This window comes from Diabrotica virgifera, chromosome 10 (genome assembly GCF_917563875.1).
Source record: "Diabrotica virgifera virgifera chromosome 10, PGI_DIABVI_V3a".
Classification (NCBI taxonomy): Eukaryota; Metazoa; Arthropoda; class Insecta; order Coleoptera; family Chrysomelidae; genus Diabrotica; species Diabrotica virgifera.
This window is the reverse complement of record NC_065452.1, coordinates 40,426,942-40,998,704: the sequence shown is the minus strand read 5'-3', so window position 1 is coordinate 40,998,704 and position 571,763 is coordinate 40,426,942. Positions and strand designations below refer to the sequence as shown.

General features: G+C 33.4%; 3 protein-coding genes and 3 long non-coding RNA genes across 8 annotated transcripts; 3 read left to right on the top strand and 3 right to left on the bottom strand.

Annotated features, from left to right (window-relative positions):
• Positions 1–1,085: 1,085 nt before the first annotated feature.
• Positions 1,086–4,605, bottom strand: LOC126893463 (uncharacterized). Its single transcript, XR_007701186.1, has 3 exons — positions 3,792–4,605; positions 2,903–3,060; positions 1,086–1,659 (listed from the first exon to the last, which is right to left on the bottom strand). It is a non-coding gene; the product is annotated as an uncharacterized LOC126893463 (long non-coding RNA).
• Positions 4,606–8,103: 3,498 nt separating this feature from the next.
• Positions 8,104–44,240, top strand: LOC126893326 (ankyrin-3-like). Its single transcript, XM_050663374.1, has 2 exons — positions 8,104–8,223; positions 42,791–44,240. Exon 2 carries the CDS (start codon positions 42,797–42,799, stop codon positions 44,225–44,227), a length of 1,431 nt encoding a protein of 476 aa, XP_050519331.1. The 5' UTR covers positions 8,104–8,223; positions 42,791–42,796; the 3' UTR covers positions 44,228–44,240.
• On the bottom strand, positions 12,939–16,006 carry LOC126893327 (uncharacterized). The gene is made up of 3 exons (XR_007701137.1): positions 15,788–16,006; positions 15,443–15,702; positions 12,939–13,407 (listed from the first exon to the last, which is right to left on the bottom strand). It is a non-coding gene; the product is annotated as an uncharacterized LOC126893327 (long non-coding RNA).
• Positions 44,241–85,276: 41,036 nt separating the features above from the next.
• Positions 85,277–115,529, top strand: LOC126878685 (uncharacterized). 2 transcript variants are annotated; one of them, XR_007695734.1, is made up of 3 exons: positions 85,277–85,939; positions 94,125–95,432; positions 114,407–115,529. XR_007695734.1 is itself a non-coding variant. In XM_050641545.1 (2 exons), exon 2 carries the CDS (start codon positions 94,424–94,426, stop codon positions 95,348–95,350), a length of 927 nt encoding a protein of 308 aa, XP_050497502.1. In that variant the 5' UTR covers positions 85,277–85,939; positions 94,125–94,423; the 3' UTR covers positions 95,351–95,473. The 2 variants fall into 2 exon arrangements, 1 of the variants encoding a protein (XP_050497502.1); XM_050641545.1 differs by lacking the exon at positions 114,407–115,529 and having other exon boundaries at positions 94,125–95,473.
• A 60,205-nt stretch (positions 115,530–175,734) lies between these two features.
• On the bottom strand, positions 175,735–483,011 carry LOC114335526 (RNA-binding protein 24-B-like). 2 transcript variants are annotated; one of them, XM_028285780.2, is made up of 5 exons: positions 482,337–483,011; positions 368,826–368,952; positions 345,518–345,599; positions 196,027–196,259; positions 175,735–187,671 (listed from the first exon to the last, which is right to left on the bottom strand). In XM_028285780.2, exons 1-5 carry the CDS (start codon positions 482,775–482,777, stop codon positions 187,529–187,531), a joined length of 1,026 nt encoding a protein of 341 aa, XP_028141581.1. In that variant the 5' UTR covers positions 482,778–483,011; the 3' UTR covers positions 175,735–187,528. The 2 variants fall into 2 exon arrangements, with proteins under 2 accessions (XP_028141581.1, XP_028141582.1); XM_028285781.2 differs by having other exon boundaries at positions 345,518–345,578.
• Positions 184,178–196,412, top strand: LOC114335527 (uncharacterized). Its single transcript, XR_003653277.2, has 2 exons — positions 184,178–184,305; positions 196,013–196,412. It is a non-coding gene; the product is annotated as an uncharacterized LOC114335527 (long non-coding RNA).
• Positions 483,012–571,763: the final 88,752 nt, after the last annotated feature.

The window sequence follows — 571,763 nt, the reverse complement described above, 5'->3', positions numbered from 1 at the left end:
AGTTAATGGCAAAGTCAATGTTTTCCTTGAGTTGATGCTTTTCAATTTCGCCACCAGGCGTCGCCCACTTTGCGGTTCCTCGCCAATTATAAAAAAAATATGCATTGAAATCCAGAATTCCGATTTTGAGCGTTATTAAGCGACTATAAAGACATACATATTTCTTTTTTTGTAATTACAGCTTCTATTTACCGTACACTTCTCGTCATGATACTATAAATAACAAGATAATGTATTGCGCATCTCGAACAGAAGGGAGTTGTGACGTAATTGGAGACCCAAGTTCGTAATGGTTCGTAATGATAGAATGATTTCCGATTAGTTTGAATTGCTCGCGGTTGTATAGTCCAGGCTGTATGGTCGACCCCGTTAGGTAAGTTATTCCGATTCGATTTTTTTGCACAAACTTACTAAACAAGAGTTCCTTGTAACAAATCCGCAGGGTGCCGGGAGGTGCCGAGGTCAGAAAATTGTTTAAACAAATTCAAAGCAATAATTTTTTCTATTCGTTCAATTTTTTTAGATTTTTTTGGATCATTATAATAGACCTGGATCCGCGTATCAAAAAAAAGTTGATTAGTAGCAAGCTGAAAATCTGTTAATAGCTTAACGGTGTCTAGTTGGACAAACTTTGATGCACTGGAATACTGAAACAGGGGAAGTTTTAATTGTGGAACAGTTTAAAAATTTGGAACGTCAGATTACAAAACGTCCCATGTATTTTGTCGGACAGAACATGCAATTGATTTGTTACCCTTCATGAAACTCTCATGCAAAAATCAGACTGCTATTCTATTACTAACCAACATGATTTTTGTCATTTGACATGTTCTTAAACACCCTAATAACACAAAACATTCCATGAATGTTCCTAGAATGTACACACAGGACATTGAAAACATTCCTGGAATGTCCCCAAATGCACACGAATGTCCCTGGAAAGTCCCAGGAAAGTGCTGTGTCAGCATTTTAAATATTCTTAGAATGTTCTGTTGGAACATTCCATGAATGTCTACGAATGTTCTTTGGACATTCACAGTCTATTTTTTAGACTGAATGTCTTGTTGGAACATTCCATGAATGTTCTTTGGACATTCACAGTATATTTTTAGACTGAATGTCTTGTTAAAACATTCCATGAATGTCTACGAACGTTCTTTGAACATTCACAGTATATTTTTTAGACATTCACTGAAATATATCGTCAGTAATGTGGCAATACCTCCTATGTTTTTTCATGAGGTTTGCAGGAGACGAAAAACATTTTTTAAGGTCACTTTCTGTTTTCGTACGTATTCTGACTTTTTTGTAGTAAATAGATAGTTGAATTTACTGCAAAACAAGTCAAAAAATATATGAAAACAGGAGGTGGCCGAAACAAGTTTTTAGTCTATCTTACAAATCTCTTGAAAAAAACAGATAGGAGGTATTGTCACATCACTGACGATATGTGGCCATACCAAATAATACATCCTTGATAAATATAAACATTTTTATTGCACAAAATCTTTACATACATTTTTTAATGTAATTTACTGACATTCCTAAATATTATAAAAAAATGTGTCACATTTGCTTTGTAAACCTTTCTTTTGCTTTTCGTAGCCACATATTCCGTTTCCTTTCTGGTTTTTTGTAGACCACTTCTCTCAGCTGATTCTAAAAGAAAATAAAATAAAAGGTAATTTTTCTATCCTTTACAATTAACAATCAGAAGAAATATTATTTACAGGTAATAATACGCATAAATAATAATAATAAAAAAATAAATATTAAATAATATTTAAATAAATAATAAATAATATTTAATAAATAAAATAATAATAATGAACATTTTGTATTTTGACAACGACATCCGACGTGGAAGTAGAAACCTTAATAAAATTATTTTTTCAAGTAAATTGTGGCTTATTTCCTCATTAGAATAGTTAATTACAAAAAAGCCACAAAGAAATAGATTTTTCACAAACAAATAAGTATTTAGTATTCATTATATTTATTGTTTTTATTATTTACTTTAATGACCTACTGGTACATTATTTGACAAATAATGACATTTCGAAGTCTGTTAAGTATGATATAACGCCCTTGGGCATTAAATTTAAGTAACGACTTAGATACTGTCAAGTTGACAAATATCAACCTAAGTAAAACTATGGTTACCACAATTATGTTACTACTGTTACTGGTAAATGTACTTATTTAAAAACTAATCAATTCAAAATTCATTCAAATTTTTCGCATATAAAGAATAATTTAGTCAGACATTAAACGTTGAAGGCACCACAGGTATTATAATAATAACGCTTTCGGTCAACGTATATCCCTCAGGCCCTTGTTAAAAACACCATTGACCTCAAGCGTTATTATCCTTATAATACCCTTGGTACCTTAATAACTGTAACATAAGATTATACCTTAATTCTTGTTTTCTATTTCTGATGTTTTTATTTATTTACATTGAATATTAATCTGTTTTGTTGTATAATCTACTTCGCAATAATTATGTGATATATTTGACTTAAAATGAATTCAAACATTTTTTGCAGTTGGGCAACAATGTCAACTTAGATCTCCGATGTAGATAATGAATTACAACAGTATCTATATTGTACAGACTGTATTATTAATTAGGTTATTTATTTATTTATTTATTGAAATATACATCCACCAGGTATAAACCCATAAAGGTGTACATAAGAAAACTACATACATTGACTGAACACTTGATGACAAAATATAAAATAAAATAAAGAATAACCAAAAATGTTTCTGTTGTTAATACACATACACAATAATAAACAAAGACCTTAATAAAGAAAAATAACATGGCATCAATTCGATAAGCTATTGCGTATTTCGCGTTTAAAGATGTTAAAACCAAGAAAAAAAATGCATATACCTGTGTGACATAAGCTATTGGAACAGCACAGTCTCTTAAACGAACAGATGAAAGTGAAGTTCTGTCAATATCTTTTTCTAAAAAGTGTTTTGAACATACTCCTCTATTAACAAATCTGATCTATACTTCATGTCTTCTTCGCAGGATCTTCTGGAAAGCTAAAAATACAAAATATATGCATTACTAAGCATTATTAACAAATTTTAGTTTTAAATAAAAAATATGATTAATGGACTCACAAAATATTATAAAACAGCTTAGAAATTGTTTATTAGTATAGTCGGTTCCCCAAACTCTGACACAACTGGCTAGTGATTTTAGTAGGTAATTTTTTTTGTTTTTGGCCAATTTTGCCAAAATTACAGTAATTATTAACTATTTAGTTATTATTTTTTTTTGCCAATTTTACCAAATTGGCAAAATTATTTACTAAAATCACTAGCCCGTTGTGTCTGAGACTCAGTAGTACTGAGACTGAGTTTAGCAAATCGACTATAATATTCTGTGTATTCATTAGTTGGTACTGCATATTATAGTGTGTGGTCTACCATCCTATTTATAAAGGCATACATTAGCAAAAACGCAAAAAGAATTACTTTAGTTTTACAAATCCTATTGTTATTATCTCTATTTACTATTTTAGTTAGGAATAAGCGAAGTTTGTGGCTTATTCACAATTATTATTAAAATAATAAATGGATATGACCAATAATTATTAACTTATAAAATAAAATAATAATTCTTCTGATTTATGCCTTTTATTCACTTTTGTTATATTATCTAGGTTACTTAAAAGATTTTTTATGAATAGTATTATTAGGGTATTAATAGTATTAATTTATTTTCTGAAATACAGGGCATGCCTTCGTTTACATATTTGCATACTAACCTTTTAATAGGGCTTTTCATTCACAGTCATTTGTTTGGAGCTTCTGTCATAATTGAAACGTTATTCCTGCAGATTTTTTTATCTACATTATTTGTTTCTGCTACTCCAACTGCGTTAAAAACAGGACACCATTTTATTCACTATGTTAATAATACTATTAAAGCTATTATAAAAGTATCCGGATTAAAAAAATATTCTTAAAAAGCACAAATAACAACGATCCACCCACGGCAAAGCAAGGTGGCCAAGATGAAGATGCCAAGATGGCCGAAGCGAGGTCGTTGGTTGGTCGTTTTTAGTCACGTGATGCCCTCTCAAGCGCCATGCACAAAAATATATGCACGGCGAATTTGAAAATGAACGCAAAAGAAATAAATATAAATGCCTCTCTTGGGTTTTGCATAAGTTATAAGTATTTTTTTATTAACAAAATCGCATTCCAAATTGAATATTCGCGAACAATAATTTTTATTACATTTGTATGTTTATAATATTGTATTAATTGAACTTGGGAAACTCTTTAAATTTGACATATTATTGCACTGTAGGCCTAAAGTGTCACTTAGTTTGTCTGGTATGTTATAAGTAATGTTGTATCTGTTACACGTATGTATTATTTCGCAACTTAAAATATAGGAACATTGGTAGTATGTTCACAGAATGTCTTATGGTAACATTCCAGGAATAATTTAAACAGATGTTCACCGAATGTTCCCTAAATGTCCAGGACATTCAAATATTGATAGAACTTTGGTAGTACATTCCTGGAATGTTGTGTGTTGTTAGGGCATGTGTTTAAGAGCATGTCAAATGTGTTCCACTCATTAAAAATGCCCAGTTGGTGATAAAGACTAGTCTGATTTTCTGGATGAGGGTTTAATGAAATGGTAACAAATCAATTGGAAGTTCTGTCCGACAAAACACATGGAACGTTTTCGTAATCTGACGTTCCAAATGTTTAAACTGTTCCACAATTAAAACTTTCCCTGTTCCAGTGTTCCCATACATCAAAGTTTGTCCGACTAGACACCGTTAAGCTATTAACAAATTAGCAGCTTGCTGTTAATTAACTTTTTTTTGGTAAGCGGGATCCATGTCTATAAGCAAAAAAAGTCGCTTGTGATTTTTCTCTAAAATTTATTTTTGTCGAGTTATACGCGATTCAATATTTGAAAATCGCCATTTTCAAGGCTTAATAACTCAGATAAAAATTATTACCATGAAAGTTAGAAAGTGACCAAATCAAAGTTTAAAGTCCACCCTACAAAATCCTGAAGACATTTTTGTCATTATTTTATAGTAGTGAGTCGATAATCCGAACTAATTGGTACAGGGGTAGTTCGGATTATTAAATTGTTCGGATTATCGAACATTTTATGTTCAAACTAAATACAAAGCTCATAAACATAGTACATATTATGTACATACGTTTTAGTTACAGGGAATAAAACACCTATATAATAAACAAATACAAAAGTTGTATGTATTTCTGCATAAACAAAACAAAAATCCGAGGTCATATTTTGCCCATATTGTCATATTAAATCCAAAAATGCGGTCCGCGATCATATTTTTTAAATTTATTATTTTTTGCGTTCGGATTAGCGGACGTTCGGATTAGCGGACGTTCGGATTACCAGGGTTCGGATTATCAACGCTCTACTGTATTATTAAGCTGTTATTTTTAATTATTAACAATAAGCGCTAACTGCATATATATAGACGGCCGTTAATAGTGAGTGCGAAAGAGATGCACCATTCCGGCCGTCTAATGGTGCATCTCACTTGCACTCACATTGACGGCCGCCTCACTTAGCGCTCTTGGTTAACAATTAAAAATAACAGCTGTTTTAAAATAATGACAAAATTTCTTCAGAATCCTGTAGGATGGGCTTTCAACTTTCATTCAGTCACTATTGACTTTCATAATAATAATTTTTAACAGAGTTTTAAGACTTGAAAATGGCCATTTTTGAGTTTTTCAAATTTTAAATCGAGTATAACTCAACAACAGTCAATTTTAGAGAAAAATTACAAGAGACATTTTTGGCTCATAATGACCCAAAGAATCAAAAAAAATTATACGAAGTGAAAAAATTGATTTTTTGAAGTGAAAAACTTGATTTTTTGAATTTGTTTAGGAAAATTGTTTAAACAATTTTCCGACCGCGGCACCTCCCGGCACTCTGTATATTTGTTATAAGGAACTCTTTTTAAGTGAGTTTGTGCAACAAAATCGAATCGGAATATGTTACCTAACGGGGGCGACGATACAGCTCGGACTATAAGCTAACAACAAGAATTCAAATTCCGGTCTCCAGTTACGTCATGCGATGCGCTAACTCGGACGTATTTGCGCTACGGGAAGATACTATCTTGTTATTTATAGCAATTATAGTATCATGCTTCTCGTAGTCGTAGAACCAAGGTAGAACCTAGCGTGCCCAGTCACTTTTGACCAGTGATGCGGGAGGGAGGGGATGTGAATGTGACATGAGGTGAAGTAGATGGGATCGCTTTCACGGGCTAAATGGGAAAGGCAATATGGCGGAACAACTCTTTGGCAGTATATTCTGTTCTATGTAAAGTATATAATTATAAAATTGTATTATATTATATAAATATATATATATATATATATATATATATATATATATATATATATATATATATATATAGTTAATAATTTTAATAATTAATTAACAACATATATTCCACGTATAACATAAAAAACCTGCCCGCCGCAATATTACCTTCCGCACAAGTGTCAAATCAAGTGGTCCCATCCCATTTATTAAACACGAGAGCATCTCTTATGTCATATCCCCTCCCTCCCACATCACTGCTTTTGACACACGAACATATATAACATTTGAGTATCATTTGAGGGCGCGCGACTTTTTCCCAACAGGACTCTACCTTATCGGCAGAGTCTACGAGAAGTGTACGGTAGAAATACATTTTGACATATCAACATTTGATATATATACATTTTGACATATCAACATTTGATATATCAACATTTGATATATAGTCGGTTCGCTAAACTCAGACACAACTGGCTGAATATTTTAGTCGGTAGTTTTTTGTTTTTTGCCAATTTTGCAAAAATTGGCAAAATTACTAACTATTTAGTAATATAATAACTATTTAGTAATTATTTTTTGCCAATTTTACTAATATTGGCAAAATTACCGACTAAAATATCTAGCCAGTTGCGTCTTGTGTACATATTTGCGGCCAGTTTATGTTGTAATTAACAATAATTTCGACTTAAAAAAACTATTGCAGTGTTCCTCAGTATTCATCCCTATTATACTCTACGTAATGACCTAAATTAAATGCCAAATCACACATTTTGTTAATTTAACGTTTGTATTAAACGTAGTATTTTTTATTGTTTAAGCGACTGCAAAAGTAAATAAATAAATAAAATGTAGTATATATTCTGTATATAAAATGTACATTGTTACGCAAAATATTCCGACCACCCCGTAATTTCCAGAACACAATTATTATAAAATAAATTCACCTACTTGTTTGCAGTTTTTATTTAATTAAAAATTGTTATCTGTTGGTGTAAAATAAATTGTAGTGTACCTATTAATTAAATTAAAAATAAAATTAGTAATTCTAAGATAAATTAATAATTTTTAAAACGCTGTGTGATTATCGGGGGGCCAGATTTTTTTATGAAAAAAAGGTAAAAACAAATCAGTAGTTAGCATCAAATTTTAATGAATGCATACAGATGAAACATAATTTTGAGTCGTCTTTAACTTATTAGATGTCTTATTAGACTTATTAGTGGCAAAACTTAGTGGTTACTCTGGCAAACACTCCTGTAAATGATTTTGATTTAACGTTTTAGAACTGTGAGGTCAAAAATGTTTTCCTAGAGTTATCGTCCATCTTTGAAATTTTGAGCTCCCCCTGTCGGAATCAGGCTTGCCATGTCTAGGGATTTTCCCCGAATGTAGGGATGTATTAAACTGTGCTAGCGCCAATTTTTGTTGTTATTAAATATCTTTTTGTTCAATTATTATTATTATTGTCATTATTTATTGTTCCGTGACATAAATATTCCTAAATAAACAATAAAACATTACCTAATCAATGATTAAAGTGGATTAAATAATGTAATATGACATATATTATGTAATAAATTAAATTGACAGCTGTCTTCTGTCAATTTCTTCTTTTTTAAAGGCAAAATTAATAGTACTTGGAAACTAATTTAGGGATTTCTAGAGGAAATTGAAGCTCCCGTCTAGGGATATTCTGAAATTTCATCTGGCAACCCTGGTCGGAATTTAATTTTCCGATAAAGTGCTTATAAAGCATAAAGCGTTTGTATTTGGTAATCTGGTTTATACATAATCTGTAATTATAAAAAACACGAAAAGTTTTACATCATACATAAGTTTTTAATGTAAGTACAGACCTACATTTTCATTTATCTCACGCTCTATTCTATAAGATCCCTATATTTATTATAAATAAGTAATACAATCTCACAAGGTATCTGTATCTATCTAGGAATATTCGTTAAAACCCATGATTTTTTAGGTTCTCGTTTTGGCAAATATAGTTCAATATTTAGATAAGCAATACAATAGTAACTGGATAATTTTTATTTGAATTAAGGAATTTTATTAATTATTAATATAAGTAGCAATAATAGAACAAAAAACAAGAACAATTGGACCGTACTTCTAAAGAACCTAAACTTACGTGCATAGAAATTGGCCCACTTAAAAATTTGGTCATTTCTGATGTCTCATATTTCCTAAACCGGTTGGCCGATTTAAGTGATTTTTTTAACATGTAATAGCCTGATTCTTTATCAATACCACTGTAATAATATTGTTGTTAAACAGGTAAATTTTCATTATACAGGGACAGGGTGTTTCATTGGGAAAGTAACATACGTTAACTGCAGAAAGAGGACACTTAGGCGGTCTCAAAAATACCATACTTAATGGGTCTTACTCCATTAATAACAAAGATACTGAGTGTTTTATCTATTTTGCCATTTTCTTAATTGGTTCACAACTTTTTAACCACACTGTATATTTATTTTATATTTGGCACGCAAATATCGTTTAAGGTGTACAATAAATTAAATTATTTATAATTGTAAAAAATCCAGGCCCGGATTAAAAAAAAAATTGGAAAAATATTCCAACCCAAAAACAACACCCTGTACATTAAATTTTTTTAAAATGGATTTTTCAGTTAAAAAGTGGATGAAAAACTAAATTTAGTGGTATATACTTTGAATTTTTGGCAAAATGATTTTTCTGGTCAAATTTTGAATTTAAATTCTGAAATTATGTGAATTTCGAGAGCTCTAAGTAGAAAAAAATTGAAATAAAGCTTACAACTTGTCAACCGCACTGTATATTCATTTTATATTTAACACGCGAATATTCTTTTAGGTGTCCAATCAATTAGTTTATTTACAAATAAAAAAAAACAGGTCCGGAATAAAAAATATTATATAAATGTTGCGACCCAAAAAAACACCCTGTATATTAAATTTTTTTAAAATGGATTTTGCATTTGAGAAGAGGCTCAAAAACTAAATTTAATGGTATACTTTGAATTTTCGGCAAAAAAAAATTTGGGGTAAAATTTTGAATTTAAATTCTGAAATTATGTGAATTGCGAGGCTCAAAGTAAAAAAAATTAAAATATGATTTAATTTTAATTAATACCATTATTTAATCTAAATTGGTAAAATATTAACATTTGGACACATAACAATAATTTTTGATGGTGGTAATTTTGAATAGTTATGCTGCACATTTTCTCTGTTTTGTTATAATTTTTAGATACTTTGTTGATTAAAGTGATGCACTCTTTATTATTTATTTATTATTTAAAGATGAATATTCGCCATAAACTATTTGTCACAGATAATAAAAACACTTAAATGTTTTAACATTTTACCAATTTAGATTAAATAATGGTATTAATTAAAATTAAGTTGCATTTTAATTTTTTCTACTTACTCTCGCAATTGACATAATTTCAGAATTCAAATTCAAAATTTTATCAGAAAAATCATTTTGCCGAAAATTCAACTAAAGTATACCACTAAATTTAGTGTTTCATCTTCTTTTCAAATGCAAAATCCATTTTAAAAAAATTTTATATACAGGGTGTTTTTCTGGGTCGGAACATTTTTACAATATTTTTTAATCCAGACCTGGATTTTTTATAGTTGTAAATAATTGATTGGACCTAAAAGAATATTTGCGTGTTAAATATAAAATAAATATACAGTGCGGTTAACAATTTGAAAGTTTTATTTTTTTTTTCTACTTAGAGCTCTCGCAATTCACATACATAATTTCAGAATTCAAATTCAAAATTTGACCAGAAAAATCATTTTGCCGAAAATTCAACGTATACCACTAAACTTAGTTTTTCATCCTCTTTTTAACTCAAAAATCCATTTTAAAAAATTGAATATACAGGGTGTTTTTTGGGGTCGGAATATTTTTACAATATTTTTTAATCCAGACCTGGATTTTTTATAATTGTAAATAAATTAATTGATTGGACACCTAAAAGAATATTCGCGTGTTAAATATAAAATAAATATACAGTGCGGTTAACAAGTTGTAAGTTGTATTTAATTTTTTTTTCTACTTAGAGCTCTCGCAAGTCACATAATTCAGAATTCAAATTCAAAATTTGACCAGAAAAATCATTTTGCCGAAAATTCAAAGTATACCACTAAATTTAGTTTTCATCTTCTTTTCAACTAAAAAATCCATTTTAAAAAAATTTAATGTACAGGGTGTTGTTTTTGGGTCGGAATATTTTTCTAATATTTTTTAATCCGGCCCTGGATTTTTTACATTTGTAAATAAGTTAATTTATTGTACACCTTAAAGGATATTTACATGCCAAATATAAAATAAATATACGGTGTGGTTAAAAAGTTATGAACCAAATAAGAAAATGGCAAAATTGATAAGACACCCAGTATCTCTGTTATTAATGGAGTAAGACCCATTAAGTATGGTATTTTTGAGACCGCTTAAGTGTCCTCTTTCTACAGTTAACGTATGTTACTTTCCCAATGAAACACCCTGTATACCGGCAGTGGCGTAACTAACGCCAATGCAACCGCACCGCATTGCATTAGGGCGCAGACCTTATAGTGGGCTCAAAAAACTCATATTCTGGAAAATGAGCCTACGAATAGGGGCGCACGGAGAATACTTGCATTGGGGCGCAGTCAGACTAGTTACGCCACTGTATACCGGGTGTACCAATCAAACTGTGTTTTTTTCTCAAAGTTCGCATCATCCTGTGGAATATTCTAGCATTTATAAAATACTGAAATTAAAACCCAACTATAGCCTCAGGTTTTCTTAACATTCTGTTCATTGATTGATTCGTTTATGTTGGATAATAAAAACCCAGGCAACCAAATAACGTTTACAAAACGTTGAAAAAACGTCATAATTATCACCAAACGACGTAAGTTTATCACGTTTTTTCGACGTCGAAAATCACGTGAATATGTCCCACCATAATTCACGTCATTTGTATAACGATTTAACCTTTTCACTGCGGGAATCGGACATATACGTAAAATAATTTCGTGCCCGTACAACAGGAACCGGATAAATTCGCGTAACCTTTTTCGGCATTCGCTGCGGCAACCGTATGAATCAGATATTGTTTGCCTATTGTATGTTGCCTATAGAAGAGAGTTAGGCATATTATATCAAAATTTACAATACATTTAAAATTTTTATACTTTACTGCGGGAGCCCTACAAATCCGCACCTTTTTATACAGGCACGCACTCTGGAGAATTTACTTGTAAAATCTTAGGATTTCCCTTCGCCGTATTTATATAGGATAGTGTTTATCAGCTTATTTCATTTTAGTTTAAGAATTCATTTGTATTGACTTTGAAAAAAGTACAAGAGCGTTATGACCGGTAATTTGATAAATAATCTAATAAAAATAATTAGAAATAAGATTTTTGGGTTGCATTTTCAAGAATTTGTGTTTGTAGCATTTAGCATCCAAATGATTACAAATGAGGGCCGAAAGTTGCAAAACATGTATCCGGTTTTGCCACTCCTAATAAAAGTGGGAAAAATCTTCAAAAACAAAATTACAAACAGTTGAACAAGGTCTGTTACGTCGGCAAATTATTAATTTTCCAGAATCTAACATCAACAAATGACAACAACAACAGTTACTTCTACAAAATTGCAATTACAGTCCTGAATACACTGTATTGATATACTGCGCGAACCGTATTTATTCGCCACAGTAGTACTACATCGACTGACTGCGGCAACCGGATTGATCAGCACAGGCATGAAACAGCCGTACCAGAGACCATACTACTCTTATAACTAGCCGCAGTGAAAAGGTTAAATACGTGATATGAAAAACGTACTTTTTACGTCGATTTGTCCCACCATAACTCACGTAATTTTTATCACGTTTTAAATACGTGATATGAAAAACATAGTTTTTTTAGAATCAATCTTAGGAGGCTAAAAATTAATTCAATTAAACTCAATAATACATAATTAATTACTTCATTAACAGAAACTAATCATCAAAAACAAATAAACATCTCAAATAGTTGTCAAGAAGAATTACTGTAACAAACTGTTGGTATACCTACATACAATACTCAAAATGGTCTGGACGTATGTGATACAGCAGCAAAATCCAACCTATCCATAATGAGATTATAATCTAGTGTTACGCTCTGTCTATAGGGCTTTCATCGATTGTCATTTGTTTCAAGCTTCTGTCATGTGTCCACATAATATTAATATATCTACGTCATACGTCTTTGGTTTGTATCATTGTTATATTATTATACCAATAACTTACGACGTAGATATATTATTATTATGTGACACATGACAGAAGCTCGAAACAAATGACTGTGAATGAAAAGCCCTATAACAGACGCCTTATGGTTTGTGTCAAACATGTCATGTTTTTTCCATACTAGAGGTCCAGTCATTGGACTGACCCAAAGTCAATTTTTTACTTCGAGCCCCAAAGTTGCTTATTGTTAGAATGTTTATAATATATTGCTAAATAAAAGTTTCAAAAAAAAATTACTCATACTTTAAACGATACAAATACATAGGCATATCTTTATTATTGTTATACATTGATAGTAATTAACACAATAAATACACACTTAAAAGACTAATACAAATACTGATGATGACGAAGTACATTATAATTAAAAATTAATAACCATTTTCATATCGCTGCAACACGAAGCCAAAGCCATCTTATATTTCAGTTCGTTTAGATAGCACAACAAGCACTGACCGAACAGTTTCAAAACTCATTAGTTTTTCATCAGAGAATGCATATGTTGCTATCTCCAAACCATGTACATAGCTGTAACATCTGTACATGCATTGGGTTCTTCTTCTGTCTTGCTGTGGGCATACTCAGCTGCAAATAATATTGCTGCAATATGGCTGCAGACTTCACTATTACCGGCCATACACATACAATGTGCATTTGCTATGCCATCAGAACTGGCTATCACCCACGCATCTAGTGGTTTAGCATTAGCTTTTTGGGAATGCTTAACCTAAAAAAATATTTTATCTTTGTGGGAATTCTTCAACTACAAAAATTTATTTTTATTGAGAGTATTTGCGTTCTTTACAATGATTGAGAATATTTTATTTAAAATCAGACATTCATATATGTAATATAATTTTAGAACAAACAATCATAACTTATTCACTTTTCTATCATCGCAATTACATGTCGTCGACCTAATCTGTAAACTGCGTAACTCCATTTATCAAAATTTTACAGGAGACACAAAAAACTATTTCTCTAAATATGACTAATGTGAATACTACTACATTTTAAAACATAGGATGCTAAAATGGAATATTTTATAGATACACATAATATCACTAACATTTGTATATACAGCTTTTCATCGATTGTCATTTGTTTCGAGCTTCTGTCATATGTTGTATAATTTGTGTATAATATTAATATACACGGATTATACGACATTTGACAGAAGCTCAAAACAAATGACTGTGAGTAAAAAGCCCTACTGTTTAATATGAGTATTTAATATTACTTACCACCAACTTTTTCTTGAAAATATCACTTTCTGAACAGTGAGGTAGTCGTGTGGTATGACAAACTGGGGAGTTGCATATTTTTCGTACTAAATTTGCCACAAGGGAGATACTGTGTATACGAAGATGTCATTATTTACACATCTGGTAAAAATATGCATGTGTATCCTTTTTAAATGAGAAGTAGGGACTTTTTCAAACACATGGCAGTAATAACTCATTTTCAGAGAATTATGGAGTTACACAGTTTACAAATTAGGATGACAATATGTCTGGTTTCATACAGATATACAGGGTGTCCCGAAAAGATTGGTCATAAATTATATCTCATATTCTGGGGTAAAAAATAGTTTGATTGAACCTAACTTACCTTAGTACAAATATGCTCATAAAAAAAAGTTACAATCTTTTGAAGTTACAAAATGAATATCGATTTTTTTCAATATATCGAAAACTATTAGAGATTTTTTATTGAAAATGGACATGTATAATTCTTATGGCAGGAACATCTTAAAACAAAATTATAGTAAAATTTGTCCACCCCTTAAAAATTTTATGGGGGTTTTGTTCCCTTAAACCCCCCAAACTTTTGTGTACGTTCCAATCAATTCTTTATTGTGGTACGATTAGTTAAACACAACGTTTTTAAAACTTTTTTGCCTCTTAGTATTTTTACGATAAGCCAGTTTTTATCAAGATGCGGCTTCTTTTTTAATACATTTACATAAAAATTTTAAGGGGTTTTGTTCCTTTAAACCCCCAAATGTTTGTGTACGTTCCAATGAAACTATTATTGTGGTGCCATTAGTTAAACACAGTGTTTTTAAAACTTTTTGGTTCTTAGTCTTTTTTTGATAAGTCACCTTTTATCAAGATTTCTTCCTTCTTTTTCTTTTTCAAAATATACCTAAAAATGTAAATTATAATTAAATTTTCAGATTATTAACAGGTCTATAATCATACTTAACCATATACAAATATGTGGTGGATTCGACAAATATTCAAAATATCTCGATAAACACTGGCTTATCGAAAAAGTACTGAGATGCAAAAAAGTTTTAAAAATATTGTGTTGAACTAATGGTGCCACAATAATAATTAATTGGAAAGTACACAAAATTTTGGGGGGGTTTAAGGGAACAAAACCCCCATAAAATTTTTATGGGGTGCACAAATTTCACTTTAATTTTTGTTTAAAGATGTTGCTGCCGTAATAATGCCACATGTCCATTTTTAATAAAAAAATCTCTAATAGTTTTCGATATATGAAAAAAAATCGATTTTCATTTTGTAACTTCAAAGGGCTGTAACTTTTTTTGTGTGCACTATTGTATATAGGTAAGTGAGGTTCAATCAACCTATTTTTGACCCCAGAATCTGTGTTATAATTTATGACCAATCTTTTCAGGACACCCTGTATAAACATAAATAAATCTAATATTTAAAACCAATTTATCCAAAAGGCACTAATACTGTTATCCATATATTTATTAATTGTGAATAAATAAAATAAAGGCATACCTTTCCAACAATAATATAGAAATCATTAACAATTTTTACTCCCAACTTTCAAAACAAATCCAGTTGTGAAGGCTTTTATGTGCCTGAAGGCTTTTGCATGCTTTCATCTGCTACTTAGAGTAGTAACTGTGAGACTCCACTAGAATATGTATAAATATCTATTCTATAATAGTAATTGGTGGAATGCACTTTACTCCAATTCTGATGACTGAATTGTATAATATGGATCTACCCTAATTATTTTCAGCTTCAATGAATATCTAAAACAATAAAAGAAATAATGTTATTGCTTGCAAAATTCACCATTATTGATAAATATCAGGGAAAAATGAACAGCTTGCCTACCTTTCTTTAACATCTGAAATTTCCAATAATAATTTCCTTATAATCACTTTGCGTTGTGGTAAGTTTATAAAATTCACAATGACAAACAAAAGTGTTAAAAATACACAAAAAAAACAGCAAACAAAATCCAAATGAATCTAAAATAGGCAAAATACGACGATGGATATACCATGAAATAAAAAATAAAACGATGCGATGATTCAAACTTCAAACATGAAACATAACCTTTGTTTTGTAACTTCTAATCTGACATCTGACTTTTAAAGCTCCTCAAAATTTCGTGACGTCAGACTTACTGTCTGAAATGAAAACGTTTTTTTAAACGTACTTTAACGTCATTACTCTTACGTATTTAAAATCACCTACAAAATACGTCCATATGACATAATGTTCAAACACGTGTATATATTCAACCAAACACAGACGTTTCATCGACGTTATTGACGTCACTTGGTTGCCTGGGAAAGTTATGTCGACTTTACACTACATGATTTATCATGTGATTTGTCATATGATTTTTCCCATGACGAGCCGCATGACAATGCTTATGACAAAACGAGCCGTATTAACAATGCAAAATCATATGACAAATCACACAGTGTAAACATGTAAATTTCACTCCATAACCAAATCATATGACAAATCACATGATAAATCATGTAATGTAAAGTCGACTTTAGGTACTTTAACAACTAGACATGTTCTTCATCAATACACGGTGTTTCTAAATAAGTGCGACAAACTTTAAAGAGATTTTAGACCCTCTACTTTTTGACGTACGTTAAACGTAAAACGTTATACGTGTCATGCGCAATGAGTGATAAATAAGGGATAACGTATTTGCTTAAAATAGATTTTGAAACCCTTCAGAAAATACACACACAGATTAATGTTAATTGACATTTGGCAAATGTAACCTATAAAACGGCAGTTGTGTGCTATAACTTATTTTATTGAATTATTTGCCATAATGGAAGAAAATGTATTAAGACGTTCACCAAAGACAATTTACTACTTTAGGAACACAAAACATCCATCCTAAGTTTAACAAGACAATTCAATCAAGTGTCAGATTTCTCAAGAAATGGTGTTATATTCTACCAGGGTTGCCAAGCAGATTATATTCAATTATATTATAACATATTATATTAACAAACATATTATGTTTATTACCTGATAGTTTTTTTTAAACAAATTTTGATTACAATTTTATACATCGTTACTATATTTTTTAAACGCTTTTCTTTAGTTCAATAGTTTGCGTCAAATCTTTAGAGGTTAATTTGACTGCCTTTTCTTCAATGCAAATGAATGACAATTTGCAGACATATGCATTAGCGGGAACAATACACGAATAGTCAATAAAAAAAATTGTTTATGTTTATTAATTGTTTAAATAAAAAAAAACGATTTTAATGGAAAATGCTTAAATTCTCTTGTTTTTTACAATGTAGAAACTTGAAATTTTTACGGATTGTAGCTAATGATATGAACTATACATAATTTCACTTTTTACGTTAATTGTTTACGTTATGCTTCATAAATAAACAATAAAGTTTCAAATTTTAAACGCTCATATATTTGTTTATATAAAAATCGGCGCTTATTCGTGTCAAATTTCAATACGATACGAAACAAAACTTCAACCAAAACTCGAATTCAAAAAATTCGTGTTTTTATAGTAGTCTTAGAAAAACCACCGGTAAAAACGTTTTGTGCTATAATTAACATTAGAATTCGTTTTGGCGTATTAATTAAACGCTTTTCTTTATTTCAATCGTTTGGGTCAAATCTTTGGACGTTAATTTGACTGCCTTTTCTTCAATGCAAATGACTAAAAATTTGCAGACATATGCATTCGCGGGAACAGTACACGAATAGTCAATAACATTTTTTTTATGTTTATTAATTGTTTAAATAAAAAAACGATTTTAACGAAAAATGCTTAAATTCTCTTGCTTTTTACAATGAAGAAACTTGACACTTACAGATTGTAGCTAATTATATAAACTATACATAATTTCACTTTTTACGTTAATTGTTTACGTTATGCTTCATAAATAAATTTATAGAGTTTCAAATCTTTTGCCGATTCCGACTACTTTTCATGTTTGTATATCATATGTTTTATACAGTGAGCACGTAAAGGTTGGAATAAATTCATTTTCTCCAGAATGGACGATTTTGGAAAAAAATCCCGAAACAGGTCAGTTTTTATTTTTAAATTGCGACTTTTTGGCATATGTATCATACTAGTGACGTCGCCCATCTGAGCGTAATGAGGTCATCTATAATTTCTTTAAATGAGAATAGGGGTCGTGTGATAGCTCATTTGAAAGGTAATTCAATTCTCTATTCAGTAGTATAAACATTAACATAATTATTTATAGAGGGTGTCAACAAAAAATTTTTTTTGATTAAATTTATTGACGTAAAAAGAAGAATGTATGTAATTTATTTAACTCAAAATACATTTTACTGCTATCAGAAAACAGGAAGTAATGTTTATTTGACAAATAAATATTGTTTTTTGCTTAAATTAATATTAAAGCAGCCACCCACCTTCCTCTTGACAGTTTGAACATTTAATTTAAGCGAAAAGCAATGATTATTTTTCAAATAACAAATTTTTCTGTTTTCTGAGAGCAGTAAAATATATTTTGGGCTAAATAAATTACATGCATTCTTCTTTTTAGTCAATAAATTTAATTAATAAATTTTTTTTGGACGCTTTGTATAAATAATTATGTAAACGTTTATATTACTGAATAGAGAATTAAATTACCTTTCAAATGAGCTATCACACGACCCTATTCCCATTTAAAGAAATCATCTATGACGTCATCACGCCCAGATGGGTGACGTCACTAGTATGATATATATGCTAAAAAGTCGTAACTTAAAAATAAAAGTTGACTTATTTCGGGATTTTTTCCAAAGTCGTCCATTCTCGAGAAATTGAATTTATTCCAACCTTTACGTGCTCACTGTATATATATATTTTAATAAACATGCGATATATTTTAATGTTTGAAAAGTGTAAGACTAAAAAGTAAAAAATAAAAAAATATGAAAAAAAATTTTTTAGAAAACGCTTATCTTTAGTTCCGAGTGACTAAAATTATAAATATTAAAAAATCAACTAAAAAGCAAAACGCTTCATAGAATAAACGGTTTTCGCCCCACGCTTTTCTTTAACGAATGTGTTGGATTTTTTCAATTTTTTTTATTTTTTGCTTTTTAGTTGATTTTTTAATATTTATAATTTTAGTCACTCGGAACTAAAAAAAAGCGTTTCCTAAAATTTTTTTTTTCATATTTTTTTTATTATTCTAGTTGTTTTTGGTTCAGCTCATATGACTTTTTTTTCGTTTTTTATGATTTAGATATATGACATATGGCAATCTTACAAATACGTAATCCCTTAATAACGTGAACCCTTAATAACGTGAACCTTATTTCTACCTAAATAAGGGGACACCTTATCCGCTAATAAGGTAATACGTTATTTTTCAGTTAATGCGCATAAGCAGAATAGCGTATAACGTTTAACGTTGCTGAAATAAGGGGCTTAAAAACTCTCTTTTAAGGGGTAATTCTGCATGAAAAATAATGACAATTGGCTTTATAAACGTATGTCCGCAAATATTTCGTTTCCGAAATACGGGATGTTGAATTTTTTGTTACAAACTGACGATATATTTATTGCTTTAAAACCGGTTGAGATAGGCAAATGAAATTTGGTAGGTTATAAGAGATGGTTATTGCGGATTTTTTGGCATACAATTAAGAATTTAGTATTCACCATTAGCGCGCATACGTGTATGACCGATCATATTACCCATATGCACGCTAATGGTGAATATAAAATTCTTAATTTTGTGTCTAAAAATCCGCAATAACCATCTCTTAGAACCTACCAAATTTCATTTGCATATCTCAACTGGTTTTAAAGCAATAAATAGATCGTCAGTTTGTAAGAAAAAATTCAACATCCCGTATCTTGGAAACGAAGCGTTTGCGGACATATGATTATAAAGCAAACTGTCATTATTTTTTCATGCAGAATTACCCCTTAATTAAAGTTTGTCGCACTTATTTAGAAGCACTGTGTATTGATGAAGAACATGTCTAGTTGTTAAAGTACCTAACTTTTTTATTATCCAACATAAACAAATGAATCAAAAAACAGAATGTTAAGAAAACCTGAGGCTATAGTTGGATTTAAATTTCAGTAATTTATAAATGCTAGAATATTCCACAGGATGATGCGAACTTTGAGAAAAACACAGTTTGATTGGTACACCCGGTATACAATGAAAATTTACCTGTTTAGCAACAATTTTACAGTGGTATTGTTAAAGAATCAGGATATAACATGTTCAAAAAATAACTTAAATCGGCCAACTGGTTTAGGAAATATGAGATATCAAAAATGACCAAATTTTTAAGTGGGCCGATTTCTATGCACGTAAGTTTATTATAGAAAACACACTTAACATAAGTTAAGTATCTAACATAATTTTTACAGAAACCTCAAACTTTTCCACAAGCAATAAACACAGAGGCACTAGTACAATTTTATTATGACTAAAACATATATTTTTAAATATATCAAGTAAATGATATTTAATGAACATTTTTTAGTTAATTTTTTTATGTGAATATTCTAACTACCTATGCAATAAATTAAATTTTTTGCAAATTTTTATAATTCCATAATGTTCATTGGGCATGAAATGGTGTCACCCTGATGCTTTCTATGATATTCTTATTCTTAATTTTGTCCTTTTTTGTCACTCCACTCAACCAATTAAGCATTCTCGTTTCTGTCACATTATGCACTTGTTGTTCCTCTTTTTTTTAACTGCCCAGCATTCAGTTCCCTACATCATTTATTTATTTATTATTTATGGACTTACCGAAGTCCATTAGTACATAATACAATTAAAATGTCACACAAACTAGAAAAACAATTGGAAATAAGATCTAGTACAAAATTGGTAAATACATAATAAACAATAATAAAATTACTTGCTCTCATTTAACAATTGAGAGCTAGTCCTATAATATAAAGTAATAAAATCTAAATATCTAAAACATTTTGCAATTGACAAATACAACTTATCTTAGAACAAAGACAATAACAGTAATTGACAAATCAGTCTTGAAATTAAAATATTAAGTTAAATATATAAATGTAATTGTGTGGAAAACGCAGTAATAGACGGAGAGCTAGAGCCAAAAAATCATCGTCATAAGTAATATGGAGTTTTTCCTGTGAAATGTGTCCATTGTATATTGACAATTATGACCCCTTTCAGGCTGACACCTCAGTGGATACAGGAAGTAGCAATAAGGGATGAAAGGGGAAAGTTAGTGCAGTCTTTAAAGGTTTCCACCTCCTATTTTGTTAAACCTCCATTGATTTGCATGAAAATTGGTGACTAGTTAGAGCATACCTCAAGAAATAAAACTGATTTGGTGCCAACTTGCACTTTTACCCTGGTGGTGATTACCACCCCTTCCCGCGGGTGAAAACAATTTTATTAAAAATAACCCCACAATTCAATAGAGGGACAAATTTTAAGTAAAGTTTGTTATATCATGTTATTAAAATAAATCAATACTTTTTGAGTTTTTAAAAATCAAAGATTTGTCTATTTAAGACCATGCGTGAAGTTACGGATGATAAAAAGAACATATTAATCAATTATTGTATGTTAGTAAAATATTATTTTTATATTATTTCGATATTTAATTGAATTTTTTCTATCAATATAAACTGAATATGTCCAGAAACAGGGGGTGTCCAATAATGGATACATTTGACATATTCGAATACACTTTTGCTAAATTTATAATATCGAAATAATATAAAAATAATATTTTACTAACATAAAATAATTAATTAATATGTTCTTTTTATCATCCGTAGCTTCACGCATGGTCTTAAATAGACAAATCTTTGATTTTTAATAACTCAAAAAGTATTGATTTATTTTAATAACATGATATAACAAATTTTACTTATAATTTGCCCCTCTATCGATTTGTGGGGTTATTTTTAATAAAATAGTTTTCACCCCCGAGAAGGGGTGGTATCCACTCCCAAGGTAAAAGTGCAAGTTGACACCAAATCATTTTTATTTCTTGGAGCATTCATTGGAACTTTCATGCAAATCGATGGAGGTTAAACAAAATAGGAGGTGAAAACCTTTAAAGACTACACTAACTTTCCCCTTTCATCCCTTATTGCTACTTCCTGTATCCACTGAGGTGTCAGCCTAAAAGGGGTCATAATTGTCAATATACAATGGACACATTTCACATGCCAAACTCCATATTACTTATAACGATGATTTTTAGGCTCTAGCTCTTAAACTATAAAGTCGTTCATAAAGAAATCAATATGCGGAGATAATGTGTTTGCTAATTTAATAGTTTTACAGAGATAGGAACTTGAACCATAGTTTGTACGGTTAATGGCTTCGTGGAAGGTGATCACAGAACGGGTGGTTCTTGAAGGTACAACGTAGACCAATTTTATTTAAGAGTGAGATACAGAATTTATGACCATGAATTAAGTTATATAAGAAGCAAAGATCTTTATGTTGACGACGACTCTGTAATGAGTCAAGTCGAATAACTTGCAGTAAAGACTCGTAACTTTGACAAGTGAAATACATCTTATAAGCATAATAACGTAAGAATTTACGCTGAACTTGTTCGATTTTATTAATGTGACCAATATTGAGGTGACCCAACACATGATGCATAATGTAAATGTGGTCTACCCAAAGAACAATAAAGAAGTTGTAAAGAACGACCAGTCATAAAGTCATAGCTACATCTTTTAACAAAGCCAAGCATCTTTAATGACTTAGAAACCATGCTATTAATTTGTAGGTTGAAATTCAAGTTAGTGTCAAGAATAACACCCAGATCTATAATAACTGAGTCAACTAATTGTAACCTATAGTGTCCCGTATATTTATAGTAAGAACTATTCTCAAAGTTTCTTAGTCGAGTAAAAGTTGTAGCATGTCATTTGTTTGCATTTAAGTCCATACCATTAAGTGAGCACCACTCCACAAGATTATTAAGATCTTATTGCAAATTGTAGCGATCCAAATCAGAGGTAATTATGTGAAATAATTTAAGGTCATCAGCAAATAGAAGAAATTGAGCAAAATTGAAACTTTTATTTATGTCATTTATAAATAAATTAAAAAAGATAGGTCCTAAGTGGGAGCCTTGAGGTACCCCCGATTTAACTATAATTTCATTAGAGAAATAATTCTTAATACGAACTATCTGCTTTCTATCTACCTAATAGATAATTTCGAGTCCAACTAAGCAGAGGATCAGAGAAACCTAACTGTTCGATCTTATGTAACAATAACGTATGGTTGACCCTAGCAGTAGCAAATGCCTTGGAAAAATCTGTATAAATCGTATCTACCTGTTGTTTGCTTTCCAAGGCTTCATTTAAGAAGGAGGTATAATTTAACAAGTTCATTTCAGTTGATCTCCCCATAACAAAACCATACTTTTGTTCAATTACATATTACGTTTTGTATAGTAGGCTTAATTTTGTCACATATTAAACTCTCGAATAGTTTAGGTATAGTATTAAGGATACTAATAGGTCTGTAGCTTTGAACCCTGCTTCTATCGTCATTCTTGAATATCGGTGATATAAAACTAACTCTCCAAACGGGAGGGAATTCACTCGTTTGTAATGATTTTTGAAAAATAAAGAATAAGGGACGAGCAAGATTAAAACTACAGTATTTCAGTAACTTGCATAGGCGCCCATACTAACGGGCAGGGGGGGGGGGGTGTGCGCCCCTAGCTTTTCGGGAAAGAACGAAAATTAAATTTATATTACATAAACGTATTTTGTCAAAAAATGTTTGGATAATTTTGAGAGATAAATTGGAAACAACATATTTATTAATAAAAAATTTACATATTGGGTAATTAATAGTTTAACAGAATCTGTGTCTCCGCGACAGCGGTCTATAATATGGAATGTGCATAATACACATTTCGCACAGTCACCGTATGCTATTAACCAAAAAAATATTAAAAGAGATTAGAAACGTGGGAAACATCTGTAATCGACACACAAAGTATTGAATGAATCATTTATTTATAATACTGTAAAGAAAATTATACCAGCAAGAAATCGGATCTCTCACCGATAATCACTATGAGCATGAGCCATTTGTCTTTGAGAACTGGCACTATAAAATGTAAAATCGGTGAAGTGTTTAAATTTGTTTTCTATTTAAGTTTTGTGTACATACACCGAATAGAACCATCTCCATAAGCACCATTAGGTAAGTGATTATATTTTAAAATTTAATATAAATTCATATTGAAAAATAATTTTTAAAATTTATTCAACATAGTTAGTCAAATCTTAGTTTGTAAAAGTCTGTTTTTAGTAAGTAGATTATTTTTAAAGTGTACATTATGATGAACAGAACAAATTTTATTTAAATGAAAAACAGGTGATCTTGAATGATTATGATGAATGAGTGTTCTATACAGGGTGTCCCAAAAGTAGCGGAAAGGTCGAATAATTCGCGAAATGAACATTGGATCGAAAAACTGAAAAATATGTGTTAAATATTTCTCAAAAATCTATGGAATGACACTAAACAAGTCCCCCACTCCAACCCTTGGGGCTGGAGCGGGGGGTAACTTTAAAATCTTAAATGGAAACCCCAATTTTTGTTGCAGATTTGGATTCTCCTTGTAAAAATAAGCAAATTTTATTCGAACCATTTTGTGAATTGTGGATAGATCGCGCTATAATCGGAAAAAACGATATATCGTGATACCATAGCAAAATTATAGAAACGGTCTAATATTTCGAGAAATGTACTTCCAAATGAAAAACCAAAAAACACTTGTTTAATATTTTTCAAAAACCTATCGAATGACACCAAACACGATTCTCCACTCCACACTCTGGAGGTGGGGTAGGGGTTACCTTTAAAATCTTAAATAGGAACCCCTGTTTTTTATTGCAGATTGAGTTTCCTCTTTAAAAAATCATCATCCACCCTCAAAAGTTCACTGCTGAACATAGGCTTCCTCCCCTCGTTTCCAACCCCATCTATCCTGCGCCGCTCTCATCCAGTTTTTATTTAGCTTTCTTAAGTCGTCAGTCCATCTTCTAGTAGGTGGTCGACCGACGCTTCTTTTGTCTTCTCTTAGCCTCCATTCTAATAACCTCTTTGTCCATCGCCCATCTGTCATTCTGGGTATGTGTCCTGCCTATCTCCACTTCAACCTGGCTATCCTTTCGATGCCGTCAGTCACCTTTGTTCTTCTCCTGATTTCTTCGTTTTTGATTTTGTGTTGCAGTTATTCCTAACACTGACCGCTCCATTCTTCTCTGCGTGACTCTTAGTTTGGTAGCCGAGGCATTAGGTTAAGGTAAGTGTTTCTGATCCATACGTCAAGACTGGGAGGACGCACTGATCAAATACCTTTCTCTTTGGGCATATGGGCAACTCACTTTTAAAAGTTGCTCTCAGTTTTCCAAATGCTGGTTATCCCTGCCAATCTTAATTTCATGTCCCAGGTATTTACATCTATCTACGAGTTCTATTTATTTCCCACCAATACTAATGTTCTGGTTGGGTACCAATTTTGTTATTATTTTTATTTTCGAGATGTTTATATTTAAACCTACATTTTATGTAGCCACAACGAGTTCCTGTACCATCTCTCTTGCCATACCTACATCCTCAGCTACTATGACTATATCATCGGCGAAACGTAAGTTGTTTAGTTATTCTCCATCTATTTTTATTCCCTTTATCATCCAATCCAAACTCTTGAAAGTAGCTTAAGCTGCTTGAAAGACCGTATTAAAAAGTTTAGGTGAAATTGGGTTAGTCCTTGTCTAACCCCCCGTTCTATTTTTATGCGATTACTGTTAGTATCTAATTTGACAGTGGTTGCTGCCTGTAAGTTGTTAAGCTCAACGGTGTCAAAGGCTTTGTCAAAATCGATAAAAACCAGAACTAGAGTTTTATTGTATTCCACTACTTTCTCTATTAGGGTTTTATACTTTGTAGATGGTCATTTGTTCCGTAACTTTTTCGGAATCCTGCCTGTTCTCTTGGTTGATAAGTCTCTAACTTTCTTTCCATTCTCTTAACTATTATTCGCGTAAATAACTTATAAAAATAGCTGAGGAGGCTAATCGGTCTGTAATTCTCTAAGTTAGCATTGTCTCCTGCTTTGTGTAATAGAATCATAGTAGCGTTGTTCCAGTCTGTTGGAATATTGGCGTTGTGAAGGCAGATATTGAAAAGTAGTTTAATTTTTTCAAGTAGTATATTTCCTCCAATTTTTAGTGCTCCTGATACTATTCTATCTTGCCCGGGATTCGATTATTTTGCATTTTCTTCAGAGCCTCTTCGATTTCTGATTTTGTTATATCGGGCATTAAATCTAATCCTTGATTTAATTCTCCAGTTTTTACTGTAATTGGAGGGTTGCATATTGTCATATTTTTTTATTGATTTGTATAACTCTGTGTAGAACTCTTTGACTATTGTTAATATTTCATCTCTGTTTGTAGTTTCTTCTCCAATTCTGTTTCTTAGTTTGTTGATTTCTATTTTGCCTTTTGTACGCTTCTCTTCAAAACTTTCATGTTCTTATTTTGCTCTATTGCTTGTTTTGTTTTTTCTACATTGTAGTTTCTTATGTCTTTTCTTATTGGCTTTATGATCGTCTTATTATTTGATTTAGCACTTCTTTTTTGGAACTGTTATCTCCTTTCATCTGTCGTCTTAGTACCATAAGGGTTTTAGTCAGTAGCGGCTCGTGATTTTTACAATAAGGGAGGCTATACCTAACTGTAAAATATCTAGACAAATTTGAACTAGCAAAAAAATGCGCAAAAAATGTAATTTAGGGCCCTGTTTTTTATTTACATTTCATAATATCATAATTCATAATTTCATGATATCACATCATTTTAAAAATAGTTAGTCTAATTGTAAAAGTTTCAATACCAAAGTGTGTGTCGTTTATTTGTTAACAATTCCATCTTTGTAAGTAGATGCATATCAAAATAAATACAGATTTGAAGTTTTGCAGTCCATACAGGATGAAGCTTCACATTTTTTAAGATATTCAACTGAATTTTTTTAATTCTAAACGCGGCCTACTACGAATTAAAAAACACGATAAAAAACCGATATTTTGCTTTGCGTTACAGATATCGGAAAAAGTTATTTGAACAAGTTGTTCCAAATATTAGTTTAACCCCACATACCAAATTTCATAACAAAATTCGCACTTTTAGCTTTTTCGTTATTTTGAGTCGGGACCCTAAAACTCGTTGTCCCGAGATGCACGCAACCACGCAACGGAGCCGATAAGCTACTTTGCCTCCCTTGGTATATCTCCGGGCAGCGTGTGATGGCACCGTAGATGCCACTGTCATGTCAGGAGACCGCGTCTCCTTAAACGCCTGCTGCGCTGCGCGGTGCATCAGCTACGGAGGCTGTTCCGCTTCTCGGCTCCGTTCATGTTTATGCATCTCGGGATAACCCAGGGTCCTGCCTACAATAATATTCAAAAACTGAGTTTTTACAAGTTGTATAATAGTGTTATAATAGTTGTATAATAGTGTCTAATAGTATAGAGAGGGCTTGTTGTTTTCGCGATTCACGATAAACAAACAGTGTAGCGTGTGTAAAAAATTTATGGGGAGGCTAAGCCTCCCTTGCCTCCTTTGACGAGCCGCCACTGGTTTTAGTAGGTTGACTTAGTTTCTCATCTTTTTGGTTTGTTGGACAATTTTTGGTGATTATTTATTTGTTCAATACATTAATGTCTGTTGTTGTATCTTTCAATGTATTATTAATATATTTTTAGAACTCCTGAATATTAGTTGGTTTTGACCATTTCCTCGGGTGTTTCTTATTTATCATTTTGAGTCTTTCCTTTTCGATCGATATCATTATTTTAGCTCTTACTAACCTGTGATCACTGCTTGTACTGAACTGGTTTAAAACATTTACGTCTTTAAATACTTATTTTCTGTTTGTTAAGAAATAGTCGATTTCGTTCCCTGTTTTTCCATCAGGACTTTCCCAGGTCTATCTTCTGTGTTTTTTATTTTTAAAGAAGCTGTTCATTTGATAGAGATTATTTTCCAAAAGGAAAGTTAACAGTTGTTTGCCTCTAGCTTTTCTGCCTTCGCTTCCAAAATTCCCCAATATTATTTCAGAGGGGTCTTCCTTGGTACCTATTTTGGCGTTGAAATCACCGCCTATTATTAAGAAGTGGCCAAGATTTTCCTTGATTGCACAGGATATTTGGTCGTAAAATATTTGGCCTTCTCAGTCCAACAAAACGCTAATAGAAAATGACCTGAATAATCAGCTAAAGAATTCAAAAAATGAAAACAATAAAGAAATATGGAACACGTTTAAAGATCTTACCTGGAAAGTAATGGAAAAATATACAACAACGATGCAGAGGCACAAAAAACAACAATGGATGACTGATGAAATCCTGGAATTGATGGAGCAGAGAAGAAAACTGAAAGATAACAAAACAGAATACAAAGAAAAACAGAAACTAATTAAACAAAAGATAAAGGTAGCTAAAGAAAAATGGATGGAGGATAAATGCAAGGAATTAGAAAAGTTGAATGAAAAACATGATACGTTTAATATGTTTAAAAAAGTTAGAGAAGTAGCTGGTCTTTATCATAAGAAAACTCCACATACTATAACCGATTCGTCGGGAAAAATGATAATAGACGAACAAGAAATTCGAACTACCTGGTATAATTATATAAATGAACTGTATAATGATGATAGACCCGAAGAACTGGAGGCTTTAGATGAAGGTGAAGGACCAGAAATACTGAAATCAGAAATACTACATGCTATAAAATTGGCAAAAAACAAGAAAGCCGTTGGTCCCGACAACATACCTACAGAAATGTTAAAGCTCATAAATGAGGAAAACATTGGAATACTAGTCAAACTTTTCAATGATGTTTATTCGACCGGTGATATCCCTGAAGATTGGTTAAAGTCCGAATTCATAACCCTACCAAAAAAACAACGTCCAAAAAACTGTAGTGATTATAGAATGATAAGCCTTATGAGCCACACTTTGAAAATCTTTCTACGTATCATTCACAGTAGAATCAGAGATAAATGTGAAGAAGACCAGGATGAAACACAATTTGGCTTCAGAAATGGACTGGGAACCCGGGACGCACTCTTTGCACTAAATGTGTTATTGCAGAAATGCCGAGATCAAAGGAAAGACGTCTTTGCTGTATTTATTGACTATGAGAATGCCTTTGATCGAGTACAACATCACAAATTAATTAGAATATTAAAGGATAAAGGAGTTGATAGTCAAGATGTACGAATCATAGAAAAATTATACTGGCGTCAAACAGCGACAGCTTGCATAAATGGAAAATCAACAGAAATATGCAAAATACAAAGAGGTGTCAGACAGGGTTGTATACTGTCCCCACTGTTATTCAATTTATATTCATATAGAATATTTAAGGAAGCGATGCATAATTTGGAATGGGGTGTAAAAGTTAATGGAATTCTGATAAATACAATCAGATATGCAGACGATACAGTTATTTTAAGTGATGATATAAATGGATTACAGCACCTTTTAAATGCCATTGACACAGTGGGAAGAGAGTTTGGCCTAAATATAAACTGTTCAAAAACAAAATACATGGTATTTAGCCGTTTGGCCCATCAAGATTCACGGTTATATGTTGATGGTCATATAATTCAAACAGTACCCAGTTTTAAATATCTTGGTTGCCATATTACTGGACAACTAGATCCAGATAAAGAGATAAAATGTAGAATCGAGATAGCCCGCACGACATTTTTAAAAATGAGGTCATTCTTCTGTAATGATACCTTGCAACTTCAACTTCGAAAGAGCATGAAATGCTACATTTGGTCAGTCCTCTTGTATGGTGTCGAAGCATGGACATTAAAAATATCCACCATTAACCGTTTGGAGGCCTTTGAAATGTGGCTGCACAGACGTATACTGAAAATACCATGGACGGCTATGCTGACAAATGTGGCAGTCCTTAAGAGAGCAAATGCTACCCGCGAGCTGCTTGATAATATCAAATATAGAAAGATGGCCTATTTTGGACACGTAGTAAGGGGAGACCGGTATAATATTCTTCAACTTATTATGATGGGTAAAATCGAAGGACGCTGAGGAATTGGTAGAAAGCAGGCCTCTTGGTTGAAGAATATCCGGGAGTGGACAGGAATAAAGAAAGCAGAACACCTATTTAGAATAGCTCGAGACAGAGACAGTTTCGCCATGTTAATCGCCAACGTCAAGGGGACTTGATAGGGCACGTTAAGAAGAAGTAGTCTAAATGGCCCGTAGTAGGTGCGTACACTTGAATGAACTTTAGGATATATTTGGTGCTCATTTTGATGTTTAAGTATATCACCCTTGTTGATATTTGGTTTATTGACACAATTCTGTTCGCAATTCTTTTGCGAATAAAGAAGCTGACACCTCCGACTGTCGATTCCTCTTCTCTTTTGTAGTACCACAGATGGCCTGATGGGAGTGAGATAAGATGGCCTCAAAAAATAAGTATCATTTATTCGAAACTTTTTTTGGAATTGTTGACGGATGGCGCTATAATCGGAAAATGCGATTAATTTGCGCCATCTATCACGATTCTAAAAATGTTTCGAATATATGTGACTTATTTTTCATAAGGATTCTAAATCTGCAAAAATAATGGGGGCTCCTATTTAAGATTTTAAAGTAACCCCCCACCCCACCTCCATGGTGTGGAGTGGGGGATCGTGTTTATTGTCACTCGATTTTGAAAAATATTACACATGTGTTTTTTGGTTTTCAGTTGGAAGTGTATTTCCCGAGATATTAGACCGTTTCTATAATTTACCAAGGTTATCACGATAAATCGTTTTTACCGATTACAGCGCCATCTATCCATAATTCGAAAAGATTTCTCGAATAAAAATTGCATATTTTTACGAGGGGAATTCAAATCTGCAATGAAAAACGCTGGACGGAAGGGCCGCCCGAGAACTTTATCGTACCGATCTATTATCGTTATCGTACTAGATACTGGCATTCTATAAAAATAACAAAGTTACTCGTTATTTTGATATTTTAGAAACACCTTGTATACTTGAAAATATTTTATGGTTCTACGCATCATTATTTCTCGCATTTGAGAAAATGTTCGGGGACACACTATAGATTATTGCATAAATCAATAGAATATTAGTCATACTTTCATTTCAAATTAGTCCATTTTTCTGAGAAATTAATAGTTTACAATATTTGCATTTTACTGCATGGATTGTAATGAAATTTTGGGAGTAGCCCAAAGCCCAATCTCCTAATTCAAAGTATATCCTATATACTATGGCGCTTTTATCATGGGGGCGGTTCTCACCACTTCTCGGGGATAGAACATTTTTATTTTCGAATTGCATGGAGCAAAAGGAAGAATTTTAAGAAAATTTAAAAATGCGCTCTATAATTTGATCTTATTTTTTTCACCCGTCCAACTTTTGAAAGTAGAAATTACACTATATTAAGAGGTATTGCAAAAGAAAAACAATGCATTTAAATTCTGGTGGATGAGGGGTTAAATGTATGTACTTCTCATTTTTCCTTAAAGTACATTAGTCATATATTTTTTTGCACCATATCTCGCTTAGTTTGAATGTAACCGACATTTAACGGTGCTCGTTTTAAAGGCCTTTTCAAACACTACAAAAGCATGAGCACTTTGAGCATGCACCAAAAAACAAACTCTTTTTACCTACCATATCTCTTTTTGTATTATAAATAGAAAATTTACGAAGGAACGAATCTCTTTGTTATTTATAATTAAAAATTTTTTTTATATGTATAGTGTTTTTAGTTTGATGCATAGTTTTTAAGGTATTCACAAAAAACCGTCCGAAAACGTGTCATTTTTAAATGAAAATGGCCAATTTTCAACTACGCATAACTCAAAAAGTATTGAGTTCTCAAAAAAAAGTATAGATCAGTTTTTGCTTAAAAATAGGTTCTCTAGCCACTTCCATGCTTATTTTGACCAATAAATTTTCCACCCCCTTGAAGGGGTGGGAATTGCCCCAAGATAAAAGCGCCACAATATATAGGGTAGATTTTGTTTCTTGAGCTATTCCCTACTTACTGTGAAAATATCAAGTACATCGATGTAGTAGGATGGAATTTGGAGCCAAATACCCTCATTGACTGCCCTGTAATAATGCTCTGCTATGATCGCGTGAGAGGGGACACACACAAGATTCTAGCAAAATTTCAATTTTCTGTAACTTTTCGAGTTTTTGAGTTACAGCAACGAGTTTTATGTCATTGGAAAGATAATTTTACATTCTTTCAAAACATGTAAAAATATATAGGGCGTATGTAAAAAATTAAGATTTTTTTTTCATTTCCGGTTAAACCGGAAGCCATATTGTGGGTAAAATTTATTGTGCTAATAGATAACAAAGTATGTACTATATACGTCTGCCAAATTTTAAATTTTAGTTTCTATTACAGAGGTAGTTACGGGAACTCGAATATTTTTTTAAATAAAATTCATAACTCCCCTCCTATGAGGAGTTAAGAAATCTGACTAATGTTATTCAATTTACCGATAGGATATCAAAAATATATCAAAAGATAAACAAATTCCTTGAAGTCATTTTTGAGAAAATTTAGTTCAAATTTATGTCAAATTTTGACCCCTTAAATATAGGCAACCCATAACTTTTTCTGAAAAACGATAATATTCTTGTTATAGCCCCATCTTTAGGCTATATAAATGTTTTTTCAAATTAAATTTATCTTAAACAAGTTTTTAGATTGGTAGGGAAATGTATCGGGTGGGCGGTCAGCCATGCTGGCCGCCATTTTGAATTTGGAAATGTCAAATTCCGTATTTCTATTTACCTATCGATGAGCTAACTTTAAGTTAAATTTCATTCGTTTCGGTCAAAATTTGCAAAAATGGGCCCCAAATAACCCCCCTATCTCGGCCCCCCTTTGAGAGGTTTTTTTTCGAAAGCTTAGTTTCTCTACAAAATTCTCTTAAACTTACTCATACCGAATTTCATCGAAATCGGTCCAGTAGTTTTTGCTGGGCGGTGGCGACATACGTACGTACATACTTCCGACATGTTTTTTTTATTTGCTTTTTAGACTCAGGGGGACTCAAAACGTCGAAAAAAAGTGAAATCTAAAAAAAATTTTTTTGCACGATCCTATAACTTTATTATACTCATACTGCGTATGTAGTACGATAAAGTAAAATGGATGTTTTGATTTAAAATTTTAAAGTTAACCTCCGCCCCACTTCCAGGGGTGGAGTGGGGTGGTGTTTGGCTTCATTCGATAGATTTTTGAAAAATATTGATTGCGTCTTTTTTAGTTTTTCGATCCGATGATTCTGATGTTCATTTCGACAAATATTCGACCGTTCCGCTACTTTTGGGACACCCTATATAACCAAAATATAGAATTATTTAAATTCTGCTCCTACTAAAATAAAATAATTCAAAGGCATATTTCCAAGAATAGAGAATAGACATATTTAAAATAAATCCCATGAAAGTATAAGAACGTAGGTATAGTATACAATTTTAAGGTGGATACAATTTTTTTAAATGGTTAAATTCAAATTAGTGTGAATTCCTGGCGTACAATAATGATCTCATTTTTTTTGTTAAGATGCCATGGTGCATCATCACATTTTTTGTTCTCCCATGATGCCATAATATAGAAAAAATAGTTCCTAATGTACCTCGTTATAAGCGAAACCTCGTAATATCTGTGTTCGTTATGGAGAGAGTCTACTAAACTTACGTGCATAGAAATCGGCCCACCTAAAAATTTGGTCATATTTGAAGTCTCGTATTTCCTAAACCTGTTGGCCGATTTAAGTGATTTTTTAATATGTTATAGCCTTATTTTTCAACAATATAGCTGTAATAATATTATTGCTAAACAGGTAATTATTATTATACCGGGTGTAACAATGATAGTGTGTTTTTTCCTCAAAGTTCGGAACACCCTGTGGAATATTGTAGCGTATATAAAATATTGAAATTAAAACTCAACTGTAGCTTTAGGATTTCTTAACATTTTGCTTTTTGGCTCATTCGCTTATGTTGGATAATAAAAAAGTTAGGTATTTTAACAACTAGCAACGTTCTTCATCAATACAGGGTGTTTCTAAATAAGTGCGACAAACTTTAATGGGAAATTCAGCATGAAAAATAATGACAATAAAGTAACAATTTTTCGTTTCTCGGTTTAATGTCGTGTTTTCTTACTAATCCCCTCAAGATCCTGCCAATGTTTTGTTAATATATTACATTCAAATCTATCTCTCTACCAACCCTCCCTTTAGCAAAGTGCAGAGAAAAAGTATGATATTGAATACTACTATATTCTTCCATTTTACCGGAAAGTAAGTATATATCTTAAACTTGACATACTTTTGTTACCCCTGCATATGAATGCGTGCATGTATGTGAGTGTGAGGGTTATACACCATACGTACGTACATGTGGGTATTTATGTGTACCTATGCATAAATATATGTACTTTGATATTGGCTTGATCATTAACTTTTGATTTAAACCGGACCACTTAACTAACTCTGGTTTTTTGTTGTTTGTATCATTTAAATTTTACTTTAACCGGGACCTGAAGATGCTGTGCAAAGTGTAGACAGCGAAACCGGTCGTCAGTTGTAAAATAAATTGTTTGTGAGAACGTCTCTCTTTTCTTTACTACAATAGTATGGACTCACACATGCAACCCATTCATTATTTGTATCCATTTAAGTTTTGATTTAATGAAATAAACCTTTCAATCAAAAAAGTGTTGTTTAGTTTTGTACACCCAGCAATATCCTGATGTAATGCAGACGCCAATTGAATATGATGTAAATACAAGTCATAAAGATGTCTTTCTATATAAAAAAGTTAAAATTTCACAACCTAAAGACGTCATTTATGTAACTTCGTAAGACGTCACAAAATGACCGCAATAAGAAACTAGATAATAACTCGCCTCGCCCCCAGGTAAAGTAAAGGTGCTAGGCCACTAAAAATGTTTTTTTTTCAATTTTTTTTTATTTTGTGGCTTTAGCGCTTAGCTATTTACCAGATACATTATGAGAATTAATACTATTATAATACATATTAAAACTAATACAAATTACTAGTACATATTTTATTAATATTCTAAATAATTATATAACCACTTAATACTAAAATAAAAAAGAATGTGTGTGTACTATGTACGCACGTAAGAAGATATTCTTCTATTATAGGTAATTTAAACGAAGTAAATATACTTAAAAGGTTATTTGTATTTTATTTAAAAATCAAACTAACTTTCTTATCTACCACTTTCAAAAATTTTTTATTAAAACAACCAAAAATAAAAAAAATATATGAATCACCCGGGAATTGAACCCGCAACCTTCCAATCTCAGTGCTAACGCATTTCTAACTACTCCATCGAGGCACTAGAAATAGACATGTAAGTTTCGGATATATAGCACAACACGGCACACGACATATAGTGTAAAAATGTTATGCTTACATAATATTTTATTAATCCAAAAACACAAGAATTACAATAAATAATACATTTCCTAAAACCACTAATATATTCTTTTAATGACTTATTTGCAAGGTTACAGATACATACATACCAGAACTACATACTGTCAGTGTGCGCAGGCGCGCGGTAAATGTATAATTTCACCCTCAATCGATTCGCCGCTAAAGAAGAATATCTTCAAAAAGTGTCCATCTATACTATCCAACACATTTTCACTTTTGAAATCGTAAATCTCTATTGCCATTAAAAAATAATTTGTACTGTAAACAAAAGTATAAGTATATTTCTTTTTAGCTTCATTTTTTTTAAAGACTGCAACATGAGTTTTAAATTATGACACAGTACAAAATACTTGTTTCAATATTTACATGTAAATAAAATAAAATGAATTACTTGCAAAAGTAAGGTTATATTAAGATTTAAGAATACATAACTCTCTTAAAACCAAAGTGGCATTCATATAATTTTAAAATATATATAATTTAATAAATACATATAATTTTAAAATTCCCGCTAAAAGGAAAAAAGTAAATCTGGCAACATTGTCGTAGTTTGCTGGATATTTAATCTCTCCCAATGTATATTGTTCTTCGGCGAGTATTCAAGCACAAATAACAGGAAAACGATATATTTTAGTAAATATACATACTAAACGTTTTTTAAAGTATGTACCTACTCAGAAATGCCTATCAAAAAAGCTGCAGAAAAAGTCGATATCATCAAAATTAAGCCAGTTATGATGAAAATAAGAGCATAGTTTCGAATTTTTTATGACACTTAAGAAATGATACATAATGAAATTTTAGTTTCCTTTTTAGCAAAGCTATTACTCTTTATTTTTGTTTGATAAAAAATAACTGAGATAAAAACAAAAAAAATCGATCCTTTGTAAAAAGTATATTTAAAAGACCCCAATAAGGGTTACATCACATTAACAAAACGTTTTCGGATTAACAAATAATCCATCATCAGTGTTAAAAGCCAATAGCATGCATGCGTGAGCCACCAAAATGTTACGGCTAAAAACCCTTTAAATGTTACAAGATCTTAAATGGTACTACATATTGTTAATAATAATATTGGATGTTGCAAATATTCCTGGATATTACCCAGGGCCAACAGTTTTGGTAATGTGATGTAACCCTTAATGCGGTCTTTTAAATATACCTTTTACAAAGGATCCAGTATGTTTTTATGATTTATGGTATACTTTCGAGTATATTTTCGAGATAAAAACGTTTAAAGCCTAAATTTTACTGCGAGAACCATGTAACCGGGGCCATATTTACCTTTTGTATTTTAAAAAATAAGGGATTTAGAACATTAAATTTAATACTATGTTATAGCTCTTGCAATTACCTTTAAAATAGTTGTCAGATAAACCTGATGTCATAAAAATTAGCGGAGTTATTGTTAAAAACCAATAACATTTTTTTGAAAAAAATTTTATAGTAGAGATTTTGTATGTATACAGTGTGCGGAAAAGTACAATTACTCGTTTATCGTAAGATATACGAAAAAAAAATCATTTAGGTAAGATTGGGCCGTAGATAGGATCAGAATTTTAAAAATATTTCATAATATACAGGGCCACTCGTATTGAAAAGGTGAAACAAACCTATCTTTTTTTAATGGAACACCTTATATATTATATTCTTTCATTTTTGGATTTTTCTCCATGTTCTTTTTTTCTTAAAATATAAGGTTTTGTAATGTTATACCTACCAAGTAGTTTAAAAGATAATTACGATTTTTTAATAATTTCATAGCAATATTCACACCCTGTATAACTGTAGTGATTTGACATCAAAAAATCTATTTATGTTCAATGTATTAGGTCCATCTCACCAGCCCCCTTCTTCAATTTGAGGTCAAAAAAGCTCATTCGTTTATATTGCGTTAGTACTGGATTGTATCACCCTTCATTCGTTTGTACTGCCCCCACCCTTTTAAATCTGCCTGGAGGGGCTGGTGACATGCCATCCCCCCTTTTTCGATCTGAAGGTCCGTGATGGGTATGTTCGTTTGTACTGCGTTAGTATCGGATTGTATCGTCCTTATTTTGTTTGTACTGCCCCCACCCGTCTAGATTGGCCTGGGGGGGCCAGTGACATGCTACCCTCTACTCTGCACTTTTTGCCTTCTGAATGTCGAAAATAGGCTATTTCGTTTGTACTCCGTTAGTACTGGATTGTATCACCCTTCATTCTTTTGTACTGCCTCCACCCTTTTAAATCTGCCTGGAGGGGCTGGTGACATGCCATCCCCCCTTTTTCGATATGGGGGTCCGGGATGGGTATGTTCGTTTGTACTACGTTAGTATCGGATTGTATCGCCCTTATTTTGTTTGTACCGCCCCCACCCGTCTAGATTGGCCTGGGGGGGGGCAGTGTCATGCTACCCCTCTAATCTGCACTTTTTGCCATCTGACGTAGAAAGTAGGCTATTTCGTTTGTACTGCGTTAGTACTGGATTGTATCACCCTTCATCCGTTTGTACTGCCCCACCCTTTTAAATCTGACTGGAGGGGGATCCCTTTTTTCGATCACGGGGTCCGGGATGGGTATGTTCGTTTGTACTGCATTAGTATCGGATTGTATCGCCCTTATTTTGTTTGTACCGCCCCCACCCGTCTAGATTGGCCTGGGGGCGCCAGTGACATGCTACCCTCTACTCTGCACTCTTTGCCTTCTGAACGTCGAAAATAGGCTATTTCGTTTGTACTGCGTTAGTACTGGATTGTATCACTCTTCATTCGTTTGTACTGCCTCCACCCTTTTAAATCTGTCTGGAGGGGCTGGTGACATGCCATCCCCCCTTTTCGATATGGTAGTCCGGGATGGGTATGTTCGTTTGTACTGCGTTAGTATCGGATTGTATCGTCCTTATTTTGTTTGTACTGCCCCCACCCGTCTAGATTGGCCTGGGGGGGGGCAGTGACATGCTACCCTCTACTCTGCACTTTTTGCCTTCTGAATGTCGAAAATAGGCTATTTCGTTTGTACTCCGTTAGTACTGGATTGTATCACCCTTCATTCTTTTGTACTGCCTCCACCCTTTTAAATCTGCCTGGAGGGGCTGGTGACATGCCATCCCCCCTTTTTCGATATGGGGGTCTGGGATGGGTATGTTCGTTTGTACTACGTTAGTATCGGATTGTATCGCCCTTATTTTGTTTGTACCGCCCCCACCCGTCTAGATTGGCCTGGGGGGGCCAGTGACATGCTACCCCTCTAATCTGCACTTTTTGCCATCTGACGTAGAAAGTAGGCTATTTCGTTTGTACTGCGTTAGTACTGGATTGTATCACCCTTCATTCATTTGTACTGCCCCACCCTTTTAAATCTGACTGGAGGGGGATCCCTTTTTTCGATCACGGGTTCCGGGATGGGTATGTTCGTTTGTACTGCGTTAGTATCGGATTGTATCGCCCTTATTTTGTTTGTACCGCCCCCACCCGTCTAGATTGGCCTGGGGGGGGGGCCGGTGACATGCTACCCTCTACTCTGCACTCTTTGCCTTCTAAATGTCGAAAATAGGCTATTTCGTTTGTACTGCGTTAGTACTGGATTGTATCACCCTTCACTCTTTTGTACTGCCTCCACCCTTTTAAATCTGCCTGGAGGGGCTGGTGACATGTCATCCCCCCTTTTTAGATATGGGGGTCCGGGATGGATATGTTCGTTTGTACTGCGTTAGTATCGGATTGTATCGCCCTTATTTTGTTTGTACCGCCCCCACCCGTCTAGATTGGCCTGGGGGGCCAGTGACATGCTACCCTTCTACATTTAAAACAGGGGAGGATTAATGCTAGGAGTAAGGACACAAAATTAGCCAAAACTATTATAGTAACACCGCGGGTGTAAAATTTGGTAAATTCGTCAAAAATGTAACGAATTCCATTTTGAAACTGAAAAATGCAACTCTCCATGGGGAATGGAAAGTTACACCCTCAGATGGATCTCGGAGTAGTTCTACGCTACCGATTTGAAAAATGGTACATGTATTTGTTGGAGATATTTTGAACACCATTTTTGATCAGAAATCAGAGGAGCGACCTTGCCTTTTACTACTAGGAAGAAATTTATCCATCCCCTCAATAAATTTTACAGTTTTACACGCTATCGATATGAAAATCAAAGATCTCATGCGGCGCATTCCGAAATGCACTCTTCGTTGTACAATTTCAACCTCTCTGGATAACTGATTAACTGAAACATACATACGGCAGAATTCATTGGAATCGAAAATTATTAAAAGTATTTGGAACATTAAATGAAAAATTCCCACAATCAATGTCTTTCCTACCATCTAATGCGAGAGACCAGATAACAATAATTGCCGTTGCTATGTTATGGTAATTTGTTTTCTAGAAAGGTTTGTATTGTTCATTTATGACTGCAATGAGATTCAGAATTTCCGTAAGTATTCCATTTGCAAAATAAATATAGTGTCAAGAACTTGCTTATACATTTGACGCACTGTCCGTCAACGTGTTAATTGACTCTACAGATTCAGTGCCAAAACGAGACATTTTTATAGAAAAATATTTGCAAATATATGAAATGCCAAACACCTATTAAATAAACAATGACAGTGCAATTTTCGATTTTTTTACTATGGAATTTTCGCTGTATAGACCAGGGCGGATCTGTTTTGAAGTGGATGTGAGAGGTGGCATTCCGATTTTTGCAGATAAAATTAGGTGATAACTTCAGTAATTATAATTGGCTTATGCTCCTTCTGAAATATATCCCCTCTTATTTTGTATTTATTGCTATTTTGCAAAAAGGATAATCATTTAAGATATTTTATACCAGTCGTGTCGTATATCATACAAAATTCAATTATCTTTATTTTATTTCCCTATGACTTTGTTCCAAAATGAATCGTTTTTAAGTTACAAGCAATGAAAGTTGAAAAAAATCGATGTTTTTCGAAATTTTTAAATATTTAAATTTTTTAAATAATGTTCCAAACATATTTGAGAAGGAGCATAAGTCAATTATAATTACTGAAGTTGTCACCTAATTTTATCTGCAAAAATCGGAATGCCACCTCTCACATCCACCTCAAAACAGATCCGCCCTGGTCTATACAGCGATAATTCCATAGTAGAAATCGAAAATCGCAATGTCATTGTTTATTTAATAGGTGAGTTTGGCATTTAATATACTTGCAAATATTTTTCTATAAAAATGTCTCGTTTTGGCACTGAATCTGTCGAGTCAATTAACACGTTGACGGACAGTGCGTCAAATGTATAAGCAAGTTTTTGACACTATATTTACTTTACAAATGAAATACGGAAATTCTGAATCTTATTGCAGTCATAAACGAACAATACAAACCTTTCTAGAAAACAAATTACCATAACATAGCAGCGGCAATTATTGTTATCTGGTCTCTGACATTAGATGGTAAGAAAAATATTGATTGTGGGAATTTTTCATTTAATGTTCCAAATACTTTTAATAATTTTCGATTCCAATGAATTCTGCCGTATGTATGTTTCAGTTAATCAGTTATCCAGAGAGGTTGAAATTGTACAACGAAGAGTGCATTTCGGAATGCGCCGCATAAGATCTTTGATTTTCATATCGATAGCGTCTGAAACTGTAAAATTTATTGAGGGGATGGATAAATTTCTTCCTAGTAGGAAAAGACAAGGTCGCTGCTCTGATTTCTGATTGAAATGGTGTTCAAAATATCTCTAACAAATACATGTACCATTTTTCAAATCGCTACTACTCCGAGATCCATCTGAGGGGGTAAATTTCCATTCCCCATGGAGAGTGGAGAGTGGCTTGCAAGCCTGTTTTTCAGTTTCAAAATTTAATTCGTTTCATTTTTGACGAATTTACCAAATTTTACACCCGCAGTGTTACTATGTGCAAGGTTTTTCTGATTTTGTGTCCTTACTCCTAGCACTAATCCTTCTCTGTTTTAAATGTAGAAGGGTAGGGGTAGTACAAACAAAATAAGGGCGGTACCATCCAGTACTAACGCAATACAAACGAAATAGCCTATTTTTGACATTCAGATGGCAAAGAATGCATAGTAGAGGGGTAGCATGTCTCTGGCCCCCAGGCCAATGGAGACGGGTGGGGGCGGTACAAACAAAATAAGGGCGATACAATCCGATACTAACGTAGTACAAACGAACATACCCATTCCGGACCCCCATATCGAAAAAGGGGGGATGGCATGTCACCAGCCCCTCCAGGCAGATTTAAAAGGGTGGAGGCAGTACAAACGAATGAAGGGTGATACAATCCAGTACTAACGCAGTACAAACGAAATAGCCTATTTTCGACATTCAGAAGGCAAAAAGTGCAGAGTAGAGGGTAGCATGTCACTGGCCCCCCCCAGGCCAATCTAGACGGTTGGGGGCAGTACAAACAAAATAAGGGCGATACAATCCGATACTAACGCAGTACAAACGAACATACCCATCCCGGACCCCCAGATCGAAAAAGAGGGGGATGGCATGGCACCAGCCCCTCCAGGCAGATTTAAAAGGGTGGGGGCAGTACAAACGAATGAAGGGTGATACAATCCAGTACTAACGCAATACAAACGAATGAGCTTTTTTTTGACCCTCAAATCGAAAAAGGGGGGATGGCATGTCACCAGCCTCTCCAGGGGGATTTAAAAAGGTGGGGCAGTACAAACGAATGAAGGGTGATACAATCCAGTACTAACGCAATACAAACGAATGAGCTTTTTTTGACCCTCAAATCGAAAAAGGGGGGGCTGGTGACATGGACCTCAATTTATTTTCAATATAGTCTACTATCGTTAAAAATTATTAATATAGCTAAATGTTTAATTTTAGTAGGTACACAGGGTTGGTCGAAACAGAATGAGTATTTTCTGAGCTTTCTCAAATAAAGCACCTTGTACTTTATTATTTTTTAAGCTTTCCTCTTTTAAGCTTTTAGGCTTACCGAAAGCAGGCGCGTCGATATCAAACAGCAACGTCACTTCAGAGTAAGACAATTAAATTTAATTTGTTTGTGGCTTGTCTTTTTTATTTATATTTAAATACAGTGCAAAAAAGTTTTTTTATTTGTTTGAAGCTTATTTTTATATAACGGACTTTCGGCTTTAAAGGACACCCCGTCCCCCCAATTAGTCCGTTATATTGAGGTTTTACTGTAGTTATGCAATACGGATTTGGACCATTTCTATTCGACTTGGCCACTTCTATTCGATTTTACTGACTTCTATCATCGAAATGAGTTACAGAATAGGCATGATTATTATGCTAACATGTATTTTCTGTTTCAGATTATTATGGAGAATTGGATTCCACTGGAAGTAGGTTTCGTTGATTCCGATACGGCACTACGTATAGCTGCAAAATTCAAACACCTAGAAATAGCCAAATATTTGTTGGCACACGGTGCAGATGTAAACGCAATCGAAGCTGAGAGGTGCTGGAGTCCTTTACATATCGCTACTGAAAATAATGATATTGAAATGATTCGATTATTCACAGAAGCTGGAGCAAATATGCAGTGTCGTACTCTGTATTATGGAAATATGCCAGTTCATGTTGCAGCTTACCTTGGATATAAAGAAATTATAAAATATTTTATAGAACAGGGGATATATGTAGATATTACGAATACGTTCAAAATGACGCCTCTTCAAATAGCTGCCCGTAATGGCCACTGCGAAGTTGTAGACTATTTGCTGTTAAATAATGCTAACGTGCATTTAAGAGGTGAAGAGAATAAAGGTTCAATTCATTATGCTGTTTTAGGAGGGAATGCTAAAATAGTTCATAGACTTATAGAAAAAGGAGTTGATATAAATATTTCTGATAGCAATACTGTCACTCCTTTACTTCAAGCTTGCAAACAGGGGTGTGTAGAAATTGTCCAGTTACTGTTAGAAAACGGTGCAGACGTGGATTTCCATACAAATAAAGGATATACCCTACTACATATAGCTTGTATGTATCATAGACTTGGCATGGTTAAATTTTTGCTTGAAAATGGTGCGAAAGTTAACAAAAAAACTATTGAAAAAACTACTCCATTATATTTTGCTCTCTCCGGCACTCGGAAAAATAAATGCCCATCCTGGGAGATTGCAGAATTATTAATTCTAAATGGAGCTGATTTACAACAGGCTGAATATAAAGGCAATTGTCCTTTACTGACAGTTTTAAGAAATTCGTTGTTGACTTCTTTACGCGATCTGCAATATGAGGCTAATCTGCACAAATATGAGGCTGCTGCAAAAGTAATAATCAAATACAACGTGTTAATTTACAATCCCGTCGAAACATGTCTTCCATATAAATGGTTTTGGTGTCGTGACTTTAAAGAATTAGAGCAATACTATAATGACTGCCAAAATGAAATAAAAAGTATGATGCGGGTGGTAATAAAGAATACTACTGTCTCATTGTATCAATTAATTTGTGAGTCCAATAAAGGTGACGCGTTTGTTAAATATCTACGTAACGACAATATTAAAAACGAGTTACAAAATATTGAAGATTATCTTAAAGACTTTTTGATATATCGTAATATTAAGCCATTAGTACAACTTAGGGTTAAGGAAGGCTTTAAAAAAGTGGAATTACTTAGAGACTCTGACTTAATAATGAAAAAAATTGCGCCTCAGTTACCATTCGAAATCAGATATACAATATTGGAATACCTAAACATGACTGATCTTAAAACTGTGATTAAATTAGATTTATTCAAATAAAAATGAATTTGTTTGTCTGTTTCTTTATAAAAACCTATACAGGGTGTCCCAAATGTAGCGGGGCGGTCGAATATTTCGCGAAATGAATAGCCGATTGAAAAATACGTGTTCAATATTTTTCAAAAATCTATCGAATGATACCAAACGCGGCCACTCCACTCCACCCCCTGGAGGTGGGGTGGGGGTAACTTTATATTCTTAAATAGGCATCCACATTTTCTATTGCAGATTTGGATTCCTTACGTAAAAATGAGTAACTTTTATTCGAGACATTTTTTCTAATTGTGGATAGATGCCGATATAATCGAAAAAATTGTTTATCCTGATTCCTGATACAGTAAGTACCTACCTAAATTATAGAAACGGTCTAATATCTAGAGAAATTACACTTCCAAATGTAAAACCAAAAAACACGTGTTCAATATTTTTCAAAAACCTAGCATATCTGAAAGATTTTATTTTTAAATATTTATTTGTTTGAACGAGTCCGGTTCTGGCATTGTTTAGAACAGTAGCATCGAAGTTACACTCGTAATAAATTGGCTATTTTTAGCGAAAACAAAATCATTTAATTGAAGTGATTAACACCAGTGTTTAAGTGAACAAACAGGCTTCTGATTACCAAAGTAAGTTCTGAAAATTAATAGACTATTTAATTAATTTCCATATATTGTCCATTTTTACAATAAGGATACTCCATTTATTTACATCTATATTTTATTTAATTCGAGAACAAAAACAAGTTCTGATAAGAACTGTCGCTGACAGGGCAAACGCCAAAATACAGAGGCGGCTCCAGAATTATTCGAAATAAAGCAAAGTGAGAAAGAAGCAAGGTAAGCTAGCTCTCGTACGGGTTGGGGCTGGATTGAGCAGGTCTTTAACACGAACTGTACGGGAGACGCGGAACTTGTGGAAACTCTCACTAAGAAGAAATGGAGGAATTTATAAAGGAACTGCGGGAAAAACTAGATAGAATGGAAGATAGAGGAATGAGAATAGAAGAAAAATTAGATGGGATCCAAAGTGAGCTGGAACAACTAAAAAATACGAATCAGGAACTTAAAAATGAAAATGAAGTTCTCAAACAAGAGCTGCATCAACATAAAAATAGAATAGAACAAATAGAAAGGGATATGAAGAGAAAAAACCTGATAATACACGGCATTGGAGAAACAAGCGATGAGGACACACAAATACTGGTAAAGAAAGTACAAGACATCATCAACAAAATGGAAATACCTTGCAAAGCCAACCAAGAGGTCACAGAAATTAGAAGAATAGGAGACAAAACTAGAAATTCTGAAAGATCAGTCCTGGTAGAGCTAAGAAGTGGGAATACAAGAACGGAAATTCTTAAAGCTACATGGAAATTAAAAGGCTCGAAATGGTTTGTTAACGAAGACTATCCAAAAACCATAATCGAACAACGCAAAACACTTATAAAACACATGAAAGAGGCAAGGATGAAACGATGAGTACGATATAGACCAGGTCAAAAAAACAGGTCAGAAAAATGGACAAGGCAATGATACAAAAGGATATGAGAACAAGCAAGATTAGCAAAAAGAAAGAAAGAAAGGGTAATACAAAAAAGAAAAAAAGAGAGGGAGGGGTTATAAGAATAGCGTCATGGAATATAAGAACATTACTTAGAGCAGGAAAACTGGAAGAAATTACATCAGTTCTGATACAGTATAAGGTGGAAATAGCAGCACTGCAGGAAATTAGATGGAAAGGGAAAGGACAAATAGATCAACAGAATAGTACCTTCATATACTCAGGGGAAGAAAAGCAAGGACAACATGGGGTAGGATTCATAGTAATTGGAAATATGAGAGACAAAATAATGGAAGTCAGACTAATAAACAAAAGAATAGCTTACCTAAGGATTGAAGCTAAACAGGCAAACATATCCCTACTAAATGTTTATGCACCGACAGAAAATGCGAAAGAGGAGGAAAAAGATCATTTCTACGACACTATGAAAGAAGAGCTAGAAAAAATACCAAAAGAAGATGTGATATTAATATTGGGCGATTTTAATGCACAAATAGGAAAGGAGGATTATATACAGCAAATAGCAGGCAAACATACAATACATGAGAAAACGAATGACAACGGGCACAGAATATGCAATATGGCGACAGGAAATAATATGTCTATCAGCAGTACAATGTTCAAGCATCAAAGAAAACACAAAGTCACATGGGTCTCTCCAGACCAAAAAACAGAGTCACAAATAGACCACATATTAATATCGAAAAGAAGACAATCAAGTATAATGGATGTGAGAAGCTACAGAGGTGCATGCGGAGACTCAGACCATTTCCTGGTGGTAGCAAAGCTGAGACAAAAGATGAAAGTAATGAGAAGGCAGAAAGAGAGGAACAAGAGGTGTAATATCGAAAAATTGAAGGAAGCAAAAGACATACAAAAATATGAAGATGAAATAGGTAAAAGAATTGCCGCACTGAATAAGGAAAGAGATGATGTCGAAGAAATATGGGGTGATATTAAAAAATCAATTAACCACACGGTTGAGACTATATTAGGGACGAAGCAAATTACAAGAAAGAAGGACTGGTTCAATACAGAATGTAAACAAGCAGTTGAAGAAAAAGTAAAAGCACGAAATCAGTGGATGCGGACTCACAAAAATGAACATAGAGACATGTACGAGCAAAAAAGAAAGGCAAGCAACAAAGTAATAAGAGAACAAAAGAGAAAATTCATGGAAAGTCAGTTGGAGGAAATTGAGGCGGAAAGTAAGACTCAGAACACCAAGAAATTCTACACAAAAATCAGAGAACAGAACAGAGGTTTCAAACCAAAAGTAAATGGAGTTAAAAATAAACAAGGGCAAATAGTAACACAAGATCAACCATATATGAAAGTCTGGATGGAACACTTCAAGGAGTTACTGGCAGAAAATGAAACTGAAGAGATTACAGAAATGGAGGAAGAGTGGGAAAATAATGGAATGAAGGAGCCAACACTCCAAGAAGTAACTGAAATAATTAAAAATAACAAAAACGGAAGAGCACCCGGGAAAGATAACATAAACAGCGAACTCATAAAACTAGGAGGGAAACCGTTGCATAGGGAAATACACAAACTGATAGTAAACATCTGGAAAGAAGAAAAATGCCAAACGAATGGCAAACAGGCCAAATAATAACGATACATAAAAAGGGAAACCAACAAGAATGTCAAAATTACAGGGGAATAACATTACTGAGTACAGTATATAAGGTATTGTCAACCATAGTACAAAGCAGATTACAGGAAGCAGCAGAGAATAAGATAGGTCAATATCAATGTGGATTCAGGAAAGGAAAATCCACAATAGATGCGATATACATACTAAAACAATTAATGGAGAAGGCGAACGAAGCTAACATAAACTTAGAAATACTTTTCGTAGATTTTAGACAAGCTTTTGATTCCATCAAACGAAACCAACTATTGGAAATATTAAAAACGCTACAGGTACCGCTTAAATTAAGAAAACTTATAAAAATGACGATGAGCCATACCAGAGCGAGTGTAAAAACGCAAATAGGGGAAACAGAAGAGTTCGAAACAAACAAAGGAGTGAGGCAGGGTGATGGTTTATCCACAAAACTATTCAACATGGCAATATAATATATTACCAGAAAAATGAACAAAGGTACACTCAGAAATAGAGGAGGTCAAATTGTAGCATATGCCGATGACGTTGTGATAATGGCAAAGAGAAGAGATATATTAACGCAAATGGTAGAGGAACTCATTCAAGAAGGAAAAACAGTGGGTCTGAGTATTAACGAAAACAAAACAAAAATTTTAAGATTAGGGAAAAATCCTACTAATAGAGAGGTTAAAGTGGGAAGGTACAAATTTGAAGAAGTAAGTAAATATAAGTACCTAGGAGTCATGCTGTCAAGTGATGGAACAAGAGAAAACGAAATAAAAGAGAAAACATTGGCAATAAATAGAGCATTCCAAGCCAACAAAAAAATGATAAAAAGCAAAATATTAACAAAAACTACTAAATTAAGGCTCTATGAAACGTTAATTAGACCGACATTAATGTATGGAGCAGAAGTGATGACAATGACCAAGACAGACGAAGAAAATTTGAGAAGAACTGAGAGAAAAATAATTCGGGCAATATTAGGACCAATAAAAACAGCAGAGGGTGAATACAGGAGTCGAAGAAATAACAGGTATGGAGAGCAGGAGAAGAAGCGATAATAAACATAGTGACAAAGTGGTCTCCTGCCGGAAGGAGACGAAGAGGAAGACCGAGGTCCAAATGGCTGGAAGAGGTGAAGCGAGATCTAGAGGGCATGGGTATTAGAAATGCAGAAGAAAAAGCAAGAGACAGAAGGAGCTGGAACCGGATATGTAATGCAGTTTAAGAAAGAGAAGAACGGAGGACTGATCCACCTCGAAAACATGGATCTAGAGAGCCTGTAAAGGCGGCGCTACCCCCACGGGGGTGTTTTAGCCACTATATATATATTTGTTTGAAAATGGGTTTCGCCTATTATATCAGTGCTAGTAAAAAGTCCGTACCCCCTAGTATCGTTTGAATGGTTATATTATAATACTGAAATTTGGAGGGAGGAAATAAACGGACGTAGGCTTCTTAACTAGTCATAACAGTTGACATAATAGTGACAGATGACCTTACAGAGCTACTGTGACCGATAATTTTAAATGGGACCTTATGGCAAGTGATGCTTCGTTTGAAAGGTATTCAAAATACCTATTCAATCATACTAATTTTTTTGGGTTTACTTTGATTTTGGTGAATAAATTAAATAAATATACTTAACATTGTAGTTTCGCATTTAATTAATAAAAATTTAAATGTCTACCTATGGTTTTTTTGTCAAAAAAGTTGACGTGTTTCAGTTCTCTAGTAGTTTTTACGTCAACGTCAACCTTTTTGACAAGCAACCATGGGCGGAAGTTTGAATTTTTATTAATTAAATGCGAAACTACAATTTTATGTTTATTTCATTTATTCATCAAAACGAGCTTAGACTTAAACGAAAGTAGTATGACTGAATAGATATTTTCAGTACCTTTCAAATGAGGTATCACTTGCTATGAGGTCCCATTTAAAAATATCTGTCACAGTGACGCTGTAAAGTCATCTGTCACTATTACGTCAACTTCGATCGAGTTACGATCACAGATCACCTACCTCCTCCCAAGAGAGTTAAGTGATCTGTGGTTACGATCGATTAAAGTTTCGAAAAATATTTGTTTTGCATTGTGCACTAATTTTACAATATGTTGAGTTTTAATTGTTGGATTTGAGTTTAGTAAACGTTTTTTTCTTCATGTTTTATTACGGAACAAATTTTATTTGAAATATTTTTTTGTATCTCTTTTAGTTTATGAGCCAGAGCCTTATAAACAGTTCAATTGTTTATAACAATTTTTTGACCACTCAGATAGAAATCCACCCTCGAAATTCGTAATCAGCAGCCAAAAATCCATAACAAACCGTTGAGTTTGTCCATCAGAATTGAAAAGGACACGGTGACCTCTTGGCGCCTAGACTATATATTATATAGTACTACCACTTTTACATTTGTGTGAAAGATTTTAAATTTTGTTTTATTTGGTCAAATCCTGGATTTATACATATATGTTATTAAGCATATCAGCATATTGTATAGGTGTTACGAGCTTTATTAATTCTTTCCTGCACATCATGTTCTTTACCACCTTCTTCTTCTTTAGTTCCATGACCGTTATCGATCGTTTTATATCATGTAACGATGTATATCATGGAGTAACGATGTAGTCGATTTTCCATACCACTGCTTTACATTTTTCAGCCATGATCTTCTTCTACCAGGACCACGTTTACGTTGGATCTTTCCCCGAATGATCAGGTGTAGAAGATCATAATTTTCAAGATGTCTCATAATGTTATAATAATAATAATAAGACGTTTATTGTTCTAACAAAAAAATATATATATTTACATTTGAAATGTGGCAGGAACAATGCGTTTTGGTATCAACATCTGTATTTTACAAGAAAATACAGGGCTGTTGAACGCCAACTATTTAAATAAAAAAATGTTCTTACATTGTAATAACAATTAACCTAATAACTTAACCTAAACAGAAAAAAAATCTAATTCTAAATTGACGTAGAAGGAAGAAGAAGAAAAAAAAGGAAAGGAAAAGTACAAGAAAGGAAAAGATGAAAAAGAGAAAAAAAAAAAGAAACGAGAAGAAGAAAGAAAAGAGCTGCTTACACATTTTTTACTGATAATTTAATAGTAGAGCTTTAATTTTCTTTTTGAAAGTAATAGGAGATAAATTACAATTAAAAAATTTTATATTTATTAATAAGTGATGGAGCGATATAACAAAATATTTTCTTAAAGATTTGCTTATTATGCTGGGGAATTCTAAGTAAGGTTGTAGGTCTCAAGTTTCTTCGGTGCATTTCACTACTGAAGTTTAATTTATTATACAGATACTTGGGCGTTTTTGTTTTAATTATCTTGTATGTAAAGTTTAGCGAGTGTAAAGTTCGCCTGTTGAACATGTTTAACCAACCAAGATCAAGAAGTTTATGAGAAACCCTCTGACGTCTGCGTATTCCAAAAATAAATCTAAGACAAGAACTTTGTACTTTTTGTACCCTTTTTTTATTAACAAAACTTAAAAATGGTCCATATATATGATCACGGTGATTAAAGTGAGATAGAATCAACGACTCACAAAGCATTGCTTTTGTTTTGATATTAAGAAAATGCCTGTGGGGGTATAAAGCTTTTAGCATGGAGTAAGCCTTTTTTAAACACAAATTAATGTGTTTGTTAAAATTTAATTTGGTATCCATAGTAAGTCCTAAATTTTTGGCGGATGCTTGAAAAATAATAGTGTAGTTATCTATACAAGGTACAATATTCGTTGACAGATGCTCACGTTGATTTTCAGAACAGAACAACATGGCTACCGATTTAGAGGGATTTATTTTAAGTAGATGTTTTTTAGAGCTAGTTAAAATTTCCTTAAGGTCAGAATTAATTCTTGAATTGGCTAACTGCGCCTCATGAGGAGCGAACGAATATTTTAGTTGTGTTTCGTCGCAGTATTGATGATAGTCAAAATGTTTTAAGGGCTTTATAATATTAAAAGTATAAATTTTAAAGAGCAAAGGTCCTAAGATACTTCCCTGAGGAACCCCTGACAGAACGTTACATATATTTGATCGCTTATCGTCAATTACCACAGTTTGAGTACGCAGAGTTAAATACGATGTTACTAAATTCAATGAAGCTTCATCGAAGCCTATATGTTTTAAAATTGATATTAAAATTTCATGATTGATCATATCAAAGGCTTTCGAATAGTCTAAGAGAATTAAAACTGTTGCGTACTTTCTATCATCTGCAGATACTATATTGTCAATTATATCAGAAATCGCTGTCTCACAACTATAACCTGTCCTAAATCCTGATTGCTTAGCAGGAATAATATTATTTTTTTTTCAAAAAATTGCTCATTTGTTTTTCCATAATTTTTTCGATTATTTTTGAGAACGTGGGTAGGATATATATACATCTCAGATGATTAAATTCAGTTGGATTCTTTAGGTAAAGGAATAACATTTGCTCTTTTCCAAGACGCGGGAAAGTAAAACTCAGTGATACAGCTATTAACAATATTCGTAATAAAAGGCACGATAAAGGGGCAACAAAGTTGAATTAAAGTTATATTAAGATCATCCTGTCCAAATGCTTTTGATTTTACACTTAAGATAATCTCGGCAACGTCCTCCACGGACACTGTATTAAAACGAAATGGTTCTTGAACAGGCATAGAATGATTTCTGTAGAAACTTAGAAGTTCATTACTGGGTTGTTGATTAATTGAACAAGCCGCTGTAAAATGTTGATTAAGTTTATTAACGTCTTTAAGATTATCTGGAATATGATTTTGTTTTCTGTTAAGTACATTAATCTTCCTAAGTTCATTCCACTTTTCTTTTACGCTGCAGTTTTGAAGTTTATTGTTTAAATAAATCTTTTTTTCACGTCTAATAGTAGAAGTAGTTAATTTCCTAATCTGTTTGTAGTAATTCCAGTGTTCCGGATTCCTACTACGACGATATCTATTTAGAGCTTGGTTTCGCAGTTTTTGCATAAGTCGTATATTGTCTGTAATCCAGGGGCAATATGGTTTTTGCTTATTTGTACAAGTTCTTAAGGGGGCATGCCTATCAAATATACCGAGTAATGCATTTGTAAAAAATGTTACTTTTTCATCAATATCATTAATTAAATATATGTTGTACAAGGATGCACCCTCAAGATCCCGCTGAAACTCGTTACCGAAGTATTGCAACTTGCGTCTCTTTATTATATTGACCAGTTGTGTTGTTTGGTTTAGCCGTCTCATGACCTCCTCATACCCACATCTTAAAGGCTGTCAAGTGGTTAAACAGCCTCACTTAGAGTTCACGCTTCTCTCTCCATACAGTAGAACAGGAAAGATATAGCAATATGTCATTTGGACGCGAATGCCAATATTAAGATCGTGATTGCAAAATACATTTCTCATTTTTTCACAGGTAGTTCGGGCCTGTTCTATTCGGCTTTTAATTTCTTGGGTTGGATTCCACCTCTCATTGATATTACTCCCTCGATACCTGAGTTTCTGTACGCTGTCCACTGTGGCATCGCCGACTTTTATACCGTCATCCTGTATATAATTTTGTTTGCTAACTATCATATATGTAGTTTTCTTAACATTGAGTTTTAATCTATACTCATCGTAGGTTTGTTCTATTTTGTTCATTAGATTTTGAAGGTCTTCTCCACAATTAGCAAGCACGAAGGTATCGTAAAGTTAGAAAACTGTAATATCTGGGAGATGTCATCGAGGGGCAAGCGTTATAACTTGTTGCAATTAATAATACAAGGAAGAATACAGGGTAGAAGGATTCGTGGAAGAAGGCGCATCTCCTGGTTAAACAATTTGAGAGCTTAATTTAACTGCACTTCTGCTGATATCTTTACAGCAGCAGTGTCGAAAATGAGAATTGCCATAATGGTTGCCGACCGTCTTAGAGAAAATGGCACATGAAGAAGAAGAAAAAGGTATCGTCGGCATATTTAATATTGTTCACGGTTACTCCATTCACAATAATATACATTTGGTCTTTACCACGGTTGCAGTCATTATGCTGGCCAGATATAGAAATTCTACCAGTCTCTCAATTTTCTGGTTGTTGATCACCATAGGCTGGTTATTTCTGGTGTTAAATCGCAGTTTTTAGGTTTTGTTAATGTTTATTTCTAGACAAACCTTTGATCTTTCTTGTAATCTGCTTACTTGATGTTGCATGTCTTGTTTTGTATATATTTTGAAGTTTTTTTCACAACAAATGGCCCTGAAAGCTTAGTTCTAATTAAAAGCGGAAATATGATTGTTCAGATGGATTTTTTTATTCACAATTCGAAATTGGTCCAAACTTTTATGAGGGAAACTAAAGTAAAAGTAATAAATGATGGTTTTGCTTGTTTTCGATTCAGAGGGATGCACACCCTCTGGACAGACCTTAATCGAAAAACAGCCGGACCATCAATTTAAAGGAAATCTGAAAGATAATTCAAAATCCCCATTAGGACGCGATACAGCGACATCTCTTAACAAATTGAAGAGTCTCAGATGCAGAATCCACCAAAAATGGTAAATAGTTATTTAAATCTGAGACTATTCGTGTTGAAAGTTCTTTCTGGTACATATCCTTAATCTGCGACTTTTTCAATTAATAAGACCGCAGACGACGAATATAGAAAACGAAAAGGAAACGATCACATTCCGCTTTCATTCGTCTAGAAAGGACAGAAGAGAAACTTTCAGTACTCAAATCCGAGTAAAGATAGAAAAATAATAAATTATGGTTTTGCTTGTTTTCGATTCAGAGGGATGCACACCCGCTGGACAGGCTGTTTCTACCATTGCAGGCGTCATCAGCAGCGTTCGTTAGCGTGCACTCCTCTGAATCGAAAAACAGCCGGACCATCAATTTAAAGGGAATCTGAAAGATAATTCAAAATCCCCATTAGGACGCGATACAGCGACATCTCTTAACAAATTGAAGAGTCTCAGATGCAGAATCCACCAAAACTTGTAAATGGTAAATAGTTAAATAACTATTTACCAATGGTAAATAGTTAAATAACTATTTACCATTTTTGGTGGATTTTGCACCTGAGACTCTTCAATTTGTTAAGAGGTGTCGCTGTATCGCGTCCTAATGGGGATTTTGAATTATCTTTCAGATTCCCTTTAAATTGATGGTCCGGTTGTTTTTCGATTCAGAGGAGTGCACGCTAACGAACGCTGCTGATGACGCCTGCAATGTTAGAAACAGCCTGTCCAGCGGGTGTGCATCCCTCTGAATCGAAAACAAGCAAAGCCATCACTTATTATTTTTCTATCTTTACTCGGATTTGAGTAGGTACTGAAAGTTCCTCTTCTGTCCTTTTTTCCTAGACGAATGAAAGCGGAATGTGATCGTTTCCTTTTCGTTTTCTATATTCGTCGTCTGCGGTCTTATTAATTGAAAAAGTCGCAGATTAAGGATGTACCAGAAAGAACTTTCAACACGAATAGTCTCAGATTTAAATAACTAATATTTACCATTTTTGGTTGATTCTGCATCTGAGACTCTTCAATTTGTAAAGTAAAAGTGCTTCATTGGTCTGGTAATTCACCAGACCTGAATCCAATTGAGAACTTATGGTATATTCTTAAGAAACGCTTAGTTAAAATTTAAAATGAATTGAAATAGTTAAGATGAAGTCAAGAGCTTGTGCACTAAACTACCGTGAAATGGGGTGAGATTGATCAAATTTAACTTTATTTGATTTATATTTTAAACGTTTTTGTGTATGTTCTACATTTAAACACTTCACGTGTTATATTAATATCTAAAGAGTAGTGATTTAACACTAGTTTTGTTTTAATTATTAAGAAAATGCACTTATCTCATAAAAAAAGGGTGATCAATCTTAGACCCGTGACTGGGGTGAGATTGATCATGATGATTTTATAGCATGAAACACTAGTGCTTTTAAATAGAATATGATCAATCTTAACCCTGACTAATTCGGTCAGATAATTTTTCGAATTTTTACAAAGGGGTGAGATTGATCATGCGGGGTGAGAGTGATCACACTATTTTTATTGTACTATTCTTTATTTGTACAAAAAAAAAACATATTTTAATAACTAAAAATGCAATTCAGAACAATTTATAGAAATAGAAAATTTGATTTAACATTCTTTTACATTAATTTCTCCGCGAAAATGATATTTTTGTATCCTATCAGAAATCTTCTCAAGTGTCGGATCTGGTAGTAAAGCAATTACTTCCTTGAAGGGAACAGTGGATATGTCATTTTCAATTATTTTGAAAATCTTCCTCCATCCTGCTGATTTAAGGCCTTGAACTTCGATTTCTTCTCCTTCTAAAACTCCTTTTATCTGACAGACATAGCGAATTCCGTCTTTTTCCGAGAACCAGACAAAAATCTTACTGACAGGAATTTTCCTTTCGTGATGTTTTCTAATGAAGAACAGAAATATTTAACCTCCTCTTCATCTTGGCTAATATCAACATCACTGTTGCTGTCATCTAATTCCAGGTTTTCATTTGAATCATCGTCACTGGACTCCTCTGATGGTTTAGGTGCTGTAACACTTTGACCAGGTTCAGCTGCTAACAGTTTTCCTTTACGTCTAGGTTTTTCAGAGCCGAAATTGTACCTCAAGTCTTTCAAAAAGTTAGTAAGAGAGCATCTCAGCTCGACTTGATCAATAGCGTCTTGTGGTAGCTTTTCCGAAACTCGATTGGGGTTGAATGGTGCAATACCACATGCTTCAAAACTAGAAAGTAAGTTTCTTTTTACAGCACTTTTCTCTCCGTCTGGATTTTTAGGTGGTACTTTATTCATGATTTCAAGTGTTTGCTTTAACAGCTTAGGAAATTAATTTTTCGGAATGCCAGAGGTTTTGGAATTTTGCATTTTCCATGATGTTAAAGTTTTCCTCCAGCTTTCTTGGAAGGGCCTGAAGAATGCGATATCCAACGGCTGGCAAATATTAGTAGAGTTGGCTGGTAAGCATGCAAATATTATATTATTTTCTTAAAATTTTAAATTAATTTCTGCAACGTACGTAAGGTGGGGTGAGATTGATCACTTGATCAATGTCACCCCATTCAATATTATCAGCCATCTTAAAAAAGCTGGCGTTAGCTAAAATGCTAGATACTTAAAATTATTATTACAGAACCATAAAAAATAATTTTATAGCACTAGAACTAGCGAACTTACCTCGGTTCTTTCTCTACCATCAAAAGTACACAAACTATAAAAATAGGCCAAAACTATGGTTAATTTCAAAGCAACAGAACTTCTTCCCAATGCCAATTGCAAACTAACAACGACGTGAACTGATCATAGTCAAGATCCAAGAAATGAACAGTGCCACGTACAGAAACAATTTTACATTGTTACCGGTTGTATCTACATATATGTGATATAATGACAAATGATCAATGTCACCCCGGGAGATCAATCTCACCCCATTCTACGGTAGTGGAATCAATTCCAAGACGTGTTGGATCATTTCTGCTAAAGGACATTTATTTCTTTCTAATATAAATGGCGTACTCATTATTTAATCTGTACATACTTTTTGGATATACTGCCTTTTATAATGTGAATAATGTATTTACCTGTTACACAATGATAGATAATATTAATTGGTATATATGGCACCCATCCTAAAAAAGTTAGCTCCAGTCCTAGAGCCGTGACTTTGTCTTGTTTTGCTACTAACCTAATGCCTCCTCTACATATCAGCAGACGCGTCTGCGGATGCATCTGCGGATGCATCTGACGATGTAAGAAAGTGCCTCCTCTACACATCGGCAGACGCGTCCGCGGAAACCTTTTGATCCGTTCTTGGAAAACCGACAACAACCGCATGCCTTAAAAATAAACAACAGACCACCAACAGACGACCAAATTACCCCATCTACACATCTGCGGATGCATACGGGGATGTCGTCCGCGGACGCGTCTGCTGATATGTAGAGGAGGCATAAGACTAATCAGTACGCGTTGACAATAAAGTGTACTAGCCATAACTTGTCTCAAGGCCAAGATAAACTTACAACGGTATTCGTCGCAAGAGCCTTCTGTTACTATCGATCCACATTCCACATGTGCAATCATGGCATACGTAAAATTTAGAGTAGGTTTTTTTATACAGTGCTAGTCAAAAGTCCGTACCCCCCTCGTATCTTTTGAACGGTTATACTTATAATTGTGAAATTTGGAGGGAGGAAATAAACGGACGTAGGCTTCTTAACTAGTCATAACAGTTGACGTAATAGTGACAGATGACCTTACAGAGCCACTGTGACCGATAATTTTAAATGGGACCTTATGGCAAGTGATGCCTCGTTTGAAAGGTATTCAAAATACCTATTCAGTTATACTAATTTTTTTGGGTTTACGTTGATTTTGATTTTGGTGAATAAATTAATAAATATACTTAACATTGTAGTTTCGCATTTAATTAATAAAAATTTAAATGTCTACCTATGGTTTTTTTGTCAAAAAATTTGACGTGTTTCATTTCTCTAGTAGTTTTTCCGTCAACGTCAATCTTTTGACAAGCAACCATGGGCGGAAGTTTGAATTTTTATTAATTAAATGCGAAACTACAATTTTATGTTTATTTCATTTATTCATCAAAATGAGCTTAAACTCAAACGAAATTAGTATGACTAGAAAGATATTTTCAGTGCCTTTCAAACGAGGTATCACTTGCTATAAGGTCCCACTTAAAAATATCTGTCACAGTGGCGCTGCAAAGTCATCTGTCACTATTACGTTAACTATTATGACTAGTTAAGGAGCCTACGGCCGTTTATTTTCTCCCTCCAAATCATAGGCGTAACCAGGGGTTGTTTTGGGGGTTATAACCCCCCTTTTGGATGTACTTTAACACCATTATTATTCCATATCCCCCAGAGACCTTCAAGTAGAAGTAACCCCCCCCCTTAGGATCATCCTGGTTACACCACTGCTCCAAATTTCACTATTATAAGTATAACCGTTCAAAAGATACGAGTGGGGATACGGACTTTTGACTAGCACTGTGTAGTGATGTTAACTTTCCGGGAATATTGGAAACTTATGGAAATATTGCATTTTTATTAAAATTATTATTAGGTATAAATTATACAAATCAGTAGTTAGCTTTACTTTTTGTTGTGGTATTACGACTACACAAAAAATCTGTTAAAAATTAAATGTCCAAAAATACTTTTAAAATTTATTTAACTTAATTAAAAAAAAATACTCTGAATATTTTTTATTAGTCATTATAATTAAAACTAAAAAAGATATTTTATTTAAAAAAATATTAAAATAAAAAAGATAACATACAATAAACAACTCAATATTGATTATATAGGAACTTACTTCAGGTAAAATCTGTATTCCTGTATACCTAGAAATAAAGCAGGAACTTTTTTCTTAACTAATAATATTAAAAAACACTACAAAATTCTTAGGAATTATAAAATATATAAATAAGTAAGAGTCTATTCTTATGAGCCAGAGAAATGTTCTTCACACAAGCTGGACTCTGTATTATGAATAGAATGTAATGAAGATTTTATTTATTTATTTATTTAGCGTATGGCAATTTGATAAACAACATTATCACACATATGTTATAGTCTAACATCTAATGTATTAATATATTCAATCGACGCTGGTGTTGCAGAGGCGAAGTCGAGAGGATCTCCATCATACCTTCTCCGAGGGCATTCGGCAATCATATGCTGGATGGTCTGTTTCTCGGCGCCGCAGTCGCACTCAGCAGAGGTTCTCATTTTCCATTTATAAAGGGAATCTGCGCAAACTCCATGACCCGTTCTTATCCTGTTAAGAGTTGACCATGATTTTCGGGGGAGGTCAAAACCTGGTGGAGTTTCTGTGATGCATGGTGTGTTTCTCATTATTAGGTTCGGTCTGTCGCTCTGCAGGTTCTTCCACTGGGAGTTCATTTGGAAATTGTTGGAACTCAAGTTTATTGCATCTCTAGTCGGAGGTTTTCTGGAGCGCAATCGATGTGAGTTAGCGTCGGCGACATATGTGTGTATAGGTAACTGCGGGTTGTTAAGCAGCTTTTGGAATTCTCTAAGCAGAGCATGCTGACGACGAAGGTTAGGTGGAGGTATGTGGCTCAGTAGTGGAAGCCACTCCACAGGTGTAGACTTGATCGTTCCAGATATGAGACGCATGGCGACATTGAGCTGAGTATCTATAATTTTTGTGTGAACGCTGTTCAGCCAAACAGGGGAGCAGTATTCAGCTGCGGAGTATACGAGTCCAAGGGCTGAACACCGAAGTGTACTTGCTGTTGAGCCCCATGTAGTCCCGCAAAGCTTCTGTATGATGTTGTTACGGGTTCTCAGCTTTGCTGCGGTGTTCTCAAGATGTTTCTTAAAGGAGTGTTCTGTCCAGGGTGACGCCGAGGTACTTGGGATTATAATTGTGCGTGAGCAGTTGGTTATCAATGTACACTTTAAGTTTTGCGTGGGCCATATTGTTGTTCAGGTGAAAATAGCTAACCTCGGTTTTTTTGGAGTTAGGTTTAAGTCTCCATTGTTTAAAGTACTTAACCAGGCGTTCCAGATCTTCCGTTAGGATTGCCTCGGAGTTTTGTATTAAGGAGTTTTGAGTTGCAAGTGCCCAGTCGTCTGCATATCCAAATTTTTTAGATCTGGTAGGGGGCATATCAGCTATATACATACTAAATAGCAGCGGTGCAAGTACGGAGCCCTGGGGGAGGCCGTTGTTAAGCGTTCTCTGTTTGCTCACTGTAGTTCCCATGGTTACACGAAAGTTTCTACTGCTCAGCATAGTATTTATGAGTCGGGCGGTTGCTTTGCAGGGGATTATTTTCAGGAGCTTATAGATGAGGCCATCTTTCCAAACCGTGTCATATGCAGCCGATAAATCGATGAATGCCACAGACGTCTTCAGTTTTCTTTGGTAACCTGCCTCTATGTAGGTAGTTATAGAGAGCACTTGGTCAGTGGTGCCTCGTTGAGGCCTGAATCCTGCTTGTTCAATTGGTATTTTTTGAAGTAGTTTTGGGCCGATTCTGTTCAGGACCAGTCTTTCGAGGAGCTTGTAAGCTGAACTGAGTAAAGCGATGGGGCGGTAACTCGCTGGGTTGTCTGTTGGTTTTCCAGGTTTTAGAATGGCTATGATTTTTGTTTGTTTAAAGATGTTTGGTAGGTTACCTGTTTTGAGTATATCTGTATAGAATTTAGACAACCAGGTTTTTGCAAATTTCCCACAATGGATCAGGAATTCGGGAGGTATACCATCTGTACCAGGAGCTTTGTTAGGTTTAATGTCTTTGATGGCGTTTGAGACTTCTTCTGGAGTGAACGGTGCGGAGTACTCTGTATCTGATGGACAGGCAGCTTTTAGATGTTTAAGCTCCCTTTTTATAGTAGTGGTAAACTTTTTATCACATGTTCCTCTGGAGGTGGCAACTATATGTGATGCAATTTTATTTGGGTTGAAGTCGTGGATTTGTCCTGTTGCCAGTTTGTCACTTCCGAGTTTTCTTAGGAGCGACCACGCTTTACGGCTAGATTTTTTGAAATCTAACGATTCGACTTCATTTGTTCATTTCTTCCTTCTTGCTACATTAAGGCTCAGGAGAAGTTCGTCCGCAATGTCACTTTCACCGGTTTCAAGATATTCTTCGTAGAGGTTTTGGCTTTCCTCACTCCATCCTGGTATGTATTGCTTACGATGGCCCCTGGGAATGTGTTTCTTTGCTGTAGCAATTATTGCCCCTCTAAACCTCTCATAATTTTGGTATGTTGGTGGAACCCATCGTAGGATTTTATCGAGTTCGTTGGTAAAGGCGGGCCAGTTACCTTTGTTATGAAGAGTCTCTCCGTATGTAATGAAGAGCCTATGTAAGACAAGCCTATGTAATGAAGAGTCTCTCCGTCTCGCTTAATCTTTCATTTTCTGATATGGATTTAGAGTCTTGGCTTGGTTCCAACAGATGAGTTATAGAAAGACTCTCATTACCATTTTTCCATGTTAATGATCTTTTAGGAGCTTTTCATTATGAGCTATATTATGCATTAACTTCCCTGCTCTATGTATAGTCATTCTATTTCTCCTATTATTAAGTATGAAGGAGTATGTGCTATAACTACGCTCTGTTTCTGCGTAAAAAGCTAGTAACCCCAGTATTGTAATTGCCAAACCTTTTAAAGAAGTTTTGGTGCACATTCCTTGTCACCAGTTTATACAATCTACTGATCCTGCTGAAAGCCAAATAAAATTCATTGACCAAAGGTGTGCTTTTGCACAGTACTTTGTTACTTCTGTAAAAATGTTTTCTTTTTTGTCAAACTTGTGATGATTGGTTAATATCCTGTCTATACATTGCATAGCTAATATATGCTCTTCACTCTCAAAATGACTCCCAAATCATGATTTACAATGTATGTACATTGTAAAATCCCAAATCATGATTTGCAAAGTGTATACATTGTAAATCATGATTCGGGAGAGTACTCGTCACATTCAACGTGTATTGGTTTGTTTATTTCTAGTGCATCTTTATTGTGATTTTAATATAGCTTTAGGCATTTTTAGTATAAAAGGTAGTTTTGACTCACTTGTCCTTTTCGCACAATAAGAATTGAGTCGCACGAAGATATTTTGCTGTGTTGTTTGGTATATTATTTTTATTTACACTTTGTGGCTGAGGTAGGTACATGATACGATGTCTGATATGTATCATTACAAATGGGTATTTTTTGTCCTAATGTACTGTAATGCGTATTTAATTTATTTGCAATTTCTATTTTGTCAGTTATTATTTCTTATGTTTTTAATTAAAACTCTTAATCTGTTTTTATAATCGTTGTTCTACTAAGTTATTTCTTGGATTAGCTCATACAATCTATGTAATAAACTATTCTAAATGGGAAATAAGACACAATTTAACTAAAAAAAAAATGATTTTATTAACGTTTCGACATCCGATTTGGGCGTCGAAACGTTAATAAAATCAGTTTTTTAGTTAAATTGTGGCTTATTTCCCATTTAGAATAGTTTATTACAAAAATGCCACAAGGAAATAGCTTCAGAACAACATTACAATCATTACATTACAATTATGTTTTGACGACTGTAATCTGATGTACGTAATTCTGAACTTTACACATGTATGTAATCACTTTACTACTTAAATGATACATCATAGCCCCCAATTAGTTTGTTTTTAAACCAAGAGGAATGATTCAAATTTACCGCGCTGTAATGCTTGTTTGTAATTGGTCCAACTGCAGGCAATTTTACTCCACTGTAGTCTTCTGATTCTAATTCAAATTTCGACTCAAAATAAGTCGCAATCAATATGGCGACGTTGAAATGCGACTGTGCGAGCCTTGTGGATTTTAGTTGAACTAACGAAATGATGTCATAAAATAGCGACTTATCGAAATTAATTGCGACTCCAAAAAAGTGGTTGAAATTATAATTTCGAATTTTCGAGTCGAAATTATTGTGACACGGATATGAATGAATGGTCGAAAGCGACGTTAGGTTTAGTTTAGATGTGTTTTCGTTTTTTCTTGCAAGGAAAACTAAAGCAAAACGTATTAATATGGCTGGGTTTTATGGAAATTTGCTGGTTTTGAAGGACTTAGATAGAGTAGTATTAAATTGGAAATATAATAATTGAGAATGTTCACAACGTGAATTATCAACTCAATGAAAGATATAAGGCAAAAATCTGGGAAAATTAGTATAAAACAAGGAAAATTATGTACCAGCTATTTTATTGCTGGACATGCTGGAATCAAATCATAAGATTTCATATATTAGTAATATAGCTATGCAAAGTCCGCAGAAAGTGTGCTATTTGGTTTATAAACAAATTAGCGGTCCGAAATCTTTTTTTCAATTATTGCTCTGTAACTCAGAAGATTTTAACGTGAAACCAAAAACACACCTAAAAATTCACTGTAGGTAAATAACTTTTCCCAAAATGACATTTTTTCGATAATTTGCCCAGACTATCAACAAACGTTGAGGTGGTTGCATAGCCAATAAATCCAATGAACAGGAGGACCAACCCAATTTCTGAGCAGTGTCAACATGATAGCGTTAATATCCCCAGTTAGAACCATGATATGTACTATAAATAACAAGATAATATATTGCACATCTGGAAGTCGTGACGTAAGTGGAGACCGGCAAGTTCGTAATGGTGCGTAATCATTCGTAATGTCCGATTAGTTTGAATTGTTCGCGGTTGTATTTTATATTTTATTTTTGACAGTTATTTTGACAGGAATCACGACACTAATTTTTTTTCGAATACATTGAAGTTTAATGTTATTTTGCTAATTAAATAATTTCATCACAGAATGCATACAAATCCCATTTAACTTTAACAAGAATTCAAATTCAATTTCCGGTCTCCAGTTACGTCATCATGCGCGAACTCAGACGCATTTGCGCAATATGGAAGATACTATCTCGTTATTTATAATATCATGGTTGGAACTAATATGAAAATGAATCGCTATAAATTGTGACTGTCATGGCGGAGTCGAAATTAAATTGCGACATCGAAATGAATTAGAATCAGGCCGTAGGCCCCAGTTATAAAATTATGACACTAATGACATTTATCAAATTTTGACACAATTGGCATTTCATATGATAATAAGTTATATCGGCGATTTTTTGTGTTTTCTGTGTTATTCCTTTAATCTTTAGATTTTTAGTCTGATTTTATATAAAAAGCAGTTGTTTTTAGAACTGTTTAGCGACGGACATATTAATATAATACCCGCTTTACACTAACAATAAATTGATCAAGAAATTGACGAATTTATTCAAGGCCCAATTTGACGTGTACAAAATGTATGGTTTGTGGTACAAAACACAATTTGACATCCAATTTTAACCACAGATCATCTAAAGTGTTCTATGATTTTACCGTGAAAATGAAGAAATTTTGACGAAATAAAACATGTCCTATATGTTCTATTTCCTCAAATTACTTCATTTTCTTTTTATTCACGGCAAAATTGGATGGAAAATTGTGTTTTGTACACACTGTGTCTAGGTACACGCTAACGTGTACGCAAATAAAAAAGTTAGGTACACGCGAATTAAACTTCATCAAGCCAGTGACGTCATTATTTAGCGTGCGCAGTGACTTTATATTTTGGTACACGCTATTTTGATATGTTTAGTGTTTGTTGTTTCTTTGATAGAAAATATTTTTATTAAGGGAAGGGGAAGGGAAATAAAACTATTCAGATTTTTCAAACTTAATTGTAATAAAACAATATTTTTATAGAAGTATATATCCAGGTTAGCAAAATAAATATTAGTAATATAATAATAATATATACAAAATGCTGCTAAAATAATTTTTATACGTAAGTTAATTATACCACTTTATATTGGTGTTTATTTTTGCTGTAGTGTTTATTTTTATTTATACAGGGAGTTGAACTTGTTACGATTTTCATAGAAAATTGGTTATAACTTTGTAAATACCCTGTATAGCGTAATAAACCTTTATATTTTTGTGATATGGAAGTTAAGAAGATTTCGAACATAAAATAAAATATAGGGTGTACCATTTAAAAAACATAAGTTTGGTCTGCCACTATATTATCGAACGTCCTGTAACATTCTAACTAATTTAAGTAATTTTGTAATATGAAGCTCAAAGTTTGCTAAAATTTTTGTTACTAACTTTTATTGCTATCTATTACTTATAGCGGATCTACTGAGCTTTATCACACTAATCAATCGCCCGTATATTTTATTGTATTACTTCTGCTACCCTTAATCACGAATTTTTGTCTCTTATATTTTTCATACTGTTTTAGAATGTTGTTAAACTCATTAAAAGAACTAAATAATTGTTCATACTCCATAGTTAATTAAAAAAAACACTAAACAAGTAAGAAATAAGGAAACTGTTTACAAATCAATATTAAAGTGTAAACATAACGCGATTAGACAAATTCTAACCACACTTACTCGCGATACTAAAGACCGCGTCCCACCATCAAATAATTTGATCAAACTGGTTTGAGCAAACTGAAAGTGACAGTGACGTCACATCCTGAGTGTTCATTGTGGATAATAATGAAAAATTTTAATTTTAAATAAAGTACAAACAAGTTAGACAACTCAATACAAAAAATTTGATCAAACTAGACTTATAGTGAGAGCACAGATTTTTAGAATTTCAAAAAAACTGCAATTGTGACGTCACTTTGACGTACTTCCTCAAGTACGTCAAGTTTGCTCAAACTGTTTGATCAAATTATTTGATGGTGAGACGCGGCCTTTACAGCTACTTAATACAATACCCCAACATACACGCGGCTCAAATTAGCGTGTACAAAAAAGCCCAGTCATAGTACACGTTAAATAATGACGTCGCTGACTTGATGACGTTTAAAGGCCCCGTCTCACCATCAAATAATTGACAGTTATTTGATCAAACTTGACAGTCAAACTTGACTAGTGACACAAACTATACATACTAACTGTCACTTTGTGTCACTAACTGTCAAGTTTGATCAAATAACTGTCAATTATTTGATGGTGAGACGGGGCCTTAAGCGTGTACCTAACTTTTTTATTAGCGTGTACCTAGACACAGCGTTTTGTACACGTCAAATTTGACCTTGAAGAACTTGGCCAATTGCTTCATCAATTTATTGTTGGTGTAAAGCGGGTATAATATAATATTTATGGATTACCGTTGAGGGCCGATATGATCAACCAAAAAGAAAATGTATTCGGTGATTGTTCTAGTGACTTTCTTAGGTGTGAATATGTCTTTTTAGTTTACTCCTCTTGGTTAATACCCGCTTTAATACACCAACAATAAATTGATCACCAAAGTAGCAATTTGTCGACGCGACAACGTTGTCTACCGCGTGGCAACGTTTTCTTACAACGTTGTTATTGCCTAAAAGACGACCCTATTCTGCACTGATTTGGTGGACGATTTTTGAGTTGTCTTGACGTTGCCTAGGCAACCTCCTGTTTAAGCAACATCGTTTCGTAACCGTTGCATAAGACAACTGAAGCGACTATAAAAAGCACCTGCGCGTGCAATGGTTGCTCAAGGAGTCAGACTAGTTATGTTTTTTTTTACCTATATTTTTAACACCTGTATGGTGAATGCGAAAACCAAAAAGTAAACTGTTTTGACATCGTATTGGGTATTTAAATTTATATGATATAAATACATAAAGGACTTATTACCTGATGTGCAATTTATAAACGCATCTCAGATTACCGTCAAATGTGGATATTTCACCTTTAAAAAACACACGCGCTGCTTTTTTATGACATTTTTGACAAAAAATATGCAAATTTAAAAATCAAATTTTAATATAAAAGTCAAAATTTATGTTAAAGATGTTCTGTATAAATTTAATGTATTGATGGTGCTTTTAAAGTTATCAGAAAATGCCTTCATTTTTTATATTCTGTGTTTTCATTTTCTTTACATCCCAAAAATCTCAAGTAAAACCAAAATGACGCATTAAACAATATTACCAATATTACTAAAAAATACCTAATTACCAACCTTAGACGGATAAGACAACTTAGAAGTCCAATCGCCAACCAAACCCGGCAGCGCCGACTATCAAAACCATTTTAGAACGCACCCTCTTATTGGGTGACAGAGGTCATGTGACCAGTGTCAAAAGTGTATCATTCTCATTAACAGCGTTGCCACATTTAGTAGATTTCTACTTTTTTGGTAGATTTTTGATATTTTTTAAAAAATTCTAGTAGGCAATATTTTTTATTAGATTTTTGGTATATTTCAACAGAATTTGATCCATTTTTTTCGAATCATGAGGAAACTATAATAAGTCTTTTTGAAAAATTTAAACGCAGAATGAAAGACTGCCTTATTTAGAAAAACCAAAACGTTTCTTTTGAACGAGATATTTTGGAATTAAAAGTCACTAAATTTTTTCTTTTTTTCACCCCGGTAACGTATTAAAATAAACATTATAGAAGTTTTCAGGGACTTTCGGTCCTCGGTAATAACGTAATCTTTCTTTGTGCGTTTAAATTTTTCAAAAATACTTATTAGTTTTCTAAGGATTCGCAAAAAACGAAAACATTTAAAATACATTGAACATTTTAACAGACGACATTTTGCGCCTATCCCCTTAAGTTAGCTGTTGTTTTTATTATAAAAAATCCCAAATATATCCCAAAAATATTTAAGTATATTTTAGTTTTTGATTTAGTAGATTTTAGCTAAAAAATGATAATTACCAGTTGGTGGTTTGGAATAATTAGGTTTCCAATTTTGTGGAATTGCTCTTGGGACATTTAGGACGGATGTGCATATCACTGTATTACTGTAGGTTTGTTCCAACACGACTGAGAACCGTACATGTAACGATCACCGTCCTGCGCAGTACCATGGAACGTATTATTTCGTTCCCATGGAACCCATGGAACGTTAATTATCTAGTAACGAAACGGTAATCTGACGGTTCTTGGTCGTGTTGGAACAAACCTTGTATATTTACATGGCCTAAAAAGAATCTACTGATTTTGTGAAAACAAAACTACTGAAAGAGTTAAAACTGACCTGGCAACCCTGTCTACCAAAGCAGATACAAAGATGGTTATCAAATCTCAAATCTACTGATAAAACAATGGAATGGAAACCAGCTATTAAAAAAACAAATAAACAGTTTGTTAAATAAATCGAAAATTTCTATCAAAATAAAATATATAATAATTTGTTTAGCATTATAACATTTTATAGTCGTTGCGATTGTTGAAAAAACTGAAGTGTGATATGTAGTTGTCAAAATGGTAATAAATTAGTTGCCCGTATAACTACAGGTTGTAACATCGTAATGTCAGTCGGGGTAGGGGACGTTGGCCGAAACAACTGAAAATGCTCTCGGGCAACGTTGTAGACAGTGCATTTGTTTGTACTGACAACCAATGCGTCGAAAAATTGCTACTTGGGCAATAAATTGACCAAGTTCTTCAAGGTCAAATTTGACGTGTACAAAACACTTTTACATCCAATGGACCGTGATAGTGTGACGTCAAAACGTCAAAATTTTTCCAAACACGTTGTGTCTAAGGTATACGCTAACGTGTACGCAAATAAAAAAGTTAGGTAGAATTAAACGTCATAACAAATATTTTTCTATCAAACAAACACTAACATATTAAAATAGCGTGTATCAAAATATACAGTCACTGCCCACGCTAAATAGTCACTAGCTTGATGAAGTTTAACTTTTTTATTTGCGTACATTTTAGCGTGTACCTAGACACAACGTGTTTGGAAAACTTTTTTTGACGTTTTGACGTCACGACTATCATGGTCCATTTTGCCGTGAATATTAGCGCAACACTTTGCCGCTAAATATTTAAATTTAAAGCCTCAAAAAACACACAGCTGGTTCTACCTTAGAAAAGGAAAAAAGAGAGGATGGGTAACACTCATTTAACACACACGTTCCAAAAGTGAAGCCAGTTTTTGGTTTGTTTGTCACCAAAAACATGGCGGTCACGTCAAAAATAACAATGGGTTGCCAGTGGTGGGTGTTCGTTGAAGGTTAAAATTTCATAAAAATAAAGTAAATCATCATCTAAAATTCGTAATAAAAACATATGTGTGTATTGAAACATATGTACGTAATATGAGCAACTTAATAAAACATTTACCGTACACAAATTCTTCATTTTAAATACATTTCATGTTTTTTTTTAAATATTCAATGCATAACAATACCCCAAAGATACGTCGATGATCAAAATCTCTGGTGTCGGTTTGGCTTCACTTTTGGTCATAGGATTACTCGTCCTCTCTCTTTCCTTGTCTAAAGGCTGTATGACACTATGCATTTTCTTGTATCATTTCTAATATCGTTTCTGATATGTCAAAAAAATGTATAGTGTCATACACAGATACAAGAAACGATATCAGAAACGATACAAGAATTTGTGTCAGGCACAGATTCTTGTACAATAACTGCGCCAATTTCTGCGCAAAGAGCAAAAACGTAAAACCTGCTGGTAAAACTTCTAAATGTCATAATGGCGGCTGAAAATGAGATCATATGATTTATGTCTTGATGAATTTGTGTTTTGTAGGTATTATTTATAAATATTTTATTGATACTTAATATACCGTTTGGTATGGACTACTGTTCTACTCTTAGACAAGGAAAAAAGAGAGGACGGGTAACACTCATTTAAAACACGCGTTCCAAAAGTGAAGCCAGTTTTTGGTTTGTTTGTCACCAGAAACATGGCGGTCACGTCAAAAATAACAATGGGTTGCCAGTGGTGGGTGTTCGTTGAAGGTTAAAATTTCATAAAAAATAAAGTAAATCATCATCTAAAATTCGTAATAAAAACATATGTATGTATTGAAACATATGTACGTAATATGAGCAACTTAATAAAACATTTACCGTACACAAATTCTTCATTTTAAATACATTTCATGTTTTTATTTTAAATACTCAATGCATAACAATACCCCAAAGATACGTCGATGATCAAAATCTCTGGTGTCGGTGTCAGTTTGGCTTCACTTTTGGTCATAAGATTACTCGTCCTCTCTCTTTCCTTGTCTAAGGTTCTACTAATAACCATATATTTAGAATAACTTTGGGTTTCATATTGCATAATTTTTTAATAGAGGAAAATACAATAGTTCCAATTTGGATCAAACTGAAGATAATTATAATGCAAATATTTTAGCACAAATATCAAAACAAAATAAAAAACACAAATAATCAACAGTCAACGTAAAAATTCTAGTTATTATAACATTAAAATATTTGTTTTTAAAAGTTTATAAATTTTATAAAATCCTTAAAATCAGCTGTAAACGCAGTACTACCATAACAATGTAACGTGACAGGGCGACAAACAAAATTTCGACCAATCACGTGCCGAATTTCATACAGTTTTCGATACAAGAACTTGCATAGTGTCATACAGGGCACAAATGTACGTACAAGAAATGATACAAGAAAATGTATACAAGAAACGATATCAGAAACGATATTAGAAATGATACAAGAAAATGCATAGTGTCATACAGCCTTAAGGGTTCTACGCAGGGTACCATTGCTGCGCATATTCTAAAACCGGCGAAGAAGTAACATCGCACCGTTCACGTGTAACCAAAATTCAAAGAATTTCAATCATCGGCATGATATTATAAAGTATCGTAAAGTGACTGGTTTGATGCAAGAATGAGTGCAGTTCAGGGGCTGGATTCCGTGCACTGTAGATATCTACAGTCGCCTTCTATCGATGTCACGTTTCATGAAAATATTTGAATTTTTAGCTTTAATTGAATTATTTTCTAGTTTTGCTAGGTTATACTCTAATTGATGCTGAAGTGACACTTAGTAAAACAAGAAAATATTTGAATTAAAACTAAAAATTCAAATATTTTCATGACAATTGCCATCGACAGAAAGCGACTGTAGATATCTACAGTGCACGGAATCTAGGCCCTGGGGCTCCAGGTTCATAGACAGCGAGACTAAAGGTTGATACCCAGTTTTTTTTATATCAGTTTCTTTATTATCTATATATATATATATATATATATATATATATATATATATATATATATATATATATATATATATATATATATATATATATCGAATTTTGGATGTTAGTGCAAGGAAATACCAATAGCAGATCTAAAATTTACAGTCCACAATCAAATTCATCATTGCGTTAACATTTATGGCCCTTCTAACCGTATATTTTCAACCCTCTATTTTAATTAAATAATTTTTAAATTCAAACGTGGGTATACAGTCAGAGGCAACTCGTATCAGCCATTTTTCCATTCATCGCTAGCGATCGATATATTTAGTATACGCCGGTCAGTAAAAATCATAAGTGCCCAAACTACTCAAATCGAGCATCGCACTAGTACCTATTTGTTTATATTCTAAAAATAATCTATCGTATCTGCCTATCATTAAATGTTTTTAAGATTTTTTGTAAATTAGATCATTTATATCGAATATCCATTAAAATCACATAAAATCAATTAATTTTCAATCATAGCGGTTAAATATTATAATATCAATTATCTGTCACATCTAGTGTAATATTTAACTAATTAAAATTTTAAAATCAGTCAATTTTCGATCATAGCGATTAAATATTATACAATTATCAATTATCTATCACATATCATTCATATCTAGTGTAATATTTATCGTTATTTTATCTTTAAAATATTATCTTTAAAATTATCTTTATCTTTAAAATCAATATCTTTATTATCTTTAAAATCTATTAAAATCAAATAATATCAGAATGTCTCTGAAAAAAGCCGTAAGAAAACGGGATAATTACACAAACACGATTACAGAGTGTTATGTTTTTTCTCAACAAGCCTCCACCGATGCACAAGCAAAGGAACAGTTTCATGTAAGATTTCTTGACTTGGAAAACATTTACGAAAGCTTTGTGGAGGCTCACAACGAGGTCATCATGGAAATAGACGAAAAGGAGGAGGACGAATTTAAAGCCCAGGATAAAATAAGGTCGGAAGTCCAAAAGTACTATTATTCCTGCAAAATAGCGTTCTCCAAGCTATTTCCAGATACCAGTTCTTCAAGTAATGCGGATTATGTGCGTGCTGAATCCGCCCCTATCATTTGAAAGAATTGGGAATACCTACTTTCAGAGGAGACAGAAATCTGTAGCCTACATTTTTTGAGCTCTTTAATAATCTTGTTCACAATAATCAAAACATTATATCTAACGTCAGAAAATTGCAATATTTACTATCTTACCTTGAAGGGGAGCCCTTAAAATTGCTTTCGGGTATTCAAATCACATCAGATAATTATCAAATTTGTTATGATAAATTAGTAAACAGATATCAGAACAAAAGGCTTATTGCTGATAATTCTATTGGTACTATGCTAGAAAGTAGTTTAAAAAATGATTCGCCCAAAGAATTACGATCATTGCTAGATAAATATTCAGAATCTAACGAAATATTAAATTCCCTTCAGCTCCCTGACTATTACGATTATATAAAATACTTTATCTTGGCCGAAAAATTGGATGTCAACACACGCACTGATTTTGAAATGGCACATACCTCAGTTTCCTTTCATACCTATGATTCACTCTATAAATTTCTAGAAAATAAATGTAAGGCCTTAGAATCAGTCCAACATTTACATTCTAACAAATCATCTAATTCAACAAATCAAAATTCTTCTCAAAATAATCAAAACAATTATCAGAAATCTCAAAAACAACCTTTCAAATTATGTAAATCAAACTTTTTCTGCGTTGACTAACACTAAAAATACCAAAAATCACACTATTAGCTGTTTTCAGTGCGGGGAATCGGGTCACGTGCTTTCAAAATGCAAAAAATTTCTAGATTTATTTCCAACTAATCGCTTATCATTCGTTAAACAAAAAAAGCTTTGTTTAGCGTGTCTTCATCATTCTCATACAGTGGTTTCCTGTTCATCAAAATATTCTTGTAAAACTTGTTCGTCAAAATGGCATAACTCACTTTTACATATCTCAGAAACTAATCCATCCATTTAGATGTCAAGCACAGAAAATGTGGTGCAAAATAATCAACCACACACATCTACTACTTATCACACTTTTTCTACCTTAACTGGAAAATTCTTGCTTGGTTCAGCTGTCATAGATATCAGAGATAAGTATGGTAATTTTCAACCAATAAGGGCATTATTGGACTGTTGTTCTGAAGTAAGTTATATCACTGAGAAGTGTTTGAATCGTCTAAACTTACCTTTTACCTAGATATAACTATTCCACTGAAATTGGCGGCATAAATCAAATGTCATCATCTACCTCAAAGGGACTCGTTCAGTGTCAGATTAAGCCTCAAAATCAGATCAGTCCCTTATTTAATTTTCAGGCCGTTGTTGTAGATAACATTTCGGCAAGATCGCCTTCATTTACTTATACTTGCGGTCCGTGGGAACATTTAAAACATTTAAAGTTAGCTGATCCTAATTATTTTGAATCTAAACCTATAGATGTCCTCCTTGGCTGTGAGTATTTTGTAAACTTTCTTACCGGAGGTAAACTGGAAGGTCCAGAAGGCCAACCTTCTGCCCTTGAGACAATTTTCGGCTGGGTAATCATGGTATTTAATCACAAACAAACTGTTACCTCACTAACTCCTCACCGTCACTGGCGAAGCGTCCATGTAACCATTGTTACCATTGGTAACAGTTAAAATTTGTAAATAAATATTTTATGACTACTATGAAATAATTCCATTTATATTTTTTAAAAATAGAAATATTTGTTAATAGTATCTACCTAATTCAGTAAAATAGCCAACTAGACGCACGAAAATATCAGCGAGTTTATGTAAAATCGGTTGCACGTTATTATAATACGCCCTTACCACAGTATCAAGAGGTTCCATATTTATTATACTGTGCCCTTACCGTGCGCCGCGCCGTTTACCACTTCTGTGAGTGGCAACGATAGTAGGATCTTTGACTGGATCGTCTCTGAAAATTTTGCGGGGACGATGGCTCTGAAACCGCGTATTGGTGTTACCAAATTTTAATTTGGTGACGCTAGGTAGGGCCGGTGTCTATCGGGACAGAAAATACCGACCGTAAGAATATCAGACTTAATAAATGCAATTTTAATTATTATTATAATTATAGGTAATAATTATAATTCCATTTATGAAGTCTGTTATTCTTAGGGCCGGTATTTTCTCGATTAAACTCCGGTTAGTTAACCGTACCGGCCCTTTGGATTCGATTATTGCATAATATGCATTATTAATTATTAGTTTATAACTTGTAACTGTACTTGCTTATTATACAGATAATATATCTATACCTTTTTATCCTATATAATATATCGATTTTAATTACTTGTCGAAATATATTAATTAACAACAACATTATTATAATATGACATATAATAATATTGATTATACAGTACATTGTAGTGTATAATCAATAAAATAAAAATTATTTAATATTTTAGGCTAAAAATGACAAATGAATGTACTGATTAGTATACTAATTATACAATTTGGATTTTTTATATAAGTATAAAGGTGATATAATACATATTTTACCTAAAAACAACAAATATGTTTTTAGTTTGTAGATACTTTATATAATTTCTTAAATTTTTAATTTTTTAATTTTATTTCATCTATTTTTATAATAGACCTGGATCGCGCGTACCAAAAAAAAGTTGATTAATAGCAAGCTGAAAATTCACGGTGTCTAGTCGAACAAACTTTGATGTATGGGAACACTGTATATATAAAAATATTTATAAAATACATTATATATATATATATATATATATAGATAATATATAATATATCTGGTATATATTTAATATCTGGTTTTGGTAACACTTTAGAAAAAGTCACGCGTCGCCACTGCTCACCGTCCATAGAAAATATCATTGCCAAATTCTGGGAGGTGGAAAAAATCCCTTCTTTACAAATATTATCACCTGAGGATCAACAAGCAGAATCTATTTTTAAATCGACTGTGCAGCGTCATCTTTCGACAGGTCGGTTTATGGTAGGACCTTTCAAAAATGAAATTATCCCTGATCTAGGAAATACCTATTCTCAGTCACTTCGCAGGTTTTTTCTTCTCAAAAATCGTCTTATCAAAAATCCTGATCTTTACTCATCATATTCAGAATTCATGAAAGAGTATCTAGACACAAATCATATGTCTTTGGTTTTACTTAATTCGGAAAAACCTATCTTATCATGTTACTTGCCTCATCATTGTGTCTTAAAACCAGAGAGCGTATCCACAAAATTGCGTGTTGTTTGGGACTGTTCAGCGAAAGGCCCCAAAAACATTTCTCTTAATGACACCTTATTATCAGGCCCTAAACTCCAAAAGGACATCGGTTCTTTATTGCTTACTTTTCGATTAAATCCAATAGCTTATATTACAGACATCAAAGCAATGTTCAGGCAAGTTTTAGTTAATCCTGTACATCGTCCTTTTCAAAGGATATTATGGCGCTTTTGACCCAATGATCCTATTTCAGAATATGAGCTCAATACTGTCACTTTTGGCATGACATGTTCACCTTATCTGGCCATGCGCACATTGAATGAACTGCCTTGTCAAGAACAAGAAAGCTTTCCTTTGGCATGTGAGGTCTTAAAATCATCATTTTATTATGATGACATATTCAATTGCGCATGCGTTAACGGTCCAAAAGGAACTTATTGGCTTATTAAAATCTGGGTTTTCGATAGACTCCAAGGATGTGTTATTTTAAAAATTAGATTTTTGATGAGAATGATTTTTTGTTTTATAAATAAATCTAACTACATAACAAACGATGCGTTGTATTTTTAATAGAGAAGAATATTTCTCCAATAGACAATCCAAGAAATTAGATTCTGTAAGGGTAGTTAGAGACAATTTAGGTTTTTCTTCAAGATCGAAGTCCTCAAATTGCTCCTTTTGTTTCGCTTTATTAAAATCGGGCCATTTATTTTGAGATAACCATAAGAAAGGAGGCGCATTCCACCACATTTCGTGCGAAAGCAATTGCGAAGGAGTTGCACCCCTAGATGCAATGTCTGCTGCATTCAATGCAGGTGGAATGTACCGCCAATAAGTTGAAGGTATGATTTCTTGGATGTGGTTTACTCGATTGGCCACAAACGTTTTCCAACAACTAGGTGGGGATGATAACCATTTTAAAACCACTTGAGAGTTACAGAACGTAATTATCTCGGTAACTCTTAATTGATTTGAATACGTAGATAAGATAAAATCGATAAGATCACTTAAAAGATAAGCGCCGAGGAGCTCTAATCTCGCTAAGGTTTGTGTTTTGATAGGTGCAACTCTCGATTTTACACAAGTGAGAGAGATAGATATGTGGTTTTCTTCTTCCACTCGAAAATACACAACGCATGCATATCCTCGGTTGGAAGCGTCACAAAAACCGATTAATTGACAAGATTTATTTTTTGATAATTTGATTTGTCTAGGTAGAGTGATATTAGATAATAATGGAAACTCTGAGCGAAGATTATTCCAACAATCGATAATAGCTTGGTCTGGAGTGTCATCCCAGCCAATGTTTAAAATCCAAAGCTGTTGAAGAAGAAATTTAGCTAACAAAAGTATTGGACATAAAAACCCAAAGGATCGAAAATATTTCCCATGATAGATAAGATAGAGCGTTTTGTAGGAGGCTTGTTTTTCATTTGACAATTATAAGAAAAAATGTCATTTTTGGGGTGCCATTGCAACCCTAGGACCTTGATAAAATGTGGTTCTTCTTTATCAAAGGAAAGAGGCATTTGCGGATCAGATTCTGGCAGGGTAGATAATATTTCTGAGCATTTACTAGCCCACTTTTTAAGTTCAAACCCCCCGCCTACCCCTGATGAAATGCAAAGCGCCCTTCATCTACTAATCAAACGAGTACAATTTGTTTCATTGTCAGATCTATATTCCTCTTTATCTAACAGAAAACCAATACCGAAAATCTATCGCAAGCTTTCCCCTTTTTTAGATAAAGATGGCCTCATTAGGGTAGGGGTAGATTACAAAATTCAGATCTTATATCCTTCACTGCAAAACATCCCTTACTAATTCCAAATAAAAATCGTATCACTACCCTTATCATAGAATTCACGCATAAAGAAAACTTACATCCAGGTTTTAAAACAATACACTATTTATTGTTACAGCAATTATGGGTCTTATCTGCTAGAAATGCAATTAATCGAGCATTATCGAGATGTTTGCGTTGTTTTAGAATCAACCCTAAACCTTACAACCCTCCAATAATGAGCTCTCTGCCATTTCATCGCATCAATAAACTTAAACCTTTTTCAAATGTGGCTATAGATTTTTGTGGACCTTTTGATGTTCTCCCGCATCGTTATAGGGGTTCTAAATCTTTTAAGTCGTATGTCTGTGTGTTTGTTTGCACGACAACACACTGTAGAACTTACCATGGAGTTGTCCACCGAAGGTTTCGTAGCTGCGTTTCACCGTTTTGTATCTCGTCGTGGTAGAGTGAGCGACTGTTAAAGCGATCGAGGTAGCAATTTCTTAGGGTTTCATAATCAATTACTGGAATATGCCAAGGAAGCATCAGACCAACTATCTTTCCGTTGGCATCTGGGACCTCCACTTAGCCCTCACTTCAATGGTTTAGCGGAGGCCGGCGTGAAAAGTTTTAAAAACCATTTCATAAGAGTTGTAGGAGAGCAAAAACTGACCATTATGGAGATGTCAATTCTTATGTGTCGTATCGAGGCTTAACTTATGTCCTTAACTCACGACCCCTTTCAGCGGCATCTTCCGATCCTAATGATCTTCAGCCTCTCACACCCGCACATTTTCTAACCATCGAACCTCTAAATTCAGTCATACCAGAATCTGACTTATCCGAAGTTCTCTCGAGATGGCAACTCTCGCAACAATCGCCTCTCGAGATGGCAACTTATACAACAACTTCATAACGACTTTTGGAAGAGATATTCGCCTGAATATGTACATACTCTTCAACAGAGATATAAATGGTATGATTCATGTCCAGGAAGTAAAAGTTAACGACTTAGTAGTTATTTCGAGTGACAATATCAAAAATTCCCTTAAATGGCCGTTAGGTCGTGTTTTACAATTGCATTCGGGTGAAGATGGCTGCGCTCGAGTTGCTACTGTAAAAACAGCTACAAGTAAGTACATACAGGCCCGGCCCCAGGGGTGGGCGAACTGGGCGGCTGCCCAGGGCGGCAAGTTTAGGGGCGGCAAATTTTAAAAGACACCAATTTTTGAAATTGAAGAAATAATAAATTATTTTTTTAATATTATAAAAAATCAATATTATGAACAAGAGCAGCAAAAACGCAACTGGTTGATTCGACGGGAAATCGACAACTCCGCCTTCTTCCCATATAACAATTTCATGTTCTTAGTATATTCATAGAACATACTTTTCAGAAAAAGTATATGCTGAGAATATGCGTAATTACCATTGGGAATGTGCAGAGCAGATGCTGAGTATATACTACATTACATTACTTAAACGTTCTATGTATATACTTAGAATGTACTACCGCACTTCTTTTCAGTATATACCAAGAATATCCGTTTTAGAACATTCTAAGGAGGTGCTGTAAACCTTCTATTTATATACTTAGAATGTACTACCGCACATCTTTTTAGTATATAGGAAGAATGCACTTTTTAGTATATGGGAAGAATATTCCAAGGAAGTGCTATACAGGGTGTCCCGAAAAGAATGGTCATAAATTATACCACACAGTCTGCGACCAAAAATAGTTTGATTGAACCTAACTTACCTTAGTACAAATGTGCTCATAAAAAAAGTTACAGCCCTTTGAAGTTACAAAATGAAAATCGATTTTTTTCAATATATCGAAAACTATTAGAGATTTTTTATTGAAAATGGACATGTATCATTCTTATGGCAGGAACATCTTAAAACAAAATTATAGTGAAATTTGTCCACCCCATTACAATTTTATAGGGGTTTTGTTCCCTTAAACCCCCCAAACTTTTGTGTACGTTCCAATTAATTTATTATTGTGGTACCATTAGTTAATCACAACGTTTTTAAAACTTTTTTGCCTCTTAGTATTTTTTCGATAAACCAGTTTTTATCGAGATGCGGCTTATTTTTTAATATATTTACATAACAATTTTATGGGGGTTTTGTTCTTTTAAACCCCCCAAATATTTGTGTATGTTCCAATTAAACTATTATTTCGGTACCATTAGTTAAACACAGTGTTTTTAAAACTTTTTTGCTTCTTAGTCTTTTTTTGATAAGTCACCTTTTATCGAGATGTGGCTTCTTTTTCAAAATATACCTAAAAATGTTAATTATAAATAAATTTTCAGATTATTAACAGGTCTCTATAATCGTACTTAACCATATACAAATACGTGGTGGATTCGACAAATGTTCAAAATATCTCGATAAACAGTGGCTTATCGAAAAAGTACTAAGAGGCAAAAAAGTTTTAAAAACATTGTGTTTCACTAATGGTGCCACAATAATAATTTATTTGGAACGTACACAAAAGTTTGGGGGGGTTTAAGGGAACAAGACCCCATACAATTTTTATGGGGTGCACAAATTTCACTTTAATTTTTATTTAAGATGCTGCTGCCATAAGAATGCCACATGTCCATTTTCAATAAAAAATCTCTAAGAGTTCTCGATATATGAAAAAAAATCGATTTTCATTTTGTAACTTCAAAGGGCTGTAACTTTTTTTGTGTGCACTATTGTATATAGGTAAGTGAGGTTCAATCGACCTATTTTTGTCCCCAGAATCTGTGGTATAATTTATGACCAATCTTTTCGGGACACCCTGTATATTGCTCAGAAGTATGTTTTCAGCATCACCGAATCTCATCCTAGGTTCTACTTTCTACTAAATTTACATATTATATATGAGAATGTAGTTTGTACATTCTACAATATTATTTAAAAAGTACATATGAAATATATAAATTTTTGTTAGTTATATAAATATTATATAGGTAAGTAGGTATATATATTTAGGTATATATTATATTTAGTTTATTTGCATATAAAAATAAAAATGCTGAATATACAATATACCTATAGTACCCAAATATATATTATGTAAAATATGTATGTAAATAACTAAAATTTATATGTTGTTTATATGTACCTATATACATACTTACTATTTAAGTAATATTGAAGTACCAAAATGAATTTTTTATTTGTAAGTTGACCGCAAACAAAATAAATAGGTTAATTATGCATGTTCCTATTCCTTGTAGAAATACTCGGTCTTCCTCATAACACAGCACAGACCAAAATACACATCCCGCATAGACATTGATAGTGTTGAGTGTAGATACAAATACAAATGCCAAATGCCTTGCCTAACTGTTTTTCATATTTTGTATTTTGCCTTTGTTCCCAACCCCTTACCCCTTATGCAGGTATGAAGCGGTCGTTTCCTCTTTGTTTGTGGGTTTTGGCTCAGCTTATCTGAATGTCAATTCCATGTAAAAATAAAATTCTAAAGAATACTCATGATAAACTTATTAAACCAAAATAGAAAATGCATTTCAATGATGAAAGCGAAACGAGAATTTCTCCTTTTTCGTTAATACAATTAATTTTTAAACATTTTTACCATACAATTAAAACAATTTTAATTAATGAATTCGGTAGTTCAATAGTACTGCCTACATACATATAGTTTTAAATTTTATTAATTATTCATAACGAAGTTGATAATCTGTTAGCCTATATATATATATAATATATATATATATATATATAAATATATATATATATATAATATATATATATATATATATATATAATAAATAATCAAAATCATTGGCTAATACTCGTAAAGTGAATGTGAATTTAGTTGGAAATATATAAAATGATGAAAGGGTCATCATTCCATACATTTCTGTGCAACTATATACACCGGTGTTTCGGCCTATTTGGGCTTCGTCAGTATAGTGTAGCAAGTTAAAAAAGTTGTTTGTAAACTTGTAAAAGGATTACTACAGGAGCAAGGTTATATTTGTACTCGATTATCCAACATCATTATATATATATATATATATATATATATATATATATATATATATATATATATATATATATATATATATAGGCTAACATTATTCTTCCTATCCATACACATATTCCTTTTAAGATATTTTAAAAGTACTTATAAGTATGTGTCAAGTATATACTTTTATGTAATATTCGATAAAGGTATATTCTAAGAATAAACTTTTTTGAATATTCCGAGATACTACTTACACGAATGTACTCAGTATATTCGGTACGAGGATATTCCTTAAAGTATATGCAAAGAACATGAAATTTAGAATGTTTTTTATGGTACATGCTACGCTTGTACTACGCATATACTAAAAAGAATATACTCCGACGAATGTTGGTAGTATATGCTTTGAACATGATGCGAACATCATTGTTATGTGGGTTCTTCATCGCATAAGAATAGTGGGATCAGAACTACCCCTCATCATACCTCCCTCCCAGGATTGTTTTTATGGTTCTTGTGCAGTAGCACCGACTGATAACTTATATCTGTTGACTCACGCTTTTCGTATAACTTGTTACCAAGTTTCCATAGATCATAGATGTGCTTTTAACAATTTTATTGTGTTTTTGTATTTCGTTTAATTGTATAGGCTTGTAGGTATTTTACTGTGTTTAGTTTTTAAGTCAGTTTAGATCAATTGTTGTACAGTGTAACTTCCGTACCGTTGTGTGCCAGAATACTATTAAGTGTTTAGTGTTATTAAAAATAATTGTGTGCAGAATACTATTAAGTGTTTAGTGTTATTAAAAATAATTGTGTGAGTGTAATAATGGATGATAGAAAACGTTTTTCTGGTTATCAGTATAGGAAAAAGAGAGCAGAGAAGGAGATTGGAACAAAATGGCTTAAAATTTCCCTAGGTAAATTTTTAAAATCGTTACACACTGATGCTGACAATATTGCTCAACCTAGAGAGCATACAGCTGTTACCGCTTCCTCTGAGTCTGACAACATTCACCCAGATTTAGGCCTACCATCAGTATCCACGTCAACTGCCGCCCCCTATCAGTCCATCTACAGTCATCTAGGACAATCATCAGCATCTACGTCAGCTACTGATGCCACAGGACACAATGTTAATACTGATTTTGATCCAGTAAAGTGGCCCAATAAAATTAATGATTTTGTTAGAGCAGCTTTGGTAACAAGAGGCCTCTCCGCCAAAATTATTCGTTGCAGAGGCTCAGTTGTGCCCGAAATATAATTCAGATCGTAGATTTACAACTAACTACTACAGTTACAAAACGTGCAATGGTCAAATTGTTGAGAGAAAATGGTTAATTTATTCTAAGACAAATAATTCTGTGTATTGGTTTTTCTGTAAAATATTTTCCAATGTCAAAATTAAATTTACTGAAAATGGACATAATAATTGGAAACATATGGCCGAAGCTTTGTCCAGTCACGCTAAGTCTCCAGCCCATCTACAGTCACAGCAATAGTGGGTAGAACTAGCAATTTGACAAGAATCGGACAAAACCATAGTGAAGAAACACAAAAAGTTCTAAATTCAGAAACTTGTCATTAGAAAAATGTAATAGAACGACTTATATCAATAATACAGTTTTTAGCACAACAGTGCCTTTCATTGAGGAGCGATACTGATAAACTTTTTCATCACAACAATGGTAATCTTTTAAAGCTTGTTGAGCTCTTTGGAAAATTTGACCCATTTTTGTCCCATGTTTTAGCCATTCACTCAACTTAGTCGTGAACAATGCTGCTAAAGTCTCACAGTTTGCAGTTTCTTTCTTTTCCTTAGTGGCAAAAATTTTGAACTTTTTCTGAGCATCTATTTATCGTTGGGCTATACTGAAGAATCATATTTCCAGCCTAACATTGAAATTTTTGTCCGAGAGTAGATGGGAAAGTAGAATTGATGCAATGACTACCATCAGATACCAAATTGAAGAAATTTACGATGCTCTTTTAGAAATCACTGTGATTTCTACAAAGGAAATTGACAAGCCAATTTGGCCATGAGACTGAAGATGAAAGTATGGACCTAGGTCCAGAGACACGATATTAAGTTGACTTCTTAGACTTCTACTTAAAAATTATAGACACAACCGTTATTGCATCAAGTGATAGATTTCAGCAAATTAAGAGCCATGGTGAAATTTTTGAGTGTTTTGGGTTTACCAAGGGGTGGGTTTTAAACTGAACGGCGGTCGCCGATCTTGCCCAGGGCGGCAAAATCCCTAAGGACGGGCCTGAGTACATACAAGAAACCGGTAGTTAAACTGTGTCCCTTACCTATAGCAAATTAATTTTTATTATTTTTTTCTTCTCTATTGATTTTCAGCTAAACAAATCAATAGATTTTACTTTAGAATTTTTTATTACTTTTTTTGGGTTCTTAAAACTGAGTTTAATATTTATTATTTTAAGTTACATGTTCAAAATTCAATCCGATCAATTCAATATCAAATCTTGTTAATTTAATCTTATCAATTCAATCTTTATTTCTTCAATCTCTAACTTTATTCAATATGAAATCTTATCAAATTTACATCAATTTTGTGTGTTTTGGAGGCCGGTAATGTTAGCGCAACACTTTGCCGCTAAATATTTAAATTTAAAGCTTCAAAAAACACACAGCTGGTTCTACGCAGGGTACCATTGCTGCGCATAGGCGCTAGACGTACGAGGACGGAGATATTCTAAAACCGGCGAAGAAGTAACATCGCAGCGTTAACGTGTAACCAAAATTCAAACAATTTCAATCATCGGCATGATATTATAAAGTATCGTAAAGTGGCTGGTTTGATGCAAGAATGAGTGCAGTTCTGGGGCCCCAGGTTCATAGACAGCGAGACTAAAGGTTGGTACCCAGTTTTTTTTATATCAGTTGTGTGTTTGAACCTCATTTTTTTTCTTTATTATCTATATATATCGAATTTGGATGTTAGTGCAAGGAAATACCAATGGCAGACCTAAAATTTACAGTCCACAATCAAATTCATCATTGCGTTAACAGTGAATAAAAAGAAAATTAAGGAATTTGACGAAATAGAACATGTTCTATTAAGCCGCGTACAAACCAAGTTCGCGAGCTGTTTGAGAACCTTAGCGAGCTGTTCGCGAACAGCTGTGTGGACGGCAGTTCGTAATGGGTTCGCGAACAGTTCGCTGTTCGCTCAAAGTTCGCTTGGATAGCGGTAACATCAAAGGGTTTGTTCGCGAACAACCAGTTAGTAAACAAAACGGTCTGGAAGTATTGAAGTTCGCTTAAACGAAAAAGGGGTTATGTTCGTATTTACTTTAGTTTGATGTTAAAATATTTCAACGTGGCTTGCTGCTTTTTTATTGTTGTTTACTATTATAGTTAAATAATAAGTTAATATAGTTAAGTTTAATAATTAATACTGTTAATTAATAGTAAATAGTTAATTAATAGTAAGTAGTATAATAAATAATATAGTTAATTAAGTCATATTTAATTACTGTTTATCGAAAATGGAATGGTCCGAAGACGAAATTATTACATTAATAGAGGAATACCGTAAACATTCCAATTATTTATGGGACCCCAGAAATGCAGAATACAAAAAGAAAATAATTAGAGTATCCATATAACAGCCTTGTTTTAAAATGGGTGAGGACAGTGCGAACCGCAGCGTACTGTTCTATAGAACTGTTCGCGAACCACTCTAGTTTTTGGTGTAGACGTCTTGTTCGGTTACAGTTAGCGAGCAGCTCGCAATAGTTCGCGAACAGCTCGCGAGTTGTTCGCGAACCGCAAATTTGGTTTGGACGCGCCTTTATAGGACATGTTTTATTTCGTCAAATTTTTCATTTTCACGGTAAAATCACAGAACACTTTAGATGGTCTGTGGTTAAAATTGGAAGTCAAATTGTGTTTTGTACCACAAACCATACATCTTCTACACGTCAAATTTGGCCTTGAATAAATTCGTCAATTTCTTGATCAATTTATTGTTGGTGTAAAGCGGGTATAAAAATAAACAATATAGGTCTAGCTAAGGTGGCTGTATAGTCTATAGTACTGTAGGCTGTGTAGAGTACCTTAGCCACTAGCACACTGTAGGTAGAGAGAGGAGAAGATTCTCTTTTCCTGTCTTTGTTCCTCTTATTCCAAACCTCATGGAAAAAAGCTGGTCCTTGTCAACTTGTCAGATGTATGGTCCTATCAATCATATGTCAATGTCATGCGTCATTCGTTGATAATCAAAAACACAGATATCAAAAAATCAACAATACAAAATCAAAATTACAAAAAATTTTAAATACCATTTTTATTGAGTTTGTTCCTATTTAAAAAATCTGAAACAAATTTTAACTGATATTTTTGATGCTTATATAGTAATAGGAAGGTATACTCTGTGATTCTCTTTTATTTATTTATATGTAGTCTTATTTTTTCCAAGTATATGTATGTATAACATAAACAACATAAATTGAGAATAACCCAAAGAAAAATGCAAAGAGCAATGTTGGGAATAACAAGAACAGTTATGGTACCAACTAGGTAGTGAAAGAGAGGACCAAAGTGACATGTCCTAGAAAAAATTGCACAAGCCAAATGGAGATGGGCTGGACATGTAGCATGTTTAAATGGTAATAGATGGACCAAAAGACTCATAGAATGGAGACCTAGAGAAGATAAAAGACACCGAGGTAGACCACCAAAAAGATGGATGGATGACTTGAGAAAAACAGTGGGAAATTGGATACAGATGGCACAAGATCGAGAACAATGAAAGAATATGGAAGAGACCTATATAGAACAGTGGATGCAAGAGGTTGAGGAATGATCATGGTGATGAGGAATAGATCACAAAAGCAAAATTATTAATACTGTTTCACACAAAACTCATTTGGGGACTTAGAAAGTAAAGTAAGTAAAGTTATTTATTTGTAGACAACTTCACATATAAATTTTAATCTTGTGCCTTTTTATAGCCATCATTTGAACACCTTAGGTTTTCACTCTTTTATCTCTTCTTGCTGCGCTTTTAAATTCCTTATCTTTTTCTTTATATTTGTTTTTCATCTCTTTTTTCTTTTGTGTGTCTCTTGTTAATATTTCTTTAATATCCTTTCTTTCTTCACAACAGACCACTTGCTAAGAATGAAAATACTCATTGAATGCGCTGATGATTACAGAATACTGCTATATATTGCTTTTGTGGATTTTGAAAAGGCCTTTGACAGTATTGAACACTGGGCCATACAATTCTTACTAATCAGTGGAAGGATTGACTATCAATACACATAAATGATGAAAAAGTAACAATCATAATAAAACATCCACACAAAACACCAACCCAATAAAAATAAATAGAGGAACTAGGCACGGGGACATAATATCTCCAAAAGTCTTTTCATAAGCACTAGAAGATATATTCAAAAAGCTTTAATGGCACAACAAAGGAATGAACATCAATGGACAACTGCTGAATAACCTGAGATATGCAGATAACATAGCAGTGATACAATATTGGACAAAGAAGCAAACGAGATTGGTCTAAAAATGAACTACACAAAATCTAAATATATGACAAATGTAGAAGAGGACAACTAAACCATGCAAATAGGAACAATTACAATACAGAATGTCAAGGAGTACATATACCTAGGGCAAATAATAAAACTGAGTAAAGAAAATCAAACAGCAGAAATAAAAAGAAGAATAAGACTCACATGGTGACATTTGGAAAAATGAGCTATATCCTAAAAAACCAGAAATACGCCCAATACCTCCACAAAGAAGTATAATATGATCATTGTGTTCTACCAGTACTTACATATGGACACAGACATGGAACTTCGCAGTGGCGGCTGGTCAGGGTCGGCAGTGCCGACCCACACATTTATGGACACATTATAGATTTTTGTAAATATATAAGTTAATCAGAGTTGATGATATTCGTTTCTGTGAATTAAAAAAAATATCTGTGAGATAATACAGACTAAATTTTATTCATTGTTTTTAAGAGAATTCGAGCCATCCAATACGTTAAGTGATCCCTGTGCGCTGTGCATAAGAGACTTTTCAAATTAATGATCCTATCCTAACCAGCCATACCCCTGACTGAGATTGTGTGAATTCAAGGCCCGCTTCGACAATCCGTACCCAGATTGACCATTTGCTTGTAATAAGACGCTGTGGAATATTAGCCGATAGGCAACCAATTATACATTCCCTGTATTTATTTGAATGACAAGTATGGCAGAAAAACAATCTGCCGAGCCCAGCGGTGATCTGCAAATGGCAACAAGACACGTACTTATGACCAGGGCACATATGTAAAAATATTAGTACATAACACATTAATTTGGACGTTGAGAGGTAACTCATATTTGTTTGCAGAAGTTCCTTGAAAATAACTCATATAATAATATTAATTTGAGTTATCCTCCCACTCAAAAAAGTCAGGAACATTGTTTAAATAACCAGAAATGTCAAAAAATGAAGGAACAATTCGATTTTTTTCTTCATTTTTTGATTATAATTTTAAAAGTATTCATTTTCGAGAAAAGTTGCACTGACATAAAAGTTGCGTAATTAAATTTCCTACAATATAGGATTAGCTAAAAATTTTAAAAATTGTCACCCTTGTTGCAAAATAGCAATAAATGCGAAAAAATCATAAAAAACAAGTATTTGCATTTTACGTTTTTTAACTGTTTATCCTACACTTAGGACCTTCATAATTTTACCCACAAAAACTATATCATACAATAAAACAACACTATGAATTTCATTAAGATCAGTTCAGTACATTTTGCAAGATAAATTTTGCAATCCAGCTTTCACAAAAAAATTCATTTTTTCAAAATGTTGCAGAACTGAAAATAAGGCAGACAGCAAGTTGAATTTATTTTTATGTTTAGAAGAATACTGTACCTTTCTTCTATATGTAAAAAAAAATTCAACTTGCTATCTGCTTTTTTGTACTGCAACATTTTGGGAAAATTTATTTTTTTTTGCAAAAGCTGGATTGCAAAATTTATTTTGCAAAATGTATCGAATCGATCTTAATGAAATTTACAGTATTGTTTTATTATATCATAAAGGTTTTCTGGTTAAAATATGAAGGTCGTAAGTGTATCATAAATGGTTGAAAAACGTAAAATGCGAATACTTATTTTTTATGTTTTTTCGCAATTATTGCTGTTTTGCAACAAGGATGACACTTTCTAAAATTTTTAACCAATCCTATATTGTAGGAAATTTAATTACCCAACTTTTATGTTAGTGTAACTTTTCTCGGAAGTGAATACTTTGAAAGTTAAAATCAAAAAACGAAGAAAAAAATCGAAGTTTTTCTTCATTTTTTGACATTTTGATTACTTAAACAATGTTCCGGACCTTTTTGAGTGGAAGGATAACTCAATTATTATTTCCAAAGAATTTTCAAAATATCTATTAGACAAGTTCATTAAAAATTATCCATCATTCTTTAATCAAATAAAATAAGGAAATGGATTAACAGTTTTATACGCTGATCTAAATATTTTCGGAAAGTGGGATAAGTTACAAAATATGTTTAATTTTATATACTGCAATTCATTAGGCACATATAACAAACTGTTCCCGAATTTAATAAATTATTGTGCTCAAATGTGGGCCAATTCTGCCTCAAATGAACGGAATTTCTCTTGTCTCAAAAGAGTCAAAACGTATTGTCGAAACACCATGAAACAAGAGAGAATGTCAAACTTGTCTCAAATGTTAATAGAAAAAAACTTTTAAAACCTCTCCAAAACAATAATAAATTTTAAAATGACGTTATAACCCATTTTGCTACTTCCTTCTTCGAAACAACATAGACTAGAGTTAATTTATAAACAGGTTTACAAAAAAAAAATAAAAAAAAAACAAAAACCAAAAATCTTCTATGAAATTGAAGCCTTTTAATTAGATGGCATCCCTATCTGAGGAGACAAAACCTTGCCGACCCTGTCCCTAAAGCCACGAGCCACCACTGGACCTTCGCAAAGGAAAAGATGGCCAAGACTCAAAGGGCAATGGAAAGGCAGATGCTAGGTATGGGAGCGTTCAAGTATTACGTAACGCAATTTTTGAAGATTTTTGACCCCCCTCACCCCCATGTAACGCACCGTAACGTTTTTCTGTAACCCCTCCTCCTACCTAAAAGTTACGTAACACCCAAGTGGCCATTTGAACCTAAATGGAAAACGAGATTGCGAAAAGTACCGGAAACTCAGTAAAAGAACTTTGTTATTATTTTAATCGCATTTGAGGTAATAATAAAAACTTACAATCATCATTCAGCCTTAAATCTCCACTGCTGAACATAAGCCTCCTCCCCTCGTTTCCAACCACGTCTATCCTGCGCCGCTCTCATCCAGTTTTTATTTAGCTTTCCTAAGTCATCAGTCCATCTTGTAGGCGGTCGACCGACGTTTCTCTTGTCTTCTCTTGACCTCCATTCCAATAACCTTTTTGTCCATCGCCCATCTGTCATTCTGGAAATGTGTCCTGCCCATCTCCACTTCAACCTGGCTAGCCTTTCGATGACGTCAGTCACCTTTGTTCTCCTGATTTCTTTGTTTTTGATTTTGTCTTGCAGAGTTATTCCTAACATTGACCGCTCCATTCTTCTCTGCGTTACTCTTAGTTTGGTAGCCGAGGTTTTAGTTAAGGTAAGTGTTTCTGATCCGTGCATCAAGACTGGGAGGACGCACTGATCAAATACCTTTCTCTTTAGGCATGTGGGCAACTCACTTTTAAAAGTTTCTCTCAGTTTTCCAAATGCTGCCCACCCAAGAACGATTCTTCTATTCAGTTTATGTGTCTGGTTATCCCTGCCAATCGTAATTTCATGTCCCATGACATGAAATATGTTCAAAACTTACAAAAATAATGTTTTATTATTAATTTTACATTAAATTTACATTTTCCCTACTTAGCCCCATCCTTAAATACATTTTTGGCTTCATTCTTTATTGTTCTTCTCATGCATTCTTCTATTTTATCTTTTTTAATAAAAGCTTAAAATAAAATAACATATGTATTTATTATTTCAACATTTTATTTTGCTTAATAAAAATTTTTGTATAACGAATAATATATGATGTTACCAGTAGTTTCGAAATAATAGTGAAAAATATGTGTAAAACTTTTTGTTCTTCGACGCCCTGTATCGTGAAAACGCATGCCGTTACAAAAATTATTTAGTAAGCAAACTCCAATTATTTTTTAATTTTTCACCTATCCTAGAGATCGTGTTACCTTTTTCTGAAACACCCTGTATATATATATATATATATATATATATATATATATATATATATATATATATATATATATAGGAAGGCACTTATGGAATAAAATTATTTCTGTCCTTGTTTTGAATAATTTTAAAAAACGCTGAGACCCGTAGATTTTCATATATAAAAATGTGTGCTTTTATCTTTAATTTTAATTAAACACCCTGTTTTCCCAATTTTCTAAAGTAAGTATCAATATAGTGGGTTTTGTATTTAATGCTTTTTATTTAAAAACATTTTTAAATAATTTGAAAATTTACGTATTTAAAACATTAATGAATACCTACTGCTGAAAACGATACTGCATGTTATGGACTTCAGAAAACATACATGATTTATGAGCATGTAGTTCCTTCTGCAACCTCTTAATCCCATATGTGTCTTTTCATCTTTTGTTGTGGAGAAAGGTTTAGCTAATTATTGAAAACACATGTTACAGTGCTTCACAAATTTTAATATTTTTCCACTTGAATACCATTGTCCTGTTGTCGGAACATGAGCGGAGCGTGAGGGCAGGGTTGCCAGGTCAGTTTTGATTTGTTCAGTAGTTTTGCTTTCAAAATATCAGTAGCAATCAGTAGATTTTTTAAACCATGTATAATACCCTGTGTTAACCTGTGTTAACGCCCACCTGTTAAAATCGGCCACCTTTACTAACGCCCAGTTTCTAAATAACGGCCAGTTTAAAAATTGTCCAAACCAATATTGTCAGTCAGATGTCCTACCACCTTTATATTACGCACGCGGCCAAATAATCTCATATTTTTAAAACCTTCATAATACTTTAGTTATAAAATACTAAAATACTACAAAAAAAGCTACAACTTTACTGTAAAATAAGTTTATTTTGACATTTTATTATTTATTTATTTATTTTACTTCAACTACTACTCATCTTATGTGCTTCAGTGCTTATTTCCAACAAAAATATAAATTATAGAAATTAATTATTATTCATTTCTAATTAATAAATTAAAAACAAAGTACTGCTTATCTGATATTTAATTATTAAACGCAAAGTCTAAATACCACAACTTAACAAAACACGCTCTGCAGTTATTGGAAATTGGAAACAGAATAAGTACTAAACTAAAGAAAAGCAAAAAATGACCCATTTCATTTTTACCAAAATATAAAGTACCTACCTATCTATTCATCAGATAAACCCTAAACTCATAAATAACTCCGAGGGAACAGTTCCGGATATTGGAAACATAATGTGACACATGGTCTATTCAAAACAAAACAATTCTCAACGAAAGAGTCCCTTAAAGAGTCACTTGACATCATTTTTACCCTGAAAATCCTATGTCGCTAACTTTACCATCAAATATAATTTAGGTGAAGTGAAACGAAAGAAGAATGCGTTGTTGGATGTTGGGCTTTGGGTTGTATAATATGAATGAAAAATGGTTTATATTTGAGCAATTAATTTTTTTTTAGATTTTTCGGTACATTTTATACAGTTTTCAGTAGATCGGAGTTCAAATCAGTAGATCTACTGAAAAATCAGTTGACCTAGGTCACCCTGTGTGAGGGTGCAACATAATACAATTCAGGGGTCTATGTAAAACATAAAAGAAATTATGTAGTTTTTTTATTTAAGTTAAAAAAGAATGTTACGTAACGCGCTGTTCGAACCCCCCTCCCCCCATGTAACGCGCCGTAACGTTTTACAAGACCCACCGCCCCCCAAACTGCGTTACGTAATACTTGAACGCTCCCTATCAAGCTTAGTGATAAAAAGAAAAATACATGGATCAGAAATCAGTAGAGGCTCGTGGCTTTAGGGACAGGGTCGGCAAGGTTTTGTCTCCTCAGATAGGTATGCCATCTAATTAAAAAGCTTCAATTTCATAGGAGATTTTTGATTTTTGTTTTTTATATATATTTTTTTTGTTTTTATTTTGGTTTTTCCTATAAATTTAGAACCTAAACATGTTTATAAATTAAGTCTATTTAGTCTATGTTGTTTCGAAGTAGCAAAGTGGGTTATAACGTCATTGTAAAATTTAGTATTGCTTTGGAGAGGTTTTAAAAGTTTTTTTCTATTGACATTTGAAATTTGAGACAAGTTTGACATTCTCTCGATTCATGGTGTTTCGACAATATGTTTTGACTCTTTTGAGATAAGAGAAATCCCGTTCATTTGAGGCAGAATTTGCCCACATTTGAGCACAATAATTTATTAATTTCGGGAACAGTTTGTTGTACCTAATGAATTGCAGTATATAAAATTATACATATTTTGTAACTTATCCCACCTTCCGAAAATATTTGGACTAGCATATAAACCTGTTATTCCATTTTCTTATTTTATTTGATTAAAGAATGATGGATAATTTTTAATGAACTAATAGATATTTTGAAAATTTTTTGGCGTAACTTTTAAATTTTGAATCGTCAAAGAGGTCAATGACTTATAACAGTGAGTAAATAATAGTTTTGCCTGGTGCAATAGTTTTAACTTTTGCCCGGAGGCCATACAATTCCCCATACATCAAGGTAGCGCCGTCATAAGTTTGCCTTACCAATTTATTTTTGATATCAAAAAATTTTAATATGTCATTTAAAACACCAAAAATATATTCTGTCTTATGGCTTCTACTCACGTCTGAAGACCTAAAAACCTCTCATAAATATTAGACGTAATGCGTATCGAAGAACAATTGATACTTGTGAATGACATGTTACCTCTATCAGTAGTTTCGTCTACTTCTACCAAAAGCATCAAAATGTAACTACTAATTGATTCTTTCATTCTGTGCTGTTTTATGGACGCCGCTAAATGTCTTCTAGTCAGAAAGTAAATTTGTTTACAATTCATTTTTACAATTTCATTCGTTCTCTATAATTAACTTGATGTAACGAATCTTCCGATTCATCCTGTCCCCTAAATGGTAATTCCTAACAACTTAAAAAATTACAATATCAATCATTAAACGACGTAAAACTACCTACTTACCTATTTCATAATTTTATCCCGGGCGCGCTTAGGTACGTGCCTTGCTACCGTTTGCAGATCACCGCTCGGCAGATTGGTTTCTGCCGTACTTGCCATTCAAATTAATACGGGAAATGTATAATTGGTTGCCTATCGGCTAATATTCCATAGCTTCTTATTACAAGCAAATCTTCAATCTGGGGACGGCTTGCTGAAAACACACAATCGCAATCGGGTGCATGGCTATAGGATCATTTTTGAAAAGTCTCTTACGCACAGCGCACAGGGATCACTTAACGTATGGGATCGATCGAATTCTTTTAAAAACAATGAATAAAATTTAGTCTATATTATCTCACAGATATTTTTTTTATTTCACAGAAACGAATATCAACTCTGATTAAATTAAATATTTAAAAAAATCTATAATGTGTCCATAAATGTGTGGATCGACACTGCCGACCCTGACCAGCTGCCACTGTCAGAAATAAAACCAAAGTGAAAGAGGTAAACAAACATGCAGCTACTCTCAAATGGAAATTTGCAGGACTCAACAGCAGACAAAGAGAAGGAAGATGGAATGAAGCGATAACTCACTGGAGACCTTGTGACTACAAAAGTGAAAGGGGCAGACCACAGATGAGATGGTCGGATGACCTAAAAAGATATGCAGGGACCAGATGGACAGGATTAGCACTGAACCGAGAAGAGTGGAAAAATAAGGGAAAAGTCTAAGTTCAACTTTGGACAAATGAAGGGCAATAGATAGATAGATAATATATTTTTTATTAATTTAAAATTAAAGTAAAGAACTAATTATTTTATTGTTATATTTTAGGTCAAAAATGGATAAGTGGAGAAATATATGGTGGTTTTCAGCAGGCAGTTGAAGGTTGGGCCTAGGGGCCTCAGGAGGTTGGGCCTTGGTTGACTATCTAAATGAATTATTGCAATTTGTAATTCGTTTTAAAGCACAACAACAGATATTACTGGAAATCTACATTCATCTCCTGAAGATACCCAACCAATGAACGAAAGTAACAACGTTGAGGCAGCTGATGAAGAACTGAAAAAAATTAGTTAACTACTCCGTCTTTAAAGTTCGCTGATATGACTTGAACGTCAGGATGGTTGTTGATGATTTTAGAAATTGGCAACATGGATGCAATGGAAGAAGTCAAGAAAGAGTTAAATAAACTAAATAAAAGTGATTTAATTAGAATAATAATAGGAAAAAAAGTGCCTACGGACTTAAAAACAAGTATTAAAGTGATACAATATGTGGAAAGTGAAAAAATAGGGTCCCTTGATGCAACTGATGAAATCCTTGATAATTTCATAGCTGACAATGCTGAACCGGTAAGTGAAATAACATTAAAATACGAGCTGAAAATCGCAAATATTCAAGTAGAGGCCTCCACACGCCTAATTAAAGAACTGGAAAGAACTATTAGCAACAAAGATTTAATTATTAACCTTTTACAAAATCCTGCAAATTTAGAGGTTAAACACGAATCAAATACCAATACAGGGAGCAGCGTTGCCGTACCTTCTCCGGAATATGTCGCTACGGGAAATGGCAGAAAAATCAACAGCAAGCCAGAGATACGCCAAAATAGGCAAGTTACACACCATCAGGTCTCAAGTGCATTAATGCAAGTACAGCAAAATATAAAAATGAATGATATCCAGACATTAGGTCAAAATGTTAGCCAAACTCGATCAGATGGAAAAATTGTTGGCAACAATAGCGACAACGTGGACATAGCATCAAAAGACAAGGTGTGGGTGTACGCTACCAAGTATAAAACATCTTACACTACAGAAAAAATGGAAAATTACCTACAATCTAAGTTCCCTGGGCACGAGTTCTCATGTACATTGTACAAAAACAAGATAAAAGGCTCCAATTCGTTCAGAATCTCAGCTGATGCGGAGCTTAGAGATACTCTCTTCAAGCCGCACACATGGCCTAGCGGCATAGAAGTAAGTGAATATTTTTTTCGTAGAAAACGTACCTTCCAAAAATCTCCTAAGGACAGCGGATCTACTACAAGAAGATAACATAAGTGAAATTGACATTCTCAGTAGCTGTGTGCCATTTAATGTTTTGTGTCACCTAAATGTACAAAGCTTAAATAATAAGGTAAATTTACTTGATATTTTCAATGACATGTATCAACCAGATATATTGTGTATTACTGAACATTGGGCATCCTCTGATAAACTTCTTACACTTGGATTGTATAATTATGTTTTAATTACTAGTTACTCGAGGAGTTGTCACATCCATGGAGGTGTGGCAATATACAGGGTGTAACAAAAATACAGGTCATAAATTTAATCACATATTCTGGGACCAAAAATAGTTCGATTGAACCTAACTTACCTTAGTACAAATGTGCACATAAAAATAGTTACAGCCCTTTGAAGTTATAAAATAAAAATCGATTTTTTCCAATATATCGAAAACTATTTGAGATATTTTATTGAAAATGGACATGTGAGATTCTTATGGCAGTAGTATCTTAAGAAAAAATTATAGTGAATTTTGGACACCCCATAAAAGTTTTATGGGGGTTTTGTTCCTTTAAACCCCCCAAACTTTTGTGTACGTTCCAATTTAATTATTATTGTAGTACCATTAGTTAAACACGATGTTTTAAAAACTTTTTTGGCTGAGTACTTTTTCGAAAAGTCGAGTTTTTATCGAGATATTTTGAATATTTGTCAAATCCACCACATATTTGTATATGGTTAAGTACGATTATGGAGACTTAGTAATAATATGAAAATTTATTTACGATTTACATTTTTAGGTATATTTTGAACCATATTAAAAAAGAAGCCACATCTCGATAAAAGGTGCCTTATCGTAAAAATACAAAGAGGCAAAAAAGTTTTAAAAACACTGTGTTTAACTAATGGTATCTCAGTAATAGTTTAATTGGAAAGTACACAAACATTTGGGGGGTTTAAAGGAACAAAACCCCCATAAAATTTTTATGTAAACATATTGAAAAAGAAGCCGCAACTCGATAAAAACTGCCTTATCGAAAAAATACTAAGAGCCAAAAAAGTTTTAAAAATATTGAATGTAACTAATGGTACCACAATAATAATTTAATTGGAACGTACACAAAAGTTTGGGGGGGGGGGTTTAAGGGAACAAAACCCCCATAAAATTTTTATGGGGTGCACAAATTTCACTATAATTTTTCTTTAAGATGTTCCTGCCATAAGATTGACACATGTCCATTTTCGTTAAAAAATCTCTAATAGTTTTCGATATATTTGAAAAAATCGATTTTCATTTTGTAACTTCAAAGGGCTGTAATTTTTTTTATGTGCATATTAGTACTAAAGTAAGTTAGGTTCATTCGAACTATTTTTGTTCCCAGAATATGTGATTTAATTTATGACCTGTATTTTTGTTACACCCTGTATATAAAAAATAATAGATTCAATGTATGTAAAGAAATTGACTATTTAGCACAGTTTAATGTGGAACTAAATTTTAAATGTACTGGAATCTCCTTAAATGGCAACTGTTGCATTTTAACTATATATAATGAAATTACTACATGAAATTTTAAATAACATAATTCAAAACTATGCACAGGTGGTCATTTGTGGAGATTTAAACATAGATGGTTTTATAGATTCAATTCAGGTGAAATGTTTTGCTGATCTGTTGGAATGTTTTTAACTAAAATCTCATATATCCGTGTCTACCCGTGTCGCCAAATACGGTAATATCTTAACCAAATCATCCGTTGACCATTTAATTACAAATATGGATTTTAAATCGCTGAATATTACGGTGTTTGACCCAGCTATATCTGATCACTCTGCACAGATGTTGAAATGGGATCAGGTACCCACAGCACCACCACTGCGGAGTGAGGTAATAACACATAGAGTTTTCAACCAGCTGTCTATTGCAGAATTTAAGTTTCTATTAGGAAAAATTGGACTAGGTAATTGCATTGCTGTTGACAACAAATTTGAAGTTTTTTGGGATGATCTTATGTATACATTCAATGCTTCATTTCCATTAAAAAAAGTAAAAAGAAATAATCTAGCAAATCATCTATTTAAAACGAATATTTCACCCGAACAAAAACAAGAAATAGATAACCTGAAACATGAGAATTGGCTACGTAAGAATACAAATTTAACCTTTAACTACCTGCGCATCAAGTTATAACATAACTACACGCGTGGCGTACTTTGTACGCCACAAGAAAATACACTTAAAAACAGCGGATTTGATTAATTTTTTTTTGAAAAAATACACTTAGTTGTTTGTTATAAACCTTATTCGGCATCAGTGAATACTTGGAGTTCCTTTTCAGTAAGCCAATTGGGATTTATAACAGGAATCATGGAATAACTGGATTCCATGGTAAATAAAATTACTAATAAAAAATTTTTTTAAATGTGATTTTTTACGGGAGAAAAAGTATTGTTTATAAAGATAAATATATTTTGTGCCATAATGACTAAAAAACAATTAAAAATGTACTTATATTACGACTTATAATAATATAATTCTGGGGTAAATTGTCCACCATTGGAAACAACAAATAATAAAATGTAAATTACGATCTTTCCAGAACGCCGATTATAACGAAACTAAAACCAAATTGTAAAGCACATTCCAGTGATAGGTTAGAGAGATAAACAAGGTCAAAAATTAAATTTTTAAATATATTTCCAGTAGAATTCTTATATCTGGCGTACAAAGTACGCCAGCGCGTGTAGTTAAAGGTTAATAAGTAACGAAGAGTATATAATTAAAAAGAATAATATAGATAATAAAATTATACTTGAAAAACAAACTCATTTGTCCAACTTAATAAACAACTCTCAAAATAAAACGAAAACAATTTAGAAATTTGTCAACACAAAATTAGGAAAAAACAAAAACCACGTCATTCCAGAAAAACTTGAAAATAAAGGTTGGCAATATGAAAACAAAAAAGATGCTAGTAATGGCTTTGCAGACTTTTTCACTGGCTCGGTGTTATCAATTATTGTACCAAATAACAGCAATACATGTACGATTAGCAAAAACACGCCTGTTGGCTCATTCTTTTATAGGCCAGTAATTGAAATTGATATATTGGAAATTATAAATATGTACTTTCAATGTTGTTCTGAAGCTATTTCCTTGTGGCATTTTTATAATAAACTATTTTTAATGGGAAATAAGCCACAATTTTACCAAAAATATGATTTTATTAACGTTTCGAAGCCCAAATCGGGTTTCGTTGTCAAAATACAAAATACTACTAAAATAAATAAAAATGTTGTTGCTAAGTAAAAAAAAATTCTTCTAATAATTTATTTAATCTGACTCATTTATATTGGCAATTCAATTATCGCCAATATTTATGAGTTGCGTTCCTGGGACGACTTTACTAAAAGATAGTTCATTCGATTACATGAAATCAATCCCAACTCAAGAATATCAGTCACAAAAAAATCATAGCATGTGATCTGTCTTTAAAAAGACAACCAAATGCAACGATGACAGTAAAATTCTCGCGTTAGAGATTCCATAGTAAATCACGAGGGAAAACCAGGAAAAAACCTCGTGATACTATCCCGACATCGTAAGTATTTGGTCTTACATTTAATTTACTTTCAAAAAACTAATACCAAATTCTGACTTTAATATGTTTAAATTATAAATAATATTAATACTATATAGATATATAAACATATCGAGTTAGTACAAATTTTATATTTTAGTATTACTTATTGTATATCTATATAGTATTAATATTATTTATAATTTAAACATATTAAAGTCAAAATTTGGTATTAGTTTTTTGAAAGTAAATTAAATGTAAGACCAAATACTTACGATGTCGGGATAGTATCACGAGGTTTTTTCCTGGTTTTCCCTCGTGATGTACTATGGAATCTCTAACGCGAGAATTTTACTGTCATCGTTGCATTTGGTTGTCTTTTTAAAGACAGATCACATGCTATGATTTTTTTGTGACGGATATTCTTGAGTTGGGATTGATTTCATGTAATCGAATGAACTATCTTTTAGTAAAGTCGTCCCAGGAACGCAACTCATAAATATTGGCGATAATTGAATTGCCAATATAAATGAGTCAGATTAAATAAATTATTAGAAGAATTTTTTTTTACTTAGCAACAACAATTTTATTTATTTTAGTAGTATTTTGTATTTTGACAACGAAACCCGATTTGGGCTTCGAAACGTTAATAAAATCATTTTTTTGGTAAAATTGTGGCTTATTTCCCATTAAAAATAGTTTATTATGTACTATCAAAAATAAGAGATCTACAGGGTTTGATGATGTACCACTGTTCTTGTTGAAAGAATGTTCTGATAAGATTGTCCCCGTTCTAACTGAATTAATAAACTACTCTGTATCCACAGGAACATTTCCAAATATACTAAAGAGGGCCAAGGTAGTTCCAGTTTACAAAAGAGGAGAAAAAAATCTCCTGTCCAACTACAGAGGAATAACACTTTTAAGTGTCTTGCAAAAATATTTGAAAAGGCTGTTTATGTATAACCAAATTATGTCTTATTTAAATAATGAAAATATTACTACGAGTAAACAGCATGGTTTCGGTCGGGGCATTCTTGTGAGACCGCCACTATCGAGTTTGTACAATCTATCCATGATAAAATTGACAAAAATTTATTTACATATGGTTTGTTCTTTGATTTATCGCGTGCATTTGACTGCTCAAAACCGGAGTTTTTCCGTGAAAAACTTGAGGCAGTTGGTATCAGAAATCCAATGAATTCTTGGATACTCTCATATGTTTGTAATCGTCCGTTTTACGTTGCGATAAACAATATATCTTCTGATATCTTTCACAATAGCCTAGGAACTCCTCAAGGAGGAATATTAGGTCCACTACTTTTTCTTTTATATGTTAATGACTTACCAGAGTATTTTAGAGAACAAAAAGACCTATTTATGTATGCCGATGACACCTGCGTGATAGTTTCCGCAGAAACTTTGGAGCAAGTAGTTATAAAAGTAAAATATTTAACAGGGCGATTCAAGGAGTGGTGTGATAGAAATGGATTGGTTGTAAATTTGGAAAAAACCAAGATTGTAAACTTTTCATACGGTGAGAGAAGAACGACCCAACCCGTTTTTGAACTTAAAATCAGTAACAGAGATGTGGTAGTCAACACAGCAACATATACAACATTTTTAGGCACAGTTATAGACGCTAATTTAAGTTTCGATAAACACATAGATCATTTATGTAAGCAGCTTAATAAGACGTATTTTGCGATAGCGGCATTAAAAAATGATATGCCATCAAGTACATTGATCTCTTTTTACTATGTGCAGGTATATTCCCGTATCGCGCAGAACATCATTATTTGGGGCCGAGCTTCCGAAAGTCTGCTCATCTTTCTCTTACAGAAGCGTATTATCAGACGAATTTTTGACATAAATTACCGTGACAGTTGTCGGGAAGTTTTCAGAAAGAAAAGAATTCTAACGGTACCTTCCGTGTATATACAGGGTGAGCCACGCTCAACGGGACGGAGCCTACCGGGGAAACTGCTAAAAATATTAAAAATTCCTTCCGTAGGAATACGTAGGTCAGTACTGGCTACAAATTAAAATTTGTGAAATATATACAGGGTGTCCCAACTTAGCGTAATGATATAAAGTTATACATTTTTAAATGGAACAACCTATATTTCACTTTAATTTTGAATTGTACTGAACAAAATAATGTTATTTTATTCAACATTCCCTATACCTATTTTTGACAGATTTCGATTTATTTGAGTTTTTCTGAAAATGTACTATTCGTGAAATTATTTAATTACACATTATCGCATGAATTTTAATTAACGCCTTTTTGTCAGTTAATTGTCAACTGTCCATGCTTTACATCAGAATAGTTACCATTTGAAACTAATCTACAGAGTGTTCGCAATCTGAAGTGTCAATGCTGTACAATATTTTGTATAATTACTTTCTTAACTTAAATGGAACACCCTGTATTTTACTTTAATTTTGAATTCTAATCAAAAAAATAATATTACTTTATTAAACAATCCCTATACCTATCTTTGATAATTTTCGATTTATTTGAATGTTTTTGAAAATGCACTATTCTTGAAATTAATTAATTATACTTTATTACATAAAGTTCTAACAAAATACCCTATATTTGAATGCTGTAACAATTATTATAATCAAACTATTATAAAATTTTATATTGATATCTAGTATCTTCAGATCTATTTGCATTATGTTACCTGGAACATTAAATGTCGTTAATTACATAGCTCATTATACATTATAAAGAATGCCATGAAAAAACAAAAGGTACCTAGCTGTCAAACTAATAGTCACAACTATTAACTGTATTGCTGTCAATAGGGCTTTTCATTCACAGTCATTTTTTTCGAGCTTTTGTCATGTGTCACATAATATTAATATATCTACGACATACGTTATTGTTATATACAATAATACAAACCAAAGACATATGACGTAGATATATTAATATTATGTGACACATGACAGAAGCTCGAAACAAATGACAATCGATGAAAAGCCCTATTAATAGAAATATCAGATTATTCAATTGAAGACCGAGTAAATATGATTTTAATACTGGGTCAATGTGATCAAAACAGTTTGTTAGCATCAAGAGTCTATGCTGAGAGATTTCCCTTAAAACGTCATCCTCGTAAAGAAGTATTTGAAAGAGTCTTAACAAGGTTTCGTGAAACTGGCAGTGTTGTTTATACTAAACGAAAATTGATAAATACCATAACTGAAGATGAAAATACCGAATTAGAAGTTATTCAATCAGTTATTGAAAATCCAAATACAAGTACAAGGACGATGGCCAGGGAGATTGAAGTAAGCCAAACTAGTATACGCAGAATTCTTAAAAAATATAAATATCACCCATACCATATTATATTCAAATGCATCAGCATTTGTATGGAACTGATTTTGAACGTAGGTTAGATTTTTAGAGTTTTGTTTATAGTTTCTGGACAAAAGGGAGCAGATCAACATTTTTTTGATAAAATTTTGTTCACTGATGAGTCCACTTTCCATAATAATGGACTCGTGAATCGACATAACTTTCACTATTATAATACGGAAAATCAACATGAATATAGATGTATTGATCGACAAAACCGATGGTCCCTTAATGTATATGGTGGAATAATAGGAGAACATGTGATAGGACCGTATTTTTTTAATGGCCATTTAAATGGACAAAAGTTAAGATTTCTACGAAGAGACATTTGGATACTTTTGCAAAATATCAATTTAAATATTAGAAGAACAATGTTTCTGCAGCTAGACGGTGCTCCAGCACATTACACGCGTAATGTTAGAGATTATTTAGACAGAAAATTTCCCGGAAAGTGGAAGGTAGGGGTGGGGCTGTCAATTGGCCTCCTAGATCACCTGGGTTAACATCAGTGGACTTTTTTTGGGATATATTAAAAGTTTGGTTTATCAAACTCCACCTACAACCGCGGAAGACATGAAAACGCGTATTCGTAATGCGTTTGCAACAGTTACTCCAGAAATGTTAAGAAAAGTAAAACAAAATTTTGAACACAGAGTGAGGTTATGCATTGAAGAAAATGGACACCATTTTAAACATTTAATGTAAATTAATTATTTCCAGCGTGTTTTGTTTAACTTTATGTAATAAAGTGTAATTAATTAATTTCATGAATAGTGCATTTTCAGAAAAACGCAAATAAATCGAAAATTATCGAAGATAGGTATAGGGATTGCTTAATAAAGTAATATTATTTTTTGATTAGAATTCAACATTAAAGTAAAATACAGGGTGTCCCATTTAAGTTAAGAAAGTAATTATACAAAATATTGTACAGCATTGACACTTCAGATGGCGAACACTCTGTAGATTAGTTTCAAATGGTAAATATTCTGATGTAAAGCATGGACAGTTGACAATTAAGTGACAAAAAGACGTTAATTAAAATTCATGCGATAATGTGTAATTAATTAATTTCGCGAATAGTACATTTCAGAAAAACCCAAATAAATCGAAATCGGTCAAGAATAGGTATAGGGAATGTTGAATAAAATAACATTATTTTGTTCAGTAGAATTCAAAATTAAAGTGAAATATAGGTTGTTCCATTTAAAAATATATAACTTTATATCATTACGCTAAATTGGGACACCCTGTATATATTTCACAAATTTTAATTTGTAGCCGGTACTGACCTACGTATTCCTACGGAAGGAATTTTTAATATCTTTAGCCGTTTCCCCGGTAGGCTCTGTCCCGTTGAGCGTGGCTCACCCTGTATATAAACTGTTAACTTTTATTTTCCAGAAGGTTGAACTGTTTAAGAAAAATAGCGATGTTCATTCACATTTTACGAGGAACTGTGACAAAATTTGTTTGATGAAATGTAACCATGCCGGTTTTAAAAAATCTCCTCACTATACTGGCCCTTCTCTTATAATAGACTACCGTTAAGTTTAAAAAATCAAAATAACTTAAGAAAATTCCAAAAAGAGCTGAAAGAGTTTTTGTTGAATAATGCATTTTACTCCTTGGAAGAATTTATCCAAGAGACAGCTGGGTAGTCGCGCATATGAGAGTATTGTATTATTTCTGTTTTTTTTTGTATTTTAAGTGTGCAAGTGATTTGTGTAATTTTTATACTTTATTATGTAATATTTATTATGTAATTCTATATTGACTTACCTTCATACATGTATGACACAAAAGGTGAATAAATTATTTATTTATTTATAATGATTTGCCTTTACAAGCTGATCTTGATAGTTTAAACATTGGAGTTGTAGGAATTGTCTTCATTTAAGTGTTAGTAAGTGTTGTTATATCAGTTTTACTCAAAAGGTGGACATAATTGGCAAAACATTCAATTCCATATATCACAGCTGGTCTTATGGCTATTTTATAGTTTCCTTCAGCTTCATTGGAAATTTTCTGTCACCACACACCCACTGGTTTCCTTCCACTTCATCCAACCGTAATTCTACTGCATGCATCTCCACCTGTGTTACTCTGAAATATTGATCCTAGATATTTAAAACTACACTAAAACCTCCATTAACCGAAATAATTGGGGGAAGGTCGTTTCGGATAACAAGAAGTTCGGTTAAAAATAACATTGTTTTTTCTATTCTTCTTGTATCAAATTACATGGTATTGGAGAGATATAGCTGAAAAACATTGTTGTCAAAAGAAAATAGAAGATTTGCTTAAAAAATCGTGTTTGTTTTCCTTAATTTTATTGCTTTTTTAAATTGAGTTTTTATTGACGAAATTATTAAACCTGTCAGCCATTTTGGTTAAACGATGTTTCGGTTAAAAAGGTTTGGTTAACGGAGGTTTTACTGTATTACTTTTCACAATCATTTCACAATCCAAAGATATTTCATTTGTAGTAACTCACATCTTTAAATGAACATTCCAAATACTCTGTTTTTGTCCTGCTAAGTTTTAAACCTTTTTCCTCCAGAGCTTGTCTCCACTGTTCCAGTTTTTGTTCCAAGTCTCTTTCACTATTTCCTACTAACACGACATCATCAGCATACATTAAGCACCATGGAATGTTACCCGGTAGTTTCGCTGTTATCTGGTCCAAAACTAATGAGAATAAATACGGACTATATGAAGTTTTAAGCCTTTTTCCTCGAGAGCTTTTGCTCTTTTTACTAAAGAGCCTATCTATCTCTATTGTTCCAGATATTGTTCCAAGTCCCTTTCACTATTTCCTACTAACACTACATCATGAACATATATTAAACATCAGGTAACCCTAATAACACCAAACATTCCATGTATGTTCCTAGAATGTACACACAGGACATTGAAAACATTCCTGGAATGTCCTCAAAAGCACAAGAATGTCCCCTAAGTATCCCAGGAAAGTCCTGTGTCAGCATTTTAAATATTCCTTGAATGTCTTGTTGGAACATTCCATGAATGTCTACGAATGTTCTTTGGACATTCACAGAATATTTTTTAGACATTCCCTGGATATAGTTGCTGATGTGACATAATACCTCCGATTTGTTTTTTCATGAGTTTTGTAAGAGAGACTAAAAACTTTTTTTAGTCACCTCCTGTTTTCATATCATATTTTTTGACATGTTTTGTAGTAAATTCAACTATCTACTACAAAACATGTCAAAATTTACATGTAAAAACAGGAGATGATCCTAAAAATGGTTTTTCGTCACATACAAAATTCATGAAAAAGCAGATAGGAGGTATTGTCACATCACCGACGATATACCAGAATTATATGTGGCCATACCAAATAATATATCCTTGATAAATATAAACATTTTTATTGCACAAAATGTTGTCATATATTTTTTCCATAATCATCACTACGATGATGATTCATTGTATTGAATTGTACATTACAATTACAATCTGGTCATAACTGACCAATGAGCAATTTTAATTTAACCTAAATTACTACTGTTCCTTAAAATGAAGAGCTTACCCCATAGCGTCTCTTATCTAATCTAACAAGATCGTGAACTATTCTAACATACACAGGCACACAAGCACTATGCTCTGCTTTTCACTATCACCTATCACTCAAACTACATAGTTCAAAAGGCTTTGTCTTCTTCAATCTTCTAGTTTGCCCAGTAGTATCGAGGAGCTGGATTTCCTCAATATTCTCGTACTTATGAAGTTGTTGCTCGTGACTTCCTGCCATCTTCTTGATGATTATATCCAGATTCCATTCCTAGGTCCTTATGTAGATCACTGTTTGTCACAGACCAAGGAGCATCTACAATATTTCTCAGTATTTTGTTCTGGAATCTTTGTATAATTTTTATATTACTTGGTCTAGTACACCCCCATAGTGGGCATCCAAAGTCCATACAGGTCTTATTAATATTTATTTATAAAGTAATAATCGACAATGTGGAGTTTCTTCCAACTAGCCAATACACTTTCCGCGGATTCTAAAAAAAATGCATGGTAATTTTTCTATTCTTTACAATTAAAAATCAAAAGAAATAGGTACTATTTACAGGTAATAATATGCATAAATATTTCGTTTGATAAAGAATAAAGAAAATTGGAAACGGATTTTATAATACTTACATAATTGTTGAAACAATAGAGATCCAGCCAGAACAAAACTAACAGACAGAACAGCAAAAAAAGCCACTAATTTCCATTTTCCCAATATTCTTTATCTATGCGTTTTCCATTGCATTTGCCTCTATGCATTTTCATGGCATTTTCCTTTTCTTTATCTATGCTATGCAGACATTTTTAGGTTATCTATCATGAAATGGAAATGTGATGACCACGCGACCCTACATAGATACACGCGCGGCAAATTTGAAAATGAACGCAAATTGAATAGTAAATTGCCTCTCTTAAAATGTAGGACATTGGTAGTATGCTCATAGAATGTCTTGTGGTAACATTCCACCAATAATTTAATTAGATGTTCACCGAATGTTCGTTGAATGTCCAGGACATTCAAACATTATGTTAGGGAATGTTACCCTGTAGTTTCGCTATTATCTAATCGAAAATTAATGAGACTAAGCTCCGAGCCTTGATGTAATACTATTTTCACATGAATTTTTTCAGTCTGTCTCACACCTGTCCTAACACTAGTTGTTACTCCCCCATATATGTCAAATTGTGACAAATTGATTATCATATATTTTGATTTCTTCACATATCTGTCTGTCAATTACTCTCTCCCATATTTTCATAATGTGACTAAGTAGCTTTATGACCCTATAGTTTGTTAATTGTTGAGAGTTTTCCTTGATTTTGTAAATAGGTACTAATATATTGCTTCTCCATTCATCTGGCATTTGTCCCACTTACATAATTCTATTAAATAAACTTTCATTCTGTTAAATAGCATCTGGTCCAACTGCTTTATCTTTCTTTATGTATGCATGTTTCTATATTATGCATGTTAAGTATGGAGTTCCACAAGGTTCTGTTTTGGGCCCTCTATTATTTATTATATATATTAATGACTTGCCCAATTTTATAGCTCCATGTAAAACAGTATTATTTGCAGACGACACTACTTTTATTTTTTCTGACAGAAATCGTTCTCTCTTAGAAACCACTTTACGAATGTAAATTCAAATGCTCGATCACGATTCGCAGCAAATAAACTTGACTAAATGACAACAAAACTCAAAATTTATTCATTTCATCTAATCCTTTCGATGCTCGTGTGGAAAAAAATACTGTAAAATTGTTGGGCATGACAATATTGACAACACACTGACTTGGTATAACCATATTGACCATCTCAAAGGTAAACCTTCAAGTACATACTTTATTTTTACTTAGACAACTAAAACTTGTTACAAATATTGATACCTTAAGAACAATTTACTTTTCTCTTTTCCATTATTAACCATTATTTATTAAATATAAAATAATGCCCTTGCCAACACTATGGCTATACAATGTTCTCGTGGAAGCACACAAAACTGCAGATACTTTAATTAAACAGTCTGATTTGCATAATTACAGCACAAGAGGTGCCAACAATATCAGAACAGTCAAATATCGTTTGAGTAAATCACAAAAAAACTCTATTGACTTTAACATATATAATGTCCTACCTAAGGATTTTAAAAACCTTACAATCAATAAATTTAAAGTCATTCTGAAAAAATATCTTCTGAGATTTGCTTTTTACTCTGTTAGTGAATATTTTGATTATTTTAAAGCAGTATCATGGACATGAATATTACTCACCAGTATGTTTTCCGATGTCTCATTTTGTGAATGTGCGTGAATGTATTTATTTTTCTATATATGTTATTTCTATATACACATTATCTTATATATTATATCTTAATAAATAAGCAAAATCATTGGCTAATACTCGTAAAGTGAATGTGAATTTAGTTGGAAATATATAAAATGATGAAGGGTCATCATTCCATACATTTCTGTGCAACTATATACACCGGTGTTTCGGCCTATTTGGGCTTTGTCAGTATAGTGTAGCAAGTTAAAAAAGTTGTTTGTTAACTTGTAAAAGGATTACTACAGGAGCAAGGTTACCATTTTTGGTCAGATTGTTAGAAGACCCGCAGTCGCAAGGCTACAACTAACATTGCCAAGGAGGTAAGGCTACCTGAGGAAATGAAAAGCCATAAAAACCTCAGGTAGCCTTACCTCCTTGGCAATGTTAGTTGTAGCCTTGCGACTGCGGGTCTTCTAACAATCTGACCAAAAATGGTAACCTTGCTCCTGTAGTAATCCTTTTACAAGTTAACAAACAACTTTTTTAACTTGCTACACTATACTGACGAAGCCCAAATAGGCCGAAACACCGGTGTATATAGTAGCACAGAAATGTATGGAATGATGACCCTTCATCGTTTTATATATTTCCAACTAAATTCACTTTACGAGTATTAGCCAATAATTTTGCTTATTTATTTTTATATTTGTACTCGATTATGCAACATCAGTTTATTATATCTTATATATTTTATATATCAAATCGACTTGCTACAATTCAAATTTTTTTTGTAAACGTAGTCAATAATATTTTGAATCTTTGAATCCTTATTTTTTGAAGTGCTTGCACTACTTCCCCGTTTGTTATTTTGGTGACCATTGCGGGGACTGTATTAGGTACTTTTAGGTAATTGGAATATGTTTTCCTTCCATAGCTCCCGCACAATGTGGGAGATTCCAAAGTTGTTGAAATCGGTCTGCTATTTCTTTGCAACAATTTTTTTTCGGTACAGGCATAAGTTTATGTAAACACTTCCAGATTACAACAGCAGTTTCAGTAGGGATAATTCTTCCCACTGTATTATTTCCACAAGCAAAATAAAATGATAGCGATATAAACGAGTACTCAGCAGCAGGGCCGCGTTTAGGTCAATTGACGCCCTAGGCAATTCTCTAGTAGCCGCCCTTCAGACATGACGTTCTTGTGTCATACTTGATGAGAAATTATTTTTAATTACAAAAATTGAAGAAAAATCTTCTGCGTAAAAGGTATATTTATAAAAAAAGTAAATATTATACCTTTTACGCAGAAGATTTTTCTTCAATTTTTGTTATCAATGGTATACAGCCAGCTACAGGAAATTTTTCCTTAGGGATTTTATTTTTAATTCTTGACATTTTCGGAAATGACCTTTCAGCAGACACGTTGGCAACTGGGGTGCACAAATAAATGTGCAAAGCATTTTCAAAATTAGGGAAAATATCTTTCAATCCACTTAGTGCAGTTACTGAAGGTTTTCACCTCCGATTTCGTTGAACCTCCATCGATTTTCATGAAAATTGGTGAGTAGTTAGAGGATACCTCAAGGAACAAAGGTGACATGATGCCAACTTGCGCTTTTACCGTGGTGGTGACGGCCACCCGCCACCCCGTCTCGAGGGTGAAAATTATTATTTTTTTAAATAATACGATAAATCGATAGAGAGACAAATTCTAAGCAAAATTTTTTATATGTATAAAGTTAATAATATAAATCAATACTTTTTGAGTAATTAAAGATCAAATATTTTATTTTTCGTAAAAAATCTCTTTTCCACGTGTAACTCAAAAACTACAAGCTTTTACAAAAAAGCTATTATTACCAAAATTGAAGATAATAAAAAGCTGAATACACTCCTCACTTAAAGAACTAAACTTATGTTAATTCAAAGTGAGTTATGGGTAATTGAATGTATATTTTTTTCGATGAGTACTCAAATCTAAGTATTCAAGCTTAAATAACGGGAAAACGATGCATTTTTTAAAATATACCTGCTAAGCACTTGTCAAATTACTTCGAAGTACCTATCAAAGAAGTTAATAGTATCACAATTAAGCAAGTTAATATGAAAATAAGAGAACCCTTTAGAACTTTTTAGGAAAAAGTGAAAAATAAAACATACGCCATTTTCACAAAAATTAAAATTTATAATAATTCTTAGAAGAATTTCTTTATACAGGTAAAAATATTTGATACAAAAAAAACTAAAATTTGGGTAGACATATATCACTTTTTACGTCTATTGAGTAGTTTTGGAATTATCAAAAGAAAATGAAAATTACGATAATTTTAAAAATTCTTATTTTTTAAAATTATATCTTCTTTTAAAAATATGCATTTTAAACCTGTCAACATTGTTGAAATCATTACTTATGCTAATACAGGGTGTTTCATTGGGAAACGGAAATACTTCAATGGTGAATAGAGGTCACCGAGGCCGTTCTAGGTATATTAAATTTTTTGCCCTACCGACTTTTATATCCGAGTTACAGGGTGTTTTATCGATTTTTCTCATTTCTTTCCTAAGCCATAACTTTAGAACCACCCTGTATATTTTTTTAATATTTGGTACACATATGTCTCATTTAAAACCGAAACGACCGACATACTAATCACAAGAAACATCCAGGTCCGGATTAACAAAAAATTGTAAAGTAATTGTGACCTTAAAACAACACCCTGTATATTTAAATTTTGAAAATATGTTTGCATATTTGAAAAGGGCACAAAAAACTAAGTCTAATGGTTCGCTTCGATTTTTCGGCCAGATAATTGTTTGACTTTTGTTGTTGAAGTTATGTATATTGATTTTTTTAAGAACTCAGCATTAAAAAGCAGGTATTATTAACTTTTAATTATAAATTATTTAAGTTATTAAATAAATATTCATTTTAAAATAAATCAATACTTATTTACCACATTGGAAAGACCCAATTATTAATCTCAAGAAAAATCCAGGCCCGGATTAACAAAAAAACATAAAGTAATTGTGACCTTGAAACAACACCCTGTATATTGACATATTCAAAATTTGTTTGCACATTTGAAAAGACCACAAAAATCCGAGTCTATTGGTTCACTTTGATTTTTTGTGCAAAAATTTAACTTTAATTTTTAAATTAAATATATTCAAATTTTTAAGAACCCTGAAATTAACAAGCAGGTTTTAAAGCACTTTTAATAATAAATCATTCAAGTTAATGAATAAATACTAATTTTAAAAATAATCAGTTATTATTTACTGCGTTAGAAGGACTCAATTACTAATCACAAGAAAACTCCAGGTCCGTTTTAACAACAAAATACAAAGTTATTGTGACCTTGAAAAACACCCTGTATATTGAAATTTTTAAAATACGTTTGCACACCTGAAGAGGGCACGAAAAACTAAGTTTAATGTCCCGCTTTAATTTTTTGTGCAGACCATTTAATGATATTACTGTTAAAATTATATCGAAATTTTTATTATGAGTTCCCAGAGTTCTTAAAAATTTCGACATAATTTCAAAATTAAATTCATTAAATTGTCTGGCCAAAAAATTGAAGCTAACGATTAAACTTAGTTTTTTGTGCTCTTTTCATACCTATGTGCAAAGATTTTGAAAATTTCAATATAGAGGGTGTTGTTTCAAGGTTACAATTACTTTATATTGTTTTGTTAATCCGGATCTGGATTTTTGTTGTGATTTGTAAGTGGGTCGTTCGAATGTCGTAAATAAGTATTGATTATTTTTAAAATGGGTGCTTATTCAATAACTTTAATAATTTATTGTTAAAAGTGCTTTAAAAATCTGCTTTTAATTTCACTGTTCTTAAAAGTATCGATATATTTAATTTCAAAATTAAAGTCATTAAATTTCCTTCACAAAAAATTAAAGCAAACCGATAAACTCAGATTTTTGTGGATGTTTTAAATGTGCAAACAAATTTTGAAAATTTCAATATACAGGGTGTTGTTTTAATATCACAATTACTTTATGATTTTTTGTTAATCCGGACCTGGATTTTTCTTGTGATTAATAATTGGGTCGTTCCAATGTGGTAAATAAGTATTGATTAATTTTAAAATGAGTATTTATTCAATAGCTTTATTAATTTATAATTAAAAGTTAAATAATACCTGCTTTTTAATGTCAGAGTTCTTAATAAATTAAATATAATTTCAAAATTAAAGTCATAAAATTGTCTGGCCGAAAAATTGAAGCGAACGATTAGACTTAGTTTTTTGTGCTCTTTTCAAATATCCAAACAGATTTTCAGAATTTTAATATACAGGGTGTTGTTTTAAGGTCACAATTACTTTATAATTTTTTGTTAATCCGGACCTGGATTTTTCTTGTGATTAGTATGTCGGTCGTTTGGGTTTTGGATGAGACACATGTGTACCAAATATTAAAAAAATATACAGGGTGGTTCTAAAGTTATGGCTCAGGAAAGAAATGGGCAAAATCGATAAAACACCCTGTAATTCGGTTATAAAAGTCGGTAGGGCAAAAAATTTAGTTTACCTAGAACCGCCTCGGTGATCTCTATTCACAATTAAAGTATTTCCGTTTCCCAATGAAACACCCTGTATTAGCATAAGTAATGATTTCAACAATGTTGACAGGTTTAAAATGCATATTTTTAAAAGAAGATATAATTTTAAAAAATCAGAATTTTTAAAATTATCGTAATTTTCATTTTTTTTTTTTGATAATTCCAAAACGACTCAATATACGTAAAAAGTGATATATGTCTAACCAAATTTTAGTTTTTTTTTTTATATCAAATATTTTTACCTTTTTACTATTTCTGTAGGGTAAAAAATAACCGAGCTAGAAACGTTTAAAGCTTAAATTTTGCTGCGAGAACTATGTAACCGGAGCCATTTAACCTTTTATTTTTAAAAAAGTAAGGCGTTTAAAAGATTAAATTCAACGTGGTTTAATAGCCATTAAAATTAACTTTCAAACGGTTTTTAGATATACCTGATGTCGTAAAAATTAACGGAGTTATTTAATTTTTTGGAAAAATTTTTAAAAGATAAATTTTGAAAAATATTTGGTGCATAAATTTTAATGCTATCAACTTGTTCGGGGGCTCATTTGATAGATATTTCTAAGTACTTTGACAAATTTTTAATAAGGTTACGTTATAAAATGCATCATTTTCCCGTTAGTTAAGCTTGAATACTTAGATTTGGGTACTCGCCGAAAAAAATATATATTCAACTACCTATAATTCACTTTTAGTTAATATTAAAAGGTTTTTCCAGTAAGGAGTTTATTTCATTGTTATTAGCTTTAATTTTGGTAATAATAACTTTTTTGTAAAATCTTATAGTTTTTGAGTTATTTATGAAAAAGCGGTTAAAAACATGCATTGTTCTCACGAAAAATTAAAATCTTTGATGTATCATAACTCAAAAGGTTTTGATTTATTTTAATAACTTTATGTAACAAATTTTGCTTAGAATTTGTCCCTCTATCGAATTCTGGGGATATTTTTAATAAAATGATTTTCCACCCCCAGGGTAAAAGCGCAAGTTGACACCATGTCACCTTTGTTCCTTAAGATATCCTCTAACCAATCACCAATTTTCATGCAAATCGATGGAGGTTCAACGAAATCGGAGGTAATAGCTTATATCCACTTTCAGTGACTGCACTAACTCATCTTTAAATATTAAGATATGTCAATTGGTGATTTTATTGTGGTATCCAAATGACCCTTTACGTGAATGCATTCATGTATAAATGATCTATCTTGGTCGTCTTTATTTTGTATCAGATTTTCAGCTTCCTTAATAATTTCTTCATTGCTTAATTTTGGCAAATCTGTTAATAACACGAAAACGTTGATAAATTAGTCGATAAGATTCCAGACGTCTATTCAGGTCTCTTATCAGTGTCGTTTATAATATAGAATGTGTGGATTTTCATCTCATCACTAGCTGAAAAGTTTAGTTCATCATCGACTCCCTCGTCAAATTGAATTTTTCTTTTTCTCTTTCTTATTTCTCTATATGTTTTATGTGCGCACAATTTTTTGGCTTCCTTGCGGTAAAGTAATTTGAAAGAGCTTCATACTCTTTAATGACAGAAGCCAGATCCATAATTTTTATATACAAATATTTTTGTACAGTATTTTTGCCGCCCTCTCATAATGGGCCGCCCTAGGCAACTGTCTATATTGTCTAATGGATAAAGTGGCCCTGCTGAGCAGCCAAATATCTGAAAACATAATATATTTTTAATTAATTTAAGATTAAAGTAGCGGAACTAATTGTTTTATTATTATATTCTAGGCCAAAAATGGATTAAGTGGAGAAATATACGGACTGTTTTTAGCAGACACTTGAACTAGCGGTGGCAAGTGAAGGAAACCCTACTATCTAAAGGAATCATTGCAATTTGTAATTCCTTTTTAAAAGCCGGCAACAATAGACATTACTGGAAACCTACATTCATCTCTTGAAGATACCCAAGCAATGAACGAAAGTAATAACACTGAGGCAGCTGATGTAGATCTCATAATCAGTTGTAGAGGACAAACAGACTACACAGTCAATCGCAGAGCAAATTCAATCTCCCAAGGAGAGAACCGAAAAAACAGACAATCGCTGATGACTTGAAATTCTGGATGGTTGTTGATGATTTTAGAAATTAATTGTCTTAATAGATTGGAGTTGTGGGAATTGTCTTCATTTAGGTGTTAGTAAGTATTTTATTCAAAAATTCAACAGATTTGACCCAACATTCCATACATAACAGCTGATCTTATGGCTGTTTTATAGGGTTTGTTCCAACACAACGAGAAGCGCCATGTAACGATCACGTTACTATAAAATAATATGTTCCATGCGTTCTGTGTCTGTATATCGTGCGTTCTATGGGTTATTTTGGTTACTGCGCAGGGCTGTGATCGTTACATGGACGGTTTCTCGTTGTGTTGGAACAAACCTATAGACTTTTTCCTTCAGCTTCATTGGAATTTTTCTGTCGCAACACACCACTAGCTTCATTCCGCTTCATCCAACCCTAATTCTACTGTATGCATCTCCACCTGTAATACTGATCCTAGATACTTAAATCTATTACTTTTCATAATCATTTTACAATCCAAAGATATCATTTTATTTGTAGTAACTCGCATCTTTAAATGGACATTCCAAATACTTTGTTTTTGTCCTACGAAGCTTTAAACGTTTTTGTCCAAGAGTTTTGGCCCTATTTTAAGTCCCTGTGACTATTTCCTACTAACACTACATAATCATAATGGCATCTACACTGTGGGCCGAAATAAAGGAGTACATTTTTTAGTTGAAAATAACTTTTTTTGTTTTTTGGGCGATTTAATTTTTTTTGCAGGGCTAATAGCCTAACATGCCCTCAACACGATTGCAAATTTGGAAACAAAAACAACGTACAGGGTCGGACTTATAAAAAAAATTATGTAACGGTGCATTTGAGCTCATTGCAAATAAAACCTGTCGTAGCTAAAATTGAACTGATATGCTCTTTTGGTAGATTAACTATCCAGAACACTTCAGTAAACATAAAATTTTTCAAAATTACCGGATTCGCAAAATATCATTTTTTAATTTAAATAATGTTCAGAATGCGCCTTCGCCATATAATTTAAAAAAATCCCGAATTTGTAAAATATCATTTTTTTCTTAAATTGGGAAATCTTATTCGAGTACTTTTCTAATATGTTCACCAGAACGAAACCCTCTTAACACTAAATTACATCTTTTCCGTCGTTTTTGCCTCATATTAGCAATAATTTTTGTTAAATGTCGTAAGAATTTCTCAAACGCTCAAATATGTCAATTTTACTTGGTAAGCCATGACTGCTTAGGTTGCCATGGAATTTGTTTGACATTTATAGTTAAATAAGTAAATTGGCCAGTTCATAATGCCACTTTTAAGCAAAGAGGACAGAATATTAATTAAATATTACCGTGAAAAATACATTTATGGTACAAGAAAAATTGTAAATGCATTTCCTGAGAAAAATTGGCATATTGGAACGATAGGAAAGTTCTTAAGACATCTAAGGGAAACCCATGGGTCTCTTGAACATAAAAGTGGAAGAGGAAGGAAGCAAACCTCAAGAACTGAAGAAAATATTGCTAGAGTAAGGGTTGTTTTAGGAAATATGCAACCTGGCCAATCTGTTGGAACAAGGAAAATTGCAAAAGAAACTAGGATTTCCCGCACATCAGTTCGAAGAATCATTAAAGAAGATTGCCATCTTAAGGTATTTAAAAAAGTTTACTGTCAAAGACTTAAAGAGTTTACTGCCAATGTTTTGAGTTTTTAAAAGAGTTTACTGCCAATGTAAGAGAAAAACGACTGGAAAGATGTAATTTGCTACTAAGAAGATTTCGCTCTCGTGAAGACATTAGAAAAATATGGTTTTCAGATGAAAAAATGTTTTATTTACGGCCTGCTAAAAATACCCAAAATAATAGGGTGTATTCTGACGTACAATTTAGGAGAGAAATTCCACTAGAGCATCTTTTAATTGAAAAAAGTCATTTTTCAAAAGGTGTAATGGTCTCTGTTGGGAAAATATCGTCTGATTTTTGTTGGTGCCGGGGTAAAACTTAATTCAGAAATATATCAAGAACAAATCTTACAGCACCTATTACCTGAAATTGAAGAAGTATGTGCTGATTACACTTTTCAGCATGATGGTGCTCCTTCGCACACTTCCCACAATACAAGGATATTCTTGAGTGAAAATTGCCCGGACTATATTGAGCCAAAGATGTGGCCACCTAACAGCCCAGAATTAAATCCGGTTGACTATTCTATTTGGGGAATTTTCGAACAAAATTTATATGACGGACAACAATTTGAAACCATCGAACAGCTCAAAGAAAGAATGCAGTTTGTTTGAAACAATTTTGAACCAGGTATAGTAAATGGGGCTATCAATTTATGGCGCAGACGACTTCAAGTGGTAAACAATAATGGTGACATTCATAATATTTTAGTCTAAGTTTTAAAATTATTAAACTGTTTTCATAAATGTGTTATTTGTTAAAATGTTATATTTTCCTAATTTAATAAAAAAATGATAATTTGCGAATCCGATAATTTTGAAAAAATGTCCTTTTTACTCTGAAGTGTTTTGGATTAACCTACCAAAAAAGTATATCAGTTTAATTTTAGCATAGACAGTTTTCATTTGCAACGAGCTCAAATGCACCGTTACATAATTTTTTTATAAGTCCGACCCTGTACGTTATTTTTGCTTCTAAATTTGCAGTCATGTTGAGGACATATTAGGCTATTAGCCCTGCAAAAAGAAATTTAATCAACCAAAAAATAAAAAAGTTATTTTTAACTAAAAATGTACTCCTTTATTTCGGCCCACAGTGTATACTCCTAGCGGAGTGATTGCCGCCCTCTTTGGGCTATTCCGATTCATTTGTAGCGGGCAATCAATCCGCATTAACATTTTGGTTTTACAATTGGTTGTGTGACTTGGCATCTTCTACAATACCTCTCCATTCGTTCCTATTTTTGCTTATGGTGTTTCATTCTCTAACCTAACTCCCATCTTCTTGAAGTCGCAATTATCTGGTTTTCCCTTCTCGTTTTCTGTCTTCCTCGTGGTCTGCCCGATACTGGTCTCCATTTAGTGATTTTTTTGATAACTGCTTCTGGATTTTTGATGCCTTTTGCAGATGAAAGGCAGAATACCATTCAAGACACTGAATGCCAAACAGGACCCCCGATTACCATTGAAGAAATCACGTCAGCTATTAAAACAACTAAAGATGGTAAAGCTGTAGGTCCTGACCAGCTTTATGTAGAATTCCTAAAACTTATGGATGAACAAGGAATAAAATGGATATCAACTGTATTCAACAAAAGATACGTAACTGGAAAAATACCCCAAAGCTGGTTAAAGTCGACCTTCGTAACTTTACCCAAAAAAGTAAATGCCAAAACATGTGAAGACTACAGAACAAGTAGCCTAATGAGCCACTTACTTAAAACGTTTCTGAAAGTGATACAGAGCAGAATATATAAAAAATGCGAAGAACGGGTATCATGGACGCAGTTTAGATTCCGCGATGCCTTAGGCACCCGAGAGGCTCTATTCGCTGTCCATGTGCTTATGAAAAGATGCAGGGATGTTGACTGTGACGTGTATATTTGTTTTATCGACTACAAAAAGGCATTTGCTTCAGGCCCGTGCGCAGGGGGGGGGGGGGGTTTTGGGGGTTCTAACCCCCCCATCGAGAATTTTTCCACATAATTTTCCACTAGCAATAGTCCTTATTCTACGAAAGTCAAACCGACTTGATAATAAATATTTTGTTGTCAATTTTTGTTTCGACATTCTCAACTTTCTCGATCTTGTGCACGTTTTTTTTGAATTTTCCCGCCTTTTTTACCTCCTATTATCAGTGTCATTGTGAATGCAACCATCGATAGTATCGATTATGGAGACCTGTAAGAAGGAGTGGAAACGCAAAGCATCGTTTGTGGGCTAACTGATGTTTAAATTTAGTTAATAAAAATATAATATGTAAATTAACTACAGACCGACAGTCTGACTTTTATAAAATTAATGTTAATTTTTGTGAAATATTTTGTCTCAAAAAATGCATTGTTTCGACAGAAAAACTTTCAAGATCCTCCGATTATCACTACCATTTTCAGGTTAAAATGTTAAAATAAAAACCAATAATAGGTAGATAATACACAAATTTTATTTACACCGAACGAAATAACATACATATTTTGCAGACATAGCAAATTTTGCTTGAGTAAAATATGATAAACTCATAAACATCTTGAAAGAAGCGGGAGTAGATGATAGAGACTTGACAATCATATATAATTTGTATTATAACCAAACTGCCAATATTAAAGTGGATGACCAATTGACAGAGGCAGTCTCCATAGATAGAGAAGTGAGGCAAGGATGCATCCTGTCCCCGGTGTTGTTTAATATATACTCTGAATGTATCTTCGAGCAAGCGCTGGGAGAACTACAGGAAGGCGTATTAGTCAATGGGGTGAGTCTGAACAACATTAGATATGCCGACGACGCTGTAGTTTTTGCAGACAGTCTAGATGGTTTGCAAAGAATAATGTCGCGCATATCAGATATAAGTAGAGAATACGGACTTCATCTCAATACGAAAAAAACAAAGTACATGGTAGTCAGTAAGCGCGAAATATTAAATACACAGCTTTTGGTTAACCAACAACTAATTGACAGGGTCGACAGCTACACATACCTTGGTACCAACATAAACAGCTAGTGGGACCACTCAAGTGAAATAAAACAACGCATAGGAAAAGCGAGATCAGCGTTCATAATGATGAAGTCTCTTTTCAGAAGCCACGATTTACCTCTTGCTACCAAAATCTCGTATCATCAGATGCTATGTATTTTCTACGTTATTATACGGAGTAGAGGCCTGGACACTTTCCGAGGCTTCTTTGAGAGAACTCGAGGCATTCGACATGTGTTACAGGCGTATTTTGAGAATTTCGTGGGTGGATCGTGTGACTGATGTTGAGGTTCTACGTAGAATATTCAAGGAATGCGAGATTATTAACACAATCAAAGACCGCAAACTAGAATATCTTGGTCATGTTATGAGGAATGAACAGAGATATGGCTTGTTGCAACTCATTCTTCAAGGCAAGGTATTTGGAAAGAGATGGCCAGGGAGAAGAAGAATATCTTGGCTTCAAAATCTGAGAAAGTGGTTTAATACATCGACAACCGGACTGTTCAGAATAGCAGCAAGCAAAGTTAGGATAGCCATGCTGATCGCCAACATCCGGAACGCATAGGCACCTTAAGAAGAAAAAGAAGCTTCTGGATTTCTCCTTTCTATATGTCCCATTCATCTGAGTCTCTGTGCCTTGATAAATCAGGCGATGTCTCCAACTTTCAAAAGTTCTCTTACTTCCTATTTCATCAGTTTTCTAAATTCATTATTACCTAAGAAAAGAAAAGTTAAACATAGAAAGCTTAGAAGACGAAGGGACACAAAACTTGTATAGAAACAGACTAACAGAAAAGCTAAACAGCCATAATCTAGAGACTAAAAAGGATATAGAAGAAACCTGTAATATTATTAGAAAAAGTATCCTACAAGCAGCAGAAGAAGCTTTAGGTAAAAGAAAAGTCAACAGAAATAAACGGGAATACAAAACTCCATGGTACGACGAAAGGGTGAAAGCACTAGCAAATCAAAAGAAACAAGCTTTTATTAACATACAAAAGAGTGAAGACACCGGAGGCACGAGACGACTACGTGACAATCAGGAATAGAGTAAACCAAGAAATAGATAACATCAAAAAAGAACACTGGGAGAAATTTACCAAAGATATGGAATACGACCTCTATGGATCCCAAAAAAAGGTGTGGAAGATGATAAGAGACAAAAAACAGAAATGAATGAATTTGTACGGATCGATAACATTACGGAGACACAATGGACTGATCATTTCACGAAATTATATGGAGAAGGAGAAGAAGAGAACAGAGAAATAAACATTAATGAAACCCACGAAAGAGTACTAATATCAGAAGAAGACCTACAAGAACGAATAAAAAAATTAAAAAATAGAAAAGCCCCTGGTCCTGATAAGATAAATAATGGACTGCTAAAATATGGAGGAGGAACACTACTCAAGTGGCTCCTAAAATTATTTGTCGATATAATAAATATCGGAGTAGTACCAACGGAATGGAAGGAAAGTCTCGTGCTACCGATACTCAAAAAGGGAGACTCGAAAAATCCTCCAAATTATAGGGGCATTAGTCTGATGATACAGCACATTAAAATTGTTGACGTCAGTCATAAAAAATAAAATCGAGGAAAAAAGCGAACATGACAGATGAACAACAAGGCTTCCGGAAGAACCGCAGCACAATAGATGCAATTTTTATTATCAGGCAAATAGTAGAAAAGTCTATTGAATATGGAAAACCAGCATACATGTGCTTTGTAGATTTAAAAAGTGCTTTTGACAGGGTGAGGCGAAATGATATCTTAAATTTATTACAAGCTGAACAAATAGACCACCAGATAATAAGGCTAATTAATGAAATTAACAAGAACAACAAGACCAGTGTTATGATGTCAACAGGAGAAACAGAACGCATAGAACTAAAAGGAGGAATCCGCCAAGGAGACTCGCTCAGCCCATTGTTATTCAATATGGTGATGAATCAAATAACTCACGAAGTAAGAAAACGACATGGATACCACATGGGAGCGCACAAATTTACGATACTATGTTATGCCGATGATGCAGTACTAATTGCTGATAACGAGGATGGCCTACAAAGGCAGCTCAACACTTTCAATATCACAGCAAATAAACTTAATATGAGAATATCAGTAGAAAAAACTAAATGTATAGTGATAAGTAAAGAGCCGCGTAGATGCAAGTTAGAAATAGACGGCAAAATTGTAGAACAAGTAATAAAATTCAATTACCTAGGAGTAGAGATCACTAGTGACATGAATATAAGAACAGAGACCATAACACAAGCAACAAAAGCGGCAAGAGTAAGTGGTTGCCTCCGAGAAACCATATGGAGAAACACATATCTGACCACGGAAAGCAAAATAAAAGTATACAAGACAACAGTAAGGCCTATCCTAACATATGCAGCGGAGACAAGCACCGATACAAGAAAGACGAAACAACAAATCAACAATATCGAAATGAAGGTATTAAGATCAATAGCGGGCATATCATTAAGAAACAGACAAAGCAACAGAAGTATACGAGAACGATGCAAAATTCAAAATATTAACAGGTGGATAAAAACAAGAAAGAAAAACTGGAACGAACATGTAAACCGAATGGAACCAGATAGATTAGCGAACATCTGTAAAAAACAACAAGCCGTATAGCAGAAGACCCGTTGGAAGGCCGCCGAAAAGGTGGAAAGACAATATACAGTCAACAACAACTGAAACAGAATAAGAGGCAGACAAACAGGAGTAATCCTAGTCGCGCGAAGAAGAAGAAGAATAAAGAAGATTCTTACCTAAGTTTAGTGGGCCTGCTATTTACCGAATGATTTTTCTCTCTAGGATCCTCAATCTTTCCTCATCTTTATGTATCAAGCACATTACTTCAGAACCATATGTGATTACTGGTCTGCTTTTCAATTTCTGTTTTGTCTAACTTTTCGATGCCCCTAATATCTAAAGATTGAATGTATCCATACATCATTTGATTTTCTTATCGATATATCTACTACTTGAAACTACGAATGTTTAAATATTTGTTTCTGAAAAGAACAGACCTTTTTTCATTTTAATCATCAGCCCAGCTACAAGATGTTTTAGATCTACATGCTTTACTGAAACTTGGTTCTTATCGGGTAAGAAAAATTCTCCATTCTACCAGGCTTCATTCCACTCTCTCCTATGGAACTACAGTCCTGGCGGCTCTCCTCCAGTTATCCACCCCCACCCTCAATATCGGTTCTCAATCTCTACCGTTGTGGATCTCAATATCGGTTCTCATTTCGTCTACAGGGTGATTGATTAGTGGGGTAAAGCTCAATAGATCCGCTATAGTAATAGATAACAATAAAAGTTAATAACAAAAATTGTAGCCAACTTTGAGCTTCACATTGCAAAATTAGTTGAATGTTACAGGGTGTCCGATAACACAGTGGCAGACCAAACTTGCTTTTTTAAATGGAACACCCTATCTATATTTGATTTTAAGTTCGAAATCCTGTTAACTTAGAAAATATAAAGGTTTGTTATGTTGTACACTTATACAGGGTATTTACAAAGTTATAACCAATTTTATATGAAAATCGTAACAAGTTCAACTCCCTGTATAAATAAAAATAAGCAAAACAGCAATGGTTTATTATAGCCATATTTTTCTACGTATTGTCGAAATTTTCAAGAATTATTGACATTGCTAATTTTCTTTATATCAAATACAGGGTGAGTCAAAACGCAAGTACATTATTTTCTCAGTAATGTTAAATGGAACACCCTGTATTTTATATCATTATTGAAAGGTAACATTACCTTACTTTAATTTTTATATAACATTCCCCATGTCCAAAGGCTATAGTGGGATAGGATGGTCAAAAATGCCCCCACACCGATCAGCCCCGCTACTTATGTTTTCGATAAAGGATATCAAATTATGCCCTCATGCAAATTTTTAGCTTTCCAGAGGTCCTAAAACGTCTTAAATCGAGAAAAGAAGAATTTTTAGATTTTATTTTTTTGTGAGCGCAATTTTACTTTAAAAAATCTGAAAAAATTCAAAAGGTTGTATCTTTTGAATATAAAACAACCTAATTTTTTTCAGATTTTTGTAATAAAAAATGAGCCTAGGAAAATTTTTTGAAATTTTCAAAAAAAATTTAGGTTATGATAATATGATTTGGCCAACTTTTTAATAGTATTTTTTTGAGTACTTTTTGCTGTTCTTTTAAATGGCAGAGGCAGAATTTTTAATATCTGAGCGGAAAGACCGAAAAAATCGAAAAAACCGTTTTTGGCTGTCTCGAGATGCATCTCGGGACAGCCAATTTTAGGATTTAGGATCCTGACTATAACAACTGAAAAAGAACTAAAATTGTGAATTTTGTCATAAAATTTGGTATGTGGGGTTATAATATTATTTGGAACAACTTTTCCAAATAACTTTTATCGATATCTGTAACGCAAAGCAAATCGAAACGCATATCGAAAATTCACCCGGTTTGTGGATTCGCAGTAGGCCGCGTTTAAAATTTAAAGTTCAGTTGACTATTTTAAAAATTGTGAACCATCACCCTGTATGACTGTGCAAAATTTCAAATCTGTATATATTTTTATAGCCGAAACATAGGGGTGTCTTCATCTTAAATGCGACACACTGTATCTTATCAATTTGATAATTTATTGCAACTAATATAGTCGTATTTTTTATAGATTCAAAATATACAATCAAAGTACTGACTAATTCACTAATTTTATCATAAAAAGTTCAAATTGATTGCATTGAAGTATTGAACCACTTATTAATATTAATAATTAATGTGTATTAATAATGTGTATATAATTACGTGTAATAATATAATATACATAGTGAGTTTTATGTATGGAAACCCTCAATTATCTCCGAAATGGCTTGCACGATTTTTATGGATTGTGGTGGGTTGGGGTTTTCTAATGTGGCCGATATTATAGTAATACTTACATTGTTGTCAGATCTTCCGTTTTTCTGAAAATCTAATTAACTTTGTTATTTCAAATGGAACACCCTGTATATTTTTTGCGTTTTGAAGTCCTTAAGAAATACTGATTATTTTCCATGTATTCCATATACCTAAAGGCCATAATTTCGGAGATATTGCTACATTTGTTTAAAAAACTTTTTAAACAAATTATAAAAATCAATTTTTTCGGCCTGTGTAGACATTATTATACGTTCTTTGGACCATTGGGACCATTGGGAACACAAAAGTTCTCTTGTAATTTTTCTCTTAAGTTAATCGTTTTAGAGTTATAAATAATTTAAAACTGAAAAGAAATCGAATAATGACGATTTTCAAGGTTCGAAAACAAAAATAAAAAACATTATTTTTGAAACTTCGGAGTACCCAAACCCTTCTTCCAGGGGCTCGCTATAAAATTTTTTGGCACGATTTATTCTAAAACATTGCTTTTTAATAAATGTTAATGAAGCGCATATGAGAGGACGGGCGATCGGGCTGCATTAACAACTAAAAAACAATATTTTAGAATGAAACAAGCTCAAATTACTTATTGGTAACTGATAAAATAAGGCTTTAGCTTGAATTTCTATACTTGGCAGTTTCAAAAATAATATTCTTGATTTGTGTTTTTTAACCTTGAAAATCGTAATTATTCGATTTCTTTTCAGTTTTAAATTATTTATAACTCTAAAACGATTAACTTTAGAGAAAAATTACAAGAGAACTTTTTTGTTCCCAATGGTCCAAAGAACGTAAAATAATGTCAACGCAGGCCGAAAAAATTGATTTTTATAATTTGTTTAAAAAGTTTTTTTTAAATAAATGTAGCAATAACTCCGAAATTATGGCCTTTAGGTATAGGGAATAAAACATGTAAAATAATCAGTATTTCTTAAGAACTTCAAAACGCAAAAAATATACAGTGTGTTCCATTTGAAATAACAAAGTTAATTAGTTTTTCAGAAAAACGGAAGATCTGACAACAATGTAAGTATTACCATAATATCAGCCACATTAGAAAACCCCAACCCACCACAATCCATAAAAATCGTGCAAGCCATTTAGGAGATAATTGATGGTTTCCATACATAAAACTCACTCTGTATATTATATTATAATATTACACAGAATTATATACACATTATTAATACACATTAATTATTAATATTAATAATTGGTTCAATACTTCAATGCAATCAATTTGAACTTTTTATGATAAAATTAGTGAATTAGTCAGTACTTTGATTGTATATTTTGAATCTATAAAAAATACGGCTATATTAGTTGCAATAAATTATCAAATTGATAAGATACAGTGTGTCGCATTTAAGATGAAGACACCCCTATGTTTCGGCTATAAAAATATATACAGATTTGAAATTTTGCACAGTCATACAGGGTGATGGTTCACAATTTTTAAAATAGTCAACTGAACTTTAAATTTTAAACGCGGCCTACTGCGAATCCACAAACCGGGTGAATTTTCGATATGCGATTCGATTTGCTTCGCATTACAGATATCGAGAAAAGTTATTTGGAAAAGTTGTTCCAAATATTATTATAACCCCTCATACCAAATTGTATGACAAAATTTACAATTTTAGTTCTTTTTCAGTTGTTATAGTCAGGATCCTAAATCCTAAAATTGGCTGTCCCGAGATGCATCTCGAGACAGCCAAAAACGGTTTTTTCAATTTTTTTGGTCTTTCCGTTCAGATATTAAAAATTCTGCCTTTGGCATTTAAAAGAACGGCAAAAAGTAGTCAAAAAATACTATTTAAAAGTTGGCCAAATGATATTATCATAACCTAAAAATTTTTTGAAAATTTCAAAAATTTTTCCTGGGCTCATTTTTCATTACAAAAATCTGAAAAAAATTAGGTTGTTTTGTATTCAAAAGATACAACCTTTTGAATTTTTTCAGATTTTTTGAAGTAAAATTGCGCTCACAAAAAAATAAAACCTAAAAATTCTTCTTTTCTCGATTTAAGACGTTTTAGGACCTCTGGGAAGCTAAAAATTTGCATGAGGGCATAATTTTATATCCTTTATCGAAAACATAAGTAGCGGGGCTGATCGGTGAGGGGGCATTTTGACCATCTTATCCCGCTATAGCTTTTATTAGTTTTCGAGATATTTTCATTTTCAGAGCAAATTATTTTAGGTGTCTAAATTTATCTTTATTTTAAGTAAGCCATGACTGAATTGACAAGTGACGATTACTGATTATCAATCCGGTAATCAATGCAACAATGTAGCAAATAAAGAAATAAAAATAATTTATTAGTAATACATTTTACAAAAAAAAAAAAAAACACAACCACAACACGCAACATTTTCGAAACAATTAAAAACTACTTTTTTCTGTAAATGTAACAAATAAAGAAAATTAGTAATAAATTTTACAAAAAAATACACAAACACAAAATACAACAATTTGTAAAGACAATTAAACACTACTTTTGTACGTACATGCAACAATGTAACAAATAAAGAAGAAAAAATAATTTATCAGTAATACATTTTGCAAAAAAACATGGTTGAAAAAATTAGAAGCTACTTTTAATAAAATATTTTTAATATTTAATTACATAAGGTGTTCAAAATTACCTCCTAACACATTTATGCACGCCTAAAAACGATCATTGAATGAGCTACTTACTCTACGAAGCATTTGTAAATTAACACATCGAAATACACTTTATATATACTCATCCCTTGTTGTTGGAGGTATTTTATAAACTTCATTCTTAACGTAACCCCAAAAAATCAGTCCAGTTTATTAAATTCTGGTGATTTGGGTGGCCACGCTACTGGTCCATTGAAAAATGAAAATATCTCGAAAACTAATAAATTTAGACATAGGGAATGTTATCTAAAAATTAAAGTACGGTAATGGTACTTTTCAATAGTGATATAAAATACAGGGTGTTCCTTTTAAAATTACTGAGAAAATAATGTACTTGCGTTTTGACTCACCCTGTATTTGATATAAAGAAAATTAGCAATATCAATCATTCTTGAAAATATTGACAATATGTAAAATAAGAAAAATGAAAAAACATTTTTAAGAAATGCTTTTCTCTAGTTACGAGTGACCAAAAAGCAAAAAATAAAAAAAAAATTAAAAAAATCTAACACATTCGTCAAAGAAAAGCGTGGCGCGTCTTCATCGAATAAACGGTTTTCGCCCCACGCTTTTCTTTAACGAATGTGTTAGATTTTTTTAATTTTTTTTTATTTTTTGCTTTTTGGTTGATTTTTTTTATATTTTTAATTTTGGTCACTCGTAAGTAAAGAAAAGCGTTTCTTAAAAATGTTTTTTTAATTTTTTTTATTTTTTACTTTTTAGTCTTACACTTTTCAAACATTAAAATATATCGTCATGTTTATTAAAATATGTATAAAACATGATGTACTAACATGAAAAGTAGTCGAAATCTGCAAAAAATTTGAAACTTTATTGTTTATTTATGAAGCATAACGTAAACAATTAACGTAAAATGTGAAATTATGTATAGTTCATATCATTAGCTACAATCCGTAAAAGTTTCAAGTTTTTACATTGTAAAGAACAAGAGAATTTAAGCATTTTCCATTAAAATCGTTTTTTTTATTTAAACAATTAATAAACATAAAAAAAAAATTTATTGAAAAATTCGTGTATTGATCCCGCCAATGCATATGTCTGCAAATTTTCATTCATTTGCATTGAAGAAAATTATTATTACATTAACGTCTAAAGATTTGACGCAACCTATTGAACTAAATAAAAGCGTTTAAAAAATATGGCATTAATAAACCATTGCTGTTTTGCTTATTGTTATTTATACAGGGAGTTGAACTTCTTACGACTTTATATAAAATTGGTTATAACTTTGTAAATACCCTAACAAACATTTATATTTTTGTGATGGAGAAGTTAACAGGGTTTCGAATTTAAAATGAAATATAGGGTGTTCCATTAAAAAAAAACATAAGTTTGGTCTGCCACTGTGTTATCGAACACCCTGTAACATTCTAACTAATTTTGTAATGTGAAGCTCAAAGGTGGTTAAAAGTTTTGTTATTAACTTTTATTGCTATCTATTACTATAGCGGATCTATTGAGCTTTACCCTACTAATCAATCACCCTGTGTACACCTCTTCCTTGGTCTTCCTATTGACTGATGTTACACCATAGTTCCACTACGTGTTCTACTAGGTGTTCTGTCTTTATCCATTCTTATAAGCTGACCTCCCGGCGTAATCTTTTGTATTTTTACATAACTTGCTCCACACAACATTGTAGCAGATAAGTTCCAATATCCTCCTCAATAGCTCTCTTTCTAAAGTATTGATAAGGTTTATTGTTTTTTCTGCCATGATCCATATTTATACGCCATATGTGGCTAAGACTCCATTCCCAGTCAAATGGAATAAAACCCAATAGTGTAAACAGTCGCCAGGCTCTATTGACTGCCGCTCTAAATAGCTCTGCACTACTGCATTTGAACAATTCCCTTAGGTTCTTAAGTCAGGATGTTCTTCGTCTTCCCACGTTTCGTTTTCCTCGGATTTTGTCTTGCATAATACGTTGTAATAGCGAGTATTTTTGCCCTCTCATCACATGTCCCAAGTACTCAAGTTTTCGTCTTTTGATAGTCAATATTATTTCCGGTTTATTTGCTATCCTTCTAGTTAGTTCACCCACGTTTGACATTCTTTGAATCCATGGTATTCGTAGGATTCTTCTGTAACACCAAAATTCAAAGTCAGCCAACTTATTCGGATGGGCTTGTTTTAATGTCCACGCTTCCAAACCATAAAGAAGAGTAGACAACACGTAACAGCGAAGCATCCTTAGGCGTAGTTCTAACCTTATATCCCGACAACAAAGAAACTTTTTAAGTTTAATGAATGATGCACATGCTATTTCAATACGTGTCTGAATTTCTTTGGTTTGGTCTACATTTGATGTTATCCATGTTCCTAAGTATTTGTAGTTATTATCCACATTCTCAATTACAGTATCTTCAATAGTCAATTGGATGTTTGCGTGTGCTGATTTAGTCATGATCATGTATTTAGTTTTCTTTTTATGACAAGCATTCACTAAGGCGTTGCATTACATTCTGTAAATCATTTTTATCCGTTGTTATTACTGTATCGCCTGCAAAACGTAAGTTGTTCAAAACTTCTCCATTGGTAGATATACCTTCTATTGAATCTGAGAGCGCTTCTTGAAATACCGCTTCACTGTACATAGACATTGAAGAGTAGTGGGGACAGCACTCAACCCTGACGGACTCCTCTTGTATTTTGATATCTTGGGTGTCCTGGTTGTTAACTCTTACCTTGGCAGTTTGATTCCAATATAGACTATATGACTAAATAACTAGAAGACCTTAACCATCGCAGTAACATTACCAACTTTCCATCCAGTAGCCTTACATCGGAAACAGCATGGTAGTGTTTCATATGGACATTTTTCTTTAATATTAAGATCTTTAGCCTTATTTTTACCTTTGAGCTTTTAGCCATTTAATTTTGTTTGGACCTTCAGTCATTTTCTAAGCCTTCAGCCACCTTGTACAAGACTTGCTTTAACATAGAGACAAGTCTACCTATTTATTAAATAAAATGTTTGTTTAAATTTGTGTATTATGCTTTAATCTCCCTTAAGATCGTTCTGGCTACAATTCTTAGGGATTAGCAGAACTACTTCTGAGAAGAGCTAGCCAGGGTAGCGATGTCTATGATTGTCTTTCTGGTGGTGAAGAGGAGATACTTTACGGTTGATCTCACGATCCAAAGTCTCACAATGGAAAAGACTCACGAAAATTCTACCAACCGAGAAACAGCTGCAGAAAAGAATTCAAACCCAGAATAATAGCCTCTAAAGATAGGGACGGCTCTATAATTGGTAACAAAGAACAGATACTAAACAGATGGGCGAACCATTTTGAAGAACTGCTTAGTGGCAATCATGAAGATGGCGAGATTGGGGATCCCATATTTCAAATGAATGAAGATGATCGGCAATCACTCCCCACCGAAGAAGTAATTAGAGAAGCCATCGTATCACTGAAAAATAAAGTCCCCGGTTCGGATAATCTCCATGCCGAACTTTTCAAAAACGGCGGCGACACCCTCCTGAAACACATGCATAAACTGCTAACTGCAATATGGCAACAAAAAGAAACACCCACAGACTGGAAGTTAGGTGTACTGTGTCCTCTACACAAAAAGGGAGACATGATGCTGTGTGATAATTATAGAGGCGTCACTCTACTCAATATGGCATATAACAGGGGTGGCCAAACTGGCTCTTTGAAGAATCATTTGTGGCTCTCAATAAATATGCCTGAATTACTTTTAATTTTTGTATTTCAAAATATATTAAATTAGAGAAGGAGACCCCTTATCATTGTTACTATTCAATTGGGCCTTAAAATATGTAATAACTAAAAAAATATCATCTGAGCTGACAGGGATATTTGCGAATCTAGGATTCAAAACTAGAGAGGGGTGTTTTCACAACTCGAGGAAGAAACAGGTAGTTTGGGCCTTCAAATAAATGAAGAGAGGATGAAATACATGCTACAAAAAAGTAGTAACCAAAAATCCAAGAGTTAGGCACAACATAACTATTAATGACCACAACTTCGAAGTAGTAAAAGAGTTTAATTATCTAGGGGCGATAATCACAGATGACAACCACATATGAAAAGAGGTCTTAGCAAGGATAGCTGCGTGGAATAAAGCTTTAAATTCCCTGTCATCATTATTAAGATCTAAGCTTCTAAAAATACAATATAAATTAAGACTGTACATGCCAATTATTCGCCCAGTTGTTACATATGGAAGTTAAACATGGATTCTACATCAGCGGGAAATAAATAAGCTGCTCGTATTTGAAACGAAAGTTCTTAGAATGATATTTGGCCGTCAAAGAGATGAATTGAAAGCAGAATTGGTGACTGTGTATGGTACTGAAGGCATCGTCGAACATTTATAAAAGTTAAGATAAGACGATCAGGTCATGTGGTAAGATAAGGCGAAGACAGAGTGTTAAAGACAGTGTTTCTTGAGAGACCGTAGAAGATCAGTAGGTCGTCCTGGAAAAAGATGGAAAAGATAATGGGACAGGAAAAATGAAATACATACCTTTTTTACACTTTTTAAATAATTGTTTAATTGCGGCTCGCGAAAAATTTTAAATTTTGAAAAATGGCTCGGAATATCAAGGAGATTGGCCACCCCTGGCATATAAAGTGTTGTCCAACGTATTGTACAAAAGACTCCTCCCCTACGCCGAACAAATAGTGGGAGGATATCAGTGCGGTTTTCGTCCTAATAAATCAACAATGGAAAAGATATTTACAGTGAGGCAGATCCTTGAAAAAACCCCAGAGTTCGGTGTCGACACCCACAACATATTCCTTGACTTCAAGGCCGCATACGACTCCGTTAATAAAAATAAACTTCTACTTGCTATGGTAGAATTTCGCATTCCGTTTCATCTAGTCCAATTAACTGAACTTACACTCACAGGTGCAGAGAGCATGGTAAAAATCCAAAACGATCTCTCAAGACCCTTCCGTTGCAAAAATGGACTAAGACAGGGTGATGAACTATCGATTCTCTTATTTAACCTGGCATTAGAAAAAATAATTCGAGAGTCCCAGATTACTACGAATGGTACTATCTTTAACAAATCAGTACAAATTGTCGGATACGCAGATGACACAGACATCATAGGTAGTAGGTCCACAGAATCTCTGACTGAAGCATTTCGGTCGTTAAGAGCATCTGCACACAGAATGGGACTAAATATAAATGGTCAAAAGACCAAATATTTATGTGTTGCACTAGGTCAAGCAATCCGACACCTACAAGAATAATAATTGATGACCTAGAACTGGAAGGTGTCGACACCTTCATATACTTAGGCTCGCTGCTAACTAAAGATAACAATGCCAGTGAAGAAATTAAGAGAAGAATAGTGCTCGCCAATAAGTGTTACTATGGCTTAAGAAGACAGATGGCCTCAAAAATGCCTAGAAAAATTAAACTGACTATTCAAAACACTTATCAGACCAGTGCTAACATAAATATGCTTCAGAAACTTGGTCACTTACACAAAATGACCAAGAATTGCTCAAACATTTTGAGCGAAAAATACTAAGAAGAATATATGGAGGGATAAAAGAACAAGGTTTGTGGCGCAGGCGTTACAATTTTGAGTTGTATAGAAGTTTTGGAGAACCTGGCGTTGTAAAATTCATTAAGGTAGCATGCCGCACAAGAAACGAAAGAGGAGAAAGACTGATACAATTCTGCCAAGAGACGGATATGGTTGTAATGAACACATTCTTTAAATTACATCCAAGAAGGCTTTATACATGGAAAGCACCCGGTGATACCCCAGGGAAAATCATAAGAAACCAAATTGATTTTATTAACATAAGCAAAAGGTTTAGAAATTCTGTCACCTCAACAAAAACATATCCAGGCGCCGATGTCTTCTCAGATCATAGTCTGTTAGTTGCAAATATCAACATACGACTCAAAATAATTCAAAAGAAAGTAAGACCCAAGATAGATATAAAACTACTGAAAGAAAATAGCATCCAGGAAAAAGTAAAAACAGAGATTAATAAGAATTTTGCGAAAATAGTTGAAGACGCTCCTAGTGGCGTAGAAGAACAATGGAACGAAATGAAGACATCTATCAACACACTTTCGCATGAATATCTTAAATCAAAAAGAGAAAAGAAGCAAGAATGGATGACAGATAAAATATTGCAGATGATGGAAGAGCGAAGGAAATTAAAAGGTAGAAATGACAATGAATACAAAAAGTTGCATAAGAGTATACTAAGAGAAATAAAAGGGGCAAAAGAAGCATGGCTGATGGAGAAATGTACAGAAATTGAAACACTACAACGCAAACATGACGATTTCCATATGCACAAAAAGATTAAAGAAGTACAGAACATCAGAAAACAACGCAATATAGGCATAGTCGTAGACGTCGAAGGTCAAATTTTGACTACAATTGAAGATAAATTAAGAAGATGGAAAGAATATATGCAAGAATTATTCGAAGATGCTGCACGAAGTCCGTATGAAATAGACAATCCCTATGGCCCAGAAATAACAAACGAAGAAGTAACTATGGCCATTAAGCGGATTAAATATGGGAAATCACCAGGACCTGATGAGGTGCATGGTGAAATTTTAAAGCTATTAGAGGCACAACAAATTACAGCTCTTACGAAGTTATTCAACAACATATACGAGACTGGTTACTTACCAAAAGACTGGCTACTATCAATATTCATTCCACTTCCCAAAAAAGCCAACGCTAGAAAATGTGAAGAACATAGATTAATTAGTTTGATGAGCCATGTACTTAAAGTACTCCTTACTATCATTCACTCGCGCATATACACCAAATTAGAAGAACAGCTGAGTGAAGTTCAATTTGGATTCAGATCAGGACTCGGAACGAGGGAAGCACTTTTCAGCTTGCAAGTTCTAATACAGAGAGCCAGGCATGTCAATTGCGATGTGTATGCATGTTTCATAGATTTCGAGAAGGCATTTGATAAAGTCCCACATGGAAAACTAATCGATATCCTAAAAACATCAGGACTCGATGGTAAGGATATAAGACTCGTTTCAAACTTATATCTCCAACAAAAAGCAACAGTTCGATTCGAAAATGAACTGTCCGAAATCTTCACGGTTGAAAAAGGAGTCAGACAGGGTTGCATACTGTCACCAACATTATTTAACATATACTCTGAAAACATCTTTAGAGAGGCCTTGGACGAATCAGAAGATGGTATTGCAGTAAATGGACAACTCATAAATAATATTAGATATGCAGACGATACAGTATTGCTGGCGGATAGTGCGCAGGGGCTCCAAAGGATCATGGATAATGTTGTAGAAGCATGTAACAAATACGGCCTAAAACTAAACTGTAAGAAGACAAAAATAATGATCATTAGTAAAAACACCAACATAAACGCCCAAATTACAGTAAACAATACACCTCTAGAGAGAGTACAGAAAATATGCTACCTGGGCTGCAACATTAAGGATACTTGGGATCATAGCTACGAAATAAAAACTCGTATTGAAAAAGCCAGAAGCTCTTTTAACAGTCTTAAGAAAATTCTCTGCAACTTGTCTTTAAGTATCAATATACGCATAAGAATTCTTAGATGTTACGTCTTTAGTGTCCTCCTATACGGAGTTGAAAGCTGGAGCCTGACAGAAGATGCCATAAAACGGTTAGAGGCGTTTGAAATGTGGTGCTACCGACGTATGTTGAGGGTCTCATATATACACCATACAACTAATATAACTATTATCCAGAGGCTAGGAAAAGACAAAGAAATAATTAACACCGTAAAGAACAGAAAATTGGCTTACTTCGGCCACATTATGCGTAATGAAAAATATCGACTGCTGCAGTTGATTCTACAAGGCAAGATTGAGGGCAGGAGAGGCCCTGGACGTAGACGTATATCCTGGCTGGCCAATCTTAGGAAGTGGACTGGTCTAACGTCAACTGATCTATTTCGAGCTGCCGTAAATAGAATAAGATGGGTCAATGTGGTCGCCAACATCTCTAGAAGATAGGCACTTTTAGAAGAAGAAGCATGCCTTAGATGGATAGGTCATGTAATCAGACGAGAGGAATGTTGTGTATAACGGAACCCACCTTGTGAGTCGTGACAGATGACAGATGTCGAGGATGAAAGGCAGAAAAGCGCGCTTACTTCTTAGTTTTTTAGGTTAATAACCATGTATCTCTTGTGATCTAAAATAAAGTCAATTTCATCCTAGTACGCTATTTAATTCAATACATATCATATTGGCGACGATTCGGAAAGAACACCACGTTGGTATAAGTCAATAAGTCATTGCAAATTTTGTGTTCAGGGCAGTAGTCAATATGCCAAAGTTCGACGAGTTTAATGCTGTGAAGGAATCGTTTGAAGCCTGGGAAGAGCGCTTGCAGCAGTATTTCATAGTGAACGACACTGAAAATGAAAAAAAGGTAGCAAATTTAATAACATTTATGGGTGCGAAAACGTATGATACGTTGAAAACATATTTATTCCCAGATACCCCTGCAATGAAAACATATGATCAGTTAGTAACGATACTTAAAGCCAGATATGCACCAGCTACAAGTGTAATCTATGAAAGATACAGGTTTCATAGTAGAAACCAACAAGCAGAAGAATCGCTAGAGCAGTATGTAAAAGAAGTAAAAGCACTGTCAAAGTCTTGTAAATTTGAGAAATTCCTCGATCAAGCCCTACGAGACAGGTTAGTTTGCGGTATTAGTAATACTAATATTCGGACTAAGTTACTTAGCGAAGCTGAGACCCTAACGTTTGAAGATGCTTGTAAGAAAGCCTTAAGTCAAGAAGCAGCTGAATGTCAAAGCAAGCTTGTTCAAGGGGTGGCAGCAGTATCAGTAGGCAAACTACAAATGTCTAGTAAGCAATATCGTAGTCAGTCAAAAAGTCATGTAATCAGTCAGAGTCCAGGAACCAGTCAGTGTTGAGACCATGCTTTCGATGTGGAAGACATCAACCAGAAACATGCCCAGCAGTTAATTGGGAATGTTTTTTCTGTCAAAAAGTGGGACACACACCAGTAGAGTCTGTAAAAGAAAAAAAGTTAATCAGGTACAAGTGACCGAAGAGGAAGAGAGCAGTGAATTGTTGCAATTAGGCCATATTGCAGCCCTCACAACGGGTATGGAAAAGCCCTGGAAAGTGAATGTGCACGTTGAAGGTGTGCCCTTAGTTATGGAAATCGATAGTGGTGCATGTAAGTCAGTCATCCACGTAAGTGATTTTTCAAAATATTTTAGTAAATGCAAGATGAACAGTACTAATGTTAAGTTAAGAGCAGTTACTGGCAATAACATTTCAGTTGTAGGTCAAATTTATGTAAATGTCTTGTATAAAAGCCAGTTAACCTTGTTGCCATTATTAGTTATTGAAAGCTCAAATAGGTTTTTGCCTTTGATAGGAAGGAATTGGCTAAATGTTTTCAATCCTTCTTGGAAGACAGCCTTGTTTAATCAGTTAACACTTGATTATAGTGTATCAAGCAGTGAAAATAATGGAAGTAAGAATAATTTAAGTTTAATGGGTATAAATCAGAATTTGTTAAAGTCAGACATGCAATCAAAACTAAATTATGTTGTAAATGATTGTAGTTATAATCAGCATAAAAGTCACCTTATATCAGAGTTGAAGTCACAGTATTCCAATGTATTTAAAGATGACCCCAACTCCCATATAAGAAATATTAAAGTTGAATTTAAACTAAAAGATAATGTACGTCCTATTTTTCATAGAGCATATGATATGCCATATGCCCTTAAGTCTAAGGTAGAGGAGGAGTTGAATCGGATGGTAGAGTCAGGAATTTTAACTAAAACTAGAATTAGTTCGTGGGCCAGTCCTATAGTGGTTGTTCCAAAGAGAGAGAAAACATCTTTTAGAATATGTGTAGATTTCAAGAAAACAGTAAATCAGGTTATTGAGTCAGATCACTGTGTATTACCTCTACCAGAGGACATATTTTCAGAATTGTCGGGAAATAAATTTTTTACAGTCTTAGACTTAAAGGGAGCTTATCAGCAACTAGAAGTTAGTGAAAAATCAAGAGAATTACTTACCATCAACACACATTTAGGGTTGTTTACTTTTAATCGATTAACATATGGCATTAGTTCAGCACCTGGAATTTTCCAGACAGTAGGTAATGGAAAATATTCTTGCAGGTATACCAAACACCAAATGCTATATCGATGACATATTAATTTATGGTAAATCTCTTGAAAATTGTGATAATAATGTAATTAATGTTCTTTCACGTCTAGAAGAATTTAATGTAAAAATTAATGAAGGAAAATGTAAATTTTTTGAAACAAGTGTTGAATTTTTGGGCCATAGAATTGATGAGTCAGGGGTACACCCTGCGGAAGAAAAAGTAGAGTGTATTAAGAAAGCTAAACCCCCACATAACTTAACGGAACTTAAATCATATTTAGGTCTTCTTAACTATTATTCTAAATTTCTGCCTATGCTGTCCTGTGAACTAGGTCCGTTGTACAAGTTATGTAGGTCGAATGTTTCTTTTGTATGGTCAACAGATTGTCAGAAGGTTTTTGACAGCAATAAGGTACTGCTTTTGTCAAACCAAGTACTCACCTTATATAACCCTTTACTTCCAATATATGTCACTTGTGACAGTAGTGGTTTTGGAGTAGGAGCTGTACTGAGTCACAGAGTAGATGGGGAGGATAGGCCTGTTTGTTTTGCCTCGGGAACCTTATCATCAGCAGAACAAAAGTATTCAAATATAGAGAGGGAAGCATTAGCTATAATGTTTGCTCTTCGTAAGTTTCATAAATATTTATATGGTCGGAAGTTCACCCTTGTCAGTGATCATCAGCCTTTGCAGTACATTTTTGGAGCTAACAGAGGCATTCCAGTAACAGTCGCGTCAAGAATAACTAGATGGGCCCTTACATTGTCAGCATATGATTATACCATAGAATATAAGAAGGGAAGTTCAATTTCCAATGCAGATTCCCTTTCCCGTTTACCTTGTAAGGATAGTACTAAGGTGTCTGGTGAAATATTTTCATTTAACATGTTAAGTGAAGTCCCTTTGGACTTTGAAGATGTAGCCAAAGCAACCAAGCAGGATAATTTATTGTCCAAAGTAGTTGAGTTAACCCTATCTGGTTGGCCAAACTATGTACAGGGAGATGATTTAAAACCATATTTTAAACTTAGAAATAACTTTTCGGTTGAACGAGATTGTTTGGTTTTAGGTACTAAAGTAGTAATTCCATTCTCACTCAGGGTTAGAGTACTTAATTTGTTCCATGAACAACATACAGGCATAGTAAGACTAAAAATGTTAATGCGATCCTATTGCTGGTGGCCTGGAATGAATGAAAGTATTGAGAAGTTTGTTCAATCGTGTAATGTTTGTCAGTCTACTCAGAATTTTCCTAATAGGTCAAATGGCATACCATGGGCATTAGCACCCCATAATTTTTATAGGGTAAATGTTGATTTTTTCCAGAAGCAAAATTTTACCTTCCTTATTTTAGTGGACAATAAGTCTAAATGGATAGAAGTCAGGTTAATGGAAAATGGTACAGTAGCTAGGGAGGTCATAATGGTACTAAGGGATGTTTTCGCCATTTTTGGATTACCAGTAGAGCTAGTTTCTGATAATGGGCCTCCATTCAATTCAGCAGAGTTTGTTTCCTTCTGTCAGAGTAATGGAATAAAACCAATTAAATCCCCACCATATCATCCACAATCAAATGGACTAGCAGAGAGAGGGGTCCAAACAGTAAAGAAAGCATTAGAGCGCAATTTATTTTCATGTTCAGAAAATATAACATTAACTGTTGTGAAAATTAAGTTAACTAATTTCCTCTTCACCTACCGCAATACTCCTTCTACTACAACAGGCATTTCTCCAGCCCAGTGTATGTTTAAAATCAGACCTCGAACCAGGTATGATTTATTAAGACCATCTGAAAATGGTAATTTTGTAAACTCTGATCAACCAGTTCGAAATATTAAATTGTATAATACAAATGACCAAGTATATGTCAAAAATACTCGTACACATGTATGGGACTTGGGAAATGTAGTTAAAGTTTTAAGTTATTGTACTTACCTTGTGAATGTTAATAATGTTATAAAATTTGTGCATGCTGACAGCATACGTCTAGCTAAGGGAAAACCTAGAAATGAAGTGAGTGAGAGTGCAGTGATTCAAAAAGCGCCTTTAAATGTTGATGAGAGCACATCTGCACCCACCCGCCTGCCTAATATTGATGTAAGTGATGACATGGACCTTCAGGTGGAGGAAAATAATACTGCAATTCCACATTCTAGTAATAATGACACTGTTACTAGTAGTTCACCTAGGCATAGTCAAACTGATGCGACATCTAGAAGCCCTGTTTCCCCTCTTCTAGAATCTGAGCAGATACCTTTGCCAGTGGTTACCAGATATGGGAGAGCTGTGAAACCACCCAACAAGCTTTCTTTATAGAAGGGGAGAAATGTTGTGTATAACGGAACCCACCTTGTGAGTCGTGACAGATGACAGATGTCGAGGATGAAAGGCAGAAAAGCGCGCTTACTTCTTAGTTTTTTAGGTTAATAACCATGTATCTCTTGTGATCTAAAATAAAGTCAATTTCATCCTAGTACGCTATTTAAGCCATAGTCAGAAAAGTTTTTGACCGAAGAGGGCCGATAGGACAACGAACAAGCGGAAGACCGAGACTTAGGTAGGTACCAAGACAACCTAGAAAATTATTTGAAATCTATTGGAATTAGATCATGGAGAGTAGTTGCCAGAGACAGGGGCGAATGGAGGATTGTTCTGAAGAAGGCTTTGGCCCATAGAGAGCTGTAACGCCACTGATGATGATGATTATGCTTTAATCTCCCTTAAGATCGTTCTGGTTACCATTCTTAGGGATTAGCCGAACTACTTCTGAGAAGAGCTAGCCAGGGTAGTGATGTCTATGATTGTCTTTCTGGTGGTGAAGAGGAGATACTTTAAGGTTGATCTCACAGTCCAAAGTCAATCGTGGATTTCAAAATTGTACAACCCACATGGTATAGTACCTTACAAGCCATACCGATAAATATAATAATATGCCTAATAAAGTAAAAAGGGCCAAGAGTACTACGAGAATTTATACAAAGTTATGCTGAAGTTCACCCGAACGGAAAAGTACCGCAAAGTTTTGAAATGCAAAACGGTATAAAGCAAAAAGATAGCTTTTATCCACTATTATTTATATTTAGGAGTAAGAGTGGCTTTGAAACGAATGACCATCTTCAAGTAATAAAATCCTTAATATACAGAGCTCTTATATAGTATAGTATTGTAGCTGCAGTAAGAATGTACTATGGCGAGACAAACACATTTTCCTTGGAGAGGGGTATTAATTAGGCCCGGCGCAAATTGAACCTAAGCCAGACACAACCTGCGCCGGCGGGACGGGTGACCCGTGCATTTATTTTTCTAGCGTGCCGCATATTGAACATAAGCCCACCCAACAGTTGGCTATCGACGTGGCGAATAGAGACGGGCAAAATCAGTTCGGACATATAACTGTTACTTTTGATACCGGTTCTCAGTGGTACTGAGTACAAATACTGATGTACCTATCTGATCCTTGTACTGAATTGAGTAGGCAACTTAAAATCAGTATTTCCGTATTTGTAACTAGTAACGTTTTAAAAATATCTTACACGTCCCTAGTAATCCTAGCGGTATGACTTTCGAAAACATCGAATTTGATGATAACGCGGGTGCATAAAAAGATATCTTACACTGAGTATTTTATTTCTGCACATAATACCTACATAATATAATCTCTCCCCTGCTGCTCAGTCATAAGGCTTTGGCCACACGGGCGATTTTTTACGCCGCCGTAAGAGCCGTAAAAATAAGCGCGAAAATGGGTCCCACGGTGAGAATAGTAGATGGCCAGACTGAGCTGTAAAATATCGCGTAGCAACATCGAACCGGCCCATCTTTGGCGTCGTGTCACAAACGAAGGGACGAATTCTTTTTATTGGCGACACGCTGTAATTTACATCCACGTGTGGCCACGCTTTTTACAGCGCTTACTGCCGCGTAATTTTACGGCGCCGTAAAAAATCGCCCGTGTGGCCAAAACCTAACTCATATTCCTCAAATTACTGCTCGGATCACAATCATTTACAATTACTGCAGGATCACAATCATTTACAATTACTTCAGGTCATAATTCATAATCACTCCGTTACTGATCGGTCATAAAAAATAACACTATCTGTAATAAACAAAAATGTAATATGCCGACAAGTTGAATTTGAGGATAATACGATATTTTTATCGATCACGGTTTTAAGTAACATGAATATTTTCTAATAATGTGTTTTTGTAAAGGCATAACTTTGATTATTAATTTCGTAGAACCGCTTATTTAGTCTACTAAAAGTTATCAGAATTTAATGACAAAGACAACGCAGTTTTCACTCGGGGTGTTGACTATGCTAATATTTTTATTTACATATCATAATAAATTGTACTTAGGTACCCTCCGTATTCATTTCAGATACGTCCACCTCGCAAACAAAAACAAGTAAAAATAAACATCTGGCGGTGAGTCACGCGTCCCACGGCCCAAGAAAACTGTACGCCGATGACAAACGTTCCCAAGCTAGACCTGCGAACGAATGAACTGAGAACTGATAGTAGGATGCGCAGAACTGTCTACGCAGTTCACCGGCGCAGGTTTTGTGTCTGGCTTAGGTTCAATTTCCGCCGGGCCTAAGGCAAGGAGTTTATCTAGTCTATCAAGGACACTATCTCTCCTAAACTATTCACCGCTTTGTTACAAAGTGCTATGAGGAACAATAATTATTGGCAAAATATTGGATTCAACATAAATAAGGAGTTTATGAACAACTTGAGGTTTGCAAACAACACAGTTCTTATTGCAAACCGGGAAGATCATGACCCTTCAAGACCTTCAGAGCTCTTATACTCTAGTTGGTCTTAAAATTGTCCTTGTACTGTCCAAAAACATCTCAGCAAATTGAACTTGAACAAGTGTATACCTAATTATAAATTATCTGAGACACGATATTAAATTATGAAGAAAAATTCAAACAACAGAGTTAAACAGGAGAATATAAGACTATAACTTGTGCAGCTTACGGGAAACTAAGGGGCGTCTTTAGATTAGATATTCCCATGTGCTTGAAAAAGAAGGTATTTGATCAATGTGTACTCACTCCCAGTTCTAACGCATGGAGCAGAAATATTGACATTTACCAGAAAAGTAATCAATAAATAAGTACAATTGGAACAGACCAATGAAGAGGTCAATGTTGAATATATCCTTCGGAGACAGAGTTTCAAATAAAATAGAAGAAAAACTGGTGTTACGGACGCAGTAAAAAGAATTACAATGCTAAAATGGAACTGGGAAAAAGTTTTAGAATGGAGATCTAGACATGATACTTATTGTAATCGATGACGTCCTCCAATAGGATGGTCAGACGGGATGACATTAAGAGCATCCAGCACAACTAGATGCAGGGTGCTTAAGATCTGATGCAATGGAATTATTTATAGGAGGCCTAAGTTCAGCAGTGAAAAGGACTAATGATGATATTGATATTCAGAATACTGAATCACTGACAGAATACTGAAAAACATAGAATGACGAATATAAAATCTTCAAAAATCCATAGGGTAGGTATAATAGAAACGAACCAACGTAAAACAGCTAAGGGAAACTGAAGAAATTGGAAGAGATTTGGATGAGAGACATAAAAAATTTGAAGATGGAAATAAAGAAAGAGAAAGCCATAGTGTTAATAATAAATACGTAATACAAACAAAACAAAACCAAAAGGACACATTGGTTATATGATATGTAGGAGGATAGTAGAAATATAAGATTAGATATAGATAAGAAGAAGACTTTTACAGTAGGCGTATATAATTAAAGCTAAAACAGATGAGCAAACGTTTTGTACAAACACAAATATTCTATATTAAAGATTAAACAAAAATTCTTTGAAACGACCGACCGATATACTGGTTGCCTACTTCCGGAAAAGTTGAGACGAAAACATTTTCTGTTTTAAGAATTATTAATTTTATATTTTTATTTATCTATATTATGTTTTTAATTAATAATAATAATCTTCCTTTTCATGTTTTAAAATAATAATTACAAAAACTCTTTATTGACATGCCATAACGATATACTGGTTGCCTACTCCTATAAAAGTCGAGACGAAAACATTTCTGTTTTAAGAATATTAATTTTATATTTGTATTTGTCTATATTATGCTTTTAATTAATAATAATAATATCCCTTTTATGTTTTCAATTACGTAGAAAAATATAAAATTAATTCGTTATTATTTTATAATTTCTATGTCTGTTTAAGACTCCTGGCGTCATCTATATTTCCGTTTAAAAAGACGATTATTACCATTGTTGAAAAAGACACATTCTTTTTTAAACAATGATACTACCCATTCACTAAAATTTGCCTAATAATTTAAAAATGGATATGAAAAAAACTTTAAAAAAATATAAGTAGTTACTAGAGAAACAAATGAGCATCGATGATGAACATCCGACAAAAATCACTTCCGTCCTCTACAGACCGACCAAGAAGCTATGCTAATATGGCCGGCCGTGTTACAGATTTCTCTGCGGGAGTGTGAAAATTTGGTATTTCATTTTATTTTGAATTTCAAAACAAACTGTGTTAAAAACTTCAAATTACAGACAATAAAAGACAATAAATAATGTGTGATTGTTTCTAAAAGATGCTAAATCGGGAATAAATGAGAAAACTTTGTTGGTTATGCCGGTCGAAAACTAGAAGTGTCCTGAAATGGCGTTATTGTATATCTACCTTTGATTTTAAGGTAAGTGGTTGAAATATTTGATTTTAGGGGAATATGAAATTGCATTATCACATTACTTTTTTATACTCTACTTAAATAATATTGATCTATTTGTTGATTGCGAGTTTGTTAATCTTTTTGCCGACGAAACGTTCATAGATTGTAGTGATGCCGATTGAAATGAAAACGACTCTAGAATCTGTTTATAATTATTTACCATTACTTAAATAAGTTGAAATTAAATGTATCAAAGACTAAAATTTTAATTATAACCAGTAAATATAAGTAGGTATAGGTACAGAGCCGTGTGGTACATCTACATAATATATGATGCAATGACGCCCCTTAAAATTATTGAAACTTAACTTTTATTTTTATTAAATGCAACTGCACAAAATGAAAGAAAAACTTTTATTTTATAAACAAAGCATACTTTAAATTAAATGAAATATGTATTAACCTTAAATAATATTTACAAAAATTACAATTTTATCCTTCTGAGTGTAATTTCGGCAAACTCGTCAATTAGCATAGGCGTAACAGAAACAGAGGCTCCCGTAGCATATGAAGCTTGCAGGGGGCCCCATCTTGTCGTCTAATATATGTAAAAATGTGTTATTGTTATAATATTGTACGCATACACCCGCAACGTTTTTTAAGCAGTGTAGTATTGAAAATGCAAAGTTGCCCTCAGATAGATATTATGTATTAATGAAATTTTAGATGTATTCACTGGTACACAAAAAAAGTTGTTCATCTCATAGAATAATACTATGCAATCATTTATTAATTTTTGTTCTATTTATTCTGTACCAATAACGATGAAAAATGTAAGTTGTCTTAAACAGTGCACGAATACACTATAATATTTTATTTATTTATTAGGCTCCACAGTCCTTGAAATCCTAGGGCTGAAAGGATTTAATTTTTCCTTACAATTACTATTACATATACATTTATAACACTATATCCTATACCTATACTATATGCAATATTACATTCATTTATATACAACACTTAATATTGTGTGTGGTGTGTGTGTGTGGTGTGTGTGTGTGGTGTGTGTGTGTGTGTGTGTGTGTGTGTTCATGGTGTTATTCGAAGTCATGATTGATTAATTTTGGAGACGTTGCAAGGTCGGCCTGTCGCCGGTTCAAAAACCGGTGTGGATCTTGGCCCAAAACTGCCCGTATTTATATAGGGTGAGGCAGATAACTGGCCTATTAGAAATATCTCGAGAACTGAAGGCAACAGAATCATGAAAATTGGAATAAAGGGGTTTTGAAGGATGATCTATTAAATGAAAATATTTTCATCGCTTTACAACTTCCGGTTATAGCTTCGTTTTTTTTTAAATGGGACACCCTGTATATTTTTACATTTTTGGATTCTCTTCGATGTCTTCTTTCTTAGAATATAAGGCTTTGTAATATTATACAGGGTATTTTAAAAGATAATTACGTTTTTTTATTAATTTCGTAGCAATATTCACACCCTGTACAATTGTAGTAGTTTGACATCTAAAACTCTACTTACGTTCAAATGATTTTTAATATACTCTACTATTGTTAAGAATCATTAGTATAGCTAAATTTTTAATTTTAGTATACAGGGTTGGTCGAAACTCGGAATGAGTATTTTCTGAGTTTTCTTAAATGGAACACCCTGTATTTTTGTATTGTAGTGAAATGATATTTTATAGTACTTTTTTATTTCTTAAGCATTCCCTATACCTAACTGCTTTAATTTGTGAGTTATTGGTGATTCAAGCTAAACATTAATTGCAACAAATAGTACGTAAAATTTTATTAGGTTGGCCTTGAAAATACTCAATCCCAAATAATTTTTCAGAAATAAATACATATTAATCCAGACTGGTCCTTAAAATTACCAATAATGGTTTAGCTATCGAAATACCTACTTAGTTAAGATTGTTGGTGCGATTAACAATTAAGCACAAATTAAAGCAGTTAGGTATAGGGAATGCTTAAGAAATAAAAAAGTACCATAAAATATCATCTCATTACAATACTAAAATACAGGGTGTTCCATTTAAGAGAACTCAGAAAATACTCATTCCGAGTTTCGACCAACCCTGTATACTAAAATTAAAAATTTAGCTATACTAATGATTCTTAACAATAGTAGAGTATATTAAACATCATTTGAAAGTTTTAGATGTCAAACTACTACAATTCTACAGGGTGTTAATTTTGCTACGAAATTAATAAAAAAACGTAATTATCTTTTAAAATACCCTGTATAATATTACAAAACCTCATATTTTAAGAAAGAAGACATCGAAGAGAATCCAAAAATGTAAAAATATACAGGGTGTCCCATTTAAAAAAACGAATTTATAAGCAACTTCCGGTATAACCGGAAGTTGCAAAGAGATGAAAATATTTTCATTTAATAGATCATCCTTCAAAACCCCTTTATTCCAATTTTCATGATTCTGTTGCCTTTTGTTCTCGAGATATTTCTAATAGGCCCTTTATTTGCCTCACCCTGTATTTCTTGGATATTTTATAGGTTATATTATTATTAATATAATTATACTATAATGTGGTTTTTGGTACTCACGTCAGGTTTGCAAGGTTTACATGGTGTTTTCACTATAACTATATGGAGGAACTAAGGCAAGCCGCACACCAAAGAAACATGAAACGAAAAACATGAAACATGAAACGAAAAATATGTTTCATGAAACTAAAACATTACTAAACAAATCTCAAAGACCAATGAAACGAGTGTAATTCATGCTCATGACACATTTTTATTTTCGGCGAGTTTCATAAATGGCCGGACGTATATTTGTTTAGCACTGTTTTATTTCCATGAAACGTAATTTACGTTTCATGTTTCTTTGATGTGCGGCCTGGCTAACAAAATAATTTTAAACTGTGTTTTTATCATTTAAAAACTGATAAATTTCGCAGCGGTTTACAACGTGATATCTTGCCGTTTATTATTGATTCATTATACAGTTATTTAAGTTCCTTATTATTTCTTCTTCTCCATTGACCATCTATTTTCACGCCTCCATATATTATTGCTCTATGTATTTTCCTCTCCCATCTTTCTAAAAGGTCTATTTCTGATTTTTAAAGTACCCATGTTTCACATGCATACGTAGCTGTAGGCTGTAGGTTTGATAACTGTTTTGTAGATTCTTATTTTTGTTTTTCTTGAGACACATTTATATTTCATTAATGATCGCAATGCTTCATATTTTTTGTTTCCTTTTGCTATTTTTGCTGTTATCTCCCCTTCTCCATGTCCCTTTTCAACTACTTTTACGCCCAAGTAAGTTAGTGTAAAGTTCTGATACTCTTTTAAACGCGCATGAATTTTCTCCTTCTATCTCCAATGTGAAATTGTCTTCTTTTTCTGTATCTGTTTCTCCCATTATCATGTATTTTGTCTTTTCCTTATTTATGAGAAGACCAAACATTTTTGCTTCTTTTATTATATTGCTCATTAAATTTTTTAGCTCTTTCTTGTCGTTAATAGTGTTAGATCGTCTGCGAATGCTATACATTGATGGCCATTTTTAAAAATCGTTTCCTGTGTGTTTATTTTACTTTTCCTAATTATTCCTTCCAGTCATCATCATTCTCTTTGCCTTATCCCTATGCGGGGTCGGCTTCCCTAATTGCATTTCTCCACACAATTCTATCTTGGGCCATATCAATGTTAATCCCCTTTACCAACATGTCCTGCCTTATCGTCTCCCCCCAGCCCTTCTTTGGTCTTCCTCTCCTACTCCTTCCAGGAATCTGCACTTCAGCTATTCTTCGTATTGGGTGGTTAACGTCTCGACGTTGAACATGACCAAACCATCTTAACCTATGCTCTCTCATTTTGGCATCAATTGGTGCCACACCTAGACTTCCCCTAATATACTCATTTCTAATTTTATCCTTCTTTGTCACTCCACTCATCCATCTAAGCATTCTCATTTCCGCCACATGCATTCGCTGTTCCTCTTTCTTTTTCACTGCCCAACATTCAGTTCCGTACATCATAGCTGGTCTTATGGCTGTTTTATAGAATTTTCCCTTCAGCTTCATTGGAATTTTTCTGTCACACAACACACCACTCGCTTCTTTCCACTTCATCCATCCAGCCCTAATTCTACTGCATGCATCTCCATCTATTTCTCCATTACTCTGTAATACCGATCCTAATTATTCCTTCCAGTATTACATTAAAAAGACTCGTCGATAGTGGATTAAGATTAAGACTCTTTGTCTTAATCCTTCCTTTGTTTCAGAATTATTTGATTTAAATATGTATTAAGGGGGTATTAGCACGTTGCGGTTAAAATAGGTGACAGCCAAAGGAACTAACGTTTAACAATTCGTTGAGTAGATGGCAACTTAAATAATATTTACAAAAATTACAAATTTTTTCCCTCTGACTTTAATTTTTGTCAAACTCGCCAATCAGATTGGTGTAGTATAGCAGCTAGTGAGGAATCTCTTGAAATGAGTGCTAAATTTTTGAGTTTTGTTTGTATTACGGAGCTTCATAAATGGTTTTTATATATATTTTCAAAAAACAATAATACAATACATTATAATACACTAAGCATCAAAATTAACGCTCCACCTTAAAAACGAGACATTTTTGACGTTTCATATTTCCTTAACCTGTTGTCTGATTTAAGTTATTCTTTTAGTATATTATAGATTTATTATTCAAGAATATCGGTGTAATAATATTATTACTAAACATGTAAGTGTCATTGTATACCGGGTGTAACAATGATAGTGTGTTTTTTCCTCAAAGTTTGGAACACCCTGTGGAATATTCTAGCGTATATAAAATATTTAAATTAAAACTAAACTGTAGCCTTAGGCTTTCTTAACATTTTGCTTTTTGATTCATTCACTTATGTTAGACAGTAAAAAAGTTAGGTACCTACTTTAACAACTAGCAATGGTATTCATTAATACAGGGTGTTTCTAAATAATTCCCACAAACTTTAAGGGGCAATTCTGCATGAAAAAATATTAACCGTTTGATTTATAAACATATGTTCGCAAATGCTTTGTTTCCGAGATACGGGATGTTGAATTTTTTCTTACAAACTGACGATTTATTTATTGCTCTAAAACTGGTTGAGATATGCAAAATGAAATTTGGTAGGTTTTAAGAGAGAGTTATTGTGTATTTTTTGATATACAATTCAAAATTTTATATTCACCATTGGCGTGCATACGGGTATACATATTTTACATACATCCCGTACGCACGTCAATGGTGAATATAAAATTCTTAATTGTATGTCAAAAAATGTCCAATAACTGCCTCTTAAAATCTACCAAATTTCATTTGCATATCTCAACCTATTTTAGAGCAATAAATAAATCCTCAGTTTGTAAGAAAAAATTCAACATCCCGTATCTCAGAAACGAAGCATTTGTGGACGTATGTTTATAAAGCAAACCGTCCTTATTTTCTCATGCAGAATTACCCCTTAAAGTTTGTCGCACTTATTTAGAAACACCCTGTATTGATGAATAACATGGCTAGTTGTTAAAGTACCTAACTTTTTTATTATTCCACATAAGCGATGAATTAAAAACTAAATTGTTAAAAAAGCCTAAGGCTATAGTCCAGTTTTAATATCAATATATTATATCCGCTAGAATATTCCACAGGGTGTTCCAAACTTTGAGGAAAAAACACACTTTCATTGTTACACCCGGTATACAATGACTTTTACATGTCTGGCAATAATATTATTACATCGATATTCTTGAAGAATAAAGCAATAATATACTAAAAATCACTAAAATTGGACAACATGTTTAGAAAATACGAGACATCAAACATGTCCCATTTTTAAGGTGGTGCGTTAATTTTGATGCTTAGTGTACAATACAAAAACACTTAATGTAAATTTAACTAATAACTGCTATACTTATATTTATATTATTTACAAATTTGACCCATTCCTTCTTATTTTTAGCTAGCGTCCTTGCTTCTATCCATGTTGTTACCCTTTTCTCGAATATTTTGCCTAGTGTTCTATGCCATGTTTGTCGTGGTCTACCTTTCTTCTTTCTTCTTTGCGTTTTTGTCTGCCAAATTTCTTTCACCGGTTTTGTATGATGTATTCTCTGAAGATGACCCCACCAATTGACTTGCCTTCTTTCTATAAATTCTAACATTGACTCTATTTCCAAATCTTCTCTTATTTGAGTGTTCCGTAGCCTATCTCTTTTGGTAACTCCTCGAACTCGTGTAAGGTATTTTATTTCTACTGCCTGTATTTTACCCTTTTGTCCTTCTGTTAGTACCCACGACTCACAACCAAAGGATACAGATCTATATATTGACCTGAACACATTAATTTTTGTTTTTCGTGTTATTTCTTTTTTGTTTATAATTTTATTGCTCATTTTATAGTATAGGTTCATCGTCTTTTGAATTATTAATTTCTTTTTCCTGTCTTCCGTTGTCTTCTAATTCTACTCTTAAATATTGGAATGTTCGTTCTTGTTCTATATTTACTTCTTCTATTTTTATCTTTATCTTTTCTTCTTATTCCTTTTCTCCCATGACCATAACTTTTGTTTTATTTTTATTAATTGTCATTCCATATTTTTTTAGTATTTCATTCCATATCTCTATATTTATTTATAATTGTTTCTCATTTTCGGCCAATATGACGACGTCATCGGCGAATGCTCCTTCTGAAATGTCTCTACTCTTCTTAAATTTCTATAAATCACATGCATTTTTTTCACTTTTACTTTACATTCTTTAATTATCTCATCCATGTAAATTATAAACAGTGTTGGACTTAATCCTCCTCCTTGTCTCAGACCCTCGTTGGTATTAACTGGTTTTGATGTTCTGTTTTGGCTGATGATATAATTCACATTGTTGTATCCTTATCATTTTGTTACTTATACCTCTCTTCTCTAATATTTCCCATAATTTTTCCTTGGTACCATGTCAAAGGCCTTTTCAAGATCTACGTAAGCCATATACATATTTTTTCCTCTTGCTGATATTTTTCTATTATTTGCTTGATTGTAAATATATGATCTTGGGCGCTTCTGCCTTTTCTGAAACCGGTTTGTGATTCCTCGAGTGTGCTGTCAATTTTTCCGATTATTCTTTCGTTCAGTATTTTTTCGTATATTTTCATGGCAGTGCTTGAGAGTGTTATTTCTCTGTAATTATTGCAATCTGTTCTAACACCCATTTTATAAATTGGTACTATCTGCCAGTCCATCGGTATCTGTTCTTCTCTCCAAACTGCAATAAATATTTTTAATAATAACTGTGTTGCATTTTGTCCCATTTTTTTTGTCATGCCTTGGTGCTTTTCCGTTTCTCATTTCTGCAATAGCTTCTTGCAGTTCATTTATGGTTATAGGGTCTACATTGTCATCTTCTATTATTTGGTTCGCCACATTGGTTTCTTCGTGATAGCAGTGAGTTTGTAGCATCTCTTGGAAATATTCTCTTCATCTGTTCATTATTTTATTTTCTTCTGTAAGAATTTCGTCAGTTTTATTGTTTATGTTTTCTATTTCTTGAATTTTTTTCTTTTCTCATTGATTTTAAAACTCCGTACAACAGTTTTTGATTCTCTTTACTGTTTGTTTCCATATTTTCTGCAAATTCTGTCCATTTATCCTTCTTTGCCTTTGTAACAAGTTCTTTTACTAGTCTCCTGTGTTTTTTATATTCTTCACAGTTTTCTGGTGTTTTGTTTTGTCAGTATGTTTTCCAAGCATTTTTTTCTTTTAATTTGTTGTTTTATTTCTTCATTTCACCATGCAGTTTGTTTTCTTTTATTGCCTTTTTTACTTGTTGCACATACTTCTGTCGCTGTATTTAGTATTATCTCTTTGAAGTAGTTCCATAATTAAAAAAAAACTAAGTTTTCAATCTAATAGCACATAAAACAACATCAAGAAATTGAAAATGGTTATTCATTTTTCTAGTTCCATAATTGTTCAACGTTTTGACCCTATCTATTTTCTTTAGTATTTTCTAGTGTTTGATTTATGATCATCTGGATCAGCCGGGGAGATTAATATTTTTAAACTTTGGTTTTTTCAGAACACCCTATAGCAGGGGTCACCAATTGGCGGACCGCGGTCCGTATCCGGACCGTGGGCTAGTTTTGTGCGGAGCGCGATTGAATTCAGCATATAGTGTTTGGCAAATTTGAAAATGTTTGGCTATGAAATTGTGTACTACGTTTGGCTCAACTTGTGTGCGAAGCCGCTTTATCAAGAATGAACTTTATTCAAAATCGGTACAGATCTCAGCTAACAAATGAATATCTTATAACTTCCTAATGAGAATCAGTTGCACTAAACTCACTCAAAACTTCAGACAGGTTGTACCTACATAAAAATGGCATTTTTCTCACTGATAATTTAATTTTGTAAAGAGTTTCCCCTTATTTTTAATTGTTATACGCACTTATTATAATCATTAATTTTGAATTTAAGTAAACTGGTATATAAAATTGTCACGTGCGTTTTTTATATTCATTTCCTCTCTACTATCAGTAGTAGATTTAAGTGTTGAGTACTTTTCAGCTGTGCATTTGATTGAAATAGTTTTCAGAGTTAATATAAGTTTGCAACAAACAGTTTGCATTGAAACTAATGTAGAAAAGAGAACATGTTAATTACCATTTTGTAATATGAATATTTATGTTAAATATCTCAATTTCAATAACTGGATTTAAAGCAAGGGTTATTAACATTCACAATATAAATTCTTAGCTTTTAAAATATTACTGTGTTGCTGTGTCCAAAATAAAATTTTTCTGATTCGCTTTTTTGCGGATTTCTTTTCAAATATGCCCCCTTATCAGAAGGGTGCCGGATGAAATAATTTGTTTTAAACAAATTTAAAATTGCCTTTCTGCCTTTTTTGGTAATTTTAAACAAAAGATGTCTCACGTCATATTTCAGAAAAGTTGATAGTTCTCGACTTATCAGCGACTAAAATCTAAAAAATGCAAAAATAAGCATTTTTAATACTTGAAAACTCATGTGTAAATTATTAGTTTTCAGTTGGCCAAGTACCTACCTAAATTAAAGTTTATTCATTCAATTTCAAGATTCTATCGTGCATATTTAAAAATTAAAAACAACGGTCTAAAATTTAGACTCTAAATTATTGAAATAAGCCCCGATTACTCATTAGAATCTTGAAATTGAATGTTTAAACTTCAATTTAGACACTTGACCACCGCCAAAATAATAATTTATACATGAGTTTTCACGCTTCAAAAATGCTTATTTTTTAATTTTTAAAATTTTAATTCGCTTAAAACTCGAAATCTGACAAGTTTTGGGAAAATCACAGATTTCTTTTGTTTAAGATGACCCAAAAATTCTAAAAACAGATTTTTGGGGGCCAAAAAGGTGATGTTTTGAATTTGTGAAAAAAATTGTTCAACAATTTCTGCACAAAAATTTCGTCCAGCCCCTTCTGATTTGTTTATAGGGTATATTTTTTAACAAGAAACCGCAAAGAAACCGAATCAGAACAACTAGACACAGGTAACATTATATCCGGACTCCGGAAGTGTCATAAGTTTTCGAAACGGACCCTTAGGGAAACTAATTGGTGACCCCTGCCTGCCCTATAGTATGTAGTACTAACAAATCTTCTTTTTGTTACAGGATCCAGTACCGTGTCGTTAATGTCGAGTCGTTATTATCGGTAAAGGTAGGAGTATATGTCTGGTGCGGATATGAGCTACTTACATAAATGTTTAAATATGTAATATAAAACGAAATACAAAATTACTGATATAATAATTTAAGATGATATGATATATAATAATGATATAATGACAATGATATAATACTTTAAGATCAAATACAGAAATAGTTATTAAAGGTAGGGACTCCACAGAGTAAGATATTTTGATAACTGTGAGATATAAGAGTGGATCATTGACAGTTTCTAAGTGGTCAATAAGCGTAACTAATCTGTGAGTCTTTCGAGGCCCGGGGTAAGTTGTTCAAGGCTGATCCAGGTGCTGCCAAAAAGTTGTCTAAAGGAGGAATTTTGGTACAAAGAAAGAAGTGGAAATGAAGAAGTAGGATAAACCAAGATCAACTAAGAGGATTAGAACATGGAATTGCTAAAATGCAAGAAAATTGCATAATAACAGCAGTACAAGTAAATTGGTTAGGAATCATCAAAATTATTTCTTTAAACAACTTGATGGCTCACTAATAGGAACTGTTTGGTGATGGTATGTCCGTATGTTAGAATGAGTTGGTCGCCGCCGGGATCAGAAGATATCCGGAGCGATTCATGCGACCGAGGTTTGAAAGGATGCAAAGAAGATCCAGTTTACGAGAAATGGATCCTGATGTAGACCAGCAGAATAGGATATATAGTTCGACGTAGATTTTGTTAAAGGTAAGTTTTAACAATCTTCTTTATTGCTGTTAAAGTGGATATTTTCGGTATCTCATTTAAAAATGTTTCCATTAAGTATATTCCATTTTCTTTGATGGTTTAAGGATGGATTCCATCCTTACTCCATCTGGTTTTCAGCTTGCTCCAAACTCCAAATGACTTGCCTTAGCAGTAACCCTGGGCACCAGGTACATGGGGGGTCGGTTCTGATTGCGTATTCGTATTAAGTGATTCCAAAAACCCCCGAATAACAAAATCTGGATCTTAATATATTTATTTTGACATGTTTATGCACTTTTGGATGCATTTTATGCACTTTAAAGTGTAATTATGCATTTCCACCCATTTTTGTAGAGTAGACTTTTCCTGAAGTCATCCTGAACACAATGCAAACAGTTGCAAGTCTGTAGGTGCTGTATTTAACAATCAATATTCTTTTCGTGAGAACGAGTCTTAGTTTATTTTTTAGACTTATTTGAAATTTTAAAATTGTCCTTAAAATTAAAATTTCCCACCAAAAATTATTATTTTTTTAATATTTGGAAGCTATTAAAGTTTATCGCTAGCTCTTAATGCGGCTGAGATAAAAATAAACACCTAAAAAGCCTAAATCGTAAAAAAATGTGAAAATTTTAATTTTCTCAAACACCCTGTATCTCGAAAATGGATGAAGTTACAATAATTTTTTACTAAGCAAACCCCCTCCCCCTAAGTTGATAAAAATAATTATTTTTTAGTTTTTTCTCTATCCTAGAGGCGGTGTTACCTTTTTTGAAGTACCCTGTATAAAATTGTATCTAAAAAGAGAAAAAAAAAACGATAATACGCGGTATTGGTGAAAATTCAAGGTGAAATATTGTGGAAATATACATGTTATAGGGGAGAGTTGGACAAAACGGGATACCATTCCTGTTTATTTTTATTACGGAAAAAATGTTAAAGAAAGTATCATATTATTATTTTTTATAGGTATAGCATTTATTGAAGCACACAAAAAACATATTTTTAGCTATTTTTAATTACTGGAAAATAGTAAAAAAATATTTATTAAAGTCCTGCACATCCCGTTTTAGCATACCATGGTTGGATAAAACGGGATAGGTTCACGATATATAATTTTTTGCATACAATTATCTAAAAAGTAGGTATATTTAACTAGATATAAGACGGCAGAGCAAAATTTACCTTTGAAAAAAAATATCTTCATAGTAGTCAGAAAGGACCAGGCAACACTCCTTATGGAAAAGTGGTCCCGGTCAAATTTGATGAAAGTTTGGTCAATGATACTTCTTGATGTGTAGATTAAAAATGTCCATGGCCCCTGGGTCTGAATAACTACTATTCTCGAGTTACAGCCTTCTGAAGTTATTGGAGTCGGGTGCTTGGTTTACGTTAAGTGCACTAATTTACGGTCAAGTGAACGAAAATATTTATTATTAGAAGAAGATAAACTCATGTTCTTCATACATACTTGCGTGTTGTATATGAATTTGTGGTCAAAAATAGTTGGATCGTATTTTAGTCTTCAGAAAACCTCCGAAAAGTCTACAGAAAACTAAAGAAGTGCGGTATAAAATGTGCTGCTAGATCGATATAAGCATTATGATGTTTTCATGAATGCTTCTCAGTTATGCAATACCAGCAAAACTGCAGTTCGGCTTTATCTTTAGAAAACTACTGAACAGTAGTGGATCTAGGGGGGATAGGGCTGATTCCACCGGTAGCATGTTCCAGAATTAATGAAATAACTTTATTTATCGAAAATGGACGAGATGGAGCCATCAAAACACATTTATAACCAAAGAGCGGATAGTGTGACGAAAAGACGTAAGCCCAGAGCACGGGCGCCCATATAAAAATTTTTAGGGGGGTGGCCAACGTGAAGATGTTGCACATTATATTTTGTATACTTTGAATAACCATATATAATTCAAAGCACCCGAAAAGCCAGAGAGTTTACGGCCCCCTGCCCATGGGTATGGGCGCCCATGGCCCAAAGTACGATTTAAGGACCAGATAAGATGAGTTACGGTTGTTAAGAGTACGAAATTGAAAAACCAAGGCGGAGGATAGAATGGAATGGAAGCTGATTCTCGAACAGACCGAGGTCCACCAGGGGTTCTACAGCCAATGATGATGAGCTTTTTAATACAAAATATTATGGAGAATAATTTTGTAGGGTCATTTTTATAAGAACTATAATATTCACACTTAGGTATAATCATATAGAAGAAATGGTGAATGGAGAAGGCTTCATAATCATGATTTTGCTAACTTTCCTGTTTTCGACTTAGACTACCTAAAAGACCTTACGATCGGGATATATCAAATTAAACTGGCACCATCTTACATACAAGATAAAATAATAAGAGAAAATGACGAAGAGTTTCAAATTGATGAGAATATGGATGAACCGGGATTCATAAGAGTTCGAATATTTTCTAGGTTTCGGCAAGCTACAAAACACCAAGTATTCATTTCCTATACGGTTGATGAAGATAATGATGAAATGATGAAGATGAGCCTGTAGAAGAACCGATTAACGGGTACTACTGTACCTGTCAATCTGGTGCGAGAACTGTAGGTACTTGTGCTCATATCACCAGTGTGTTATGGTTTTTAGGCTTTGCAAGACATCAACCCAATGTTAAGTATCCTGATAGGTCGTTAGTTAACACGACGTATGATGCATCTAACCGAAATCAGCAAAATGTTAACATACGAATAGTCGAAGATGATTTAAACCCGATTTTTCCATAGACAATTGTAATTAATATTTAGCATTTACAAACTACCATTTACTTTGTTTTTTTTTTATTGAAATCAAGTCCATGTTCTCTACCTGTCTTATATCTGATATGCGGCACAAGTTTCATGTCAACTAATGTATTTTTTTGTTTCAACAATTTTTTCTTTAATTCTGCTCTTTAATTATTCTCGGACATGTTACGAGTGGAATTACCCCATCCCCCCTAGATCCGCCACTGTTCAGTAGTTTTCTAAAGATAAGGCGGAACTGTAGTTTTGCTGGTATTCCATAACTGAGAAGCATTCATGAAAACATGATAATGTTTATATCGATCTAGCAGCACATTTTATACCGCACTTCTTTAGTTTTCTGAAGACTTTTCGGAGGTTTTCTGAAGACTAAAATACGATCGAACTATTTTTGACCACGAATTCATATACAACATACAAGTATATGTATGAAGAACATGAGTTTCTCTTCTTCTAATAATAAATATTTTCGTTAACTTGACCGTAAATTAGTGCACTTAACGTAAACCGAGCACTCGAATCCAATCACTTCAGAAGGCTGTAACTCGAGAATAGTAGTTATTCAGACCCAGGTGTCATGGACTTTTTTAATCTACACTTCAAGAAGTATAATTGACCAAACTTTCATCAAATTTGACCGGGACCACTTTTCCATAAGGAGTGTTGCCTAGTCCTTTAAAAATAGGCCTTTTTTATGTTTTATTGCAACATGGGAAATGATACCTTTTATTTAGGACTAGGTACGTATATCAGAACAAAAGTCACATAAAAATATGTCGTTCTTTTCTGCAGTATGAGAACACGCTTTATTGCTATTTAAAAAATTAATAGGCCAACAAATAAATAGGTGGATAGAACGGGACATAAAAAACTGTATCCCATTTTATCCAACTTATAAGTGTTCCGTTTTGTCCAACTTAGACATTTTTCAAAACAAAAATGGCTCCTGCCTAAACGTGAAAGTAAAATTAGATAGACTACACATGAGAATATTCGTTAATGAGTGCTTAATTAAATGTAATAGTCACCGGAATTATATGTTTAGATATGTAGGCAATATAATGTAGAAACCAACGCACTTAAAAGTACATAGTACCAAAAAAATAGAGTCAAACAATTCTAAACACAACAACTTTTCATCAACAGTGCAGATAGCTCTAAAATGGACCAAAAAAATAAAAAATTAATAGCAGGATGAGACCAATTTCAAATGAAAGTACACATATTAGATAACATGTGGAACATTTTTCACCAAATCTGGATGAGGAGAACATGGGTTGGGGGAGCGTTTTTAGGGGTGAAAACGGTTAATTACGATTTTCGGCAAAACGGCCCATCCTATCGAAAAAAGTTAAATCACAAAGTTGTAGGCAATAAAAAGATCTACAACTTTTGTAAATAAACATTTTTTACATAACCTCAAAATATCGGAGAAAATCGGAAAATTCGATGTTTTTTATTTTATTTTTTTTCTCACTGAAAAAAATTTTTTTTTTACCAAATATGGCGGAAACTTACCTCTTTCTGTCCCAAATACGCTGTAATTTTTCTGTATAAAAATATTTTTTTAAAACTCTTGTTTTTTATGTTTAAGGGAAAATGTAAGCATTTTTTCAATTGAAAAATCTCCCGAAATTTTTTTAGCTTTTTTAAAGAAGTTGGCATTTTTTTGTTTATTGAAACCTCTATTTCTGATGGCGTAAAAAAATGTATACGTTACTGTGGAAAATTTTGTCACAAAAGGCAAAAATCGGAAATTTATTTTCAACCTCTCACCATTTTCAGATTCTCAGACGTAATATAAGTTGCATAGCGAGCAGGAACCAACGAACCTCTGTTAAAAATTTACTACACTAATGCCGTTGTCTGTGATTTTTAATTTTGAGAATAAATTATAGTTAAAAAAATAAAAAACACGCTTTTAAAGCACTAAAAATTTAAAAATAAAATATTACTAGCTTTAATTTTAAAAGTTTTAGTGCTTTAAAAGCGTGTTTTTTATTTTTTTTTAAACTATATATTTTTTTAAAAAGTCGGCCTACTTACCTATAAACTACATTTTTTTTAAAACTTTTTTCTCATGAACCAAATTAAAAGTCGCAACAACATTTTTAACGAAAAAGTTTATTTAATCCAAAAGAAAGTAATTATTATAATTTTAATGGCCAATTTTTCATCAATTAATTAAGTTTTTGCTTCTTTGATGGCATTTCTTCATCACATTCGGTAATGCTTACAGATTCTGCAGTTTCCTCTAAATCTTCTAGACCATCATAATGTCATCATATTCATTAATATCAAAATAATGGTTTTTTGGCATTGGAGCATTTATCAGAAGTACAATTTGAACATAAATTGGTACATTTCAAACCATGCTTTCGGCACCCACATTTTTGACTATTACACCCAGTCTCACAGCTGCAGCAAATACTTTTTAGTAATATTTCTGGAATTAATTCTGCATTTGTGAATATGGGCACAATGCCACGTTCATGTTACTTCCAGCCCCAATTTGTTGCCGTCAGTTTGTTACCCATCCAAGATTGAATCTGATGGTATGCTCTGTAACAGTGTTATTCTGCTGCTCCTTCAGTTGGTGGGAGATTAGCTAGTTTAAAAGAAGTTTTTACTCTTGCTAATTGGTATTTGTTAAATCTTAATTGATTCAAACTTATATTTTCATTTCTACATTTATAAATTGATAGAATTAATTGTTAACCATTTTTGGCGATATTTTCTTTACTTTCATCTTTTTTGTAGAAAATATTGGCTAAATGTGACAAGTTTTTATTGTCTAATAATGCTTTCACTATGTTTTTCTTTCCTTTTCCTGCAAAACCCGATATTGTATCGCAACCCGAAAAACAATGCAGAAATGCAACGATATTTTTGAAGCATTCATATTTAAAACTGTACGAGGTAAAAAATTTATATTACCAGAACCTGCCTTGAGGAAATAAATGTCATACTTATGAGTATTGAATTGATTCAAAAGGACCAAAAGATCAATATCTTGACCCACAACTATAATAGTTTTATTACTATCTCTGGCAATTTCTATCGACGTCTTAATTATGTCAGCATCGGCATCTTCTTCTGATTGCTTACAATAAAAGCCTACTGACTCTAATCTTTCAAGTAATGTTTTTATTATTTTATCCTCGTTTTTTTCGTTAGATAAAAATTTTTCCTGCAAAAATGGTATTTTTGTGTGATATTGATAATTGAATTCTGGAATATGTTTTGACATTTTCCTGCGACTACGTTCTACACTTTTAGTTGAAGTAGTTGCTGATATTGTTGTGGCAGTAACTGTTTTTTCAATGTCGGGGTACCCATCAAAAACGATGTAGCTAAAAAAATAAAAAAATTTCAGGTTATTTTAGTCATACTATTTATGAAAGAAAATGATAATATTTCATTGATTCATTGAGAATAAGACACAGGTAGTATTTACCTTTTTATGTAGATTCCACAATTTCCTTTAAAATAAAAAAATTTGTCACTAAATTCTTTTCACAAAATTATGTTTAACACGTACGTTTGATTCAGTGTATGTGTCATCATGGTACACATAATGGCCGCGGCACGGCGTCTAGCTGGGCTGCACCTACTCGCTATGCAACTTACATTACGTCTGAGAATCTGAAAATGGTGAGGGGTTGAAAATAAATTTCCGATTTTTGCCTTTTGTGACAAAATTTTCCACAGTAACGTATACAGTATAAATTAAAGAAATATGGAACATAGCTTTTTAAGACACAGTGTTTGAACTGCATTTGAGATAGTGGACCAATATAAAAGTTCCAGACATTAAAACCAGAAATCATAGCAACATTAACATTGGCATGTAGAAAATATCTTTGAACTAGAACCTCCTACTTCTATCTCTCTTTTTGGGAGTTTACTAAAATAGCGAGCCCAGCCGAATGAGCCGAAAGTACATAATCGGACTTAAGGGTCCGCACCGCGCCAAGGAATAGAACCGAACCGAACCCACTACCTACATGCACAGACAAGGCGATTGCAGATACGCGGTACGAATGGGTTATTATTTTTATAAGTTTTTGGATATGTATTTAAAACATATAATTTAACCTAAAATATTTATTTTAATATTTATAGTGCTAAATATTTCATGTGTATCTATTTATGGATAATGATGATTGGCATTATACATAATATTATGTATATTGTTCTAAAGCTATTTTTGTGGCGTTTGTGTAATTTATTTTTCTAAATGGGAAATAAGCCACAATTTAACTTAAAAAAAATGATTTTGTTAACGTTTTGACCTCCACTTCGGACGTCGTTGTCAAAATACACAGTATTAATAAATTAAACAAAAATGTTGTTGCTTAGTAAAAAAAATTTCTTCTAATAATATAATTTATTCTAACTCATTCATATCGGCAATTATTAGAAGATTTTTTTTACTAAGCAACAACATTTTTGTTTAAATTATTAATATTTTGTATTTTGACAACGACGTTCGAAATAAAAGTTAACAAAATAATTTTTTAAGTTAAATTGTGGCTTATTTCGTATTTAGAATAATAAATTACATAAACGCCACAAAGAAATAGCTTCAGACAATATTTTAGGTGAAAAAATATGTTTTAAATAGGTACGTATCCATAAACTTAAACTTATAAAAATAAAATAATCTATTCGTACCGCGTATGCACAAAAAGCTAGAAGGAACTGCAAATTCTGCAATCGCCTTCTGCATGTAGTCAGGTCGCCGGTCGGTTCGGTTCTATTCCTTGGCGCAATCGCGAGGCGGACCCTTAAATAGGAACCGGTCGTATAATAATTCTTATACCTGATTCTGACCTAGAGGTGGGCTAGAAGTATTTGCAATCATGTAACTGTAACCCATCGTAATTTTTATCTGTGATTGTGATTTAACAGAGCAACAAAATAGTCGTATTTTAAACTTTTTTTCATTGTCTTAATTGTTATTAGAAAATCTAACAAGAGCATAGGCGCCAAATTTCGGGCCAATGCTTTCTCAATGCATTGATTTTTTTCGAATTTTAAGAAAATAATAAGTATTTTTGAAAAATATAAACGCGGAATGAAAGATTACATTATTATCGAGGGCCTAAAGTCCATTAGAATAAAAAAAGTGTCATTTGAATGAAATATTTGAAATTAAAAATCACACTCAATTTTCTCTTCTTTTTACCGCTGTAACTTATTAAAATACACATTATAGAAGTTTTCAGGGACGTTTAGCACTCGGTAATTATGTAATTTTTTATTCTGCTTTTAAACTTTTCAAAAATACTTACTACCTAGTTTTCTTAGGATTCGAAAGAAATAAATGCATTTAAATAGCATTGTCCCGAAATTTTGCGCCTACCCTCTTAAAAACGAAATACAAAGTAAACTTTAAATACCAGTATTTGCTACAAATACTTATTAGTTACTATTTGGTACTTTTAAATTAAAATTTCAGAATAGCAGCCTTTTAACCTTTTTATAATTAACTCGAGTTCTTCAATCAGAAATAATTAGACCAGCTTTGGAAATAACCGTTCGCAAGGCACTGATGTTCCAATGACACTAATTCGTTCTTGAGCTACTTGTGCATGATAAGGAAAAATATATTTATTTTCTCTCCGCCATTTTAACGAATATTCATTTCGCGGCAACCGATCGCATTCCCTAAATCTTTGCATTTCTATTATTGCCCTGCTTGTCGTAGTGCCTCGTGGCTGATCCTGCGATCCCATAATATCATCCGGATCTGCAGATGTTTTCTCATGTTCTAATAAAATTTGAGTCGTAAATCCTTTATCTTTTTGTTCCATTCCAAGTTTTTCTGCAATGAGAGCGATTCTATTTTCTGTGCTATTTCCGCATTTGTTGGATCCTTAAAAGGAATTAGTCGAAACCTTATTCTGCCAAGAAAAGTTGAAATCGACAGTTTATCGACAGTTTAATAAAATACTCGTACATTGTTGAACTAGTGTTTACGTACATATTTGTTATGCTTATAATAGCCTTAACAATTTCTTCTAGCTGAATAAATCTTTCCTACATATAAAATGTCGAATTACAATATGTGGAAACATCTTGCAGTAATTTGAGAGGATTCCCGTTTCATGGATTTTTTCAAAATCTAAAAGTTTAGCAGTTGCTTGTAGAACTCTTTTTAAAGTGGCTAATGGTATTTTTTATTTTGGTTAAATTTTTAATGATTTTCTTATATCACTTGTGATAACAACATCTGAGGTAGAAGTTGAAACGTCAATAAAATCATTTTTTTAAGTTAAATTGTGGCTGATTTCCTCATCCTTTAAGCCATCGTTCACAATAAAGTTTATTTATTGTGTGTGCAAAGCATCCAAAATGTTTCATTTTCACATCATTTTGTACCAGCTTTAACATTTTGTGCATTATAGGAAACAATAATGTACCTATTAAAATTTTGTTTTCTAAGTTCTCTAAGTTTGATAAGACAGCTTTATCTTATAAATGTTGCATGATGCATAATTATCATCCACATATAAAAACGTTCCATAAACTACTAAATTTTTCTATTTTTGTTTGGCACTAATGGCATGGTATGCGTTCTAATAGCAAACCCAATTTTGTAATAGTGACCTAAACAAAATAATAACACGTGTAGAATTTTACGATGGTCCACAGTGGTAACACTTTTTATTAGGAGTTTAATATACGAATATTTCGTTGCTCTGTTAAATCACAATTGAATCGGTCATTGCGAAAACAATATAAGACCATATTTTGGGTAAAATGACGACGCTTTTCAACGCCATTAAATTTACATATAAATATATACATAAACATTTAAACTTGTTTTGCCTTTCAGAAAGATTCATTTATAACCCATAATACTTATACAGAGAGCACGTAAAGGTTGGAATAAATTAATTTTCTCGAGAATGGACAATTTTGGAAAAAAATCCCGAAAGAGGTCAATTTTTATTTTTCAATTACTACTTTTTGTCATATATATCATACTAGTGACGTCACCCATCTGGGCGTGATGACGTCATTGATTATTTTTTTAAATGGGAATAGGGGTCGTGTGATAGCTAATTTGAAAGGTAATTTAATTCTCTATGCAGTAATATAAACATTTACATAATTATTTACATAGGGTGTCCAAAAGAAATTGTTTAGAATTAAATTTATTGACATAAAAAGAAGGATGAATGTAATTTATTTAGTTCAAAATACATTTTACTGTTCTCAGAAAACAGAAAAAATATTTATTTGGAAAATAATCATTCCTTTTCGCTTAAATCAAATGTTCAAACTGTTAAGAGGAAGGTGGGTGGCGGCTTTAATATTGAGTTTATGCAAAAAACAATATTTATTTGTCAAATAAACATTATTTCCTGTTTTTTCTGACAGCAGTAAAATGTATTTTAAGTTAAATATATTACACAAATTCTTCTTTTTGTCAATAAATTTAATTAAAAAAAATTTTTTTTTGGACACCCTGTATAAATAATTAGTTAATGTTTATATTACTGAATAGAGAATTGAATTACCTTGCAAATAAGCTATCACACGACCCCTATTCTCATTTAAAAAAATTATAGATGACGTCATCACGTACAGATGGGTGACGTCACTAGTATGATACATATGTCAAAAAGTCGCAATTTGAAAATAAAAATTGACCTGTTTTGGGATTTTTTACCAAAATCGTCCCTTCTTGATCAAATTAATTTATTCCAACCTTTACGTGCTCACTGTATAAAATATTGTATTATCTCGGAATATCCAACTATTAATGAAAATATTTTTACGTTTCCTTAAAAGTTTACACATTGTAACATGTATTGTTTTCACAATGACTGATTCAGTTACAGACAAAAATCACAATGAATAAAATATCACTATCGTAAATTAGCCCACCTCTAGACTCGTTCCGTTGATTTAAAACAGAATGAAATGGTAAATGTAGGCGGGCTTTTGCATTTACGTAGCTTAGTTCAGAATCCAGCAGTCGACTGAGGTATTGTACTTGTATAATATAATAATTATTTGAAAATATTTTGTTGGCCAACCGCCTAGAGCCGAAATACATGTATTGGCTATGATCCGTTTAAATATCGCTGCACCTGTATATTTTTTTACACCATCAGAAAATAGAGGTTTCAATAAACAAAAAAAATGCCAACTTCTTTAAAAAAGCTAAAAAAATTTCGGGAGATTTTTCAATTGAAAAAATCTTACATTTTCACTTAGACATAAAAAACAAGAGTTTTAAAAAATATTTTTATACAAAAAAAAATACAGCGTGTTTGGGACATAAAGAGGTAAGTTTCCACCATATTTGGTAAAAAGAAAAAAATTTTCAGTGAGAAAAAAAAATAAAATCAAAAACATCGAATTTTCCAGTTTTCTCGGATATTTTGAGGTTATGTGAAAAATGCTTATTTACAAAAGTTGTAGATCTTCTTATAGCCTACAACTTTGCGATTTAACTTTTTTCGATAGGATGTGCCGTTTTGCCGCAAATCATAATTAACCGTTTTCACCCCAAAAAGCGCTCCCCCAACCCATGTTCCCCTCATCCAGATTTGGTGAAAAATGTTCCACATGTTATCTAATATGTGTACTTTCATTTGGAATTGGTCTCATCCTGCTATTAATTTTTTATTGATTTTTTTGCTATTTGCACTGGTCTATGGCATCGAGGTAAAACGAACTGAGAATGTTAAAATGACGACTGATAACAAGTTTTCGTCGTTGTCCGATTGATAGCATCACTAGTTGGGTCTCTAGGCTAGGTGTCCCGTTTTATCCGACTATCCCGTTTTATCGAACTCTCCTCTATATTTTTTCGTCAGAAGTGTTTATTTTAGACTTATTTGAAATTTTAAAATTGTTCTTAAATTTGAAATTTCCCACCAAAAATTAATTTTTTCTAAAAATTTGAAAGCTATAACTTTTTATTTAAAGTTTTTTGCTAGCTCTTGATGCGGTTGAGATAAAAAATAAACACCTAAAAAGCTTAATTAGGCTCTAGGTGGGTCACGTGACCACCTAGGGGGCTAAAAATTCACAATGATATAATAATTTAAAAATAATGAAATATTTATTAAAGGTAGGGACTCCACAGAGTAAGATATTTTGATAACTCTGAGATATAATAGTGGATCATTGACAGTTTCTAAGTGGTCAATAAACGTAACTAACCTGTGAGTCTTTCGAGGCCGGGGTAAGTTGTTCAAGGCTGATCCAAGGATAAACCAAGATCAACGAAGAGAAGGAGAAGATGGAATGACTAAAATGCAAGAAAACTGAATAATAACAGCAGTACAAGTAAATTGGTTAGGAATCATCAAAATTCTTTCTTTAAACAACTTGATGGCTCACTAATAGGTACTGTTTGATGATGGTATGTCCGTATGTCAGAATGAGTTGGTCGTCGCCGGGATCACAAGATATCCGGTGTGATACACGTGAACGAGTTTTGAAAGGATGCAGAAAAGTCCCAGTTTACGAGTAACGGATGCTGATGCAGACCAGCAGAATAGGAGATCCAGTACTACGTTGATTTTGCTTTAAAGGTAAGTTATAACTTTTCAAATTTTTGCTGTGAAAATAGATGCTTTTGTTATCTCATTTAAAAATATTCTATAGTTCCATTATTTTCAATTTTCTTTGATATATCTACAATACAAATTAATAATTCTTGTTACAAAGCTCATGGCTTAGTTTATTATTTTTCCACTTTTTTCTGTTTGCTGTTTTATTGTACAATTTTGGATTTTAAGCCATTCTTACTCCACCTGGTTTTTAGCTTGCTTCAAATTCCAAATGACTTGCCTTAGCAGTAACCCTGGGCACAAGGTACATCGGAGGTGAGGGGTGGGTTCTGATTTCTAATTGCGTATTCGTATTCAGTGATTCCAAAAAAAAAACCCTGAATAACAAAATCTGACCCTTAATATACAGGGTGTCCCGAAAAGATTGGTCATAAATTATACCACATATTCTGGAGTCAAAAATAGTTCGATTGAACCTAACTTACCTTAGTACAAATGTGCTCATAAAAAAAGTTACAGCCCTTTGAAGTTACAAAATGAAAATCGATTGGTTTCAATATATCGAAAACTATTAGAGATTTTTTATTGAAAATGGACATGTATCATTCTTATGGCAGGAACATCTTAAAACAAAATTATAGTGAAATTTGTCCACCCCATAAAAATTTTATGGGGATTTTGTTCCCTTCAACCCCCCAAACTTTTGTGTACGTTCCAATTAATTCATTATTGTGGTACCACTAGTTAAGCACAACGTTTTTAAAACTTTTCTGATTTCTAGTATTTTTTCGATAAGCCAATTTTTATCGAGATGCGGCTTCTTTTTGAATATATTTACGTAAAAATTTTATGGGGGTTTTGTTCCTTTAAACCCCCCAAATGTTTGTGTACGTTCCAATTAAACTATTATTGTGGTACCATTAGTTAAATACAGTGTTTTTAAGGCTTTTGCCTCTTAGTCTTTATTTATAAGTCACCTTTTATCGAGATTTAGCTTCTTTTTCAAAATATACCTAAAAATGTAAATTATAAATAAATTTTCAGATTATTAACAGGTCTCTATAACCGTACTTAACCATATACAAATATGTGGTGGATTCGACAAATATTCAAAATATCTCGATAAACACTGACTTATCGAAAAAGTACTAAGAGGCAAAAATGTTTTAAAAACATTGTGTTTAACTAATGGTGCCACAATAATAATTCAATTGGAACGTACACAAAAGTTTGGGGGGGGGGGGGGGGTTTAAGGGAACAAATCCCCATAAAATTTTTATGGGGTGCACAAATTTCACTTTAAATTTTTTTTTAGGATGCTGCTGCCATAAAAATGCCACATGTCTATTTTCAATAAAAAATCTCTGACAGTTTTCGATATCTGAAAAAAATCGATTTTCATTTTATAACTTCAAAGGGCTGTAACTTTTTTTGTGTGCACTATTGTATATAGGTAAGTGAGGTTCAATCAATCTATTTTTGACCCCAGAATGTGTGGTATAGTTTATGACCAATCTTTTCGGGACACCCTGTATTTATTTTGACATACAGGGTGTTTCATTAATAATTGTCCATATAGTAACTGGAGAAACTTTAGTACAAAATACGAAGATTTAACCTAAAACACTTAAATAAAATGTGGTTCCTTACTGAGTTACAGGGTGTTTTATCTAAAAATTTAAAAATTATTTTTGCTCAGCATTTTAAAACTATTCGACGTATCCTTTTCGTACTTAGCAGAAACTGCGACTACTATACACCCTACTAAATTATGATAAACAAACGTTTCCAGCTACTACCAGAGACGTACGACAGGGGATAGTGAATGGTTGACCCTTCTCAAATTCTACGCCACTGGAGGAATTACTATTTTAGTACCATTTTTAGATTCTCCAATACTTTCTACGTAAATAATATGTTTCTCATTGGTAACGATAAAGTCATTAGTTTTCGAGATATTTGAAGTTAAATATGAAACGGCACAGATATTTTGATTAATTTATGGTATGATTCATATAATTAAAATTTAAAAATAATTTGTACCCAGTTACTTTAAAACTATTTGGCGTATTCTTATCATACTTGGCAGAAAGTGTAGGTACTGTACACCCTACTAAATTAAGATAAATAAACGTTTCTAGCTACTACCAGAGGCGTACGACAGGGGATAGTGCCTGGTTGACCCTTCCCAAATTCTACGCCACTGACGAAATTGCTATTTTAGTGTAATTTTTTGATTTTTCAATAATTTCTATGTAAATAATATACTCTTCATTCTTAACGATAAAATGATTAGTTTTCGAGATATTTGAAACTAAAAATGAAGCGACACAATACATTAATCAAAATAACCGTGTCGTTTCATTTTTAACTTCAAAGATCTTGAAAACTAATGACTTTATCGTTACGAATGAAGAGTATATTAGTTTCATAGAAAGTATTGGAGAATCCAAAAATTTAACTAAAATAGACATTCCGCCAGTGGCGTAGAATGTGAAAAGGGTCAACCATTCACTTTCCCCCCATCGTACGCCTCTGGTAATCGACAGAAACGTTTGTTTAACATAATTTAGTAGTTTGTACAGTACCTATACTTTCTACCAAGTATAAAAAGGATACATCGAATAGTTTTAAAATGCTGAGCAAAAATAATTTTTATATTTTTAGATAAAACACCCTGTAACTCAGTAGGGAACCACATTTTATTTAAGTGTTTTAGGTTAAATCTTCGTATTTTGTGCTAAGGTTTCTCCAGTTACCATATAGACAATTATTAATGAAACACCCTGTATTTATGCACTTTTCGATGCATTTTATGTACTTTAGGTCTCTAGGTGCTGTATTTAAAAATCAATTTATTTTGTGCTAAATACCCTGGTCTATACCGAGCGGGCCAGAATTATGGAATAAATTCATTCTCTCTAAAATGGACGACTTTGGATAAAAATGCCGAAACAGATCGATTTTTACATTTAAATTACAATTTTTGGCACATATTTTATACTAGTGACGTCATCCATCTGAGCGTGATGACGTAATCGATGATTTTTTTAAATGGGAATAGGGAACGTGTGGTAGCTCATTTAAAACGTAATTCAATTCTCTATTCACTAATATAAACATTAAAATAATTATTTATACAGGGTGACCAAAGAAATAATTTTTGACTTAGATTAATTGACGCAAAAAAATAATGTAGGTACCTATGTAATTTATTTAACTCAAAATATATTGTAATGCTCTCAGAAAATAGAAAAAAATGTTTATTCTACAAATAAACATTCCCTTTCGCTTAAATTAAATCTCAAACAGCCTTCCACCTGCCTCTTGACCGTTTGAACATTTAATTTAAGTGAAAATCATTATTTATTTACCAAATAAACTTTTCTTTTTCTATTTTCTGACAGCAATAGAATGTATTTTGAGTTAAATAATAATTTGATCAAAAATTATTTTTTTGGCCACCCTGTATACAGGGCGATTGATTAGTAGGGTAAAGCTCAATAGCTCCGCTATAGTAATAGATAGCAATAAAAGTTAGTAACAAAAATTTTAGCCACCTTTGAGCTTCACATTACGAAATTAGTTAGAATGTTACAGGGTTCGATAACACAGTGGCAGACCAAACTTATGTTTTTTTTAAATAAAACACCCTATATTTTATTTTAAATTCGAAATCCTGTTAACTTCTCCATCACAAAAATATAAAGGTTTGTTATGTTATACAGGGTATTTACAAAGTTATAACCAATTTTCTATGAAAATCGTAACAAGTTCAACTCCCTGTATAAATAAAAATAAGCAAAACAACAATGGTTTATTAATGCCATATTTTTTAACGTATTGTCAAAATTTTCAAGAATGGTCGATATTGCTAATTTTCTTTATATCAAATACAGGGTGAGTCAAAACGCAAGTACATTATTTTCTCAGTAATTTTAAATGGAACACACTGTATTTTATATCACTATTGAAAAGTACCATTACCGTACTTTAATTTTTAGATAACATTCCTTATGTCTAAATTTATTAGTTTTCGAGATATTTTCATTTTTCAATGGACCAGTAGCGTGGCCACCCAAATCACCAGAATTGAATAAACTGGACTGATTTTTTTTGGGTTACGTTAATAATGAAGTTTATAAAATACCTCCAACAACAAGGGATGAGATGAAAAAGAGAATACAAAGTGTATTTCGATGTGTTATTTTACAAATGCTCCGTAGAGCAAGTAGCTCATTCAATGATCGTTTTTAGGCGTACATAAATGTGTTAGGAGATAATTTTGAACACCTTATGTAATTTAATATTAAAAATATTTTATTAAAAGTAGCTTCTAATTTTTTTAAACATGTTTTTTTGCAAAATGTATTACTGATAAATTATGTTTCGTTCTTTATTTGTTACATTGTTTCATTTAAATACAAAAGTAGTGTTTAATTGTCTTCACAAAATATTCTATTTTGTGTTTGTGTGTTTTTTTGTAAAATTTATTACTAATTTTCTTTGTTTATTTGTTGCATTTACATAAAAAGATAGTTTTTAATTGTTTCAAAAATGATGCATGTAGTAATTGTGTTTTTGTTTGTAAAATGTATTACTAATAAATTATTTTTTTTCTTTATTTGCTACAGTGTTACATTGATTACCGGATTGATAATCTGTAATCTTCAATTTTCAACTCAGTCATGGCTTACTTAAAATTTAGATAAATTTAAACACCTAAAATAATTTGCTGTGAAAAATGAAAATATCTCGAAAACTAATAAATTTGGGCATAGGGAACGTTATATAAAAATTAACGTTAATGTTACTTTTTAATAATGATATAAAATACATTTCCATTTAACATTACTGAGAAAATAATGTACTTGCGTTTTGACTCACCCTGTATTTGATATAAAGAAAATTAGCAATATCAATAATTCTTAAAAATTTTGACAATAAATAAAAAAAGGAATTAATAAACTTGTTACGAACTTGTTACGATTTTCATACAAAATTGGTTATAACTTTGTAAATACCCTATATAACATTACAAACCTTTATATTTTTGTGATGGAAAAGTTAACAGGATTTCGAATATAAAATAAAATATAGGGTGTTCCATTTAAAAAAACAAAAGTTAGGTCTGCCACTGTGTTATCGAACATCCTGTAACATTCTAACTAATTTTGTAATGTGAAGCTCAAAGGTGGCTAAAATTTTTGTTATTAACTTTTATTGCTATCTATTACTACAGCGGATCTATTGAGCTTTACCCTACTAATCAATCACCCTGTATATATATATATATATATATATATATATATATATATATATATATATATATATATATATATATATATATATATGGATGTTAATGCTTATACTACTAAAAAGAGAATTGAACACACTTTCAAATGAGCTACCACACAACCCACAACCCCATTCCCATTTAAAAAAATCATCGATTACGTTATCACGCTCAGATAGATGACGTCACTAGTATGAAATACATATGTACCAAAAAATTGTAATTTGAATATAAAAATCGACCTGTTATGGGATTTTTCTCCAAAATCGTTCATTTTAAAGAAAATTAATTTAATCCATAATTTTGCCCCTCTCTGTATACAGGGTGATTCATTAAGAATGCCCAATCTCTGAGGTGTAGATTTTAGACGTCAAAATATTAAGATTTAACCCAAATCACTTCAATAAAATGTGACTCGTTACTGAGTTACAGGGTGTTTTATTTAAAAATTTATTATGCTGAATTATGGTAAAGAAACGTTTTTGGCTACCAGAGGCGTACGACAGGAGACAGTGAATGGTTACCCTTCCCAAATTCTATGCCACTGGCGAAATTGCTATTTTAGCACAATATTTAGATGCTCCAATACTTTCTAAGATAAGGATCGAGAAGGCAAGATCAGCCTTCGTCAAAATGAAAAAAATCTTTAACAGCCACGATATAAAATTGGAAATAAAAATTCGTTTACTAAAGTGCTACGTATTCTCCGTTCTTTTATATGGCGTGGAATCATGGACCTTAACTGAAGCATCACTGAAGAGACTCGAAGCATTTGAGATGTGGTGCTATAGACGCATTTTGAGGATTTCCTGGATAGACAGAGTTACCAACGAAGAAGTTCTACATAGAATGGGTAAAGAGCGCGAACTAGTCGTAACCATAAAACGTCGCAAACTGGAATACCTGGGCCATGTAATGCGCAATGAACAACGATATGACCTACTTCGGACCATACTTCAAGGTAAAGTGCATGGGAAAAGAGGTCCAGGACGAAGAAGAATATCCTGGCTGCATAACCTGCGAAAATGGTTTAACTTAACCACTACCGGACTTTTCAGGGCAGCAGTCAACAAAGTCAGAATAGCCATGTTAGTGTCCAACATCCGTAACGGATAGGCACCATAAGAAGAGAATACTTTCTAGGTAAATAATATACTCTTTATTCGTAACTATAAAGTCAATAGTTTTCGAGGTACTTGAAGTTGAAAATGAAAGGGCACAGCTATTTTGATTAATGTATTACCCTCTTTCATTTTTAACTTCAAATAGCTCGAAAACTAATGATTTTATCGTTACGAATGAAGAGTAGATTATTTGCATAGAGAATATTGGAGAATGTAAAAATTATGCTAAAATAGCAATTCTATAAGTGGTGTAGAAATTGAGAAGGGTCAACCAACCATTCGCTTTCCTATGTACGCATCTGGTAGTAGCCAGAAACCTTTATGTAACATAAATTAGTAGAGTATAGAGTACCTACACTTTTTGACAAGTATGATAAGGATATTTCAAATACTTTTAAAGTATTCTGTACACAATTTTTTTAAATTTATAAATCAAACATCCCTATTAAATAAATATTAACTATTTGTATCCAGTGCTTTTAAAAGATTTATGTGTTAAATAAACTTTTCTGGCTACTACCAGAGGGGAAAGTGAATGGTTGACCCTTCCCACATTCCACGCCATTGGTGGAATTACTATTTTAGTTCAATTTTTAGATTTTCCAATACTTTTTTGTAAACAATATACTCTTCATCCGTACCGATGAAATCATTAGTTTTCGAGATATTTGAAGTTAAAAATGAGGGGGCACAATACAATAATCAAAATACCTGTGCCGTTTCATTTTCAACTTCAAATATCTCGAATACTAATGACTTTAACGTTACGAATTAAGAGTGTATTATTTGCATAGAAATGATTGGAGAATCGAAATATTACGCTAAAATAGCAATTCCGCCAGTGGCGTAGAATTTGAGAAGGGTAAACCACTCAATGACCCCTATCGTACGTCTCTGGTAGTAGTCAGAAACGTTTATTTATCATAATTTAATAGGACGTACAGTACCTACATATTTTGATAACTACGACAAGGTTATGTCAAATGCTCTTAAAGCACTGGGCAAAATAGTTATTAAATTTTTAAATAAAACACCCTGTAACTCAGTAAAAGTGATTTGGATTACATCTTAATATTTTGAGGTCTAGAACCTACGACTCAGAGATTTGACATTCTTAATGAATCACCTTGTATAATGTCTTTGTTCTTCAGGTTTCTATTATCTACAAAGTCTTCCATGATACCCTCAGACTGTTTGTGTTTATAGAGTATAACATTTTTTCGATATTAGTAATCCTGTGTACTTGAGTATTCGTTAAAGGTTTGCTTCTGAATCAGTTTTTCTCTTCAATTATTGGTTTAATTTGTCTCAGTACCTATATGTATATCTCATCCATCATCACTGTCAAGAATTCACTGGGATAAAAGTCCAGTACTTTATTCCTATTTGTTGGCCAATAACTCAGCATATCTAATGATATTGTTCCTCATCTTTATGTTATTTTATGACCTTATCTGTACCCTTTTTTGGCTTAAGTGATCTATCAATCTTGATTTAAGTTTATTGTGTGTTCCATTGAAATTACTATCAATGATGTGTCTTTTACGCAAACTTATTAAATACTGCACACATTGTTTATTTTCAATACCAGATGGGCTATAAGTTGAAATTACTTCATCTTCTTCTTCCTTAGCTTCTCCCTTTTTCTGAGGTCGCTCTTCAATAGTCTGGTTCGTTGTACTTCCCTATTCCAAACTTTCATTCTCTATTCAAACATTATCTTTATCGATCTATAGTTCTTATAATCCTGAATGTCTGCTTTATCTTTAACTGTTTTAATTTCCATTGTTTTGACAGACACTGTTGCTGAATAAAAATGTTTGTAACGTCATCTGTTTTTAAGATACAGGCGTTGAAGAAAAAAAATTATACATTTTTTACGATTTTGTCGAAACTACTGATAACATTGTAATGAAGTTTGGTGGAATTTTAAAAGGTATTTATTGTGCATTTTTTGACATGCAATTAAGAATTTTATATTCATCATTGGCGCACATGCCGGTGCAAATTAAAATAATTTTTGAACTCCTCATTTAATTTGTGAAACCTGTCTTCCCCTTTTTCATACCACGCACTGTCATTATGTAAAAAATAAAATATCTGAACTCTTTTAAAGTATTCGCATTAAGTTTCTGTAATGAATGGATAGAAACTTGTTTCGAATACTGTGCAAGGGTTAAGATGTTCTTTTTTGCATAAAAACAGCACGTCATATGAAAAAGTAAAGATAAATTTTTTGTCACAAATTGAACGAGGGATTCAAAAATAATTTTTAATTTGGGATATCTCAGTAAAGTATTTATTATTTTTTTCTTTAGAAAATTCAGACCCTTACACGTATGCGCGCCAATGATGGATATACAATTCTTAATTGCATGTCAGAAAATGGACAATAACCACCTCTTAAAACCCATCTTATTAAAATAAATAATTCATCACAATATTGCGAGTAGTTTCGGCAGAATTGTAAAAAATGTGTAAATTTTTTTTCAACGCTCTCTATTTTCAAAACGGATGGTGTTACAAAAATGCTTTACCGTTGATTGAAATATTAATATTGGTATTAATATTTCAATCAACGGCTTTACTAAGCAAACCGCAATTATTTTTCAGCTTTTTACCTATCCTAGAGACGGTGTTACCATTTTTTGAAACACCCTCTATGTATTGTGCTCTGGTCGTAGGGAATGAAATAAGAAAAAGTAGAGTATTTTTGAAATATTTAATTAACTTGGTTATATTATGATATCTTATTCTTAGTAGAAAATATTTAAGTAAAGAATAAAGAATAACAAATAGGTTTTTACAGTAAAAACTATTGAACTAATATTTAAAAATAACTTATTATAAGAATATATTTAAATATATTGACTAAAGATAAGTACATATATTTTCTAACCTTAATGCGTTATGTGTTAAAATATTTTTCCAAAAGATATAGTCTGCAATATTTCTAACATTGAGTTAGGTATTCCGTTTTAAGAATACCATTAATCATTAAAAATCTACCATTAGAATACAATAATGGTCTTTGGTATAGACTTCACGATAATCTATATGTAGAAAGGCACATGAAAATCAAAACAGTGAAAATATAGGCCAAAAAGTATATCACTAAAGCATCCTCTATAAATATAACATCTTTTATGCCAGGAACAAATCCTTGAGAGACTAAAGCATCCTCTATAAATATAACATCTTTTATGCCAGGAACAAATCCTTGAGAGACTAACAGATGTGAGTTTGGACAGATGCAGACTCACACAGAAGATTATTATATTCTTTCACTTCTGAATCAAAAATCTCTTCCATGAAGACTGAATGAAAAATTTACATTGACTTTATGTTTTATAGTATCCGTGATATTATGTTTATGTGCATCTTACACATTTGTGACTACCAGTTCTCCAGAAAATACTGTCAACTCTTTGGTTTTGTGGTTTTACATCAAAATGGAGGCTTTTGGATTTTTATGTCGATTTATGACCACTCACAACTGCTTTAGCTACACACTCACTTCTGAAAATTTATAATCAGAGAAAAAAGTTGTAATTATGTCTGCAAGAAATTCACACGGCTTTGGCTTACTTTGGCTACACAGGCAAACCTTGTAATTAGGTTTGCAAAAGGGCCACACTTGAGAGAGAACAATATTTTATTCCAACATACACACAGAGTTTATGAATGTAGCGGTTGTCTCTATCGTCTAATAGATGAAAAATCTGTTAGGTAAGCATACTTTGTTTAATTCACAATTAAGGAAAGTTGAATTTTTTTATAGTGTTTTGAAAATATTTCAGTAAAAGTAAAACTTCTCATTGTAATTATAGACCAATTGCACTTACAGGTACAGAAAAATGTATCAAAATACAACAAACGTAGATGGAGAAACCTTTCTTACAACAGTTTTAACAGTGCGAGAAGTTGGAGGTACAATATTGGCAATTGGAACAGCCCTTTTCACTATTGGCTTCTTTTGAATCAATTCTTGCTTCGTAATACTAGGCGGTTCCTTGGTTAAGAAAAAAATAAGTTCCAGATTTGCATCGTTAGGTAAAATTTTCGCCGGAAGAACCTTTCCTAGATACATCGGCTGTTTAACAGTAGCAGTTGATAATATGCTGGGCTTAGTTATAATTTTTGTGGTTGGGTTATTTTCTTTTTATGTATGAGGGTACAGGTATTTACAGAAGCAGATTTACTGAAAGCTAATTTCGTTTTAGATGTCAATGTACCAAATTGCGTAGGTTCATCAGCTGATGCATTATCATACATCACAACAGGCATTCCTTCTATACTCTCTGGAATTAATATTTGGTCTGACAATATTATCGGCATATTGAGCTTATCCAAATCACCACCATCTTGGCTTGTTGAAGCTGTACTGATAGTTGGCTTCGCACCACCAGTAATGATCTGTGTTTTACTGACAATCTGTGATAGTCCAGCATCGACTGAAACTCTTGCAGCATTTGTCGAGATGGTGGCTCTGATGAGAAGGGTTAACTTTTTTGATAAACAAACAGTTGGTTGGAGAACTTCTTCAGATGGTATCATAATCGTTTATTGTAAAATCTTCGCCTGGCAAGAAGGTTTAGCTGTCGATCTTCTAATATGTTTGGAAGCGACTGGTGGTTGTTCCTTCTTGCTGTGCTTCTTAATATTATGTATGACGAACGTCTTTACATAATCACCATCAATGGCGGTACTATCGGAAGATGGTACAATTTTGTGTTTTCTGGGGCCGGTTTAATAATTTTGCAGACAGGATAACTGGCTTGTACTTTGATTTTTGCTTTGTCACAGTTTCAGTATCTGTTTCTTGTGGAGTACATTTTCTATTTACACCTGAAAGTCTATCAAATCACTTGGAACCATTGGACAAAATTCCCACCTCCTTGAATATGATGTTTCGTCGTCGAAAGATTATACCGAAAAAGACAACAATTCGACTGTTAGTTGCAAGTTGTTTGACTTTTAGATGTAAAAAGCGAATTTACTCGACAAGAAACAGTTACTGAAACTCTGACAAAGTAAAAATCAAAGACCAAGCCAGTTATTTTGTCTGAAAAAAATATTAAATCTGCTCTAGGAAACACAAAATTTGACCATCTTCCGTTAGTACCATCATTGATGTTGATTATGGTAAGATATTTGTGATACACAATATTAAAAAGCACAGCGAGAAAGAACAGCAACCAATGGCTTCCAAACATATGAGAAGATCGAGAGCTAACCGTTCTTGTCAGGCAAAGATTCAACAACAAACGATTATAACACCATGTGGAGTATTTCTCCAACCAATTGTTTGTGTAGGTATCAAAAAATAAATCCATTCTGATCAGAGACACAATCTCCACAGTTGCAACAAGAGTTTCAGTCATGGCTGGAAAATCACAGACCGACAGTAAAACACAGATCATTACTGAAGAAGCCAAGCAAACTACCAGTACAACTTCAAAAATTTAAGACGATAATGTTTTTGACACCTTCAATATGACGATAACATGGTCACACCAAATATTAACGCCAGAAAGTATAGAAAGCATGCCGATTGTGATTTATAATAATCCATCAGCTAATGCACGCATGCAATCAGGTGCATTAACATCTACAACGAAATTGGCCCTCACTAAATCTGCTACTCGATATACCCTTACCGTTATACGTATGAAGTCAATTACCCAACCACAAAAAAATAAAACCAAACCCAGGATACCACGAACTGTTAGTGCTAAAAAGCCGATATACCAAAGAAATATTCTTCCGACGAAAGTTTCACCTTGTGGTCCAAAACCGGGAACTTATTTTTTTCTTAGTCAGAGGTACGCCTAGTACTAGAAAGCAAGAAATGATTCTAAAAAAGACAATAGTGAAAAGGACTGTTCCAAGTTTATTAATTATGCCAACGGGAATGATACGTCATGATCTGAACTTTATTTCTAGTTCCTACTGGAAACTTAGAAACAATATTGGCAATTGGAACAGTCTTTTTTGCTATTGTATTCTTAGCAATCAGCTTCTGAGTGACCTGGCTAAGAAAAAAATAAGTTCTGGGTTTTTCACCTTGAGGTAAAATTTCAGATGAAAGAAGCTTTCCTTGCGATATCGGCTGTTTAACAGTGCCGACTTGTTGTAGTATCCTGTACATCCAGTAGCAGATTTACTGAATCTGATGTAATTTGGGATGATGAATTATTATCAATCACTTTCTATACCCTCAGGAATTAATATTTGGTCAAAAACATTATCATCTTGACTTGTTGAAGTTGTGCGCAGTAATTATCTGTGTTTTACTGACCTCTGTGATGGTCCAGCCTAGACTGAAATACTTGTGTCAACTGAGGAGATGGTGGGTCTGGTGAGAGTGGTTTCCTTTTTGGTGGATGGCTTTTACAGGTGGTGTTATAATATAGCTTTCAAGAAATTCTAGCTCATGGTTTTCTAATACGTTGTGCTTTTTCATCACTTCTTCATCATAGTTGACGGTACTATTGCAAGATGGAACAATTTTTTTGTTGTCTGGAGACGACTTAATAATTATATTTTTTAATATTTAACAATTTAATAATTTAGTAATAATTTTTCACAAAATTTCACCTCGATTTTTACTTTGTCAGAGTATACTGTGACTGTTTTTTGTGTTGACAGAGTATTAATAATAAATATTGGTAAACCCAACCACAAAGGGCAACAAGAGAAATTATTCAAATAAACAGCGACTGTCAAACTATTCAATTTTATCAGAATCCAAAATTATGAGGAATTTGCTAAAGAGTAATTTAATGCAGAAAAATGTTTCATCTGTAATCAAAAAGGTATTAAATTATAGCTCTGTACCTTCAACTTTTAGCACTGTTAAAATTGTTGTAAGAAAGGTTTCCCCATTACCATCTAAACTGTCTACTAATGTCAAATACTCAAAAATAACAAACGTAATTTCGAAAGACAAAAACCTAGTGTAGCGATGCGTCTAACTTTCTGCAATATTATTTAAATTGAGGTTTAAAAAGTGGAACACCCAGTATGATGCTGTAGTGACAAAGCCCATATGGTAACTATATCTAAATGTTTATTTGTCACAGGTCATACAGAGAAACGTTCAGTTAGTTGTCAAATTCTTGATCGTACCCTGTACCAACAACATTCTTGATAATTTATTTATTGCTGGTGTAAAAAAATTTGTATATTTTTAAATGGAGAAACTTTTTCTAGGAAGGACGAACATGCCTATAAATTGATCCTTATTTAAACATCTCTTAGAAGGCTTTTAATTATTTCAATTAGGCTCCAAATTTTTTCTTCTGGATACATTGTGTTCTCTCTTTTTCGCTTTCTCTCTACTGCCTTCCCTCCTTATGGAGTATTGCGCACTCTTGCGTTTCTAAACCAGAAATGGAAGATGGCTGATTGGATGAACCAGCTCATCCTCTTCTGTTTTATCCTCTCGAAATTTCCTCCACAAATCTTTTCCCTTTCTCTCTATTTCTTGCTCTCTATTTGACCTTTCTCCATCTCAGGCTAATTCTTTCATGATTTCTTCTTACAGTTCTTCTCCAGCTAATATCGGGTCTACCTCTTCTTCTTCTTCCGTCTGGTTGGTATTCAAGTGCCCCTCTGGTTATATTGTTTTGGTCGTTCCTTAGAGTATGTCCAATCTATTTCTGTTTCCTTCTTTTAATCGTGAATGTACTTTTCCCTTTTTTGTTCTTCTCCATTTCTGGAGCATCTTGATGCATTCCGTTCTGCGTTGTTATCTTATCAAGCTAGTCTCTAATCTTGTCGCTGCACTATGTTTTCACCGAAAATAGAGGTAGAAAATACTGTAGAAAAACTGCGAATTTAGGTAGAAAGAATAATTGAAGCAAGTGAAAGATTTGTACCATAGACAAAATAAATGAAGTAATGGCAGAATTGTCACCAAGCAGCCGATTCCTTATCATCTCTATTATTTATCATGTGCCACATATGTATCAAACAAGACATCGATGCCTAGGGTTCACAGATGAAGTAGTTATAGTATCAAGAAGAAAAATTTGAATAAGCTAGACTTATGGAGCTAGACTTATAAAGAAGTACCTTGGAAGTAGTAAAAATTTAAAATAAAAAGGAAAGAAGTAAAAATATATGAAATTCAAAAGTAGACAAACGATATCTTGCCTTAATGTTTATATTTAAACCAAATATCTACAGAAGTAAATAGATAAATATTGAGTAGTACGGGCACATAGAAAGAATGTTAAAATGCCATTACATTATACAAATAAGAAATAGAAACCTCCGAGTAACATATGGCAACATGACTGTAACGAAAAAATGATAAATTATTTTTTAGGCTTTTAGAAAAATATTTTTTAAAAACTACTTTTTGCATACAGTTGAACTTAACTTGTTTTGCATTTCCAGGCTTTGCTGGCAAATGAGTTACAATTTCTTTTCGTCAAATAATTTACAAATTGCAACTTTCCCTAATATTAGGCATATCAGGTATTCCAAGCAGACGTGGAATTATTTTAAAAGTATTTTATATTTATGAAAAATATGAAATTTTTGGTCTAATATTAATATTTTAGAATTTCGTTTCAAGGCCCGGTAAACAAAGTCGTGTTAAAATCCATGGACGGATTTTTGGTCTTATCTAACCTGACTAGAATTTTTACACTCCCACAGAGTCTTTATAAATACATATATGTTTACACTAATTTATTCGGTTCCACGACATCTCGTAAGACGACAGTTTGTAACTCGACAAATGATAACGGGCAATTCGTAACGCCGAAAATTCGTAACGCTGAAAATTCGTAACGGCGATATTTCATAAGTTCGTAACTATACATATTCGTAACGGTATAAGTAGTTTTTTTAGCAAATTTAGTATTTCTATAGTATAGTATCTATTCCTATAATAAATGTAATGGTACTTTTTTTAAGACCGCTGCTTTTTAAATATATTTCACACATATTTTTGCATATATTCTTGTTAATAATGACAACTGAGGAATTCTTTATCTAGAATGATCACTTTAAAGTAGTAAAACTAAGTGTGAAAAATAATGAAAGAAATAAAAACAAATTAATAATAATGTATATTATACTTAATATAACTAATATAATTTACATTACTAAGTAGATTATATTAATTTAAGAGATAATTTTAAAAATATATTTCTTTACGAAATACAAAATGTGTTAAAAATTATTATTCTGGTCCTGGCTCGGTAAATTGATAAACGTAATGTCAATATTTTAACTGTAATGAAAGTTGGTTTCAACGTTAACAAAAATAAAGAGAATAATTCAATTTTGACGTTACGAACTATATCGTTACGAATACGTATAGTTACGACCTGTCGCCGTTACGAAGTGTCCGTTACCGTTTGTGGAGTTACGATCTGTCGCGTTACGAGATGTTTTGTCACGAATGTATTCACATCTTTGAAGATATACAACAGCTACTTATATTAACTAAATTATTGTTAATTTTTCATTAACCATAAGATCCAAAGAATCCGAAAAGGCATTTGACGGTATTGACCTTTTAATATATGGCCGAGGCAGTGCAAACTTACAAAACCTCTATATATAAGGAATGAAAATTATTTTGATTCATTCACAGGACATATTGTGGGTTGTCTTCAGTTCAAATTCAGGATTTTATCAGGAATTGTTTACTCTACTAACATATTTGTCTCCTTAGATACACATATATATTTGTATATACTATTTTCATGAATTTTTAATTAGTTAAAGACTTTGGGTAGTACGTAAATCTATTTTTAAGAAATAATTATCTTTGGTCTTTGTCACGTATTCACGTATTCCTAAATCGTGGGCTACTAGTCCAAAAATATATAAAATTGAAGTATAAAGATTAATTTGAGGTTTAGCAATAGTTATGATAAAAGGTTATATAGGACAGATGATCTAGGATGTCACTTGGATCAGTCTTTTGACATGCAGGAATACCTTGTCGATCTGGCTCTTTCTTTGTTTATACATGTGAAGCAAATGTAATGTTAAATAGCACCAATTGAATAACTTTATCTATCTATTCTAGATATAATATTTACTTTAATTAATAGGATCAACCCGCAATTATAATTGAAAATACATTATTTTTGACTGACTAAATGTTTACAGTGAACCGATCACAAATATGTGAATTTCAAAGCTGCATATTATGACTCTTTAGCTGTTTGATGCTACTGATGATAAGAATTTATTGGCACAATTGTAGTAGTAATGTTTTAGAGACTGGCTATTTTGTCCTAGTTCAATTTATGTTGTATTTTTGTTTTTTATATTGAGATTCCTTGCATTGACGAATGCAATATAATATTATTATCATATCTGTTTTTCATATTTTGCTTTATCATGAAAATAGTATATACGTCACAATGTTATGAACCTAATTATAGTATACAGTATTTATTTTACAAAATAATGCTTCAAGTAATATCTAATCTATCGCAACTTCTCATAAATGTAACATACTTTTCACATAGACATAGTCACAAACTACATAGGACTTAAAAATTGGTTTGAATTTGAAAAGATTTTATTTTGTCAACATTAGCCAAAAACTTATAGTTGATCATGACTTGATAGGTTTTTTAAAATTTTTCTAATCAGGAAACAACTACTTTATTTGACTAAATCATTGTTAAGGTGGTGATTTGTAGTAATAATAAACCAGATATAGAATTCGGAAAAATGTAAACAAATAAGGGGGCAAAAAAATGTAAACAAAGTTTGTAATTTCACTTGTTTCCCGTGATATTTACATGAAATTTTGTGAGAGTGGTTTTTTTAGTTTAAAGTAAGATAATCTCCGGAAAATAATCATTTTTTATTTATACGATTATATTTTTAAATCATAATTAGATAAGATATCGTTTTTGTAATATAAAACAAAATAGCGCAAAGGATAGAAAACATATTAAGTTGTGAGATAAATAGAAATCAAACTAGTAGAGTAGGGAAATTTAGCGATAGAAACATATAAATTTACATTATATTGATTGTTTCCCACCTCTAGACGTACCTATCGGACGAGTTTGTCAACTAACACTGTCACAGTGACAATTTTAGTTGACATACTCCTCTGATACGTCTAAAGGTGGGAAACAATCGATATAATGTAAATTTATACGTTTCTATCGCTATAAGAGAACGCTGTAAACTCAAATTCTTATCCCTTTATTTGTTTTCCGCCGAAAAATAGCGCTCTCTACCTGTTGATTGGTACGAACACTCTATTGAATCTAGGCTGAATATAGGTAAGCAAATATTTCTTAAAATGTCTTTGAATCGCACTGAATATATCTTGTATGTTACATTTATTCATGATGATTGCATACATAAATATAGAAAGATTGTCCGTTTGAAGGATATTGTCAATCTCTACAAAAAATAACATCTGTCCTACTTTAGCAGCACAGAAGAATCGTATTTTTTGTATTGTTTACATATCTAATATAAATATAATTTTTTACGGACTACTTTAATACGACTAGAACCTATATACTGAGGACCACTGACTCGATTCTATTGTCTCTACAAAAAATACTGACCATAAACTTGAAATAACAGCATTAAAAATCAATTTTTTTTTAAATAGTTTTCTGAATCACAGCAACATGAACCCACTCACAAACAGCAGCGTAACCAGAGGAGTTTTGGGAGTTATAACCCCTCGCATTGGGATGTAATTTGAGCTCTATACGCTTAACACCCCACTCAATTCCTTACCCGCCAGAGATCGTCCAGTAGTTGTAACCCCCACCCCTTAGGATTATGCTGGTTACACCGTTGCTCACAAATACATTTACATGGTAATAATGCAGAAGCTTGTTATGGTTGTTATGGTTATGGTAAACAGGGGAATTTTGTAAGGCTGAATATGTAACAAGATTGACAAAAAGTACCATTAATAAGACAAGAATAACCGATTAAATTGATAGAAATATAGAAAATCTTGGATTTATATCTTCAATGATCTAGTAGGTCAACATCAAAATTGCATCTAGTACTGTTGTGGAGTATGTAAAACGTAAAATATCTATCCAACCTTCCCGTAAACGTTGAAATCTTCAGAATGTTATAAGTGACAATGATTCATAAAAAAATGGTGGTCGTCCAATTTCATCACCAAAAACTCAACATAGTAAAACAAGGAAGTTTTTCTTTTGAGAGAAGAAAATTTATTTTCGCAAGACCTATTGTTTACTAGGATCAGGCCTAGAGTCTGAGCCAATTCACATTATCCAAGGTGTCTAGGTCCATTTTAATAGACTCGTAGCGTCACAGGACGCCACAAGCCTTCTTAATGGTATCTCCTTTACTTGGCTTGGATAGCTGAATGCTAAATCAAGGTCTTGTATCATTTAGTATGCCATTATTGGGCATCTACAAAGAACATGACAGGAGACCTCCTGGTGGTCATGTAGACGGAATCTTGGGTTAACTGCTAGCCTGTGTAGATGTAGTTTCTGTGTAAATCTACAGTAGCCAGTGAAGCATACTGACTACAAAAAGCATCTTCTATGATTAAAAATGAGGAGTTAAGTTGGCAAAGTTCTGGGCATGTACGGCTGCAGTATTATCCTTTCACCACTAGTCCAAGAGTCCTGGAACCTTCGTTAGAACAGCTTCTTGAGACTTAAGGGTTGAGAATAGATGAACTAAGGACATCGACCTGCTCATTCCTCTGTATTTTCTCATACCCATATAAATTTGACCTTGTTATTCAACGCACCAGCACTAAAGGCACGTTTGCATTCCAGAATCAGTTTGAAGCTAACTGCTTTAGGATTGCATAGCTTTAAAATAATTAGAGATGGTATATCTATCTATATATGGGTTATCTATCAGTCTGAGTAGATGTAGATTCTGTCTAAATCTACAGTAGTCAGTGTGCACAGTGAGTACCAAAAAGCATGTTCTACGGTAAAGTATAAGCAATTAAGTTTGAAATGCACTGCTGCAGTATTATCCTTCCACCACTAGTCCAAGAGCCCTGTAAGTTTCGTTATAACAGCTCCTTGAGACTGGAGGGTTGAGTGCCAGAGAAAGAGTAGATGAACTAAGGACATCGACTGGCTCATTCCTCTGTATTTCCTAATACCCATAATATGAATTTGACCTTATTATTCAACGCACCAGCACTAAGGGCACTTTTACATTCCAGAATCAGTTTGAAGTTAATAGCTTTAAAAATAATTAGAGATGGTCTTGTCAAAACAAGTACTATCTTTATCTTTTAAGTACAGATTTAAGTCATAATAGCATTCCTAATGGATTAATCTTTTGCTATTGTGGGCCTCATGTTTGTGTATTCTGTATAAATTTGACTACCCGATTATTTATAATTTGAAAGCACTAAATATATGAATCATGAGTCATGTGTCACCCTGTATTTTCAAGACTAAAAGAAATAAGTCTACTTAAATTTTAAATTCATTATTGCACTTTTTTTGCAGTTCCAACATCAACTATTCTGCAAAAGAGTAGCAATTTTGAAAGTCAGTTATTTTTGAGCATTGTTACATATTTTAAAACATTATAATCAAGTAGAATAACACTACAGATCTCTTCACTACAGAAATGGACAACCATAAATACACGGTAGTATAGAAAAAATGTTAATCCCACATGAAACCCACCCATAATATTTTAGGTAACAGCACTGATGATGATCTACTTAGATCGTAAATGTTCTGTGATAGATGTGGCCCTTTCAGGGTTTTTTATAAAGGATTTTTCATTAATTTTTTTTATAAAAAAACATTTAAAATATTTATTTTTAATATTTATTATAATTAAAATAATTAAAAATTTTAAAATTGTTTCTTTTAACAATGAAATTTATTGAAATGAAAGTAATTATTATTATTGATTATATTGTTATTGCAGTGTGTTTATTGTAGGTATTAAAAGGTCAAAGGTGAAATTATACATAAATATGTACGAATTATATAAAATCACAGTTTTTTCGAGAAACTGCCAAGATACGATTTTGATTTTGATCAGAGATGATTACTGAATCACCGACTTTTGATATTCTGGAAAAATGTTGCGGGTGGTTTTTATGTGGGATTAAAATTTTTTTCTATACTACCGTGAATAATGATACATTTTAGTCTAGTACCTTTAAATAACCGTTGTGTGATTCTGCTTGGTTATAACTCATAACTAAAATCTGGAATTACTTTTCTACAAAATAAATTAGGTTTAAATAATTGCACCACATACCCATTGTCATGAGTCTTGGTACAGTCTTTAACAGATCTACATAAATATCAAAAAATAAAATTTTCTTCTTATAAAACATAAGAATAAAGAATTTTTATAACGTCAATCTAGGTTAATGATGCAAAGTGGTTTTTAAAATTTTGAATTTTGATATCAATCCTCATTAAGTAATTTTTTTCTCACTGAATATATTAAGTAACTAAAGTTGCTATTATAGTAACTGCGGCATTATTGGATGCAACACCTTCATTACTGTAGTCTAGCTTCCTGCAGGGACTGAGCTTGAGCTGCAGTCTGGTACGGGATTCCTGGAAAAGCCCCGGCCGTTGCTGTGGGCAGTCCAGGCGTCTGAGGCAGAGCAGCGTACGTGTAAGGCATATAGCTGGCAGCACCTGGAAAACAATTCATTGATTTAACAGAAATATTATAGGATATTAGAATTACATTATATTACAGAATGTGAGAATCATCACAAATTTATACCGACTTCTTCTTCTTCTTTAAGTACCGTGCCCAAATTTTTAGGCGTGGGTAGCTTCCATAACAATTTGCCGATATCGTTCTCGATCTTGTGCGGCATGTAACAATTGATCTGCTGATAAGCCAGTCCATTGACGAAGGTTTCGGAGCCATGAATATTTCTTTCGACCAATTCCTCTTTTTCCGTCGATCTTTCCATTGAGTATTAACTGCAGCATCCTGTATCTGCTACCTCTCATTATATGCCCCAGATATTCAAGTTTTCTCTTTTTTATCATCTTCATTAAGTCACCTTCGCCTTGACCTACTCTGTTTAAGACTTCTCTGTTTGAAATGCGTTGAACCCAAGATATTCTGAGCATTCTACGATACGACCACATCTCAAAGGCTTCTAATTTGTTCATCATGTTAACCTTCATGATCCAGGTTTCACATCCATATAGTAATACAGGATACACATAACATTTTAGGAACTTGATTCTTAGTTGTAAGTTCAGCTGAGAGTTGCTCAGAATAGATCTAAGTTTCATAAATGCTCCTCTTGCAATTTCTATACGAGTTTTAATTTCTTCATCCGGATTTAGTGTCTCGTTTATCCAACATCCTAGGTATTTAAAATGGTTAACTTTTGTTATTGATTCATCATTGACAATTAGTTGCATAGGGCCGACGTCTTGTTTACTAACCACAAGTAACTTTGTCTTTGTTGCATTTATGTTAAGTCCGTTATTGGAGCATTCCCTAGTGACTCGATCTATAAGGAATTGAAGATCTTCGATATTTTCAGCCATGATCGCGGTGTCGTCTGCATATCTGATGTTGTTAATAGTTTCTCCCCCGATTCGAACTCCACATTGTCCTTCCAAGGCTTCATTAAAAATTATTTCTGAGTATACGTTAAACAAAGTTGGGGATAACACACAACCCTGTCTGACACCTCTTTGAATGCAAATTTTGTCTGTTTCTTTGCCGTCTACCAGAATAGAAGCTTCTTGATACCAATATAGATGTTGTAAAAGTCTCAGATCTTTATCGTCTATTCCAATCATTTCTAGATATTCAAACAACCTATTATGTTGAACTCTATCAAACGCCTTCTCAAAATCTATAAAGCAGACGTAAATTGGTTTCTGTACTTCCCATGATCGTTGAAGTAATGTTAACATTGAGAACAAAGCTTCCCTTGTTCCCAATCCTTCTCTGAAACCGAATTGTTTGTTTCCCATTGTCTCTTCACATTTCTGCTTGATTCTATTAAGAATTATCTTAAGAAGTAGCTTGAGAGAGTGGCTCATGAGACTAATTAGTCTAAAGTCTTTACATGATGATGTATTAGGCTTTTTTGGGAGTGGAATAAATGTGGACTCTAACCATATCTGTGGCATCATGCCAGTCTCGTATATATGGTTATAAATGTTTGTTAGTTGTGAGACATTGTCGTCATCCAGAAGTTTGAGCCAGTCTGATGGTATTTGGTCAGGGCCTGGAGATTTCCCATTTTTGCTCTGTTTGATGGCTTTCTCTACTTCCGCTTTTAAAATACTAGGACCAGTATTCGCATACTTTGTGGTGTTAAGTGGTGGCCTCGTATCCAGGAAGAGCTCTTTTATATAGTTAGTCCATTCTTCCTTTTTTTCATCCAAGTCGAGAATTATTTTACCTTTGGAGTTTCTCATAAAGTGAGGAGTTCTTTTTCTCTGAGTGTAGGTAATTTCTTTAAGCTTTTTATGTATATTAAACTCGTCATGTTTTCTTTGTAGTTCTTCCATTTCACGATCCTCCAAAGATTTCATCTTTGTTCCATCCAGTCCTCTTTTGCTCGCTTAACCTCGTATCTTATTTGTCGATATATCTCTCTATACCGAATCTCGTCTTTGTTTTTCCAATTTCTTCTTTGTTGAATAAGGTCTAGTATTTTATCGGTCATCCAATCCTTGTTCTTTATTGGGTCTTTTTCTGGTTTCAAAACTTCGTTTGCTATGGTGACCATGGCGGAATTCATGATATCTAGATTTTGACCGATATTTTCTTGTCCAGATCTTTCTAACTGTTTTTTAATCTCACGATTTATCTTATATCTTATACCGACTTCAGAAAGCCATAATTCGAGTCATCATCTTCATCATTTGGCCCTACAACTCTATGTGAGTCTTGGCCGCGTTTACTATTTCCCTTCATTGTTGTCGGTCCTGAGCAGCTATTTCCCATTGCTGTACTCCCATTTTGCGTAGATCACTGGCTACTGCGTTCTTCCATCTATTTCTTGGGCGACAGACTGACCTTTTGCCATCAGACCTTTCCCAGAATGAGGCATTCAGAAATCTTTCGTCACTTTATCTTAGCACGTGGCCCGCCCATCTTATTCGGTTGCTTTAATGTAGCGTATATGTTTTCATCTCCATATACTGTCTGGAGTTTATCATTGTCTTTTCTCTGCAAGGCCCATAGATAGTCCGTAGTGTCTTTTTATTTCAAGTACTAGTAATTTTGTCGTTTTCCGCTGGTTCAGAGTCCATGTCTCGCCTCCATACGTTATTGTGGGAATAATTATTGTCTTATATACTCTTATTTTTGCTGGTCTTGAGAGTATTTTTTATTTAAGTACGGTCATTAATGAGTAATATGTCCTGTTTCCTGCAATGATCCTGGCTGCCACGTCCTTTTCATATTTATTTTCACAAGTTATGATCGCTCCCAGGTACTTGAATTATTTGACGATTTCAAAGTTGTGTTCATTAATTTTTACGTTTTGTCTAACCCTTGGTCTTGGGTTCTTCATAACCACCATGTTCTTGGTCTTGTCCTCGTTGACCTTAAGACCAATTTCCTTGGCTTCGTTCTAGAATAGGGTGAACACTTATTTTGCATCTCTGGTGGATTGTGCAATTGTGTCCACGTCATCCGCAAAGGCCAATAGTATTTTTGATCCTTGGGCGGCAAATCCGTTTGTCAGTTGTGACTGAGCTTTCCTTACTGCATGTTCCAGTGCGAAGTTAAACAGCAGGGGGACGAGAGGATCTTCTTGTCTAAGCGCGGTGTCAATGAGGAATTCCTCCGACGTGGTGCTGCCAATTCTGATCCGTGCGGAAGAGTTCTCCGTACTCACCTGTGCTCTACCATGGTCTCCCACAATGCTTCTCTGCTAATAGTATCGTAAGCTTGTTTAAAGTCCACGAAGATTTGGTGTACATCGTGATTTGGTGATTTGAATTCGCAATTTTTTTCCAACACCTGGCGTAGGACGAAGATCTGGTCTATGGTCGACCTTCTCGATCTGAATCTGCTTTGGTAGTCGCCTATTATTTCCTCTGCGTATGGAGTTAGTCTTATAAACAGTATTATGGATATAATTTTATATGTTGTATTGACTAACGATATTCCTCTATAGTTCCGACATATTTGTTTGTATCCCTTCTTGTGGACAGGTACTATATGGCTTTCATGCCAGTGTTTCGATATTTCTTCTCTTTACCAGACTTCTCTTATAAGGTGATATGGTTTGGGGCTTTATAGTTTTTTTTGGGACGAAATTGCAGACTTTACTTCAGCTAGTGTGGGCCCTGGTATTTCAGGTTCGGCTAACTGGTACTGTCTTTAACTGGTACTGTATTTAAGAGTTGCTCAAAATACTTTCTCCATTGACGGCTTATCTCCTCGTCATCTGTGGGAAATTGTCCTGCATCGTCTTTGATAAATCTTGGGCTGTTGGTCGTGTTGCCCTTCATTGTTTTTAGGTCCCTATATAAAACTAAGACTGACCGGTTCTATGTTCCTCTTCAAGTTGCTGTATTCACGCTTCTAGGTACTGCTTCTGTTTTGTTCTCAAAAGTCTTCTCGTTTGAGTCCTTTCTCTGTTGTAGTCTTCCCTGTTCTCTTCTGAGAAGTGTTTGAAGCAACACTCGACTGGCAAGGTTATGGCATTAGTATTTTGGGATGCGCATGGTATAATATTCATCGACGATTTTGAAAAGGAAAAACCCAGTAACACCGACTATTAAATTGCGTTAGTGGAGCCTTTGAAGAAAAAAATCACGAAAAAAGACCCCGTTTGAAGAAGAAGAAAGTGCTATGTCATTAAGACAACGTACCGTGTTAAAAATCAATTAAAACTATGGCAAAATTTCATGAATTGAGCTTCGAATTGCTTCGCAGAGACCTTAAGACAATGCTTGCTAGAAAGAAATTTAACACAAATGAATAGGTAATCGCCAAAATTGAGGCTTATTTTGAAGACAAATTGTATTATAAAAATTGTATTGAAAAGTTCTTAGACCGCTAAAATCGTTGTATCGCCGTCGAAGGTTGAATATTAAATAATAAAATCAAATTTTATCAAAAATTTTTTTTCTATGTTAGCCTACGAACTTTTTTTTCAGCCCATCGATTACCTACATTGAAAGCATCATAATCAAATAACTGTGATCGAATTACTCAAAGGTGAACGAGAATCTTTTCTAAATGCCCAAAGTTCAAAAAGTTTATTTTTATTTTATGTGTCAAGTTTTTTTCACAACGCAACAACACGTTTTATTCGTACTGACTTCAATCTGTCATGTCCGGCAGTCGGAACAATATTTATTTGCTAGTGTTACGGCATTGGTGATGGTTGTGTTGCCAAAATTATTTGGCAATTATGCAAAAACAAATATAACAGCTCTTGTCAACTAAAAGTTAATTTACTAAAAATATTATGGACAGTTTGACTGTATGCTTAGTTAGCCTTGCACCATTTTTAATTCGGTGAAAAGAATTTACATAAATGCATACTATACAGGGTGAACCATTTGGAAAATTCGGATGTATGGTATTTAATAAGACATGTAAGAATTCTTCAACGAAAAAATGAAAATGATTGGATGAATTAAACAAAAATGGAGGACTCAAATTTTGGAAAGAGCTTTTCGGAACTTGTTAATCAATATCCAATTGTTGTAGACCGTTTCTTCTGTTTAGAGAAGATAGTGGATAGTGGCACCATAATTATAATAGGTTTGTTCTAGCAAACAGTCAAACTAGTCAGAAACCGTCAGCAAATAGTTGGTCAGTGAGAGAACATAATACAGTCACCAGTACTATCCCCTCTACTAGCGCTGGTCCACTATTCGCTGATGGTTTCAAATCGTTTGCAACTGATGCCAGAACAAACCTAATATAACGCCAAGACTAACAAAGGGCAGCGTGATTGGATTAGTACTTTATCTATTATATTATATTTCCGGTAAGTCTCTCATCGATGACATACTATTAGCAACATTCTCAGATGACACTGTGATTTTTTCCTCAAAAGCTGATCCAGCAAGAACTACCCAAAAACAAAAACTTAAGAATTACCTAACTAAAGCTACTTGTACTTAAGCTTGTCGACATTGGTTGAAGAAATGGAAAATATCCCTTTATTTTCACACAATTAAATCAGCACATGCGGCATATACAACAAGATGTTATTGTACGCTAGTATATAGACAAAAATCTATTAAAATAGAAAGCAAATACCTAGAACTTCTACGAAAAATTATCGGGGAAATCTATACAAAAGCTAAGAGAGGCAAACTTAAGACAGTTAAAAGCATGAGGTGGCTAATAAATAAACAATTGTATCTCTCAACCACTCAACCTATTCAACCATCGAGTAAAGATAACTTAAAAACTATGGCCATAAGACTTAGAAGATTTAAAGCGAACTATTGATAGTATCTGAATCAGAACCTTCCTTTTAGTACATCATAGTTACCATAAATTATATTATTATATTCTTTTTTTTTCTTTATTAACCGCATCAACCACTAAGAGTTATTAGCGGGAGAACATAATATACAGTTAATTACATTTGAACATACAATCAGGATTTGTACAATTAATATTACAATTAAGTGGGTAGGTTTGTAGTACAATATATAGGTAAGTTAAAATTAATTTCGCAATATTGTGCTTTTTACTAACTAATAACAAACTGAAGTATGTGACTTGTCCGTATCTTAATAATAGATATACATATATAAAAAATATTCGGATTACAATTATTATCTCCTAAAATATCTTTTATATTTACAGGTATTGAATGTTTGTTTCTTTATTCTTTCGTTGATAAATTTGGGACAATCTACCAAAATATGTGGTATGGATATATTACAGTTACAATAATCACATATAGGGTGATTTGATTTAGATATAATATGACCATGAGTTAGTCTGCTGTGTCCAATACGCAAACGAGTTATTTTAACAAACAAACGGCGCGCGGCAGTCGATGTTTATCTCACACCATGAATGTGTTGTACGTTTAATAGTCTGTAGAAATGATTTTTATTGTTGCCATTTACTTCCCCATTCACTTAGCACTTTCTGTTTTACCAACGTTTTAATGCCAGCTATCTCTCCATCTTTTTGGCGGTCTTCCCGGTGGACGCTTGCCTGCTGGTTTTCCTTCTAGCGCAATTCTTGGTAGTCTGTACTCCTCCATTATTTTTACAAGACTGAACCATTCTCTTCGTCTTTGCCTGCCCCATATGACTACATCTTGCACACCACATTGTTCCCTGATGGTGTTGTTTCGTATTCTATCTCTTCTTGTCTTCCCTGCCATTGCTCTTAGTGTCTTCATTTCGGCTGTTCATAGCATGTTTTTGGTTCTATTGGTGTCTTCTCTTGATTCAATGCCATAGGTCCTAACAGGTCTGATGCAAGTTTTATAAATTCTAACTTTGCTGTCCATTCTTATATATGGGTTATTCCAGACCACATCTCTCAAACATCCGGATAAGACAGCGGCCTTGTTAATTTGTCCTCTTAGGTCTCTGTCTGGGTTATGATAACTTGATAACTCTACACCTAGATATTTGAACTGGTTTAGCTGTTCTATGGGTTCCCCCTCTACCACGAGCTTGCATCTAATTGGGTCTTTCGCAATGGTAATGCATTTTGTTTTCTGCGTGGATATGTTCATGTTGAGTGGTCGACATGCTTGATAGAATCGATAAAGTTTTCTATTTAGGTCATCCTCGTCCTCTGCAATCAGGGCTGCATCATCCGCATAACACACTATACTGATTCTACTATGGCTGAGTCTGTATCCTAGTTGTAGCGATTCCACATCTTCTATTATTTCATCCATTATCATATTGAATAGAAATGGACTGAAGCTGTCTCCCTGCCTGATTCCTCCTGGTGTTGGTATGTTGGCCGTAGTGGTTTCGTTTGTTTTAATTTTTGTCGTGTTGTTATTGTTCATTTGTTTTATGACTTCAACAATGTTTGCCGGTACCCTTTTTTGCTTAATTTTCTTTATTATATCGCTAAGTCTGACTCTGTCAAATGCTTTCGTTAGATCTACGAAGCAAATATATGCAGGTTTGTTATATTCTATCGACTTCTCTTTCACTTGTTTCATGACAAATATTGCGTCCGTCGTTGACCTGTCTTTTCTGAATCCTTGCTGTTCTTCATCTGTGATTCCAATAATTTATCCTTAAGTATGCCTGTGAATAAGAGAGTTATTCCTCTGTAGTTGTCCAAACATGATCTTTGTCCTTTCTTAAAAATCGGTATTGTGATACTGTTCCATCTCACTGTCTTTTATAGTTACATGTCTGGCGTCATCTGTGTTTGTCATTGTTTTTGTTTTTGCTATCTTCATTTTTAGGCTGACGTATTGGGAGCTTGTTCTATGACCCACATCTCGATTTTGCTAAATACCTTTTACTAGTCAACAAAGGCAAGAAATACAATATGCCTACTTGGTATTTAATTGACTCCTCTATCAATGTTCTCATTGTCTGTAGATAGTCTCATGTACGTACTATATTCTTTACGGAAGCCAGCTTATCCTATTGGTTGGTAATTATCCATTTTTCTGTTTTTGGGGTTTTAATTTTTCTCATAAACAGTTTGTACATTTGACTGAGAAATGTTACTTAGCATATAAGCGTTCATGCTGGTTATCCAACGCAGATATTCTTTATTCAGAAAAGATCATTCTTCTACCCTTCTTATTATCTTACTGGCATCAGATATGCTGCACCAGTTTCTGACCATGAATGTTGCTTTCGCTCAGGTCCTATTCGATCTTCAAGTATATTCGTCCAGATGACATTTAGGATATTAAATTTGTTATTTCGTAGTATATGGCTCAAACATGAACCCTTTCGCTACTTAACAAGATTGTAAATAGCAATAAATAAATAAATAAATTATAAATCAAAATATTTTCCCTAAAAAAAAAATTATTGTATTATACTTTCAATTTGTTTGTTGTAGAGAAGATATCTTACCTGCTGCTCCAGTGTAAGGAGTATAAGCATCAAATCCGTTTGTGTACTGGCCGGTGTAGGGGGCAGCCGCAGCTGCTGCTACTGCTGCAGCATTCTGGTACTCGTAGAACTGCGAGGTAGCCGCTGCTGCCACGGCTGCAGCATGCGTCAGTTGCGTAGCCTGTAGAGGAACTAAACTGCCGGGTGCGGTAGCTGCCAGATAGGGTGATGGGTAGACGTAGCCTGGTGGAACTCTGAAAATATTGACGAACAATTAGGATACTAAGAGGTGTGGGTCAAATGTGCGAAAAAGCAAACACCAGAAGACTCAAACCTTGGTGGCCGATATAAGATTATAGCAAGTATTATACAAATAAAATTCAGTGATACAGTTGTTCAGATATCTCTACAGGTGTTTTTGTTTTTATAAACCACCACCATTATAATATTTGTTTTGATTTTTTAACTTTATTGTTATTAACAATTCTACAGATAAGTATAAGAGTTACCTACTGAGATCTCTAAAAGTTCAGAAAATTACTGTGTTTCTTAGGGCCTTCAATGCTAAAATTTGAATGGGGTAACGATATAGCAGAAGCTTATATATTATATATTATCGTACGAATTACGAAACCAAATATATTATACAGGGTGGAAGGCACTTATGGAATAAAATTAATTCTGTCCTTGTTTTAAAAAGTTTTAGGAACGCTAAGACCCGTCCATTTTTAAATATAAATTATACTCTTTTTTAATCTAAATTTGAATGTACCGGGTGATTTACGCAAGCTTAGCATAGTCCATAAGTTTTATTTTTAATGGCACACCCTATATATTTTTATATTTTTTAAAGCTGCTCAACAACCTGATTTCAACGAATCATATCATGTATGGTGTATTATGAATAATACAGGGTGACATTTTGAAATTATAGTGTGTGGAAACCACTTATGGAATAAAATTGTTTGTGTCCTTATTTTAGACGATTATAAAAAACGCTAGGACATGTCAACTCTTAAATTAAAATATGCACAGTTTAAACATAAATTTAAATATATAGGGTGATTGACACAAATGTAGCATAGTCCACGATCTTTAATTTTAATAAAACACCCTATATATTTTTATGTTTTTAGAATCTGCTAAACAACCTTACATCAAAAAAGTGTATTATGTCCATAGGGCCTATTATGAATAAGACAAGGTGAAATTTTATAATTATGTATAATTTTCAAGATATTAAATATCTACATCAAAGTTTGAAATTAATAATTTATCATACTTTAAAAATGGCATTATTTTTTAAATTAGCTCAATAGAGACATAAATTTTCTAAACTAAGTATAAATCTATTGGGTTTTGTATTTAATGTTTTGAGGAAATTTATAAATAGTTTCAAAATTTCACCTTGTATTATTCATAATAGACCCTACATAATACACTTTTTATGAGGTTGTTGAGGAAGTAGCTTCTAAGGAAATAAAAATATACAGGGTGATCGATTAAAACTAGAGATCATGGACTCTGCTGTAGGTACTTGCGTGAATCATCCTGTGTATTTAAATTTATATTTGTAAAGCGTCCATTTGAATTTAAAAGTTGACATGTCCCAATATTTTTTATAATTCTCTAAAATAAGGACATAAACAATTTTAGTCAATAAGTGATTTCCATACTTAATAATTTCAAAATTTCACCCTGTATTATTCATAATACACGCTAAATGATATAGTTCGTTAAAATCAGGATATTAAGCAGCTTTTAAAAATCTAAAAATATACAGGGTGTTCCATTAAAACTGAAGCTTATAGACTCTGCTAGACTTGCATGAATCACCCTGTACATTTAAATTTATGTATAAAAAGTGTACATTTTTATTTAAAAATCGACGGCTTTCAGCCTTTCTTATAATTTTTTGAAACAAGGACAGAAATAATTTTATTCCATAAGTGGCTTCCAGACAGTATATTAATCAATTGAGTTATTAATATAGTATTAAAAGTGTTGTCACTTATCCAGGTACCGACTTAGACCACAGCCCTTTGATGAGGCTTTTCATTCACAGTCAATTGTTTCGAGCTTCTGTAATATGTCGAATCATCCGTGCATATTAATATTATACACAGATTATACAACATATGACATTAGCTCGAAACAAATGACAATCGATGAAAAGCCCTATTGCTGGTTTTTAGTTTAAACTCAAAATTGCATCTCAGAAAAGAATATACACCGAGAAATTGAGGGAACCAACGGTTTAAAACTGAAGCTGGCCTAGCAAAACTATATGCAAGTAACAAGTCACAATAATCACAACATAGCAAATGTCTGGATGATGTATGAAACAACATGAAACGTAACATTCCATTTGCTTCCGACACCATTCTAGAACCATCAACAAAAAATAAAAATAAGCCATGGATTCCCACCGATGCGCTACCTCTTGGTGGATACAAGAATTGCAAAAGTTCAATAGCAACAGCAAAAGTATTCTGAACCAAAAAGCATTATTAAACAAAAATGCACAAACAATAGAGAACTCGATCAATTTTCACAGAAAGATAAATGAAACTAGTGGCATTACAAAAAATATTTTTAGGGATGGATAGAGAACTAGAGAAGCACTTTTTGCACGGAATATTTTCCTAAAGAAATCTCGAAATCAACAAATATACCTTTGCTCTTTTTATTGATTATGAAAAGGCATTTGAAATAGTATATAATGACAAGTTAATTAGAATATTAAGAGATAAAGGAGTTGATAAAAGACTCGATAGAAGAGTGTAAGATTCTAAAGGGAGTGTTCTGTGATGTACCCACTGTTGTTTAATTTTATTTATACTCAAGTAGAATCTTTAAATATGTGCTTTGCACAACTTGCAATATGGTTTAACAGTTAATGGAAAATTGATAAATACCATCAGATTCGCAGATAACACAAGTAGTTATATTGAGCGATGACTTGAATGAATTTCAATGTCTTTTAAAGTTCATGGTATTTATTCGCTTACCTTATCAAAATATACAATTATGAATAGGTGGACAACAAATACAAATAGTAACCAATTATAAATACCTAAATTGTTATGTTATCGAACAATTAGACCCAGATAAAGAAATAAAATGTAGCATTGATTTGGCTTGTGCAACTTTTTTAAAAGTGAAATCATTCTTCTCTAACTACAACTACTAACTAATGATAACGAAACTTAACCTTTCGAAACGCATTATTAAATATTATAATATAATATGGCCAGTTGTATGATATGGTGTCGAAGCATGGACCTTGAAAATATCGACTATTAACCGCTTAGAGACTTTTGAAATGTGGTTGTATAGAGTATAGACAAACACAAAAAATCCCGTGGACGGTTAAGCAGAAAAATGAACCAGTTCTCAACAGATCAGAAGATACTTTTCAGCTGATTTCCGGCATCAAATCCAGGAAAATAGTATATCTTGTACATATAATGTGGTGAAAACATTATAATATCCTTCGACTAATTATGATTGATATTATGGTGGATTATGATGGTAAACTCAAAGGACGCAGGGAAATTGGTAGAAAATAAGTCTCGTGGTTAAATAATATCAGAGAATGAACCAGAATATGGAGTGTCAAATAACTGTTCAGAATAGCTCTAGGTAGAGACAGTCTTGCTGTGTTAATAGCCAACGTCAAGGGGACTTGATAAAACAAGTAAAGAAAAAGATAAAAAATATACCCATAATATACCTAAAACACGGTGGAAAGTTGATCTGGATTTAATCTATGTAACACATGTAAAAGCTATGCTCCATTGTTCTTTGCACAGTAGAGAGAAGATAGACAACATGTCGACTGGGAAGAATGGTCTGGCCCAGAACTTATGTAACTTGTACTTCAGCAGGTTCTGAGAACAATGAAAAATTGAAGTAGGTCTGGTCATAACAATGTTCATGCAGAAGTTTATAATACAGGTTTGGAACACCAAGAAATGTACACAAACGATAGATCTTCCAACGCAGACTACTCATGTTTTTCTTCTTCTTCTTCTTCTTAAAGTGCTCTCTCCTCAACGGAGATTGGCTACTACAACTGCAAACTCTTCTCTGTTTTCAGCTGTTCTTATTAGCTGTTCAAAATTTAGCCCTGTCCATTGTCGGACGTTTCTGAGCCACGATAGTCTTTTCCTTCCAAGTCCTCTCTTACCCTCGATCTTTCCTTTCACTATAAGTTGAGGATATTGGTACCTACTTATTATTTCTCAGGTATGATGTTTATCTAACTTTCACTGTGTTGAAAAGTTCTCTTTCCTTGCCTATTCTATGTAGACCAGGGCGCATCTGTAAAAATATTAGTACATTTGGATGTTGAGAGGTGACTCATATTTTTTTTGCAGAAATTGCTTGAAAATAACTCATATAATAATATTTGAGTTATCCTCCCACTCAAAAAGGTCCGGAACATTGTTTAAATAATCAAAATGTCAAAAAATGAAGGAAAAATTCGATTTTTATCTTGGTTTTTTGATTATAACTTTAAAAGTATTCATTTTCGAGAAAAGTTACACGGACATAAAAGTTGCATAATTAAATTTCATACAATATAGGATTAACTATAAATTTTAAAAAGTCTCACCCTTGTTGCAAAATAGCAATAATTTCGAGAAAAACATAAAAAAACAAGTATTCGAATTTTACGGTTTTCTACTATTTATGCTACACTTAGGACCTTCATATTTCACCCAGAAAAACTTTATGATATGATAAAACAATACTGTAAATTTAATTAAGATCGATTTAACAGATTTTGCAAAATAAATTTTGAAATCCAGCTTTCGCAAAAAAAAATCATTTTTTCAAAATGTTGCAGCACTAAAAATAAAGCAGACAGCAAGTTGAATTTTTTTTACTTATAAAAGAATACTGTACCTTTCATTTGCAATTTGCAAAATTAAAATCGGTTAACTACCACGGCATCAGAAATTTTTTTAAATAAACATTAATTTTTGGTGCTACGCGCAGGACAACGGATAAGTTCGCTCTGATTGGGCATTCCAATGACCTTTGATAATGATGGATAAATTTTAATTTTTAGTACATTTCGAAATAAATAAATAAATTTGTTTATTGCCAAATAAAAACACATACTTTGTCCTTTGAAATAACACTTTTTTTAGCAAAAACTTTCTTTGTTCATATATTTTAACTTAGAAAATAAAAGTGTATTATTTTTAAACATATGTAATTGTTTAAAATTGGTTTGATTTTTGTGGAATTAAAATATGAACATACAACAAACTATAGAGTAAGAAAAAATATATTAGATAACGATTGGAAGAAATTTTGGTGGAAATCAACTTGTGTGAATCAAACACCGCTGTCCTGCGCGTAGCACCAAAAATTAATGTTTATTTAAAAAAATTCCTGACGCCGTGGTAGTTAACCGATTTTAATTTTGCAAATTGCAAATGCAAGGTACGTTATTCTTCTATTTGTAAAAAAACTTAACTTGCTATCTGCTTTATTTTTAGTCCTGCAACATTTTGAAAAAATGAATTTTTTTTGCGATAGCTGGATTGCAAAATTTATTTTGCAAAATCTATTGAACCGATCTTAACTAAATTTACAGTTTTGTTTTATCATATCATAAAGTTTTTCTGGGTGAAATATGAAGGTCCTAAGTGTAGCATAAATAGTAGAAAAACGTAAAATGCGAATACTTGTTTTTTTATGTTTTTTTCGCAATTATTGCTATTTTGCAACAAGGTTAACAATACTAAAAATTTTTAACCAATCTTATATTGTAGGAAATTTAATTACGCAACTTTTATTTCGTGCAACTTTTCTCGGAAGTGAACACTTTTAAAGTTATAACCAAAAAACCAAGAAAAAAATCGAATTTTTCCTTTATTTTTTGACATTTTGATTATTGAAACAATGTTTCGGACCTTTTAGAGTGGGAGGATAACTCAATTATTATTATATGGGTTAATTCCAAGCAATTTCTGCAGAAAAAATTAGAGTAACCTCTCAACGTTCATCTCAAAACAGATCCGCCTTGGACTAATGCAACACTTCTTCGTTTGAGGTATGCGATGTCCATGAAATCGTAGGGAAGATTATTGTAACAATATTTAGTGAGTTTAGTGTTGTGTAGTAACTGCCCTTGAAACATACATGTATTTTTTCTAGTAGTAACCAAATCGATATCATCAAATATTAAATTTATTTAATTTGCTAAACATTTTTTTCCAGTTATGGCTAAAACGAAAGGTATCAAAAATAGTAAAAATATTTCTATTTTTTATTCGGTTATTAAAAAATTAGTTATTACAAAAACATGGTGTTAACCGACATAGTTTTATAAGCAAACATAGGCAAATACCTTTAATAAGCTATCGTGAGTTTGCAAATTCGTTTTTTAACCTTGTTAGTCTTATGAGTACAATAAGTGAATTTTGTTTGATGCAGAGAGCACATCATGGCGTAAAATTAAATAAGATACAGAGGCAATACATTTACCCCTGCCGAAAGCTACCCCACTATGTAAACGCGGAATTTAAAAAGACTAGGGGAGTTCGATGTGATTGAGAACAGAGTTGGTTTGGGCCGTTTGCACAAGTCATCTTTGTGCATTTGCAGTCGAAAAGAGAATTAACAGACTGGGCCAATATGGATCTGGTTGAACTTGAACTTGCACGAAGGGATGAATCTGCACCCCTCAAAATATACCGTTCCGTGAGACGACCCACTTACATTGGGGTGCCGTTGTATATTAAGGGAGGAAAATGCAGTTAGTCATGTTAACACTGTATTTTCAGCGACTGAGTTTCCCACTAACCTAGAATCCGACATCTTTTGCGAGTTGAAAATTGCAAATTTTTAATACTTTACTATAGGGTTTAGGAATCATAATAGTTCCTCAATATGGAATATTTTTTTACAAACTTTTTCTATTAATATATTCATAAACAATCACTTCAAAACCCAAGAAAAACAAAATATTTGATACATACTCGTACGAGTCTCCCATATCTAATACACAAATTTTGGGTTTTCTTAATAAAAAGTTTCTTAAATGTTACGGTACAAAGCAATAGGGCTCTATTTATAAATACGGTACAAAGCAATAGTGCTTATATATTACTTTTACCTTTTGCATGTCCATTACATACTCTACTTGATGTCTAGATAGTCTTCGAGGTTTGTCTTTCTTACTTATTTCTATCGGGCTCCATTTTCTAATTTTATTTATTTCGCCTCCTGAGTCCACTCTATCTGACATGTCTACATTTGTAGTTGTGTTCTTCTTCTAAAGGTGCATCTGAATAATGACAATGGGCTCAAGCTATCCCCTTGTCGGATTTCCGAGTTGATTTCTACTTCCGATGTTAGTTCATTCTCGACTTTTATTCTGGATTTGTTCTTCGTATTAATGTCTTTAATTATCCCTCGTTCATTAATCATCTTGAGCTGATTTTTCTTCTTTCGCAATCTAAACTTACACAGTCGAAGGCTTTAGTCAGATCTATAAAGCACATAAATGCAGGTTTATTATATTCCAGTGCTTTCTCAGCAAATAGTCTAGCTATATATAGCGTCTATTGTGGACTTATTTTTCCGAAAACCTTGTTGTTCCTCACTAATTGTGAATTCTTCATTTATTTTATTGGCAAGTTTTTTGTTAAAAGTTTAAGAATTGTGCTCAGCAAGGTGACAGTACGTGAGTTGGTAGGGTCTTTGCTGTTTGCTCTCTTGTGTTTTGGTATTGTTACACCTACTCGTCCTCCACTGGTCTGGTACACGCTGGCTACAAAGTATTTTTTGAAAGAGAATCTCTATGTTTTCGATAAACGTTTCTCCTCCGTATTTTAGGAGTTCATTTGGTATCACATCGGGTCCTGAGGCTTTTCTGTTATTTAATTTACTTATGTTATTCCTTATTTCTTCTTTTAGAAGAACACTTTTAGAGTTCTAAAATACTCCCCAAAAACATGTTTTGAACACTTCGTATATTTTTTGGCATTAAACAAAAATCCGGCTAACTGCAGTTATTTTTATATCCCTAAATATTTTGGCTTCTGACAATTAGAGGAATATTTATTTGAATTAACCGTAAACAAAACGTGTGAGTTATATTTTTATTTTAATATTAGTGCTCAGGTCTAATTTTACGTAAAACTAACTTTGGGAAAAACAAACACTGTTGGAACTTGTGACTCATAAATACTAGAACAGAAACAAAAGATTTGTTTTCAAAATATTTTATGATTTTGCAACTCACTATGCTCTAGACTCTAGACTTTGTATAACTTGAGACAGTGAATATTTCGTATGACTATAAACACGGTGTTGCTCTTTTAGACCAAAATCAGTATACCCAAAAAGTTCTTGTTAATTGATAAATATAATAATAATAGGTAATAATAATGATAAACTGAGTACGAAAATTTCCGGGAGGTACTCCATCATACCAAGTCACCTAGGGCTCGATAACACGGAAAGAGTCCCATCAGAGCCCAATCCTTTTGATACCGTAGGTATCTGGTATGAGTAAATTTTCCCCTTAGAGGGAGTGTGAGCCGTGCGGCTAAATCTGGGATACTAATAATAATAGAAATGTTCCGCGCTTAGCTAATCATTTGGCATTGTTAAGTGCACTAAAACGGATATAGAAAATCTTCAGCGAAATGTAAGGCACACCTCACAAAGGCACAAAAACACCATCGTTGAAGTGCAGTAGAAAGAGCGACATTACCACGGAATTTAGGAGAAAGAGGACTTATGGATATAGGTGAGCAATTAGATAAACAGATTGCTAATTTAAGAACTTATTCTCAGATGCAGGCTGAGACGTCTACTCTACATCGCGGTATTTGCGCAGTAGATGACACAACACCGATCAAACTGAGGGAACCAGAAATGCGCATAAACCACCTTACAATGGATGAAAAAATGCACACCTGAATGGGTAAACCTCTGCACTGGTGGCACCATGAGGTCAGCCAAGACTATGTCGACAATATAGCATCGATCTATTGGTTGACATCAGGAAATATGTTCCCTGAAACAGAAGGTTCATTACTGGCCATTCAGGATTAGGTTATACCAACAAAAAATTACCTGAAATATATTGTCAAAGATCCAAAGGTCCAAAACGACAAATGTTGATATGGATGCCAAGCCCAAGAAACCATAAAACATCTTACAGGGGCTGCCAGGCATTTGCTGCAACTGAATACAAGGAACGGCATGACTCAGTAGGAAAGATTTTTCATCAAGAAATAGCTATCAAGCTGAGACGTCCCTGAGAGTATGCTTGAGGATGGCAACTACAAGCTATACTGGGACCGCACTGTGCTCACAGACCAAACAGTGGCACATAATAGACTAGATCTGGTACTAGTTAATAAATTAACCAAACAAACAACACTAATTGATGTGGTGATACCTAACAACAATAATCTACGTAGTAAATTTACTGAAAAGATCGCCAAGTACAGAGATATGGAAATTCAAATACGAAGAGAATGGAGAATGCAAAGTACCCAGGCAATACCGATTGTTATGTCTACTGTCATTCCGAAGAACCTCCTCGAAACATAAAAAAGCTGGGTCTAAATGAACATCTTTACAAGACCATGCAGAAAGCTGTACTACTCGCGACGGCCAGATGTGTACGAAAATTTTTGGGAGATACTTTAGCATACCAAGTCACCTAGTTCGATAACACGGAAAGAGTACCAACAGAGCTCAATCCTTTTGATACCGTAGGTATCTGGGATAAGTCAATTTTCCTCTTAGAGGGAGTGTGAGCCCTATGGCTAACTCTGGATAATAATTGATAAATATTGATGACGAAAAATAAGTTTCTTTCAAATAAAAGTTATATGAAAATTTGTATACAGGGTCTGTTAAAAAAAGCGGAACGATCCAATATTTCGTGAAATTTACATTGGATCGAAAAACTGAAAAACACTTGTTCAATACTCTTTCAAAAATGTATCGAATGACACCAAACACGACCCTCCACCTCCACCCACTGGCAGTGGGGCGGAGAACTTTTAAATTGTAAATAGAGACCCCAATTTTTTATTGCAGATTTACGTTCCTTATAATCTAAGTAATCGGAAAATATAATTATTTATATTATATCGGAAAAATACGATTTATTCTGATACCCTAGGGAAATTTTGGAAACGGTCTAATACCTCGAGAAATACAGTTCCAAAGAAAAACAACTAAATACGTATTTAATTTTAAAATCCTATCAACTTATACTAAACACGACCCCCTACCCCACCCCCTGCGGATGGGTCAAGTGGCAACTTAATCAAGTGAAATCTTACGTGGAAACCTTCATTTTTATTGCAGATTTGGATTCTGTATTAACATTTTCATCCCCGCCCACCCCGGTGGTATAAGCCCACCCCGGTGGTATAATTAATTTTAAATATGAAAATATTTAAAACAATTTTAATAAAATCAATATTTTAATGCAATATTGTAATATTGTTTAATTCTTGATGGATGGTTTTTTTATCATGAAAAATAAGATTTACGAAATAAACATCTAGGCAGGGTTTAGACGCTCTGGGACAAATGCGAGCAATTTATCGTAACAATAAATCGCTAAGAATTATCGATTCTTTTATTACGGTACATCGTAGCGATTTATCGTTTACACACGATGATAAACTGAAACAACTGGATCGTTACGATAAATTGCATCAATTTATCGCAGCGTCTAAACCCGCTTTAAAGCCGCGTTTAGACGCCGCGATAAATGCGAGCAATTTATTGTGACGATAAATTGCTAGATTTATTGATTTTTTTAAAGCTTGTTTAGAAGCTGCGATACATTGTCGCGATTGATTATAAATTCAAACAACTCGATCGTTACAATAAATTGCTAGCATTTATCGCGGCGTCTAAACGCTGCCTAATAATGATAGTATTTTTACTTTTCAAAATGAAAATATCATCGTTTAAATTAAAATAATAAGAACCTTCAAATTGTTATTCTTTCCGCTTGTAAGCAAATTATTTTCTTTATTAATAAATACGTAAACAAAAAGTCGACTATTTTAGCGGGCTTTTTATAGTTCAACTGTTTAAGTTGATTCAAGCAGAATAACCTTCATCTATAAAGAAAAATTTGATCTGTAAAAGTTTTTTTAAATGGCTCATCTTAATGAAAAAGAAAGAATATGGTTACTAATGATGGTAGGCTGAGGTGATAGGAAAAGGTCATATTAGGAAACAAGAGATATTTTCAATGATACTTTTCAAATTGGAATGGATCCTATCTCCAAGTCGACTGTGGGTAGAACAATTAAAAGATTTGAAGCTACAGGCTCTGTGAAAGGCGAGCTAAATTAGGGAGATCAAAGCCAGCAACAAACGAAGAAGACGTGTTGAATGTTTTATTATCATTTATGGAAAATCCTCAGAGTAGTATTCGTAGAACTGCCCAAGCTCAAGAAATTAGTATATTTTCAGTTAGCAGTACTTTAAAAAGTAATAAGTTAGATCTTTACAAAGTGACCATGGTAATTGTAATTGCAATTACCATTCTAATTATAATTACCAAAGTTGCAGGTATTACACAGACGAGAATCGGCCCATCGGGAATTGGTCCATTTTTTTTCGATGGTAATCTTACTACTTATAGTCTAGGACGCATCTGTTTTGAGATGGACGTTGAGAGGTGACTCAAATTTTTTTGCAGAAATTGCTTGAAAATAAACCAAATAATAATATTTGAGTTATCCTCCCTCTCAAAAAGGTCCGGAACATTGTTTAAATAATCAAAATGTCAAAAAATGAAGTAAAAATTCGATTTTTTTCTTCGTTTTGTGATTATAACTTTAAAAGTATTCATTTCCGAGAAAAGTTGTACGAACAAAAAAATTGCATAATTAAATTTCCTACAACAAAGAATTGGTTAAAAATTTAAAAAATAGTCGCCCTAGTTGCAAAATAGCAATAATTGCGAAAAAACCATACAAAAACAAGTATTCGCATTTTACGTTTTTCAACCATTTATGCTACACTTAGGACCTTTATATTTCACCCAGAAAAACTTTATGATACAGTAAAACTATACTGTAAATTTCATTAAGATCGGTTCAATAGATTTTGCAAAATAAATTTTGCAATCAAGCTTTCGCAAAAAAAATTCATTTTTTCAAAATGTTACAGGACTGAAAATAAAGCAGATAGCAAGTTGAAATTTTTCTTTGCTTGTAGAAGTGTACTGTACCTTTCATTTGCAATTTGCAAAATTAAAATCGATTAATTGCCACGGCGTCAGGAAATTTTTTAAATAAACATTAATTTTTGGTGCTACGCGCAGGACAGCGGTGTTCGATTCACACAAGTTGATTTCCACCAAAATTTCTTCCAATCTTTATCTAATATATTATTTTCTTACTCTATATTTTGTTATATTTTAATATTTTAATTCCACAAAAATCAAACTAATTTATTATTGTTTGTGAAATATTGTTTAAACAATTGCATATGTTTAAAAATAATAAACTTTTATTCTCTAAGTTAAAATATATGAACAAAGAAAGTTTTTGCTAATAAAAGTGTTATTTCAAAGGATAGAGTATGCGTTTTTATTTTGCAATAAACAAATTTATTTATTTATATCGAAATGTAATAAAAATTAAAATGTATCAATCATTATCAAAGGTCATTGGAATGCCCAATTAGAGCAAACTATCCGCTGTCCTGCGCGTAGCACCAATAATTAATGTTTATTAAAAAAATTCCTGACGCCGTGGTGTTAATCAATTTTAATTTTGCAAAATTGCAAATGAAAGGTACAGTACATTTCTATACGCCAAAAAAAAATTCAATTTGCTATCTGCTTTATTTTCAGTCCTGTAACATTTTGAAAAAATGAATTTTTTTTGCGAAAGCTGGATTGCAAAATTTATTTTGCAAAATCTATTAAACCGATCTTAATAAAATTTACAAGATTGTTTAACTGTATCATAAAGTTTTTCTTAGTGAAATATGAAGGTACTAAGTGTAGCATAAATGGTTGAAAAACGTAAAATGCGAATACTTGTTTTTGTATAGTTTTTTCGCAATTATTGCTATTTTGCAACAAGAGTGACTATTTTTTAAATCTTTAACCAATCCTATATTGTAGGAAATTTAATAACGCAACTTTTATGTCAGTACAACTTTTCTCGGAAATGAATACTTTTAAAGTTATAATCAAAAACCGAAGAAGGAAATCGAATTTTTCCTTAATTTTTTGACATTTTGATTATTTAAACAATGTTCCGGACATTTTTGAGAGGGAGGATAACTTAAATATTATTATTTGATTTATTTTCAAGCAATTTCTGCAAAAAAATTTGAGTCACCTCTCAACGTCCAAATGTACTAATATTTTTACAGATGCGCCCTGGTCTATTAAAGGTATGAAAACATACTTCGAAATTAAATAATTCCAGCAATGAGGGAGATTGCGGGCAATAACTTGGAGCACGTTTGGTTTTAGCAAGATAGTGCTTACACCTCACTATGGAAGGGGACATGCGCCAACTCGTAACTTTTAATGACAACAATTTTCAAATCAAAACGTACACCGGCAAATTCGTAACTTTCTTCAGGTGAATTCGAAACCATTGATTAAATCTAATACCTTTAATCTACACCGAATGTTTCTTGGTTTGCTTAAAAACATTATATTTGTATTATATTATATTATGTACCTATAAAAAATAGCAAAAATTAAAATATCTTAATAAAATAATAGAAATAATATTATAGTGTTTCATTAACACGTCTTATAAATATTATTTCCATCAAGTATAGCTCTACACGAGCTTGGTTTTTATCAAGTAATTGTAAATTCAATATTTAGATGTCACCGGAGGGAACGCAGACGTTCGGATACAATTAGCGTCTCTTTGCAAAGACAATGACGTCGACTTTGCAAAGTAACAAGGCACTTACTCAACACACACACACACACTACACATGACACTAGGTACCTAACTGTTCAAAATTACCGTACCTACCATGCCAATCGCCATTAGTTGTCGAGGCATTAGCTAAACAAAAAAAATATTTAGATGTTTAGAAATGATAAATTATTTAAATCCATCTGATAATTTAAAAGCAAAGAGATTTTCTATATGTTTATTTCAAGTCTAAAAGATTATACCTTTATTTAGTTACGAATTCACCGGTAGTTGATTGGCTATCGTAAAATTACCTGAGGGCCAGAGTTACCAATTGGCCTGTAATTAGGATGGGGGATTAAAATAGTTACGAATTCACCGGGACCCATGGAAGGAACGTTCGGAATTATTTAGATAAACATTTTTCCGATCTTTGGATTGGAAGACGAGGTCCGATCGAATGGCCTGCCAGATAAGAGATTTAACTCCACTTGATTTTTTATGGCGAGGTTATTTAAATAATTGGATTTACGAAAGAGAACTTCAAAATTTAGATGATTTTGGCTGACAAGGGAGAAGCTGAAGGAACAACCTTAAGCTAGGTATGAGCCACAACAGACTTCTCAGGTTGAGTGGAAGAAAGGTTTAAGGGCCCACACGTATTGACACCAACCTAAGAATATATCATCCCTACCATTTCCAACTATCGAATGCGAAAAATCGTATTTTTCAGATTCGATACCTTGTCCTCGCATTTACGTGATACATCTTGTGGCAAATTCTCGTTGTTGTAGCTTGATTAGGAGCGCGGGAAATATGCTGTTTAAACCATCGAATATGAACATTTTTTTATTTGGGTTGACTGCAAACTGACGAAAATGGTTATATTGGATACTTTTGTTTTGTATAAATACAACTAAAGGTATATTTGTACAACGCTAAATGTCGAATGTGTCACATTCGTTAGTTTGTGTTGTAATTTATTCAACAGTTATTCAATTATAATCTGTAAACTGTCGAAAATGCTAAACTGCTGAGAAGAATAAAATGCACGTGTTTACAATTTGTGCGAATTTTGTTTAAGTACAGCTTCCAAGAAATTCTTGTGAGGCAGTTTATGATTTCATTTTAACGGATTTGATTATACAGTTATTCGCTATTATGCATTCGCTACTTTGAATCATCAGACCGAAACAAATCTTTGATTAATACAAATATTAAAAAAACGAATGTGATTTTTTGAAAAGAAAAAAATGATAGGCAGTTCAAATTTGTTATCAATCTAACAAGGATCAAACATTACATACAAAAAATATAAAAATTTTCCCATTTGTCAATGCGCTAATTTAGGAGTCTCTAAAAAAGAGTTATTTTGCTCTCCTGAAAAGTACCACTTTTCACATTCGATAGTTGGAAATGGGGGTCCCGGTGAATTCGTAACTATTTTAATCCCCCATCCTAATTACAGGCCAATTGGTAACTCTGGCCCTCAGCTAATTTTTCGGTAACCAATCAACTACCGGTGAATTCGTAACTAAATAAAGGTATAATCTTTAGACTTGAAAAAAACATACGAGTATATGGAAAACCTTTTTGCTTTTAAATTTTCACATGGACCTAAATAATTTATCATTGCTAAACATCTAAATATTGAATTTACAATTACTTGACAAAAACCAAGCTCGTGTAGAGCTATACTTGATGGAAATAATATTTATAACACGTGTTAATGAAACACTATAATATTATTTCAATTATTTTATAAGATATTTCAATTTTTGCTATTTTTTATAGGTAGGTACATAATATAATACAAATATAATGTTTTTAAGCAAACCAAGAAACATTTGGTTTAGATTTAAGGTATAAGATTTAATCAATGGTTTCGAATTAACCTGAAGAAAGTTACGAATTGGCCGGTGTACATTTTGATTTGAAAATTTTTGTCATTAAAAGTTACGAGTTGGCGCGTGTCCGGAAATGGCAGGGACGATATATTATTATAAACTCGCTAATTGTTTTCGCAAATGCCAATTTATAGCAGGAATAAAAATAGATGATCAATAATATACTCTAAGAAATTAGTCATTTTAAATTAACTAATCGTTGAAATATTTAACAACAGCTATCAGTCAGTGATAACTTATGTTCACCTATTTTTTACGTACTGCAGCACTTTCGCAGTATTTTTCAAAAATTAAAAAATAGTCGCTTTCTATATACTTGTTCAAGTACCAAGCACATAAGTTCAGAGTGTCTTTCTGCTTGGTTGTAGCTTTCCTGTATTTTCTTTGATTTCTCTGCCTGATTTTTTAAGTATTTGTGATTTCTTTTCAATTGCTGCATTTTAATTTGTTGATTCCATTATTCTAATCTTTCTTGCTCCTTATTTTGTTGTTTTTACCTAGGGTCTCATATTTGCTTTAATATTTCGTATAATATTGTTATTCCAAATATTGCTTTAAGCGTCTTTTATTCTTGTTTGAGTGATATTAAATTCAATGTCTTCTTATATCGACTTCAACATGAAGTGTGAAGTGTGTTATGATAATGGAAAATGAGATCAATCTGATATTAATGAAAAGTGTTGATTGTTTAAAACTGCGACGAGATATCTCGTAACGCGACAGTTCGTAAACCCATAAATAGTAACGCACAATTCGTAACGGCAACAGTTCGTAACTATACATTTTCGTAACGGTACAATTCGTAACGTCAAAATTGAATTATTCTGTTTATTTTTGTTACCGTTTATCAATTTAGCGAACCAGTATTTTAGACACATTTCATATTTCGTGGAGAAATAAATTTTTAAAATTTGTATATCTTAAAATAAATATAATCTGGTAATGTAAATCGTATTAATTATTATAGCATATACATTATTATTAAACTGTTTTTATTTATTTCATTATTTTGCACTCTTAGTTTTGCTACTTTAAACTAGTAACTTTAAAAACTAACTTTAAGTATAACTCAAGATAAGACATTAAAACAAATCTTTAGTTGTCATATTATCAAGAATATATGAAAAAATATGTGTGAAAGATATTTAAAAAGAAGTGGTCTTAAAAAAGTACCTCCTTTACTTTTAGTATAGGAATGTATGCAAAATGCATTTTGGATAAATTCACTAAATTTGCTAAAAAGAATTAAATATAAGCGTTACGAATTCTACCGTTACGAATATGTATAGTTACGAAATGACGCCGTTAAGAATTGTCTGTTACCATTTGTCGGGTTACGATCGGACCCGTTACGAGTAGTGATGTTAGAAGGGAATATTATCGAGAACGAGAATATTCTCGAGAATATTCTCAGCCAGAAAATTCTCTCGAGAATATTCTCGGCAAATTTTTTTCTATATTTTCAAAAACCGAAACAAAAATAAAAACTAGATACGGGTCAAATTATTATAATTTAAAAAATATGTAGGTATATTGTTTTTGCCAATCCCATGAACCACTAGCAAGGGTGTTTACAGTGCCAATATTTATTGTTTGGTGCAAATATTTAGAATGGTGTTCATTAAGCAGAGAAGAACAAGTTGGGGAAACTGATTTTGTAGATAATTCAACAACTTTAAAATATGGTGATGCGTCGCCTGAAATAATGGCAGATTTGGCACTTTATTTTTTTTTAAAGAGGGATTTTTTGGAAAACCATACGTTGTAAAATCAATTCAAAAACTAGAAATCATATGGTGAAAATTAACTAAAATAGCAGTTGATATATTAAGCATGGCTTCATCTAGTGCAGCGACTGAGAGAAGTTTCAGCACTTATGGTTTATTATGCACTCCTCTAAAAGAAACCGACTCACTTCTGAACAGGCTCGTAAGGTAACTTTTATTGCTCACAATTTAAAATTGTTAGACGTAGACCAATCCATGACTGAGCTGGCCACTCGTGAAAAACAAAATCCCACAACTCATCAGTACATTGAAATGCAGATTGTAGATGACTAGGATGAGCTAATGATAGAAATTATCAAATTTCAGAAAATCATACTTGTTATTGTTATTATTTTTTTTCTGACTTTATATTAAGCTTTGTCCATAAAATTTGTATAATTTTCAGTGACAATAAAGCATATTTCTATTCTATTCTAAATATATTCTGAATCTGAGGTCTCATCTTTTATCATACCACATCGATTATTTGCTGTTAAGAAGAAAATTTCATTTTTTTATCAAATAAATTTTGTGTTTTCTGTTGTTTTTGTATTTTTCTTATATAAAAAGAGCACTGTTGTTTCGTCTCATAATTTTGTATATAGGATCATGATTTTTAAAACCCTTTTTTTCATCTTCAACAATATTCTTAAGTGCGTCATGGGGTTCATTCTCAGAAAATTCTCCATATCGAGAATATTCTTCGATTTTTCATTCTCAAGAATTTTCCAACACTAGTTACGAGATGTCATGGAACCGTTTAAAACATATTTGAATCTCTTATGTTCTTCGTAACATTAAAATTCGTCATCTATGTACTATAAATTGCCGAAATCAAATCCTGTCAGTGTGTTATTCACCTTATGGAAAGGTTTTATTTAAGCGAATTAGGAACCTGAAAGCGTGGGTTTTATTTTCAGATGTTAATTTTGTATAGCAGACGAGTTAATCTTAATTCTATTTCAGCGATTCATTGTCTACGGATACAATAAAATTCTATGAATAGAGTTTCCTTTTATTGTGCTGCACATTACGTCGAATATTTATCTAAACGTAAATACACAACTATGGATCTATTTTTCTATCAGCTACTTAATAAACTGCGAGGCATAAGTTAAGTTAGGGATATAGAAAATTATGCTCATTTTCATAGTTGATTTTTTTGTGAACAGATTGACGGGTTCCGCCATTTTTTTTTATTATTTTAGATTTTTCTTTAGTATGTATTTACATAGTTGTGTAAAGGTTTAATCAAACTTCTCTTTTTGGAATTATACCGGGTGGAAGAAAATAAATGTTTTTCTTATGTTAAGTTTGAGAAACCCTGTAGGTACATAAAAATGTGAGCATATACATATAGGAGTCGTTTTGTAGTCTTATATTTTGTGAATATTTTTTTCTTTGAGTGTCTTTGATATCTTTAGAAAGAATGAAAATAGACGGTTGTGTAGGTTAACATAATATGTTTTAACCTATACAAAGTTTGAGACACCCTGTAGGGAGGACAAAGGTACAAAGGTGGGTGGGTATACATTGAAATAATGTTGTGTCATTAGACTTAGGCAAATATGCAAATAAAAAGGTATGAAATATGCGCATAAATATGCAGTATTTTACCCAAAAATATGCAAGTATATCCAGAAAATATGCATGTAATACAAAAATATTTACAACATTTTTTAATTTACAAAAATATCTAAAATATCTTCACATGTTGTATTAATTAACATGTGTATTTATTTTATAAACTAAGCTTATGTAATTAAATATTTAAAAATTTTAACAAATAAATGATATTATTTCGAATTGTGGTAACAATAAAATTATCAAATTCCGTTTTTTTTTCTAAAAGAAACATAAATATGGCTTCTATCTGACTGAGTACATAGAAAAACTTCTTTCGACATCAACCGATCTAACTGGGGCATTTTTCAAATTCACCATAATAGTTGGCTCTAAATTAAGTGGTTCGGAAAATATCCAAGCTACTACTTGACTCACTTCAGAAAAAACCTGGTAACCACTGTTTTTTTCATGGTTGCTGGAAAATGTTTGGAAAGTTTTCTTTCCAATATGTATTACTTTTAACGTTTTGACACAATTATTCAAATTTTTTATTAAAAATGTACTGTCTAACAATGATAATTTGAAGGAATCCAATTGGGTAATAGTTTTCTGAACGAAACTATAGTTTGATTTTATGAATGACACTGAACACAGATGTTCACGGCTTATTTTACAACAAAAGTGAAAAGGACCCTTTAAACTAAAAATTTTTACCTAGTGATATAAACTGGCAGATTTTGGAACCCTTGTATCAAGTACAAAACGTGACAAGATTATGTATAAGCCGCTATCTTTTATTAGTTCCGATACCAAAAATTTGAATACCAACATATTATAAAACAAAATTAAATATTGAGATTTGCAAGCTATTTTTTACACGAATATAAAAATAATATATACAACCAAAATTTTAAAGTATATGCACTTTATGCACATTTATATAAAAATATGCAGAATTGAATATTTTTGCATATTTTATGCATAATATGCAAAATATGCAATTTGCATATTTGCCTAAGTCTACTTATCATACTACTAAGATGAAATTATTTCCTATATATAGTGCGAAAGGAGCAGAGTGTTCAGAAAGAAAATCTGTGTAATGTAGCCTCCACGTAGATACCAAAACCGTACTTATTCTCAAGGAAATTCCAACCCAAAAATTACAGAGCTTCCATTAAACAATCTCGTCTCTCTTATGTTACGCCCTGCATACCGTTTACCTGGTCGACAAATAACTCTTATAGTGTTGATAAGAACTGTTTACTTGATGTGTATTTCTGTTTTAAAGTTTGGTTAACTGTTATTTTTTATTGCTAATTTAGTTTTGCTTCAGTTTAAACACATAATAAACTATAAAAATGTCTATTTTCCTCGTTTCTCAAGATCTCAGGGTCATTTAAAAAACAAAATGTTCACCAAATATAAGACTACAATACGATTCCGATGTATACTCACATATGTACTTCGTCCTCCCTACAGGGTGTCTCAAACTTAACATAAGAAAAATATTTCTTTTCTTCTACCCGGTATAAGTACAAAAAAGAAGTTTTAGTAAACCTTTGCACAACTGTGTAAATAATAAATAAATACCTAAAATAATAAAAAAAGTAGCGAAATCCGTTAATCTGTTCACGAAAAACTCAACTATACCAATCACTAATTATTATTAACATTATCCGCAATTAACAATCCTCAAGGAGAAAGAGGAATGGATGAATGAGGAAATACTCAATATGATGGAACAACGGAGACAACATAAGTACAAAGATAATAATAAATACAGAGAGATTAACGACGAGATCAGCAAGTGATAAAGCAGACAAAAGAAAAATAATTTGAAGAGGAATGCAAAGAGATAGAAGACCTTAAAAAAAGATACTATCTATTTAATCTACACAAGAAAGTTAAAGAAATGGCAGGACTAAGAAAACAAAATCTCACTGGTGAACTTCTTGATAGACACGGGATTAGTATAATACATACGGATGAGAAACTACAACGCTGGACAGAATACATCGACGATTTGTTCGATGATGAAAGAGGGGAATAGAACTAACCTATTTCATAAGAAATAGGTCCATATATTACAAAAGGAGAAATATTACACGCATTAAAAGCAATGAAGGGTGGGAAAAGTCCAGGACCTGACGTGCTTCCTAGCGAAATACTAAAAATTAGAGATGAGAAGCACATTGATGTTTAGTGACACTCTTGAACTTGAACCAAATTTATATATAGCTCAGGCGTATTACCCAAAGTGTGGGTAACGTCGATTTTTATTTGCCTCCCCAAAATGAAAAACGCAAGAGAATACGGAGATTACTGGACCATTAGCTTGATGTTCCTTGTGCTAAAGTTACCATATAAGTCATTCATAACCAAATATATCATAAACTGAACATATACATTAAGGGTACAAGGTGTCTGGTATTTTATTGACTATAATAAAGTATTCAATAACGTAAGACATGAAACAATTACTGAATGTCCTGAAGTCAAAAGAGATAGTTACAAGGACCACAGAATCATATCGAATTTATACTATACATGTTCGTCCGCTATAACTTTTCCCATGCGTCACGATTCATTTTCAAACAAATTAAGTCAAAACATAAAGTGAAACGAACGTCGATGTGTACATACATTTTGTATACTGTATGCTATATACTACACACATCGGCGTACGTTTTGCTTTATGTTTTGACTTAATTTGTTTGAAAATGAATCGTGACGCATGGGAAAAGTTATAGCGGACGAACAATAAGTATGTATGTATTACATATGTATGTTAACATATGGATCGGAGGCATGGCTCATCTCCAAGGCAGATGTAAATCTCCTGCCTATAATTGAACGAAGGATCCTGAGAGGAATATTCGGTGGAATCTGTGAAAATGGTGTTTGGAGGAGTAGGTACAACTACATATGAGGTATACCACAGATATAAACATATATTTGGTGGTAAAGACGTAGTATCTCTTATAACAATAGAAATACTAAGACGGGCAGGACATCTAGGAAGATCACAGCAGAACAACCCTCCTAGAAGAATCCTTACGTCACAACCTGTGGGAAGTAGAAATAGGGGTAGGGCAAAACTCAGATGGAACGATGGTGTGGATGAGGATGGGAGAAAAATAGGCGCAGCAAACTGGCAACGGTTGGCAATGGATAGGACTGACTGGCGTAATATACTTAGGAGGGAAGGTCAAGGCTCTTTCATGGTCGATGACTGTAGCACCATTGATGTTGATGAAGTATGTATTATCATGAAAAAAGCTCGATAGTGTGAAAAAGCTGGAATAAAGGTAAATTGAGTTCCCATTAACAACATTAGATATGCGGATGATACTATCATCTTAGTGGAAATATTGAAGATCTTTAGAAACTGGTGATCGGAATAGTGGAGCATGGGAAAGAATACGGTCCAAAAATGAACCTCAAGAAGACAAAATTGATGACAACATCATAAACATTTATATTTTTTATGAGAAAACTCAAAAGAAGTAACGAAAATCTTCTAATAAATGGAACCAATCTCGAACGAGTGGACAAATATGTATACATAATATGTAACAATGTTGTAACAATGATTACCTACAAAAATGGTTACAGAATACTTAAGGCTAGATCAAAGAAGAGGACGGAGTATACGAAGAAGGAGAGTGTCATGGATGAAGAATTTAAGGGACTGGTTTAAATGCAGCTCTATAGAATGTTCAGAGAAGCGGTATATATTAAAAATCGCGATATACAACCTCCGATTGGAAGACGACACTTAAAGAAGAAGAAGATCAAATTTCAACAAAATGAGAAGAGTGCATAAGAGCTTTAAAGTTGCAGCTGAGAGTTAGGTTAGCGAGGTGTTACGTTTTGTCGACTTTGTTTTATGGAGTGGCAGCTTGGACCTTTAATGTGACATAAATGAAAAACTGAAATCGTTCGATTTGTGGGTAGGGATGGCAACGATTTAAAAATTATATCGATATTTGATGTATCAGCCACACATGATTAATATATCATATTGGCCGTATATAATATCTGTTATAATATAATTATTATAGTAATAATCTATGATGTCTCAGCAGGCGTCTCGAGGTCAAACTCCACTTTAAGTTATGTCGTATGATGTGTGTTTATAATAAGTATTGAGTTTCCTTTCTTATCTTTATTTTGTTTACTATTAATTAGGTATTTGTGCACAGTATGAATATTGTTTTGTAATTAATAAAATTCGAAAAGAATAATGTCACCATCCAAAAGCAATGTGTGGTTGCATTTGAATAAATTTAATAAAGAACAATCTCGCTTCAATTTTTGCTCCAAAGTTTTAAAAACATCAGCCCACCAAAAATAAAAAGCTTTTAATCAAGTAAACAAAAGGAAAAACAGCGAGAATACGAACAAAAGTTAAGACCATGCATCGACAAACAATGCACTATACTGGATTTAAAATAACCACTTCCACTTTTCATGACATGAAATTATGATTGGCAGGGATAATCAAACCCATGAACTAAAGAGAAGAATCGGTATTGTGTGGGCAACATATTGTGGGACTGAGTGAAACTTTTACAAGTAAGCTGCCCACATATCTGAAGAGAAAAGTCTTTGAGCAATGCGTACTCTCAGTTTTGACATCCAGAGCAGAAAAACTTACCTTAACAAAAACCTCGGCTACCAAACTAAGAGTTACGCAGAGAGAGAACTGAGAGAAGAGTGGAGCGATCCATGTTCGGAATAATTCTGCGAGATAAAATAAAACGACGAGATAAGGAGGAGAACCAAGGTGACTGACGTTATCGAAAGAATAGTAAGAGTAAAATGGACATGGGCAGGACACATAGCCAGAATGACAGATTAGCGATAGACAAAGAGATTATTGGAATGGAGACCAAAGGAAGACAAGAGAAGCGTCGGTCGACCACGATGCGATTTGAGAAAGATAAAAAAAATTGGATAAGAGCGGCGCAAGATAGACGAGGTTGGAAACAAGGAGAGGAGGCCTATGTTCAGCAGTGGACTTTTGAGGCTAGGTGATGATGACTTGCACTTTTACACAAACCTGAATAACTTTTTTTGTATGAACTGGATGATCAAGAAACTGTAGTGCTACCTCATTGAAGTGCACATAGACACTGCTCTTAGGGATGGCGGTTGTTGAGAAAAAATCGGTTTTCGGTTATACCGGTATTTTTTGACTTACGGTTTAAGCTGGCGGTTATAACTGGTCGAAAAAACCGGTTTTTCCAAAAACCGGTTTTTCCAAAAACCGGTTTTTGGATTTTTTAATCAATATCCAATACCCAATAGGTTACATTTATATTGCACTTTAGTTTGCGATACTCTATTCGAATCGATATCAGTTGAAAGACCAGTCATCAGTGTTGTTAACTCGGTTTCGGTCAGGTTTAAATTTCCAATTCGCGCGCGCCTGCCCAAAAAATTTCCACATTTTTTCTTTAAATTCATTATTTTTGAACTTATACCGTTTTTCGGTTATTATTTTAAAAAGGAAAAACCGGTTATAACCGGGACAAAAAACAACCAGAAAAACCGATTATTGCTGAGTAAAAAAACCGGTTTCAGGTTAAAACCGGTAAGTTCTTCCCATCCCTACTGCTTCTCGAAACGTCTCTATCTGTTTCTTATTAATAGGCATCTTTAGATTTTTAGAATTTCATTTTGAAGTATCTCTTATAACTATATTACATGTTACTAGATACTCCCAAGGGAGTATACCATTGGTATAACTTGTCTTAGGGTCTGTTTATAGATCATAACATTGTTTTTTTCCAAGAAAATTATATTCCCTCTGCCTCAAATTTTATGCATAGCAAAACTGTTGATATGTAGAAATATACAAACAATGGGATGGTAATAAATCTAAAGAAGACTGAATTGCCAACAACGGAGAATACAGCAATAAAACAGCTGGAAATAGACGAAGGTAAACAAATCAAAGGAACAACTGAAGAAGATAAATAAAAAATAGATTAGGACAAACAAGAGACTGCATACGAAAATTGAATCGGGATAAGAACATTAGTATCAAAATAAAAGAAGAATATAATATAACACCATGACAAGAAGTATCCTCACTTATGGGTGCGAACACTGGACAATAACAAACAAGAAAAAGACAAAAAATAAGAAAGTTACAATATCTGGGACACGTAATGAGGGGACCGCGATATGAAATCCCAAGACTGATAATACAGGGAAAGATAAGAGGCGGAAGGAGTATAGGAAGAAGGAGAGTGTCATGGATAAAGAATTTAGGGGCTGGTTTAGATGCAGTTCTATAGAACTCTTTGGAGCAGCGGTGGATAGAGTAAAGATAGTGACGATGATATCCAACCTCCGATTAGGAGACGGCACTTAAAGAAGAAGAACTGGACAATAAATAAGAAAATCAAAAGCAAAATAAGAGCAACAGAGATGGAGAAGCTGCAGAGTAACAAAGAAGACAAAGAATAAATAACATATATAGATTAGGAAAAGAATATGAATTAACTCAGATATTAGACTACATTGAACAGAAGAGATTAAACTAGTACGGACATGTCAGAAGAGCAGACCAAAATTGTTGGATAAACAGGATAACAGATTGGAGCCCGATAGGAAGAAGAAAGAAAGGCAGACCCAAAGATCTTTCAGAGGTAAAGTGGACGAAGCAATGGAAAGGAAAAATCTGCAGAAATGGAAGTGGAAAATCAGAAAGAATTGGAGAGAACGGTTGAATAAAGAAATACAGTGAAAATTGTGGAAATCCTTAGTATATATAAAACTGTTGATATATGACTTTAAATCATAATTTTCTCTTTGTTCTAATAAGCATTTGGACAGTAGTTTGGTCAAGATTTAGCTCTGAAAAGAATCACTTCGTAAAATAACGGAGAGTTTCCACATTTTCCGAACGCGCTGTGTAATTACCGGATCTATTTCCCAACTAAAAAGATTTTCTGCATGCCACTGAGCTTATGGAGACGGTTGGTCAAATAAAATAAGAGGAATACTTTAATTACGCAATCTAAATGAAGTTTTATCCAAAAATAAACACCTAGTATCTCGTACCTCTGTCTGCCAATTCTCTTACACAATACCAGCAATTGGAAAAGCATGGTAACCACGGTCAGATTTACTAATTATGTAAAAGTAGGTTAAAATCTTGGTGATGAGCCGTTTATTTTATTAGGAAATAAACAAGGAAAATGTGAAATTGCATACTTTTTGTATAGGTTGTAACAAATATTTTCATGATATATGCAGGGTGAGTTTTAGTGCGACAGGTCGATAATTCCATCATGGTACAGAATATCCAAAAAAGGTATTTAAAAATAATGTAGGTAATGGTATTCCCCAAGTTGGGAAAATATGCTGAATTCTACAGGGTGATTAATAACTACGTGGAAAAGTAAACATGCAATTTTTAGAATAGGACATCCTTTAGCTCATAATTTTAACAAACACAGAAATAAAACATAATTCACGAAGAAGTTTTCTGGAAAATTTAAAGTCAAAATATTCAATAGGAAAAAGTTATGTAACTTTATAGACGAGCGGCACAACACAAAAAACGTTTATTTCTCGATATAATGTGTGGTGTGATCACCACGGTATGGTGAATGCCTAATTCTGATCATAGTTTATGTTTTTGATGGTGCTGAAAACGAAAATTAGATTTATTTTGAATTTTACGTGGGGGAACATTGGCAAAATCGCCATTTTACCCTAAAAATAAAAAAAATAAATCACATTTTTTGCGTTTAATAACTGTTACATTTTAATATTTTTTTTTCTGAAATTTTTATACCTTTCTGAAGACAATTTGAAGTTCTTGAGGTTTGAAGTTTGAGTTTTGAGGTTCTGAAGACCTGTTTCAATCTTTCTATCTCATTACAATAAAAGTTATGAATTGTTTAAAGTGAAAGGTGCAGATTCCTGATTTTCAAAGTTTAATCGCAAAAGTTGAGTGACAAAATTTGAAATTTAGCTTTTTAATCAAGTTTATGGTAAAGTATAGGGTACAAAGAATAAAATGTTTGATATAAAAAAATAATGCAATTTTTAATTTTAAGAAAAACGTGATTTCATTTTTTTTAAATTTTAGGGTAAAATTGCGATTTTGACAATGCTCCTCTATCTAAAATTCAAAATAAACCTTATTTTCGTTTTCAGCACCATCCAAAACATAAAGTAAGACCAAAATTAGTCATTCACCACACCGTGGTCAGTATTTCGAGAAATAAGCGTTTGTTTGGAAGAGTGCCACTCGTTTATAAAGTCACAAAATGATTTGCTTATTGCATATTTTGACTTGAAATGTTCCAGAATACTTCTTCATGAACAATATTTTGTTGCTGTGTTAGTTAAAATTATAAACTAAAAAGTTTGTCACTTAACTTGTTAAGTAAATACTAAACTAACGAAATCTGACGACAAAATGTTTAAAAATTAACAACTCCTCTTTTAATTTGTTTAAACACTTTGGACAAATCTCGTTGCCATCTAAATACGCGAAAGATGATACAGTAAAATTTTCAATTTTCATTTTTGCATAAAATTTGATTTTTAAACATGTTCCACCGATTCTAGATAAAAATAAACTACATATTCGGATTCACCGACCTCGAAACTATAAAGAATGACCAATATTTACCATTCACCTATCATGGTCGCTTTTTCGATTTTAAAGCCTCAGATTAGGGGTGTGCCCCTCGCCCAATATGCTTGTTCTTTTTCTGCCCTATATTAGAATATGATCCAGTCTATTCACTTTTCTGAAATATTAGTTAGTTCTACATGTTGTTCTTCTTTTATCCCTAAACACCGTCTTTTTCCTTTTAATTTCTCTTCGAAAATAAATGAAATCTATGTAGACTCAACTTGCAATAAAATTCTTCCCTTGGTATTATTAATCGGTCAATTCCACAAACAAGGAAACAATCCTGTATGATTTATATACCTACTCTAGTTGTAGTTTTCGTAATTGTAGTTAGAAAACTCCACCTATTCCATCCTCCTAATCTGTTTCTGATAATGGACAGGGAAAGTGAGTCATTGGATATCGACAAAGTAATTAATGAAGTTGAAATGAAAAAACATCTACCACTCTCTCTAAATCCTTTTACGGCATTCACATGACACGAAAAATTGATTTTTGTCCAGGTAAAATTGCTATAAATGGATTTGTATATAAAATAATGGAGTATTAGATATATGTATAAGGACCATATAACTACTATAGGAGTTTCTTATTAAAAAAGTTTGAGTCTTATACCAGCTTTTGGATTTTGATATTAACATTTTTTAGCTACAAATTGTAAATTATTACTAAGGTTTTTAATACAAAGTTTTAATAGATAGCTTCCAGATTTGAAGCTACATATTATCAATCAACAAAGTTATACAATTTTAATTAAATGATTGAGTTCTAATAATTCGAACAAAATCTGCAAAAGAAGAGAAAGACATTCTAATTGAAGATTCAAAAGTTGTGTGAAGCTTCTTTTTAAAATTGATACTATGGCATAACGCTTTCAAACCCTAAGAGATGCGGACGACACTGTCATAATGGTAGGCAACCTCCACAACCTCCAGAGGCTAATGACCAAGATCGTAGTTGAGTATGGGACTATCAATAGTCTTTATAAAAACTAAACTTGAGGTTATCAAAAATCCAAGACAATAATGAAAGCCTGATAATAATTAACGGTAATAATATCGTATGGCATTTTTGCCGGGGAGATCCTTTCGGACAGTTCCGGCGCCATTTACATCTTTAACCCTGTTTTAAGTAACTAGTGCCGATGTACACTAGCCCAGGGGGACCGACGGCTTAACGTGCTCTCCGAGGCACGGTGAGACGGCTCGTGTCATTATTGGAAATGGAATTGGTTTTTCTTTGACAGGGCTCGAACCCACGTGCACTGGCGTATGAGGCCAGCGATTATGCCGTTACTCCACGGCCGCTCACAACGGTAATACTATAGAAAAAATAAAGAACTTCATCTATCTTACCAGAATAATAATCCACCAAAATTATTAATTCAAAGAAATGAAAGGTCGAATAGAAAAAGCACGAAAAAGTTTAATAAAATAATAAAGGTACTGTACTTTGTACAAGAGAACTGAAATTAGACTTAAGAATTAGGCTAACAAGATGCTATATTATTTTCTCGACTCTACTCTATAGATTAAAAGCGTTAACCTTAACGTTGCGACTACTAAGAAGCTAAAAAATTCGAACTGTGGCTATCTAGAAAACTACTAAATATATCAAGCATTAGAGCTTCAGAATACTGAACTTTAGAATATTATCTAGCAAAGCATATTATCCACAAAACCTGGCAAGACAATAAATACAAGATGTAAGAGAATACGGACAATCAAAATGTTCAAGTAACCATCGAGTAGTAGATACTAGGGAAACTAGAAACTACTTCCTCTACTATTTTTTAGGCAAAGTTTCATTTTAGGTCGCTAGGAAAATCCTTATTTTTCAAAATATTCTACAATCTTTAGGTACTATGTATCTATAAATCTCATTATTAAGTAGTGGGGTTGATAGATGTACTCACGCAGTTTTAAATGTTAATATTGATAAATAAACAAATTTTGAAGTTTTAAAAACTTAAAAAAAGTTGGAAAAGCTATCTCGGCAAAAAATAGTCAAATAAACATTTTTTGTGTCAAAAATGGTTAGAGACACGAATATCGAAACATCATTTCAAAATTTTTAATTCCCACGACGTTATTAATAAACACATTACAAAAATTTTCAAACGCGATTTTTGAGGGGAGTTCACTGAAATTTTAAATTCTACTGCATTTATCGAAAATATAATATATATATAAAAGCAAAAAATGAGACCTTATAAAAGTGTAATAACGGCAGTAACCGCGCTTTTGCAATTGAAAAAATAGCAACATTTATTAAACAAATAATTAAATATATAAAATATTGAATATTTTTCAAACATTTTTTTTGCTTTATACTGGTAACATATGGCAACTTCTCTCGCCAAATAAAATATTTTATAGTATTTATTTATAATGTAAATAATATTTTTTTGTAAATATGTTTTTCAATGTTTATTTATAATTATTTAAATAAATTAAGGGTCAGATTTAATTTCGTAAATCTTAAATGAAAGCTTTTTCCCTGTGCTTTGTAGAAAAAAATTGTAAAAACCTTAATAAAAACATGAGTCATTGCAGTAATTAAAAAAGTAAATTATATGCAAAACTAACCGTTTTTTCATTATATAACTACTGATCCCGTTTTAGAAATCATAATATATCTATCTATCTATATTGAAAATATCTTTTGTTTTCAACTAAACTTTGATATAAAATTTGTTCCAACCTGTACGGAATTACATTTTTATTTACGTGTATTGTAATTTTATTTGATTAGACTGTCCTAATTATAATTATTATTTATTATTGTTAATTTTAGTTTTTAGTTGTATACTTATAATCTAAATCAAAATTTTGCTAAATAAAAATGCTAATTTCTTTTTTTTTGTTTAATAAATTCAATCTTTATAAAAAGAGCCTCTATATAAATATGCATACAGTGTGTCACTACAGAAAATCTAAAAATATGCAAAAAACACGTCAAATTTATTTGTGAGGGGAAAATTTTGTAGAGCAATTTTCAACTACATTACATCAACCCTCTAGCGGGGCGGATACAACCCCCAAAATCTTTAATGGAAAGGGGGTTAAATGATACCTCATTTTAAAGGCCATTCAATCACTTTTTTAAAAATGCCACATACATTATATTTATCTTTAGTACTTTTTTTTCTCTTTACTGTTTGAGTATTTAGTTAAGCTTTTTTCAAAAGCGCTGAAAGGAAAAAATATAATGTATGTGGTATTTTTGAAAAGGTAGTTGAACGACCTAAATCGACCTTAATTAATTAATAATAGTTAAACGACTTTAAAATGAGATATCACTAAGCCCCCCTTCCATTAAATATTTTGGGGGTTGTGTCCGACCCCGCTATAGGGTTGATGTCATTTAGTTGAAAACCAGTCTACAAAATGTCCCCCTCACAAATAAATTTGACTTGTTTTTGCATATTTTTAGATTTTCTATAGGGACTAAATTATAGAGGGCCCCACCCTTCACTTTTTACCGGTGCCGGCTCATCTTTTTCGACAGTTCTGTTGGGACCAGCCGGGAAGAAGGCGAAGAGAAAGGTCTAATAGAAGATAGAAAACGTACATAGCAAATGCTGTAATATATAGAGACTTCAGAGAAGGTGATCGGGAGGATAGAGTACTGTGGAGTACTCATAGTGGAAAAAAAGCCAAAGAAGAAGAAGAAATACAAAAAGTTAATATTATCATTATGTAGGTAATATTCTTATATATAACTAATATATTTATAATTGAAGTTAAATATTAAACAACGAAAACCAGAATTTGCTAAGCAAATCTAATAATATGGACAGGGACTGTACCTTAATAGTTATATTATACGAGTAGTGATATTGTTAAAAAATGAATTTATTGAAATATTAATAGTCATAAATTCTTACCTTGTCATTATAAATCACAAATAATGTAATTGTCATCAGATGTAAAAGTGACCAAACATAAAATTTATTCACTTTTCACTAACCTTTTCAACCCAGTTAATCTGCGATTATGACTAACTTACAACTTGTACCATCGACTATATAGAGCGTCAATATTCCTTCCATAAACCTTCTTATCAATCTTACGATTGCTTCTTATTGGCTCATACGATTGACTGATTCATTCACTGAATCATCTAAGGTAGTAGTTTTACCAGTAAATAAGTCATAAAATTCTTTTTTATTCTTTAAATTTTGTTTTAAAATATTTGTAACAAGGTTTTAAAACTACTTTCTTGAGGAATGTATAATCGTATAATTTAAGTACATGTTATGTTTATATGGGATCATGCCCATTATTATTATTCATCATCATCAATTAGTCTATATTTGTCCACTACTGAACGTAGGTCTCCCGAACAATTTTCCACCTATCTCTATCTAGAGCAGTGTTTCCCAACGTGGGGTCCACGCCCCACAGGGGGGCAATTTGATTGTTAAGAGGGCAATTCGAATATGAGCTCGACATGACTTTAACCCTTATGATATGGGCCATTTAAATGCAATGCTAGATTTCTGTGAAAAACATTAAAGTCTCTATTTACTGCTCATACTTTTCAGGTAATAATCGTATTCTTGAGGCGAGTTATCAAATATTCATCACTATCTTTATATCTTTATTTCACACTATGGGAGAGCATTTAATCAAAACGTCAATATCAGCATTTTTTCAAACGGTTCTTGAAAAAGATGACAAAAATGTAAAAACTACGCCTCTCAGTAACAATATTGTTAGCAGAAGAATCGACGAAATGGGTGAAGATATTAAAAAACAACTTTTTGAAAAGCTGAAAACAATAAATTTCTTAGTGCGAACGGATAAATCAAATTTGAGATACAGTGAGGCAGTATTGATAACTTATGTAAGATATATTGAGACAGGGCAATTTGTTGAAGAAATGTTGTTCTATAAAAGCTTAGAAAGCACCATAAAGAAAAATATAAAATATTGTGCTACTGATGATGCTCCTAATAATATGGGAAATTGGGCCAGAAAAATGCTTACTTAAAATTGACGAAAGATGCGAATCCATAATTGATTCTTGTGCATTGTGTTATTCATAAGAAAAACTTGATAGCTAAAAACATCTCGCCTGTTCTATATGAAGTACATACTACATTCCGTAAGAAAATGTGTTAATGCTATTAAATCTAATGCCAAATGTGAGCATCTCTTCAAGCTATTTTGTGAATAACAAAATGAAGACCGCTTGAGACTTTTACTTCATACTGAAGTAAGATGGCTACCTAAGATGCTTGAAAGATTTGTGGAACTGTTTGATACCTTTGAAAATTTTGAACAGTTTCATTGACTCCAAAAGTGTGAAGTAACTGATACCGCTTTACTTGTTATTGTCAATCATCTGCATATTCTATCGGCTGAATTTTCAGAAGGATTTTCTGATTCAAAATAATCTGATTTTCCAACATGGATGATGTAGGCAATGTTAGTGGATTTGTCTGATATGTCAAATACTCAGTATAAAAAAAACTCATAGAATTGCCAAATAATGAATCAGTTAAAATTTTATTTAGTATAAAAGGAAAGATGGCATGGCTTTGTGGGAAAATAGAAATCGAACACCGAAATTCAACCAAATGTGCAAGAAAACTATGGCTATCCTTTTCATCTTCATATTTAGCTGAATGTAGATTTAGTGCTGTAAGTGATTTACTGTTTTTTTTTAAAGAAATCGGCTGAATATACCACAATATTGGCACTTGAGACCGAAACTAACCAAACTGTGCATCAAGAATCAAGAGCAGAGATCTCAATAAATTAAAAGTACAAATTAATATAGAAAAATCTATAATTGTTTGGAATCTGAATTTGAGTTTTTCATTATACAGGGTGGTTCATCTTATTCGCCTCGGTGTCTGTACATAAAACCACTTACCATTTTAAAAAAATTTCTTCACAGGAATATACAGGACCATTAATACTACAATCCAAAAATAATGTGAATTATACAGGGTGCTCCAAAAAAGGGTGGTATATCAAAGTTATATTTTTTCTTATGGAATGCCCTATATCTGATGACATTATTGAATTAAGCTTAAAAAATAAACTATACTTTCATAAGGGTTCCCTATACCTAAATACAGGGTGTTTTGATTTATTTCGATTTTTATAAAAATGTAAGGTTTTAGAGAAAAATAAATATCTACGAATCTAAGATATGAGTAACAAATTCTTTCTTGGATCTTAATAATAGACTATTTGGAATACTTAAACAGATGCTTATTAAAACAAAGTTTCTTACAGGGTGGTCAAAATATGAGATTGTTCTATTAGCAAATTCAAGCTGTAATAACTTACTTATTTTAAATAGAACACCCTGTATCTTACTAGTCTATCGCGTAGAAAATTTACTTAGCTTTCAATTATATTAAGGTTTCCTATACCTATCTTTTTACAGGGTGGTCAAAATATTAGATTGTTCTATTAACAAATTCAAGCTGTAATAACTTACTTAGTTTAAATGGTACACCCTGTATCTTACTAGTCTATCGTGTAGAAAATTTATTTAGCTTTCAATTTTTATTAGAGTTTCCTATACCTATATTCCTTCATTCTTTAAATATTTAAAGATTTCCTAATTTGTAAGCTTTAAAAATTAAAATTAAGTACCTATATCGTGGTTATGTTGTACAACACATCACCAACACCGGCAATATACTTAGACAAGATACTGTCGTTAATAAAATTTTCATTGTTATCATGTAATAACACAGAGTGTTGTATTATTTTAGTTGATTTTGGCCTACATGTGACATTGAATAATATGTTTATATTTATATTATTCTGCATACCATATATTAGATGCCGTATTCTGGAAGATATATTATTATATTTCATTTCGTATAAGTATTTTCCATATCTTAAACCGACGGTTATTAAGTAAATTTAAGAACACCACTTTGTGTTTGAATCTTTGAATCACAATTACAAACAATTAAATGCAATGGCTACTATGACGAAAACGAGCCTATTGTACAAAAATATGTAAAAATGGGTATTTACAGAATAACATGGGAATTTATATTTACAGAATAACATGTGTATTGAGAGTGTTTACATGGAATTGAAGAGATTTTAAATATCTTCCACTATAAAAATAGAATATCGAGTATGTCATTTAAAATAAGAACACTCTGTGTGATTAAATGATAAAAATGTGAATTAAATTAACGAAAGTATCTTGACTAAAATAGTTAAGTATATTGCCGGTGTTGGTGATGTGTTGTACATAACTACGACATAATTACTTAATTCTAATTTTTAAAGCTTACAAATTAGTAAATCTTTAAATATTTGAAAAATGAAGGGAGATGAGTATAGGAAACCCTAATATGAATTGAAATCTAAGTAAATTTTCTACGTGATAGACTAGTAAGATACAGATACAGGGTGTACTATTTAAAATAAGTAAGTTATTACAGCTTGAATTTGTTAATAGAACAATCTCATATTTTGACCACCCTGTAAAAAGATAGGTATAGGAAACCCTAATACAAATTGAAAGCTAAGTAAATTTTCTACGCGATAGACTAGTAAGATACAGGGTGTTCCATTTAAAATAAGTAAGTTATTACAGCTTGAATTTGTTAATAGAACAGTCTCATATTTTGATCACCCTGTAAGAAATTTTGTTGCAGTAAGCATCTGGTTAAGTATGCTAAATAGTCTTTTATTAAGATCCAAGAAAGAATTTGTTACTGATTTTTAGATTCGTAGATATTTATTTTTTTCTAAACCCTTACATTTTCATAAAAATCGAAATAAATCAAAACACCCTGTATTTAGGTATAGGGAATCCTTATGAAAGTACAGATTATTTTTTAAGATAAATTCAGTAATGTCATCAGATATAGGGTATTCCATAAGAAAAAATATATCTTTGACATACCACTCTTTTTTGGAACATCCTGTATAAGTCACATTATTTTTAGATTGTAGTATTAAAGGCCCTGTATATTTCTATGAAGAAATTTTTTTTTAAATATCAAGTGGTTTTCCGTACAGAGACCGAGGCGAATAAGATGAACCACCCTGTATGTTTTGAAAATTTACTTAACTGTTTCGTTAACAATTTCATAGTGATTTTTTCCTAAAACTTATTTAATCTTCTAAGTCTAACTAAACAATTTAATTTTTTAATATTCAAAATTATGTATGTTACAGGGGGGCATAAAAATTTTTGAAATTGCTAAGGTGGGACATGGCATAAAAAGGTTGGAAAACACCGATCTAGAGCTTCTTGCATCCAATTTGCATAGAATTATTGGTGTAATCAAAATTACATTTTCATAGAACTGACCCGCAAAAGAAACCGGACGCTTGGTTTATTTTAAGTAAAAGAAAGAGTATTAGAAAGACTTCAATTCCAATAAATTAGTTTTATTGTAACAAAAAATAAAAATTTATAAAAGAATTTTAATCGGGAGTAAGATATTTTAAAAACTTTTTATATACTTGGCTTGGTTGGTGTCACGGACTCCGCAAATTTTGTAATCCATTTTAAAAATAGTTCTAGGCTACCTAGACACCTGCAATTTTCAGGATAGCTTAGAACTAGCTAACAATGCAATATTTAACTGCTATTATACAGGGTGATTAATTATATAGTGGGGTGAAGCTCCGTAGATCCGGTATAGTAATGTATAGCGATAAAACTTAATAACAAAAATTGTAGCGAACTTTGAGCTTTATATTACAAAATTAGTTAGAATGTTACAGGGTGTTCGATAACATAGTGGCAGACCAAACTTATGTTTTTTTTAAATAGAACACCCTGTATTTTATTTTATATTCGAAATCTTTGTAACTTTTCGATTACAAAAATATAAAGGTTTGGTATATTATACGGGGTATTTACAAACTTATAACCAATTTTTTATGAAAATCGTAACAAGTTTAACTACACGTATAAATAAAAGCAAGCACAATTTCAATGGTTTATTGACGTCATATTTTTTTATTTGTTGTCAAAATTTTCGTAAATGTTTGTTTTGCTAATTTTCTTTATATTGAATATAGGGTGAGTCAAAACGCAAGTACATTATTTTCTCAGTAATTTTAAATAGATTACCCTGTATTTTATATCATTATCGAAAAGTACCATTACTATACTATAATTTTTGTATAACATTCCCTATGTGTAAATTTATTAGTTTTCGAGATATTCATTTTTCAGAGCAAAATTATTAATAATTACGGGTCTAAATCTTTTCAAATTTTAAGTAAGCCATGGCTGAATAATTGTCTAAAACTTACAATTTACGACTACCGATTATCAATCAGTAATCAAAGTTGGCTACAATTTTTGTTATTAACTTTTATTACTATCTATTACTTATAACGGATCTACAAAGCTTTACCCCACTGACCAATCACACTGTATGGATAAATCGATTTTTTTTTTAATTTCAAACTATTTTAAAAATGAGACGAATGCAATGATATTTTAAAGTACGTTAATAAATCGATATCTACAAATTGATGGTGCCTCAGTGGCATTAGACTGCACATCGAGAGTTCCCCAGTTGGAACCCGGCTGTTGCGTATCTTTTTTTAAATTGTTTTAATAAATAATTAAAAGTTTATATACTTAAAATTATATATACCATTTAAACAATTGTGGTATGATAAAAAATACTATTTTATACTAGTGTAATTTTTAGAATCATAATTATAAATAACAGTTAATACATCCAATAAAAATTCATATTTTGTCATGTTGTGTCCTACATATTATGTACATGTACAATAACAAAACCTTGATATTATAAAATAATTATTTATGAAACAGTTCGTGAAGTATACTTTTTGCGAACGCACGCAATTTTTAGAGCACGAGCGACAACGCAGCGAGTGCTATAAATTGCGTAAGTATGCTTCTGATATCTATAATGACAGTTTTCACAAACTAAAAACTTAATAATACTACATAAAAACTTTACATAATACGACATAGAGAGTTACTTTATAAATTACTTTATTTACTCTATGTTATATTATGTATAAGTTTTTAGTTTGTGAAAACTGTCATTATAGATAGCAGTGCGTGAAGAGTTTAAAGTGTGCGTAAAGTAACATGTATTTTAAATGGGATTTACTTTTTCGCACACTTTCAATGGGTTTTTTGGCACACTTTCATATAATCAAATATCCTTAACTTTCGCGTTGTCATGGTGATGACAATATCAGCAATGACTTACAACAAAATTTTTGACAGTTTTGTGGTTTAAAAGTAGTTAGGATTTTTAAATGTCAAAGTTCTAAAAATTGTAGAATAGAAATGAATTCCAGTGACGAAGAGTTACCAACATATTCAAAATGCATATAAGCATGTTCTTCCAGACATTCCTCAATGTTCGTATCAGCATTAGGGCCACCTGCCCCTAGCATTGTATGTGCCCACAAAGAAATGCCGCTCCATACCATTATATCTCCATCATCAAACTGTACCTTGGGAGTTAAGCAACATTTGGTATACAGTTCTCGACGCCTTCTCCACACTCTTTGGCGACCATCTGGTAAATATCAAGTAAAACGAGATTCGTCTGTAAACAGAACGTTTCTCAAATCTTCCAAACCAATCTGCATGTAACGACAGAGTTCTAAGCAATCAGCCCTGTGATGGATGACCGAAGTTACCTTTAACGTAAAGTTATCCTGTAGTTAAGTTATAATCCTCGAATTGGTGTGATGTATCATATTTAACTTAACTACTTGCGTTATTTCTGGACAGTTCTTGAGTTATCTTATACAGTCGAACCCGCTTATTAGAATAGCCTTCGTGCCAAGCAAAAGTATTCCTATAACAGGGATATTCTAATAACCGATCATATGTGCCTAGTAAAAACGTTTTGGGACCTCAAATTTCTATTGTTTAAACCGGGATATTCCTTTAACCGGTATTCTAATAAGCGGGTTCGACTGTATATCAACTGTCACTTTATAACGCGACGTTAAATCTCAAGTTATGAGATAACTCTGTAGTTATGTTAAGGATTGTAAGGTTATGTTTATGTTTTGATTTGTTTTTAGATAGAAATCAAGTGAATATTTAACGTAGAACGCTGCTCCAGATTGTCCCAGGACCTTGTGCGGCATTTTATTAATTTAATAAATCAAATTTAATATCGAATATAAAGCAGCACAAAATTATCAAAAACATAGACCTAAGATAACAATTAAAAACACGTTTCGGTCATCGTTAGCCGTGGGTAGGTATACCAACTCCTCGTGATTCTCTTTCTCGCTCAAACTTGTACTGATTCTACATAAGGTTCTCTTTTTAGACAACTTAATATTTTTTCCGTCTATAACGTCTAAGAAATAACTCATCTCATAACGGTGGATGGTCTATCACACCGAATTTACGTTTTATAGTTATGCAGATAGTTATATGTTATAGTTATGTTAACTTTAACGCAAACGTTAAAAATATCTTCGGTAATTCATCACACGGCCGATTGTCTCCGATCAGCTGCGTCCAATAAAGGATCTGTAGCAGATACTATGACTACGTTCTCTTAATGTTCAACCTACGATATCTGGTGAAACTATGGTACCTAGTATGAACATCTGCCAGTCTGCTAGTCAAAGCTGTGCTGTAACAGTAACTGCTAGCTCTAGAAGCACGTGAAGACGACGGAAGAAACCGATGGTGTTATTGACCTTGTTCTTCCTGGTATGGGTCTTCTTGAGTAAGAACCAATTTCTCGAAAGCATCGGATATTCATACTTCGCGGAACGCGAAGCATATCTTTGATATATTGAATGGAACGCCGATCGTTATGAAGAGAAACAGCTTGCCTCTGGCCGCTTTAAAAATTACTCTTTGTTGCTAAAATAAAGCTTCTTTGTTATCAAAAGCAAAGTTTTTCTTTTCCAAAAAAGCAGCCAACATACACCAAAAAGGAATATAATCAATTTAACAAGCATTATTTTAAGTAAATATTCGATTTATCGAGGGCACCTTAATAAAAACTTTCTTTTCAGACACAGAAAATGACAACCTTTTAATCTGTTTAATGTAAGAAACGAATGGATAAAAACAACTTATATTATGATCTTCTTTTTCTTTTGGCATCATAACTTTGGATGGGTCTTTGCCTGTCTGGCTATATCTTTCCATTCAGATCTCTCTTGTTCCCTTCTCTTCCATTGTCTTATATTCATGGTTTTCAGGTCGTCCTCCAAGTCAATCCAACCATCTCGTCCTGGGCCTTCCTTTTTATCGCCTTCCTACCGGCTTCCATTGTAATATTTTCTTTGTCGTTTTCAAAATCTTTCCACAGTCAAGGTAATTGCTGACGTTACAAAAAATTATAGTGAATATGTTACAGTTCAAGTCGATTCTCAGTTAGAGTTGACTTTAACTAGTTGGAGTCAACTCCAACTAAAACGAGCAGTAAAAGTTGATTTTAAAAATTTAAATCAACTTTTACTAGTTGAGTTGACTCTTCCTGGATCGATTCAGTAATGATTATACGAGAATCTCAAGTGCATTTTTGATGAGTGTGCGTTTCTTTGTTTTGACCGTTTCAACTACTTATTAGTATAGTCTGTAACGTCGCCCCCGTTAGGTAAATTATTCTGATTCGATTTTTTGCACAAACTTACTCAAAGAAATATATCCGTATAACAAATACACAGGGTGTCACGCGGTACCGCGCTCTAAAAATTGTTTAACCAATTTTTGTTAACCAAATTCACAAAAATAATTTTTATCTACTCTATCTCATATTATGTAAAGCAGCGGTTCTCAATATGTGGTACAAGTACCACTGGTGGTACATATCATTATTTGCGGTGATACACAAAACACACAAAAACTTAAAATAGTAGTACATAGTAAGTCTTGATTATACAATCTAAAAATATAGAAATATAATAAAAGAAACTTTAGATGGTACATGACTCAAAAAGATTGAGAACCGCTAATGTAAAGGTTTTATTGTGTGAAAATTGTAAATATAGATAGCAGTACATAAAGGGTTTAAAGTGTGTCTGAAGTAACAATGTATTTTAAATCGGTTTTACTTTTTCGCACTGTTTTTTAGCACACTTTCATATAATTAAACATCCTTAACTTTCGCCTTCGGGAGGAAATCAGACACGCCCTTGCAACGGCAACTGAAATTCTCACAAAACAGCGACCACGGAAGCAAAGATGGATGACAGAGGAAATATTGAATTTAATGGACGTCAACTAAAAAACAACAAATCTGTAGGAAAAGATGAAATATCAGCTGAGCTATTGAAGTTAATCAACGAGGAAAACTTAGACCTTCTTCTTGGACTATTTAATAATGTTTACAATACAGGGACTATCCCTAAAATATGGCTTGAATCAGTCTTCATACCACTGCCTAAAAAGAAGAACGCCAAATTATGCCAGAACTTCCGCCTTATAAGTCTATTAAATAACATTCTGAAGCTTTTCTTGCGTATCATACAGAACAGAATATATTATAAAAAATGTGATGAGGTCACCGGTCAAGAAAAATTGGCTTCAGGAAAGGTATGGGGACACGAGAAGCAATATTCTGTCTTCAAACTCTGGCACAAAGATACAAAGATAAGCAAGCAGACCTTTTTATCTGTTTCATAGATTTTGAGAAAGCGTTCGATAGGGTGAAGCACAAGACCTTGATAGAAAGATTGAACGACATCGGACTCGACAAAAGAGATTCTAAAATTATAGAGGCTATTGATTGGAATAAGACAGCAATCATAAAGACCAATGGTAATACGTCAAGGCCAATTGAAATACAACGAGGTGTTATACAGGGTTGTGTGCTATCACCCATACTTTTAACGTCTACTCTGAGGTAATATTTGCGAACTCTTTATCGCACTCTTCAGAAGGAATCAGGATAAACGGGCAGAGAGTAAATAACATCCGGTATGCAGATGACACAGTATTAATGACTAATTCGGACCATAGTCTGCAGATACTGTTGGATAGGGTTACTGAGAGTTGTGAAAAAATGGGGATGAAGATCAATACTGCGAAAACCAAAGTTATAAGAATATCAAGGAACAAAAATTTACCTCTTCCAATAAATATGTGAAACACCAACAGCTTGAATACGTAAGCCAGTACAAATATCTTGGTTGCTGGTTCAACAATCAACTTGATTATAAACAAGAAGTCAAGAGCGAGAATAGAGGTAGCCCGACAGGGTTTATCAAAATGAAAAGCTTATTTTGTAACAGTAGCATTAATATCAGCCTTAGATGTCGTTTTCTGCATTGCTATGTGTGGTCAATACTTTTGTATGGAACGGAGACCTGGACACAACACAACACTGATGAACAAGTTGGACGCCTTTGAACTCTGGCTTTATAAAAGAGACTTGAAAATACCTTGGACAACCCACACCACCAACGAATATGTTCTGAGGAGAATAGGTACAGATAGGGAACTGCTAAAAATCATTAAAGTCAGAAAAGTTAGCTACCTGGGACACATAATGAGAAAAAAAAAGTACCGCCTCACGCAACTGATCATCCAGGGTAAGATTGAAGGAAAACGGGGTCCCGGTAGGCGCCAGATTTCATGGTTTAGAAATATCAGAGACTGGACCGGCCTTGATTGAACATCTTTGTTTAGAGCCGCATTGGACGGACATTTGCCAGTGTAGTCGCTAACCTCCACTAAAGGAGAAAGCACCACAAGAAGAAGAACTTTCGCCTTGTCATGGTGATGACATGTGAGCAATAAATTACAAAAAAAGTTTTGAAAGTTTTGTGGTTTGACAGAAGTTTGAATTTTTAAATGTTAAAATGGTGCAATGGTGCATCTCACTCGCACTCACATTGATAGCTGCGTCAATACGCTCCTAGCGCTCATTGTTAATAATTAAAAATAACCGCTTAGTAATAAAATAATAACAAAAATTTCTACAGTATCTTCTAGGGGGGTCGTTAAAATTCGTATGACAGTAATGACAGATGACTTTTGCATATTGTATACATACCTAATTACTAAATCTGTAAAGTTTTGATGTATTTTGTATGAATATAATTGTGACCCGTCAAAATAGCCCGGTCAAAACAGCCCCGTCAAAATAGCCCGAACACAAAATAGCCTCGACAAAATAGCCCGCAAACAAAATAGCCCCGACAAAATAGATCGCACACAAAATAGCCCCGGTCAAAACAGCCCCGGCTAAAATAGCCTCTTATAAACAATTACATAATTATTTATACAAGGTGTCCAAAAACTTTTTTTAATTTAAATTTTTTGACAAAAAGGAAGAATGTATTTAATTTATTTAATTTTTAAATGCATTTTACTGTTGCCCGAAAACAGAAAAAAATGTTTATGTCATAAATTAACATTGATTTTCGCCTAACTTAAATGTTCAAACTTCCAAGAGGCAGGAAAGACAATTCGAGTTCTCTGAAAAGACAATTTTTATTTAATGTGGTTAAGATAAACATCTGAATAGAGGATAATTACCATTTCCGAAAAAAAAAGGAATTATTTCATGATGAATTCTGAAGGAAGCTTTTTTTCGGGGCTATTTTGTCGGGGCTATTTTGTCGGCGGGCTATTATTCCGCGGCTATTTTGTCTGCAGGCTATTTTGTCGGAGCTATTTTGTGTGCGGGATGTTATGTCGGGGCTATCTTGTCGGAGCTTTTTTGACGGGGCTATTTTGACGGGGTACCGAATATAATTGCGAAACACTACAGAATTTTACTTTTTGACATAAATTTTATTAATAATAAGATAAATTTTGTACAATATTTTTAATAATTAAAGTAAATAAATTTTAATTTCACTCAAATAAATAATCGATTGCTGCCATTGACCACTTACATTCAATCTCGGTTAATTTGATTAATAATCGCGGCAGGTAAAGTACCATTCTTCTTTCAATACAACAAAGTGTTACTTTACTGCCGAAAATGAGGGCAAATGAATACAATAATGGATGATTTTAGTGACGTTTGGCGATAAACAATGATTTTAAACAAATTCGCAAAAATAATTTTTTCACTTCGTACAAATTTTTTTTAGATCCTTTGGGCCTTTTTTCTCTAAAATTGACTGTTGTCGAGTTATTAGCGACTTAAATTTTGAAAAACGCCAAAATAACCATTTTTAAGGTTTAATAACTCGGTTAAAGATAATTATTGTGAAAGTCGAGCGAGCGGCCGTGGAGTAACGACATAATCGCTGGCCTCATACGCCAGTGCACGTGGGTTCGAGCCCTGCCAAAGACAAACCATTTTCATTTCCAATAATGACACGAGCCGTCTCACCGTGCCTAGGAGAGCACGTTAAGCCGTCGGTCCCCCTGGGCTAGTGTACATCGACACTAGTTACTTGAAACAGGGTTAAAGATGAAATTGGCGCCGGAACTGTCCGAAAGGCAAAAATGCCATACGATATTATATATTATCAAAGTCAGAAACTAAAAAAAAATCAAAGATTAAAGCTACCTCTATAAGATCCTGAAGAAATTTTTGTCATTATTTCATTAATAAGATATTATTTTTACTTATCAACAATGAGCGCTAAGCGTGTATTGAGGCGGCCGTCAATGTGAGTGCGAGTGAGATTCACCATTGGACGGCCGGAATGGTGCATCTCTTTAGCACTCACCACTGACGGCCGCCTAATACGCACTTAGCGCTCATTGTTAATAATTAAAGATAAAGCTTAGTAATAAAATAGTGACAAAAATTTCTGCCGGATCTTGTAGAGGTGGCTATAAACTTTGATTTGGTCACTTTCTGACTTTCATAATAATGGATTTTAACAGAGTTATTAAGCCTTGAAAATGGCTATTTTCGCATTTTTCAAATTTTAAATCGCGTATAACTCGACAACAATCAATTTTAGAGAAAAATCACAAAATACCTTTTTTTGCTCAGAATAACCCAAATGATCTAAAAAAAATTGTTCGAAGTGAAAAAATTATTTTTGTGAATTTGTCTAAAAAAAATTGTTTAAACAATTTATCGATCAAGGTACTGCCCGGCACCCAGTAGATTTGTTGTAAGGACCTCTTTTTGAGTAAGTTTGTGCAAAAAATTCGAATCGGAGTAATTATTTACCTAACGGGGGCGACGATAGAGCCTAGACTAATTTGAACATATTCAGTAACATTTAATTTCTAGAATCGGCTGTTTGTGTGAATCAGAATCAACTTTTACTAAATGGCATTGGGAAGAGTATACTTTTCCTAGTTGGAGTCTACTTTTACTAGTAAATGTTGAATATAAATCTTCATTTTATATTTATAATCAACTTGTACTGAAACCAGCCGTTAGAGTTGACTCCAACTAGTTGGAGTCAACTGCAACTGGATAATCAACTTGAACTGTAACAAATATAATAAGTTTAAGAAGCATTATAGATCAACAATATCATTAAAGAAAAAACTAGCTTATGGGTATTTCTTTTCAAATTCTGAAAATATATCTCGTGACAGTTGGAAAGTTATAAACTATCACAGAAATAAAGGTCAAAATAAAAAAGTTAGTCGTAGTACGATCTCATCAAACGATTTCAATAATTACTTTACTTCAGTAGCTAAAAATATTAGAGGTTCTTTCAGTTCTACAAATGAAAATGTAGCTATAGATATTTTGAAAGATGCCACTCCTTGCCACTCTTTATTTTTACTACCTGTTACTGATATTGAAATCAGAAATGTTTTGCGTGGCTTGAAAAATTCACATTGTACGGATTTTTATTTTTTAAACAAAAAAATAATTGTCGAAACTATTGATATTGTTATTACAAATTAGTTTTACTTTATAATAATTGCCTTACTGAGGGGATTTTCCCTGATGTACTAAAAGTAACAAAAGTGTTGCCACTATTCAAAAAAGGGTCTTTAGATGAAATTGGAAATTACCGTCCCATCTCTATCATTCCCATTTTCGGTAAAATTTTTGAAAACATTCTTAATACTCGTTTGATAGAATATCTAGATAAACACAAAATACTTCACTGTAACCAATATGGCTTTAGAAAAAAGTGCAGCACTACACAAGATATACAGAAAATTGTGAGAGATATAGTCGACGGCATGGAGGAAGGTCATTTCGTGTCTTTGACATTGTGTGATTTATCCAAAGCTTTTGACTGTGTTTCGCATAAATTAATGTTGGAAAAAATGCATAAATATGGTATAAGGGGAACCACTCTCAATCTATTTAGATCTTATTTAATAAATAGAAAACAGGCAGTTTTTCTTAATAATAGCTATTCTGATTTGAACACGGTCGAATACGAGGTTCCTCAAGGTTCAATACTAGGACCCACTTTGTTTCTTATTTATCTGAACGATCTATTTCACTACACTTTTCCCCATAAAATGTGTGTGCTTTGCAGATGATACCACTCTCATAACTACTGACATTAATCATCATAATTTGAAAATTAAAATAGATAGTGATACTCAGAAAGCAAAAAACTGGTTTTTGCATAATGGTCTGAAGCTACATGAAGACAAAAATCAGAATTTGATGTTTAGTTCTGACCGGAAGTATGTATTAGGAAAAAGTGTTAAACTCTTAGGAATTTTCCTAGATGATAATTTGGACTGGAGTGCTCATACAGACTACTTAAGTTCTAAACTTGCTACAACTATATTTTTGATACGCAACTTAGTTTTTATGATCCCTAAAAGTACCCTTAAAATGATCTACTTTGCACTGTTCCATAGCCATTTAAAGTACGGAATAACTGTTTGGGGTGGCTCTTGTCACGCAGACAGAATTTTTAAGTTACAAAAGAAAGTAGTGAGGATAGTTGCAGGAGCAGAGTATAGGGAACACTGTAAACCTTTATTTCAGAAGTTAGGTACTATGTCACTACCTTCACTCTATATATATGAGACGCTGATTGAAATTCATTCCAACAAAAGTAAGTTTAACATAAACTCCAACTTCCATGATCACCATACAAGATCGAGCGATGCTATTAGAGCACAACGTTTTAGGTTAACGAAAAGTATAAAAAAACTCAACTGATGTTAGTTTGTACAATTTTTTGCCAGATGAAGTAAAAAGTCTTCATTTACAGTCGTTTAAAAATAAAATAAAATCACACTTTTTAAAACATTGTTTTTACACAAAGACAGAGTACTTAGGTACCGCTTATAATACATTATAATAAGTACACTAGTTTGGTCAGGGTTTTTTTGCCGACTATGACGATATTTCATGTTTTTAAGTTTATTTCATGTCTTTACGTTTTTACATAGTGTGTTAAATTGTTTAAATTTGTTAGTACCTGTTTGTATATCTGTTCATTATAATTTATAATATTTATCTTTTAAATTTTGTCAAAATTTTATAATGTAGGTACGTACTCTTTTGACTTGTCAAAAACAAAAGAAATTTTGTATATTTGATGAAATAAATTCTATTCTATTCTATTCTATCTTCTTGTATTTGAACATGTCCCAGCCATGACAGTTTTTGATTTTTCACAAATCTTACAATATCATACCCTTCATTGAGTTCATTAATCTCGTCGTTTCTTCTGATTCTCCATGTGCCGTCTTCCTCTTGCACCGGGCCATATACTTTTCTCAGTATCTTTCTCTCGAATGTCCTGAGTTGGGCTTCATCCCTTTTCGTCATCACCCAGGTTTCACAATCATTTTGGTTCTTTTGTCTAATAATTTCGATGTCATCAATCTTTTATTAGCATAGTATGTACGATTTCCACTGGAACTAGCAATAATTAATTTCGCTACTTACGGAATTCTTCTGATTGAAGTCTGTGCCCAGATATGTGAAGGCATCCACACGTTCAATAGTACAGTTGTCTAATGCTGTATTATTTTCATTCTCAGGGGTTCTTTTGATGGTCATATACTTATATTATGATAAGTATATTTAATTGTTATACAAGGAAATTATTATACAAGGCAATTCAATAAAACTAAGGAGAAAACTATGGAATTTCGCGTGTCTGGTTCACTTTGCGGGTCAGTGTATTTCTGGAGTGCAAATCGAAACTAACATGTTAGTTATTTAAAAGTTTATATAAAATTTATTTAAAAATGTTATATTTATTACATCAATAGTTGTGGAGAAATTTGAGAATATTTCGTGATTTATTCGTAAAGTACACCAATAATTCGAGAAAGATTTCGACAAAATACAACACAGAAGGCTTGCAAACATATTACGAAACATAGATATAAATCAGGTGGGGAGGTTGTGACAATTACAAATTTTCGAGTAGACCTACAAAAATATAAAGAGTTTCCAATAAGAAGAGGGTACGATAAGGATGTGTACTATCTCCTCTACGTTTTAATATCTGCTCAGAAGAGATGTTTAAAGACGCACTAGACGACATCAATGAAGGCATATTAATTAACGGAACAATAGGGAATAATCTCAGATATGCGGGAATAGATCAAAGATCAAAGATCTGAGAATTATCAGAAACATTTATTACAATCAATCGGCCAAAATCAAAATAGAAGACCAGTTGACTGATAAAATTGCAATAGAACGAGGAGTACGACGCGACAGGACTGTATTTTATCTCAACTACTGTTCAATATTTACTCTGAACGGGTATTTAAGGAAGCTTTAGGCGGTTGTACGAAAGGAGTATTAATAAACGGTGAATGGTTGAATAACATTAGATATGCAGATGTCACCATAGTTTTTGCCGATAATCTGAATGATTTACAGATGTTAACAAATCGTAAAACAGAAGTCAGCAACAGATACGGATTAGCTCTTAACATAAAGAAGACCAAATTTATGACAATTAGTAAAAAACCAATACTAAACGCTCAACTTACAATCAACCAACAGAATATCGAAAGAGTTAAGCAATATACATATCTGGGCACGAATTTAAATAGCCAATGGGACCACTCAACAGAAATTAAACAGCGGATAATAAAAGTGAAAGCAGCATACGTTAGAATGAGATCCATTTTCAGCAGTCGAGACATATCATTAAAAACAAAATACCGTCTGTTGAGATGCTACGTATTCAGTTTTGCTCTACGGAATGGAAGCGTGGACACTATCTGTTGCATCCATGAATCGGCTCGAAGCTTTCAAAATGTGGTGTTATAGGCGCATCTTACGTATATCCTGGGTTGACCGAATTACTAATGTGGATGGAAGTCCTGCATAGAATGGGGAAAGAGTGTGAAATTCTCATAACCATTAAAACAAAAAAATTAGAATATCTAGGACATGTAATGGGAAATCAAGAACGTTACGGCCTTCTCCAACAGATTCTCTAAGGGAAGGTAAATGGTAAAAAGGACCGGGAAGAAGACGCATTTCCTGGCTTCAAAATTTACGAAAGTGGTATAACACGACTACCACTGAACTGTTCCGCGCTGCGGTAAACAAAGTCAAGATAGCCATGATGATCGCCAACATCCGGAACGGATAGGCACTTTAAGAGGAAGATGCGGGAATAATGTTGGTTAACCGCACTACGCAGTATTGCGAGAGGTATGGAATGGCTCTGAATCATAGCCACCTTTACTTAACAAGCCATGAAGTTGAAATTTGGCAACATCTATTGGTAGACCGATTAATTTTGACAGTTCTCATTTGTTTTTAAATAATTTTCACTGTATTTACAGAGAAACTAAAATATTTTACAATATTTCGTGCTCCAAATTATAAAGAACATTAAAAGGTATGTTATTAAGATGATTTTAGTTCAATATGATATATTTTTATATAAATCCGCATATAGAAATCCGTCCACTTAAAATTTTTGTCATTTTTAATGTCTTATATTTCCTAAACCTGTCGGCAGATTTAAGTGATTTTTTTAATATGTAATAGCCTAATTCTTTTATAATACCGCTGTAATAATATTGTTGCTAACCAGTTAAATTTTTATGGTGTACCGGGCATTTATAAAATACTGAAATTAAAGCCCAACTATAGACTCCGGTTTTCTTAACATTCTGTTTTTTTTGAATATTTCGCTTATGTTTAACAACTAGATTTGTTCTTTATCAATTCAGGGTGTTTCTAAATAAGAGCGACAAACTTTAAGTGGAAAGGAACAAAATGCAAAATTTTGACGCCTGTATTTTAAATGTAATCATTTTTTTCGAATCCTGAGAAAACTAATAAATATTTTTGAAAAATTTAAACGCAGAATGAAAGATTACTTTATTACCGAGGGCCGAAAGTCCCTTAGAATGAATAAAAAGTTTTTTTTAATGACATAATTGAAACTAAAAATTACACTAAATTCTCTTAGTTTTTCATCCCTGTAATTTATTAAAATAAACATAGAAGTTTTCAGGGACTTTCAGCCATCGGCTCTAACGTAATCTTTCATGCTGCGTTTAAATTTTTGAAAAATACTTATTAGTTTTCTTAGGATTCGAAAAAAAAAATTAATCCCGTTTTTATTCTTGTTATTGTTTTTTTTTTGTATAATAAACGTTGCTTACAAGGAATTACTTTTAATATTATTTTGTACAAACTTCTAATTAATAATATTTTCTTGTTCGACTCAAAAAATACCTACTATAAATTTTACCAGAATTTGTATTTTAAAATCGTAGTTTCGAAAGCGGTAGTCCGAAAGTCAGACTACCGACGTCATCAATTGCGACGTTGCCTTTTTCTCTTCATGGCTTGTAAAGTAAAGGTGGCTATGCTCTGAATACAAAAAAAAAAAATATAAAAATTACACTTTTATAAAAAGTAACTTTTTTATAATAAAACCTTTTTATTATTTTTATAGGAAGGAATATAAAATAATTTAAGGATAAACGATTTAACGATAAGATGCTTAAGATTCCAAAAATTACACTCTAATAAAAAAGTACTTTTTATAATATCACGGTTTTGTTATTGTACATATATAGGACACAACATGTTTGGAAAGAATAATTAACTTATAAAATATGAATTTTTAGTAGGTGTATTAACTGTTATTTATAATTATGATTCCAAAAATTACACTAGTATAAAATAGTATTTTTTATAATACCACGGTTGTTTAAAATGGTATATATAATTTTAAGTCTATAATCTTTTAATTATTTATTAAAACAATTAAAAACAGATACGCAACAGCCGGGTTCCAACGTCTGGGGACCTCTCGATCTGCAGTCTAATGCCACTGAGGCACCATCAATTTGTAGATATCGATAGTTAGTAGATAGTTATTAACGTATTTTAAAATATCATTGCATTAGTCACATTTTTAAAATAGTTTGACATTAAAAAAAATCGATTTATCCATACAGTGTGATTGGTCAGTGGGGTAAAGCTTTGTAGATCTGTTATAAGTAATAGATAGTAATAAAAGTTAATAACAAAAATTGTAGCCAACTTTGATTACATATTGATAATCAGTAATCGTAAATTGTAAGTTTTAGACAATTATTCAATCATGGCTTACTTAAAATTTGGAAAGATTTAGACCCGTAATTAGTTATTACGGGTCTGAATATATAATTAATAATTTTGCTCTGAAAAATGAAAATATCTCGAAAACTAATAAACTTACACATAAGGAATGTTATACAAAAATTATAGTATGGTGATGGTACTTTTCGATAATGATATAAAATATGTGTTCTATTTAAAATTACTGAAAAAATAATGTACTTGCGTTTTGACTCACCCTGTATTCAATATAAAGAAAATTAGCAAAACAACCATTTACGAAAATTTTGACAATAAATAAAAAAATATGACGTCAATAAACCAGTGACCTTGTGGTTGCTTTTATTTATACAGGTAGTTAAACTTGTTACGATTTTCATATAAAATTGGTTATAACTTTGTAAATACTCCGTATAACATACCAAACCTTTATATTTTTAAAAAGACTAAGTTTCCATTCTAATGGCATATAAAACAACATATTGCTATTCTACATCCCACCAGAATGAAAACAATGGGAACCTTCTCTGGTTACACCTCCGAGGCTTCTACAATTTGCAAGCCATACGGATGCTGAGACTAAGAAAGATGAGGGAATTCTACAATTTACAATTCACGTCCCATCTGCTCAGCGCGGTAAAGTTCCAACGAGAATGGTTCCCTTCGTACTCTAATCAGAGTAAATGTAAATCAAAAATGAATAACCGTTTTCAATTTCGTTGTAAAACGAAAATACAGCCGAACCATATTCTAGTCCAATCAGAGAGTGCAGCAAGCACCTCTACCGGTTTCGAAACTTATTAGTCTCTCATCAGGAGGCACATATGCTGCCCTCTCCGATCCAACCAAAACAAACCCCAGCGTGCAGTCCTGGATTGCAACGAACGAAACGGCATAGATGCCCTAGCGGCAACTGCTAGCAAAAAGACTAAGTTTCCATTCTAATGGCATATAAAACAACATATTGCTATTCTACATCCCACCAGAATGAAAACAATGGGAACCTTCTCTGGTTACACCTCCGAGGCTTCTACAATTTGCAAGCCATACGGATGCTGAGACTAAGGAAGATGAGGGAATTCTACAATTTACAATTGTAATTTACTATCCCGAAGAACGTAAATCCCCTTTACTACCGGACCGTACCCCATTGGAAATTTTGACTGCATCTGAAAAATGAAAGAGAGGAATGCTTTCCCTTAAATTTTTGCATTTTATAAATTAAAGAGCAAATCCTACTCTGCACCATATTTTTTTGTAGAAAATAAAATATTATTTTAACTTTCAATACTTTATAATAACTGAATCTTTTTAGAACTGATTGTGATTCAAAGTATTGTTAATTAAAATGTGTAGAAATCTACAAACAATAGGTATAATAAAGTTTATGCAGTCGCCCTCTACAGGAATATTTCGAAGAGTGACCGTGTATATTCGTAGGTAGTACTGGCACATGCTAATATGATCTTCTATTATCAATAACATTGGCAATAGGTGGCAGTAAAAAACTGACTTTATTGAATTTTTTTATGACAAATTTTTTATGGAATTTTGAATAAATTTATTTTTTCGAGAATGAGCAATCTTGGAGACAAATGCCGAAACAGGTAGATTTAGAAACAGGTTCTTAAAGACTACTGCGTCTCCTGGATCGGAAAATATTTCACCATTGTTATAATATCATAATTGTGCAGATAGTTAAGCGGCTCCAATGGCAGCTTTATTGGCCAAATCTTTGCATACTAATTCAATACCAGCTTCATGGAAATCTGATATAGTAACACCGATATATAAAAGTAGAAATAAACTCCTTTCGTCTAATTATCGCCCAGTAACAGTTTCACCAACATCAGTAAAAGTAATGGAAAGATTAATAGCTAATAAATTAGTATCCTTTTGGTTAGAGCATAATGTTATTCCAGTTTCTCAACACGGATTTCTGCCGAACCGTTAAACTAGCAACCTTCTTCACTCTCTTAATGCATGGAATTTATCTTTAGACCGATATGAGCCGATTGACATTATTTATATAGATTTTTCCCGTGCATTTGATAAGGTACCCATAAAAAAATTAATACTGAAGCTAGAACATTACGGCGTGCGTGGTGAGTTGTTATTGTGGATAGAAAAATTCCTTTCTGAAAGAACTTTTTCGGTCAAAGTGAAAAATAACTGCAGTGTTCCTCGTGCGGTAGCCAGTGGTGTCCCTCAGGGATCAATATTTTAGGGCCGATTCTGTTTTTGCTGTACGTATCTGATTTAACGTGCGGATGGCAGTCAAAATCGGTTTCATATGCCGACGATTTAAAGTTATATTACTGTCCCGATATTGTTAATACTCTTCAGAGTGACCTTAACCAGCTATCAGAATGGAGCATGAAATCGGCTATTCCAATAAATACGCGTAAGTGTTGTGTCGTTCAATGTGGATATAATAATCCATATACATATAACATATTTTTTGGATGGAGTTCGTCTTAAATCGGTAGAGGAAGTTAATGATTTGGGCGTGACGGTCAGCCAAACGTTAAGTTGGTCTACTCAAACAGCAAAAGCAGTCGGTAAAGCTAACTCTGCTATATACCTCATAGCAAAAGCTTTTCCCAGAATGTCTCCGGACTTGTTTTTGAAACTCTATAAAAGTTATGCCAGACCTCACCTAGAATTTGCTGTATCTGTTTGGTCACCTAATTTACAAAGAGATATTAATTTATTAGAAGGAGTACAACGAAGAGCTACTAGGCTACCTATAATTATGAAAGACTAAGCTACGAAACTCGATTAAGAAAGCTTAAGTTGTCTCCATTGACTCATAGAAGAGAAAGAGGTGATTTAATATCTACTTATAGAATTCTTAGGGGGGAATTTTGGGGAACATCAAATTTTTTTAATATCAGCGAAGATGCTAGACTGCGGGGTCATCACTATAAATTGAAACAGGAATTTTTTAAAACCACTGTAAGACAAAACTTTTTGGTTAATCGAGTTTTTGCTAAATGGAACAGTTTAAGTGATGACAACGTAGGGGCTTTTAGCTTAAATAGTTTCAAAAACAGGTTTCATGAGAAATAACTGGACACTGTAACTTTATATGTGTAATGTTAATAATTTTTTGTGATTATAGTTGTTATAAAATGTATGGATATATTTTGTTTTCTCTTTATATAAAAATTGTAATCCTTATTTATACTTTCACTTTCTAATTTTTGTATTGTAATAATTGTAATCTTTTTTTTAATTTGCCATTGTAAGAACTTTTGTAAAAACCAATTCTTTTGAATATTTATTTTAATTTAATTTTTATTTTGTAAGAATTTGTTTTATGTTATATTGTTTACTTTAAGACCTACAATTATTTTGTAATTTGAGCCATATAAGCTTTGCTTTGGCTCGATATTATTTTTATAATAATAATAATAATAATAAAGTAATAATAATTTATAATGTATAACAGGTAGATATTATACTACTGATGTTATCCATCTGAATATGATAACATAATCAATGATTTTTGAAAAAAATATTTAATTTTTGGATTTTGAACGTATGTTCTGTTTCTAATTATTTTTGTATAGGCATGACTCGGACTGTCTTCAATGTGTTTCCAGTAAGTTGTCGTTCCATCGTTTTCGTAATAACACTATATGACGAAACCGACATATTAACACTGAAAGGAAATCAAGAATTTATCAAGCCAGTGTAAGACCAATAACGACGTACGCATCATAGACAAGACCCGACCCAGTCACAACATAAAGACTACTGGAAACGGCAGAGATGCGAGTACTAAGATTAATTACTGGAAATGCGTTAAGAGCTCAAAAGAGAACTGAAGACATTAGGAGAAAATGTAATGTGTGACAGTAAAAACCGAGCAAAAGATGGACTGACAAATTTCCATAGAGGTATCAATCCGCTAATGAACAAGCAGAATTGCTTATAAAGGGCAGAGAGAGAAGAAGAAGAAGAAGAAGATAAGTAAATATGAACCGTCTTTCTCTTCTTTGTTGTCGTTCCATGGTTTTGTGGTCTTCACACCGATTGTCATTTTATTGATGATCCGTCTCTCACCGTCCTTATGCGAGAGATGCAAGTACTAAGAAGAATTACTATGACAACCAAGCAAAAGATGGACTGACAACCTTGCATAGAGTTATCAATCCGCCAATGAACAAGCAGACTTGCTTATAAAGGGAAGAGAGAGAGAGGAAGAAAAAGATAAGTAAATATGAACCTTCTTTCTCTTCCACTCTTTCTTCTTTTTGTATAGTAATAACTTTGTCTGTTTTTTCAATGGGCTTCCAGTAAGAGGAAAGAGGAGTGAAGATATTAGGAGAAAATGTAACGTACGACAATCGAGCAAAAGATGGACTGACAATCTTCCATAGAGGTATCAATCCGCCAATGAACAAGCAGAATTGCTTATAAAGGGCAGAGAGAGAAGAAGAAGAAGATAAGTAAATATGAACCGTCTTTCTCTTCTACTCTTTCTTCTTTTTGTATAGTCATAACTTTGTCTGTTTTTTCAATGCGCTTCCAGTAAGTTGTCGTTCCATGGTTTTGTGGTCTTCACACCGATTGTCATTTTATTGATGAACCGTCTCTCACCGTCCTTATGCGAGAGATGCAAGTACTAAGAAGAATTACTATGACAACCAAGCAAAAGATGGACTGATAACCTTGCATAGAGTTATCAATCCGCCAATGAACAAGCAGACTTGCTTATAAAGGGAAGAGAGAGGGGAAGAAAAAGATAAGTAAATATGAACCGTCCTTTTCTTCTACTCTTTCTGCTTTTTGTATAGTCATAACTTTGTCTGTTTTTTCAATGCGCTTCCAGTAAGAGGAAAGAGGAGTGAAGACATTAGGAGAAAATGTAACGTGTGACAATCGAGCAAAAGATGGACTGACAACCTTCCATAGAGGTATCAATCCGCCAATGAACAAGAAGAATTGTTTATAAAGGGATGACGAAGAAGAAAAGGAAGAAACGCAAATATGAATCGTCTTGCTTTTCTTCTTCTGTCGTCTTTCTGTATAGCCGCGACTTAGACTAAAAAAAAATTTAGTTCGTAATATTGATTAACAGTGACCACTGAATAGTATTTCGTTGTCACAATTTAATTTGTTGTTTCAACGAACTTTTAGACATTTGGTTATTGTCACAATTATTGAATAATAATTGTGAGAATAACTAGAGTACATTAATCAATAACACTCAATTTATTCAGCCAATAACTTAGTTTCGTATATTTAATAAATACTGTTAATTTTGGCAGCAACTCACGTTCTTGATTTCGTAGATGACAAGCAATTACCTTGGTTTATCGTGACAACGTACAGATTTCATTAAAACAATGTACAAATGTTGTTAATATAGAGTAATATATAATTATTGAATAGATGTAAATTGATTGTTGTGACAACGAATGCATTAATCAATCTACTACTGCATTTAATACCCACAATCAATGCGTTCATTGTGACAATAATCGTACTTGTTGAGACAATAAATGTTTTGCTTGACCATTTAAAACTTAACGGCTTTTCCTTATCGTGATACCCCTAGCTTCTCTGTGTTACCGAAGTGCCGAATAATAATTGCATTTCGTTTTCAAGTGTAGTCCGTAGTGGAAGGAAGTTTTTGTGTGTCCATTATCGTGAAATTTCGGTCGAATTCTTGTTAAATGTATTAATTTTTTTCGAATCCTGAGAAAACTAATTATTATTTTTGAAAATTTAAATGCAAAATAAAATATTACAGTATTATCGATGGTCTGAAGTCCTTGAGAACCTCTATAATGATTATTTTAATAAGTCACAGGGGTGAAAAACAGAAAATTTAGTATTATTTTTAATTTAAAATAGGCATACCATTCAACAGAAACTTTTTGTTTATTCTAGGGGACTTTCTGCCCTCGGTAATAATGTAATATTTTATTCTGCGTTTAAATTTTTCAAAAATACTGATTAGTTTTCTCAGAATTCCAACAAAAATGAAAGCGTTTAAAAGAATTCGATCGAAATTTTGCACCTGCGCTCTCAAAGTGGATTAAAGTGTTATACATTTTTGGAATCACTATTTCAAACGCTTTTAAATAAGCTGTCACATGACGTACTTTCCCATTCAAAAAAATCAAAGTTACGCCGCGCCTGTCACCTGAAGAGGGATCGTGTAAAGTTCGAAACATTGATGTTATAATTATTTTAAAAATCGAACTGTCCGAGCTTTTTTTCATGTGCTAAAAATAAACAAGTTAATAAGGGGGGGAGTATAACACTTATTCCAGTACACTGTATAAGTGAAATCATATGAAAAATCACACAGTGTAAAGTCCTTTAGGTTAAGGACAAAAAAGGGGGATTTAAAAAATTAGTATTAATCAATTAATATCATACATTGGGCTATTGCATTCAGTAATTATTAATATAAAATACGTTTATAGTAGGAATGAACGAAACTGATTGTAAGAATGAATAGAATTGCTTGTAAGAAAAACCGTATTTAATGTGGGAATGAACGGAATTAATTGTAACAATAAACGGAAATAATTGTAGAAATAAACGAGATACGTTAGGAGAAATAACACTGTTATTGACACAACGAATAGTCTTCGTCGGTCTATTAACGACGTTGTTGTTTCAATAAATAGTGTTCGTTGACTCAGTGAAAAGAGTTCGTAATACCAATAAAGTGTTATTATGGTATACATAATAAATGTTCATCAATTCAATAAACGTTATACATTGGCTCAACGAACGAAAATAATGAATTGATGAACATCGTTTTGTTGTCCCAATAAAACCAAGAATTGGACAAATTTTAAGTATTGCGTTTGTTGCCTGAATTAACATTTTTATTGATATTATGTACCTTTTTCGTTGAGTGTAGTCTGTTATTTCAATGCGCCTCCAGTAAGTTGTCGTTCCATCATTTTCGTGGCTTTCCCACTGATTGTCTTCCTATTTATGAACCGTCTCTCACCGTTCTTATGCGAGAGATGCAAGTACTAAGAAGAATTACTATGAAAACCAAGCAAAAGATGGACTGAAAACCTTCCATATAGGTATCAATCTGCCAATGAACAAGCAGAATTGCTTATACAAGGAAGACGAAGAGGAAGTATAAGAAAAGTAAATATGAATCGTCCTATTCTTCGTTTTTGCCTTTTTTTGCATAACCATGACTTTGTCTGTTTCTTTAAAGTGCTTCCAGTAAGTTGTCGTTCCATCATTTTCGCGCCATGTAAAAATGTATATAAGAATTGCTATGATACATAGAGGTCTCAGAGAAGGTGACTGGGAAAATAGAGTGCTACGTAGGACACAAACGGCGAACTCATAATGGCGAATGGCCGAAAAAGAAGAAGAAGAATATGTCTGCAACTGTAGGATAACTTAAACACCATCAATACTTGAAACAGAGTTTTGAGACTAAAATTTCGATATTCATTCATTAATTCATTCATTAAGTATTACAATACCTAGGGATTATAGCTAACGCCACGGTGTTCAAAATAGGGATGGCGGTTGTTGACAAAACACCGGTTTTCGGTTAAACCGTTTTTGAAGTTATACTTCTTTAGGCGCGATTAAGAGTAAATTTTTTCATAAATCTGCGCGCATGCGCACACAGACAGTATGACGTTTAGTTGCTAATCTTTCAAATTATGTATCAGCGCAAATAAGCCATTAAAATAATATATTAGTGTTTTTTAGTAAATCTATTATTTATTATAATTTTGTGTCTTTGGATTTGTCTTCCTTGGGCGTAAAATAATAAAACATCTATTTTTATATTTCACTTGTCACCGTGATGTGTAATTATTTATTTCTGAAACGTCAGTAACATGCACCTTGATGGCCTGGTTGGTAGAGCATTGGACCAGAGATCGAGAAATCGCGAGATTGCAGGTTCAAATCCCGGACGATTCATACTTTTTTCTTTTTTTTTTTAATATTTGGCATTGTTAATTTTTGGTAATTATTGTTAATTTTTTTATTGTAACTGTTAAGTATATTTATTTCGTTGAAATTATATAATAGAAGTATAACTTCTTACATGCGTACAAAGTACACACACATTCTTCTTTTTTTACTTGCAGCTTAACCTGACGGTTACAACCGGCCAGAAATACCGGTTATTTCAAAAACCGGTTTTCGGTTTTTTGAATCAAAATCCAATACCCAATAGGTTACATTGCATTTTAGTTTGCGATACTCCAACATCCATATCGTTGTCGTAGTATTGCGTAGTGGGATAGGTAAGGCGGAACTGGAAGTTTGAACTAGCCAATTGGGATCAAAAATAGAAGAACGGTTTCGGTCAGCTTAAAATTTCTATTTTGCGCGCGCTAGAACGAAAAATTTCCAAATTTTTTATATTGATGAGGTTCTTGAATACCAAGAATCAACTAGTATTCCATTCCTGAAAGTTCTCGAGATATCTCGAGAGCTTAAACCGAAGTATTCGAATACTAGCTGGCGAAGCCTCTAGTTTATCTAAGGTTCGGCTAACAAAAACAAAATCCGTAGCAAAATAAAAGTGAGATACGTCTCAACCCAAGTAGTAAATGGAATGGAATTTCGTAGGACACACCCTAAGGTAGAAGGACGAAAGATGGACTAAGATGATTATACATTGTAGATCGTGGAACCATAAACGAAAAAGAGGAAGGCCACAAATGCGATGGTCAGATGACCTGAAGAAACACGCCGGGTAAAAATGGATGCAAAATGTCCAAGATAGAGAGGAATGAAGGAAGGAAGAGGATTCTCGTTTGTGTATAGCATCTATACAATTACAACTAATTATGATTGCACAGCTGATTGATACTATATTATTATATTTATTTTTAACAGAATTCCCGAATTCACCAAACAAGCCGTGCTTATTCTCAATATCATCGAAATGACCAAGTCAGCCTATCACATTTCTTAAACATAATTATTTTAGTGAGTGTGAGAGTCATTAACGAAGAATATAAACACTAAACATATCAAGAATATTGATATATTTAAAACAAAGAATATTTTTTCTCTGAATTCATTATTTTTTTCAGAGTTATAAGAACTTATCCGGTTTTTCACCGGGTATTACTTTTAAGAGAAAAAACCGGTTATAACCGGAACAAAAAACAACCGGTAAAACCGGTTATTGCAAAATAACAAAAACCGGTTTTAGATTATAACCGGTAGGTTTTTCCCATCCCTAGTTCAAAATCCCATTCTTTGGTGACGTGGATTACTCCTCTGTCATTTATAGCTTGCTGTGTGTCTTTGCCGCTGTCGTGACTCCTTTCCATTTTTTCCTGTCCTTACACTAAACTTTCCAGTCTTTCACATTAATCGCTCTTATATCTTCTTTTCATATAATATTTAAAATAAATCGAGCAAAAACTAAATATCTAACCAACGAATCTCTAGATATAAATAGGAACATAAATCTGGACAACAATAGTATAGAAAAGGTCGAGTCGTAGATATACTTAGAACAAAAAATAGAAATGTCGAAAGCTTAACCTAAAGGCGGATTTAAATATAGATATTCCCTAGCATGGGCAGCATTTGGTCGATTACAAACAGTATTTAAATCAAACTTGCCAAATACTTTAAAGGCAAAACGTTCGATCAGTACATGTTGCCAGTTCTAACATATTACGGAACTGAAACTTGAGCTATTAACAACAGCTTAGTCCACAAACTTTAAGTGACTCAGAGAGGTGTGGAACGGAGAAGGCTCTACATTAAAGTGATCGCAAGTCCAATGAAGAGATAAGAAGACGATCAAAAGTAACAGATGTGATCCAGAAGGTTGCCATGTTAAAATGGAACTGGGCAGGACACATAGGAAGAATGGCAGACAACCGTTGGACAAAGCGAATTCTCGAGTGGCTACCAACGGCAAGTAAAAGAAGCAGAGGCAGACCTCAAAAAATATGGACTGATGACATCAAGCGAATGGCTGACCACAAATGGATGCAAAAAACAACAAAGAGGTATGAATGGACAGACCAAGGGAAGCTTACATCCGACGATGGGTGGAATAGCTGTTGGTGATGAAGTCGATATCTTCTTTTACATTATCCAGACCGATTTGCCCACTGGAAATTTTTCGAATAATTTTGCGCTTTATTTCAAGGAAGTATAATAATTAACGTACTTAATTAAATTATTGTTGCGCTTTTTCAATTTAATTACTTTTTCTATTATACAGATGAGAAATAATTGTAATGATATGATGCCTACAGCTTGTCGTTGGACAGATCAACAGAAGAGGATCGAGCGCGTTTTCATATTCGCGCAACCCCCCTACGTACCATCTCTCCAGCGAAACAAAGGAGTGATGGCTACCGAGAGTGTATTTAAGACGAGCAAGGAGAATCATGAAGCAGTTTTTCTTGGTGTAGTGAACCAGGAAGAACTCAAACGGCAAAAATGCAATGGAATGAATAGGAACCTGCCGAGGTGGATGCGATGCATCTTCAGGTGAGGAGGCTTTCCGCCGGAATTGTAACCGCAGCGAGCGGTAGCCGCCACCTCCGCCCAGTGCTGGCTGATGGGTAACTGTGTCGATGAGTTGATGTTTGCTTGGGGACTACGAGGCTGAGTGTGTAATTAGGTTTGTTCGAGCAAACAGTCAAACTAGTCAGAAAACAGTTGATCAGTGAGAAAACGTAATACAGTTACCAGTGCTATCCCTTCTACTCGCGCTGGTCCACTATTCGTTGATGGTTTCAAACCGTTTGAAACTGATGCTAGAACAAACCTATTATGTAGATAGATTGATTCCGTATAGCGAGATTGTATAGCATTGTATATACTGTGTTGTTATTATATTTTTGATAATAGTTTTAAATATAAATTTATTTCTTTTGCAGCTCGCTCTGGAACTGGGCGAAGATAGAATGCTATTGTATTTTGTTCTTTTTAATTTTGAACTGTAAATGGTGAAACAGAACGCAGAACGGTTACAGCAGAAAGTGAAAGAGTTTTGCAAGAAAACCTTACAATATGGAACGACATACTAGCAGAAAATGGGATGAAGATAAATAAAAGCAAAACAAAAGTAATGGCATTATCACATGAACAACAAAATCTAAAAATTAAATTACAAGATGAAGAACTGGAGCAAGTGTCGCAGTATCGCTATTTGGGAGTAATTATATAAGAAACAATGACCTCAGGATCATATCTAATTTATACTATAAGCAGCGAGCAAAAGTACGTGTAAACGAACAGTTGTCAGAGGAAATCGATATTAGACGTGGGGTGAGACAGGGATGCGTATTGTCTCCAGTTCTCTTTAATGCCTACTCGGAAGAGATCCTAAAACAAGCTCTTGAGGGTGAAACAGCTGGAATAAAGGTGACCGGAGTTCCCATTAACAATATTAGATATGAGGATGACACTGTCGTCTTAGCCGAAAATATTGAAGATCTTCAGAGATTGGTTAACAGAATAGCGACATATAGCCAAGAATACGGTTTAACAATGAACATCAAGAATACAAAATTTATGAGAATATCTAAAACTCAAAGAAATAACGAGAATCTCCTCATAAACGGAAACAACGTCGAACAAGTAGACCAATATGCATATCTTGGAACAATGATCAACTCCACAAATGATTACTTCCAGGAAATTAAAATTAGAATAGAAAAGGCTAGAGCGAATTTTAACAAAATGAGAAATGTGCTCTGCACAAGAGATCTAAGGTTAGAGCTAAGAATAAGGTTGGCTAGGTGCTACGTTTTCTCGACTCTGTTTACGGAATGGAAGCTTGGACCTTGAATGCGGCATCAATGAAAAAACTGGAATCATTCGAGAAGTGGGTATATAGAAGAATTCTAAAAATATCATGGACAGAACACGTCACAAAAAAAGAGATTCTGAGAAAGATGAATAAAGAAATGGAAGTCTTAAATACAATTAAAACCAGAAAATTGGAATATCTCGGACATATTACACGTGGAGAGAGATACAACTTGCTCCAACTCATTATGCAGGGAAAGATTCAAGGAAAAAGAAGCATAGAGAGACGCAGAATATCGTGGCTGCGCAACCTGAGAGAATGGTACGGATGTACATCAAACGAACTTTTCAGAGCAGCCGTCTCCAAGGTCCGAATAGCTATGATGATTGCCGACCTCCGTCGCGGAGATGGCACTTGAAGAAGAAGATACAAGAAACAGCAAACATAATGTTGAAATAAATGACAGAATAGAGAAGGCGGCTCGGACATACCATGCATTAAATAAAGGATTTATAAGTAAAAGAGAAGTATCAAAAGCCACAAAGATGAATGTATACAAAGTTATACTCAGACCAATTCTAACTTATGGGTCTGAATCATGGGTCATTAATGACAGAGAAAAAAGCAGAATACAAGCGATGGATATGGAATATTTACGTAATGTCAAGGGGATAACTAGGAGAGATAGAATACGAAATGTAGATGTCAGAGCAGAATTAGAAATTTCGTCTGTTGGAGTTTGTAGAAAATAAACAATTAAGTTGGTGGGGACATTTGCAGAGAATGAATGACAACCGACCAGTCAAACAAGTGTGGGAAGCAAGAATTCAACACAAACGTGGAAGAGGCAGACCAAGGAAAACATGGGATGACGTGATTGGAGACACACTTAAGAAGAGAGGAAAAACGTGGGCGGAAGCAAAAATATTAGCTAGAGACAAAAAAAGTGGGGAAAATTTGTACATGAAATTTAAGTGTAAACTCTTAGGGGTGACCCTGGGAGTAATTCTCGTACACCTTAGGGTAAAACGAGTAACTGATTATATATTATTTAAAACAAATTTGCATTTTCTATTGTAAAGTATCAATGGAAAAAATAATATTTTAATAGAAGGGACTCAAAAATGTCATTATATGGCACTATAACGAGTTATTTTGATTCAAAACAAGTTTTTGGCCAAATTTTATAGTGTAGAAAACGTTAAAATGCCCCTCCAGTCCCAAAATACATTATAATCGATTTGGCTTAAAATTTGCCCACAGGTAGCCAAAATATAGGACTTAAAGTGGTTAGAAGGATTTGAATTATATTATAATACCAAAAAAGTTACATGCAATAATATTTATTTATTTTTATTAAGCGCAACAGGCCTTGTAGGCCTAGGGCTCCACATGCAATAATATCAGACTCAAAAGTATATTAGTCCAGTCGAGATAGCTTTTGACCTGCATGCCGCGCTGCCCAAAATTTTATTTTTCTGATCTTTAGGAGGGTCAATAGTAGCCTAAATTTAAAATTGCGAATGAATTCCTCCGTTACGTTAGCCGCCATCTTGATTTTAAAGGAGAACCGTTTTTGCTCAATATCTCCGCCATTTTTAACTTTTCGACAAAAATGGTAGGAACTGAAATTGTTCCAAATAAATCTTATTTAAAAAATTATTACAATTTCTTTTTAACAGTGTTTGTCGTGAGGTTGATATTTTCCGAGTTAACTGTACTTACAGTAGACGCCTATATTTTTGACTATGTTATTGCATGTAACTTTTTTGGTATTGTAATATAATTCACATCCTTCTAACCACTAAAAGTCCTGTGTTTTGGCTATCTGTGGGAAAATTTTCAGCCAAATCGATTATGATGTATTTTGGGAATGGAGGAAAATGTAAAAAACGGTATTTTAACGTTTTCTACACTATACAATTTGATAAAAAACTTGTTCTGAATCAAAATAACTTATTATAATGCCATATAATGACATTTTTGAGTCCCTTCTACTAAAATATTATGCATTCCATTGATACTTTACGATAGAAAATGAAAATTTGTTTAAATAAATACCAAATCACTGTAAAATCGCTTAAAATAACATTTTTAGAAAAAAACGAAGAAAAAAAAGAAGAAGACAATTCGATCGTCAATGTTTTATTTCTACATCCCGCAAATGCTAATATGTATACCAATTTTCAGACAAATCGGAGATCCAAAAGTTTTTTTGATTCAAAATTGAGTGATTTGAAATGGAATCACCCAAATAAATATCCTGAATATTTTTATTTTTGAACTGTGTTTTACTGAGTCTGTTGTTCTGAAAAAACTACCCGCCACATAATTAGTTCCCATCTTTACTCCCTGGACCGTTCTTTCATGGCCACCTTTACAAAACATTGCTACCAGTGTTTTTCGAATATAATTACCACGACTAAGATAGAGAATAAGGGAGAACAACTCGAAAAATCAGAAGTCGTCTCAAGCTGGTATTGCCAAGTCTATTTTCGTCAACCTATTTAACATTATTTGCGCGTTTTCTCTGAGACAGTATTTTTAACCATACAATCACACTCCTTAGTATCTACACACAAAGGATAAGCCTAACAAAACCGTTTATTCCAGTCGACGATTATCTCCTATAGCGATTTTTTTAAAACGGATTTTTAGTCTTCTTATCTTAAGTTATTCACTTAACTTGAAATTAACATGTGTTGAGATATCGGGACTACGACACATATCCATAAAAAATATTTATCTTTTATACTTTTTTTTTAAACATATTATTATAAAAAAGTATCGTATACTACAGGGTGCGATAATAGTATATATACACTGCGAGACATAAGTTAGGGATATAGAAAATTATGTTCATTTTCATCCTCATTTTCATTTTCTTTAATATTTACACAGTTGTGCGAAGGTTTACTTAAACTTTTTTTGTACTTATACCTACCAGGTGGAAGAAAATAAATGTTTTTATTATGTTAAGTTTGAGACATCCTGTAGGGAGGACGAGGTACAAATGTGAGTATAAAGCGGAATCGTATTGTGGTCTGTGGTCTTAGGTTTTGTGAACATTTTATTTTTTGAATGGCCCTAATATCTTTCGAAACAAAGAAAAATAGGCTGTTTTACTCTAAACATGGGTTTTAAATGAAACAAAACTAAATTAACAATAAAAAATAACAATTAACAAAACTTTAAAAACAGAAGGGCACACAGCGTTAACAGTTCTTATCGATACCTATAAGAGTTATTTGTCGACTGGTAAGCACTATGCACAGCGTAGCATAAGAGAGACGAGATTGTTTAATGGAGGCTCTGTGATGTTTTGGAGGTGAAATTTTCTTGTGAGTAAGTACGGCTTTGGTGTCTACGTGGAGGTTTTTTAAATAGCCAGAGGTACATTACACATATTTTTTTTCTTCGCACTGTATATAGTAAATAATTCCATATTCGTGGTATGATAAGACAGGGCCTCCTCACGTAAAGAGTAAAACCGTCTAGTTTCTTTGTTATTAAAGATATTAGAGAAATTAAAAAAACTAAATGTTCACGAAATATGAGATTACAACATAGTATTGATGTATATCCACGTTTGTAGCTTTTCCTCCCTACAGGTTGTCTCAAACTTTTCTTTCGGTAAAATACATGTTAATCTACAAAACCGTCTAATTACTTAGTTTCTAAAGATATAAGGTGAATTCGAAAAAAAAAAAAACATTTTTGACTAAAGATAAGACTAGAATCCGGTTCAGCTTTATACTCACATTTGTATCTCGTTCTCCCTACAGGATGTCTCAAACTTAACATAACAAAAACGTTTATTTTCTTCCACCCCGTATAAGTACAAAAAAGAAGTTTGAGTAGATCTTTCCACAACTGTAAATAATAAAGAAAAATCCAAAATAATAAAAAAATTAGTAGAATCCGTTAATCTGTTCTAAAAAAAAATAAATTATAAAAATGATCATAATTTTCTATATCCTTAACTTATGCCTCGTAGTATATCCCCTATTAAAGAAATTAAAATTAGAATGAAAACACATATTATACTCACCGGCAAAATTAACCGCGCACCTTGTATTTCTTTCAATTTGCAGAAGTTATCAATCTTGACCACATTTTATGAAAGATACGGTAAAAACCACCTTTGAGGAAAACAAAACAGAAACATTTTTGAAAATATAGTCGTTTATCAAGGGATGCCCTGCAAAAACCCAATGTCTAAAAGTCTCTGAAGAAAATTCAAACCAACATAATTTTGAAAATAATCTCTCTCTTCAATCCTGACCCCCCGGAGGGAGTGTAGTGGTCGACGTGATGTCGTATATTGTCCGTCTCCAAAGATCTCTGTCTCTGGTCATTTCTTTTAACTCATGCATGGGTCTTTTGCATATTCCCGTAATTTGATAGATCCATCTTGTTGGGGATCTTCCTCGTGATCTTCGGCCTTCCACCTTTCCTTGTATAATGAGTCTTTCCATGTTTTCTGTGTTTGCTCTCATAACATGTCCAAAGTATTTTAATTGTTGGAGATGGACTTTACTGGAGAGTCGTTGGCTAACTTTAAGCTCTCTTAAAATTGAATTATTGGTTCTATGGTCGGTCCAAGGAATTCGTAGCATTCGTCTCCAACAGAACATTTCAGTGGCGTCTATCTTTCTTCTTTCCGAATTTCTCAGGGTCCAAGATTCACATCCGTAGGTCAGTATTGGGAATATTAAGCAGTTGATCAACCTCATCTTTAACGCTCTTGAAATTTGACAGTCCTTCCATATTGTGGTCATTTTTGCTGTGGCGACTTTTGCTAGATCACATCTACGTTTTATTTCTTCTTGTAGTGACCCTGTGTTTGTGATTAATGATCCCAGATATACGTATGAGCTCACAATCTCAAACCGATCAATTGTGGTTATGTGTGGATGATTGTTATGTAGTCTATCCACTATCATGATCTTTGTCTTTGATATGCTTAATTGCAGACCAAATATTTGACTTTCGTCTTCAACCAGTCGTATAAGATCAACCAGCTCTGCTTGACTATTTGCAAGAAGGGCTGTGTCATCTGCGAAACGTAGGTTGTTTATTTTATGACCATTTATTGAGATGCCTTTTTCCCATCCTTCAAGTGCTCTTCTCATAATATGCTCTCCGTATATATTGAATAACTGTGGAGACAGTATACATCCCTGTCTGATACCCCGTTCTGGATGAAATTCGTTCGTTGAAAATAATAGTCTAATTAAAAAAAAATATGAGTAATAATAAGGGGTGTTGCCGCCTCTGACCCTTAGGACTTCTTGGAGACGGTATGGCAATCCATTCATGATATTATGGATATCCAATTGGGGGATATTATGCCATTCATCTAACGCAGCTATCTTGAGCTCTCCGAAGGATGTACGGGGTGGTACTCTTGCTATTACCCATTTTTGAGGTTGTCCCAAGTATGTTCAACTGAGTTAAGATAGGGACTGCATGCTGGTCATTGTAAAACTTAAATCCCGACCTCATTGATGTACTCACGAGTGTATCTTGAGGTATGGCAACGGCATTGTCATGCATTAATCTAAAGTTTTCACCAATGAACGGCACGATGGTCTTGAAGAATTTCTTCCACGTATCTTTAAGCATTCACATTTCCTCTATCGAGCACAACAAGATCCGTACATGCTTCGTAGGAGATACCTCACCAAATCATTATTAACCCTCCTAGGTAAGCCACTGTTTCAGTTATAGTGCATGAAGCAAACCTTTCATTTTAATGACTGTGGACAAGCTGACGTCCATCTGAACCGCTTAGGTCTATTCTGCTCTGATCTGAGAACCGTATGTTCTTCCATTTCACCACAGTCCAGTTAGCATATTCTCGCTCAAAATCAATCTAGCTCTACGGAGCAGCTGTAGGGCGCGAGCTGGAGGGAAAGCCCTCAAAATTTCTTTCTTTCAGTCTTCTACTAATGGTTTGTTCACTCCAACTAACATTTTTCACCTCAAAAAGACTCATACGAGCTTCAGAAGCAGTACAAAAGCAATTTCTCAACACGTTGATGACAATCAAGCGGTGATATCGAATTGTTGTGCAACGATGTAGGCCTTGACTTGGCTTGCGGGTATATGGACCTGTCTCCCGAAATCGTATGTATTACATTTCAGCCCCTATCTTCGTAGAGACCAACACGACTGGTGTAGAGAAGTGGCACAATATCCCCCAATCTCATATCTAGGATATCATGAATGGATTGCCGAACCTGCTCCAAGGAGGGGGGCACTTTTGAGTCCACTCCCGTCTTGAGCAGGTAGTTATTTTATTAGTAGAGTTCACTCCCGACACTATTCGAATTCACTCCCGAGCGATTTTACAATAAGGATGATTAAAGGATATTATTTTTCGGAAATTTAAACATTGTTGCCAAATAGTACTTTTATCCATAAAATAAAGATGTTCTTAACAGACAAACTTTAAGTAATTTAGTGAAAATTAAAGCAGTTGAAAATATCTCGGCAAAACCGAGTTGTTTGCGAATACCAAGTTGTTTGCGAAAACCAAGTTGATATCGAATATCAGTTAAAAACGGTGCAGAAACAGATATAACTAAATATCTTAACTACTCATATATTAGGTTTTCTCTTTCTTAAAGCAGAGGACGCTGGGGATTGCTTTGCCATAGATCTTGTTGCAACTCAATCAGAAGATGAAAGAGTGGTTAAATTTAGTGACTCTTTAGTTGAAACCTATTTTGAAGAAACGTCAACATTTCCTCCTCACATTTGGACTGAAAATTCTTCGTCTTTACAAAGGACAAGAAATGCATGTGAGTCTTTTCACTCTCGCTATAATGCTTCATTTTACAATACACATCCAAATTTTAACCAGTTTATTCATTTTCTTTGAGATTTTCAATTAGATAGTTACATCAAACTTCAAAGTATAGATACCGTTGTGAAAATGTACGATAGAATAGTGATTTTGAGAAAAAAACTTTATAGATTTGAAAGAACTACAAAATGACCTCCTTACCAATTTTTAATTTATACAAAAATTAAAAATATCCTGTTAAATGTAGAATTTAATTATTAAATAGTAATTTTACGTATAAATGTAATTTTCATAAATCAATTTTATTTTAAGTTCGAATTTTTTTAATTTTTATATCATGTTTTTATTATTTATTTAAATTTTTATATAAAATTTTTTCAGAATTTCTTAAAATAATTTCTATTTTTCCTCTAATGTATTCAATGAAACTTAGTGACCAAATATTAAAAAGAACATAACAATGAAACTTGTTTTCTTGAATTATCACAACGTTGCATTTTTAAAAATCATCCCAATTAGATGTAGATCTGGAAGAACGTCCAATAAGACTTTTAATCTTAAACAATAAGACTTTTTATATATTCTAGAAACGGTTTGTTTAATTCGTAAACACCTTCATGTCTTTCCAGCAAGGCCTAATCATCTTTACTCTACCAGAAATTCAATCTTTGATATTTATTTATCGATCCCATCCACTGAGTTCTGAAGAAATCTATACTATATTCCGCAAACAAACTTTACAACCATCTCCCTTTACAACTTAAATCTGTAACATCTTTCCCAAAGTTTCGTAAAATGACAAAAGCCTATCTATCTAAAAGACCATAGTAGTATGTATTCAATAGAAGAATTTCTTAATGAATAACTAAGAAAATTGGGTTTCATACGCAGTAGCTTAAACTTGTCAGTTTCTAATGTTGTATTTTATTTATTTTTATTTATTTGTTGTAAGTAGGTATGTTTAATTTGCAATTTATATAAATTTTGCAATAAATTGTTTTTGTCTTTGCTTTTATATCTTATATACTGTATACTGACGACTTATCTAATTTTAGGAAATTGTAGTTGTTATTATTTGTTATTGATATTATTTTTCTTTTGACTGTATGTAAGCTTTGTCCATAAAATTGTAAACATTTTCAGTGACAATAAAGCATATTTCTATTCTATTCTATTCTAAACGAATAATTTGTCAACAGTGTCCAGATTTTAAGGCATAATAATTATTTTTTTTTTCAAACATTACCTTTTACGGAATCAGGTAATATTCATATTTTGGGAGTGAACTCAACTCGTCCCCCAAGAAATCCTAAGGGCAAGGGGCGACAATCCCCCTTATTAATAGATACTTATATATTTTTAAATTACACTATAATTTTCAAAATTATGTTTGTTTGAATTTTCTTCGAAGATTTTTAAACATTGGATTTTTGCTAAGCTCCCTTTGATAAAGGACATTTTTTTTCAAAAATTTTACTGTTGCCACAAAATGTGGTCCAAGATTGATAAAATCTCTGCAAATTGAAAGAAATACAAGGTGGGCGGTTAATTTTGTCGGTGAGTGTATATTTTAAAAATAAAACTTCAGAATACACCACAAAGATAAACGTTGAAAATCGGTAGGACGACACAATAAGGTATTTATATAAAAAAAAGAAGAGAAGTATCCAAAGTGATGGAGTCGAAGAAAGCTGGGCAAAAGATAAAGCAAAAATCTTAGACTTAGCTAAAGAAACTCTAAGCGAAAGAAAGATAAATAAAAGCTGGTCTCTCCCAAAAACAAAATCTCCGTGGTTCTGTGCAGAAGATTACAAGAGAAGAATTGAAATAATATAAAAAAATTTCTAGATTAAAAAAATCATCACAAAATACACTTTTAGGAAGCACTTTTGAATTCAGTTTAGCTCAGAAATGTGAATCAATTGGTTTGCTTGACTTTACTAATAGTCTAAGAGCTAGTGAACCCTCCGACTAACGGTCGTCCTGTAAGGCTAGAAATTTGTATAGTGATAATTCATAGCACCCCAAGGCTAAAAACCATGACCTGGCAGGCATTAGCCCTGCACGTGTATTTACCAGGTGAGTCGAAAAGTGCATAGTTTAGGGGAAAAAATCTGTAAAGTTTAAATTTAAGTATGTGTTTGAGAAAGTCATTTAGAAGAAATGTGTACAATGACAGGCAATTCGGAACAGCATAAGACGCTGCCAGGTGAGGGGAAAGATTAGGGGGTTTTTCCTAAAACTATTATTTTTGCATTTAACAAAGTTTTTTTAGGGTTTTTGAATCACTCAAAACAGAAACGGTCTTTAGTCACTTTTCCCTTAGGTTAATAGTTTTTGACATATAAGCGATTAAAAATTTACAAAATCGCGAAATCGGCCATTTTTAACCCTGAATCGGACATTTAACTGAAAATTTCAATGTTGCCAAGGTAGTTAAATATTCTTTAAACATCGAATGATGAAATCCTGAAGAGTTTTTTGCAATTCAATATCAAAAACTCCTTTGTTTGAGTTTGCATAAATTTTTTTCTGCTTGGAATGATTCAAAAACCCTAAAAAAATTTTGTTCGTTGCAAAAAATATAATTTTAGGAAAAACCCCTAATCTTTCCCCTCGCCTGGCAAGATCTTAGCTGTTCAGAATCGGCTGTCATTGTACACATTTCTTCTAAATGACTTACTCAAACACATACTTAAATTTAAACTTTACAGGAGAAAGTTTATTTTTCCCCTAAACTATGCACTTTTCGATTCACCTAGTAGATACACGTGCAGGGTTGATGCCTGCCAGGTCATGGTTTTTAGCCTTGGTGTGCTATGAATTATTATCACTATACAAATTTCTAGCCTTACAGGAAAGCCGTTACTCGGAGGGTTCACTAGCTCTTAGACTATAAAACTTGAGAAATTAATCAAACAAAGCTCAGAATACTCAATAAGCACTACATAGATAAATTATAAAATCTGGATATTTTTACACGATGTACAAATTTTCTTTTGGAAAGGTGTAAACAGTGCAGCAATACCTGGAATAAATATCGACCTTCTACTGTAAATACGAGGTCCGTCAAAAAATGTAGAACAGCGTCAATCGCGTAAACATGCATGGAAACGGCTCATCAATAATTTATACTAATATGGATGTATACGTGAAGCAAATGAATGTTGGCAGTGGACAAAATTTATCCTTATGGACACGGCAAGTGGGGAAAACTTTGGCAAGAGGTCAGGGCTGGATTTAGTATCAGGATTTGTTGTGCACTAACCGGTCAAGTTCAGTTTATTTAATATTCTGGAATCTACTGAAGCTGGTTCTTTATTTACACGTTATTATTTTCTTGCCCATTGGATACTATATTTATTGGTTTTATGTTATACAGGGTGAGTCATGAGGAACTGTACATACTCCTACCTCGTATGGAGTCCCTATGGGGAATAACAAACCACCATTAGAAAGTGTCTGCTCCCATTGTTTACTAATATACAGGGCGAGTTTTTAATTTTTACAGAAATTTGTATTCGTCATAATTTTTGAACGGTAAGATCTACGTGTCTCTTATTTTGGTCAATCGTTACACTACTACCATATAATCAATTGATTTAATCAAACTAGAACAGAATCAGGTCTGGTCTTAAAAAATTAGATCGTTTTGTTCTTAGAAAAAATTTCACCCTGTATAAGGTTTTTAAAAACTCTAATAATAATTTTACAAATTAGACAAATAGGCAATTAAAATGGCATATTTAGTTTTTTCCCTACACGATTGCTTAATTTTTTATTTAAAAAAATCAAATTTGACTATACCGTAAAAGTTTGGCAAAGTCAACTATAGATTTAAAAACATTAACTTTTATTAAAAAAATAAAAAAATTTTCAAACATATATTTAAGTTATAAGTAATAATACTACCACTGCTCGTGCTATACGTTTTAAATAATACAACCCTTTAGTCAATCTCCAGATTTTCAAAAGGAATAGGTTATTGTGAATAATATTAAAACATTGCCTTGTATAATATTTGTTTGTAACAAGGAACAAAAAAAATAAACCTAAAGTAAACAAAAAAAATATTTTTCTCCTCGTTTTTTGCGTCACTACCTTCTCACCATGTATTAATACTATGTATGTGTATAAAAACTTAAGTGAATGTTAGGAGGCTATAATAATTTGACATTTTCGTTGTTTGAATACATAATTTGACTTTTCGTTCGCCATTTCTTTAATGCACGGTTGACAGGTGCTGTGTACTTACATAGATTTCTTACAAAATATTTTGCCGAATCTACTTGCCAATTTAGCCGCCCGAGGTATGTATTTTATGTACGATGGGGCATCACCACATTTCTCAGTTGCTGTTTGTCAACATCTTTATCTCACTTATGGAAATAGGTGGATAGGAAATAGGCGGGGACCACATGCATGGCCACCCAGATCACCTGATTTTAACCCTGTCGACTATTCCATATGAGGTCGATTGAAAGAAATGGTTTATCGAGAAAATATCAATATACGACAAGAACTAATTGAAAAAAAATTATTTATTCTTGTAACATTATTAGAAATGATCCCTTAACTCTCAGGAGGTCTATTGGACAGTTGATGGTTCGACAAAGACGTATAGAAACAAGTGGATTTAATTTTGAAAATCTGCTAAAAATCTCAATAATTGTTTCTGTTTTATTGTTTTATTTGTTTCTTTTATGTATGTAGACAATTCTTAAATCTACTTAAACATGTAAATAAATGTTTAGTGTTCTACATATTTTATGTATTTTCTTTTCGTTAATTTAAAAAATAAATTAACTGTATTTTGACTTGAAATAAATTGATGAATCACTAAACAAATATTATACAGAGCGATGTTTTAGTATTATTCACAACAACCTATTCCTTTTGAAATTCTGGAAATCGGCTAAAAAGTTTGTATTATTTAAAAGGTATGGCACGAGCAGTGGTAGTAGTATTACCTACTTATACATTAAATATTTGTTAAAAAAAAGTTAATTTTTTAAATATATGGTTCCTTTACCAAACTATTAAGGCATAGTCAAATTTGATTTTTTTTAATAAAAAAAAAATAAGTAATAGTGTGGAGAAAAAATAAATATGCCACTTTAATTGCATATTTATCTAATTTGTAAAATTATTATTAGAGTTTTCAAAAACCCTATACAGGGTGAAATTTTTTTCTAGTTTGAATAAATCAGTTGATTAGATATTAGATGGTAGTAGTGTAACGATTGACCAAAATAAGAGACACGTCGATCTTACCGTTCAAAAATTATGACGAATACAAATTTCTGTAAAAATTAACAACTCGTCCTGTATATTAGTAAACAATGGGAGCAGACACTTTTTAAAAGTCATTTGTTATTCTCCACAGGGGCCTCCATACGAGGTAGGAGTATGTACAGTTTCTCATAAAAGGCTAAGAAGAAGAGTTATCCAACTAAAGCAATATTCTCAAAACAATATTAACAAGTAAATAATTGAAAAGAGTTTAGAGATTGCAGATGAGACAATACGTGTTTGTAGTTAATATAAACATTGCAAAACACCTAAAAGTTAAAGTATGCAACTAAAAAGAATAAAATATCACAAGGACAAATTCCTGTAACTGGCTGTATACCATAAATCACAAAAAATATAAACCTTATCTTGTAAAAGGTATATGTATTTAAAATCCCCAAAAAGGGTTATATTATAATATAATCTAACCTCAACAATTTTTAAAACAACTCAAGGGTTTTTACCTGTATATTTTGGTGGCTTAAAGCATGTAAACCTGTGATAACACTGATGATGGAATATTAATTCCGAAAACGTTCTGTTGTGGGACCCTTTTTAGGAATTTTAAATATACCTTTTACAAGATAGGGTTTTATTTTTTTTAAGAATAAACTTACAAAATTTCTTATAAAGAATAAAAACAATACGATATTTAGAAAGGAAATAAGTATTTAGAGTGATAGAAACAAAGAGGTTCAGTCAGGTGATGGAATAGATCAATTTTGAAGGAGAACAGTAAACCCATCTATAACTTGGAGTATCATAACAAAAAATGGTGAAAGCGAATCTAAAATGCTGAAATATGCACTGAATGTTCCATGGTAATGTATTGCACTATATTTCTACCTATATACCAAGGAAAAATACATAAAAAATATGAAATACATATAATTTTGATTACACTTTAAATAATGGTATTTTGTTTCAAAATGAGCTAAATACATCATAAATTTTTCACACTAATTTTCGATGTATAGAGTTTTGTATTTGATTTCTAGACAAAAATTCAACATACATAATTTCAAAATTTCACCTTGTACTCATATTATATATATATATATATATATATATATATATATATATATATATATATATATATATATATATATATATAGGTACAATGTGTTTTATTAAAAATAAAGATGCTAGACTAAGCTAGACTTGCGTGAATCACCCTGTGCATTTAAATTTATGTTTTAAAAGCGCACATTTGATTTTAAAAGTAGTTGACGTCTCTTAGCACTTTTTATAATTTTCTAAAAGAAGGCACAAACAATTTTATTCCATAAGAGGTTTCCACATTTTATAATCTCCAAATTTTACCCTGTATTATTTTTAATAGACCCTACATGATATAGTTCATTGAGATCAGGTTGTTAGGCAGCTTTTAAAACTATAAAAATATACAGGGTGCTCCATTAAAAATAAAGCTTATGGACTATGCCTGGCTTGCGTGAAACACCCTATATATTTAGATTTATTTATAAAAAGCGCACACTTAATAAAATACGACTTGGCTTAGCGTTTTGTATGATTTTTTAAAACAAAGGCAGAAATAATTTTATTCCATAATTGAGTTTCACCCTATATTATATTCTTAATACAGAACAAACAAATGCAGTTCTGTTAAACCAAAAGAGATTTTTAGCACTACCTAAATAAAGATAATATTTTAATGTGAATTTTGTTACTGTTTTATGATTTATGTCTTCAGAGTCCGGTAGTCATGATTCAGTTATTATCACTAATAATTATTTTTTTACATTTGTTATTATCTTCTTTTAAGATAAATTTTAAAGTTTAGTGTCAGTCATTCTAATAGTTAATAGAATGTTCTAGTTAAATTACCTACTAATTTTTTATTATGCAAAGAACAATGGAATTACAACAAGAATTACAAGCAGATTGACTTGCAGAAAAAGTACATGTGTTTTATTTCTGAATCACTTCCCATGGAAACCATAGGTAGATAAAATTCTTTCCTAAGAAGCTTCGAAATATATCTATTATAATATTCACTTGGACAATGCAGCTAATAATGTTCAACAGTCAGTATTTTTGGAGCAGATTTTAATTATTCACTGAACCGCTAGATTAACCAATACCAGAGGCTAAAAGCAATCACAGAATGGATTTCAATACGAAGTTTAACCATGATGTTATCCCTTAAGCCTTTTTGTGTAGTTACTGAAAAGTCACGAGAGCAAAAAACGGAAATTTAGAGTTGAACCCCAAGGCAAATTTTTTTTTCCATGACCTGCCGTTTTTTGCAGGTTCCATGTCGTGAAAACTAACAAACTTTTAAGCGGCATGAAGGAAAAAATCACGGATAATGACCTATAAACATTACTTGTTAAGGCCATAATTAACACTCTTCGGGCACCAGTAGGCCTTATTCCAAAATGTTTGAGGATATAATCAATAATCCTCTATCGATTCGTAAAGTGGCATACTATATCCAGATTGTACTGGGGACAAACAGCAAAAAATCAAGGTTGATAATGAGTTAACCGAATAAATTGAGATTCGTCGAGGTGTCCGTCAGGGTTGTGTGTTTTCTCCACTACTATTCAATATATATAGCGGAACAATATGTCAGGAAGAGCTCCTAGAGCAAAACATTGGTATGAACATTAACGGAGAGTTAATTAACAATATACGATACGCTGATGATACGCTAATAGGAACAGATAACCTAGCAAATTTACAGTATTTGATGGAAAACATAAACACTCAGACCAATAAGTATGGTCTAAAACTGAACATCAAAAAGACTAAATTCATGATTGTAACAAAGAAGCTATACACCAATGTGAATTTAACCATAAATAATCAGCCAGTTGAAAGAGTTACGTCCTACAAATATTTAGGGATTTGCTTCACCGACACTAATGACCAGACAAGAGAAATCAAGAGGCGGATAGAGATAGCGAGACAATCGTGTGTCAAAATGAAAAAGTTCCTATGCAGCCGGGACATAAATATAAACTTAAGAACGAGAATATTAAGGTGCTATGTTTTCTCCGTTCTGCTGTACGGCATGGAAGCTTGGACACTGAAAAAGGTAAACATCAAAAACATTGAGGCATTCGAGATGTGATGTTACAGGAGAATGTGGAAAATACCATGGACAGAAAGAGTAACAAATCAAGATGTTTTGCTGAAGATGGGGAAGGAATGCGAAGTCATAAAAACCATACAAACGAAAAAACTGGAATATCTAGGCCACATAATGAGAGGAGAAAAGTACTCTCTGCTAAGACTCATAATCCAAGGAAAAATCTCGGGAAAGAGAAATGTGGAACGTAGGAGGATTTCCTGGCTGCGAAATTTAAGGGAGTGGTATGGGTGCAGTTCAATACAGTTATTCAGAGCTGCAGCCAACAAAGTTAAGGTTTCTGTGATGGTAGCCAACCTCCGATAGGAGACGGTACTGCAAGAAGAAGAAGAAGGGAGAGCTCCCCAAATCATATGGAACATGACTTCTACGAAACACAAAGAAAAATATCAAAAATGATCAGAGCCACATTCGGAAGGAAACATGGACAGAAGACTTTTGATTCCTATTTGTTAAAGGTGACGATATGAACCATCAGACCAACACTAGAAGTGACGACAAACAAAGAAATAAACATTGAGGAAGGAGAGGCAAAGAAAACTTTAAGGAAATTAAAAAATAAAAAATCACCAGGAGATGACAGAATACTAAGGACTAGAACTAACCAAACAACTATAAAATTAATCCAAAAATATTAGATTACAACAGAATACACAAGAATGGAAATCCACCATCCTAATACCTTTAGTCAAAAAAGGGAGATAACTCGGAACTGGAGAACTACAGAGAAATTAACTTATTAAACACAACAATCAAAACAACAACCAAAGTGATAACAAATAAGCTAAATGAAATTATAACACTAGCAGAAGAACAACAAGGTCCTAGATAGGGAAGATCATGCGCCGACGCCATATTTATAATGAGGCAAGTTCAAGAGAAATCATTAGAACACAACAAACTGGTATATTTATATTTAGTGGACCTTCACAAAGCATTTGACATGGAAACATTAAATGAAGTTATCCACTTATTGTACCCAAGAGAGATACCTCTTGGAATAATCGAATAGACCAGGGCGCATCTGTAAAAATATTAGTACATTTGGACGTTGAGAGGTGACTCAAATTTTTTTGCAGAAATTGCTTGAAAATAAATCAAATAATAATATTTGAGTTATCCTCCCTCTCAAAAAGGTCCGGAACATTGTTTAAATAATCAAAATGTCAAAAAATTAAGGAAAAATTCGATTTTTTTCTTGGTTTTTTGATTATAACTTTAAAAGTATTCATTTTCGAGAAAAGTTGTACTGACATAAAAGTTGCGTAATTAAATTTCCTACAATATATAATTGGTTAAAAATTTAAGAAATAGTCACCCTTGTTGCAAAATAGCAATAATTGTGAAAAAAACATACAAAAACAAGTATTCGCATTTTACGTCTTTCAACCATTTAGGCTACACTTAGGACCTTCATATTTCACCCTAAAAAATTATATGATACAGTAAAACAATACTGTAAATTTCATTAAGATCGGTTCAATAGATTTTGCAAAATAAATTTTGCAATCCAGCTTTCGTAAAAAAAACTCATTTTTTCAAAATGTTACAGGACCGAAAATAAAGCAGATAGCAAGTTGAAAATTTTTTTGCATATAGAAGTGTACTGTACCTTTAATTTGCAATTTTGCAAAATTAAAATAGCTTCACACTACGGCGTCAGGAATTTTTTTAAATAAACATTAATTATTGGTGCTACGCGCAGGACAGCGGATATGTTGCTCTGATTGGGCATTCCAATAAACTTTGATAATGATTGATACATTTTAATTTTTATGAGATTTCGATATAAATAAATAAATTTGTTTATTGCAAAATAAAAACACATACTCTATCCTTTGAAATAACACTTTTGTTAGCAAAAACTTTCTTTGTTCATATATTTTAACTTAAATAATAAAAGTTTATTATTTTTAAACATATGCAATTGTTTTAACAATATTTCACAAACAAGAATAAAATTAGTTTGATTTTTGTGGAATTAAAAAATTAAAATACAACAAAATATAGAGTAAGAAAATAATATATTAGATAAAGATTGGAAGAAATTTTGGTGGAAATCAACCTGTGTGAATCGAACACCGCTGTCCTGCGCGTAGCACCAAAAATTATTGTTTATTTCAAAAATTTTCTGACTCCGTGGTAATTTATCGATTTTAATTTTGAAAATTGCAAATGAAAGGTACAGTACACTTCTATAAGCAAAAAAAAATTCAACTTGCTATCTGCTTTATTTTCAGTCCTGTAACATTTTGAAAAAATGAATTTTTTTCGCGAAAGCTGTATTGCAAAATTTATTTTGCAAAATATATTGAACCGATCTTAATGAAATTGACAGTATTGTTTTACTGTATCATAAAGTTTTTCTGGGTGAAATATGAAGGTCCTAAGTGTATCCTAAATGGTTGAAAAACGTAAAATGCAAATACTTGTTTTTGTATGGTTTTTTTCGCAATTATTGCTATTTTGCAACTAGGGTGACTATTTTTTAAATTTTTAACCAATTCTATATTGTAGTAAATTGAATTACGCAACTTTTATGTCAGTACAACTTTTCTGTAAAATGAATACTTTTAAAGTTATAATCAAAAAACGAAGAAAAAAATCGAATTTTTTCCTTCAAATCTTGACATTTTGATTATTTAAACAATGTTCCGGACCTTTTTGAGAGGGAGGATAACTCAAATATTATTATTTGATTTATTTTCAAGCAATTTCTGCAAAAAAATTTGAGTCACCTCTCAACGTCCATCTCAAAACAGATCCGCCCTGGACTAAAACGATCAAAAATATCGATTAGAACAAAACAATAAAAGTAAAAATAGAAGAATACCTAACTGGCCCAATTGAAGCTGTCAGTGGTATAAGATAGGCTATTTAAGACTCTTATTTTTCAACCTAATCATGGACGAAATAATGAAAAAAGTAAGAACGAAAAAATAAACCAAATGTTAGAAAAACAAGTTAAAACATTTTTGCTATTCAAATTGAAGGAGATTTACAACGTATGCTGTACCAATTTAATATGTAAACTGTCAGATCATTTAACACAAGGGTGGGCAACGTGCGGCACGCGGGACGCATGCGGCCCTTTAGATATTTTTTTGCGGCTCGGGGAAAACAGTGAATTATTTTTATTTAAAGATTTTTTTATTTATTGGCTATATCTATAATTAAATATAGACAGATAATGAAGCTATTAAGTAATTAACACTTTCGCTTCGGGTGATTTTTCCGCAAATTTTCAACATAACGCGGGCAATTTTTTGGGTTTTTGGCACAGAGATTTATTGGCTCCCTCAACGAAATCCATGAAAATTCAAAAAATGTAAATGATATTTCCGAAGTAGTCAGGAACTGTGTGGAAAATTTTAAATTAACTCGTAACCACCTAGTAAGTGTAAGAACTGACGGAGAACCAAATTTAAGAGGAGCAAATGTTGAGAAAACTTAAAGATTACGTCCAGCAGTTTCCGGAACATGATTTATTATTTTTCACTGCATAGTCCATTGGCAGGTATTGTGCAAAAATGTTTTGTAAGTAGACAACGCCATTTCAATTATAACTAATATTGTTAATTTTATTCGTTCAATAGGATTAAGTTATCGTGCATTCAAAGCATTTTTGGAAGAGTTAGAAACAGAACATGCTGATGTCTTATGCCACAATCGACAATATTCGATGGTTAAGTTTAGAAAAGGTTATTAAAAGATGCTGTGAATTAGGGAAGGAAATAACTGTATTTTTAGAAATTAAACACTGCTACAAATTTCCTAGATTTATAAGTTTTCAACGCAAAATAAAACTTTTGTAATGAAACTCAAACTATCCATTGATCATATAAAAAAGAAAGAATTAGTACAATTATTACCCTCATTAAAATCATTAAATAATGTAGCAGAAAATAAGTTTAAAATTTATGAATAGTCCACAGTACATCGTCTTTTTTGAAAAATTACTACAAAAGTCCTAAAAATGGTTTTAACTGGTTCATTTGAGCGAGTCTACCACTTTCTGAAAAATTTCAGAGTGTAGGTTGGACGCGTTTCCGCGACCCGCGTCACTAACATATTTACGTTGTCGGGCTAACGAAACGAGGCTGTACATTTGTCGGACAAGAGATAGACAATCTTTATTAAGTAAATATAAGTAGTTTCACTTGAAAATTAAGAGTTTTGCAATAACAAAACTACCGCGCTAGAGTGACATCTTGTGAGTGTCGGAATCTACGATCGCGCCCTTTTTTGTCCGACAAAAATAATTTATTTTATTTAAACGTATAATATTTTTCGTGTCAGTAAAAATTTGCCACCATTGGCTTATTTTTCAATATTTGGCCTTGAAATTTTTTTTAATATCCTTTGAATTGTACTGAATATATTTAGTTAATTTAAAAATAAAATAATTCTATATCAAGTTCTATAAAATAATCCCATAGTTTTAAACAAAATAAAAAAAAGATGCTCGAAATGATAATTTTAATCCTTCCCCCACACAAAATTAATAAAAAGTTAAAAATTCGAAAACATGTTAAGGTATAATAAATATTGCGTCCCTCGGTAATAGTCCAAAACGTTTTGTGACCCTTACTAAGAAAAGTTTGCTCACCTCTAATTAACATGTTTATTTCCCCAAAAAAAGACAAAATGCATGGCTATACCAACAAATCAAGTAAATTCAGCTAAGGTGTAAATTGGGACTGGAGGGTTAGATAATAAAACAAGTGGTGGAGTTTAAATAATATCTAGACATCACACTATCTATCTGTGGAAAGTTCGAAACAGAAGTGGACGATCACATGAATAGAACAAACAGAGCTGTAGAATGTTTGAATGAAGCAATATTGAGAAATAAAAATATCGAGAAAGAAATGAAACGCAGAATTTGCAAAATAGTCAACAGACCAATAATGACATAATATGTGACAGGAACAAGACCTGACAGAGAAACAAGGAATTCTAGGAAAACAGAGATGGCAAGACGCTATGCACAGAGCTAGAAGTATAGATATACGGCAGAGACGCAAGGTGGAGAACATAAAGGACTGTGTAAGAAAGAGAAGAATAGAATAATCATATAAGTCGAATGACAACAAATGGAATTGTAAAGACGGCGTGAGATGGTTCCCGAAAACGATGGAACGACAACTTAATGGAGACACACTGAAAAACAGAGGCATGTCTATGCAAAAAGAAGAAGTCACTTAGTGCAGGAATTGTACATATAGAAAAGCATACCTTACATATCATTTAACAAAAACAACAATCATATGACGGAAAAAATCAGAAATGAAATGTTGTCTGAAATACTATAATGGCCCAATTTGTGGATAAAATAAAGTCAGTTAAATTACTTTGTAGCTTTATATTGTCATTTTTCTTCCAAGAATACATGTCATTTGTATTTAAAATGTAAATTTTGAAAACGACTTCGTACCTGGAAGTCAAAATACGTCAATAAATCGCTGTTTCACTGTTATAAGTTTTTCTTTCTATTTAGGAAAAATTATAAACACATATGTGTATATTTTCATAACCATTGTTTTCTCTGTTGAATCCACTCCATATTTTATCACCAATGGCAGTAATGAATACTATAAAAGTAATTGCAGGTCATGAAAAAATCAATTTCAAAACATTTCGATATCAGCGTATAAGCATAGGGTGGTTTGGTTGAAAGGGTAGTAATGTTTACCTGCAGTATTTATGTCGAAAAAATAGCTTGGGTTTATTAAGTTATTATTTATTTATCTACCAACCAGTATAACGATTGTTTTAGCTACGCGTAGAAAATCGAAAATGAGATTCGCAACACTGAAAATTCAAATGTAAACATTATAAAATGCATAAAGACATGTCTAAATGATTAACATTTAGATCTAATAAAGTTCCTATGATTTACGGATCTTTTGAAGTAAAATACAGGATGATTCATGTTGGCGCCATGGTATAAAATATTATCGGTAAATTGTAAATAAATTTAAAAAAATTTAATATCTATTTAGTGATACCATACGTTTAGTTTTCGATTAGATATAGGCAACTGCAGAAAGCGCTAAAATCGGCAACATTGCTTATGAGAATGAGTTGAATGGCCACTGTAGAATCGACGAATGACTGAATAAAAATAAAATCTTGGCGACTCGAGTGTGGGAAGCGGGGAACCAGTGTTACCATGTATTGGTTATACTCATATTAGTCTAAGATACGATATAAGGTCGATTTGCACTGATCTGTTGAATGGATAAAAATTATTGGATATGTAATTTAGCATGTTAACAATAATTACAAAAAACAAGGGTTGCCCGATCTAATCTTGTTCTAACTATAATTAATTAATAATTAAATATTTACATTTTGTTTTATAGATTTAGAAAAAAATTTTTCGACCCGGGTAGATATTATTTCAGATTTTTTAGGTCATTCTAAACAAAAAAGGCCTTTTTTAATTTTTCTCTAAAGTTGATCGCTTTCTAGTTATAAACAATTTAAAACTGAAAAAACAACGAGAGATGACGATTTTCAAGGCTCAAAAACATAAGTATAAAATATCATTTTTGAAATTACAAAGTAGAAATTTCAAGTTCTTGATAAGTCTTTTGGACTTATTTCATTCTGAAACATTGGTTTTAGTTGTTAATGCCCGTCTCCCCATAAGATACCTTCCTCATTAACAGTTAAAAAAATATGTTTTAGAATAAAACATGGCTAAAATTCTTATCGAAATCTGATAGAGAAAGGTTTGAACTTGAATTCATATTATACTTCTTGATGATTACAAAAATGATATTTTTTACTTGTGTTCTTGAGCCTTGAAAATTGTCATCTTTCGTTCTTTTTTCAGTTTTAAATTGTTTATAACTCTAAAACGATAAACTTTAGAGAAAAATTACAAAAGACCTTTATTGTTTAGAATAATCCAAAAAATCTGATATAATATCTGCCCGGGTCGATTTTTTTTAATTCATAAAAAAATGTAAGTTTTTAATTATTAATTAATTATAGTTAGAACAAGATTAGATAGGGCAATCCTTGTTTTTTGTAATTTTTAACATGCTAAATTACATATCCAATAATTTCTATCCATTAAACAGATCGGAGTAAATCGACCTAATATCGGATCCTCTACTAACTACTAAAATATATCTGATTTAAAAGTAAACATACGGTATATAGGATAATAAAGATATGTTTTAAAGTTATTTTGAAGCATATAGGGTGGCGCAAAAAGTGTGGCATATAAAATTTGTTTTTTCTATATGTGAGTGGCATATATGTTAGCCTATATTTTCTATAGGCGTCCTATATGTGAGCGATCGCTCCATGGTTTACAGACACAGAGTGGTGTCTATTTTCTGTCATCTAAATTTAATGGATCTAAGTACGAGAGCACTCTATCTTCGAAATTTGCTAGCATTCCTGCGTTTCTTTCTCTCAGTTTATCTTCTGTTTTAGCTCTACTTGCTCTACTAGTTTTCACCAAAGACGAAACTTGTCAAGTATCGGTATAAACGAAAGCAGAATTTTAGAGGGGAAGACAGGGATTTTTGTATATACAGAGTAAACCAAAAGTCTAAAAACGCCCAATGATCTCTTAAATTAATTGTCTATATTTAAAAGTTGTGTAAAATCATTTGTATTAATAGCTAAAGCTGGCAGATGTTGTGTGTTTGTAAAAATCTCTACAATAAAGATGGGTTTTAATGGAAAAAAGAGCGAATTGCTGTTTTAATGATGAGGGGCTAAGGTGATAGAAAAAATATTTTATAGCGAATTAGCCAACTTGTTCAATTATACTTTCCCAAACGATTCTCATATACATAAAGTGAGGGTACAAAAATTTGTAAAGCGTTTTGAGGAAACTGGAAGAGTATAAGAGGGCATTCGAATAAGTCGACCAAAAATTGCTATAAATTGCAATAGAACTTTATATTGAATTCAGACTTTTGTTGAGGATCCATATACATATCCACGGAGAGCTGCACAAATACATGGTATATGTTGTTATTCAGTATTGCGTTTATTACACAAGAAATCATTTAAACCCTACAAAATTCAGGTGTAAGAATTTAATGAAGATGACTACGACCATATAATACAGTTTCCTGAGGTAATGATGAATAACATTGTAACTGACGAGAACTTCGTTACCAAGATATGTTTTTCGGACGAAGCAATATTTATGCTATGTGGAAACAAAAATTGGCAAAATTTAGGCCCAAACCAGACAGGCCACTCTGCAGCGCTACTCTGTGGATCCACAAAGCAGCTTCCGATGATATTCCGTGGGTTCTTAGGTGACGTGGACGTCGCACCTCAGACGAGCGACTGTGGCCAGCTGGCCAGCCACAGTCGCCGAGCCTCACTGCTAGTGGCGTCCACTAGTGGCAAACGCCATTCAGACGGACCACTTTTGTAGCTGCCGCAGATGTTTACGAGAATTTATAGGGTGAGCACCTAAAATGAATTTCGATTCGGAACGGTTTTTGATTGAAGTGCAAAACAGTCAGGATATATGTGATACAAGAACCCGAGGGCATATTTATAAGGCATTAACCCTTAAACGCCCAACCTTTTTTAGGTTCCATGTACGCCCAAGGGTGGGTAAAAAATGTCCAACTCGAAAATAGCTAATATATTTATTAAGAGTTGTTGAAAATGGAGTAAACTTAAGAATCTTATGCTTAATAAACACAGCATCTTCTAAAATATTAATATAAACAATTTACAAACCTTACAACAAAATTACAATGTACATCAAAATTAACATACCAGTAAAAGCCAGTAATTCAGATTTGTCGATTTTCTCCATATTCTTCCTTTCAACCTCCTCATTGGCGGATAATTATGTAGATTATGTAATTATACGTCGATAATTATATGGATTATCTTCCTAGCAACGAGAAATTATATAGAAACCTTTAGTAATAAGTTTTACCAAGGATGTACTTTTTATGCCCACCCATATTTAACTCAAGATGCTACTTTTATTTTCAAAAATATCGGTAGAAAGAAATTAACATTCGATAAAGGGCTGTGTTTTTAACAATAAATAATTATTTTAAAATTTTTAAACACGTAATAAACATGTTATAACGGAATACTCATTAGGTGGACATTTTTTACCCACCCCTGGGCGTTTAAGGGTTAAAAGGAAAACCGTGGGACGTCATCTTTGAATTATTTGTCTCTGATTTTAAAGAAGGTAGCCCTATCGAAAAGAATAAATCCTATAAGTCACCACCCCTGGCTCGTCACCACCGAATTAGCGGACCGCGGTCCGCATCCGGACCGTGAGCTAGTTTTGTGCGGACCGTCAATAAATTCAGAATGTACCTAGTGTTTGGCAATTTTGAAAATGTTTGGCCATGAAATTGTGTGCTATGTTTGGCTCAACTTATGTGTGCGAAGCCGCTTTATAAAGAATGTACTTTATTAAGAATCGGTAGAGATCTCACTTAACAGATGAATATCTCAACTCCCTAATGAGACTCAGTTACACTAAACTCACTTCAAACTTCAGACAGGTTGTACATAAAAAATGTCATTTTCCTCTCTGATAATTTAATTTTGTAAATAGTTTTCCCCCTTATTGTTATACTTACTAATCATTAATTTTGAAATTAAGTAAGTTGTAATATAAAATTGTCATGTGTATTTTTTTATATTCATTTCCTCTCTACTATAATATGTTAAGTAAGAGTACTTTTCAGATGTGCATTTCATTAAAATAATTTTCAGATTTCTTAAGTTTGCAACAAACACCTTGCATTGAAACTAATGTAGAAAAGATAACATATTAATTAGCATTTTGTACTATGATTATTTATTTTAAATTCCTCAGTTTCCTTTCTACATAATTGAAGATGTCTGAAAACTTCATTAGCATTCAAAAAATAAATTCCTAATTTTTAAAATATTCTCAGTAACAATTTACAATACTGCTGTTTTCAAAATATACTGATAATAACATCAAAGCAATACACAATGAATTTATATTTTATTTATTGTACCAGGAAAACTTACAGAAAAGTATACAGTAACCAAAAAACAATCAGATATTATTAGTTTTCCTTTCTATATTAGTCGATGTGTGAGGCGACTTTCGTATGAAAAATGTTTCTGACTCGTTTTCTTTGCGGAGTCCTGTTCAAATAAACAAATCAGAAGGGTGTCAGGTGAAACAATTTTTAAGCAAATTCAAAATTACATTTTTGCCTCGAAAAATATATTCCTAGGTTTATTGATTAATTATAAACAATAAAGGTCTCTTATCAGATTTCTGAAAAGTTGATAGTTTTCGAGTTATAAGCGATTTAAAATCTGAAAAATGCGAAAATATGCATTTGCGATGCTTGAAAACTCTAAGTTTTAATAAAAAGATAGATCTTTTTTTTATTTAAGATGAGCCAAAAATGCTAAAAACATATTTTCGCGGGCAAAAAAGGTGATGTTTTGAGTTTGTTAAAAAAAATATTAAACAATTTCTGCCCAAAAATTTCGCCCGGCACCCTTCTGATTTGTTTATAGGGGATATTTTTTAACAAGTATCCACAAAGAAACCGAATCAGAACAGTCAGACACAGGCAGCATAAATCCGGACCCCGGAAGTGTAATAGGTTTTCGAAACGGACCCTCAGGGAAACTAATTGGTGACCTGCTATAAGCAATGTTTTCTCTATTTATATTTACATTTTATTATACATTGGATGCATTTGAACTGAACAAAACAAATACTTACAATCTTGTTTGTTTATTTATGTTAAATAGTGGGGTCCCATCCTAGGTCAAAAAAAGTTTTATTGTTTGTTGTTGAAAACAAAACGATAAGATATCAGTTAAAAGGGGGTTGCAAGCATGCAACCTAACATGTTTTTCACTTTCACTCAGTTGTCAGGTTGTATCAAACTATTTTGCGCCTGTAGGATACCAGATGTACTGGTTGATTTTTTATGTGCTTCTTTCTGTGATATAGCTGTTTTTGTCTGGTTCTTCTTAATTCCATTTATGGAGTTTATTGGTATTTTTTCAAAAGCGTTGAAATTTTCTAAAATATTTAAAACTATGGACATTACAAACACTGATTTTTGACGAACACACTTTTTTAAAAAAATATTAGCCGGCTTTTAATAATTTTTTATAAGTTTTTAATCATTTGAACAAACTTTTTTTTCTCACCCATTACATTAAACGCCGCACCCTTCCAAACGATCCACTTCGCAGCGTAGCCGCCGGCGCTAGAAAATCGCCTGTTTCAGCCACTCTGTGGTACCACAGAGTGGCGCTGCAGAGTGGCCCGTCTGGTTTGGCCCTTAATCCACATTGAATACGTGAAATCGATACTCGAAGACCAGAAAAACTAAATAGTGTGTACTCAGTCCATTGGGCCGTTTTTTATAGAAGGAAATTTAACAAGAGATAATTATGAAATACTACTTAGAAATGAAATTGCACCTTCTACGCTATTGTAACCAATTCGCCATCTTTCACGTTTGTCTAAGAAACGCAAGAGCGTTCAATATCCAAAAGGAGGGAAAGCAGTAGAGATATCTAATATATACGAACAGAGTATATATTTATTTTTGTTTAATTCTTTAAAGAGTGCAGGTTTTTATAGCTTATTTGTTTCTCTATTTTAGGAAGGATTGCATAAATTTAATTCAGAAGCGAATTTGTTTATATTTTAAATCTTTAATTAACCGCAATTCTAAGAGTTTGAATCACCCTGTATAACCATCAATAAGCAATCAAAGTATAAAAGCTAATTACGACCGCGAACTCTCCAGTCACAGTCACGCAATTTGAAATATTAAAATACAAAATCCCAAATACTGCTAATGGGAATTTTCAATTATCATACGCTTATTTTGTTTAAAAGATTATTGTTGACATACAAAAAATGCTCATCAAATTTTTGTAGATTTTAAACAAGCGCATGACTCTGTAAACAGGGATACACTGTGGAAGGTAATGGTGGAAACATGATACTATGACAGGACTTTACTATGACAGGACAGGAACATACTATGACAGGACAGGAACATACTATGACAGGACAGGAACTATGACAGGACAGGAACATACTATGACTCTTCTCATAGTATCATATGGTGGAAATGGGCGTACCCAGAAAGCTGGTAGGATTAGCCCAGATTTGTGTGGATAATTAATGTGCACTTATTAGTCTTGGCAGCTCTCTGTACAGCAGATAAGTTAACAATAATATTGTTTTAGTATACAGTTAAATTGTCATTGTATACCGGGTATACCAATCAAACTGTGTTTTTTTCTAAAAGTTCGCGTGACCCTGTGGAATATTCTCGCATTTATAAAATACTGAAATTAAAACCCAACTACAGCCTCATGTCTTCTTAGCATTCTGTTTTTTGATTCATTCGCTTATGTTGGATAATAAAAAAGTTAGTTAGTTTAACAACTAGCCTTGTTTTTCGTCAATACAGGGTGTTTTTAAATAAGTATGGCAAACTTTAAGGGCTAATTCTGCATAAAAAAATAATGACAGTTTGATTTATAAACGTATGTACGCAAATGCTTCGTTTCCGAGATGGGGGTGTTGAAATTTATCTTACAAACTGACGATTTATTTATTTCTAAAATAAAACGGGATAATACCCGAAGGTTGGCTGTATACCATCTAGTTAAATAAAATTAACATGAAGTAAAACTCCCTAGTGTAGTTGGTATATTTAATAAAAATTCTAAAAATTTTTAAAAATCCAAACGGATTACGTTCAAAACGTTTTCGGACTTATCAGTCCATCATCAGTGAACCTAAAAGTAAGTAATCTCACTTAGTAAAATTGAAAAGGGTGAAATTTTGAATGTTAAAAATTGAAAAGTGTGGTTACGATTACTTACTCTCTGTCCTTGCTAAATAGCCACAATGCCAAACACTGGTCAAGATGTATGTTCTAACTACATGGTAAAATTTGTTAAACAATTTGGCTTACATTGGATGCCAACGGATTAGTACTAGGTACATGATGCTCTACTCCATTAATTAAGAGATTTTTTATTATGAATAGGTCTACATTGAACTACGTTTAGTCTGTCAATGATTTAGAAGGAAGTTGAAATACAAATGTCAGTAAAATTGACATCCAGGAAAGGGAATTTTTAAGGTATTAACCAAGGTCAAGATCCAATGTGGTTACGGAAATTTAAGTTTAAGATTGTGTTGAAATTTTAATTTTTAATATTAGAATTTAAATTTACTATTTTTTAAAAAATATTACAACCATTACTATAAACTTGACTATAAAATTAAATTTGATCGAAATTATTGTCATAATAAAATATGGTTGATAATTGAATTAAATTCTCACCAATTTTTTAAATAGTTAATTTCATACAGAATCAATACCATACTAGACTTATACAACCAACATTACAGTTAACAAATTTACATTTCTATACACACTAAACAACTTCTGTATCTCTTCAACGTTTTAACTTTCACCCCCAAGGCTATATACAAAAATTTTTAACTTTCATTAACCAATAATTCAATCTTACATTTTGTTTTCATTACCATATTTTATTATGACAATAATTTCGATCAAATTTAATTTTATAGTCAAGTTTATAGTAATGGTTGTAATATTTTTTAAAAAATAGTAAATTTAAATTGTAATATTAAAAATTAAAATTTCAACACAATCTTAAACTTAAATTTCCGTAACCACATTGGATCTTGACCTTGGTTAATACCTTAAAAATTCCCTTTCCTGGATGTCAATTTTACTGACATTTGTATTTCAACTTCCTTCTAAATCATTGACAGACTAAACGTAGTTCAATGTAGACCTATTCATAATAAAAAATCTCTTAATTAATGGAGTAGAGCATCATGTACCTAGTACTAATCCGTTGGCATCCAATGTAAGCCAAATTGTTTAACAAATTTTACCATGTAGTTAGAACATACATCTTGACCAGTGTTTGGCATTGTGGCTATTTAGCAAGGACAGAGAGTAAGTAATCGTAACCACACTTTTCAATTTTTAACATTCAAAATTTCACCCTTTTCAATTTTACTAAGTGAGATTACTTACTTTTAGGCTCACTGATGATGGACTGATAAGTCCGAAAACGTTTTGAACGTAATCCGTTTGGATTTAAAAAAAAAATTTTTAGAATTTTTATTAAATATACCAACTACACTAGGGAGTTTTACTTCATGTTAATTTTATTTATTTATTTCTCTAAAACCGGTTAAGATATCCAAATAAAATTTGGTTGGTTTTAAGAGGTAGTTATTGCTCATTTTTTGATATACAATTAAGAATTTAATATACACCATTGGCGTCTAAGGGTAATATAACCCTAATGTGCGCCAATGGTGAACATAAAATTCTTAATTGCATGTCAAAAAGTGAATAATAACTACCTTTTAAAATCCACCAAATTTCATTTACATATCTCAACCGGTTTTAGAGCAATAAAGCAATAAATAAATAGTCAGTTTGTAAGAAAAATTTCAACACCTTCTATCTCGGAAACGAAGCATTTGCGAACGTACGTGTATAAAGGAAACTGTCATTATTTTTTCCTGCAGAATTACCCCTTAAAGTTTGCCATACTTATTTAAAACACCCTGTATTGATCAAAAAACGGCTATTTGTTAAAGTACCTAACATATTTATTATCCAACATAAGCGAATGAATCAAAAACAGAATGTTAAGAAAACATGAGGCTATAGTTGGGTTTTAATTTCAGTATTTTATAAATGCAAGAATATTCCACAGGGCGACGAGAACTTTTAGAAAAAATCACAGTTTAGTTGGTACACCCGGTATATAATGACAGTTTACCTGTCTAGCAACAATACTATTACAGCGATTTTATTACATGAATCGGACTGCGGGTTTAGGAAATTCGAGACATTAAAAATGAGTAATTTTTAAGGTTGTGCTTTAATTTCTTGGAGACCCTTATTTTAAATCTTTAATTGACCGCAATACTGAATCACCCTGTATAACCATCAATAAGCAATCAAAGTATAAAAGCGAATTACGACCGCGAACTCCCAACTCGCAGTCACGCAATTTGAAATATTAAAATACAAAATCCCAAATACTGCTAATGTGAATTTTCAATTATCATACGCTTATTTTGTTTAAAAGATTATTGTTGACATACATAAGAGTTTTGTTGCCTAGGAATAAGTATATTAATTATAATCATGGATGACGCTTCACGCAATGTTTTATTACATTAATATAATTGTGGCAGTCAAGGGAAACAATTTAGTGAAGGTACACTCATGTTTAAATGTATTGATTTGTTTACATACGGATCAATTGTTTTACTGAACTACATTTTTGAATGCTCGTAGAAATTACTTTAAAATGCCGAAGAATATTTTTATTGTCAGATTTTTATTTATGAATATTTGACCTTGTTTATTGAATTTGCTTCTAATGACATTGAAGAGCATTTTTTTGTAGAATATTGCATGTTTTTCTTGCAAAATCTATTCTTTTTATCTTTTCTTGCAATGCCTAGATTATCTAATATATAATTCTTTCTCTTAATTATTCATCTACCGATTATTCGTGTTTGGATTCTATGCTAGATGAGAATTTTTGTTTTGTTTGTTTGCCTTCTCCAGTTAGTCAAGGAGCCAGGAGTATTGAGTATGGGGAGGGGGAGGTTTAGGTCGGTACGTTGTCGTTTTTTTTATGTTTTTTGGAGCGTAGCCGTAGGTACCATTTTTCGAGGTTACCATGCTGAAAACCCGTTAGATAATTAATTTGTTATCAACAATTTAATTGTTTAAATGAGTGTGTCTTCTAAACTATAAAAGATATTTAATTTTACCAAAATAAAAATTGTTCCTTTTGAAAAAATTAAAAAGAAAATGGCGTTTGGTAAACTTTGATTCGATTGTGGGAACCGGAGTTATTATAACAGATTTCGTGAAATACAATTGCATTCGATGGGGCTTTTTCACGTACAATTCAGCTTCTAAATGCGGAATTAACTTTCAAAACCACGTCTTTTAAAAAATATTTTAAAAAGTTTTAGTTTCAAAAAAACTGTGCAAAATTGATTTATCTTCTTTAAACCTAGAACCCCAAGATGAAATTAGTGGAGAGATTTTTACAAGGTGGGGTCACCGGCGCCCGAATATATTTTTTAAAATAAACGACATTTCAATATTTTTCGAACTTATTTAACACAAAATTACTAAATGATCTAATCAAAAATTGTATTGTTACATAACAATAAACAGAACTAATATACAGAGTGATTCAAAATATAAAAGAACTTATATTTGACATTTGTATACTTTCTAAGATAGCAAAGGTAATAAAAGCCAAGTTAGGAGTTGAATATTTTATTTTAATATTATTTACAACTGTACAAATACTAAATTGATGCGCCGCACACATATTTTTCGCACGGTCAACTCAAATACGGGGGCCTTTAATATCCTCAGGTGGGGTCAAACATCAGAAATATGTTGCAAATACGACTAAATGTAAACTTTCATAAAAACACGCATCTCCAGTTCAGAGTAATTTGAAATACTGAAGGTAGATGGGCGGACAACATACAGGTTCATCAAAATCACACACATGTAAAAAAATGTGTACGGTGGGGTCACCGGCGACCTTGTGATTCTAGGGTTAATAAAGAGTTATAAAGATTAAAAATTTCACTAAAAAGTTGCAAATTAATTTGTTTATAAGAGATTTAAACAAAATTATAGTATAAACAAATTGAAGAATATAATTATATTTATATTTATACTATAAACTTTGAAAATCTGGCTAATGGGATTTCTAGAAAAAGTCTGTTTGGAAAAAGTCTGGAAAATGTTTATTTCTTATTTTTTGACCAAGTAATGGAATTTTTAATAACGCACTCAGCTCGCATCGAATACGGGGGCGCGTAAATCAATTTCCAATATGTCGGCAAAAAATTAACATAGAAACATTTACCAAAACTTAAAATGTTCATTTTGTCAATGTTCTATAAGTCCATGAGCCAGATTTTCACAGTTTATAGCTTAATTTTGTCTCTTTTATAGTCTCTTATAAACAAAGTCACCGGTAAAATAATTCGCAACTTTTTAGCGAAATTTTTAATGTTTAATTGTAATATTTAAAAAATATACAGTAATTTTGTAAAGCTTTTTTTAAGCTGAAACAATTAGGTATTTTTAAAATGAGGGGATTTTTAAAGTTAACCGCACCTATGAAAGTTGAGTTATACTTGGAAAAGCCCCATCGAATGACAATTTTGCAATTGTTTTTCATGAAATTTATTCTCTGGTTCTAACAATCGGATCAAAGTTTGCCACACGCCACTTTGTTTACTTATTTTTTCAAAAGGAACAATTTTCATTTTGGTAAAATTAAATATTTCTAATAGGTAGTCATTTAAACAATTACATTATTCATAACAAAATTAGCTCACGAGTTTTCAGCCTGGCACCCTCAAAAATCGAATCTACGCCCAAAAAACATCAAAATAACGTCAAGGTACCGAGAGCACAAAAAGTACATACTCAACCCCCTGGCTCCTAGAATAAAACTGTGCTTTTGGTTCGATTTCGTTTCTGACGTAGCCAGGAGGGGTGTCCAATGTCCAAGGGGCCCGGACACCCGGATACTCTCCGAAATATTATCAAATATCGATGATTTTAAAATTCGATAAATACGCAAAAAATATTAAATTGGACAATTTTATTTTAAAAATAATTGTTTTGATTTTTCTGAAGATTATTGTGAAGATGCAAATCGAATATTATTTGTTCCATTCACAAAACCCTTTATTAGCAAGTAATGCCTCTTAAACTAGATTAAATAGTGTCCATGTTACACTCACACTCCGAATTCGGACAATGTCCGAAACTTTTATTCACTTCGCGATGTGGACAACGTGAATTACCCACGTCGCGGAGTGAGCATTTTATTCGGACATAGGCCGAAGCGAAATACCCAGAACGTGTTGTGGGTAAACGAAAGTACTCAATTGCCGAAATAAACACGTTCACCGGAGGTTGAGCAAAACCATATACCCATAACCCGACGTGGGTAATCTATTTTACCCTCGTGGGGTTGTGGGTATTTGTAATTGCCGAAAAGCTTCCAAACACAACCATACCCTAAACTAATTCGGCAATAATAAGCAAAACAAAAACAAATTTTCCTTGAAATTCCATTTATTTTAATTAAAAAAAAAAACAAAACAGTAAAATACAAGTAGGTATCTTATTATTGAAAATAGACACAAAATTATTAAACGTTTTCATACATACGTCTTTTATATGAGTCTATTATATAATTTCAATGATTATTACAGCTGTTCTTTATAGAAAATATTCACTTTACTGGGACATTTAGAATTGCATTTTATATTTGATTTTACAAATGGGCAAGATTTGCCCGAACAGTTCTTCTTGCATCCACATCTGATGAAACCTTGTTTGGATCCGGTTGCTTCTATACAGATATTGATCTGTTCACCAAGTACATGTTATTAATAAATTTATTAGGAACTACCTGGAACAGGTTCCTAGAAAACTATTTGTCGAGAACTTCATGCTTTATACCAAGGATATAGGAGTTATCGTTCTTATTTATTACAATAGCCATTACATTTCTTGGAGCTAGTCGGCCACGGTCGACATCAGGAATGTACCAAAATATTATCGCCCGCCGACTGAAACTTAAAGGCTTTGCGGAGTTTGCGCAAATTACAAATACTCACAACCCGACGTGGGTAAAATAGATTACCCACGTCGGGTTATGGGTATTATGGTTTTGCTCAATCTCCAGTTAACGTGCTTATTTCGGCAATTGAGTACTTTCGTTTACCCATAACGCGTTCTGGGTATTTGGCTTCGACCAATGTCCGAATAAAATGCTCACTTCGCGACGTGGGTAATTCACGTTGTCCACATCGCGAAGTGAGTAAAAATTTCGGACATTGTCCGAATTCGGAGTTTGAGCGTAACATCCAGATACTGGCTTTCGACAGTATTTGGATAACTTTTCAGATTGTATTTTAAATGTTATTTAAATATTCATGGTGAAAATTTAGTAACAATCTTTAAAAAATTACTAAATTGAATCTTTTAAAATGTGGTATTAAAAAATGTTAAGTTAAACAACAAAACTGTTGTCATAGATCTTATTACAGGAAGCTATAATACAATCTGTTTTTCAAATACTCATATACATACATACATATTCATTAATAATACTTAGAAAAATACTTTATCTGGATCATTATATTATTGCCAACACTTTTCTGTGGCAGTTTTTTCGATAGTGACAAACTACTCCTTACTCAAACAAATATATTACAAAAAGTATTCTTGTTATAAAAAAATAATAAAAATATTTATTAAAAAAAAATAATTTATTGGTGGATATAAGTTCTAAACGTTTTGTAGAAAAGGGGGATGAATTTAAACTAGTGGACACCCCCTTAAATAAAATCCTGGCTACGTCACTGTATAAAACATATGCAATCCGCAAACCCTAAATCTGCTAAATTTTTAATGTACAGACAAGTATTAAAATTCCAATATCCAATACTATCCCCATTGATATCTACACTTGAGTTTTATTAGTTGTGATTCAATTCAGTCTGGTTAATTTCATATGCTTTCAGTAGTTAAATAATCACATTAATTCATACGAGGCTTAAAGACTTTGTAAAATGCAGTTGCCAATCCCCTCAAGGATACAGAACCCTAAGAAGAAGAAGTAAAATTTTGTATATTCAAATGAAAGTCTTATATCGAATATGTATAATTCATCGTATAATGCAGGGAAATAATTTGTCTTTCAAAATCTTTTAATTTTTTTCATTATATTTTTTTATACCAAAGTTATAACAAACAAACTGAATAAAATTATAACATTAGCAGAAGAACAACAAGGTCGGGAAGATTACGCATATTTATAATGAGATAAGTTCAAGAGAAATCGTTAGACTACAACAAACCAGCATATTTATCGTGGACCTTAAGAAAGCATTTGACAGAGTTAAATTAAAGGACTTTATCCAGTTGTTATACTCAACAGAGGTACCTCTACGAATAATTAAAACGATCGAAAACATCTACCCGAACAATACAATAAAAGTAAAAGTAGAAGATAAACTAACTGACCCAATTAAAGCTGGCAATGGGATAAGACAAGGGGATTCCTTGAGTCCTTTATTGTTCAACCTGATCATGGATGAAATAATAAAAAAAGTAAGAACTAAAAAAGGATACCAAATGGGAGAAAAACAACTTAAAATAATCTGCTATGCAGACGATGCAATTCGAATCTCTCAAAGTGAAGATAATTTACAACGTATGCTGTACCAATTTAATATGTTAACTGTCCGAAACTTTAACATGTTAATTTCCGCAAAAAAGACAAAATGCATGGTTATAACAGCAAATCTAAGAAGATGTAAATTAGAGCTGGAGGATCAGATAATAGAACAAGTCATGGAGTTTAAATACCTAGGCATCACACTATCTAGCTATGGAATGCTCGAAACAGAAGTTGAAGATCAAGTGAATAGACCCGCAGGTTGCCTGAATGACACAATATGGAGAAATAAAATATCGGAAAAGAAATGAAAGGCAGAATTTACAAAACAGTCATCAGACCAATAATGACATCTACGCGGCAGAAACACGACCCGACACCGAAAGGATAAAAACATTGCTCCAAACAGCGGAGATGAAAACCCTTCGAAAAATCCATGGTAAGACTCTATGGGACCAGAGCCTATTTTATTTCAAATCAGGCCTGAGGCACTACACAATTTTCAGGCCTCTAAATATAATTTAATAATAAGAAAATATTTTTTAAATAATGGATTAATTATTTAATAGAAATATACTTGCCCCAGAAATTTAAATTTTTCTTAACAATAAATATAAATTTTTAAACATGAGTAAAAATTAAATAGTTAGTACCTAAATTATTGGTACATTATATAGATAACAATAAAAAACTTTTAATTAACTTACATAACTAAAATATATACAGAAATTATTAAGATATAATTATAATAAAACAAATAATACTGTTGTCTCTACAGAAAAGAAAAAAAAGTATTATACATACTTAGTGAGAAAAACAAATTAGGTAGATTACATTAAACATTTTTTCTTATTTTTATTTCACTAAAATCAATCATTACATTTGTATCAATTATTGTAATAAATCATTTTCTATATTTAAAATAGCCAAAGACGACAGACTTTGTTGATTTAAAGAATATATTAAGGGCATAGGCGCAAAATGTCGCCTGTCAAAATGTTCAATGTGTTTTAAATATATTCTCATTCTTTTCGAATCCTGAGAAAAGTAATAAATATTTTTGAAAAAATTAAACTCAGAATGAAAGATTACATTATTAATGAGGGCCGAAAATCCCTGAAAACTTTTATACTCTTTATTTTAATAAGTTACATGGGTGAAAATAAAAAAGAAAATTTAGTGTGATTTTAATTGCAAATATTTGATTCAAAAGAAACTTTTTATTTATTTTAAGGGACTTTCGGCCCTCGGTAATAACGTAATCGTTCATTCTGCGTTTAAACTTGTCAAAAATACTTATTAGTTTCCTCATGATTCGAAAAAAATGAATACATTTAAAACACATTGAAAATTTTGACAGGTGACTTTTTGCCTAATTCCCCTTAAATACGACTTTACTCTTTTCAGTACCGAGATAGATCTTTCCCCTGAAGCGTTGCTAATGGGTTTAGTTAAATAAATTTTAAGCAACGTTTCTACATTTTTTGTAAACGTCGATATGGTGTTATTTTCAATCAAAAAGGTTGTCATACTTTGCGAATTTTGTAAGATATCAGATTATGTGCACTGTAAAGTTCTTTAAAATATGCCACTTCTTCCACTAAATCATCAACATTGATGTCATTCTCTTATTCGGTGATAGTTTTTAAGTCCACTGTTTCACTCTTGTCTTGTGAACAATATGTTAAAAAATACTGTTTACAGAATTATACATGTATAAGCATCTTTTCGTATAATATAGTTGCGCAATTAAAGCATTATAAATAGGTAAAAACTATTATTTATTTTAAAATTTTCATGTCCTTTTAAAAAAATTGATAAGAACGGTTTATAGTTTATGAATACAATTCTTATTGTTATCATTTATCATTTCCTGTTCGTAAAATGAAAAAAAATTGAAAATTTATTTTGTTATTACAAGAAAAATTTTTTTTGGTGATCTTTCCGGGCCCCTTTAAAATGCGGCCCGAGACATGTGCCTCACGGGCCTAGTGGTAAAATAGGCTCTGTATGGGACAGAGCTAGAAGTACAGATATACGACGGAGATGAAAGGTAGACAACATTAATAACAGTGTAAGAAACAGAAGAATAGAATAGAATGACCACATAAGCCGAATGACAACAAATAGAGTAGTGAGGACAGCGAGAGACGGTTCTCCAATAGACAGAAGATCAGCGGGAATACCACGAAAACGATGGAAGGACAACTTACTAGAGGCACATTGAAAAAACAGACAGATACAAAAAGAAGAAGAAATATTTTTATCAAGTACCTTCATAAATAACCGAAAGAGTTGCCGTGAGTTTGTTAATAAATTTTGTGGCACCTAAAAACAATAATCTTTAGCGTTTTATTATTAAAAATAAAATTCCAATTGCGACAAGTTTCCATTGTTAGGGAAATTGGCCACATTAAAAGCTCGTTAGGGTTAAAAACGCCAACGAAAACGTCACAAGAAATTAACAAAGAAGCTAATCAAATCGAATGTTATTTCATTTGTTTAGTCCGGTGTAGAATCCAGAAGGCGGTTCTATCTGGCTTAAACCGCCACCATTGGATAATCTTTGCGCAAATCCAGGCTAATAACGAGTGCGCCGCAGTGCCAACCCCTATACCGGGACACTATTGACCCATGCGGCCCATTTGGGCCGTGGCCGTGAGAGATCTTTTCTTCCAATCTCATTTACACGGGATAGAAAAGGATTATCGCGCGCACCTTTCCGACAAGAAAACTTACGCCCCCGAAACGTTGGTTCGCCAATATTTCGCAAATGTCGAGCGTTTTATAGTTATACATCTCCGTCCAATAACATTGCTAGAAACTTAGAAAATATACGCGAACAATAAAAAATTGTTTTTTACAAGATGTGAAGTTACACTGTCCAGAAAAATTAGGCCAACAAGGAAAAACAAAAATAATATAAATATAAAAGGTTTTCAGACGATAAACTTTTTAATAAACGTTTTTTAGTACTTAGATATATACACTCACCGACACGATCTTTATACACACCTTTATAATTTCTGACGGAATTGGCCTGATCTTTCGATTTTTCTTCGCTTCCTTTTTCACATTTGGCAACCAATGAACACAGCTTAGCAGAAATCACCAAATGTAGTTTTTAACCAAAAAGGTGTATTAAATTGAAATTTGACAAAAATTGTTAGAAAATCTCAACGATATCGAAGTTATCATCTTACACTTACTTCAGTGTTACAAGGATGCTGTGCACTTTCAATTGTTTCTCTACCTGTAGAGTAGTGATGTTGATTATAGTTTTACTTTCGAGTATTCGTTACAAATCGTTACTTTTGTATAAAGTAATCATTTACAGTATTCGTTACTTTGATTACTTTTGTTACTTTTGTATTTGAGTACCGGTAGGTAATCATATCGAGAATCGCATTTGTCAGTACATATTTTGTATTAGTATTTGTAAGATACTTTGATTACTATGATTACTTTTGTATTTGAGTACCGGTAATTATATCGAGAATGGCATTTCTCAGTATTTCGTGTAAGTATAAGATCCGATATAACAACCACCTTCACCGATCTATTTAATGGATAGAAACTAAATGATATGTAATCTATTATGTTAAAAACTATTAAAAACAAGGGGTGCCCAATATAATTTTGTTCAGGCTAATTAATAATTAAAAAAATTATTCTGTTTGCATCAATTAAGTGCCAAAAACAAACCCTCGAAACTCTAGATGACGTACCTTGGCAGTAACCCTGGGCACCCAGGTGCTTCGGAGGTCGGTTCTGATTGCATATTCGTTTTCAGTGACCCCAATTACCCTGAAATAAGAAAATCTAGCCCTTAATATACTGATTTTAACATGTTTATGCATTTTTCGATGCGTTTTGTACACTTTAAAATGTAATAATGCATTTCCACCCATTTTTCTATTGTAGACTATTTTCCAGACGTCATCCTAATCCTAAATACAATGCAAAAAGTTGCGAGTCGCTATGTACCTACTATATTTAAAAATGGATTTATTTCTGTGTTTTTAGTTTTAAATGCCCTAGTCTAATAAAAACAATACCATACCTACATGTAAAATTAAAGTTGATGATCATAGTCTACAAATATTATCATTTCTACATTTTTTCCGGTCAATGTAAGCTATTTTTTTCTAGGCCTTATAAGAATAGTGTGTATTTATTATTAAAATATAATGTGTTGCATTTTGTTTTCAAAGGAACGAACATTTGTGAAATTCTGTGAATTATCTAAGTCGACAAATCGTATAGACATCTCTTTCTGGGTGCATGACTTGTTAAATGATATACCTCCCTCTGTTTCAGCTACTTCTCAGCGCCCTGTAATCCTGTAAAACTCTTCACAGTCTACATAGCCTTCGCCCTTCATAGATAAAATTTTAGTTAACTGTACTCATACCGAAAACTCGTGGAATACCGGTCCGATTCCGATATCAACCGACTATAGATACAATAGGTACTCAAATGGGTACACGCTCTAGTACGAAGTACGAAGGTACGAAGTAATCAGAGTAATCAAAGTAATCAAAATAACGATTTGCATCTCGGTATAGTAATCGTTATTTTCGGTATTCGTAAGTAACGAGTACTTTGTAACGAATACTTTTTCAACATCACTACTATAGAGTAGGGAGGACGAGTCAAATCCCACAGCACTTAAGCCACAATTGACACATTGTGCATCCTCCCAGGAAGCTGTCGTCCTTAGCTCATTGTCCATCCTGCTATTTCCAGGAAGGTGGACCATCATCAGGGGACATCTCTTTTTTGTCGGCAGATGTAGACCAAGGCTCGCCGAAAGTATACTTTCGTATTGAGGATAACTCCGGACATTCACATAGGACATGCTCAACAGTTTCGTTGTCCCGTTCACACTTCCTGCATAGAGGTGTGTCTACTAGCCCCAGTGTGTGGAGGTGTTTGCTGCGTTGAAAATGGCCAGTTAAAAAGCCAACTGTCAAGCGTAGGTTTTTCCTGGTCATTCCCAAGTACTCTTCTGATACTAACTTCCCAAGGTTCCTTAGTGTTACCTTGGCAAGTCTACATCGTGGCCCTTCTGCTCACCTTTTCACTGTTTGCGCATGGGAGCGACATTTGGCAATTTCCGAGATTGTTGTAGTTGACCAGCCAAAAAGATCACCAGGCCCTAAAACTTTCAATTGTTTTTATTATGATGTTATTATCATCGTTTTCGTGTCAATTTTTGTCAATTTTTGTCAATTTTTGTCAATTTTAAGACGTTTTTGAGTGCAGAAATGTTTGCTCTTATTCAGGACGAAAGAAGTCAAGTTTAAGTAGCTAACAGATACGGAGTTTCACGCAGTACAGTGCAGTACAGTTGTTTTTGCTCGTTTATAGACAGGAGCTTACACCCGACATCCTGGAACATGTCCTCAGAGAAGAGCTATTCATAGAGACCACCGTTTTATGGTATGCTCAGCACTAAGAAAATCATCATTCAACTTCTATAGAGGTTAAAAGCAGTCGTGAATGTGTTGCATGTGAGAGTTCATTTTAAATGAAGTAAAAGTCAGACTTACTCTCAATCTTTATTATAACTTCCGACGACCGGTTTCGCTCTTTAAAATTTGTAGAGCATCTTCAGGTCAAAGGTAACAAGTTACAAGTTACAAACCCGACCTGTATCCGAATCATTTTGTAACTTGTTACCTTTGACCTGAAGATGCTCTACAAATTTTAAAGAGCGAAACCGGTCGTCGGAAGTTATAATAAAGATTGAGAGTAAGTCTGACTTTTACTTCAGTTAAAAGCAGTCTTCATCATGTCAGAAGCGTACATATTAGTGAACGAACCGTTAGTAGACAGTTGAATGAAGCTAATCTGATTGCTCAGAGACACGCTACAGGACCCGAACTTTCCAGAGAACATCGTGTAGCCATATCACATTTCACTAGGAAACATTGCAATTGAAATGCAGACAACTGGAGAAATGAGATATTTGCCGATGAGCCCATATTTTGTCTATGTTCCCCGGATGATCGCGGAAGACTCTGGAGAAGAGATGGTGAACGATAGATATGCCGAATGCAATTTTAACACTAGAGCAAGTTTTCAATGGGGTTCAGTTATACAGAATTGTACGTTGTCCCTAGGGGATCTCTCACCACTAATTGGTACATAAATGAGATAATGAAACCTTATGTTGTCCTATATACACCATTTATTGGAGAAAACTTTATACTAATCTCCTCCTACCGCCCACATTGTTAGAGAATACTCAAATGAAGTTGATATTACTTTTTTAATTTGAAGTGTCTCAGTGGCGTACTATTTTTTTCCTATAAAAAACTTACACCATTACCCCTAAGCACGACAATGATGCATTGCTACAGGATGAACATGGTAAAGTAATATTTGAAGTAGAGGACAAACTTAAAGGATGGGAAAATTACGTCACGAACCTATTCGAAGACGACAGGAGTAGTTCACCTCCCGATATTACTAACTGCGACGGACCTCTAATAACACGCTCTGAGGTTATAAAAGCCATACAATCATCAAAATATGGCAGAGCGACTGGTCCTGATGAAATTCCAACTAAATAATAGTAATGTTTTAGAGGCTATACCTTCGTTTTTCAATACCATTTATACCAGCGGACAACTACCTAATGGTTGGTCTAATTCACTGTTTATAGCTCTACCTAAGAAGATAACAGCAAAAACCTGTGCTGATTATAGAACCATCAGTTTGTTAAACCATTTATTGAAAATTTTTCTGAAGGTAATACATGATCGTATCTACAATAAATGCGAGGAATATCTGGATGACATACAGTTTCGTTTCCGCAACGGGTTTGGAACGAGAGAGGCACTGTTTGGAATGAACGTACTTGCTCAAATATGTCGAGATATATCTGTAGACATATACTGTTGTTTTATTGACTTCCAAAAGGCATTTGATCGTGTTAAGCACTCTATATTGATCGAAGCTCTAAAAGACAATGGCTTGGACGGCAGAGATGTTCGAATAATTGAGAATTTATATTGGAATCAAACAACATCAGTTTTAGTAGATGGTGTGAAATCACAGGCTCTTAATATTAAATGAGGAGTACAGCAGGGATGCCTCTTGTCACCCCTGCTTTTCAACGTTTACTCCGAAAGAATTTTCAGAAAAGCACTTTCTGAAAAACAAGAAGGAATACTTGTGAACGGTGAAGTCATCAATAATTTGCGATATGCGGACGATACAGTACTCCTAGCTTCTAGTCAAGAAGATCTGCAAACACTACTTGATAGTGTCGTTGAGAGTTGTAGGGAGGCAGGTCTGGATCTGAACATACGGAAAACCAAAATACTCGTAATAAGTAAACAATAGCATATAAAACCGTCTATATATGTAAATAATACCAAACTTGAGCAAGTTGATAAAATCATTTACCTTGGACAGCAATTAGATTGTAACGCAGAAAGTCACGGCGAAATTAGATCTAGGATAGAGCAGGCTAGAGCGGCTTTTAGAAGGATGTCCAAGGTGTTATGTAACAGAGACCTAAAATTGGCATTGAGGATCTGCCTACTTCGCTGCTACGTGTTCTCGGTCTTACTTTATGGTGTCGAGTTCTGGACTATGAATAAAATCGATCTAAATCGCCTTTAGGCATTCGAAATGTGGTGCTATAGAAGAATTTTAAAAGTTTCCTGGGTGGAGAAGATTCGAAACTCCACAATACTAGAACGTCTCAGCAACACTACTGAGATCATAAAAAGCATCAAGCAGAGAAAGCTGGAGTATTTCGGACATGTAATGAGAGGTCCCAAATATAGGTTGCTACAAAATATCATGCAAGGAAAAATAGCCGGCAAACGCAGTCCAGGACGAAGGAGAACCTCATGGTTGAAGAACTTGCGAGATTGGTATGGTGTTGATACAAGCATGCTATTTAGGGTGGCAGTGAATAAAATTAAGATAGCTATGATGGTAACCAACGTTCTGAAAGAACATGGTACATGAAGAAGAAGACGCCAATGATAAAAATAAGATTCCATATTGTAGGTATGTCAAAAAATGCATGATTAAAACCCACCAAATCTGATTACAAGGTTGCAAGTAGTTCGGCAAAATCGTAAAATGTGTAAAATTTTTTGTTCTTCAACGCCCTGTATCTTGAAAACGGATGGCGTTACAAAAATTTTTTGCTATGCAAATCCTACTTATTTTTTAGCTTTTTTCCTGACTGAAAGACGGTATTACCTTTTTCGAAACACCCTGTATACATACAGATTCCTTCAGATTGAGAGTATCAGTTTTATTTTTAGCAGCGTATTTTTATAGTCGCACATTTGCACGATTTTCTTGTATTCGCCGTAATTTTTTGAAGCGGAAATCTGCGGTCCATTCGTCTACTTCTTACATCGCCAAAACGCGTCACCCTCAAACGTATTCCGTGAATAATTATGTATCTCCCAAAAATAACCAGCAAAATTAATTACTGTTGCTTTTGGTTCAGCACGCGCTACTTCGGTCGTTTTGACACTTCATTTTAAATATAGATACAATTTTGTCACTACAGCTCCCCTTTCAGGGCTACGCGACACGTTGACATATCAGAAATAGATTGTCAACGAAAATAAAAAAAAAAAAACACTTAACCTGAATATCTTCGTGCTCCAAACCGACAAAAAATGAGACTATTCGGAGTACATTGGAGAGGAAATGGATTAAAAAACGCAATAACGAACACGCGTGCCAGCCCGTCAACGTTTTTAAGATGGATATTCATTACATTCAGGCCTTTCGATTTGTTTTCTTCTAAGGATAGTCTCGTTTTCCTAATTCCATGTTTGCTTTCTTCTTAAATAAATGGGTTCTTATCTCCTTTTTCTTGGTGTATACATTTTTTTGCATACTTCGAGGAGTCCGACAAGGATGTATAATGTCACCCATTATATTTAATTTATATTCAGAGGCAATTTTCCAAGAAGCCCTAGAACACATAAAAGCAAGAAGCCTGTTAGAGGGCGAACTATTAAACAATTTTAGATATGCCGATGATACCGTTATCTTTGCCGACACTGCACAAGGGTTACAACTTTTAATGAACAAAGTAGCAGAGGTTAGTAGCAAATATGGACTAAAAATTAACACTTCTAAAACTAAAGTCATGATAATCAGCAAAGAAAGAATTGAGAGGGTACAGTTTACCATCGATCATAAAATAGCAGAACGTGTGCCAAAATACACATACTACTATCTACATTCAATGAGAAGTGGGACCACTCCCAAGAAATAGAAGCTAGAATAGAAAAAGCAAGGGCAGCGTTCATCCAAATGTCCAAGCTGTTCAAATCACACAATTTGAATTTAGAACTGAAACTCAGGCTCCTCCGATGTTATACCGGGTGTCCACTTATATTTTCCCCCATTTTAACTGCCTATAACTTCTAAACGGCTCAAGATAAAAATATGCAGTTTTCACTGAAATGTTTTATTTTAGTAAATGTTTTGTTTGAATGGATTGAATTTTTTATATCGCTTTCAAATACGAAATAAAATATGGCGGATTTTTGAAAAAAAACGTTGTTGACTTTTTTTAATGGAACACCCAGTATATTCTTTTGTAAATTGAAAGAAACGTCATTCACCTATCTAGCGATATAAAGTTTTTCAAAATCGGTTGTCAAATCACTGAGTAATTAATTTTTAAAATGAGGGGTGCAACGTGGATATCACATACCTAAATAACATAACTGAGCAAAATGATATTATGTCATGTGATTTCCATATTGCATCTCTCATTTTAAAAATTAATTGCTCAACCATTTGAAAACCGATTTTAAAAATTTTTATATCGCTGGATAGACAAATGACAGTTTTTTCAAGTTTTTAGATAAGTGACCATTTTTTATATCGCTTTTAATTAAAAAATGGCGGATTTTTGAAAAAAAAAAACGTTGTTGACTGTTTTTATTAAAACACCCAGTATATTTTTTGTATCTTGAAAAAACGGTCATTTACCTATCCAGCGATATAAAAATTTTTAAAATCGGTTACCAAATGACTGAGCAATTAATTTTTAAAATGAGAGATGCAATGTGGAAACCACATAACATAATATCATTTTGCTCAGTTATGTTATTTAGGTATGTGATATCCACGTCGCACCCCTCATTTTAAAAATTAATTACTCAGTGATTTGACAACCGATTTTGAAAAACTTTATATCGCTGGATAGGTGAGTGACCTTTCTTTCAATTTACAGAAAAATATACTGGGTGTTTCATTAAAAAAAAGTCAACAACGTTTTTTTCAAAAATCCGCCATTTTTTTTTCGTATTTGAAAGCGATATAAAAAATTCAATCCATTCAGACAAAACTTTTACTAAAATAAAACATTTCAGCGAAAACCGCATATTTCTATCTTGAGCCGTTTAGAAGTTATAGGCAGTTAAAATGGGGGAAAATATAAGTGGACACCCGGTATTATATTCTCCATCTTACTATATGGAGTGAGTCTCAGACTCTAACGGAAGCAACAACAAAGAGACTCAAAGCGTTCGAAATGTGGACATATTGAAGAATTCTTAAGATATCATCGATGTACAAAATATCAAATGCCAAAATACTCCCAAACCTTAACAAGGAGAAGGAAATAATGGGCACGGTGAAAAGAAGAAAATTAGAATATTTCGGCCACATCACAAGAAATGAAACAAAATATAACCTGTTAAAATGCATTGTGCAGGGAAAGGTGAATGGTAAAAGAATCGTCGGAAAAAGAAGAATATCTCGGCTTAGGAACTTGAGGACCTGGTTTGCGACATCCACTACAGGGCTTTTAAAGGCAGCAGCTAATAATATTATCATTGTCAGAATGATTGCCAACATTCGTAACGGATAGGCACCAGAAGAAGAAGAAACATTTTTTTATTTTGTTTTTTTATTCGTTCTTCTTGTTTCTGCTTTTATTAGTTCCTTTATGGATTGCAGATTGTCAACTGATTTTTTGTGGAGCTCTTTCCATCCTTATTCGCTTTTTATTCCACCAAAAACTGTTTAATTTTTTTTCTTTCTTATATTTATATTTTATGTTGGTATTCGCTATATTAATTTAGAATGTGTTCCTCAAGTTGAGTACATTCTATTGGATTTAACATAACCTAATCTAATGACTAAAACCAAACTAACCAAAATGATAAGAAGAAGAACTTACCAAGAAAGAAATGGTAACTATAATAAAAAACTTGAAAAAAAAACAAAGCGCCTGGTGAAAACGGTACCATTGTTGGGTTTCCAAAAGAAAGTGACTAACGGCTGTAGTAATAAATCGAGGAGTTAATGAAGGAAGTGAAGGAATGGAAATAAATGAGGAAAAATGATAAATATATGGTGTTGTGGGGAAATTCGACAAAGATTAATGACAGGAACTGTTGGACAATTCGATAACTTAGGAGTAACACTAACAAAAAAAAATGAAGAGTACCAAGGAATAGTAAAAAAAAGTCTTCCCTTCTTTTTTAAATGCCGTGTCCCAATCGTAGTTTGGATATCATCATCACCATCTTTACTCTATCTACCACTGTTCTGAAGAGTTCTATAGAACTGCATTTTAACAATTCTTCAACCATGACACTCACCTTCTTTCTATAATCTTTCCGTCTCTTATCTTTTCCTGTATTATCAATCTTAGCATTTCATATCGTTGCCCCTCGATTAAATGTCCTAGATACTGAAACTTTCTTATTTTTATTGTGGAATGACGTTTGAAACTTCATTTTCGACACTTCACTTTCGACGTCATTCCCAGCGAAAGTGTTAACAGCGCTGATGATGATTTTTTTTAGTTCGAAAACGTTCTGTATTGTAGCCCTTTAAGGGATTTTTAAATAAATATACGTTTTATAAAGAATTTTACTAATTTTTCGAAATTGTTTAAAGGTCAAAGTTGTTACTGTAACAGACACAGCCATTTAAATTTATTATTTTAAATTTCGGCGAAGATATGTAACTCTTAAGGACTTCAAAAGACAAAAAATATACAGGGTGATAAAATTGGAATACGAAAGTTTACTTATTAGATTTCCACAAAAATTCTGACAACAATACAAATATCATTGTAATATCGGCCACATCACAAGAACCTTACACAGCAAAATCATAAAAATCGTGCAAGCCGTTTTCGAGATAATGGAGGCGTTCCATATTTAAAACTCTTTTTGTAGATTGGGAATGAAGAGAAAAACAAAAAGCATTAAAAGTATATAAAAGGGCTTCATTTTTGTTTTTCGAGAAAAGGTTTGTAGGTGCTCTCAAATTTAAAAATCAATATATCCAATAGTAATAGTGGATACTTTCTGTAGATTCGACATATAAATGGTAAATCGCAGTACTAAAACTGGAAGTTGAACAAATAAACCCTCATATTAGATGATCGATGTAATTGTTATTTCGGGAATCTAAAAGTGTCCTCCTCGCCCTCCATCAAGTCAACTGTTTCTCTCTAGTCATTCCGTAAGCAGCTGTTAAGCATTCCTTGCCTTGTCAACGATGACATTTAGATGGTTTTGAAACACCTACGCATATTTACCGGCTGCCAACAATTTACCCGCCACTTGCTAAGTAAATAGCAGGAGCTGACTGAGAATAGGCTATGTATGTGTTATCTACAACTGATAAAACATTTTGGAACTTGTCTGAAACTACACCATCTCAGCTTCGTCTCAAATGCTCTTACGAGAATTCTCAGAAAACCCCAAATGAATAGGAAAGAAACACGGTTTTGTCTATTCTATTTAATGGCAATAAACCACAATTTTAATTTATGACCATTAAGATAGTAGCCAACAAAGAAATGGCGCAAAAATATAGTTCCAGAGAGTATTGAGACAACATTTTAATAATAAAATACATTAGGATCTATTTTTTCTTACGTCATTCAAAAATAATGTTCTAAGGTGGCACAGAAAAACTATTTTTCCACCTACCTCTACCGAAAGTATACTTTTCCGGACCTGATTGTAGGGAGCAAAGTTGTACTTTTCCTCCCTAGGGAGGAAAATATTTTTCCTCCCTAGGGAGGAAAAGTAAAAGTGACGTCATGGTATTTCATTCATGAAATATAACTTATTGACGCCCTGTACATTATCTATTTTCTATTACGTCAGTATCTATACATTTTAACGTTTATTTATAAAACACTCCGTATTTTGCAGAATGGTAAAAAACAGTAAATTGTTATTTTGATTTAACAATGTTTACATTAATAATTTGACTTATATTTGACAGTTGACAGTTATATTGTACATACTTGTTAGTTTTAGTTTTAATAAATTTTGTTGGTTAGTAACATAAATAAATTAAGTAAAAATAAAAAATGACTTGTAATTAATTTGAGGAAGGTGGAAAAACCATATGTATAACATGGGAGTAAAGTTCCTTTTCCTCCCTTGAATGATTACTGCCCTCCGCTACGCGTCGGGCAGTAAACTTCATTCTCGGGAGGAAAAGTAGCACTTTCCTCCCTTGTTATACAAATAGCTATTTCCACCTACCTCTACCGAAAGTATACTTTTCCGGACCTGATTGTAGGGAACAAAGTTGTACTTTTCCTCCCTAGGGAGGAAAAGTAAAAGTGACGTCATGGTATTTAATTCATGACATATAACTTATTGACGCCCTGTACAATATCTATTTTCTATTACGTAAGTATCTATACATTTTAACGTTTATTTATAAAACACCCTGTATTTTGCAGAATGGTAAAAAACAGTAAATTGTTATTTTGATTTAACAATGTTTACATTAATAATTTGACTTATATTTGACAGTTGACAGTTATATTGTACCTACTTGTTAGTTTTAATTCTAATAAATTTTGTTGGTTAGTTACATAAATAACTTAAGTAAACATGAAAAAATGACTTGTTATTCGAGGAAGGTGGAAAAACCATATGTATAACATGGGAGTAAAGTGCCTTTTCCTCCCTTGAATGATTACTGCCCTCCGCTACGCGTCTCGGGCAGTAAACTTCATTCTCGGGAGGAAAAGTAGCACTTTCCTCCCTTGTTATACAAATAGCTATTGTTTGATACACATGCATAACCATTTAACTTCTACAGTTAGGTACTGAGCCAGGGGCGTCTAGCTTTTGATGAATTTTCTCCATTTCTTTCATGTTCTTCGTTATTTAGTTGCTTCTTGCCAAGATTTACCCTTATTTTGTAATAGCTCTACTATATAGCTGCTCCACTCTTTTATTGCTCTACCCCTTCTGTTTTTTCTCTTGGTTTAGCTTCCCACACTTTTTTCACTTGCCTTTTACTGTCCATCCATGTTATATGACCAAACACGCTAATTTTTTCTCTTTTATTGTATCCAGCAGCCGTTAACTGTTAAGTATGTTTGTTATTTCTTTATTTCTTAGCGTGTCTGTTCTTCTTACTCCCATCATTCTTCTGACGTATTTCATTTCTACTGCTTTATTGTCAACGTTGGCCTATAATATGTTTCGTATATTGGCATCTTCGTTATTCTTGATGTTTCTTTCTCATCCTCGACGCTTCTTCTGTTATTTATTACTGTTCCTGTGTGTATGTACATGCTTTTTGCTTTATTTTTTGTTGATCTATTACCACTTCGATTATGTCTTCAGTGCCTTTGATGCTTGTTATTTTCCTTATCTGTTCTTCTCTTTATTTGACATTTCTTCTTCTTTGCGTGCCATCTCCGCGACGGAGGTTGGCAATCATCATGGCTATTCTGATCATAGATGCTGCTGGTCTGAATAGTTCGATTGATGTGCATCCGTACCATTCCCTCGCACGAAACCATGCGATTCGTCTCCTTCTTCCACTTCTCTTGCCCTGGATTTTCCACTGTATATTGTATTGACATTTAGTTTGCACTTTTTACTTCTGAGTTACTTTTTTCTATATTGTACTTTAATTTCCCTGCTGTTTCAGCGAATAGTACTATACTATGTCATCTGTAAATACGCATATCTTCAATGTATTCCATCCAATGGAGTATGTTTTAAAGGTTTCAAATGGTTGCGATTCCTCTTATTATACTTATTTTTCTTATTTTATACTTTTAGTTGCTTCTCAGGTTGCTCTCTCAGATGCTTATCAGGACTTCACGTAATTGTTTCTCTTTTATGCTCTTCAATATAGTTTTCCTTTAATCGAATGCTTTTTTCATGTCTATTTCTATTTCTATTCTGATTTTTATTTCTATTAGTATTTCGTATATCTGGATTAACTTTAAAGTCCCAGGAGTTTTCCAAGTCTTCATCTTTCCAATTACTTCCTCCAGTTCTTTTTCCTATATAGCTTCTGTTTCCTCAGTGTTTTCCTCTGATCCGCCAATTAAGATGTTTTCATTTTTTTGCTTTTCCTTGCTCTTAGTTTAACTTTTGTTCGAAATGTTCCCTCCATTTTTCCATTATTATTTTTTCGGCAGTTACTATTGTTTCGTTTTAGGTCATTATTTGTCTTAGCCTTATTTCTTTTTGCTTCGTAGGTTTTTAAGTGTTGTATAAAACAAATTTACATTTTCTTTACTGTTTCTTCCAGTTTTTCTCCGAACTTATCTCAGCTTTTCTTTTTCTTATTTTTGACTATTTCTTCAAGTTTTGTTTTCAGTGTTTTTTATCTTTTATATTTTTGTTGCGTTTTGTCGTTTGTGCAGGTATTCTTTCCACAATTTCTTCTTTTCTTTTATTTCGATTTTTACCTCTTTATTCAACCATGATGTCTGTTTCTCTTTTGTATTATTTCTTGTGGTCATATTAGTTTGACTATCATAACATTTCTTTTGCCTCATTTTTGTTTTACTATTTCTTTCATTTCTCCTTCGGGCTTGCGGATTTTGTGTATTTATCTCTCGTTCCATCCCTCCTTATAGAGTATTGGGCGCTTATGCGTTTCTTGGCCAAAAGTGTAAGATTGCTGTCTGACCGGGACAGCGCATCTTCTTTGGTTTTTATTCTCTGGATAAATTGTGAACTAATTCGCTCCACTCTCTTCTATCTTTTGCTCTCTTTTTGACTTCGCCCCATCTTAGTCCAATTTTTTCGTGTTCTCTCGTTGTTGTTCTTTTCCAGCTGTTGTCTGGTCTGCCCCTCTTTCTTTTCCCCTCTGGTTGGTATTCAAGTGCTTGTCTTGCTATGCTGCTTTGGTCTTTCCTTAAAGTGTGGCCGATCCATTTCCATTTTTTTTCCTTGACTGTAGTAGATACGTTAGTTTGCTTTGTCCTTTCCCATAGTTCTGTATTAGTTATTTTGTTTGGCCAGTATATTTTCAGGATTTTTCTTAGAGATTTGTTTACAAATGTTTGTAGTTTTTTAGTTGTATTTTCGTCCTGTTTCCATGCTTCTGCTCCATAGAGCAGTATACTTTTAATGCAACTGTTAAAGATTTTAATTTTTGTTGTTTCCGATATTTCGTTTGTTTGCCAAATTTTATTTAAAGCGTTGAATGCGTGTTGCGCCTTTGTTATTCTCGTCTGTATATCATTTTTACACCCCCCGCTCCTTTCCATGACAGATCCCAGATATGTGAACATGTCTACCTCTTCTACTTCTTTACCGTTTATCATTATTTTATTATTTGGATGGTTATTATTTTTTAGAAGTTTAGTTTTTTCTGTGTTTATTCGAAGTCCGATCGTGTCGGAGTACTGTGCCAATTTGTCAATTTTTGCTTGCATATGATTTCGGTGTTCAGTTATCAGGCAGATGTCATCTGCAAATTCGAGATCTTCTAGCTGTTTGAAAAGGTTCCACCTGATGCCTGTTCGATCGTCGATTACTTTCCTCATTACCCAATCTATCATAATAAGAAATAGGGTAGGGGATAGTACACAACCCTGTTTGACTCCACTTTCTATGGATATTTCTTCTGTTACTTCACCTGAATGTTCTAGTTTGGCTTTGTATCCTTCGTAGAAGAGTTTAATAAAGTTTATGATTTTTTGTGGTATCCCATATAATCTAAGGATTTTCCACATCTGTGCCCTATTTACACGGTCAAAGGCCTTTTCGAAGTCGATAAAACTCACATCTATATCTTTATTCCATTCATTTGTTTGTTCCAAGATAATTCTAAGGGTGCAAATGTGATCAATAGTGAAATGGTTGGAACGGAAGCCTGCTTGGTTGTTTCTCAGTTTTTTATCTAGTTCCGGCTTCAATCTTTCCAAAATGATTTTGGTCAGCACTTTGGATGTGGCACTTAGTAGTGTTATTGCACGCCAATTGTTACATTTGCTCAGGTCTCCTTTTTTGGGTATTTTTATAATCAATCCCTCTTTCCACTCCTTTGGCAATTCTTCGTCCGTCCATATTTTATTCAAAAGTGTATGTAGCATCTCTACTGACTGCTCGGTGTCTGCTTTTATTATGTCAATGGGTATATTGTCGATTCCTGCGGCTTTGCCATTTTTTAGTAGTTTTAGGGTGTTTCCAATTTCTTCCATTGTAATTTCTCCAATATTCACTTCTAGCTCTGGTGATTCTACTTCATCTTCTATGATTTGAGTTATTTCATGCTTAGCATATATCTCTTCGAAGTATTCCTTCCATCTTTGTATTATTTCTTTCTCATTTTTTATTCTATTTCCTTGTTTATCCTTTACTTCTCGTATATTTCGTTGTACTTTTCCTGTTAAGTTTCGTATGATTGTATATTGTGTTCGTAAGTCGTTTTCTTTCGCTGCTTCTTCTGATATATTTAGCATCTCATTTATATAGTTTCTTTTATCTTTTTTGTGTATTTATAGGTATGTGTTATCTCTTTGATATTTTTATGTAGATTAAAACTATCGTGTTTTCTTTTAAGTGTTAGAATGTCATTGTACCGTTCATTTACCCATTTTTCTTCATTATATTGATTTTTGTTATTTTTTTGTAGGATTATCTTTCATCAACTATAGGATTTAATTGGTAATACAATCTATTCCTTTTTGTTTACTTAATTCTCTCAGGATTTCTAATGTGGTTTATTTTGCTGTGTCTCTGATATCTGTCCATATTTCATCTATATCTGCAATCTGCAGTGTCCACGTGTTCCGTGTCCTTTTAATCGTTTTATTTTTTGATTAAGTTGTGTATATACATAAAGACGTTTGTTTTTTTTTGCTTCAGGATATCAAGGTTTGCTTTATTAATCTCATTTTTATTTTCAGTTTGAAGATGACATACTTATATCAAAATACAATCAACCTGCAGTAATAACTAGAGATAATAATACCGATAAGGATTAGTTCTCCAGAATATATTAAAATTTAATTAGGTAATTATAAAAACATTAGTAACAGATACGCACCTAGTGTAAGTTTTAGTATTTAATAAAATGTTATTGATATTGGCAATTTGCCGAAACGTTTGAACAACGATGGAGTGTTTTATTAACCCCAGGCCAAAAAACCAAGGAAAATCAAACTGAAAATTTATATTAAATCCTCGGGCAATGAATATTTAATTATTTTTATATATTTCTTTTATTTGCTATATTTATCGGGAATAAATCGTAATTTAAATTGTAAATGCGTTATATTTGCTATTAAAACTTTGATTTATTCACATTGAAGATAGTAGATATATAAATGGAATAAGAAGAATATAAACAACCGCAAAATTTTTGCACCACCAAAAATTATGCTAATTTTCAAAATTGATTTTCTCTTGAACGGAGAAAGGATTTCGCTAATTTTTTTTTTCATTATTTTAGATGTTTCCTTGATATGTACACGATTGGGCAAAGGTTTCCTCAAACTTCATTTTTGAGCTTATACCGGGTGGAAGAAAAGAAATGGTTTTGTAATGTAAAGTTTGAGACAACCTGTAGGGAGGAAAACGTATCAAGGTAGGTATATACCAAAATTATGTTATAGTTTCATGTTTTGTGTGAGCATTTTATTTTTTAATTTCCCTGATATCTTTAAAAACAAAGAAATTAGACGGATTTACTCTATAACATGTATTTTAACTACTGAAATAATGCTAAATTAACAATAAAAAATAACAGCAGTGAACAAAACTTTAAAAACTAAAAGAGACACAACGTTAACTAATATCGCGGATTCTCCCTCTAATTCTAATAACAACTTCATCTCGCCTACGCATACTGGATCTTAAGCAGAATATTTGATTTTGGTCTACGGAGTTTAAGATAGCAGTAACTATAGTTTATATATCTTGCAGGAAAACAGGAGAGGGCTGACGAAGTCTTAATTGTCTACCGAAAAAATCTCATAGGTGATCAATAGGATTCATGTTGGGATTGTAATGGAGCCAATTCAATATCCGAACATTTACCTCACTTAAATATTGAGTAACGATACGCGATACTTGAGGAGGCCTTGCCTTATCGTGCATTAAAATGAAATTATTTTCTATATAAGTTTCTATAAGTTGCGAAAGGAACAAAGTGTTGAAAGAAAGAAAATCTTTGTAATGCACCTTTCGCTATGTAAAGAGACTCTTCAGATTCCACCCCAAAATATCAAAGAGCCTCCATTAAACAATATCGTCTCTCTTATGTTGCGCTGTGCACACGGCTCACCTGGTCGACAAATAACTTTTATAAATGTCGATCAGAACTGTTTACGTTATGTTTCTTTCTGTTTTTAAAGATTTGTTAACTGTTATTTTTATTGTTAATTTAGCCTTGTTTCATTTAAAACACATGTTAAAGAGTTAAACCATCTAGTTTCTTTGTTTTTAAAGATATCAGGGAGATTAAAAAATAACATGTTCTCAAAACATGAGACTTCAACATATTCTCGATGTATACCCACCTTTATACCTTTTCCTCCTTACAGGGTGTTTAAACTTACATAAGAAAAACATTTCTTTTCTTCCACCCAGTATAATCCCAAAAAGGAACTTTAAAAACCTTTGTCCAACAGCGTAAATAACAAAGAAAAATCTAAAATAAAAATAGCTGAATTCGTTAAGTAATTCAAGAGAAAATCAACGTTTAAAATAAGCATAAATTTTGGTGGTGTGAAACTTTTGCGGTAGAATATATTTATCTATATAGACCTACACTACTCCAAGAAATTACCGCACCACCTTAAAAATGGGTCATTTTTGATGTCTCAAATTTCCTAAAGCTGTTGTCCGATTTAAGTGATTTTTTAATACGTTATAGCCTTTTTTATTTAGAATATCGCTGTAATAATATTGTTCCTAGACAAGTAAATTGTCATTGAATACCGGGTGTACCAATCAAATTGCGTTTTTTTTAAAGTTCACCACACCCTGTGGAATATTCTAGCATTTATAAAATACTGAAATTAAAATCCAAGTATAGCCTCAGGTTTACTTAACATTCTGTCTTTTGATTCATTCGCTTATATTTGATAATAAAAAAGTTAGGTACTTTAACTAGCGGTGTTCTTCATCAATACAGGGTGTTTTTAAATAAGTGGGCCAAATTTTAAGGGATAATTCTGCATGAAAAATATTGACATTTTGCTTTATAAACATATGTCCGCAAATGCTTTGTTTCCGAGATACGGGATGTTTAAATTTTTCTTATAAAGTAACGATTTATTTATTGCTCTAAAACCGGTAATATGACCCGTATGCGCGCCAATGGAGAATATAAATTTTAATTGCATGTCAAAAAATGCGCAATAACTACCTCTGAAAACCCACTAAATTTCATTTGCATATCTCAAACAGTTTTAGAGCAATAATTAAATCGTCAGTTTATAAGAAAAATTTCAACATCCCAAACTTTAAATCTTTACTTTTAATGAAACACCGTGTATATTTTTATGTTTTTAGAATCTGATAAATAACCTCATATCAAAATAGTGTATAATGTATTTTTTGTCTTTTTTTTTCATGCAGAATTACCTTTTAAAGTTTGTCGCACACCCTGTATTGATGGAAAACATGACTAGTAATGTTATCAATCAAAAAACAAAATGTTAAGAAAATCTGAGGCTATAGTTGGGTTTTATTTTCAGTATTTTATAAATGCTAGAATATTCCACAGCCTGTCGCGAACTTTGAGAAAAAAACACAGTTTGATTGGTACACCCGGCATAAAATGACAATTTACCTGTTTAGCAACAATATTATTAAAGCGATATTGTTAAAAATAAGGCTATAAAATATTAAACAAATCACTTAATGCGGACAACAGGTTTAGGAAAATCGAGACATTAATAATGACCCATTTTTAAGGTGGTTCGTTAATTTCTTGGAGTAGTGTATATATCATCAACTACTGTATTTTCTTTTAACTTATTTTATACGAAAATTCGATAAAAATATTCAGTAACCAAACCGTGTGAGTTCGTCCCTGAAAATCAACTTGATTAATAAATCTCATCATATAGAAATATTTTTTTTTCGCGTAGACTGTTTTCCTAAGTTATTTGTCGAAGGAACGACAAACTCATTTCTCATACAAGAAAAGTAACTTAAATTTCGTAGTTGTCGCTTTAAAAGAAAGTTATTTTTAATATTTTATTATTTACGTCACAAGCTTTCAGGAAAAATGACCGAGTTCGAGGTTTGATAGGCGGTAGTGATTTTTCATTGTGCATTACAAATAGACATACTAAATTGAATGAACGCTAATTTTATTACGATTTTACGATTGTAAAACATAAATTTTATTTCATCTGTTATAGTAATAACTGTATTATTGTTTTCTGTATGTTTCGCTACAATGTTCATAAAACTTATATTACGTTATTATCTGTTTTTATGGTTCATATATATTTATATATTTATACAAGATAAGTCAAATAATAGTAAAAACTGTATTATTGTTTTCTGTATGTTTCGCTACAATGTTCATAAAACTTATATTACGTTATTATTTGTGTTTATGGTTCATATATATTTATACAAGATAAGTCAAATATTACCTCTTCTTCTTTGTCTTTATAAGCAATTTTGCTTGTTCATTGGCGGATTGATATCTCTATGGAAGTGGAAGGTTGGTATAGGACACAAAAGAAATTCCAGGAGACTGGAAAAAAGCAATATATGCTCAATCCACACGAAGGGGGATATCCTTGCTCTCTGTGAGTTATAACGTGTTTACGTTGGTTATAAACCGGAGATTAAGTCACTTCACAGAATAAATTATAGGAGAATACCAGGCCAGATTCAGACCAGGATGGTGTACTATTGACCAGCTATTCGACGTAAAACAGATTAATATTAGCTAAGGCCGGGAAGACGACCTAGATATTTACTACATTTTTGTAGATTTTCAACAAGCCTATGATAAATTAAATAGAGATAGATTAAATCTAACCAAGCAAGAATTTGGTATACCAAGGAAATTTTTAAAGTTAGTTCAAGCCACCATGATTCACAGAAGCGCAAGTTAGTTAAACTTGACAGATCTCTTCTGATCAGTCCCCAACAGAATCAACTGACAGATCCCTTCCAGATAACTAAAGGACTAAAATAGTATGATGAGCTGCCTCCGACTCTTGTTAATATATGTATGGAATATGTTATAAGAAAAATGTCTGGGAACCAAAACATTTATTGTTTAATAAGTCTAAGCAGATTATAAGCTACGCAGATGATGTAAACTTGATGGGAAGAACCGCAAGAAACATCACAGAACTTTATGAGAAGCTTGAAGAAAATACCAAAGAAATAGAGCTAGCCGTCAATGTAGATAAAACTAAAACCCTAATATAAGGAAGGAAACAACGAAACTTACAGAATTTGACAATAGACGACGCTAACATTGAAGTAGTAAAACCGCTAACTTACCTGGGTGACAGATAACTAAGGACGACGGCGAGGAGGAGAAAATACGGAAACGGATAATGCTTGCCAACAAAGTATACTCATCTTTGTCGCAGGTATTTGGATGTAAAGACATACATAGGAAAGTAAAGTTTAAAATATATAAAACCATCGTACGACCAATAGCAACGCTTATGGCGTAGAACCATGGATCATGACAGAAAAGACAAGGAACCTTATTAATACTTTTGAAACAAAGGTAATAAGGAGGATATTGGGACCTATTTGCGACAACGATGTATAGAGAATAAGGTTCAACCACGAGTTATATCATCGAGTTATATCAATACAAAGAACACTCTAGCAAATTATGCAAAAATACACAGATTGCGCTAGGCAGATCATGTTATAAAAATGGATAATAACAAAGTACCTAGTAGAACGCTTAGCAGAACTATGATGGGATGTTGGCCAGTAGGAAGACCAAGGAAGAGGTCGAGAACGATGGAAGAACCGATGCTGATGAGATATTGAGGGTAGATATAGTCGGTTCGCTAAACTCAGACGCAAATGGCTAATGATTTTAGTACGTAAGTTTTTTGTTTTTTGCCAATTTTGACAAAATTTGCAAAATAACTAAATATTTAGTAATTATTAACTATTTAGTAATGATTTTTTTGGCAATTTTATCAAATTGGCAAAATTACTAGCTTAAATCACTAGCCAGTTGAGTCTGAGTTTAGCGAACGGACTATAACTAGCGAAGAGCAGCAAGGAACAGATATACTTGGAGGCGGATGCTAGAGGGACCATGGTCCGAATTGGACTCTAGCGCCATAGGAGGGAGAAAGAGCCATCCGACAGCCAAGGTATGGGAAACTATAAACACGTTCAAAGATATGATTTGCAAATACTGTTTACCATTCCTCATTTGCTACAGTATCCTTAGTAACCCATATTTACTTGGTTTTGTCTTCGTTGATGACTATATCGACCTGTTTCGTCGCTGAAAGACACTATGTATATTACAAATAAGTAAATATGATCTCAACAAGAAGTATAAAAAAAGAAAAACGACTGGATGACTGTTGAAATACTTGCGTTAATGAAGAACAGAAAGATTAAAACTGCAGACAAAACAAGATATAACAAGATACACAGAGAAAGACAAATGAAAATAAAAGAATCAAAGGCAACTTTGAGGTTATCAAATGATACCGTGTTAATGGCAGAAAAGATTTACTGAGAATAGTCCAAAAAGTTCATACGGCATCATATGTTTAGATTATGGTTGAAATATGAACCTGGATAAAACAAAGTTTCTAATTTTTATCAAGAAACCAAATAGTGTTGCCCAACTTATTATTGACAGAATAGAACTTAGCGCGACGAAAAAATGTGCATGCTTGGATGTTACATTTAGAGTTCTCCTATACGGTGTAGAGACCAGCCATTCTAAGCGATGATCAGAAAAGTGGAAGTTTTCGAGATGTGGCTTTACAGAAGAATTCCGAGACTATCTTATGTAGTCACGATCGAAGAAAATCTGGGACGACTTTCAAAAGGAAAAGAATTGAATAATCAAATAAAGATCCGAAAACCACAATAACTTGGCCACGTGATGAGAGAAACAAATTACAACTTCGGCAGAATATCATGTAGGAAAACATTTTAGGAAAGCGTAGCGTTGGAAGACGACGAATGTCGTAAGAAGAAGAATATCAACCCTTGGAAGATCATAAGAAGAAAAACAAGAAAAAGAGGAACATTAAAATATTGCCAACAGTGTCGATTATACAATGGAAATATTTTCAAAGATGATCGGAATTGAAAACTTGACTATCTATAGGATCAAACGAGAAAAAATTGGAGCAGTTTAACTGACAGGGTTAAAATATCTATTAACAAAGATGAAAACTGGGTGGAGTTACACAAAGATTTAACGAAGAAACGCTCAACGACAACGGAGAAAGACTCCTAGAACTTTGTTTAATGCATGACCTCCGAATTAACAACACATACTTTGACCATCCAATACAACATAAGATCACTGATCAGATACAAGAGGACATAACTCTATAATTGACTACATTATAAAAAACCGACAAATACAAGGCAAGCAAAATACCAAAGTCGAAGAAAAGTTAAACATAGAAAGCTTAGAAGAAGAAGGGACACAAAACTTGTATGGAAACAGACTAACAGAAAGGCTAAACAGCTATAACCTAGAGACTACAAAGGATAGCAGGTAGCTGTAGATAGGACAGATAGGTATCATACAAGCAGCAGAAGAAGCTTTAGGTAAAAGAAAAGTCAACAAAAATAAACGGGAATACAAAACTCCAAAGCTTTCCTAGCATACAAAGAAGTGCAGACATCGGAGGCACGAGAAGATTACGTGAGAATCAGGAATAGAATAAACCAAGAAATAGATAATATCAAAAAAGACCACTGGTCGAAATTTACCAAAGATATGGAATACAACCTCTATGGATCCCAGAAAAAGGTGTGGAGTATGATAAGGAGACAAAAATAGGTATTAATGAATTTGTACGAATAGATAACATTACGGAGGAACAATAGACTGAGCATTTCACGAAATTATATGGAGATGGAGAACAAGAGAACAGAGAAAGAAACATTAACGAAACCCACGATAGAGTACTAATATCAGAAGAAGAGCTACAAGAACGAAAAAAACATTAAAAAATTTAAAAGCACCTGGTCCTGATAAGATCAATAATGAACTGCTAAAATATGGAGGAACAACACTACTCAAATGGCTTCTAAAATTATTTGTCGATATAATAAATATTGGAGTAGTACCAGTGGAATGGAAGGAAAGTCTCCTGATACCGATACTAAAAAAGGGAGACTCGAAAAATCCTGAAAATTATAGAGGTATTAGTCTGATGAATAGTACATTAAAATTGTTGACGGCAGTCATAAAAGATAAAATCGAGGAACAAGCGAACATCGCAGATGAAAAACAAGGCTTCCGGAAGAACCTCAGCACAATAGACGCAATTTTTATTAACAGACAAATAATACAAAAGTCTATTTAATACGAAAAATCAGCATACATGTGCTTTGTAGACTTAAAAAGTGCTTTTGACAGGGTGAGGCGAAATGACATCTTAAATTTATTACAAGCCGAACAAATAGACCATCAGATAATAAGGAGAATTAATGAAATTAACAAGAACAACAAGACCAGAGTAATAATGTCAATAGGAGAAACAGAATGCATAGAACTAAAAGGAGGAATCCGCCAAGGAGACTCGATTAGCCCATTGTTATTCAATATGATGATGAATCAAATAATTCGAAACGAACATGTAAACCGAATGGGACCAGATAGGTTAGCGAACACCTGTAAAAACAACAAGCTGTATAGCAGAAGACCCGTTGGAAGGCCGCCGAAAAGGTGGAAAGACAATGTACAATCAACAACAACTGAAACAGAAGAAGAGATGGAAAAACCGTAGTAATTGACCATTCCAAATCACGTGATAAAATATGGCCGGCAGTGGGCAAAAATTTAATAATATAGGGTTTACATCAGTTTTTGTAAAGAATATCCTGTTTGGTTTTGTTTTTTTATTGTTAATTGTGCACCGAAATTGTGATAGCAAATAAATATAAACTAGTTTATCGCCTACATAACTGAATTATCCCATAGTAGTCATTGACACAAACTGGTAACCAATATGGGAGTTCTGTAGGGAGTTCAGTTCTGTAGGCGATAAACCACTTCATATTTAATTTGTTATCACAATTTCGCAGATTTCCCTACACAATTAACATAAAAAAACAACCAAACAGGATTTTCTTTACAAATTAATGTCGATGTAAGGTTAGATTTTGCCCACACCCGGCCATGTTTGACGTTTCATTGGAATGCCTAATTCTAGTCGCACGAAGAAGAAGCAGAAACAAGCTAGTCAATCTTCTGATCCAAAACCACGTCTATGTCTACTAATAACCAAAAATACATCCGGAGGAGGACAAATAGAGAAAGCTTGGGCTTAGACCGAATTAAATTAATGTGACTGTTTATAGAAACATACATAATAGGAATTTATAACTCTCTCTCAATACAAAATAAAGTTTAGTTGCTTGATTTTTGAACATCCCATAAAACAACTCTCCTCTAATAACAAAGAAAATTGATATAGTTAATCGGTGATTCAACCAAAACAGCTGTAAATGATTCAACACAGAGAGACACTGAGAAAAAAATCAAACAAAATCGCTGACTGTACCTGACAAAATTTATTTGCTTTGTTCTGTGGTCGTAAATTGCCCTTGACTGAAATTTTAATGCAGTACCGCCAGTACTTACGTTTTTAAACAATAAAGTGAATTCGTTCTAAAATAGTTTCGTACCAATTCACCTGAATCATTTCTATATATCGCAATTATCCAGTCAAATTATAATGATAGTTATCATACCAATGTAGAAATACGTTTTAATATATTTATATTTAGGAGCAAAGAAGGTCATATTCGTCACATTCGATTTTTTATAACTCTGTAGGACGTAGGTGTTGGGTTTTTCACTGTTTCATATACAGTGTGGAAGGCACTTATGGAATATTATTTCTGTATTTGTTTAAAAAAATATATTTCGCAGTTTGGGTTTTGTAATTCTCTTGGGAGTAGAGAAGTACTTTTTATTTTAGTATACAGGTACTCATCCAGCGTTGCAGAGATATGAACAAAGACATGCTTTATCTTTATAGGCTATCCAAAAGCATTCCATAATGTAAAGCACGAAAATACACTGGGGTGCAAAATTAACCGGACACCTTAAAAAATGGTCATTTTTGATGTCTCGAATTTCCTAAACCTGTTGTCCGATTTAAGTGATTTTTTAATATATTATAGCCTTATTCTTTAACAATATCGCTATAATAGCATTGTTGCTAAACAGTTAAATTTTCATTGTATACCGGGTGTACCAATCAAACTGTGTTTTTTTCTCAAAATTCGCATCAGCCTGTGGAATATTCTAGCATTTATAAAATACTGAAAATAAAATCCGACTCATGCTCATTAGCCTCATGTTTTCTCAACATTTTGTTTGTTGATTCATTCGCTTACATTGGACCAAAAAAAGTTAGGTACTTTAACAACTAGCCATGTTTTTCATCAATACAGGGTGTTTTTAAATAAGTATGGCAAACTTTAGGGGGTAATTCTGTATGCAAAAATAATGACAAATTTCTTTATAAAACGTATGTCCGCAATTGCTTCGTTTTCAAGATAGGGAATGTTGAAATTTTTCTTACAAACTGACGATTTATTTATTGCTTTAAAACAGGTTGAGATATGCAAATGAAATTTGGTGGGTTTTAACAAGTAGTTATTGCACATTTGTTGACATACAATTAAGAATTTAATATTCATCATTGCCGCACGTACGGGTAATAAGAACCTTCATATTACCCGTATGCGCGCCACTGGTAAAAATTAAATTCCTACTTGTATGTCAAAAAATGTGCAATAACTACGTCTTAAAACCCGCCAAATTTCATTCGCATATTTCAACCGGTTTAAAGCAATAAATAAATGGTCAGTTTGTAAGAAAAATTTCAACACCCTCTATCTCAGAAACGAAGCATTTGCGGACATAGGTTTATAAAGCAAACTGTCATTATTTTTTCATGTAGAATTACCCCTTGAAGTTTGCCATACTTTTTTAAAAACACCCAGTATTGATGAAAAACATGGCTAATTGTTAAAGTACCTAACTTTTTTATGGTCCAGCATAAGCGAATGAATAAAAAAACAGAATGTTGAAAAAACATGAGGCTATAGTTGGGTTTTGTTTTGAGTATTTTATAAATGCTAGAATATTCCACAGGGTGATGCGAACTTTGAGAAAAAACACAGCTTTATTGGTACACCCGGTATACAATGAAAATATACCTGTTTAGCAACAATATTATTACAGCGATATTATTAAGGATTAGGCTATAACATATTAAAAAATTACTTAAATCGGACAACAGGTTCGGGAAATTCGAGACATCAAAAATGACTTATTTTTAAGGTGTATGGTTAATTTTGCACCTCAGTGTATACTTGAAGTACTCCAGAAGATTGGAATCGACTAAAGAGACATTCGAACAATAGCGAGTCTCTAACAATAGCTGTTGTGGTCAAACAGCTAAAGTGAAAGTAGGATCTACATTGACCAATAAAATTGAGATCACGAAAGGGGTACCGTACACGAAAGGGGGACAAGATACAGCCCTGCCGTTATCTTGTCTCCTATTCTCTTTAATATATAATCAGAAGAAGTATTTAAGACAGCGCTGAAGGAAAGCACAGAAGGCATTAGATATGCTGCTGACACTGTGATTCTAGCGAGTAGCATGGAAAAACTGAGTTGTCTAATGAGTAATATACAAAAAACAAGTACATAATACGGGCTCAAACTAAAACTCACAAAAACCAAATGGATGTTAGTAAGCAAAACCCAACAACGACCAAGACAACTGATATTAGACAATCAAAGAATTGAACAAGTGGATTCGTACACCTACTTAGGAACAATAGTTAATTCAAGTTGGGATTAAGCGAAGGAAATATGTATAAGAATAGAAAAAGTAAGAGCGTCGTTCACTAGCATGAATCAAATTACCACCACTAATATTAAATGTTATGTATTTCCGGTTTTGTTATATGGAACGGAGGCGTGGACAATGACCGCAACATTAATGAAAGGAGTAGACGCCTTCGAAATGTGGGCTTACCGACGTATTTTACTTATATCCTGGACCGATCACGTGACCAACGAGGAGGTACTACGCTGGATAGGTAAGGAGAGAGAGGTAGGAATAACTATAAAGGAAAGAAAGTTTGAATACTTGGGTTACGTTATGAGGCACAATAAATATAAAGTATTAGAGCTAATCATCCAAGGGAAAATAGACAGCAGAAGGGGTCCAGGGAGGAGGAGACACTTATGGCTCCAAAACTTGCGGCAATGGTTCGGATTGTCATATGCTGAGGCAAGAGAAGTATGGTTCAAGTGGAAATCGGTGGGACTGTGCATTTTATCAATGAAATAAGATATGTCTCAGACACTCTAGAAGCCGGTAACGATAAAATATTTTAACATCGCATTAATCATTGTAAATTACTCGGCGGATATTAGTACAGTGAAAATAATAAGACGAGAACAGGACGATAATGATTATAAATAATAAATTTTAAATTTTTTTCTACTTTAATGACAAAAAAGCAAGCTCATTAGCAGAAACCAATTCAAAATGATTTTGCCCATCATATGTGAAACATTATTTGGTTGAAAAATCTCATTTTTGTTGGCACAAAAATATATTAATGTGTCTTTACTAAATTACAGTTCTGTTTATCTTGTTACTATCAGCATTCACACAGTGTTGCCAAACTGAATTTTGTTATTTTGGGTGTAAATTTTTTCCACGGATCTCCGAGGGTACAATACTTTTTAGTCTACAGGTGACAGCGCTGCAGAGATATGAATAAAGACGTATATATATGCTTTATAGACTACGCAAAAGCATTCGATAATGTAAAGCACGAAATTATAATTGAAGTACTCCATAAGATCGCAATCGACTACAGAGACATTCGAACAATAGCGAGTCTCTATTGTGGTCAAACAGCTAAAGGAACCCTTGCCTTGCGAAAGGAACTCTGCCATAAACAATGTCAGAAAAACCATGTTAATTGCCAACGATCGAAACGGACAAGGCACATGAAAATAAACAACGCTAAAGCAGATATCTAATATAAAGAAGTTGGAAGCATTTGAGATGTGGTGCTAGACAAGGATTTTGAAAACACCATGGATCCAACGAGTTACAAATGCAGAAGTGTTAAGAAGGCTACAAACGGATTGCGAGGTCATAAAGAACATGACAACAAGAAATCTGAAATATTTAGGCCACATTACCAGAGGTGCTAAATATGCTATATTAAGGCTCATATTGCAAGGTAAAATTAAATTTGGCTTTATGCAGGGCAGATCAACAACATATGCAATTTTCATTGTAAGGCAACTGATGGAAAAATACAGGAATAAAGAGACCAACGCTCATATGGTATTTATTGATCTTGAGAAAGCATATGATAGAGTTCCTCGAGAGATTCTGTGGTGGGCACTCAATAAGAAAGGAGTCCCTGGTGAATATGTAAAGATTGTGAGGGATATGTATGAGGGAGTAACGACTAGTGTTAGAACAGGTGTAGGAGAGACTGATAAATTTCAGGTGTAAGTAGGATTGCACCAAGGCTCGGTGCTTAGTCCTTATTTATTTTCATTAGTTTTGGACCAGATAACAGCGAAACTACAGGGTAGTATTCCATGGTGCCTAATGTATGCTGATGATGTAGTGTTAATAGGAAATAGTGAAAGAGAGTTAGAACAAAAACTGGAACAGTGGAGACAAGCTCTGGAGGAAAAAGGTTTAAAACTTAGTAGGACAAAAACAGAGTATTTGGAATGTTCATTTAAAGATGGAGTTACTACAAATAAAATGGTATCTTTGGATGGTGAAATGATTGTGAAAAGCAATAGTTTTAAGTACCTAGGATCGGTATTACAGAGTAATGGAGAAATAGATGGAGATGCATGCAGTAGAATTAGGGCTGGATGGATGAAGTGGAAAGAAGCGAGTGGTGTGTTGTGTGACAGAAAAATTCCAATGAAGCTGAAGGGAAAATTCTATAAAACAGCCATAAGACCGTCTATGATGCACGGAACTGAATGTTGGGCGTTGAAAAAGAAAGAGGAACAACGAATGCATGTGGGGGAAATGGGAATGCTTAGATGGATGAGTGGAGTGACAAAGAAGGATAAAATTAGAAATGAGTATATTAGGGGAAGTCTAGGTGTGGCACCAATTGATGCCAACATGAGAGAGCATAGGTTAAGATGGTTTGGTCATGTTCAACGTCGAGACGTTAATCACCCAATACGAAGAATAGCTGAAGTGCAGATTCCTGGAAGGAGTAGGAGAGGAAGACCAAAGAAGACCTGGGGGGAGACGATAAGGCAGGACATGTTGGTAAAGGGGATTAACATTGATATGACCCAAGATAGAATAGTGTGGAGAAATGCAATTAGAGAAGCCGACCCCGCATAGGGATAAGGCAAAGAGAATGGTGATGATGATTGCAAGGTAAAATTAAGGGTAGGAGATCGGTAGGAAGACGAAGAATTTTCTGGCTGTGAAACCTAAGAGAGTGGTATAGTTGCAGCTCAGTAGATCTTTTCAGAGCAGACGACAATATGGTATGGACAGGCTGTGATGATAATCAACCTCTGATAAGAGAAGGAACTACAAGAAGTATAAATGTACGCTGTTTAAGCATACATTTAAATGTACAGGGTGATTTATACAAATACCCTGCATATTTTTAAAAGCTGCTTAACAACCTGATTTCAACGAACTATATTAGTGAAATTTTGAAATTATTATAAATTATGGAAACCACTTTTATGAGATAAACTTGTTTGTGTCCGTATTTTCAAAAATTCTAAACAACGTTAGGATATGTCAAGTTTTAAATTCAAATGGGCGCTTTATAAACATAAATTTAAATATACAGGCTGATTCACGCAAGTCTGGACCCCTGTTGAAAACTCATAAACAGCTCGTAAATCAGTTCTACTTGTTTTTTAATTTCTGCAAGTGGGGGGTCGGGCAGCTCAACAGGGGTCAAGTTTTGCACAGTTTATGATCTTTAGTTTTAATGCAACGCCCTGTATATTTCTATGGTTTTAGAAGCTACTTAACAACTTTATCTAAAAAAGTATATAATGTAGGGTCTATTATGAATAATACAATGTGAATTCTTTATAAATTTCGCCAAGACATTAAAAACAATATATTGATACTTAGTTTGAAAAATGGATGTCTTTATTTAACTAATTTAAAAAATAATACCCATATTTAAAGTGTGAGAAATAGTTAATTCCAATTTTGATGTATTTTATATCTAGAGAAATTATATATATTTTCAAAATTTCATCTTCTATTATTCATAATAGGCCCTACATTATACACTATTTTGATGTGAGGTTATTTATCAGATTCTAAAAACATAAAAATATACACGGTGTTTCATTAAAACTAAAGATTTAAAGTTTGGGATGTTGAAATTTTTCTTACAAACTCACGATTTATTTATTGCTCTAAAACCGGTTGAGATATGCAAATGAAATTTGGTGGATTTTAAGATATAGTTATTGTGCATTTTTTGACATATAATTAAGAATTTTATATTCACCATTGGCTCACATTCCCCAGTGGGGTCCCATTACCGTTATGCGCGCCAGTGGTGAATATTAAATTTCTAGTTGTATGTAAAAAATGTGTAATAACTATCTCTTAAAACCCACCAAATTTTTTTGCATATCTTAACCGGTTTTAGAGCAATAAATAAATCAGTTTGTAAGAAAACTTTTAACACCCCCTATCTCGGACATTTGCAGACATATGTTTATTGGGACCGTGCAAGTTCGGAAGAGCGACACCTGGTTTTATAGCTCAGCAACATTTTTACCACTTTTAATAATTATATTGGCCAATTATATTAGTCCTGGTTACTGGATAATTGTTAAGGCCATAGTCCAAAAAATAATAAGAAGAAAAAGTAAGGTTCAGGTTATGTTATTAAAACGTAAACATTGTGGGTATGTAGTATATAAAATTAATTATTAAAATGGAGTACTACAAGCAAACTACAATTAATTAAATTCGCTTTAATAATTGCATGTCCTATCAATGTTGTCGAGCAACATATAATTTTTACAATTTATAAAACAGCATTTGCGAATTCCCTTTTTTTTTCAATGACAGAAATATACGTCAATTTGACAATATAAAATATTTAAGAAATATGTTAGACAGTTGCAAGGTTTCCGCGACTCGCGCGCGATCGTTTCTTGTATCCCCTCCAAGCACACAGCGAATAAAGCAAACTGTTTTCATTCAGAATTGCCCCTTAAAGTTTGTCATACTTATTTAAAAGCACCCTGTAGTGACAAAAAACAAGGCTAGTTGTTAAAGTACCTAACTTTTTTATTATCCAACATAAGCGAATGAATCAAAAAACAGAATATTAAGAAAACATGAGGCTAGAGTTGGGTTTTAATTTCAGTATTCTATAAATGCTAGAATAATCCACAGAGTCACGCGAACTTTGAGAAACAATCACCGTTTGATTGGTACACCCGGTATCCAATGACGATTTACTTGCCTAACAACAATGTTATTACAGCGATAGTGTTAAAAAATAAAGCTATAACATATTAAAAAAATCACTTAAATCGGACATTAAGTTTAGGAAATTCGAGACATCAAAAATGATCCACTTTTAAGGTGGTGCGTTAATTTCTTGGAGAAGTGTATAATAATATGACTTTTACAAATAAAAGGCAGACATCGAGCACAGTTATTTATTAAATCCTGCCCAAGTACTTTCGCTGTCAGGGCATCTTCAGGGGTATTTGTCAAAAAAAGGAAGCTATCAAGCAGATATTATACAAATAACATACAGTAGATAAAGGACAAACAGTTTAAAATATTTATTAGGGGGCTACATTATTTTAAACGGTTTGTCCTTTGTCTACGGTACCTATGTTTTTTGTATAATTTTTATGTGAATGTTTACGACATTCCGGGATGTGCTGGATAGCTTTCTTTTTTTGACGAAATGCTCCTGAAGATGCTCTGAGTGCGAAATTACTTAGACAAATTTTAATAAATAACTGTACTCGATATTTGCCTTTTATTTGTAAAAAAAAAATTAAATCAATAGTTAATTATTTAAAAAGTCCACCAAACCAACGGCAGAAGACATAGAGGTTTTGGTTATCGAGGATCACAAAATATTTGTCAGACACCTGATCGGGTCAAACTCCTCGAAATGTACCCTATTTCTCTGGGCTATTAGTGAGGTGTTAATCTTAAAAAAAATCAATAGTCAACTGAATAAAAATTAAACCAATTTTGTTTGTGTTGCTTGGTAAAAAAATTCTTCTAATAATTTAATTTTATCTGACTCATTGACGACTTTAAAATGATATTGCCAGTGTTTATGAGTTGCGTTTCTGGGACGACTTTATTCGAAGATAGTTCATTCGATTGAGGAAGACATCTAAGTAATTGGCTTTTAAAAATGCCTATTATCAGATGATAACTTCTTCTAGTTGCCAAGTAGTTCAATATTTACAAACAACAAAAGAAAGTTATAATGTCCATGGTAAATAACGATTAAAAGATACGAAAATCCAAGAACTTTCTCAATTTCTCAGGGAAATGTAGATTCAGGCAAAACTATAATATAAGGAAACAACATAAATAATGCTGGATACGTGGGTTTAATAAATAAAAATAGAAAACCAAAGAAAGATAAACCTCTATAAACATCGAAGAAAACGAAATAATACACGACCAAACGAAAATCAGAGAATCAAAAGAATCGACTAGAAATATTTTAATGAATCGATGATAGAGAACCCTGATAAATGCCGATATGGATATCAGGCCAAAGAAATCATGGGAACATCTTACTGGAGACTGCATTTGCTTGAAAATAAGAGACTTTCTGTAAACCAACTATTTTGCTTATTATCACTATTTATATGAAAGTATGCTTGCAAATGAAAATTAAAAGATATACTGAGACTGTACTGCGTTGACAAATCAACACATAATAGGCCGGGTCTCATGCTAGATAGTTAATAAAATAACATTCATTGATGTAGCGGTATGTAACAATAACAATCTGCGTGTTATACCCAACGAAGACAATGGAAAATTTTAAGTACCTTGATGATATCTATTATCCTCTCTACTACTGGTGCCATTCCGAATAACCTCCCAGAGAACATAAAACAGTTGGGTTTTAGTGAACATCTCTATAAGACCATGCAGAAAACAGTACTGCTGTTGACCAGTAATGGTACTTGCTCTAGGTGTGTAAGAAAGAGTCCGCTTAAATCTCAATTCTTTTGATAACCTCTGTGATGAGTGAATTTTCCCCTTGGAGGGAATGGGAGTCGCACGGCTTAACTCAATAATAACAATCACAATTATTGTGTTATTACATACAGGAATGCAGTGTTGGTAATAATAATAATCAATGGGGTCTAATCAAAATCTTCATTAAAACAGTAAATCTTTGTTTAAAAATTGTAAAGAACTACAACATGCATATCGCGAAAAAATGATAGTTTTTCAAAATTCAATATCTGTAAGGAAAATTTTCGTCAAAAATATAATATGTATAAGGCCCGTAGAACATAAAATATACTCGCTGTGTAAAAAATCAAATCCAAAATAAAAACTAGTGACAAATTTATTCAATTCCACACTAAAATTCTCCTAAGCAAATTGTTGTCAAAAAATCAACAAACATTTCATTTGTTTTGCAGTAAGTTAGTAATAAAATAAAGAATAAGAGTGTAATAATGTGCTATTAGAGAAATTCAACAATACTAGTGTGTCAGAAAAATCTACGCAGCTACCTCAAAATCGATGAGCAAATAGAGACAACGGTAGAACCTCTCCATAAATAACTAAGATACAAACAAATAATTTTATGACCAAAAAAATTAATAATTAATTAATTTAAAAAAGAAGTACATAGCTCTAAAATTTAGTATAGGTGTCTGTATGTCTTTTGTCTTGTCCTTGACAGCTGTTATTTATTGTTTCTTCTGTTGTTTGTCTTCTTTTTCTTTTATTTTCCATTTGTTTTTCTTCCACAAATATCATTGCTCCTTGGACTACGATACTTTTGTTAATCCTAATTTTTGTGCTTTGAGTGATGTGGTTATTCCAGAGAGAGTATACGATTCAGTTGACGTATTTCTGATTTACCTTGACCAATTCTAGTAACTGTTTATTTTGTATTCCGACCATCGTGTGTACTGCTTACACGAAGCTACCATTTTTAGCTATCAGTATTTTCGATTTGTGCCTTCCTTCACCTTCTACTACTACATACTTTGTTTTTGATATATCATTTGATAAACCCCACTTAGTATATTATTCACCTATTTTTCGCAACATGTAGTGGATATTTGATCTTCTGCAAGTATTCCTTAGTCATCTGCAAAATTCAAACTGTATAGTTTATGATCTCCAATGTTAACACCAGTAAGTTTACATTTTCTTTTCCAAATAATATCCAAAACCTCCTCCAAATAAATTTTAAAGGGTGTAGGTGCAATGTACCAGCCTTGACGAAGTTCTTTAATCGCCCTCATCTTTTTTGTAACTTTTTGTCCAAACTTTATTGAACTCGTCATATCGTCGTACAACTCCATGTCAGCATTAATGTAAATCGGTGAAATTTTCTTTTCTTCTAGGACCTCCACAACTTTGCTAATGGGACACTATCATACGCCTTTTGAATATCAGTAAAAACCATGTGTGTCTCCATACTGTGTTTCGAGCGCTTTTCTATTGTTTATTTTAGACACAACACATTGTCTATACAATAACGACTAGTACGAAAGCCACTCTGATGTTCAGAGTCTTCCCAACAGTCTTCAATTGACCATTCCATTTTACCATTTGTTACTAATCGTGTTCTACGTATTATTATTGATGCAAGGTCAGTGCTCTTTAGTTGTCTATTGTTTTCCTAAATTTTCGTAGGAGAATAACTTAATAGCAGATAAATAAATAGCAGAATACCTTCACACTGACGTTCAGCGTGTTCCAGTAGTTTATCTTGTAGTTGACTTCCAGCTTGCTATTTTATAAGACATTTTCAATGAGTTGGAAAATTAACTCTTCATGATTACTAACTGTTCTAACAATAAATATTTTACTTTTCAGTGTGTGGTTTATTTTCGAAAGATATTTAATAAACTGGAATGCCGCAGACAACATTTCAAATATAATAATATTTATGTTCACTGCGAAAGTTTTGGTATTACATGTGTTCTTCTTCTTCTTATGGAATCCACTAATGGATGTTCGCGATCACGTCTGACCATTTTTCTCTATCCCTTGCAGTATGTATCTGTATTAGGTCTCCTATGTTTCTTAGTCCGTCCATTGTTTGACATTACGGAGCCATGACATTTTCTTCTTGCCCACTGCCCTTCTTCCTTCGATCTTTCCTTCAATTAAGGTTTGCTGAAACTGGTATCTTTCATTTCTAATTAGTTGCCCCAGGTATGCCGTTTTTCTCTGTTTAGTTGTGCATAGGTCGTTCTGTACCAATTCCTCTCAGGGTTTCTTCATTTGTCATTCGTGCGGTCCAGGGAACTTTAAGGATTCGTCGATAAATCCACATCTCAAATGCCTCTAGCTTATTCATTGTGTTTATTTTTAAAGTCCATCCTTTCATGCCATATAGGAGCACCGACCACAGCATTTCGTGAATCTTAGTCTAAGGTTCAGGTCAAAGTCAGAGTTCATAAAGACGTTTCTAAATTTCATGAATGCACTTCTGGCCCTTTCTATCCGACATTTAATTCCCATAACCGACATCCAGTCCTCACATAGCCAGGTTCCCAGGTACTTAAATTTTCTTAAGCGCTCTACATCTTGGTTGTTATATGTTAGCCTTGCATTTTGATGTTGACATAATTGACTGTTGATTATAAGGAACTTCGTCTTTTTTATGTTGATGCTAAGTCCCATGTTCTCGCTATTTTCTCCAATTTTACTAGGAAGGTTTTGGAGGTCTTCTATATTGTCTGCTATTAAGACCGAATCATCCGCATATCGTATATTATTGACCCAGGTACCATTTACCTTGATGCCGCTTTCGCATTCCTCAAGAGCTTCCTGAATATAGATTGAAAAGTAGTGGGGAGAGAATGCATCCCTGTCTTACACCGCTGAGAATTTTTTGAGCTTTCGTTGTTTCATTATCGACCTTGACACCTACATTACATGTATACATCAATTAAATTTTAAATTAAGAAATCCCTGTAGAGGGCTGTGTTTTCTTGCATTCAAAGTTATATTTGTGAGAGTTGCCAGGGTCTCTAAATGTCTCTTAAAAACCGCGTCCCGCGATTGAAAAATACACTCCTCTCAAGCACACAAAATCTCTTTCACAACTTAGTAGTGATGGTAAATTAACAAAAACAAAAGTAAAACGTTTAGACAGATCTTGAAAACATTTTAAATTATGTTGGGCAAGTGTCACTGCCTTTAAATTTATTTTAATCCGGCTAAAATTAGAGTCTATTTTTTTTCGAAAAATTAACTGTGGAGATGGCTTAGTTTAAACAAAGATTTGAGGTAGAAAAGTCGTAAATTTTGGTTGACAACTCTTTAATCTAATTATAGCAGGACATTGAATCAGGGTTGAACTTTTAATGGAAAGCGTAGCAAGAAGAGAACGAGACAAAGTACATTAAAATGACACGCAATAAGTGAATTGAATTATTGAATTATTGAATTGAATTATTAATAGTAATATGGAAGAGCATATATAGGATATCTTTTATTAAAATTTTCCGTAACCGTTGCATAAATTTGTCTGATTTTGGATCACAAAATATTCAATTATCCCTTAAGATGTTGTTTATTGGCTTGACAACTTAAATCGTTGACTTTTCCTTGTTATACCAACTGAAACAGTTCATTTTTTTTTATAACATAACCCAAAAATCCATCTTGCGTTTTTTAACTATGTTCAAAATCCCTCACTTTCTACCCATTCTCTTAATAGCCTTTAAAGACATCTTAGACTTTAGAACTCTGATGAAGACAAAATATTTCAATGTCATTGCATTTTAACTCTAATTTTAGTTGGGGTCATTAAAAATATACACTCAAAATCTTAATTATTGTTTAAACTTGTAAAAATATTATAATAAATATGTATTTTACTTAAATTTTGTAATAGTAGCTACAATTTTAACAATTTGGATTCCTCAGATCATTCTAATTCCATTATGCATTAGTCGAAAATATTCTCTGCTTATTGCCAGGATATTGATGGCCTATAACTACATACATAGACACAAGGCAGCAGACTGGACACAATTCCATGACTTATGGTTCTAGGGAAAACTAGCGTAATAGTACCAAAGAAGTGGTAAACCCCGACCAAAATCAAGTGGGCTCAATAAGCAATCAAATGGACTCATTTGAGCCATATTAATTACCCGATCAGGATGGGATTTATCAAATAGTTCCACAGAAGGGAAATTACCTTCTATACAAAAGAATATGTATGGTACTGCAAGCGAGCTTAGGATTGGGGTACATACCTAAAGCATGGAGGCTAATAAGGGTGGCTTTTATACAGAAACGTGGAAAAATTGGGCACGAAATGCTAAGTTTCTGAGGCCGATGAGCATGATGTCATTTGTACTGAAGATTCTAGAAAAATTGCTCGATAGACATATTGGGGATGATATATTGGTTGAAAGGCCAATACATCAGGGGCAGTATATTTACGTATCGAACACGTCTGTCTACAGAAAGGGCACTACACCATCTCGTAAGAGGTTAGAGTACGTTTTGAAAACCAAGAAGTCATGTTAGGCGCATTTCTCAATATAGTAGGAGCATTCGACACTATCTCCTACGAAGCAATGACAAGAAAAATTTGTCTAAAAGAAATATACGAAACTAGCTGCAGATGGATAAACTGCATGCTAAGCAGCCGTGTAATATTAGCAAGATTAGTGGCCAGAGATTGTTCGCAGGTGAGAATTTTATCTTCTCTTTTGTGGAGTCTGGTCATGGATGGGCTTATAGCAACAACAAGCATCATGTTCTGGGCTGTCCGGAGGTTGTCATTTTAGTTCACGGCAAATTTAATGGGACAGTCAGTGATAGAATACAACAAGCTCTGATTGTACTTATTAGTCATTCCCTACGTTCTCGTGGGATTAGAATGAACTATTAACAAATAAAAAAAGCAGATAAGGAAGAGAAACATCACAACCCCTCACAAGATGAAACGGAACTACTAAATATTAGTCAGGAAAACAGGATTCTATATTCTTTTTACTTACTAATAATTTCCTTAATTTGTCTTCATGAAGATCCTTTCGTATATCTCGACTCATTGGTAAGTATTCTTCACACCTGTCCTCAAGATTGCAACTAGCTATAGCTTTATGCGCTGACAGCGCTGAAGCTTAGTAAGCACTTGAAGAAAGTCCAGTGAGCGAGTATAAGAGAGTAGTGAGAAAAAACCTTTAAGTATCTGTATAAGCAACGGCTCGATTCAAAAGAGGCGGCTCAGGACTAGGCACAAAGGACCTATTGAAAAGCCATAAACAGTTAGGTTATTCACCATATATATTGCAGTCTGGAAAGTCAAACGACGATAGAAGGTATGTAAGAAAGAAGAAAAAAGATATCAACTGGATATTGTTGAAAGTTACATACACGTATCTGTTGTTGTATTTAATTGTTAGTAGTAATTTTTAATCTGGTATCTTATTTTTTCATAAATTTAGTCCATATTTGTATTTAAACCACAAATGCCCAAATGTCCACATCCTCACTTTTCAGCTGTTTTGACTGTCTTGTTTTGCTTTTGACGCACATACGCATCCAGCGTATGGAACATACGACTCAATGACATATTGGTGCATCATGAGCATTTAAGGGGTTTAATAAACGACAAATTTATCATGATATTTTTACAACTATTTTTGCAATAATTAAGAAATTTTTATTTCCGTATAATGAGCAACTTTACCATCACTTACTGTACCTCCACCATCGGCTGCACTGTAACACAACCCCAGGTTAATGAAACCAAGCACATCGACATCAATCAGTTAGTGTCGCATTAGTGTTACACTGCAGTCGTGAGTTACTGTCAAAAAATAAACGAACATCAAATATATCAGCTTAAAATAAAAAAAAAAAGAAAAACCTCACAGCAAACATTAAGACTTTTGTCCGCCATCCGTTGTAAATCTTAAATTAAAGTAAATTAAATTAGAGAAAAAATAAATTAAAATAAGTGAAAAAATTGAATGGTAAAACAAATTGCAAAGTATTATATTTAAAATATTACTTTACCTTTATACCTTTTGTATTTTGCAAAATGAGTAAGTATATATTTTTCATTAAATAATAATATAAAAACCTTTAAGCGAAGTGTACAATGATATTATTAACTTAAATTTAAGTGTGGGAAGGTAAAAGGTGTTTTACTTACCGGTATTACAAAAGACTTAATGGAGAGATAGACATTCTGATTATAAAGTAATATGTGATATTGGAAAAACATATAAGACTGAAAATAATTGAAAAAAGACGATAAAAATAGACGATATTGAACAATACATAATGAAAAGATTAAGAAAATCTATTAAACGTTACCACTTCGTCGTGTTATTCTTTATTAAGGTAGAGATGAAGCTTGACCCAGATGGGCTGTTGCCAAGATGTCAAGAGGATATTAACACATTAGGTATTGAATCATACCCAAACCTACATGGCAGTTACGTGTCTAATAAAAACTGCCACAAACGGACTAACGGAGGTACCGGTATGATCTAACAGTTCTATAAGTAGGAAACCTTTGGACAAAATTAATATAAACACAAAAAGGTAGGACCCAAAATCACTTCCAAAAAGATGACCAGCAGGATAATGAAGAATTATCACTCTCCAGAACATTAGGACACAAACCAATATTGGAGTACTCTAGTAGAAAATACCAAGATACCTGAGTTATCTCGGCAATACTTATCCATAACTCCAAAAACGAAGTTCAAAAACATAATGTAGCAAGGTATCGCTTCAACTACTCCAGGTAGAACTAATGTGACACAGGCTGCTAAGTAGACCGTGTCCACCAGAAAAATGCCTAAGTAGAAAGCTAAAACAAAATAAAGCTAACTTGCAACTTCTTCTCCAGAAGATTCCTTTTATTTTGTTGGTGGGGAGGGTGTAAGTGACACAGATACTTTGGGTTGATACGTGCCGAGGAAGTAACTGACATAGGATTTTCTTGAAGAAAAAACTAAGTGAAACATAGTATGGTGTACTATAGACCAAAAATGGGGATTTAAAGTTGATCTAAATTTTCTGGGAAAAGAAAATAGAGCACCCACTGTCGAGAGCTGGACAATTATGGGTTCGAAGCCAGCTGCCGATGGGAGACTGCATGTAGGGCTCCAGGTCACAATGAGTCCAAGGACGGATTGAACAGAGTACATTGGAAGTTCTATTGCCAACTCCATCGTACTATAGTCCGTCCCACCTTGACTTTACAGTATAAGGAACATAGGCAATGCAGTCCTTATGAAAGTTTTTAGCACGGTTATGCCGATTTTATCAAAAAGAATTTGTAATCGAACATTAGAGAGATTAAATTAAAACTGTTCTAGAAAGGCAATCTACAATTTTAGGATTTATATGCGTTTAAGTTCACTTGATATAATAGTTATGACGCATATGAATCCTCAAATTGTAGATTGTCTTTTTAAAACAGTTTTAATTTAATCTCTAATGTTAGACTAAAAATTCTTTTTGATAAAATCGACATCACCGCGCTAAAAACTCTCATAAGAACTAATGGCCAATGTTCCTTATACTGTAAAATCAAGGTGGGATGGACTATAGTATACATACCATCAGTATTTGAAAAACTTTTAATGGTAATATGTATCTCCATTCGACCAATTGATGTCTATAGATATCATGTGTGACATTATTTTAACGAAAACAAGCACTGCTAAAATAAAATGGAGATGTAAAGAAAGAAAATAATACAAATTTGATCAAGCATACGTATTTGTCTAACAAAACGAAAAATAAACATCCAGAAGCTAAGTCAGGAAGACAGTTGGAAAAATAAATAGGGATAGCTAATAAGAGACAAAAAGCTGAAAATATAATTATAATGTACCAAAAATTTGTTTATTAAAGTAAAAACCTGGAAAATAATTGTTAAGTATATTTTCAAATCATTTAGTTGATATTGATTGACCTTGAAGACGTTTATTATAGAGAGTTTTTGAAGTTGTCTAAGAAAAACTAGTTCTGGACGAGTATATGACAATTGTGAAAAGTATGTATAATGGAATAACACATAGTGTAAGGATATCTTTAGAAGATATGTACTGATAATTTTTTTATAGAGTAAGTAGTATTTTATAGAGTAATATTGGACCAAGATAAATCATATCTATTGCTACTAGTATTTTATTAAATAAAGAGGCAGTTCAAGGGAACAGTTCTTGGAGTATAAAGTATGGGAATAATGTGGTGTCAGCAAAGAACACAGATATGGAAATAAAAGGAAATAATATGGTAGAGTAAGTTGTGACCACATAGGGGCGAAGTTGGGAGCATTTTTCGAATATAAAAGGATTATTACTCGCCAATACCTCCAATGAAGCAATCACAAGGGCTATTCGTTTAAAAGGAATAAACAAAACAAGCTGCCGATAGATAGACTAAATGCTGAGAAGTTATTGGATATATGTAATGTTACTGGGAGATAGAGTGCCTAATAGCCAGAGGCTATCCGTCTTAGCTGCTCTTTTGTGGAATATAGTAATAGATGACCTGATAGGTAGACTTAGCAACGACAAGCTTCATAACCTGGTCTATACGGGTGACCTAGTCATACAACAGCCTGGAATGTAACAGGCTCTGACTGTAGTTACAGAATGGACTTCAAAGGTAGGTCTTAACGCAACCTCCCAGAAGTCCAAAATCATGAAATTTACCAGCAGTTAATTGTAGCCAGACCCACTCAAAGAAAAATATCGGGTTTAAAACCGTCCGCGACGGGAAAAAAGCCTGGTTCCGAACACAATATAACCCTCACTGGTAAAATATACCCGGTAAAGTGCTGAAGCACTGAGGAAATCAAGCAGGAATCATCTCAGGATCATAACAGACTTCCTTATCGGACATACGCCCATCAAGGGACACCTGCATACAATGTGGCTATTAGACTCTGTAGCAGAGGACCTGAAAAAGTCAACCATATCTTTCGGGAATAGGAGACACTAGATTGCAGGTGACAAACACTTTTTGGAAACTACTGAGTGACTCTAAAAATACATTACTCCAAGAAATTAACGCACCATCTTAAAAATGGGTCATTTTTTATGTCTCGAGTTTCCTAAACCTGTCGTCCGATTTAAGTGATCTTTTAATATGTTATAGCCTCATTCTTTAACAACATCGCCGTAATAATATTGTTGCTAGACAGGTAAATTGTCATTGCATACCGGGTGTACCAATCAAACTGTATGTTTCTCAAAGTTCTCCACACCCTGTGGAATATTCTAGCATTCATAAAATACTGAAATTAAAACCCAACTATAGCCTCAGATTTTCTTAACATTCTGTTTTTTGATTCAATCGCTTGTGCTGGATAATAAAAAAGTTAGGGTATTTTAACAACTAGGCATGTTTTTCATCAATACAGGGTGTGTGATAAACTTTAAAGGTTAATTCTACATGAAAAAAAAAATGACAGTTTGTTTGATAAACTTATGTCCGCAAATGCTACGTCTCCGAGATACGGGGTGTTGAAATTTTTCTTACAAACTGACGATTTATTTATTGCTCTAAAACCGGTTGAGATATACAAATGAAATTTGGTGGATTTGTAAAGGTATTTATTGAGCATTTTTTGACATATAATTAAGGATTTCATATTCACCATTGTCGTGTATACGGGTAATACGGAGAATATAAAACTCTTAATTGTATGTCAAACAATGCCCAATAACTACCTGTTAAAACCTACCAAATTTCAATTGCATATCTCAACCGGGCTTAGAGCAATAATTAAATGGTCAGTTTATAAGAAAAATTGCAACATCCTGTATCTCGGAAACGAAGAATTTTCGGACAAATGTTTATAAAGTAAACTGTCATTATTTTTTCATGTAGAATTGCCTGTTTGCCGCACTTATTTCGAAAACACCCTGTATTGATGAATAACATGGCTAGTTGTTCAAGTACCTAACTTTTTTATTATCCAGCATAAGCGATTGAATCAAAAAAACATAATATTAAGAAAATCTGAGGCTATAGTTGGGTTTTCATTTCGGTATTTTATGAATGCTAGAATATTCCACAGGGTGTGGAGAACTTTGAGAAAAACACAGTTTGATTGGTACACCCGGTATACAATGACAATTTACCTGTCTAGCAACAATATTATTACGGCGATATTATTAAAGAATAAGGCTATAACATATTAAAAATATCACTTAAATCGGAACATCGAAAGAGACATCGAAAAGAGAACGCAGCAGGGCAAAAAAGCGGTTAACATTCTGAGCTCTCTACTGTGGTCTAAAGATATAAGGCAAGAAATGAAATTGACAATCTATCGTACCTTGGTAGAGCCTATTATGACTTATGGGGCAGAAGTTTGGCAGATGACAAAAAAAGATAGAAAAAGAATAGAACTAGTAGAAATGGATTATCTAAGGAGAGCGTATGGTATATCTAAAAAAGATCGCATCAGGAATGAAGATATTAGAAGGAGGACACATACTGTATATTCCAGTGTAGATAGAATTGAAACTAGACAACTAGTGTGGTATGGTCACGTAAAACGAATGAATGAAGATAGATGGCCAAAGAAAGCTTTGAATTACATACCACACCAAAGAAGAAGAAGAAGGGGAAGACCTTCAGTTGCCTGGGAAGAAAATGTACGGCACATCATGAAAGATAGAGCCATCAAAGAAGACGAATAGATGGACAGAAAACGATGGCGGTCGAAATGCGAGAAGCGGCAGAGGCTGTAGGAACCTCGTTTATAGATAGATAGACTTAAATCGGACGACAGGTTTAGGAAATTCGAGACATCAAAAATGACCCATTTTTAAGGTGGTGCGTTAGTTTCTTGGAGTAGTGTGGTAACAAATCATAATACCAGTAAATACTAAAGAAGATAAGAAGCCAGACACCGGGAAAAAGGTTAAGGGGAAGGCCCAAGTGGAACAAGATCAGAAAACCAAAGATCAGTAACAACTTAATTCAGCAAATTCAAGACAGAAAAAAATTTATCAAATTGGCCGCCAACCTGAATCGAGAAGGATGATTGTCTAAAATGATAGTATACTTTCTTACAAAATACAATTCGTAATTTTCCATAAATAAAATTAAAAAATTATCAACAAAAAGTAAAAACAAAATTTACAATTTTAATTTTTATGAACAGAACGTAATTATTATCATTGAGTAGATATTTATACCTGTATGTTTCGCATACACAGATTTCGTTAGCAAGATACTTAACAAAACGTTTAATGAACACAAAATTTGGTAAAAATAAATTTAAAAAAATGCGGGTGGCGGACATCGTGCAGTCGGCGTTCGTTTTATCGTTAGAATGAATACTGGCGTACCCCTTTTCAAACTAATTTGTATAACATAATGTTATACATATTATGTACAAATTTACCCTAAACAATGTTGGAAAATAAGTTATTGTGGTAAAATAAGAATAATTGATGATAATAAAAACATAAATTTTACTCGAAAAAAAAAAATATGATGTATAGTCTAACTTATGACATGAAAAAAACATTAAATTTTTGATTTATACTTTTTCAATGTAGATATTCGTTGAAAAATGTTATAAATTTTTATGTGTGAAATTTATAGGTACATATATTGTTAGTTTAATTAAATTTCACTGATCTGGGGATAAGAAATGAGCGGGGCAAGAGTTTGATTCAATTCTTCTAAGAAGAAAAATTATTATCTCGAATACGCAGCTTAAAATAACTATTCTGTTTTTTTTCTGGAATCCGTCTGTTATAAACAGGTCCAGCTACTTCCTGTTGGTTTATTGTAAATCTTTCATTTATTCTTAATACCTAGTACAGAATTTCACAGTCAAGCAAAATGTAGTTGATTGTTTAAGGTTATCCACCACAAAGTCTGCAGCGAAAGTCTTCATTGCACATCGCATTGTATGTCTAGTAAGAAAGCTTTTTATGATTATGAGCTGATTGTTTTCCGTAGTATTTCAGTCCTGTTAGTACATGTATCACCAATACACATTTTGCCATGTGCCTGACAAGATACACTTTCCCAATAGTAGTTACGTTGTGTTTCGATCTAGTTTATTCCAGTCGTAAACAGTGATTTTTGATATTCCTAAGACAAGCTTTAGACGGACATATCTTTTAGCTATTCTCTATTTGCTCATCAACTATTTGATTGGTGTTTTTCATTTTGTGACTTAGTCCACGGCATTTTTAGTAGTCACTGAGGTAGCTACATCTCAAATGCTTTCAATCTTCTTGTTTAGTGTACACTAGCTCCAAACGATAGAAAAGTGATATACGTTGTGTCAAATGTTCCCAAATTGCAAAGTTGGAGCAGACTGAAATCCGACAAGCTTAAAAATCACGTAAGTATAGCAAAAAAGTGAAAAGTGTATAGTCAAAGGTTAGGTATTAAAGAATTGAGAGAAAAAATATTGAATTTCAAACAACGGGTATCCACAAGACATTTATCTTTTATGCTCCTCGTACCACGATACTGTAACAGCATTGACCTGCAACCCAAACTCTAAGTGATAGTGATGATAGTAGTGGTAAGAAGCAGAAATTAACAAACAAACAATATACTGTAGAATCAACAAGTGGAAGAACATAATTTTATCCCAGTATCAATAAATTGAGACCATAAATGCAGCGAAACTTCTGACTGGTCAACCACATAAGATGAACTGAAGATCCACATATATTTATGTAGTATAATTACCTAAAGATAGCTAAAACAAAAAGCAAATAGCAACAACCTGCTCGACAGTTACGAATAAACAACATACTAATTGACCATGTAGAATCTTATGTATACCTTGGCACCAATGTAAATGCAAAATGGGAACAGGGCACAGAAATTAAGGCGAGAATAGAACGAGCTAGAGCAGCATTTGACAACATGAAAAAGCTCCTCATAAGCATAGATTTATCTCTTCCCCTAAAACTACGTCTAATTAAATGCTACATCTTTCCGATCTTACTATATGGTGTGGGTGTACCGATGCATTCTTCGTATTTCTTGGACCGAATATGTCACCAACACAGAGGTAATCCACAGAATCGGAAAAGAGAAAGAAATCGTGAGCACAATTAAACAAATAAAACTTGAATATCTAGGCCCCATATTGAGACACGAGAAGTACCGTCTACTGCAATTGATTGTCCAGGAGAAAATAGACAGTAAGCGAGGTCCAGACAGGAGAAGACACTCGTGGCTCCACAATCTGCGGAAGTGGTTCGGGCTCACATCAGTCGAACTATTCAGAAGTGCCGCAAGCAAGATCAGAATTGCCATGTTAATAGCCAACGGACAGGGCACTTGAACAAGAAGAAGAAGCTAAAACTAAGGTACAGGGTGTCTGCGTAACTTGGAACCATATGGGAAACTTTTTTAATATCAATTTTACGAAAAAAAGTCATTCTTTATAAAGTGCTCTGCATAGTCTAAATCCTAAGACGCAATCATCAGATATCAAATTTTGTCAACAGTATACGAGGTATGTCAAAAAATATGAATTTCGCTTAAGAGCAAAATACCTTTATATTTCAAAATATCAAAAAATTTTATTATGAAAAGTTATTTGTAATTAAAAACCATATTCAAATATGCAACAACAGCCTTCTACTTGAAAAAAAAATTTCTGAAATTTTTTTAACTTACCGATTCCGAACATCATTTTTATTTATTGGACATGTAATAACTCTTTTATTAATAATTTTAGGAAAAAAAGTTATTCTTTATAAAAGTATGTGCATGGTCTAAACCTCAAGATGCAACCATCAGTTATCCAAGTTTGTTAATTTTATACGAGGTGTGTCGAATAATATGAATTTAGAAAGAATTCTAGAATTCATATTATTTGACACACCTCGTATAAAATTAACAAACTTGGATAACTGATGGTTGCATCTTGAGGTTTAGACTATACACAGATTTTTATGAAGAATATCTTTTTTCCTAAAGTTATTAATAAAAGAGTTATTACATGTCTAATAAATAAAAATTATGTTCGGAATCGGTAAGTTAGGAAAATTTCAGATTTTTTTTTTCAAGTAGAAGGCTGTTGTTGCATATTTGAATATGGTTTTTAATTACAAATAACTTTTCATAATAAAATTTTTTGATATTTTGAAATATAAAGGTAGTTTGCTCGTGAGCGAAATTCATATTTTTTGACATATCTCGTATACTGTTGACAAAATTTGATATCTGATGATTGCATCTTAGGTTTTAGACTATGCAGAGCACTTTATAAGGAATGACTTTTTTTCGTAAAATTGATATTAAAAAAGTTTCCCATATGGTTCCAAGTTACGCAGACACCCTGTATATAAAATTATAATTTGCCCCATAATATAGTATGGAAGTGACACTTGAACTCTGAACCAGCGTGAAACAACAAACGCTGATTGATAAAAGACTACTAAATACAATCTTCTGAGAAAGGTCTGATGGCAGAAGATCAGTTAGTCGCCCAATAAAGAGATGAAAGGATGCAGTAAAGACTGATCTACATAAGATGGGAGTGTAATAACGAAAGATGTCTGTATAAGATCTACAAGTGTGGAGGAAAATAGTACATGCCAAGAAAGAAGAAAAGGGAACGATAAACGAATGTCAAAAAGCATCTACATATTTTTCTTGTTCTTTGTTTTGTTTCTTTCGAATGTGTTTTCGACTTATCTACATAGTGTCTATACGTTTTAATCCACCTTATTCATTTTCTTTAAACCTTTTGATTTATTTTGTACCTGAAATATAAATAATTATTGTTTGTTATATTACGAACTTGTTTTAGAATTATCACTATTTTCATTCTCATAATTTAGAGGATACATCATACAAAACAAAAATTGTGAATTGCAGTGTCACACTAAAAAAAGATCAGTGAGAATGTGAGTAAAACTGTGAGAGAAATGATACGTTTTCTATTAGGGCACCGTTTGTAGTTTGAAGAAGAAGTGCGTAGTATCCTTTTGGCAATACCTGGGGCTTTTCCCAACGATTTCGAACGCCTGCTAATGTTTTAATAGTGTAACTCAATAACTAATAAAAATTTAACACGCACACTCACAAACACTCATCGAAATAACTAACTGTTTACATTTTAATGTTTGAGAAGTCGGGATCGCATTGTCTGCCAAATTTCAATACAATCAATGGATTTACGTATCACCAACTGTCTTCATGACTAAAGTAGCTAGAAAATATGAAATATCATTACGATCGGTGGTGATGGAATCAGGATGCACGTTTAGTGTGCACAAAAACATCAAAAGTACAAGTTCAAATCACTTACCCGTACTGGCTGGGGAGGAGGGTCTGGTACGCCCCTGCGCGTACGCTTGAGAATGGAAAACCTGCAACAAGATTGGTAAAATCTTATACAATAAGTTAGTCTGGCAGTTTTTGCTAAAAACTATATTGTATCAATAATACTGATTTAGTGGTGAGTTTCAAAACATATTGATCCATTTGAGTACATATACCGGGTGATTCATTAAGAATATCCAATCTATGAGTTGTAGATTCTAGACCTCCAAATATTAAGATTTAACCAAAATCACTTAAATAAAATGTGCCTCCTTACTGAGTTAGAGGGTGTTTTATTTAAAAATGTAACAATTATTTTTTACCAGTAGTTTAAAACTAATTGATAATATATCCTTGTCATACTTGGCAGAAAGTGTAAGTACCGTACATCCTATTAAATTATGATAAACAAATGTTTCTGGCTACTACCAGAGGCGTACGGCAGGGGACAGATAATAGTTGACCTCTCCCAAATTCTACGGCACTGGCGAAATTACGAGTTTAGAAAAATTTTTCGATTCTCCAATACTTTATATGTAAATAATATACTCTTTTTCGTAACGATAAAACCATTATTTTTCGAGATATTTAAAATTAAAAATGAAACGGCACAGTGATCTTGATTAATGCATTGAGCCTCTTCATTTTTAACCAAATATCTCGAAAACTACTAATGGTTGTATCGTTATGAATGAAGAGAATATAATTTACATAGAAAATATTGAAGAATATAAACATTTGGGAGGGGTCAAATATTGACTTTCCCCTGTCGTACACCTCTGGTAGTAGCCAGAAACGTTTATTTAACATAATTTGGTAGGGCATACAGTACCTACACTTTATGCCATGTATGATAAGGATATGTCAAATGGTTTTAAAGTACTGTACAAATAGTTTTTAAATTTTTAAATAAAACACCCTGTAACTCAATAAGGAGGCACATTTTATTTAAGTGATTTTGGGTAAATCTAGAATCTAAAACTCAGAGATTGGAAATTCTTAATGAATCATAATGAATCATCCTGTATACGAAGGAGGCAACTATTTAAAAACAGTTTAATCTTGATATTCTTAATATTAATTAAATTTTGTAAAATAGTTAAAATTTTAAAATTTTACCACAAATTCGTTTTTATTTCATTATTTATTTATTTAATAAACCCATATTAATTTATAATTATTATGAAATAAATCTATGATTTTTTATTTTATACTCGTAATAAAACAACAGAAATGGCTAGCACCCAAATTTTATTTTTCTTGTAGCATTTTGCCTATGGGATTGATCCACAATTATTGTTGGTGTAATGAAAATTACATTTCTTAAATGAAACTAATGTTTGCCGTTTTGATTTCCCCTCCAAAAGACGTCTTCATAAAATTAAAGAAAAGAAAATTTAGGTGTGAAGAATTCTGCGAAAAAAATTTTTTTCTTTGGAATGGTTCATAGTATACTGACTTATTACATAATCTTTTGGGAAAACTGGTCTTTGCATATAAATTTTTCATTTTTAAAAAAAAGTTTACCTACAAACTATTGTTTAAAAAGTATGGCATGATTCCCCCAATGATATGGTATGATTTCCCCTCCGAAAGACGTCTTCACAAAATTAAAGAAAAGAAAATTTAGGTGTGAAGAATTCTACGAAAAAATTTTTTTCTTTGGAATGGTTCATAGTATCCTGACTTATTACATAATCTTTTGGGAAAACTGGTCTTTGCATGTAAAGTTTTCATTTTTCAAAAAAAGTTTACCTATAAACTATTGTTTAAAAAGTATGGCATGATTCTCCCTTTACACCTTCAATATATATACATATTATATAGAGAGGTTCACAATTATGGAATAACTTCATTTTTTCGATAATAGGCCACTTTGGGAAAGATTCCCAGACCGGTCAATTTTTATTTTTAACACTAGAAAGTCGGAGGGGCGAATTTGGCCCCTGTTGCGATTTAAAGTTATTGTAGTTTTTTTTATTTGAGGCAATAATATTTTCACATTTTATGACTTTTAATATTTTGATACAAAGCCTTATTTAAAACAAAAAAATATTTATAATAAATCTACCATAAAAGTCTAAAGGCGCCAAATTGGCCCAGTGAGTTATTATCGTTTTCTGGGAAATTCGACGATCCTTTCTTTCAAATTCCTGTCGAATGGGTAAAATTATATTTATGTATGTTTATTGTAAATGGTTACCCTTATACTGATCATCTACGTAATAAAGATACAATTGTTGGCGAACACAAGTGAACACAAAGATGCAATTGTTGGTGTAGAGGACCAAATGACGCGTCTTTATACTACAAAAGTAACTTCAAGACGATGGCCTATGTACGTGTTTTATAATACTCTTGCCTTGGAAGTAATAAATTCATGGATTATTTATAAAGAAATAACTGGAACTAGACTCAGTTTTCGTAAGTTTATTCTTCGGCTGTGTGAAGAATTATGGGCCCCATACCTTGTCTCCCGAAATTTGGAACTACGTCTAGCAATACCAGGTCTACCAACAACTATCACTGTTACTATCCAAAAACGAAAAAAATATCAGTTGAAAATATTTTGTAAAGGAAATCATACTTCCAATCATTGCCACGGTTGTAACAAGGCAATGTGTGGCAAATATCAAAAACTGCAAATTGTATGGTGTTCCGAATGTTTTTGATGGGCAGCGAATGTGTTAAACAATAAAAGTAAAAAATAAAGTTAGATTCTACCGTCTAGAGTAGATTTAATTTCTTTATACTGAGTTTTAACTGATTAAAGAACGTGGGGCCAAAATGATCCCTTCCGGATTTCTAGGTAGGTATGCTAAGCCAGACTTTCTAGTGTTAAATTACGATTATGTGACATATAATACCATAATAGTGACGTCATCCATTTGGGCGTGATGACGTAATCGATGATTTTTTTAAAAAAGGAATAGGGGTCGTGTGGTGGCTCATTTGAAAGGTTATTCAATTCTCTATGCAGTAATATAAACAATAACATCATTATTTATTAATTGATTTTTAAACCTGAACAAAAATAATGATATTAAAGCAATGAATTCTAAACAATTTTATGAATTAGCAAAACACTTCTTGCTGGAACACTGTTTCTATAGTATACAGGAATTTGTTTGTTTGAGCTCTTAGTGTTTAGTGTTTAGTGTTAGCTCTCTGTCTTTTTTATGAAAACTATTTGTACACTTACTGAATTGTTTTTTTATATTTTTTTATATTTCTATTTTTCATTGTATTATGTTATATTATGTGTTCTTGTATTAGTTCTTAGTTATTTCCCATGTATATCTAAGTGACTTATTTATATTGTGGCATAACATGTAGTGTATTATGTAAAAATTGTCAGTAAATCTATTTCTGTAAGGCAAATAACGACTTAGGCATCAGAAATAAGACCCGACACAGTCACAACATAAAGACTACTGGAAACGACAGAGATGCAAGTAGATACTAAGAAGAATTACTGGAAATACGCCGAGGGATCGAAAGACCAGTAAAGAGATTAGGAAGTGTGACAACCGCGCAAAAGGTGGACTGACTTCCATAGAAGTATCAATCCGCCAATGAACAAACATAATTGCTTATAAAGGGAAAGAAGAAGAAAATGACGAAGAAAAGTAAATAGCAATAGTCTTCATCATCTTCTTCTTCCTATTTTCGTATAGCCATGACTGCGTCTGTTTTTTCAATGCGCCCCCAGTTGTCGTTCAATTGTTTTCGTGATCTTTCGTCTGATGATCTTCCTATTGGGGAACCGCCTCTCGCCCCTCTTACTACCCTGTTTGTTGTCATTTGGTCTATGTGGCCATTCCATTCTACTCTTCGGTTTCTTACCCAGTTATTAATGTTCTTCACCTTGTATCTCCGTCGTATATTGGTATTTAGAGCTCTGTCCCAAAGTCTTACTGTCATACCATCGATTTTTCCCGAGGTTTCATCTCTGCTGTTTGTAGCAATGTTTTGTACTCTCTGTGTCAGGTCGTATTTCTGCCGCTTATTTCATTATTTGTCTGATCACTGTTTTGCAAAATCTGCTTTTTATTTCTTTCCCTATTACTTATTTCTCGATATTGTTTCATTCAGTCAACCAGCGGCTCTGTTTGCTTTATTCACTTGATCTTCCACTTCTGTCTCAAGCTTTCCGTAGCTAGATTGTGTGATGCTTTGATATTTAGATTCTGCAATTTGTTCTATTATTTGACTCTCCAACTCTAATTTACATCTTAGTAGGTTTGTTGTTATAGTCGGTTCGCTAAACGCAGACACAACTGGCTAGGGATTTTAGTAAGTAATTTTGCCAATTTGGTAAAATTGGTAAAAAAAATAATTACTAAATAGTTAATAATTACTAAATATATGTAGTTAGTAATTTTGCCAATTTTGGCAAAATTGGCAAAAAACAAAAAAATATCTACTAAAATCACTAGCCAGTTGTGTCTGAATTAAGCGAACCGACTATATAACCATGCATTTTGTCTTTTTTGGGAAAATTAACATGTTAAACTTTCTGGCATGCAGAATTACGTTGTAAATCATCTTCATCTTGAGAGATTAGTATTGCGTCGTCTGCATTATTTTAAGTTATTTTTCTCCCATTTGGTATCCTTTATTAGTTGCCCATTTTTTTAATTTTTCATTCATGATCAAGGTGAACAATAGACGATTCAGGAAATCTCCCTGTCGCATCCCATTTCCAGCTTCAATTGGATCAGTTAGTTCTTCTGATTTTACTTTTATTGTGTTTTTCTGGTAGATATTTTCGATCGTTTTGATTATTCCCACTATTCCCAGAGGTATATCTTTTGCGTATAATAAATGGATATCGTCCGTTAATTTGACCCAGTCATATGCTTTCTGAGGTCCACGACACATAAATATGTCGGCTTGGTGTATTCCCATGATTTCTCTTGCACATGAAACTATTCTAATATCAAAATTTAGATAAATCTTTAAAATTATAATTTGAAAACGGCTGTCCAGCTAAAAGACAAAATGTTTAATAAATAGCGAGTTTTATTGTGCTTTATTTATTTATTTATTTATAATAAATTGTGCTTTATTCTTAAACGATATTGTAAAAATTGAGATGAAAAAATTAACAACAGTACCTATTGAATTTGATGTAATCAGTTTGTTAACAATGAAGTTGTTTACTTTTAATATATCTATATTAATGTTTAATAAGATACACACATAAAAATGGTGTAAGTGGAATGGTCTCTAAATATAAAATTTTTTGTTATATTGGTTGAAGATATTATCTTATCAAAATTTTTTAATATATCGGTTGGTGTTTTTGTTGATCTTAAAAAAAGGTAAAAAAGCTTTTTTAAGTGTATCTACTCAACTTAAAAGTATATTCTGTACAATTTTTGCTGCAAGTGTAGTTAGAATTTGTTGTTATTGTGGTTTTAACTAAGTTCATATCCAAAGAAATGATCTTGATCGTGAAACACAGCTACAAGCTATTAGTATGATACAGGGTGGTGTGAATATTCGCGACGTGGCAGAAGCTGTGCATGCTACCAAAAGTACTGCAGGACGGTTATGGCAGCGTTTATAAGAAACTAGTGTTGTAAGGGAAAGATATACTGGTCCAACAAGAGCAACACAACCGGTACATGACAGGTTTGTTCTCCTGTAGGCATTAAGGAACCCCAATGTTACTGCTAGCCAGTTAAGAAGTGAGCTTCAAAACATTCATAGCATTAAGGTCTCTGCTCAAATTGTCAGAAATAGGTTAAATGAGGGTAATGTTCACGCTAGACGTCTCGTTATTGTTCCAGGATTATCCTGTGGGAATCGCACAAAAAGATTAGAATGGACCCAGCAACATTAAATTTTGCAAGAAAGAGATAGACAGACATTACTTTCAGCGATGAATCCAGGTTTAGTTTAGGACCAAGGTTTAGTTTACAACTACGTTTACGAAGATCGAGGTTGTGGCGAACACCAGGCAATGCATCTCGCTCGTTCAAGAAGTTGACAGAATATCAAGGAGTAACTTTGATCGTTTGGGCTGGAGTTTCAATAAGTTTTGATATGCAAATGAATATGGAGATAATATTCTTGAATCTATTTTTCGTTCATATGCTGCACAATTCGGAGAAAATTTTATGCTGCTGCACAACAGTACACGTCCACATGTTACAAGAATCGTGAGATATTTTTTAGAGCAGAACAATATTCAGGTATTGCCCTGGCCTGCTCAATCTCCTGACTTGAATCTCATTGAGCACGTTTGGGATAATCTTAAAAGACGTGTAGAACAGCAAGGACTAGTGTCTCAAACAAGGGAGGAGCTGCTAAACTATATGCAACAGCCATGGCAACAAATTCAGCAAGCTGATATTAAAAATTTGATAAGAAGTATGCCAGATCGATATCGAGTTGTCACTAATAAAAAGAGTCGTTTTTACGCTACGGCTTATTGTACGTTTTGTGTGTCACACAAAACGTACGACCAAACGTACGTTTTGTGAATAAGCGGATTTAATTTTTTCGATTCGACAAGCAGTACGTTTTGCTGTATTCACGCTACGTCTTAGGCTACGGTTATATTGGACGCGTAGTGTGACGACCAATCAGTCGGACATAAACGGACGACATTGGTAGTGCGACTAGGTGGTCGGATTGCATGCGTTTAACTGCGACCATGTGTTCAGAAAACCGAGGATGAAGAAAACCAAGGATGAAGAAGATTTTTATTAGAAAATAATTTTTACGTCTTAAATAGATTAAATTGGATAGATAAGAATATTAGATTAAAAATAATGCAAATATCTATACCTATATTTACTGTTTTTTTTTCATTAATTTTCTGTTGCCAGGGATATCCACATCTTACGTGAGCGGCCGTGGAGTAACGGCATAAACGCTGGCCTCATACGCCAGTAGACGTGGGTTCGAGCCCTGCCAAAGACAAACCATTTTCATTTCCAATAATGACACGAGCCGTCTCACCGTGCCTCGGAAAGCACGTAAAGCCGTCGGTCCCCCTGGGCTAGTGTACATCGGCACTAGTTACTTAAAACAGGGTTAAAGATGTAAATGGCGCCGGAACTATCCGAAAGGATCTCCCCGGCAAAAATGCCATACGATATTATTATTATTATCCACATCTTACGAACCCTATCTCGATTATGATAATCTTTATTAGTTTGGTCCCATAATGTCTTTCTTTCAAATACCCCCAAAATTAATTTTTCAAGATCGGTCTATTTATTTGCCCGTGTTTGTTTCTGTCGCGCGACTACGCAATAGTACGTCCGACTCGTTAGTCGTCAGAGTACGCGTCCAATGTAGCCGTAGCCTTATTGTACGTTTTGTGTGATAGGACAAATCCTACCACACAAAACGTACAATAAGACGTAGCGTGAAAACGACGCTTACAGAGGTGGTCATACACTCTACTAACAAGAGCTTACGACTATATAGGGTGTCCAGAAACTCTACCGACAAACGAAGACAGGAGATTGCTCAGATAATTTTAAGACAATTTAACCAAATTCATCTAGTCCGAAAATGCTTTCTAAGGGAGCTAGAGCTCTTTGAAGATGGTATCTTGTAATTAGTTTTCCTTAAATACCTCCAGAACGCTTCTAGCTAGAAAAACAAAAATTGGTAAACGTATTTATCTTCTAGAGATAAGTCGATTCCATCCATTGTGAATTTCTAGTACCAATCATAGACGTTCGCTTTAAGTGGGGCAACGGTTATTTTATCGTATAACTTTTTTGTGCTTAACTTTTAAGCATTTTTGATACTGGATTATTAAATTGTTAGGTATTTTGGTACTAAAAGGTACTCTTGCTTTAAGTCGGTAGGATACACCGTTTTCTAGAAAAATCGGTTTGAACCTTTTTCGTTTCCTGAATTAGAAAAAAAAAATTAAATTATTAAATTAATTAGAAAATTATTTTTTAAAAAAAGGAGCGTATTTTCTTATTCTTAAAAATTAAAGACAAAAAAGTTATGCGATAAACTAACTGTTGACCTACCCAAAACGGACGCATATGACCGGTACTAGAAATTCGCAATTAATGAAATGGATTTATCTCTGGAATATAAACAAACGTACCAGTTTTCGTTTTTCTAAATAGTTTTTAAAAATTTTTTTTAATATTCAAAAAAAGAAAAATTTTCAAATCGATTTTTCTAGAAAACGGTGTATCCTAGAATTAAAGTAAGAGCACCTTATAGTACTATAATACCTTACATTTTAATAATCCAGACTCAAAAATGCTTAAAGATTAAAAACAAAAAAGTTATGCGGTAATATAACTGTTGCCCTACCCAAAACGGACGCCTATGACCGGTACTAGAAATTTGCAATGAATGGAATCGATTTATCGAATCTGGAAGATAAATATGTGCACCAATTTTCGTTTTTCTAAATAGAAGCGTTCTGGAGATATTTAAGAAATACTAATTACAAGACGCCATCTTCAAAGAGCTCTAGCTCCATTAGGAAGCATTTTCGGACTAGACGAATTGGATTAAATTGTCTTAAAATTATCTGAGGAATCTCCTGTCTTCGTTTGTCGGTAGAGTTTCTGGACACCCTGTATTTTTAAATTTTAGTTGAGATTTTCTGTTTAATTACTTTTTTAATTATTAAATGTTTTAAACCCTCTGTATACAATGGCCGGTGTTATTTATAATTTAACGTTAAGTAGCGTCCAGATTTGTCGAATTTTAATATGTTCCAAATAAATTATTGTCAAATTACCACTTAATTATCCTTTGATTACTTTGTCCCCTAGACCAGTTTAATGTGTGTATTTCAGACTGCTCTCATACGACCTTATTTTTGTTTTGGCGCTAAATTTGTGTGGTCATTGAAGCGGCTCGCTTTTCCCATCTGTCAGACAACAGAAAGGAGACAGCGGAGCACGGGAGCACCGAGTTAAAGACCTCCAGGTGTTCGAATGCGAGTACTGTTCATGAACACCGGGTGCGTACCATTAGGCACGGGCCAAAGACCGCCAGTGGATTGCACCAACATGGATTCCTAGTCACCCCTCTTCCTGTGTGGTACGGCACACCCGGACATCCGCATATGTGTCGCGCTCACTACACTACCTATACTAGAGGTATTGGGTATCGTTTCGTTACATTATTTGGTATTTAAACTCGGTATAACTTGTGAAACCTTACGAAGGGCCAATACTATGTTAGAGATACGAGAATAATACGAGCTACTTCTTCAACCATAATTATGTTTACCAGTAATACAGAAACATATTGATTTATAAATATACTCAAGGCATAAGTTAGGGATATAGAAAATTATGCTCATTTTCATAGTTTATTTTTTCGTGAACAGATTAACGGAATCCGCAACTTTTTTTATTATCTTAGATATTTCTTTAGTCTTTACACAGTTGTGCAAAGGTTTACTCAAACTTCTTTTTTGTACTTATACCGAGTGGAAAAAAGAAATATTTTTCTTATGTTAAGTTTGAGACACCCTGCAGGGAGGACGAGGTACAAATGTGAGTACCTATGCATCAGAATTGTATTGTAGTCTTATGTTTTGTGAACATTTTTTTGAATGTTCCTGATATCTTTAGAAACAAAGAAAATAAGTGGTTTTACTCATTCACATGTGTTTTAACTGACACTAAATTAACAACAAAAAGTAACAGTTAAGTTCTTATCGACACCTATAAATCGAGATTGCTTAATGGAGGCTCTGTGATGTTTTGGGGTGGAATTTCCTTGAGAATAAGTACGGCTTTGGTATCTACGTGGAGGCTCTTGAACTAGCAAGATGTACATTACACATATTTTTTGTTTGAACACTCTATTTCTTTCGCACTATATTGTTATGCTCTACTTTATCTATTTATTTAGATTGATTAGCAAATACTTAATTTAATTGATTACTCAATTATTTTATTTACTGCCTATGTAAAAACTAAACTAAATTCAAATTAAATTTTCCAATCAATTTTATGATCAGGGCTAATTTTGTATTTGATACAATACCTGTGATCTGTGGCTTCTAGTATTTCTAGTTGCTTACTTCTTCCAGGGTGGAAACAGGGAAATTGAAAACACTCAAAATCATATAAATGTAATCTATTGTTTTTATCAAATTAGCCGTGTACATATGATTCAAAAATTACTAAAATTTAACTTTGTTGCAACAATCTCTAACTTAATAAATTATACTCTAACTCTGATATCTCCTTGTTTTGACAAAAATATTTATTTAATTAATTTCTTATTTACTCATACTAAATTGAATGAATGTTGCTTTTCTTCTTTTGAATTTATTTCTCAAATTTGAAATGACTAACTGCGTAAAAAAAATTGTTCAATAAACAAATAAACAAATATGGTTTTGATATAAATACATTTTCTCCATTCCGACAAATGATTTGACTAACCTTTTGTTTCTTCACTCCCTCGTTTTCTGGATTGCGCCGTCCTTGATTCTCCCAACACGTACTCTCTGGATGTTGCGAAAAAGTCCCCCTCGTCAAAACTGCTTCCAAGAAAAACACACAGGACTTGCTCGAATTCTATTACTCAGTTTTCCTTGCTCGATATCTTGTGCACAAACGGATAATAATCAGCTACTCGTTCTAGACAAAACAAAGGAATCTCCCTCGGACCAGGAAAATTAACTCTTCAACCGGTCGACAATTTGGTTTCAACTTGATCCTGCTCGCAAAGGCTGATCACACCACTCTACACTGATTACACACTTTTAAAACTCGACTGCCTTCTATCGATGTTCATTACACAGTACCCTTATTTCTCTCTCAAATTCAGACTCCAACATTCATTATCCCTACTCCCGATATTTCCATCCAATCAACAACAACCTCTCTCTCAAACCATTTATTTCTTAAGAAACCAAATATTCTTCCACATAACTTTTCCAATTTGTCAAATTTCAAGAGATATCATAATTAGTTCTTTTCTACTTTCTACTTTTACATCTAAAATCTAATGCAATTTGTTTACCAAATTAAAAACCTTCCAGGAAAGATCTTAAAAACGTTATTGTTCCCGTCAACGCTCTGTCCACTTTCTAATCACCGAATTGTTTGTTAATGTCCCGTCCATTTCGCCGAATAATTATCACTGATCGTTTTCATTTTTCCGAAACACTTGTTTGATAGCAAAATTAAATTTATACAATTTTGGTCATATACAGGGTGATGAAAAACTATGATCTTATGGGTTTTGATATAAATTTAATTTTTTTGAATTTCTTTAAAAAAAACAATTCTACAGCAATATATAGGAACTAATTTCATGCTTAGCAGTACCTTAGCGGTATGATAAGACATGGCCTCCTCACGTATCGCATGTCGTCAGTTAAAACACATATTAATGAGTAAAACCGTCTAGTTTCTTTGTTATTAAAGATATCAGAGAGATTAAAAAAATTAAATGTTAACAAAATATGAGCGTACAACATAATATCGATGTATCTTTGTACCTTTTCCTCCCTACAGGGTGTCTCAAACTTCTGTTTCGGTTAAGACACATGTTAAACTACAAAACCGTGTATTTTCTTTGTTTCTATACATATCAGCGACATTCAAAAAACAAAATGTTCACAGAACATAAGACTACAATGGGATTCTGATGTATACTCATATTTTTACCTCGACCTCCCTACATGGTGTCTCAAACTTAACATATGAAAACATTTTTTTTCTTTAACATGGTATAAGTACAAAAACTAAGTTTGAGTAAAGCTTTGCGCAACTGTATAAATACTACAGAAAAATCTAAAATAATAAGAAATATGAGCGGAATCCGTTAATCTCTTCACGAAAAAATCAACTATCAAAATGAGCAGAATTCTCTATATCCCCAATTTATGCCTCACACTACCTATAGTTGACAACATTGGTAATAGATTTGTCTATTACATGTCTGCTAAAACTCAGGTAGTAAAAAAATAAGTATAAATTAATATAATCGAACTAGAATTAACAATATATCAGATTCAATAAAATTAATATTCAATCGGTATAATATAAAAAAAAACGATAATAAATAAGTAGGGGGTTAAAATAAGTAGGGGGTAGGGGATAATTCAACATTGAGAATACAACATTGAGGGGGTAATAAACTTTACTTACTTGGGATCCCTAGTCACGTCTGATAATAACGTTGCGGAGGAAGTGAAGAGGCGAATATTAATTGCCAATAAAAGTTACCATGGCCTAATTCGGCAACTCAGATCAGATAACGTCGCAAGAAAAACAAAATGCCAAATATACAAAACCTTTATAAGACCGGTACTCACATACGGCTCAGAAACCTGGGCACTCACTAAAAGAGGGGAAACATTGCTAGCCACCTTTGAAAGAAAAATCTTGCGACACATATTATAAGGGCACAAAAGAAAACGAAGGAATCTGGAGAAAGAAGGTACAACTTTGAACTATACAAAATATACCAGGATCCGGATATCATAACATTCATTAAAATAGGACGACTGCGTTGGATGTAGACATGTAGAAATAATGGAAGAAGGCGAAATACCAAACAAAATATTCAAACAGATGCCAGTAGGAAAAAGAACAAGAGGAAGACCGAAGCTGAGATATTTAGAACAAATAGAAAATGATATAATAACTTTAAAAATAAAAAACTGGAGAAAAAAGCACGAAACAGATCAGAATGGAGAAGAATCCTGGAACAGGCCAAGACCCAGAAAGGGTGTCGAGCCAGTGATGATGATGATGATGATGATGATGAATAACTAAGTAGTCACAATCTTCATGTTTGAGACATTTATTCATTAATCATTACAATCTCTAGGGATTATAGGTAACCCCATGGCGTTAAACATCCTATTCCTGAGTGAGCTGGATATTACACCTGGAGCATAGTGATTTGCAATTAGTTATCCTTCTCAACATATCTGATTGTTTGCGTCTCTGTGTATGTTCTATTCATTCTAAGTGAAGACATTTTATGTATCTGACTATATTTTCTCCCTTTGATTCTTCTTCAATTTAGGCATTTGTGTTTCTTTTTCTTTCTCTCTCTCTTGTTACATTGTGACCCAGTATTTTTCTCTTTATTTCTCTTTCAAATTTTAGAAGGCTAGTTTGAGACGCACGCATTATTTATTAGTCTAGTCAGAGTGCAGAGTGGCTCAAGTAACCAATGCTTGAGCCACTCTGCATCTGAAAATATTTAAATAAAGGAAAACTGTAATGTAATAAAAGCGTTTTGGTAAAATTGTGGATTGTGGGTTAAGCCACTGTTGCTCTGAGCGCCTCAATTATAAAATTGCTGAAGAAGTGTGAGAAAAGCACAGGAAGGAAGATACAATAATTATTAATAAATGAAAATTACATTAAATTGCGAATAAAATTAATGACCTCTTTTGACCTGCACTAAACCAATGTTATGACCCAACCACCCCATTTTACGTTATTTTTTTTTATGTATTTAAAATCTCTCTTTTATCAGTGCCCGTTTAAAATTGTTTCTGCTCATATTACATTAACAACTGTTCCATTTCTGCCATCTCTAACCGCGAGTAATCCTATCTGTTGTTTACAATACGACCAAGCCCTATACAGAAGGGGTAAATTTTGTGAGTAAATATAACGGCAGACTTAAAAAAAGTAGGTATATCGGCCAGTTGGTACCTACTTGATTATTACAGCTTGTATTTTTATTTAAAAAGAAAGTGATTAAATATTTTTTAAAAACAGGGGTAAAAATATAGGGTATTTAAATAACGGAAATATCTTTAGAATGGTATTTAAATGTTGTTTTGCTGTACACTGTACCTATAATAATTATATTTTCTTTAAAAATTGATGTTTTGACGTTTCGATTTAAGTAAAGTTAGAAAGAGTTAACAATATCACCTATTTGGGCGCCAATTTTACAGATCCAATAACTGAGATATACTTAAACAAAGAAATATGAATACGCATTGAAAAAAACAGAGCCGCCTTAAAGAAAATTCTGATTATTACATTACATTCATTCTTCCTCTAAGGTGCCTTCTCCATTTGGACCAAGAGCTAGCAACGTCGGAAAAAAATGATTTCAAGACGGCTGATTCTTTCATATATTGTTCCCTATGCTTCCTGAAACACCGTACCGGCCATCTGGCTACTGATACAGGTTGCGTTCATTACTGCGCAGCACACTTGTACAGGTAAACATATCGAATTTAAAATTATTATAAGACGAAAAATTTTTTGTCATTACTTTTTAAACATTATTAGAAATATGAAATGTAATTGCCAGACATTTCTGTGGTTTAAAAAGTAATGAGAAAAAAATTTTTCGTCCTAAAATAATTTAAATTCAATATACAGGGTGATTGATGAGTGTGATAAAGCTCAGTAGATCCGCTATAGTAATAGATAGCAATACAAACTCTCCGTTTATTCAGGACGACTAAGAAGGTACAAAATGAGTAACAACCGAAAATCCGACAATGCCCTTTTTGAGACTGCTGAGAAAGCCTTCTATCGAAAACTCAATTCCACCGTAGAAAATTTCGATAAGTCTTACCCAAGCCAAGAAGAAATTCATTAGTTTTGGGGAATCAACTTTCCACACCAGCTGCTGTTAACAACAATGCTGGATGTATAGAAGATACGACACAGAACTGCCAACACTACACTACTACTCTCAACGAATCCTTCACCACTGAAAAAGTCTCAAATATCATCAAAGAGCTTCATGACTGGAAATCTCCTGGACCAGACGGAGTTCAAAACTTCTGGCTTAAGAAGTTTTGGAGTGTTCATGATTGCTTATCAACACTAATTAATAATGTTATTTCTAATCCGCTGGAAACACCATTATTTCTAACTCAAGGAACCACTTATTTAATACCGAAGGATCAAAATAATACCCAAGATCCAGCCAAATACCGCCCAATTACTTGTCTTCCAACTTTGTATATTGGTCACATCCTGTGTAGCCCGGCGTATCTACCAACACTGTGCACTGAACAATATCATATATCCTCAACAGAAAGGATGCGCTAGAATTCCATGGGTTGCTAAGAACAGCTTATCATCGACTCAGTCATTTCTAACCAAGCATATTCCAAAATGAGGAATTTATTTACTGCCTTCATTGATTACAAGAAGGCCTTTGACTCAGTACCGCATGAATGGCTTATAGATATATTGCGAATATATAAAGTCGATGATAATATAGTTACCTTTTTACAGCATATAATGACAGAGTTGGAGACTAGAATTCACCTTCAAATACCTGGTGAAAATAACATCGAAACTGAAAATATTGCAATCAGCTGGGGCCTGTTCCAAGGAGATTCCTTAAGTCCACTGTGGTTCTGTCTAGCTATGAACCCACTATCTCAGCTATTGAACTCCACTGATTTAGCATCAAAAATAACAACAATGTGGTGGCCAAGCTTAATCATCTGTTGTATAAGGATGATTTGAAATTAATGGCTTCCACTCGAAACCAACTAGATGAGATGCTAAGAACTGTAGAATCCTTTTCAAATGACATTAATTAGTATGCACTTCGGACTAGACAAGTGCCGTGTTTTAAATATAGTCAAAGGAAAGGAAAAGTACAGCCCAGAGGATTCGATATGCAAAATGGCCAGAACATCGAGGCCATGGTTGAAAACGGTATGTATAAATACCTTGGAGTAAAGCAAGCGCGGGAAATTGACCATAAGCAAATAAACACTGAGATAACTGCGGAGTTTATAAGAAGGGTAAAACAGCTGCGTCGTTCACACCTTAACAGTAGAAATTTGTTTAAGGCACTAAACACCTTCTCATGTTCCGCACTTAGCTATTCGTTTGACATTGTTAAGTGGACAAAAACGTACATAGAGAAAGGCACAAAAACACCATCCTAAAAGTGCAGTAGAAAGACCGACATTACCACGGAATATAGGAGGAAGAGGATTTATGGATATAGGTGAGCAAATAGAGAAACAAATTGCTAATTTAAGAACTTATTTTCAGATGCAAGCTGAGACATCTACTCTACATCTCGCTATCTGCGCAGTAGATGACACAACACCGATCAAACTGAGGGAACTAGAAATGCGCATAAACCACCTCACTAAAGTCGAAAAAATGCGCACCTGGATGGATAAACCTCTGCACGGACGACATTCCAATGAGGTCAGCCAAGACTATGTCGACAATACAGCTTCGAACTATTTGTTGACATCAGGAAAGATGTTCTCTGAAACGGAGGGTTTATTACTAGCCATTCAGGATCAGGTTATACCAACCAGAAATTACCTGAAATATATCGTTAAAGACCCTCAGGTTCAAAACGATAGATGACGATATGGATGTCAAGTCCAAGAAACCATCCAACATATTACAGGGGGCTGCCAGGCATTTGCTGCAACCGAATAAAAGGAACGGCATGACGCATTGGGAAAAATCCTTCATCAGGAGATAGCTATGAAGCTGGGACTTCTCCAAACGGATCATCTCCCATATTATTAATACGTCCCTGAGAGTATGCTTGAGGATGGCAACTACAAGCTATACTGGGACCGCACTGTGCTCACAGACCAAAGAGTGGCACATAATAGACCAGATCTCGTACTAGTTAATAAATTAACCAGACAAACAACACTAACTGATGTGGCGATACCTAACAACAATAATCTACGTAGCAAATTTACTGAAAAGATCGCCAAGTACAGAGATCAGGAAATTCAAATACGAAGACAATGGAGAATGCAAAGTACCCAGATGATACCTATTATTATGTCTACTACTGGAGTCATTCCGAAGAACCTCCTCGAAAGCATAAAAAGGCGGGGTCTAAATGAACATCTTTACAAGACCATGCAGAAAGCTGTACTACTCGCAACGGCCAGATGTGTACGAAAATTTTTGGGAGATAAACCTGCATACCAAGTCACCTAGGGCTCGATAACATGGAAAGAGTCCCACCAGAGCTCAATCCTTTTGATACCGTAGGTATCTGGGATGAGTCAATTTTCCCCTTAGAGGGAGTGTGAGCCGTATGGCTAAATCTGGATAGCAATAAAAGTTAATAATAACAATTGTGGTAAACTTTCAGCTTCACATTACGAAATTAGTTAGATTGTTACAGGGTGTTCGATAATATAGTGGCAGACCAAACTTATGTTTTTTTAAATATAACACCCTATATTTTATTTTATATTCGAAATCTTCTTAAATTCCCCATCACAAAAATATAAAGGTTTGTTATGTTATATAGGGCTTTTACAAAATTGTAACTAATTTTTTATGAAAATCGTAACAAGTTCAGCTCCCTGTATAAATAAAAACAAGCACAACAGCGATGGTTTATTGGTGCCATATTTTTTGTTGATTGTTGAAAATTTTTAAGAATTGTTAATATTGCTAATTTTTCTTATATCAAATACAGGGTAAGTCAAAACGCAAGTACATTCTTTTCTCAGAAATTTTAAATGGAACACCCTATTTTTTATTACTATCGAAAAATATCATTACCGTACTTTAATTTTTGTAAAAGATTCCCTATGCCTAAATTTGTCAGTTTTCGAGATATTTTCATTTTTCAGAGCAAATTATTAATTAGGGTGTTCTATTTAAAATTACTGTGAAAATAATGTACTTGCGTTTTGACTCATTCTGTATTCGATATAAAGCAAATTAGCAATATCAACCATTTTTATAAATTTTGACAATCAACAAAAATATATGGCATCAATAAACCATTGCTGTTTTGCTTATTTTTATTTATACAGGGAGCTGAACTTATTACGATTTTCATAGAACATTGGTTATAACTTTGTAAATACCCTGTATAACATAAGAAACCTTTATATTTTTGTGATGGGGAAGTTAAGAAGATTTCGAATATAAAAGAAAATATGGGTTGTTCCGTTTAAAAAAACAAAAGTTTGGTCTGCCACTATGTTATCCAACACCCTGTAACATTCTAACTAATTTTGTAATGTGAAGCGCAAAGTTAGCTACAATTTTTGTTATTAACTTTTATTGCTATCTATTACTATAGCGGATCTACTAAGCTTTTTCACACTAATCAATCACGCTGATTTTGTGTTTACCTGTACAGGTGTGCTGCGCAGTAATGAACGCAACCTGTATCAGCAGCCAGATGGCCGGTACGGTGTTCGAGGAAGCATAGGGAACAATATATGGACGAATCAGCCGTCTTAAAATGATTTCTCGAAGACGTTGCCTCTTAGGCCAATTAATGAAGGTCGGCTATAACTACAGCAAATTGCGATCTTGTGTGTCCATGCCTGTCCGGTCACTTAGTCCAGTTCTTCAGCCTGGAGCATTTTCTTCTTACTGGACCTCTTCTTTCTACCACTTTTACTTCCATTATAAGTCGTAAAAAGCTGTATCTTTCTCCTCTGTAGGTATGTCCTAGATAACTCGTTTTTCTGTTTTTTACGATATTTAGGAGTTCTCTCTCAGTCCCCATTCTTCTCAGTACCTTGTTGTTGGTCACATGCTCTGTCCAAGAGATCTTCAGCATCCTTCGAAAAACCCACATCTCACAGGCGTCTATACGCTTCATACTTGCAATTCCGAGAGTCCATGGTTCCAGTCCTTATAATGTTTTTACAAATTGGTATCGGATATATAACGATAAGGTAGAGTTTATTAGGAATTTTTGAAAAGCGGACCTAGCATACTCTATATGAGCACGTATTTTGACCTCGTGGTCAAGACAAGATCGTTTGTTATCCAGCAATGACGATACTGGAATCTTTGTACGGGTTCTATCTGTTTGTTATAGATACAAATTTATAATTTCGGCATTTGGGTCACGTGTAACAGTCATTACTTGTGTTGTTTTATTTGTGTTTATATTCAGCCCCTCTCTGGTTATGACATTAATAAGTCGTTGCAAACCCTCAGCACTGTCCGCAAGAATAACGGTGTCGTCTGCGTATCTTTGTTGTTTTCGTATTCTCCGTCGAATTTTATTCCTTCTTCAATATTTTCGAGGGCAATTTGAAATATCTTTTCGGAATATATTAAATAATAGTGGAGAAAATATTGACATTTTTGATGTTAGACGATTGTCTATTTTGACTGACGCCAATTGATCCCAATATAGGATTTGGATAAGGGCCATATTGTTATGGGCTATACCATGTTGCGTTAGGGTTTCTATGAGTTCTGTGTTTTACTCGATCAAATGCTTTTCCGTGGTCGATAAAACAGAAAAACACGTTTTTCGCTGATCTCAGCATTTACACTCAATACATATAGATATTATATTAAAACTTTTTTGCCATGGAGAGCTAGACAGTGTGACATGTAGAGCTAGACACTTACGAGAGACACCAATGAAAAATTGGAGAAAAGGAGAGAAAAGGTAAGATTCAGGATTCAAGACCCAAAGGAAGGCCACGGAAAAGATGGGAGGACGAATACGCGTAGAATGCGTAAATTTGCTAGATCTGAGATCTTGCAAATCGGCGAAGCACGTCATCTTCAGGGCTTCCGGTATCTCAGCCTCCTGAGGCTCCAGACACTACACTGTCTACTCAATACTTTACTACTCAATCCAATGTATGCATTGTAGTAAGTAGTGAGTGTAAGGTCTGGAGCCTCAGGAAACTGAGACCTCGGAAGCCCTGAAGATGACGCCAGAGAGGACGTCGAAAGCTCGGCCTTGAAACCAACGACGCTGTTTAACCCGGAAGCCTGGTGAGTTTAATTTTCATATTAATTCTTTTATTAATATTGATTTTAGCTTTAAGTTTCATTCAGCTAAATAAAAAGAGAGTCTATTAATTACTCTCTTCCATATTTTGATGATGTAATTAATTAGTTTTGTGGTCCTGTATTTTGTGCATTGTTGTATGTCTCCCTTGTTTTTATAAACAGGTACTAAATATAATGCTTCCCGCTTCGTCTAGCATTTGTCTCACTTCCATAAATCTATTAGATAAACCTGTTTGCCAGCTTGTTCCTGTTTCTACATTTCTACCAAAGCAGTTCATGCTCCCTCCGGAATATCATGTGGTCCAACTAAATTACCTTTATTTTTTAAGCTCTTGAACAATTTCCTCGTTTGTTATTTTGGTAATGATTTCTGTTATTTTATCCGTTAGCTTAACTAGCTTTCTGTCAAATTCTTAAACCTGTCTATTTTGTCATCAATGTCGCTTTTTCTAAACTTTTGTAACCATTCCTAGGTAATTGAAATAACCCACTTTTCCTAGTAGCTCGATCAAAGAAAATAAAGGAAGGATGAAAATTTGGGAATAGGTAGTTGAAATTGCCTATTACTATATAAGAAAAAGTTTACAATTCTACATCCTCTCCATTTTACAAAATGGAGGGGAATACCCCCTTCTCGGGGGTGAAAAAATATAGTTTCAAAATAAGTCCGGGATTGGATAAAACGACTAATTCTAAGCAACTTTTGTTCTATAGAGTTTTTTCACTACCTAAGGCAATACTTTTCGAGTTATTTGCGAGTGAACATGTTCATTTTTAACAAAGAAAAACATGTTTTTGGACGGTTTTTCGCAAATAACTCAAAAAGTAAGTTTTTTTGTCGAAAAAATATTCTTAGCAAAAATATAGCTAATAAAAAAGTGAAAGAAATGGTGTATGCCTATAGTCTGTAGACCCAGTAGAAGCAGAGTTGTAGCTAATGAAAAGTAAGTTCTTCTTCGTCAAATTTAAAAATCGAATATTTCAACGTGAAATAACCAAAAGGTGGATCACTTTTCGGGGAAAACTCATTATAACTTTTTTATAGTGTTTAGAAAAAGGTTTATTCTTGTTTAAAAAAAAACTTCTAGCATTAAAAGTAAGTAAGTTACGCTCAAAATATTGTTGGTTCTTTTTATTTTTTGGTAAAAAAAAATCGCGAAAATCACCCCCTAATTAGCATCCAAATAAAATTAATCGTTACCGCTTCACAGGTTACTTTACTTAGGTATTGTTTATATGATATATATAGGTCCTAAGTCTCATTGGTTCAAAGCGCTCAGTTTTGAAAAAAGTTAGTTTTAAAATAATTTTTTTTAATTTTGAAAAAAATTCCAATTTTTTTCATTTACTAATAATTTATTAGTAATACCAAAAATTTCAAAGAGTAATAAAATGTACGTTTTGCTTTTCTGAATATTTTGGATTTCTTGTTTTCCTGTTAGACAAAAATTGGTTATGCTAAGGCTGTTCAAAATTCGCATACACTCGTGATTAGTGACTCGTTCAAGCCATTTTAGCTACAGCCTTTTAAAAAATAAGCACTTTGAACCGATGAAACTTAGAGATCATATAAAGAATACATAATCAAAGTAGCCTATGCAGCGGTAACGATTAATTTCATTTGGATACTAATTAAAGGGGGATTTTCGCGATTCGTTTTCGAAAAACAAACCTTTTTTAAACACTTGTAAACACTTTTAACACTTTAACAAGTTGTAATGAATTTTCCACGAACAATGCTCCGTTTTTTGGTTATTTCACGTTGAAATATTCGATTTGAAATTTGACGAAGAAGAACTTACTTTTCATTAGCTACAACTCTGCTTCTACTGGGGCTACAGACTTCATGCATACACCATTTTTTTCACTTTTTTATAAGCTATATTTTTGCTAAGAATATTTGTTTCGAAAATATACTTACTTTTTGAGTTATTTGCGAAAAACCGTTCCAAAAACTTGTTTTTGTTTGTTAAGAATGAACATATTATTCACTCGCAAATAACTCGAAAAGTATTGACTTAATGAAAAAAGTCTATAGAACAAAAGTTGCTTAGAATTAGTCATTTTATCCCACTCCGGACTTATTTGAAAATGGTGTTTTAAATGTATATTTCACCCCCCGAGTAGGGGATATTGTAGAATTGTAAATTTTTTCTTATATAATAATAGGCAATTTCAACTAACTATTTCCAAATTTTCATCCTTCCTTAATTTTTTTGGAGGTTTTCGTAAAGTTTTGTGTTCTTTGATCGGGCTATAGTGAATGATCGTGAAATACTATTTTTGCTTTTAAGGGAGATCAACAGGGAGATAGCTTAACACTACTCTTCAACTTATAAATCGTAGAAGGCATTAAGAAAACAGAACAAGGATACCTATGTTTGTTTGGCAACAAAAGCATTGTCGTTATTTAACTCGTCTTTTGGAAAATCTATTAAAATAAAGAAATGGTAATAAAATATCTCCTCAGGTAAACAATAATCAGTTTTATGCTTCTCGTGTAAAATGTTAACATGCGATTTATGTGGTTTATTAATTAGGCCGACGATAAAAAAAACTACACCTGCGTCTAGGCCGATATAAAAAAATTTAAAACTTTATGCTGTAAACGCGATAACATTACAGTAGACGCCTTCTTAACCGACCTCCCTTTAACCGACCGTCGGCTTAACCGACCGACCCTACTTCTTTTTGGATGATACTATTTTTAGATTAGAGGTCATACAAGTTTCATAATTTGTCTTGTGAGTGATATTGTTAATTACATATGTATATACACATCGACGTTCGTTTCACTTTATGTTTTGACTTAATTTGTTTGAAAATGAATCGTGACCCATGGGAAAAGTTATAGCGGACGGACTATATTTTATATACATACTACTTTTTTGTTTATAGATCATAAAATATATATATTTTTAATAGAGTTACATATGTAATGTCTTTCTGAGGGTGGTTTTAAAGATTTTCTGTTTAACCGACTTTTTGATTTAACCTTCATGGTCGGTTAAGAGGGAGTCTACTGTATTTATATTTTAACTTTGGCAGACACTGTAGAGATGCATATTCTAATAGTGACACATAGAGAGATGTCACAAGTTTTGTTTATATATCTACAACTGCATATAGTTGTTACTTACAACTGATAGTTTAGAAATAACAAACCCCACAGAAAAAAAAAATGGACAGGAAAAAACATTTGATGACGGAAGAAACTTTAAACCTTGCAGAAGAAAGATGAAGCGGCACATCAAATTCAAGTCAAAAAGAAATAGACATCTATAGACACCATAAATGCATCTATAAAACATTTGTGCGGACAGGATAATTTCAGGGATTCCATTTAAGATTTTAAAGTTACCCACACCCCACCTCCAGGGGGTACAGGGGGGTGGTGTTTGATGTCATTCGATAGATTTTTTAAAATGATTGAAAACTTATTTTCAGATCCGATGTTCATTTCGCGAAATATTCAACCGTTTCGCTACCTTTGGGGTACCCTGTATATTTTTAGTGGGAAAAGTGGCTCTAGATCTGTTTTAAATAATATATTCCTACAGCTACGTTAGAAACATCTAAGATACTTACCAGCTGGCACATTTCCCCTTGGTTTGGCTCCTAATATTGCTAAATTTACATTTGCTTTTCTTCCGTCTATGATGGGGTTAGGTTCTTTACATGCCCTTTCTGCTGAAGCCCTGTCGCCCATTATCACCTGCAAATAAAGATAAAATTAGTAGTAAAAATCATTATATAAAATAATGTACTTAGAAAGAAGAAGTCTAAACATTAATTAATAAACCTTTAAAGTTTATTTTGCGTTAGCCCCAATACTGGGAAAAAGAGAACTTACACGACAGACAAGGGCAAAATTATACAATACAATTATACAATAATGGTGATATACAACTTAACATAATCTGCTATGCAGACGATGCAATACTAATCTCTCAACGTGAAGATGATTTCCAACGTATGCTGGACCAATTTAATATAACCACTAGAAATTTTATCATGTTAATTTCCCCAAAAAAGACCAAATGCATGGTTATAATATACATGTTACAGTTCAAGTTGATTCTCAGTTAGAGTTGACTCCAACTAGATGGAGTCAACTCCAACTGAAACGAGCAGTAAAAGTTGATTTTAAAAATTTAAATCAACTTTTACTAATTGAAGTTGACTCTTCCTGGATCTATTCAGTAATGATTATACGAGAATCTCAGGTGCATTTTTGATGAGTGTGCGTTTCTTTGTTTTGACCGTTTTAAATACTAGTCCAGAGAAATAAGGTTTTTGTCGGGACACTTGAGCAGCCAGGTTGTAAATGGGTTTTTTGGGTTCTATATACCTAATACATTATACATACAAAAATGCCCGTCACAGTTGGGACGAGAATTTTAGTTATTAACAAATAAGGGTCAAAAATGGCAATTTTTTCGTTTAAATTGCTACAGGTAAGAATAGAATAATTAAATATCTTATTTATAGTATTCTTCTCTTAACAGATGAGCCAATGTTTAAAACGGCAGTTTTTTAATTTTGGTCCGATCATTTGTTGCTTCGAAAATTGCAAAATTATACTAAAATGTCTAAAATACAAAAATTGCTATAACTTTCGCGATAGCGACCTTACGACTTTTATATTTCACAAAAAGTTGAGTCAAAGAGTCCATATATTGCACAAAAAATTTTAAGACGATTCGTCAATTAGTTTAAATTTTATTCAATTTGTTTTTCCCAAAGAGCTATTTTTTGTAATGTTATTGTTCAGAAAATAATAATTAAATAGAAATTCTGTGAAAACCACATGAAAGAACAATAGTGTTTTTTTGAAATTATTGAAGAAAATCATTAAAAAGTAGTTTTTGTCATTACGAAAACATTTTACTAAAGTGGAGTCATTGTTGGTTTGTAAACAATGTGAATAGCTTTGTTAGTATTGACTGTAGAGTAAATTTACCTTGGAATTTCAAAAGCTGGTATTTTTACACAAATTTTCAAAAAAAAAACCTTTTCGCCTAGGTTAATTACGGTCAAAGTTAGCCACTTTTATTATTTAATTTACAGTTACTTCAATATAAATAAAATTCTCCTGTAACAGTGTTAGTTACCATACCACTCCGAAACGACTTGGGCAATTTTTATGAAATTTTACAATTATATCCTATGGGACTGAGAATAGTTTTTAATCTATTTCTCATACCCATAAGTTATACGGGGGTTGCCCCCCTGACATTTTTTTTTATTTTTTTGGACAAAATTGTCTATCTTAATTTTATATGATGTAGGATCAAAAAATACATACAACCCTTAATTTACACTTTTCCATCACCAACCCCTATTTGTTAATAGCCATCTATATATTTACATCTATAAAATTCTCCTGTCACAGTGTTAGTTGTCATACTCCTCCGAGACCGCTTGACCGATTTTTATGAAATTATATATGTATATTCGGTAGGTCTTAGAATCGGCCGTAATTTATTTTTCATATCCCTGAGTGATAAGGGGAACTCCCCCTAACATTTTGAAATGTTAAGTGGAGATTTACGTACATAACGTACTCTACAAGACTACGAGTACATGCAATTTAAAAAAATTATGATCAAAATCCATCAACAAGCTCTGGAGATATTAATCGCAACATATGTTTGAAGAATCAGTTTCATTTTTTGAGTGCACGGATTTTAATAATTCATTTCCACCGACCACAAATCGATTTCGTTAGAATGTTATTTTTAAAGCTTTATTAACAACTCTGTTGAAGTTTAAAGTTTACTAAAACTTTTACACATAAACTATATACCTTCAACTTCGAAATGGCGCTAGTTGGGTGGCTTAATTGTTATAAACAAAGTAGCTGTCAATTAAATAAAAAAGTGGCTAACTTTGACTGTAATTAACCAAGACAAAAAATGTTTTTTTTGAAAATTCGTATAAAAATATCAGCTTTTCAAATCCCAAAGTAGTTTAAATCTGCAGTCAATATTAATAAAGTTATTCAAATTGTTTATGAACTAAAAATGACCCTACTATATTAAAATGTTTTCGGAATGATAAAAATGACTTTTTAATGATTTTCTTAAAATATTTTAAAAGTATGACTTTTCTTCTTTTATATGGTTTTCACAGAATTGTTATGTCATTACTATTTTCTGAACAATAATATGGCAAAAAAAAGCTCACTGGGATAAACAAATAGAATAAAATTTAAACTAATTAACGAATCGTCCTAAAATTTTGTGTATACTATATGGACTGGTTGTCTCAACTTTTCATGTAATATGAAAGCCTTAAAGTAATTTTTACAAAATTTATAGCAATTTTTTTATTTTCGAAATTTTAGTTTTATTTTGCAATTTCCTAAGCAACAAATGATCGAACCGAAATTCAAAAACTGCTATTATAAACCTTGGCTGATCTACTAAAAGAATAACAGTATAAATAATATATTTAATTACCGTATTTTTACCTGTGGCGGCTTAAACGAAAAAACTGCCATTTTTGACACTTACTTGTTAATAACTAAATTTCTCGTCCAGACTATGACGGGCATTTTTGTATTTATAATGTATTAGGTATATAGTACCCAAAAAACCCATTTTCAACCTGGCTGCTCAAGTGTCCCGAACATGGTATATTTTTGCCTTATTTCCCTGGTGTATACTTATTAGTATAGTCTGTAACGTCGCTCCCGTTAGGTAAATTATTCTGATTCGATTTTTTGCACAAACTTACTCAAAGAAATACATCCGTATAACAATCCTTATAACAAATACACAGGGTGTCACGCGGTACCGCGGTCGAAAAATTGTTTAACCAATTTTTGTTAACCAAATTCACAAAAATAATTTTTATCTACTCTATCTCATATTATGTAAAAATGTAAAGGTTTTATTGTGTGAAAATTGTAAATATAGATAGCAGTACATGAAGAGTTTAAAGTGTGTCTGAAGTAACAATGTATTTTAAATGGGTTTTACTTTTTCGCACTGTTTTTTAGCACACTTTCATATAATTAAACATCCTTAACTTTCGCCTTCGGGAGGAAATCAGACACGCCCTTACAACGGCAACTGAAATGCTCACAAAACAGCGACCATGGAAGCAAAGATGGATGACAGAGTAAATATTGCATTTAATGGATGAAAGAAGAAAATGCAAACAGCACAAAGCAATGTACAAAGCATTAAATAGAACCATTAAACAAAAAATAAAAATTGCAAAAGAAAAATGGATAACAGAACAATGTGAAGAAATCGAAAACTTATATAAAAACATGATGACTTCCATCTGTATAAGAAACTCAAGGAATTCACAGGCACGACATACTCACAAGGACCAAATAATCTAATCAACGCAGAAGGCAAACTGATTTCAAGCCCTGAAGAACAAATAAACATGTGGGAAGACTATATAAAGGAACTCTTCTATGACATCAGAGAACCTCCTACATTAAATACCGAAAACGACGAAGGTCTTCCAATACTAAAGTCCGAACTGGAATATGCTCTACGTCAACTAAAAAACAAAAAATCTGTAGGAAAAGATGAAATACCAGCTGAGCTATTGAAGTTAATCAACGAGGAAGACTTAGACCTTCTTCTTGGACTATTTAATAATGTTTACAATACAGGGACTATCCCTAAAATATGGCTTGAATCAGTCTTCATACCACTGCCTAAAAAGAAGAACGCCAAATTATGCCAGGACTTCCGCCTTATAAGTATATTAAATAACATTCTGAAGCTTTTCTTGCGTATCATACAGAACAGAATATATTATAAAAATGTGATGAGGTCACCGGTCAAGAACAATTTGGCTTCAGGAAAGGTATGGGGACACGAGAAGCAATATTCTGTCTTCAAACTCTGGCACAAAGATACAAAGATCAGTAAGCAGACCTTTTTATCTGTTTCATAGATTTTGAGAAAGCGTTCGATAGGGTGAAGCACAAGACCTTGATAGAAAGATTGAATGACATCGGAGTCGACAAAAGAGATTCCAAAATTATAGAGGCTATTTAATGGAATCAGACAGCAATCATAAAGACCAATGGTAATACGTCAAGGCCAATTGAAATACAACGAGGTGTTAGACAGGGTTGTGTGCTATCAGCCAGACTTTTAACGTATACTCTGAGGTAATATTTGCGAACTCTTTATCGCACCCTTCAGAAGGAATCATGATAAACGGTCAGAGAGTAAATAACATCCGCTATGCAGATGACACAGTATTAATGACTGATTCGGACCATAGTCTGCAGATACTGTTGTATAGGGTTACTGAGAGTTGTGAAAAAATGGGGATGAAGATCACTGCGAAAACCAAAGTTATAAGAATATCAAGGAACAAAAATTTACCTCTTCCAATAAATATGTGAAACACCAACAGCTTGAATACGTAAGCCAGTACAAATATCTTGGTTGCTGGTTCAACAATCAACTTGATTAAAAACAAGAAGTCAAGAGCGAGATTAGAGGTAGCCCGACAGGGTTATCAAAATGGAAAGCTTATTTTGTAACAGTAGCATTAATATCAGCCTTAGATGTCATTTTCTGCATTGCTAGTGTGGTCAATACTTTTGTATGGAACGGAGGCCTGGACACAACACAACACTGATGAACAAGTTGGACGCCTTTGAACTCTGGCTTTATAGAAGAGACTTGAAAATACCTTGGACAACCCACACCACCAACGAATATGTTCTGAGGAGAATAGGTACAGATAGGGAACTGCTAAAAATCATTAAAGTCAGAAAAGTTAGCTACCTGGGACACATAATGAGAAACGAAAAGTACCGCCTCACGCAACTGACCATCCAGGGTAAGAGTGAAGGAAAACGGGGTCGCGGTAGGCGCCAGATTTCATGGTTTAGAAATATCAGAAACTGGACCGGCCTTGATTCAACATCTTTGTTTATATCCGCATTGGACAGAGACAGATTTGCCAGTGTAGTCGCTAACCTCCACTAAAGGAGAAAGCACCACAAGAAGAAGAACTTTCAACTTGTCATGGTGATGACATGTGAGCTATAAATTACAAAAAAAGTTTTGACAGTTTTGTGGTTTGACAGAAGTTTGAATTTTTAAATGTCAAAATGGTGCAATGGTGCATCTCACTCGCACTCACATTGATAGCTGCATCAATACGCTCCTAGCGCTCATTGTTAATAATTAAAAATAAATTAAAAATAATAGTAATAAAATAATAACAAAAACTTCTTCAGTATCTTGTAGGGGGGTCGTTAAAATTTTATTTGGTGACTTTCGGACTTTCATAATAATAATAATTTTTAACTTGAGTTATTAAGCCTTGAAAATAGTCATTTTCGTATTTTGCAAATTTTAAATCGCGTATAACTCGAGAACAACAAAATTTTACAGAAAAATCACAAAAGACCTCTTTTGCTCCGAATGACCCAAATGATGTAAAGAAAATTGTCCTAAATAAATTTTTTTTGTGAGTTTGTTTAAAAAATTGTTTTAAACAATTTTTCGACCACAGTACCATCTGACACCCTGTGGATTCGTTATTTGGTCGAAGAGGACCTCTTTTTTGGTAAGTTTGTGCAAAAAAAATCGAACTGGAATAATTTACCTAACGGGGGCGACGATACAGCGTAGACTAATTTGAACATATTCAGTAACAATTTCTAGAATCGGCTGTTTGTGTGAATCAGAATCAACTTTTACTAAATGGCATTGGGAAGAGTATACTTTTCCTAGTTGGAGTCTACTTTTACTAGTAAATGTTGAATATAAATCTTATGGAGTCAACTCCAACTGGATAATCAACTTAAACTGTAACATATATAACATATAGGATATGTCAAATAGTTTTATAGTACCGGGCACGCATAGTTCTTAAAGTTGTAAATAAAGAATAAATTATTTGAAAAAAAGAATACTTTAAAATATTTTGACATAACCGTGTGATACTTGGCAAAAAGTGTAGGCACTGTACACCCTACTAAATTATGTTAAATAATCGTTTCTGGCTACTACCAGAGGCGTACGACAGGGGAAAGTGAATGGCTGACCGTTCCCAAATTCTACGCCACTGATGAAACTGCTATTTTAGCATAATTTTTAGATTCTCCAATACTTTCTATGCAAATAATATACTCTTTATTCGTAACGATAAAGTCATTAGTTTTCGAGATATTTGAAGTTAAAAATTAAAAAGCACACTTATTTTGATTAATGTATTATGCTCCTTCGTTTTTAGCTTCAAATATCTCGAAAAATAATGGCTTTATCGTTACGAATGAAGAGTATGTTATTTACATAGAAAGTATTGGAGAATAAAAAAATTGAACTAAAATAGCAATTCCGCCAGTGGCGTAGAATTTCGGAAGGGTTAACCATTTACGTTCCCCCATCCACCTCAGGTAGTAGCAAGAAACGTTTCTTTAACTTAATTTAGTAGATTGTATAATACCAGCACCACTTACCAAATTTCGTGTTGTTGTCCCATGCCTGTCAGGAAATATTCAAAAATAAATAAAATAAAAGTTTAACTTTGACACCCTGTATTTCGGTTATTATCAACTTTTGTACTAAGGTAAGTTTGCTTAAATCGACCTATTTTAACCTCAGGAATCTAAGGTTAAGCTATGGCCCATTCTTTACCAAACACCCTGTACAGTGTGCTGCTCATTTGGTCACCTATGTGGTCCCTATTTTCGCAGATATTTTTTATTATCATCAGACTTTAGACCAGTCATCTTCATATCCAATTTTTTCAGATCTGGTTATTGGTATATATGCTACGTACATGCTTAAGAGTAGTGGAGCCAGAACAGATCCTTGGGATAGGCCGTTACTGAGTATACTATGTGACAGAAGTGTTCTTGTGATTTGTGCGATTTAGTTCTCTAATGACAGGAATATATTACAAGAATTTTCCTCTACAACTCAAGGTGATAGAATAATTATTAAAAAATGTTAAAAAAACATGAAATATTAAAGATTTTAATACCAAAGTAAGAAGAGGAAAATTCTGAGTTCTGATTGAAAATTATCTAATTGGAAAGAGTAATGAAAGAAGTGAACGATTTGAATGGATCTTGAGGGTGATTTAATTACTATTCTCTGATGCAAGGTCACTTAGTCTGACTACCCCTAGCATAAGTGGGTTTTCAATTATTTTTTGGATGGGCCTAAATTCTTTTTTGTTTGACGGCTCTCGGTTTTTCTTTTTTAGGATTATTAAATTAATACTCATTTTCGTCTCACGGGGGGAGGTCATGACTCCCGCAACACCCCCTTTGGATCCGCAGCTGAGTTAGAACTGTTAGATAACTTAGTTCTAATTTTATGTGGGATTAAACCACAATTGATTGTAATGAGAATTATATTTTACATTTGTTTTGACGTTTTAATTTCCATCCCAAAAATCGATATCCAGATTCCATAGATCGGGAAGGTTAAAAGTGTATTTGAAGTGCGGCTTGTGATTGAAATGATTTTGGGCACAGCAATTTATCAGAAGTTTTCTATGTTTTTTTCTTCTATTGTTTATGTCTTTACTAATTTTTTTCCATTTTGAGTAATGAAAATGAAAATAATACAAAGTAGTTCTTTAAAATAGAAAAAATCTTTTACCACGAGAATCAACACATTTGACAGGTTTAGACAATAAAATTTGCGAGAATACTATACACTGTGTCCGTAAAGTATGGAACAAATTATTTTTTAGCTAAACAGAGCATTTTAAGAAATATTCCTGAAACATGTCGATTTTTGATTTTAATTTGCCGTATTTAAAAATAATATTCTAATATACAGGGTGAATTACTTTCGAGTAATGACGTCACCGTCATTTTTTTTAATGGAACACCCCCATTTTGTCTCAATTTTCGGATTACTCTAGCTGAGCTCATTCCAAAAATGTATCACAGGTTGATTCAAATTGGTACAGGGTGGACAAAAATACAATAGTTTTGTGTGTGCTCATAATATTAAATTTTAATTAATTTTTGATATTAAATTAAAATATTAAATTAAACAATATCAAAAATTAATTAAAATCACAAATTAATTTAAATTTCAAAAATACAAAAATACCAATTTGAATCAGCATGTGATACATTTTTGGAATCAGCTCAGCTAGAGTAATCCGAAAATTGAGACAAAATGGGGGTGTTCCATTAAAAAAAAATGACGGTGACGTCATTACTCGAAAGTAATTCACCCTGTATATTCGAATATTATTTTAAAATACGGTAAATTAAAATAAAAAATCGACGTGTTTTAGGATTATTTCTTAAAATGCTCGGTTTAGCTAAAAAAGAATTTGTTCCATACTTTACGGACACAGTGTATAGTATATACTACCTGTTTTAGGTATACGTGAAACGTGTATTCTTTATGCCGGAATTTATGATCAGAATTTCATTTAAAGCATTTCTACTCCTGATTTTCCACAACCACGTCTCCGATTCAAGTAATATTCTTTAACTAAACATACCCATATTTCATAATATTCGACGCAACCTAAATAAAATGAAAGCTTCATTTTTGTTAACTACTTGGGTAAAAATAGAAGCTCTAGCACGCGTCTACGTACTTCGTTTGGACTATTTATTCAACTGAAAATGACCAACATAAGGAGATTACCGGTAGTTTCAAATTATACGTCAATAAATTTTCTATATGTACACATGTTGAGGTTCCGATCGATCGATAAATGGCTGCTATTTTTTAAATCGGTGCAGTAAACTGTTATTATTCAGCACTTTGAAGGTTAATAAAATAAATTAACAATATATGTACAAGAATAAAACATATTAAAACCAGTCCCGGATTAAGAATCTTGAGGCCCCTAGGCAACTAGGGGTCGACAAGACAAGAATTCTTGTCTTGATAACAACTTCTTGTCTTGTCTTGAGGAACAATCAGGAAATTTAAAAAAATCTTGTCTTGACGTTTTATTGACATCTTATATCTTGTCTTGACTCAAGAAATCTCAAGATCTTGAAATTTCTTGATTACCTGGTCCGGTGATTCCCCGGCGACCTTTTTATTGCGTTGCGTGCTAACACACGGCCTAATAGATCCCAGAATGACCTACAGAATCCAATACCAGAGCCGAAAAATACTTAAATGAGCCTAGGTCAAAAAATGCTGAGAATATACTTGATTGGTATAATAGAAGACACGAAAATGTCTACCCGTAATTATCGAAAATGGCCAAGGATTTTCTCGGAACGCTAGCAACATCTCTGTACCTGCGGAAAGGCTAGTTTCAAGAGCAGTTTTTTTTTTCAAAGTCAAAAAATCGGCTAGACGTTGACTTCATAAGAAGTATTATCTGCCTTAATTCATGGCTTATCTACTCCGGTTAAAAAATTTATGTTACATTTACATGATTTACATTTTTGTAAATCGTTTTAACAAAAAAAGTGTTCAATAGATTAAATTACGTTATTTTATGTTAAAATATATTATATTTTTCACAAATAAATACGTTTTAGAGTTTTCGTTTTTATATAGTCAAGATATTTCAAGATTTCTTGATTTCTTGACAAGAAATTTTGGTATTGACATAAAATTTCTTGTCTTGTCTTGAAATCTAAAATTACATCTTGTCTTGATCTTTTCTTGAAATTAAGACAAGATCTTGAAATTTTCAAGAAATTGGCGACCCCTATATGCAACCCAAACTAGGAGGCCCCTTCAGAAACTTTTGCCTTTTTCCTCCAAAACCTCGGATAACCCCTCCATCTGCGAGCGGTTTTCCTTTGATATTATTATATTAGTGGATATTTTGTAAATTTAAACTTAAATTTTTGTTTCATTTTGTAAAACGTGTTGCTTGAAGAAATAAAACAAATAAATAGTCAAGAAACTGTTTATTTGTGTAATTTTGCTTAAATTTTGCACTAAAAAAATATTTTAGTTTTTTTTTTTATTATAGTTACCAATAAAAAAACGATTCATTTTAAAGTATGTATAATAATTTTTCTAATAATGAAAAAAAAAAGAAGGTCATAGAAAAAGTAAAGTGTTCTTATCACATGTAATATCTATTACACACTCTGATGAATAACGATACTCGCTTTCGGCTCGTGTCGCAAACTTCATCATCGTGAGTAATACCCATCGTTACATGCTCGTTGAATAATATACCATTCCTTACTACATAATTATGTAATAATAAATAATTTATGGATTAAAAGTTTGAGTTTTCAAAGCCTTATAGTTATTACAAAGCAACTTTTCTGTTTCATAAAAACAAAACTACTTAAAATATCTTCAACTTCCAAATTTTCCAGAACATCATTCTCAATAGCCATAATTGACGGAAATGCTAATATTTTGTGCCACTGTCGAGCGATGACAGTTTTTTAACTACCCGCGCATCAAGTTATAACATAACTACACGCGTGGCGTACTTTATACGCCACAAGAAAATACACTTAAAAACAGCGGATTTGTTTATTTTTTTTTTGAAAAAATACACTTAGTTGTTTGGTATAAACCTTATTCGGCATCAGTGAATACTTGGAGTTCCTTCTCAGTAAGCCGCGTGTAGTTAAAGGTTAATAATTTTCATTTTTGAAAATGACCGTTTGCTTGATGCATTTCTTATCATTAGCATAAAATAAATCTCTTACAAGCTACTGACAAATTTCGAAACTTCGATTCGAATTTGGTCTCATAAATAGCCCAAAAAGACTATGCAGGAATAAATTTTGTTCACTACAAGTCCTAAAGATGGACTACAAAATATTTGAACTGCAATAGTTTATCTTAAATTTCAGGTTCAATATCATTACTATAGTTTTCTTGTAGTTTTGAAGCACACTCCTTTATTTGAGTATCAGTCAGTTTTAGAAAAACAAACAAAATACTAAATACTGAGTTAATGACTCGTACACTGTCAACTGACGACTCAAGATCAATAACTAGCTTATCCAAAATTGGTAGATTCGTTTAAACCTTTAACTTTTCTCCACCCTGTAGAAAAACTTCATTGAAATTAGCATCATCAAAATGTAGTTTTCTTGCTCGCGTTTGTTTTGCGCTGACTCATTTGTTGCTCTTGCTCTTACTACTTTTCTAAGAAGCCGTGCAAACTGATAGGCAGTACTGTTCCTTCTACCAAACGGCACTCATTAGAAACTTATTCTCACAACATAGGTTTTCTATGTGAACAAAAGTATGCATTGTAATGTAGTTTTATACGTCCACCATCACTTTTATGGTATTGCGCGATATTTGAATTTTTCAACATAAAATGATTTACAATTTTTATTTAAATCTAATTATTATTTTTTCATTTTGGGCCCTGCGAGACCACCTTTTGGACCAAGGCCCCTAGGCAACTGCCTGCTTTGCCTATTGATTAATCCGGCACCGATTAAAACAATTTAATGTTATGCTACTTTTTAGTGTTATAACATCTTATTGTTTCATTTATGACTGTATTTTTAGTGTCATGCTACTAAAACTTCTGATCTTCTTACAATAAAACCCTGACCCGATTCTAATTTACTCTCTTTTGACGTAGATATAACAGTGGAATTATCCTATAAATGAGCTCTTCAACCCTTACCTCTTAATAACAGCCAGATCAGTATCGCTGATTCTGTAAAATTTCTTGGTATTTATTTAGGCATCAACCTTAAATGGTTCCTTAACATCGACGTGTTAAAATAGAAAATATCCTTAGTTTGCAATGCAATAAGATTCCTGACGAGAACAAAAGAGTTCGAAATGGTCCATAGAAAGATGGTAATGATCTCTGAATCGAAATTAAATATAATGCCTTTTATCTACCCACGGTTTTACTCACGTATCGAGTACTAGGAAGCAGATTTGTTGATCTTTACCTCGGTGAATTGATATGTTGTGGAGTGCAACTATGTAGACTCCCCATGTCTCTACATCCATCACCCTTTTCCTTGCAATTTTTAGAAGGATGGGGAATAGGTATAAGAGAGAATCTGCTTCCGAACCAAGAAATCCAAAGATTTTATTATTTTTAAACATTTATTTGTTTAAAGATGGAGTCTTTTGGGTTTCGACAGTTTGCAATAAGATCTGTTTCGAAGGAAATCAATTTAGCCTCTTCCAAAATAAATCAAAACGGCAACTGGTGTACGAAAACATAAGAGAGCGACTAAGGTGGTATCTGTACTTAATGAACAACAAAAACTACAAAACTTCTTCTGATTCTCCTTCTGATTTGTGTAGGCATGACAGAGACTGCTGGAAAAGGTGGAGATGCGAGTACTGAGCAGAATTACTGGAAATACGTTGAGAGATCGAAAGAGATCCATATAAAAATTTTAAATTTATTAAATATAATTTTTTTTAATAAAATTTTATATATTATAAAGTTTTTAAATATTGTAAGAAGAATATAATTTAAGATTTAACTTAGAAAGCGGCGTATGAAAATACAAGAAAGCGACTAAGGGGGTTAGTATGCTTAATGAACAAAAATTAGCAAACTTCTGTTAATTCTTCTTCTTCTTTTTGTGTAGGCATGACAGAGACTGCTGGAAACGGTAAAGATTCGAATACTGAGAATAATTACTGCAAATAAGCTGAAAAATCGGATGGGGAGTGAAAACATATTGACATACATATAATGAACTGACAACCTTCCGTGGAGGTATCAATCCGCCAATGAACAAGCAGAATTGTTTATAAACGGAAAGATGAGGCTGACGAGAAAGAATAGTAAATAGTAATAGTCTATTTCGTCAGACTCGTCCCTCTTTTTGTAGAGCCATGGCCCCATCTGTATCTAGGAGGAAGAGTAAATAGTAATAGTCTTCGTTGTCTTCCTCATATCTCTCTTTATATAGCAGGGGTGGCCAAGCTCCTCGATAGTCCAAGCCATTTTTTAAAATTTGATATTTTTCGCGAGCCACAATTAAACAAGTATTTAAAAACTGTAAAAAACGTATAAAATTTTTTCTCAGTGTTTGGATTTCACGTATTTAAGGTGAAATAAAATGCTTCATATCATTGTTTCAAATATGCAAATAATTTTACAAGCAGCCTTTACTAATTCAGGATACTTCGATTCTTCATCATCCTTCCATCTCTTTCTGGGGCGGCCTGTTGATCTTCTACCGCCTGGTCTATCAAAAACACTGTCTTTATGACTATGTCTTCCCCTGATCTGTATGACCTGCCCATCTTATCCGGTTAGCTTTTATATGTCTGGCGATGTTTTCAGTACTATACACAGTCAACAATTCCGCTTTGCAGCGCCTTATCCACTCTTCTGTCAATGCATCTCTTTGAGGGCCAAATATCATTATGATATGGTTCCTTTAAAAAACCATCAGAATATTTATTGCCGGCTGATGTAGAGTCCATGTTTCACTTCCATATGTAATAATTCGGCGAATCATTGGAATGTACAATCTTAATTTAGATTGTTTTTAGCAGCTTAGTTCTTAAAATGATGATAGGGAGTATAATGCTCTATGCCACGCAGCTATCCTTGCTGAGACCTCTTTTTATTTGTGGTTGTCATCTGTAATTACCTCCCCTAGATATTTAAACTCTTCTACTATGTCGAGGTTGTGGTCATTAATAGTTATGTTCTGCCTATCTCTTGGTCCTAGATTTTTGGTTACTAGTATGTATTCCGTCTTCTCTTTATTTTTTCGAAGGCCCAGAATACCTGTTTCTTCCTCGAGTTATGAAAACACCTCTCTCATGTCTCTTGTAGAACGAGCGACCTCACCTAGATAATCAGCAAAGGCCAACAATAGTTTTGATCCTCGATTCGCAAATACCCTGTCAGCTTATATGATATTTTACTTATTACATATTCTAGGGCCCAATTGAATAACAACGGTTAAAATAAGTCTCCCCGTTCAAGTTCTGATGTTACACTTAGTCTTCTATATTTATTGTCAGTAATTTAAGACATTTTGAAACAAAAAAATTAAAATAATTCAGGTTGAGAGCCACAAATACTCCTTCAAAGAGCCACATGTGGCTCGCGAGCCACAGTTTGGCCACCCCTGTTATATAGCAATGACTCCGTTTGTCTCTTCAATGCGCCTTCAGTAAGTTGTCGTTCTAACGATTTCGTGGTCTTCTAGTTTCTTAGAGTTTCTTAATCAATAACTAATGTATAAGTAGAATCTTTTATCTATATTTGGGTGTCATATTATGCAGCAGCTTAACTCTCTTAACTTATTATATTATATTAAACATATTAAGTTAGATTATGTAACTTTTTTAAATTTCACAATATATTATAATTATTGTTTTTTGTTCTACTTCGATATTTTTTATTTATATTGACCATTTATATAATTTTAGTGAATTGTGTTTGTTACTGTTTTGTTTTTTTTTGTGACTCTTTGTAAGCTTTGTCTATTAAATAATACAACTTTTCATGACAATAAAGCAAATTTCTATTTATATTTTATTCTGCATGTTTATATGGGATTCTGGGAAAATTCTCGTAACCTGATCTTTTTAGGGTAGGACGCGATCTGTAAGGACCCTAACTATCTGTGGTTGAAGAAACATTGTTTAAAATTATGTCACTGATAAAGGTAAGCATCAAATTGTGTAGGCATGACAAAAACTGCTGGAAACGGTAGAGATGCCACTACTGAGAAGAACTACTGAAAATACCCTGAGAGATCGAAAGAGGAGTGCAGACAATAGAAGAAAATGTATTTAGTGACAACGCCGCAAAAAATGGACTGACAACCTGCCATAGAGGTATCAATCCGCCAACGAACAAGCAGAATTCCCTATAAACGGAAAGATGAGGGTGACTACAAAGAATAGTAAATAGTAATAGTCTATCCCGTCAGCCTCGTCCCCCTTTTTGTAGAGCCATGACCCCATCTGTCTCTTCAGTGCCCCTCCAGTAAGTTGTCGTTCTAACGATTTCGTGGGCTTCTAGTTTCTTCGAGTTTCTTAATCAATAACTAAGAAATTAGAGTAGGTACATGTTACCCATGTTCCCCTACCCTTATAATGTGTAAGTATAATCTTTTATCTACATTTGAGTGGCATATGCAGCAGCGTAACTTAACTTATGTCACTGTATTATATAAAACTTATTAACTTAGATTATGAATTTTTTTTAATTTCGCAATAGATTGTTTTTGTTTTTTGTTCTACTTCTTTATTTATTATTTATATTGACGATTCATATAATTTTAGTAAATTGTGTTTGTTACTGTTTGGTTTTTTATGACTCTTTGTAAGCTTTGTCTATAAAATTGTACAACTTTCCATGATAATAAGGCATATTTCTATTTATATTCTATTCTGTATGTTTATATGGGATTGAGCCACATTTATTGTTGGTGTAATGAAAATTACATTTCTTAAATACTACTGTTTGACGTTTCGAATTCCACTCCTGAAATTGTCATCAGAAAATTAAACATTAAAAGAAAAATTAGGTGTTGAAAATTCTGGGAAAATTCTCGTAACCTGAGATTTTTAGGTTGGGTTTCAATCTTTAAGGATCCCAGCTGTGGTTGAAGAAACATTGTTTGAAATGATGTTACTGCCAAAGGTATCAAATTCTGACTATTTTTGTAATCTGTATCGTAGATGTGATGATTGCAAAGAATCAAAATTAAAATTAAAATTAAATTCCAATATCAAATTTTTAAATTTATTAAATAAAAATTTTTTTAATAAAATTTTATAATTTTTAAATTTTTAAATAATATTATAACAATAATATAATTTAAAATTTAGCCTAGAAAGCGGCGTAGGAAAATACAAGAGGGCCACTAAGGGGTATCTATACTTATTGAACAAAAACTACAAAACTTCGTCTGATTATTCTTCTTCTTATTGTGTAGGCATGACACAGACTTCTGGAAACGGCAGAGATGCGAGTACTAAGAATAACACTGGTAAACACACAGTTTGCTGCCGGAATTTTTTTTACTGTTTCTAGGTAATTTGGGTCTGCTGAATCCAAAAATGCCACCAGATTTGTTCCATCAGATCGTTTTCAGAAAATACGACAACAGATCACATTTCTAGCATATAGGGTAATTTAACGCAGCACCACCTACGTAGTGCTGCTACCCATGAAATAAAACAAATACGAATAAAAAGTAAGATATTTATTGTACAATAATGTACTTACAAAAATCATCACACATATCTGCCAAAAAAACTTAACTTTAACTTTAACCTAACCGGCAGCGTCGCCACAAAAATGTGTTATTCGGCGTCACCTAAAAACTTCCTTTTATATGATTTTCTTGCAAAGGCTTTAAAAGGACGGTCCCTTTGAAGACTCCAGCAGTAATCCGCCATCATGTGATAGCCCCATCTTCCTGATACCCCTCTTTCATCGTTTTGATATCTTGGTGAAGATTTTCTGGGAAACGGTCTAAGTGGCTGTGGAAGTAATGAATTTTAATACTCATATGACAACCGTGTTTGTTAAAATTGTTGAGCATTTATTCCACTTTAATGCTCAATTGGTATACTTCCATATTTGTTGCCATTATGTAGAAGGACACACTTTAAACTTCGTTTGGAACTGTCGATAAAAAGATGCCAGTGATCTGGTGTATACTCCGATACACCCATTTTTTCTAACAGTCCTTTAAAAAACCGTATCATCTTGCTGAGAATAAAAGGCAAAAGATCTTTTATCTCTATTACCGTAGTATGTAATTTTGGTGTCTGAGTGACGAACATTCTTTTCTTTTAGTCTGGAGGTAAGCAACTCGGAAGAATCCTTGGGAAGGTTCAAATTTCTGATAAGATCACTTAGCTCTTCCTGAGTAAAGCGCTCAGGACGTGTTGAATCGTCTTCCTCAAATCTATTAGTCTGCAGTTCGTCAAGTAATGTTTCGGCATTATCCTCTGGTAACATAGGTAGGCTGCTAAATATTGAAATGGGTATCTGCTCAAGCTGATGTGGAATTGGTCTTATTGCTGAATCCAGGTTAGGATATGTTCACGTATATCAATTGTGACGATTAATTCCCGTTATATTCACAAGACAGAAATACCAAACCAGAAAACCAAATTTAAACATTTTCGTTGTCCTTTCGTCCACTCACTGTCGCAAGTTTTCAATACAAGTTTTGCACACTACATGTGGAGCTCAGGATTTATCTTGATCTCCTAAATTACCACCAAAATAGGCCTTTCGTTCATTTGCCCATTTGTCTTAGCATTTGTTAAGTTTGTTTAAAAACATATTGCAATTATAGTGGTGGAATATACAGAAATGTAAGAATATTTAAGTATTTGATAAGTATGTTATACCTATCTCGAAAACTAGAGCTGATACGAAGAAAAGGTTTTTATTTTTGGAATCAGCACAGATGAATTAACTAAAATCAGTTGATTTTTTTTTCGGCAGCCAGACAAAAATTTTTTTTATTGGGCTGTGTAATTACTGGAAATATGCTGAAAAATCCGATGAAGAGTGAAAACATTAGAAGAAAATATAATGTGTGACAACAGCGCAAAAGAAGGACTGACAACTTTCCATAGAGGTATCAATCCGCCAATGAACAAGCAGATTTGCTTTAAGGCGAATTTACACTTATTCACTTTAGATGTACACTGCGGATGATACATGAATAGTGAAAGTGTAGATTGAAAGGCCAGCAATTTACATTTTCACTGACGGAATTCGTTTCACAGTCTTTACAAAATGGCGAATACGATTGTAAGTGTCGGCGTGGAGTTAATAAGAAAAGCATTACTAGAATAATGTCGAAAATTAGAAAAAAAAAATCAGAAGGAGTTTGCCTCTTTAAACCAAAATAAACGAAGAGAATAGATATCAGCGCTTCCTGATCCACTCTTTTCTAACTTCCTAATTTTTGCTAACTCTGGACAATAGCGAGTGTGGATAGTTTTGATTTTTGATTTTATGTCGCCTATATTTATTTTAATCCCGATAAATGTAGCTCTTTTAATACAGACCGGTATGCATTTTCACGGATGTTTATTTTATGGTAGTCCTCAGATTGAATATTCCACAGGCACTCATGATTACGATATATTTCTAGAGATATGTGCATATGTTCATCTTTCCATTGAAACGCCATTTTATGTATAAAAAAAATTATTAAACTGCGTTTTGATGGCATGGAATTCTCAATGATCCCAAAAAAACAAGTTTACACTTTAGACTAGGGGTTCACGGTGGATGAATCATCCATAGCCATTTCATCGAAAGTAGGAAGACGTTCTACTTTGTTTGTTCACTGTTTACTTTGGATGTGCATCTTGGATGAAATGTAGATGAAGAGTATCTTTATACTTTTCATTGCGGATGAATCATTCGTAATGTATATCTAAAGTGAATAAGTGTAAATTCGCCTTTTTATAAACGGAAACATAAGGATGACGAGGAGGAATAGTAAAAAGTAATAGTCTTCCTCGTCTTCCTCAGCTCTCTGTTTTTATAGCCATGACTCCGTCCGTCATTTCATTGCGCCTCTAATAAGTTTTGTGGTCTTCTAGTTTTTTCGAGTTTCTTACTCAATAACTAAGAAATTCCAATACCCTTATGTATAATAGACGGAGAGCTAGAGCCGAAAAATCATCGTCATAAGTAATATGAAGTTTTTCCTGTGAAATGTGTCCATTGTATATTGACAATTATGACCCCTTTCAGGCTGACACCTCAGTGGATACAGGAAGTGGTAATAAGGGATGAACGGGGAAAGTTAGTGCAGTCATTAAAGGTTTTCACCTCCTATTTTGTTAAACCTCCATCGATTTGCATGAAAGGTGGTGATTAGTTAGAGCATACCTCAAGAAATAAAACTGATTTGGTGCCAACTTGCACTTTTACCCTGGTGGTGAATACCACCCCTTCCCGCGGGTGAAAACAATTTTATTAAAAATAACTCCATAAATCGATAGAGGGACAAATTTTATGTAAAATTTATTCTATCATGTTATTAAAATAAATCAATACTTTTTGAGTTATTAAAGATTAAAGATTTGTCTATTTAAGAGCACATGCGTGAAGACACGGATGATAAAAAGAACATATTAATTAATTGTATGTTAGTAAAATATTACCCCCCGGGTATTAGCACCCCGTGTGGGATGCGGGCCGCTAAAAAGAATACACCCACAGTATCTCCTACTGGTCGTAAGAGGCGAACGCAGGAGCAGCTGACCGCTGTCCTTACCCAACATTCCATCTCGTCCCATACCCATTTATTTACCAAGAACCTATCTCAGCCACACCCCGAGTGTCGGATGAGTCCTCTTGACCGTGTTTGAGTGGAAGAGGTCCTTTTTGCGCGGGGGGTGTGTGGCATATACATGTCGCGCACCCTACACACAAACTGCGTAACTTGCGCCTCTCCCCATTCACACATTCCTATTTTCCTCAGGGTAGCGGGTAGAGACTCGTCTATAAACCCAATAGGTGATAGTCCTACTTCAGGTATGCGACCCTGCAAACGCGAGCCTTGGTATATCTACTAAGTCCAAACAGTAGATACCATTGTCCTTTCCTACTAACCCTGTTTAAACAAATTTCCTTATTAGCACTCCCAACCAAAGGGGAAGGCAACGGGAAACCACCCCTTTATTTCACCCACGAAAGTTCATGATATGAGCAATAGCTGCGAGGCCTCGGATGATGAGCTTCGCGATCCGGATGGCACCCGCCGCATCTTCTCGTCCGGGGAGGAATGTGTGAAATCAGTTACCGGGCATGTAGACGTGACTCATCAGGCTTTACATGCGAAATGTGCTACTGGTGAAAAACAAAAACTTAATAACCGCAAACCATACAACAGAGCTACATGGAATGTCCGTGGCCTTTTACAACCGGGCAAACAAGCTATTCTGGAGAAGGAACTGGAACGAACCAATATCTTTGTGGCCGGGCTCTCTGAACTTCACTTCCGTAACGAGGGGCACTACATAACTAATTTGGGACATTTCATGTGCTTTTCAGGCAACACTAACAAAAGTATCAATGGTGTTGGCTTTTGGGTTTCAAAATCTCTTTCTCCTTATATACTGGGATATCAAGCTATCAGTGATCGTATAATTTCCTTAAAACTAAATGGATCTCCCTCTATCGTCCATTTGATTCAGGTATATGCGCCTACCTCAACTGCTGATGATGATACAACTGAATCTTTTTTCAACGAACTGGAATCATATCTGCAAAATATCCCAAATAAAGAAATCGCTATCATCATGGGTGATTTAAACTCAAAAATCGGTGTTACTATGGATGACGAACATATACGAAATATTGTGGGTAGATATGGAATAGGTGAACGTAATTCAAGGGGAGACCGCCTTATCCAGTTCTGCGTTGACAATGACTTGACAATAATGAACTCTATGTATAAGCACCACCCCAGAAGATTGTAACACTTGGATCTCACCTGGCGGACGACACCGAAATCAAATCGATTACATAATGATTAAACATCGCTGGAAAACATCTATTAGCCAATGTTAAACACGACCTAGCGCTGACTACGGCTCTGACCACCAACTTCTTTTTGCAACGCTAAAGCAAAAATTCAAGGCATGTGCTAGGATCCGAAACAAGAGGATATCAAAAATAAAAGATACACAACAATTTAAAAGCCAATGTAATGAAAGATTCGAAAATATTTTACCAACTATCGCCACTCATGATTCCGAAAAGATTTGGTTATCTTTTAAAAATACCTTGATACAGACCTTGGCTGACTGCGAGGCACAGTCTAATGCCGTCTCAACCGGACCAAAAAAAGTGTGGATGTCTGCAGATACTTTTGACCTCGTTGAAGAACGTAGAAAACTTAAAATTGCTGGAATCGAGAACCATCTCAGGAATTCCCAGTACCGACAGCTATCTAGAGCTATTCAGGCTGCTTGTAGACGAGACAAAAACAAGCATATAGAGAAAATCTGCAGAGAAATTCAACTACATGCCGACACAAATAATACCAAAGAACTCTTTGATAAAGTCAGACTACTCACACGTAAATTCAAACAGAAATCTTGGTCTATCAAAGATGATGAAGGTAATGTACAGACGGATTTGGACAAGGTTATTGATGTTTGGAGGGCGTATTGTAAGTCTTTATACGCCAATACGGACCAGATGCCAGCGGACACCCCGTTTGTACCTGACTGCCAGACCTCCACTTTCCATTCTCCTTCAACAGAGACACACCACACTAGTTTTGAATCTGAACCTGACATACTTTTTTCCGAGGTGGAATTCGCTTTAAAAAGACTCAAGTTAAACAAAGCAGCAGGATATGATCTCATTACTGCAGACGTCTTGAAGCATCTTCTGGAATGTGGAGTGAAAATATTACATCGATTGTGTAATGAAATATGGCACACAGGCGTTTGGCCTGAGGATTGGAGAAAGACCATAATCATACCTCTTCATTAGAAAGGTTCAACAAATAATTGTAACAACTACAGGCTATTAGTTCTAATATCACACGCCAGTAAGGTGATCCTCTACATACTGCAACGGCGTCTAGAAAACTTCATAAGTTGGCAAATAGCACCTGAGCAGGCTGGATTTGTAAAGGGCAAAGGTACTAGAGAACAAATCCTTAATGTAAGAAACATCATAGAAAAAGTCAGAGAATACCAGATCCCGATATTTATATGTTTCGTCGATTATACAAAGGCCTTTGATAATGTTAGATGGGACAAACTATGGAACATATTGGAGACAATGGGTGTACCTAAACACTTGACTCACCTTATTAGCAAACTGTACCAAGATAACCTGGCATATATTCGAATGGACGGATACCTGTCTGACAAATGCACTTTGGAGAAGGGAGTACGCCAATGATGCGTTTTATCTCCCTTATTATTTAACACCTATTCGGAGTTCATAATGCGCAGAGTCTTGGATGGTTGGGAGGGAGGAGTAAACCTAGGTGGTGTTAAGATATCTAACTTGCGTTTCGCAGACGACACTACACTTCTAGCCTCTACTCCAGAAGAAATTATTGAATTATTAAAAAAACTCGAGGAAGAAAGTGCTAAATTTGGACTCATGGTTAACTACAACAAAACCAAAATCATGGTTATTGATCGCCAACAACAGTTTCCTGAAACCCAAACTATTGCGGGATGCGAGGTAGTCTCATCTATGATATATCTTGGAGCTCTAGTTAACAACACAGGCAGTTGTGAACCCGAAATTAGAAGACGCATTCAACTAGCAAGAGCAGCAATGAGTGAACTAAACGGGGTCTGGCGTGATCGTCACATTACTATGACAAACAAAAAAAGACGCGTTTCAACTCTGGTCTTTTCCATATTTTACTATGCATGCGAGACATGGACAGTCAAAGAATCAGATAGACGACGTATAGACGCCTTTGAAATGTGGACATGGAGACGCCTGCTTCGAATTCCATGGACGGCTCGCCGTACAAATGTCTCGGTTCTGGATGAAATTAAACCGGATCAGCGTCTTTCCAGTACCGTTTACTCTAGAATTTTAAAGTTCTTTGGTCATATCCATCGGAGTGATCACAAAATGGAGCGGTTTGTGGTCCAAGGAAGGCCTCAGACTCAACGCCAACGCGGAAGATCTCCACAGCGATGGGCGGACATTACTAAAAAGCTTCTCAACAAACAGTATACTGAGGCAATACATGTAACTGATGACCACGACCAGTGGAGAAATATTATCAATCAAACTGTCCGAGCTGCTGAAGTCCAATTATGAACCACAACACATCTACTAAGATGTTAATGACTATGATGATGAAAATATTATTTTTATATTATTTCGATGTTTAATTGAATTTTTTCTATCAATATAAACTGAATATGTCCAGAAACTGGGGGTGTCCAATAATGGGTACATTTGACATATTCGAATACACTTTTGCTAAATTTATATTATCGAAATAATATAAAAAAAATATTTTAGTAACCCACAATTAATTAATATGTTGTTTTTATCATCCGTAACTTCACGCATGTGCTCCTTAAACAGACAAATCTTTGATCTTTAATAACTCAAAAAGTATTGATTTATTTTAATAACATGATATAACAAATTTTACTTATAATTTGTCGCTCTATCGATTTGTGGGGTTATTTTTAATAAAATAGTTTCCACCTCTAGAAGGGGTGGTCTCCACCCCCAGGGTAAAAGTGCAAGTTGGCACCAAATCATTTTTATTTCTTGGGTATGCTCTAACTAGTCACCAATTTTTATGCAAATAGGTAGAAGTTTAACAAAATAGGAGGTGAGAACCTTTAAAGACAACACTAACTTTCCTCTTTCATCCCTTATTGCTACTTCCTGTATCCACTGAGGTGTCAGCCTGAAAGGGGTCATAATTATCAATATACAATAGACATATTTCACATGCAAAACTCCATATTACTTATGACGATGATTTTTCGGCTCTAGCTCTTAGACTATAAGTAGAATCTTTTATCTATATTTGGGTGTCTTATGCTGCAGCAGCTTAACTTACTATCTTAACTTATTATATTATATTAAACTTATTAAGTTAGATTATGTAATTTTTTTAAATTCCACCATTAGTCTAGGCGCCAAATAGAGGCCACCGTGTCCTTTTCAATTCTGATGGACAAACTCAACGGTTTTTTATGGATTTTTGGCTGCTAATTACGAATTTAGAGGGTGGATTTCGATCCGAGTGGTTAAACATTTGTTATAAACAATTTAATTGTTTATACGGCTCTGACTCATGAACTAAAAGAGATAAAAAAATGTTTCAAATAAAATTTGTTCCTTAATAAAAAACGAAGAAAAAACGTTTACTACACTTAAATAAAAAAACTGGAACTCAAGATATTGTAAAATTAGTGCACAATGCAAATTGCAAAATAAGTAGTTTTCGAAGCTTTATCGATCGTAACTTCGCTTCCACACAAGAAAATGAGCTTTAGAAGGTCTCATTTTAAAGTTTAATTAATGTGCTCCCAAAAAAAGTTTACAAAATTACTTTATCTTCATTTGTTTTAAAGTTATACCCGTTTGAAGTTATAATTTTCCTAAAAAAAAGTACATTAATTTGTTTATTAAGGTTTCACACAAATTTGAGCTATAAACATTTATATTTTCATTAACACTAATGATAGAAGAACTCAAAAGGAACATTTGAGCTTGCGAAAATATTCTTAAGTTTATTTTTGGCCAAGATATCGATATTTTATTGGCGCGCTATGAGGCGCAAGATTGGCTCACTGTCGAGTATTTTTCGCCGCTTTATCGATCGTAACTTGGCTTCTACGCATGCAAATGAGCTTTTCAAGGTACTTTTCGTACTTTATCTTCATTTGTTTTAAAGTTATACTTGTTTGAAGTTATAATTTTCTTAAAAAATGTGTACATTAATTTGTTTATAAGGATTCTTAGTAAATTTGAGCAATAAACATTTATAATTTAATTAACATTAACACCTAATAGAAATGAATATATTAGGGGAAGTCTAGGTGTGGCACTAATTGATGCCAAAATGAGAGAGCATAGGTTAAGATAGTTTGGTCATGTTCAACGTCTAGACGTTAATCACCCAATACGAAGAAGAGCTGAAGTGCAGATTTCTGGAAGGAGTAGGAGAGGAAGACCAAAGAAAACCTGGGGGAAGGCGATAAGGCAGGACATGTTGGTAAAGGGGATTGACATTGATATGACCCAAGATAGAATTGTGTGGAGAAATGCGATTAGGGAAGCCGACCCCGCATAGGGATAAGGTAAAGAGTATGATGATGACCTAATAGAAGAACTCAAAAGGAATATTTTGAGGTTAGGAAAGTGTCTATTAATTAAGTTCTTAGTCTATCAATTAGGGTTTAAAATGAGACCTTGAAAAGCTCATTTGCATGCGTAGAAGCCGAGATACGATCGATAAAGCGTCGAAAAATACTTGACAATGAGCCAATCTTTTGCCTCATAGCGCACCATTATTATATCGATTTGTTAACCAAAAATAAACTTACGAACAATTTCTTAAGCTCAAACTATTCCTTTTGAGGTCTTCTATAATTATTGTTAATAAAAGTATAAATGTTTATGGCTCAAATTTGCTTGACACTCTTATAAACAAATTAATGTACAATTTTTTTAAGAAAATTATAACTTCAAACGGGAATAATTGTAAAACAAATGAAGCTAAACAAGAAAAAATAATTTAACAAACTTACAAACGTTTGGAAACTTATTAATCAAGCTTTAAAATGAGACCTTCTAAGGCTCGTTTGCTTGCGTAGAAGCCGAGTTACGATCGATAAAGCTTCGAAAAGTACTTACTGTGCAATTTGCATTGTGCACTAATTTTACGATATCTTGAGTTATAATAATTATACAATTATTGTTTGATTTAAGTTTAGTAAACGGTTTTTTCTTCGTTTTTTATTAAGGAATAAATTTTATTTGAAACATATTTTATTTTTCATCTCTTTTGGCTTATAAGCCAGAGCCTTATAAACAATTAAACTGTTTATAACAATTTTTTGACCAGTCAGATCGAAATCCACCCTCGAAATTCGTAATCAGCAGCCAAAAACCGATAAGAAATCGTTGAGTTTGTCCATCAGAATTAAAAAGGACACGGTGACCCCTCTGGCGCCTAGACTACATAGATTGTTATTGTTTTTTGTTCTGCTTCATTATTTTTTATTTATATTGACGATTTATATAATTTTAGTAAATTGTGTTTGTTATTGTTTTGTTTTTTTATGACTCTTTGTAAGTTTTGTCTATAAAATTGTACAACTTTCCATGAGAATAAGGCATATTTCTATTTTATTTATATTCTATTCTATATTATGTTTATAGGGGATTAAGCAACAATTATTTTTGGTGCAACAAAAATTACATTTCTTAAATACTACTGCTTGGCGTTTCAAATTCCACTCCGGAAATCATCCTCAGAAAAAAAAATTAAAAGAAAAATTAGGTGTTGAAAATTCTGGGAAAATTCTCGTAACCTAATCTTTTTAAGTTAAGTTTACATCTTTAAAGGACCCCAGCTAGATGTGGTTGAAGAAACATTGTTTGGAATTATGTTACTGCCACCAGGGGTATCAAATTCATTGTATTGTTTTTGTTATTTTGTTTGTGTAATCTGTATTTTAAATGTGACTGTTGCATAGAATCAAAGTTAAAATTAAAATTAAATTCCCATATAAAACTTTTAAATTTATTAAATATAAATGTTTTTAATAAAATTTTATATATTATTATAAAGTTTTTAAATATTGTAAGAAGAATATAATTTAAAAAATAGCTTAGAAAGCGGCGTATGAAAATACAAGAAAACAACTAAGGGGGTTAGTATACTTAATGAACAAAAACTGGCAAACTTCTGTTGATTCTTCTTCTTCTTTTTGTGTAGGCATGACAGAGACTGCTGGAAACGGTAACGATTCGAATACTGAGAAGAATTACTGCAAATAAGCTGAAAAATCGGATGGGGAGTGAAAACATTAGGAGAAAATGTATTGACATACATATAATGAACTGACAACCTTCCGTGGAGCCATCAATCTGCCAATGAACAAGCAGAATTGTTTATAAACGGAAAGATGAGGCTGACGAGAAAGAATAGTAAACAGTAATAGTCTATTTCGTCAGCCTCATCCTTCTTTTTGTAGAGCCATAACCTCATCTGTCTCTGGAAGGAAGAGTAAATAGTAATGGTCTTCGTTGTCGTCCTCATCTCTCTCTTTATATAGCAATGACTCCGTCTGTCTCTTCAATGCATTAGTTGTTATACGGGCTCTGATTGGGTATTGAAATTTTGAAATGATCTGTCAATATTTGTTCAATATGGAGGTTATCGGTAAACAAAAATATTGTATAATATTAGTTTTTATTGATGTGTGGACAGAAATAAAATCAAATTTATAATTATAGTGACTTTTAAATAGTTTTGAAAAGCCGCAGGTACGTAATTCTAAACGTTTCAGTTGGAAATACCTAATAGTTTCAATACCTATCTATTTGGAAAATGTAAACAAAATAATGTAGTTGTAGTTACCTATTAGTAGGCAATGCTTTAATTTACATAATCGGATTACGAACAAACTTTCTACAAATCTTCCTCTCATATATCGTTTTCTTACTCTATATTTTGTTGTATTTTATTTCGACAAAAATCAAACTAATAATTTTATTAAATTCATATAAATTTATGGTGTAAACATTTAGTTTGTGTATATTCCCACATGACGTATACGAGAGTTTGGTGCAGTTTGAAATCGCGTCAACTTTCGTACAGCGCGGTAGACGTGAAGTGGGTTCAAGCCCCAAGCAAATTATTATTTTTTTATTTTTTTTTTATAGATTTTATGACTGTAAGTATATTATTATATAATTTTTGAAGATATTCTTCTTTTTTGAAAGCGGTAGATAAGAAAGTTAGTTTGATTTTTAAATAAAATAAGTACAAATAACGTTTTAAGTATATTTACTTCGTTTAAATTACCTACCTATTATATAATAGAAGAATATCTTCTTACGTGCGTACAAAGTACACACACATTCTTTTTTAAATTTCGTAGTAGATTATAATTATTGTTTTTTGTTCTACTTCAATATTTTTTATTTATATTGAACATTTATATAATTTAAGTACCTAAATTGTGTTTGTTATTGTTTTGTTTTGTATGACTCTTTGTAAGTTTTGTCTATTAAATAATACAACTTTCCATGACAATAAAGCATATTTCTATTTATATTCTATTCTGTATGTTTATATGGGATTGAGCCACAATTATTGTTGGTGTAATGAACATTACATTTCTTAAATTCTACTGTTTGACGTTTCGATTTTCACTCCGGAAATTGTCATCAGAAAATTAAAAATTAAAAGCAAAATTAGGTGTTGAAAATTCTGGGAAAATTCTCGTAAACCTGATCTTTTTAGAGTAGGACGCGATCTGTAAGGACCCTAACTATCTGTGTTTGAAGAAACATTGTTTGAAATTATGTCATTGATAAAGGTAAGCATCAAATTGTGTAGGCATGACAAAAACTGCTGGAAACAGCAGAGATGCGAGTACTAAGAATAATTACTGGAAATGCGCTGAAAAATCCGATGAAGAGTGAAAACATTAGAAGAAAATATAATGTGTGACAACAGCGCAAAAGAAGGACTGACAACTTTCCATAGAGGTATCAATCCGCCAATGAACAAGCAGAATTGTTTAAGGCGAATTTACACTTATTCACTTTAGATGTACACTGCGGATGATACATGAATAGTGAAAGTGTAGATTGAAAGGCCAGCAATTTACATTTTCACTGACGGAATTCGTTTCACAGTCTTTTCAAAATGGCGAATACGATTGTAAGTGTCGGCGTGAAGTTAATAAGTAAATACTAGAATAATGTCGAAAATTAGAAAAAAATCAGAAGGAGTTTGCCTCTTTAAACTAAAATAAACGAAGAGAATAGATATCAGCGCTTCCTGATCCACTCTTTTCTCACTTCCTAATTTTTGCTAATTCTGGAAAATAGCGAGTGTGGATAGTTTTGATTTTTGATTTTATGTCGCCTATATTTATTTTAATCCCGATAAATGTAGCTCTTTTAATACAGACCGGTATGCATTTTCACGGATGTTTATTTTATGGTAGTCCTTAGATTGAATATTCCACAGGCACTCATGATTACGATATATTCCTAGAGATATGTGCATATGTTCATCTTTCCATTGAAAAGCCATTTTATGTATCAAAAAAAATTATTAAACTGCGTTTTGATGGCATGGAATGCTCAATGATCCGAAAAAAACAAGTTTACACTTTAGACTAGGGGTTCACGGTGGATGAATCTTCCATAGCCATTTCATCGAAAGTAGGAAGACGTTCTACTTTGGTTGTTCACTGTTTACTTTGGATGTGCATCTTGGATGAAATGTAGATGAAGAATATCTTTATACTTTTAATTGCGGATGAATCATTCGTAAAGGCGCGTTTTCACGGTACACTTTGGATGATCATCCCGGATGAATCATCCAAAGTGATTGCGACGATGAAAGTAATTTTCGTTTACATGGATCACCAAGACTGAATTAGTCTGTTCACTTACAAATGGCGCCGACTGAAGTTGTACGGGCTGGAATTGGCATAATAACTGAATGTCTTTTATATGAACTTAGACATGCACTTGAAAAACAAGAAGATTAGAAAAAAACGACGTTGGTGGGTAAGGCCGTGGATAAATCGACGCTACAAAATGGGGGCGTCAAAGTTTATGTTAAAGGAATTGTCAACAGAAGATCAAGACATGTTAAAAAACCATCTAAAAACGTACAAACACAACAACTACGCACTTTAAACACGACAATAAACATCCACCTGAACCTGTTGCCACCTTTCACTAGTCACTGCCGATGACACAGCCATAAAAGCATGTTTACATGGTTCACTTTGGATGATTCATCCGCGATGCATCCTCTAAAGTGAACAAAAGTAGAACTCGGTTCAACTTCGTTCAATATTCATTTTGAATGATCATTTTCGATGATTAATAGTTTACACGATTCATTTATTTTTCACTTTGGATGATTCATCCGGGATGATCATCCAAAGTGTACCGTGAAAACGCGCCTTAATGTACATCTAAAATGAATAAGTGTAAATTCGCCTTTTTATAAACGGAAAGATGAGGATGACGAGGAGGAATAGTAAAAAGTAAAGGCCCGTTTTCACGATACACTTTGGATGATCATCCCGGATGAATCATCCAAAGTGATTACGACGATGAAAGTAATTATCGTTTACATGGATCACCAAGACTGAACTAGTCTGTTCACTTACAAATGGCGCCAACTGAAGTTGTACGTGCTGGAATTGGCATAATAAGTGAATATATTTTAAATGAACTTAGACATGCACTTGAAAAACAGAAGATTAGAAAAAAACGACGTTGGTGGGTAAGCCCATGGATAATTCGACGCTACAAAATGGGGGCGTCAACGTGTTTGTTAAAGGAATGGTCTACAAAAGATCAAGCCATGTTAAAAAAAACATCTAAGAACAAAACACAACGTACAAACACAACAACTACGCACTTTAAATGCGACAATAAACAACCACGTGGACCTGTTACTGCCGTTCACTAGTCACTGCCGATGAATCACATCAACAAATGCATGTTTACATGGTTCACTTTGGATGATTCATCCGCGATGCATCCCCTAAGTGAACAAAAGTAGAACTCGGTTCAACTTCGTTCAATATTCATTTTGGATGATCATTTTCGATGATTAATAGTTTACACGATTCATTTATTTTTCACTTTGGATGATTCATCCGGGATGATCATCCAAAGTGTACCGTGAAAACGCGCCTTAATAGTCTTCCTCGTCTTCCTCAGCTCTCTGTTTTTATAGCCATGACTCCGTCCGTCATTTCATTGCGCCTCCAATAAGTTTTGTGGTCTTCTAGTTTTTTTTTCGAGTTTCTTACTCAATAACTAAGAAATTCCAATACCCTTATGTATAATAGACGGAGAGCTAGAGCCGAAAAATCATCGTCATAAGTAATATGAAGTTTTTCCTGTGAAATGTGTCCATTGTATATGGACAATTATGACCCCTTTCAGGCTGACACCTCAGTGGATACAGTAAGTGGTAATAAGGGATGAAAGGGGAAAGTTAGTGCAGTCATTAAAGGTTTTCACCTCCTATTTTGTTAAACCTCCATCGATTTGCATGAAAATTGGTGATTAGTTAGAGCATACCTCAAGAAATAAAACTGATTTGGTGCCAACTTGCACTTTTACCCTGGTGGTGAATAACATCCCTTCCCGCGGGTGAAAACAATTTTATTAAAAATTACTCCATAAATCGATAGAGGGACAAATTTTAAGTAGCATTTATTATATCATGTTATTAAAATAAATCAATACTTTTTGAGCTATTAAAGATTAAAGATTTGTCTATTCAAGAGCACATGCGTGAAGTCACGGATGATAAAAAGAACATATTAATTAATTGTATGTTAGTAAAATATTATTTTTATATTATCTCGATATTTAATTAAATTTTTTCTTTCAACATAAACTGAATATGTCCAGAAACTGGGGGTGTCCAATAATGGGTACATTTGACATATTCGAATACACTTTTGCTAAATTTATATTATCGAAATAATATAAAAATAATATTTTAGTAACCTACAATTAATTAATATGTTCTTTTTATCATCCGTAACTTCACGCATGTGCTCTTAAAGAGACAAATCTTTGATCTGTAATAACTCAAAAGGTATTGATTTATTTTAATAACATGATATAAAAAATTTTACTTATAATTTGTCGCTCTATCGATTTGTGGGGTTATTTCTAATAAAATAGTTTCCACCTCTAGAAGGGGTGGTCTTTACCCCCAGGGTAAACGTGCAAGTTGGCACCAAATCATTTTTATTTCTTGGGGTATGCTCTAACTAGTCACCAATTTTTATGCAAATAGATAGAGGTTTAACAAAATAGGAGGTGAGAACCTTTAAAGACTACACTAACTTTCCTCTTTCATCCCTTATTGCTACTTCCTGTATCCACTGAGGTGTCGGCCTGAAAGGGGTCATAATTATCAATATACAATAGACACATTTGACATGCAAAACTCCATATTACTTATGACGATGATTTTTCGGCTCTAGCTCTTAGACTATAAGTAGAATCTTTTATCTATATTTGGGTGTCTTATGCTGCAGCAGCTTAGCTTACTGTCTTAACTTATTATATTATATTAAACTTATTAAGTTAGATTATGTAATTTTTTTAAATTCCACCATTAATCTAGGCGCCAAATAGAGGCCACCGTGTCCTTTTCAATTCTGATGGACAAACTCAACGGTTTCTTATGGAATTTTGGCTGCTGATTACGAATTTAGAGGGTGGATTTCGATCCGAGTGGTCAAAAATTTGTTATAAACAATTTAATTGTTTATACGGCTCTGACTCATGAATTAAAAGGGATAAAAAAAATGTTTCAAATAAAATTTGTTCCTTAATAAAAAACGAAGAAAAGACTACTACACTTAAATAAAAGAACTGGAACTCAAGATATTGTAAAATTAGTGCACAATGCAAATTGCAAAATAAGTAGTTTTTGAAGCTTTATCGATCGTAACTTCGCTTCCACACAAGAAAATGAGCCTTAGAAGATCTCATTTTAAAGTTTAATTAATGTGCTCCCAAAAAAAGTTTACTAAATTACTTTATCTTCATTTGTTTTAAAGTTATACCCGTTTGAAGTTATAATTTTCCTAAAAAAAAGTACATTAATTTGTTTATAAAGGTTTCACGCAAATTTGAGCTATAAACATTTATATTTTCATTAACAATAATGATAGAAGAACTCAAAAGGAACATTTGAGCTTGCGAAAATATTCTTAAGTTTATTTTTGGCCAAGATATCGATATTTTAATGGCGCGCTATGAGGCGCAAGATCGGCTCACTGTCGAGTATTTTTCGCAGCTTTATCGATCGTAACTTGGCTTCTACGCATGCAAATGAGCTTTTCAAGGTACTTTTCGTACTTTATCTTTATTTGTTTAAAGTTATACTCGTTTGAAGTTATAATTTTCTTAAAAAATGTGTACATTAATTTGTTTATAAGGATTCTTAGTAAATTTGAGCAATAAACATTTATAATTTAATTAACATTAATACCTAATAGAAATGAATATATTAGGGGAAGTCTAGGTGTGGCACCAATTGATGCCAAAATGAGAGAGCATAGGTTAAGATAGTTTGGTCATGTTCAACGTCTAGACGTTAATCACCCAATACGAAGAATAGCTGAAGTGCAGATTTCTGGAAGGAGTAGGAGAGGAAGACCAAAGAAAACCTGGGGGGAGACGATAAGACAGGACATGTTGGTAAAGGGGATTGACATTGATATGACCCAAGATAGAATTGTGTGGAGAAATGCGATTAGGAAAGCCGACCCCGCATAGGGATAAGGCAAAGAGTATGATGATGACCTAATAGAAGAACTCAAAAGGAATATTTTGAGGTTAGGAAAGTGTCTATTAATTAAGTTCTTAGTCTATCAATTAGGGTTTAAAATGAGACCTTGAAAAGCTCATTTGCATGCGTAGAAGCCGAGATACGATCGATAAAGCGTCGAAAAATACTTGACAATGAGCCAATCTTCTGCCTCATAGCGCACCATTAATATATCGATTTGTTAACCAAAAATAAACTTACGAACAATTTCATAAACTCAAACTATTCCTTTTGAGGTCTTCTATAATTATTGGTAATAAAAGTATAAATGTTTATGGCTCAAATTTGCTTGACACTCTTATAAACAAATTAATGTACAATTTTTTGAAGAAAATTATAACTTCAAACGGGTATAATTGTAAAACAAATGAAGATAAACAAGAAAAAATAATTTAACAAACTTTGTTTGGAAACTTATTAATCAAGCTTTAAAATGAGACCTTCTAAGGCTCGTTTGCATACGTAGAAGCCGAGTTACGATCGATAAAGCTTCGAAAAGTACTTATTTTGCAAGTTGAATTGTGCACTAATTTTACGATATCTTGAGTTTTAATTGTTTGATTTAAGTTTAGTAAACGGTTTTTCTTCGTTTTTTATTAGGGAACAAATTTTATTTGAAACATTTTTTATCTCTTTTGGCTTATGAGCCAGAGCCTTATAAACAATTAAACTGTTTATAACAATTTTTTGACCAGTCGGATCGAAATCCACCCTCGAAATTCGTAATCAGCAGCCAAAAACCGATAAGAAATCGTTGAGTTTGTCCATCAGAATTAAAAAGGACACGGTGACCCCTCTGGCGCCTAGACTACATAGATTGTTATTGTTTTTTGTTCTACTTCATTATTTTTTATTTATATTGACGATTTATATAATTTTAGTAAATTGTGTTTGTTATTGTTTTGTTTTTTTATGACTCTTTGTAAGTTTTGTCTATAAAATTGTACAACTTTCCATGAGGATAAGGCATACTTCTATTTTATTTATATTCTATTCTATGTTATGTTTATATGGAACTAAGCAACAATTATTGTTGGTGTAATGAAAATTACATTTCTTAAATACTACTGCTTGGCGTTTCAAATTCCACTCCGGAAATCATTCTCAGAAAAAAAGATTAAAAGAAAAATTAGGTGTTGAAAATTCTGGGAAAATTCTCGTAACCTAAACTTTTAGGTTAAGTTTACATCTTTAAAGGACCCCAGCTAAATGTGGTTGAAGAAACATTGTTTGGAATTATGTTACTGCCACCAGGGGTATCAAATTTATTGTATTGTTTTTGTTATTTTGTTTGTGTAATCTGTATTTTAAATGTGACTGTTGCATAGAATCAAAGTTAAAATTAAAATGAAATTCCCATATAAAATTTTTAAATTTATTAAATATAAATGTTTTTAATAAAATTTTATATATTATTAAAAAGTTTTTAAATATTGTAAGAAGAATATAATTTAAAATATAGCTTAGAAAGCGGCGTATGAAAATACAAGAAAACAACTAAGGGGGTTAGTATACTTAATGAACAAAAACTGACAAACATCTGTTGATTCTTCTTCTTCTTTTTGTGTAGGCATGACAGAGACTGCTGGAAACGGTAACGATTCGAATACTGAGAAGAATTACTGCAAATAAGCTGAAAAATCGGATGGGAAGTGAAAATATTAGGAGAAAATGTATTGACATACATATAATGAACTGACAACCTTCCGTGGAGCTATCAATCAACAAGCAGAATTGTTTATAAACGGAAAGATGAGGCTGACGAGAAAGAATAGTGATTAGCAATAGTCTATTTCGTCAGCTTCATCCTTCTTTTTGTAGAGCCATGACCCCATCTGTCTCTAGAAGGAAGAGTAAATAGTAATAGTCTTCGTTGTCTTCCTGATCTCTCTCTTTATATGTATAGAAATGACTCCGTCTGTCTCTTTAATGCGCCTCCAGTAAGTTGTCGTTCTAGCCATTTCGTGGCCTTCTAGTTTCTTAATCAATAACTAAGAAATTCTAGTACCCTTATGTATAATTAGAATCTTTTATCTATATTTGGGTGTCACATTATGCAGCAGCTTAACTTAACTCAACTCTCTTAACTTATTGTATTATATTAAACATATTAAGTTAGATTATCTAACTTTTTTAAATTTCGCAATAGATTATAATTATTGTTTTTTGTTCTACTTCAATATTTTTTATTTATATTGAACATTTATGTAATTTAAGTACAGTGGAACCTCGATAACTCGGATTAATCGGGACCGCGGCCGATCCGGGTTATCGAAAATCCGAGATAGCCGGAGAATGTGGTAAAAATTAATAAAATACGGTATACTTACAGATAAACTCCGTTAGAATGGAAATAACATGAAATATATTTATAAATATGCACAGTACATACACATCAAAATTACTGAAAAAAAAAAAACACCAAACACAAACGTAAGCAAACGGAAGCGAACAATACAAGACACACAATACAGTCACAACGATGTAATGTTATTTAAGAACAGTGAAAACTAAAGACCATTGTTTATAAAAGAATTTTTTAAATAGTCTTTCCTAAACAATGCTAAGACAGTTTGAAATAAAAAGGAATAAAAAGTCATTTTTACTATCGACTATCGTATAGTTCAAATTACACACATACACATCTCTCAAATATTATATTACATACATTTTTATTGTTGAAAGGTTTGTCTGATAATGAACTATTTTGATGGGAAATAAGCCACAATTAAATTGAAAAATAATTTTATTAACGTTTCGACGCCCGAATCGGGTCGTTGTAAAAATACAAAATATTGAAAATCAAAATGTTTATCTGATGAAAATCGGTCCGGGTTAGCCGGACTTCCGGGTTATCGGGGGCCGACTTATCGGGGTTCCACTGTACCTAAATTATGTTTGTTATTGTTTTGTTTTTTTATGACTCTTTGTAAGCTTTGTCTATTAAATAATACAACTTTTCATGACAATAAAGCATATTTCTATTTATATTCTATTCTGTATGTTTATATGGGATTGAGCCACAATTATTGTTGGTGTAATGAACATTACATTTCTTAAATACTACTGTTTGACGTTTCGATTTTCACTCCGGAAATTTTCCTCAGAAAATTAAAAATTAAAAGCAAAATTAGGTGTTGAAAATTCTGGGAAAATTCTCGTAAACCTGATCTTTTTAGGGTAGGACGCGATCTGTAAGGACCCTAACTATCTGTGTTTGAAGAAAAATTGTTTGAAATTATGCCATTGATAAAGGTAAGCATCAAATTGTGTAGGCATGACAAAAACTGCTGGAAACGGTAGAGATGCGACTACTGAGAAGAACTACTGAAAATACCCTGAGAGTTCGAAAGAGGAATGAAGAAAATAGAAGAAAATGTATTTAGTGACAACGCCGCAAAAAGTGGACTGACAACCTTCCATAGAGGTATCAATCCGCCAACGAACAAGCAGAATTCCCTATAAACGGAAAGATGAGGCTGACGAGAAAGAATAGTAAATAGTAATAGTCTATTTCGTCAGCTTCATCCCTCTTTTTGTAGAGCCATGACCCCATCTGTCTCTTCATTGCGCCTCCAATAAGTTGTCGTTTTAGCCATTTCGTGGTCTGCTAGGTTCTTTGAGTTTCTTAATCAATAGCTGAGAGATTACAGTACCATTATGTATAAGTAGAATCTTTTATCTATATTTGGGTGTCATATGCCGCAGCTTAACTTAACCTTTAACTACACGCGCTGGCGTATTCTGTACGCCAGATATAAGAATTATACTGCAAATATATTTAAAAATTTAATTTTTGACCTTGTTTATCTCTCTAACCTATCACTGGAATGTGCTTTACAATTTTGTTTTAGTTTCGTTATAATCGGCGTTCTGGGAAGATCGTAATTTACAGTTTAATATTTGTTTTTTCCGGTGGTGGACAATATACGCCACGATTATAATAATATAAGTAGTAATATAAGTACATATTTCAATTGTGTTTTAGTCATTATGGCACAAAATATATTTTTCTTTATCAACATTACTCCTTCTCCTGTAAAAATCACATTTCAAAAAAATTTTTATTAGTAATTTTATTTATCATGGAATCCAGTTATCCCATGATTCCAGTTATAAATCCCAATTGGCTTACTGAGAAGGAACTCTAAGTATTCACTGATGCCGAATAAGGTTTATAACAAACAACTAATTGTATTTTTTCAAAAAAAAAAATAAACAAATCCGTAGTTTTTAAGTGTATTTTCTTGTGGTGTATAAAGTACGCCACGCGTGTAGTTATGTTATAACTTGATGCGCGGGTAGTTAAAGGTTAACTATCTTAACTTATTATACTGTGATGAATGCGCTAATAACCGGCAAAATAGCGCAAAAGATAAAAAATATATTAAGTTGCGAGATAAAAGGAGATGAAACTAGTAGAGGTGGAGAATTTAGCTATAAAGACCTATAAATTTACACTTACACTGTTTCCCACCTTTAGACGTAACGGACGAGTTTAGCAACTACCACTCTCACACTAACACTTTTAGTTAACATACTACTCTAAATCAGTGGCGAAGCGTCCATGCAACCACTGTTACCATTGGTAACAGTTACAAATCTTGCAAATAAATATTGTATGACTACTACGAAATAATTCCATTTATATTTTTTACCAACAGAAATACTTGTTAATAGTACATAATTCAGTAAATAGCCAACTAGACGCACGAAAATATTGGCGAGATATGTGAATCCATGGCACGTTATCATATTATTCTGTTACCAATACTGGCACTGGTAACGGTAACGCAGGAGAAACCTCGCTATCGCTCGGGACTAGCTCTGAAAATTTTGAAGGAGCGACGGGTCTAGAGATGGCGCGGCGCGCAGGCACGCTGTGCATATCAGTATTGTAACCATTTTGAAGATTGGTAACGTTGGTTTAGTATCTATTACAGATTACAGTGTGCGTGCATTTAAACATGGAAGAGTGTTGCTACGCTATGCGTAATTGATCAACTACTTCAAAAGTCATTCTACTTGTATATTTTTTTATATATTATTTTGAAAAAAAAATGATATTGAAAATGGAAGAATTAAAATATAAACAATAGTTTTCAAAATCTGTTCTCTTTCCTACTTGTTCATTTTTTTATGTTAATTTTATGGTAGAATAATATGTTTAGTTTGTTTATTATTTATTGTTATACCTGTTACATATACATAATTACATACATAGATTTTAGGAATAGTGATTTGTTTAATTTTATCACACATAATTCAAAACAAAAACTTATATTTGGGAGGTTCAAAATATTTTTTTTACATAAGATTTTTTTACATCTGGTTTTGGTAACACTTTAGAAAAAGTCACGCGTCGCCACTGCTCTAAATACTTCTAAAGGTGGAAACAATAAATACAGTATCCGCCAAAATAAACAGTACCGAAAATAACAAAATATATTTATGAATTATTTTTTATAATACATACGTTCAAAATGTACACCATCGCGTTGCAAACAAGCTTTATAACGTTTCTGAAGATCATTAAACATAATGTATAAGATCGGAATCTTCTAGATGTTTCACTTACATTCAGTTTACGTGCTGTTCGTATAAGACTTCTTTGCGGATAGTGGATGACTTGGTTAAATACGCGCATTACCTTCATAAGCATTGGTACAAACTGTTTTTCGACGACCTGAAAAGCCTTTAAGTTGACATAATGCACTGTCATAATACGTCACATCACTGCGATGAAATTTCTCAACAACCGCTAGCATTACAGCTTTACTAGGGGACGCGTTGTTAAAATGTTATTGATATCTTTCTGACAGTTGTTTTAAAACATGGACCATTATTCCGACCAACTCCGTATGAGCGGAAATAATGTTCTACAAAAAACTTTCTCTTTGGTAGAAAGAACCATAATCACAAAGATTTTAACCGTAACGTAATGTCAAGTTGACAACTAATGACAAGTAAACAAAATATGATAAATGCAACTTGCGTGCACAATTTCACAGCCCTCTTAATTTTGGTACTGTTTATTTTGGCGGATATCGTATAATGTGATTTTATAGGTTTTTATCGCTAAATTTCCCAACTCTACTAGTTTCATCTTTTTTATATCACAACTTAATATGTTTTCCATCTCTTGCGGTATTTTGCCGGTTATTAGCACGCTCACCACTGTATTACTTATATTAAACTTATGAACTTAGATTAAGCAATTTTTTTTAATTTCTCAATCAATTGTTATTGTTTTTTGTTCTACATACTTCATTGTTTTTTATTTATATTGATCTTAGTTTTTAATTCCAAACAACTTTTTATCATAAGAATTTTCGATATTGAGAGAAATAAAGGTACTTTACCCTTGACCGAAATTCATATTTTTTGACATACCTCGTATAATATTGAGAAAATTTTATATCTGATGATTGAATCTTAGGTTTTGGGGCATGCAGAACTTTTTTTCGTAAAATTAATAATAAAAAAGTTTCCCATATGTTTCCAACTTAAGTAGACACGCTGTATAAGTGAGCATATAGGTGAGGATATAGGTGAGCAATTAGACAAACAAATTGCTAATTTAAGATCTTATTTTCAGATGCAGGCTGAAACTTCTACTCTACATCGCGCTATCTGCGCAGTAGATGACACAACACCGATAAAATTGAGGGAAGCAGAACTGCGCATAAACCACCTTACTAAGGACGAAAAAGTGCGCGCCTGGATGGGTAAACCTCTGCACGGGCGACATCCCGATGAGGTCAGCCAAGATTATGTCGACAATATAGCGTCGAACTACTGGTTGACATCAGGAAAGATGTTCCCTGAAACGGAGGGTTCATTACTGGCCATTCAGGATCAGGTTATACCAACCAGAAATTACCTGAAATATATCATCAAAGCCCCTTATGTTCAAAACGACAGATGCCCATATGGATGTCAAGCCCAAGAAACCATCCAACATCTTACAGGGGGCTGCCAGGCATTTGCTGCAACTGAGTACAAGGAACGGCATGACGCAGTGGGAAAAATCCTTCATCAGGAGTTAGCTATCAAGCTGGGACTTCTTCAAACCGACCATCTCCCATATTATCAATACGTCCCTGAGAGTATGCTTGAGGATGGCAACTACAAGCTATACTGGGACCGCACTGTTCTCACAGACCAAACAGTGGCACATAATAGACCAGATCTCGTATTAGTCAATAAATTAACGAGACAAACAACCCTCATTGATGTGGCGATTCCTAACAACAATAATCTACGTACTAAATTTACTGAAAAGATCGCTAAGTACAGAGATCTGGAAATTTAAATACGGAGACAATGGAGAATGCAAAGTACCCAGACGATACCGATTATTATGTCTACTACTGGAGTCATTCCGAAGACCCTCCTCGAAAGCATAAAAAAGCTGGGTCTTAATGAACATCTTTATAAGACCATGCAGAAAGCAGTACTACTCGCAACGGCCAGATGTGTACGAAAATTTTTGGGAGATACACCTGCATACCAAGTCACCTAGGGCTCGATAACACGGAAAGAGTCCCACCAGAGCTCAATCCTTTTGATACCGTAGGTATCTGGGATGAGTCAATTTTCCCCTTAGAGGGAGTGTGAGCCATATGGCTAAATCTGGATAATAATAACGTATGGCATTTTTGCCGGGGAGATCCTTTCGGACAGTTCCGGCGCCATTTACATCTTTAACCCTGTTTCAAGTAACTAGTGCCGATGTACACTAGCCCAGGGGGACCGACGGCTTTACGTGCTCTCCGAGGCACGGTGAGACGGCTCCTGTCATTATTGTAAATGAAAATGGTTTGTCTTTGGCAGGGCTCGAACCCACGTGAACTGGCGTATAAGGCCAGCGAATATGCCGTTACTCCACGGCCGCTCACTATTAGGTAAGTTAAAGCTCATCTAATAAAATTGTATGATTGTATGACTATATTTACCTTACTTTTAAAATCAAGAAATTTAAACTTTACAATAATCACCCTATATAGCACAGAGTAGGTTTCAAAAATTCACTAATTACTGCATGACATCGATTTTTTACCCACAGCTTGGGCTGTAAATGCTAAAACACCATATAAAGAAAATTGTTTTGAGGTTGCCTTATTATTATTATCACGCACTGTCTATTTTGTTCATTTAATATATACATTCGTCATGTTTAAACAAATTCCTTATCTCTATTTCAGTAATTTTCTATTTATTTACGTATCTTATCGGGTTGGAATAGCTTTTTTACCTATACGAACCTTAGTACCTCATTCCGGTACAGCTATTGCAATTATTTAGGTTCCGTCAAGGGAACTATTTATAAACGTGTGTACGTTGATTGTTCAGTCAGTGACATAATATACTAACTGTTTGTTTGCGATTGTTGTTTATGCGGAATGAATCTGCGAAGATTTTTATATATGTGAATTAAAACATAATATTTATATTCTTTGGTCCAAAGATATCACATATGGCCACAGTAGCATCAGAGATAAATGAGAAGAAGACCAGGATGAAACACAATTTGCCTTCAGAAATGGACTGGGAATCCGGGACGCACTCTTTGCACTACATGTATTTCAAACGTATCAAAGGAAAGATGTATTTGCTGTATTTATTGACTATGAGAAGCCCTTTGATCGAGTAGAGCATCACAAACTCATTAAAATATTAAAGGATAAAGGAGTTGATAGTCAAGACGTACGAATCATAGAAAAATTATATACTGGCGTCAAACACCGGCAGCTTGCATAAATGGAAAATCAACAGAAATATGTCAAATACAAAGAGGTGTAAGACAGGGTTATATACTGTCCCCACTGTTATTCAATTTATATTCAAATACAATATTTATAATAAGAAAGGATTACAATGCCTTTTAAATGCAATTGACACTGTGGGAAGAGAGTTTGGCATAAACAAAAACTGTTCAAAAACAAAATACACGGTGTTTAGCCGTTTGGCACTTCAAGATTCACGATTATATTATGTTGATGGTCATGTAATTCAAAGAGTACACAGTTTTAAATATCATACAGAACAAGTAAAACTTCGTTTGTTTAATGGTATAAAAAGTTTATTGAAAAACTATTAAAAAGTCATCCAAAAGGATTCGCAAAACGTTTTCAATCTAGATCAGATCATCTTCAGTGCGTTCTGCTTAGTACATGAAACTAGCAACCTTGTAGAATAGGTGACATCGAGAAATATGATTTACATTTTTAAAAGATGATGTTAGTGGCAACTCTAAGTCGATCTTAAGCCATAAAATTTAAGAGTGCTTAAAGGTCAACACGATTCACTGCTCGATGGTAACGTGTGGTACTTGCCAGTTAGATGGACACAGACCAACCAAAGATGGATGACTTTTTAATAGTTTTTCAATAAACTTTTTATACCATTATACAAACGAAGTTTTTACTTGTTCTGTATGATTTTTAATTATGGTATACAGCCAGCTACTGGGACTTTCCCATTGATTTAGTTTTAAATATCTTGGTTGCCATATTACTGAACAACTAGATCCTGATAAAGAGATAAAATGTAGAATCAAGATAGCCCGCACGACATTTTTAAAAATGAGGTCATTCTTCTGTCATGATAACTTGTAACTTCAACTCCGAAAGCACATAATTAAATGTTACATTTGGTCAGTCCTCTTATACGGTGTCAAAGCATGGATATTAAAAATATCCACCATTAATCGTTTGGGGCCTTTGAAATGTGGCTGCACAGACGTACACTAAAAATATCATGGAGGGCTATGCTGGCAAATGTGACAGTCCTTAAGAGAGCAAATGTTGCTAGCGAGCTGCTTGATAACATCAAATGTAGAGAGATGGCCTATTTTGGACACGTAGTAAGGGGAGACCGATATAATATTCTACAACCTATTATGACGGATAATATCGAAGGACGCAGAGGAATTGGTAGACAACAGGCCTCTTGGTTGAAGAATATCAGGGAGTGGACAGGAATAAGGAAAGCAGAACAACTATTTAGAATAGCTCGAGACAGAAACAGTTTTGCCATGTTAATCGCCAACGTGAAGGGGACTTGATAGGGCACGTTAAGAAGAAGAAGAAGGTCCAAAGATATATCTTGAGAAAGGAAACACTTCCTCTTTAACTCAATATTTAAAAGGATCGTACTGTATGGATGCGAAGCATGGCAGCTAAACAAATCCCAAGAACGTCACTTATCGTCATTAGAAATGGACTTCTGACGAAGTTCTGCTATAAAATGAATACTGCAGAAATACTCAACAACCAAATTCGATGAAATATGAGTCTCAATAACTATTAAATAATTTTAACGCAACTTGACCAACTTATTTGTATCGTCTATTAAAATATTTAAACAAGTATTTACGAAAATATATTTATTTTAATACTTAAACTCGTTCACAATGGTCAAAAGTAATCACACACCAAATTATAATACTTTTCGCCAGGAACTTAGGATACCAATTAAAAATATATATCGCCTTCCGCTGTGTTTATATCATCACCGCACCACCAGTCTGCCCGTATCGACTCTGTCCCAAGCTGTTGACCGTATAAAGAAATTAGTGACACAAGCCGACAACCGTATTAGGAATTGAGTGCGACTTCTGTCCCAAGCTGATAACCATGTAAGGAAATTAGTGACTCAAGGCGACCACCGTATTAGGTACTGAGTGTGACTGCATTTGGTATGTCCAAAGAACAGATTATAGACGACTTCCTAAGCAAATAATAAAATGGGCACCTATTCAAAGAACGAAAAGAGTAAGACCAACAGAGATATCGTTGATGAGGCGTTGCGTTCACAGACCGATTTTGGAGAATAGTCTTCAGGCTGTAGATTGGAACGACAGGCAAGAATGGATACTAGGAACAAGAAGGCGTAAGACGCTATAAAAACTGGATAAAAAAATACATACAGTATAATCGTTTACAAGTATAATTTTCATTATTTAGAGAACTGGACTTAAATTCAACTTTACACGTTTTGTTAAACTATCAGCGTCTTCAGAATAATAATAATTTTAAACCAATGATTTTTTTGATAATCATCTGTATCTGTTAAATAATATTTTTTTTAGTTTCGTCGTAAATAAAAATTTTTGAAACAAAGTAAGTTATCAATCGAAGTAGCACAGGAAACGACAATAAATATCGTCTCCATACCACCAGATTAACAGGAATAAGTGGAATACTTTCTTTGGTTACACCTCCTGAGATTTTCAAAATTTATAAATCAAACAGGATGCCGAGGAAATTAAGATGAGAGAATTTTAAATAATTCACAATTCATCTGCTCAGCGTGGTAAGTTCCAACAAGAAAGATTCCTTAGATTCCTTTTCTGTGCTACTTCGATTAATAACTTACTTTGTTTTTCGATAGATGGCTCAAGTTCATCCGTGACATTTATTTCTTTGCAATTCGGACACTCAAACAAACAAACAAACAATTCGGTTTCAGAGAAGGATTGGGAACAAGGGAAGCTTTGTTCTCAATGTTAACATTACTTCAACGATCATGGGAAGTACAGAAACCAATTTACGTCTGCTTTATAAATTTTGAGAAGGCGTTTGATAGAGTTCAACATGATAGGTTGTTTGAATATCTAGAAATGATTGGAATAGATGATAAAGATCTGAGACTTTTACAACATCTATATTGGAATCAAGAAGCTTCTATTCTGGTAGATGGCAAAGAAACAGACAAAATTTGCATTCAGAGAGGTGTCAGACAGGGTTGTGTGTTATCCCCAACTTTGTTTAACGTATACTCAGAAATAATTTTTAATGAAGCCTTGGAAGGACAATGTGGAGTTCGAATCGGGGGAGAAACTATTATCAACATCAGATATGCAGACGACACCGCCATCATGGCTGAAAATATCGAAGATCTTCAATTCCTTATTGATCGAGTCACTAGAGAATGCTCCAATAACGGACTTAACATAAATGCAACAAAGACAAAGTTACTTGTGGTTAGTAAACAAGACGTCGGCCCTATGCAACTAATTGTCAGTGATGAATCAATAACAAAAGTTAACCATTTTAAATACCTAGGATGTTGGATAAACGAGACACTAAATCTGGATGAAGAAATTAGAACTCGTATAGAAATTGCAAGAGGAACATTTATGAAACTTAGATCTATTCTGAGCAACTCTCAGCTGAATTTACAACTAAGAATCAAGTTCCTAAAATGTTATGTGTATCCTGTATTACTATATGGATGTGAAACCTGGATCATGAAGGTTAACATGATGAACAAATTAGAAGCCTTTGAGATGTGGTCGTATCGTAGAATGCTCAGAATATCTTGGGTTCAACGCATTTCAAACAGAGAAGTCTTAAACAGAGTAGGTCAAGGCGAAGGTGACTTAATGAAGATGATAAAAAAGAGAAAACTTGAATATCTGGGGCATATAATAAGAGGTAGCAGATACAGGATGCTGCAGTTAATACTCAATGGAAAGATCGACGGAAAAAGAGGAATTGGTCGAAAGAAATATTCATGGCTCCGAAACCTTCGTCAATGGACTAACTTATCAGTAGATCAATTGCCGCACAAGATCGAGAACGATATCGGCAAATTGTTATGGAAGCTACCCACGCCTAAAAATTTGGGCACGGTACTTAAAGAAGAAGAATTCGGAAAGGCCCAAAGTATGATACGTGGATGAGTCGGAGAGAAGAGGATATGGGACTACTGATGAGGGGGAAAAGACCTCTGAAACCGGTATAGAATCTTCCTGCACTCATTCCTGCACATTTTTAATGCACTTCCTGCATTTTCGTGTTGCAAAGAAATTGAAAATGTTTATACATTTTTAATTCATTTACTCTTTTGTAGGAGTATTAAGGGATCTTTCATGTTGGAACTTACCACACTGAGCAGACGAGTTGTGAATTATTTAAAATTCTCTTATTTTACTTTCCTCGGCATCCTGTTTGATTTATAAATTTTGAAAATCTCAGGAGGTGTAACCAAAGAAAGTATTCCACCTATTCCTGTCAATCTGGTGGTATGGAGACGATATTTATTGTCGTTTTCTGTGCGACTTCGATTGATAACTTACTTTGTTTCAAAAATTTTTATTTGAATTGAACCTCCAAAGAACTCCCCGCTCCCGTCGATTCCTAGCAATTTCCCTCCATCTTCTGACATTTAGAATTTTAAGGTCCTCTTCCACATCATCAATCCTTCTTCTACGCGGTCGTTCTCTACTTCTTCTGTCCTTTGGGTTTCAGAATGACGATATCTTCGTATACTCATTATTTGACATCCTAGCAATGTGTCTAGCCAATTTTAGCTTCTGCAACTTAATAAATTCCACAATATCTGGATTTTTGTATAGCTGGTGTAATGCAAAGTTATATCTGCGACTCCATAGCTCATTTTCATTTATGACCCCAGAATCAGTCGAAGTAGGTATTTTTCTTTCAAAGAGTCTATTGGGTAAAGAGAAATCATTATCATAAACGAACAAAAAAACAGACAGATATTATTTGAGGATGAAAAAATAAAAAGCCAAATTAGATAAGATGGGAAGAGCTACAAAACTAGCAAAAACAGAAAATTAACTGGATCAGGTGAAACACCCAGTGAGGTAATCGTATTACTTGGCGATAAAAGTAAATATTTATACTAAAATCACAATAAAGATGCAATAGAAATAAACAAACCAAGACACGTGAATGTTACGAGGAGCACTCCCAAATCATCATTTACAATGTATATTCATTTTAAATCCTAAATCATGATTTACAAATACAAAGTTTATACTTTGTAAATCATGATTCGGAAGTGCTCCTCGTAACATTGAACGTGTTTTGGTTTGTATATTTCTAGTGCATCTTTATTGTGATTTTAGTATAGTTTTATAATACAATTATGTAAAAATATGTTTTAGAGACACTGAAAACAATCAACGCTGAACAATGGAGGAATCATCGTGTGATCAATCCAGTGCCGGATTTACCACTAGGCCGACTAGGCCGCGGCCTAGGGCCGCCGGCAAAAGGGGGCCGCAGCGTTTTGTAAAAAAAACTTTTTGGTAAAAAAATGTGTAAAAAAGCCGTGTCCGAATATGGACGCAGCTTTTCGCACTCTACTATGCATGATGACATCTAATGCACCTGGAGAAAGATCATTCAGAGAGTTGAAAAGAATCAAAAATTGACGAAGATTCTAGATTGTCTAGTTTGGTTAGTTTTGTTTCAAATGATAAGCATGTTCAAGCCTTAAGTTGTGCCCACAACGAGGCGCCGACCCTCGCTCCCTGGTATCCCTCGTACTGATCGTACCATATTATCGATCGCCAGATGCATTATTTTAAATGCGAGCGTTCACCAAAATGAAGAGTAGGATACTAAGCTCTAGGCTAGGATACGATGCGATGGTCTCCGTAGTGAACGCACCCTTAGACTTTAACGATTTGGTTAAAGATTTTTTCTACGAGCGTGCAAAAATGTCTACTTTCGCGCACGCATTTTAGTTTAGAAAGTTTTACTTTTCCGCACGCGTGTTACTTTTCCGCACGCGTTTTACTTTTCCGCACGCGTGTTAATTTAGATATGTTAATATGGCCTTAAAATAATTATAATACGTGCAATAAACTAATATTTCGATATTATTTACTAATTTATCTCAAATATATCTTATTGTGTTCATGTTTTAATGAAATTAACGCGAGATTTCGATGAAATAAAATAATTTTGACATAATATTCCAAAGTCAAATCAGTAGACAATAACAGTGGTTTTGCATCGTCGTCAAGGAAACCAAGATCGTCGTCATGCTAACCAATTATGATGAAACTTTGGTTTTGACAACCTTGTCAAAGAATGAATTTGTGTATGTATTTTCATATTAATTAAATTAATTGATTAAGAGGAAACAATAGCGATCAACAGGTAGCAAAAACGCGTTCCAAGATTGCGGCTGTAATTTTGAATATTTTTTCGAGATATTTGGCACACGTATTCGTAATATAATAAAGAATGGCGGTACAGAGCCCAATTTGAAAAAAAAATATTAATATGTGGAAATTACTCTGTAATTAAATAAAATATTAAAAAAACGAGCCTGTACCGCCATTAACAAGAACAAAAATATACACTTTCTTCAAATAAACTTTTTTATCCGATGCCTAGATTTTGTGTCATTTTGGAACTATTAAAATTTTTTATTTCATTAGTAGTTCCAAAATGACACAAGATCTAGGCATCGGATAAAAAAGTTTATTTGAAGAAAGTGTATTTTGTTGTTCTTCTTAATGGCGGTACAGGCTCGATTTTTTAATTTTGTATTTAATTACAGAGTAATTTCCAAAATTGGGCTCTGTACCGCCATTTTTTATTATATTACGAATACGTGTGCCAAATATCTCGAAAAATATTCAAAATTACAGCCGCAATCTTGGAACGCATTTTCGCTACCTATTGATCGCTACTGTTTCCTCTTAAGATTTGGTCATTTTTTAAAGACTCGTAGAAAAAATATTGTTCCTAACGCTTGCAGAAAGTCTCTTTTCCCACTCGACTGCTTGCCGAACTCCCGCTTCGCGTCGTTCGGCAAACTGCAGTGGCGTGCGGAAAAGTATGACTTTCTGCACTTGTTAGGAAAATAACTATTGCAGCCAAAAAAAAAGATAGAAAAGTGAGTATTTAGAGTTTAGATATGAGATTTATTATGAGTATGGAGTGGAGTGAGTGTCAATGTTAATCACTAATCCAACTTTATCCATGTTAAGAACATGACATTGACGTTTTTCCGTTTAAGAGAATAATGTGACAATTTAACGAAATAATAGTTAAGGTACCAAGGGTATTATAAGGATAATAACGCTTGAGGTCAATGGTGTATATACCGAGGGCGTTTGGCCCGAGGGATATACGTTGACCGAAAGCGTTATTATCTATAATACCCGTGCCCGTGATGCCTTCAACGTTTAATGTCCGATGAAATTATTCTATATATGCAAAAAATTTTAAAAAATTTTGAATTAATTAGTTTTCAAATAAGTACATTTACCAGTAATAGTCGTAACGTAATTGTGGTAACCATAGTTTTACTTAGGACGTTATTTTTCAACTTGACAGTATTTAACTAGTTATTTAAATTCAATACCCTATGGCGTTATTTTTCAAAATAACGCCCTAGGGCATTATATCATACTTAACTGACTTCGAAATCATGTCATTATTTGTCAAATAATATACCAGTCGGACATTATAGTATATTACGCAACGAGCATTTAATGATGGTCATTATGAAGCGAGTATGAGGAATGCGAAACGAGCCGCCTAGCGGCGAGTTTCGTATAGAATACGAGCTTCATAATGATAATTAAATGCAAGTTGTATATACAATTTTTTCTATGATCATTCGCAACAAAAAATAAATTTAAATTTATTAATTTTGTAACGCAAACAAATTAAGTAGTTTGTCAGTATGACAGTTTGTTTATATATTGAGAACTGTCAAAACGTATGTATCTGACTCGCCATTTGGTCATTGCGAGTGTGCCACCTTTAACGCGAATGCCATATCGCGATTCTATTGGTTAAAAATCTATATCGTAATGAAAATCTGTATCATAATGAAGTTCATTATGATACAGGTAGTGACATATAATAATTGATAGATTATAGGTAGTATGAGAATAGAAAAAAGTTTATTTGTGGTATTCTTAATATTTTTATTTTTCAGTACCGTAGCCTATTACTGTTACAGTTCATATTATTTTGCTTGTTCTTTTACTTATAATGTCTTTTCAACTCGGCTTTTTTTAGTTCTTTGTTGTCACCTGTATCTACTTTTCCCCCGGATGAAACAAATGCTATTTAATTTTAATAATTAAAGACATAGGTGCAAAATGTCGTCTGTCAAAATGTTTAATGTGATTTAAATGGATTCATTTTTTTCGAATCCTGAGAAAACTAATAAGTACATACCTATTTTTGAAAAATTTAAATGCAGAATAAAAGATTACGTTATTACCGAGGGCCAAAAGTCCCTGAAAACTTCTATAATGTTTATTTTAATAAGTTACAAAGGTGAAAAAAAAGAACGTTTAGTGTGACTTTTAATTTCAAATATCTCAGTCAAAAGAAATTTTTTAACAATCTTTCATTCTTTCAATCTTTAATTCTGCGTTTAAATATTTTAAAAATACTTATCAGTTTTCTCAGGACCCGAAAAAAAATGAATACATTTAAAACACATTGAACATTTTGACAGGCGACATTTTGTGCCTATGCCCTTAACTGCAATACTAATTTATAATATAATATTAGCCATATTAGTAATTTTATAAATAACTGTCGTTTGCTAACTTTTTGAATGAAAAATTTTTGTTAAAGCTGTTTTGGGGTTTTAGCCAAATTTGTAAACCCAGATTATTTAATTAGTGAATACAACATTTTAACATTTCTATTCATTAATGTTATGCTTTTTATGTTGCACCAATTTTAAAAAGTAAACTTAAAATAAATTTATGTATTAATATTATGCTTTAATTACATAATCGTGAAGTTATCGGGCGCCGCTCGGGGTAATTTGGCTAGGGCCGCAAGTACCCTAAATCCGGCACTGGATCAATCTAAGGTATTGAACATTTCCTCAACAATACTGCACTCAACACTCATGAATTAAAAAAGTAGATGAACAATTATTAGGCAAAACAGTTTGGTTTCAGACAGAACCTTAAAAATGAAAGAAGACCATTTAGAAATAGAATAATTGAAATTGTATTTTGAAACAACTATCTCGTTCAGTCAAAATGTCCCTCCCTTTCAATTTGTTAAATCTACTCTTTCTATACCACCAAGTTTTCTTATTATGTAAGTAATTATTTCGATCGGTCGGTAATTCTGTCAGTTTGACTTGAGCAATGAAAACATCATTAATTATTGATCAAAAATTTCACGCTAATGTTTGCATTTAATCGAATTGAGTGCCTCTTAAAACGTGTTATTTTTGTGACGTGTTACAATGGAATAAGGAGAAAATTCCGGCATGTTTCAATCACTTTTATTTTCTGTTTGAACATAGGAAGTTATATTTATGAACTGATTGAACATGTATAAATAGATTCGGTGTATTTTGAATAAAAAAATAAATTTTGTAGGCTCTAACTTTTTTACAAAGGTAGAGATGAAATTAAGCAAAATATGTCAAAATCAGCGACTGATATTTTTTAAAATAATCTGATTGGGTGCTTTATTTATGATTTTTAAGGTAGAATTAAAACTGAAAATGTCTATTATTATATAATAAAAAGTATACACTTATACATTCCCTCCATTTTACAAAAATGGGGAAATACCCCCTTCTCGGAGGTGAAAAAATATATATTCAAAATAAGTCCGGAATTGGATAAAATGACCAATTCTAAGCAAATTTTGATCTATAGAGTCAATACTATTCGAGTTATTTGCGAGTGAATATGTTCATTTTTAACAAAAAATACATGTTTTTGGACGGTTTTTCGCAAATAACTCAAAAAGTAAGTATTTTATCGAAAAATATATTCTTACCAAAAATATAGCTTGCTTATAGAAAAAGTGAAACGAATGGTGTATGTATAAAGTCTATAGACTTAGTAGAAGCAGAGTTGTAGCTAATAAAACGTAGGTTCTTATTTGTCAAATTCCAAATCAAATATTTCAACGTGAAATAGCCGAAAAACGGAACACTTTTCGGGGAAAACTCATTACAAAATTTTTAAAGTGTTTAGGAAAAGGTTTATCCTTGTTTAAAAAAAAAAAAACTTCTAACATTAAAAGTAAATGTGAGTTACGCTCAAAATATTGTTGGTCCCTTTTATTTTTTGATAAAAAGAATCGCGAAAATCACCCCCTAATTAGCATCCCGAATAGAATTAATTGTTACCGCTTCACAAGTTACTTTACTTTGTATTGTTTATATGATCTACAAGTTTTATTGGTTCAAAGTGCTCATTTTTGAAAAAATTTGGTTTTAAAGTAAATTTTTTTTATTTTGAAAAAAAAATAAATTTTTTCAAAATAACTTAAAAATTATTAGTAATACCAAAAATCTCAAAAAGTAATAAAATGTGCGTTTTTATTTTCTGAATATTTTGGATTCTTTTTTTTGTTAGACAAAAATTGGTTATTCTACCGCTGTTCAAGATTTGCATACACTCGTAATGAGTGACTCGTTCAGGCCATTTTAACTACAGTCTTTTCAAAAATAAGCACTTTAAACCGATGAAACTTACAGATCATATAAATAATACATAAGCAAAGTAACTTGTGAAGTGGTAACGATTATTATTTTATTTGGGATGCTAATTAGGGGGTAATTTTCGCGATTCTTTTTACCAAAAAATAAAAGGGACCAACAATATTTTGAGCACCACTCACTTACTTTTAATGTTAGAAGTTTTTTTAAAAAACAAAAACAAACTTTTTTAAACACTTTAAAAAAGTTGTAATGAGTTTTCCCCTAAAAGAGCTCCGTTTTTTGGTTATTTCACGTTGAAGTAATCGATTTGGAATTTGACGAATAAAAACCTCCTTTTCATTAGCTACAACTCTTCTTCTACTGGGTCTAGAGGCTCATTGTATACACCATATTTTTTACTTTTTTATAAGCAAGGTGTATTTTTGGTAAGAATAATTTTTCGATAAAATACTTACTTTTTGATTTATTTACGAAAAACCGTCCAACACATGTTTTTTTTTGTTTAAAATAAACATATTAACTCGCAAATAACTCGAAACTTATTGACTTCGTGAAAAAACCTCTATAAAACAAAAGTTGCTTAGAAATTCATTTTATAATCATATTTTTTCACCCCCGAGAAGGGGGTATTTCCCAATTTTAAAATGGAGGGGATGTAGAATTGAAAAACTTTTTCTTATATAATAAGAGACAATTTCAACTACCCACTCACAAATTTTCATCCTTCCTTTATTTTTTTTTGGGTCAGATTGTTCTTTGATCGGGCTATATACCTACATAAGCATATACAGTAGAAAAAATATACCTAAGGTAAAAAACTGAATTAAAGTTAAGACAGAAACAACAGAACCCATCGAAATTGAACCCATGACCTAGAAAAACAGATTTACAGAAGAATTACAAGAAACACACTGAAAGACCAAATAAGGAGTGGTGAGATCAGAACAAAATCATTGATTATAAACCAACCACCTGTAGTTATTAATCAATGACAAAATGTAATGTAAATGGTATAAACGGGTGGACACTAAATAGAAAAAAAAAGAATGTAACAATCACATCAGTCGAATAGCAGACACAAGAGTAGTTAAAATAACAAAAGTGATAATCTTCCATAGAGGCAACAACTAATAAGCAAGCAAAACTACTTATATAAAAGAAGAAGAAGAAGAGGACCTAGAAAGAGATGAAACGACAACATTCGAGCAACATTTAAGAAAAACAATCAACATACCTAGATAAAAATTGAAGAAGAAAGAGAAGTTTTCTTAGCCGTTGTTTAATAATATCTTCTGTTGATGCTTTTATCACTATTGTAAATTCCAAAATATCCTTCTCCTTTATTATGTTTCCAAGAACACTTTTTATTGTTTTTAGACTAATTCATCTGTCTAGGTACGTAATGAAAGATTGCAATGAGAATAAAATGACCAAATTTAAAGGTACGAGGAATATTGACCAAGAAGATGGACATAACATTTTAGGGAAAATATTGAAGAAGACAGGAGGGAGCCGAACCGTGATATACTGCCAACCATAGCACAGTACGCTGTATTATTGTACCATTACAAAAAAAGGAGACAGTTGGAATGTGGAAACTACCGTGGAATCACGCAGCATACAATATAATGTCCAACGTCATTTATGAAAGGCTTAGAACTAAGGCTGAAAAAATAATTGTAAGAAAATGAAAACTGAAAAAATAGAAAACTAGGTAGAAAAATTTGGTTAATTCCTCTTTAAGTTGATCCACTAAAGTTCCAACCTAATCTGTAAGAAATCCAATAATTTTCAAATTATTTTTTGCCTTACTTGTTCTAATTTCTCAGTTTCATACATCACCTACATTTTATGTTTCAACAGCAGATATGATAACTCTCCTGCAATACCAAATTAAGTTTAGGTGAATTTCTGTTTATTCGCGACCTCTGACCCCAAGTATTCCTCTAAATGTAGTTTCTTTTATTGAGCCTAGCTTTTAAAAGCCACTGCTGCTTGTAACTATATTTAAAATAATCATATGCGATAGGGTTCAGCTAGTGCCACCGCCACCGGGTAGAAAAAAGAATTAAAAAAACAGTAGAATCCCTCTTGCGCTAGCCTTGTCGCATACAAAGGAAAGTAGACAGCTGCTGTGCATTCTCCCCTATTCAACAAATGCCAGATCTGGTATGCACCCAAATTGTGAGTTGTTCAATTAATTTGACGAGTCCTGTGTTTGTCCGGTTTTTACTAGCTTTATTTTGTACAAATAATAATTAATATTTCAAATAATGTTTTTAAAATACAGTTTATTAAAACATTATAGGTCAGTTAAAATCAGTAAATTTATTTTTAATTAAGATAGGATATAAGGTCGATTTGCACCGGTCTGTTTAATGGATAAACAGTGGCGGATCCAGAAATGTTGTTTGGGGGGGGGGTCATGGGTCTTGAGGGTGATTTAATTACCTTTCTCTGAGGCAAGGTCACTTAGTCTTACCAACCCTAGTATACGTGGGTTTACAATTATGGGGGTGGGTCATGACCCCCGTGACACCCCCCCTGGATCCGCCAGTGGGATAAGAATTATTTTATATGAGGAGCAACTGAGCAAAAACCAATAAATCCACTTTTAGACATTTTTTAAGTAAAAAGTACAAAGTAGGTACTTGCTTTAGTTCAATCTACATTGTGATCTATTCATTTCACGCAATTTGGTTTAAATCCTATATTATATTGCCATATGAATTATTCAAAACTAAACAAAAATGTATTAAATCCCATTTTGAGACCAAGCAAACTGACGTAAATCCATCATGTTTAACCAAACTGCAATAAATCATTGAAAATATATTTATTGGGAAGTGGGAAGAAGAAGAAGATATTAAATGTTATAAGGACATTCTAGAAAACAGAGAAGATTATATTGATAATGAAGGTGATGAAATTGAAAAGGAATCCGGTTGTCCAGAAATAATATATTGTGCAACAAGTGCAGAAAGGTACTAATTTCTCATGAGTTTGAAAAGTTGCGGTACGAGCGCAAGCGAGTGCCGTAATCCAAACGAGTGAGAAATTACCTTTTTGCACGTGTTACACACTATACTTTTTCTACAATCACAGTTTTTCCTAAAAATAAAAATCACAATTTCCAAACGAAGATTAATTATAATAATATATGATAAATTTTAAACTGTATGTAATTAATACCAATCAATTTAAATTCCTTATACCTAAACAAATTGCACAGAAATCAGTTAAAAAATTAATGCACTGCCTTAATTTGTTTAAATTTAAACTATTTTAAAAAATTATAACACAATAGAGTCATATTTGACGTTATATTTATTCAGTCAATGCAGTCACGGATTTACACAAAACCTACTTCATTCGACGTATCTTGCAGATGTTGCTACATCCTTATTGGTTATTTGATAATTATAAAATGTTTAATAAGAATAAAATTGTAAAATAAAACAGTTGTAACATCCATAATTTAATTTCTATTCTATAGTTAAATATAATAAATTGTCTTATAGGTTATATATTTGTCTAAACTTTAACCATGGATGTAAACAGAATATAACGTTACTCAGAATGAGGTAGTCTACTGTGCAGAAAATAACTTTCCGGCACAGAAACGTCACTTTTCTGCACACTAATGTCGAATATCTTATGCTGTGAGTAAATATCAAGTTTGCTAACATAAAACTCTGCAGAAAAGTGCATTTTGAATAGTGGTTGTAGAAAAATGATATAGGTCTACATATTTGAAAAGCTTTGATTTATAAATTAATAGTGTTTTCGTTAACAGGTGATTTATTTTCGACATTTAGGTATTTACTTATTTGACGAAAAGAAATAAATTCTACCAACGGTTCAAATAAACGAAATAAATCCATTCATAATATGGAGAAAAATGCTATAAATCTACACACTGTTTAAGCAAAGTGAGCTAAATCCAACAAAATGAGAGCTTTAAAAATTGAAAACTCCGAAATTGAACACAAAACTCCAACTTACTGTCAAAAATAATGTTATTAATACATTTCTATAGTCAATAAAATATTTACTTTTAACTAGGTTTAATTCAATTAGTTTTTGGCCCATAACTGAAAATCATATATTTTGTATTTAATTCGTTTTGCTTAGTTGCTCCTCATATGTAATTTAGTATGTTAAAAATTATAAAAAACAAGGGGTGCCCGATATTATTTTGTCAAGACTATAATTAATTAATAATTAAAAAATGCCTTTTTTTTTGACTTTATAAACAATTTTTTCGACATGGGCAGATATTATTTTAGATTTTTTGGATCATTCGAAACAAAACGATCTTTTGTAATTTCATCAAGGCGCAAAAACAGTAAAAATATCATTTTTGAAATTACAAAGTATGTACCTAAATTCAAGTTCAATATTTATTCTATCCATTGATATAAAAATACCCAGGATAGAACCTATGAGCAAAATTCTGGCGTCCAAAGTAGCCGATAAAAAGAAGCCGCTAACTTGACATAACAATGGGCGACTCTTGGTTTACGGATAAGTTTCTTGATTTACCAACAGGAATGCATTAAATTATTGACTTATCACTTGCTTAATACATAATGTTACCTATTTTACAATGTGTTCTACATTAAAATAGGTCACCAAATAAAATATTTATTATTTATTAACCATATTAACACCTGTCAACGCCAACTTCACGTCAGAAATTGTAAACAGTATGTGACGTCAGTTCCGCCCAGATCAGGTGCATGTAAAAATATACACAGTTAGACCGCTTAATTCTATCAATTCTTGATAAGTATTTTGGACTTATTTCCACAAGGAATCTTCCCTCACTAACCATTAAAAAAATATATTTTAGAATATAAAATGGCAAAAACTCTTGCCGGAGCCTGACAGAAGAAGGATTGAACTTGAATTTAGTTACTTGATTATTACAAAAATTATATTTTTTACTTGTGTTTTTGAGCCTTTAAAATCGTCATTTTTCGTTTTTTTTAGTTTTAAATTGTTTTTTCACTCGAAAAACGACCAACTTAAGGTACTAGTACACTTTAGAAGACCAAAAATAAGCAATTTTTCAAGATTTTTTTTCTCAGAACCTTTACTAAAAATGAACATCAAACTTTTACATATTAATACATATTTCTTAAAGAATACAAAAAATATATCTCTTTTTATTTGTGTACTTACACTAATATTGTAGAGGGCGCCAAAGTCGAGGCCTCGAAAAAAAAGTAGCTCTGATGGCGGACAGTTAATCTCAGGATTGGGATCTCTGAAACAAAAAAATCGTACGGAATTTGAAAAAGGAAGGTTTCTTACGTGACAATTTACCACCGTTAGAGAAAAATTCCGCAAAAGAAAGATTTTACGGAAATTTGAAAAAATTTTGTAAAAAAATCGCCCGTTTTTCTTCAGTTTTTCATGGTTAAAAAATGTTTATCTTTTATTTTTTGGGTAAATTGTAGTAAATTTTCACGTAAGAAACCTTCCTTTTTCAAATGCCGTACGATTTTTTTGTTTCAGATATCCCAATCCTGAGATTAACTGTCCGCCATCATTTTTCGAGGCCTTGACTTTTGCGCCCTCTACAATATTAGTGTACGTGCATAAATAAAAAAAGATATATTTTTTGTACTCTAAAAGAATTAGAGATTAATATATAAAATGTTTTATGTCCATCTGTAATAAAGTTTCCGAGAAAAAAATTCTTGAAAAAAATGATTATTTTTGGTCCTGTAAAGTGTACTAGTACCGAGAACAATTACAAAAGACCTTTTTTGTTTCTAATGATCCAAAAAAAGTAAAATAATATCTACCCGGGCCGAAAAACGTTTTTTAACATTGATAAAAAAGTCATTTTTTAATCATTAATTAATTATAGTCAGAACAAAATTATATCGGGCACCCCTTGTGTTTTATAATAATTGTTAACATACTAAATTACATATTAAATAATTTTTATCCATTAAACAGATCGGTGCAGTTCAACCTTATATCGGATCCTCTACTAAAAGAGTTTAATTTTATATTCCTCAATTATAATAGCAGTTCAAACAAGTTGAATAGATTTTTAAGTAGCGAACTTTAAAATGGTATGGTCAATATTTTTGTGGTACAATCTTAGGAGGAATTGATTGGAAATGAGTTATTTATTCTATTTTAGTAAAAAATAGTATCGCTTTTATTTGGACGGCGGAAATAACACAATCAATCTACAACGCTTTCCAGAAAAACTTCTAAATATAACAAACAAATACAATGTTAATCCAAGTTGTAATACCACCAATATAATGAGAATTGCTCTATCTAAAACTGAATACAACAATGAAGAAGCAATAATAATAAATTGCATATTTCTCTAAATGAATCTAAAATATCTACATTGTTAGTTAAAACCGTATTTTTGCTTGTCTTCGAAGCTGCTTTAAATATTGGGTATTGCGGTAAGCGTATTAGCGAAAAAAACTATTTTACAAACAATTGAAAGCACCCTACAATAACATAAATATCTAATTAGACCGGACAGTATCGTCGCCCCTGCTAGCGAAATGAATCCGATTCGATTTTTTTGCACAAACTTACTCAAAAAGAGGTTCTTATAACATATCCACAGGGTGCCGGGCGGTGCCGTGGTCGAAAAATTGTTTAAACAATTTTTTTTTAAACAAATTCACAAAATTAATTTTTTCATTTCGAACAATTTTTTTTTAGATAACTTGGTTTATTCTGAGCAAAAAGGTCTCTTGTCATTTTTTTTTCTAAAATTGATTGTTGTCGAGTTATATGCGATTAAAAATTTTAAAAATGCAAAAATAGCCATTTTCAAGGCTTAATAACTAGATTAAACATTATTATTATGAAATTCAAAAAGAGACCAAATCAAGTTTAAAACCCCTTCTTCAAGGTCCTGAAGAGATTTTTGTCATTATTTTATTACAAAACTGTTATTTTTAATTATTCACAATTAGCGCTATAGTCCAGGATGTATCGTCACCCCCGTTAGTGAAATTATTTCGATTCCATTTTTTTGCAGAAATTTACTCAGAACGAGGTACTTATCATATATCCACAGTTTAAACAATTTTTTTAAACAAATTCACAAAAATAATTTTTTCACTTCGAACCAATTTTTTTTTTAGATAATTTGGGACATTTTGAGCAAAAAAGGTCTCTTGTGATTTTTTTCTAAAATTGATTTTTGTCGAGTTATACGCGATTTAAATTTGAAAAATGCGAAAATGGCCATATAACTCGACAACAATCAATTATAGAGAAAAATCACAAGGGACCTTTTTTGTTCAGAATAACCCAAATTATCTAAAAAAAAAATCGTTCGCAATAAAAAACTATTTTTGTGAATTCGTTTAAAAAAATTTTTTTTAACAATTTTTCGACCACGGCACCGCCCGGCACCCTGTGGATATGTTATAAGGAACTCGTTTTAAGTAAGTTTCTGCAAAAAAATGGAATCGGAATAATTTTATTAGATACATCCTAGACGATACATCCTGGACTATAGCGCTAATTGTTAATAATTAAAAATAACAGCTTTGTAATAAAATAATGACAAAAATCTCTTCAGGACCTTGAAGAAGGGGTTTGAAACTTGATTTGGTCACTTTTTGAATTTCATAATAATAATGTTTAATTGAGTTATTAAGCCTTGAAAATGGCCATTTTCGCATTTTTCAAATTTTTAATCGCATATAACTCGACACCTTTTTTGCTCAGAATAAGCCAAATTATCTAAAAAAATGTTCGAAATGAAAAGATTATTTTTATGAATTTGTTTAAAAAAAATTGTTTAAACAATTCTTCGACCACGGCACCGCCCGGCACCATGTGGATATGTTATAAGGACCTCTTGTTGAGTAAGTTTGTGAAAAAAAATCGAATCTGAATAATTTCGCTAGCGGGGGCGACGATACTGCCCGGTCTAATAGATATAACAACCAAATCGGCAACATAATAATCAAAACCAAATTAAAAAGAAAGCTGCCAAAAAATATCAGAAGTTTAAAGGAGATGATATGGGGTCAAACCACATGCTGATCGAAGCTAAATTAAAAATGAAATTAGCCAGAAAAAAATCGGGAAACCAGAGAAGGTGACGTCGATATGAAAATTTAAGAAATACATGTACATATACCAATAATAAAACAACCTAATGATGCCAAGATATTTAAAATTATTGATTTTTAAAAATTAATGTGGTAAAAATAACAAAAACTAAATCAAATCAACCAGCGAATATTTTTTATTAATTTAAGCTACACCATTGCTAAATCAAAACATAATTCGGAAAACCATTTAGCTTTTAATTTAAATACAAAGCCTCTATGTATATAAAAATTTTCTGAATTATCATGTAACAAAGGTATCAAATCCGATTTAACGAAACGGGGAAACAAATCAACCAACAGCAAATAATAATCAGGTATACATAACATAAATACACGTCATAAATGTACATTTATTGGTATCTTTGAAAATACGAGAGTTTTAGTTTTTTTTGGAAATATTTAGATTTAAATCGAACATTTCGATGGAGATATGAGACGGAAATACTATCGAATTTATTTTATTTTGTAGTTCTTGTGCGTTGTTCGTTAATGCCAGTTGTTCTTAGAATTCCGATCATCTTTTGATGTTAAACGTACCTAGTCAAACGTTTTTTCATAATCAATAAAACATGACAATGTGTATACATCTGCATGGATGTCTTACCACATTTAAGGTAAAATGAGCCGTTTGTGTATAACTTTGGCCATATTGAGAGCACGTTGATGCATTCTGGTCGTTAGGGGCATCTGTACAGAGAATGGGATTAAGTTCAAAAGACCAAATTACGTGTTGTACTAGGTCAAGCAACCAGACACGTAGAGGAATAATAATTGACGATTTAGAACTGGTAATTGACGATTTAGACTTAAGGTAGCACACCTTAGATTGATAGGGCATGTAATCATACCAGAGGAAGATGTAGAGAAAGACAGAAACTTAGATTTAAAATCTGTTAGAGGCAGGAGTGAATGGAAGATTATTCTGAAGAACGCTTAGGCATATAACGAGCTGTGATGCCACTGATAGTGATGATAATGTATAATATTTATTAAAAAATTTGACATTTTACTACAAGGAGATTCATGGTAATAGGCCCATTTATGAATATTGTCTGCTGCCTTGTTTTTGAAGTGGAAATCAAAACGTTTTTGCAATTTTCTGAGCAACAAATCAAAATGGAAACATGTAAAACTCTATTTTGAAAGTTTTTGTGTTACTTTATTACTCTAGAGTTTGTTTCTAATGCTTTACTTTTTACTGCAATCGAAAATTGACCGTTTTTGAGCTTAATTTGTTGATAATTAATTAAGGCTAAAAAATCGACTGCAGAAACATAGGTTTCTGTTGGAGAGGTCCATACTACTCAAACCCCCTGTCGTTTGGCTGGTGGGTCAGTGTCACAAACAAGGTACTTCTTTGCGTATCTCCCTGGACTAATAGTGTCTATATATAAAGCAAAGGTAAATGCCTCATTTTAGGTGAGTTCTATTTTTGTTCTTATTCCTTGAAACGTCATAGTTTGTAGGGGTAGTGGGTAGGAACTCCTTGGATAGTCCTATCAGGGAAAATTAATCATTCCCTGCCCTCCACAGATTCCAGGTGTTTCCTGGCCCGGGAAACTAGTACCTGCTTAGGGTCCCTTGTCCAGGATTACGGATGAAGACCACAACGGCAGTCACGGCAAAGCGGGAAACCTTCGGTACGGCGAGGATGCCGGAAGTGGCGACCCCGGGTTTTAGGGTTAGTATAAACAAGCGAATAACAAATGAAGAAATCCTGAGAAGAATTTTTACCGAACGACAACTGTTATGCACAATTAAACAGAGAAAAACGGCATACCTGGGGCACCTAATTAGAAACGGAAGATACCAGTTTCTGCAAACCTTAATTGAAGAAAAGATAGAAGAAAGAAGGGGAGTGGGCAGGAAGAAAATGTCATGGCTCCGTAATGTCAAACAATGGACAAGACTAAGAAACATAGGAGATCTAACACATACTGCAAGGGATAGAGAAAAATGGTCAAACGTGATCGCGAACATCTATTAGTGCATTGCATAAGAAGAAAAAGAAGAATAAACAAGCAGCGTCTGATCCAGAGCGGGCGGCTGCAAAGAGCTTCGGACCCAGAATGGGCGGCTGAAAGTACAGGTCCTCAAAAGTGGGGGTTTTGGTGTCAGGCTTTAGCATCCTGGCACAGGTGCTAATCCACATCTCCAACAGAGGAAGCGAGCCCCTAAGAGAAACCCAGTCCTAAAAGAGAAATAGAGAAAAAAGAGGGAAGTCACGTGTAGCTCCTGGAACAATGGTGAACTAAGGACAAAGAGATAATAGAGGAATTTAAGAGGATGAACCTTGACATTTTGGTAACAACTAAGACGAGACCTTAAAGATGTGGGATGGCAGAACAGAAAAAACTGCAGACGTTGGCTGAAAGAAGCAAGACAGCGACAGCCGTAAAAATCCTTATATGAGAGAGTCATAGCTTTTGTATTACTTGTCAATATTATCAAGTATACAGTGGCAAATCTACGAGGAGGGAAAATGGGGAAATTTCTCCCCTAACAAAGTCCAAAAATTAAAGAAAACAATTGTTGAAACATAAAAATATATTAGCTGACTTGAAACTGAAACCACAGGCAGATAAATTCAACCCAATAAACATGCTAGTTATGAAAATTTAGGGAACTTAAAGCAAATAAGTTAATTCTTATGTCTCTTATGTAGTTTGGGTTTATATTTTTTATATCTTTTAATTGGTGCTTTACTAGAAATTCCCCTAGGGCAAATTTCCGCTCACAAGGCAAAAGTCTAGATTCGCCCCTGCAAGTAATGCCATGAGGACTCTATTACCCCTATACCCCCTAAATTCCCCCTAAGGCAAATTTTCCCTCCCAAGGCAAATGTCTAGATCCGCCACTGCAAGTAAAGGATGTGGTGTATGGTAATATTTTATTTATGAATTTTGTTGTATTAGTGTAGACATAAACTATTTTGCCATGAGGACTCCGTCTAGTCCGAATTGCGTTCCGTTTCTTGGGCCTTGTCGAATTGCGTCCCAAATATTTTGCTTACCTGGCCACCGATAACGTCTAGTCCGAATTGCGTTTCATTTCTTAATTAGCTAACCCAATTGCGGTCAGAGGATAGCTTAATAAATATTAAGTAAGCAGGGAAATATAATAAACATAATATCAACTAACAGTTTATTTTTATATAATATATTATATTAAAAAGCACCGAATTTATAACTAACACATTTAACGAAATTGTATCTTGAAATTTCACCCCTGTTATACTGGTTAATTTTCTGTTCGAGAAAAATAGATTTGCTGGAAGTAGCTTTATCTACATTTCTAGAAATATTTTGTTTAACAGAATTTATTTTTATATAAGAATCGGTTTGAATGCGCTTTAATGTTTCAACAAACAAAAAAATATTAGGATGTGGAGACAAACAATAATTTTTAAATTTTGAATGAAATCCCTCACAAGAATTAGTTGTTCTATATATAGATGCGCTATTCTTTGCCCAAATTTGTGGAGGAAATGTGGAGTCCTCTTCGATATACGTTTCAACTAGATAGTTTGCAAATGCGTCAACTCGATGATCATCTGGTTTTTCAGGCATAAAATCTTCCACAAAACAATCTCCAACTTGGCTCGGAGGAAGATACATTAGGCCAAAAATATGCTTCAGTCATTTACCTATTTCTGAGTTATCGTTCTTATACTCAGAACTCAACCCCACATTTTATACTTTACGCCACATGTAACAAGATTATAGAATAAATTCTTTATTTCAGAAAGTACTGGCATTCAAGAAAAAGTTTGAAACAGGTAAAATTTTATAAAAAAATACATCTTTAAAAAATAATGAGAATATTTAGGAGCCAATTTTTGACAGAGGTTATGACAACATCTTTTTTTTATGTCAAAAAATAAATTTTTTCGTTTTTTTTTTTTTTTTTTTTTTTTTTTTTTTTTTTTTTTCTTTAATAATTCGAATAATGATTTGTAAGTGAATTTTTGCTTATTAGGTAACAAACAAAATGCAACCGGAACATAAGTGTCATTAATCAATGTATGTAATGTAAACATTTGAAAAAAAAATTTGTGCAATAATCGAATGTTCCATCCATAAATAAAGTGGAATTGTTACACATAAATGAAAGATTAGACAGACATGAAAAAACAACAATATTAAACTGTTCATCATTAATCAACAAAAACTGTTCATTTTTGATAGTAAATATTTCAATTTGTTTCAAAAATTCTTGAACATCCTTGGCTGATTTTGGCAATTTTGGAACCGTTTTCAATCGCGTGCGATTAATGTTCTTTTTTATGTATTGAACATCTTCTGTTGACAGAGAGGTAAGTATGTACTTCGCTTTGCTTTTCGATTTCCTTGTGTAACAACTTCGCAGGTCGTTCCGCAATATCTTCTGTTGCTTTTCTTTTAAGAGAATTGTTAACTTTCTGGCGAATTAATACTTCTTCAGCAAGCTCATGATTGTGTTCACCACTAACTTTTGAAAACACATTATTTAATGTATATAGTTTTGCTTTACACTTTTTATTTGTACAATACCACACAGTTTCACCAAACTTTTTTAATTCACGAAACTTTCTAAATTTGAATTTTTTAAAAACTGTAAGTGGTTTTCCCCGTTCACTTAACATCATTTCAAAATCCATTGCGCGGTGCGATTGTCTAAGTTCACTCTTTACTGTTTGGAAAAAAACTGCAATTTTAAAAATTCCACCCTATCAAGTTAACCTCCACTTTCTCTTATTTTTACTAAGAAACTAATTAGGTAAACCCTGTAAACCCAGGTAATACTGTGTAGGATTAAATTTTATTGTTAGAAACGGAACGCAATTGACCATACAAAACACATTAGCGATATTACCTGAAAATCCCTCAAAATTTTGGACGCAATTTGGATACCTCCGAGGACTCTATTATAAAATAACGCCTCAGGTACACTTTCATCAATTAGTTTTGATTTGGTAAAAATTTGAGGTTTATAATTATAACCTTTGTAACTGGATTATCAATCGAATTACTGCCAATCGGCTTATCGTATGTAAATCATAAAAAATTCGCTAATTTATTTTTACTCTAAAACTGACGGATTGCAGTTAAATACGGTCATTATAAATTTATACCCCAATATAATATCAACAGACTAGAAGCTTATGGAAATCTGAATGTTTGTGTTTCATTAGGTACTAAAACACTCCCACTTTTATGTAATTAACTTTTTGGAAAAAACTTTTTACTATGAACTGTACAATTTGTAGCGAGGAATAGCAAATTGCCATAAAAACGAAAAAGCGTAAAAATTACGCTAAGAATACGTTTATTACACTGCTATGTGTTCAGAATTTTGTTCTGTGGAATGGAAACATGGACTCCCACGGAAACAATGTGCAAAAAGATTGAGGGTTTTGAAACGTGGGCTTACCGCAGAATCTCGAGGATATTGTGGATGAACAGAGTAACAAATCAAGCGGTAATGCAGCAACTAAACAAAGAAAAAAAGTACTGAATATCATAAAACGAAGAAAACTAGAGTACTTTGCCCACATGATAAGAACTCCCAAATATGAAATACTACATATAATTATCCAAGGAAAGATCCTGGCTTAGGAACCTCCGCCAGTGGTATGGAGTAAGCACCACGACACTATTTAGGTCAGTTGTGGAAAAAGTAAAGATCGTGCGACTGATCGCTAATGTTCTGGGTGGACAAGGCACTTAAAGAAAAAGAAGAAGATAAAAACGAGTTTCTATCAACAAGTTAATCCACTTAATAGCTTACCAAAATATGACAAAAGGTGACCTTAACATACTTTGATAAGAGAACAAAAATGTGACTGCAAAACAAAATACACGTGTAATTTCGGACGAAAATAGTTAGGATATGTTGACTTATTTTAAGGTATCCCTGCCAATAGAATAATAGAATTAATTGGCAGTGATAGCTTATATTTCATTAAAAATATATCGACAAAAATGTTATGACCAAAGTAAACAATAGATCCACTATTTTACTCAAGAAGAAATAAATTTGGAGAACAATGGAGAACACAGAATATGTATAATGCTGACGCAGATCTTTTATGTCCATGTCTGGACAATCTCCTTCTATTCTCTTCGGTGTGTGGCGTTTATTCACCAGTTAGAACGTCTTTATATTTTAAGTTCTTCTCCAAATCATCGAGCCATCTTTTTCTAGGACGTCCTATTCTTCTTGAACTTTTCAGTTCTGTTTGTCTCAATCTATTGTTCGTCTTTCAGGGGGACGTTTGGTTGAGCTACCCATTTAGAGTAGCAGAGTATGTGTTACGAGATACTATCTTCAGAACAGTCTTTTGGCGGTGGTGTCAATCAGTCAAAACAGTCTTTATCAATTAGTGTTCTGTCTAGCTTTACTTGCAGGTATATTGGATGCTACGAGTCCTCTAACAGGAATTACAGCAAGACAAAATCATAACAAATAAATCACAATGAGGATCGGAAAAGATAAAATAGAACAACTTTACGATTCTATACATCTGGGTCAAATTATAAAACTTAACACATAAAACCAAACAGCAGAACAGAGAGGTCAAAACGGCTCTTCGACAACACCGCAGCGAAAAATGGGATAACTACGTTCAAGAGATAGAAGAACTAGACTCAAACATGAAAAATGTTTGGAAGCTCCAGAAAATAATAAGGAGCGATAACCCATTCCCCATTACATGGAAAAAAACGGCATGGTATACACCATAGAACAAAAAGCAGAGGTGATGAGGTCCACACTCGAAAGAGAATCCAGGTTAAACTATCATCCAGACGAGGACGTAGACTTCATAGAAGAAGTCGAAGAGCAAGAAGAAAGACCAGAGGATCCAGAAGATATCATCCCTTCAACATCACCGGAAGAAATAAATGAACACATAAAAAACAGTTCACCGAGAAAAGCGCCTGGTCTAGACCAAATAACAAATAGAGCCCTAAAGTACTTGCCTATAAGAGCTATAGTGTATTTAACAAACATAGTGAACGCGATACTGATATTTAAAATATTCCGAACATATGGAAAGAGCCCCATGTCATTATGATCCCAAAACCTGGCAAGAACCACATATTCCCGCAGAACTACAGGCCAATCAGCTTACTCTCAGCGATCAGCAAGATAGTTGAAAGAATTATTATCAGCAGACTGAAAGCGGAAACAAACAGATTAGAGATAATCCCAGAAGCTCAATTAGGATTCAGAGCAGAGCACTCCAGCGAGCTACAAGTACTCAGACTAATTGAATACATAGCAGCTGGATTCAACGACAAGCAGTACACTGGAGCAGCATTCCTGGGCGTGAGCAATGCTTTCGACAGAGTATGGCATAAGGGGCTCATATACAAAATGCGAGGTTACGGGTACAGCGGGGCGATGACGAGGCTGATCTCTTCGTACTTGGGCGGCCGGAGTTTCAGGGTTCGAATAGGCCAAGTCCTGTCCGAACTCGGAAGCCCAGAGGCTAGAGTGCCGCAGGGAGCAGTCCTGTTACCACTGCTGTACACAATATACACCGCAGACGTACCAAGAACACCAGGTACCCTGATGAGTCTCTATGACGATGACACAGTGATAGCGGCCAAACACAGAAACGTAGATGTAGCAGTGACCAACCTGCAAACAGCATTAGAAGACATCGAGGAATGAAGTATAAAATAGAAGATAGCCATCAACTCCGAAAAGACGCAAGCTGTGCTATATAAGAAAGGAAGACAACAACCAGAAGAACAACTGACGGTGCATAACAACCCCATCGAGCGGAAAGATGAAGCTAAATACCTGGGAGTCATCATGGACAAAGGATTAACCTTCCAAAAACATGTAGAATCCACAGTCCAGAAGGCCAACCTGGCAAGAACAACATTAAGAAAACTCACAGGAGGAAAAGTAAATTAAGAATAAAAACGAGGTTAAGGTTAATAAACAGCATCATATTACCGGTAGTAACATACGCATCTCTCGTATGGGGACAAAGACAAACAACAAGATTCAAGCGGTTCACAACAACAGCCTAAGAGAAGCAGCCAAAGTCCCGAAGTACGTAGCAGAAAAATTCCTGTTCAGAGAGCTATAACAGGTGAGAGTTACAGAAATGATGACATACAAGGCTAGGGTTAAATTTGCGGAGCTGGAGCACCACCCAAGCCCCATATTGCGAGAGATGCTAGGGTATAACGCTTTCCACCGATGGAAGCACAAACGTTTTAAACAGCAAATAGTGGAATAAAGTAAAGAAAATAAAGTGGAATAAATAAAGTAAATAAAGAGAGACACAAAGAATAAAATGAAAGTGAAAGTAAAGTGATAAAGAAGTAAAAATAAAAATAGTAGATAGTTCGTAGCTCTAAACACCAAGTGCCGAAGAAACACGTAACCCAAGCGTAGGTCCAATACCACGATCATAATAAAGTCAGCCTACAAAAAAATATACAAAAAAGGTGCAAGCCACCAAAAAAATATAAAAGCAAAAAAATACTTGAGCACCAAGCCATTGGACCGAGCCCAGTGGGTCTTGGTACAATGACTTGGGGCCCAAGCAAGCAATTTTTAATTCGCGGATAAGTAATTAGAAGATAAAGGCATAGAGCGCTTCACGCTGCCCTAGTTTTGAACTCGATTAGGGCACCACATTGGAATCTTATTACCCAGGATTCCATTGTGAAGAGCATTTGGCTACGATAGCTGTGCACCTATCGCGCATCAGCGTGCTATAGGGGGGAAAGGGATGGCCGAGCATTGGAGCGAGGTGGGATGATCCCTGTTTTTACTCGGGTTAAAACACCTCGCCCCAATGAATTGTTACACCCGAATCTACTTTTTCGATAGGGTGGACATCTCTCACAGGTCGGGTTAAATCAAATAGCTTGCTTGCTTACCAAACAGCAGAGACCAAAAGACGAGTTAGACTGCCATGGTCGACATTTGCAAACTAAGCTACATATTTAAAAACAAAAGATTTTCACGACATCTTAAGACCAAGGTATATAATCAATGCGTACTCCCTTGGACAAAATCATAAAAATGCAAAGAGCAATGGAGAGACAAATGTTGCACATAAGACTAATGGATAATAAGAGAAACGAGTGGATAAGAGAGAAAACAAAAGTTAGGGATGTTAGACAAGAAGTTGCAAAATTGAAATAAAGATTTGCCGGACAAAATATAGGACACAAAGATGACCGATGGAACAAAATTCTTATAAAATGGAGACCGTGGGAATATGAACGAAGCAGAGGAAGGCGCCAAATGAGATGGGATGATGATATCAAGAAGTACTTAGGCTCTAGGTGGACGACTGTAGCGACAAACAGGTAAGAGTGGAAAAGAATTGGGGAGGCCTGTATCCAAAGATACGAGCAAAAGTACGTGTTAACGATCAGCTGTCGGAGGAAATTGAAATCAGACGTGGAGTGAGACAGGGATGCGTGTTGTCGCCGGTTCTTTTTAATGCCTACTCGGAAGAGATCTTGAAAAAAGCTCTGGATGGTGAAACAGCTGGAATAAAGGTAAATGGAGTTCCCATTAACAACATTAGATATGCGGATGACATTGTCATCTTAGCTGAAAATATTGGGGATCTTCAGAGGCTGGTGACCAGAATAGCAGAGTTTTGGAGAAGAATACGGGCTAACAATGAATGTCAAGAAGACAAAGTTTATGAGAATATCGAAAACTCAAAGAAATAACGAAAATCTCGTCATCAACGGATCCAATATCGAACGAGTCGATCAATATGCATACCTTGGAACAATGATCAACTCCACAGGAGATTACTTACAGGAAATCAAAATCAGGATAGAAAAGGCTAGAGCAAATTTTAACAAAATGAGGAAAGTGCTCTGCACAAGAGATTTGAAGTTGGAGCTAAGAGTTAGGTTGGCTAGGTGCTACGTTTTCTCGACTCTGTTTTATGGAATGAAAGCTTGGACCTTGAATGCTGCATCAATGAAAAAACTAGAATCATTCGAGCTGTGGGTGTACAGAAGAATTCTGAAAATATCGTGGACAGAACACGTTACAAACAAAGAGGTTCTGAGAAGGATGAATAAAGAAATGGAAATCCTAAATACCATCAAAACAAGAAAATTTGAATATCTCGGATATATTACACGTGGAGAGAGATACAGCTTGCTCCAATTGATTATGCAGGGAAAGATTCAAGGAAAGAGAAGCATAGGGCGACGCAGAATATCGTAGCTGCGCAACCTGAGAGAGTGGTACGGATGTACATCAAATGAACTTTTCAGAGCAGCCATCTCTAAAATACGAATAGCTATGATGATTGTCGACCACCGCCGCGGAGATGGCACTTAAAGAAGAAGAAGATATCCAAAGATGAACCGAAGAAGGCTAATTAGATAGACGAATGTTCTAGTGGTGCCCGTTCATCTAGTCTTCAGTTTTTTTTTCGCTTCTCTCGATTTTAGGTGAAAACAACAGACTTGTGTTTTGGTGAGGTTTACTCAGTGCCGGACTTAGGGTATTTGCGGCCCTAGGCCAAATTACCCCGAGCGGCCCCCGATAACTTCACGATTATGTAATTAAAGCATAAAGACTTAATAATAATAATAATAATAATTAAAACGTTTATTTTAATATAACTTTTTAAAATTCGTAATACAAAGTATAACATAAGTGAATAGAAATGCCTCTAATGTTCTATTTACCACTTACAGAAGAAATGATGCTAGGAACATTTGCCGACGATACTGCAATCCTAGCCTCACACACAGACCCTATTTATGCCTCGCATATCCTTCAAGCGTATCTAGACAGAGTACAAATTTGGTTTTTGGAATGGAAAATTAAAGTGAATGAAGGAAAATCTATTCAAGTTACATTTACAACACGAAGAGGAACTTGTCCTCCTGTAACTTTAAACAATCACCAATTACCATCAGCCAACGAGGTAAAATATCTTGGTATTCATTTGGACAGAAGTCTCACATGGAGGAAACATATCTGGACCAAGAGAAAGCAACTAGGTCTCCAATTCAGAAATATGTATTGGTTAATGGGCCGTTCATCAAGACTATCTTTGGATAATAAATTGCTGCTCTATAAGGCAATACTTATGCCAATCTGGACATATGGGTTGGGACTATGGGGAACAGCCAGTCACTCCAACATCGAAATCATCCAACGCTTCCAATCAAAAACCCTCAGAACCATCACTAATGCACCTTGGTACATCAACAATAGAATTATTCATCGAGACCTTAAAACTGATACGGTACAAGAAGTCATCACAAAACGTAGCGCTGCTTACATTGCCAAGTTGGAGGATCATGAAAACCAGTTTGCACTTAACCTCCTAGACAATTCCCAAGAACAGCGTAGGTTAAAGAGGTTCAAACCATTGGACTTACCATTTAGAGTAAACTTTTAAACTAATGAGTTAGTAGTTATGAAATGTAATTATTTTGTACAGAACTTTATAAAAATTGTACTTTGATTTTGCCAGTGGGTAAAATCTTTCTTGTCCTTAGTCAATGTAATTACTTTTGTTTATTGTTGACACTCAACAGATTGCAAAATAAATTTAAATAAAAAAAAAATGTTCTATTTGAATACGGACAAAAATAGGTTGAAATGTATTTACTAATTAAATAATCTTGGTTTGCAAATTTGGCTAATACCCCAAAACAGCTCTAACAATTTCTATATTTACCTATACAAATTTCGAAGAAGAAAATTTATAGAAAGAATTCTATATTTATAGAAGCCTTTGGGATGTTGGTTTTTCGAACGATGCTGAAGATCTCTTGGACAGATCACGTGACCAACAACGAGGTGCTGAGAAGAATGGAGACTGAGAGAGAATTACTAAAAAAAGTAGAAAACAGAAAAACGAGTTATCTAGGAAAAAATTTACATAGGAGAAAGATACAACTTTTTACGACTCATAATGGACCGGAAAGTGAAAGGAAGAAGAAAATACTCCTGGCTGAAGAACGTGAGAGACTGGACAGGCATGGACACACATTCGACACTAAGAACTGCTCAAGATAGAGAACAATTTGCTGTAGTTATAGCCAACCTTCAGTATTGGAGAAGGTACCTTAAGAAAAAGATAGAAAATATATAAATCAAAATGTTAGCAAACAGCAGTTATTTGTAAAATTATTAATATTGCTAAAATGATTAAATTATAAATAATTAGTATTGTAGTTAATTGTTACAATTAAAAACCATTTGTTTCATTCGGAGGAAAAAGTACAGATGACAACAAAAAACTAAAAAAAGCCGAGTTGAAAAGACATTATAAATATGAACTGTACTAGTAATAGGCTACGGTACTGGAAAATAAAAATATTAATGCCTGGTTGCACTAACAAATCTTAAGCTCCAGCTCAACACAGCTAAGCTTATAGATAGGGCCTATTTAAGTGTAACATACGTTGCACCATAATTTTCAATTCTTATCAATGCAATCCGCATGACAATCCATTGTGGCAAGCTGAAAATTGATCTAAGACTCAATGGTGCAACGCATATGTTTCATTAATGCACGCCTTAAGCTTGAGATCTGTTGGTGCAACCAGGCATAAGAATACAACGAATAAACTTCTAGATCGTTCAATTCATTATTCATTATTCTCCTATAATAAATATCATATCTAAACTCTAAAAACTCACTTTTCTAGCTTTTTTGGGTGCAAAATCTTTAATCAAATTTTTAAAGTCTAAGGCTTGAAAAAGCTCAGCATTTGAAACAAAACTGGCCGAACTAGACAATCTAGAATCTTCGTCAGAAGTTGAGTTACTCAAGTAGTTTTTGATTCTTTTCAACACGCTGAATGATTTTTCTCCAGATGCATTAGATGTCATCATGCATAGTAGAATGCGCAAAGCCGTGTCCATATTCGAAAATAATGTTGTTAACTGTTTTTCATGAATGATTTTCAGATACTTCAAAAGTGTATTTCTCGGAAGCTTGGTAATCTTGTTGTCATGCGGTTCTCTTTCTTCATCAAATATACATCCAACAAAGCCTTTGACCTGTACACACTCTTCTCCAAAGTCGCCATCTATGTCGATTCGATACTTTTTAGTCAAAATAGAAATGTTTACCCCGATTTCTTCATTGGAAATTGATGATAAGTTGTTTTAAATCCATATTCTTCATTAAGACTGAAATAAACTTCGGATCTTTCATTCAATTCTGAATAAAGCCTGTCAATTACAACATTGAATATTTAAGTTTTCTTTGCCATTAAAATCACACTTTGCCGGAAATCACAATAGACGAAATAAAACTAGCCCTAAGAAAAGCTAAGAGTAACAAATCTCCAGGCGAGGCGAGGATTGTAAAGTTACTGATGCAATCAAAATCGGAGGCACTTGTTTTCTTAAGAAAATAAAAACCTTTTTAACATGTGCCTTTTAGATAGTAATATACCCGACAAATGGCACAATGCTGAAGTAATTCTATTGTACAAAAAGGAGATCCTCATGAATTAGAAAATTACAGACCTATAAGCCTTCTTAGTCACTTATACAAAGTCCTTACAAGAAAAGTAACGAATCGTCCTGAGAAAAAACTTGATTTCTACCAGCCAATGGAGCAAGAGGGATTTCGTACCGGATTTGAAACAAATGATCACCTACAGAGCATTAAAACGGTAATAGAAAAGACTATCGAATACAATCGACCACTCGTTTTGGCTTTTGTAGATTTCCATAAAGCCTTTGACACGTTTTGACAAAATTCTGGAAGCACTACAAGCATGCCGCATTGACTACCGATACACAAGGTTAATGTACAATACATACAAGAACGCAACTATGTCGGTGAAAACTATGTCGGTGAAGTACATAAAAACACGGACCATATCCCAATCGGCAGAGGAGTCCGACAGAGCGATACCTTATCGCCTAAACTGTTTACCGCTGTACTAGAATATGCTTGTAAGAAACTTAACTGGGAAGAGCGAGGCCTGAATATTGACGGTAGAAGATTAACAAATTTGAAATTCGCAGACGACATAGTTTTATTCTCTGACAACCTTAAGGAGATATGTACAATGCTACATGAACTTCAGTTAGTGTGTACCAGTGTAGGTCTTAAAATAAACATCTCCAAAACAAAATTCATGACAAACCTAGTACCTAGCGGAAATATCAATATTGGAGACAACGAAGTAGAGCTAGTGGAAAAATACATATACCTTGGACACGAAATAAAGATCACAAGAGACAATCAAACATGCGAACTACGAAGAAGAATAAACCTGGCTATGGAAAACTCAAAGACACGTTTAAAAGCGATATACCAATTTCTTTAAAACGTAAAACATTTGACCAATGTGTGTTGCCTGTGATGACTTATGGTGCCGAAACTTTGACATTGACAGCTACAACTTCTAATAAGCTGCAAATAGCCCAGAGGAAAATGGAAAGGTCAATGCTGAGTATATCGCTTCGTGACCGAGTTAGAAATGAAGACTTAAGACGAAGAACAGGAGTTACCGATGTAATTTCCCGAATTGCCACCCTGAAATGGAACTGGGCCGGACACGTCGCCCGAATCAGTGATGGGAGATGGACGAAGAGATTACTTGAGTGGAGGCCGAGATTAGACAAAAGAAATAGAGGAAGACCACCTACTCGTTGGACTGACGATCTCAAGAAAATGTCTAGAAATTGGATGCAAAGTGCTCAAAATAGAGCACAATGGACAACAATGAGGGAGGCCTATGTCCAGCAGTGGGCGCAAAGGGCTGGATGATGATGATGCCATTAAAGTGGGATTCAATGGATTTATCTTCTTTGTCTTAGCCAGGGAGAGCTTTTCTTTTCGGGCGTCTTTTTATTTCAAGAATATAGGTTTCATTTTTAGACAACTCTTTTCCTCTTTTTTCATAGGAATCAAAGTTTTCTCTCAGACTCAATGCATACTCCTTTAGAGATTTGTATGTTGCAAGTCACATTCAAGTCTGTAGCAGTTAATGTTTTGCTACTCTTGTCAAAATGTTGTAAAATACCGTACCACGTGTTTAGTAGAATAGCCATTCTCTTATTTGAAAATTTGTTTACTGATTTCAATTCAATTAGTAAAATTTTTTTACAAAAAAAGTTTTTTTTTACAAAACGCTGCGGCCCCCTTTTGTTTGCGGCCCTAGGCCGCGGCCTAGTCGGCCTAGTGGTAAATCCGGCACTGGGTTTACTTTAAACTAGGGTTTAGTAAGTTCCTGTCGTAGTAAACTATAGGGTCTAGAAGTGCTTCCTCGAGCCTGGTTTCGACCCCTTCGAAGGTTTTGTCCTATATGGCCAAAGCAGTCGTCAGCATACAAGACGTGTTGGCAATTCTGATGATTGGTTGGTCGTTAGTGTACACGTTAAACAGCATCAGTGCGTGATAGCACCGTACTACAGTAGGCCATTCTTCTTTTCTTTTCCTCGAAACTGACATAGAATTTTTTGTTTTCAAGCAATGATTTTACAGTGCTTTGGAATTTTTATCTCCTCTTAGTGCCATGATCTTTTTAATTAAAGAGTTTTCTATAGCTGATGGTGTCATACGCTGAAGTTAGCATCTTTCTCTATCAGCATCATGTTGTATGCAGAAATTAGCTAATGCACCACCAATGCAACTAAAGTGCAGTATTACCCCAAACCCGCTTGCATTTTTCTGTATAGGCCAGGATACCTGTAAGAAGTGCCTTATATACCAATAGATAGTATATTCACCTTAAAAAGATACTGGAATAGGCAAAATAGACATTCAGAAAAAGAAGATGTTTGCTAAAATGCTATTGCTTTTGTTCTTTTTATTGCCTGTTTACTCACTGTAACTGTAACCAAAACTATTTTACCATATCTTTCTTTTGCTATGAATTATCTACTCATCTTTTAAAAGGTTTCTTGACATCTGCCAAAAATATTGTATTCTAGCCAAAGTTTGTTTCTATTTGTGGTTCACATGACGGCATGACCCCATACTCGGTAGATTTATGTGGAACATTAGTTTTAGAGTTAGACATACATAATGTAAAATTATTGTGATATTTGCAACACGTGGATTGTAACTAAAGGACACAGTAAATGGGACTACTTCCGTGATTATTGTGTTCTTCGAACGAGAATCAGTCATATGTTAATAATGGCCACGCCAGTGGCGCGCGGCGGTGTAAATGTGTATTTTTATTATTGTATGTACATAATTATATACTAGATCTAATATTAACAGTCCAGGGCGCATCTGTTTTGAGATGGACGTTGAGAGGTGACTCAAATTTTTTTGCAGAAATTGCTTGAAAATAAATCAAATAATAATATTTGAGTTATCTTCCCTCTCAAAAAGGTCCGGAACATTGTTTAAATAATCAAAATGGCAAAAAATGAAGGAAAAATTCGATATTATTCTTCGTTTTTTGATTATAACTTTAAAAGTATTCATTTCCGAGAAAAGTTGTACTAACATAAAAGTTGCGTAATTAAATTTCCTACAATATAGAATTGGTTACAAATTTAAAAAATAGTGACTCTAGTTGCAAAATAGCAATAATTGCGAAAAAAACATACAAAATCACGTATTGGCATTTTACGTTTTTCAGCCATTCATGCTACACTTAGGACCTTCATGTTTCACCCAGAAAAACTTTATGATACAGTAAAACAATACTGTAAATTTTATTAAGATCTGTTTAATAGATTTTGCAAAATAAATTTTGCAATCCAGCTTTCGCAAAAAAAATTCATTTTTTCAAAATGTTACAGGATCGAAAATAAAGCAGATAGCAAGTTGAATTTTTTTTGCGTATAAAAGTGTACTGTACCTTTCATTTGCAATTTGCAAAATTAAAATCGATTAATTACCACGGCGTCAGGAAATTTTTTAAATCAACATTAATTTTTGGTGCTACGCGCAGGATAGCGGTGTTCGATTCACACAAGTTGATTTACACCAAAATTTCTTCCAATCTTTATCTAATATATTATTTTCTTACTCTATATTTTGTTGTATTTTAATATTTTAATTCCACAAAAATCAAACTAATTTTATTATTGTTTGTGAAATATTGTTTAAACAATTGCATATATTTAAAAATAATAAACTTTTATTCTCTAAGTTAAAATATATGAACAAAGAAAGTTTTTGCTAATAAAAGTGTTATTTCAAAGGATAGAGCATGTGTTTTTATTTTGCAATAAACAAATTTATTTATTTACATCGAAATGTAATAAAAATTAAAATGTATCAATTATTATCAAAGGTCATTGGAATGACCAATCAGAGCAAACTATCCGCTGTCCTGCGCGTAGCACTAATAATTAATGTTTATTTAAAAAAATTCCTGACGCCGTGGTGTTAATCGATTTTAATTCTGCAAAATTGCAAATGAAAGGTACAGTACATTTCTATAAGAAAAAAATTCAACTTGCTATCTACTTTATTTTCAGTCCTGTAATATTTTGAAAAAATGAATTTTTTTGCGAAAGCTGGATTGCGAAATTTATTTTGCAAAATCTATTGAACCGATCTTAATGAAATTTACCGTATTATTTTAATGTTTCATAAAGTTTTTCTGGGTGAAATATGAAGGTCCTAAGTGTAGCATAAATGGTTTAAAAACGTAAAATGCGAATACTTGTTTTTGTATGGTTTTTTCGCAATCATTGCTATTTTGTAACAAGGGTGACTATTTTTTAAATTTTTAACCAATTCTATATTGTTGGAAATTTATATACGCAACCTTTATGTCAGTACAACTTTTCTCGGAAAGTTATAATCAAAAAACGAAGAAAAAAATCGAATTTTTCCTTGATTTTTTGACATTTTGATTATTTAAACAATGTTCCGGACCTTTTTGAGAGGGAGGATAACTCAAATATTATTATTTGATTTATTTTCAAGCAATTTCTGCAAAAAAATTTGAGTCACCTCTCAACGTCCAAATGTACTAATATTTTTACAGATGCGCCCTGGTCTATAACAAATATTGTAGTATGGAGAGTAGCACAATTTGGACAAAAAACTATTAATAATAATGGGCATCGAACTATAGAATTTAATATAAATAACTTAACTATTTACAACACATCGCACCTCTGGTCAAATAGTGTCACAGCTAAAAAAAAAAAAAAAACTGTTTTGTTGCACCAACAGTTTAATACAACTATAAAATCTTATCTCAAAAAGTGTTACGTTTATTTTCAAGTATTTGTAGTTAGATGGCACAAGAGTCATTATATGATTAACCAAATTCAACGGTGTACCGAACATAAACTGTGTCACATATCGACTTGTGCAAGGGATTTGTCTATCTAATATGCGTATAAAGCTTCGTTTGTCGAGTTAAGACAGTATATATGTGATTACTTTATTCAAAACAATCTGCGTATGTGCTCAAGAAAAGTGACACATTTATCACTTATTTATCTTTATTTTTGCAGTTATTTTGTTTAATGTTGTTACTTGTATTTAAAGTTACGTCATTAAAAATTATAAGTCTGTTAACCCGATAATAATGATATTATATTCTGTCCTGCAAGAGCCAATTTTGATAAATAGTATTTCGTAAACTTTTCGATATTTTATCTATATAGTGTCACAACTCAATTTTTTTTTACATAATATCTATTTTTAGCAGAATTAATGCACTATTTTGTAGAGCTTCAAAAACCTTTGTAACTAACTAAAATAGTTATTATACTAAGTTTATAATTTTTGAATGAAACCCGGAAAAGTTCTAGCACAAATTTTAAACGTCGTTTCATCGATACTTTACTTTTTTGACTTATGACACTGTTTGAGCGGAGGTGCGACATTTTATAAGCATAAAAATATAGGATTATCGACAGCAGAGAAGAAAAAATAATCATAGATTTAGTCGTGGACCGAGACGTTAAAAAGTACATAATATTTGATACACCAGTCGAAGGGGATTTGAAATTTAATTACGTTTTGACTGTAACTAAAGTCTTCTTGTTCTTTTGCATATGAAAATACTTGAAAAACCCTGAAGTACCATGGAACAACTTTAAAAATATAGTTAAAACAGGTACTGAAGTCTCTGGTAGCGCCAAAGGCGATAGAAAATATAAAAGAAAGACTGGGTAGAATTTAAAAATCAACAAAAATTCACAAGAAAAATAGCTGTAAAAAATGTATTTAAGTACCTACATGTACAGCAAGTAAAATGATAGTATACTATTATACTATTGGCCACATTTGTACTCTAATTATTATCAACCTGGCAACGAAATATAAAAATAATGTTTATTGACTTCGAAAAGGCCTTCGATATAAATAGACAACGAATGTGGAAGATTCTGAAACTATATGGACTACCGATGAAATACATTAACTTGATCAGATTATTCTTTAATGGATACACAACAAGACTGAAAGATGCGGGAGAAAGGGTAGAGGATATAGCTATACACAAGTCAAGAAGTTAAACAAGGATGCGCACTGTTCCCAAAATGGAAGATAAATACAGTTGAGTCCACGAGTCTTTACCCTTGCGCTATCATTTAAAGCATACGAAATAAGTTGATGATAATAAGTCGGAAATTGAAATTTACTAAACGCAAGAGCAAGTGACAGTAAGTAGCTACTGCTCCTATTACGGGTTAAAATTTTAATTATCAAATATATACCCGTTACCACGGGTAAAGACTTGTGGACTCAAGCGTAGAGGAGGTAGATAACTTTACATATCTGGGATTAATCATGAAAAAAAAGGCGCTAGTAGATCAGATGTACAAAAAATAATAATAAAGGCACAGTATGCATATACAATGTACAGCTTCTAAAGGTGCTGGTGGGGGACGGCGTCTATGCGCAGTATTATAGTCGGTGTAGAGTACTTAAATAAAATACCGTTATTTTTCACAATATTGAAAATTGTGATTATGTAAAGTTGTTTAGAACTAAAAACAATGTTCCAATATGTAATTACATCCTAGTTATTAAAATTTTCGGAACTATAAAGATACTTTATCCTTGATCGAAATTCATCTTTTTTGACATACCTCGTATAAAATTGATTTAATTTGATATAAGATGATCGTGTTTAAGGTTTTAGACCATGCAGAACTTTTTACAAATAATAACATTTTTTCGTAAAATTAATAATAAAAGAGTTATCATAATTGAAAAACCTGAAAATAATGTTTGTTATGGTTATCCATAATTAAAAAATAATCATTTTTTTTCAATTACAAGGATGAAATTGCATATTAGAATATAGTTCTTAATTACAAACAACTTTTCATAATAATAATTCTCAATACTGTGAAAAATAAAGCTACTTTACTCTTGAGTGAAATTCATATTTTTTGACATACCTCGTATAATATTTATAATATTAATAAATAAATAAATAAATATAATATATTTCATAAAATTTTATATATGATGGTTGAATTTTAGGTTTCAGACCATTTGTCTCAAAAGTTTCAGACCATCTTAGGTTTCAGAGTTTTTGAAGAAGAATAAGTTTTTTCGTAAATTTAATAATAAGAGTTTTCCCTATATGGTTCCAACTTATAGGGACATACTGTATATGCACTAATCTTTTTTAATATCCATAATTTTTCTGCAGGGAATTTACACTCCAGTATTATAAACAGGTTTATTTTACTGCCAAAACAATAACTCGATAAGTACATAGGTTCTTAAAGCTTTAAAGCTGTCGTTCATAGTTTATATATCTTAAGTATATAAATATGATCCAGAATTCTCAATAATTTATTGCCGGTCATTCCTCTATGAATTTAAATTTTTTATTAAGTATTATACAAAGCAAAATCACGAAATATTTTGGTAGCAACGATTTATAGAATGGATATATGTATGGTTTGGATATAATGGATAATTGTTTGAGGAAAATACAGTGGAGAGAACACAACTTGGAGTTAGAGAAGCAAGCATCTTTACAATGCATGTTAAAGAAAAGAAGAGATCTAAATTTTAACATTCATACTTGTTTTATAGATTGTAAAATATATAATATAAAGTCTTCAACATACAGAGTTCTCCACTAGGGATCGCGGTTGTTGAACAAAAAACCGGTTTTCGGTTATACCGGTTTTTTTTACTTACGGTTTAACCTGGCAGTTATAACCGGTCAAAATAACCGGTTATTTCAAAATCCGGTTTTCGGTTTTTTTAATCAAAAGCAAATACTCAATAGGTTATAATGTTACATTTATGTTGCACTTTAGTTTGCTCAATTCTCCTCCCGAAAAATTCCCCAACCAATTCAACCTATAAAAATTTTCCCAAGCGCTTTCAATTTACCCTAAAAATGGCAGAAAGTACCCCAATCTGGCATCTCTGATTAGTTGCTCGTTGTAGAAGGCGTCGGCGTATATTGCGTTGTCAATTGGGATATTCCCAAAATTGATGATCCTACCGATCTACCGAAATGTCCCTTGGATCTATCGAGTTTAAAAAAATATCCAAATGACTTATATTATACTTAAAATTAAATTCGATAAACCAATTCATCATTTACTTTTCAATTGCCATCAAAAAATTTCAGTAGGTAGTATTTTTTAATACGTTTGTATAATACCTTTTATTTCCTAAGAATTATGTATTGTAAACAATTACATACTTAATTGAGATTCCTAATCGTATTTCGGTATTCACATTTCATACAAGAGTCTCAAGTACTCAAGTATAAACAATTTTTAGATGATGATTGGAATATCGATTTCAAGCAGATCACTTACTTTTTTATGTAAATATTATTATTTAAATCTAAATAACTATTCCCAAACTACATATAATAAAACTTAATTGTTTCATAAAAGCTGATGTGACACTTTCGTCCAGTTCTTTATTAGTAAATAAAAGTTGAATTATGGTTGTTTGGGTTAATTACTTTGCATATTATTTATAATACATATGATTGAGATCGAAAATAGATAGAAATCTCTTCATTTTTCTGTGAGTTAATTTTTTTCCACAGGTAACTTGTTCGGTTTTTCACCGGTTATTACTTTAAAAACAAACAACCGGTTATAACCGGGACAAAAAAACAACCGGTAAAACGGGTTGCTTCGAATTAAAAAAACCGATTTTAGGTTATAACTGGTAGGTTTTTCCCATCCCTATTCTTCACCTTAAGTCTCCGTCGCGTATCTGTATTTCTAGCTCTGTCTCATAATGTCTTATCATCGATTTTTCAAAGGGTTTTCATCTCCGCTGTTTCAAGCAATCTTTTGTCCTCTCTGTATCAGGCCGCGTTTCTTCTGCAGAAGACATTACGAGAAAATGTAATCGCGTAAATGTGTGAAAATCGCGCAAAAGATGGCCTGACAACCTTCCATAGAGGTACCAATCCGCCAATGAACAAGGTACAAAAGTAAATAGAAATAGTCTTCATCATCTTCTTCGTCTTTTTGTATAGCCATGACTCCGTCTGTCTTTTCAATGCGTTTCCAGTAAGTTGTCGTTCTATCGTTTTCGTGGTCTTCCCACTAATCTTGTTCCTATTGAGGAATCGTCTCTCGCCGTTCCTTACTTCCCTGCTTGTTGTCATTTGGCTTATGTGGTCATTTCATTCTACTCTACTGCTTCTTACTCAGTTATTAATGTTCTCCACCTTGAATATCCGTCGTATATCTGTACTTCTAGCTCTGTCCCATAGTGTGTTACCATCGATTTTTCGAAGGGTTTTCTTCTCAACAATAGACCAGATTTTTACCTTGCGCCAAATTTTAAAAGAAGAGTAGTACATAAACGTGTACATCAATTTTTTGTATATTTTAAACAAGCGTATGACAATGGTGGAAATGGGAGTGACCAGAAAAGTTGATAGGATTAACCCAGATGTGTGTGAAGAATTCATCTGCATCCGTACAGCAGTACATCAAATGAGTTTCAAATCGAACGGGCCTAGGACTAGGCAATCTAATTTTCCCTTAGTTAGGAAAGCACAACCAGAATTAACAAATGGCTTTGCTGCCCAGGAGGCTAAAGTATTGTTAGCTTTTGCTGATGATATTGACACAAATGCACAATCCACCAGAGATGCGAAAGGAGTTTTTACCCTTCCTGAAGGCAGGGTCAGGGACACTGGCCTTCTGGTTAACGAAAATAAAACAACAAAAGAAAAAAAACAACAAAATTATTAGTGTCAGGACAGAAGATCCTCCGGATGAAAATATAGTACGATACATCAAGGCACATCATCCGTTTGGGAAAGGTCCGATGGCAGTTGATCGCCAAAGAAAAACATGGAAGGCTGCAGTAATGAGTGATCTTTGTAAGATGGGGGTACATCGATGGAAGATTATTGGACAAAACAGGCAATAATGAAGGAAAATAGTAAACGCGTCCAAGACTCACTTAGAAACCAATAAAAAAGAAGAAAAAACTATTTCTAGAATGCTGTAGAAGCTTCCAATGTTTTTATCAGATAAGGCCGATGCCACATTATGCGTTTTCACCGGATGCGGTAAAAACGCATCCTTTTCCAACGCAACCGGACCGACCTGTCACACTATGCGTTTAGTCTGGTGCAGTTTGTAAGCGCGTACCGATGACTCAAAACGCATCCGTTTCTAACGCAACCGGACCGATCTGTCACACTATGCGTTTTCACCGGATGCGGCGGAAACGCATCCGGTCAAAACGCATAATGTGGCATCGGCCTAAACGAATAGTAAATATATTTTCCATTGAATATAGTAATACCCAATTCGTTGTGTATTTTTAGAAAATATCCGAAAATCACTAATAGAAGAATTAAACCTAGTTTTATGTAGTATTTAAGTAATTGCCATGTTTATGATCTGGAGCTTGCAATCAGGCAAATAAATCGACACGGTGGCGCTGAGAAAAACCATACAAAAAAAGGCTACTGAAAGAATTAGTGAAGCTTCCATTTATTTACGTATCTAGAAATCTGTAAACACATTATCAGGGTTATAGTAAATAAATAAACTTTTGTTGGCATTTACCTTACTGCAATCGATTTGTGAATGTTTTGAAAAAAATAAACGAAATTATCTCACTGAAATATCCAAATTATTTTGAAATACTTTTAGTTTCTATTCTAACCTGTTTTTATGTATGTAGATGTTTTATGGAATCCTTTTAGAACAGGTGTCTTCTAAATTTCTTTTCTTTTTATCCATATTCTTTATTTGTCTCGAGGCATTTTTAAATACAACAAAATAAAACACAATTTCACAGATTATTTACAGAAGAAGAGGTGCCAAAATTAATAATGCTTTGCTGAGCTACTACTTAATAAATTTATTCTTTGTAGAAGGTATTTTTCATTTGAAAATTCAGTAAAGGGAAACAAAGCTTATTTTTTACTTGCCCATCTGTTCCATCCAAAAATACACATTGGAGATCGAAAATCAGGGTCTGCTAAACTATTGTCAGATTTATAGTATATTATTATGAATGCGAGTCATGGGTGATGGCAGAAAACACAAGAAGAAAACTAGAAGTCTTTGAAAGAAAAGTCATAAGGAAGATTTTTGAACTTAGTAACAAAAGCGCGGAGTATGGAGATACAACTATGAACTCTACCAACTGTTCAAAGAGACACCGATTTAAGAATTCGTGAACATTCATAGACTTCCATAGGCTGGTTATGTAGTTAGTGAAAATGGAGATGGCCTAAAAGAGCCCCAAATGGTAAAATGTTGGGGGGCAAGACCAAAGAAAGACCACGGAAAAGGTGGGGGATTGAAGTACGTGAGGTTTTGAGGATAAAACTTGATCAAACCTCTCTTAGAAAATTCAATGCTAAGACCTTTCTTCTAAATTGATTGTAACATTCTGATTGATAACTTAAAAAATTGTTCCAAGTCAGAAATGTATATTAAACTGACATGTATATATTTAAGACTACTAATAGTGAATTCAATTTTGGGGAGACTTAACCCTTATCCGGACAAGGTGGGTCCAACAGGCCCGAGACGCCAATTCTTTTATCATAAACTGATAAAAAAAATTTTATTGAATTTTATGCATCAGTGAATTTGTTTAGAAGTATGTTTCCTTCAACATAGTTATGAGCTATTCAAAATATTCATTACCATTTTTGAAATTATTGCGTCGAAAGAATTTTTTCACGTAAAGGGGCAACACGGGCCCGTCGCTCGGACCCTATTTGTATTTATACTTAAAGTCTAAATCTGTGTTACAGAAGTTAATCTGGCGGTCAGGTAATGTCTTTGTGGATTATCTAAACGTTTTTTATGATTCCGGAAATCCAATAATAAAGTCTAAACCTGTAGCAAACAATGTAAACATCTCTTTGGTGTGAACATCAAAGAGATGCTTACAATAGGTGTTATATCTATTCGAAATGAATTTTAAAAATTGATAATCATTGTTGGAATGCAATAATATTGTTAGGTACCTATACATATTTTGAAATAAATAATGCATCTGCTATCAATCGTTTGATATCGATGTTAGTGTCGACAACTAAGCTCCTAAAATTATATTGAATTACAGTGAAAGTAGATAGTGCGAAAAAAATGTCCCGCAAATCATTATCAGCTGCAGAACTGCAAGATATTGCTAATAATTTATGGGATTTCGATGATGAAGAATCTCCTGAAGTAGGTGGCATTGAAAGTGACTCTGAAATTCAAGATCATTTTTCGGAAGCAAGTGAAGAGGATGATCAGCAAGTAGTACTGAGTGATAATAAAGAAGAATGTGTAGCTAAAAGTTCCCAGATTTCAGAGTGTGTAATTTTAGAAATTAAGGATGGAATTAACTGGAAGAGTTAACCACAACCGACAGGACGTATACGATCTTGCGACATAATAAAATGCAAAACGCACAAAATAATGTTAGCCCCTGGTCAAAGTATAGATGATCCTGTTGATTCATTTTGTTTGTTTGTGGACGGAAAAATTGTGAACGAAATAGTGGAGTGTACATATGAAGACACCAAAAATGGCCTGCGGATAGAGAACTGGAAATATTGCGACTCTACAGAGCTATTTATATGCCTTTATTGGACTACTACTAACTGCAGGGCAACTGAGTGCCAACATCCATAATGTAGATATACTTTGGACCTTTGCAGTAAGTGTTATGGACCTACTATATTTAAAGCTACCATGGGGTTAAAACGATTCAAAAATTTGCTAAGATTTGTTCGATTTGACCATAAAGACAAGAGGTCTGAACGAAGAAGGAACGACAAATTAGTAGCAATACGCGATGTGTGGAATCAAGTCAAACAAAACTTTCAGAAATACTATTTGCCAGGAAAAAACATAACTGTAGATGAGCAACTTGTAACGTATCGACGTAGGTGTCCTTTCAAGAAGTATGTGCCTTCAAAGCCAGACAAGTATGGCATGAAAATATGGCAAATCCTTCAGGTAGATCGCGCCCTCAAGGTAGACCGCATACTATAGTAGCACCTTTTATTAATCTAGACAATTTAAATATAACTTGACCAAAAAATGAAAAAAGAATATTAGAAATATATGGATAAATATGAATAGTACATTCACGAACAGTGGTGGGCCCAACGGACCCGAGTTGCCCGGTTACGTAAGTAAAATGTGTTGCCCGGATAAGGGTTAAGCCGTCTGATCTCTGTTTTTAATCACAGAAAAAAATTTATTGCTTGGTTATTGCTAGGAGACTACCCTCTACTCATGCAGGCTACTGTTTGAAAAACTCAAATTATTGTTTTTATCTTGTATTTATAGACAAAGCGAAAACGGCGGCTGCGTTGGAAAACATATTCCCATGAGATTTTTTTGCATAATCATATTTGTGGGACACCCCAGAGTAAGGTTCAAGAAGTCGCCTACGCGAAAAGTGATCCCAATTTGTTTAAACAATTTAAAAAAAATCGCAAAGATCAATATTTTTGGCTCCGACATTTTTTTTTAGATTTTTTGGACTATTCTGAATAAAAAAGTTATATTGTAATTTTTCTCTAAAGTTGATCGGTATAAGCAATTTAAAATTGAAAAAAAAACGAAAAACGCCGATTATAAAGGCCCAAAAGCACCAGTAAAAAATATCGTTTTTGAGGTTACCAAGTGCCTAAATTAAAGTTCAAACCTTCTTGTATCCGTTCCTCTTGAGTATTTTGGGCTTATTTTATTTTAATCTAATGTTTTTTAAATGTTAATGCAGCGCTTATGACAAGGCGGGTGCTCGGGCTGTCGCGCATCTGGACTAGTATTATAATTATGTAGCTCGGGCGTTCTCGGCGCTTTTTTATGTTTGTTAAAAATATACATACGGTTTTGGTAACCATGTTTTTTAGTTTTTATAAATCAATATGATTTTTTGATGTTTATTAAAATTTTTTAAGGTATAAATAACAATTAAAAAATTAATAAAGCGTTCGAAATTTTACAAATGTGTAGCAAAATTAATTATCTTAGTTTTTTATCATTGAGATCTAAAAATTTTTAAGATAAAAATTAAATGATTTGATTCAGAAATGCAAATGTACAAAAACTTGTAAAACAAAATATTACTTATGTACCTTTATGTGGTTGAAATGTAGATGAATGCAAAAATATGAATCTCAAATCAATTTTGCTACACATTTGTAAACTTTCGAAAGCTTTAGCATATTAATTGTTATTTATACCTTTAAAAATTATAATAAAATCAAAAAATCATATTGATTTATAAAAACTAAAAAACATGGTTACCAAAAACGTATTAATATTTGTATAAAAAAGCGACGAGAACGCCCTAGCTACATAAAAAATAATAAAGTCCAGATGCGCGACAACCCGAGCGCCCCCTCCCTTTAACAATTTAAAAAACATTAGATTAAAATAAAATAAGCCCAAAACACTCATCGGGAACGGATACAAGAAGGTTTGAACTTAGGCAATTGGTAACCCCAAAAATAATATTTTTTCTACCTACCTCTACCGAAAGTACAATTTTCCGGACCTGATTGTAGGGAGCAAAGTTGTACTTTTCCTCCCTAGTGAGGAAGGTGGAAAAACCATATGTATAACATGGGAGTAAAGTGCCTTTTCCTCCCTTGAATGATTACTGTACAGTAAAACTTCATTCTCGGGAGGAAAAGTAGCACTTTCCTCCCTTGTTATACAAATAGCTATTACTGGTGCTTTTGGACCTTGAAATCGCCATTTTTCGTATTTTTCAATCTTAAATTGCTTATAACTCAAAAACGATCAAGAAAAAACCTAAAAAAAATTTGTCCGGGCAGAAAATATTGATTTTTGCAATTAGTTCAAATAAATTGGGATCACTTTTCGCGTGGGCGACTTCTTGAACCTTATTCTGGGGTGTCTCACGAATGTGATTCTGCAAAAAAATCTCATGGGAATATTTTTTCCAACGAAGCCGCCGTTTTCGCATTGTCTAATTATATATATTATATTTATGTGTATTCTGCCTGTGGATGTAGACAAGTAAATCCAAGTTACAAAAAAAGATGTTCTCAGTTATAATACGAGATATAAAAACTGTTTTGTCTTGGATAAAAATACGAGTCAAAGCTCAAAAAACACTTTAATAACGTGGGTATTAATACTTGTAATAAATTCCATAAAAATGTAAAATTTGACTATAATATGTACTAGCGTAAATATTTTCAGACGAAAATTAAAAAATCTTCTTTTATAGAGATGTTTTTTTAGCATATATCAATAGTTTCTTTGCAGTTTTGATTAAAAATCTTGGGTATTGACAAAGGTCAGTTAATTTGGTTTGAAAACCGCATTGGGAAAAATAGGTGTATATTCTTCAACGAGCATGTGATGATGAATTTTTTTAATGAACACTGATGAATCTGAGCCTTCGGCTCGTGTCGCAAACTTCGTCATCGTGAGTAATGGCCATTATCTGCGAGTAGAATACTATACTTTCTCTACGACTTTTTTTTATATTATTATCTTTATTTGTGGAGCAATTATTGTACTTTAAAATGCATCGTTCGTTGATTGATATTGATTAATATTAAGCCCATTGTTAGATAGCATTTGTTTTTATAAATAGTTATTATTACATTTAAACAATTTGTGAAATTAAAATTTGTAGTAATATTTATACCTAAATTATTAGTGTTTTAGGCATGCATCACTTGATTTATTAAACCTGTGAGTAATGAACTAATATTAGTCACAGGTAAAGTAAGGGATGTTATTATCTATTTAAAAATAGTGAATAACCACACATTATTTAGGTTATATAAAAATCTTAATACTTACATTGTTAGTTAGCATTTTCTTTAGAAATATTTATTCTTCCATAGATGTATAAATCCGCCAATAAACAAGCAGAATTCCTTATAAAGGGAAAGAAGAAAACGAAAAATTAGAAGTAAATAGTAATAGTCTAATTTTTCGTTTTTCTTTCTCTTTTTATATACAGTGGGTGATACCCATATTATTAGAGCCACCTCAGAAAATTTTACTTTTGTTTAATAATGGTATGTAAGTTTTTTCTTTATACGGTCCACGTTGCCTTTGAAACTTTAGAAATGGATGCTATGTTTCTGTTGGAGTGATTAGTATTGAATATTGAAGTTTTTATTTCTGCTATTTTCCTTGGTGAAATGTCTTTGGATTTCCCATTATGTTCTGGTACCACTAGTGTAACAAACACGCAAATTTTACTTAATTCGCAAAAACATAGTATAGGCCTGTCAGAATATCACTAGAGAGCAATGGAAACTCGCAAAGTTTATTATAACTCTAAACACCAAGAATACAAAATAATAGGCACACGAGTTGCAAGCTAGGCTGGGCAGAACTGACAAACATAGGCATCTAAGTCACGCATTGCCACACATGCGTGTTGCCACTATTGTCAGACTATTTATTGCACTTTCATAAAGTCTAACAAGACAGCCAAATGGAAACAAATCCATTAATATATGATACAGCTTAATTATATACCTTTCCTCTAAAACATTGAATTTTACTAGGTGGCTCTAATAATATGATCACCCACTGTAGATATGACTTCGTCAGTTTTTTCAATGTGCCTTCAGGAAGTACAGTGAGAGACCGAAACAGGAGTGAAGACATTAGAAGAAAATGTAATGTGTGACAACGTCGCAAAAGATGGACTGAGAACCTTCCATAGATGTATCAATCCGCCAATGAATAAGCAGACTTGCTTATAAAGGGAACGATGAAGAAGGTGGCGAAGAAAATTGAAAAGAAATAGTTTTCACCACCTTCGTCGTCGTCTTTTTGTATAGCTATCACTCCGTCTGTTTTTCAATGTGCCTCCAGGAAGTTGTCGCTTTTGTTATATAATATGTTACTTGAATGTTATAACTTCTATAAATTTGTTTGTTATGACTTTGGTCGCTAATTTTAATGTTGTGTGTCAATAGATGTATCAATCCGCCAATAAACAAGCAAAATTTCTTATAACGGGAAGGAGGGAAACGAAAAATTAGACGTAAATATTAATAGTCCAATTTTTCTATTCTTTTCTTCTTTTTATATAGATGTGACTACGTTAGTTTTTTAAATTTGCCTCCAGGAAGTACGCTGTGAGATCGAAAGAGGAGTGACGACATTAGAAGAAAATGTAATGTGTGACAACGTCGCAAAAGATGGACTGAGAACCTTCCATAGATGTATCAATCCGCCAATGAATAAGCAGACTTGCTTATAAAGGGAACGATGAAGAAGGTGGCGAAGAAAATTGAACAGAAATAGTTTTCACCACCTTCGTCGTCGTCTTTTTGTATAGCTATCACTCCTTCTGTTTTTCAATGTGCCTCCAGGAAGTTGTCGCTTTTGTTATATAATATGTCACTTGAATGTTATAACTTCTATAAATTTGTTTGTTATGACTTTGGTCGCTAATTTTAATGTTGTGTAGTTGTGTGTCAATAGATGTATCAATCCGCCAATAAACAAGCAGAATTTCTTATAACGGGAAGGAGGGAAACGAAAAATTAGACGCAAATATTAATAGTCCAATTTTTCGACTCTTTTCTTTTTTTATATAGATATGAGATCCGTTAGTTTTTTCAATTGGCCTCCAGGAAGTACGCTGAGAGGTCGAAAGAGGAGTGAAGGCATTAGAAGAAAATGTAATTTGTGACAACGTTGCAGAAGATGGACTGAGAACCTTCCATAGATGTATCAATCCGCCAATGAATAAGCAGACTTGCTTATAAAGGGAACGATGAAGAAGAGGGCGAAGAAAAGTAAATAGAAATAGTCTTCGCCCCCTTCTCCGTCATCTTTTCGTATAGCTATCACTTCGTCTGTTTTCAATGTGCCTCCAGGAAGTTGTCGCTTTTAATATGTTACTTGAATGCTTTATCTTCTATAAGTTTGTTTGTTATCACTTTGATGATGACTTTTTAATTAAGAATAGGCATCTTGTACTAGCTCATTTGAAGGGTTATTAAATACTCTATTCAGTAATATAAACATTGACATAATTATTTATACAGGGTGTCCAAAAAATTTGTTTGAATTAAATTAATTTATACAAAAAAAATTGTTTATTTCACAAATAAACATTGTTTTTTGGTTCAAATAAATGTCCAAACTGGAAAGAGGCAGATTATAGATTGAAATTAAGCGAAAATCAATGTTTATTTATCATAAAACAATTTTTTTCTGTTTCTGACAGTGATGCATTTTTCTTTTTTGTCAATTAATTAAATTCAAACAAATTGTTCTTGGACACACTGTATAAATAATTATTATAATGTTTATATTACTGAATAGAGAAATGAATATCCTTTTAAATGAGCTACCACACGATCCCTATTCTCATTTAAAAAATCATCGATTACATCATCACGTCCAGATTAGATGACGTCACTAGTAAGGTATAGGTATTATGTCAAAAAAAGTCATAATTTAAAAATAAAAATCGAATGTTTTAGGAGTTTTTCTTAAAGTCGCTGGCTTACGAAATAACGAATTTATTCCAAACATTTTCACCATACATGTATGTATATAAACTATAATATGAACTATTAAAGAGAGCCTTAAAGCTTTAAGGACCTATATACTTATCGAGTTATTCACTTTGCAATAACATAAACCTGTTTATGTTACTGGAGTATAAATTCCCTGCAGAAAAGTTGTGCATTATTGAAAAATATTAGTGCATACATATTTATGCATTACAGGGTACTAAATGAAACTATGAGAGAATATAAAAAAATAGTAATAAAGAACCAAACCAAACGCTCATATGGTATTCATAGATATTGAGAATGCGCTTTTGATGTAATCAAATAACTACGGTGAATCATGGCGTTTCTTGGTGGTTAAAATGTTAGTACTGTTGGTGGGAAAAAATGTAGTAAGCGACACAAGATAAAATTAGTGACAACATTACGGCATTTAAATAATATATAAACCATATTTTTTACACTAGAACAACTGCTACTCAATCTACTTAAGAAGGATATTAAGCGACACCAAAGAAGGAATGATACAGAAAAGATAAGTGAAATCATGGGTGTCAAATATATGAAATTGGATGACACTAAACCCAATCGGGCGGACGAGCTGGTTATTGGAAGGGCACTCCTTTGTCCTGAGATCGAGAAATCGGTCTCAAAGGCGGATGAACCAGGAAGATGGTCAACGACATAGGGCTACAGAAGGCCACGGGAAACCACTGTAGTAAAGGCTCACAAGAGCATCCCTAGGACAACCATCATGGCTAGCAATAACCAAATGAGTAACCTTACTGATCATGGGCCGCGGAAACCAAGATCCGGCAGGGGAAGTAAATCACAAGTTGGCCACAGGGCTTCCCAGGTCGTAAGCCAGCGAAATCCCTGTGATGTAAATAATGGAACACTTTTAAAAATTACCACAAGAGGAAATATGAGAATTGCAACATGGAACGTACAAAGCTTACTACAACCAGGTAAAGTAGATAATTCTGCGATAGAAATGGAAAGATTAAATATCGAAATTCTAGGAATAAGCGGTGTACAATGGCCAGGGTCTGGAAAACAACGGACTAGAAACGAAGCTATATATTATAGTGGATATTTTGATAGAACAAACCGATATGGTGTGGCCATAATGGTAAACAAGGAAATAGATAAATCCGTACTTGGTTTCACACCGCTTTCGAATCGCATTATAATGCTACAAATTAACACCAATATGGGGAAAATGAATGTTATTCAAGTATATGGACCAACAGCTGACAAGGAGGAACAAGAAATAGAAGACTTCTACGAGAAATTGGAAACAATGATTAAAACAACAAAAAACATGAAGTTCTGATACTAATGGGTACTTCAATGCCAAAGTGGGCAGAGGAAGTGTGGAGTGTTGTGTTGGAATGTATGGATTGTGAGAGAGAAATGAGCGTGGTGAAAGACTAATTCAGATGTGCCAAACAGAAGAACTCGTAGTTATGAATACAATGTTTAAATTACCAAATCGCCGTGGAAAGCTCCTGGAGACAACAAAGATAGAATTATAAGAAATCAGATAGATTACATCTTGATAAGGAAGAGGTACAAGAACTCTATTACAGTAGTGAAGACTTACCCTGGAGCAGATGTAAACTCGGACCACAACCCAGTAGTAGCAAATATGCATGTAAGATTCAGAAAACCATTAATGAAAAGATCTAGACCACAAATATACATTGATAAACTAAGAGAACCAAATACATACCAAGAAACTCGAAATAAAATAAAATCAGAATACCCAAGAAATAAAACGGCAAACATTAACATTTACAAAAGCTGCCAAACAAGAATGGATGACACAAGAAATTCTCGAAAAGATGGACGAAAGAAGAATACATAAGAACAAAGATAAAATTAAATATCAAGAAAATAATAAACAAATAAAACAGAAAATAAAACAAGCTAAGGAAACATGGATGTCCATTAAATGTCAAGAAATTGAGGAATGTGAGGCAAGGTATGACACTTTCAACACCCATAAGAAGGTTAAAGAAATGATTTCAGGAAATCGTAACAAACCAATCGGGATATTAACAAATGCAGATGGTACCACTATAACTGAAACGAAAGACAAATTACGCAGATGGAAAGAATACATTGAACACCTATTTTATGACCAAAAAGTAGAACAATTAGATGTTGACGGAGAAACCACGGGACCAGAAATAAGGAAAGAGGTAGTTATTTATCCCATAGAACACACAAAAGGTAGAAAAGCTCGAGGACCCGATGAAATACCAATTGAACTATTGAAGATAATTGATGAAGATAATATTGATGTCTTGGTAGACCTTTTTAACTCCATATAAAAGACGGGACACATACCCAAAGAATGGCTTCTCTCAACTTTTGTAACGATTCCAAAAATCACAAATGCTAAAGATTGCAATGACTATCGGACAATTGCATTAATGAGCCACACATTGAAAACCTTCCTTAAAATCATACATAACAGAATCCACGTGAAATAAGAACAAGAAATAAGTGATTCACAGATGGGTTTTAGAAAGGGTCTAAGAACTAGAGAAGTATTATTCGGAGTCAATGTTCTGACACAATGATGTCTGGATATGAATCAGGACATATATGCTTGCTTCATAGATTTTAAAAAAGCTTTTGACAGAGTTCAACATGAAAAGCTTCTAAGTATTCTTAGGACCAAAAACATAGATAGTAGAGATCTACAAATTATATCGAATCTGTATCAAAATCAGAAAGCAAAAGTAAGAGTCGAAGGAGAACTGACAGATGAAGTAAGTATACTTAGAGGAGTTCGACAAGGGTGCATACTTTCACCACTCTTATTCAACGTCTAGAGTGAAGTGATATTTCAAGAAGCTTTATTGGATATTGTGGAAGGTATTTTGGTCAACGGAAATAGCATTAATAATATTAGATATGCGGACGATACGGTCATATTTGCAAATTACATGGAAGATCTACAGTACATAATACAACATGTATACAATGCATGTGAAAGGTACGGACTGCAAATGAATCTCAAGAAAACGAAATCAATGATATTCTCAAAAAAAACCACAAAATGTAGATAACCTGATCATCAATAATACAACGATCGAAAGTGTAACAACATATAAATATTTAGGAACGTGGCTAACCGAAGATGGAGATCAAACAAAAGAAATCAGATCTAGAATAGAAATGGCAAGAAACACGTTCATAAAATTAAAGAACTTACTTTGCAACCGTAACCTTAATCTAGAGATCCGCACAAGAATGCTACGTTGTTACGTTTTTTCTACTTTACTATACAGCATGGAAGCGTGGACAATAAAACAGTCTGAAATCAAAAAATTAAACTCCTTTGAGATATGGTGCTACAGGAGAATCCACAGAATATCGTGGACTGAAAAAGTAACTAATATAGAGGTGTTACAAAGAATGAAGAAAGAATGTGAAGTCATAAAAACTGTTAAAATTAAAAAGATTCAATATCTGGGTCATATAATGAGGGGCGAGAAGTACGTATTACTTAGGTTAATTATGCAAGGGAAGATACAAGGAAAGAGAAACCCAGGACGACGCAAAATATCCTGGCTAAGAAATTTGAGAGAGTGGTTCAGTTGCAGCTCATTAGAATTATTCAGAAGTGCGGCCAATAAAATTAAAATAGCGATGATGATTTCTAACCTCCGATAGGGGAAGGAACCTGAAGAAGAAGAAACCCAATCGACATGGAATTTTAGATTTTGTGAGCAAACATAGAAAATAATATAGTAAGATATGAAATGAAATGTAGGCCCAAACTACACACAACTAGAACTAATGCAGAAGAATTCCAGAAAAGAAGACATAGATAAAACATGAAATGGAATAAAAAGCTGAATACATTCAGCAGAATAGTGCACACCGCGAAAATTAAAAAAGGAAACAAACATTGGATATCAGGGAAAACCTTAGAATTAATGGAACAAAGAAGAGGTATGCCACAACATACCACAAAATGACAAAAATAGGAAATAACACTCAAGAAATAGCTGTGCTAAGCAAGAAAATAAAATATATCTGTATTAGAGATAAAACAACCATATAAACAACGTGTGTCAAGAACTGGAGCTACATGCAAACATCGATGAAAGTCATGGACTATTTAAAAAAAGTTAAATGCTTAGCCCGAGAGTCAAGCCACAACTTCAAGCTATTCAAGACATAGAAAGCACTGCAGAAACCTGGAAAATTACTGATCAGAATTATACAAAGACACTTCAAAAGATGCATCAGTCTCAGAACATATTAAACGTGCAATCAAAGATTTAGAACCAATCATTTTACGAGTAAAATCATATTATCAGAAGAAAATCACAGGCTGGGCTTGGACATTAACCTTTACAAAACTAAAATCATGGTATTCCACAAGAACCTCCATTGAACTAAATACATCCAACATACGAATAAATAGTGTTGGAAAATTCTCGAGAATGAAAAGTCAGAGAATATTCTCGATATGGAAAATTTTCTGAGAATGAACCCTATGACGCACTTAGGGATATTGTTGAAGATGAAATGGGGATTAAAAATCATGAAATTATATACAAAATTATGAGACTAAACAACAGTGTCCTTCATATATAAACAAAATACAAAAACAACAGAGAACACAAAATTTATTTGATAAAAAAATGAAAGTTTTTTCTTAACAACAAATAATGCAAGTAATGGATGTGATTTAACCAGAAAAACATGAGGCCTCAGGTTCAGGATCTATTTCTATCACAATTCATCCTGGTCATCTACATTCTGTATTTCAATGTACTGATGAGAAGTTGTGGGATTTTATTTTTCACCGGTCGTCAGCTCAGTCACGGATTGGTCTACGTCTAAAGGTGCATTTAGACGGGCTAGTTTTTGAAGCAATATGTTGCCGAAAATATGTATTTGGTATGTTTCTGGCAACATTACAGCCATCTAATGAAAATATCGCCGTTTGGCTGAGCCATGTGGCCGAAATCTTACTAGTACATATTTGAACACTATTGCAGTGCCTGATGCGTTGCCGATAAAGTCGAACTGCTGTGGAAAATTTTGCATGCTGCTCTGTATTTCCTGTACTCTGTTGAAATTTAATTTGGTTTTGTCAAAAAATACAAATAAAAGATGAATACGTGGTCCAATGAAATCACAATAAGGTTTATTAATGTAGTACGTTTACGTCCAGAGTTGTGGAACTTGGCATACTTCTGGAACTATCAGACAGATGGAAGAGTAGTGCAACCTGAATAAATACATTAAACTAAAACTGTTAGTATAATATAAATAACAATTGCTAATCTTGTTGAGATTGGTATTGCGTTTTTCATGTTTGATCTTTCTTCTCTATTCTTGGCCCTATCATATTTATTAATAGTTCGAAATCACTTTTGACATTCTTGTAAAATTCTTAAACAAATAATTGTCTAGCAGTATTTCCATAGTTAAATTACTCATTGTTTCGCGTTTACTAAAAAAGCCGTATCCACATTTCCCGTTTTTTTTTTATTATTTTTTATGTATCGTCTTAGCACGATTAAGGACCCAGCAACTCTCAAGAGAATATTCTCGAGAACGAGAATATTGTGGCCGAGAATATTCTGGTGAGAATATTCTCTTCTTAGATCACTACGAATAAAGGGTATCACCCTTCAGAGTTCCTAAAGCTTCATATACCTGGACAGAGAGCTAAATGAACACTCAAAAGAGATTAGAAGACACATTGAAATAACAAGGTCTGGTTTTATGAACATAGACTGCTCTGTAACTCCAAGGTATCAGTCACAATAAGATTGAGAACACTAAAGTGTTATGTGTGGTACATGGCTGTGAGACCTGGACATTAAAAGAGTACGACGTCAACAAACTGAATTCTTTCGAAATGTGGATGTACCGCCGAATGCTAAGAATAAGCTGGACTAGCATAACTACGAATGAAGAAGTACTGGAAATAATTAACATACGTCCTCATCTGGTCAATACAATCAAAATTAGACAGACGTCATATTTAGGACACATAATGCGTCATAGGGAATTTGAGCAGCTCCAGGTAATATTAGAAGGCAAAATCGAAGGTAAAAGGGGTATAAGAAATCCTGGCTCCGAAACATCAGAAGAGATTGGACCCACACTACAGGGAATGGCTTAATTCATCAAGCCCAGAACAGAGAGAAATTTACCATGTTGATCGCCAACCTCAATAGAGAAGACACTTAGGAGGAGGATTTTACGAGCCGCTGTAGAGAAAGCTCTCAACTAACCCAGAAACAAAAAAACTCAAGAGAAGGATAACATATTTATTAGCGGAAACTCTAAAAGCAATGGGCGATATTGACATAGATTTAATACTGGGTCACAGGTGAATGATTTGAAAAGTGGTGCGGCTCAATCTGTATCCATATCCATAATAAAAGATCACTACCCGTATGCAGAAATTACAGAACTATTGCTATATGCGCAGCTGAAACATGGACTCTCAAAAACATTGATAGAAGTAAGATCGAAGCCTATGGGGAAAGTATGGGACTACATAACAATTCTACGCGTGTCCTGGTCTGAACACAGAACAAATTTGTCAATTCTGAGAGAGATTCACATAAAGACAGGTATTAAAAAAAGTAAACTGAGTATACCTAAATAGGTAAAAGCAGAACAGGGACTAGGAACTATTGGTAGTAGAAGAAAAGGGAGAAGGCCGAAGCAAGAGGAGGATCTTCAATACGATGAGCAAACCAAATGAAAACTCTGGTGGAAAAATCTCTACTAGAAACCTGGAAAAATTACTTTGTCCATTCTGAGAGAGCTAAACCTAACTTAACTAGCTCCACTTCACTGACCTTAGTACAAATGGGCACTTAAAAAAAGTTACAGCCCTTTGAAGTTACAAAATGGAAATTAATTTTTCACATATATAGAAAACTATTAGAGATTTTTTATTGAAAATGCACATGTGGCATTCTTATGACAGGAACATAATGACAGGGTTTTGTTCCCTTGAATACTCCAAATTTTGTGTACGTTCCAATTAAATTATTACATATTGTGGTATCTACCCTTAGCTAAATACAATGTTTTTTAAACTTTTTTGCCGCTTAGCACTTTTTCGATGAGCCAATTTTTGTCTAGATATTTTGAACATTTGTAAAATCCACCACATATATTGTTAATGGTTAATGTTAACACATTCATGGACACGACTCCATATGCACACACTTACAAAGAGAAATTACTGTCTGCATGTGAAGACGTATCCATGAATGCATTAAGTAAGATTATAGAATATTATTTTCATAATATTGTTACCAGGTCTCTTAAAAATATGTGGAGGCCTATACAAATGTTCAAAATATTTCAATAAAAACTGTCTTATCGAAAAAGTACTTAGAATCAAAAAAGTTTTAAAAACCTTGTGTATAACTAATGGTACCACAATAATAATTTAATTGGATCGTACACAAATATTGGGGGAGGGGGTAGTTTAAGAGAACAAAACTCCACTATTTGTAAGGGGAGCACAAATTTCACTGTTATCTTTGTTAAGATGTTCCTGCCATAAGAAAACAACATGTCCATTTTCACTATAAAATCTGTAAGAGTTATCGATATGTTATAGTCAAAGCCCGAATTTCAGGCACTCCTAGGTTTGACTAGGCAATCCTCAGGTCTGACTGACGGTCTTAGTCAAAGCCCGAAATAAATTACAGTTTCGGCCTTTGATAAGTCAAACCTAGGAGAGACTAAGTTGGTTAGGCAAAGGTCGAAATTTAATTTTATGAAATCGGGGTTTGACTAGTCAAACCCCGATCAGCTATGAAAATGTCGTAATTTGTTAGATTTTGTTACATTAGGTTTAATAAAACGCCATTTTTTAATTTCAATGTTTATTATATTTATATTGTCATAATTAAAATAAAAAAAATAGTATTTATTCTCATATATGTTGAGGCATTATGGCATTTAGAGTTGCACAATGCGTTAGACCTTTTACCATAATTTTGGAGAGCATTTCTTATTGAAGTAGCATTTTATAAAGCCTTTTCCTCCAAATGTAGAATCTTCTGCACTAATTTCTCTTAGAGACAGCTTAACGTCTGGAGCATCTATAACATTTATAAAATGCTACTGCAATAAGAAATGCTCTTCAAAATTTTGTAAGTGTAAAATGTCTAACGTATTGTGCAACTCTTAATGCCATAATGCCTCAACATGTGAGAATAAACACTAATTTTTTTATTTTAATTACGACAATATAAAAATAATAAACATTAAAATTAAAAAATGACGTTTTATTAAACCAAATCTAACAAAATTTAACAATTTACGACATTTTAATAGCTGATCGGGGTTTGACTAGTCAAAACCCGATTTCAGAAAATTAAATTTCGACCCCTGTCTGACCAAATTAGTCTCTCCTAGGTTTGACTAGTCAAAGGCAGAAACTGTAATTTATTTCGGGCTTTGACTAAGACCGTCAGTCAGACCTGAGGATTGCCTAGTCAAACATAGGAGTGCCTGAAATTCGGGCTTTGACTATAACAGATATATTGGGAAAAATAGATTTTTATTTTGTAACTTCAAAGGGCTGTAACTTATTTTATGTGCACATGTATACTAAGACGAACTATTTTTGGTTCCAGAATATGTGATTTAATTTTATGACTTGCCTTTTTGCTACACCCTGTATAATATTGTCAAATTAATTCTAAGAAAATGATTGAATGCCAAAACTACTTTCATAAGAGCCATTTCTGTGCCCAAAATATTTATATACGGTACGGCTTTTCCTGATGAACTACAATATTTTTGTATCGACAAGGAATGTGATTGTAAGACAAACCTTATCAAACAATTATTTTGTAGAACAAATATTTTATAAAAATAGAAAACATGTGTTTGTTTTAAATAAACAATTTTGGTCGAAGGTCGCGCCTCAAAAAATCTAACGAAATTCAGTTGGATTGAGAATAATTCGAAATAAATTTAAACCACAATGAAAACGGAATATTTATGATTTTTTCGTGGAAAAGCGTATTTATTTCAATAACAATTAAACAAAAGAAATTTTAACCAAAGCATTTTGATGTAGACTTTTACTAAATATATAAGTATCTATGTGTTTAGTTGATAGTCATTGGACTAAAACTCCTCTCACATTTGTTCGTTCAACAAAAATGCTTAGTGTTACTTTTTTGTGATGTAACAGATTGTATTTAAAAACAAATAAAAAAAACCTATGTGTTTAGATGAAATGGGGAACAAAAATCAAAATTCGCACAAAAAAAATTGAAAAAGAGGAATTTATGTTAAACTCCATTTGAAAATTATTGATAGTACAGATTTTATGGCACGTTATGAACCAGTGACGAATAAATTGTAAAATGACGTTGTACCAGTGAAGAATAATCTGTTTAAGTACAAAATATGATCATTAACGAGCAACTAAGTTTCGTAAAGAGGAATAAAATTTCCAGTCAAAATAAAATATTTCAATATAAAATCAATTATTTCAGTTAAATTTATGTAAGCTTAGACCTTTAAACTTAACATACAAGAATATGCCTCCAATTTTCCCTACCTAGGCTCAGTAATAAATGACAACAACAGCATCAGTCAAGAAATACAAGCACAGATTATTAGGGATAATAAGTGATTTTATGCGTAGAAAGACAATGAAAAGGTACTGAATCGTGAGTTTAAACTTAGAATCTACAAAACAGTAATTAGACCAGTGGTCAGATATGGATGTGATATGTGGACCCTCTCAACCACTGATGAAAATCAACTGAGAATATTTTATGCGCAAAATACTAAGGAAGATATTTGTAGCAATCCGATGCAGCGATGGTTCGTGGAACATTAAAACGAAGCACGAGCTGGATAAACTAATGCACAGAGCAGATACTGTTAGATTTGTAAAGTCACAAAAACTAAACTGGCTTGGTCATCTAGAAAGAATTCCAGATACTCGAGCTATAAAAGTGCTCCAGAGATGGAAGCCCCAAGGAAATAGAACAAGAGGAAGGCCCTGTAAAAGGTGGATAGACGACGTAAAAGGTGATCTTAAAACCATGAACATCAGGCAGTGGCTAAGGAAAGTATCCTACAGGGCAGAATGGAAGAACATTGTTAAGCAGGCCAAGATCACAAACGGTTGTAGCGCCATTAGAAAAAGAAGAAGATCTGGTTGCTAACCGTCCTCTTGGTCTTCTCCCCAATAATATTTCCAGAAACAATTAATCTCTCTAAATTTTTATCACGTCTGAGAACCACGTGATCAAAGAACTGTAGAACTCGCTGCAGTCATGTTGTGGATAGCCTTGCTTATTGTCAAGTTTGTTAAGAATGGAAACGTTTATCCGATGAGCTGTCCAATTTACTCACAGAATTCTTCTCCAACATCACATCTCAAAGGCATCAATTTTTTGGCGTTCTTGTGCGCGAATAGTCTAATTTTCTGCTCCGTATATACCTACCTAAATATTAAGAATATAAGTGCATTCATCAATCTCATCTTGATTTTTTGAGAGGTAGATTTGTCTTTCCCAGCTTTAGTTAGACGACTAATCGCATTTTTTTGTCATACCAATGCGTCTCCGGACTTTCCAGCGTTAGCTTCGCAGTTGCCATCGTTTGATATAGTCTAAGAGCTAGAGCCGAAAAATCATCGTCATAAGTAATATGGAGTTTGGCATGTGAAATGTGTCTATTGTATATTGATAATTATGACCCCTCTCAGGCTGACAGCTCAGTAGATACAGGAAGTAGCAATAAAGGATGAAAGGGGAAAGTTAGTGTAGTCTTTAAAGGTTTTCACCTCCTATTTTGTTAAACCTTTATCGATTTGCATGAAAATTGGTGACTAGTTAGAGCATACCCCAAGAAATAAAAATGATTTGGTGCCAACTTGCACTTTTACCCTGGGGGTGGATACCACCCCTTCTCGGGGGTGAAAACTATTTTATTAAAAATAACCCCACAAATCGATAGAGGGACAAATTATAAGTAAAATTTGTTATATCATGTTATTAAAATAAATCAATACTTTTTGAGTTATTAAAGATCAAATATTTGTCTGTTTAAGAGCAGAGGCGTGAAGTTACGGATGATAAAAATAACATATTAATTAATTGTATGTTACTAAAATATTATTTTTATATTATTTCGATATTATAAATTTAGCAAAAGTGTATTCGAATATGTCAAATGTATCCATTATTGGACACCCCCAGTTTCTGGACATATTCAGTTAATCTTGATAGAAAAAATTCAATTAAACATCGAAATAATATAAAAGTAATATTTTACTAACATACAATTAATTAATATGTTCTTTTTATCATCCGTAACTTCACGCATATGCTCTTGAATAAACAAATCTTTGATCTTTAATAACTCAAAAAGTATTGATTTATTTTAATAACATGATATAACAAATTTTACTTAAAATTTGTCCCTCTATCGATTTGTGGGGTCATTTTTAATAAAATTGTTTTCACCAGCTGGAAGGGGTGGTATTCAACACCAGGGTAAAAGTGCAAGTTGGCACCAAATCAGAAGCTCAAAGGAAATGTTGTACGGTCAACAAGAGAGAGGAGAGAATCACTGCTATCACCAAACTTAAATTGGAAGAAAGAAGAGAAATGCCAAAAGATAAGAATATAGAGCAAAAAAGCTTAAATTAAAATAAACAAAGAGGTCTCTAAAGCTATTAGAAAGACATAAGGGCATGTAAAAATGAGAAAATCTCGCAGACAATCGAGCATAACAAGAGCATGAAGATATTAAGAAGGAAATTGACGAACAGCAGAAAAGAAATTATCAGACTCAAGGGAAAAAATGGCAAACTAACATCCAATAGAGAGGAAATGCTAGAGATAGTGGAAGACTTCTATAAAACACTATATACAAATAAACTTGACTTAAACCCTACAGAACATTCAGAACAAAAAATTATGAATCAAGGTTCAGAGGATATTCCCGAGATAACAACGGCTGAAATCTATCATGCTTTAAACAAAATGAAAAATAACAAAGCACCAGGAGAGGATGGAGTAGTGGCAGACGCGCTAAAAATCGGAGGCTCTGCTCTCATCAGGGCAATCAAACACCTTTTCAATATATGCTTAGAAAACCAAGCCATACCAGCTGAATGGAATAATTCTATAACGCTCCTCATACATAAGAAAGGAGATGAAACAGACCTTGAAAACTATAGGCCAATTAGTCTTCTAAACCACCTGTATAAATTGTTTGCTCGAATAATCACTGCCAGAATTGAGAACAAGCTATAAACATGCCAACCTAGAGAACAGGCAGGTTTCCGCCCTGGGTATGGTATAAATGACCATCTAACTTGCCTAAAGGTCCTAATCGAAAAAACTGTGGAGTACAACCGGCCGCTAGTTCTAGTATTTGTTGACTACAAAAAAGCTTTTGACACTATCGAAATGGTAGCCATCTTAAGAGCTTTGAGAGATTATAGAATCGACTACCGATATTCCAACATTGTTCAACATATATATGAAGGAGCAATTCCAAACGATTTCGCCGAGTTTTGTGGACGAAGTCCTCGGATTTGTACCAAATATTAGTATGTTATTGTACCTCATTAAAAAATATTTTCCTAAGAATTATAGGCCCCTAGGTCTCATAGGGCCTGAGATAGGGGCCCTGAAAAGGCCTAAAATTGACCTTTAAAAGGTTTTGAGCGTTATTTTTAAATTGCGATATCTAGAAACCGTTTGAAGCAAATTTTTAATTTTTAAAACTGAATTTTTTTTATTTTGACGTCTAGTATTCACAAATAAATTTTCAAATTTCTAAATATTGAGCTTAATATTGGGGAACTCATTAAGTGCGAAGCAAATTTTGAAAAATTGATATTTTCTTATCTTTTTCATTCTATTGCCAAATTTGAACGCGACGTCGAAACATCTTTTACAATACCGTATTTTTAAGGTATTAAGGCAAAGTTTAAAATAATTTTAGGTATATTTTTTATGGCGAAAGGGAGCGAAGATATATGCATTTGAGCAGGGCCCTTTTTTTGCAAAAACAGCGTTTTTTGGAATTTTTAGCCTAGTGCAACTTTTTTCTTCCTATTTTTTTTGACCTGAAATTTTTTTGGGAGTACATATTTCTCGTTATGTATAATAATCTCTAGGTACGGAATTTCTTGGCCCGGCCCTCTAAAATTTCGTTTTAAATCATGAAAAGTCAGGATTTTTTGTACTGAGTAACTCAAATTACCTAGTTTGTAGGACTCAGTTTAATCGATTCCAATAATAGTCCAGGTTTAATGCTCGCCCCCGTTAGGTAAATTATTCTGATTCGTTTTTTTTGCACAAACAGGGTGCCAGGCGGTATTGCGGTCGGAAAATTGTTTAAATCATTTTTTTTAAACAAATTAAAAAAAAACAATTTTTTCACTTCAGACAAATTTTTTAGTTTCTTTGGTTCATTCTGACCAAAAAAGATTTCTTATGATTTTTCTCTAAAATTGATTGTTGTCGAGTTATACGCAATTTAAAATTTGAAAAACGCGAAAATGGGAATTTTCAAGGCTTAGTAACTCGGTTAAAATTATCATTATGGAAGTCAGAAAGTGACCAAATCAAAGTTTAAAGCTCTCCCTACAAGATCCTGAAGCAATTTTTGTCTTTATTTTATTACGAAGCTGTTATTGTTAATTATCAATAATGAGCGTTGGGCGCGTATGGAGGCGAGTGGTGAGTGCTCGAGAGATACACGCTTAGTGCTCATTGTTATTTTTTTTTAAATAACAGCTTCGTTATAAAATATTGACAAAAATTTCCTCAAAATCTTGCAGGGAGGGCTTTAAACTTTGATTTGGTCACTTTGTGACTTTCATAATAATAATTTTAACCGAGTTATTAAGCCTTGAAAATTCCCTTTTTTGCGTTTTTCAAATTTTAAATTGTGTATAACTCGACAACAATCAATTTTAGAGAAAAATCACAAACGATCTTTTTTGCTCAGAATGAATCAAAGAAACTAAAAAAAATTGTCTGAAGTAAAAAAAATTATTTTTTGAAGTTGTTTAAAAAAAATTATTTAAACAATTTTCCGACCGCGATACTGCCTGGCATCCTGTTTGTGCAAAAGAAAAATAATCGGAATAATTTACCTAACGGGGGCGAGCATACAGCCTGGAATATTATTCGAATTTATTAAACTGAGTCCTAGAAAACTAGGTAATTTGAGTTACTCAGTACAAAAAATCCTGATTTTTCATGGATTTAAAACGAAGACTTAGAGGGCCGGGCCAAGAAATTCTGTACCTAGAGATTATTACAAATATAGAGAACTACTCCCAAAAAAAATTTCAGGCCAAATTAATAGGAAGAAAAAAGTTGCACTAGGCTGAAAATTCCAAAAAACGCTGTTTTGCACAAAAAGGGCCCTGCTCAAATGCATACATTTTCGCTGCCTTTCAATGTAAAAAATATACCTAGAACTATTTTAAACTTTGCCTTAATACCTTAAAAATAAGATATTGCAAAAGATCCTTCGGCTTCGCGTTCAAATTTGGCAATAGAATGAAAAAGATAAGAAAATATCAATTTTTCAAAATTTGCTTCGCACTTAATGAGGTCCCCAAAATTACGCTTAATATTTAGAAATTTGAAAATTTATCTGTGAATACTAGACGTCAAGACAAAAAAAATTCAGTTTGAAAAATTAAATTTGCTTCAAAAGATTTTGAGATATGGGATTTTAAAAATAACGCTCAAAACCTTTAAAAAGTCAATTTTAGGCAATTTCAGAGCCTCTATCTCAGGCCCTATGAGACTTAGGGGGCTATAATTCTCAGGAAAATATTCTTTTATGAGGTACAATAACATACTAAAATTTAGTACAAATCCGAGGACCTCCACAAAACTTAGCGAAATCGTTTGGAATTGCTCATATGCAAATGCCACAACAGCAATAAACCTCTATATCCAAACTCAAAAAATAAAACTAAAAAGGGGAGTTAGACAAGGAGACAACATGTCACCAAAACTATTCAATGCCGTAATGCAGCATGCATTCCAGATGTTAGAATGGGAAAACAGAGGTTTGAATGTCGATGGCGAAAGGCCGAACCACCTACGATTTGCAGATGATATAGTTTTAATAACCGACGACTTAAAGGAAGCCCACGAAATGCTGCAAGAACTACAACGAGTTTCTCAAAAAGTAAGGTTGGAAATAAACTTTGGAAAAACTAAAATGATGACCAATTTAGTACCTAGCGGACCAATGACACTAGAAAACTGCCATGTCGAAACAGTTCACAAATTTATCTATCTGGGCCACGAAATACAAATAAGTAGAGACAACCAAACATGCGAATTATCTCGAAGAATAGCTTTAGGATGGGCAGTGTATGGCAAACTAAGAGACGTGTTCAAGGAAAACATCCCAATAAAGCTAAAAAGAAAAGCATTTAACCAGTACGTACTTCCGGTGCTTACTTATGGAGCTGAAACACTGACATTGACTAAAACATCAATAAGAAAATTACAAGTAGCACAACGAAAAATGGAAAGATCCATGCTTGGCCTAACTTTGAGAGACAGAATACGAAATGATGAGTTACGGCGAAGAACTGGAGTGAAAGACATCATAAAGCGCATTACGAAGTTGAAGTGGAAATGGTCAGGACACGTCGCAAGACAGAGAGACAACAGATGGACAAGGAGGATCTTAGAGTGACGGCCAAGGGCGGACAAACGAAGTCGTGGAAGACCACCTACCAGATGGATCGACGATATTAAGAGAATAGCGACAAACTGGATTGCAGCTGCCCAGGACAGAGAAGGGTGGAGACATTTTGAGGAGGCCTATGTCCGACAGTGGACAAATTTGGCTGTGTGATGATGATGATGAAAGCTACACAATCGAATGCCTTCTTGTAGGCATCTAGGCATACTATCATAGGTACTTGAAATTGTCTCGACTTTTCAATGAGTTGTCTCAGGCTCAGGGTTTGATCACGTGTACCTCTTCCCTTACAAAACCAGCTTGTTCCTGCGGTATTTGATAATGTAGGTAAGTTTTTAATCTGTTTTTAATGATATACAACAAGATTGTACTGGCATGTGTTATTAGTGACAATGTACAGTAGTTTTCACATCTAGTATTGGCTGCTTTTTTGTATAGTGGAATGTAAATTGAGATACACCAACTAGATGGCCATTTTACTAGATGGTGTCAAGTAGTCTCTCTTCTTTATCGATTTAATTGCATCTTTTACTTCAAAGAGTTAAGACTAAGTAGGTTCTCTAAGGTAGTAAGACGTTCATAGATTTTCTGCTGGAGTCTCGTTATTTCTATATACCCAGATTGCTACAATTATGGTTTGGCCACTTTTCCAATGTCTTTACCTTCCTTATTTTCAGTCTTCTGATAATGTGTACTACCCATTCCAAGCAATGGGATTTAAAAACTTTCACTACATTTGTGTTTCCTTGCTTTATTTAGAATGTCTTTGTTGCTTTTTAATCTTATTTCTTTTTATTGGATGGTGATATCAGGTCCCAGGATTATTCTCATTATTTTTTTCTAAAATTCTTTTTTTTATAAGTGGGTGTATCAGTGTCTTGTATTATTTGTATTTCTATCTATTTGCTTACTTCTCTGTTTTAAATCATTTTTATGTTTCTTCCAAAGGCTTGGTTTCTCCCTACAATTTGTTAACGACTTCTAGGTAGACAATCTCAGGCAGTGAAATATCGTGGAATTTTTAAATTTGAAGTTGTCCTTAGATACTACTCTGTGTTTCTTTTTTTTTTACTTATCTCCATGTAATTTATTTTCTTTTTGTTTATTTGTTTCTTGGTTTCAGCTTCTAGTTCCTAATTGCTTTGGTCTTATTAGTTTTTGTTTTCCCATGACTACCAACTCTTCTGCGTGTATAATTATATAACTGCTATAGAGTAATGCCACATATTTTCATAATGTTGGATCCTAACTCACCTAAGCTTCTCGATTTAGCCCTTGAAAATATATTTAAAATGCAAAAGAAAAACAAAGAAGCTCCAATAGATGGGGCTAGCCCGAATAACAAGCAATAATTATAGATCAACAGGTAACCAGAAACATCATTTAAAATATGGCGAGATAGCTGGCAGTGAATGTCACAAATTCGACTACAGCCGTAAGATTAGACAATAATAGGCTTACGGCGTAATAAAAGAAGAAGGAGAAGGATGGTAACATTACTTAATTTTATAGATTTCAAGAATGTGTACGATAGGTGATGCTGAGATGTACAAGGCATTAAGATACCTAGATACATTAGACAAATTGTGTAGAAAACTGGATTAAAACCAAAATAAACAGCATCAAGATAGGTACAACAGAGACGAAATGACTTTTGAAGATGTTGTCGCGTAGCAAGAAAATAGACAGAATAAGTAATTTGGAAATAAGACACAATATTATAGCGATACCAAATAAAAGGATAAAAAACAAAGTCAAAGGATGAACTCCACAGGGTTGATAGACGGAAAATGGAACGAGCTAAAATTGATATTGCAGAAATCTGAAGAAAATGTCAAAAGAACAACGTACAGCAAAGATACCCTCAGAATATAAGAAGACAGTACCAGTAGACAAACTCCCAGTAGCCTGAATATAGTCTAATAAAAACAAAAATTTAAGAAAACTGGATTATAGAGAAGAAAGTTGAAGATATAAATGCAAAAAGGAAACAGAAATGCAGAATAAATACAAAATATAACCCAACATATAATTTAACCAAAATGGTCAGAAATAAAATGGGTAACACAAAACATGAAAAGGGTTAAACTCCAGGCTCCTATAATATTTATACAAAGATTAAAAAACTTATTTAAGAGGAAAATTTATACTTGTATATATCTATAAAAATATAAATTATTAGTTTCATCGTTTTAATGCAGAAGTTTTGAGATTAGCAAAAACATATATTTTTGAATTATTGGCTATGAGAAAGCTTATACCGTATGATGTATGATATGGAAGCATGGACGTTCAAAATTAGTTCAATATGAAGACTGTTACCCACTGAGATGTGGGTATTGCACCACACGCTGCAAGTTCTTATGGATGAACCACTTCAGACACGAAGTAGTTCTAAAGTGAGTAGTTCTAAGAATGGACATGGACCGAACATTTTAGGAATATGTAGTAAAAAAGCAAGAACCAGCTTATCTTTGGCATGTCCTTGGGCACGAGATAGTTAACTTTCTGCAGCTGATTACGGAACGAAAGATTACCAATAAGAAAGGCCCAAGAGTTTGCAGAAGAAGTTACCTGAAAGAAGAAGTAAGATAGAGAAGGTTTAGTGAGGAAGGTTAACAGCTGTAATATCATCGAATATTTATATAAATCCTTAAATCACCACAACAATCTGAATAACAAAAAGAAAAGAAAAACTAGAATGTCTAAAAATGTTGGTGAAATAAAAATATGTACCCAGATAAATAAAAATAAGGCTTTATGGAAGAAAAAAAAAACGCAGACAGAAAGTAAAAAAGAAAAACAAAAGACGAAAGCTCCTGTAAAGTTCAAGCAATACAAATTTCGTAAAAGAGCAAAATGTGTTGAAAAGAAGAAGAAGCACACAATGATAAAATAGTCGTAAATAGATGAAAAAGAAAAGAAAAAAAGATAACCAAGGAAAAGGTAGTTTACAAGAGTTATAATATGAGGATCTACCACCTAATACATATTATTACAAAATTATGAAACAGAAACAGTAGATATAATGAAACTATACTAAATTTACAATCAAGACACAGTAGAAATAGACAAACCAAGACACGTTAAATGCTACTAGGAGCACTCCCGAATCATAATTTACAATGTGTAAACTTTGGAAATCATGATTTGAAAGTTAAAATGTATATACATTGTAAATTATGATTCGGGAGTGCTCCTAAGTAGCATTTAACGTGTCTTGGTTTGTTTATTTCTACTGGATCTTGACTGTAAATTTAGATAGAATAATATTAATATGTATTTTCATCAAGATATCAAATCCATATTTTTTAAAATTTGTATCACTTTTTTTAACAGAAAAGGAATCAGGAATAGCTAAACTGTGAACGTGAAACATAGTCGGTAAAAATAGATCAAATAATAAGAATAATACTAGGAATGAATCTAGGGAATCACGCCAGAGCTCAATCCTTTTGATACCGTTGCGTTGGTATCTGGGATGAGTCAATTTTCCCCTTAGAGGGAGTGTGAGCCGTACGGCTAAATCTGGGAATGAATCTTACAATGACAAACAAAATCGCAAAGATGTTGCCAAAATAATATGCATTGAAGGTTAAATAGTATTGGAAGTGCTAAAAAGCTGGCTAGTAAAAAAAGAAGAGGAAAACACAAGAACACGTTTAAAAAAGGAGGCACCTAAAAATTTTAAACAGAAAGGAGTCCTTTGGAGATAAGTAAAATAGGACGCATACGAACGAAAGAAAGGGAAGAGAAAGACAAAAGAACACAGACAGATGAAGAAAAAGAAGAGGAAGGCAAAAAGAACACATTTAAAAGTGCACTTAAAAATTTTAAACAGAAAAGATTCCTTTGGAGACAAGTAAAATATACGTTATGTATTGAAAATGATACATAAGAAAGAAATAAAGGAAAGAGGAAGACAGAGGAAAACAAAGAGTGAAAGACAAAAAGAACACGTTAAAAGAAGGGCACCTACAAATTTTAAACAGAAAGGGCTCCTTTGGAGACAAGTAAAATAGACGCTATGGACTGAAAATGATGCATCCTAACTAAAGAAAGGAGGAAGACAAAAGAATACAGACAGAGGAAGATAAAGAAGGGGAAGGCAAAAAGAACACGTTTAAAAAAAGAGGCATCTACAAATTTTAAACAGAAAGAACTTCTTTGGAGACAAGTAAAATAGACGCTATGGACTGAAAATTATGCATTCGAACGAAAGAAAGGGAAGAGGAAGACAAAAGAACACAGACAGGTGAAGACAAAGAAGAGAAAAGCAAAAAAAACGCGTTTAAAAAAGGGTACCTAAAAATTTTAAACCGAAGGGATTCCTTTAGAGACAAATAAAATATACATTATGGACTGAAAATGATGCACACGAACGAAAGAATGGGAAGAGGAAGCACACACATAGAGGAAGATAAAAAGAACACGTTAAAAAAAAGTGAACCTAAAAATTTTAAACTGAAAGTACACTCCTTTGAAGACAAGTAAAATAGAAGCTCTGGGCTTAAAATGATGCATACTAACGAAAGAAGGGGAAGAGGAAGATAAAGGAACACAGACAGAGGAAGACAAAAGAACACGTTTAAAAAAAAAAGAGCACCTAAAAAAATTTTAAACAAAAACAATTACTTTGGAGTCAAATAGACGTTATGGACTGAAAACGATGCAAACGAACTAAAGAAAGTTAAATCAGTAAAGTGAATAATAATAATGATCAGACAAAAGTAATATACAAAATATATAAACAAAATTGGAAATACATTATGGTGCTTTTGAAACTTACATTTTCAAAATGATTTTCGAGATGGTTCAGTAACAAGTAACAAGAGCGAAAAACATCTTTCCGATGTCGACAATATAAGCCATATAGCGCGAAAATACAAAAAGAAAGGTCCGTTTTGAAATTATCATGGGATAAAGAACGCTGTGACAGATGTAAGCTAACAAAGGACAAAAAGCCATCACCTAATTTCATGTAGGTACCATTTATACTAATACCAATGAAAGACTAATTTACAATAATATAAGAAATTGTTACTATATTATCAAGTTTCATCAGAAAAACTCATGGAACTTTGTCAATAAGATATACATTTTGGAAAATTAACAAATTTGTATTAAAAATTCTATAAAATTAAACAAAAATTAAAGAAGGTTAAAAACTTACAAATCCATATCCTCTACTTTTTCCAGTTTGTCTATCAGTAATAACCACAGCCTCTTCAATTTCCCCGTAAACAGCAAAATGATCTCTAAGTGATTTATCGCTAGTGTGGTAGGGTAGTCCTCCAACGAAAAGTTTGGTCCACGTCGTGTCTTTGTTTTGAACACCGTTGCCGTTAAGGGTGCCAGTGGCTCCTAGCACCCCTAGGCCTCCTAGGCCCCCGACCAGGCCATCAGTCTCCGTGGAGGCTGTTATTCCTGTACCTGGCATTAACATCTTGGGAGTTTGTTCTTCAGAGGGATCTGACAGAGTAACGCGCGGCTCCTCGGCAACACGCGCGGAGTTGTGGATATCAGGCCTCGACGTCGGTCTGGTGGGTCTAGTCAAGGGGTTGAAAATGTTGTTTATGTATTCCTTGGTGAAGGTGCTCTTACGATCTCGCATATGTAAGCCGGTGTGGACATAAAAAATCGCCGACACGTGGTGTTTCCTGCACACGAACTAAAACCACTCTACTCTATTACTAATTTTAGATTTGCTGTAGCGGCGACAGAATAGAACCGAAATAAAAGCACAAGGGATAGGGACAGAACAAACTTCGCGCGCGCTAGCCGAATGAACTACCGTGTGTGTGTGTGTGGACTGTTGCGTACAGCGCCTCGCCACTGTATGCGACTGTCAAAGCTTGGCTTAGTACGTAATGCGCCCCCTGGATTGAGTTAATCGGGGGATTTTTTTCATTCGGACGTTTTCGTTGTACTTGGGGTCTATCAGTTCTAATTCGCCGCGATTGCAAAAAATCATATACCAGGCGGCACAAAAATTAAATCTACATTGTACATAAATACAGCTAGGAAATAATTTTTTTCTTTATAATAATAATTAAATATTAAAATCAATTTGGATTGACGAACATATTTATACAGTGGTGGACAAAAAACTGAAAAAAATAATATTTTTGGTTATTAACCTACAATTTTTAAATATCATTATCATTCAGCCTTAAACGTCCACTACTGAAAGTAGAAGCCCGTATTCTATTTCCAAACTCATCTATGAGTCTCTATTATCAAATTGATAAATATGTGCTTTAGGTGGTCCAAATTTTCAGACAAATATGCATTCGCGGGAACAATAAACGAATAGTCAATAACATTTTTTTATGTTTATTAATTGTTTAAATAAAATAAAACGATTTTAATGGAAAATGCTTAAATTCTCTTGTTTTTTACAATGTAGAAACTTGAAAATTTTACGGATTGTAGCTAATAATATGAACTATACATAATTTCACTTTTTACGTTAATTGTTTACGTTATGCTTCATAAATAAACAATAAACTTTCGAACTTTAAACGATCATTATATTTGTTTATATATAAATTGGCGTTTATTCGTGTCAAATTTCAATACGATACGAAACAAAACTTCAACCAAAACTCGAATTCAAAAAATTCGTGTTTTTATCGTAGTCTTAGAAAAACCACCGGTAGAGACGTTTTGTGCTACAATTAAGATTAGAATTCGTTTTGTCGTTATAATTAATTAAACGCTTTTCTTTAGTTCAATCGTTTGGGTCAAATCTTTGAACGTTAATTTGACTGCCTTTTCTTCAATGCAAATGACTAAAAATTTGGAGACATATGTATTCGCGGGAACAATACACGAATAGTCAATAAAAAATTTTTTTGTTTATTAATTGTTTAAATAAAAAAACGATTTTAACGGAAAATATTTCTCTTGTTTTTTACAATGAAAAAACTTGAAACTTTTACAGATTGTAACTAATTATATGAACTATACATAATTTCACTTTTTACGTTAATTGTTTACGTTATCCTTCATAAATAAACAATAAAATTTCAAATTTTTTGCTGATTCCGACTACTTTTCATGTTTGTACATCATATCTTTTATACATATTTTAATAAACATGACGATATATTTTAATGTTTGAAAAGTGTAAGACTAAAAAGTAAAAAATAAAAAAATATGAAAAAAATATTTTTAAGAAACGCTTTTCTTTAGTTACGAGTGACTAAAATTAAACATATAAAAAATCAACTAAAAAGCAAATAATAAAAAAAATTGAAAAAATTTAACACATTCGTTAAAGAAAAACGTGGTGCGAAAACCGTTTATTCGATGAAGACGCGCCATGCTTTTCTTTGACGAATGTGTTAGGTTTTTTCAATTTTTTTTATTTTTTGCTTTTTGGTTGATTTTTTTATAATATCTATGTTTAATTTTAGTCACTCATAACTAAAGAAAAGCGTTTCTTAAAAATGTTTTTTTCATATTTTTTATTTTCGTTGAAGTATCTGTGATTTTTGATTTTGTTATATCTGATATTAAATATGTCCCATTTTCGTTTATTCTTAAAAATGTGGTTTCCGTGTTCTTAAAATCATCTTTCTTTTGTTCTGCTCTCTTACTTCAGAAGGTATTTTGAAAGTCGACTTAATGTTTCATCTTTTTCATTTTTTTTTTAAATCAAAATGGGCTTTAGGTATTCGTCTTTTCAGGTGTTTTTATGATTTGGAACCGTTCGTTGTCAACTGATAGTATGATATTGACTCTAACTAACATGGTGTTACTTATCATCATCAATTGGTTCTACAACCTGTGGTGAGTCTTGGCCTGCTCTACAATCAGCTTCCATTCCTTCCTATCCTTTGGATGGGTTTTCAATTTCGTACTTCTAACACTCGTAAGTCGTCTTTCACCTGGTTCTTAAATCGTACTCTAGGCCTGCCCCTTTTCCTCACTCCATCCGGTCTTTGGTTATAAGTGTGTTTTGACGGCTTCATCTCGTTCATTATCTCTAAGTGGCCCAGCCACCGCAGCCTGTTAATTTTGATGGAACTACCAATACTAGTTTCACAAGGTTTCACTATAAAGGCGGCAAAGCTCAAAATTATAGCGTCTACGCCATAATTAGTTCTTGAACACGTCTTTACAAATATGTCTGAGGTTATACTACCGGTAATAAAATGGTTAACAAAGCTCCTTTTTATTGATCAGTTGATCATTAAAAAATCAATTTCGTTCTTCATCTGGGTTTTCTAACGTCCATATTTTGTCCTTTGTTTTTTCAGGAAGCTGTTCATTTGGTAAATATTCTTTTACACAGTAGCTCAATAGTTTTTTCCTTCACTTCTAAAGCTATACGGTCTTGCTTCTATTGGGTCTTCCTTTATTTTTATTTTGGCGCTGAATCCTGCACATACCTACTAAGCAAAGACCAGGAAAATAAATATTCGAATACGAGTACTGATTGCAGATACAATCTATTTGTAAAACTCTTTACTTCATTTTCTTTGTATTGCGTTCTTCTTCTTCTTCTTTTTCTTTTTTCCTCAGCTCTGCCTTTTTCAGGAGTTGCTGTTTCTGAATTTTCCTTGTCACTCATTTCTGTCTATGGTGTCTTTTTATTTAAACCTTTCTCCCTCAAGTCCTCTGCCACACATTCCTTTTTCTCGGTGACCAAACCATTGCAGTCTTTGTTCTTAATCCTTTAGACTTTAGTCACTTTCCTCAATCACGTCTTTCCCGATTATGTCCTTTCTAGTCTTACCCAACATCTACCGTAACATTTTGATTTCAGCTAACTTCATCTTATTTTCCTAAATCTTCTTTATAGGCGACACTTCATCACTGTACACTAACACAGGCCTCACCACACTCTTGTATATCTTTCCTTTCAGTAGTTCCCCAATTTTTCGAAACCTGTGAGCAATTTATCAATCTAGTATCCCATTTTCCGTTATGTAGAAGCCAAGGTGTTTAAATTCGGCTACTCGTCTTAGGACAATACAGCTCATAGGACAAACGATTCCATTCTAAACCAACTCAATATTAAAAAGAGGCTGCCCACAATATGTCTGCAACGAATTCTGCAATTCTTTGGTCACGTGGTTCGCAGAGGTGACGACAGATTGGAGAGATTAATTGTTTCTGGAAACGTTCCGGGGAGAAGATCAAGAGGACGATCACCAACTAGATGGTCTGACCAAATAAAGCATTCAGCTGGAAACTCATTCTGCGAAGCTCTTTGAGCAGCTGAAGATAGAGACCAATGGAGAAACATTGTTAGGAATATTGGAAGAAATCACGATCCTCAGTAATGGGGAAACGACAAGAGAGAGAGAGACTCGTCTTTGTTTTTCTCCAAGCAATTCTATGTCAATTTTTTGTCTAAAAAATCCTCAGAAGAATCTTTGGACCGTATCACGACCATAATAGCAACCAATACCGAATGAGAACAAATGCTGAGGTCAAGCAGATATATAGGGCGAGCGACGGAGTCTAAGAAATTAAATCTCAGCGTCTAAGACGTCCATGTCCATAGACTCCCTAATAACCGCCTTGCCAAGCTGATCTGGGAGGAAGCCCTCGCAGGAAGAAGGCCCCTAGAACGCCCACGAATGCAATGGGGAGACAATATATGGTCAGATTTAAGAAAAATGAGGCTACCCACTGACCCAACTATCATGGACGACCGTTCTAGATGGAAGCGAGTTGTGCAGTCAGGCAAGACCCACCCCGGGTTATAGTGCTACCAGAAGAAGAAGAAGAAGGATTCTATATCACCAATCTTTCCTGTTCCTTCCAAATACATATACTCTGTTTTCAACTCGTTGATCTTAGTCCTTTCTCTTCAATAGCCCTTCTTCTTCCTCAAGTTTCATCTTCTACCGAAGGTTAGAAATGATCATGGCTATACGGACCCTGTTGATTGCTGCTCTAAATAATAAAGGTTTTCAGCACAGATATTCTTCGTTTTCTCTCCCCAAATTTTCATTGTGTGTGATATTAACTTTATGTCACCATGCGTTGGGCATTGTTTCTTCCCCATATATCCTGCTCATTATTTGCTACAAAATATTAACCCCTTCGTCTCGTAGAGCCGTCGAAACCTCCACAGTTATTCTATCAGGTTCTACTGCTTTATCATGCTCCGCGAAAACGTCATCTATCGTTATCTCTGGTATTACATTCTTTTTTGGGGTCCCGTATCATCTATCTCTTCTCTGCTGTTCTTCATTTAGCAAATTTCTAAAGTACTCATACCGTATTTGACTTATTTCAATATCGGATCTTAACATTCTTCCATCCACACTCTTAATATGCCGCAAGCGACTTTTTTCTTTACTTGTTCCTTGATTTAGAAATGCTGTATAACCTTTTCATTATATCGGGTGTTTCCAACTCTTATACAGCTGTGCAGACAATCTTTCTGTTGCACTTTATCATTCCACCATCAAGTTTCTTTGTCCCTAGAAGGTCCTTTACCAGATGTTTTCCTAGCACTTCCTCTCCCACTTGTACCACAACTTTGCTCTTGGCTTCCCACCAGCCATTTCTTCTTCTTCTTCTTATGCAATCCATTAATGGATGTTCGCGATTACGTTTGACCATTTTTCTCTATCCCTTGCAGTATGTATTAGGTCTCCTATGTTTCTTAGTCCTGTCCATTGTTTGACATTACGGAGCCATGACATTTTCTTCCTGCCCACTCCCCTTTCTCCTTCGATGTTTCCTTCAATTAAGGTTTGCAGAAACTGGTTTCTTTCGTTTCTAATTAGGTGCCCCAGGTATGCCGTTTGTCTATGTTTAATTGTGCATAGCAGTTGTCGTTCTGTACCAATTCTTCTCAGGATTTCTTCATTTGTTATTCGTGCGGTCCAGGGAACTTTAAGGATTCGTCGACAAGTTCACATCTCAAATGCATCTAGCTTATTCATTGTGTTTATTTTTAAAGTCCATCCTTCCATGCCATATAGGAGCACCGACCATATATATCATTTCATGAATCTTAGTCTTAGTTTCAGGTCAAAGTCAGAGTTCGTTAAGACCTTTCTGAATTTCATGGATGCACTTCTGGCCCTTTCTATCCGACATTTAATTTCCATATCCGACATCCAGTCTTCACATAGCCACGTTCCCAGTTACTTAAATTTTCTTACGCGCTCTACATCTTGGTTGTTATATGCTAGTTTTGCATTTTGATGTTGACATAATTGACGGCTGATTATAAGGAACTTCGGCTTTTTTATGTTGATGCTAAGTCCCATGTTCTCGCTATGTTCTCCAATTTTATTAAGAAGGTTTTGGAGGTCTTCTATATTGTGTGCTATTAAGACCGAGTCATCCGCATATCGTATATTATTGACCCAGCTACCATTTACTTTGAGCAAGCCGCTTTCGCATTCCTCAAGAGCTTCCTGGAAGATATCTTCTGAATATAAATTGAACAGTAGTGGGGAGAGAATGCATCCCTGTCTTACACCTCTGAGAATTTTTTGAGCTTTCATTGTTTCATTATCCACCTTGACGACAGCTGTTTGATTCCAGTAAAGAGCTTCTATGCAACGAATGTCTTTTTGATCTATGTCGAGTTGTTTTAGTATATGTACGAGTTTATGACGTTGTACTCGATCGAAGGCTTTCTCATAATCTATAAAGCACATCATTACATCTTTCCTTTGATCGTAGCAGTTCTGAGCTAGCACTTGGGTTGCAACTAGTGCTCCCCTGGTACCCAGGCCTTTTCAAAATCCAAATTGTGAGCAACCAATAACCTTATCGCATTTTGTGGAGATTCTGTAGTAAAGAACTTTAAGGAATATTTTTAAAAAATGGCTCATCAGACTTATCAGTCAGTGGTCTTGACACTTTATTGCGTTGTTCTTTTTTGGCAAATGGATAAAGGTAGATACAAGCCATTGGACAGGGAATTTTCCTTTTTTATAGATTTGATTGAAAAATTTTTGTAGTATTGTAATTCCCTCTTCATCTAATAATCTGAATAACTCAACAGGAATTTGATCAGGTCCGATTGCTTTCCCGTCTTTCGAGGTATTTATTGCTCTAGTAGTTTCTTCAATTGTGATCTCGGGACCAGATAGTTTGTTAATATCTATCACTTTTTCCTGAACGACTTCTTTCTCAGGTCTCTCGTATTCAAAGAGATTTTTGATGTATTGTTCCCATATGAGTTTCCTCTCTCTATGTCATATTGTGCCATTTTTCTTTATTCATTTTCTAAGTTAGAAAACTTCTTTTTTCTGTATATTCCAGCTACCTGCCTTAATTTCTTATGTAGATTGTGGTCATCATGTTGTTTTTGTAGTTGTTCCATTTCCTCACACTGTTTCTTTAGCCACTTATTTTTTGCCGTTCTTATCTCCCTTCTACTAGTCATTTACCGTATCTTTTTCCTCAAAACTCTTCCAGAGGTGTATCCTTCTAAAAGACTTTTGTCAAATCCCCATCCTTTAACTTCCACCACTTTAGTTTCTGATGTCCTACAAGAAACCTACAAATGGATCGAAAAAGTTTGGCCAGAAGAACAGCTTTAGAATTATATTTTTAAATCTATTTGTTTAACCATGTAGTTTAACGTTTTGTCAAACAAAAATAATTTAACTGAATTGTTTATTTTTAATTTGTATAAAATGCAATTCTATTTTCAATATTTACTATACATATTTTGCTATTCACGAACAGAATGGAGAAATATTATCCAGAATTTAGAAGCCGTAGGCCTATAAGGCCTGTTAGCGCTGTTATATATATATTTTGCTATTCAACCTCTGTTATTTTCAATATTCGAAACTGTGCCTTGTCTTCTAACGAGTGTTGCTTCTCATATCAATATGTGAGGTGAATTCATTTAAAAATTATATTATATTAAATTATATAAATAAAATAAAAAAATTGTTACTTGAATGAGAGAATCATGTTTTAAATTTTGACAAGTAGCTGTATCAGTAAAAAACGTAAAAACTGTTGCTATTTACCCTAAACTTACAGTAGCGCAAGGTCAAACAGTTAATCAATATTATTATTTAGAGCTTTTCTGAAGATTCCGAGAAATAGTTCGCAGAAATAATCCTAGAATGAGGAAACAGAATTCCTGGATCCTCCAACATACATCTTTTCAATGACTATTTGGCAAAAGCCAGGTTACAGTCATAGAGCATCCGGGCTATTCATCAGATTTAGCACCCTGTGTTTCTACTTGTTCCTAAAAATGAAATCCTGCTTAAAAGAATTCATCACGAGCCATACGAGAACGTAAAACAAAATCTTCGGCGCACCCTTTTAACACTCTGCAAGAACATGACTGCTTCGTTCGCACTGTATAAGCTTTGCATGAAGGAATGTAGGGATGCCAAAAGAGGAAAAAGTATGAAATTATTGAAGGAAAAAATGAAAAATTGTAAAAATGACTGAAAGTAAAATATTAAACCAGTAGTCTTTGAACTTCATTGCTAGACATCGTAATTCTAAGTTACTTCTTGCGGGATCCGGACAAAAAATCCCCAGACAAAAAATCACCGGACAAATAATCCCTGGACAAAAAATCCCCACAAAAAACCCCTGACAAATAATCCCCACAAATTTTTTTGGACAAAATATCCCCACAAAAAATCCCGGACAAAAAATCCCCAAGAAATATTTGCAGCCGAATAGTTCTCTAAAAGTTTTCTCGAAATTTTAACAAAATTTCGAATTCCAATTCCATGCTGAAAACTTCAAAATTTACATGACAAAAAAATGTGAGTTTATCCAAAAATCGTGGAAGATATGGGGAATGAGCTAAGGCTGTGGGGATCATGCTGTAATTAGTCGCTTAAATCTTTTGCTCACTCTGCTTTGCATAACTCTGTTCAAAACATTGCCTATTATCTGTGTGCATCCATGCAAAAATTTTGCCCTATTACGAATGTTTAGCTTTGTTATGAAAATGCAGAATACAAGTCTTTGACATATCTTTTGAAATATTTTGAAGCAGGTTTTTGAAATATTGTTTGCATTGAATTGAAACTGATGATTAAATATTTTTCGGTATTACTAAACATATTACTACCACACGTCGAACAAATAGTTGGTGACTACCAATGCGATTTTAGGCCTGGAAGATCGATCGTTGATCATATATTTACCATTAGACAAATGCTTGAAAGGATTGGGAGTATAATCAAGACGTGCACCAGATCTTTATAGATTCCAAACAGGCTTATGATTCAATTAATCGTCCAACACTATATGGAATACTGTTTTTACGTAGGCCCAGTTCGACCCAAATGGCTGAGCTAGGCGTACCCAAGAAACTAACTGCGGTAGCGCAAATGTATGTAAGCATTTCCTTTGCAGAAGTTATAATAGGGGGGAAATATCAGACGCTTTCTGCGTAAATTCTGGACTGAGACAGGGAGATCCGTTGTCCCCATTGTTGTTTAACCTGGGGACAACGCAGACATAGCTGCTCGGGGATAGGCCAGATGAGAGAAGGTCTGTAGGACCGCCTAGAAAAAGTTAGAAAGATGCATTCAGAGAAGATCTGGAGATCTGGATCTTGCCCAAGTTAACTAAATGAGATATTTTAGGAAAGTGAAAGACATTATAAGACTCGATAGATAGATAGCGAAATGAAGAGACCTCACAATGGAAACAACATGTAAAAAAATGGATGAAATTTAACAAACTAAATAAATAATAAGTACATTACATATCCAAAGAAAGAAAAATTAGGGCGCCCTTGAAAATACGAGTATGAGATATATTATGAGATATTTAAAATGAAACCAACAAAAAATTATTTTTAAACTATTCACAGAAATCAAAATGACCTATTTCCAGTTTACGTTTAAAACAATTTCTAATTTTCTTTATTTAAATTAAAAACCAGGAACCTATTCTCATGTTACTTAAATACTCTACTAATAAAAAAATACAATCGGAACAGTGGAACAGCTGATAGGAGTATATGCCCCTGCCATCTCCGGTTAGAGTAAATTTATTCGTTCATTCAACTTCGCGAGTGCGACAATAAATAGGCAATGGTTTACCCTGCACACCTGGCCATGTGGAAGGAGGGCACCCTCCCTAGAAAATCGCACCCCTATTATCTAAAATTTGATTAGGCAACATGCCACCGTCGTACCACAGTGTCTGGACGGGTATCAGACGGGGACCACTACGGATTAAACTTCTTCATAAATGAACATTTTTGTTAGTTTTTACTTGATTTAAGATACTATATTTATTAACAATTATTATTTAACAATTTTTTCATTGTACCTATTTTAATTAAAAAGAAAGGAAAATGCGTAATATTACTATTTCTTTCAAATATGCTGGTATAGTTGTTCCATTTTATTTTTACACAAACGTCATGATTCATTTTCAAACAAGTTAAATAAAAACATTAATTGAAACGTACGCCGATCTGTAATATCATTGATACGTAGTGTCAATGTAATAATTAGGAAATGGCTATTATCGGTGGACGTATTTTATAAAGTTATATTGTACATTTATATTTTACTATGTTATAATATTATATTGTTATATAATTTTATGGGAAGAGTTTAGAAAATTAATTTATGTCAAAGACCACGAGATCGTAGATTTTTATCGCCCTGTATATGGCCAAAATTTATAAATAATATATTTAGTCGTAAGGAGTGTTTCGTGGAAAGTGAAAAACGATTAGTGGTTCAGATTCTACGAACGGACTTAACAATTCAAAACAATGGAACTAATTTACGATCAGAAAACAATTTTTTTATTATTAGAAAGTTAAGACGGTAATAAACAAAATTGTTTAGTTTTAGAATATAGGGTTTTTTCTAGAATGTAAGACAAAAATTAATTTTGGTATCTCCTGGAATTTTACAAGACGGAAAATTTGTATACACCACTATTTGTTTTTAAGAAAGGAAGGTAGGGATAGATAGGATGTTTGCGATTGGCGAGAAGATATGGATGGAGGGAGAACAGAGTGTTTGAGTCTCAGATTGATAAAGGAAAAAGATTTACTGTGTAATTAAGATCTGAAGAGAGCACTCCAGTTCAGAAAGTAGTGATTTTGTGTGGAGTGGTTAAGTTGGTGGCCGTATAAGCAGATTTCTGTTGAGACGAAATCGTGATCGAGTCGAGAAGTAAAATCTCCTCGTGTCCGAATAGATTCCAGTTTCTGTCTGGAACGAGTAGTCGGTTTTTATCAATTTTGCACAAGATATTGAGCTGAGAAAAAAATCTTGGAAGGATAAACATTGATATTATTTGTATCGAGTCAGAGACTAAATTGAGGAGAGATTTCGAGCGAGTGCTGTTTGTTGGTGAAGCAGCTGGAAGAGAAGGAGCGTCGCAGAATCCGAAGGAGCACGTGTGGGAGAACCGAGGACAACACAATCCATGACAAGAAGTATAGAAGAGAAAAAAGTTTAGTCAGATTATTTGTAAAAAGGAGAGAGTTGTTTTATATTACATACCATATTTGTTTTAATTTAACAATTTTACAGCATAATTCATTCATTCATAAATCCATCGAAGATATAAGTAATCTATTTAAAAAAAGATGAAAATTAAAATTTGTTTTATTTTTATAATAATAAGAACAGTCTACCAAATCTTTTAAACGAAAATTTGTTAAAAAAACGAGATAGTAGAATTAAAGATTAATTTATTAGATAAGAAATTTTTACAACAAAATTGAGTTTTAGCATACATTTGGAATCGTATATTTATGATATAGCATATAAATAAATAATATTTGTAGAATTTACATGATTTTGAGTACATTTATTTTCCTTGTTTTGTTCCTGGATGAAGTGAGCAACGAGAAATACTAGAAGCCACAAACTAAAGGTAATACTTTAAATTCAATTAGCCCTGAGAATAAATTTTATTGGAAAGTTTTAATAAATTTTGATTTTGTTTCCATGAGATAGTAATTAAAATAATTAATTAATTAATCGAATTAATAAGATTCTCATCACTCTCTTAACAGAGAGAAAATAGAGAGCATAATAATATTTAACACACTATAACTTTATAAAATAAACACAATATCAATTATAAATTCCAATATACACAACCAAGACGCTAATGTCACTGTCACTGAAAATGATAAACGTTAAAATTCATAGTGAACAAAGTATCAAAGACATACCGTATTGTTTATCTTTGTTTACCTTATTGAGGCTTATTTTTAAGAACAAGTGGCATAATTTTGTGATACTAGTTTGTGTACAACTCAATCTTGTTGTAAAAATTTCTTATCTAATAAATTAATCTGATTGAGGGTGTGGATAACTACAAATACTTAGGAACATGGATAACATCAAATGTAGACCAAACCAAAGAAATTAAGTATACCTGCTATTAAGCAAACCTGTATACTGTATTGAAATAGCACGTGCATCATTCATTAAACTTACAAAGTTTCTTTGTTGTCGGGATATAAGGTTAGAACTACGCCTAAGGATGCTTCGGTGTTACGTGTTCTCTACTCTTCTTTATGGCTTGGAAACGTGGACGTTGAAACAAGTCCATTTGAATAAGTTGGCCGCCTTTGAATTTTGGTGTTAGAGAAGAATCCTACGAATATCATGGATTCAAAGAATGTCGAACGTGGAAGTAACTAGAAGGATAGGAAATCAACCGGAAATAATACTAACTATCAAAAGACGAAAACTTGAGTATTTGGGACATGTGATGAGAGGGCAAAAATACTCATTATTACAACTCATTATGCAAGGCAAAATCCGAGGAAAGCGAAATGTGGGAAGACGAAGAACATCCTGGCTTCAGAACTTACGGGAATGGTTCGAATGCAGTAGTGCAGAGCTATTTAGAGCGGCAGTCAACAGGGTCCGCATTGCCATGATGATTTCCAACCTTCGATAGAAGATGGAACTTAAGAAGAAGAAGAAGTTTGTGTGAGTAAAAAAGAGACCTAGTATAAAAAGTAATTCGTGAATAATTGCATACATGGGAAAAGACAGAGTGGAAGAACTACAAAATTGCATCCTGTATACTTAATTGACGTGTATATAAACATATTTAAATGTAGTGGATTCACTGATGGAAAATGTTTTGTTAATTTTTGAGGTGTTAATCAGTTCTTTGATTATTTCATGTATATTGGGAGATGCCTGCAAAGGTTTCGTTTAAATCAAATTTGATGTTCTTGATACATCTTGTTTCATGAAGAAATTCACACAGATCAACGACTTTTCGTACCAACATTAACACATTCAAGCAGCTGCTAACGTCCTCATAACAAGATTCATATGGCGATCAAAATCATCATAACACAATCATATGGCGACAAGAAAATCATCACATTCAGTGATGATTACATTCAGCCAGAAGAACTTAAGAGGAAAAATGAAGCTTAAAAAATGGTCACAATTGAGAAACAATCAGAAAAGCCACAGAATATCGTTGAAATAGATCAAAATTACAAAAACCTGAATTAGAAGCATTTTTTCTTCTTCCGCAGATATCCCTGTTTCTTCTTCTTTAACTTCCGTCTTTCAATCGGAGGTTTGACGTCATAATCACTCCCTTTACTCTGCCTATCGCTGCGCTAAGAGCTCTATTGAACTGTATTTAAACTTGTACGCAGTACCTACCTTAAATTTTTTAACCATGACACTCGCCTTCTTCCTATGCTCCTTCCTTCCCTTATCTTTCCCTGTTTTATCAATCTTTTGCATTTCATATCACTGTCCCTTCATTACGTGCCCCAGATATTGTAATTTTCATATTTTTATTGTATTTATTTTTCGCATACTTTGACCATTTCTCGCAATACTTCGGTGTTCGCTTTCTTCTGTGTCCATGCTATTCCAAGCATCCTTTTGTAACACCATATGAGCTTATTTATGTGTTCTTGCGTCAGTGTCTAGCTTTCAAGTCCATATTAAGTATGGACAACACGTCATCTCAAAGCTCTTACTCTCAGTTCTAGTCTAAGGTAGTTATTGCAGATATTTTTTTTATTTTTACAAACGCATTTCTTGCTATTTTTATCCTTTCTCTTATTTCTCTTTTGATTATTTTTTTTTCTGAAATCTAAGCAGACATCTCGGCAACATGCAAACCTCTTAAAGCAATCGTATTAACCCTAAGAAATCTAAAAACCACATCCTTTAGAAATACAAGAAGTTTACAGTATTTTTTTAGCACATGTGATCTAAAATATGTACGTGGCATAGACTAACCCATGAATATCCGCTCAACTAGAATCTAAGTATCCGAAACAAGAAAATCACCTCAGCAAATTACACGATCTACAATCCTGTCAATAATCAGCAACCAAGTAACATTACAACGCAGGATTAATCAGGGAGGCAGTAAAAATCGAAGCCTTTCTTCTTCATGTGCATCTCCTCTAAGAAGGTCGGCAATCATCATGGCAATTCGCACTTTCGATACCACTGTTCTAAAGAGATAATCAGAAGTGCACTTAAACCAAGCTCTCAAATTGTTTAACCAGGAAATTCGTCTTTTTCTACGACTCCTTCTACCCTGTATTCTTCCTTGTATTATTAATTGCAACAAGTTATAACGCTCATTCCTCATGGCATGTCCCAGATATTGCAGTTTTCTATTTTTAATTATATTCAAAACCTCTCTTTCTTTTCCCATTCTTCTCAACACCTCGACATTCGTGACTCTATCCACCCAACTTTCTCTTAATATCCGTCTGTAAGCCCATAACTCAAAGGCTTATTATCTGTCCGAAACATCTTTCTTTAATGTCCAAGCTTCCAACCCATACATTAATACGAAGAACACGTATCATCTCAGAAGTCTTATCTTAAAATAAAATTGTAATATCCCTGCTACAAAATACTTTTTTCAGTTTGGTGAAAGCATTTCTTGCCTGTCCTATTCTTGCTTTAATGTCTTTTTTCATTAATTATTGTACCCAGATATTTATATTTTTCCAGTTTTTTAATTTATTCTCCATGTATAGTTATGCTTTCTTGGCTCTGTTGGGCTTTTGCTATTACCATAAATGGTGTCTTTTTTGTGTTTAGGGACAGTGCGGTTTCTTCGCTGACTTCTACCACGGCGGATTAAACAGAAAATATTATACTCTAAATGTACATAATATTTGGTTTTAAGTCTTTATTTAGTATTGTCTCGTATTTTTACTTCTATATTTTCTTCTGTATCAATACTTCTGATTTTTTCCAAATAGTGCTGTATAACCAAACCATTTCTCTAATTTTATTTGAAATTACCTGATCGAATTTCTTAATACATGCTTTTTCTTTTCTCTAGAGCATTGATTTCCATCTATATTTTTTGCTTTTTATATTTCTGTCTTATATATATTTACCTAGCTCCCAAATGTTTTGAGGGTAATCTTTTCTTCTTCTTTTAGTTCCCTCTGCTATCGGAGGTTGGCTATCATCACAGCTATCCGTACCTTATTGGCGGCGGCCCTGAAAAGATCTACTGAGCTGTAACTATATCGCTCTCTTAAGTTTCTCAGCCAACATACCAACACCAGAAGGAATCAGGCAGGGAGACAGTCTCAGTCCATTTTTATTCAATATGCTAATGGATAAAATAATAGAAGATGTGGAATCGCTATAACTAGGATACAGACTCGGCCACAGTAGAATCAGTGTAGTGCGCTATGCGGATGATGCAGCCCTGATTGCAGAGGACGAGGATGACCTACAAAGACAACTTTATCGATTCTATCAAGCATATCGACGACTCAACATGAACATATCCACGCAGAAAACGAAATGCATTACCATTGCGAAAGACCCAATTAGATGCAAGCTAGTGGTAGAGGGAAAACCAATAGAACAGCTAAACCAGTTCAAATATCTAGGTGTAGAGTTATCAAGTTATCGTGACCCAGCCAGAGACCTAAGAGGACAAATTAACAAGGCCGCTGTCTTGTCTGGATGTTTGAGAGATGTGGTCTGGAATAACCCATATATGAGAATGAACAGCAAAGTTAGAATTTATAAAACTTGCATCAGACCTGTTATGACTTATGGCATTGAATCAAGAGAATACACCAATAAAACCAAAAGCATGCTATGAACAGCCGAAATGAAGACACTAAGAGCAATAGCAGGGAAGACAAGAAGAGATAGAATACGAAACAACATCATCAGGGAACAATGTGGCGTGCAAGATGTAGTAAGATGGGGTAGGCAAAGACGAAGAGAATGGTTCAGTCATGTAAAAAGAATGGAGGAGCACAGACTACCAGGAATTGCTCTAGGAGGAAAACCAGCAGGAAAGCGTCCACCAGGGAGACCACCAAAAAGATGAAGAGATAGCTGGAAGTCTACCTCTCAAGGAATACTTCAACGTCGGAATTAACAGATCGACAGATCTACAACAAGTGTAAGAAGAGAAGAAGTTTCTCAGCCAGGAAATTCTTCTTCTACCTATGGATTTTTCCCTTAATTTTGCCCTGAATTATGACCCGTAATATCTCATATTTCTCACCTCTAGTAATGTGGCCCAAATATTCCAGCTTTCTTGTTTTGATGTTCTTTATCACCTCGCAATCTTTTTGTAGCTTTCTTAGCACCACTGCATTCGAAATTTGTTGGACCATGGTATTTTCAAAATCCTTCTATAGCACCAAATCTCCAATGCTTCTAACTTCTTCTTTCTTCTGTAATCTTTTGGTATGCCACAATTTTTCTTTGTCTATACCCTATGAGTTGTTGTACTCAGTCAATAGTATAGATCGCCTTCATTTGTAATCCTTTTCAGTTTGCTAACTTGTTCCTACATACTACCTAGCTAGCAATGAATCCACTTCTTCATTTGATCTTTCGTAATTCAATCGTGAACTTGTTTATACATAATTTTCTAGTGTAATCGAAGGCAGAGCTCATTGAAAGTCGAGGAGCAGCGAAAAAATTTAACATCTCTACTTAAAATTGCAAAGGGCGTTAAAGAAAAATAAAAGAAGAACTAAATGCTACAAATAGAAATGCAAGTACAGGGGAAAGGCAGTTCTCACATTACACGCGGGTGCATACATATTACTTGAACAAATAATACGGTACATATAATAATTTTAACCCTAACATACACACATTTAATTTTAGCGACTGTTTATTAATAACAGTTTATCTCAATTACATATAATCTTCTGGTAATTGCTGTCCATAATGTTTATCTCAATAACATGTAATCTTAGTAAAAATTACTTGATAATAGATTGAATTTGATTTATTCTCATGCGATTGCATTTTTTTGAGCACTGTGATTTTATTGCTCTATAATTGTTACCAACTTTGTTCTAAAAATATCGAATTTTTTCTCATTTTAAATTACTCATACTTTCACTCCTTTCTCCTCTATATTTTTGCCTTCGTAGGGATGAGAAGGCCTTTGATCGGGTAAAACATACTGAAATGATTGCTATTCTTCAGAAGGTGGGTATTGATGATAAAGACCTACGCATTATCAAAAATCTTTACTGGCATCAACGTACAAACATCAGGATTGACCGAGACACGTCTGAAGAACTTCAAATAAGAAGAGGAGTAAGGCAGGGCTGCATTTTGTCCCCCCTAATATTTAACATCTATTTTGAGTTTGTTTTCAATAAAGCAGTGGATAATGCTCAATGTGGTATGAAAATGAATGGCGTCAATATTAATAATTTGAGATACGCGGAGGTGTTAATTGCGAGCAATTATGAAGAACTTCAACATCTGATTAATAGGATAACCACAACGTGTGATGAATATGGCCTCAAGCTAAACGGATCTACGAAAAAAGGTCGCCAACAATTGGTCGAGCGAAAAAATGTCGCGCACATTTGAGCGCGTATCAAAAGGTCGCCGGCGAAAAAACAGCGCCGACGAAATAAGGTCGCGTGCAATTGATCGCGCGAAAAAAGATCGCGTCAGAAAATATTTTTTTGCTTTTAGCTTTTTTCGCGACACCAAGCTAAACACCGCAAAGACCAAGGTGGTAGTTGTCAGTAAGACGCCAATACAACCGGAAGTAATAATAGCTTATGGTGAACAATTAGAGAGAACTAAAAGTATCACCTACCTTGGTTGTAATCTAAATGAGAACTGGGACATGAGCAAAGAAATTAGAATACGTATAGAGAAGGCCAGAGCTGCATTCTTTAAGATAAAGAAACTTTTATGGGGAAACAACATTACTTTGAATCTTAAAATTAGATTAGTGAGATGTTATGTGTTCTCTACTCTTTTGTACGGTGTCGAAGGTTGGACTTTAACAGATACTCTTGTCAAGAAATTGGAAGCCTTTGAAATCTGGGTATACCGAAGAATCCTACGAATAAGTTGGGTGGATAGAGTTCGTAACGAAGTTGTTTTGCACCAGATGGGAAAAGTCACGGAAGTCGTCAGAACAGTTAAAAATCGAAAACTTGAATATTTTGGACATGTTATGCGACACCCAGAGAGATAAAATATACTCCATTTAATAATACAAGGCAAGGTAGAGGGAAGAAGTGGGCCAGGTCGAAGAAGAACGTCATGGCTTCAAAACCTGAGAGAATGGTATAACAGATCCTCTGCATCCCTTTTCCGAGCTGCCGTTAACAAAATTGCTATAGCCAATTTGATAGCCAACGTTCGATAATCGAGCACGGCACTTAAAGAAGAAGTAGGGATGTAGTGACGTCATATAATTGGTTTGACTATTTCTGTCCAAATATCTCTCTTCAGTACGTGTTGTTTTGCTTCGGAAAATGAGTAACCACTCATATCTTTTATTTGGTCCCACCACCGTTTTGGAGATCTTCCTATGGATTGTTTGCCCGCTACGTTGCCTTTAACTATCATTCGCTCCATGCCTTCTCTTCTTCTAGTTATATGTCCAAAATATATTAGTATATTTTGGTCGGTAGTTGTGGTGAGTTTACTTTTTATGTTAAGTTCTGCTAGTATTAAATTATTTGTGCGATGTTCGGTCCATGGTATACTCAAGATTCTACGGAAGGCCTACATTTCAAATGCTATTATACGCTTCGAATCGGATTTTTTATGAACCATGTTTCTGAAGCGTAGGTGGCGATAGGAACTATTAATTATTGAACAAGTCGTGATTTTGAGTTTTTTGTAGTGTCAGTGTTCTTTCATATTTTTGTGAGTTTGTTGCCGATCTGGCAATTGTGATTCGTAGACAGATCTCATTTTTGCACCCTCCCTGTTAGTATTGGTGACGACGGAGCCTAAGTAATTAAATTGTATGACCATTTTGTACCCTGCCATCTTTCTTATCTCTCTTGGTTGCTTCTGCTTCTATCGTTAATCATTACTTTGTGTACTTTTCTTATTACTTTTTTGTATATTTATTTTGAAACCATATTGCGTACTCACTGTGTCCAACTTATTCATAATTTGTTTCAGTTTTTCCCCCTACATTTGCTTTACCTTGCTATTTCTCAAAATGTTACATATTATACATCCATGCTAAAATCCAAATTTTCATTTTGAAGTTTTTTGAAACCACGTTATTAATTCTGATATTAGCGGTATTATTTACATACAGTTCTTATAAAAAATAGATTAGGTGTTCTAGCATACCTATATATTCCCATACTTGGGAATGATGGTAAATTACTTGTGGGATCTTCAACAAGAAATAAAATGCCGTACCGAACAAGCAAGACAACCTTTCATTCAGGGCCGTAAGTTCGATGTTAAGGCCCCGGGGCAAACGGGATCTGGGGGCCCCCTACCGGGGGGTCCCCATCTCTCATCTGAAAAACGTTTTACGAAGTTGATTAATTCGTTTTGAAGATCTTGTTCGTTTCCATTCAAAATAAAATCAGGTTGAACAATTCGGTACGTATCTAACACTGCTTTCATTCCTTGAAAGCGAGTGTCTAGCTGATGGCATAATGTGTCGATCATTGAGTAAAACACGGTTACTCTAAAGCATAACTTGGGCTCTTGAATTCATTCATCTTCGCACAGTTCATCGAAATGATTTTTCGTCTTCTGCATTATTTTTGAAGCGAACCCTACTGGTATTCCCCAATGTTAACACATATTTGAAACCTATTCAAAGAAGGTTTCAAATTGCCCTCTCATTTCAGTTGGTTTTGAGAGGTTCTGTTCAAGTAAAGTGTAAGCTGTTAAAAGGTCCAAAGATTCTGATTGCAGTGTTTTCGAGACTATGTTGACGATTTCAAGGATTTTATTTTGCACAACTAGTAACAAAATACATTTAAAGGATTCTAGTTTCTTTTTTAGTTGTGCTGCTTCGTCTCTTTCATTTCTTTTGTTACTTGTCAGAACTAGATTCGAAAGGTACTTCAAAACATCGCAAAATCTGTGTTTCAATGCATTGACTGCATCAAATCTTCTAGCCCCGCGTGTTTGATTGAGAGGTTTGAGAGTCACTTTCGAGGAACATCTTTCAGATTGGTATATAAACAATACTCTTCCTTGACAGTTGGAAAAATATGAAGGTTTATTTAGAGAAAATGCAGGAAGAGGTAAACCAGATTTCTAAGGAGATACAGAAAATAGAAAAGGTGGAAGAAAAATTCGAGAATGCGTTAAAATTCGATATGGAAAAAGTAGAAGAAGGAAAAGACCGTCGGAAAGTAATTGTACAGCTCTAATGAGAGCAGAATCCAATTTGGTGGGAATATTAGAAAACGACATCCGGTACCTTTTATTAAAATCTTAAAAAACAGATTCCAACATAAGCAGAACTTCGAAGACTGGAAAGAAATTATAAGTAGCCATCTAAAAGACGGAGCTGCTTTGTGGTTTGAAAGCAAAGAAACTGAGGTAACTTCATGGAGAGATTTTGACATAAATTTTTTTATAATGGTGCAGGTAAAACAGGTTAAAATCGATCATTGAAGTTATTAGAATTAATATGCCTTGTACTTATTACAATCGGACAACTCGAGGTAGAACTTGAGTGAAATAACTTTAAAAAGTTTATGTCCCCTTGGAACTATGAAAAGTCCCCTTGGTCGGGGACCCCCGGGCACTGCTCCGGTTGCCCCAATGGTAGTTACAGCCCTGCTTTCATTTGATTTAAACCGCTACTTTGTAACCGCAATCATTCCTTCAAACTCTATTACAGAATGGTTAAGTGCTAAGTATGGTCCATATTGTTATACAGCATGGATATATGGACGTTGAAAATATCTTTCATCAATAAGTTGGAAGCCTTGGAAATGTGGACTTTGAGAAGAATGTTTCGCATACCATGGACAGATAGGGTGAGAAACGAGGAAGTTTTAAGAAGAGCAAATACTGAGAGAGAATTGTTCAACTCGATCAAGGTACGAAAAATTGGATACCTGGGCCATATCCTGAGAGGAGAAAAATACGCAATCTCTCAACTAATCATCCAAGGAAAGATTAACGACAAAAGAGGAGTAGGTAGCAAACAAATATCGTGGATGCGAAATATAAGGTACTGGACGGGCATAAATAACACTTTTGCACGCCGCAAAAGATAGATTCTTGCAGACATCAGAAGTTAATGGCACATTTCATCCCATTTTACGTTATCGAAGGCCTTGGAGTAGTCAACAAGGCACAAATATGTTTCTATATTAAACTATCGGGGTTTTTCTATATTTCCTACTTGCATATTTTTGACATTTTTTTTTTAATATTATACACCCTTAGTACGCTCAGATGTCCGTTTATCCACATTTTATGTTTTTTAATAATATACGAATTTAATAAAATACATATATCCCACTTTAAAATATCTACTGTACGCCATTAGTACAATCGGCTCAGATCTCCGTATATCTGCACTCCAAAACCTTTTCCCATATGTCTGACCCTCACCCTTTCTTTAAATTTTATCCATCATTAAAAAAGTGCATGATAAGGCATGTCCATATTATGCATTTGAAAAGATGAGTTGCCTAAATTAAATTTTTATGAAATCAATTTAATCCACCCTTTAACCCACTCACCTTGATATTCTGCGTCTGTCGGATACGAATTGCAAATAAAAAAATAGGGATCAAGATTGAAAATACAAAAAACATATTGTTTTTAATTGTAAAACAGTATAATTTAGCGTTAAAAAATTGCGCAAAACGAGTGAGCAGTAGTATATTCCTAGAACTTTCTAAGTTTGTCAGATAACCATTTACCAAAAACCGAACAAATATTAATTTTAAAAAGAAATAATCCAACCTTTAAAGCCAAAAAAATCCATTTATTTTGTAACGAATTAACGCAGTTTTTGATTGCGTTAATAGATACTATTGGATCAAAGCTTGTGGTTGACCTTAGTATTACTAAATATACTATTTTCTTATAAAGAGATATCTAAGTAAAGTAAAGACAAATAAGTAATTTACCAAACTAAAAAATGAAAAATTGAAAAAAAAGTAATTGGCCTTCGTAAGTCCTAGTTTTTCACCTAAAGTAATCGAAAGTAGAACTGGAAGTCGATATTTGAACTTTTCGTGTTACTTTGCGTCAATTATTGATATACGATTTTACTAATTTTGAGTTATCTTTATTTATATTCATATCATATTTTGAGTAACTTTAAAACAATGCTTACAGTTGCAACTCTAAAACCCTAAAACCGAAGTCCGATATCAAATTTCTCATTTTTAATACTACACTATCTGTTCCGTTTTAAGCTTTCCTTCGGCACCTCATTTGTCATTCTGTCTATATTAATAACGGAGGAGTTATATTCGCGGACGGACGGACAGACTGACAGACAGTCATGAAACCGAAAGTATAAAATATATTTGTTCTCTTCTCTTCTCTTCTCTTGCGAAGGCGAGTCGAATAATATATTAATAATTGTACTATTCTGGTGACTTTAGAACAGTACGTACGGTCGCATTTCTAAAATCGGAAGTCTTCTTCTTCTTCTTTTATATAGGCAGTACTGACTATTTTTCTTCAACGGTGCCTTTCATTCTGCCCCTAAGTTATCATTCCATTTTTTCCTTGGGCGTCCTATACTTCTCCTGCCTAACGGTCACTTGTCCCTGGCTATTCTTACTATCCTTGATTCAGATATCTTGCTTATGTGCTCATTCCACTCTTCTTTTCTGTTCTTTACTCAGGTATTTTTATTGTCTTCCCCACATATGCGTCTGATTTCCTCATTTCTTACCCTATCCTGTAGTCCTTTTCCAGAAATCTTTCTTAAGATCTTCATTTCGTTGGTCTCCAGATGTCTTCGTGTTTTGATTGTATCTGGTCTTGTTTCGGCCGTGTAAGTCATAACTGGCCTAACAACTGACTTATATATTCGGGCCTTTGTTTCCAATCTTAGGTATTTGTTTTTCCAAATTGTGTCGTTTAGGCATCCGGCCGTTCTACTGGCTTTAGTTATTTGATCTTTTACCTCTTCTTCGATATTGTTGTCGGCTGATAGATTAAGTCCCAGGTATTTCAAAGTCATTACTTGTTGACCTTGTTGTATAATTTGATTGTCTAACTCCAATTTGCATCTTATTGGTTCTTTGGCAATTACTAAGCTTTTTGTTTTTTCGGCTGATATTTTCATATTCATTTCTTTTGCGTTAATGTTGAACTCGTGCAGTAAGTAATCTTTGTAGGTCGTCTTCGCACTCTGCTACTAACACGGTGTCATCAGCGTAACAGCGTATTTTATCTCTCTATCGCCCATTTTGTACCCTCTTTTTTTCTTCACTTGTTTTATTATTGCATCCAACATTATGTTAAACAGTAAAGGGCTTAGTGAATCTCGTTGCCAGATTCCTGTGTTTTTTTATGGATTCCGTTATTATTCCATTGACTTACATTTCTATTTTATTTCTTACGTATATGTTTTCTATCAGTTTTATGATATCCAGTGGCAAATTTTTCTCATATAGTAGGTGTATCACATCTTTTAATTGGATTCTATCAAACGCTTTCTCTAGGTCTATGAAACAGAAAAAGGCTGGTTTGTTATATTCTAATAATTTCTCCGCTATTTGCCTTATCACAAAAAATGCATGGTTACATGATCTTCCACTTCTAAATCCTTGTTGTTCATCCGATATATGTATGCCGGATGAACATAAATCGGAAGTCAAAGGTAAAATTTCTCACCTTTAGTACCATCCTTGGATTATAAGCTTTCATTTGACACCTAATTTGTCATTCTATCTGGTATAGTCACGGAGGAGTTAAATTCGCGGTCGGACGGACAGACGGACAGAGAGCCTAGTCAAAGTGCTCACCTTTAGTACCATCCTTGGATTATAAGCTTTCATGTGACAGCTCATTTGTCATTCTACTTGCTATAATGACGGAGGAGTTGTGTTCACAGTCAGACAGATAGACGTCTGACGGACGGACAGACGGACGTGGATAATTCAACGTTTTCATATTTTTTCAAAATTGGTGAAAAAAATAATTATGTACATACTTAAATAATATTAATGAAAAAAAAAGTTTAATAGCTCAGTTTAAAGCAATAAAATTTTATTGTGGATGTCCACAGTGTCTCAAAAAATGCCAAGTTAGGAGGCATTTCATACTTCTCTATCAGCAAGTAACCAAATGTAAGATGTTTTCTCTAATGATTATTAATGTATACCTACCTATCATTTTTTTAATAATTAATACTGTTTTGCTAATATTTTTACTATTATTTAAGCCTGTCCGGTTCTTTATATTCTGTAGCCAATAGGTAACTTTTTGAAGTTATACTTCTTTACGATCGAGAGGGAAATTTTATAAATGCCGGGCGCATGCGCACACAGACAGTATGTAGTTCGTTGCTAATCTTTCAAGATATGTATGTATCAGCGCTATCAGCGCAAATAAGTCATTAAAAGGATATATTAGTGTTTTTAGTAAATGTATTATTTATTATAATTTTTGTGTCTTTGGATTTGTCTTCCTCGGGAATAAGATATTTTATAATAATAGTAAGTATATTTAAAGTATTTTTGTATACTTCACTTGGTCCATTAAATTTGTCAGTATGTATATCTTGTACCCTGACAAAGCAAAGGGAATATAGCTCAGTGGTAGAGCGTGTGAACCGGAGATCGAGAGGTCCCGGGTTCAAATCCCGGACGATTCATATTTTTATTTTTTTTTTAATTTTGGGTATTTTTTAATAAAATTGTTTTAAAAGTGGTAGGCAAGAACGTTAGTTTAATATTTAAATAAAATACAAATAACCTGTTAAGTATATTTATTTCTTTCAAATTATATAATAGAAGTATAACTTCTTACGTGCGTACAAAGTACACAAACATTCTTTGTTATTACCATGTAGAAAGGAAGAATACTGCATACTTAGGGCACATATTACGAGGAAAACGATACACTTTTCAGCAACTGGTACTCGAAGGAAAGATAGAGGTTAAGAGAGGCCGAGGACGTAAAAAGATGTTATGGCTACGTAATATTCGCCAATGGACAGAAATCCAGAATATGAAATGCTTCGCAATGCTGCTAAAAATAAAATATTTTAATCCTGTATATCTAACCTGACAAGACCAATGTACGGTGTCTTACACCGGTAACGGCTTACGCAGAAATGCCTTTGCACGGCTTATGCAGAAATGCACGGCACCTTAAGAAGAAGAAGAGATTTTTAAGTATTCTGGTAATTCTGTTTAGGTTGGCTTTGTCAACAGGTACGTGAGTGTTTTGCCCCTTTCTCTTCAAAGAAGTTTTTTTTCTCCTCAAACAAGCTTTTTGCAATCAGAGAACAATTTATGATTTCTTTCCATATTGTTTGTTCAGGAGTATAATAATAACTAGGTATTAGTATTATGAGTATAATAATAATAAAAGGTCAAAGATTCTCACGTCCAAAACGACCAATGTCGATATGGATGTCAAGCACAAGAATCCATCCAACAACTTACCGGGGGCTGCCAGGCGTTTGTCGGAACTGGTTATAAAGAACGCCATGACTCAGTAGGAAAGACTCTTCACCAGGAACTAGCTAGCAAACTTGGACTTCTGCAGACCGACCATCTCCCTTATTATCAATACGTCTCTGACAGAATGCTTGAAAACGACAACTACAAGCTATACTGGGATCGGACTGTGCTCACAGACCAAAGAGTGGTACATAATATACCGGATGTCATACTAATTAATTAACTTACTGGGCAAACAACATTAATATATGTGGCGATATCTAACAACAATAATCTGCTTGGTAAGCACAACGAAAAAATCGCCAAGTATAGAGATCTAGGTATACAAATAAGGAGACAATGGAGAATGGAAAGTACCCAGATAATACCTATTGTTCCTTCTACTACTGGAGTCATTCCGAAGAACCTCATAGAAATCATCATAAGTCTGGGTCTAAAGGAACATATTTATAAGACTATGCAGAAGGCTGTGCTACTCTGGACGTCTAGATGCGTACGAAAATTTTTGGGAGATACTCCTGCGTATCAAATCACCTAGGGCTCGATAACACGGAAAGAGTCCCACCAGAGCTCAATCCTTTTGATACCTTAGGTATCTGGGGTGAGTCAATTTTCCCCTTAGAGGAAGTGTGAGCCATATGGCTAAATCTGGATAAAAACATAAATACTTAGGGCACGAAAAATTCAAATCGCCAGCCTGCCACCTGTTTCTTGGCAGTTCAAACATTTAATTTAAGCGAAAAGCGATGTTTATTTTTCAAATAAACACCTTTTTTCTATTAAACATGGAAAACTTAACTAGCAAATATTGGAGAATAAAAAATTCACCACCACTAACAGATGCATTCATTGAAACCAGGAATTATGCAGATTTACACAACAGTAAATTATTACCAATTTATAAATTTCCGTATAAAACTTTGATAAAAAAGAATCATAATTCCTAAATATACAGAATCAAATCATTTAAATAATATTTTAGTAAAATCTATACTGAGCGACTTTGTGGATTATACAGTAATTTACACAGATGGTTCTAAAAATCAAACAGGAGTAGGATGTGCTATGTATGTGCAAAATACCCATCAACATAATAATTATAAATTATCTAGTATTAGTAGTATTTTTACAGCTGAGATTATAGCAATCGAAAAAGCTCTAGAATGGATCAAAGAGAATAATATTGAAAAAGCTGTGATAATAACAGACTCCAGATCTGCAATATATGCAATTCAAAACACTGATTTTAATTCATACAAATCAAAAATTTTATGTAATATAAAAAATAATTTGTCTAAAGTGGAAGTAGTATTTATATGGGCAAAAGGGCATGCCGGTATACTGGGTAATGAGAAAGTGGATGAGTTGGCCAAAGATGCAATAAAAAATGGTGAGATCCTAACTCAGATCTTATCGATAGATGCAATAAATGACGTCAAAGATAGAGTAAATAAAATATGGAAAAAACAATGGAAAAATATTTCAAGCATATCAAAAAATTTATATTTTTCTTTACATCAAGAACTTCCTCCGCCACCTGAATACATATTTAAGTATAACCTGCCAAAGCAAGGTATTTCTACTATCGTCAGATTAAAAACTCGACACGGAAAATATGAGGCACATCTGCACAAATTAGGAATAGTTAATTCATCAGTCTGTTTTTGTGATAATGTTTCGATTAGAGATTTGAACCATATTTTCTTTGAATGCAAAATTAACGAGAGATATATAAATCAATTGTATTACAATTTACGACAAACACAAGTTCATTTTCCAATTAGTATAGAATATCTACTAAGTTGTCATAAAATGGAAATATTTAAATTACTCATAAACTACTTGAACGAAACAAATATAGTCATTTGAGTCAGATAGGTGGGAATATAAAAAAACTAATAAATTGAGGTAAAAATAAAATAAAAATCTGTGGCTAACGGACCCGCATCCAAGCCATTTTTTCACACACACACACACACACACACACACACACACACACACACACACACACACACACACACACACACACACACACACACACACACACACACACACACACACACACACACACACACACACACACACACACACACACACACACACACACACACACACACACACACACACACACACACACACACACACACACACACACACACACACACACACACACACACACACACACACACACACACACACACACACACACACACACACACACACACACACACACACACACACACACACACACACACACACACACACACACACACACACACACACACACACACACACACACACACACACACACACACACACACACACACACACACACACACACACACACACACACACACACACACACACACACACACACACACACACACACACACACACACACACACACACACACACACACACACACACACACACACACACACACACACACACACACACACACACACACACACACACACACACACACACACACACACACACACACACACACACACACACACACACACACACACACACACACACACACACACACACACACACACACACACACACACACACACACACACACACACACACACACACACACACACACACACACACACACACACACACACACACACACACACACACACACACACACACACACACACACACACACACACACACACACACACACACACACACACACACACACACACACACACACACACACACACACACACACACACACACACACACACACACACACACACACACACACACACACACACACACACACACACACACACACACACACACACACACACACACACACACACACACACACACACACACACACACACACACACACACACACACACACACACACACACACACACACACACACACACACACACACACACACACACACACACACACACACACACACACACACACACACACACACACACACACACACACACACACACACACACACACACACACACACACACACACACACACACACACACACACACACACACACACACACACACACACACACACACACACACACACACACACACACACACACACACACACACACACACACACACACACACACACACACACACACACACACACACACACACACACACACACACACACACACACACACACACACACACACACCTTTTTTCTATTTTCTGACAGCAGTATAAAGTATTTTGAGTTAAATAAATTACATAAATTCTTCTTTTTCCGTCAATTAATTTAATTCAAAAATTATTTTTTTTGTCACCCTGTATAAATAATGACGTTAATGTTTACATTACTAAATAGAGAATTAAACAACCTTTTAAATGAGCTACCACATGATCGCTGTTCCCATTAAAAAAATATCGATTAGGTTATCACGCCCAGATGGATGACGTCACTAATATGATATATTATATGCCAAAAAATTATAATTTAAAAATAAAAATCGACCGGGATTTTTCTCCTATTCTTGAAAAAATTAATGTATTTCATAATTTTGAAACTCTCTATAAATATATCATGTGTCAAAATAGGAAATGAGTGTTTTGGTGATTATAGATTTCTCATTATAAAAATATAGGTAGACCTTAACGTCTATATGAAATTGTTATAATTTCAGGCACATTTCACATTTCGTGCTTGACTAGCAGATAAAAAATAGATAAATATGAACATTACGACCGGCGGGTAATGTGTGTGCTAAGGACGAAGGACGAAGGACGAAACGACGAGTCCAATTCACAATTTAATGCTATCTTTGATCGCGTTATCCTTATTTCCTGTGCATTCGCAAGGGTGACATTCTTTTGTTTCAGCATGCAACCACCTATACGGGTAAAATTGAGTACACAACTTGTTTTTTATATCCGTCACTTTCGATTCGATGTTGATATGGACTGTCCTATAATTTTGTTTCGCCAAATTCAAATATATCACAAGGAAGAATTGCTGTAACCGGCTGTATACCGTAAATCACAAAAAATAAAAACCTTATCTTGTAAAAGGTATATTTAAAATCCCTAAAAAGGGCTATATCACAACTTAAACGTTTTCGAAATCAATATTCCATCATCAGTGTTATCACCTAAAATAAGTACAACTCTTTAAGTAAAGCAAACCTTAGGTTAAATTTTGACTAAAGTAAAAAGTAAATAGATAGTTACACTTACAGGTTTACATATTTTGCATCACAAAAGGCATCGATACCAAAAAATGTAAAGCTGAATCATGCTTAGATTTATCATCAGACCACTTACCGTTTATAATAATATTCTCCGAAATAAATCTTAAACAAAGTACACCAACCAACTTTGCATAACACCAAGACTAACTGATCCCAATTTAGAGAAAAACTAGACAGCCTGATCTCACTAAATCTGTCCTTGAAAAATGAACTCCAACTAGAATCAGCTGTAGATAACAAAAGCATGCAAATTGCTGCATGGTATGCGACTCACAGCTACGAACCATCTCCAAACAGAAATAATGTGTCTCCCACAATTAAACAAAAAATTTCAGAAAAACGACAATTACGTAAAAATTGGCAACAGTCAAGAACGGCAGAAAATAAGAAAAAACTAAACAAAGCAACAAAGGAATTAAAGGAATTAATCCAAGAAGAAGAAAACCATGGAATTCAAGAATATTTAGAAAATTTAACACCGACTGAAGCTACAGATTACTCACTCTGGAAAGCCACGAAAAAACTCAAACGGCCCCAACAGCATAACCCACCAATCAAAGATGAGGCAAACACCTTGGCTAGAAACGACAAAGAAAAAGCTGATCTTTTTGGCAAGCACCTTCAACAAGTATTCAGGCCATACCCTTCTACACTATCTACAGAGGAAGAAACAGAACTAACGAGATTCCTAACAGCACCGTTTCAAATGGATCTGACCCACATGAAATTTACAGTCAATCAAGTAAAGGAAAAAATAATAAATGAAATCAACATCAAAAAAGCCCCTGGATTTGACCTAATCTCTGGCAAGATTCTAAAAGAAGTCTCGGATAAGTGCATAAAACTAATAACCTTTATATTTAATGCAATTCTGCGCCTAGTTCATGGAAAGTGGCCCAAATCCTAATGATCCTTAAACCCGGAAAAAAACCGGAAAATGCATCTTCATACCGGCCTTTTTTCACCTACTTCTACCGAAAGTATACTTTTCTGGGCCTGATTGTAGGAAGCAAAGTTGTACTTTTCCTCCCTAGGGAGAAAAATAAAAGTTAAGTCATGGTATTTCATTTATAAAATATAACTTATTGAACAATATCTATTTTCTATTACGTAAGTATCTATACACTTTAACGTTTATTTATAAAACACCCTCTATTTTGCAGAATGGTAAAAACAGTAATTGTTATTTTGATTTAACAATGTTTACATTAATAATTTGACTTATATTTGATAGTTGACAGTTATATTGTACCTACTTGTTAGTTTTAGTTCTAATAAATTTTGTTGGTTAGTTACATAAATAAATTAAATAAAAATGAAAAAATGACTGGTTATTTGAGGAAGGTGGAAAAACCATATGTATAACATGGGATTAAAGTGCCTTTTCCTCCTTTGAATGATTACTGCCCTTCGCTACGCGTCGGGCAGTAAACTTCATTCTCGGGAGGAAAAGTAGCACTTTCCTCCCTTGTTATACAAATAGCTATTTCCTATGATTAGCAAAGTCTTTGAAAAAATGTACGTAAAAAGGTTAAAAACGATAATAGAACATAAAATAATTCCAGAACATCAATTCGGTTTCCGAGACAAACACGGAACCATAGAACAAATGCATAGGCTAGTCAACCAAATAAACAAGGATTTTAACGCCAAAAGATACTGCTGCTGCTTTCTTTGACATATTTCAGGCCTTTGACAAGGTATGGCACAGAGGACTACATATAAAATTAAAGAAGCTCCTACCCTATCCCCACTTCCATCTTTTAAGAACCTACATAAAACATAGACACTTCCTTGTGAAGCATGGTACCCAGCACACTAAGACATATATCCTATTCACTCAGGCATCCCACAAGGCAGCGTTTTCGGCCCAATTCTATATATTTTATACACAGCGGACATTCCAAGATCTAGTGCAACTACAGTTGCAACGTATGCAGATGACACTGCTATCCTAGCATCTCACACAGATTCATCAACAGCATCAAGAAATCTTCAATCAAACCTAAATACAATTCAGCAATGGATGAAAGTATGGCGCATCAAATCTAATTGAACTAAATCATTACATGTAACATTCAAGCTACGTGGAGAAACATGCCCCCCTGTATATATTGATAATTGTCTAATTCCTCAATCCGAGGACGCTAATATCTTGGCATGCACTTGGACCGCCGTCTAACTTGGAAAAAACATATTTTTTACAAACGAAAACAGCTTGGACTTAAATTGAGAAATATGTATTGGCTCATTGGACGCAATTCAAAACTATCTTTGGATAACAAAATTTTACTCTACAAGTCCATCTTCAAGCCCATATGGGCTTATGGGATTCAGCTATGGGGCACTGCTAGCGTCTCCAATACAAACATCTTACAGAGATTCCAAAACAAGGTGCTGCGTGCCATAGTAAATGCGCCATACTATGTATCCAACGAGGTGATTCAACACGACATCCCCCTAGAATCCGTGAAAGAAGCCATACAACGTTTTAGTGTTAAATACTGTGAACGAGTGCTAGTGCATGCTAATGCGTTTGCCAGACAATTAAATGTGCGGGACGTCTTTGAAGTGCGTAGACTAAAACGGCAACTGCCGTCCAACTTGACCAACTGAACATAATTAAGTGTATTCAGACTAATAAAATTTTAATTTTAAAATTGTAAAGAGGTTACTCACTGGAGTAACTCTATACATGTCTGTATTTTGTACCTTAACAAATTCTTAATGCTTAATGGGCAGATTGTTGTACTCAATGGAGTTAATAAAAAAAAGGTTTACATGTTTTAAGCCACCAAAATATACGGGTAAAAACACTTAAGTTGTTTTATACTTGTGAAGGTTACATTATATTATAAAATTTTAAGGGATTTTAAGGGAAAAATATTTCCAGATTAATTCCTGGCATGACATGAAATCAACCATATTGGTTGGAAGTTGGAATATATGGTTGATGTCATGTCATGCCAGGAGTTAATCTGGAAATATTTTTAACATTCCTTAAAATTTTATAATATAAGGAAAACTTCACAATTTTAAAACAACTTAAGGGTTTTTACCCATATATTTTGGTGGCTGAAAACATGTTAACCTGTAAGTATAACTATCTATCAACTTTTTTACCTTAGTCAAAATTTAACCTCACGTTTGCTTTACTTAAAGAGTTATATTTATTTTAAGTGATAACACTGATGATGAAATATTGATTCCGAAAACGTTCTGCTGTGATATAACCCATTTTAGGGATTTTAAATATACCTTTTACAAGATTAGGTTTTTATTTTTTTTTTAATTCAAATATCAAATATAATTCCGGGGCACTTTAAGGGCTTGGGGTATGGTTTGAAATCGGTATTTCAAGCATATAATTGTGATTTTTTTTTGAAACTATGGTAAAATTATTTGATTTTTAAATTAAATAAACATATTCAGTACAATTTAAAGAATATTTAAAAAAAATTCAATACCAAATATGGAAAAATAAGCCAACTGTGGCAAATTTTTACAGACACCTCCAAAAAATGGATATTGCGGTGGATATCGGAACTCGTCATTGGGTTATGTGAAACAAAAAATTCAAAAAGATTTTATAAGCTAATGAGTGTCTCGAGGTAACGCTGTCGATTTTTTTAGTTCTAACAATTTTTGAGTGTTTGGTATCACGAAGAAGTCAAAATAACGAAATTGTTTGTAAAAAAGGATGAAAATCAACATATTTATTATTAAAATAGGAAGTGGTTGAATGCTTAAATATATGAAATTTACGGGAATAAAAGGCAGATATCGAGCACTGTGTTTATTAAATCTTGCCTAAGTATAGTTTCGCTCCTAGAGCATTATCTGGGGCATTTCATCAAAACAGGAAGGTATCCTTGATTCTAACAATAAAACACTGAGAACTTTTGTTTTCTATACTTCCACAAAATTTATTATAACTATGTGACTACAGCTGTTTCAGCAGAGTGCCTTTCTCAAGCGATTTAGTTTACTTTGGGTTTGCATTTTAAAGTCTTTAACTGAAGAGGTTTAGGAGTGGGGAGCTGTTTGTCTCGAGTTGGTCATTCAGAATTACATCTGTATTTTTCAATTTATTAATTTTTTCCATAGATTCTAACAAAGATAGCTTAAGGCCTTTATTTTGAATATGAAGAATTTGAAACTGTTCATTAAAAGAATGATTAAGATCTAGAAGGTGAAGTGCGTATGTAGTAGTGTCTGTTTTCTATTGTTGAAAGCCATTTTGTGTTCTGCTATCCGTTTGTCAAAGGTTCTGCCAGTTTGACCGATGTAAGTTTTCGGACAGTCACCACAAGTTAGTTTGTAAACACCACTCTGTAGTTGCTTTCTCTTTCGGTCAAACTGGCAGAACCTTTGACAAACGGATAGAAGAACACAATAGGACTTTCAACAATAGAACACAGACACTACTACATACGCACTTCATCTTCTAGATTTTAATCATTTTTTTAATGAACAGTTTCAAATTCTTCATATTCAAAATAAAGGCCTTGAGCTGTCTTTATTAGAAACTATGGAAATTAATAAATTGAAAAATACAGATGTAATTCTGAATGACCAACTCGAGATAAACAGCTCCCCACTCCTCAACCTCTTCAGTTAAAATCTTTAAAATGCAATCCCATAGTAAACTAAATCACTCGAGAAAGGCACTCTGCCGAAACAGGTGTAGTCACATAGTTATAATAAATTTTGTGGAAGTATAGAAAACACAAGTTTCCAGTGTTTTATTGTTAGATAAAATGAACTTCAATCAAGTAACGGTCGAATCCATCAAGTGTCCTTGATTGTCATTAAAATTTGTCTAAGCAGATTGTCCGATACGCAGAATTATCTTTATACTTAATTCTGCTTAAATAAGCAGCTTGGTTTCGGTGCAATTGAGATTGAGATGTGTTCATGTAGCCCCATTCAAGATATCTGGAGAGATCGAAACAGACGTATGGTGATGGTGGATTATCTCTGAATCGATATGAAATATAAGATGTTTTTAATTTTTCATTTTACTCATATTTTGAGTACACGGAATCAACTGTCCTTGGAATTTTTCCTAGACGAATAGACGTAATGAGACTGCATATTGCAATAATGTCAAAACTGCTTGAAAAGCTGTTACTTAAAAGAATTATGAGCCACCTAGAATTCCAAAACTGGATCCCAGAACACCAATTTGGATTCCGACAAGCTCATTCTACAGTGCAACAATGCCATCGCATATCAAATGTAGTTAATAGAGCTTTGGACAATAAACAATATTGCACCCAGGATTACTTTATAAAATTAAAAAATCTCTACCCAGCAAATATTTTGACTTATTAAAATCATATCTAAATCACAGAGAATTTGAAACTAAAGTGGAGGATGAACTATCAAACCGTAACAAAATTCAATCAGGAGTCCCACAAGGTAGTATACTGGGTCCACTTCTTTATGTACTGTACACATCCGATTTACCAACCTCTCCACAAACCACCATTGGAACTTTCGCTGATGACACAGCAATATTTGCAACTGAAGAGGATCCAACAGCTGCAATATTAAAACTTCAAGAACGCCTAGACCAAATTGGACAGTGGTTAAAGAAATGGAAGATAAAAGCTAATGAAACTAAGTCAACACATATAACTTTCACACTAAGGAAAGACCAATGCCAAAATATTAGCATTAATCAAGTCAACATACCCCAACAGAATATCGTCAAGTACCTGGGTCTTCATCTTGATTCTAAATTAAACTGGAAACAACACATTTTAAAGAAGAAGAAAAAATTGAGTTGAAAATGAAAAAAATTAATTGGCTTATAGCTCGAAAATCTCGACTCTCAATTGAGAACAAACTGCTCATTTATAAAACAGTCACCAAACTTATATGGACCTACGGTATAGAACTATGGAGTTCATAAACCCTTCATAGAGACCTAAACATCCCGTTAGTTAGCACAGTATTTCAAGAAAGAGCCAACAGACACCACGAGAAATTGGAAGGCCACCCCAACCAATTAATATTACCACTACTGCAACCACTAAACAACAGAAGATTGCGAAAATTATGGCCCATAGATCTTCGCTGAAACTGAGGTGAAACCGCTGGGTGATGTACCTCATAACGCCATTTTAGTGTACAATACTATAGTTGATATAAGTTATTGTACTTGATATCAAATTAACTCATAAAATATGTAATTCTGATTGTTAATAAATGCTTACAAAAAAATATTTTGAGTACACGGAATTTCTACTAGACGAATAGACGGAATGGGGTGGGGTAAGGAACGGGTGGACTGAGTAGCTCGGAAATCACCTTACTGCAGCCGGTCCTAAGCCCGGATAAAAGAGGAGGGTTGAGCGGAGGGTTAACTACCCACCCTCGAAAAAAGAAGCTAGTTATGAAAACTGCAACTTTGCCTCGGAACCAGACGGATAAACACAAAAAATTACCAATGCAATGTAAAAGGAATGTGAATATCGAAACTTAGAACGTCCAGAGTTGGTAGAGACCTGGAGCTGCCACAAATTCTGTGGAACAACTGGAGAACATAGGAATGGATATAACAGCAGTCCAAGAAATAAGATGGCCAGACGATGGAAATATAAAAATAAGTAAATCCACCATCTTCTTCAGCGGTAACAAAATCGGAAGGCATGAATTTGGAACGGGCTTTGTGATTAGAGACGGTCTAGTACATAATATACTAAATTTCAAACCTATAAACCAAAGGATATGCTACATCAGAATGAAGGGAGAAAGATACAACATTTCTATCATCTCAGATCATGCACCAACGAAAGAGAAGGATGAAGATATCAAGGATGACTTCTACGACGCCCTAGAAAGAGTGATAGATACGATGCCCAAACAAGATATGCGCATACTCTGCGGATATTTGAATGCTAAAATAGGAAAAGAGCCTAGCCTACACCCCACAATCGGTAAACATAGTCTCCAAAATATATCCAACGATAATGGCTTAAGACTCACAGAAACTGCAGCAGCTAATAATATGTTAATAAAGCCAACTATGTTTCCGCATAAAGACATTCATAAGCAAACCTGGATCTCAAACAACCATATTACGCGAAACCAAATTGACCACATCATTGTAAATGCCCGACATGGGAGCAATATATAGACATAAGAAGCCTCAGAAGAATAGACGGAGACACAGATCATTACTTAGTCAGAGCAAAAGTCAAATCCAGAATATCTAGCCACAAATACAACAAAACAACAATGAACCCACAATGGAACATGGACGAAATGCAGAATACAGAGAAACATCAAAAATATATAGAACAACTTGAACAAACCTTGAAGTCTGAAATAGTTTACAATGATATAGAAGAGCTGTGGGAAACGACTGCCGAAATAATAACCAAGACTGCCGACAAGACCTTTGGAAGGAGTAGGCAGAAGAGGGCAAAAACAGGGTATGACGAGGAATGTCGGAAACAGCTGGAAAAAAGACAAATCGTAAGGAAGACATGGATACAACTACAAACAGACAAAAGTAAAAAGGAATACGACGACTGCCGAAACGAAACAAGAAAAATGATACGCACAAAGAAAAGAACTATGAACAACAAAAATATGAAGCTATGGAGAGAGTTCGACCCAAACCAGGCTCCAGAGAACTCCATAAAGCAATTTCCACTGAGAAAAGAGGACATAGAATCAAATCTATCCATACACTGAGAGACAATCAAGGTCATATGATAATTGACGATAAAGAACTAACAGAAGAATGGAAAGGGTATTTCAGGGACCTTCTCAACATCATACAGGAAGAACAGCACAAAGAATATATCTATATCACAGCGGACATGCCCGTCGAAAATTCCTCTTTTGAAGAAACCCAAAAGGCCTTAAATAAGCTGAAAAATCACAAAGCGCCGGGTACGGACGAGATACCACCAGAACTTCTGAAGTATGGTGAAGATGCACTACATCGCCTAATCCACCACTTAATAACACAAATATGGTTAGAAGAAAGGATACCAGCAAGATGGAAGGAAAACATCATAGTGCCCATCTACAAAAAAAGGGGACAAAACAAAATGCGCGAATTATAGAGGAATTTCACTCCTAAACACGGCATATAAAATCCTTTCAAACATCATTCTTAGTAGACTAACCCCCTATGCTGAAAATGTCCTAGGAGAATATCAAGCCGGTTTTAGGACAAACAGATCCACAATAGATCAACTATTCACGCTGAGACAGCTTCTAGAAAAGGGATGGGAGTATAACAGACCCATACACAATCTCTTCATAGACTTTCGACAGGCATATGATAGCGTAGAAAGAAGCCAAGTATGGAATGCCATGGCGGAGTTCTAAATACCAAAGAAACTCATTCGGATGACTAAAGTATGTATGGAGGGTGGAATATCAAAAGTACGTGTAAATAATAAACTGTCTGACAGCTTTGAAATCTACAGTGGACTCAAACAGGGTGATGCATTATCTCCACTACTTTTTAACCTTGTATTAGAGAAAGCCATGAAGTCGGCCGAAATAATGACAGAACTGCTATCGGTTCAAGGTCCCAAGTTATTACTAGCTTACGCAGATGACATTGATCTCGTTGAAGACTCCATCCTATCCACAAAAGCCATTTTCAACAAGGTGGAAGGAGCAACAAGCGAAGTAGGGCTGAGGATTAATGAAGAGAAGACGAAATATATATGTATAAATAGAACGACAGGAAGAGACAGGATAGGACAAAATGTGACGGTCAACACCTTCAATTTCGAAAGAGTACAACGTTTTAAGTATCTGGGGGGCGTAATCACAGCTGACAACGATGTTACTGAAGAAATAAAAGACAGAATCCAATCCGCAAATCGCTGTCTATTCGCACTGGATAAGCTTATAAAATCAAAAAATCTTACAAGAAGTTCCAAGATCAAAATTTGTAAATCCATCGTCAGACATGTACTAACATATGGATGCGAAACGTGGACCATGACCAAATCAAACGAAGAAAAGCTCAGTCGTTTTGAACGAAAAATACTTAGAAAAAATTTCGGACCTCACCACGACATTAACACAAACCAGTATAGGATCAGAGCCAACATCGAATTAAAAGCACTTTACAATGACTCCGATATTGTCCAAGAAATTAAATCACAGCGAATAAGATGGATAGGCCACGTGCACAGACTTCATAAAGAAAGACTTGTAAAACTGGTGCCTACAGGCAAAAAGACAACTTGGACGTCCCAGAATGCGATGGAGAGATAACATCCAAGCAGATATTCGGAAAATGAACATTCCATTTGACTCAAGGTTGATGGAAGACCAAAGAAATTGGAAGAAAGTTGTACAGTCAGCCAGGACCCACCCAAGGTTGTAGCGCTACGTGATGATGATGAATAGACGGAATGCGACTGCATCTTGCCGAGTTCCTTTCGTCTCCTATATTCGTCGTCTCCTTGTCTTATATTCTAAAAGGCAGAGATTAAGGATGGTACCAGAAAGTGCTTTCAAGAGAATTTTCAGATTTATTTGTTTAGAACTGCGACTTCTCATCTCTGTCTAATAGATGCCGTTAGAGCGTCCGATACGTAGAATTATCTTTACAATTCTGCTTAAATAGGCAGCTCTGTTTCGTTTCGTTTCGTTTCGATTGAGAGTTGTTCATGTAGCCCTACTGAAGAGACCTGGAGAGATCGAAACGGATGTTTGGGGATGGTGGATCATTCCTGAATCGAAATGAAACATAAGCTGTTTTTAATTCTTTTATTGTGTAGGTACATGACACTACATTAGTACATTAATTTTTTCTGCTTCAGATGTTAGTTTTATTTTTTTGTGATCGATGATTTTGCTTTGCTTTCTTTACTGCTTCCTTCGCTTCCTTTTTGGTGACTTATAATTTTGAAGATATGTGCCTGACCTATTGCAAAATACCCTGTGTATTTCACTGTAATTGTAAATTTTATATATAAACTACCTTCACCACATTAGCAGAAATTCAACTTTGCAGTAAGATTGGTAATACACCCTGCATGTGTGTATACAAAAAAAAAATTAGCTACGAATACAACGACTACCGTATGACTATAGAATACGTCTATGTTTTTAGACCAGGGCATTGAGAACAAAGTAAATCGATTTTTAAATACAGTTGACGAAAGTCAACTTTAAGGTGAATGACCAATTTTGGTGGTTTTTTATGTTTACGAGGTCGCTGAATCTGAATATGAAGTTTATTTTTATCTAGAATTGGTGGAACATGTTCAAATATCAAATTTTATGCAAACATGCGAAAAATCAATTTTGGTGATTTTTCAACTTTACCTCGCTGTACCTTTGGTCGCTGTAAATATTTACTCTTGAAAATTTTACTGTGTCATATTTGAAGTATTTAGGTAACAACGAGCTTTATACGAATTAAAAGATGAGTTGTTAATTTTTAAGCATTTTTTCGTCAGATTTCGTTAGTTTCATGTTTACTTAAAAAAGTTAAGTGTCAAACTTTTTAGCATATAATTTTAACCAAGACCGTAATAAAACATAATTAATGGGGAAGTTTTCTGGAAAATTTTAAGTCAAAATATGCAATAGAAAAAAAGTTATGTGACTTTATAAACGAGCGGCACACCAAAAAAACGCTTATTCCTCGAGATACTGTGTGGTGTGATGACCACGGTGTGGTGAATAGCTAATTTTGGTTAGACTTTATGTTTTTGATGGTGCTGAAAACGAAAATTAGGTTTATTTTGAATTTTACGTGGTGGAACATTGGCAAAATCGCAATTTTGCCCTAAAAATTAGAAATAAAATGAAATCACATTTTTGCGTTTAATAACTCAGTTCCGTTTAAATATATTTTTTTAAATTTTTTATAGTATATATTTCATACCTTTCTGAAGACAATGGTACCTGTTTCAATCTTTCTGTCTCATTATAATAAAAGTTATAAATTGTTTAAAGTGAAAGGTGCAGGTTCCTTAATTTCAAAATTTAATCGCAAAAGTTGAGTGACAAAATATGAAATTTAGCTTTTTAATCAAGTTTATGTTAAAACATAGGATACAAAGAATAAAATGTTTTACAGAAAAAAAAATATGCATCTTTTAATTATAATAAACACGTGATTTCATTTTTTTTTATTTTTAGGGCACAATCGCAATTTTGACAATGTTCCTCAATCTAAAATTCAAAATAAACCAATTTTAGTTTTCAGCACCATCAAAAACATAAAGCGAGACCAAAATTAGCCATTCACCACACCGTGGTCAGTATCCCGAGAAATGAGCGTTTTTTTTGGAAGAGTGCCACTCGTCTATAAAGTCACATAACTTTTTTCTTATTACATATTTTGACTTGAATTTTTCCAGAAAACTTATTCATGGATGATATTTGATTGCTGTGTTGGTTAAAATTATAAACTAAAAAGTTTGTTATTCAACTTTTTTAAGTAAACATGAAACTAACGAAATCTGACGACAAAATGTTTAAAAATTAACAACCCCTCTTTTAATTTGTTTAAAAATTCTGGACAAATCTTGTTGTCATCTAAGAACTCGGGAGATGATACAGTAAACTTTTCAAAAACAAATATTTACAGCGACCAAAGATACAGCGAGGTAAATATGAAAATTGACCAAAATTGATTTTACGCATTTTTGCATAAAATTTGATTTTTGAACATGTTCCACCAATTCTAGATAAAAATTAACTTCATATTCGGATCCACCGACCTCGAAAATATAAAGAATGACTAAAATTTGCCATTCACCTATCATGGTCGCTTTTTCAATTTCTAATTTTGGGGTGTGCCGCTCGCCTATAGAGACTTGCAACTTTTTGCGTTGTGTTCAGAATGATGTCAGGAAAAAAGTCTACTATAGACAAATGGGTGAAAATGCATAGGTAGTTGCATTATAAAGTGCATAAAATGTATCCAAAAGTGCATAAACATGTCAAAATAAGTGTATTAAGGGCCAGATTTTGTTACCCGGGGATTTTTGAGGTCGTTGAAGACGAATACGCCACCATAACCAACCACCGGAGCAACTGGTGCACAGGTTCAATGCTAAGGCACGTCAATAGAAGTTTCAAGGGTTCTCGTCACTAAATTGATGCATACAGGTATCGGGAGGTTTTGGGGTTCCTGAACAAGAATACGCCATCAGAACCGACACCCGGTGCACCTGGTGCCCAAAAAACCTCCAAAAACCAGAAGATAACATGCCTTAGCAGTGACCTTGGGCACCAGGAGGTTCGAGGTCGGTTCTGATAGCGTACTCGTATTCAGGAACCCCAAAAACCGCCTAGTAATCTATTTGCATACATTCAAAAGGCCGAAAACCTTCGAAGCTCTAGAAGATGACGTGACTTAGCAATGACCGTCAGAGCTTGGCAATACCCAGGTACAAGTACCCGAATTTTGTACTCTGAGTACATTTTGGGTACTTAGTACCCGGTACCCGAGTACATTTTCAATAAAGTACTCGGTACTCGTACCCGTAGCATATGGGTAAAATACCCGGTACCCGCGTTTATTACGAATACATTTTCTGAGTACATTTTGCAAGTATAAACTTATCGCTGCATGTGGGAGAGCAAATTATTAGCAACACGCAAAAACGCCGTTTTCAGTATCAGTCCATTCGTCAAAAGTTATCCAGCTGTAACAAGATGGAACTCCTATTATGACTCGGTTTCGCAACTTTTAATTGAAAAAGAAAAGCTACCGTCTCTTTTTCAAAGGCTTGATATAAAAAACTTTAAATAAACCGAGTTGCTGTACTTGAGGAGTACTGTAAGATCTTGAAACCTCTCGCTACAACCTTCGATGTTCTGCAAGGAGAAGACTGTGTTTATTATGGGTACTTCCAAGTCTGCTATCTTTGAGGAATAAATGGGAGAAGTTAAAGCTTCAAACACTAAGTTCTGGCGGTGAATTTTTCCTAAAATTATATGCAGAGCTTGGAGAAAAGATTCTCTGAATGAAATACTTAATTTGTCATAAGAAGAGGCCATTATATCCGCAATTGTCCATCCTGAGTTTAAATTGCGTTGGTATAATGTCTTAAAAAATGCAGAATTTTCTATAGACGCTTTAAAAAATATAGTGATGAATGCTGCTGAAAAACTAACTTATTTTGATTTAGAAAATATCGCATAAATAAAATAGTTTCCTATATATATTTAGATAATACTTTCTTAAAATTATTCAAAGCAGATAAATACTTGGAGTATCTGCTAAATAACTTGATTACTTTATTCCAAGTATGTATCTACTAAATAGCTTTATTACAAGTTTTATTGTTTGAGAAAACACATCTGGAACTGTTTATCAGTAGAATAGGGTATAACAGGTAGCTAGGTATAGTAAATTCGTTTTTAAATCCTCATTACCGCAAAACGTCTTTTAAATGTCAAAAAAATTTTAGTGAGAATTCTGTTCAGAATGAACTGTCCTATATAACATCGAATTTTGACATAATTATAAACCCTATTACAAAACTAGAGAGTCTAAGATAGAAGTAGAACCTCAGAGATAGCATTTGCAAATACATAGTAATATCAAAGATATCAAAGAAAGAATAATAAATCTTTATATAGGGACAATTAGAAAAAAAAAATTAAAGATAAATTTAGTGACGTTTAAACAGAAATGAAGGCTTTTCTTTATTGCGATTAATAAATAACAGTAATCATAACAATATCAATAATAATCAATGGAAGTTTTGACAAAGTTGGATTCCAAGCTAGTGTCAAACTTTAGATTTGCGCCCATTACATCTTGTGATGTTTTCCTCATATAAATACTTATTAACTGACAGAAGGCATAGCATTAGTCTGGAAAATATTAAAAATTTTATGATTATATATGTATTGTAACAGCAGGAACGAGGACATTTTCTCGTGAATTTTCATTTATATTTTATTATTAAATGTAGTAATAAATAAAAACTCTCTAAGTTATACAATAATTTTATTTCTCGCCAAACCTCAAGCATTGGAAATTACAGAATATTTTTTCTAAAGTGCATATACCTATAAATGCATATTTCATATAATAAAAGTATATTAGGTTACTTTTTAAGTGCATATTGCATGCATATTTTAACCATTTTTTAGTGCAATCCAGGCTCTAGATATTATACATGCTTGCCTTCTTCTGCGCCTAGAGAACGTCTATTCTCTTATGCTACAATAATTAATAGCCGTCGAAGAAATGCTCTAACTGATGAAAACTTTGAAAAACTAGTTATTTTAAAAGCCAATAAAATTAATCAGTGAGTGTGAGTGGTGTTATACTGATTATTAATAGATGACTAATTTTTAAAATTCTTTTTTTTTATTTTAGTTGGAATTGTACGTTATTTTATGTTTTCATGACTCATAAATATGTTTAGAGATGCAGAGATTAGAGATAATTACATATTACTTTCTTACCTTTTTTCGGGTATTACATTTGAATGTACTCGAAATAAGTACCCGAGAAATTCGGGTAATTGTACTCTGAGTACTTTTCTGGAGCAATGTACTGGGTACTCTGAACTCGTTCCTTTAATATTAAAAGTACCCGGTCCTCTGTACCCGAGTACAATTTATCAGTACACGGCCCAGCTCTGGTGACCGTGGGCATATGTGCTCCGGGTGTCATTTCTGATGCGCGTAATCGTGTTCAGTAACCACAAAAATCCCTAGTGTAATCTGTTTGTATCAATTTATTGCAGTAACCACTCGAAACTCCAGAAGATGACGTGACCTAGACCCCAGGTGCTCTGGGTGTTGGTTCTGATGGCGTATTCATTTTCAGCAATCCCAAAAACCACCCGTGTAATCTATTTTCATCAATTTAATGTCGAAAACCCTCGAAACTCTAGAAGATGACGTGCCTTAGCAGTGACACTGGAGACCAGGTGCTCCGGAGGTCGGTTCTGATGGCATAGTTCCATAGTTGTGTTCAGCGACCCAAAAACCCCCGAGAAATAAAATCTGGCCCTTAATATGCTTATTTTGACATGTTTGTGCACTTTTGGATGCATTCTATGCACTTTAAGATGCAATTGCATTTCCACCCATTTTTCTATAGTCTATAGTAGAATTTTTCCTGACATCATCCTGAACACAATGCAAACAGTTGCAAATATCTATGTGCTGTATTTAAACATCGATTTATTCCGTTGTTTTTAGTGCTAAATCCCCTGGTCTATTTAGTAAAAAGGTAAATCTATCGGAGGGCACACGTGAACCAACTAAAGCTGATAGCATGACAGCCAAAATGTAATCGTACACCGGAAATTCAAAGCGCTGCTGGGTTAAACTCCTTTATTTTTGTATTGGTGTGTTTCTGGTTTGGTTTAAAATATTTTTTGGAATAATTTCGCGATTTGCGCGACATACAACATCGCCAAGCGCTATTTTCAGAAGGTCGGGATGATTTTAAGTATCTACCGAAAAAAGCAAAACATAAAGTGAGGTTGACAATGTTCGATGGGGTAAGACGAATGCCACCTTTTAAATTTCACCGTTACCAAATTTTCTTCTCTTTTTGGCACCATATGAGAATTATCTGACATTAGCGATCACCCTGACAAATGTCTCGTTTTGTATAACTTTTCTTAATTTACTTTCACCTATTCTAACGTATCTGCACTAAAATACACTCGCGATCATAAAATGCGGGTCACTCGATGAGTTATTCAAGTTAGATGTCTCGAATTTTCTAAACCTGTTGTCCGATTTGAGTGATTTTTTTAGTATATTGTAGCCTTATTCTTTAGCAATATCGCTATAATAATATTGTTGCTACACCGGTAAATTGTCATTGTATACCGGGTGTAACAATCATGCTCTGTTTATTCCTAAAAGTTCTGAACACCCTGTGGAATGTTTTAGCATAGATAAAATATTGAAATTAAAACTCAATTGTAGCCTTAGGCTCTCTTAATATTTCCTTTTTTTATTTATTTGTTTACGTTGGATAATAAAAACGTTAAACACGTTAATAACTAGCCATGTTCTTCATCAATACAGGATGATTCTAAATAAGTGCGACAAACTTGAAGGGGTAATTCTGTATGAAAAAATGATGACAGTTTGCTTTATAAACATAATGTCCGCAAATGCCTCGTTTCAGAGATACGGGACGTTGAAATTTTTCTTACAAACTGACTATCTATTTATTGCTCTAAAACCAATAGAGATATGCAAATGAAATTTGGTAGGTTTTAAGAGGCAGTTATTGTGGATTTTTTGACATTCTATAATTACGGTATTCGCTATACTACCGTATACGCTATAATACGGTAATTATGGTAATTCTATATTCACCATTGGCGGGCATACGGGTATTAACATTTTAGATACATCCCGTATGCACGCCAATGGTGAATATAAAATTCTTAATTGTATGTCAAAAAATGCGCCATAACTACCTCTTACCATCTACCAATTTTTATTTGCATATCTCAAACCGGTTTTAAAACAATAAATAAATCGTCAGTTTGTAAGAAAAAATTCAACATCCCATATCTTGAAACCGAAGAATTTGCGGTCATACGTTTATAAAGCAAACGGTCATTATTTTTTCATGCAGAATTGCCCCTTAAAGTTTGTTGCACTTATTTAGAAACACACTGTATTGATGAAGAACATGGTTAGTTGTTAAGGTGCCTAACTTTTTTATTATCCAACATAAACAAATAAATCAAAAAAGAAAATGTTAAGAAAGCCTAAGGCTACAATCGAGTTTTAATTTCAATATTTTATCTATGCTAAAACATTCCACGGGGTGTTTCGAACTTTGAGGAATATACATTGACAATTTACCTGTCTAGCAACAATATTATTATGTCGATATTGTTAAAGAATAAGGCTATAACATACTAAAAAAATCACATAAATCGGACAAAAGGTTTAGAAAATTCGAGACATCTAACTTGAATAACTCATCGAGTGACCCGCTTTTTATGATCGCGAGTGTATATAGTAAGAAGGAAAAGCCTAAAACAAGGAAAAAGAAAAATATCAACAGTCAATATTCCATAAAACAAGTGGAAAAATGGGAATCGAGAAGGGGCAAAAAGAGCAACGTAAACATAATGGATTCTGCAGCTATCTTACCACGTGGTGCTATAGCTATTGGGGTCTCGGAATGTCTCACGACATCTCTTCATTATTACATGTTATTGGTCACTGCCACCACTGTTAGACATCTAGTTAGGTTTATCCGTCTGCATTGGGGTCTTACTCTCAGGCGCTGCAGAATTACTTTTTGGATGATACGTGACCAGCCAATCTTATCTGTCCTTTTTTTATTCTGGTGTCAACAATTATTTTGGATTTCAAAAAAGCAACTGCATTTCCTGGTTTCTGCTTACCACCAGACTTCACACTCTCTAACTTGTCCATAAATTTTTCTGAAATTCTTCTCTCTTGAAGCGAGTTACGCTAAGGTAATATCTTATATTCATACTGGATCGATAGCAGCCTAAATCCTGATACAGAAATAAGATCGAGGATAGAACAGGCCAGAAAATCTTTTCGAAAAAATCAAAAATCTGCTTTGTGATTTTTGAATACAACTCGAAATTCGACTACACTTATCCAAGTGCTACGTCTGGTGTACTCTTCTCTATGCAGTTGAGACATGGACCCTTAAAACATCAACCGTAAATAAATTGGAGGCCTTTGAAATGTGGATCTACCGGAGAACCTTATATATTCGGGCCTTTGTTTCCAATCTTAGGTGTCTGTTTTTCCAAATTGTGTCGTTTAAGCATCCGGCCGTTCTACTGGCTTTAATTATTTGGTCTTTTACCTCTTCTTCGATATTGTTGTCGGTTGATAGATTAATTCCCAGATACTTGAAAGTCATTACTTGTTGTATAATTTGATTGTCTAACTCCAATTTGCATCTTATTGGTTCTTTGGCAATTACTAAGCTTTTTGTTTTTTGGGCTGATATTTTCATATTCATTTCTTTTGCGTTAATGTTGAACTCGTGCAATAATCTTTGTAGGTCGTCTTCGCACTCTGCTACTAACACGGTGTCATCAGCGTAACAGAGTATTTTTATCTCTCTATTCCCCATTTTGTACCCTTTTTTTTCTTCACTTGTTTTATTATTGCATCCAATATTATGTTAAACAGTAGAGGGCTTAGTGAATCTCCTTGCCTGATTCCTGTGTTTGTTTCTATGGGTTCTGTTATTATTCCATTGACTTTCATTTCTATTTTATTTCTTACATATATGCTTTCTATCAGTTTTATGATATCCAGTGGTAAATTTTTCTCATATAGTAGGTGTATCACATCTTTTAATTGGATTCTATCAAACGCTTTCTCTAGGTCTATGAAACAGAAAAAGGCTGGTTTGTTATATTCTAATGATTTCTCCGCTATTTGCCTTATCACAGAAATCTTGGATTTAAATTATTGTTTATTATTTTTATTTCAATTATTCTAATTTTATAAAAGTAGTAACCTTTGCATCTGGGGCTTTTTCGTCTGCCTCGTATTACGAGAGATGACGCTATTTGCGTCTCAAAAGGTGAATTCATTGCATCACGATGTTTTCCCTTTAATAGGCAAGGTTTGTCGATTTTGTTTCAGAGTTGTGACTGCATAGCTCCACTGAGGACGCATGAGATGCAGAAATAGCTATCTGGAGATGGTGGTCCAACTCTGAATCAAAGGAAAACAAAAACTGCCTTTATCTTATACTTTAATTAATTATACAGGAGAAAATCCAGGGCAAAAGAAGTGTAGAAAGGAGAAGAATCTCATGCTTGCGTAACTTGAGGGAATGGTACGAATGCACATCAACCGAACTATTCAGAGCAGCGACATCTAAGATCAGAATAGCCATGATGATTGTCAACCTCCGTCACGGAGATGGCACGTAAAGAAGAAGAAGTAGCATTGGAGCTTTCCACTCTTCTGGTATTTGTTCCGTTACTCAAATTATGTTAATGAATTCATATACTTTGGTTTTCAGCAACTTTCCTTCGTTCACTTTATGTTTTCTGCCATTATTTTTCTTTCTTCTGGGGTCTTCTTGTTTTTAATTCTGTATTTTTTCACTATAATTCGGTCTATTTTCATACCTTTCTTTATATTTTGGGTCGTCTCTTCTCCATATCAATCTTCCCCAAGTTTCTATTCTTATATTTGATTTATTTCACCTTGCCGTGCTCTTTTTGTTTTTCCTTTTTCGTTGTCAATTATGTCATCAACTTGTTTTTGCTGTTCTTTTATGTTTGTTAGGTTTTTGCATCATCGTGTATGATGGTCTCTAAAATGGAACAGCAATTTAGAACAGTCAACAAATAGGAAGGGTAGGTAAAAACATATACCTACCGTGGTACGTACATCAATGAAAATTGGGACTGAGAAATCAAGATCTGCATTTCAAAAAATGACAAGCTATTCAAATATCGTAATTTATCAGTACCCATGATCATCGCCGCGGTCAAACAACTATACAATAAAGCCACATCAAAAATCAAACTAAACAACACCTTCTCAGAAGAATTTCCAGTAACAAAAGGATTACGACAAGGATGCTGCCTCTCCCCAGTACTACTTAAGGTCTATTGAAATGAAGCACTAAAACACTTGAGACTATCTTGTTCAGGGATGGGAATTTAACTTGACGGTGATACAACATTGTATACTCTACATTTCGCGGATGACCAAGTCATAGTAGCAGCGGATAAAGAAGATTTATAATTCATGACGAAACGGTTATTTCAAACATATGAAGAGTGGGGCCTTTCTGTAATAGAAACAAAACGCAATACTTATGTATCGGGACTGAAGTAGAAGATCTAATAGTTAACCAACAAGAAACAATCAAGAACTGTGAGGAATGTGTATATTTGGGAACAACAATCAACAAGAGTGGGCGCACCGAAAAAGAGATACAGCAAAGGATCGTGAAAGAAAAAAGGGTGATTGGATGCCTAAACCCAATGCTATGGTCAAAAGAACTATCTAATCAAAGAAAACATCTTATCTTTAACTCCATCTTTAAAAGTATAGTGATCTATGGATGCGAAACCTGGCGGCAACTTACTAAATCCCTGGAACGACGCCTACTTGCATTGGAAATGGACTTCTGGAGAAGATGGGCTAGAAAATCAAGGCTTGAAAGAATACAAAATGACTAAATCAGAAATATAATGGGACTCAAGTCAGCCATCATAGACGAAATTGAGAGGAGACAACTAATCTGGTATTGCCATGTAAAAAGAATGGACGACGACAGACTGCCAAAACAAATTCTAAAATGGACGCCAAGGGAAAGAAGGAAGAGAGGAAGGCCGAAACAACCCTGGCTAGGCGGCATTCAGAAGGCAATGTAGGAAAGGAATCTTCACCCTGGCGAATGGAACGACCGACGAAGCTGGTAACTGGGAACCGGAAGGTGAAGAACGCTATAAACAACCGGGATAATAATAATAAATCAGTACCTATGAAAATCAGGTTACCAGAATGTTAGACCCTGCCTATACTGTTGTACGGAGTTGTGTCGTGGACTCCCACAGACGCCACTTTCAAGATATCATGTGAATCCTCAAGATATCTTATACATACCACGTAATCAGGTCGTTTTATTAAGAATACAAAAAGAAAAAGAGCTGTGAACCACAATAAATACAGCCAAAATCAAATACCCCTGTCATATAATGAAGAACAGCGAGCTGCAACTAATTTTACAGGGAAAAGTAGAAGGAAAACGTGGATTAATAAAACAACCGCAACTCTTTTCATAGCAACAGTGTGCAAAGTACAGATTGGCATGATGACCGCCAACATCTGAAACGGATAGGCACTACAAGAAGAAGAAGAAGAAGTTTTGTGTAGTATATCTTTGGAAACTCTCCCTCTATTATCATCATTTTTTTTGGAAATTATTTTTTTAGAAACACTTTTAAAAATAGTTATTGTAGTTAAAGACGAAAATTGTTTATTTTTGAATAATGTATTTATTTATTTATGTTCAAATCGTGTAACATTATTTCTTAATGATTTTCCGATATTTCGATTTATTAATGACAACAAATTGCGCAGTCAGCATAATTGTCTTACCCCCTTTTACACACTTAAAATAAAACATATCTTGATCATAATGAACGCATAAATTCGCCATTAAAATTTTGTTTGTTTTGTAGAAAAGCATAATAAATTTTTCATGTTTAAATGATGATGATAGACGGAATGGTTCATATCTAATCATCTAAAAAGTGAATTAAGGAGCTATCCCTGAAATATTTATGTTGTCATTTTGGATGTTTCACACTTCAGTACATTAACCCTAGGAACCTACACTAGCGGACTATTTGTCATATGGTGTCCTGATCCAGTACCGGAATAACGGGTTTTCGGGAACATATCTAATATATTTCTTGGTGAGTGGGATGTTAAGCCAAAAATTATGATTTTTTAATTGTCGTCATCCCAGATATTTGCCAAAATGCAATTATTTCTTCACGAATATTTTATTTCATACAAGGTAAACTGTATTCGGTCTCAGAGAAAAATTGGGAATAAGGAAAGCTTTGTTCTCAATGCTAAAATTACTGCAAAGAACCAGTGCCGGATTTAGGGTACTTGCGGCCCTAGCCAAATTACCCCAAGCGGCCCCCGATAACTTCACGGTTATGTAATTAAAGCATTAAGCATAATATTAATACATACGTTTATTTTAATTTTACTTTTTAAAATTGGTGCAACATACAAAGCATAACATTAATGAATAGAAATGTTGTATTCACTAATTAAATAATCTTGGTTTACAAATTTGGCTAAAACCCCAAAACAGCTCTAACAACAATTTCTATATTTATAGAAAATATATCACTCAAAAAGTTAGCAAACGACAGTTATTTATAAAATTACTAATATGGCTAATATTATATTATAAATTAGTATTGCAGTTAAGGGCATAGGCGCAAAATGTCGCCTGTCAAAATGTTCAATGTGTTTTAAATGTATTCATTTTTTTTTCAAGTCCTGAGAAAACTGATAAGTATTTTTAAAATATTTAAACGCAGAATTAAAGATTGAAAGAATGAAAGATTGTTAAAAAATTTCTTTTGACTGAGATATTTGAAATTAAAAGTCACACTAAACGTTCTTTTTTTTCACCTTTGTAACTTATTAAAATAAACATTATAGAAGTTTTCAGGGACTTTTGGCCCTCGGTAATAACGTAATCTTTCATTCTGCGTTTAAATTTTCCAAAACTTATTAGTTTTCTCAGGATTCGAAAAAAATGAATCCATTTAAATCACATTGAACATTTTGACAGACGACATTTTGCGTCTATGTCCTTAATTATTAAAATTAAATAGCATTTGTTTCATCCGGGGGAAAAGTAGATACAGGTGACAACAAAAGACTAAAAAGAGCCGAGTTGAAAAGACATTATAAGTAAAAGAACAAGCAAAATAATATGAACTGTAACAGTAATAGGCTACGGTACTGAAAAATAAAAATATTAAGAATACCACAAATAAACTTTTTTCTATTCTCATACTACCTATAATATATCAATTATTATATGTCACTACCTGTATCATAATGAACTTCATTATGATACTTTTCATTACGATACAGATTTTTAACCAATAGAATGGCGATATGGCATTCGCGATAAAGGTGGCACACGCGCAATGACCAAATGGCGAGTCAAATACATACGCTTTGACAGTTCTCAATATATAAACAAACTGTCATACTGACAAACTACTTAATTTGTTTGCGTTACAAAATTAATAAATTTAAATATATTATTTGTTGTGAATGATCATAGAAAAAATTGTGTATACAACTTGCATTTAATTATCATTATGAAGCTCGTATTCTATACGAAATTCGCCGCTAGGCGGCTCGTTTCGCATCCCTCATACTCGCTTCATAATGACCATCATTAAATGCTCGTTGCGTAATTTACTATAATGTCCGACTGGTATATTATTTGACAAATAATGACATGATTTCGAAGTCAGTTAAGTATGATATAATGCCCTAGGGCGTTATTTTGAAAAATAACGCCATAGGGTATTAAATTTAAATAACTAGTTAAATACTGTCAAGTTGACAAATAACGTCCTAAGTAAAACTATGGTTACCACAATTACGTTACGACTATTACTGGTAAATGTACTTATTTGAAAACTAATTAATTCTAAATTTATTAAAATTGTTTGCATATATAGAATAATTTCGTCGGACACTAAACGTTGAAGGCATCACGGGCACGGGTATTACAGATAATAACGCTTTCGGTCAACGTATATCCCTCGGGCCAAACGCCCTCGGTATATCCTCGGTATATACACCATTGACCTCAAGCGTTATTATCCTTATAATACCCTTGGTACCTTAACTATTAGTTCGTTAAATTGTCACATTATTCTCTTAAACGGAAAAACGTCAATGTCATGTTCTTAGCATGGATAAAGTTGGATTAGTGATTAACATTGACACTCATCCCACTCCATACTCATAATAAATCTCATATCTAAACTCTAAATACTCACTTTTCTATCTTTTTTTGGCTGCAATAGTTATTTTCCTAACAAGTGCAGAAAGTCATACTTTTCCGCACGCGACTGCAGTTTGCCGAACGACGCGAAGCGGGAGTTCGGCAAGTAGTCGAGTGCGGAAAAGAGACTTTCTGCAAGCGTTAGGAACAATATTTTTTCTACGAGTCTTTAAAAAATGACCAAATCTTAAGAGGAAACAGTAGCGATCAACAGGTAGCGAAAATGCGTTCCAAGATTGCGGCTGTAATTTTGAATATTTTTCGAGATATTTGGCACACGCATTCGTCATAAAATAAAGAATGGCGGTACAGAGCCCAATTTGAAAAATATATTAATATGTGGAAATTACTCTGTAATTAAATACAAAATTAAAAAATCGAGCCTGTACCGCCATTAAGAAGAACAAAAAAATACACTTTCTTCAAATAAACTTTTTATCCGATGCCTAGATTTTGTGTCATTTTGGAACTACTAATGAAATAAAAAATTTAGTAGTTCCAAAATGACACAAAATCTAGGCATCGGATAAAAAAGTTTATTTGAAGAAAGTGTATTTTTTTGTTCTTCTTAATGGCGGTACAGGCTCGTTTTTTTAATATTGTATTTAATTACAGAGTAATTTTCACATATTTATACATTTTTTAAATTGGGCTCTGTACCGCCATTCTTTATTATATTACAAATACGTGTGCCAACTATCTCGAAAAAATATTCAAAATTACAGCCGCAATCTTGGAACGCGTTTTTGCTACCTGTTGATCGCTACTGTTTCCTCTTAATCAATTAATTTAATTAATATGAAAATACGTACACAAATTAATTCTTTGACAAGGTTGTCAAAACCAAAGTTTCAGCATAATTGGTTAGCATGACGACGATCTTGGTTTCCTTGACGACGATGCAAAACCACTGTTTGTCTACTGATTTGACTTTCGAATATTATGTCAAAATTATTTTATTTCATCGAATTCTCGCGTTAATTTCATTAAAACATGAACACAATAAGATATATTTGAAATAAATTAGTAAATAATATCTAAATATTAGTTTATTGCACGTATTATAATTACTTTAAGGCCATATTAACATATCTAAATTAACACGCGTGCGGAAAAGTAAAACCCGTGCGGAAAAGTAACACGCGTGCGGAAAAGTAAAACTTTCTAAACTAAAATGCGTGCGCGAAAGTAGACATTTTTGCACGCTCGTAGAAAAAATCAAATCGTTAAAGTCTAAGGGTGCGTTCACTACGGAGACCATCGCATCGTATCCTAGCCTAGAGCTTAGTATCCTACTCTTCATTTTGGTGAACGCTCGCATTTAAAATAATGCATCTGGCGATCGATAATATGGTACGAGCAGTACGAGGGATATCAGGGAGCGAGGGTCGGCGCCTCGTTGTGGGCAAAACTTAACGCTTGGAGATGCTTAGCATTTGAAACAAAACTAACCAAACTAAACAATCTAGAATCTTCGTCAATTTTTGATTCTTTTCAACTCCCTGAATGATCTTTCTCCAGGTGCATTAGATGTCATCATGCATAGTAGAATGCGAAAAGCTGCGTCCATATTCGGACACGGCTTTTTTACACATTTTTTTTTACCAAAAAAGTTTTTTTTACAAAACGCTGCGGCCCCCTTTTGCCTGCGGCCTTAGGCCTCGGCCTAGTCGGCCTAGTGGTAAATCCGGCACTGCAAAGAACATGGGAAGTACAGAAACCAATTTACGTCTGCTTTCTAGATTTTGAAAAGGCGTTTAATAGGGTCCAACTTGATGGATTGTTTGAGAATCTAGAAATGATTGTAATACATGATAAGTATTATCTAAACTTAGATCTATACTGTGCAATTGTCAGCTGAACTTCTTCTTCTTCTTCATGTGCGGTGATCCATTATCGAGCGTTGGCTATCAAATTGGCTATAGTAATTTTGTTAACGGCAGCTAGGAAAAGGGATGCAGAGGATTTGTTAAACCATTCTCTCAGGTTGATAAGCCATGACGTTCTTCTTCAACCTGGCCCTCTTCTTCCGTATATCTTGAGTATATTATATCTCTCTGCGGGTCGCATAACATGGCCAAAATATTTAAGTTTTTGATTTTTAACTGTTCTGACGACTTCTGTGACTTTTCCCATCCGATGTAAAACAACTTGGTTACGAACTCTACCTACCCAACTTATTCGTAGGATTCTTCGATACACATATTTATATTTCAAAGGCTTCCAGTTTCTTGCAGAACTTACAACTAAGAATCATGTTCCTAAAGTGTTATGTGTATCCTGTATTAAGGATGTGAATGTGTATAAACCTGATTTATGAAGGTTGATATGATGAATAAATTAGAAGCCTTCGAGATGTGGTCATATCTTAGAATGCTTAAAAGATGACAAAAAGCAGACGACTTGAATATCTGGGGCATATAATAAGAGGTAGCAGATACTAGATACTGCAGTTAATACTCAAGAGAACCATCGAGTGTAAAAGGGCAATCATGGCTCCGAAACCCTTGTCAATGTACTGGCTTATCAGCAGATGAAATGTTAAGGTACGTATCCATACGTAAGTGCTCCGAGCTCGGTGTAGCAACTCCACGTAGTGGATACGTTGGTGCGTGCAGTTCGGCGCTCACCCTCTTCGATTCAACCGGTCTGCGGTTTTTATATAGGGGAGCGCATGCCGTATCAATTTGAGCACGGAGCACCCACGTATGGATACGTACCTTTACATGCCGCTCAAAAACGAGATCATTGTTGTCAAATTCCCAAGGGAGCTACCCACGTCTAAATTTTGGGCATAGTACTCAAAGAAGAAGAAGAAAAAAAGGTAAATTGGAATGTGATACGAAACTGGTCTTTACTGCATACAGAACCAATAAATTGTGGTATTGTGGCCATAAAATATATCCTATCTGGTGTGATCCTGGAATTAGTCTTGCCAAATCTACCAATTCCAGTCTGCTTCAAATGAATACCTACTTAATTAAATCAAATGCCAAAGTCAGAAGAAATAATCTTTGTTCCCCCATCATCGGTATAGAGAGCCTACACGCAGACTTAAATGACAACCCAGGAAAATACGAGTAGATAGAATTCATAGATGAAACTAGAGGATTGCATTTTTTTCAATTTGAACAATTTTTCTAAAAGTGTTTTGAGGTTTCATCTTTAATCAGGAAGACTTGTGTGAAGTGAAATTTCAAAACAAGTGTAGAAGAATGATGGAGCACGAATTGCAAAGAAATTAAAACATCTATTTTAATCCTAACATCTTTTATCTATTAGTCGAAGCAATAAAGCACTTAACCTCAAAAAAAAAACGACAAGACGGATCTTAATAATTATTCTTTTTGCATTTGATTCGTGAATGCGCCAGGAAACTTTGTGACCCCGAGCCATGATATAATATTGAAAAACTGCATACAAAAAATGCATTCTTAAAGTGCATCTCAATCAGAAAAAAAAAATTCTGAAGTCGTCAATTATCGGCGGAAATGAGTTCAATTTTGTTACTCTGGGGTTATTGGGGTCTCTGAAAACGAATATGACGTCGTAAGTGATCTCCGGAGTACCTGGTGCCAAGGGTACCTACTGTTTACCTACCTCGTCATTAAAATTCATTAAAAATTAGTCAAAATCATTACTCAGGGGTTTTTAGGGTCACTAACGACGAATATAACATCGGAAGTGATCAACGGAGTACCTGGTGCCCAAGGTACCTACCGTTTACCTCGTCTTGTGGAGTTTTCGGCAAAAAATTTATTAAAAAACTAGTCAAAAATCATTACTCGGGGTTTCTTGGGGTCGCTAACGACGAATATGACATTGGAAGTGTTCTCAGGAATACCTGGTGCCCAGGGTACCTACTTTTTACCTCGTCTTCGGGCGTTTTCGGCAAATTCATTAAACAATTAGTCAATTGTCATCACTCAGGGGGTTTTTGGAGTCGCTGACCACGAATATGACATCGGAAGTGATCTTCGGAGTACCTGGTGCCCAGGGAACCTACTGTTTATTTCGTGACTAATGATTTTTGACTATTTTTTTAATAAATTTTAATGCCGAGGTAAACAGTAGCTACCCTGGACACCAGATACTCCGGAGATCACTTACGACGTCATATTGGTTTTCAGCGGCCCCAAAAACCCCAGATTAACAAAATTGAACTCATTTCCGCCGATAATTGACGAGTTCTGAATTTTTTTTGTCTGTTTGAGATGCACTTTAAGAATGCATTTTTTGTATACAGTTTTTCAATATGATATCATGGCTCGGGGTCACGAAGTTTCCTGGCGCATTCACGAATCGAATGCAAAAAGAATTATTAAGATCCGTCGTGTCGTTTTTTTTTCGGAGGTAAAGCCGATTTTAGTGCTTTATTGCTTCGCCTATATCTAAAGATGGCAAAAGAATGTGTTTTGCAAGGGTAAACTGTAGATATGACCCGTGTTGAGCTGCCTCCCCCCCCACTTGCAAAAATTAAAAAACAAATAGCCGTGATTTATGAGCTATTTATGAGCTTTCATATTCCGCAAATTAAAATTTTGAGCTCGTTCCACTTAGCAGGAATTTAATACTTTAGTGGGGGGGGGGGGTTAGTCAGCCCCCCCACTACCTAAAAATAGTAATATTGAATCGGTTTTTGCGGCAGAATTACGAGCTATTTATGAGCTCTTGAAATTATATAGTTTCGATTTTTGAGCTCATCCCCTTCACCCCCAAACAACCCTTTAATTGATTTAACTTAAGAGAAAAATGCTGAGAAAACTTAAAATATATCGTATTGCGGATATAATTCCTATAGCTTATATGCTCTAAGAATAAACTATTAAATCACGCGCATTTCGATTATTGAGCAACAACCCCTTCGCAAGAAAACCACCCTATCTTCCCGGCTTAAGAGAAAGTTGTACTTAAATGCATTAAATTAATTATTTGGCGACTACATATCATTTAATCATTTATAAGCTTTCAAATTACGCTCATTTAGATCAGTAAATTGCAATTTATTTTGTATAGTGCAGTCACTGAAGGTAAAAATCAACGATTACCTTCAATTTCGGTGAACCTTCATCGATTTTCACGAAAATTGGTCAGTGGTTAGAGGATACCTCAAGAAACAAAGGTGACATGGTACCACCTTGCGCCTTTACCCTGAGGGTGGATACCGCCCCTTCTCGTGGGTGAAAATTATTTTATAAAAAGTAATTGCACAAATTTATAAAAGAACAAATTATAAGCAAAATTTATTATATAAAGTTATTAAAATAAGTCAATACTTTTTAAGTTATTAAAGATCAAAATTTTTAATTATTCGTGAAAAAAATGCATGTTTTGAAGCGGTTTTTCGTAAATCACTGAAAAACTGTAAGTTTTTACAAAAAAGTTAATAGTAGTTTAATTCGTATAGCTTATATTCTAAGAATAAACTCTTAAATCACGCGCCTTTTTATTATTGAGCCACAACCCCTTCGCAAGAAAACCATCCCATATTCCCAGCTTAAGAGAGAGTTGTACTTAAAATAATTTAAATTAATTATTTGGCGACTAGATATCGTTTAATAATTTATGAGCTCGCAAAATATACGCATCTCAATTATTGAATTGCCAGTTTCTTTCTATAGTGCAGTCACTGAAGGTAAAATTCAACTATGACCTTCAATTTCGGTAAATCTCCATTCATTTTCACGAAAATTGGTGAGCGGATTTTGATGCTATCAACTTTTTCTGGAGCTCATTTTTGATAGGTATTTCTAAGTACTTTGACAAGTATTTAGTACCTAAGTGTTATAAAATGCATCTCTTTCCCTTTATTTAGGCTTGAATCCTTAGATTTGAACAGTCGCAGAAAAAAATATACATTTAATTACCAATAACTTACTTTAAATTAACATTAAAGGGTTTTTCAAGTAAGCAATTTATTATATTTTTTATTAGCTTCAATTTTAGTGATGAAAACTTTTTTGTAAAAACTTACAGTTTTTGAGTTATTTATGAAAAATCGCTTTAAATCATGCATTTCTTTCACAAAAATTAAAATATTTGATCTTTAATAACTCAAAAAGTATTGATTTATTAATAACATTATATAACAAATTTTGCTTATAGTTTGTCCCTCTCTCGATTTGTGGGGTTATTTTTAATAAAGTAGTTTTCACCCCCGAGAAGGGGTGACATATACCCCAGGCTAAAACCGCAAGTTGTTATTGTCAATTCGTGAAAATAAATGGAGATTTACCGAAATCGAAGGTCATAGTTGATTTTTACATTCAGTGACTGCACTATAGAAAGAAAATGGCAATTCAATAATTGAAATACGTATATTTTGCGAGCTCATAATTTATTAAACGATATGTAGTCGCCAAATAATTAATTCATTATTTTAAGTACAACTCTCTCTTAAGCCGGGAATATGGGATGGTTTTCTTGCGAAGGGGTTGTAGCTCTATAATTGAAAGGCGCGTGATTTAAGAGTTTATTCTTAGAATATAAGCTATACGAATTAAACTACTATTAACTTTTTTGTAAAAACTTACAGTTTTTGAGTTACGAAAAACCGCTTCATAACATGCATTTTTTTTCACGAATAATTAAAATCTTTGCTCTTTAATAACTTAAAAAGTATTGACTTATTTTAATAACTTTATATAATAAATTTTGCTTTTAATTTGTTCTTTTATTGATTTGTGCATTTAAAAAAAAATAATTTTCACCCCCGAGAAGGGGCGGTATCCACCCTCAGGGTAAAGGCGCAAGGTGGTACCATGTCACCTTTGTTTCTTGAGGTATCCTCTAACCACTGACCAATTTTCGTGAAAATCGATGAAGGTTCACCGATATTGAAGGTAATCGTTGATTTTTACCTTCAGTGACTGCACTATACAAAATAAATTGCAATTTACTGATCTAAATGCGCGTAATTTGGAAGCTTATAAATTATTAAATGATATGTAGTCGCCAAATAATTAATTTAATGCATTTTAAGTACAACTTTCTCTTAAGCCGTGAAGATAGGCTGGTTTTCTTGAGAAGGGGTTGTAGATCAATATTAGAAATGCACGTGATTTAATAGTTTATTCTTAGAGTATATAAGCTATAGGAATTATATCCGCAATACGATATATTTTAAGTTTTCTCAGCATTTTTCTCTTAAGTTAAATCAATTAAAGGGTTGTTTGGGGGTGAAGGGGATGATCTCAAAAATCGAAACTATATAATTTTAAGAGCTCATAAATAGCTCGTAATTCTGCCGCAAAAACCGATTCAATATTCCTATTTTTAAGTAGTGGGTGGGGGGGGGGGCTGACTCGCCCCCCCCCCCACTAAAGTATTAAATTCCTGCTCAGTGGAACGAGCTCAAAATTTTTAGTTGGCGGAATATGAAAGCTCATAAATCAGGGATATTTGTTTTTTGATTTTTGCAAGTGGGGGGGGGGGGGCAGCTCAACACGGGTGTAGATATGTCCTATTCTCGGAATAAAAACTTATTTCTAACATTGTCCAACATGTACGTCGACTATAGCAATAAGTAAATAATTGTCATAAATAAAATCGATAATAAAATATTATGCTCAAATAATAAATACCGTCTTAAAGATGCGTTAATTAAGCATAAGAAATCTTTAATCGAAATCACAATTAAGCATTGATGGTAATCAGCGACGACAAAAAACTTAATCGCTTTCGTGCCACATTTCAAAAGGTTTACTTATCTTGGCCGCAATAACAATTCAGGAAATGGTCAATAACTTTAGGAAACAGCTTAGTTCCGAGCCCACAAATTCTTGACACGCATTACATGAAAAATTTAATATTAAAAGGGGAGAAAGTGAATGTTCTCGCTAACCCTTAACGGCTTTAATGACCTATGATAAATGTGTGATGAGGTTTGAAGGAAATTACTTGTATTGTCTTGGAACGTAATTGAAAGGGAGGCTTGTTTTCCATTTTTGACACTTCTGGGTGTTCATAATGATTTGCTCTGAATAAATTATGAAGGGTACGTGTATAGACAAAAAATATAAATGTATTTTTGTAAGGGTCTCATAAAACTGACCATCAAGACTAACCTTTTCCTATTCTGTATTTTTATTGTAAATGATGTAGGACGCCACCTCAAAAAGATGGAAAGAAGTTTGTTGCCCAAGCATGCTTATTTAATTGGTCCTAATCCTTTCTACCTTTAGGTGTAAGGCTGGTGGAGTTATGTTTGGCATTGTAGTCTCCGTACTTTCCGATCTTGTGTTAGGTGTCTTGCACTTTCCAATGTCAATCCTTTCTTCTAGACTTCTTTGCTGATTTCACATAACTCTTGGCCTTCCTCTTTTGTTTTTCCCCTGCACTCTCGTTTCGAACACTCGTTTTATTAGTCTCTCGTTCGACATTCTACACACGTGCCCGAACCATCTAAGTTGCCCCTCTATTATTTTTTCATTAATTGGTTCTACTTTTAGATTTTGTCTCATTGTTTCGTTTTGTATTTTGTGTATCCTCTTTATGTTTGCTATTTTCCTCAGGAACCTTATTTCTATTGCATTGACTCTGGATTTTTGTTTCCCCGTTAATGTACATGTCTCGCTGCTATACATGATTGTTGGTCTAATTTCTGATCTGACGACTGTCGTTTTTACCTTCTCCGGTATCTCTTTTTTCCCCAAAAATGTTGTTTTCATAGTATTAAATAATTAGCTTCCAGTTCGTCCCATTCTCTCGTTTATTTCCATTTCTTGTTTACCATGTGATTCAAATTATTACTCATAGGTATTTAAAATATTCTACTTGCTCTAGTTGTTTCCCGTCTAATTCTATTGCGTGTGTCTTCCTAGTTTTTAAAATTATCATTGTTTTTTTTTTCTCTGTATTAATTTTCATATTTATGTTTGATAGTCCTTTTTCTATAGTGGAAGTCACATTCAGATGCCAGTGTACGGATATAGGATAACAGTGTTGCCAATTCTAGTGCCATTGTAAATTTTACTACTTTTTTAAATTAAGCAGGGCCAAACTCACAAAAAGTTCACAAAAGTGTAGTATTTTTCCATTTTACATTCATAAATTTTTCCCACAGCCTTACACCTAAAGGTAGAAAGGCTTAGGACTAAGTAAGTAAGTAAGTAAATTTTTCCCAAATTATAATTCTTTTATAGAAGCCTGCCTATAACATACTATTAACAAGTTTAACAACATTGTAGTTATCTCTGCCATATATAAAGCACAGGCGTATCTCTGTAACGTTGCCATCTGAATGTAAACTTCAGTATAGGATTTCAAGATTGCTCTGTAAATCTTCTCTGTTTTATGCTAACAAATCTATGTCGTCTGCAAAAAGTAGCTCCAATAATTGAGTCTGTTTCATATGCCAGTATCCTAATGTGAGTTTTCTCATTCTTCCCCTGGCTTTCGTTATTGCCTCATCCAGTACCACTGAGAATAGCACTGGACTTAACACGCATCCCTGTTTGACGCCTTGATTTGAAGTAAATTCTTTGGATTCCTCGTTATTGGTTATTACTCTATTAAATACAAATTTTTACTCCCTTTCTCCCCAGACTCCCCTTTCTTTTAGTGTCTTCCATACGTCCTTTCTTAGGACTATGTCAAACGCTTTTTCCAGGTCTATGAAGCATATATTTCCCTCTCTATTCTTATTGATTATCATCTCACTTAGTTGTCTTATTGTGATTATTAAGTCTTTCGTGCTTCTGTCCTTCTTGAATCCACATTGTGTATCTTCCATAGTTGTTTCTATTTGGGCTTTTATTCTTGACACTTCCGGGTGTTCATAATAATTTTTATCGCCAACCGTCACTAAAGTCATTCATTATTGTACTCATTTGACGCCATTTGCGGCAGTAAAGTAACACTTTATTGTACTGAAAGAAGAATTTTACTTTACCTGCCGCGATTAATCAAAATAAACTGAGATTGAATGTAAGTGGTCGATGGCAGTAATCGATTATTTATTTGAATGAACTTAAAATTTATTAACTTTAATTATTAAAGATATTGTACAAAATTTACGTTATTATTAATTAAATTTATCGCCAACCGTCACTAAAGTCATTCATTATTGTACTCATTTGACGCCATTTGCGGCAGTAAAGTAACACTTTATTGTACTGAAAGAAGAATTTTACTTTACCTGCCGCGATTAATCAAATTAACCGAGATTGAATGTAAGTGGTCGATGGCAGTAATCGATTATTTATTTGAGTGAACTTAAAATTTATTTACTTTAATTATTGAAAATATTGTACACAATGTACGTTATTATTAATTAAATTTATGCCAAAAAGTGAAATTCTGTAGTATTTTGCAATTATATTCATATAAAATTAATCAAAATTTTACCGATTTAGTAATTATTCAATATTGATAACTACATATCTATCGATTAAAAATCGAAAGCGGCATGCAGAAATTATCTGTCATCACTGTCATATTTAAAAAATTTAAATTGAAAATTGTATTCAATGTAATAAAAGTGTTAAAACGAATATCAAATTATAGTACAGTAGTGCTGCTTTGAAAATGGAAGAAATTACATGTACGCCACCTGAAATACGCAAGAAATCGTTAGAGGCAGTTTCAGAGCTTCTCTCAGCAAAATCCATCAAAAAATACAATAGGAAATATGACATATTTGAAGCATGGCGTGAAAAACATATTACAAATTATAGTGAAATTGTTTTACTAGCATATTTCTCTGAATTGTCTAAAGAATATTCTCCATCGACTATGTGGTCGTATTACTCAATGTTAAAGGCAACATTGACCACAAATAAAGACAGATATAAGCAATTATAAAAAACTTATAGCTTTTTTTAAACAAAAAGGAAGGAATTACATTTCCAAAATGTCAAAAACCCTGCCACAACACAAGAAGAAGTGCTAAATTTTTTTTTAGGTAAATGCACCTGATAACGATTATTTAATGATGAAGGTAGTTCAACAAAAATAAAATTACTATTACATATTTATTATATTGTACGTAAAGTTCATTTTCATATCCTTGAATCTACCATGATTTATTTATAGTCTTTTCATGTGATGTCAATTATTTTCTTTACGTTTTTTACTTGCCTATTTGTTCTTTTTATACTAAATATCGGCCGTGTCTAGCAAGTGGTTGCGTAGGCTAGCGGTATGTCTCTCTAGTTACGGACGTGTCACTACTTGGTTCGAATCCCCCATAAGGAAAACTTTTTTGTTTAATAATAATGGATATTAACATACTTAGACTATTATAAGGACTTAAGTACACACACTCTTTTTTCATTTTTTCATTAGAATGAAGGATGTAATTAAGTAATTGTTAATGTTTTTTATGATTGGCGATAAAATTTTGTATGCAGCACGTCAGTAAAGACTCTTTATCGAACTCGTCTGTTTATATATAATATCAGACTCGTTCGATAAAGAGTCACTTTACTGACTTGGTACATAAATAACTATTATGTCAGAAATTTAAATTCTGTAGTATTTTGCAATTATATTCATAAAACATAAATCAAAACTTTACAGATTTAGTAATTAGGTACTTATTCAATATTGATAACAACTATCGATTAAACATCGAAATCGGCCATCATGCAAAAGCTTTCTGTCATCGCCATTACTGTCACACGAAATTTTTATTTCGTCTAAAATTAATAAAATTCTTAAATATTTTAAGTTTTGTATTAATGCAAATTAACACAAATCGTATATTATGAAATGGTGTTTTTGTTAATTGGATTATATGTATACAGGACAGTGACAGATTTTAATGATAATTTGTTAGCAAATATATTTATTTAGATTTTCTACTATTCATCAAGGGAAAAGCAACTGCGCTACGGTAGGCTCCACTTCATAAACATAACGTAGTATTACGATGTTTTCAATTTTTGGTCTTTTATTTTAAGTGTTAAAATTGGTTTAATATTTAAATAAAAATACGAATAAACTGTTTAAAATATATTTATTTTGTTGAAATCATAATAATAGAAGTATAACGTCTTACGTGCGTACCAAGTACACACACTCGTTTTTCATTAGGATGTAATTAAGTAAGTGTTAATGTTTTTTATGATTGGCGATAAAATTTTGTATGGACCACGTCAGTAAAGACTCTTTATCGAACTCGTCTGTTATTCGCCTCGCTCGCTAGGCTCGCTCGGGTCATAATATCAGACTCGTGCGATAAAGAGTCACTTTACTGACTTGGTACATAAATAATTATTATGAAGGCTGAATAAATGCTTTTTATGCTCTGAATAAATTGTGATGGCTACGTGTATAGACAAATAAGAGAAGTGTTTTTTTTATAAGGGTCTTATAATACCAATCAAGACTGACCTTTTTTTATTGTGTATTTTTATTGTAAATGATGTAGGACGCCACCTTAAAATGATGGAAAGATGTTTGTTGCCCAAGCATGGTAGAAGCACCATGAAATAAATAAAAAGAAGAAGATTATAAACTTTAAGTTTTGATTATATTGTCGCAAATCAATGATTTAGATTAGAGTATTTAGTTATGGTTATTTATTGTGTATCTGGGCCAAATTCGTCTTAGTCCTTTCTATTTCTGGATTGATATGATATAATGTAATATGATTTTTATGTCAATTTAATTGTCCAATCATCTTCTTCTCGATCGTCTTTTGTTTCATCCTGTATACCAGGGCATTAAGCACAAAATATATCGATTTTTAATTACAGCACTCAGAGACTATTTGCATTGTGTTCGGGATGAAATCAGGAAAAAAGTCTACTATAGAAAAATGGGTGGAAATGCATAGTTGCATTTTTAAGTACTTAAAATGCATCAAAATTGCATAAACATGTCAAAAAAGTGTATTAAGGACCATAAGTGTATATTTGTTATTCGAGGGTTTTTGGGGTCGCTGAAGACAAATAGGTACGCCATCAGTACCCACCACCGGAGCACCTGGTACCCAGGCTCACTGATTATAAAGCAATAGTATGATATCAACTTCCCTTTTAAATTTTTATCTGCTGATTTACTTGGTGTGTATCCTGGATCTAAAACTGTAACTAGTTTTTTTTCGACGGGTTTACAATGTTCATGTTTGTATGTCTTTGGCTAATGTTACGTAAAAAGATATTGTCAAATTTATTGAAAATAAAGTTTTTATAATTTTTGACGTATCATACATCTTTGAAATTGATAATGGAAAACAATATTTGTTTCCAAGGATTTTACAACTTATCCAAGGTTCTTATTTTTGTTGACTTACTATCGATCAAAAACCATGACTATCGGAAAGCAGAATAAACCACAGGTATGGAAATATTATTCGAAATATATACGAAAATGCAACGACAACTCTAAACTTTAATTGAATGACGGAGAAGATAGAAATTGGCAGAGAGGTGAGGCAGGTGAATACAATTTGTTGCCAAAACTGTTTATAACAGCTATTGAGTGCGTATTTAAACGATTATAGTAGGACACAAAGGGTATTAACATCGATGGAGAGAAATTACATCATCTCCGATATGGCGATGACATTGTCCTCATAGACGGAGAGCTAGAGCCGAAAAATCATCGTCATAAGTAATATAGAGTTTGTCCTGTGAAATACGTCCATTGGATATTGATAATTATGATACCTTTCAGGCTGACACCTCAGTGGATACAGGAAGTAGCAATTAGAAGTGAAAGGGGAAAATTAGTGTAAAATAAAAGTGATATGGTGCCAACTTGCGACTTTACCCTGGGGGTGGATGCCACCCCTTCTTGGGGGTAAAAATCATTTTATTAAAAATAACCCACAAATCGATAGAGGCACAAATTTTAAGCAGTTATATCAAGTTATTAAAATAAATCTGCCTTATAAATTGCCTTACACCACTATGTGGTAAAAAGGCGTTTTGAAAATATGTATAAAATAAATCAATAGTTTTTGAGTTATTCAAGATAAAAGATTTGAATTTTTCGTCAAAAAAAAATGCATTGTGTAAAGCGGTTTTTCATAAATAATTTAAAAACTATGTTTTAATAAAATAGTTATGATTACCAAAATTCATGATAATAAAAAATTGAATAGATTCGTTACTTGAAAAAACTTTAGACTTAATTGAATGTGAGTTATAGGTGATTGAATGTATATTTTTTTCGGCTAGTGCTTAAATCTAAGTAATCAAGCTTTTATAACGGGAAAACGATGGATTTTATAAAATTTACCTACTTACTTATATATGTATACCATAAATATGTTATGGTGAAAATAAGAAAATGCTTTCGAATTTTTTAGGAAAAAGTGAGAAATAAAACATAGGCTATTTCTACAAAAATTAAAATTTATAGTAGGCCCTATAAGACTTTATTTATATTAGCATAAATAATACGCTCAAAAATTTTGACCGGTTTAGAAAGCATATTAAAAAAATATTTAAAAAAATCCTAAAATTTTCGTAAATTTCATTTCCTTTTATACCTACGTGAAAAATGATAGAAAACCAAATTTTAGTTTTTTTCTTTAGCAAATATTTGAATTTTTAAACGCTTTTATTTAGTTCAATAGTTTGCATCAAATTTTTAGACGTTAATTTGACTACCTTTTCTCCAATGCAAATGAATGAAAATTTGCAGACATATGAATTCGCGGGAAAAATACACGAATAATTAATAAAAAAAATGTTTTTTATGTTTTTTAATTGTTTAAATAAAAAAAAACGATTTTAATGGAAAATGCTTAAATTCTCCTGTTTTTTTACAATTTAAAAACTGAAAAGTTTTGCTGATTGTAGCTAATGATATGAACTATACATAATTTCACTTTTTACGTTAATTGTTTACGTTATGCTTCATAAATAAACAATAAAGTTTCAAATTTTTTGCCGATTCCGACTACTTTTCATGTTAGTACATCATATCCTTTATACATATTTTAATAAACATGACGATATATTTTAAGGTTTGAAAAGTGTAAGACTAAAAAGTAAAAATAAAAAAAAATTGAAAAAATAATTTTTAAGAAACGCTTTTCTTTAGTTACGAGTGACTAAAATTAAAAATATTATAAAAAAATTAACTAAAAAGCAAAAAATAAAAAAAATTGAAAAAATCTAACACATTTGTTAAAGAAAAGCGTGGGGCGAAAACCGTTTATTCGATGAAGACGCGCCACGCTTTTCTTTAACAAATGTGTTCGATTTTTTCAATTTTTATTTTTTGCTTTTTAGTTGATTTTTTTATAATATTTTTAATTTTAGTCACTCGTAACTAAAGAAAAGCGTTTCTTAAAAATTCTTTTTTAAAAATGTTTTTATTTTATTATTTTTGTTGGACAAAATATAACCGAGATCGAAACGTTTAAAACATAAATTTTACTGTGAGAACCATGTAACCGGGCGCGTTAACATATTATTATATCTTTAAAACAATAAGGAATATAAAATATTAAGTTTAATACTATTTTATAGCCCTTGAAACTACATTTTAAACGGTTTTTAGCTAAACCTCATATTCATATCATAAAAATTAATATATATAATTACATCCCTTCTACCATACAATGGTGTAGGGTTACAATCATAAAAATTAATGGAGTTATTCTAAAAAAAAAACAAATTTTTTGAAAACATTTTTGGATCATAAATTAAAAAAAAAATTGGACGATAAATTTTAATGCTATCAACTTCTCCGGGAGCTCATTAATTTGATAGATATTTCTGAATTATAACAAGTGTTTAGTAAGTACCTATATGTCATAAAATGCATCGTTTTCCCTTTATGTAAGCTTGAGTACTTATGTAGATTTGAGTACTTAAATTTGAAATTTGAATATTTAGATTTGAGTATTTATTTATGGTACATATATTTTTTATATTATGGTATAAGTAAGTATATTTTATAAAATCTATCGGTTTTCCGTTATTTAACCTTGAACACTGAGATTTGAGTACTGACCGAAAAAAATATACATTCAGTCACCTATAAGTAACTTTCAATAAATTCTTTTATAAATAAAAAAGATTTTCTAGTGCGAAATCTATTAAATTTTTTATTATCTTTAATTTTGGTTGTCGTAGCTATTTTGTTAAAACTTATAGTTTTTGAATTATTGATGAAAAACCGCTTTACACAATGCATTTTTTTAACGAAAAATTCAAATCTTTATTCTTTAGTAACTCAAAAATTATTGATTTATTTTAATAACTTGATATAACAAAATTTGCTTAAAATTTGTGCCTCTATCGATTTGTGAGATAATTTTTAATAAAATAATTTTCACCCACGAGAAGGGGTGGCATCCACCCCAGGGTAAAAGCGCAAGTTGGCACCATATCACTTTTGCTTCTTGAGGCATGCTCGAACTACTCACCAATTTTCATGCAAATCGATGGGGTCCAACGAAATCGGAGGTGAAAACCTTTAGTGACTGCACTAATTTTCCCCTTTCACCCCTTATTGCTACGTCCTGTATCCACTGAGGTGTCAGCCTGAACGGGATCACAATTATCATTATCCAATAGACGCATTTCACAGGACAAACTTCATATTACTTGTGACGACGATTTTTCGGCTCTAGCTCTTAGAATATCATAATAGACGACTTAGAAGCCAGAGTTGTGCTATAACAACTACAGAAAATACTACAGAGAGTCATGGGAAAACAAAAAAATGATGACAAATCTCGTCCCCCGATGTGTTTATAAAAAATGTCCCGATCCATTTAAAAAGGAAAGCTTTCAACCAGTACCTATGTTCTACCAGTCCTCATACCAGTTACCAGTAACTCTCACAAAAACATCAGCGGAAAAATTGGGAAGGACACAACGTAAAATGGAGATATCGATATTTGGAATAAGCTTGAGAAAAAAACTGAGAAACGAGGAAGGTCGTAGACGAACCGGAGAGCAAGACATTCTTGAACGTATTATAAGACAAAAATGCAGATGGACGGGACATGTTGCAATAATGAAAGGAGGCTGAAAAACGAAGCATCGGAAAACCCACAACACGATTGATCGACAACCTAAAAAGAATTGCAACCGATTAGATAACATAGCGCTTATTGATTATGATAAATTAAGATAATGAGATAATAAATAAAAGTGTAAGGCACGATATAGACAAGAATGCCACCTATTTCCTGGTTGAATAATTTAAGAACCTACTTTAAATATATATAAACATAGTGGGCCAAAGAAAAGAGTCCACCTCAATATTTGGCAGTATTTAAGGGGGACACATTTTTACGGTACATACATCTGTCATTTGTCAGCCCCCTCCCTTCCTCATCCCCCACCACTTATTTTTAAATAGGGAATAGGGGTCGTGTGCTAGCTCATTTGAAAGGTTATTCATTTCTCTATTCAGTAATAGCGTAATAGTAACATTGACATAATTATTTATACAGGGTGTCCAAGAAAAATTAATTATTTTGAATTAAATTAATTGGCACAAAAAGAAGAATGTACGTAATTTTTTTAACTCAAAATACATTCTATGGCTGACAAAAAAACAGAAAAAATGTTTATTTGATAAATAAACATTGTTTGTTGCTTAAATTCAATATTCAACAAACCAAGAGGCAGATGGGTGGGAGCTTGAACATTGAAATTAACCAAAAATCACCGATTATTTATCAAAAAACATTTTTTTCTGTTTTGTGACAGCAGTAGAATGTATTTTGAGTTAAATAAATTACATATATTCTTCTTTTTGTGTCAATTAATTTAATTTAAAAATTTTTTTCTTGGACACCCTGTACAAATAATTATGTTAATATTTATATTACCGAATAGGGAATTTAATAACTTATTTCTTTCTTATCCACATTCACACTTTCACCCAAATAATTCATTTTAACAATATCTATAACATCCATTTGTCACAACTTTTACACAACTATATCTAGTCAATATCTCTCCCATTCTCTTCACATCATCTGTTTCAATCTGGGCAAATCTGGGCTTCGTGTATTGTCCAATCATAACCATTTCATATTCCCAACTCCAACTCATTCATCTAACAATACTTCACAATAATTCAATCAAGTTTCACACATCAAGTTATTCTATTCAGTCCACCTTTTACTCTCTCATCTGGCTTGTTTGGTTGCCGAGTTTCTGGAGTTCCCAGTCTCTCAATAATTATCATTAAGTCTCAGTTTTGATATCAAATTTAATGTTATTCCACAACCTCAGTTATCTATCCACCTTTCTTTTATTCTGTTTTACCTTCTTATTTAATTAAATAAACACAATTTTTAAAAATTTTTCCCATATAATCAATAATTTTACTCAATACTTATCTTCATCCGACCTCACTTTAGACTTAGCTTAGATACTTTTATCCAATTGTATTAATTTTTCCTTGCCCTAGGTGTTATTTAACATAAAAGAACAGAATAGAGAAATTTCGACTAAGCTTTGAAAACAACCAGTCTTTTAAATTTGTGTTGATAATCCATCTATATCCTATAAACTCATAAACAAGTTTTACATTTACAACATTTCTCAGCATTTGATATCACAACCCTTATTTAGTTGTCTCATCTTTATTTTAGCCACCTATATCAGCCATCATTTGTGTTGGATCACAAACATTAATTATCTATTTCCAATGCAAACCACAAAACCTACTTTCTGTATTTTGGTTTGCCTATATTTGCTTCATCAATTCAAGTACACCTCATTGATGATTGCGGGTTTTCAAATTCACCACCTTTTGTAATCTTAGATAATTCATTTTCACTAACTCTTGTATTTTATAATTCCAACACACTGATGTTAGCTGTTATCATTGCTTGTACCATAAACAACTTTAAATTTAGTGGCCGCGTAACCAACATTTCATAAAACTTCAAGTTCGATTGACAATTGTTGCCCTGACATCAGACAGATTTGCTTTTAAAGTCTCATTTATTAGTTGCCTGTCACCTCTTGTAACATAATGATCTAATTAATTGTTACTTTTTGACCCCCTTACCACGTGTGGGAGTCATATGTTGCCCTAGGGCCGCAGCCATAGGAATTTTATCCATCCTTTGGAGGCATTTATATAAGACTTTTAGTCTGTTTTTGAAAGGCTTTGACCTTTGTATTTTTTGGTTGGCTCACCATGTTCTTGTAAGTATAACCAAACTTTGCTTTTACCTTGGTCATCATTTGAACTTTAACATTTTGCTTTAATTAATATGGTTATACTTATTTTAGGTAACACTGATGATGCTCTTGTTACAGAGCGAAAACGTTTTGTTTGTATGTTTGTAGCCCTATAGGGGCTTTTTAAACTATTGTACCTTTTACCAAGCCAAAAATTTTTTATTAAATTTTACTTTCAAATGAGCTAGCATACAACCCCTATTCCCTATTTAAAAATAAAAGGTGGGGGAAGTGGAAGGGAGGGGGTTAACAAATGACAGATGTATGTACTGTAAAAATGTGTCCCCCTTAGATCAAAAATCGACCTGTTTCGTCATTTTCTTAAAATCTAATAAATACTGCCAAATATCGAGGTGGACTCTTTTCTTTGGCCCACTGTGTATATAGGGTGAGGCAGATAACTGGCCTATTAGAAATATCTCGAGAACTAAAGGCAACAGAATCATGAAAATTGGAATAATGTGGTTTTGAGGGATGATCTATTAAATGAAAATATTTTCATCTCTTTGCAACTTCCGGTTATACCGGAAGTTGCTTATAACTTGGTTTTTTTAAATGGGACACCCTGTATATTTTTACATTTTTGGATTCTCCTTAATATCTTCTTTCTTAAAATATGAGATTTTGTAACATTACACAGGGTATTTTAAAAGATATTTACGTTCTTTTATTAATTTCGTAGCAACATTCACACCCTGTAGAATTGTAACAGTTTGACATTAAAAACTCTGCTTACGTTCAAGTGATTTTTAATATAGTCTATTATTGTTAAGAATCATTAGTATAGCTAATTTTGAAATTTAAGTATACAGGGTTGGTCGAAACTCGGACTGAATATTTTCTGAGTTTTCTTAAATAGAACTCCCTGTATTTTAGTATTGTAATGAAATGATATTTCATAGTACTTTTTTATTTTATAAGTTTTCCCTATACCTAACTGCTTTAATTTGTGAGTTATTGGTGATTCAATCTAAATATTACTTGCAACAAATAATACGTAAAATTTTATTAGGTTGGCCGTGAAAATATTCAATCACAAATAATTTTTCAGAAATAAATACATATTAATCCAGACTGATCCTTAAAATTACCAATAATGGGTTAGCTATCAAAATACCTACGTAGTTAAGATTGTTGGTGCGACTAACAATTAAGCACAAATTAAAGCAGTTAGGTATAGGGAATGCTTAAGGAATAAAAAAGTACCAAAAAATATCATTTCATTACAATACTAAAATACAGGGTGTTCCATTTAAGAAAACTCAGAAAATACTCATTCCGTGTTTCGACCAACCCTGTATACTAAAATTAAAAATTTAGCTATACTAATGATTCTTAACAATAGTAGACTATATTAAAAATCATTTGAAGGTAAGTAGAGTTTTAGTTGTCAAACTACTACAATTCTACAGGGTGTGAATATTGCTACGAAATTAATAAAAAAACGTAATTATCTTTTAAAATACCCTCTATAACATTACAAATCCTCGTATTTTAAGAAAGAAGACATCGAAGAGAATCCAAAAATGTAAAAATATACGGGGTGTCCCATTTAAAAAACGAAGTTATAAGCAACTTACGGTATAACCGGAAGTTGCAAAGAGATAAAAATATTTTCATTTAATAGATCATCCTTCAAAACCCCTGTATTCCAATTTTCATGATTCTGTTGCCTTTAGTTCTCGAGATATTTCTAATACGCCAATTATCTGCCTCGCCCTGTATATTGTGTATATTCGTTTATCTATTTTGAGAATCGTCAGAAATATTAATTGCCGCGAAAGATAACGATATGATACCATAACCATGATTGATATTGTTCAGTCCCCATAAATTTAGTAATCTAACATAACCTAACAGAACCTAAAAATTGCAGGAAATTCAAACAAACCTATTATTTTGTGAAGCAGTTAAATTTCTAAGAACCTTGCTACCGATTGTATATTCAGCAAAATAAGTTTGGTTAATGATGCATTAAGTTTATTTTGAGTTGGACTAGAAATATTACTTTACTAAATTAGAGTTTACTTGACGATTGAAATTTCTAGTAATTACTATATTTATGTGGTCTACTTTGGGTAATTGATTACCATATCAAAGAGCATTTCTACGGTAATGTTCAAAATATTTGATATATTTTGACTAATTAAACAAGATATTAAATAAATGAAATGACTGACTATTATTATAATTAATAGCGAAATCTATTTACATTTTTTAACTTGTGCTTTCCATGCGATACTTTGCGTCCATTGTAAGAACAAGATATTCCGCTATTAAGGGCCAGGATTAATAAAATTTGCTAATCATTTTATGCACCGTAAGAGTCTATAAATTAAATACCTAGTAGGGTATTTTTATATCAATGAGTAGAACCTAAAAGAAAACGTATGTGGTCACTTTTATGTGGTCGACAGTGGCGCATCACACTATCCACTTATGGAATAGATAAATAAATTAAAGGGGGCCTCCCGTAAGATAGGCAAAATGCCCTCACTACCTGAATTCGTTTTTATACATTTTATGTCATTAAAAAATAAGACACAGCACCATTTTAAATTCACCCCTCCCCCTCCCGAAAATTTTCCGAAATATAAAAGTTGTCCAAGTCGACATAAATAACTGAATAAAGGGATGAGGGAGGTAGGTATTAAATATTTTTTTAAATGGTGGGCCCATTCCTCAATGCAATATTGAGGTATAGAGTAATTTGTATTTGAATGAAAAACTCTGAAAAATACAGACAATGTTTTGATGTAGCATAATTAAAAATCAGTAAAATTCATTGAAAGAGTAGAAAATACGGTGCACATCGTTTCTTTGAATCAGCCGGCTAGTTATTTACAACATAAAATGTTTTTAGAAATGTATTGACGTTATCCGATGACAGTTGAGAGCGAGCATACGGATACAAGCAGTGTGTGGGCTAATTACCAATTGCAAAACTGTGTTAAGGCGGCAGATTCGTTGTTATTTTGGGCATGAAAAGAAGGAAGTGGGAATGAATATTGTGTGTCGTTTGAGATCTTTTCATCTCCTGACAGCTTATTTTCATTTTGGGGTCCTGACTTCAACCGTTTATAGCCGATGCCAGATCCTAGCTGTACACGATACGAATGGATTTTTATTATTACAGAGGAATAAGGGCTGGGCAGTGGCGTAGCTGACAGGCCCGCAAGGCGGGGGGGCCGACGTTAGGAGGGGCCCCTTAAAGCCTTCAAGCTTAATACTAATACTTTCTTTAAATTGGGGACCAACACATATTTTCCTAATAGCATCCAAATAGGAAATTTGGAAGGAAGTAATCTTCTTCTTCCTCTTTTTATGTAGACATGACTCTGTCTGTTTTTCAATGTGCCTCCAGTAAGTTGTTATTCCATCTTTTTCGTGGTCTTCCCACTGATCGTCTTCCTATTGGGGAACCGTCTGTCGCCGTCATTAGTACTCTATTTGCTGTCATTCGGCTTATGTGGTCGTTCCATTCTACTCTTCTGTTTTTCACCCAGTTATTAATGTTGTCCACCTTGCATCTCCGTCGTATATCTGCACTTCTAGCTCTATCCCACAGTGTCTTAACCAGTGGCGTAGCAAGGGTGGGCGGAGGGGGCGGTCCACCCCGGGTGTCACCCTTTCAGGGGTGACACCCAAGAAACCCGATCACAATAGAATGAATCGTTAATTTGTAACTTTACTCACTTTACAATCAAAATACAGTTCCATATTTTTTTGTGAACACAGGAAACCGAGAAAAGTCGAGGTCAGAGAGTCTTGGATTTGAACCATTAAAAGGAAAAAAAACAGTTGAATGAATCGTTAATTTGTAACTTTACTTACTTTACAATCAAAATACAATTCGATATTTTTTTGTCAACAGAGGAAACCGAGAAAAGTCGAAGTCAAAGAGGCATTTCTTGGATTTGAACCGTTAAAAGGGAAAAAGTTGATATCAGTAACGAAATTCTCAAGAAGCTTTGAACTGATGGTTTATTAGAAAATATGAAGTGCCGTTCACAGGGATATGATAATGCAATTATTATGAGCCACGTACTTGGAGGAATACAAGGTATTATTATAGCAACAAACAAAAAAGGCCATTTTCTTTGGATGTATTGATCATTTAATTAATTTATGCGACCAGCACTCTTTTGCACAAAATACATCTTGTGTAATATTTTTCGGAATTGTAAAGCCAATTTTTAATTTGTTTTATGCTTCCACTAGCTGCTGGGAAGTGCTTATTAAACACAGCAAAGCATCTGTTAAATGACTTTCTACAACGTGTGTTGTATAGGAGTGTTAAGGAACTATGTCAAAAACAAGAAAATTTAGAGACCAGAGGTGCTGCACATAATCTTATGCCCGCTGTGTGTAATTTCACATTTGTTTTTGGGAGATTGAATTGCAAAATAAAGGCATAACTGTTGATCAATCGGCGATCAAAATAGGGACATTTCGGTTTTATATTGAAGAAAATCGTGGTCACAAAAATATTGTAGATAAAGCAATAGATTTTGCCACGAAAAAATATGAGGAGGGCGACATTCCCACCGAAAAACAAATTCGACGTCAAAAACGAATGGATGGTGAGTTAGCTACCGATAGAGGAGCCGATAGTACTTTGAGCCGAACTTCAAGAGGATATATTGGAATGTTTTGACATATTCAATGTTGAACTCAAAACCAGTCCATTCATGATAATACGGCTTCATTGTTAAAAGTTGTCAGACACACACTGCTTTTCACGAACAGAGAAAGTTGAAATTAGTTATTTCAACATTTTGTAACTTTTACCATGAAGAAGTATCAGAAGCAGACCTGCTGAAAATACCAAGGCTCAGAAGACATTTACAAGCGGCCAATACTACAGCCTCTAAATGGTTAGCTGTAGACTTTGGGTTAAAATTGTTTATGACCATTTGGGTATAGGTTGCTTCATCTGAGAGAAATTTTTTAATAAGTTAAAATTAATCAAGAATTACTAGCGAGCAACAATGGCGCAAGGAAGGCCAAAATAACCTCGGTTAATTAACTATCGAACATGAAGCAACACAAAACATAAATATAGAAAATGTGATGTCAGAGTTTGCCGCTAGTTAAGATAATGTAAAACAAAAAATAAATAAACTGTTATACTATTTACTGCAATTTAATTAACTATAATTCTTAATATTTTCGTTGATTTGACATACGTTGACATTCATAACATACGTTTATTCGATTTTCGTTGATTTGAAAAATCTTTATTTTTAGGATTTGGGGTGACACCAACGATTACCGCCCCTGGTGTCACCTATTCTAGCTAAGCCACTGGTCTTACCATCACTTTTTCGCAGTGTTTTCATTTCTGCTGTTTCTAGCATTCTTTTTGTCCTTTCTGTATCAGGTCGTGTTTCTGCCGAGTAAGTCATTATTGGTTTGATGACTGTTTTGTAAATTCTGCCTTTCTGGAAAGAAGTAATGAAGCGGATAATTCACGTAAATCTTATCTTTTTGGGTGCAATTTAGCGTTTCGTTGACATGTTGGTAGTTTAGATGAAAGTGAATCCCAAAAACGTAATTTTTTGTAGATGGTTCTTTTACTATCTAAATATGATCCTGCTTTAATTAAATTTACCGATAAAAAAATAACTTAATCAAATTACTTGACCCCGCAAATACAAAACGAAGTTATAAATTTGCTGGCTTAAGAAACTGAAAACAAAGTGATTAATTTAATTAAAAAAAGTTGTTTTGATTCAATAAATCTTGATACCAATCAAGATATTTCCAAAAACGATCAGCTTAGTTTTATTATCCGGTATGTAAAAATAACTTGCGATTAAAATAATTTACCCTACAAAGCAGAAGTTTTTGGAAGTTGTTTGGGATTTATTCGCATATTAGACCAAAGTGCAGAAGGTCCTGTAAATGAAATTTTAAAATAATACAATCAAAGCACCTTTCCATACACCACTGCAGAGGAAAGGGATATGATGGGGAAAGCGGTACGAGTGGTGTATATTTATTATTCAGGCTTACAAAGGCGCATAACTGACATTGAAAAAACAGTTTCCTATGTTCATTGTGCATCCCATAAACTGAACCTAGTGTTGAAAAATGCCGTTGCTGGTGTACAGGAGTTGGTTTTTTTACGATATAATTAAGAGATTACAACATTGTATATGATTTTTTTTGTGCAAGTATTAAAAGATGGGGTGTACTATATACTATTATGACTTTGGGTTATCGCGTTTGCCAACACTTAAAAAGGTTATGTGAAACCCGGTGGTCATCTAGACATGATGCTGTTATGGCTTTGCGTCGAGATTTCCGACAATTACAAGTAATGAAATCTTTAATAAAAATTTCACTGCTATCAAAAAACTATAAAAAATTAAAATCATCATCATCATCCAACCAATTCACGTTCACTGCTGGACATAGGTCTTCCCAATTGTTTCCACACTTCACGGTTTTGTGCTGACTGTTTCTGTTTTTACTAATCCGCCTGATATCATCTGTCCATCGTGTAGGCGGCCTTCCTCTACTGCGTTTATCTTCTTTTGGTCACCATTCCATCAGCTTTCGTGTCCATCTTGAATCTTTCAGCCTGGCGACGTGTCCTGTCCAGTTTCATTTGAGCCTGGTGATACGTTCTATAACATCTGCGATACTGGTTCTTTGTCTGAGATCTTAATTTCTTATTTTATCCAGTAGGGTTACATCCAGCATGTATCTTTCCATACGCCTTTGAGCAACCCGCATTTTCGACGCTGTTGCCTTGGTTAGAGTCAGTGTCTCTGCTCCATATGTCATTACCGGCAGCACACATTGATCAAACACTTGTCTTTTCAAACCGATCGGTATACTGCTCCTAAATATGTCTCTCAGAGCTCCGTAGGCTGCCTAAGCAAGAGTTAAATCTTCTTTTTATTTCGCACTTTGGTTATCTCGGCCAATTCTAATATTTCATGACCCAAGTAAATTTACTTTTAGAAATACTTTTAGAAATTTTTACATAAATTTAGTTTTAGAAAAGTTCATTTTCAGGCCTATTCTCCAGCAGATAGCGTCTAACTCATTTAGCATTTCCTTTACTTCTCCTAGGTCATCAGTTATAAGGATCATAATCATAATTACATAAATAAATTAAGTAAAAATGAAAAAAGACTTGTTATTTGAGGAAGGTGGAAAAACCATATTTATTTATAACATGGGAGTAAAGTGCTTTTTCCTCCCTTAAATGATTACTGTAAACTTCATTCTCGGTAGGAAAAGTAGCACTTTCCTCCCTTGTTATACAAATAGCTAGTACCGTTGATTGAAATATTAATATGGGTACGCTCAATACCTCAATCAACGCTAGTACACAATACTATTCAGTTTACAAACAAGTAATAGTCTAGATGGTTTTTAGAAGCATTTATAGATGGAGAATTTATAATTTCCATTGAGAGACTGTTCCATATTCTAAAGATACGATTACCAAAAAAGGTGTCGCCTTATCGATGAAAAGTATTCCTTCTTCATTTTCAAACTGTGTCCACATAGTCTGCTGTAATCATTATTTAAAATAAACAAGTGTTGCAAATTTCCACATCCATACTTTAAAAGGAGGGTGATAATTAAGTCACCATGGCGTCGACGAGCTTCAAAAGTTGGTAACCCTGCTAAAGAATGTCTTTGTTCGTAAAATCTGGTCTTCTTCGTTGAAAGATAGTCTAGTTGCTTTCTTTTGGATATTTTCGAGAAGAGTTCTATCGCGCAATAATTCTGAGCACCAAACTGTTACACAGTACCCCAGTAGGGGTCAAACATAAGTTTTATACAAACGGATAGAGCCCGAAAAAGATATTTGTGTACAAGTCTTACAGGTAGAATAATACAGTAGGCATATATAATTTGCTATTCGCTTTTTAAGTAATGTTAGAAATATGCTTCGACCAACTCAACTATATGATCCCACAATATCCAGTAAACACCCGCCTATTGAGTAAGACAAACGCGGGTTATTTTTTCGTTAATGTAAAACTACACACTTATCTCTATTTAGAGGTAACATCCAATCCGATCACCACTTTAAGATCGAATCTGAGTCACTTCGTAAGTCTTGTCCATTCAAGAATGGGTCAGCAAATATTTTATATCGTCTACGTAGAAAGCTTGAGTGTGAATTTTATATGAGTTTCAAGATCACTACAACACAAATAGTAGTGGTTTCAGCATACAACACAAATAGTAGTGGACCCAAAACAGATCCTCGTGGTACACCACTTAAAATTGGTTTTTTAGATGACAGCGATTTACCAACTCTAACACAAAATTCCCCATTTGTTAAAAAATCATTCATCCACTCAAGATGTCCGCGAATGCCAAAGTGTTCTATTTTATACATAAATTTTCTTCTTGGTACTCGATCAAATGCTTTTGCAAAGTCTAAATATATAACGTCCTAGGTCTTTTTTATCCAATGCTGCTGTCTATTCATTAACACACCACAGTAAATTTGTCATGGTTGATCGACTTTTCACAAATCTATGTTACTGTGGGGGAATAACTTTTTCTCGAAGCAAAAATTCTGAAACACACTCTGTGATAATTGATTCCATAACTTTACAAATAGCCCTTAGACAATGGAAGAAGAAATGTAATGGAATGGGACTACCGATAGGAGATACGATACTCTACATACTGCACTATAAAGATAACCGAATTGTAATTGCACACGACAAGGATGATCTCGAATGTATGGCAAGGAAACTAATAGAGGAATATAGAAATTGGAGTCTGGAGGTGAATACCAAAAAAAACACAATATCTATGCGTAGAAATGGAAGAAACAGAGAACCTGAACCTGTAACAGGAGAAAATTACAAGCTGCAGTTAATATATATATCTGGGAATAAAACTAACTAGTACAGGACGAAACGAAGAAAATATTAAAGAAAGGATAGTAAAGGGAAACCAGGTGATAGGAGCCCTGAATTCGGTACTGTGGCAAAAAATATAAGAAGCGATAATAAAAAAAAGTTTACAACACAATATTTAAACCAGTGTTAACCTATGGAGCTGAAGTCTGGCAATTAACCGAAAAGTACAAAGATAAATTACTAGCCACTGAGATAGATTTTTGGGAGAAGGTCAGCAAGAAGATATAGACTAAAACACATAAGAAACGACGACATTAGACAACAAATGGAAATAGAAAGAACAATCATAGATGACATCAAAAGACAAAAGCTGGTATGGTACGGACACGTAAGACGAATGGAGCAAAGGAGAATCCCCAAAAATATGTTAGAAAACAGGAAAACGAAAACGATTAAGACCAGCAACTACAAGGATAAAGGGCATCTCCAAGGCGATTTCGAGAAGAAATTTAAGAGAGGAAGACTGCCACAATAGAAAGCAATGGCGATTAGAAACGGAAAGGCGTAGAAAACTCATACAATATATTTATGTATATGTTACACTCAAACACCGAATTCGGACAATGTCCGAAATTTTTACTCACTTCGCGATGTGGACAACGTGAACTACCCACTTCGAGGAGTGAGCATTTTATTCGGACATAGGCCGAAGCGAAATACCCAGAACGTGTTGTGGGTAAACGAAAGTACTCAATTGCCGAAATAAACACGTTCACCGGAGGTTGAGCAAAACCATAATGCCCATAACCCGACGTGGGTAATTTATTTTACCACCGTCGGGTTGTAGGAATAATAATTTGCTCAAACACCGGCAAGCCTCCAAACACAACCCTACACCATACCCTACACTAATTCCATAATAACAAGTAGAATAAAATCAAATTTTCCTTGAAATTTTGAGTATTTTAATTAAGGGCGTAGGCGCAAAATGTCGTCTGTCAAAATGTTCGATGTGTAAATGTATTCATTTTTTCTAATCCTGAGAAAACTAATAAGTATTTTAGAAAAATCTAAACGCAGAATGAAAACTACATTATTACCGAGGGTAAAAAGTTCCTCAGAATAAACAAAAAGTCTCTTGAATGAGATATTTAAAATAAAAAATCACACTAAATTTTCCCTTCCTTTTCACCCCTGTAACTTATTAAAACAACATTATAAAAGTTTTCAGGGATTTTCTACCCTCGGTAATAACGTAATCTTTCATTCGGCGTTTAAATTTTTCAAAAATATTCATTAGTTTTCTCAGGATTCGAAAAAAAAATGAATACATTTAAAACACATTGAACATTTTGACAGGCGACATTTTGGGCCTATATCCTTAAATGAACAGGAAAATACAAAAAGTTTCTTATTACTGAAAAATGAAAAAAATTATTAAGAGCACACAGTAGCGATCAACAGGTAGCAACCAAGCAACGCGGTCCAAGATTGCGAAAGTTCTGAGAACTTTGAAAAGTGAGGCAACAGTGCGTCGGTAATTCGACACTGACAGTGACGTTTATACTATCAAAAACAATAATTTTTATACACATAATTAATATTAAGTCAGTGACGTTCGATTTCTTGTTATAAAAAAATCGATTTTTAGAAGTTCCAATGTGACACAAAATCTAGGCACGGGATAAAAAATTTTATTTGAAGAAAGTGTATTTTTTTTGTCTTTCTTAATGACGGTACAGGCTCCTTTTTTCAATATTGTATTTATTTATAGAGTAATTTCCACATACTAAGATATTTCTGAAATTGGGTTCTGTACCGCCATTCTTTATTATATATTACGAATATGTCTGCCAAATATCTCGACAAAATATTCAAAATTAGAGCCGCAATCTTGGAACGCGTTTGTTGCTACCTGTTGATCGCTACTGTTTGCTCTTAAACGTTTTCATATAGTATTTATGTACGTCTTTTATATTATGAGTCTTTTTCATACATGTACGTACCACTTTCAATGTTTATTACAGTTCTTTTCAAAAAATATTCAATTTAATTGTTGTCACAAGAAGTGCTACCGTGACATTTAGAATTGAATTCTTGCATTCACATCTGATTATCTGATGAAACCTTGTTTGTACCCGGATGGGATCATTGCTTCTATACGAACATTGAGCTGTTCATCAGGTACATCGATGTTAGTAATGATTAATGATATTATAACCTACCTGGAACTGACTTCTAGGAAACTGTTTGTCAAGAACTCCATGCTTTGTACCAAGGGTACTGAGGGTTAATTTTCTTTCAGTAAGCTTTAACATTTTGACTGCTTGACTTTTAATGCAGTTACACAATTTTCTCGTGTTCTCTATGGCAGATTTTCTTGTCTTAAGTGAGTCGTAAGCGGATTTCGGCGTTTGTGTAAACTCGAAATACCCACAACCCGACGTGGGTAAAATTGATTACCACGTCGGGTTATGGGTATTACGGTTTTGCTCAATCTCCGGTGAACGTGTTTATTTCGGCAATTGAGTACTTTCGTTTGCCCACAATGCGTTCTGGGTATTTTGCTTCGGCCAATGTCCGAATCAAATGCTCACTCCGCGACGTGAGTAATTCACTTTGTCCACATCGCAAAGTGAGTAAAAACTTCGGACATTGTCCGAATTCGGCATTTGAGCGTAATATATATAACATTACAAATAAAGGTGTTTGATAAATTACGTTTTAATTAATATTAATTCATTCGTATCGCGTATAACTAGGAGCTAGCATCGGCTATAACCGTTTGTAGCCAGGACCCCAAAAATAGAATGAGCTGTCCGGAGATGCAAGTGTTTGAGATCACCCATCGGACTGCGCGACTACGGGAGATTCGAATATTCTATTTTCGTGGACCCTAGATTATTAGAACCACAAACAGCTGTTGCCTGTTTATCAGATTCCAAATTATTTTATTCAAGTAGACCTAACAGCCGACACACTTCTGTTAATTTGTAAAAAATGATTACCAACTGTAACTAGATAACAAAAACATTTTAAGCCAACTAAATTTATTTATATATCTCTGTAGATCATATTTTCCTATGGTATGTTTAAAGACCGAGAAGAAAAGTTTAAAAGCATGACATACACTCAAAAAACATTAACAATTCGCGATTGAAACGGAATACAGAGGGCAGGTCGAATGCAAGAAAATGGCCGATATAAATGGTATAAACAAACAACCCATTGAGGAATAGAAGAATACCGATTTGATTTAAAATATTTTAATGTACTCATAATGCTGAAATTTACTAAAAATTTCTTAATAGTGACCAAATTCCATTCAAATCAACAATTTTCTGGTTTGTTTATACCACTTATAGTAGTGTAAATTTATTCCACCAGAGGTCAGCTACTTTGTTTTTCATCACGAATCCCACCAGATTTTTCCTGTTTACATCCTTCTATTCTTTCTTAGCCTACTGGATCCTGTCGAATGTTGGCCTTTTTAAACAATTATGTACTGGTTTCATACTCTGCCGTAAATTCTTTAGCAAAGAAGACGTGTACTTTGAAACATTACTATATCTATCTAAAATCTATATACGCCAGGGAAATAAGGCAAAAATATACCATGTTCGGGACAATTGAGTAGCCAGGTTGCAAATAGGTTTTTTGCGTACTATATACCTAATATATTATAAATACAAAATGCCCGTCACAGTTCGGATGAGAATTTTAGTTAATAACAAAAAAGTGTCAAAATAGCAGTTTTTTCGTTTAAATCGCTACAGGTAAAAATAGAGTAATTCAATAACTTTTTATGTAATGTAATAATGGCAGTTTTTAATTTTTGGTCCGATTATTTGTTGCTTCAAAAATTACAAAATAAAACTAAAATTTCGAAAATAAAAAAAATTGCTATAACTTTTGCGAAAATGACCTTAAGACTTTCATATTGCATGAAAAGTGGAGTCAAATAGTCCAAATAATTCACAAAAAAATTTAAGACGATTCGTCAATTAGTTTAAATTTTATTCAATTTGTTTATCCCAAAGAGCTTTTTTTGCAATGTTATTATTCAGAAAATAATAACGATATAGCAATTCTGTGGAAACTACATGGAAGAAGAATAGTTATATTTTTAAGGTATTTAAAAAAAACATCAAAAAGTCATTTTTATCATTTCGAAAACATTTTACTAAAGTAGAGTCATTTTTGGCTTATAAACAATTTGAATAACTTTGTTAATATTGACTGTAGACTAAAACTATTTTGCGAATTAAAAAGCTGGTATCTTTACACGAATTTTTAAAAGTAAACTTTTCGCCTAGGTTAATTTCGATCAAAGTTAGCTACTTTTTTTTATTTAATTCACAGCTAGTTTGTTTATAACAATTAAGCAATCTAACTTGCACGATTTTGAAATTCACGGTATATAGTTTATGCGTAAAAGTTTGAGTAAAGTTTGAATTTCAACAGAGTGGGTAATAAAGCTTTAACAATGACGTCCTAACGAAATCGACTCGTGATCGGTGGAGGAGAAATATTAAGATCCGTGCACTTCTTATTCATGTACCATGTCCTTTCACAGAACGTTGGTTACCATCATAGCTATCTTAATTTTATTCACTGCCGCCCTAAATAGCATGCTTGTATCAACACCATACCAATTTCGCAAGTTCTTCAACCATGAGGTTCTTCTTCGTCCTGGACTGCGTCGTTTGCCTGCTATTTTCCTTGCATAATATTTTGTAGCAACCTATATGTGGGACCTCTCATTACATGTCCGAAATACTCCAGCTTTGTCTGCTTGGTGCTTTGATGATCTCAGTAGTCTTGCTGAGACGTTCTAGTATTGTGAAGTTTCGAATCTGCTCCACCCAGGAAACTTTTAAAATTCTTCTATAGCACCAGATTTTGAAAGCCTCAAGGCGAGTTAGATCGATTTTATTCACAGTCCAGGACTCGCACCATAAAGTAAGACCGAGAACACGTAGCAGCGCAGCAGGCGGTGTTAGGGGAAACGTCCCTTATCAGTCAGGGTTATGAAAAATAGATTACGACCGATTGTAAGACCTATCGAATATACATATATAATTTCATAAAAATCAAGCGGTCTCGGAGTATGGCAACTAACACCGTGACAGGAGAATTTTATAGATGTAAACATATAGATGGTGATACAAGAGTAAAAATTAAGGGTTGTGCGTATTTTTTAATGCTACATCATATAAAATTAAGGTAAACAATTTTGTCCAAAAAAATACAAGAAAGTGTCAGGGGGTCAACGCCCGTTACAACTTATGGGTATGAAAAATAAGTTAAAACCTATTCTCAGTCCTACAGGATATAAGTGTAAAATTTATAAAAATCGCTCAAGCCGTTTCGGAGGAGTATGGTAACTAACACTGTTGCAGGAGAATTTTATGTATATATGTAGAAGTAACTGTGAATTAAATAATAAAAGTGGCTAACTTTGACCGTGAGAATATCAGGCAGTATTCAGGCGCGGACGTTCAACCATTAACCAGATCTTTACACTACGACAGATCCTCGAAAAAGCGCAAGAGTTTAACATAGATATGTACCATATTTTTGTCGATTTTAAAGCGGCATATGACAGTGTCTTAAGACCAAGTCTTTACAATGCTATAAATGAGTTGGGAATTCCAAAAAAACTCATATCTATGATAAAAGTGACAATGGCGAAGATGCTATTAGCAGTAAAAATTCAAAACGACTCGTCAACCCCATTCGAAATACATAAGGGGTTAAGGCAGGGAGATGCGCTGGCGTGTCAGCTTTTTAATGTAGCATTAGAAAAAGTTGTACGAGACGCTAATTTAGATAGCAGAGGAACAATATTTAATAGATCAGTCCAAATTCTTGCATATGCAGATGACGTGGACATTAAAACAAGAACCAGGGCGAGAACTGCGGAAATACTAACCGATCTAGTAGCAGCAGCAGAACTAATGGGGTTACATATAAATCAAAATAAAACAAAATTCATGGCGACCAACACAAACACAAGAGCTGGACATGTTGATGCAGATCTAATCATCAATGACCAAAACTTCGAAGCGGTCAAAGAGTTCATATATCTAGGGACATCGGTTAACCCCAATAATGACACATCTGAGGAAATAAAAAGGCGAATAATAATTGCAAACAGGTGTTATTATGGTCTATCAAAGTACTTATCTAACAAACGTATGTCTCAAAAAACTCGTATAAGGCTGTATAGAACATTGATAGTCCCCGTTCTCACATATGGTTCAGAGACATGGGCGCTAACTAAAACAGATGAATCCGCTCTATCAATTTTTGAAAGAAAGGTACTATGCAAGATATTCGGAGCGGTTTGTGAGAACGGAATATGGAGGCGTAGATATATGAACTGCAGAATATCTACAAGCAAACGTTTGGTGGAAAAGATATTATCACTATAATTAAGCGAAATCGCCTGCAGTGGGTAGGACATGTAGCCCGAGCCCCTGAATCGAACATGATAAAAAGGATTCTAACAGCTCAACCCGTGGGAATGAGAAGACGGGGTAGACCAAAGTTGAGGTGGATGGACGGGGTAACACAAGATGCCGAGAAGATCGGAGTCGGCAACTGGAAAGTGCAGGCAAGGGACAGAACAGAATGGCGTAGAACGCTTGAGAAGGTCGAGGCCCTCTAAGGGCTGTAGCACCATGATGATGATGATGAACTTTGACCGTAATTAATCAAGGCGAAAAGTTTTTTTTTGAGAATTCGTGTAAAAATACTAGCTTTTGAAATCCCACAGTAGATTTACTCTACAGTCAACATTAACAAAGCTATTCAAATTTTTTATAAGTCAAAAATGACTCTACCTTAGTAAAATGTTTTCGGAATGATAAAAATGACTTTTTATGGGTTTTTTAAACAATTTGAAAATATAATTGTTCTTCTTTCATGTGGTTGCCACAAAATTGCTGTATCACTATTATTTTCTGAACAATAACATTGCAAAAAAAACTGTTTGGGATAAAGAAATTAAATAAAATTTAAACTAATCGTCGAATCGTCTAGAAATTTTTTAGGCATTATATGTACCGGTTGACCCTAATTTTTGTGCAATATCAAAGTCTGAAGTCCATTTTCGCAAAAGTTATAGAAAATTTTTTGTTTTCGAAATTTTAGTCTTTTTTGCAATTACCGAAGCATTTTAAACCTTTGTTCATCTACTAAAAAAATAATACTCTAAATAAGATATGTACTTACCGTGTTTTTACCTGTAGTGATTTAAACGAAAAAACTGCCATTTTTGACCGTTATTTGTTAATAACTAAAGTTCTCGTCCGAACTGTGACGAGCATTTTTGTATTTATAATTTATTAGGTATATAGTACTCAAAAAACCCATTTGCAACCTGGCTGCTCAAGTGTCCTGACAAAATCCTTATTTCTCTGGACTAATAATATGTGATTTCTCTTTGATAACTTGTCTCTCATGGAATAGTCTCGATTATCTCTAGAATAGTGATATCCCTCCCCTATATAAATGGATAATACTAACTAACACACTAAAAACCTCCATTTATCAATAGTGAAAATCAGATTTTGTCGATTAAACAGACTTAAACATTTAGATGGCCTAAAATTCTTCGACTGTTCTCCTTCATTTGACTTTGTTCATGGCCGCAGTGCTCCATCTTCTTATCCCCATTTTTTCTAGATATTCCTTACATGCTGTGAGCTGCTTCTTTCGTGGTCGTCGTCTTCTTTTTTCCCTTCATCCCGCATTAGTGAGTTCTTTGCTCATCTTCTATCTTGAATTCTGCTGCGTGGCCAATCGTCTAACCTTTTTTGATCTAACCATTCGTCTAATGTCTGGTTTCCCGTATAGCTCACTGATTTCAGCATTTTTCTCCTCTTCCAAATAATTTGTGCATCTCAACTTTCCAGAAAATTGTTCTTAAAATACTCCTCTCCCAGATATTGAGCGTATTTTCCTGATTTTTGTTCATAACCCACATTTCGCTGCCATACACGACTGGCTCCTTTCGCAATCTTTCCCTCG

What these genes read in the sequence shown, in the direction of transcription:
- LOC126893326 (XM_050663374.1), top strand. Translation starts at nt 42,797, where the DNA reads ATGGAGAATTGGATTCCACTGGAAGTAGGTTTCGTTGATTCCGATACG.
- LOC126878685 (XM_050641545.1), top strand. Translation starts at nt 94,424, where the DNA reads ATGATTTTAGAAATTGGCAACATGGATGCAATGGAAGAAGTCAAGAAA.
- LOC114335526 (XM_028285780.2), bottom strand. Translation starts at nt 482,777, where the DNA reads ATGCGAGATCGTAAGAGCACCTTCACCAAGGAATACATAAACAACATT. An exon ending in CTCCTCCCCAGCCAGTACGG is followed by an intron (nt 196,260 to 345,517) that starts GTAAGTGATTTG and finishes CAATATTTTCAG; the next exon opens with AGTTCCACCAGGCTACGTCT. An exon ending in TCCTTACACTGGAGCAGCAG is followed by an intron (nt 187,672 to 196,026) that starts GTAAGATATCTT and finishes ATTGTTTTCCAG; the next exon opens with GTGCTGCCAGCTATATGCCT.